This window comes from Scatophagus argus, chromosome 16 (genome assembly GCF_020382885.2).
Source record: "Scatophagus argus isolate fScaArg1 chromosome 16, fScaArg1.pri, whole genome shotgun sequence".
Classification (NCBI taxonomy): Eukaryota; Metazoa; Chordata; class Actinopteri; family Scatophagidae; genus Scatophagus; species Scatophagus argus.
In genome coordinates, this window is record NC_058508.1 from 11,826,338 (window position 1) to 12,245,149 (window position 418,812).

Below are 418,812 nucleotides of genomic sequence, written 5' to 3' on the forward strand. Positions count from 1 at the left end.
AATGTTGAGAGGATCCAGGGGTTATAGGTCAGAAATACTGAGACGTGGGCACTCTTACTGATTGGTGAATTTAGTGGCTGAACAGTCAGTAACATCTAAGTATTTGTGGATGAAAATGGTGTCATGTGATGACCTTTCATGACCTCATCATGGAAAATATTGACAGATAATTGACGATCCTCTAATCAAATGGTAATTATTATCATGAATGTTTGTAACTGAAGGCAATCAACTGGAGAGAATTTCATGCTGTTTTAGCCTCAGCCCTTTATCTTTGTCCTCTTGTTTATGTTCATTAATGTGAAGAGCCACCATTGTTCCATGGATAATTCATTGTCATGCAATGCAGCAGAGCCCGTGTGTTTGTTTGTGTGTGTGTGCGTGTGTGTGTGTGTGTGTGTGTGTGTGTGTGTGTGTGTGTGTGTGTGTTTATACGTTCGCCATGGCAGGCGAACAGATGCAAAAGGCATGACAAGAAAATAACCTTCTCTCCCTCCCTCCTTCCATCGTCTGTGGTGATGACGAGACGCCTCTCTTGCACTCTCCCTTTCTCTCCCCCCTCTATTTTTATCATCTTTACACCCCTCCACTGTCTCTCTCTCTCTCTCTCTCTCTCTCGCTCTCTCTCTCTCTCTCTCTCTCTCTGTTTGTCTCTCACTCTTTCGGTCTCTCTGTCCTTGGGTGTCTGCAGCCAGCTGCGTCTTCGGGCCATTAGTCCCCCTCCACCCCCTCCCCTCCATCCATTTTCCCCATCACTGATTCCTCCAGCAGACTTTACCCCCTCCCCCATCTCGCTCTTGCGCCTCCTCTTTCCTCCTCCCCTCGTGTTCCCCTGTCCCTGTGACCACTGGGGCTTCATTGTCACAGCAATTGCTGATAATGGTCTCGTCCTCAGTCCGGCATACCGTTACGCCACTGCACCAAAATCAAATGGCTGTACGCACATACATCTGTAAACATCCACACGCAAAGGAGAAATCTACACAGTCAGCATCCTCCCCTTTCTGTTTATGTAAACATCTTGTTCTGCTGCTAGCCTCTTGTGGCTGCCTCCCGTTATGAAAAGTTATTGTGCTGCATAATGTAGTGCCATTTACTTCTCTACTCACCTACCCTAACTCACTCATCATAATAAAACCATGATAGATCCACTCATGGTGTGCCAATGCACAGACAGTCATTGGCCTTGGAGGAGAAAGAGTAGGTTTTGCCTTTGAGAAAGTGGGCCAGGGATATCGTGTCCCCACTGAATCTGTGCGGTCAGCAGAAGAGAGCTGGGTCGGGCACATGTGATGCAGATGGTGCTGTTTCCATCTTCTTTTTCAGAGGACTTGAGATCACCACAGTATTATGGGAGCTTTGATTTTTCCATCAGCAAAGTGAGACTGTAGTCAGTGCAAAAACCAAGGAGTTGGTGCACAGGTAATATTTCTGTGAATGATCATGCATGGTAAGTTCAGGGAGAGCAATTAATTGGACAGTGGGCTAGAACAGACCTGACTGGATTATATTTGTTTACATGACATTAATGTATGTGTAATGGACCTGTGGCCTCTCATCACAGGTTGCAAATGTCACTGGGTGTCTTGACCTTTTCAGACTGCTTTATTTCAAATGTTCTTAGTGCCTTGTGATGTAATTGTATCAGGTCATTCAAAAAAATCTGAAAAGCACTGACAGAATAAATAAAAATGAAATTTGTGTTACAAAATATCTTTTTTTCGGTTTTCCAGTTCTGTTTATTTGCAACCCCTCTGTTCCAGTTCTGTTTATTTTGCAAAGCGCCAATTTGGAAATGCTGCTGTAAACTGTGACCAGCTCAACCGACAAATTAAACTGAAAATTTTTGTTTTATGTTTATTTAAAAAATTAAAAATTAAAAAAAAAAAGGTACCCTGTGGAATTTTGACCAATCAGAATTATGGAGCAGGTTTTTTGTTTGTTTTGGACACACACATGATTACACCTGCGTAATGCAATGCACAGTCCACTGGTTTCACACCCTTCAGATTTGTCTTACAACCCCAGGAGGGCTGTTGATACGCCACTCAAATGTTGCCCACAGAAATATTAAAACATACCTGTATTAAAATTAATGCAAAATCATTAACTATATGTGGTTAACTCAACTGACAACTCAAATGAGTACAACAGAGCAGTTGGAAATTCTTTCTTGGAAATGTGGAAAGGTTAATGTGTCTCTGTCTTCTGGTCTGTCCATTCCCCCTCATGTCACTGTTCTTCTCTTTTATAGGGATGTTTTGCATGTCTGCCATCTCTGTATGCTTGCGTGTGTGTTAGTGTGTGTTTGCAGGGGACATGTACGTATGTGTAGGGTGGCGATGGATGTGTTGGAGGGGCACTGATTCTGAAGCTTCAACAGCAAAATGATGGCTGGTTTTTGCCAGTGGCACACATACACAGACACACACACACACACACACACACCATCTAGGGTCCCTTTTAATCACTGGAGGACAATAAAAATGGGTAATCCAAGAAAAGGGGGCACTCAAACACACACACAAAATGATGTCCCATTGCATCATCTGCTTCTCCTTTTCCCGTCAGCGAACAACCACCTCGCCCCTCCTGACACCCTTTTTTCTCCTCCTTCTCCAACTACTGTCCTTCCTTCTATCCATCCATCACCTACCTCTCCCCTCCTGCCCTGCAAACCACTCTATTGATTGAGCCATTCAATTTCCGGCTGTAATTCAACTACACTGTTGCACTTGAATATGTAAATGAGTCCACTGGGGTTGCCGGTTCTGTTGTTGTCATAGAAACCTCTCGTCAAACACAGAGACACACACACACACACACACACACACAGGATGCTCCCGCGCATGTACAATGGCCTCCTTTGGGGTTAGGAAGGAGAGACAAGGTGAAATGTGTGTGTGTGTGAGAAACTGAAACTTAGACAATGGCATGAGATTTGGCCAGGGCTGAAATGACCTCACTGTACCCTTGGGTGTCCATGTGTCTGTGTGTGTGTGTGTGTCTGTGTGTGTGTGAGAGAGAGAGAGAGAGAGATAGAGTGAGTGTGGGAGAGTGAGATCGTATGTGACCACTGCCTGGCCTCGTGGTCTTTGAAGACTCCCTCCCTCACCTCCCTAACTTCCCTCAAAGCCCCCTGCCGCCCAACACCACCACCTCTCTCCCATCTCTCTCTTTCTCTCTCTATCTCTCTCTCTCTCTCTCTCTCTCCCATCCCTCCCTCTCTCTCTCTCTCTCTCTCTCTCTCTCTCTCTCTCTCTCTCTCTCTCTCTCTCTCTCTCTCTCTGTCTTCCCTCGCACCATGTTTGTGCAGCCCTCTAATCACACTGACAGGAGAACAGCTCTCTGTGTGGCTTCTGCCACCATGCATGCACAGAGACACACAGAGAACACAAAACACATGCAGAATTAATGCATTTCCCATCTTTCCTCTTTCGCACACATGCACACCGATGAACTCACAGACACGGCAAAGCACGCACACATCCCCCTGCTTCAATCGTGGCAAACAGTGCATGTGTGTCGTTGATGCGCTCCTCTCCCTCTGTGCCACTGTCTGTCCCTGTATGTTGCTTTGGGGACATTTTTAGGTCACGAGGATGTCACACCAATCTGTGTGTTTTTGCAGTTGTGTGCGTACAGTGAGACTGTCTGTGTTCTCTGCAACATGCGAATGTGTTTATAGCGTTTGCAGTTTTTGATCTGTTTTTCTGTGTATACAGGCAGTGTGCAGCAAGGAGCACATACTCGGTTCAGCAGTAATCAAAGTTAAAGGTCCGGTAAAAACATGTTTTGTTGTCATTTATTACTAATTTAACTCTAAAAAAAACCCCAAAACTAAACTGCTTATTTCAGTGTGTGTGAGTGTGGTTTCAGCAACCCTAAAACTGTCGTCACATTTTGATTCAGACGTTGCAAAGCCGTGACTGAGCGACTAAAATGTTTGACATCACCTTTTTTCTTGCTGAGCTGTGCGTCCTTCAAACCAGTGGGAGAAAACAGTTACACAAATACATCATTGTCTCAAGTGAAATAACCACACATTTTCAGGGCCTTGAAGTATTAGGACCTTTAATAATAACAGAATTAAGGTAATTGTTTGAAGTCAGTGCAAAGCTTCCTCTCTGCCCCCCTCAACAGATAAATTATTAATATAACTCATACAAGCAGGGACATTTACCTGACCAATAATAGCTTATTTGATGATGTGCATGGGGTTAAAGCTCTAAGCTGGCAGTTGTGCCCCAGTCCCTCTCATAAACACTGACACTTCAATTTAGACATGAATCCAAAAGGAAACATTTTCTCTCCCCTGAAAAAAATAAATGTCTCCCATCGTGGTTCTGTTTGAGCTCAGTTTTGGGAGAAAGTGGGAGACCTTGTGGGTATATGTGAGTGAGTGCTTGTGTGTGTGCGCACAGGCGTGTGCACACTTGTATGTATGTGTATGTGTGTGCGCTAGGCAAATGAGCTTGTCAGTATGCGGCGCAGGCCTCTCTCTGGTGGCAGGCAGATGACAGTGCAGTGATTGGGCTGATTTCACCGAGGACGTGAGGAGAAATCTGAAGGCTGCCTCAGGGCTCAGGTGCTTATCACCTTCCCACACACACACTTACACACTCACGCACGGATTTGGCTGCGTGCACATGCACACAAACACACAGGTATGTAACCTAGCACTAATTTTTGTAGTCCACCTTAAACAAACACAAGTGCAGACACACACATGAAACCAGAGACGTGCGCACATACATATATGCACTCCATCTTCTGTTCTTTATTACAAAATTAATTATCAAAATCTCCCGTGAGTCTGCTCACCATGCTGTCTGTCTGGCCCGTCGATACTAGTCACACACACACACAGATCTGTAGATTGGAGTGTGTGTGTTTGAGTGTGAGACCAATTATTATAGCTCAGGGCAGGTGGGAAAGGGGAAATTAGAGTTTGTATGAAGGTCTGCATGCACTTCCTAAGACATTCATTGACAATTAATTATAGCTTAAGTGGCGGTTGGTATATCACACAAACACAAACACACCCACACACACATACACTCCAGCAAACAAAATTGATTTTGGCTAAGGCCATATTTCAATGCCAATCACATGAAACTTCTTTGCATGTAATTGGGGTTTTCCTCACAGGCACTCAAATGTTGATTTTGCTTGCATGTGTTGAACATTTGTCACAAAAATCGCTTTTCTTTCCTATACGATTTCTTAAGACATTTTTCTTCTGTGACGCCTATAGCAGCATGGTGTTGCTCATGTATGCCTATTTCAAAGGCATACATGAAAAATCCCTTAAACTGAAACTTGAACTCAAAGATTAATGACTCGGCATAGGATTATATCTGCATATTCATCAACATCCGTGAGGTTTAAAGGTTATTCAGTAAGGAAGACAAATTCACTTTAAGGAGTTAACATCAGCAGACTTTTCATCAAGTCCAACCGCTTGGGATAATATGTTAGGCTTAATTTAGTCATCGACCCTTTACGTGTGACAAAGAGCATTTCCAAACCTGTGCTGTTTGAGTCATTCAGCTGAATTGAATGTGGTTGGTGAGATTTGTTTGGACAGATCTGAGCACAGCAATTGTACTTGGGTCTTGGTGCAGTCAATTCCTAAAGGGGTTTGTTTGTGGTGGGAAGGTGATGGGACGTCAATCTGACCTAACTGCAAGGTGTCATCTGAAAGTTTGAGCTACATGGCTCCTGGAGTTAGATTCACTGTGCACAGTGGGATGCAAAGGATCAAAATCTGTTTCCAGCTGCTGGCTGAACAATGATTTGATGTCTGACCTGGAATAGCATCAAAGTATGTTGCCTTTTTGATATTTGGGGAGAGAGGACCTTATTCCTGTTTTTATTTTCTCACTGCCTTCCAAGAAACATCTAACCAATGAGCAGAGTGAGCATTCGTTCATGGCTTTTAGTGATGCATTTTGGTTCGTTTGAATCTTTTTCTGTGTGAAAAGAAACCAAACCAAGGGTAAAATGCAAGTTTACCAACAGATTGGAATCAGAACAAAAAAATGTCTGAATATGATTTTAAGGCTTTTTGGTGCAGTGTTTCCATTTCCAACTATCAGCTAGAGCTATTATCTCTAAACATCTTATCATCACCAGACATACGCCTGTTTGTCTGTGTTTGCTGGAGAATGTTTGATATTTGTGCTTTGGCCGTTACATCAATCGTCATGCTGTACGTGTGTTTGTTTGTGTGTGTGTGTGTGATTTGTGCTTTAATTCATCGCAAAGCATTCCTTCCAATTAACACAATCATTACCAAATGTGGAATTTACTTGCTTTGGACATGAGTCATCTACCAATGCACGTACTATATAATCCAGCTACAGAGATGAATCACTGTATTGTTACTGATAACTTAGCAGGTTGAATATGTTGCCATGAGAGCAAAGCCAGTGATGTTGAACATCATACTGTTTCCTCCTTTGTTATCTGCTGAGTAACTTTAGCTATTTATGCAACTGCATTTGATGACTGCGGTTGATTTTCATCCAGCACCAGAAGCCTTACAGAGCTTGTAACTGGACCAAACATTTCTTGCTTTTTTACTTCAGTTTGTGACACTGCAGCAATTTAAAATAAATTACCTTTGATGGTTCACAATAGATTGAAATGGGCACTTTGAAAGGGGAGCTAGTGGGGCAAAAGGATTGACAAATGACAAAAGATAAATTGAGGGTAAAGGGACTGTGAGGGGTCTTTGGTGTCGCTCCACTTGGTAAAAAGTGGCCCGATAGCTGCTGTCAGATAGAGAGAAATGTTGGATGGCTTGCCTATTTTCTGTCTATCCTCTCTCTGTCTGTGTGACTGTCTACCTGCATGTCTGTCCAAGTATATGGCTGTCTCATTGTCCATCTTGCTCTCTGTTTATCTCTGTCTAGTTAGCTGTCTTTCACCAATCTCACACATCTGTCTGCAGCAGGCTTGTAAATTAAACATCTAAGATTCTCTCTCTCTCTCTCTTCCTGTCTCTCTCTCTCTCTCTCTCTCTCTCTCTCTCTCTCTCTCTCTCTCTCTCTCTCTCTCTCTCTGTCCTTGGCTCTTATCCCTTTGCTCTGTTCCTCTCACCCTCCTCCCCTGTCTTATGCGCTCACTCAGCCCTCCCTGGCTTGCCCCCGACTGTATTTCTTCTTCCTTCTTTCATCTCTGTCCTTCCCCTCTTTTCTCTCTGGGCGAGATACAGAGAGGGGAGGCGGAGGGTGGAGGGGGTGAGGGATAGCGAGAGGAGGCGGAGGACTGGGGTGGGTGGAGATCATAGAGGAGATGAGGCCGTGTGGTGCGGATGGATAGACAGATGCATTGATAAGGGCTGCCGACTCCACAGCACGCTCGCTGCATATCCGATCTCTCTCCCTCTCTCTCTCTCATCTCTCTTTTTCATTTCAGGACTAATGCTCCCATAGCCTTCAAATGTCAGTTCAGTATGGCAACCTATTAGATGGTTAGCCAGAGAGGCTGACAGCTCTCTCTCTCTCTCTCTCTCTCTCTCTTTCCTCCTCACACACATTCAGGACAGAATGATTGTCTGAGGCATTTGCCATCATTCAGAACGGGTGAGAAAAACATGAGAGGCAGGGAGACACAGAAGGGGCATTGCAGCAACGGACTGTCTCACGTGTCTTTTTGGAAGCCCCACTAGACCTCACCAATAGTGTCAAGTAACTAACTGCATTTACTCTAGTAGGTTGCTGTATTTAAGCTGCTTTGATCAATAGTCATTGTTTTGGATTGACACATGCAATTTTACTGTTTTGGTTCACTCTCACCACTTTCAGCAGTGTCATATCCAGCAGCAGAAGGCAGCTGTTTTCAGGAAAAAAAAAAAAAAAAAATGCTGTAACAACCCCACTGTTTGCTACCTGCTCAACAGCAGACAGACAGAAGCAGTTAGAGAATAGCTGGTGAGCATACCAGAGCGTTTAGCAGATACAGAGCCAGATATTTCCCTCAGGAGTTGGTGGACACCAAACAGAGCTAAAAGAGAGTAGAGACTGGACATGTGGCCAGAAACTCTGCAAACGGATCCTAATGTTGCTGTTGATTTTTGCCGCTATTTCTTTCTGCTATTTTACAATATATATATTTATAGGCTATAAAAGTGCATGTGACTGTGTGTGTGCGTGTGTGTGTGTCTGTGTGTGTGTGTGGACACATGTTCAAATAGTAGTGGGGACAGCTGTTCACACAGTCAAATTGTGAGGACTCACCTTACTTGTGAGGGCAAAATGCAAGTCTCCATGACATAATCATTAAATATTAGGGTGAGGACTTGCTTTAATGTTAGTTTGAGGTTAGGGTCGGGATTAGGCAAGTAATGTTTATTGTTTTGTTATGGTTAGATGGTGGTTAAGCCTTCAGGAAATGAATGTGAGTCCATGTAATGTCCCCGTAAGTGATGAAAACATGACCGTGTGTGTGTGTGTGTGTGTGTGTGTGTGTGTGCGTGCGTGCATAAAGCAAAGAGAGACAGAGAGAACGGCATGAAACAGAGGATTAGGAGCTTAGTTAGCCTGCATGAAATTCCCTTTTCCTCTTGCGACCTACAAAGGGAAGAAGACAATTGTCCACATTATACAAAAAGAGGGAGAGAAAGTGAGGCATGAGGGGGAAAGGGGCTAAGATGGAGGAGAATGGTAAAAATCCACGGTTTTTTATGTTTCCCCCTCGTTGCACCGCATGGCAGCTGCCCCACCTGTGACATCACATTTATCAGTACAGGAAGCTGTTATATTTTGTTTTTGTTTTTTTCTGTCCTGGTTTGGCAAAAAGGGAAAGAAGGGGAAAAGTGACATTGGCCTTGAAACCTGCTATTGTCTTCCCTCCAGGACAGCCAGCCAACCAGGCAGCTCAGTCTGACAGAGAGAGAGAGAGAGAGAGAGAGAGAGAGAGAGAGAGAGAAAGGGGGAGAGAGGGAGGAAGAGAGAGAGAGGAAACAAGGGAGGGGGAGAGAGACAGAGAGAGAGAGGGAGAGACGGTTGTCATGGTTACCTCCCGGGAGATGCGAGCACAGTTGTTTATCTGTTGGCCGAGGGAACGTGCACGACAGGGCCCTCTCGCTGAGCAGATGTGTATGTGTGCATGTTTGTGCGTACATGGGTGTTTATCAACTGGCGTGTGTGTTTGGTGTGTGTGCGTGGATGCGACTGAATGCACACACGCAGAAACACCAGGATTCATAAACTGAGCTTTCCATGGCTTTCTTTGTAAACAAACCTGCACACACACTCACACACGCTCTCACACACTCTCTCTCTCTCACACACACACACACACAAACACCTGCTTAATAGAACTCCAGCTTACCTGCTCAGTATTATTGAGCCAACAGGAGTGGACTGATGCAAGCTAATTGGCCTGGTGTGAGCTGAGCACCAGCTGAAGAAAACAAGAGAGAGAGAGAGAGAGAGAAATAGAAAAAGGGGGAATGGGATGATAAAACGAGACAAAAGCAAGAGGGAGAGAGATGCTGAGTGAAAGACATCAAAAAGCGAAAGGAAATGAGAGCAGAATGAGAAGAAGTTGGACAAAAAGAAAAGGAGAGGATGCAAGGGGAAAGAAGAAAGATGGGGAATAGGAGGAAAAAGAGTGAGTCAAAGAAAGAACGAGGTGGGGGGGGGTTCAGAGAGAAATTACCTGACCACACAAGAACAGAGATGGAAACAATAAAACAAGCGACAAAAAGGGGAAATCAGAATAAGAGAAAGGAAACCTGGCGTGATGAGATGACTTATGATGTGACGAGATGCGATGCGACGAGTGCAAGCCGAGGCTCGCTGCCATGTTAGCAGAGAGCAGCCCCAGTCCTATAGAGCAGACACTGCAGGCACTGTAGTATGTCAAATGTCACAGACTCTAAGTCACAAAGCTGCACAGGCGCTACACACACACACACACACACACACACACATACAAAGCACATAGGCTGCTTACATGTTTCTGAAATTGCACGCATATGATTGTTTTTGCATTTTTTTCTGAGCTTACCAGATGAGGTCACAAATATACAGACACACACAAACAGGCCCATTATGTACAGAGAGGGACACATACACTCACATACAGTATGAGGTTCCTGTGGGCTCTGCACACCAGCGGCAGCGTATGCAGGTTGATAAGAAGAGATGAACACACATGTGGCGGCGTTGAGCTCGCCCATTATCTGAGACAGATAGGCCTCTGCGCTGGCTGATGCACCATGTGCTGTCAGCTTCATTTGCACAGAGACAACCTGTGTAGGTGTGTGCCTCTGCATGTGTGTGTGTGTGCATGTCCTTATTTTTCTATGAGAGGTGGACACCAGAGTCATCCTCCCTAAAATAACAAGCTGGCCCTTTCCCTTAGGACAGCAAACAGCCATCCTGCAAGCTGCCTGATCCTGGGCCGCCCTAGTTCACTGCTCAATCTATCTCTTTCTTTCTAATTTTGTCTCTCGCTCTCACACACTCACACACGCACTTTTGTTTCATGTCTTTGTCTCTCTCTCTCTCTCCATGAATCACACACATAGTCAGTGGTGGCCTAATAAGCAGGGTTTCTCCTCCCGACTTCTCTTCTTTCTCTTGCTGTGCGCCTTGTGTAACATTGTTCAGCTCTGTAGGCATACAACATACACATAAAGATAAGCCCACAAACACACACACACACACGACTGTGGCTGAAATTATCAAACATACACACACACAAACATGCTAACAAGACACACCACCTCCACCTCCAGCTAAGCTTAATGAGCTCTCCCCCTGGCTAACTGGCCTAGAAAAAGGCAGCGGTCAGCAGCCCAAAGCCCATCTATCCAGAGTTCTAATTTTTATCAGCCTCTGCACTTCGGCAGCAGATCCCTCAGCTCTGTCTCACTAGCTGTGCAGGGGTGACTGGGAGAGAATAGGCTTCGTTCACTCAATTAATAGCTCTCTGTGTGCAAGAAACGAAGCTGAAATACACACAGTGCCAAAACTGGAAAGAGTGGGTAAATTAAAGCGGCAAATGGTTTTAAGGACTTAGCAGAGTCTAATTTGCAGCTAAAATGGTTTTTATTGCATATATAAATAATGATTGTAAGCAAATTTGTGGAGATATTGCTCAGAAGATGGATAGAAGAATACAGTATAGGAACAAAATCTCATTATACCCTGGATGGTGTGTTTGTATCAGTGCGTGAGAAAGGGCAACCACATAAATTCTTCATGTGCTCATCTTCCTTGACCTGTATGTTTCTGGATCCAGGAATGTGCTCTATGCATGTGGATGCATTCAAATCTGCGCCATGTGCGTGCAGGTTTGAAAGTTATGAGCCAGTGAGACCTGCAGGCTGCTGGGCCGTATGGAAATTAGGAGAAACACCGCTGAGAAGCAGGTGATGGAGGAGACGGGGGTAGGAGAAGGAAAAGGAAAGGAAGAAAGGTAGAAGAAGAGAGCGGTGAAAGGGAGTCGGATAATGAGGACTCTGATGAGAGGGATGGAGAGCCCTAAATAAAGACATCTCAGAGAGAGGTAAAAAAAAAAAAAAGAAGAAGAAAAAGGAGAGCGAGGGAGAGGGAGAGGGAGAAATGGCGAAGACAGAGTGGTGGAGAGGGGTTATGAATGGACTGGAAAATGGGAAACAGCTGCCACTAGTGGCGGCCATTGGAAATAAAAAATCGACTCAGAGGAGGAGGAGAAGGAGAGCAGATGAAAGGAGGACAGGAAAGTGAAAGAACAAAGAGGAACAGGTTTATTCCGAGGTAAAAGAGAAAAATGGGCGTGCGGGTAAAAACAAACTGAAAAAGACTGCGATTGTGATGAAATGTGGTTTCGGTAAGAAGAATGCACCAGGGGCAAGACACAAGGATGTGAGAAATTAGAGGAGGAGGAGAGCAGGTGGAGCTTCAACTATTAAAAAGATGTGAAGAAGATGACAGGGCTGAGCGGAGTGGTCACAGGCATTAAATGACAGGGGAGAACAGAAAAAAAAACTATATGCTGGGGAGACAGAGCTAAAGATGGAGCAATTTAGTCAAAACGGAAAAAAGAGAGATGGGAAAAGAACATGAGCATAGATATTTAAAAAAAGGAAAAAAGGATGAGAGAAGAGGAGAAGGAGGAGGGTGGCGCTGGCAGCGGCAGGACACGGGTGCAGGCGTGGAGACTGTGGCATGCAGCTCAAGCTGGCATGGACTCTATCACTCACTCTCAGGCCTGGGCACGGGGCCCTCGGTGGCAGAAACACACACACACACACACACAGATGTACACGCACAAGCAGATCAAACACAAGGACATTCAGTCTTTCTCTAAGTCTCTCTATTACACATGCACACACACACACACACACAGCAGACAGAGAACAACACTGAGCTCAGACACAGCCTGACGCTCACACACATTCAATTAGTCTCAGCCCCACACACACACACACACACACACACACACACAAGAAGGAAAACGACGGATAGACGAGCGTGTGCATGAAGTTGTGCGCATGTGTGTGTATCTAATTGTGCCAGCGCTGCCAGAGCAGAATGAGGGATGGTGTCTCAGAGCTGCCGCTGCCGCTAATAGCCACTGACTGGAGGTGACAGGCGCTCTCTCTCTCTCTCTCTCTCTCTCTCTCTCTCTCTCTCTCTCTCTCTCTCTCTCTCTCTCTCTCTCTCTTCTTGTTTTCCATCCAATCAGCAGTCAGCACATCTGTCCTCCCGTCTTTTCCTCAACCTAATTCAGCTCATCCTCTCCCCTTTGTTTCTCCCTTCCTCTTCTGTCTTTCATATCTCTCCTTTGCCCTTTTACCCTAACCCCCCCCCCACACACACATACACACACACACACACCTCTTCCCACCTCCCTTTCCTTTCTCCTCATGCTTTCATCTCCACTCCTTACCCCCTGCCACCTTTCATCACTTTCTCTTTCTTTTCACCCCCCTCTGTCCCCTCCACCCGGTCCTGATGATACACAGGAGATGGCTCACGCATGAGTGATCGCATACTTCTTCATGTGTGTATGTGTGCATACGCAGACAAGAGTAAAGACTGTTGTCAGCAACGTGTATGTGTGTGTGTTTGTGTTGATGGGTGCTTTATTTATTATGTGCACATGCATCCAATCTGAATGTGTGCATGCATGCATGTGTGCGTGTGCACAGGTAGGGAAGTTATTATTCCTGGTGCGCTGCAGCGTTTCAGGCCTGGACAGAAAGATCAAACAAAGACTAGAGGACAAACTAGCACATACATGGACACACACACACACACACACACATGTACACTAACTGATACACATCTATGTCTGCTCTCCACCAAGCTCTTGCTGCCCTTTCATATCCCTGGCTTCTGCAGTTGGCTCACGTCTGGAGACTGTCCACAGAGAGACGAGAGAAAGCATTGCTCTGTTTTCTATCTGCAGCAGGTTATTAGACACATGCAATTAGCGAGTTCAAGCAGGATAAATATGCCTGTTTGTGTCTGTTTGCGTGTCTGTTTGTGTGTGTGTGTGTGTTAGTGTTTAGAGGTTTGGGAGTATTTGTGTGCAATCAGGGGCAGATTGTATAGGATGAATCTGGATCGGAGGGAGGATGGAGGCTGTTAATATCACAGAGGCTGCCGACTTTCTGTGTGTGTGCATCTGAAACGGTCTATATGCAGCAGTGTGTGTGAATCATATCAAACCCTTGTTTATCCTGTATTTGTTTGTGTGTGTGTGTGTGTGTTTGGTCATCCCTGTATATTTCTTCTACCAGTGTAGAAGACTTGAGGATGCATGAGGACGTGTTTTTTTTTTACTTTCAGTGTCGTAGTACATATTTAATGTGTGTGTATGTGTCTGTCTGTCTGTCTGAGTGTGTGTGTGTGTGCGTGTGTGTCTGTCAGTCTGAGTGTGTGTGTGTGTGAGTGTGTTTGTTCAAGTGAGGGGGAGGAGCCTGCTGTGTGGCGTCCTTCCTAGAGGGAAAGAGAAAGGGGGGCCTTACTTCACAGCCAATCAGTTTTTCACAGCCGAGGCAACCGTCCATCGCCACCACTGTGGTAACACAGAGACAGGCTGCTGCAGGGGATAGATGTGTACAAGCTCCTTTGCTCTGTTTATTTCTGTTTTCTCTCTGGGCTTTCTTTCTGCGTCCTCCTCTTGCGCAGCCCATCTCGCATCCCATCTTTTATCAGCTATCTGTTGTCTTTTACCTACTTTACCTTCTATGTCTCTCTGTCAGATATTTCACGTTAATGGGGCCTTTGCGGGAGCTCTCTAAGGTGTGACCTAAAGGGGTAAGAAAAGAATTGAAAGAGAGAGGGTGGAAAAGAGTGCAGAGAGAGAGAGAGAAAGAGAGAGAGAGAGGTTGTGCTCACGTTTTCCTCTTGAAAGGGCTCTTTTTCATTTCTTTTCATCAGCCGCCGCCTGCCTGCATATCTCGCCTCTCCTCCTCTTTTTCTCCTGCACACAAATCCCCTTTCTCTTTAGCTCATATGTATGCAAATAAGGCATCCTATGCAAATGAGACAGGTAGGGACTGGCAGTGGAGAGGGAGAAAAAATGGGTGAGGAAGGGTAGGGGCGTGAGGACGAGATGAAAGCAAGGGGCAATGGGGGATAGAGAACGGGTGAAAGAGGAAGTGATGCAGGTGGTTTGTCAACTCCCAAGTTCCAATCTGTCAGTGAGATTTCCTGGCTGCCACTGAACATGTAAGCCAAACATTTCTACTGACGCACCTAAAAGAGTTTAATGTAGCATCTTGAGTCTTGCAACATGCATTCATGATTCCATGCAACATACTGCCGAACCCTCATTCTAAAGTGTTGTTGGATGTTCTGTTTTAAAAAATGATATCCGTGTTTTCCACAAACCCCATTGCTTCCTGTCACAATGAAGCAGCTCAGCCCTCCTCCCCCTCCCTCCATATGCATTTGTTTTCTCTTTCGTTTTACTGAAAAGGATAAACATCTTGGAAGGGATTTTATCATCGGCCTTCCTCTCCTTCTGCCATCTGCCACAGTGAGAGACTCTGATAGCTTAAGCTCTGCTTTTGCTGGAAGAGGAGCAGCTCTCAGTTTTGTTGCACAAAAGTGGTCCGGCACATTTTCTGTGAAAACCAACCATGTTGCACACATTGCAGACTGCAGCCAATCTCGTCGGTGGTTCTATTTATCATCGTTTTCCTCAGTTTCAAGATTAAAGTAATGATTAAGTGATGTTAAAATGCAGCCTGACTGTCAAACTTGCTGGTGCTGGATGGCACAAGCGGTTTTGCCTTTGGCGCTTAGGTCCCTAAATGGATATACATTAGGAGACCGGTAGTGTGTTTCCAAGGAAACAAAGATGGCTTGGCGCTAATTGGCCGCAGGTTGGTTGCTAGGTGCTGGGTGGAGCAAATAAGCTAGCTAACTTAAAATGATAGATGGATGGAAGGATAGTATAATTGGCTCCTTGGTAAACATATTCGCCATTTCTCAATGTCAAACCACCAACTATCCTATTACCTGCCCACAGTCCTCAGAGGTGAGATGAGCCTCAACCACCACCCTTCCCTGTGTCTGTGTCAGTGTCTGCTGTGCCTTAGTGTGCGTGTGTGCATGCATGTGTGTATGTGTGTTCCTCTTTGCAGTTGTTTGTTGTGGCCTTATGCTGAGGGACTTGGGAGGACACAATGGCATTATTTGCTTTTCACGCTTAACTGGATGTGTGTGTGTGTGTGTGTGTGTGTGTGTGTGTGTGTGTGTGTGTGTGTGTGTGTGTGTGTGTGTGTGTGTGTGTGTGTGTGTGTGTGTATGTGTGAGAAAGACAGAGAGAGAGAGACAGAGAGAGAGAGAGAGAAAGGGCAGACTTGAATGCGTGTCTGTATATAGATGTATATGGTCACGTCTGCAACTAGCACACATCACAATCAAGAAATCACAAATTTAGAAATGTGCGTGCTTGAGTGACGGAGAATATGTCTCTTGTAGTGTCTATCTGCCGATCAAAAATGCGTGTCTGTGTGTGTTCAGATGGGACCAATGCAGCAGCACACAGAGCTGTCGCAGCATCCACTGAACAAGCTGCGTCTTTGCACAGTGTTAACCCTGCAGTCTCCCCCAACACACACATCCACACACACACACACACACACACACTCAAACTAGCTTCTTATAAGCTTAACACGAAAGATTTAGGCTTAACCAAACTCAAGCATTTGATGATTTCTGGGAAAGGATATGGTGCAGAGCTGACAGCCTAAATTAGTGCTGGCTGTGGATGTGTCCATGTAGGCCACAGGAAGTCATAAAATTATGAATAGCCCTGATTCAAAAGATATGGAAGAAATGGAGAAAGTGTGCAAAAGAACAAAGAAAATATGACAGTTTATTACATTTCATAATGTTATGTTTGTTCCCTTTTCCCTCATTTTATTCTCCCTTCTTTCCATCCAGTTGCATCCTTTCACATCCTATAAGTCAGCCAGCCTCTCTGTAGTCCCAGTGCCCCTTCTGCCTGCAGGAGGGATGAAGTCATGCACCACAGGCATAGTGCAGAACCCTCGCACTCGCTGTGCCCTCCCTGTGCCCGCCATTCAGTCACAAGCATATGGGATCATTGTTGTGCCAACGCCCCTCCCAGAACACCTGACTCTGTCTGGTCACGCATGGAAGGCAGTGCGCGCACACACACACACACACACACACTAACAGACAGGACAGACACACCTATGCACATACTAAAACACACACTGCCAACCTTGCATGACGGGCATATCCTTGATTGTCCCCTGATGTTCCCCATAGCGAACCTCACCACCAACTGTGGCTAATACGCACTGTGAAGACACCCTTCACTGTGTTACGATCAGTCTTAACAGTGTATGCGCTGGATGGAGTTACTCCGTTTGTGACTTAACTGCGTAGATGACAGAGTGTGGCACTAACATGCTCAGGGTTTAGAGGTTTTAAATCCCAGGGGTGCCAGCCAGGCTAAAAATACGTACGCTCACTGGAATCATAAGGTAGTTAAGATAAAAGTGTTCACCACACGGCGTATGCTCGGGTCCCTGGTCCTGCATTAGCTCTGCAGTATTTATTCAATAATTTCATCCTGGGATACTGGAGCAGCAGTAGCAGCAGTTAATCTACAAAATGGGACCTCCATGATGGCTAATTCAGTTGATGTCCTTCACCACTCACCACCTGTTTGTGCATTAAAGGAAAAGTTCAGCCTTAAAACACTGACAAGCAGTGATGCTCCTCATATCTCTGGGACTATTTTTATTTGTTTGTTTGTTTGGTAATGCACTTGTCATGACAGTCTGCAATACAAACATAGACACCGTAGTGTAACACTACACTATTTCATGCACAGCTACAATTAAAACACACATTTTAAAAGATTAGGCTGTCTTTCTAGCTCATCATCCTATAAGACTTTAGATGTAAGTTCAGCATAACAATATAACACAAGGAGAAATGTTATTTCCAGCAAGGTTTTGCACTTGACAGAATGATGGTATATGATGTTGTACCTGAGAAACTTTTTCAGCAGAAGTAGTACCTAAATCTTCTGGTTTTCAGCAAAACAAAGAGACACAAAATGCTTTTGTGAGTTCAAGCAAAAGTATCCGAACTGCATATTGGACAGAGTTTTAGACAGTTAAGCGACAGGCTTGAGACTCATACGTGTGTTTTGTGTAGAACTTTAATATACTGAACTTTAGTGGTTGGTCATTGTGATATGTTGGGGGTGTTTCAAGATTTCGTGTTTTGTAACACAAAATGTTGCCAACTTGCCAGTAGCTCAGTTGTGCCATACACACACAAACACACTCGCGTACGCACACACACACACACACACGCTGACCAAAATGCATGTATACACAAAATCTCAGGTTTGGAAATGGGCAGGTAGGAAAATGGTGGTAATCATCATTAGTTCTTTGTGATTAGCCAAGTGACACACACACATGCGCTGCTGTGATGCCCTCTTCTGTGTGGCACAAAATGGCGGAGTGTGTGTGTGTGTGTGTGTGTGTGTGTGTGTGTCCTAGCAGAGGCTGCGTCTGTAAAAGAGAGATGGGAACCAGGCCAGGCAGAGGAGGATGCGAGGACTTGGCTAACATCAACTTGGTGTGTGTGAGCGCACGCGCGTGTGTGTATTTGATAACATTCAGGTGGGAACATCGACTGGCTCGGAGAGATGGGCCCCAGCCGACTGCTCCATTTACAGCTGTAGAGCCTTGTATGCATACACATATAAACAGCACAGATGTAGGTGTAAATACAGAGGACTCAGAGAAGATAGAAGCGACACAAGCAGAGGGAGAGTTTTTTTTTCCTCCTGCAGGTGGAGTGTGACCTTCACTCCAACTCTCCTTTCCCTCATCTGTCCATCCCTCCCTGCCTCTCTCTCTCTCTCTCTCTCGCTCTCGCTGTATCCTTGTAGTTCAGCACTCACTTGCGTGGCAGGTAATTTGCGCGCTAGTGGAGATTAAAGTTTAATTAGTGAGCGAGGAGTCATTTGGGTCTTAGTTGAGCGGAATAAGGCAGCAGTGTGCATTCACGTGCGTGTGCGCCTGTGTGTGTGTGTGTGTGTGTGTGTGTGTCCCTCCTGCTCGCTCGCTCACCCCAACACATCAAGGCTCATCACCAAGAGAGAAAGTGAGAGAGTGGGAGTAGAGGATCCAATTCCTGCTTTCATCAACGAAGAACAAAGGATGGAGTTTTCCCCCTCTCCTCTTCATCTCCTCCTCCTCCTCCTCCTCATTTTTCTTTCTCTTTTCTCCCCCCCCCCCCCCCCAGCTCCCAAGCTCAGTTGGCAGACTTCCACGGCCATATTCACACTTCCCCAGTCCCTGGCGAGACACACACACACACACACACCTCCAGCGCCACCATCACACTGCGGAAAAACCGAGAGTTAACTTTGTCTCCCTTCATCCTGAGAGAAGTAACCAATAGTTCTGTCACCTGAAGTGAGAGGTATCAACCTGAGACATCACAGCACGATCACTTCTTTTTTTATATGCGCCGTCTCTCTCTCCATCACTGACTCCGTCCACAGTCTGCTGGTCTTTCCCTCAATCTGTTCCTCCATACCTCCTCCTTCCTTCTTTCTATCTCATCAGCTGTTCTAACTTTGTCACAACTGTTTCTCTACTTTGTTTTTTTTTTCATGTTTTTCCTACTCTTGGTCTTAATCATGTGGACATCAAACATGCCATATGGTCACACGCCAACATGGATGCACGCACACGCAGGCATCTCGAGAGCTGTGTTTGCTAATGACAAGGGAGTGTGCATCCCAGCACCGCTGTTATTTCACCAGCTCGAGACACTTACGCAAATCAATAGGCAGCACGGCCCCGCGATAACGATCTCCGTTTCTCCTCTCCACCCTGCATCTCTCCATTCTCGCCTCACCGCTCCTCCCTCCCACATTTGCCTTGATCTTACAGCTTCAGTGTATCTCTCACTCTTCCTCTCCATGTCTTTGGGCCCTCAGTCTCACATCCTCCCCTCTTCTTTCTCTACATCCTCCCTTCTGACTCCATCTTGTTCTCCCCCCAGCTCCGTTGAACTGTTCCTCATTGTTCTTCTCTTGTACTCCCTCCGTCACATCTTACCTCCTTCTCCTCTCTTCCACTGTCCTTTCTACTTTATCTCACCTATCCCTCAAGCTCCCCTGATCTGTTCTTTCCATCTCTTCCATATTCCCCCCCTACACCATTTATTCCCCTCTTCCTTCCTTCTCCTGAACTCTTTTTCGGCCCCATCAGATCAAATATCTTCTTGTCCTCAAATTTCAGTTATCTGCCATCGGTGTATCATGCCTGGCTAGTCTCCTTTTGGTGTTGGACTGTCTGCATCTGCAGTTGGAGTAAAGTATTCCCTAGTCTGGCTCTCAGGTAACAGAGAGGAGAGGAGAGGAGAGGAGAGGAGAGGAGAGGAGAGGAGAGGAGAGGAGGATTCATATGATAGAAGGAAGAGTAAAGGTTAGTGTGAAGTGAAAAGGACAGGTGTGTTTTAAAGACAACAGGAAGTTACATCTAGTTTGCCGAGTTGGCCCACTCACTGACACACACATAACTCATGGAGTATATTAAGATACTTTGAAACCTTTAGCACTCATTTGCTTTTATTTGTGTCAATAATCATTCTCTATCTTCTCAGAGTTATAACTCAGTCAAACCTGAACGCACAGATATGAAACACATATTTGTAGAATAAGTGAGACTTCCACTTTCTCAGAATGTCATCATATCCAGCATTCGTAAATTCTTTTCGATTGCATAGAAAAAAAGATGCCTCTTATATCATATTTTTAGGTTTCTTCCCTACCAAAGTAATGGTAGATGTCAGTACATCACATGGCAAACAGCAACTGATAATCCGCAGACTGCTAATTTGGTATACTTTTAATGGTGCTAATTTGCCAAAATGTAAACAAAAGCAGACTAAAAGGGGGCTCGGCTGTAGCCCTCAGCTACATGATACGTTCAGGTTTATATCAACCAGTGCATTATGGAAGCTGTAGTTCCAAAAATTAAAACAGGATTTTCCTACAAATAGGCTATCACGCTGTTTATGCCTGTCGTTGTCTTTACTTAATCCCTTTAATGACACTGTTGCGAGCCCTTTCTTTCTCTTAGATCACCGGACATTTTCTCAAGAGACTGTAAGTGAATACTGGTGCAAGCTGCCGGCACATAAAACCAGACCTTAGAGAGCTGTTAAAACTAAATAAGTACATTTTTGTGTGTCTCCAAGTATGTGCCAGTGTGAGCTAACCACACATGCATATACACACATATATAAACCAAACATGTCTGGCTTCCGCAGTGTGGACATGAAATGATTAAGTACCATATGAACAAGTCAGAGACACGAGTCACCCTCCCATACAGTCAAAAATAAGAAATGTGCATAAAATAGACTCAACTGAGCACAAAAAGGCACTCACTCTTATTTATAGAGGCACAAGCTGCAGAGGACAACATCTGAGGCTGCTCATCGCCACTACAAATCTGTCCTTCAGGCTATGGGTTCAGTGTGCAACACCAAAGAGCTGCCTGCCCTAGTCTAACCTAAAACAAGGTCACACTCACACACACACACACACACACACACGTGCAGACAGATGCACACAGCACTGCCAGCAGATGCAACAGGACAAGAAAAGGATATGAAGGACAGTGGAGGGCAGGGTACAACTTACAGGACACAGAGAAGAAGACAAGGAGAACAGAGTGGAAGAGGTAGGGTGTGTGTGTGTGTGTGTGTGTGTGTGTGTGTGTGTGTGTGTGTGTGTGTGAATCTGTGTGTATGTGAGAGAGACAGCAGGAGTGACACGGCATCATCAATTAGATGAACTGGAGTGGCACAAAGAGGGAGCAGGTGCAAATCAGCGTGTGTGTGAGTGAATCTGTGTACATTTGCACATGTGCGAGCACTTGTGTGTACATGTAAATGAGCAGAGGGATTGAATACAAGGGAGTGGAACACACCATGAGCCCCATCAGAGACATTACACCGAACCTGCTCCAACACCGTTCCCTCTGCTTCAGTGAAGCGCTCCACCCCATTCCCTGGGAAGGTCCAATGGGTGTGTTGTCGCAGGAAGATGTGCTTTGTTGGACCAAACCAAAATGGGTCACTGCAAGATATCACCCATTTTGCATCTTTTTCCCAACTTCAAAACACTGAGGAGAGTTGGATAGTGTACCTCTCTGTGCCTGCTTTTGAAATAAGTTTAAAACAAGCAGTCAGGTTGGACACACTTACTTCCGATTACTGCGCCTTTGTCTTCTTCTCGCGTACCATCTTCCCCCTGCATCGTTTGTTTCTTGTGCTCCACAGTCTCCCTCGCTGGAGAAATCTGACAGAATACCAAGTAGCTCTGCGGCCCACTTTACAGGACCCCAACTCCCCTGTGTGTGTGTGTGAGTGTGTGTGAGAAGGAGAGAGAGAGAGAGAGAGAGAGAGAGAGAGAGAGAGAGAGACCAGAAGAAGTGTGTGGGCATGGCTGGGGTTATCAATACTGTGGGAACATGAACCCACAGAGCATCACTCTCCCTCTCTCTTTGTTCTTCTTCTACTTCTGTGTCTGTATGTCTCACTCCCTCTGCGCTCTGGAAGGTTAGCTGGAGTCCACCAATGCCCTCACACTTGCAAACACACACATACTCTGCGAGGGCGTTGCAGGCAGTCAAGCTTGATCATGAAAGCTCTCATCAAGCTCACACAAACACGTTCGTGCTGCTAAATGCTTGCACGTATGAGCACATATTAGCAAACGCTTGCACAAGCTGAAAATGATTCATGTTTGTAGTCACCTACCTACGCACAGACAGCAGCTCACTTGCACTGAAGCACACAGACACACACAGTGGGTAATGAGCAATCAGTTTTCCTTTTTCTGATTCCTGTCACTTGCCCAGGTATCCACAAACAGAACCTATGTGATGTGTGTTTGTGAGTGTCGCTCGATTGCGTGTGTGCCTGTCATTTTCTCTCACTCATCCCTCTCTCCTCCTCCGTCCCCACCCGCTCCGTTACCATGTAAACAAAGCCAGGTTTAGTCCTTCAAAGGGCAACGCTCGACAGCTGCCCGCTGGAGGTGACCGCACTAAAGGACTGAAAGGGAAGATAGATAGAAAGAGAGATAAAGGAGAGTTGTGCAGAGGAGCAGAACAAGTGAGGGCCGAGTGATTTTTGGGTCGAGGCTAGAAGGCTGGCAAATAGAGAAAAAGATATTCAAAGAATAGGTCTACAGGATTTGTCCTTTCATAGCCCACATGTTCATCTTTCACCCATTGTTCAGTGAGAGAGCGAAGTGATTCAGTGTTATGCCTTAAAATGTTTATAAAGTGATATACGGAGATGAAGCAGGCGGAATTCAAGCTTGTCTGTCAAAAGAGCACTCAATGCAGGCTTCATGCTCCTGGTTTGAGTGTGTGTACATGAACCAGTACCCTTCTTTCTCTTTTCTATGTGTGGAACAAAACAATCAATATGTGTTTTCAAAGATGCAGTGAGGAAAAACAAATTCTCCACAAGGGCCTTGTCAAAACAATACATATAGGCTGAGAGGATTTTCCAGCTGGTTGTATTCACACAAACAATGAGTTGCCCTCTTCCCAGAACGCAACTAAAAAATGACGGTGGATAAACACATACAATAAAATAAGTGTGTCGATCAGTCGAGATTGAATTGAATTCATTTAATTTCGGGTCAATAATTTCAACTAAACTCAGTCTTTTATTTTGAAAATTTGTCTGACGTCAATCACAAATTGACCTTTGATTTGTTTGGGTGTGTGTGTGTTAGTGTGTGTGTGTTTGTCCGTGCTTGCATGCACATAAATCTGTATGTATGTGTGTGTGTGTGTGTGACATTCCAGCAGGCTTTCGTACATCCTTACATAAATGAGCACATATTTGTGTTGTGTGCTACCTTTGCCTAAAATGTACATTCAGACTCCCCAGGTGTATCCCCAATTTTGCTTGTGATTCCTTCATGCTATGTGCGTGCTCAAGGTTTTCCACATGACCGAGTGGCTCAGCCGTTGCCATAGCGACTGCAGACCCTGTTTCTTTGTCGTTGTTGTTGTTGCTTTCATGGCGTCACAGCGTGAAGATGTCCCTCTCGGAAAGGTCATCGCTGACCTGTCAGTCAAAGAAGGGCGATAGCAAGATACGTGTCCACGCGTCATCCAGTGCGGTGCTTCTAATGAACTGAATTTCTCCTTTTTCTCATCACAGAGAGAGAGGAGAGGATGTCTTTTCGATGGTATAGAGGGATAACATCACCCAATGCACCCTGCTTTCAGAGCCAAATAGGAATTCAAAACCTAAACCACAAAGTAGATAACTGTAGCGGCTGATGCATCCCTCTCTCTCTCTCTCACAGTCAGACACATCTGCCTCGCTTTCCCTCTCTCTCTCTCTGACCTTTATTTATTCTTTCATGCTGAAGCTGCAGCAGTGTGTACGTCTGTCTGTCTGTCTGTCTGTCTGTTCGTCTGTGTTTGTGCAATCAAGAGTTAGCTCTTCTCCTCTTCCAGGTTTATGCATCTGAGTAATGTCTGTATAGAGTGTCTATGTTGTGTGTTTGTGATTTGCTGTGTGCGCGCAGACATTCGTGTCTAGAGCGTCGTGTTCATCAGTGATGGAATAGACAGCCATGTCTGTGAATGTCGATGAGTCATCCTAAACCCCAGAGATGAGACGGTTGCACCTCATTCATGCATGCACGCGCACACGCACGCACACACACACTCACACACACGCATTAACTGGCCTCACTCTCAGTGGTCTCAGATCGACCAGGGTAAGGCTCAGTTTCCTCAGTTTTAAGATGCTATTGAGCCATTTCAGCCTCAAAGCTCAGTCAGATTTGTTTCAACAAAAACCTAGAGCTGGATTTAATCAAGGGAAACAGGAGTTGGTAGGAAAACGCAGAGACTGGTTAATTTCCATTCAAATGCTTTTGGCCGTGTTGTTTGTTTCTTAAACTGTGATGCCAGTGTAACACATTGGATTGGACTGAGGGAGAAAAACAAGCAAACAGATGGAGACGATGGATGGCAGATAGCTACAAGAGTCCAGATGAGGTCTCCATTTATTACAAATGAATGTTTATTTGAATAATTTTAGGTCATTTTCCAATATTATTTGATTGAAGTCATTACATTCATATCAGTCATTTGTAACCTAATGTATGAACATTCTCAATATGACCAGACTGCTGACATCAAAAACTTGCGTACTCACTACTCCCTCACCATCAGACTTCCAATCAAATTTATTTGCTGCCTGTCCAGTAGCCTCAAAGAGCCATCTGTCCATCTTCTGTCTGTCTGTCTGTCTGTCTGTGAGTGTCAATCGTAGGTTTCCGCCCCCTCAGTGTCTCTTCCTGTAATCTATGTGACTGGCTGCCAGTGACCCCCCGTGAACTCCAGCTGTGTGTCATGACAACAGGACACTGACAAATGTCAGAGCAGATATTGGCTTCCTCTGTCTCCTAAGCCTCTCCCTTGGGTGGGAACGTACTCACACAACCCGGCCAGACTGCAGAGGACAGGAGGAGAGAGAGAGCGAGACAGAGGGAAGATATGTGTCTGTCTGTCTGTCCATCTGTCTGTCTTCCTTTCCAGTATGTTAAACCTGCAGTTATCAGATGAAAGTGCACGGCGTCCACCAAAAGGGGAAGGTTCAGAGAGACAATCAGGAGGCGAGTGATAGCTGGAGGCTTCTGAATGCTCTCTGTGCATCGTTGGAGTGTGTGTAATTAGAAAGGAGGTAGCAGCGTGCTGATTGGGAGCAGCAGCAGGGCGGATTGCTGTGTTATTTTGGTGCACGCTGTGTTAACCAGGGTGTTAAAGGCAGATGTGTTAGACACGAGTGTGTGTGTTGGGACGGGTTGGGGGGTGCAGGGAGTGGCTGTTTGGGTTATTTTCGAGTGCGTCGTCGGGTTGTCGAGGAGCATGTGAGCTGTGGCGAGTGTGTTGCTGAGGCGCACTGTGATGATTCTGGTGGTGGTGGTGAAGAGTGAGTGGTTGTGAATATGTGTGATGGAGTGAGGGTGCGTGTGTGTGTGTGTGTGTGTGTGTGTGTGTGTGTGTGCTTCCTCCCAGGCCGCTCCACCTCCCCAGCAAACTGCCTCTGCATGCATAATTAACCAGAATGACTGGGGAGGTAAACACGCAGGGAGACGCTCCATCCTTCCACTCTGCCTCCGTTTGTGTGTGTGTGTGTGTGTGTGTGTTTGTGCATTTGCATGTGTGTGTTTGTGTCAGATAGACAGAGAACAGGAAAAAGACTTGAAGCAAAATGCTTCAGAGCCACAGTTGATGGAATGAGAGAGCTGTCTGTTTCTCCCTCTGTTTGTGTTTGTGTGTGTGTGTGTGTAGTGTGTGTGTGTGTGTGTGTGTGGATAGAGAGAGATAGTGAGAGAGAGAAAGAGAGAAGATAAATCCCATCTCAAGCTGCCTCTGAAGATGATGCGATGAAAGAGAAGGAGAGAGGATAAAAAAAGAATGAAGGGAGACTGTAACCAGTCACAGCTCTGCGCATTATGAAGCATCCAGCGGAACAATCAGATTCACCCTCCTGTCTTCCTTCACCCTTCCCTCCCTCTCTCACATTCCTTTCCTTCTCCTGTCTTTCCTTCCTGACAATATTTTATTCACAGTCAGTCGTCATCTAATTGACATCCGAAAACGGTCCTCCAGGCTGGGGTAGCTCAAAGCACACACAATCGCCCAAACATTCAAATCCTGATCACTTTATGGTTTTCGAATCTATGATAACAATGAATCTGGTTGTGAGGGCAGCTGACTTGATAAGATTTGAAGTGGGCAGAGAGCAACATAATCAATCACTGGTCTAGCAGCTCATGTTTGTCTGTTGGGGTGAAGCACTTGGCTAATTATGGACCCCTGCGCATTGTAAGCTGGCACACAATCTACCTTTTTGCATGCATCTGTGTGTGTGTGTGTGTGCGCCGATTGCTGCAGCTCATATTTCCCAGGAGCCCAGGTTGTAAAGCCCACTCAGTAAATCATCTATCCCCCTCTGTCCTCTGCACCCGCTTTCCTCATCTTCCTCCTCTTCAAACTTATCATTCTATCACTCTTTCCCCCCGCTTGCATCCCCCACCTGCCATACCACCCACCTCCCAGCCTTAACTGACTCTTCCTCTGTCTCTCGCTCCTCCAATTAGATCGCCAACACCTTGCTGTATTTCCCCACCCGGTGTTATTATCCAGTCATGACACAGGGACATACAGAAACAGAGACATAGATTTTGGAGCGAAACAGAAAAAGACAGATTTTTTTTAAAGTAGAGATAAAAGAGTAAGGAAGAGAAAGATTGTGTCAAAACACCTTGCTGAGAGACAGAACCAGGCTTTCAGTGTAGTGGGGACAAAGATAGAATAAAAGAAAGTAAGAAAGAGTAGAAAGCATTTAAAACAAATATACACAATAAAACAATGATAACCCATGTGGGTGTTTTGCTGGATGTGTATACGTGTGAAAACAAAAGACTGAAAGTGAGCAATACGTGTGTTTGCTTCCTCTTCATCCCTATTTTTCTGTGCTTAAGCAGCAGCAAAATCATTGCAAGTGTTACCTAATGAACAGATCAACAGAAAGGATTTGGTGATCTCAGCGTGTATCTTTCATCCTCTGTCCTCTCTGACCCCTACTGAGACAAGCAGCAGTGCGACCTGACGTGGTGCATCCACAAATATAGCAGTCGGCCTGCTCCGCCATGCCAGGGTTCTCTGTGGAAGATAGAAGTGTAGAAGTGGAAGGAGGAGGTGCAGCACGGAGGTGGGGAGGAGACGTGATTGGAATGTAGATGCCATTCACGTGTTTGAGTACGAGAGAGAAGAGAGAAGAAGGGGAGAAGTAAATTGACTGGGGAGACGGTTTCTTTGGTTTGTTTGCTTAGTTTTTAGCGAGAGACACACAAAGTGTGAAAAATCCAATTAATTATTCTTCATAATAGGCTATTGTGGAGAAGAGCAGATGTGACGGTAACACAGATAGACACACACAGATAGACACATGGCATCACAACACTGGATCCTAAAATGTGTGTCTCAGTTCATCCACTCTGCTGTGCTCGGCAAGATCAGTCTGGTAGAATCCCACTCCTTGTCCCCTATAAGCGTCTTATTTAGGTCATTGTGTAAACAAGTATTCTCACACACACACACACGCACACCACTGCGGGTGAAGCTCCAGTAGGCTGCAGGCGGTGGATAGGAAGGTAGGAGTGAGGACAGAGAATCTCCAGGGGAATCTATAGGTTTGTGTGTGTGTGTGTGTGTGTGTGTCTGTTTATGTGTGTATTTAAGGGACTGCCAAAAGCTGCAGACCTGCATACATAAACAGAAACAGATCTACACATATTCACAAACTCACACTCAGACGTGCACACACAAGAGTGAAGGCACGCAGTAGTCACATGCTGCTATGGCTCTTCACACACACACACACACACACACATAAACTGTGTTTCAAAGATGAATAATGCTACTGTGCGTCTGGTGGGATGCACCACTGTCCCTGGGGCGGGTTGAATGCCGCGATATTGTGCTGGAACTGGCTGAAACACACACACACACACACACACACAGCCAGGTGACTCTTTTCCTTTTATAGAGCAGCTCTCCACCCCTCCTCTCCTCCTTTCTCTTTTGTATGAATGCACACACTCACATTCACAAACACACACACATGCATAGGCAGGCAGAAGATGGCAGACAAACATTTCCACATGCACTCACATACTGGAAAAAACACACCAGATACAAAGCACACAAACACACTCTATGACACCCCCATTGGTGTACTAAAAGCATGCATGCAAGCACACACCGTAACACTTCTCACTTCCCCTTGGAGGAAACTGGAGTTTGCATCTGTGCAGGAAAAGACAGGGAGAAGAGGAGAAGAAAGGGAGGACTCAGCTGAACCTTTTAAGAAACACTGCATCAAAGACAAACGAGAAAATATCACTTTACTTTGTTTGTTTAGGTAATAAATTGAATATCTTGGAGTGGTTAGAAAAAAAGAGGGAAAATCTGGGGATCATATTTGAACTATAAAAAAAAAACATGAATAATGCATCATACAAAAACAGCTGGAAAGCTAAATAGCCACAGTGGTTCTGTAAGTGAGTTCAATTCAGACTCAGAGTCAGCGTTACCCGCCCGACATGGAAGCTTTTCAGATGTCTTACAGTATTTAACTGACCTCAGGCATGCACCCCTACATATTCACACACATATACACAGGCGCGCAATTGTTATGATTACTTATTTATATAAAGATAGGTAATTAAGTTCCCACACACCAATTGTTCTCCTTTCTCATACAGACATGCCAATCAATGTGCTAGATCACATGTCTGGCTCTCCATCTTGGGAGACTGAAACAAATCCTGGAGCCAGCACCATTAAGGGGCCATTTCATACACACATACACACAATACTGTATGCGTGTACAAGTCTTTAGATCTGCACAAGAGAAAATAAGTATTAGTTAATAAGTATTATAAGTATTGTTATGAAATCACATTATGATTATTAAAGATCTACACCCTGGTGCCCAAAGAGGAGGATGTTTTTGCTATGTTAATCAATAGTCAATGTTGATATAGAAATGGATGTTGAATATGAAAGGAGAAAATGCAGAATGGATGAACCTGAGACTTGACTGCACTAACCCTTATAATTTCTCTCTCTTCTCACTCCCCCCCCCCACTCGCTTTCAGAACCCCTAACCCCCTTCCCCCTTTCCCATCTCACCTCACCTCCCCCTCCCTACTCTTCAGACGCAGAGAGACGCAGAGAGTTATGCAGTCCTTCCGTGAGCGCAGCGGTGGTTACCACAGCAACCAACCCTGCTATCAGCAGGAGCCTCATGAATTATCCCGCCTTGAGACCTACCGGCAACACCCGCATCATCCCCACCCCCAGCACCCTCACCCAGGGCCAGGTCCACATCCAGGCCCGGGCCCAGGGCACCCCAGGTCAGGCTATGAGGCTCATTCATTGGCAAACCCTGGAGGACCAGGAACAGGAGGAGGGCCCAAGGACTGTTACAGCCAGCAAGCCTACTCTGGATATCCAGGCAACGGGGGAGGGAATGGGAGTGGAAATGGAGGCTCAGCACCATCACAGGCGAAGAAATCATTTAGAGCAAGTAAAGTTCCCCCACCAAACCCTAGTCAGCATCTGCAGGGTCCCGGGGGCTACAGCAACCACATGGGACCTGGGAATTACTCAACCCAGTATATGAGTGAGGGTCACCTCCAGCAGAAATGGGAGGACCCAGCCCAGTTAGCACAGTATGACCAGGAGATGGTGGGGAGTATGGAGGCTGGTAGTACTCCTGCACCTGGCTCTTCTCAGTACATCGACCAGAACATGCTAGGCCACTCTCAGACCCAGTGTCATCAGCCCTCTACCCCTGCATATACCAGCCCCCACCACCAACCTCACCCTCCTAACCCTGCACCTTCCCCTCTCATGTACCCCCAGAGTCACCTGCACTACCCCCAGCATTCACCCTCTCCTTCGCCATACATGGAAAAGTGCAGCCCTATGCCCCACTGTTATAAAGGTTACAACATGCCCCCCAGTTCCCAGTATGGCAGACAAATGAGCAGCCACAGCAATCTGAAGCAGGGAGGTTACAGGTCAACCCAGAACAGTTACAGCTACCAGCAGCCTCCATCCAGAGGTTATGAGCAGCAGCCACCTTTACAGGCCATGACCAACCCCCAGGAGCCCCACCCCAAATACCAACACTATAGCCAACCCCAACAAAACTACTGTCTGTCAGAGCTGTCTGTCAGATCACCAGAACAGTATTATCAGACTTGTAGCCCCTCCTCGAGCCACTCCCCTGCACGCTCTGTAGGGCGCTCCCCCTCATACAGCTCCACCCCTTCACCACTTATGCCCAATCCAGAGTCGTTCCAGTACGGTCAACCTCCCATGACCCCTGGGGCCGCCTCCTCTTCTTCATCCTCTTCAGCTGGTATGCAGGAGCAAGCAAGCACCAACACCATGTTGATGCCCCCACGCTCACACCCCTCACCCAATGTGCCGCATGCAGCACCTCACAGTTATACTACCACACCACAGGTCCCCACCATGAAAGAACGCTTCTCAGAGAAGCTGTTGTCAAACCCCAGTTTATGGAGCCTAAATGCCCTCACCTCTCAGGTAGAGAACATCTCTAATAATGTCCAGCAGTTGCTGCTTTCAGAGGCCCTGGTGGCCAATAAGAAAAGCAGTAAGCGCAACAGTGGGGGGAGCAACAGCAGTGCAGGAAGTGGAGGATCAAAAAAGGGTGAGGAATACAAAAGTCCTCCATATCCAGATGGTGTTAGTGGTAGCGTTGGTGGAGGCTCCATGCAGGACCCTTACTCTACCCCACAGCACCAGCCAATGTCCATGGAACTCCAGGAGGGAGGCTACTCCAGCAGTAGTGAGGAGCAACTGGAGAGAGGCTACTACTACTGTGGTCAGGGCAGAAGTCCAGCACAGGCCCCCAATAACATGCAACTCAGCCTGGATACAGCCTCTTCGTGTTCCATGACATCTCCAGATGATATGTCCACCAGATCTGGGGACTCAGGTCTCCACAACCTTACTCCTGATCCTACTAGATGTCAGTCAGGGCAGGGAGGGGATGGCATGAGTACTCCAGTGAAGAGCATTGGTGATGAGAGGTCCCCTACAAGCATTACAATCCCTAGTCCTCTGAAACAAGAAAGGGACACCCCATCAGATATACACCATATCAATGAGCCTGTCAAAGAAAACTTTGAAGAATCAGCCTGGACAGAGAAATCAGCTGACAAAGAGGAAGTGACAACAGAAAAAAACCCAGACCATGAGATAAGTTCAGACACAACTAAATCTACAGAGAACCTGGAGAAATGGTCAGATGAAGAGAAAAGCCCAGCTCTCTACAGCAAAGTAAACAAAGTTGTGACAGATAAAAGCTACTGCTATAAGGAGACAGTGTATCAAGAAGTCCAGAGCAAATATGACCCTGATGGAAGAGACTCTGTTGAACAGTCCCCAGCAGCTCTCTCTGACTCTAGCCACAAAGAACACTTTGGCACAGAGATGAAATCCGAGGCATTCAAATCTGAGTCTCCAACTGCTTCTGAGAGCTCAGTGAAAACACTGCCTTTCATTTCTAGAGGTGACCTTGAACAGGATCAATATTCCACTGAGAAGGAGGATAGCTCAGAGAACACCTCTCCAACCCCCCAAGTTGAGGCACTGGATGAGAGCAACTCAGACAAGAGAGAGAGGATGAAGGAGGATGAAGAGGAGGGGGACGGAGAGGAGGAAGCTGATGAAGAGGAAGAAGATGAAATAGAGAAAAAGCAACATTCTCTTTCACCTCCTCTGTCTGCAGAGGTTAGGGATGAACTGGGGGATGGGGAGCAAATGAGTCAGTCATCGACTGAAGAGCACATGAATAATAGAGATGGGCCAGCGAAGCCTCCTGGAGATCTCTGCAGTAGGACACAGAATCAGAGCACTGAGCTCCATACTGACAATGAGTCTGCAGAGAGACCTGCCCGTCCAAATGCAGCAGCGACAGATGTTTCTGCAAGGGAATCAGCCATTGGTGACACTGCTCCTCAGCCTCAGTCTGCAATGCCTGTCTTCTCAGCACTCAATGATAAGGCAGCGCCTCCCACTCCAGCCAGGGATCATATTGATCACAGTGATGCTAAAGTGTTGGAGCCAGACTCTCCTCAGCTGCCAGGGAAGTCAATACTTCCCTCAGCCCCCTCCTGGGCAGACACTCCACCCTCTCCAAAAAAAGGTGATGAGGACATGGAGCCAGGCATCAGCTGTGCCAGTGCTGTGACCCCCTTAGCCAAGCCAGAGCCTGTAGTCCCATCTGCTCAGCCAAGGGCATTTGGACGTAAGCACGCTAGGGGCAGGAGAAGAATCATGCATTCAGGAGTGGGAATCAGGCGACAGCTAAGTTTAGAGCAGGAGGGGGAAAAGGAAGAGGAAGGAGCTCCCTCACCTACAGAGAAACCCTGCATGCCCCCTAGCAAAACTGTGCTATTCTCAGATCAAATGGACCTAGCTCATCAGGAATCTATTGTGAGTCAGACTCCCAAAATGTTAACTGATGGTTTTCGTTCAAGAATGTGCACACGCTCATTCAATGCCCCAGACTTGCCACCCAAAGTTGAGCCCCATGTGAAGAGAAAACCAGGCCCAAAACCAGGTTCAAAACCTGGGCTCAAACCTGGGCCAAAGCCTGGACCAAAACCTGGGCCAAAACCCGGAGCAAAGCCAGGTCCAAAACCAGGGCCTAAACCTGGTCTTAAGCCAGGACCAAAGCCTGGGTCAAAGCCTGGACCTAAACCAGGACAAAAACCAGGACCAAAACCTGTGCCAAGTGAACCAGAGCTGCCACCGAAAATCGAGACTCCTGTAAAGCGTAAACCAGGTCCCAAACCAGGTTCAAAATCTGGGCCAAAACCAGGGCAAAAACCGGGAGCAAAACCTGGACCAAAACCTAGTCCAAAATCAGCTCTAAAACCAGGTCCAAAACCAGGACCTAGGCCTGGGCCCAAACCTGCAGATGTTTTGCCTCCTGTCGACACTACTCCCATCAAGGCCCCAGTGGGTCGTCCCAGAGGCTCATTTTCTAAAGCAAAGCTGATACACCAAGAAGAAACCATTCAACCTTTGACAGGACTGCAAAGCAGGGGCAGGAAAAGCCTAAAAACTACAACATCACAAGAAAACCAGGATGTAAAACCAGTCATCCAGGAAGAAACACAAGCAAACCATGAGGCAAAGAAGGAGGGTAAGAACATGGTACTGAGATCCAGAAAGCCTTCACAAGAAAAATTGGCAAAAGAAAAAGAAAAAATCATAGAGGAAGATAATCTTCCCCAGGTATTAACAGAAATTAAAAGCAAAGATGTTTCTCCAAATGTAGATGAGTCAGTTACTGTGGAACAAACTCTAACTGCCATTCCTAATGCAGTCAAAAACACAGATGTTCTAACAGACCCACCTGCATCACTTGCCTCACCAGTCCCGGCTGAGCAATGTGAACAAAAGACTTCACCACCACTAAAAAGGAAACCTAGCTTAGAGCTTTCTACAACATCAGTAAAGAAAAAGAGGGGACCAAAGCCCAAACCAAAACCTTTGCCACCCCAACCTCCCCTGCTGGAACAGGCTGTCTCTGCACCTAAAGACAAGGGCGTCAGGGTGCCCAGAAGAAAACGAGGACCACCCAAGAAAGCCTCTGTGGTCACTTCTCCACCCAAAGACACTCCTCCCAACATCAGTGAAACTGACATCACCAGTGATGTGCCTGTGCTGCCTCCTCAATGCCCCACTAAAACAAAAGTTCTCCCACCCCGGAAAGGCAGAGGACAGAAATATGAGGCCATGGTGCAGAAAATTACATCTCCTAGCTCAAAGAAACACCTTCCAATTCCTCAAATAGACAGCAATCTAACTGATGATGTGACAACCAAGGCTTTGTCTCCACATGTTTTAAAGGAAGGTGAGACATCATCTACGCTCATTAATAGTACTGAGATGATAGAGGGAGAAGTGAAAAGCATAGAGTCTAGACATGAAGGAATGAAACAAAGGAGGAAAGAGGAGATGGCACAAGAAAGGGAAAAACATGAGGTGAGTCAAGATCTATCAGTGTCAGAGGAGATGAGACAAGGGGTAGAGGAAAACGTTATAAATAAGGAGGAAATAAGACAAGAAAATATTAAACAAGAGACACAGCAGGATGTCGGCGCTGACAAGTTTTGGAGCTCTGTGGAGGCCCCAGTAGAAATCAGGGCTCCAGGAAAGTGGACACAACAGGGTTCTGAAGGTATATCTTCTGCTGCCACTAAGTCCACTAGAACTAAAAGGAAGAGATGGGCAATGGTGGAGAGTACAGATGCGTCAGTAGTAGAATTGGAAGCAGGTAGTCTAATAATTACAACACCGAGGCTAGCCAAGCAGAGAGCCATTAAAAACAACCATGAGATGCACCTAAAGCAGAGGCGGAAGAAGAGAAAAAGCCAAGGCCCTCATGAAGACACAGACACAGTTGAGGAGACAAATGCTGAAATTACAGAACAACAGGATAAGTTAGAAGAGAAGGCAACCACCACAGAGTCCACGGTATCTCCACCACTTAGCCCAGATGAGATCACAGAATCCCCAAAGATTACAAGCACAGAACTGATACAGAAACCTCGGAGAGGCAGAAAACCATCAGCAAATCCAACCAAGAGAAAACAAGGCAAAGTCTTATTACAACAGATCCCTGGCAAGCCATTGAAGGTGTACAAAAAGCCTGGGCCAAAACCTGGAATGAAAGATGCCATTGAGGTTATTGAGGCAGTAGTAAGGGCTGCAGGATGTGAACGGGATGAAAAAGAGGAGAGAGAAAAAGAAGAAAGGGAAAGAAGCGAAGAAGAAAAGAAGGAAAAACAGAATACATGTATTGTGGGTCCTGTAGTGACAGTATCAGAAAAACAGACTGAGACCATTTCTGTGAAAAGAATCAGGCGCAGACCAATTCATCAAAATTCAAAACTGTCTTTCTGTCCTTATGTACGGATTAACAACTCTAGAGACTTTTCCTCTTGGTGTGCCGTAGTCAACAAGCCTGAGGATGCAGTAATATTTCAGAGACGTAGAAAAAAGGGCATACTCAGAATGAGGAATCCTTTCACAGTTGCGAAGGGAATGCCACACACTGCCGCCATGCTACAAGGACCCTTGGTGAATAAAAATCTAATTGACAGGCGTCTTACATGCAGCCTGTGTGGAAAGCCAGCAAATCACAGAGACCTGGGTGATTTGTGCGGACCCTACTACACAGAGGATGGTATTCCGCGAAAACTTCTGACTATCAGGCATACAGAATCCCTCAGGGAAGAGTCAGACAAGACCAGAGTCAACAAAAGTAGCAGCAGTGAAGAACCAGGCAGTTCTTCAAAAATGGAGAGTGAGGTAAGCACAGAAAAGGAGGGCAATACAGAAGCATCCACTCAAGTGGGCAGTAGCAGTAGACACCATCACTGGCGCTACCGACGGGCAGAAAGAACAGAAAGAATAGGTCAGGAGGGTGGTCCACGAAGGTTAACTCTCCGAGAGAGGTTCAGGAGGATGAAGCAGCTCCAAGCCATCAGCACAGGGGCCTCAAGTGACCAAGAGGGCAGTGACAGCATGTTCCAAAGGCTACAAGTGGAGGCAGAGGCTAAGGAGCACTGGGCACATGAAAACTGTGCCATCTGGACCAAGGGGATAATTATGGTAGCTGGGAGGTTATATGGACTGAAGGAGGCTGCCAACAAGTCGGCCCAAACGGTAAGATAGCAGTTATCAACACTGACGCTTATACTATTCTGAAATGAGATACAAAAGAATCTGTGTAATTTCCCTGAGAAATTGCGACTTACTTTCGACTATTTTTCCTCTTTTTCTTCTCTCTATCCCTATGTACCTCTACTGGTCAATTTGTTTCTTTATTGGTCTCGGTCCATATGTCCGTCTGTCTGACTAACCCCAGAGCTGCTACAAGTGCCAGATTGTGGGGGCGTCCCTCAGCTGCTGTTGGAGAGGCTGCTCTCATAAATACCACTATGTCTGCGCCAAAGAGATAGGTAAGAGACCACAGCAAGAGAGGAAGAGAGCAACAAGGGATGAAAAGAGAAGAAAAGTAAAGGAAAGGGAGGAGAAATAAGGAGGGAAGCTGGGAATGAGAAATTGAACGTGCATTTAGAGGGCAGTAGGGAGGGGAACAAATAAGGCAGGTAGAAAAAGAGAAAATGAAAGGAGATGGAAAAAAGAGAGGGAAGGGAAAGTGGATGTGGATAAAATGAGAGAAGGAAAATGCATCGAGAAGTAACGTTACTGAGTGTGAGGAGAGATGTCTGAGAGTGTTGGGGGAGAGCAAAAGAGGAAAGGAGGGAGGGAGCTTTGAATAAAGGGGATGATGAGAGGAAAGTGGGACCCTGGAGTGTGCAAGAGGGAAAGGGAGAAGAGATAGAGGGAGGAGGGTGTGTATGTGTGCATTATTGACCACAACCCCTGTGGCTCCGTCCATCCATTCTGCTGTCTGAGGACTGAATGTGAACGTGTGTGTGTGTGTGTGTGTGTGTGTGTGTGTGTGTGCGTGTGTGTGTACCTTCCCGCTTCAATGCTTGCTTAAATTCTTGTCTGTGTGCGTCTTACAACCACATTGCCTACATATTCTCTCTTCATTGCTAGTGTCTGTGTATGTCCCTGGTCATTGTTGTCAAGTGTGTTTCAGCACATGTGTGGGATGGCTTCCCCTTACATTACCTCATGCCAAGAAAGTACAGTGTGAGGATTAGAAGGCCTGCCACGTCTGCCTAGCCAGCACAGGGTGCGGAGCGAGGCCCTTTTTAATCCTGCTGAGTGCACCAGCCATATCTGTCTGCCTGCATCGCAACTCATCCACTCAGTCTCTCTTTTTCCTCTGTTGTGCCCTCTCTGTCTCTCTGAGTCTTTCTTGCCCATTTTTCATTTTAACCCTACCTCTTTGGCATTTGTCTGGCTTTTGTGTGAGTATTCGCTTCATGGTATTTGTTTCATTTACCATTAAGGTGAAACTGTTACTTATTCTGCCCTTTGCTTTGCTTTCTTCTCTAGGCTGCACATTCCACGAGGATGACTTCTCCATCAAATGTCCTAAACATGAGGTAAGTTAATGAATCCTATTAGTGAATAAATGCATATCAATCCCCAAGTTTAAAATCTTTTCATCTAACGTCCTCTGACTGACACCAAATTAATATTGCACCCATCCTTAACAGTGAGTTATCCACAGAGGAAAGGAGGGAGGGTTAGATGGAGAAGATTTTCAAGGCCAGTATTGCCTCTTAGCGTATCTCAGTGTGACAAATTCTCAGACATTTGTATTTTCATATGTTTATGTAAGTGTGCGCCCACTGGAACTCTTAGACCCTTTCTACTCTAAGACTTATTGTGTATTTTGATCTTTTCTTCCCCCCCCTTCTATCCCATTTTTTTTCTTTCCCCCTCTCATTGCTCTGCTCCACCCTTCATCCCTCTCCTCAGCAGAGAAGAGATTGAGTTCACACATTGCTGTCACAAGCAGCAGCACCATGGCTGGATAGATGATACAGTGCAAAACAGAAAACACAATTGTCAGCTCTTGTAAAACACAGAAAGAATCAAAGGAGAAAACACAAGGGCTCAGGATTGTGTTCAGTGTGCAATGGTATCAAGTACCATAGTTACCCCTATGCCAGTGTGTAATTCATGAAAGCCAGGATCTCATCTTGGACTTACTGATATTTTGTTACCAAATCAATATGTACCCAATGACCTTGGCAAACTAAACTCATATCAAGCAAACACTAGCCGTGTAAACACTTAGATATGTGCCTGCTGTGTATTACTGTCACTCAACACCCACTGTTATGACTGCAGACCACTGCAATTACAACAGGTCACCCTTTTTGTGTTAATATGGAGAGTCTGCTCCAAAGTCAACTTTCCTGCAAGACAGACGCCATCTGGTGGTGGTGTCTTTACACTGCAGCACAGAGAGGAAGGTCAAATGCAGAGGGAGGTGGGGGAGGGAAGTAGAGAGGCAGAGATGCTGACTTTCAGCAGGGAGCAGCGGTGCATTGAGGCAGCAGCGGCTGTAGCCTCCCTTCCTCCGTCCTCTCTCCGCATCCCTCTTTCACTCCCTCCCTCCCTCACTCCCTCTCTCTCCCTCTTCCGTTCCTGTTCTCCTCTGTGCCGACTGACAGGGATGAAAAGCTGGCTGTTGATCAAAACACCCCACCCAGCATCACTGCCTGCTATCCTCCCCACATGCTCTCTCCGCTCTTTTTCTCTTTTGCTTTCTCCCTCTTTCTCTCGTTATTTCTCTTCCCTCCGTTTCTTCTGCTGCTCCCCTTATTTTGCCTCTGTGCTTCCCTGCTGTTCCAGCTCCCTTCGTCTCTCACTCTGTTCACCTCTCATCTCCTGTGAGCTCCCTTTTCCATTTTCAGTCTTCCTCCCTTCATCCCTCCTTATCCCGTCCTCCGTCTTCCTCTCTCATCTCCTCTCTACTCCTCTCCCCACCTCTCTTCACCTCAACTCCCACGTCTTCGCGGCAGAAATAGAGTATGAGAAACAGAGAGAAAAGGAGAGCATGACAGAGAGATTGTTGTTAGCGGGCTGAGGCAGGGCTGTCATCAGCTGAGGGATCTGAAGGTCTGTGTGTGTGGGTCTGTGCCGTACCAATTTACGCCGAGCGGCCTAATCAAAGGAAGGAGTAGACGCACACGTTCGCACACATACACAAACACACACAACAACCCACCCATGGGTGCCCCTCTGAAACTCTCCCTCTGACTGTGTTCACTTGGTTTCAGGCTAATGCAACACTCATAGAGATGAAATTGCACACATATGCTGCCTTCAGTGGTGGACTCTTGAGCTACGGGACTCACACTGTGTGTGTCCACACAGGTTTATTAGCAGGTTACCTGTGATCTCACACAGTGAACGGGAGAGAGACAGGGGGAAAGGAAGGCCAGAGAAAAACTGTTTTGTGCTGCGGCTGAGTGGGAACAAAAGACGAATGGGGGCGGTTACATCAGAGAGCGACAGAATGGAAGAGAGAAATGGATATAGAAAAGAAGGGCAGCAAAGGCAGAGACACTTTGTGATGGAGGGATAGAGAAAAAAAACAAGTGAAATCAAAAGTGTAAAAGAATGATGTTACAAAGAAGTAAGGGAAAAGAAAGGTGTGAGGGGGGGAAGTATAACTTCGAAAAGAAAGAAAGAAAGATAAAAGACGAGAGCAAAGCTGCTGGTCTGAGTCCAGGCCATAAGGATGGACAACTGGCAGTTCAGAGAGAAAGACGAAGGATGAACGAGAGATACTGAAGGCTGCAGAGGAGGATAAGAAAGCGCTCCACCACCACCACACCAGCGCAATTAGTGGGCGTTCCTGCTGTGTCTTTCACACTGGAGCTGGTTCACTGGCCAGCTGCATCTATCTCCCTACTCCTGCACACTGCAGCCAGCTCCCTTTCATGTCTGCAGAAACACTATTGCACACTCACAAAGATGCATGTACTGCACATGTGCAGCATGGGAGGCGCCTCCACCTGCAGTATACACCTGCACAGCTTTCATAACAATCTAGATACATATTAAGAGAAAATAAAGGGTGGTAAATTACAGGAGATGCTATGTGTTATGTCGTGCTGTGTATGCAAGACTAATCTGGCAGTGACAGGAGGACTCACAGACCTCAAAACATCTGACCCAGCTCATATGTTTCTTCCTCTCTGTGTCTTTGTATTTATGTTAGTCTCTTTTCTCTTGCCTACAGGACCTGTAAAATATTCCAGTAAACCACCTCCACTACCAACACCACCTCAAGTCAAGCATCACCTATCCGGCAAGGCAAACAAAAATGCTGTATTAACAGCCACCTATACCTAAAAAACACGGTGATGACCAGTGGAGCTGTGAGCGGGGTGGGGGTGTTACAGGCTGTCCTGAGGTGAAGCTAGGAGCAATACATACCCTGGAGGGTGGCTCTGGAAGGAGTAGCTGCTCCCTGAACCAGACCTGGAAATGTGTTTTCTCCACTGAGCCCCTTACTGGAAGGCATCAGCACTGTTTAACAGGAGGAGAGACTGCGCTTTAGAGACTGTGTGCCCAGGGCCCAGCGCACGGAGGAGGGGGGGGGCTGTTTGAAATGCAGAGCGAGGAGGGCGTGTGTGTGAGTGTGTGTGTTCTGCCTTCGGATGGGTTGCTATCATATTCAGACACCTGGCGGACACTGATTGGACGAGTGTCCCTCTAGCCACCTTGTCTGTGGGCCATGAGGTGTGTGTGCGTGTGTGTGTGTGTGTGTGTGATAATCATACAGTTGTCATTCCATAGCCACATCATCGGTGTGTTTGTGCATATGTGTCTGTGCGAGTGAAGAAGTTCATCTCCAATTCAAGATGTCACGCATCAAAAAACAGCAGCCAACCACTGGATGTACTATCTCAACGTGTGCGTTTGTGTTTAAAACAAGATGAAACAAAAAAGGAAACTGTACATGATGATGTGCTTTACAGGTTCTACATATACCGATATTGAAGAGTTAAGAAAAAATGGACGCAGTATTTTAATATCATGCTCTTATCTTCGGAGATGTATTTTGATGTGCATTATGACTATACAACATCATTGCATCACCCTTGGTATATGTCAGGCTTTGTGTTATTCTGAAATTAAAAAACAAAAAGGGGGGAAAAAAAGAAAAAAGATAACTCTGTTTAAGAGTGTTACTCCATTTCAGCTGTGTGCACATTTAGTATGTACAGCAAGACGCCACCATCATCACTTGACAGGTTGCAGATCAGGGCCCCAAGGGCCCAGCCGGGAGTCAGGTCATCTCATGTCATATCTATGTACAGTTCAGAAGTATTACTGTTTAACATTGCCATGATGTATGATTATTTCACCTACCACAGCAGTGCAGAAAGATATACATTCAACCCAGAGTTCATAACACAACTGTTCGTTTGTGTATCTCAAATGTAGCCTCTTTCACTCTTCCATGCTATGTAAAAATGCCCTGTACAGGGTGTCAAAGTACTGGTCATATCAAAAGGAGACATATTTAAGTATTAGAGCATAAAAGAAAGTGCAAAAAACGCCTCACCAAACTTTCTCTTTTATGAAGTTCATTATTTAATGGTGTATATAAGTATTTGATGCTGTTTAAATGTAAGATGTGATGTACTAATATAATTGTGTATAGTATTTCCTAGAGATGTTTATTTTCTATAAAATGGAATATGTTATTGCTTATAAAATGTTATTAAAAGAATCCATTGATGAAAAAAATGACCTTTTTGGGGAATGTCACTTGTCTTAAGTTGGAGCATGCCGTTTTATTGATTTTCATGTCTCTTTGTTTGGAACTCGATGACACAGCATCACTTTGTTTGAAATGTTTTTTGTAACGCCAATGTTAAATATACCAGCACCTTTCAATGCTGCTACAACCACTGCCTGCTCCTTTTGTCTTTACTGAACATGCACTGACATGAACACAATAGAGACACAATGTGGGTCAGCATTATTTTCTCCCCCTCACACAAAGTGCAGTTAAGTTGTGCTGCTGTGCAAGTTTAAAGTCCAATTTTCAGTCATATTATATTCTATCTTTACAGCCATGTTTTAAAGCTTCCAATCCCATTCCTAAATCTGTTTAAATTTCTAATAAAAAAAAAAATTAAAGTTCTGTGCCATGTACACACACGGCCTACTCTACATAATTCAACTGAAGGGAGATTTTAACTACTTTTATCATTGCTGTCATGTGGTGTCAAACTCCAATACTCCATTAAAATGAAAAGCATCACAGGAAACCTTATAGTAGTCTTCTTTACAAAATTCTTTAATATTTACATCACAATAAGATGAAAGTCGAGATCGAGCAAGAGATGAAAAGATGTTGGTTGAGGAACACATGAATAATACCTTTACATGTGATTGCGTCTCATTCATCTTTCTGTTTTTCACATTAGTGCCACATTTTAAAAACATACTGTTCCTGGGACAAAAAAATACACATGCCAAAGTTTTTTTTTTTCTTTTACATTTTACAGTCGTCTAAAAATCAATAACCTGTGGTTCTCTAGGAGCAAGAAACTATAATGACTGAAAGAGCAAGTCTTGCTCTTTACGTTTGAGCTACAAAGGACAACCAGAGGATGACTCACTACAGGCCCTCTTTGGGAAAAAAAAATAATGGTCAGTTATTTTGAAATTGTCTCCATGACTTGTTTAACTTGTTGCAAAAGTGCCAAAGGTTCGCCGTTTAAGTTTGAGCTATCAGTTTATGGTGCCACACTTGGACCCTGCCAATCTCCTTTGATACCATAGATGTGTACGTGTGTAACAGTGCAAAAGGCCAACTGAGTCAGACGATGTGACGCCAATAACTGGACACTGTCCAAACTTTGACACTCATAGCCATGGCAATACAGTACAGTAACTACAATATTTGGGCCTGTGAAAAGCTACCAAATAAAACAAGTTTAAGGGAAGAAAATAAGCATTTATCACTCTGCTTATGCAAAATACTGCTTAATCAAAGTTGATACAGATTATAAATACATTTCAAAATATGTACACAGCAAAACAAAACAACAACCTCTATGAAAATAACCTCATAAAGCCATATTACTCTTCTCAGCCTTGCAGGGCTAGTGCAGATAGAGACACAGAGCTTGCAGAGCGGCTCACCTCACCTCCGATTATCACCACTGAAACATGATACAAATCAGCTTTAAAACCATTTGCACAGCCTGCATAGTGGCTTCCCACTGAACAAGCCTGCGGTCGAACCAATCCCAGTCTGGTTGTTCTCCAGAGACACTTCACTCTGCCGCCATTCAGAGCAGCTCGCCACCCAAACCCACTGAGCAATCCTGTCAGTAGAAGGTGCATCGATGTTGAAAAGACTGAGAGGTGGGACTTTACTGAATAAACGCAGGGCAAAAAATCTGTCATGCTTCTCACACTCAAATCATTCACTCTGAACCGTGATGGCTCCTCTCTGTGGACAAACCGTGGCACTGCAACGCATTCTCGCAAGGGGGATTCAGTTTGGTAAGAGAAAAATGCTTCTCATATTCTGCTAATTATCCACAGTGACCATATCAGTTCTTTAAGTGCCTCCTGATGTGGGGTTGGGGTGGGGGGAGGGACAATCCATGAAGAAAATCCTGACAGTTTGATATAAATCTGTGAAGTTTACCAGATCTGTTCAATAGCTGCACGCCAAAATGCTGAGAGTACATTGTTGTGTGTCTGCACGGGGTGCCTTTTCTATCTGTGTGTGTCATTTTTATGTCAGAGATGTTTCTATATACAGTGTCCATGCATGTCTCTTAGCCCCTCCTCTCCCCCTCAATGTCCCTTCTCTCTAGCTGTTGGTGACGGTGGTGCCGCTGCCCAGCTTGATGATCATTTGCTGGCAGTCGTGGAGGGTCCTCTTGTCTCCCAGCTTCTCCAGGGTGCGAGCAGCGTCTGCCAGCATGCCCACCCTTTGACCAGGAGCGGACAGGAAGGAGGGGGGAAGGTAGCGGCATGCCAGCATCACGGCCTCTGCCTGTTCCCGCTGGCCTGGCCGCGTCTCGCACTCCTCTGCGCACACACACACACACACACACACACACACACAAAAAAAACCCCACAGGAATCGTTACTGTGGTGCTTCAGGGTGAGCTTTCCCATGACATCAGTCACCGACAGCCAATCAGACTTCGACAGCTTCTTGTTTAATTACTGATGGGGTTTAGTGCAGTGAACAATTGGGCAAAATGGATGAGAAGCTGATTAGAGGCACTGATTACAGCAATTCAGTGTCTCTCAGCTCTCTACAGCTTTTATTTGAAAAAAAAAAAAAAAAAAAAAAGGCAAGAAAACATCTAGAAATCTGTGGCTGGAGAGCGGCAGCATCCAGTGTTGAGTTTTAATAGAAATTTTAAAACTTCCTTTTTGGTATCTAATCAGAGATTCATGCAGCATTAACTCATAAAAACAATAATCATGTTATCAGAACCTCATATTGCCTACAATACCTTGAAAAAAGCCCTACAGGTACTGAAAGCTTGAACTTGTAGCATTTTCTGTAGTAAGTGCGTAACCGAGACTCCCGAACAAACATTAAGGTTTGCTCTTCGTTGACAAAAAATAAAACTAATAAATTCAAAATATCACAAGCAGCAGAATGCTGATAAAACAATTCTGCCTGCAGACAGAGTGACTTGTGCAGAGTGGATGTTATAACACAAAAACAAACAAAAAAAAATGAACTAAAAACACCCGCACGCGCGCACACACGCACCTGTCTTCGCTCCAGGCGTTGCTCTACGTCGCAGTGAACGATCCAGGAGCTGATGCGTGCGGGTGGGACTGGCCCCCGCCATCAGTCTGGCTGTAGCTTCATGAAGGAACAACTGGAGAGACATGCCGGGACAGGAGATGAGGAGGAGGAGGAGGGATGAGAGCAAGTGATGATGACTCATACAGATTGTTCAGCTCTACCTCAGAGAGGCTTTGAATCCTTGTGAACAACGCTGCTAAACATTTGCCTCAGGGGTGTGGGTGTCTGTGTGTGTGTGTGTTGCAACACCTCCCAGCTAATCTCCACAGAGATTTGTACCATGGACTGCCTGCAAATATGTGCACAGCAAGTATGTACGTGTATATCTAGGTGCTTCTCTTCAAAGTGATGCAATTCTGTATTTGAATTCTAATTCAATTAATCTTTGTTTCAGGTATGTGTGTGTGTCTTGATGCCTGTCAGTCTCTGCATGTGTGTTTGGAGGAGGCCTTTAATAGTTCCCTGAGTGTCTGTCAGTCAGCCAGTATTCGTGTTGTGTCTGGATGTCTGCTTGTGTGGAAATAAGGTCAGGAAACAGTCTTTTTAAAGCAAAAATTTCATTGGATGTCAGCAAGGCAATGAATCCTCCAAAGTGCTAAATGCTACGTGTACAGGTAAAATGTAATGACTAATACATACTCTTCGCATCGCAGGCCTAAAGCTGTGTGCTAGCTTGCGCAGGGAGCTGAGATCTTGCTGGAAGCCTTGGAGCTCCGGTGGAGAGGCTTGGTGGACGCCCGAAGAGCCGCTGGTACTCGCCGGTCCTGATCCCAGAGGACCAGCCCCTTGCTGCTGCAGACGCCACACATTGGTCCTCATCACCAACAGGAGATCACACAACAGCAACTGGACAACCTACAGAAAAAAAGGACAAGATTAGAACTGAAACAGGAGACAGTTTAATGCCAGAACTAGTTACTGATGCCACAAGCTGCAATGCAGTAACAACACTAACGACCTGGATACTGAAATGTCTACTTTCATAAGTGTGGTGGTGGGAAAAACACCATGTGCCTCTGTTTTAGACCTTGAATGAAGAAATATGCTTATGAAGAAAATGTGTGTTTCCACTACAAATGTTACTGCACTAGAAAACAGAAATAAAGAGGACATAAATAAGACAAGAGCAAAAAGAGTGCTGTTAAGATTTGTTACAATACTGAACAATATGATAATCCTCAGTCAAACTGCATTCAGCTGCCATTTTCAAATATTTCTGGGAGAAATCTGATCTAATAATTACTTTATGGTCAATTTCAAGCATGAAACTATGTGTAATGTTTTTGGATTTTTTAACAGTATTTGCACTTAATTGTATTTAAGAAAACATTGTCTGCTTAGAATGACAGCAGATGAATGATGCACTGCAACAGAGAAGTTGAAGGGCATTTTCCACACTCACAGTGTGTGTGTTCTGCTGTTGGTGGCCCAGCTCTGTGTTGCACTGCAGGTACATTGCACTCCGCTGAGACACACATGCAATGCAACTACAATGCACCACAGCTCTGTCCGTAGACATACACATGCTGTGAGCTACCTATCCACCAGCATCACCATCTGCTGAACGCCAGAGGACAAGACACCGGCGTATCACATAGAGGAAACACTACAGGGGATTCACCGTCTGTGGTAAAGTGTGTGGAATTGTAATGCCGAAAGTGTGTATGCACATCCTCAAGTGATTATGTGTGTGCAATTTTCTGCATTTATAATTTTACACATGCACGTGTGGGCACATCTGTCACTGTGTATCTTCTAAAAAAATTCTTTTGATGCAAATGCTGTCGCCATAATAAAAATCAGTCTGACTTTAATGTGCACTTTGTGTGTGTGTGTGTGTGTATACCTTGTCTAAACTAGAGCTGTGGCAGTGTGGTCCTAGGTTGAGGCTGTCTCGGAGCAGGGCGCTGGCCTTGTCACTGTAGCTCAGACTCAGCTGGCAGTTTTCTGGCTTGGACAGCAGAGCCCGCACAGCCCTGAATATGTTCAGACACGCCTTGGGCAGGAGACTCCTGACAGAGTGAGGGGGGCAAAAGAGACAGGGGACACAGGTTAAAAAGTGGAAATGTGCGTCTGCTTGGCATCAGCAGACAAAAGTTATGCAACACGCTCTTAGACGGGCTTCAGACATTGGGACATGTGCATGTGTGACTCACTCTGCATTCTGCAGACTGCGGGGCAAGTGCTCAACAGTCGGATAGAGTCTCTCTGCTGCAGCATCATCTCCTTGGAGCCAGTTAATGATCACCACGGCAACCGAGGACCACCACTTGGAGTGGGGGTCACAGCCTGGAAGTTGAAACAAAACAGTCAAAAGTGAGACAGCCCCAGACAAACAAAGATGCAAATATCTGAATCCCCCACTGCCCACTTTCACATTTAACATGCGTGACAGTGTGTGCTTGCGCACTCACGCGCACTCACACACACAGACAGCTGCTGTCTGTGTTTTTTGACCTCTGAATCAATCTGTTTCTCCCCTCTGGCATAGTCACAACATGCTGAGAGAAAGCAGCCATTTTGACGACTCCCGCATGAGGCAAAACTACTCCATTTAACACTAGCCAACACACACACACACACGCACACACACACGCACACACTTCTAACTCGTTGTGAGCAACCTGAAACTCTGCCAAGAAAAGTCTCTCCATTAAAATCCCTGCACAGCCTCCTTCCCCTCCCACACCCTGCCTCTTCTCAAGGTGATCACCGATTTGACAGCGCTGAAGATAGATGAAGCAATCTAGCGGATGCCTCCCTTTCACCTAGCCCCCTTTCACTCAGATCAGTGATCAGTGAAGACAAAGGAAAGTGGCAGGATAGGGGAGGGACTCAACGCAGTGAAAATCTGGCTAGTCGATCTCAACAATAAAGTATAAAAAATGAACTTTATCGCAATACTTTTCATTTTGCAAGCTTATAAAGGAAATCGAACTACTGGAGCAGGCAGGGAAAAAATGAAGGGAAAAAATGTTATTCTCCCAGAAGAATACTTTACTGAATTTTCAGAGAACATAAGTAGTAATGAATACTTGAACACTTGAATTTGTTGATGTAGACAAGTGGACTAAGTCAGCGAGTGATCAGTTGCCAAGGTTTTAGAAGCTGATTTTGGGCTGGGGTTCAAAACACGTCAGCCATTAGCTGGCACTAATGTTTTTTGAACAAGTGCGTTGTTGACACAAATGACAGTTGCCGTCAGTGACTTACCAGTGACTGTAGCCATGTTGGAACCAATAGCAAAGGACTGGGAGGTGGCACCTGCCGCATCTGATGCACTAATCAGCAGCTGGAGGTACTCCAGGGCATCAGCATACTCCCTGAAGATAGACATGTGCAGAAGGGTTATTTTACAGCCACATGAACATATTATGACCAGTTCAAATCTGTTATTAATTATTTTAGTTTACTTATATCAGTCACTTAAGTTCTCCTTAATGTTGTTCTTCCCTTTGTAACTATTCACATCGTAACTGCATCAGAGTAAACTAATCATGACATTCTTATAAAAAGATATAAATGACACCCAAATTAGACAGTTATTTGGAAGTAGGAGCATCACAATATACTGGTACTGGTATGACGTTCTAACCCTATTATTAAAAAATAAAATACTTATACTGCAATAATAGAATAATATCATGTACGGTGATCTTGTAGTGAAAATGCAACAGTCCTATTTGGAAGTATGTTTTGTTTTCTCACCCCTCGCCCTGGCTGGGGTTTTTTTCTCCACAAGGCTGGGCCACACAGTACAAAGCCTTCTCCAGGAGGTGCTCCCTGAACGCCTGAGTCACCTGAGCAAGAGGATCCACTGAAAGAGAAACCAACAAACCATTAACATGAGAAACACAACTTCTTGAGTGCCCATGCCCAAAACAGGAGGTTTGGATACTAAGTGACACATTTTCAGAGGAGCCATTGCAGAACACAGTTACACTAACCAGTATTTCCAGCCTGGCTGTAGATGCTTTCTTTAGGAGTGTTGCGAATAGCCCAGTCCCCATCCACAAAGAAGCGATGACCCAGAGGGTGACAGAGCCACTGCATAGCTGGAGGCACACTGCCACTGGAGGACAGGCACGCCTGGCGGGCACTGCTCAGGAACACACGCTGTTGGGGAAAAAAAAGACCACAGCATACTAATGATTTTGTGGTTCAGGAGAGTTCACTTTATTTCAAGTGGGTAAGTCCCAGGGTCATTAAAAACTAAACGACTGTTTCAAAGATGGAAGACGTGTAAGTGCATACCGCATGAATTCAGAACAACCAACAGGATTGTGGACAATTTAATGACAGTATATGAACCAAAAACAATGCAATAAAACATTACATCTGCACAACATAAACAAGTGAGTTAGACGACGAGTGTGTGTGCAAACTAAGGGGAACTTACAGAGGTAAAATGCAGAATCCTTGGCAGGCTGGCTTTGACCCGCAGAGCTGCAGACACGTACACCTCAGCCAGAGAGGCTACAGGCAGGCAGGAGCCAGCACACTCTGCCAGATTCACCGCGCTTAGAGCCATGTGCACTGCTGACAGGTGGCTACCATTCAGTTTACCTGCATGCACAGACAGAGATTAAGATTAAAATATGCTGCTTTACAGAGAAGAACATAATGCAAGAAATCACAATAGTGTAATAGCCAAAGTGGTCTGGAATTAGGCCAAATGATTCTGAAACTTTATTCTAAGCCTTATACTGGCATCGAATCAACTTAAACTCAGAGGCCAAGATGCTCTTTGATCACCTGAGATTCTGTCACTTCATTATGCCACCAGAGTTCAGTCTACTGTACCGATTTAATTTAAAAACGAGGTCTTCTTCCCCACCGACTAACCTGTCATGTGAAGCTGGTGCAGGCGGTGGTAAACCAGGGCTGCGTCGCGGCTGCTCTTGCAGGCGTCCTCCTGTAGGGGGCGGTCAGTTCGCAGCCCTCCAGCACGGGCGGCAAGCCAACGGCCCACCCAGAGGCGCTGGAGGCAGAATCGTAGCAGGGACCAGAGTGCAGCACAGGTCAGGTCCAACTGGGAGGTGGGTAAGGGCCGACCAAGAGCCTTTAGACAAGTCCACAGGTTCTGACTAGCCTGGGCAAAATCTCCCTGGGATGGGTGAAAAAGATCAGTGATGATGAGGGAGAACACATAAAAGGTGATCCTGTGGCTAAAGAAGGCAGATAACAAAGGTAACAGTTAAGAAAGGATATTAAAATTACAGATATAAAAATCACCCAATGACTCAATTATGTTCTTAAAATTTCATCTGTTTACATCAAGTTACATAAAGAAAAAAAACAAAAGTTAAACGTACTCTCGCTAAGTCCAGGTCAGCCTGCTTGCGGTGCCTCCAGAACAAGACAGAGGATCCAGAGTGCGGTCTGGTCACAGGCTCTCCGTATACCAACAGCCGGATCAGAACACCTGAGACTAGAATACCATTCAGGAGCCACACCAGTATCGTTGGCAACATCCAGTCCATCCAGCCCCACGAGTCTGCTACAGAAAACACATGTTTTTCGTCATTTGTAATGCAAACATTTAGAATACGTCATACAAATTCCAAACTATTTGTCTTTTCAAAACTTGTACCTGCAACATCAACACCCAGGACACTCCTTCCTGCGTGATGGGAGGTACGGGCTGCAGCACCTTCCACGGAACTGCTGCCAGATGAGCACAGCAGGGAGGCCAGAGGATTCAGTGACAGGAAGAGGAAGGTGAAGGCACACAAGGCCATGCGGGAACGGTCCAACATGCCGGCAGCGCCACTTCCTGCCGCTGTTCTGTTCAACATTCCCATATTCGGCTGCCGAGCAGAGTAGAGACACTTGTTTTCACTCAATGTGACAAATATGTGGAGATTAATTGCATTTTCTAATCTGGTGATGAAGTGCAGCTTTATAGTTTATCAGTTTAAATGTGGGCTGCATACTTTGGTGTCCTCCACCACTGGACTGTCAGGCTCTGAGTCACTGCCACACTGTGAGAAAGAGGTGGGGGAGCCCACATCAGAGGCTGGCGGGGTGGGTAGCTCGTTCTTCACATCAGCTGGTCCATCTACCTCCATGGCAACCAGGTCCTTGAGAGACTCTGGTGAACGGAACAGACGAGTAGTTAGAGAGCCGGAAAGTAAAGACATCTTCAACCGTCAATTTCGCCCACTTGGAGGACTGTTTTCACTTTTGTCATTTCAAGATAACAGTAGCTATCCATAGAGCTCATCACAGAAGGTCAAGTGAACTTTCAAGGAACTGAAATAAACTGCTGAGAGGCATTTATGTAATAAAGAAGAGGAAGGTTTAAAGCATGTACTGTTTTTCTGGGCAGCCATTTTAAGAGCCATGTTCTCCTGTTTGAGTTTCTGGTTGGTCTGCTGCAGGTAACGAATGTAGTCGATGGCTTTCCTCAGCACTGCAGACTTGTTGAGCTACACAAATGTAGAAACATACAATAATACAATTAGCTCCTTCTTCCTCATCTCAATGTTGCCAATTTGCAGATCTCACAGAAGCATCTCATTCTGTTCTCCCACTTCTCCTCCCTCCCACCTTGGCCTCAGTCCCAGCCACCAGATCTTTGAGCTCGATGATTTTGTCGTTAATGGAGGAGCGGTAGCGCTTCTCGATGGCATTGTGGGCTGTGCGCTTCTCTCCCTTGTGCGGTTGGCCAGCTGGCTTGCCGCTAATGGCAATGCGATTGATAGGCAACTTGTCAGTGTCCACCATGACGGGTACTGTGGTCAGGATGGTGCCACCGCCCATAAAGGCCTGAGGAGTTAAATAAGGCAGCACAGAAGAGGGGAAAGATGAAAAATACTGAACTAATTAGCTAAATAAAGCACAGTAGAACCATATTTGAACACTAATTGACATTTTTGCATTGTGTGTTTAAGGTCACCGGGATATCTGCTCACCGTCTTAGCAGTGATGATTAAATATCTAAAGTGTAAACTCAGCTACAACACAGGACACTGAACGATCTCAGTATTGAGCTACATGTGATGTGCTTACCTGCAGCGAAGTGCTCTGTACTGGGGTGCTGGTGGTGGCCAGAGATGTGGGAGAGGCCACAGTAGTCACCATGCAAGGATCATGTTTCAGGGTGGTCAGCAGCAGAGACTCAGCCTTGATGAACTGGGGCTGCAGCAACACCTGAGAAGACACACAGAGACATTCAGTTCTGCTTTTGGTTCCGAGGAGCACGACGCATTCATTTTAGCATGTACAAGTGAGGCTCCCTCAGGCTGCCAGCTGAACACACTTACAGGTACTTGCTGTACGTGGGATGTGATGGTTTGGGCTGGGGTGCTTGCTGTCGTGGCCAGCAGAGGAGACGTGGTGGTCAGCCCTTGGATCGGAGTCTGAATGGTCACCGGCTGGACACTTGGAGGTGAGGATGACAAGCTGGTGGAAGGTTGGCTCACGCTCCCGGGACTGCCAGCTGGAAAAGGTTATGCAAAAGATTCTTTCAACCTTATTTCAAGCTTGTATAAAATGTACGATCCATGACAACAATCCATCCCATTACCTAGAAATCTTACCGAGCATGACGTAATTGCTAAATAGCGTTCACCTAATTAGTAGATTTTTGGTTACTTATTTTGTACAGAAAAAAAATCCCCCAGTATACTTTGCACATACACAACCCAAGCAACAAGCCTCTACTGCCATTTTATAGTTGAATATTACACAATAACAAACTATACACTAATCAAATACACTACATCAGCATATGATATCAGTAAATTGCAGCATCAAGTCAAATTCATAAACTTTACTGGTCAATGGTGCGACTCCAAAGGAAAGAGCCTCTTTTGCTACACTCGACAGTGCACAAGTCAAGGTCTATGTGTTTGTAGGTCAACAGGTGAACTGTTATCTCAGACACAGATGTTAGCAACATTCAGTGTGTCACCTCATGTTTCTTATCAGTTCCAACTGGGCTAGCCATTGCAATCAATTATCAGCATCAGGGTAAGGGAAATTTCTCTAATGAAATTTGAACAGTATCTGAAACAAACTAGAAGCTGTTTTATTTGCTCCTTATCTCCCTGTAAGAAGAAAAAAAAGTGTGTCAAAGTTTTAAGTGGATGTTGTAGATACTTACATACATTACAATATGTACTGTGTGCATGGAGGTTACGTGTTTTCACTTAGCTCACATTTTCAAGCTGCCGAGCAAAGTCTATTAGATTAGGACTCGCATATGATATCAGATCAGGTTGAATAACCTAGTGTCCTTACTTGGCCAGTACAGTACATGTAAAAAGCCAACTTTTGGGATTTTGGAGTTTCACGTGTGAGATTTCCAAACTAGACCAGCTTGGGATACATTTATTTTTTAACTGCACTGATTTGAATGTTTTAATGCATTTAAAACAAATGAACTACATTTTGAAAAGCCCAAGAGTCACCGCCTTGTATGTTAAGAATCAATCAAACAGTAATGCATGCAGGAAAACACATATTGTTGAGAAGGATAGTTAGAGCGTAATCACTGAAGAATCAACGTCAACAATCATATCAGTTCTAAACCCAAATCTTATAGCTATAAAAATGCAACATTATATAGAAAAGCCATTTTCACTACTTTTTCACACTGGGGATATCTTCTATGAATCACCTGTAGTTTTCCGGGAACCAAATAAGACTTGAAGACTATCTTACTGACATCTAGAATTTTAAAACTTTTAAAAACAAAAAGAAACAAAACTACTAGTCTATTTCAGGTTAAAATCTTGCTCATCAAAGTTGTTAAAACAAATACAAAAAAGAAAGAAGAATAAGACAGAATAAGATAAAGGACAACAGGAGCCTGACTACTGAAGGAGAGAAGAAAATAAGATGACGCAAAATAGCTTTTCAAAGCTTTTAACTTGGATTATTTACCTTAATTTCTTAAGCACCTGCAGAAATCATATACTGTCAAACTAGCCCAATAGGAACTGGAATAAACCCCAATAAACACCAGCATCAAACAGGTCTTACCCGTGTAGCTGTTCTGGCTGCTGAAGTTGGTCCGTGCCTGTTGAGGCTGAGTTTGGGCCTGAAGCTGTGTCTGCGGCTGTGGCTGTGATGGAGTTGAAGTCTGGGGTGATGGTGATGTGAAGAGGGCCTGGGGCGCGGTGCTGAAAGCTGGGTTTGGTCCTGGTGAACCCTGAGGTGAAGCGGCCTGGGTTGGAACAGATGGGCTGAGAATAGGTTGGGGCTGCTCCACCTTGAGCTGTCTGAGGTTCTGAGTCGGCTGCGTGGAGGCAGGCTGCTGTCTCTGGGTGGAGTTGGGCACCTGGGCCAGGGGGGATTGCTGGAAGGTGGGAGGCTGGAAGGACTTGGAGGAACTACGGGTGATGGGAGGGCCCAGAAGTGCATCCAGGTGGGGGCTACTGCTCAGGATGGAAGAGGAAGATGTAGATGGAGGTGTTGTAGTAGTGGTCGGAGGGGCAGCTGAGGTGATGGACTGGGTCAAACCAGGAAGCTCTTGGGTGGGAGGTGGCACAGTGTAAGGAGGGTTATCAAACAATCCTCCAAACTCCATCTCCTGGTTGCTGATGAGCTGCAGCATGTCTGTAAAGGAAGAAAAACCAGAATCAAAATCAATGCTATTGACCGAGTATGACCGATACAAGTAATTAATAAGCCCAACCAAAACCAACTTCTCAGTAGCAAAGTGGCTTTCCTGCATTTTCACCTGTACTGCTGTCTGAATCGTCCCACATGGGGTTGACGGACTGACAATTTTGGATAGCAATCGATCAATCAGTTTTTCAGAAGAATCATACAGATCGTGGATTTAATGTTCTCTTACACCAGTTTCAAAACTTCACATAAAAGAAAAAAATTAAATAATAACCAAAATGGGATCTAAATGGATAAAATAACAAATCCATATTCACCAAGCAACCATAAACACTGAGCACAAATATACTGTACTTTCTAGATCTTTGTCCACCCATGTGCAGTGAGACAGTTTATACTATTCCTGCTGCTGTGGGCCAAACAACTACCGTACACAGAACGAAAAGAGAACTGGTCCCATGCACTGCAGCTGACATTTATGAAACTAACTTAATTACTGTCTCTCAGCTATTGACATAGTGGCTCCAAATAGCATATGGATACAAGGTCTAAAATGTTCCAAAATGTATTTTTTCCCATACAAACAGTTATGGTTCAATGGTCGATGATTAGATTAGATTAATATAAGAAATGTAATGCTCAAAATAAATGTGACAACAATATACTCTGAGTTTATTCAAGTCCCTGTTATATTCTGCTCTACAAAGATACCGAATTGTTGTAAGGTCTCTAATTTTGACCTGATGTAATATCCTGAAAAAAGGACACTTTGAGTGTATGTTGTGTCTGCAGTAAAACGCACAACCCTGGGTTTGTAATCCACTGTTTTGTATGAGGTGATCGCTCTTGACCAATCAGAGCGCGCCTCAGACACTTGCAGTGCCGATCAGCCCAAGACACGAAAGAGAGAGAGCGCTGTCTGTGGCATAGCGCGAGGTTACCATCGAGCAGCATCATCGAGGGTTACTATCGGTCAAATTTAGGAAGTGGGAGAATACGGCTGCAGGATATGTATTAATGTTACAGAATACGGAATGCGCAGTGTCGCCTCTCACGTACACGCATGAGCTATTAACACGAACATCTTAAAGGAAACGAAATATACTACTGAGATTTATTGGCTTAAACCGTTTTCTTTGATGGAAAGATTAAGTAGAATGTGACCATAACGCACAGCGTGACTGCACTGCTACGCTAGTATTTTTTAGCGCAAGGATTTCATTTAAAAAGCATATAACGTTAAGGCCAGTGTTAAAAAAAAACGTGAATTCAACAATAAAGAAAGGAAAACCACGAAAGCCGTCAAAGTAGCACACCACACCGATAATTTCTTATTTTTTTATAGAAAATATAGGTGTGCATAAGATTTGTCAACTCGGTCGCCTGAGGCACCATGAACCCATCAGGAGGAGGAATGAACGACAGTAACCCCTGTCTGTGGAGCAAACTGGAGGCGGGACGTACTCACGACCATTTACCAGCACGTTAGCCTCACATACCTAGCCTCAGCTTAACTCTAATAATCGGTTGGTTGTAAGGAATAATGCAAATATGACAGAGTTCTGATAATTTAACCAATACCACCACAATCATACAGCGAAACCACTTATTATCACCTCATCTAACCTCCAAAGAATACTAGCGTAATGGTTAACGTTAGCTAGTCTTGCTCATGATGGCTGATAAAAGCTACGCTGAAAGCTACAACCTTTACGTTGGTCACTTGCGGTACTTTTACGATGGTGCTACTTATATTTATAAAATAAACATTGTATGTAGAACACAGGAAGCAAGTTATAATGACAACTGAAACACATGGCGTGGGGAGGTAACGTTGGCCGTAAGTTACAGTGTTATTGGTTTAGCTTTTAGCAAACGCGACTGTGTTAGCTACTAGTGTGTTAGTTTCTTACCATCAATGTCGCTTAAGAGGGCCGTATCAATATCGCTGGGGTCATTAAGCGACAGTGTTGGATCCAGGTTATCCAACGAAGGATCGTCAAAAGATAGGCTGTTCATCTTTACTCTTCTGTCTGGCTTTCCAATGTAGACTTGACTGACTGTAAAATCGCTCAGAGGGGAAAAATCGGTAATTTCTCACGTCCCTACATTTGCCAATGCGTCAGATCCTAAGTGTATCTGAACGCACAAAGTGAGCTTCAACTTTTTATTGATGTATCAACTAACTACTCACTCCTACCCCCATGATCATCCAGTGAAACTTGTCAAACCAAGCCAAACACTGAAGCTTATTCAACACGAACATGCTCACGGCAAGAGCCGAACGAACCCGCCTAACAGATAGTGATTGACAGACGCGTAAGCCAATCATTGCCTTTGAACCAGATTCCCACGTCTCTGCTTGTCATGATTGTTTTGATTATTTGACCGAAGAGTTGAAAGCATGTGGAGAATAGGCCACAAAACGAAAGAAAACGAAGATATGGTTATTAAGGCATTCGACAAATTGATATAATGGCTCCAGAAAACATATGCGGAACCATTTGAAAAGTTTCATAAAATAATTATATACTGTTTATAAATGCGATATGCTGTACATATAACAAATTATCTCTTGCTATTCATTCCAGTCATATACAGCCAATTAATGCAAGACATATATTTCACCAAAGTGGGTATTTTGAAGGAACCAGCGTGGATGTGTTTGTTGTGGGCTTGCCCCCAACAGCCAATAAGAGCCGACTGGGCGTGAGCTACTGAAAAACAAGTTTGTTTGACTTGAAGCAGAGGCTCCTCCTGTAGAACCAGTGATATCGTCCAATGGGAAGCTCAAAAACCGAGTGGGGTGATCTAACGTCACATCTCTGAGTCTAGTGATTACATCATGTATATCTATGTGAGAATAGTGATGGCAGCAGTTTGGGATATCATGCAGGAGTAGCGGTAGCCAAAAGTAAAAAGAAAAAAAATAAATAAATAAATAAAAGGAAGAAAAAGAAATTTGTCATTTTTTTGGCCAAAGAAATTTATGAAGAAACTAAATCTTTGCCCCATTGCCGTTACACAATAAATAAAAAGGTAATCTAGTAAAGTGAGGATTCTTCCAGTGATCACTGAAAATATAAACAACGTAAACAATAAGAAAGGCACATGTCCAGATCAGCATTAGCTGAAGCAAAACTAAAGGTACAGTCTGATCACAGTGAGTGTAACATATATACAATGGAGGAGCCACACAAAAGCATATGGGGAAATAGGTCAATGACCGAGAGTAGCACTGCAAAGTTGGGCTGGAGTTATGTTAAAAAGGCTCTCAGCAAGCCTGGTATTGTTGGTGATGGAGTGTGTTTGTGTGAAAGTGCATGCCTTATTCACTTGATGTTTGAAACCCTTTCAGTGAAGCTCCACATGCAACCAAAAGTGAAAAAAAAAACTTTCATAAAATCCATGTGTGACCAAGATTTGTTTACATTTTATGTGTGCTGAGCCACTGGAGCGGAGCAGAGTGGGTGAAGTGTCCATGGCCCAACCTATACAAGGAAGTGGGGGGCTCATGTGTCAGTGAATGGCCAGTACAAAGCAAGATTGAAGGTGAGTTGCATCAGCATGAGCATTAAGGAGAGGCAGGAGACTGTCACACAGCCCTGAATTTTAAAATAACCACAAACAGTTGTGAGGTAGAGGTCACACATTGCTAGTGTTTTATTGGGCAGTTACAGACGTGCATTAGGTCAAACAAAAATCTGACCATTAGTAATGGCAGCAGACGGCACAGCCAAACAGACATTAGGCATCTGCCAACAGAAAACAAGCCTCTCTTCCATGTTCACAAAACATCAGTTCAATGTTCTGCTTCATCAGTATTAAAAAAAAACATTCAGCAACCATTTTGAGAGCCAGAATTTCAAGGAATACGTGTTGCATTCAGGACTGATGCCCCATAAATGCAAGAAACACAACGCACTGTTACAGATCCAGAGATGTGTAACACACAGACAGAATATTGATAAATCTCCCTTTTAAAGGATCTCTTACATTTTTAGTAATCTTCTTTGTTCAGCCTGCAAGGTTAAAGATTTTCAAAGAGAATAATGTCTGATTGTAAATGTAATGCTATTATCTCAGTTACCTCGTAACCATACTAAACCTATATAACCATTAAAAAAAAAAAGTTAAAGCTCATTAATTTTTCTCAACTAAAATATATTTAAATATTTAATTGTAATGATTATGTAGACACAAATAATTTTTAAATGCCACAGTTGCATTTATGTTAATAATAACACAAATATTTCCCTCTAGCGAAAGGCCTATACTGACAATGGATAATTCAAAATTTGATGCATGATTAGGGTTTTTCAACTGGGGAGGAGATTCAAAGAAAATGTCTCAATCGACAAAGCTTTTACTGAAAATACACAAAAAAAAAAATCCCTTTTTTTAAGTGCAGAGCAACGTTCAAATAAAGAGGAGCCTCAGCAAAAGAACTGGAATGAAGACAGGATTGCTTTTTGCCTCAAAGTGTGATTTTAACTACACCAAAGGCAAACTCTATCCAGAGCTAATTTGCTGAAATTACAGAAATTCTTGGCAGAAGCTCCAATGACAGCAGATGAATTAAAATAACAAATAAAAATAAGCATTAAAGTAACTGTTTGACTGCACAAATCAAAAGAAATTATTTTTTTTTTCTTTTCTTTTTTTTTGCGTGCTTCAGCCTCAAAAAGATCAATGGTGAAGGGTATGGACAATTTTTCTTTTTTACATCAACTATAAAAAATATAATCAGGGGATCAAATAATACATAAACCTCTCTGTCCTCTGGATATAACTATGAGCCATACACTTTTAACCAGATACAGAAAGTAAAATCCCTGTATTTTGAGGTATATCGATTACATAGTATAGAGTAAGTGATGAGCTACCTATGTGCATACATCCTTTAAAACAGTTACTGTAATTACTGTAAGCTATACGTTTGTCTTCTAGTTGATAATGGTGCTAAGCTGAGTCGTGCTGATCATTTAAATGTTTTGTTTTGTCTAGAATCTTTATGTAAATTTTAATATAAGTTTTTGCACTCCTATACGTTTGACAGTCCATTAATCCACTTCTAGGTGAACACGCGCTGAAATTACACGTTTAGAAAACTTATGTGCAAATTGTCAATCTAAAGACCATTTCCCATCCCCTAGAAAAATAGTAACCATCTTGTAAACACAAAGCACAAAATACAGTTTTGTTTTTGCTTCAGAGTCCACAAACATTAACATAGCATGGGAAGGGATTTTTTTTCACATGAATGTGATGACTGTTCTGACAGGTAAATTCAATTCTAGTTGGTCATTAAAGCCTTAAAATTCTTTGGAATGACTAAAAGTCAAGAGCATACTTTTTCTCCACTAATTTGATGAAGTTTTCCAGAGGACTGAAAAGACAGATGTGAAATATTCCTTGGGCATGTTCCTTTCCCTTTGTCTTTTCAAATGCATAATAGAGAATCCTAACATATGGTTTTTAGATTTTTTTGTTTTTTTCCCTTTGGTTAAAGGAACGCCGGCATACACTGATCAAGATGAGCTAAGAATTAGCTATTATATTATTATTTAGCAACATTAGCCTGCAGACACCAGTCTTTTCTCCACGCATATCTCAGTATTAGAAGCATGACTACAACGCTAATTGGAGTACTTGAGCGAAAAATTTTTTCATTGATCGACCATAACCACAGCGCTAGTACATAGTACAGAACAAAACTATAAATGCATAAATTAGCAATTAGCAGAATGTAGATAAACAACATAATATAATCCTAATTGTATGCTTCCATACGGACTTAATGCAGCGTACGTTCTCCATTAATCTCGCAGTAATATACCACAATTTTAAACCACATCAGACAAGTTAAGTTGTCTTCCTTTGGCGGCGCACAACAAATAAGATGCAGGGTTGCAAGTAGTACATCCCACACTAACAGATTAATACATCCATATATAGTAAAACGCAACACAGTTGTGCGCAGTAAACATGTTGGACCTCTATAAGTTAGAGCAACAAGGTGGCAAGAGAACAACAAGGAGGTCACTTGCTACACCACTGCCAGTCAGCGATGAAATGGGACTGGAATGACTGTTAGGATAGAATCATTTAGGGCGAGGACCTTTAGACACCCTAGAGAAGGGACCGAGGTCCCCTGAGAACAGTCTACAAGGCAAACAAGGCGTCCTCCGTCCGTTCAGCCTTCTTGTGGGAGCTACCAGGGGCACGGGCAGGGTGAGCAGGGTTGGCTCCTGGGGGAGATGGCAGGGAGTCTGCTGCCTTGGCTCGCTCCTCCAGGAACTTATCAAACTCTGCAGAAAACAAATTGAATTGTCAGAGACATGGAAAGTTGAAGGTTTTTCAGTGTTATATTTTGAACTCCTACAAGGGTCAAAATATACAAAACTTCATACATGCTGGAGTTATTGGAACAAAAACAAAACTATGATCACTTCATACCTTCACTGGTCACTCCTTCCTCTGTGGTATCCCCTTTCTATTAAGAAGAAAAAAAGTTACAAAATAATATGCACATTTCAGCAGAAACTATCACATTTATGGAGTTGTCTTTATTTCAAAAGACAAAGATAAACCTTAGTGAACAGTGTAAAAAGCGTCATACAAGTCAAAATGCATGTAAAGTTCACCGAAATATCCATACAACGTCGCTCATGAAGGATCCATCAGTCATGCATCCTTTCACACTTTTCGCAAGTGTAGACAACAAATAACCTTCATTAGCCCAACTGCACATCCTCCACATGCATATGTTAAGGAAGCTCATATCACCTGTTATAACTTGGCTATCATTAGCACTATGTTAGCATTTGCAAGCCAAACCTCACAGGAAACTGTTAGATGTCAATCTAACAATCTTGGTGGAAACAGATTAAAGTGAATGAAAGGACACGAAGTGCAAGTAAACTTAAGTCAAAGGTATGTGGTTATATGAGACGGATGGAGGAAGTGTGCTACCAAAGAAAAAGCAAAAACAAAACAGAGGTAAGAAGAGAGAGAGAAAAAGAAGAAAAAAAGATATAAATCAAGGTAAAGAAGTCTCACCACGTCAGCACAGAGCCACTCCTCTATGTCATCCATGACAGAGGACTGCGATACGGGGATCTATGGAGCAAAGCCATGGACAAACCAAAGGGTAGCACCAAAGCCACACAACAGAGCAGACACCCAAAGCAGACAACAAAAACAAAAATCATAACACACACACACACACACAAACGTAACAAGAATAGGAATCACCAAAGGCTCAGAAAGGAAAATGATCAAAATAAAATTAATCAAAATGAGAACAAAATTAAAAATGTGCTCAAAAGACACATTCAACCCCTCTCAAGTCTGTGCTCTTATTATTTTGTCATGTGCAACTCAGCTGTCTTATCTGAGAACAGGAGTTCCCAGGTTGTGTATTGTTCTCATTAGTTCTGTAGCGCTGACATGGCTTAACAGCTGCCGACTAATGTCACGCAGCAGCGTTAATTATTCCACATCATTAGTTAATTAGCAAATCGCTTGAACGTTATTAAGAGATTGATTGGATGGGAAAAGCTGATAGCACAGGGACCATTGAGAGGAAGGGCAATCCCACGGCATACACACACAATCACACTGCACACACAAACACTACATGGTGTGCAGTGACTGTGAAGATGAAAGCCGTGTCAAGATGGACAGCGCGTGCTTGTGTTCCTATTTATGTGGGCATCAAATGATGAAAAGTGTGTTGCATTGTATGTCACTGAAAAAGGAAACTTTCCACTATGGTTCAAGACTTTCCACTATGGTTCAAGATACTGTAAGTCCCCTTGTAAGGAATAAACAATGAAGGAAAACTGGAAAAGTCACTTGAACGCTTTTTGTTTACACAAGCAGAAAAGGCATAGTTCACATAGAGTTCACATACGATATCTAAAGGTCTCATCTTCCACATCTTTTTATTGCCTATGCCATTAAGTCAAAGTCCACATTTGACGTCTACCTGAGATCAAAGTTAAATAAGAGAAAACGAAACCTTTTCCTGTAACGCTGTTATGTGCTAAACACGGGTGGGGTTTCCTCGTGAGTTCACAGTGAAGGAGCATTTCAAAATAAAGGCCAAGGCAGTGGAAGTCCTGCGCAGGAGAAATACACATGCAGCTGTGTGAATAGGGGGACGAGTGATAGAAAAGTGAGCAATGAGACGTCTTATCCTATCATGACTCACAGTTGATGCAAGTGTAATCCACTATAGTAAAATATTCAGTCATAACATCAACTTCATTGTTCCACTGTTACACATATAACAGCTACTGGTTGATCTGTTAGTTGATCTATTTCAGATTAGTGTGAGACATGTGAGGTTGTTACATCTAATGTATAAGATCCAAAGACAGTTAGAGGACAGCTGACAAATACTCCCACTATACAGCAAACCATCATCCATTTCCTTGTTATTTTATGCTTGGATAATATGTTATCAGCACTTTAACAATGTTCATTAGTGTTGATATTGCTGTGTGGCAGAAGTATCTGCAGTTTTAGTGCGTGACTGTTAAGAGATGTTTCAAGTTGACGACCTAATGGACATATTCCATCCATAAAGAGGTGGCATCAAAGGAATGCATCAGTAATGCTTGCCCATGTCAACAGGGTACAAAAGAGGTGGGCAATACAGGTAAATTCTTACATCACTATATAATTTACTTTATATCACTGCAGTGAAACATTATTTTCTGAAAATTAATAAGGGGGAGTTGTATCAATAAAATAACTAAAAGAGATGTGTTTTCTGTTGATCCAGTCAATTAAAAACTTAACAATTCCAGATAATTGATTATGCAAATAAAATCCTGTAAATTTGCAACATTGCCTAATAAATGAATAAAACGATTTCAGATTACACGTGGCTATCAGAAGCAGTAAAGTAAAATTACCTTCAATTGGCAAATATCTAACTCAAGGTATCATCATATTGCCCAACACTAGAGTACTACATCTGCACATGACATGGAGGTGGATGTTCATAAGGGGGTAAACTTCACTGGCACTGAGCTCATTCGAGCATTCCAGGACAAAGCGGTGAGATGAGGCTGAAAAATGAGGAGCAGCTAATGAGGATTATGGATGATGCCGCAGAAGGTTGAGAGCAGGAGTGATGCCGGACATGAGGGAGGGGTAGGAGGACACACTGAGGATGGAGTCCTCACCATTCCTTGGGTAATAAGCCAGCTGTCTATGGGCAGCTCCTGATCTGCTGGGTTATCATCCCCTTTTACCCTCAGCTGAATCAACAACAGAACAACACCTTACACAAGAGAAGAAAGGTAGCAGGCCCCACCACAGCATAGCACACAGTGCAGAGAGAGAGACAGAGGAGAAGTCAAATATGCAAGAGACGACTGCCATTTAAAGGAGGAGGGAAAACAGGGGAGAACAAAGAAAATGGTGAAAAGGTTCATTCCATAAAGATGAAAATGAGGAAAATAAAAGGGGAAAATAGTCTGTACGAGTCATAGGGTACGTGAGGAAACTTAAAAAGGCATGGTATGCGTTTCAGAATCATCTGTGTACATAATGACAACTGTGCAAATATATTGCAAAGTGTGCTGCGATCATGAAACTAGTGTGTGATTTTTGTGTTTGACTTTCTAGACAAACCAATTATGTGGAGTTCTATTTAAATAAACTGAACGAAGTAAGAACTGATATCTGGTTTACATAATGAAAAATCTGACTCCATGTTTCACCTTGAACAAATGAAAAAAAATTTCACATGTTAACTGCTCACTTTCATTTATTTATAGGCACAGTTACTGAACTGCAAGACATTTATTTTGGCAACAGTCAATACACAAATCTACGCCTTTTCGTTAGATCAACGTTGTACACCGGACAAATGTCACTGTTGAATATACAGCATCACAGACCATCACATGCAGGGAGAGACCAACGCCTCAGGACAGACTCGTACGGGAAGGCCTGTCAACTATGTGAATAACACAGCCCACACTCCATATATGACAGCCACATTAAACTGCATGCATCAGTGTACTCACCCCTCCTGTGTTCTGTTGTCTCACATCCAAAGCTGAGGCCAGTCCACCCAGAGCCTGAGGGTCCTCATACTTTACACTGTGCACAAGAAAAAATAAAGAATGCAGCTAAAATACACCAATGAGGAAGCAGAACAAAAATTTAACAAGAAAAAAAATAACAGATGTGACAAACAAAGCAAAAGTCACCAGTCACAATAAAAAAATACAGTAAAACACACAACAACTGAGAAACATGTCTCTCTTGTCCTTACTTCATCACTTCTATTATTTCTACCTAGGTGTTCAACCTACAGCTGAGGGCAACAAGGTCTTGCTGCAGAAAATACCAGATTAACATTCACACCCTGGAGGCATTCAAAAGCCATTCCAGAAACATGCAAGGGGAAATAATTGGCATAAGAAGATGACATAAAGGCAAGTTAAGGGAAAGTGACGAAACCAAACTTTATCACGGAATAGAAAACCTGCATGCAGTGGACATCACAGAACAAAACTGAGTAAAAGCGCCCAGGGGTGGATTTTATTTTAAATATTAAAGGTGGTTATGAATAGCTATTTAATTAAAATAGATTACACCCTGAAGAATAACATGACAGGATCTGGGCTGCCCCAGAAGCAAAAACTAGAAATCTAGACCTACTTTTTGCGCTGCTCAGCCAGAGAGCTGCTCCTGGTCTGGGCAAACATGTCAAAGTCATCCTGGTTGTGAGCTGATAGGGAGGACAGGGTACCGCTCACGCTGTCTGAAGCCACATCTGGAGAGAGAGAGAGAGAGAGAGAGAGAGAGAGAGACAGAGCAAGTGAGAGAGAGAGAAGAAAAGTGACAGGATAAATGGAATGAATGACAAAATGTAACAGATGTTCAGCACTCAGCACTCTACATCAAGCTCGACAAGAACGAGGATATATCCGCGCTTTGACCACAATACTAGTGTGCAGAGACATTGTAGAGATCAACAGGAAGCTAGCAGTGGTATGAAAGCGCAATGAGTTATGCTGCTGGGCTTCTCTCCTTTTATTAGCCAAATCATCATCTGCTACTTTTCCAATACAAGGTCAGCAGAGACTAGTGGAGAGGAGGAATGTTACAACTCTGGGGAGATTGACATATGAGCATGACAGTTGGGATTTGGAAGCAAATATTTTTTTTTTGTCTCCACCCTGGAAAACAAGACATTTTGTTCTTACCAAGACCAGCTAATGCAGAGGACAGCGAGGCTGTGGTGGGGTTGGCAGTGGCTCCAGTGGTGGAGCTGGGTGGGGGGCTGGAGGAGATCCTGGGCGTGACCACGGCAGGGGAGCCTGGGCCAAGGTCTATCAGGTTGTCCTCTGTGGCCTCATTCAGCGTCTGTAAGAAAATTAATGGAAATAAGTATGAAACAATGTCAATAGTGATGTTTTGCTAAAATTGATGAATGTAACAGAGTTCAGCCAGCAAATGGAAATGGAGGAAGCTTGCTGAAGTTTGTTAAAGAAATCAGATTGCAGAGTGTTTTGTATGCAGAGAGAATACTTTGTAGCAACTGAAAGTCTACAAGACTGACTATTTACACAATTTGAGACAACATTGTGGGTGAGTGGTTGTGGATTGGAGGGTATGCGCGAGAACAATACTAAGGGCTGAATAAACAGACTTCAGATGTGTGAGGCAGAAGGCAAGAAGGAGGGGAGGGAAGGACACATAGTATCTAGTTTCACACTGTGGCACTGATGCTGACACATCTTATGGGTCTAAGCATTAGCTCCACACAGCAGAAATGTTAACATTTCATCGCGCTGTTCAACCCAGCACACTGGCCAGGACTGAACATGGCACTAGTTTCATACTTGCCTCCATCAGCTAGCCACCACACAAACAGACAGAACACACAGAAAGATCAACAGAATGCAAAAACAAACAGCTACATGGGATGCAGTGAGAGATGCTCCAATCCTCTGGCCAGTCACTCACATTGGCAAATGTACTCTCCAAATAGCAGATTGGAACTAGTCCTGCTTTGCTCTTCCAGTTTCGATAAAGCTGAAAGCAATCTGCTTGCATTACATATAAATGCTATGTTGTGTATTCTAGTATAACAGTGAGTAAATAATAGGTATTAATTCAGACACTAAACTGGTTAAATAAGCACAAAAAAGGACTATTTGAATGGATTTATGTTTGAAACATCACACAGCCTTCATGTTAGACAAGCAAAGCAAAGTTACATGTACTGAAATGTTAAAAAAAAAAAATATATATATTTACAAATTTTTCTGAAAACATGCTAAAAACAACAAAAACTAAGTGACCCAAAGAGAGAATTTGGGGTTGGTTCCGCTGACAGTACTTACCCCGTTGTTCTGTGTGGCTCTGCCCGACCTGTACCTCTCGTACCTGCCAGCCAAAATCTCTGTGAGCTTCAATTACTTACATCTTTCAACTTCAGAAACCACATGAAAGAGACATTTTTATCAGGGTGAAACTGCAGCATGTTTAAAAAGGAATGGGTTATGCACAGTCCTTCATACAAGCTCAAACTGTGCTCAATAAAAATGTGATTTTTCATTGAAAAATTCTGGCATGATCACAACTGGAGGCTCATCTTTAAAATCAAGGACTGAGATCGAGTCTGATTGATGCCATACCTCTCATATCGAAGGAAAATGTTGTTGAGGTCGTCATTGACATGTAGCAGCTCTTCAGTCACTTCTTCATTAGAGACGCGTGAAATCAGTTCAACCACTCTCTGCTGCATTGCCCTGCATGTTCTGTTCAGCTCCTTGATAGGTTGGCAAATCAACAGATTGATCAATGGATGAACTGATACATCCATAGACAGAGACAAAGGAAGATGTGTGGAGAAGAGTGAGCTATAGCAAGACACACAAACAAATAGGCAAACTAATGACATGGCATTATATGGCTCCATCTTGACAGAATGGGAGGAGAACACTGTCTAAGTCTGGGAGTATTAACTGTACAATAAGTATGCTGCACATATATTTTTGACAAGGCATTCCGCAGGTTAGAAATATTTGCTCAGCTGTGTAAAGATTCTGTGAATGTGTTTTCTGTAGCAAATGGAAAAAAGAACAAGTCAGAAAAGGTTGCACATAACCATTATAATTGGCAAGAGGCCCCTTAGCTCAGGCCAGATCCATGCAGCTGACAAAAACACCTGAGTGGATTTGGCATGAGGAGATTAAAGTCTACATGAGTTTCTATACCACTGGTTAAATGCCAATTCCAGGAATTTTACCACAGCCAACTAGTTCATGATAAGTTGTGGGAGAGTTGAGCATATCCTCTGAAATCTAAAGAAAGTGCTCCCCCTGGTGGCTGCACATAATTTCAACCCTTTAAAGCTGATGTGCCATATTTGAAGGCTTTTTGCTTTCTGAAATAACTTACTGTACACTGTGTGGGAATTCATGTAGTAAAATATTTGCATGTGTATGAGTGAGGGTGCTAGTATAATGTCTTGACAGACCATTTCATCAAAAAAAGAAAAAAAAAAAAACAACTCCAAATTATTATCAATTTGCATGCCACAAATCATCTGATGCCTGGTTAGACACAACTTAAAATACACATCAAAATCCAGATTTATTTCTGTTGTTGTTGATTCAAAAAATCATGTCATGTGAGGCACAACATAAACAATAATGTATGAAGATGCGTGTATGCGTGTTAAGATAGACCTCATACTGTATTCATATGCCTCTCACCTGAAGCAATTCCAGGTCAGAGGCATCCTCCTGGCCAGGAACCATCTCTGTTAGCATCTCTGACATGACTTTGGTGTTTCCTCTCACAACGTCCAGCTCACTGCGCAGCCGGGCGATCTGAAAGCACAGAAGGTTAAAGATCATTTCAAAACATCCAGGGCTGCAGATGGTCTCGCAGGAGGGAGATGGGTCATGATATCTAATGAAAATCTTGTACTCAGCTTTGATTAAAAAATGTACTTAATTGCTAAACTCTGGATAAATCTGCTTTATTTAGTCATTTATTTATCCAAATAAATGACTGCACTTTAATAGCTACATTTCACATGTTGTCACCTGTTCAGGGGTCGCGGTGATGGGACTGGGCATCTGGGGGCCCTGTGTGGCAGAAACAGGGCTCGAGGAAGGTTTTGGAGTCCCGGCAGGAGGTGAGGAAGGAGCTAGGTACTTGATCATGGCTGGGTCCACCTCTGGTGTGCCCTGCAAAAAAAAAAAATGCATTTATGGATATTGCTGTGTAAATATAATTATGTGCTTGTTCAATTTGTGCTTTTCTTCCTTCTCACCCTCTGTGGCGTGTGGATGGGAGACAATGCATCCAGGTCTGCCATTGGGAATTCAATGCCTTTCCTCTTCAGTTCCTCATAAACGTGGACCACACCAGTTAGGTCAGGGCTACTTCTGAAGGCATCAGCCCAGGCCTGCCACAACATTCACACATTGTGACATACAGTAAACATACATCACAATATCAGCACAAAGAGATTTTTTTCCTGCCCTGTGCGCAAAAACGACGAAAATAAATGGTCAAATAACTCCTCTCAGACACACACACTCTCTGTAGGCATAAACAGACCGAGGGCAAAAGGACAGAGTGTAAAAGAGGAGTGTCCATGGGGTCTCCTTCAACAAATCCCTATAAATAATTAAGGGAGATGGAGAACACCACCTGTTGGCCAGCACAGGTGAACCTTAGGTAAATTGATAACACCAGAGTCTGCCATCCGTGGTGCAACACTTGGGAAGTGGAACACATGGTGTCCACCTGGCCTCCCAGCAACCACCACTGATATGTTTGATGCCATTTATAAAACTGTCTGTTACCATCACAAGTCTCATTCATTATGCCACATTTCATGCAATTTTGGATCAAAAGTGTGGCTTAGTCAGTAAAAACGGAAACATATACCTGTATGAGTGACAGCACTTTGTCTTGAACGATGGTTGGGGGGTTTGATTTGGGGGAGATGATTTTGACCAACACACCGTCAATGAAATCTCTGTTGGCCACCTGGACATGAAACCTGTGACCGCAGTTCTTCACACATGTTTCCAAAACCTGCATGTGTGTGTGAGAGAGAGAGGGTGAGAGTGAGAGTGAGATAGATTAAACAGAGGTAGAAGCCAAGCAAATCAAACAAGTTTGTGTGTGAGAGGCAACTGATAAACAGAAGGCTCGCTAGTGTTCACAAAATATCTCAGTTAGGATGTTTTCATCTCGTAGAGGTGCTTTTAACTGGGAGAGTTGTCAAAGACATGGGTGGGTATGAACACAGCTCAAAGACACGACCACAGACAACCCTGAGAGTGGCCGGGAGAAAAGACAACAAGATTAACAAAAAAAGGAGACAAGATCTGTAGAGATCCACTTTGCTGGGTGGAATCCAGAACCCACAACTTGGACACGTTTTCCTGAGAATAAAACCGTCATCAATGCAATCATTGCACAACTGAAACATAATTTAATGCCAGCTTTAAAGTAAAAAAAGTAAGACTTTCTCACGGTTAGCGCCAGCATCACTTCTCTGTAGTTCTTGTTGCCACAGAGTCTCTTCTTCAGGGCCCGCATGGCATCTTTTGGCCTGGAGGGAAACGGCAGAGAAGATACAGCTGGATAAAGCCCCCCAGCTGAGAGTAGGCATAACATCTTTGACTTTGTGGGAATAAATGATTTTTCTGCGGCACAATAACAGATGCCAGTCAGTCTGTCGGTGTAACTGTCCGACTAAGACAGAGAAGGATCGTCACACCATCTGTCTCTCTCTTTTCTTTCTGAGTGACTATCTGTTTCTCCCAAGGCAACATCAAAGTTACCCTTGCATGATGAGTTCAGGCTGGCTTTGTGCCTCATACTGCACATCTCCTCACCGAAGATGAAGAGCAATACATTTTTATGAACTCCTTCATGACATACGGTACATTTATTATGTGAGGGAGCTGAAATAGATGGAGATATGAACATAAAGTATGACAGATACCTTCCTCAGACAGCACCCTCTGTGTGTGTGTGTGTATTCAGTGTGTTTCTGATTCAGTGTTACAGTTGCCTTTTTGGTTTTGATTGGTGCGGAAAACATACGTTCAGAGAAAAAAAAAATATTTTCCAAATTTCCTGAGTCTAAGTCTGGAGCTAACCAGATGTCGTCTACATTTCTGAAGACAAGAAGTTCTGTGTTCTGTGAAGCTGAACTCCTTTTCTGCGTGTGGTTGTGTGTATGTGTGTGTGCTTTGGGTGTGACAGAGACAGCCCCGTGTCGCATGCCAAGACAATGAGTGTGTGTAGGCATGAAGAATGTGAGAAAGCAGGAGGAAAGAGACGAGGGAAAGTGCTGAGGGAAAAAGGGAAAAAGACAGACTCCAATATTCATTCCGGCTGGGTTCTCTTGACTATTACATTTATTTAGGCTGCAAAACTGTCTGATTTATATGCCTAACTGTGGGTGCACTAAAAACTTTTTACTCTGGGATACATAACCACAAGTGAATTCAGTGGCGTGGAAGAAAATGTTTTATTGTATATTAAAGTCTTAGATCACAGTCGTACACTGAGATGCAAAATGTGATGTACAGCTTTTGTGGTCTGGCAGAAAGTAACATTTCCAAATCCTGAGGAACGCAGCTTTTTGTTAATGAACACTGATATACAGATATGAGCAAATAAAAAGGCAAATTATTTCATTTTTGCTTGTGTTGTATCTTACATTCTCACATAAGATGTAAGATTTAAATCATGTCTTATGAAAGAAGTAGGCTGGGCACCTTTCAAAGTAGGACACGGACATAAGAATTGCATTCATTAATACATTCATTCATTCATTCAGTCATTCATTCATTCATTCAGTCAGTGACACCTAAAGAAAACAAAAGGCTTTCTGTAGTGTTGGTGAAGCACAGTAGTCAGTGTATTATTTTCTGGAGTCACTCAGTCAGCCAGTGTGTGACAAAACAATGGAGGTTGTGGGATTGACCAGTTGAGGAACCAGAAGTCTTTTCAGGCCAAATGGCCTCACTAAATCTACTAAATGTTGACATGGCAAATTATGACCCAACAATGACTGACACAAACAATGTGTAGCAGCTCACCCCTCATCCGTCTCGTTTATGATATCACAGATCTCCATGTTGAGGGTCCAGTCCTCAGTCTGCAGGCCTCCATCTGTGGCCCTCTCTGGAGGAAAACACAAAAATGTCAACAGAATATTTAGATTTATACAGCATTATCTCAACTTCAGACCACACAAGAATGACAAATTAAGAGAAAATAAGTTTTTATTTACATTATAATATGTAATATGTGCTGTGAGACAGGAAGTTGCTGGCTTTTTTTTTGTCACACATACAACATGGTTCACAACCCAACATATTAAAATGCAGATATACAGACAATGGAGAAAAACATACGGTTTCTTAAAAATAGAATCACAGTTTTGATTCAGAAGTCTTGGTTACTTGACAACACAAACCTGAGGATGCACACTAATTAAAGCAACCCGTTGTTTAGATAACAGTGGAAGCAAAGCTGTTGTGTAAGCAATCCAACATGTGGTGTTTGGTTTGATCAGATCTGATTGACAGTGACCGAAAAACCCACAACCTGTCATCAGTTTCTGTTGCAAATGCTGCTGGATTCTTCAAAAATATGAGACAAGCACAGAGAAAAACCGAAATACAGACATTTCTGTTGTGTAATGAACGTCCCAACTTTAGCAGACAACACTGAGTTCATGTAAGATCTTGTCATGTCACTCACTGAAGAGAGCTGATTGAGAAAACATGACATCAGGACCTTTACTGTCTTGCTTGGATGTACAATATTTTGTTAGGGAGCAACTTGACAAAATGAAAGTAGAAATTAGTCAAAATAGAACAAAGACAGCAAAAAGTTACAACGTGATAGGATGTCCTACAAAATCCTTTGATAGCTTAACTAGAAGTTATTCTCTTTTAAAAGGGTTGGGAGGAAGTCTTGGTTCAGATCACCACAGTTGTTCACTCCATTAAGTTTTTACAAAACCGTCACCTCCCAATTTCACAAGAAACCCTCATGTGCTATAAAACGTGGCTCACCACCAGTTGCTCCTATGCCTCCAACCCTAGTATATTCACTAAAAGAAGCAAACAGTCAGCTGGAAAGAGGGAAGCTAAGATCATCTCAGAGGACAGCAAAGCTGGTTGTGTGTGTGAAGCAGCTGTGTACTCAGCCACAGAGACCTGCTTTCGCCTTCACACTCCACCCCACCATTTAATAGCATTTTGGCTAAAGCCAGGAAATAATTCAATGCAGACTGTGAGAAGGTACAGTGATGAACTGGCATTGCGGTCCTCACTGCGTTCCTCGCTCTGTCTCTTCCCTCCTACCTCTGTCCCCCAAAATCCATCCATCATGTCTGTGACTGCTGATATCTTTCAGGATCTCAGTCATGTGAGGAGAGATTCAAAGTGAAACAGAAAAAAAAGGTTTCCTACCAAAGAGAGCTGTGACCGAGTTCCTGTGACTGACACTCAATAGATTCTCATTAGACGATTCCTGAGTTTGGACAGGAGAAGCTTCCCTCCCTGAAGCACAGAGGCTCTGAGCAGGCTGTCATGCCCAGGCCAAGAGCCTCTCACTGGGCCATGTTGCCTTCCTTTTGGGAACCTCAGCGTTGGACAAGCCTGACAGCCATGATTTATTCATGATCTAACCCACCCCACCACGCACACGCACACACACAGACAATCAACTTGTCACAGACTGGGCAAGCAAAGAGAGACAGGCTTCTTTTACTTAAGACGCCATCAAACAAACACACTTATCTAAAAAAACAGAAAGACAAAGTGAGTTTCAACATGAGCAGCATTTAAAACACTGTGCTGTGCCTAGGTATTTGGCTGTACAGTATATAAAGCATAAGTTTGGAAGATTTAACCAGCTACTGCCGCTGAGACATCCCACATAATCTCCTCAAGTGGATTGTCAGGTCAAGGCCGGACAGAACTCAAATGGCAGAGACGGAAAGAAAAGAGAAAAATAAAAAATCTGATGTCCCCATGTGAAATGAGCTGAAACGACACTGAACAATCAGAGCCTTGCTAATGAAGATATATTCTGAGTGCATTCATTCATGGTGTTGTGTCAATCCTCCCAGTCCTGGGAATCGACACCACACCAGTGAAGCCAGTCGATCACATGGCTGTAACAGTGTCAGGCTGTGCCACGCACTGCCAACAAAGCCACAAATCCTCTGTCCCTCTCTGGCCGCATCCCTCCACATTTTGTCCTCTTAAGACTCTTCCCTTCTCGACACATTTTCCACCAGTCTTTTGTCTTCACTGAATCTGCTCACTTTTGTCCTCTTCTACTACCTCAGTAGAAGTTTGTAGTCAGCTGCTAGCCAAAAGTTGCAAACTCTGGATAGTTACAGGGCTCTTTAGAATGGAATCAAGCAGTGAAAGAAACTTAAAAATTTCCTTTTAACCAAAATCTGTGAATTAATCACTCACTGAATGGCTGACCATATTGCTTTGGCTGTCTGTACTAATAGCCTCTCTCACAAATATGTTCTTCTTTTTCTCTTCTGGAAAAAGAGGCACAGCAGTTAATAAAGCAAGTAAAGTGCCTTTATTTTGAAAGTTTAGAATGAAGAAGACAAAAAAACAAAAGAGCATGAACTTCCCCTCATGCAAATGACAACAAAAAGATAAAGGCACGCACATGCACACACATCGACACAAATCATTCACCACCACTAACCTGTCCACCACCTTCTCGGTCACTTTAGGAATTGAAAAAGCTGAGCTATATAAAGTTCTACACAATGCATCCCTAATCAAGTGTTATCCGTCTCCCCTGTCTATCGTCTCATTCTCATTGTTTCAGATAAGCTCTAAGCTCCTTTGCCCTACTGTTGTGGTGTACAGCACCACTGCAACAGCCAAACAGACAGCTGCCTGTTCAAAACTGCACAGTGCAGCAACTCAACCACAGAGATCAGGCTGAAGATGCAGCCATCTTCGTGAAATGGGGAAATCCAAGATGTGCTGCATCCAGCCCGCTGTGTGCACGACTCCGTAGGATCTTTGTAGAGTAAAATGTTTGAGACGATGCTCACAGATGGTGCCTGAGGGCCATCTTAGATGACATGGCACACAGCAGCTAGCTAGTGGGTGGTGGGCAATACTTCCCCAGGCCAGAGGACAATAAAGGCCCTCTAATTCCTATAGATGTCCTTCCTCCAAACGGATTTCACCCAGTGCGCTAAGGAGCGAGATAAAAGCATTGCGGGGTTATCTACTTCCTATCTCTAGTTAGTGAAACAAATCCAGGGTAAAACCATGAGAATGAAACACATTGGCCCTTATTTATAAAAGAAAAGTTAGCATGACTTTTACTTGCAGAATAAAATATGTAATCACCAAATGCTCCTTCTCTTACAGCTGCTGCACTTGCTCATTTAAAAAAAAAAGAAGTAGAACTAAATGTTTTAGATCATTTATACAACTTCGTAAATACTGGTATTCTAAATCAATTAAAAACAGTTTACAAATAATGACGGTTAAGGTTTTTCCATTCAAGTCAGTTGAGGAAAGTGACCTGACTCCATAAAAAGAAATAACACAAGTACTGGGTAGGTTGTATTCGGGAAATCGGGAGTAGACACTTCCTCATTATTGGACCTTACTAGAGTTCAATAACCTGGTAAGGATATGAAGCCAAAGAAAAATATATTATTGCACCCAGAATTACATTGCATTGTGAGAAAAATCTTTTCCGTAGTTCACACGGAAAAGCTAGTCTTATCATTTGTCCTATTCTCTCATCTTAAAAGACACGAAAAAGACACCGTGGCAACTGGATCTGAAGTTGTTAATCTCCGAGCAGTCTGCAAAGAACCGGCAACATGCAAAGATAGATGCAACCACACCAAAGGGATGTGGTAGGCCACGTTTGTGTCTTTGTTCTCCTCTGCAGGACACATAAGCTCCACAGAACAGTGCTTTAAGATTTAAAACTACAATAAGCAAGGGTGACCAAACAGTGTGGTCAACTACTGTTCAGAAACTCGGGGAATACTAAACTTCAACTTGACTAAAGCTCTGCAAGCCACTTTGAGCCGCGTCACTACCCTGCCCATGTATCTCCCTCTATTTTAATTTCCTTGAAAGCTGCATTACACTGCCATCACAATTACTGACTGATGTGGCGAAACAAAAATGCACATGTAATTATAACGGAATAAGTTAGGCAGTTTATCTGGCTAATATAAGCTGGAAGCTCATTCCAAGTAAATGACGTTTGCTGCGATGATGCTCGCTAGCTGGCTACGGTATTTCCACTGGCGCAACCTTTCGTAGCGTAAATCCCAACAGCAAATCCCAAATGTTTACCTACGTTCAAATTACTTAAGGTGCGAGAAGTATCACGTACTCTACTCAAAAATTTCAAGGCTAACGTACCTATACATTGGCCCACAGGAGTGCTGTACGGATTGCCAAGTAAGAACTCCATTTTGACAACAAACAATCCGCTCGGGATTGACAGAGGCTGAGGCCCAGAGGCGGTACTATTAAGTCCCGCCCACAAAGTAATGCTATTGGACAAAGAAACAGAGCCTTTCAGATGTATGGCTAGAATCCATGTTGGTTTTATGAAGCTATATTCAACACACGTTTTTTCCACACAGATGATAGTGTTTTACTTGATAGCCCACCGTAGTTGTAAATAAGTGCACAAGCAACGATAAAATGAACTCGAGCATAAATCCTCTGAACTATAAAATATAAATATGCATAACAATTGACTGGAGATATCCTACACTGTACTTTAGAAAAATAACGTCCAATCAAAGAAATAACTTAAAAGAAAAAAATCTAGGTGTCCTTGCTTACCAGTTTATTAGAATCGTGTTGTTAATGTACATATTAATAGTTCGGGCAAGTACATTCATAAGTGAAACGTCTTATTGAACAGAATCATTTGAGTGTACTTGAACGCAGCTTAACGTCAGATAGTTGCTATGTAACGGCGTAAACAACAAAAGTCAGAGGTTCGTTACTGATGGTAAGCTTGTTTGTTCGTTTTTTAAGAAGCTGTTTTGCATTGAAAAAACAACACCAGCTAAATTTTGTGGCCTTGGTAGTTAGCTATGCTTGAAATTTGTTTGGCGTTCTGTCTTTGCTTGGCATCATCTTTAACTGAACAAACCAAGCTCCAAATTAACAAAATATGATCTACTTTCTTGTTAGAGCAGAGGGTAAAGGCAAGTAAAAGCTGCCACCAACCCCTCCAACAGCAGGATGAATGTGCATTGGAATAAATCTGAGCCCATTTTGATCGATGATGAGATTCTGCAGGAGGCCGTAATGGAGAAACTTCCCCTAGGGCAGGCTAGTCATGCTGCAAAGGTGGAGCAGATCCACTTTAGTGAAATCCTTAACCTACATCTGGAATACAGAAGTAAGACCAATTAAAAAAACTTGCTAATCAGAGTCAGAAGATGTATTGGGGCCGGATATGAGAGAGGCTGTTTGTTCGCAGACATCCTGAGGATTGACCACCTATGGGAGTTCACGTCTTTGTCCAGGCTTAATTTGAACAACAACCTCATAGAGAAGATTGAGGGTCTGGACCGTCTGGTGAATCTGACATGGCTTAGTAAGACAAAGCTTTGTTTTATACTCTTTATACTCATACTTTCTTGTCTTAATTGTGCAGGTAAGATGTAACCCAGTAACCATCACTGTCCTTTAGATTTGTCATTCAACAGCATAAAGAAAATTGAGGGTCTGGAGTATCTGCAGAAGCTTGAATTGCTGAATTTGACCAACAACAGAATCTCTGTCATTGAAAACATGGACGCACTTGAGAAACTCACTCATTTCAGCATTGCAAACAACCACGTTGGACAGTTGGACAATGTAACAATATTTTCTCGCATAAATCTGTCAATATTATATGTAACATTTCTGCTTTTTAGTTTCAGAATATATTACAGGTAGTTTCCATAACCTAATGCAACTGAATGCGTTTCAAAGGTGCTCTATCTCAGGAAGTTTAAGAACCTGTCCGGCCTCAGCCTACTTGGAAATCCTGCCTCCAAGGACAGTGATTACAAATTTTTCATTGCAGCCTACTTTCCAAGGTTGATGTTCCTAGATTACAGATTACTTGATGAGAAGACGGTAAGTACAGACAGCAGCATGTTTTGACTCAAATCCAGCTTGCAATCTACTGTATTCACATATGGTTTATTTTAATACCATTAAACCATTTTTCTATTTTGTACTGTATATAAAACTAACATTAACTTACACTTGTCCATGTGCAGAAAAATGAAGCATCTATCAAATACCACTATGTCTTTGAGGAAGTTCGCCACGAGGAGTTGCAGATGCAGCAGGCTCATGAGGCTGAACAAAACCAGAAAGCTGAAATTAACCTGCATACGGTAATATAAAGATCTCATTTGGCAATGCAGTTATTGTCCACTGAGCTCTAAACATTTGTATTCCTAAGATGTGTAAGTTCAGTTTGTCTTTCCTGCAGGATGCCTTTGTGGAGTCCCTGAATGGGTCTTCTCTATTTAAGAGCATGATCAAAGATGATCCTGAGGCACAGACAATACAATGTGTGCCTGGAGTGGCTCCTCTGCTTCAAACATATCCTTTGTTGCATCTGCTTTGTAACAGATGCAAGTGCATTAAGAATGGCATATAATCTGGGGCAATCATTGTTTGAATTCTTTAACATTGTACTTACATTTGAGCACCAAATGGTGGAGCTGTGTATGCAGTTATTTGACACAGGCCTAGCTGAACATAAGCGAAGAGAGACGGAGCTGAGCTCCTTCTTCAGTGCTCAGGCTAAGGTCATGACAGACTACCAGGAAAAAGCATCGCAAATATTGGCAAAGTTTGAGCCGCAACACAAAGAGGTGAGCTGTGGAGGGACATAATGTTTTAAAAAGACCTGTTATGCCTTGTGATGCTAAGTAAATTTACTAAATGTGCCACAAGTATGAGATTATCTCTTGCGTGCACACCATTGTAGAGGATCATGGAGTTGCAGCAGTTATCAGACCCAGACATGCTGAGGGTCAAGATCAGCCACTGCAATGATGAGCTCAGCCAACTGTGTAAAAGCCTGATGGCAGTGGAGTTTCAGCTGGTCAGCCAGCTGGAGGTAAGTTTGTCCAGCTCTGGTTTATTGTGAAAGAAATGTTAAAGGATTGAAGCCACTCTTCATACCCATTGATTGAAGTCATGTTATATAGGGGATTCTGTCACTACAGATGAACTCCTCATAATTTGTGCCCTCTTGTGACAAAAGAAAGTGCTTCTCTACTTTTTCTCATAATGAAGCATTCTGTTCATTTCAGGATGTCATCAAAAAGTTTGACAGCAACATGTCAGACATGATTAACAACTTCAGTGAAACTGCTCAAGGGATATATCCTTTCTCACTGTGTATCAGATTATGAACTTTGAGTCATATCCAGTAATGCTGGTTCATTACTGTTGTCAGGGTCTTGTCCTTACTATTGAGCTATTGTGCTCATAATATACCATTTGGGGAAGCATCTTGCTCCCAGTTCAGTTTTAATTTAATCAAAGCTTGGTCTCGGGGTCCCACTTTGTGTGGTCTACAATCCAGTTTAAACATCAGTGTTTGCATCATAAAGATTGGCAGACAAAAAGTATGGGGTGCAAAATTAATTTGAATTAATAATTAAGACTTTCCATGACTCAGCCATACATTTGCACAATGCCGAGATCTGGAGGATGATTATCATCAAAAGGTAAAGGAGATTGTTGTAGGAACTCTGGAAAATGTGGCCAAGGACGAGCTTGAGGAGGACATCCCAGAGGATGTTAAAATGGTGAGTGTGTGTGTATATATATATATATATATATATATATACTATATATACTATATATATCTACTTCTCAAGGCTTGAGAATTTGCTCATTTTAGCATATGTACATCTAAAGAGATATGCATATTACAACATTAGCGGAAGAACTGCAGTGTATTGTGAATGCTGACAACAGATGAACTTGATTGGGTCAGATGAGGTGATGATGTGGTTTATTAGCAGTGTCAGTGTCCTCAGTGGTGTTTTCTCTGTATAGCTGTTTACAGACAGAGACACAGTGATGGATGCACTAGCCACCAGCCACGATAACCACCTGCTGAAGATCAATGACAGAGAGACTCAGCTGGTAACACGTGTCAATGCGTGGAAAGTGGCCCTCATTAAAGGGGTAGAGAGTTGAAACTACCTGAAAAATCCCGATTGATATTTTTATATGGATGATAAACCTCTCCTTCTGTATTTCACATTCATGATATTTATTTATTTATGATCTTTATGGGTTATTACAGATTGAAGACAAAGAACTGAAGCAGAACCGTATGCGCATCTCAGACATCCACAGATATGTGGACTATTTGAAGGAACAGCTGGAAGACTTTCAGTAGCATCATCAGTAAACCATCTTTGCCCAAATTCTCTGTTATGTATTAATTTTTTTCTTTTTTAAAAAATGTAACAGGACATTTTCACAGCCTTTCACTGTGTACAAGCAAATACATTTCTATGTATGTTCTATCCACAATAAAGTATTCAAGAAATTACTCCACCTGTTAAACTATTTCTACTTATATCAAGATTAAAAGGGATATATTATTGAGAATCAGATATAATAGTAACCTAACATATTATATGTGCCATAATAAATATAATCGTATGTTTTGTCTTACGTGATATGTGTAATAAAAAAAATTAAATATGTCTTTATGAAGTTTATCGAATTATCGCGTTTAGTGTTTCGGGCTTGCTTTTAAATCATTGTTAAGTTTGCTTCACAAATACTCATAGATGAACGGTAGTAGAAAATTTACATACAACTCCCACAATACATTTGGTTTCATTAGCCAATAAGACTCTTGCTCGAGTCAAGCACCATTTTCCAGCCAATGAAATTCAGGGAAGCAGGATTCTCAAATGAGACGTTGCAGTATCCCTGCTCAGAAGCAAATCCACAAACTAGCTTGCAAAATTGAGCCAAGTGCTTTTACCTCGGGGATATCCTGCAGCTGGCACACTCTGCTTTGTCAGCACCAGTTCTCTCGGCAGCTGTGTTGTGCTCAGTCAGAAAGTTCATGACGGTTGCTGACGGGGACTCTTTAGCGCTCATCATGCCTGTCCGAGCAGAGTGCTGCAGCACCACCAGCTCGGCCTGCCCATCCTCGGCCTCTCTTGTTCCTCCAGCCCCGATCAACACCCACCAACCGGGGGTGGCCACCTCGCTGCTGTACAGCGGCTCACAGTTTCGGGGTTATCAGAAAAGCAAAGGCAACTCCTACGACGTTGAGGTCGTTCTGCAGGTAATGTGTTGTTGGCATGCGTTAGCATTGTTCAGCATATTTGTAGCCCTGTGTTAGTTGCTAACACATGCTAACATAACTGACATTAATTCGTTAATCTCTTTCTTGTGCCGACTGTCATGCGATACTGACACGTTGACCTAATTTTGAGCCAGACTGTTTCTACTGTGACATTTTGAATTTGGACCAATTGTCAGTAATTTACGATTTGGTCACGCATTATGCTGTACACATTCTGCCCACACCCCTTACACGTTAGCTTTTTTTGGGAACCAGCTTCTTAAATGAGTTGCTTTAATGCACTTTGACAGCAGTGTGAGCAAACACACTGACAGAAACTGAGATGTGCCCAGCCCACCTTGTAAGCGTCTTCTCTGTTCACTTTCTCTGTTTAAATGGAGAACCATTTGCACCTGTAATTTCAGGCATAATTAAGTGTTCCTTCAATCTGTTTGTCTTGGGCAGCATGTGACTGTAGAGGACTCATATTTGTGTGGATACCTGAAGATCAAAGGCCTGACTGAGGTAAGCTTGAAACTAAGTGAAATGTGGTACAAGTGACCTCTATTCTGTCAAAGATTAAGCACAAACTGGTTTCTACTTGACTGATGTAGGTCAAATTGTGTCAAAGATGAGTGGTAGGAATGCAAGGCCAGGTCTAGACTCTAGTCCTCAGGTTAAGTGTGTCAACCATATACCCATTACATTACGCAACATACGGAAGGAAAAAGGTCAGTAAGATCCTGAAGTGAACTTCAGCTGTGATATATGAGTAGCCACAGTTTATGTTTTTATCCACAAGAGACCTATAGAAGTAACAAGTCACGTTTAACCGTTTTTTTGAGGAAATGAAGGTAAGACATAACAAGGTTATTTATGTGTGTCTGAGTGCATCTGCTTATCGCAAAAGACATTGCGGGGCAGCAAGTGAGCAGGCAGTGGTTGCATTACACTTACTGTAGTATCTATCTTCTGCTGACGCATAGTTCATAGGCTGCTGCACAACGTACTAGTCACATGACACACTGAAAATCACCCTCATGTTGCACAGTGATTGATTAGCATTTTTAAATCAAATAGTACGAATCATGTGCTTTGAATGGAATATTGAGCTGCTATTCATATATCAATATTTTCTTTCTTGTTTCTTCTGTGTGACAGGAGTATCCCACTCTCACAACGTTCTTTGCTGGTGAAATTATCAGTCGAAAAAGGCCCTTTTTAACCAGGAAGTGGGACGCAGATGAAGATGTGGACAGAAAGCACTGGGTATGTCCTGTTTGGTTGTTGTTTTTCCTTGTTACAGTATATGATAAGCACAGTAAAAGTTTTTTCTTAGTTTGATGAGACACATTGGAGGTTTAAGTTGCCTGTAGCTCTTTGTGTAACCAGTTTATTGACACTGTAGGCTTATGTCTTCCAGAAATTGTGCAAAATTATGGTTAGTCTTCGACTTTGGTACTTGTTGATTAACAATAGTCTCACTGTGCCGTGAGAAAACCCCACGGCAACCACTAAAATGTAGTTTATATGAAGGAACCACAACTTAAAAGCATGTAATGATGAATAATATTTGATGTGGCAGACTTTCAGTTAAGGATATTAGACTTACTAGTATTTAATAAACTCTTTACAGGGCAAGTTTAAGCCTTTTCACAGATATGCCAAAAGCTTCAATTCCGATGACTTTGACTATGAAGCCCTGGACAACAGTGATTATATCTTCATGAGGTGGAAGGTTAGTACATAAGTTTACGGTCATCTCTCTCTGTCCTCGTGTTAGGTTTAAGCTCTGACCTCCTCTCCTTTCCCTCCCCTGCCCTCTCAGGAGCAGTTTTTAGTTCCAGACCACACCATCAAAGACATTAGCGGTGCCTCCTTTGCTGGCTTCTATTACATCTGCTTCCAGAAGTCCACAGCCACTATTGAGGGGTACTATTATCACAGGAGCTCAGAATGGTAACTACAAACATTACAGATCAGATTTAATGGCTTGAAGAAAGTTCTTTCATTCTCTTTTGCCATTTTAGTACTTGCTTCTTATGTTTACATTTCTGTTTACATCCGCAGGTACCAATCTCTAAACCTAAACCACGTTCGAGAGCACAGTATGCCTATTTATGAATTTCGGTGACAAACGCACACTCACACACGTGTTGAATCGAGGAGGAGACAGTATATACCGCCCTTGGTTAAATGGAACGGGAACAACAGAGAGCCCTCTGGTGCCAAGATTGAAGCTGACCTGTTTTCCTCGCTGAGGGGAAAGAAACGTGGTCAGTCACTCTTCTGGTGGACTGACCAAAGGAAAGCAAGCAAGAGAGAGAGAGAAGAGTTTAAAAGCAAAACATGTGGCAGATGAACAGTTGTTACAGTTGCTGCAGAACTGATGTTGGCCACAGATTGCATTTCTTAATATTGTTTTGTCCTTTTTTTTTTTTTTTGGTCTGTTTTTTTGTGTTCGCTGATTTCTTTGCACTCTGATAGGATCTGTCTCCCTGTAGGTGGATATCAAAATAAGTTCACCCTCAGTGGAAACACTATACACTCTTGCCTTTCAGTTAAGATTTGCAGAAGAAAAGAGCATAAAAATGCAAGAAGAGTTTTGTTCAGTAAAGCTTAATTTATTTCACTTATTTTAAATGTAAAACATCTTTGCACTATCACTCTGGCTCCCCTTAGTGCAGAGTATTGTGATGAGGTTATTGCCAAAAGATTGCAGGAGAAGCAATGTTGAGTAGTGATCTACTTTTTATGCAAGGTCTGTAAGACTCAAAATTATGGCCTGTTGCTCAGGGATGGCATGTTAGGGCAGTATTGAATAATTGAAAACTATCAGCTGAATGTGGGTGTTGCCTGACTTTGGAGTACAGCAATGTTGACCTCTGAACAGGTCATTAATGACCAGTAACTAATTTTTTTTCCAAGCTGCTGCTTTTTGAAAAGATCCTCGAAACACACTTGTCCCAACAAAAAGTCTACACAAAGTTTCAGATCAGATTTTCTCTATGCAAGCCAAAGCTCACTAGTAGGTCGGAACTTATTTTATTTCGGATTATTTCTCTTCCAGAGTTTATTTTTTTAAACCTTGAGTGAATATATTAGAGTGTAGAAATAAGTACATCTATTTAATTACAGTGACCAGCGTTTGAAGCTCAGATATGTGAACGCACATTCCAATTCTGTTCCAAAAATGTTAAGATTTTCAGAATTTTAGCCACTTAAACAGTCGCCAACACACAGTAGACCAGCAGAGTAGAAATTTCATGATGTGAGTTTGACTGACTGGAAAAGCTGAGATGTAACATGTTAAAAGCAATTCAATCTGTTGATAAAAACTTAGTTATATTCAATCTTTCTGTATTTTTTCCTTCTATAGAAACGGCTGAAAACATTCAATTCACTGGCTTGTTCTCGTAGCCTTAAGTCAAAGGCACAACAGTTGGCCAAACACAAAAAAAGGCGTAATGTATGTTGCTTATCGACACTGTTCTGTCCTCATTGGAAAATGTGATGTGAAAAAGCACCTTTTGTGGCTCATGGAGACAAGTCTGAAGTAGGTACAGGTGATTGAGGAAAAAATAAAATCTCCTTTGATGCTTTAGGAAAAGAAAAAACTGCTGCCTTACCATTTCAAATGTCTGTAAAGCTTTTTTAAAAAGAACAAAGGATTAGGTTATTAATGGTTTGTTTGAAAGAAATCATGAAAATATGTTTTTGTGTTTGCGAGAAACTGTGCAAAAAAAAAAAAAAAAAAAGACAGGACTCTTGATCAGCCGCCTGAAGGTTTTTGAAGTTCCTCTGGAAAGTGTTGGCACAGAAGTTCAGTGCTGGAGAGCGCATGTGCTCCACCTGCATCTTTGTTGCTCAGACTTTCAGCGGATTTGATGACTTGTGGGAATACTGTATAATGTACAGCTTTTTTTTAACCCAATTAAGTGGAATTCAAAATAGTTTTTTTTTCTTTTTTAATGAATCATATAATGGAGAAAAAAATCAAAATGTGCAATGCAAAAAACAAATGTTTATGTGGGAGTGTGTCTTTAAATGTCTTGAGTGAATACACCTGATTTAAAGAGGCCAGTTTAAAGAAGATGATGTATGATAAGTCTGCTATGAGTGCATTGTATGAGGAGAAATAAAGAGTGAATTATTTCATACACAGCTACAAATGCTTTTGTTTGTTTATTCCTCTTTTTTAAAGGAGACAGGCAAGAGGAGGGGTAAGACATGGAACAAATGGTGGATGTGACATAAAGCATATTGCAGCACTAACACGACCTGTGCTGAAAGTCAGACCTCAGAGATCATAGCAGTGACCACTAGATGTCAGTAGTGGGCTGCTAACTTTAAAGTCCTTATAAACACACGTCAGCGAGTCTCAACCAGGCTGATTAAGTGTTCATAATATCTAGTAATGAGTAGTGTCCGGTCTACTTTGTATTGTCTCTGACATTGTGTAGGTGCTAATAAGAAAATATACTGTAAGTGCAGTCCAAAAAAAAATGCTGTTGAAAAAGTTTATAGGTCGGTCAACCTCTAGCAAATCCTTCTATGTAGCGAAAACCACATCAAGGGGCATTGATCCAAATCTTTCTGGAGGAAGTATATTGTCAATAAATGCTCCATTCCTTCAAGGCAAGGCCAGATTCACACGACGACAATGTGCAGGGTTGTTTAAATGCATAAATGTTAGGAGAGCCTGCAAAACAGGGTTTGGCTTTCTTTAGGTACTTGAAACTCTTGCATGGCCTTTTTTTTTCAACACTCTGTCAGTGTTAACATGTGCAGAATGTTCCTTTGCAGCAGCCTAATGATTAACCCGTTAAAAGCTTTCCCGCAAACATGACAAAATGAGTCAAGAAAATCATGTTTGCCGTTCGTACTTGCATTTGACAAAACCTGACTGAAGAGAAGAGGAAATGCAGTCCTATAAATTACAAGAAGGAAAGAATGTGAAAAACAATACCTTCCTTATCTGGATTTAGAAATGTTGGCTGCTTTCTGAGCTGTTTGATACCTTGCGGAGATTAACGCTCAACATCTGGTGCGTTTCACTGTAAGTGTTGAAATAATCCAACAAACACTCAGATTCTGATCCATGGGAGCATTAATATTAAAACATTAACGTAAAAATGCATTTAATCCCTTCAGATACTTGACTGCAGCATCAAAGAAAAACTATAGTGAGTCACACACTTTGCAGGAATGTAAATGTGGCACATGGTGCTCCGCAAAGACACATGAAGAACAACTTTACTAAAATAATCAATCAGCATATAAATGAAAGTCCATCCAAACAAGAGGACATTCAGAGGACAACAGAGCAAAAAAGCCCTCATTCATAAAGTTATGCAAAATTCTTTACGTTGTCACTTACTTCTTTGTGTTTTGTCTGTTTCATTTGATTCTATGCTTCCTCATCAGGACATTGTGAGGACTGTCTGTATCATCCTCTCCTATTGGGAAGATCACCTGCATCTGTTCTGCTCCAAACATTCAGCATTCAACTCGTATCTCAGCATCAGCAATCGGTTTCAACATGACAGAAGAGGAAGCAGAATGGAAACACTGGCTATTTCCTTTAGCACACTAACTTTAAACGTGCTTAGCATTTTTGTGTCAGTAAACTCATACGTGCTGTGCCGCGTTTACTTGAAGCAACTCCGGACTTTCCTGTGGAGGTGAATATTTTCCACCTGTGATTGCCAACGTGACGCACGCGGCCACACCTGCGCCGGAGGAGTACATATGCACCTGCAGAGCATCGCTGCTTCAGTTTCAAACCGGCACACAACCGGACTAATTCAGCACGCAACCGGACTATTTCAACATGGAGGCGCAGCGATACCCCATCAGTGTCCGTGTGATTGGGGTGATGCACAAGGAGAAGAGCAAAGTAAGCGCACATGACGTTTTCTGAAGCTCCTTAATGTGTGAGTCTATGTGCATTGTGATAAAGTCTTAATATTCCTTTTCCAGATGTACATGACCTCCGTGCTCTGGTCGGACCAGAATGATATTGTAGTTTACAGATCTTTTCGGGATTTCAAGAAAATGCACGTAAGTAGGCTGCAAAATACTGTAGCGTGTACATGTACGTGGCTCCTAGCTTTTTAATAACAAGTCTGTTGCCGCTTTGTTGCAGAGACAAATGAAGAAGGCGTTCCCACCTGCAAGCAAACTGAAAAAATCCGACAGAATCATCCCCAGATTTCGAGGTACGTGCGCGCAGTTGTGAATCACGATGCGCAGCTGCAGGCTGACGGGGTTCTGACTTCACGCATTCTGTGTGCTTTTAGACAAGAAGATGAAGCGCCGCTCCCAGAAGAAGGGCCCCACCAAGTCACTTGTGCGTCTCAAGTTCCTGCAGAAATATTGCAACGACCTTCTGAGCTGCGACCCGCGCGTCTGTCAATCTGCAGACCTCATCCAGTTCTTCCACCCCAAAGACCAGGACCTGCAGCCGGAGTTCTCCAGGAACAGGTGGGCCAAGCATACTTAAAGCTATCAAAATACCATTGTTTAGTGAATACTTCCCCTTAGGGCTTGGACCAGATTTTGCTATCTTTGAAGTTTTAAGTAATTAGCATTGAGATGGCTGCATAAAGCTCACAATGAAGTGAGCAGTGATATTTTAGATTTTTATGTGAAAATGAGGCCCAGGAAGAAAATACCCTGCATTATTCTTTAAAGCAGATTTTATTCATAGAAAACAATGAAATAATGAATTAGAAACTTTGAGAGGAACACACAAATAAAGACTGTAGTACACTGCAACCTTCAACATATTTTAAATTCAGAAGTGTTGCTATTAACTGCAGTTGGCTTTTCTGCAAGTTTTTAAACTTCACAAAATGTCCCTTAGGGAAATTAACATTCCTCTCTAATAAAGAATTATCTTTAAGCCTAAAGGTCTGTGTACACGATTACTGTAGTTATTAGCATAAAAAAGGTAGAGGTAAGTGAAGGAAATGGAAAACTAGACAATATGTGTCTCTCAGAAAGCATGTGGACCTGGATCATGTTAAATGCTAAACCAGTATTTGCAACAGGAGCCATCAGAACATAGCTGAGCGGACCACCAAAGAGGAAAACAAGGATCTGTGTATGGGGCGCTTGTGCATAAGATTTTTCTGAAGTGTGTTACATCCAAATTTACCGGCCGCTCTCTTCTGCAGCATCATGATCATACCATCAGAGGAGGAGATGAGAGCCGAGGGAGGACAGGCCACTGGTGGTAACATCACTCAGCCGTTTGTCTCGGAGACGTACAGATGCGTGGCACCATACGAGGCCAAAGACACCAAGAACAAACCTTTCAAGGTGGCCGTGGATGAAAAAGTAGACGTACTGATCAAAGACAAAGCAGGTGAGCGAGCTGAAGTGTTCAGCGTCCTGTTAATGGTTGAAATAGACCTCATGAGACCTGTTAAATGTGTGGTTGCGTGGGTTCAGGGTGGTGGCTTGTGGAGAACGAAGAAAAGCGGATGGCTTGGTTCCCTGCACCCTACCTGGAGAAGTTCGATGATGACTCCGATGAGGATGACAGAGACGGGACTCCTGAAAGAGGTACATGCACAGACACAAGTCCTATCGGAGACAAGACCAACTACCTTAGTGGCAGTTGGTCAAGACATTGTGAGATTGTGTGTTAAAGTCATTTCTTTCACTCTCAGGAATGCTGTACACTGCAGTCAAGAGCTACAAGGCCACCAAAGATGATGAGATAACCGTAGCCATCGGTGCTGTGGTGGAAGTCCTGCAGATGTCTGAGAACGGCTGGTGGCTCATCAGGTATTTAACCCATTGTACTTTGGCTGAACTCGTAGCAGCGTCATTTGTGATTGTTTTACCACAATAAGCTTGTTGAGACTCACTCGTATGTGGAAACCTGTGAATCCTGAATGTCACTCTGAGACCTCAGTGACTGTTGAAAAGCCAGAGAATGACTGATGATAAACAGGACAGAATGATGAATGGATGTTATGAAAGACGAGAAGAAAGGAAATGACCTGAAAAAGGCATGCAAGCATCAAGAATGAATATGAGACAGCGTCTGTACTCATGTTGATGGTTGGTCCAAACAAAAAGTGGAAACATGGATTAGTCAGGAAGCCTCCAGCTTTATTTCTCAAAGCTTTCAACCACTCCAGATTTTTGACCCTACATTCTCATTTATTTATTTCAACAGGTACAATGGCAAAACAGGTTACATCCCTACCATGTACCTGCAGCCCTACAACTACCCTCATATCCGTATGACAGCCAACCATCAAGATCATCGTGCTTCTTTCCCGAACCTGGAACAGCAGTCGCACCATCTCAGCCGCTCACAAGGAAACCTGCTGCAGCTCCCACCTGTCAGGTCTTCTTCACCCAACCTGCTCCACCCAGAAAACAGGCAGAGATCACATTCTCTTAACGTCCTGTCCGAACAACCTCCTTCTCAGCCCGCAGTCAGAAACACTCCCTCTCCTGCCAACGTTCCCACCACACCTACCTCTTCAACGCATGCACCTCCACCCACAATCACCGTGCAGATGGACGGAGACGAGGCACACGGCAGGAGCCTGAGTATGGATAGTGAGGGAAGCTTTACGAGCGACAGCAGCTTCAGCTTCAGCGACGACCTCAGTTCCTCCTCAGCTAGCTTGGCCCTCAACCTGAGCCACAGCCTCAATGAACAGCAGCTGCGTCTCAGCCGTACGCCTCCACCCACGGTGTGCAACCGCCTGAGCCCAACAAGCGGCCTCGAGGGGAAAATGACCCCCAGCGTCTCTGATCCCAACCTCTACAAGGGCCCAACAACGCCTAAGGTGCCACCCAGACCACGCACCCAGGAGATCCTCACCCGGTGTACCACTGTGACCCGTAAGAATGCAACCAGAGCTGCTCTGTCGCCCACACAAGCTGAGATACTGAGTCGCTGAAGTTCCCATTGACGGCAAGGTTACCTTTTATTTGTATTACTCAAGAACCTCATGTTTGCTGTCGCTAACTACAACTGCTTGATGTTTGACTTGAAAAATCCAAAATATGGAGATTGTGTACAGAAATCTAAATGTGTATAAAGAGGAAAAATTAAAAGGTCTTGCATCAGATGCATTGAGTTGAGAAAATTTCATAGCTGTGATTTTATACCAAATTCTTTGTTCCCCCAAGTGAAGTTGTATTAATAGAAATGTGACTTGTCAGAGAAGGGATTTGTCCAACGCAGATGTTGTTTGCATAATCTTTGAAGAGAGATTTCCCACAAATATGCTGAAAGCGTAGAATGTACAGAATGCCAGATCGGCAAAAACAGTTTACTCATATCGATTACTAATCATGATGCACTAAACATTCATACTGCATCTTCACCATCTGTTTTCAACAATCAGTTATTTTCCATACTGGAAACCTTGTGTTGTGCCTTATATGCATTTTGACTGCGCTCGTTGCACAGACTGATTTCTTCTTGTGACTCCAGCAAAAGCTAATGTCTGTCTGAAGCGCTAGTGTGTGCAGGCTGGTGTGTTTCCTGCTAAAGCATGTTTACAGCCAAGTCAACTTGAAGAACGAGATGTGTGTAAATTAACTCTGAACATACACTCCAGCATATGCCCGTGTAAAATCTATCTGTATTCATGTGTTGCAGAAGAGCTTGAGAAAAATAAAAGCATTTTTAGGAACTCAGTGGTCACATCTTAATGTGTTCAACACTTAAGTATTACTTAACCTACCTTACATTGACAGAATAACACAGGAGAAAGATAATTTTATCCCTGGTATGGGTTGAGTAGATCCTACATGTCTTATGATGAAACCAGTAGCATCTTTTAGACAACCCTGTCCACATCTTTCCAACTCCATGTCTCCAGTTTGTAAAGCAGGCTGTAAAGCAGGCTTTCTCTTCTAAACTTGAAGTCTGAGATAACTTTGATGACACTGCTCACTGATCAAGAAGCATTGCCTATGACAAGTAAACTGACCACAACAGCCACATAATCCCCTTAAGCAAATCTAACACAGAATGCATCACATACTCTCCGAAAAGCTCAAATGCATCTAAATTGTTTTCATTAGCAATCAATCTACAGACTGCTTCCTCAATTAGCTGCTTGCTTGCCTGCTCTGTAAGGTGTCAGGAGATGCTGGAAAATGTTTGTCACACATTCCCAAACATGTCCTGCTCAAATATCTTGATTAATTTTGTTTGACATCATGTTAAACTAACCAAGGAGACAGGTGAGTGGTTCAAACAATGCCATACATGCAGGCTCTGTCAGTGCCTGCATGTATGGCAGGGTGAGTTAGATCCTGTGAAGATTTAATCATGTGCTATTAAGACTGTAATCAACTCATTTTGTGCAGCCATTTATTCCTAAATAATTATTTAATCTTTGACTGATTAACTGAGAAAATGAAGTTACACAGCATGAAGTGTCACACCTGAGCTTAACTGTGCTATGCTCCAAAAAGCCAAAACCTTAACACACCCCGCGGGGATTTCCACCATGTTTCCGTGAAGCAATTAAGTTTAAGGGCAATTATGTTCGCATGAGACTTTTCTAAGACTGCTACTTAGGGCAATTTCTAAACAACAACAGGCGTATCATTTTACAAAAATACAAATCAATTTAAATCACAAAGAACATTTTTTTTATTATAAAATCTTTTGTAGTCCTGAAAAAAAAAATTCTGTGGTTGTATAAGGAATCTTTTGTGTTGTTGTGGTCGAACCAGTTGATCAGGACTACACAGCATTGCAGAGTCAGACAATGGGTGCTGCTATCTGCAGTGGGGGAAGATGTTTATGCAGCTCTCTTTCATTCTTCAGTCTTTCATTCCCTCCAACTTTACCTCCACAATGTCCATTTTTATCTGAGGAATCCAGATTGATTATGTTTCTTCAAATTCTGCTCAAAGTTTGAACGGAGGAAGTGATGCACAATTTAGTTATTGGCACAAGACAGAAAGTCTTTGCTTCTCAGCTGCTGAGACTGGGTATGCACAGAGAGGCTTATTATCTGTTTTATCTTCATTTCAAACCTGTCTCTGCGACTCCCCCTGCACTGTCACACTCTCTGTTTGTCACTTCAGCTAATGATCCGAGGCAAGACAAGCTCCTGGAGTGGGTCATCTGTTATCAGCCTGGAGATCCCTGTCAGCTGGCGAACGTCTGGCATTGTGGAGTGGAAGAAACTGGGAGACACTTCTTCTCTTTCACTGTCACCTGACCCGTCTCCTCTTCCTCTTCTGAGCTCTCCTCACTTTCAGAATGCTGGTTGCCATTTGTTTTGCTCCTGTCTCCGTTTTCTAGTCGCCTGCCGTTTGCAGAGGCTTTCTTGGTAACACTGACCTCGTCGTCCTCCTCTTCTTCTTCTTCAGCTGGACAATTTGGATCTTCCTCTGGTCCGCCATCGCTGTCTTCCCCAGCTTGTTTGCCCTCATCATCGCTGCTCTTTCCTCTCTCCTTGTCAATCATAAAGAAGGGCTGTGCAAGAGGAGTCGTATCCATTTCTTCATCCTGGCCCATGCTAGACAAGACATACCAGAAGGAGTTTGATAAAAGTTAACAATAAATTCAATAATCAGACACATATATTAAGTTTACATTTTAGAAATTAAACTAATTAATGCTATGCTATAATTCATGTATCATCCATGTGGAAAATCTCATTTAGTGAAAGCGTCTTTCAGAAAAGACCAAATGTGGAAGAATGCCACGTTCAGTTGTAGCTTGGCTGAGAGTTCTGCTCAGTAGCAAAAAAAAAAACCACATTTCCTTCCTTTAGGATTCCTGTGAGACTGAAACACAACCACAGTTTCTGGGTAGTGCTGGCAACCTCAGCTGGATCAATGGAATACTTTTATGTTACATTTAACCCACATAGATTGGTAGCCTGCGAGGTAATGTCTACATTCTTTGCAGATCATTTTGTGACATAAACGCCATATTTCTACTCTTTACCTCATGATGAACGATAACACAGTTGGCGACACGTTGGCTTTTAAGTGATATAAGCTTTATAAACAACCGCACAGTGCTTCAGCATCTGATACGCCTTCAAATGTCACTCCAGTTCAATTTCCCAGATCATGTTTCAGGAACACAACTGCACTAAAACAACCTCCTGCGTGGTTTTCGGCACTGAATGCCTACAGTCACTCCCTCACCTGGATGGTACTCCAGTGACTCTCATCTTCTGCCACATGTAGTTCAAGAACATGGATGCCTGCAGCAGACGTCCAATCCTCTGCATGTGTCTCTCTGTGGGGGAGATAGAGAAGAGCAATTTAATGACGAACCTGAGCTGGACTGACCAAGCATTTAATCACATGGGTAATAGGAATCCAAGTCTTATTTCTCATTATTTTCCTTGTCCCGTTTTAGTCCCATTTGTTGCATGTCATATTTTCATGGAATCTCTAAGATGTTGTTTGATGCTGTTTTCATGTACAGTTCCATAATGGGTGTGTTTTCCAGTAATCTGGGCGAACCTGTGTACGGGATGAGACCCTCCAGGTGGGGTCGGGCGCCTTGGTACTGCAGCAGCTCCTCAGGTGGCAAATGTGTGAGGAGCACATGCAGGACGGCTTGAGCATCCTGACAGTTCCTGGCGTTGGTGTTCCACACCACACAGTAACGCAGGAGCGACTCTGGGTGGGGTTAGCAGAGCAGCAGCCAGTGGTGTAGGTGGAGAGGAAAGAAGAACATGATTTAAAAAAAAAAAACAAAACACAGATTATTACTTCCTCAACCGTGGAGAGGCATTCTTTCCATTGTCTATTGAGATGTCAATCATCTGGGATGGTTGTCCTTCCCTCTTTGAAAAGCAAGTAGGCTTGTAGATTTCAAAGAATTTGTTTATCTATTTCTCAAAATCTTTTGATGATGAAGACAGAGTCCTCTGCTCCATTGTTAAAATACTGAGATACTTCTGTATAGTTTGCATCCAGAGGTCCTTTTAAAGATATTTCTTAAATCCTTAGAAGTTGGAGTTTTAATCAAATTTATTTTTCAGAGAATAATCTGACTTTTTAACCTTAAATCACTTCACTAGCTACACGTTACCTTTCTGGTCCAGTCGAAGTTTCAGCAACGTCTTCTCCAACAGCTCGCGACTGTCCTCCACCTGACGGATCGCTACAAACAACGTGAGAGGACAACATGTGAAAGACAGTGGACAGTGGACAGACAGGGGCACAGGGTCTTCTGATGCTGCTGAAACACTTCTTTTTAATGTCAACATCTCAATTAGTTCAATAAGTTAGAAGAGCATATTAAGAGAACAACATCACTACACCAGACAAGGTCTGCGTAAGCGTGACCACGATCAAAACCTCTTGGTATTATGATGTAAAGAATGCACTCTTTTGTTCGACACACTTGTACTGGATAACGCACATGGTGATTCACCGTTGCCAGTACGAATGACTTCCTTGCACTTGTAACTTAAGACAAATTGTTTCTTTTGTTCTAACAGATCAACAGAGATGCAAACACCGGAAAAGAGAAACAGAAATAAGGCCATAATGTCGCAACAACACTGTGACATGTCCCTGAAACATCTTTGTTTCAGGGACATGTCTTACGCCACTGTCTTTTTTTGTTTGGAGTTTGTTGTGCTTTTTTTTACTTCTGTGCCATGGGACATGACAAAAGGGCCACGCGTCGTGTACGGATCAACGCTCAGGTGACTCAACTGTTACAGTAAGCTGCTGTAGGCATTGACAGGCCACAAGACGACAGCTCGTCAAGGTAAGCACAGGTGAAACGGTGAAGGACGGAGATAAAGCGGTAGCCTCCTGGGCTTTAACATTTGAACCCGGCTTGGAACTCGAGGCGGACGATATGGCCAAAAAATGTCACAACCTGTTTAACACAATCACAATCCACAATCTGAATCACAATCTTTTTTTTTTCTTGTTTCTGAAATGTCCTGTAAACTAAAGCCACATGGCCACAAGAATACAATAAGTTATTTCTTTTTATTTCACCATTTTATTTCTACTTGATTTTCCACTTTATTTTAATGTTTGCTCTCAATCTGTTCACCTTCCCCTTCAGCTCTCTTCTTGCCACACCTACAGCTCCACTTTCCAAACACACACACACACACGGCGACTCTTTGTCACTCTCGCTGACTTTCTTCGTCATGCTGCACGTCATTTCCCATGTGTCTTTTCAGCTCTCTAGTGTCCAATAGTTAAGGCACACCCTCCCCCAAACAGAGCACAAACTACCTTTGATCACAGTGAGCACAGTGTGAGGTTGGTCCAGTGAGATGGCGAGACCCAGGGCCTTCAGGTACTTCTTCTCATGGAGCAGGTTGGATAACTCCTGCTGCCTTTATATACACACACACACACACAAGAAAGACACACAGACAGGCAGATATTGAAGTTTCAACAACAACAGCTCACCCAAAGTCCATCAAAATTTATTTCACCACAACAACAAGCAATCCAGCTGTGTTCATCTTTTATTCTAAGAAATCCGAGACGGGAATCCATTTCTTTCATATCAGTCACAATTAGTCTTGTCTGTCTGTGGTGCTTCCTGATAATAGCTTACGTCTTACCCAGTCTGGCGTCTAAAAGAGCCCATGTGTCTGACTGCAATGTATGCACACATCGGTGCGCAAACACACACATATACATTTAAGTGACATAATCAATTGTCTGAGGGCTGATATCCACTCATGCTTATCAGACACACACATGTAGCCCTGACCCTTTCCAGCTCCCACCTGTGACCCAGTGAGGTCCGCCTTAGCCTAACACAGTCTATTTATATCTAGTTTATTTATCAGGCGGCAGACAAGGGGAAGGGGGACCACAGTCAGGTCTACTGCAGATTCCTCCAGCAGAAAGACTTTGTTTCTGCAGTACTTTTGAGTGTGAGTGACAGAAAATTGGAAGATTGCAAGGCTGAGGCAGGACATCAGTCTGCTCTCTGATCATCTTTTCTTTCCATATCTAAAACACAATGTTGCGTGTAACTCACTTGAGTATCTGATCCTCCTGCTTGGCCTGCTCCTCTGCCAGCTCCACCTCAGTCACATCCTAACAGTGGACAAAAGACAACATTTTCTTGTCATTGTCTGTTGATTCCTTGCAGGCAAAACCTCTGTGAAGAGAGAGGCCAGTCAGAGCAAAAGGTCAGTTAAAAATAAACAGCTCGATAAGATGAGGACTGCATATTTTTCTAAAGGGCACTTGAGCAGGTCAGATTTTTGCAAATACTGACCAAACAGTCACTGACTGCACCAGCAAGCAACTGCTGAACTACAAATTTAAGGCTCTAGTTCTCTCAAAGGAGCCATATAATTCTTTCCTCAGCCTGTGATGTCTTGTTAAGTCTTTATTTCATTTGATTACATTTATCTTGTGATTCATTTTCCAGAATGAAAAGGGGAAAAGGCAGTGCTAATGGCAAGACATGAGAACCTCTTCACTTTTCGACTGGTGATCGTTGCGCTCATTTCTCTCTTCTCTGTGCAACAGGCACTTACCACCCACACGGTGATGTTGGAGTCTGCCGAGCCCGTCACCACCTTGTCATCTTTGCGGCTGCCGTGGAGACCCCAGACTTTGTCCTGGTGGGCGTCCAGTGTCTTCACACACTCGTTGGTCTTTATGGTCCACAGCTTTACTAAACCATCTGAGCCACTGAGGACAGAGTGCAGACAGCAGAAATGAGTTACAACTTTGTGTCAACGGTTGGACTGTGCTTTCAATAGCCTATATGACCGACAAGCAGAGAGACAGAATGTGGATCCACATCAGAGGAGACATCTTATTATTTAGTCAATAAGCTGAAAATCAGTCCACAACAATTTTGTTTGAAAAAGCAAAAACGGTAAATATTTTATGCTTTGTATTATTTCAAACGGAATATCTCTGACCCTCTGATGGACAAAACAAGGCATCTTTTCACCATTTTCTGGTATTTTACAGACCATGCGATTAATCAATAATCCAAAAAACATTGACATTTTAATAGACAGTGCTTATGTCAACTACGCTAAAGGTTTTGTGTGTATAGCTGATATAAGCACAAATGAAACGGAGGAGAAAATAATGAAAACAAATGTAGATGACGGTAAAATAGCTTCAAGAACAAAATAATAACTAATGACTACATTTAAACAGTTTATAGGGTCCTCATTAAGCTTCATTAAAAGTGTATGCTGCTTTCTCATAGAACAACTTCAAAATCAGTTTACCGTACTACAAAGATTGGGGGATAAAATTCATTTGGGACACAGCTACTGTTCATGTGTCACATGTTTTCCTGGCACACTGATGAGTTCAGATACTTTCCTCAGCATTTGCTGTCAAACACCAAAACAACAGAAAACTGCTCTATTGTCTTCGATCATGAATAGACCACTTGAGTGTAGCTCTGGTTTTTGTTTTGTTTTTTTGTTTCACATCCTTCAGTCATTAGCAAGCACGCGGGACAGATGGCGGTTCATTGAGATAAAATGATAAGCGCACATGAGGGTTTGTGAGCTCAGATTTCCTCATGCAGAGCACAATAAGAGGCTGTTTTAAAGAAAGACTAATTAACACTGCATAGTGTCTTCAGTATAAACCTGTTGATGCAATCACAAATGATATCAATCTCTACATTTTTTTTGTTAAATATGAGATTACAGGCTGCACACTGTGGGCATGAATGCATTATTGTTTTGCATAACTGAGAGATCTTTGTTCCATTAATGCAATGTTTCTTATCACGTGGACCCGATTCTGTTCTCTTTCATGGAGAAAAGTTTCACATGAAATGCAGGTGGGGTTACCTGGTAAGCAGCTGAGTTCCTCGACTCACGAAGACGACCTTCAAAACGGACGCATCATGACCCTCGAATGTCTTAAAAAAAAAAAAAAAAAAAAAAACATATATCATGTTATTTCTGCTTTATAGCCACATAACTAAGTTACAGCTGTAACAAAGAACTTTTATCATGTAAGGGCTGTCTTGACATGATTACTCCTGTTCAACATGATAGAAAATCACCTGGCGAGTTAAAAAGTGGGAGAAATCACAGGTCAAATATATGTCATAGTCTAATATAACGCCTTTCAACTAATGCATGCAGTCACTAAATGCCACTCTCGAGGCCCACCTTGAGGCAGCTGAAGTCTTGCAGGCTCCACAGTTTGGTGGTCCCGTCTGCGGAGGATGTGGCCAGCACCTGGTCGACAGGAGAGAAGCAGACGGCCCAGACGCCTCGACGGTGGCCCCGAAACACGCCTAGAAGGCCCACGTTCCCCTCCCCCACCAGAGACCACAGTTTGGCCGTGCGGTCCTGGGAGCCTGAGGCCAGCAGCTTGTCATTGGGGGACACCGCCACACTGTTCACATCCTGGAGGAAGGGCAAAGGAGTGAGACGAGGGAATGATGAATAGCTTTTCACATATCTGATAAGATTTTAGTGAAGTCGGAAGGTGGGCATTCATTTGAGAAAGGAGATGTGCTGAAAAAAAGAGACGGAAATTGTCAAAATGTCTCAATAGACATTTCGGTCTCACCTCACTCGTGTTACACTGTGTTTAAACCTGATATTTCATGGAAATATGAAAACAAAAGAAAAATAAGTAACTTGGTAGTACTGACAGACAGACTGTCGACTGTTGCATCTCAAGTGTGCAGGTGTGGCCGAAACTTGTGGTGTGCAGGAATTTTACTTCCCAACAACTTGTTAACAATAATCAGTTCCACTACTGAGGGCTCTGCAGGTTTTCTGCATTTCCTTATGAGAAGAATTTTGTATAACACACACACACACAGATACAGACAGAGAACTATTTGTGTCTTTGTGTTATGCAATCTGTCAGATACAAATGTTTTTTTTGTTCCTGAAATGTGTGCAGAGTGTTGTGCTTGTACCTTATCGTGTGCCTTCTCTGTGCTGCGGGGGTTCAGCCGATATAAATCTGCCCCAGCTGTAGTCAAGTCTGCTGGCAGATCCCACACCTTCACGGTGCAGTCCTGACTGCCAGACACTATGAAAGACGCTTTCATCCTGGACAAACACACACAAAGATGGAGGATCATTCCCCAGTTCCTCTACGTTCATGTCTGTATCTGTGACCGTGAGAGGAAACGCGTGTGTGACTGCAGGAATGTTACCTGGAGCAGGTGATTGAGCCCACAGCATTAGTGTGGCTGGAGCCCTGGGCCACACACTGCACCCGACCACTGTCACTGTCCATCTGCCACACACGCACTGACCTGTCCTAAAGACACAACACGCACATATTGCTGTTGGCTTACATGTGGTTAAATATTGTCTTTATTCACAGAATAGCAGATGTGTTGACATTTGTGGGTTTATGTTGACACTGGGTTACATGCTCATGCCAAATGCCTTAACAAAGTTCAGTGTACATAATCAATGGTTCCTCAGGTTCTACTCTTTGTCTGCAGTGCTGACTGGTGGTGCAAACATGTGTGCTTACCTTTGCACAGCTTGCAAAGAGAAAACCCTTTCTGAACACATCCAGTGAGAGGACAGTATCTGTTGAAGATAAACCGATAAAAATAGCCGTGAGAGCAGATAAACATCAATCCGGCCTGCTCTGCAGGTCACTTTTCAGCAGCACAAAGCTGACACGACCTGATTGTGTCAGATTTAAATTCTTTGGAATCTGTTTCTATGACAGCTTTTATTTTCACTAATTCTCCCATGGTTCATGCAGTCTTTTTAATTTCTGCGTTTGGTAGTTCAGCGTTTTAAGATTTAATTTCTACAATAAAATCAATGTTTGATTTAATATATTCTAATTTTTATGTCTTTTGTGTTTGATTCTTAATTCAGTATAAAGCAGATTTTGTATGTTTGTTAAGGTTGCATTCTCCAAAAATTAAAGGAAATGATAATTTATCATTTAATTTGATAATAAATAAATAAATTTGAAACGTATACAAGACAAATGAAAGATTGATTATTACAAATCTTAATCTTCTTTTTCATGTTTCCTACTGTGGGAAAACACACTCACTTTAGTACTGTGGAAACTTTCTGGCATCTGGTGAGCAACCGTACGGCACACTGCTGTGCGTTTCACATGCTGGTACACACAGTACATACACGTGCTGCCCCCTGCTGGTGACTCACCTGTGTGTCCGGACAGAATCTGGCAGCTGTTGGTGAGCAGCTCGAACACCTTCAGCTGGCAGCTGTTGGTGGCCACCACGATGTGGCTGTCGTCTTTACCCAGAAACTTGACGTCCAGCACTTCGTCACTGTAACCCACAAACTGAGAGAGGGTGGACAGGGGGAGAGGGTGGACAGGGGGAGAGTGTGTCCATTAATTCTGCTTAAATGATAATAACGCCAGACCTGGATGTCTCGGCTGTCTGGTTTGACGTTACACAAGCTCTACGCAATATCTTTAAACTAGGGCTAAACGATCTGAATGAGTCTTTTTACAGATATTGCAATTTGAGTCACAATTTGACCTCAGTAGGAATTGTAATTTTGAAATATAATTTTCTCTGAAAAAAAAGAGCTGGAGTCTCCAGCAATCAACAAGTATACTCCCTTACACAGAGCATGATTTGTAGGCCGGGGCATCTCTGTAGCACTACAATGCTTTAGTGCCACTCTGAATTACTGTCAATATATCAAATAAAGAAACTATGTAATAACCTAGCAGATGTTTTGGCTATTACTGGATCTAAATATCCCCCCAAGTGTGTATCCTCAGTGCCAACCTGCTGCTGTGTGGTGAGACCAGGCAGCTGGTAGAGCAGTATGTTGTGTTCTGCTGTGACTGTGGCCAGTCTGGAGGAGACGGGCAGGTGAAAGAGATATGTTAGGCTGCGGGGGTCGTCATCCTTCTCTTCCTCCTCCTCCCCCTCAGAGACAGGGGTGAGGCTCTGGGTGTAGACACAACGGGCCGTGCTGGCCTCCCACACTCTCAGTATACCTGCAAGTGAAGGAAGGAAGAGTTGAGTGACAGCAAACATAAAAACACAGATTAGGTGTTTGGGACAATTAAAGAGTTTCCAACCTTTGCTGCCAGCTGTGATGAAATGTAAGTCCTTGCTTTTCACTCCAATCTGAGAGAAGTCTTTCTCCTCAGGCAGAAGTACAACACCCTCCACAGCCTGGAGACAAAGACAACACACACAGAAATGAAGTTGCTGTATTTTTCACACAAGAGGAGAACAAAAATATTTTATTTTATAATTCTTTCTTACTTGCATTATTCATTAACATTTATTAGCAAAGAATGAACATCTTTGCATTTTCAGCACATCATTTCACAGTCTTACCTCATATATTGGTACGGTTCTGCTGGCTTTCCGACTCTTCAGGTCCCACACTGTACAGATCTTGTCTCTGCCAGAACTACGAATAAAGCACACAATGAGTACATCGTTCTAAAAGCATTTCAAACCCCAAGATGATTTAAGATCTCATCCTCCCAGTGGCTGAGTGTACAGTACCTGACCATAGTGTCCCCATCTGAGCTGAAGCTGAGGCAGGTGACAGAGCTGTAGTGGCTCTGCAGCACACACACACACTGACTGGAGCGAAGGTCCCACAGCCGAATGCCACAGTCCAGGGAGGAGGAGAAGAGCTGCAGTCTGCTGATGTCCGGGTGGAAGTGGACCAGGCTGCAAAGAAGGTTTATGTTGTCATTGAATATAGCTCCAAAGTCTGCTTTTTTACTTAAACCTAAAATCTATCACCTCCCAAGGATTGTCTGTTTAATGATACTCCACCACAAAAAAAAAGAAAAACTATTCATGGATCTCAAAGTGAGACATTACAAAAAGGGAGGAATGGCACTAATCTTGTCCTCTGGCCGAGGCACACGGACATGATTCAAAGAAATTCTTGTCCATAGGTATCTGAACTTACTGCACAACACCAGATGAGCCTTTCAGGTTGTGAGTACAGTACTGCTTCACCACATCCCAAAGCTTTATGGTGCCATCACATCCACCTGCAAGACAACAAGAAGACAATTCTGCAATGTCTGTATACCACAGATGAAGCAGAAACACAAAAGGTACAAATAACCATGTCATTTCTGACCTGTGGCCAGGAGGGTAGAAGTGGAGTCAAAGGTCATACTGGCTACAGGAATAGTGTGAATAGCCCTCCAGGAACGAGTACATTGAGCTTGCCTCCAGTCCCACTGCTTTAGCAGCAGAGCTCTACTAGCTGTTACCAGCAGCTGTGGTGGGAACAGAGCAGAGACAAACACATGAACACATACACAAACACACACACACGATCTAAATACTCTTTTACAGGCCAATATGATGAATTTACACCACTCTGCACCAAGTCTGACTGAGGTAATGACAGATGGCTGAGGTGTTTGCACTACCTCATCATCACAGCTGAGTGCGAAAGATGTGATGTCCTCTTGATCGTCCTGAAATGACAATATGGACAAACAAGACAGAAAGGATCTCAGCATAATGAATGGTGCAAAACACCCTCAAAAGTAAAGACGCTTTCTAATTTAGTCCAGTTTGCTTCATTTGGCATTTGGATGTAAAGAGAGAAAAACATTCAGCAATTCAGCTGACTGGGTGGTATTTAGGGCTGTCTGTAGTAATTATTTTCATTATTATCCGTCTGTTTTGTTTTTTTTTTCATTTATTGGTCAACTGTTTAGCTTGGAAAATGTCAGAAATTGTGAAAAATTGCCATTATAAGTTCCCAGAGCCTAACTTGAGATTTTAAATATGTCCTTTTTTCCGATTAGACATAAAATATCTGATTTAGGGTGAAACAAAGCATAAAAAAGCAGCAAATCATTACATTTGAAAAGGGAAAACCAGGAAAAAGTCTGATGTGCTTTATTTAATAAATGATTATCTAACTCTTAGCCAACTGAATAATCAATGAACCTTTAAAGCTCTAATTATATTGCAAACAAACCAATGCTATATACCGTATTTATCATTAATAAAATCACTCACTCAAGTCATACAGCAAAAAAAGTCCATTGTTGTAAATACTATAGTTGTCATTCTGGACTCACGTGCTCAACACTGTGGACGATCTTCCCTGTGCTGATCTCCAAAACATTGACTCGAGATCCACAAGTGCAAAAGATGTACTTTTCATCTTTGCTGATCTGAAAAAATAAACAGACAAATGTGTTCAAGGGGCAGTTGTTTGATTTTACATGTCATAGTTTGCTTGTCTTGGTTGGCGCAACTCAGCTTGGAAAAACAATTTATGGAACTTACATACAACGCAGTAAATGTCAAAATATTTTGGTCGCTTCGCACCGGTTTTAACCATTCTGACTTTATTCTGCTACTCGTTAAGTTCCCCATTCTTATGTCAAAACATTATTAAATGTAACACTGATGACTGCTTTCTAGATTAAGATGATCCACGCTGATTTTAGCAACACGGAGGCAATTGACGCATAACACAAAGCTGAAAACTCACCTGCACTTTACCTCCTTTGTAAAATGGTTCAATCTTGCTGGAAACAGCATAACTGTAAAAGAATAACAGAAATGTGTCTGTAAGTTGTAGCAGCTTTAAATGACACTTTAGCTTAGCTTGTGTTAGCCAGCTAGCAATGTTTGCAGCCTGCACGTGCCTTGCGCCAACACTTACTTTGTTTTGAACTGGAGACTGGTATTTGCCATCTTGTTCATGAGAATTGACAGAATCTAAATATTCTGGCAGCTATGGTAATATAAAATACTTATTTCTCAATTCACACGTTGTCTTAAATCAACACATCGCTCCCGCACGTTGAGAGCCGAGTCGCGTCCATTATACGTCATCGGAGCGGACTGAGCTGTGATTGGCCAGGCTGTTTTTGCTCATAACACTAAGGAATCCCATTTCATTTGTCAGTGAGTGAATAGAAAGGCTTTAATGAAAAAGTCACGTAAACTGGTAGTTTTTTTAAGTTTAATAAAATGTCATGTGAGACTCGAGAGTTAGAGACTCATTATAAACTTTTACTTTTCAGTTTTCCCACCGAGGCTCACAACAATAGCCTCAGCTGGAGCTATTCACGTTTAAAGGTTCCTGTTTGACGTGTGGAGGCTGAGCATTGATGCTAGAACAGCAGGGAAAGGACGCGCTCCATATTGAGAGCCATTCTCTCTCTTCGTTTTTTATAATTTACTGTTTTCATTTGTCCGCACAGGAACACACACACACACACACACACACACACCGTCCCTCCTTCGTGTTTTGTCAGGAATGTTCATGTGTGTTGTATTGATAACGCGGGTGTGTGTTCCGTTTGTGACATGTGAGAGAACCGATATGAGTAAACCAGCGCCGGGAATGGAAACACGGTGAGGACAGGAGATTATCATGGTGAGTACACAACAGCTTCTGTTTACTTTCTTTCATCTTTCTTTTATTTCTCTTTCATTAACAGATGCTTCCGGTCATTTTTAAGGCTATTAGACTAAATATATATCCTTAGATATGTGAAGCTGCTTTGCTAATATCTTTGGGAAACTCTTTTGCTGCCCATCATATAGTCGTCTCTGAGTATCATGGTGTTTTCTAACATATAAATTAATTTAAAATTAAGGAAATAATGCCATGATGAGCATTTTGGAATTATCTCGTATTTTGTCATGGAACAAACTGTTCACAGGCATAGGCATGAAGGAATAAACTTGGTTTTTGTTATCATGTAATCAGTCATATGACTTTCCAGAACAATTCTGTTTTGTCTTCTCCTGCCTTTATTGTTGTAGACCTGCTGTAGAGAGCTGTAGAGTTAGCTGTATGCTGTATGATACTCACCTGTTGGTAGACTACATGGGCTCACAGTCTGTCTCCATCTCCTCAGCTGGCACAACTTTAATGTCTTCCTGAAATAATTAATAGTGATAATACTTGATGTTAAGACACAATAAAGTTGTATTTGTATCGGCCACATCCAGGCGGACCCAGAAGTGTCAACACAGAGTGGGGGCTATGATGTGGAGCTGTTTGTGGACACTCCAGACTACGATTTGATCTGCACCATATGCCAAGGGGTCCTCAGGTGTCCAGTAAGAGCTGCGTGCCACCACATCTTCTGCAAGAAATGCATCTTACAGTGGCTAAAGAGGTACAGAACATAACATGGATCAAATACCACTGAGCAAGAACACAGTAATTGTATTGCATTGTTATTACTGCATCATCCATATGGATGAACAAAACTAAGTGTTATTTATCTTCTGAAGGCAGGAGACCTGCCCCTGCTGCAGAAAGCCTGTTAACCCAAGTTTGATCTTTGTCATGTTCAAGCTGAGCAAATCTATTGGACGCATGAAGATCAAGGTAAATTGTGGATCATGGATGGAAGTTATGGTAACTTTTAAAAACTGAAACTGACTGGCTCTTTGTCAGAAAAGGGAGGACCAAACAAAAATAAAAACACGAGTGGCTATGCTCTAATTCTGAATTTTCACTCTACTGTAGGAATACTTTGTGAATCATGTGTTTATTTTGTTTTTGTTTTTACTGATTTCTCTGTATATGTCTGTATATGACTTCTGACAGTGTAAGAATGAAATCCGTGGTTGTGCAGAGACCTTCCCCCTCTCAGAGCAGTACTGCCACAGCATGAGCTGTTTGTACGAGCTCATCCCCTGTCCGTACCAGGGCTGCCGGGCACAGCTTCTCCGCAGGGACCTGGACACCCATGCACGCCACTGTGAACACTGGCGTCAGCCCTGCCACATGGGCTGCGGGACAATACTCTCTCACCGCACACAGGCGCAACACAACTGCTACAAGCAACTGCGGCAGGAGTATGAAGCCAGGCAGAGGAACCACAGGGCCATTGCCACTGCCCTGCAGAGGAAGATGAGGAGGATGCAGAGCACCATGGCCCACATGAAGCGGCAGATAGGGCTGATCTGCGAGAGCCTTGAAGTGATGGACGATCTACACGAGGTAGAAGAAGAGGACCTAGGAGAGAGCAGTGGCAGCTCCAGTGGGACTAGCAACACCAGCAACTGCTGAGAAAAGAGTTGTTTACTGCTGCTGGTTGGCTACTGCTGTGTATAATTTCTGAACATGTTTATTTTTTTATTTTTTCTTTGAAGGTGTGTGTGTGTGTGTGTTTGAATATGTAGGTAGTGATTCAAATGAGTGAATTTGTAACAATTTTGTGCTGTAGTTTTTTTTATATTTTGTAAATAAAGTATTTGACATTACACTGTAATCCTGGTCTTCATTCAAGATAAGAGCGTAAACTGAAATTTGCATGTGAATTGAATATGAATACATGAATTGAATGCTATTTGTATTTATTATTTTATGTTGTTTGTTTTCGAATGCTAAATTATAATCATATTCATCAGTAACATAATCAATAAAATCTATAGTAACATTTTAAGTGTTTCAGGAACAGGTCAGCTCTGGAAAAAGATGCCCACAGAGGCAGTAGTTCGAAATCTTCGCATTTTCTCGCGATAACATCCATATATAAAAACCCAGCGAGACTTCCCACAGGCCTTCTTCCTGTTACACAGATCACGTAAGTTACATGCGGAAAGACGTACTCTGATCCAAATCCCTATTTATCTTACACATCGTTCTGCCAAATATACTTGTGATGAGCACAAAATTAACCCTGAATACGTTATCTGAAAATCGTGGGTATATTTACGAGGAAAACGAAGCAGAGTTGGAGATATTTATAATTAATATAGGAATGTCCTGAACGTTAAATATGGCGGAGATGCTCGTTTTCTGTGAGACAAATGAAAAGGCTAAACGTGTTCTTGGTAATATAAGCGCTAGCTTGCCTTAGCGATTAAAGAAAATACTAACTATGCTCTTGTTTTTGTTTTGCAGCAAATGGCGGACGACGCCGGTGGTAGAGGAGGTTTTCGCGGAGGTTTCGGCGCAGGTGGCCGCGGCAGAGGCCGTGGACGCGGCAGGGGCCGCGGACGGGGCCGCGGTGCCCGTGGCGGCAAGTCCGAGGACAAGGAAGTAAGTTTGTTTGATCGATTGATTAATTGGTGAAATCCGATTCAAAAAACAAAAAATCAGGAGCCGTTTTTCACCAGGATGTTTTCTTCTGTTAGTGGGTGCCAGTCACCAAGCTGGGCCGCCTGGTCAAGGATATGAAGATCAAGTCCCTGGAGGAGATCTACCTGTACTCTCTGCCCATCAAGGTAAGCAGTATAGTGAGTGTGTGTGGGCAACAGGCTGACAACTACTAATTAAAAATGTTCTTAATACTGATGGAGTGGCAAGGAACTGTTGCTGAAAAGAAAAATGGTGTTCTCCCAATGGTGGTTTTACTAGTCCTGTACCATGTTGTGTACAGTTGTTAGGAGTTTGTGCCTTTTGTATTATCACTTCTCTTTAAGCATCATTTTCTCTTTAATATTGATTGTCATCATTTATATGAGCCATATCATTTTAATGCGTAAAGCTGTTTCAAACCTTTTATTCAGAACCATTTCACTCTTTAAATTATCTCAAATTAGAAAACTTTCAGAGTAGTTTACGGAGTTGCAGTATACAAAATGGTTGCTGAGAATTGCGTATGTTTTGATTCATTTTGTACAATATGAGAGGTATGAATGTGTTGTGTTTGAAGATACCAAAGGAATAATTAAATGGACACATAGGACTGAAACTGTAGGTTTTCAAAGATCTCTTTATACAGGCAGGGCACAGATGAGGGCTTGTATAGCTATGTATACATAGATTTGCACAGATATGCATGCAGCACCATATTTGGATGTCATATTCCAGTGAATTGTACTAATGTCCCCCAAAATAAGGCCTTGGTGCTTGAAAGCTTTGATAGTCTGTCAAAATGAGTCTAAATGCTTGCATTTGTGCCAACTGCAAGCATACAAAACAGTGTAGGGGTGGTTGTCTCATGTCATAGCACCACTGGTCTGTGTCTAATCCTAAAATCCATCAATGTTTTTCCTGCAGGAGTCTGAGATCATTGACTTCTTCCTGGGTTCTGGTCTGAAGGATGAGGTGCTCAAGATCATGCCCGTCCAGAAGCAGACCAGGGCTGGTCAGCGCACCAGGTTCAAGGTAAGTTATCACTAACTGTGTAATACTGATTTAATTTTATCAGCACTTTCTTCTCGTCGCTACTCAACCAGATGTGACACCGTTGCCCTCTGGTTGTGTTTACAGGCCTTTGTTGCCATTGGTGACTACAATGGCCACGTGGGTCTGGGAGTGAAGTGCTCCAAGGAGGTAGCCACTGCCATCCGTGGAGCCATCATCCTGGCCAAGCTGTCCATTGTCCCTGTCAGGAGGGGTTACTGGGGTAACAAGATCGGAAAGCCCCACACCGTGCCCTGCAAAGTGACTGGCCGCTGTGGCTCTGTCCTGGTGCGTCTCATCCCTGCTCCCCGCGGTACTGGCATTGTGTCTGCCCCTGTGCCGAAGAAGCTGCTCATGATGGCCGGTATTGATGACTGCTACACCTCTGCCAGAGGCTGCACAGCCACCCTGGGCAACTTTGGTAAGATTCTTCTGCTTCTGTTGTGTGCTCACCTGTATACGGTTTTCTCCTTGCTCTGCTCAGCTTCACCTCTGCAGTGGTGTAGTTGTCGTTATCAGGAGAGAAATAAACGAGCATTGTAATGCACGGCAGAAAGACAGTCTCGGTGGTCTCTTCTGTTCCCCTTGTCAGTACTCAACATTTTTTTCCCCCCAAAGATGATGGCAAGTTATGTGTTCTCACAGTTCATCGTACACATCCTAATCATGTCTTTTTGACTTCATCAGCCAAAGCCACCTTTGACGCCATCTCCAAGACTTACAGCTACCTGACCCCTGATCTGTGGAAGGAGACTGTCTTTACCAAGTCTCCCTACCAGGTACAGTACACAGCTCAGACTTGATTTGTCAAGATTTCTTAACATGTGAGGTTTGTGTATTAACTGACTTTCTGCTTTTCATTCCAGGAGTTCACTGACCATCTGGCCAAGACTCACACCAGGGTGTCTGTTCAGAGGGGACAGGCTGTCCAGGCAGCTTCCTCCTAAATGTTTTATACAGAGAATTGTTGAATAAACATTCTGAAACACCACATAATGTTTGTCTACTTGCTTTAGCTGAACTGACTGACAATAGGAGTGTTGTTTAATATGAAAGCACTGCTAAGGTCCAGTAATTGTGTTATTAAGGGCAAGTGCAGTGAATAGCAGTGACAAGAGAAGAGACAGTACAGTTTTGTATTTTAATCATGAGTTGTACCAGGTAGGGATGGATGATGTGTATAAGAATTCACCTCAGTGATGCAAAATATTTAATAGGAACTCATTCAAAATTGTTCAGACAACATATGTTTTTACCTAGTTCATTCAGCAAATGAAATGTAAAATTCAACATAGAAAAATCAAATCTCCCTCAGTGACTTGTCCAATTAAATACATCTGGAGATGGGGAAAGGGAGATGCCAACATCTCATGCCATACTACTTCTGGTGTACTGAATGAATCAGCTGATGAACTGGTAGTAAGAGGAAAACGGATCACCCTCCATAGTATGTAGTTGTTTGGAAGATCTGATAAGCTCATTGTGCAGGAAGGCCACTTCAGTAAAAATTAATCTGCATCTAAATGCCTGTGTCACACAGAGGTTAGAAAGACAGACATAAGTGATCACAAACTTTATTTTACAGTTTTACAGTACACAAAACAGATTAGACAACTGTTACTTAGAATTATGCCTCAGCTGCCATCATCCGTTCTTTTTGCTTCATTAGACATTTCCTCGCATTGCCAAACGCTCCCAGGTCTCCATCTTGAATGAAATAGAGTTAAGCAAAAGTTAAAAGTGGCAATGATATCAGTACACATGCAACAAGTTACTATTTTCATTATCAAAATCTATCATCTATCAAATGACCGAAAATGCCAATTATGATTCCCCAAGGTGATGCCTTCAAAATTCTTTTTGTCCCAATTCTACACTGAGTAAAACAGCAACCTTTCATATTTCAAATGCTGGAACATTATTAATGTTTTGAATTTTCCTTTCTTAATTTCCTGACTTAATTCTTTCAGCAGTGTAACATAATACCGACTGCATGATTTACTGCACTTGTACTATAATGTACATTTAGTAACTTATGTACAATTGTAGAGTAATTTGTCTCTTAGCATTTGCCACACAAAAGACACGTGTTGGATTCCTAAATGCCTATTCAGTTTCTTTCTATCACACCACATGAATTCAGGCTCCAAACAGCATTACTTACAGCGTGACTGGAAGTTCTTGGATACCTCCTTGAACTGCTCCATTTCTTTAGCACAGTTCTGGATATGGCTGTGTCCTTCCCTCTGTTGACAGGCCCTCAGACGCTCCTGAACCACCTTCACAATCTGCTGGTCCACTTTGCTAAGGGGTTATGACAACAACACAAGGCGAAACTCTGTTCATTGGTGAAGGAGAAATTTGCTTTCTGCAGGGAGGTGGCAAGAAAAGTAAAGATTTGCAACCATTTGTCATGCAAGTGCATTACGGAGGTCCAACACTGATACTGGGTGATGAGGCCTGGAATTGGATAGAATTTAGGTGAGAGCTCTGTGCAGGTCAGTCAAGAGTTTCCATATAAAAAAAAGGAAATAATTTATTTGTTAATCTGTGCATGGCTGTATTGTTGTGTTGTCACAAATCTGGAACCACACATTTGTCTGATATACGAATACAATAAGGCTACAGGTCCAGACTGACCCTCCTCAGTTCCACCTTCTCACTTTGCCTTGTGTATGTCTATCAGTTACAGCGCTCAGTGCAGACAACACAGGGCAGCTATTAGTCTTATTCTCAAATACTGTCCTTTCCGAGGTTTGCCGTGTAATAACATAATTAGATACACCGTCAATTCACAAAACAGGGTTTCAAGATTAGGTAAAAATGTATATTCTGGTCAATATACACTGTGCTGTACTGGAGGATGATGCCAACCCCACATCCACCACCAAAACTATGTTTACTCCAATGACCGTATGTGTCTATTCACATTACTAATGTCCACCAACCGAGCAGTTTATGTGAACCAGTTACTTACTAGTCTCTCCTCCACTGCATCTCGGCCTCATAGTGGCAGACATAATCTCCATCCTCGCACTCAGTCAGGTCAGGAACACGACGGAACTTCCGGTGGTAGTAGACGATCTGGTTTTTAGCCTGAAGGCTTTCAACAAAATCTGTACGAGAAAGGAAAACAGTTCAGCACATTGTTAAAACTACGCAAAGGCGTATGTGAATGACGCTGGTTAGCATGGCACTTCGTTACCAGTACATAAATCTTAGCTAATCGGGGCCATTACTACCACAAACCAGAGACCCGTAGTTAATTTGGTGTAACGTTAATATTTAGGATGTAACAGTAACGGCACAGTTACAACATTTAAATATATCAACAACATATCATCGCAGCTCCTAACAGACACGGCTATGTTGTTGTGCTACCATGTTAGCACCGTTAGCTTCAGTTACCTCTAAATGTGGTGACAGGCAGGTCCACGGAGTAATAGAAGAGTTTAGACAAAATCAGGGCTGGGTTCGGCACTGGTGTCTGTTTTTCCACAACCGGAGTCTGCCGAGGAGGCTCCGGATATGCCTCTTTATCATAGTCTACAGGCATTTTGCAGTCTTTCGTCCAAGACTTAATTCGACCTCGACAGCTCTCCTTTCGAGCAGCGCATGCGCAGAAGACACAACACAATGGCGAATTAGAGGTCATTAAAGTAAAACCATAATGATATCTTAATAGTTTTTATTCTTCTTATTCTGAAACAACATCTATTACAAGTATTATGCCCAACGAAAAATTTAGCACAAGCTCAATTTCAGTATTTTAAAATAACACGAAGGTCTAAGGGTAAAGGTCACAGGTGGAGCTGTCGTATTATGGAAATGCAGCAGGTGGCGGTGCAGAGCCGACAACCTTCAACCACGAGTGCGCAGTCTATGCCAGTGAGAATCTATGGCCCTTATAGTTAATGCCAGGAATGCACTTATTTTGACTGTCGATAAAAACAAAAACATTTTTTTGCTTATAAACTGGGGACAGAATGCAGCCCAGTCCCCAGAAAAAAAGGTTGACACTGTATGTTTAGGAGACTTACCTAAATTTCAACAACGAAACACTGACAAAGATGTGAGATAACAAGTAAAACCGTAGGGACATCTGTTATGCTTGCCTCCTGAGATACTTAAACATAGAAATCTCTCCAAATCCAAAGAAAACCTGCTGTCAGTGTAATCTGCACTGATGTGCATGTCATAAATATTATCACAAATTGAAATGATTTGTCATCCCAATTGTCCTTTAGAAGGTTTCTTTGTTTCCATCTCCATAAGACAAAACAGTTGAGGGTCTCAGCAAATGGTTTTTGTATTACTGCTTTTTAAACATGGAGAAGAAATGGTATCTGCCCTAAAGCTGAGCAGGTTGGATTAATGACTTCTTCTTTTCTCTCTCTCCTTTCTTGGTTATGTGGTTCCTGTCCACTGAGCCTCCCCACCACCTCAGACCTCTGGGTTTACCCTCTTCCCTCCTCCTATCTAACTTCTTCTGTCAGAACTTGGCAGAGATTGCCTTGTTTGAAAATGAATACGACTCCTCAACTGGGCCAAACACCAAATTAGTGCCCTTACTCTGTGTATCATCTTATGTATGACCCTTGCATCAGCCCTGGTCCCTCTCTCTTTCTACCCCTCAACTGGACAGTGCGCAGACATGGTCAGTGCTCCTCATTTCTTGGCCTCTTTTCTACTACAAAGGATACAATGATTTGCTGTTTTGTCTGTCCTTTGACTTCCACATGTGTGCATGTGTCTGTGCTTTGTCACTTTGTTTGGCCATCTGTGTTTATAAGGGAAGATAGAGCATGTTAAAAAGTTATCTCCTAATGGCTACCCTTGAAGAGACCATGTGGAATAGTGTAATGGTAATTTCTTTTTATGTGGCATCTCATCGTCTGAGCTTTGTCATTTGACCTGTCTGGACAGGAAGGCAACATCCATGAAGACTAAGGGACTTGACTCTGTTGCAGTATATACTTTTGATGTCCTTTCATTTTATTACTGTTTTCTGAGGATTTTAATATCAGAGGAATTTATTATCTTAAGTGTTTTTGGAATGTATGCCAAAAAACAGGATCAAATTCTACATTTTATGTTGCGTACAGGACAAGAATAATATGTTTCTTCTTGAACTATTACTGCAGCTCTTGTCTCACTATTGTAAAAATAATAATACATCAGTAATACATCTGGGTTACATTTCCACAAGATTCATGTTAGTAAGCATGTGGCTTATGTCCTTTTCCAGTCTCATCGCAAATTTCATGCACCCCGCCATGGACACATGGGGTTCCTGCCCCACAAGCGTAGCAAGAAGCACAGGGGCAGGGTGCGTACCTGGCCCAAAGACGACCCCAGACAACCCGTCCACCTCACCGCCTTCCTGGGATACAAGGCTGGCATGACCCACACACTGAGGGAGGTGCACCGTGCTGGCCTCAGTATGCACAACTGGTCTTACTACAACATGCAAGCATGGGGGCATTGAAGAAAAAAGATTCACTTTGATTTTTGCTTTGTTTGTTTGAGAGGATTATGGCCGTGGGCCTTACAGGGTCAGGTGTCTTTGTTCCCTCCTGTGTTCTGTTCAGATTTAATGCAGCCTAGCTTCTGTCAGCCATAGTATGAAAAATTATCACAGGATGTTAAGAACTGAATGTTTTTGGGAGCTCAATCAAGTCTCACATGCTATTCGGTACCTATGAGATGCTACACATATACACTGCTAAAATGCTATGCTTGGTGGAGCTTTGCTGAACACTGACAGTGAAAACATCATAGCAGCTGAATATTTTTCATGTTTCATCCACAGAGCAATCGAAGCGAGAGGAGGTAGAAGCAGTCACCATCATTGACACTCCTCCAGTCATTGTGATGGGGATTGTGGGATACATTAAAACTGTCCGTGGCTTGCGTTCCCTCAAAACCATCTTCGCAGAGCATCTCAGTGACGAGTGCAAGCGCAGATTTTATAAAAACTGGTGTGTGATTGTACATTGTTCTTCTTCTTCTTCTTCTGTGTCTGCAGTCAGTCGGTGTCTCACTGTCACTGTTTCTCATTTCTTGAGTTTTTATGTGTTTCAGGTACAAAAGCAAGAAGAAAGCCTTCACCAAGTACTGCAAGAAGTGGCAGGATGAGACAGGAAAGAAACAGCTGGAAAAGGATTTTGAAAGGATGAAGAAATACTGTTCAGTAATCAGGGTTATTGTTCACTCTCAGGTAGAGTGGCCAGTTGAATTCCATCAAATTTTAGAAATGCATCAATTGCTGTCTCATCCCACATCAGATAGACTGCGTTGGTCTAAAGACTGGGAGCTATTCACATCCCGTCTGTGTCGAGTCTACCCTGGAAAAGGGCAGAGGTGACAGAGCTGTCCACCTGATCACATGCAATGGAAAGAAAAGCAGCCACATCCCCCAAATCTCTCTGCTGCCAAGAGCCAAACAACTCCATGATCATGACGTTCTGTTTGCAGAGGGCACTGGAGGGTGCCGTTTCAAATAGCAGTTTAAAAATAATTTTCAGGGCAGGACCTGGCTGCTCACCCTGGATTTACTCAGGGAAACCTTTTGATGGCAGCCAATAATATGAGGATCAGCAAAGATCCCAACTAGCAACAATGTTGCTCAGATCAGTCGTTTTCTGTGAAGGTTTCAACTTCAAAATATGCTTTTCAGTAACGGTTCTGTGGTAATTTTCGGATGTTATCAGGCTAATAAGAGTTCAAACGCAAACTTGTGCTGAATCATAGATCAAATTATGTGTTGGATCTTATAAGCATTGTACGTTTACATTTAGTTTAAGTCTAAGCAAGATACTTTCTGGCATTTTAGTAATCTAGAACAGCATTTCTAGATTTTTGGACTATTTTCAGTTGCAGTTTACAGGCTTCTCCATTTCCAGATGCGATTGTTGCCCATACGTCAGAAAAAGGCTCACATCATGGAGGTGCAACTAAATGGGGGAAGCATCTCAGACAAGGTGGATTGGGCAAAGGAGCATCTGGAGCAAGCTGTGCCTGTCTCTGCTGTCTTCTACCAGGATGAAATGATTGACGTCATTGGAGTCACCAAGGGTCATGGCTTTAAAGGTTGGAAAATATTCTGTGACTAACCAATCCAGTCCAAAGTCCTGTAAAATAAGTTCACTTGGATATATATTTATTGCTGATAGGTGTGACAAGCCGCTGGCACACAAAGAAGCTTCCCAGGAAAACTCACAAGGGTCTGAGGAAGGTGGCCTGCATTGGAGCCTGGCATCCAGCCCGTGTGGGCTTTACCATAGCTCGCGCTGGACAGAAGGGCTACAACCACCGTACTGAGATCAACAAGAAGGTTAACCGATAGTTAGAAGCCCAATTTCACTCACAAGCCTTTAGTTTCAACTGTCAAGCACTATTCTTGTAAGTATACATAGCCAGGTTTACCAAAACACTTTGTGTCCTCAGATCTACCGTATTGGTAAGGGTGTGCACATCCAGGATGGAAAGGTGATTCGGAACAATGCCTCAACTAACTATGACACCAGCCAGAAGACCATTACGCCCATGGTATTCCTCTAATTCTTCTGTGACAGGATTATAACATGCACAAATGGATTGTGATAGAAAATATATTCTTGAACACTTTTTATTCCTTTTTTCATCCATCCTCCCCTGTTGTCTTGCCCCCTTAGGGAGGCTTCCCCCGCTATGGTGAAGTGAATAATGACTTTGTCATGGTGAAAGGCTGTGTGGTCGGGGCTAAGAAACGTGTCCTCACCCTCAGAAAGGTGCAGTGTGATTGTGAAAGTTTCATTTTAGATCTTACAGGCCCGTTGCAGTATCTGGATTTTACATTGAACATATCAGTCATACACTTGACTTTCGAAGTACATGTACAGTATGCATATATCTTTGTGTTGCTCTCCACAGTCTTTGCTGGTGCACACATCTCGCAAGTCCAAGGAGGCCGTCGAGCTCAAATTCATTGATACCACCTCCAAATTTGGTCATGGCCGCTTCCAAACTGCCCAGGAGAAGAGGGCATTTATGGTGAGTGTGAGTGTGTCAGCGTGATCAGTGATCATGACTCCTGAATCGTTCTGCAGTGTTTCACCACTGTCTGATGTACCTGCAGGGGCCGTTGAAGAAGGATGCCCTGAAAACACGGCGGGATCCTCTGACTGAGGAAGCCTGAGAAACATGCTCATATTTCCACATGCTCATACAGTAATAAAACTGAGATTCAAATACACTATGTATTGTTGTTATGTGAAAATTTGCTTTGTTTGACCCCAATTAAACACAGCTTATTTTATCTTCTAAGTATCTATCTATCTAAGTCTTGAAAGGTCAACAATTAATGAAGATTTAAAGTTTTGAACAGGGTTTTATTCACTGACAATTCCATGAGCAACACTGCCGAAAAATGACTTGAACCACGACTGAACATAATCAGATCAGATTAGTATTTCCACATTTTTCATCTTCTGGTTTGTTCAAACTCACAACAACAAAAGGATCAGTGGATTAGAAAAATGGGTGGATGAGCCGTTCAGTGGGCATTGTTTTGAAACAGTGGTCGTCAGCATCATCTTGTTTTGCCGTACAGAAAAGACATTCAGTTTTTCAGTCTTGTATTCCTTTTGGGAAACTTGTAATTTATTGTGCTGTCACTGGTCTCAAGGTGTTGCAGTTTAATTATCTTCACAGTAGGGGGTGCGGTAGCACCATTCTCACGGTCCCGAGATCTCTGCCACGCTGCACTATCCTGCACTGGTTCCAGTGAACACACTCGGGATGACCATCGAGCTGGTAACCAGCTGCTGCAGCCTCAGAATCCGTTAGAGATTCATGGCAATAGTTGTCATGCATGCTTATTTTGCATCCACATAAAACCAATTTGTGCCCTTCAAGGGGCACTACTCTGACAGATAATCCTGGGACTCCACAGAAGACTGGTGGGAAGAGGAGTGGACTGAGGATTGGTGGGATACATGTGGGTTATCCAGTCCAGATGTCATCAGGGGCAGATATAGATCGTCCATATTGGGCATTACAAACACTTTCTGTTGAGAGACAAAAGATGAGAAATTAGCAAGATAGTATGATGAATGTGCTTCATAATAAGGAGCATTTAAAGTTCAACCACTGTGGGTCACAGGATGAATTGTGAAACAAAGAAAGGACTCTGGAAAGTATACAGGATGACCACCAGGGGGGTTTTAGTTGATTGATGTAAATAACAGGAAAACATGGAAAGTTTAGATAAGAACTTTAACGGTTGTTGACAAAGGGGTATAAATATCGAGAGTGTTCCAGTGCATTCAGTTTCTTTGCAAATAAGCTCGTTTGAATTCATGAGTCCAGTGTCTTCTGTTAAATACTCACTGGGGACGTGATAAAAATTAGTGTAATGATTAAAAGTGTTTTTAATGCTATTTTAGATGATTAACAGATGGACTTACCTGGAACTCACACTGTAATTTTTTCTCAATCCACTCGGTGACATGAGTGAAGGTGACCTCCCTCTCCCCGAGCGTGGGACGCACATGAAGGTCTAACCTGGGGGGCACTCGGAAACTGTACCTGAGAGGACAGAAGGAGAGACAAAGGCTCAATGAGTAAGGGAGGAAGAAAGAAAGAACTGTCTTTGAATTTGCAGTATGAAATGTGAAAAAGAAAGAGACGCAGTACCATATCCTGTCAGTAGGGGGAGGTGGGATATTGATGGCCAGAGTACCAGAGAGCTCCAGGACCTCAACGCTGAGCATCAGAGGCATGTTGGACACCTCAGCTATCTTCTTCCTGATGTACTCGTTCTCTGTCGCTTTCTGGAAGTACTTGGACTTTGCTATCTTGTCCACAAGTCTCAAGATCTTCCTACTTGTGCTGCCACCAGTGTGCCTGGGGGAGGATAAGGTCGACAGCACAGATTCAGATTTGTAGGACTGTGAATCTGAAAATTACCGGGATTGGGACATGCAAGTTACAGCAGAAGAAGCTTACATATTTCACGTGTCCATGTTTTCAAGCTTAAGACCACCCCAAGAATGTTTCTACAAAGATTATTCAATTAAATATTGTTGATTAATGTATATTCACTGTGACAGTAAACTTAACAGCAAGAGTGACTTTGGATAATTTGGATTTGTCTGTTTTCTTCATGAGCATTACCAGTTTTCCTCCTCATTTGTGAAAATGTTTGCAATTAAGATGAACTTTATTAGTTGCAAGTCTAACTATATGCTGTTGAAGTTGCATTTTTTCACCTTACACCTGCTGTTTCATCAGTGAATAAGATGTGACCTCAAGAATAGGATGCTTCAGAAATTGCAGTATTTTGCAATTTTGTGACCCATAGTTACATCCATGTTTCCATATTTAATCTCCGTAGCGGAAATTGTCAATAAAGCTGTTAATTTACCCTTCAGCTGCTGCCGCTGTGCTCTTATCTCCCACAGACCCCTGTGGCTCAGAGGAGAGGGCTTCTTCTTCATCAGATGAGCCTGCACTGGACGACTCTTCATCACTATCAGCCAGTATGCACAGCCTGGGTTTAGAGCTAAAAAACACACCAATGGTACCTCTTAATGCAGACTGCTGAGTTTGAAAGACTCATTTTTGCGCAAGCATGTTCACATTCACCTTCACACTGTCTTTAATCACTGAGGAATATGAAACTAAGATGGGCCTCACCCCATTTGCTGGGTCTTTGGAACACTATGAGCCTCATCTTCTCCATCTTTACCCAGCTTGTACAGGTTCATCTTAGTCTCCAGGGTCATCTGAATACAGCCTGTGTACACCAACTCCAGCTCCAGCCACAGGCCTTGGTGATAAAAGGAGCACAGGAAAAGTAGCAGGTAATGTTTAACGAACTTTGATCTAAAGCCTGAGTTTGGTTTAAAGGCTGAGCCAATCTTTTCTAGATGTGGCCCAGCACTGTGTTGTGGCAGCAGGGACATTAGACCAATACAGGATAGCTCATGCATGATATTATCAGTTTAGCTTAGCCAAAGCCAAGAGGATTGCTAATCCAGTCCTCTTATGCTTAGGCAGGAGACAATGGAAGGCTTTAAGGCCGTGCACCACAAAGTCCGTAACGAAACAAATGAGATCAGGGCCTGAGCTTGTGTCTGAGAGAAGAAATCTGTTGGGTAAACCTTATTTGGTGACTCTTCCACATACAAAGTGGTACAGAAAAGAAAAAACTAAGAGTCTACAGCCAAGCTAGTGCCTCTGTGGGGTGTTAAATTAAATGTTATCATCAGGATACAGAAGTCTTTAGGTCATTAGAATACATCATCTGGAAAACATTAGCGTCTAAATATTGAGCCAATTCATCTTGTAGATAAGTTAAAACACTAACCTGCTGGTGGCACTAAAGTCAGGGAATCACCAGTGTAATTAAGCTTCATCCAGTCCTCACAATGTATATCTGTACAATACTTAATCACAACCCATCCAATAGATGTTACGATTTTTCAGTCTGGACCAAAGTGGTGTACCAACCAAGACAGACATTGCCATCTCTAGACCCATAATGCAAGCATGATTAATAATCCAAAGAACAAGAGAATGTACTGATGACAATTTATCCTGTGTACCATACCTCTACGGTCCAGTGTAGGTTTGGAGGTGCTGAGGACTTGAGGCAGACATGTGCCCATGTCCAAATCAGCCAGAGTCAGCTCATTCATGAAGTATGGCAGCTTTAATGAAAGAAAGGACACCTTTAATTAGCACACATGCTGTGTTTATGTCAAACATCCCACAGAACCCTGGAACATGTATGAGCGTCGTTGTGAGTGTCTGTGTGTATAAAGGACAAAGCGGTGTGCGACAAGAAGCTAGAGAAGGAAATGAAAAATCAGATATTTTGATACCTGCAGTATTACTCTACTCACTTTCCACCTCCTGCCTTTGGAAGCAGAGGGAGTGCACTATCAGCAAACTCCCAGACACTCACACACACACACACACACACACTCAGGAGAGGGAGTTGCAGCATTGATTTGCCTTAATGTCATATCTTTTGACCTTTTTGCACACACCACTTTGTAGAGGATGCTCTGACCTGCAGTATACTCACTGTTGCCTCGCCATGTCATTAGTCAATATGACACTGATGATACTGGTGATAATGGTGTGAGCATGAAGATGAATGTGAAAATGTTCAAATGACTAATCATGTTGTCATCCAAGGACTCCACTTTGCTTGACAAATGAATGACTGTCCTCAGAACACCCTCACCTTGATCTTGCTGAGTTTCTTCTGAATCTTGTGTGCCACCTGATCGGACCAGTACTTCTCCCCGAGAAAGTCCCAGAAGATCCTCCCCACCAGAGAGTTCACCCACATGGGCTGGCCCTCAGCAGAGTATCCTCCTGCCCTTGAACCTGCACTGGGCTCAGCTCCAGCTTGAGATCCATGCTCTTCGTTGTGAATCTGTAGGGAATAACAGAAACGAGAAGTTATATTACCTGATGGGGCCAAGGTGCAAGATACACATTTGCTAATCTATCCTCAAGCCCATTTATGCTGACTCCTATATGCTGACTCTGTATCTACCGCCTCTGAAATTGACGACAGACTGTGCTTACTTGGGGTTCCACTCCTAAACGACCCAAGCCAGGATTAGCAGCTCGTTGAGGCATGCTGCAGATGTACCACAGTCAGTTCCTCCCAGCTAGGTGACACCTGATATTTCTCTACACTGACATTTTGTCTAGTCAGCAAGGAAGTGTTTGGCTGAGCCAGCATCCCAGGCTGGTGTAAGCATATTGCAGAACAGTGAAATGGTAGCTGATACTGACCAGGTGTGAGTTATGTAAAGCATTAGCATGACATACAGAGAGCAAGCAGAACAGAGGTCTAAAATCTGCTCATGTGATGGTAGGCCCGAGAGTAGATCTAAAAGCTAAATTAAAGTGCTGTTCATTGACCTTCTTGTGGGTTGTGGGGCTTCCTTTGTCACTATGGCAGGGGCTAGAGATAGGATTGCAACTCTGTGAGACAATCAGTTGAGTCATGTAGGTGCTGTAGTCCGATAGTGTTCTTGTTCTCATAGCGGCGTGAAAGTCGTGCAGCCCCTCTGTGCTTTCTTTAACAGCATCTCCAACGCACAGCGTTTCTGAGTGACAGAGAAAAGACAGACATGAAGTGATGGAGCTGGTAAATTTAACTCAAGAAAGAAAGAAAAAACCTAAAGCAAGGAGGTAATGTGTCCAGTCTACATATAGTATTTCACACTGCTGCAGTGCACCCAAACACCATGAACCAAAATATCTTACCTGCGTTCTCCTCACGGCTCACACTGCTCTTGGCTCCAACTCGGGAGGCAGACAGGAAGTGCTGGAACCACTCCTCCTTCTCTCGTCCTGTTCGGCCAAACAGGTACAGGGTGACAGGAAGCTGGTGGTCTATGACCGTCTGTTTCTCTGCCCTTTCGTCCTCTTCCTGTCCTTCAACTACACTCTCTTCCCCTACCTCCCCCTCAGCCAGAGTGATACATATGGGGTATTTTTTGTTCCACACCCTCTTACGAGCCAAACCAGGCGGCAACAGAGACACCTGGGATAAAAATGAACCGAAGAATGATAAAGGTCATTATCTTTTGATCCGTATTTTCTTGCAACGAGAGATGCTGGGAGGCAGAAATTGCATTGACAATTTGTCATTACCAAAATACTCCCCACATTGATTAGACTGTGTGTTAGTGTCCTCCTATTACCCAAAGAGAAGTTACTGTAACCTGCCTCACTATGGAAATGGGACAGTAGCAGGGTCAAGTTTATTCAGAGTATCATCACTTCATTTGTAATCCTCCTGGTATTTCACCTCTGTGTTAGATGACAATCCAGGTGCAGAGAGATGGGAGTGAAGAGTTCAGGTGGGAGGTCACCTTGTCTCTCCCTTTTAACTCCCATCTGAGAGACATGTCTGCTCCCCTGGGACCCAGAAATGAGGAAAAAAAAGCACTGACCTTACAGTGAGCCAGCTGGTAAGTGCGTGAGTGCAAAAACGAGGCCTCATGGGGTGTCTCATCGAACCTTGCCCACCGGGGGATGTTGGCACGTGGATACGCCAGGCTCAGCTGGCTGCCCTCCAGGGTGACATAGACAGATTGCGTGATGGAGGGGTGGAAAGTCTCGGGGTCATAGCTGTGTGTCTCATTCATCCAGCCCTGGAAGAAAATTAGCCCAAGGCCTTTAACCCAAAAGGATAAAAGTACTCTAACTGGCAACACAGTCAGTCACAAGTCATTTCATAATTTACTTTTAGAATGGAACTAACACCTGAAATCTGTGTTGGGGATTTATTTAGGTGCATTTAATTGACTGAGTGACAATATATCACACCATACGTAAACCTAGCAAAGACTACTCAGGCAAATGAAAGTCACAGTGACTGGTGCTAATGGTGACAATACAGCTCACCAGGAGGGGAAACATGAGACATGGCAGAATGTATCTGCCTCATTTAGCTCTGTGGACAAGCCTTTGAAACAGACTACAGCCTGCTGTCATCTCCTCTATTCTTATTAATTTTACTGTATTTGAACATGCTAACTCTGCATTTATCGTGGCAGCCAGCCTTGTCCTCTGAGCGCGGCTGTGTGCTCTTAAGATGCTGAAACTGCTGTGCTTGGGGATAGTTTTATATACAGTAATTACCCAAAAACTAATCTATTAAGCAGCAATGATTGTACTATCTTTAGTTCCAGTGAGCAGCGAGTTCACTGGGATCTTGAACTGACAGAGAAAATGCTTTTAAGGGAAAATAGGCAACACATATTCACACAAACCCTATATCACAAAAAAACAAAACTGATTTTAGACCAGTGGTCCTTCCACATCGGCCACCTGGCTCCTTGCTCTCTGCTACACTTACCTGTGTGCCACATTGCTAAGGAACAGAGGAGTAAAATTTAGATAAAAGTCGAGAGTGAGAAATACCATTCATATGCACAGAACAGACAGAAGCAGATAAAATGCCACCATGTCACTTTCTGTCTGCAATTTTCTTTGTTTATACACTGTGTTTCACACTATGTTTCACTCATTTATTACCTCTAGGATTTCTGTGTCTGTGAGCTCTTCATCCAGTGAATCCATGATCAGCGGTCTGGATTTGCTCAGACAAGAGCCCTTGCTGCTTCTTGCAGACGAGTGTCGTGGGGCAAACATGAAAACCACCACCAGGCCCAACATAAAGCCACACGCAACTCCCACAGACAGACCGGTGACATAGGAGGGCAGGGGCAACACAAAGAAACTGTAAGCTAGAAGACCCACAGGGACAAGCCAGTAAAGGGGCAGTGATGAGCCTTGCACCGTGACCCGAGATTGGGTGTAAGTTCTATGATGAGTCCCTCTGGATCCATTCTGGAGCTCAACCACCTGAATCATATCTCCGTAAGTGTGGATTTCGAGGTGGCTGTCTTTGTTGTGAGAGTGGCATTCTGGGGACATGGAGGACTTCATTAAAGAGCCCTGTTGGAATCTTCTCAGTGGTGTGTCACATACACTTCTCTGTTCAACATCGGCTCTCCTCCGGCACTTAAGTTCTATATCTTCACCAACCCCGTCCCTTCCACAGCTGCCTTGGGAAGCTGGTGAGTCTCCAGCACCAGAGGCCCTCCCCTGCTTAGGGCTCCCGGAGCTTTCATCACCAATGATCTTACTCAGCATGCTCAGCGGATCCTGCATGGCCTCAGAGAACTTCCTCCTTGTGTCCTCCAGCTCTGCGATCAACGAGCTACCCCGAGGTTCAGCAGACGGCATGCTGCCTGTGGAAGGTGATATCCAGTTGTCATTCTCACTCAGTTGCCCTGCTTCAGGCCTGGCCTCAGGGATCTTTGGATAGGTAAGCTGCTTCCAGGGATGCAAATGCAACTTGGAGTCTGACTTGGAGAGGTTGACCTCTGGCTCGACCCGGCGTGAAATCTCAGTGCTCAGGGACTTGACCAAGCTGAGCAGAGGTTTTCCTCGTAAAGAGCTGCTCTCACTCACCTCCAAGTCTGTGGAGGAAGATTTGACTAGGTTGGTGGTGACAAGCAGGGCTGCTGATGATGCTGATAGATCAGCCAAAGAGCCAGGGGACGAGGGGGAGTGAGGCAGGAAGGGGGGCTGGGAGCGGTGGCCTTGACTCAGGTCCAAATCCATTGCAAGGCTGAGGCCAGACAGGCTCTGCCTGCTTTGTGGTTTGTCTTTGGAAAAGGCCACCATGGGACCTTCATCGCGACGGTCGAGGCTGAAGATGAGCTTGCTCTTCTCCATGGTGACCATCAACCAGGAGCTACTGTGAGAATGTGGTCAACCCAATGGAGCAGTAATCGCTGAAGACATGGAGCATGGTGCTAGCACTGGTAGACTTGTAACATCTTCCATCATGTTGCTTTCTGGAAATGTGAATAGAAAAAATATAGGAACAGCTTAGCAATACCCTTGTGTTTAATGACAGCATAACATTTAACATTAAGCTTCCATGCAACTTCTTTATCTGCTGCCGTGACCTTCTTCCTTTTCTTGTCCTTCCTGTTCACTGCTCTCTATTGCTTTTCCTCTCCTATTTCATCTCTCAACCTTTCTTCATAATCTGCTTTGCACTTTCTCCTTTGTCCTTTTACTCTGCAGGGATGCATGGAACTTTGTCTGTTTCACTGTGTGTGTGTGCTGTCAGTTCACATAATGTCTGCGATAAGGTGGGGGCGGATAACTGCTTTTTTTTCCTAAAGTCATCACAAGGAGTTGTTAGCTCAGAAACTTTAATCCCACAGTCACAGCTGATCCCAAATTAGATGCAGTGATCTGACCCATTAGGTTTGTCTGTGCCTATTGCCAATATGATACTAGTCTTCTTCTTCACAGATTCAAAACAGCAGCTCTTCAATCACAAGCGTGAGATTCAATTTCAGTAAAGCAGGGAGAGAGTGGTCTGATATGTGATTGCCTCTGTTTGTATGGATGATGAGAGAGGACCCATGCTGGAAAACACTGAATACAGAGACAAACAAATTCAAGATAAACACATCAGTTTCAACTCCATTTGTGTAAACAAGAGTACACACCAACTTTTAATCATTACTTTCTCCCATGATAACGTCCATTACAACTGAGAGTAAGACCTCAGTTGCAGTACAGTGAAAGCCTCTCCATGGTATAAATAAAAAACGTGAAAACATGCTTCTTTCCAACCGCATCCTAACCGCTGTCCATTATGCCTTTGAAAGCACAACAATTAGACACTCCCTCTGGGATAGTTTGGGCTCCACGAGCACAAAGATCTATAACAAGCCCTTTGCAGCTTGTTTACATGTGACAATCACTGACATGAATCATGGCCAGCCGGGCAGGGCAACTCGCTCAGAGTCAACAGCTTATATGGCCGAATGACAGACAGAGTGGATTAACTGTAATCATCCATATTAAAGGAAGACAGGAAATTAAGACACTTGGCACATAAGTTAAATTAACTTATTATTATTACTTATTATATACTAAACAAAATTAACTGGACAATAAATCATGTGCAATAGTGGGACAAATGGTCACACCAGACCTGCAATAATACATGTGTAGTAATAATTGTGCAATAATCCTTACTCATGTAGCACTACTACTAGGACCAGTACATACATACTTAGTTTTTTCCTAAAACAAATAATCAATCCATCCACTAATCATAACTTGAGGGACTTTAGTGTGAATAGTATTTTTCTTTTCTGTACTGTGTGCAGCTGCAGGTATTTGTTTCCTATGTATTTATTCTTTTAATGCTCATCCTTCCCTTATTCTTGCATGCTTTGAACCCTCTATATCCTGTTTGCTGCTGTAACACTGCAATTCCCCAGTAATGGGACTAATAAAGGATTATCTTATCTTATCTTAATATATAATGCAGCAAAAGACAATTGAAAAATGTCAGTCAGAGTTAAAGCTATTAGATGTAATCAACCAGCTAAAGCAAAAAAAAAAACAAAAAACTCATTGTGTCCATGTTTTAGTGAGCTGGCATTCGTTTCATCTTCTTGTTCACAGAGCAACAGTCACATTCCTCACACAACAGAAAATCAAAGTGAAAAACTGTTCCTGTCATTTTGAGACTATGTTGTTTTTTGGGGGTTTTTTTTACAGACAAGCAGCAAAGACCCAAGCAATAATTGGTTATTGTCCTGTATATTATAAATTCCAACCCTGACTGGATAAAACCAATTTACCAGGTTACAGATAATCATTTATAACCATGTTATTTGCATAATTTCCCATTCCAGTTGGCTCCAGCCTTATCTCGACACTTGCCTGCACACTTTTCATAACAAGAGAAATTAATTTTAGCACCAACCTGCTGGGCTGTTTGTCAAATCTAATTAACTAAAAGTGCTGCTCTGCTAGTGCTTACGCCGCCCCAGACAGCCCTGCATTACCCTAATCAATTTCTACTTTGGAGTCTATTTGGATCAGTTCATGCTGACAGGGAGAGGAAAACCTTTGCTGCTCTGTGGAATATGGAGTCAGCAGGGGTTTGGCAACTTTCCAGTCAGGACTCAGGAGCAAAAAGGAGCAGTTTTTGGCCGTAGTCCTGTGAGGGTGTAAAGTGGAGCAGATTTTGCAATTTTATAAATGAAGAATTTAGTTAAATGTAATTAGACGTAAAATTCATTGACGCCTCCAACTGGTTCTGTAATGAATTGTTTTTCTGACAACAGAACTGCTGAAAATACACTGAATATTGATGTTTTCCACAGAAGAATTTGAAGGAATATTTGGCATTCGGCAAACTGACTGAAACAATTAATGGCTCAACAAAATAGTTCAATAATCTATCTGCTCTAGGTCACATCTTTTCTGATACAACAGGTGACTATTATAAAATAATAAAACTTACAAACTAGTTGTTGCTTGCATTATGACTCCAGACCATCCAGAACAAAGCTGGCATTTTTTGAACAAGTGTGGAGAGAGGTCACTTGCTACCAGACATTTTTAATGTCTGAAGGCAGAGTCAAACATCTGGGTGCTTAAATAAAACAGCATGTGAGAAAGTGATATCAAACCCTGTTTATTTGCTCATGATGAAACAGGTGCATTCAGTCTAGTCCATTAGAGAGTAGACAGTAGTAGGTCAGGTAAAATGAACTGAAAGTGAGAGGAAGAAAGGATACTGAAAGTAGAAAATGCCACTTTTATCTCTGATGTTGGTATAGGATTGAAATCCTTCCAAAAAAAACCTAAAACAAAACAAAAAAAAAAACATGTTTTTCCAACTCTGTCCTCCTCGTGGCCTTTCTATCCTGTTACAAAGACAGTGGGATAAAAACACAGAGACTATTTGGAGTGCTCTAAAGGACTGCCTGTGCAGCCTGGCATCCACACAGCCAGGCAGGACGCTTATTTCAATGGTGCTCCTGTGCCTAATCCTGTCCTCAAACTACCGTCTGACCCTGATGACTGACACATTTGGCACAGGACGGTTGTGTGTTTGTCTGGCTGTCGCCTGGTCAGTGTTGCTGGAGCTTTGCCTCACCTCATCAATCCAAGCTTAAAAGACTGTTTGTGGACAATGTAAGCCAAAAAAACATCACTCAGGCATTGGAATGAGTCCATTCTGCGCCTTTAAACTTTTTCTCCGAAGAAGGTATTGCATTTTAAATGCAGCACCGCACTGTCAGTCTGAGCTCTTTTCTGCCATCACCTGTAGACAATTTCTCAAGTGTTACATGTGAAAATAAGAAGCCTGGTTGATGCACTACGCTGTTATGGACAAAAACCAGAACACTTACCTGAATCTGACATGTTTGACCAGCTGCTCCTGTTGTATCAGTGTCAGCTCTGTGTAGTTATGTGTGTTAAATGCAGGCTGCAGTGATCTGTCTGGATGCTGCAGCGTGCAGCTCGCGGGGATGCGCACCATCCATCGACCGCAGGCAACAAATATCCATTGGATTTCACTCAGATCATCGCAAACCTTCACTGCAAAATTATCCAAACTCCTTTAGAAGATTTTCATCCAAATAAACAGTTCAGCTTTAAGATAAACGCGTCAGCAGCGTTGCCACCCTTGGACATCGCGTATTTCTTCCGCTTCAGGAGGCTTCAGCTCATTACAGAATAATGTGATTACTGTGCTCCGAGCCACAGACTGGACTGGAAACTCTAATCCAGATTAGACTCGCGAGGCACACAGTTGACATAGCGACTCCTCCTCTCTGCGCTCGGCGTCCAAACAGTCAGAGCTCACCCCCCCCCCCCCCCCAATGGCACCGCAGCCCTCAGTACGCAGACTTATGTAATTGCACGACCTGGAAAATTCATGGCAGAGTTATCGCTCAGAGGACTCTCAGGCTTTTTTAAAAAAAGCCACTGTACTTTGTTGCGTTGATTATCAGGACACAGCGCTCATTTGCAATTTGTTTAATTATCCCATAATTGCGATCCTGGTCTTTAACTTCGCATGTGGGAACAATGCAGAGTGAGAGAGAGGGGAAGACATCGGCTTGATTTTTGTTCATGTGCATGAGTTATTGTTGCTTCCTGCGCAGTATGTCATCCATCAGAACAGCGTGCAGACACTGACAGGCAGGTAATAGCCTCATCCTGTGTGACCTGACATTTAACTGCTGGCTGCACCAGTGTTTTTTTTTTTTTTTTACGGACGGGTTTGGTACACTTGGATTCCCAGGGGCATAAATACACCGATGCTGCTATACTCTGAGCAAGACTCTCATGTGCAGGGATGGTGCCGACTGAAGGAATTGTGCATTACAGTTGCATATATTTACGCTTGCATATATAAAGTCTGAAAGCGGGTGCACTGTGTTACTGATTCTTTTGACACAAATGATAAGTCTAACGTTGGAGCAGTCCTGCTCCAGAGTTATGGACAATTTACCATTCAAATCTTGATGCTGCGAGTCCTCAAGCTTCACGTTACAGATACAGATTCGCCACTGCAGCAGCAGTTTCCTCAGTAGAACAGACGAGCCCTGAGCTGTGCTGCTGCAGACTGTGAAGGTGTCTAACTGTGTGTTAACACATGCATAACTGTAATGAGGTGCAGTCGGTGACTTTAGTCAGTGTTGGCTAATGCTGCTGACAGCCGTAGGCGTCGTGTGCCCTCAACTCCAACTCATTAAGACTAACTTTGGTGTGCCTGCTGCCACCTGTTGGCCGAACTGCAGAAATGTTTGTTCCAGAGCAGCCGGGTGATGCAGTCACCCGTCATTCATGTGGAAGGTGCACGAGCTCACGCCTAATGAATCAGTGGGCTAATTCTTGTTGATGACATGTACATGTATGTAAATTACAACACCTTAAGTGCTTTGTCATTAAATGAGGGTGAGGGCACATACAAGCATGAGCATTTATCATATCTCAGACACAAACAATAATTGAAGAAAACAAACTGAATCTATGTGCTCATAGGTGTTAACGTTGTGATGATGTCAGAGATTTTAAAATCACTGTCTTCAGCTTCAGGAAGGTTTAACAAAGATACGTATAACCTCAAAAAATTCAGAATAGGAGTAATAACTGAAGTTGTTTGCAGTTCATGGTGTCCTTCAATAGTTTTACTGACCGCAAATTCTAAAATTTTACCAATCCAGAAGTCAGTTTTCAGTTTTCAGTCATCATTCAGACACATATGAGTAGCCAAGTGATGATGTGGGCGAAGAAAATCCACAATATTTACAGACATCTAGCAACAGCCGCTGCAACCTTGTAATAATAGACACATCGAGTTTAATACCGCGGGGGAAGATTTATGCTGAGTATAAGATGCCTGGACAGAATGAGAATACTGCTTTAAATACGTTTACCTGGCGGCCACAGCCAGGAAAAGATAAACAGGCAACAGTCATGTGATATGACAGGATATTAAACTGAATCTTGGTTTCACCATTAAGAAGACATTACACACAGAGCAACATACAAAAATAGATACATAAAGTGTATTCCACTCTGATGGTTTTAAGTGCCAACAGATTTCAGCAATCTAAATCGCTTACACAGAAACTTAAAGGGATTTCTGAATATATTTAAATTGTGGGGGGTGGGGCTTTGGTTAATAGAAAACACCACAGCAGGACATTGACATAGTCACAGATGTATTTGTGTATCAGTTGGGAGAAAAAAAAATATTTCCTTGGTATACACAGTGCATGGCCTTGACAAAACCTTGAGTTTACATGCAAACACTTCCTTTCTTAATTTGGTTTTGGATCAGCATATGCCAAAATGTGCCTGATTCTGTTAAAAATGATCACTGTAACAAAGGTCAAAGGTTAACGTTTTTGGCTTTGCCTGTCTGTGTAAATCAGTTGCAGTGAGTACAGCTGCTGGGTCATCATTCGTGTCACATTCAGTGGGGGGGATTTATTTCCTCTTGCTACAGTGTGTACCAAACTAACATATTCGTTAATATGTACATATAAAAATAAACTATTCTGAACAAAAGCCTCTGCTAAATTAACGTAATGTAGAAATGGTCACACATGTACTGCTCTACAAAGCATTTTTTTTTTACACAACTGAACTCAAAGTGTTTGTTAACATTCCACATGACAAAGGCCCTGCACACCAATGGTACACTCACACAGGTGTTTTCACTTGTCTTGCCTGACTACACTGTGTGGGCATCCATCCATCTCACTTTCCTGTCATGGAGCAGTCAGACTGGATTTCCTCAAAATAAACTGTCAGCGCTAGCATGGATAGCAGGCTTACGGACATCCATGTAGCTATTACTTACACAGGTTTTAATTAAACATTTTACAATTTACTCCTCTGCCACCATCTCTGCACTCATAACAACCAAGCAGCATCCTTCCATCTCTACTGCTTGTATTATTTCACCATGAAGTTGTTAGTATCTGCTGAAAGACCCTCTCTGTTCCTCCTTGGAAACAAATGGGGAAATCTGTTTTGTTGAACCTCTTCCAAAGAGACAGTTTACAAGTTTATCATTCTCAACAGTACACAGCGATTGGAGACATTGTGTATTGTAATCTCCAGTACACGTCTAATCAGCCACAGTAACTGAAAACACCTGTGTGAGTAAGCAGCACATTCAAGATGGGACAACTTAAAACTCTGATACCAACTGACTGATGAAATTTAATTCCATGACAACTCTGGTCAACGTCAATCTGCATAGAGAAAAAGTTCACGGTGAGACAACCTCAATGCGTAGGGATGCCAGCAGCTACGTGACGTAACTCAGATAAAACTCGCAACTCACGGTGTGCTTTCTGAAATGATCGACAGTAACAAAAGTACAATGGTTACGCAAAAGAAGTACAAGAAGAAGAAGTAGAATCATTGCAGTCATTAACGGCCACGCGGAGTTATGCCACGCATGTAAAATTCCCTTTCTAACTCATGCACAGGCTCTGACACGGTCCATCTGGTTTTCACTCAGCAGCTGCCTTTTCATGAGTTTGCAGGTGCACCTTCAGGTTAGGCGCAAACCTGTATCTCATGCCACAAATATGGCACGCGTACGGCCTCTCCCCCGTGTGTGTGGTCCTATGTCTCGTCATCTGTCCACTTTGGCGAAAACGTTTACCGCAGATATCACACGGGTACGGTTTTTCTCCTGAATGGTATCTCATGTGTGTTTTGAGGTGACTGCTGGTGTTAAAAAGTTTGCCACACAGGCTACAGTGATATGGTCTCTCCCCTGAATGACTTCTTTTATGAATTGTGAGGTTCTGGCTCTGACTGAATGCTTTTCCGCAGATATCACAGTGATACGGTTTCTCCCCAGAGTGGGTCCTCACGTGCACGATCAGATGCTCTCTTCGGTAAAATGTTTTGCCACATTCTTGACACATGAACTCTTTTATGCCCGTGTGTATTCTTTCATGCAGCCGGAGACAACGGTTATTGGCAAAGACCTTGCCACAGATGTCACAGAAATCAGTTTGGTTGTGACAACCTTTCAAATGGCTCATCAGCTCTTCTGTAGACTGGTATGTTACCCCACAAAGGGTGCAATCAGTCTTGTTCTCGTGTGTTTTTATGTGCTTCATCAAAGAGCCGATGTACTGGAATCCTTTACCACACAAATGGCAAAAACTGCGGCTCTTTTCATTTTTAGCAGAGCATTTGTCATATGGCAATGCAGCTAGGCCCTTCTTATTAATGCTGACATGTTTGCCTTGCAATATCTTCCCTTTCTGTTTCATTGTTTCGGTTTGTTCTACTTTGCTGTTCTCCAGCACCTCATCATCGCCCTCACTGTCCTCGGACTGGCCTGCAGAGCAGTCTGAGGAAACTTGCTGCAGTTCATACAACGCTTGTGTATCTGGGTGATCTTGCTCGCTTTTCACAATTTCAGTGGAAGGGAAAACAACCTCCTGTGCCTGACTATCACCCCCAAGATCCTCCTGCTCTTCTTTTATATTGGACATTTTTAAGTCCGTCTCAACCAAGCAGTAGTTCCAGTTATTCTTGTCCATGTCTGTCCCAGTCTGAGAGGGTCCTGGGACCTCAGCGCTCAGACTGAAGTTAGACCCTTCTGGTGTTGAGGGTTCTGGGTTCTCCTGCAGCAGTGGGACATCACATTTGTCTCTGTGGTCCAGTGAGCTGCTGGTAGGTGAAGGCTCTTCAGCTATAAAAGCACAAAACAGATAGGAACCAAAGTTACCCAACAGCCTGTAATGTTTCTTTTTCATGTGACTCTAATAGATACAATATGGAAAACTCTGCATGGGCACTCTCTCCTAACTCTCCTTCTGAGAGTTTCTGGAAAAGTACTTCTCACACTGCACTGAAGATGTACGTTATTAAAATATTTCAACTACTGCTGCAAAAAAGCTGGTACTTTCCACAGTGGAGTATGTGCATGCGCGCATGCGCGGATAAGCATCCATCCATACCTTTACAGCTACGTCTAAAGCTACCACTACACTACTAAGCCAAATACAGTAGCGTAACACCCTATTAAACAACGCATTTGATAGCAGTCCCGAACCTGCTTTCTTCCGCAGAAGGTCTAGCTGGTGTCGCAGACTTTCAACCTCCCCTTTAGATCGACTAACTTCGGCTTCGTACAAAGCTAACGTTATGGTTTTCTCCACCTCCCCGAGAATCTCCTCTGCTGCTCTGTACAACCGCTGATGGACAAACGACCTCAGCTGAAACATCGTGGCGTCCATGTTTCAGAAGACAATTACGACACATCCGCGATAATCGCAGGATAGCATAAAAGATTAACTCAGCTGACCTAGAAGAAACCTGTCAACCCAGGTAACTTCTCATTATCTAGCAGCCACTATAAAACTTCCGGTTTGTATCGCTCAGAATAAAAGCCTCAATTCCAAAATAAAGACGATAAACCTCTTCTAATTTACAGCAACCAGACGACAATAACACAAAGGTGAAAATGAGAAATAAAATGTCAAAAACTTGACTACATTAGACAAAAAATAGAAACTGGAACATGAAACATAAACTCTTATGCACTATGTTTGAAAAAAAGTTAATTATTGTGCTTGTATTATTTGATCAGTAGTGATTTATTTTTATATTTAGCGACTTGACTGAGATGATCAGTTTTACTTGCAGTGGAATGGACTTGTTAATGGGCGGGTTCGGTGGACTTAAACTAATCTATGTATGTATGAGTGATAAGTATGTATGTATGTATGAGTGATGAGCTGATCTTACTCAACAGAACCATTCTTGTTGTGTCCACAGAGAAATGTGGGGCATGAACATAAAGAGTCAGCTAAATAGCCATGAAGAGCATGGCATGAAGAAACTGATTTATAAATTGGAAAATTCAATGATCATTATTTTTGAATTCATATTTTAAAGAAAAATGTAACCATTCAACTTTAAATAGCGGTTTACAATGTATACATTCAATTATTTATGACCAAACATTACAAAAGTCGATGATTATGGGTCTTTCACGCTTTAAAGTTCTCGTGTTTTATTTTGAAAGCCAAGCGGCCAAACCGGAAGTGTTGCCAGTTTCTACTCAGACTTCAGAGAATAAGGCTTCGCCAAGCACACGGGCTGTGAACACACCGTCCTGAAAGCAAAGGGATGTCGTTTTGTAGTTTCTTCGGTGGGGAGGTCTTCAAAGACCACTTCATATCAGGTTCGTTCATGATTTTAACTTCTCGTACATTATTTAAAATGTTTGCCTAACCCTCCCTGTTTAGAGGCTGTTTAGCAAAAGTTAACGCTAACTAGCTAGCAGCTGTTAACTAACTATTGACTGTAGCCCAAATAACTTTACTTGCAGCTGTGAAGATCGGACTAAATTATCCAATTCAAGTCTTTTAGACTGTAGCTACCAATGAAAAAACTTTTAGAAGGGGTTTACACTGAACATATGGCCATAGAAAATTAAGTCGATGGGCAATACTAACAAAAACAAACTTCGTTAAGTTTTGTAACACGTATTTAGGTTGTACAACAACTTGGTTAGATAACTGGATGTTGTTTAACAAACCCTAAGTTAGGTCAATCTCTCTCTCTCTCTCCCTCCCCCTCTCCCTCGCTCTCTTCCTCCTTCTCTGTATATATATATATATATAATGCACCCTTAAACTAAAACAAATGTTATGTATAATGTATGATGTGAAGGGAACTGACAGAAAGGAGAAAAATATGATCACAATTGGAAATGATTACAGGATACCAATATAGTAGCATGAGACGTGCTAGGATTATTTTAAACAAGACTTCTTTTGCTTCTTTTGTCACGTTGCACACCAGCCATCGTCTCCCATCCTTTACTCCTCAGGGATTTATGTGTGCTCCAAGTGTGATCACAAGCTGTTCTCCAGCCGCTCCAAGTACGAACACTCCTCTCCATGGCCAGCCTTCACAGAGACCGTCAGTGAGGACAGTGTGGTCAAACATGAAGAGAGACCTGGGGCATTTAAGGTACAATCCCTAGAAAAGAGAATATTTTGTTTATGGAATTACTTGTATGTTGTGAGTAATCAATTGTATGACACCTACCTTAAGTTATCAGCAAATTGTAAGTCTTAAAAGAGGAGTAAAGCATTTGTTTAATGTATTTAATGCTGACTCTATGGAAATGCACCCAATCCAGATTCTTATGTTAAATGTGTTGTTCCAGGTGCGGTGTGGGAAATGTGGAAATGGACTCGGCCATGAGTTTGTGAATGATGGGCCAGCCAAAGGGCTGTCCCGCTTCTGAATATTCAGCAGCTCACTGAAGTTCATCCCAAAAGGTACGAAGGACAGATTGTGGCACAACACTGGGTTGCAGCTACTGATCCTGCTCCTTTACTGAGGTTTTGTGTAGGTTTGACCCTGGTAATGCACATATACCAATTTTACTGCCGTCATAATATACAGACCCAGGCTTATTATAATCTAGAATATCAATTCTTACCTCCATTGAGCTTACATAGTAAGCGGATTGGTTGTAACGTAGGACCAGTGAAATAGCTCATTCCTAACCGTCTCTCTCCCCTTTCCACAGATAAGGTTGATGGACAGTAAGATGAGCTGCTAAAGGCCAGTGCTGCTGTATGTACAGATGTTTCTCTGTACTGCTGAAGGTGTGGACAGTGGATGAAGAGTTCAGGGAAAAAGCCCAAACTGGGAGCACCAGGGCTCTGATGAATGATGGCCTCACTGTACAGCAGGAACAGAGGACTGTTCTCAACACCTTTTATTTTACACTCATCACCATCTGCAGGATAACACAATCACCATCTCATCAGTTTGATTTGTGGAGATTTATTTATAAATTGCCTAATGGGGAGAATAGGCTTCTGATCATTCTCTACACTGTTTATTTTTAACTGTTCATAGGCAGTGGCCCTGATCTGCAGTGTTTGCTGTGCCTGATGCAGACAATGAGTAGCAATGCATTCTATTTTCACACTCTCGAGAGGTTTTATGTAAATGGATCAAAGTGAGGGATATGCAAAAAGCTGAATTAAATCTATTTTAAATTAAAATGCTTTGATTAAACAGTTGATGTCAGTACTCTTGTTTTCAAATATTAATGTCCCCTTTTTTCCTGAATAGTCAGTCTTTCATGCATGAGCAAGCATAATACACCGAGTCTGCAAGGAGACCAACAGGACACTTGCTCTGGACTAAATCGCATTTCAGGTTTAGCCAGATGGCTCTGAAAACTATGCCTCTCCTGTTCAGATAAGATTGTAATCTTAACCTCTTTGAGGAAGAGGTGAAGCCACTTTCTCACTAGTCTTCTTTACATTTGTTATATTAATTAATTGGTTTTATTATATATTACAGTTCTGATTCCGAAAAAGGTGAGACACTGTGTAAATCGTGAATAAGTTTTACAAAGACTGCGCCTTTTGAAGATGACCCTCACTGCGCGGTGATGTTAGTACTGCCATCAAGTGGAAGTAATGAGAAGAACTTGCATAACGAAGACAACTGCTGACACTTGAGCTGGACTTACAGGGTTTTTCCAGCTTAAGCCGGATGACCCTTTATAAACATATGCTTCAAACCAAGAAGATCTTACTTAAAGACAGGCACATTTGAAATGGATGAAATGACATACTGCTCTTTCTCTGGTGGAGAAGAATATAAAAACCACTTCCAACCTGGTGGGTGTTAAAGAAGCATGAAGCGAAGCATGAAAGTAATGTTTATTTTTAGATGTGCCCTTACTGATAACTGTTGTTCTCCCAGGTGTATATGTGTGTTCTGAATGTGGACACGAGTTATTTTCTAGCACGTCCAAGTTCGAACACTCTACGCCTTGGCCAGCCTTCTCAGAGACAATCCACAAGGACAGTGTCTCCAGACAACCTGAAGCATGGGGACCCATAAAGGTAGATTACCTAGTAGATTAAAATAGAACAAGATTTGAGGAAATATCTACCAGCATTTCCTCTAGCACTGTACCTGCTATCGATTGAATGATTTATATATGATCTTATGGATTTAAATGTCCCAGGTTTGTTGTGGGAAGTGTGGTAACGGATTGGGCCATGAGTTTTTGTTTGATGGGCCAAGAGAAGGGCTGTCACGCTTCTGAATATTCAGCAGCTCGCTGATGTTCATCCCTAAAGGTGAGCCTGTGAATGGTTGCTATGTTTCACACATGCGGTACATCACACAGCTGTGCTTACAGGCTGCACTCTCATCACTCACCTTTAAGCCACTGTTGGTTTTGGTTTTCTCCACAGAAAAGGTTGATGGACAGAAAGGTGAGCTCTGAAAGAGAAGAGAGTTTTCTGCGGCTGAAGGTGCAGGCAGTGGATGAAGTGCTCTGGAACAAAGCCTATGGACCTCTGGAGTTCTGATGGACAGTGGCCTCACTGAGCAGCAACAACAGACCTGTTTCAACCTTTTATTTAAACTCTGAGCATAGAGGCGACCACAAAAACAGCAACACATGCACCTACAGTTAGTTATACTGACTACACAGAAAAACTGTAATATTTAACAGCCCTCCTTGGTTAAGGGTATTTGATGTTTTACAGCTTTGAGTTGAAGTCTCACTAGGACAGTAAGTCAGTTTTGCACATTGTTTCCATGCCTCAGTACAAATTAACCTCCCGTTCTGGATCTACGAAAACACACTGTAAAGACTGCATGTCTTTCCTCTGAAGTGTAATTGCACACTTCCATCAGTTGATGGTGCTGTGTGCCTGCCTTCATTCCTTATACTACTACAAAGAAATACCTACAGTACTTTTTTGTAGTGATGTTGTGATTTACTTGCAGTCCTTGACAGTTAAATGCATTTGTGTGATTGCAAATTGGCTGTAAAAATAAATGTGTTTCATATGAATAAGAAGTCTTTTATTATACAAAAGTGTGTAATATGTAACACTCCTGCATTAAAATGTCTAAAAACAACTAGATATGTGTTATATATCTTGTTAAATATAATATAAATATAGTGTTAAATATCTTGTTTTGTACTTACATTATCAGAATTGTTTCCAACAATATTTTAACCCAGTGAAATGCGATTTTGTCATGAACTGCCCATTACTTTAACTTCCAGCAGGGAGAGAGAGAGTCTGCAAACACAATGTGAATGCAGCATTACCTTGCCTGTGAACATTGCCATCTGAGTTGGACAGAGTGAGTTTTATCAGCAACGATGGGTGTTTAACAATGAAGATAATTCCCATGATCCCACGCTACTTACATCTTTTGTTTTGTACTGTCTGAGGGACCCCTAGCGGCAGAAATTGCAGACTGCGTTTACAATTCTTCTGTGTTTTTCTATAGTCTTGCAGATAACACCGGTCGAACCTGCCTCTTGGCTTGCTGAGTGGTGGAAGTATAAACAAAGTGGGAACGTGGGGGCACGATCAACAGCTCTTGTGCTCTGTGAACGTCTGGGGACGAGCAGGTGTGGAGCCGCTCGTTTCAAAGGCTTGCAGATCAGAGAGGGAGATGAAAGCTGCAGTGTCAGGCAGAGGATTAAGAAAGGAAGTGCAAACATTCGTAGATTGTAATGATCTCTAGTGGTGAAGCAAAGACTGTTTTGTGCATTTGATGAGATGATGGTTATGTCTGGAAGGCATGATCAGAACTTTAGAGTTAACTTCAGAGGGAGCAGTGCTTTTGTCCCTTGTATTTAAAGAGCACTGCTATTTATAATTTCAGTATTTTGCCTAAATGAATAAAAGCTGTAGATCATAAGTCCCACAAACTTCAAACTGAAAGGCCAAACTAGTCCTCCTCTGCTTAAATCCAAATATTGCCTCTGATCTCACCCCAAGCTCTTCATTAATTGAGTAATACCTTCCTGGTGACTGGTTAGATGTCTTTGTAGTGGAGTAGCACACACAGCTGGCACACAGACTAAACTGTCCTGTGGGGTGACGTCTGGAAGAAGATGGGAGAGCCGAGAGGGTAAGAGCCACAGGCTCAACAACAGACAGGCAAGAGACCAAAATCCAAAGATAAACCACATGTGAGAATGAGAGACGGAGAGGAAAAAGGAAATTGCCCAAAACGCGGGACTGTAATTAGCGTTTGCTATCTGCGAGAACACTCTTTCTGTCTGGCATCTGAGCACAGCTGTATGGCCAAGAGGAAGCAAACAGGAAGGAGGAAGTGGTAATCCTCTGATAGAATCGCAGGACTGACTCAAATCCACTGACCTCTGGGGCTCATCTTGCTCGTACAAGCAAACTGGATTCTTAATTACATTAAACCACTACTACTCCAAGGCCTTCCCCAGTCAAAAAGGCTGAGCCTTGAGCTACAGCTAAACATATGTGTGTGTGTCTCTGTGTGTGCCACTGACTCATTCGCAGGACATCTTGTTTTAATTGTAACATATATGAGCCAGTCGCTTAGATGTGGATGTTTACGGGCACTGCACCTGCTTCTGTTTTGAGCCACAGAGAGAAGAATCTCATTCTGCGTCCAGACACCGCAACATTACATTCAGTTCGTCAAGGTATTACTCCCTAAAAACACACGTCATGTAGTGGCTCTGCTCAGCACACACACTGCAAAAGCTGTTACCACTCTGTGCCAGTGAGAACAAAAAAGACTTGCGGCAAAGAGAAACAGAGAAAACTTCCAACAGCGAATAATATCTGCACTATGTGATGTCTTCATCTGTACATGGTGAGGCTGCCCTCCACATGTTATAGACCCACATATGCTGGCCAAACATCCCCCTTCTGTGTGATGAACGAAAGGATAAACAAAGCTTTTATACATGACACTGGAATGTGATTTCTGCTCTGGATGAAAGGAAAGTTCTGGAAACTTCAGGTTGGGCATGGTTGTAATCCTGTCAGGACAACATGTGTTTGAAAGAGACCAGGCTTGCAAAAACCAAAATAAGAATATATGATGTAAAATGACGTGTAGTTTACTGAGCATATAAACAGATTTTATATGTATATGAAATGCATATCTTGACAGGTTGTGTTGGTCATAAACACTGTAAATGTGGAATGGGGAGCAATAAAAATACAATTATATAAAGGAAGAAACAATGAAAAACCTCAATTTTCTGTTCGCTCCAATAAAACACTGACAGTTTAAACGTGTGAGGGAACATTTTGCAGCATGCAAAAACCCACAAAGCGACACGTAAAATCCCAAGTATGAGGGCTCCCAGTGAAAAAATAAACAACGTGAGAGATCTTAAATGGCTTCTGCCGCTTTATTGTCACCTTTATCACAAGATCACATTCCTGTTTCTGAACTCCCCAGCTTCAGTAACACAGAGGGGTTTTGAACACGTATGTATGTGCAAACATGGTTCACTATCTGCACTCTGATCTGTTTCAGGGAGATAGGACCCCAAGACAGAAGCACAGGTTGGTCTGAAAGCTTCAAAGGGAGTACTTGAGGTGTGGGGCACAGGTATTGTTCATGCAGATCAGGGAGAAGGGGTCCTTATTTTCGTAGTCTGCCAGATTGGCTGTTGGATAAGAGGAAAGGTTTAAAACAGGAGACTGGCTGAATGTGCACCCACATGTCAACTTTTATCCACCCTGTATCAGAGACTACAGGTTTGACAGGCCTGAGCACTTGCCACAGTAATTCAGAGAGACATGGTGGACAAACTTTGCATTATGTCAAATGATGTGGGTTAGCCGCATGAGTTTCAGCGTTGGAGGCTTTTAAAAATGATCAAATGGAGCCTCAGATAAAAGTGTGCCAGAGGCAAAGGAAACATTTATCAAACCTGCTGCCTTTAGAGTATGGAAATATCAGGGTGGTTTTGGATTTCAGTTAAATGATTTAAAAGGAGACTCGGCTCTGAAGATGGTCAGAGCAGTGATGGACTGTGGAAAATGCTGTATTTGTGTCAGTGAGTGTCAAGAAATGTCAAGGCCTTTGGCTGTCTGAGTTTTGTTGCACACTAAATCATCTTTATGCAGACAGAGCTTGAACACTACCAAGGAGAAGTAAGTAATTACATCAGTCTTTGCCTGTGTACAGTGCCACATACTGTCTTCCCCTTCTGCACCCACCCACCCTGCTAACCCCAGCTCCCTGCAATTAGTGGCTGCTCATCTTCTGTCATCTTGGTTACTAATCCCAGTAGGCTCCATGTGATCCAGACTGTACCGTTTGTGTGTTAAAATGAAAGCATGCTCGTGCATAATCTTTTCATCTCATGATCCCACACTGTTCTTGATGAACTTGCGTGTTTGCTACTTGTGAACACATAAATGTATACTACATCTAAACATTTTTCGGACTCCCCCAGTGCCCAAATGTGGAGTCGTGATAATCAAAATTGTTCCTTTGATCATACTAATTGTTAACTTATGTGTGGAAAATGTTAAGAAGTGGCTGAGCTCTTAATACCACATGGTTATTATAACCCAATCAGAAGTCCATCCATTCATTTTCTATACTGCTTACCTGTCAGGGCCGTGGGGGGGCTGGAGTCTATCCGGGCTGACTACGGTTGAGAGACATTTAAAGCAGGTATAAATTTTTTCATCTCACTCACCACCCGAATAAGTGTGTTTAACGCACATCTAGCTGTTACAATATAGTATTTTACACTCAAGAGTCATAAATATCAGATTTTAATAAAGCATTTAATGCATATGATCATTTGTGTGATCACACGCTTGTTGCACAAATGAGTTGAATTGCCTCTGCAGCCGCTCACCCACTGTTCTTTAACACAGACATACACAGCTTTTGCCTTAACAGAAACTCCTTAGAGCATTCAACATTAGAACCTACTATTTTTCTAGACTTATGATTCATCACCCACATTTATATATTGAAAATAATCCTTGAATCCATGATTAATATATCTGCAGCATCTGCAGCAAGACAAAAAAGAGAGAAAACTTTAATTCTTCACATTTGCACTTTATACTTTGACTTTTGTGCCAGAAAAGCAAATACCCTCTAATATTACCTGTCAGTCTCCCAGCAGTAATTGTTTCTCTCAATCCCTCAGCCGTTCCCTATTGGCTTGTCAGTGTCCGGGATTTGTGCGGAGAACATCGTGTTATGCCAATTCGAAAGACAGTGAAGACAGAGAGTGTACTTTGTGTTTTCCTCCATGCGTATCTGAAACAATTCCTTCTGGGAGTGAATGATTGCTTGGTCAAAACTGAATCCAAATTAATTTTAAATGTATTCTGGGGAAGTCCGCAGAAAAGCCACCCTGCTGTCATTTGGATCAGCAGCTCTGTCGTGTCCCCAGAAACACAGGCCTCAAAACCCAAAGCGAGACCAGATGAGAGCTACAGGAAGGAGAGGAAGATTTGTGTGCGAGCGTGCGTGACTGTGTGTGTGTGCTGGTAAAGGCGTTTAAAAGAGAAGAGGTCAAAGACAGAATACATTCCCACAGAAATGAGTCTCAAGGACAACCCAGTGTGATTATCAGCTTTACGACAACGTGAGGGTGTGGTGGTGTTTTTAAGAAAGAGGACAAATTTCCAGCTTTACCACAACCAGCACAAAAGTTTGAACTTGCGTTGATTAGTAATAGGAAGTCCTGATCCAAATATTCACTTTGCATCATAAGTTAAAGATCAGTAGGTAAAAAGTTTAATATTTTGGGAAGTTTGCTTTTTTTCAGAGGTACTAAATGAAAGGATTAACATCTCTCTCATATCTCTATTGTAAAAACAATTAGCTCAGTATAGCTTAGCAGAGTGGAAACAGGGAGAAGCTGCAAGCCTCAGTCTGTATTCTGCATGAAGAAATTTATGTACCAGCACATCTAAAACTCTCTAATTAAGACATTAACTCTCTCACATTTCAACAAGAAATAGCACATAACTGCGCACATAACTCCACGTAATACCTCATGTGTGTTGTGTGTTAATTAGTGAGCTTTAGAGGTGCTGGCAGGCAGCTTTAGTTCCCTCTGGAGAGAGTCAGGCTAGCAGTTTCCCCTTGTTTTAGCTGAGTATTTTGAGTAATGTTTTGTTCAGGCTGTGGGCTGTAGCTACATATTTACCATACAGACGTATGAGTGGTATCAGTCTACTGATCTGCCTCTCGACAAGAAAACAGAGCTTATTGTTTTATTAAGTTAAATACTACTAAGTTCATTCATCTTCCACTGAGCCCGTTTTTTTTTATTTTTAATTTTGTGGTGGGTCACATACTTGGTACACTCCTGTCCCCTTCGGCCAAAACAACCGTCAGTGACTTCGCTGATGGTTTGCTTGTTTGAGCCGCACATGATTTCGCATTCCTGTGAAATGCAGACTGGCCCCACAGGGTAGGAGCCCATCTCCTGTTTCTGAAGCATGAAACAGTTCCACACACATGCATACATACACACACACACACACACACACACACCTACACACCCTCTGGCCTTCAGGATTTCACAGGACAGGTGATACCATTTTAGCAGACCTGACTCAACAGTGAAGCAATGGACAGCAGTTTTTTCCTTTCTTAGATGACAGCTCCCTTTTCTCACAGTCAGTGTGACAGGTTGGAATTTGAAAAACATGGGAAACTCCAGAGAGTGGAGAGACAAACTGCTGTGGTTTTACACCAGCAATTACAGTCAGTTAACACCCATCTGATGACTGTTTTTGTTTATATTTACAGAGATCGCCCAGGTTTGACTTGTTTACCCCCATGAGCACATAGCCACAGGTTAGATAATGAGAAATTCAGTCAGCTGCTTGTTCACATGCATCTTTTGCCTTCTTCTTATTGTTTTAGATAAGCTGAGTGAGCGTGAAAATTAACAAGCACATCAATTTGGGTGGTGGTTCTGGCCCAGTAACAGTAGCACAGTGTTCAGTCCAACTGTCTGTGTCAGTGAATTGCAAAGATGGAAATAAAGTTGTTTTTCACACACAGGGCGGAAATAGATGGTGACAGTGACACATTAAAGGCAGGGCTGCGGTCTGAAGCTGACGTCATGGCAATCAACGTTTAAGTAGACCAGGCCTTTCAATGAAGGAAAGCCACACAGAGCAGCCCACAAGCATTTCAGTAAGTAACAGTCTGGGATTGGGCACCACAAGTGGTTCATGTGCACTCAGAGTGGAACAATAGGCATCCACAGACACAGGGATGCATGCATAAGACCCTAAAGGCATAAAAGTCTCTGCACGCAAATGCATACACTTCATATAAACACTCAGTCGCAGGCCACAGTTCAAAATGGAGCACCTTTGTGGCTCTGTCAGATTTGCAGCCACACGCCTTAGTGAATCCCCCTAAGTAAGCTGGGAGGCATGAAACTGTACACCGAGCTAATCACAGTTGTCTTTCCCTTAACCTCTCTCTCCATCCATTTCTCCTTCACTCACACTTGTCTTCTGTCATGAAGCGCATACAGGAACGCACAATCTCCCCTCACTCCCTCTCTTTCTTTTCTTCCGGCACCTCCATTCTTCCCAACACACCCAATATCAGTCATGAGCCAACCACCAGATCCCACTTTTCACCACAGAGCTGTGGATTAGAAAAGAAGCCATTTCCCAAATGGTCTGCGGCTTGTGTGATGACATGATTGTCATTCAGTTTAATTCCCTCAGTAGATTCCTGCTCGCCTGATTCTACTTCTACAATAAGGCACCCAGAGAAAGTAAATAACATTTTACAAAAAGAATGAGATTCCTGTACGGACTTGTTCCCTGGAAAGGCATCTTAGTTTTTATTGCCAGGATGAAAGACACATTGAAAATAGTTCTGTGCAGCTGGTTTCCAGCGGTCGAGGAAGCCTTGCATGCATTTTTGTTTATTTGAAAAATATCTGTGGGCTCATATTGCTGTACATGCACCGGTATATCAGTTACGTAATTGAACCTCCTGGCTTTGGGTGCTGCCCAAATCGAACCCTCATGATGCTGGAATGAATCGCAACAAAGTCCTTCTCCAATATAAATTACTCCCATATTGAACTCGAGGAATTATGCGGGCATGACACTGTTTAATGCTTTCAAGGCCGTTGAGGCTTTGCAAAAGCTCCAAACAGCTCTCTCTTCTCAAACCTTTAGCGCGTTCATCGTTCCAGTGATGTCTCTATAAAGCTGCAGGGCAAGTCTGGGAGTCTGCAAGTTCTCCCAGAGGTGAAAAAAAGATCGATGCACCTGTGTGAAGGTGGTGGAACATGAGGGATGGAGGGTGGGAGGAGAAGAGGAAGGCGTGGAGGTGGGGAGCACCATATGTGGATTGAGAGATCAGAGTGATTTTGTTCGTCCATTCATCATTCTTAGCGACTTTGCGTACTTCTGCAGATGAAAGTTAGGAAGCCTCCAGGAGACGGGTGGGGCATCACGGTTGCTTTGTTGTTGGCTTTTGTATTCTGTGATTATCTCTACCCGAGGGTTCAGCCATTGAACATCTAACGTATAGCAGACAGTGTGTGTGACATCTTTTGCTTCTTCAAAGGAGCTGAGCTTCAGACACCACAATATGAGCATTAAACATAAATGTTTAGGGAAAAGAACCAGAGAACCAGGTAACAAGAGAATTATTTTTATTGGTTATTCAAGCTACAATTAAACCAAAACAGAAGGAAAATATACATCTTTAATTCATTCATCACATGATAAAAAGCTCCAGGTTCCCTTTGTGGGAAAATACATCCACAACCACATGAGTATCTCCTGGGCGGTGGTTTCAGCGATCTGTCATGACGGCTTTAAGGATTCTGGCGGGCGTCTTGCGGCTATCGCAAATGGCCGACAGCTTCTTCCTGATGCTGGAAATTGCAAAATGAGAGTGGAACATTCTGCTTTTGCTGAGGATGATTCGTAATTTGCTGTAATGGCTGACACATGTACATGCCATCAGCAGGCCTCTGGCTATGAAAATCTCTATCAGTGGTGCACACAGGGATGCAGTAGCAGCACACACCTGCAGGCGCGATAATTGGAAATGTAGTCCGGACTGCACACATGCATGCACTGAAGCCTATACGTGAATGTAAATGTCTACAAACAAATCAGCAGAGAGATGCATTATCCAACCTCAGTCCTATACACACAGACGCAGTTCACAACTTGTATGTCGTATTTGTTTCCACGACACTACTGTTGCCTGTTTGTTTCTTTAATCTCACTGTTTATATTTCTGGGTCCAAACCTGTCAGTATAACTCCAACTAGAGCAATTACCATGAGGGAAAAGCAAATAAAATTTCTGATGAAAGCAAAGCCTGGATCCTGACCTCATTCTGACAGAATCTGCCGCTAGCCAACAGACAGCCATTTCCAAAGCTGTGAATTCCTCAGTGCCAGACTGGCCTCTCTTTGGATGGATTTACAATGGCTGTTTGTGCTTCAAAACATGTCATTATTCTATATTTGCTTGGGTCATGTCAGTATCCGCAGACCTTTGTTTGAACACTCTTTTTTTTATTTATTTTTTTTCATACTGGTTTTACGTCGCCTAAGACGAAAATTGCAATGACAGGCTTTGTAGTGTTTAACTTGAAAAGTTTGTATGCGGGAGAACAGGATAAGCTGAGCCAGTGGGTAAAATGAGACACCCCCTGTAGCTAAGTAATCATGAAGCTTGAGATTGATAAGAAAACCAGAGGGAACCCCTGCAAACACCCCCCACCCAAAAAAAAAAAAAAAAACAACAACAACAATAACAAAAACAGATTTTGTCAAGCCAATTGAATTCATCCTAATTCCAGTAGATACATCTTGGACATTACTAAACATCACTTTAAATCAAAGTAAGCTACACAAGAAGGTAATAAACTTAGCGTATCTGTGAATCTGAGCCAAAATGTGTCAGTAGTATTAGGTCAATGGGTCAGCTTACCCCCCCCCCCTAAAATTTTAAAAAGGCTACAGAATAACCGGTGTATTTAAGTACTGTTTAATGATATTCTACAAAAAAAATCAAGACGGCAAGGCAAACAAGTAGAGCCTCAGCTTCACAAGATGATTGAAAGAGAGCAGCAAGGAGAGGGTAAGAGGGTCCATTCAGTCTGCGGCAATGCTTTTTTTGATGATGACATGGAGCTTGAACTTGCCAGTCACATCAAGAAAGCGACAGACCAGGTTCATGGACTAACTCCCTGCATTTGAGTTAGCAAGGAAGGAAAGCATTTCTATTCCTTAAAACCAGAGCAAGCAAAAGAGAGCATGTCAGTTCATTTTATATTTCACAATTAATTTCTTTTTCCTGCAAAATTACTATTTTAATGGATTTTCACCAAGTGGAAACCTCCGGGACTGAACAGTGAAGTGCCAAAAACTGCAGTTCCTCCGATGGCCACTTGAAGCTGGCTCCAAAAGTGAGTCGATCCCCATAGACCCCCTTATTAAAATGCACAACTTTATGGTGGAACATGTTTATTGCCCAGTTCAGAAACGGCTTTCGTTTCAGGCAGTTTGTATTTTCTCTGAGGGTACAGAGAAAGATCCTAAAATATAAAATCCTCAATTAATCAAAGCAGTGAGTTTGCCAAATTCATTTATTATCTCTTTCTGAAACTGTACCCTTGGGCTGAGTGTGGGAGTGTGTGTGTGTGTGTGTGTGCACACCTCAGATTATCTACCTCAGTTCCCCTTCTCCTCCCCTCACTCTCTTTCCATCCTCTCATCCATTCAAACAGCCGCTTGGTGTATTAGTCAGGTTCAAAGTCTGAATTCCATCTCTTTGCCAGAAGAAACTTTATACCTGCCCCAGCTTTACAGAGTCAGGGGAATATCCCAACGCCGATCCTTCCTCTACTGCCCCAGCGGTGACACAGCCTTTAGATACTGTATTTATGGGACAGGGATGTTGTGGGGCCCCCTCCTCCCATCAGGTCTGTATTGTTTTGGAGGTTTGTGTCTGGGGACTTGTCACCATGTCGGCTACGTTTTGCTTCAGTGTTGAGTCTCAGGGTGCAGGGAGAGTACAAGAGGTTTTGTATAGACATCCTCAGGGCTTCTCTTATTCACGGGGCTGACGGAGACGTATATCATATGGGTTCAAAGGGGCAAGGAGGATTTTCCTCTGCGGGGTCAGCTTACATTTGTAAAACACTGATGTTCCTGTACCTCATAATAAAGTGCTTAAGATCCTTCTTTTTTTTCAGTGTTACAAAGTTCCACAAACACATATCATATAAATAACTTCAGGCATTCCTCGTTTTCCCAGTGGGGTTTTAGTACGCATCAAGCGGTTTCTTATGGATGATGTATGTTAATAAATCATAAAGTGATTTTAAATAATAACAATATGTTTGAATATGTTTGCCATATAGAAATAAACACAGGCTACAAACCGAGCCTCTATATGTAAGCATGTTTATCTATAGCTTGAGGAGGCAGGGGTGGAGACTTGTAAAAAAGGGCGTAGGAAAAGCAGAGGAGAAACCTTGAATGAGGGATTAGAAGACTTCAGAGAGCACCGAAACAGCAGGCTTCAAGTCTCAACTGACTGCAAACAGCCCAGTCATGTTAAATGACATTAAAAAATTTTTAGACTGACATGGAACAATTTTAGCGTTTTATGAAAAGATGAGACAAAGATTATGAGGATCATTTCTGACAAGTCCACTGTTCCAGTCCGCCGCTGGTAGAAGCTCTCCATGTGATGCTTCACTTTTGCGCAACAGGTTCTGCGAGATAAATTAACCAGCATCATCTCCAATCAATGTAGGAAGAAGAAGCATGCTGTCCCGGTTCTGGCCCTTTAGCATCGAGCAGGAGATCAACTCATGGGATGTAGTGGATGCAGAGTCAGGTTCAACTTTGGCAAGGTGCTGTCCAAAGTCTCGGTGTTTTTTACCATGGTCCTGATTTTCATCTACTTCTTCTACTGCCTCACCGGACTGTGCGATTCGGCTCCGAGAGCTTTATACAACCAACAATCGTTAGACTATGACATTTTGGACGATCATCGCCGCATTTTGGACGACCTGCGACCATCGCCGCGTCTCCTCGCTGACACGACAGCACGCAAAGCCTCCCCGGACGCAGAACAGGTTGACGCGCCGGGACGGCTGCTTCAACACGTGTTGGACAGCGCCAAGGAGAGCGCCCAGGACAACGGCATCCCCGTGTCCAACACTTTCGGGACCAAAAGGTTTCCGCAGGCGATTATAATCGGCGTGAAGAAAGGAGGAACCCGCGCCCTGCTGGAGTTTCTTCGCATCCATCCGGACGTGAGAGCGGTCGGCGCGGAGCCTCACTTTTTCGACAGGTTTTATGACAAAGGACTGGAGTGGTACAGGTAAGGAAGACGCCAACGAACACACATTCAAGTTTAGGCTGCCTTTTAGTTCAGCCTTGACAGCAACTGACTATGATTACATCAACTTATATATGCCCAAATAAAGGCAGGTTTTAGAGTTTTAATCTGTCATGAACACGCACCACACTGACCACAAATTCACTATTTGATGCCACAGTTGTGTTGGCCTCGGGTGCCGTGAAGTGCAGGATACTGCGGACTGAAGGGTGAGGTGAGCAGCAGGCAGTCACCTGTGCAGACGTGCTGATGTCTCCTTGTCAATAGACCGGACAGCCGTGTACTGTTCACATCACCATAAGCCAATAGTCTCCCTGCATGCTGCAGTGTGGATCAGAAAGGGCTCGTGGGGTCTCTCACGAGCACTTCATCATCTTGACAGTCATCTAAACACCATTTATACACTTCAACATGACGTTAACGTCCCCACCTTATTCATGCAGACATCACAGTGAACGCTTTATAAACCTGACTGATGCACTTCATTCATATCAGGTTTTGGCTGCACGCCACAGTGTGTTTTGTGGTGCTATATGCGGAGGCACAAAATGTTCATTGGCTACTGTCGCAGTGACAGCAGCTGATTTGGGGGTGACCAGGCTGACCAGAACTATCATTTGAGTGCCCTAAAGAAGGATGATTTAGGATTGGATGAAGCTGAATCCTGATCATCTCCAGATGTTATACAAGCTCCTAGAGAGGATCCCAGCTCAAACTTCTCATCTGAGCCAAAATACTATTTAGGACCTGTAAGCTTTAAAGGTGCCATAAGGAGAGAGGGGAGTTTGACGGGATGAGGAACACTGATAAACAAATGCTTTGGTGTAATTTAATCTTCTTTTGACTTTCTTTTTTTTTAACTGCTTTAGCTGCATTTTAACTGAGAACAGAAAGACATATGGAAGCACTTGCATCACTGATAATTTTAGCATGCTGCTAAGCTTCCTCTCTTTTTTCCCATGAACACACACATGCACTACATACCCATACAGGTTTACGCCCTTATCTACTACTCATCTCTTGCACTTTTCTCCTCTTTTGTCTCTCTATGCCACATTTATCCTATTTTGCATCAGTCTCTATCACTTTTATTCAACCTCCACACTGCTTTCTCTCACTCTTTCTTCTCTGCTTCACATTTCCATCCTCTTCCTTTAGTGTGAAGGATGTCTTTATGAGGAAATACCTGTGGCAGACCTGCTGTTTCCAGGCAATGTTTTATGTGTGTTTCTGTGTGTTTTAATTAGCCTGACTGGTGCTGTAAAGTCGTCATGCTTTAAGTTGTAGTTGTGTTTGGTGTTATAACACAGCAGCAACACTAACACGGTCTGTGAAAGTTCATAATTCCAGAAAAAAACTGTGATGTATTTAAATTGCTTTGTTCAATTAACAGCATGAAAACCAAAAATAATCAGTTGTCTAACTTGCGTATAACAAAGAAGAGCAACTGGAAAAGCAAAAGTAACGAATCCTTAGATCTGAGAAACTTGAAACAGCAAATGTTTTTTTTATAAATGACGTAATAGTTTATTTGCCATATTGTCTGTAGATACAGTCACAAAAAACTCACAATGAAAAAAATGTCTCAGCATTTTGTGTGTGTTGCTCTTTCAGAGACATTTATATGAATTTATCAAATTACTGCAGGGAAATGTTGTCTGATTAAACCAGTTCTCTGAGCTACTAATAATACTGTAGTTTTGTTGAGTTTTAATTTCGGCTAGCTCCTACTTTGGATGTAAGTAAACAGAGCTGAAGCTGGAGGTGGAGATGTGTTGGAAGGCTCAACAACAACAAGAGAGACAGCAGCAATGTGATCCTGGGTGAAATCACTGAAACGTGATCCCCCTGTTGTCACTGAATCTCAGAAATTGGGAAAAATCTGTTTGCTGTCATCTGCAGTGACCCACAGAGAAGCCGCTTGATGTGGTGGTGGTGGGGTGTGTGTGTGTGTGTGTGTGTGTGTGTGACAGTAAGAAGTCATCCATGTGGAACAAGCAAGTAGATCTCACCTGACTGTCAGTGAACAGAGGTTCAACTCAGAGCTCACACACACACACACACACACACACACATTTCCTTCCTCATCTAACTCGGTATCAGACTGCTGCATATGCTCTGATAAGCCACCCTGATGTTTTATCTTGTAGAACTTCCTCGCTTCATCTGCACCTCAACGGGCTCAAATTTCTCTGATGCATATGGATGTAAATATTTCACAGGATCCTTAATTTAATCTTAATACAGCGCAAGTTAATCTACATTGTCTTATTACTTTATCGACTCTCCGTTTCAGACATTTATGACCTTTGTGTACTTGTATGTTAACCATATTTTATAGAAAAAACTTCATTCACATACATGCAAATCAGAAAATTATTAATCGTTTTGTAGATTTTGTCATTTTGTCAGAATCTCATAGTGAGTAGTCTTTACCAAAGTCACATTTCAGATAAGCGTCTCTAACCGCAGTTAGTGTATTGCGATACTCTGCCTGCTTCCACATGTCTTGGATGGAGAAATAAGCACAAACTGTCAGCGATTTTAACAGATGCATGAGAGTCGTGTGTCAGATATTGCGGATCTCCACACTGGAGACACTTCAGAGACGCAGCGTTACCCTCCCGAGCATGTCGTTCCAACAGTATTGTCTTCTGTGACACAAACTCAGACCTCATTCATGTGTGCTGTCCATTGCTTTTATCTTGACTGATCCAATCAGCCTACTCTCTCTCTCGCTTTTTCTCTCTTTCCTCTCCACCCAGTCTGTCTCTCCATCCAAACGCTTCCCCTCGTTTGCATGTGTGCATACAAGCCCATTATGGGAATGGAAAAGCCACAGAGTGCATTCAAAATGAAGCAAAGATTTAATGAATTTCTGTGTTGTTTTATGGCCTTAAGGGGACTTTATGAAGGGATGGGATTCATATGGAACTTGAGAGCCACCACAGAAAACTGAAAAACCTCAGCTTTCCATGGCACAATGGCTCTGATTGTCATGGCTTTGTCACCATGACGTGGGTTGAAATGAGTAACTTCTAAGTCTGCTTTTTTTTCTTCCTTCATGACATTAAAGATGAGAAAAATATAATAGAAATCCTTCTAAATTTCTATTTGAGGAAAATAGCAGTCCACAAGTTCCATCAATATTTTGAAAGCTTGTCAATTGGCTGACCTACAGTCTTGACACCAAAGGCCATGTCTGATCGGATTGCTGTAAAAATATAGTATAAATCCTTTAAGGTCAGCAGCACAAGGGCAAAGAGCAACTACACTGATCCTTAAAAAGACCAATTTTTATAAGTAAGGATATGAAGTGATGATATCAGGTAAATAATAATAATAATGTAAACAAATATAAATAATGAGATGCAGCTTTTCAGTCTAACATCAAGTTACTTGGATCAGTTTCATTAGATCAGAATGAGCTTTTGAAATAAAGTCACAAAATCTTCTTCATCCTTTTACTTCTATAAATCCAGACTTTGTTACAAGAGATGGAGCACTGACATCTTAATAAGTCATCAGAACTCACAAACATCAAAAAGGATGTGTATTTTAGATTAGTGTAATATATTTCATGAAACATATCTATTGTCTCATATAGTTAGATTAGTGCAGTCATTTATGCAGTCGTTTCCATCTTTGTTGCATTCACTTAAAAATACATTAAAGATGTATCGAAAGACTGGACGTGACAGAATACCACGATATTTAACGTCCTTGTACACTGATGGGAAACTGGAGCTTTATTGGTTGTGACTTCACTTGTACTTGAGCCCTTTGACTTGAAAACACTTGATGTCTTCCCTGAAGCCCAAATATTTAAAAATGTCCGATCAATTATTTCCCTCCATTTCGTGAATCAACTAATGTTAACACCATGGGTGCAAAAGGAACGCCAGCCAAGTGCCAATATGGAGGCTGAAAATCACAGACATTTCATGAAGACTGCCTAACAGCTTGTTTAGAACTCAAAACTTGAGACCTGAGACTTGACTTGAGACTTGTCAATCTGGACTTTTACAGGGGCAGGACTGAAATTCTTAGCATGTTTTTTTGACAGCTGAGATGACGAAAATGGACTCTAATGTGCATGGGACGGTCTTTTCCAGAGTGAGGGTGATTTTCCCGACACCTCATTCCGTGTCCAGCCCCAAGGCCATTAGTGATAGAGGCTGAACACGACTGATTGGTGTAACAGACCAGGAAGTGGTCTCCGTAGTTTTGAGTTGTATTATGTTTTAATGGTGGTGAGGTTTGGCTGAAGTTGGGTCTTGGTGATCTTAAAAGGTTTGAAAAGACCGACTCTCACGCCCCATATGGTGCAAATTATAATAATTTGAGGTGCATTGTGGTGTATTTGGGGGCGCCTGTAAAATCTTGAGGAGGTTTCAGTGGTGTCAGACTGCACTTAGCTGGTGAGGAAAATGCTGTGTGAAGAAACAACGGTTTTGTGTCAGTTGGCCAAAGTAAAATGCTCCAGATACTTGGTAGTTGTGCTCTGTAGCCCTGCTGATTCCAGAAAAGAATAACAGAAGAGTGAAAACAGGAGAATCCGGCAGGTACAAAAACCGCTGGGAAATTAGAAACAATGATTTTATCACACGCTGTCAACGATTACATGATTGGAATGGATCCGCGTCTCTAAGTGTGATTTTCCTAACTGTAATAAAAGAGAGCTGCAATTATAAAGTTTTGTTTGGCCAAAACTTAATATCATGGTCTATTTAAACGCTATGAAGATCCACAATCTAAATCACAATCTTTTTTCTCAGTTTTGAAACGCCCTGCAGACTATAGTCAGGCTTGAAATAACCTACAACTTTATCCATTCGCACCGTTAAAGCACAATATTGCATGAAAGATTTTGCATTTTTGGCACAAACTCCTCATCCACCACACTGCTAGTCTGCAATACGTCACCCAGGGAAGAGCAGTGTGCAAGCACAGTCATCTACTGTAGCTGACTCTATTTGTATGTTCACACAAGTCTGCTATTCAATGAGGTTTTGTTGGAAACAGCAAGAGGACATTTGTGGACAGCCTCAAGATTGATCACAGTCTAATGTATGTCAAATTAACCAGGACTGGGTAACAAACTTCAAAACCTTCAACACCATTTGGGAATACGAGAAATGTGAAAACGATAATCTAAGTCAAGACATAAATAATGCAGGAGTTAAAATATCAAAATATATATTCATGTGCAAAATGCTGACATCCTGTTAAGACTTCCACTTATGGCTGGACACTCATATGTCATTCAGTCAGTAATTAACCACTGACCAACAAAAAGTATTTTTTCCCACAGATGTGCATCACTTTACCCCCCATCCACCCACTCTCTTACACACACACACATACACACAGAGATGGAGAGACAGAGAGATTCATTGTACTGATATCCTGCTGTAAACAAGCAAAAATAAAAATATAAAATGTGGTAGTCTCTGTGGAAGTATAGCTCTTCAGCTAACCTCCTGTTGAGAAAAACCTTGTCTCCTTCCATTACTACATCATTATTCATAGGAAAAACATAATCTAATAACACTGTATTTAAAATCTGTGGGTGGCAATGGCCTTTCTACCAGTCATGTGGCTTTCCAGAGAGATCTAACCATCCATTTCCTTCCCATGGAGAGGAGTGATGGGTGGTTTCAGTAGGCACATCCAGGCTGACACTTGGTTCAAGTGTTTAGTGTGCTTGAGTGTGTGTGTCGAATATTACTTTAGTTCTGATAGACACTATGTTATTAGCTGTTGTGAAGTATAAGTTTATAATGTTACTGCTCGGCCTCATGTCCGTCCTCAGGCTACATTGTGTTTCTCTCCAACTTTGCCATCCATGACACTTTTAGGCCTTGTTGCTTGCTCAGGTTTCTGTCCAGATAAAGGACATGTAGACAGCATCAGTGGCCTGCTGACATGCTCTCATGGTGAAGTCTTTATGCCAAGCTAAGCTAACTAGCTGTAGCTGAATGTTTAATGGAAAGGTATGACAGAGGTCGGATCTTTTCATTTGGCTCTTCACCAGACAGCAAGTGGCAACAGCTTCCAAAATGGTGAACCATTTCCTTAATTTACGCTCATGAATATTCTTGTGTAGCTAGACAGAGTGGGATCAGTCTTCTTATCTAACTCCTGGCAGCAAAGCAAATAGGCATGTTTCCCAAAATGCCAAAGTATTTCTTCAACTGCAGTTTGTTGCTTGTTGAACTTAATTTTATTTTGTTGTTTTTTTTGTTGTTGTCTGGTTAGAGGAAAATAGCAACATGTGTTTTATCCAGGCATGGAGGCGTAAATCAAGGTTCCCACACTCATCTTGTCAGCCTGACGGGCCGTCCGTGGCCCTGAGGCTCCTTCTGTCCTCTGAGCGTGGCAGCACTGCTGGGAAATGTTTTCCCTCAGTTTGTTGTTTGCTCTCCTGCTCATTTTTACAGCCTCGATTTTCCACTGCTTCATTAATTGGATCTCAGCTATGAAAGCGTTTTGACGTAGAGACGCATGCCAGAGCAGAAGCGTCCTTTGGTTTTTAGCGTAGATGGTCCAGTAAATGAATATAATAACCCGTGGAATTTTAAGGTCTGTTTTTGTTTAGGAAATTTCACGATAATTGGATTTTTAGGATCTTTTTCTCTACAATCAGATCTACTATCTGTGCAGAAAGCCTTTTGTCAGGGCGCTACAGGGGATGTAGTTGCAGCACTTCAGCAGGAGAACCCATAATCTTGGGGGCAGGAAGTCTCTTGGCCACATCCTTGTTGCCAGGGTTAGTATTTAATCTTCTGTTCCAGACTGCCTACAAGATATCAGTAGTGTAATCAGCGCTGCAGCACTTCAGGGAAGAAAAGTGCTATATCCTTTAAGCAGCAGGGAGTTCCAGACTAATGTGGCCAGTCAGCAAGACTTTCCAATACTTGGTTAAATAGAAAACATCTTTGTGCCTTGAGTTACTCTCTTTGCACATTTAGATGCAGTAGGCTCAAAGGCGTTGTTCCTGTAGTTAAACCAGAGAGCTGTGTTTGTAAAACACACATATAGCATGAGAAGGGATTTACATGCACAAGAAAATTGACAGGAAATTAATCATCCCTGATCTGTTTACAGTTTCTCCTGACACCACATACAGGCACAGATTTATGATAGAAAATGGCTGTTATTGATTCTCTGATAATGAGACAGATTGTGATGAGGGAGATAGGGACCTGAGGAGAGAGGGGGGGGCACTATTCATTAACTATGCATGAGTATGGAAAGACAACTTATGGTCAATTACTGAAGTGACACTTATGTCAAGGAGTGAAGGACGAATCTAAGAATATGGATGGGAGAGGAAAGGACAGAGATGGAGACGAGCATTCGGTTTCTCATCAGTAAACACTGACACCTCTGTGCTCAGATGTGTGTCACGCTCACATACACACAAGTCCACACACACACACTAAGCAATCTGTCATATAGAGACAGACGTATTGATTAGACACAGATAAACAGAGGACAGACAGGCAGCGAAAGGCCATTTGCAGCTCTTGTTGTTGGACAATAATCAATTAATGGTCTTTTATTATGGGGATCATTTAATGGAGGTGGATTGAAATGGCTTAACTTTAAGTAAAAAGGGAAACTTGAAACTTACACAAGAACAACTCCAGAGACTCCAGAGAACAACTTTTTTCTTCTCTTGGTCATGGAATTGTCATATGAGAGCAAATACTTTCTTAGCATAACTAAATAAAGCAGAACTACAGAAGGGTTCTTCATAACTGCAGCACACTCTAAATATAAACCCTTTAACATACAATTTTAAGCCTACACTTTGATTCCCCTTAAGTTGATTTACTTACTTACATCCTATGCATCAACTGCATATTATTTCCCGCAAATTCAGCTTGTTATATTTGGCAACTTGGCAAACTTCATAGGATTAGTTTCCAAAATCCAGCACCTCCAATGCTCAGCATGTCTTTTTTGCTTAGTCATTAGAAGGACCAAAGTTAAAAACAACATTTTGTGTACAAGGGGCCAAGAAATAGTTTGGCACATAACCACCCTTAAACCACAACAGGTTACTTTTTTGTACAGACTAAACAAACCAGATATAACGTGAACTAGTGAGCTTTAGAGGGAGTGGAGGTGGATTTTGTTGTCCTATGGACAGCACGAGACTAGCTGTTTCCCCTTCCTATAAGCTAAACTAACTGGCTGTTAGCTAGATTCATGTTTACTGTAGCTAAAGACACAAGGCTTTCTTGTCAAAAATATGAAACTATTCCTTTAAGATCTCCTCTGCAATTTGAAAACATGTTCATTTTGACACTTGGTCTAACTCTGGTTGTTTCAGTTAACATTTATGATGTTGACATCAGACTCAAATTAAGTCAGTCTGTCTACATGGCAAACAAGACTGTATTTGTTTCTTGATATTTTTTTTTGTTTGTTTGATCAGCTCAAACTGATTAACATTTTTGCTTTTCTTGTTGTTTTTCCAACAACCATTTCTTCATGGATAATGAGGTTTATTTTTAAAAAATAATCACAGCAACAGTGTTTGACCACTGACAATCTCACTAGAATAACTGGCAAAATTAAAATGAATTACCCCAGGACATCCATCTGCATTTCTGACTGGCCTGAGTCATTGACGTCTGGACTCGATGCAGACTTACAATCTGAAACAAATAAAGCAGACAGACTCCAATACTTGTTCATTTTATATGAAGCCACATGAAAGCTCCCTGTTTCCAGTAATACAGTATAAGATGTGCTGAGACAATGAACTACAGACAATTCATTGGCTGTTTTAAACGTTGTTCATCATCCATGTCATGCAAAACAGTTTGTCTCTGAAATCCAAATCCACCACAATTTTGCCTCACACAGTCTGTCAGTGTGAAATGTAGACCCATGAACAAATACCAGATATTTCAAATACCGACAATGCCAGTTTACCAGATAGCGTTGAATGAAAGCAGTCTGTGTAACAGACGTGACAGCTAGTTTGAGCTGCGATGAGATGTTGTTGAATCAAATCAATGAGAAAGGACCGTCAGAATTTAAAGCATGTGCAGTTTGTAGAGAACTTAGAAACTTTAAATATACAATATAGGCTATTTAAACAAAACTATTAGCTTAGAATAATATACAGCTTATTACTATGCAAAATCAGTAGTTCAGCACATGCCTTTGTACTGGCATATTCTCCTCGCTGCAGCCATATGTTTAACACACAATCTGAGCTTAGCAGTTTGCCCTCCTTGTTGCACTTCCGGCACACATTTGGGTCCTTGTATGAAGCCATACGGGAGGTAAAGGTGGTGGTGGGCTGTATTGCTCTTGCAGGAAGATGTGGTGGGGTGGGGGAGGTGGGGGATGGGGGGTCTGTAGGAAATTGCTGTTAAGTGGTTCTTGAGGCTTATGTGGTTTTGACTCATCAGGCCCATCAAGAGTAGACGGTCCTTTTGTGCAGGCCTTACATTGAGTCTCACATGGGCTGCCTGGGCCTCTGGAGCATAAACACACTACAGTGTATGAAGCTTTAATCACACAGATCTTGGGGTGCTTTTATACTCAGTATATATAATGTGTTTATGTTATCTTTTGATGTTCTTTCACTGAAATCAGTAAATTAGAATTTTTAAACCGCTAATTTTGTAAAGCTGCACTAATTTACATTAAGAATTGCCCAAATGTCTATGTGTAACGTGAAAGAGGTTTCTCACAGTGTTTCACAGAGAAGCATCCCCAACTCTGCAGTTTTCTCCAGAGTGTTTTGGTATCTTTTTTTAGTTTTAATTTTCAGGCCCACAATGTCACTGCTTCAGTTCACCCTCACTGCTCTCATTGCTGTTGTTTCCAAAAGTAGCCGACAGCTGTTTTCAGTGAAAAAGCATTGGTAAACCAACTCGTTTAGCACCCAACAGCAGACAGACCGTTATCAACTCTGTATGGATATGCAATATGCCAGTGTTGCGTTGTTAGTCTGACCAGTTTCTTTCTCTTTTTCTATTTAGGAACTTGATGCCTCGGACACTGGATGGTCAGATCACCATGGAGAAGACCCCCAGCTACTTTGTCACAAAGGAGGCTCCTGGTCGTGTCTGCACTATGAACTGCCAAACCAAACTCATTGTGGTGGTCAGGGATCCTGTCACGAGGGCTGTATCTGACTACACCCAGACACTATCTAAGAACCCAGGTCTTCCATCCTTCCAGAGCCTGGCTTTGAAGAACTCCACCACAGGTCTGATTGACACCACATGGAGCGCAGTGCGCATCGGCCTCTACGCCAAACATCTGGAGAACTGGCTTCAGTACTTCCCCTTGTCTCATTTTCTGTTTGTCAGCGGTGAGCGGCTGGTGTCTGATCCAGCTGGGGAGATGGGCAGGGTTCAGGACTTTCTGGGTCTGAAAAGGGTAATTTCAGACAAACACTTTTACTTCAACCAGACCAAAGGTTTTCCCTGCTTGAAAAAGCCAGAGGGGAGCAGCAGACCTCGCTGCCTTGGAAAGTCTAAGGGCAGACCCCATCCCCAGATCCCCACTGAGGTCCTGCAGAGACTCCGAGACTTCTACAGGCCCTTTAACCACCATTTTTACCAAATGAGTGGACAAGACTTTGGCTGGGACTAAGAGAAGAGATTCCTGTCATAATCCAGATTAAAGTCAGTCCCGTACTTTGTTGAGAAATTTGACTGTTTAATACTCCACAGGATTAACATTCTCAGGGATGGGGTAGATGAACACAAAGTCCACAGACTGAATTCTGTTTCATTGTAATCCACATGACATGCAGCACATGGACTGTCATTGTTTGTGGTAGAGTATAACCCGACATGGACGCAGTGCTGCCAAAATGTAAGTTACTCTCTTAGTTAATGGCTTAGTTATTAAACCATTTTCATGCTTGTGTGTTAATGTTATTGCCTATCACAAACTACACACCAAAGGGAAAGCAAACATTGGATTTAAATATCATTTTTGGATTTTTGTTAAGTTTTGTTTATAAGATAAGCTATTTATAGTTTCTGTTGATTTGAAATACAACAGTTACAGACTTCCTTTATGAAAGAAATGTATTTATTAATGGTAAGACATAAAAGTGACTGGACATTGGGAAAAATGTCATACTCCATGATAAACCACTATTTCTTTACAGTCATTAGCAGTGTTACTTTTACTGTGTTTACTGTATTTTCATTTCATTTACTGTGTCAAATGCCACATACTTCAGTTTAATTTTACAGGATATTTCTTAGTACGGTGCAGTTGATATACCAATAATACCTCATCTGTAAATATGAAAGGTGTAACAACAGAAATCACACAAACACACATTCCATTTGTAGGTATTTGTAGATATTTTTTCCTTCAGAGCTACTTCACTATTTTAACTGCCTTGGACAGCACCAACTGTATCCACCGTCACTCAACAAGTAAATTACTGTTTTGATCTGTGATTTTTTTTTTTAACCATTTTAAGCTCCATGTATAAATTACACAAAGCACAGTGGTGTGTATAAAACCTTAATTCTGACTCAGATTCTTTGTTTTGTGAAGTAAAGTTTTATCTTACATGGTGTGCAGTGTACTATATTTTATCCTTTTTTAAAACAAGATATTAAGTAAATTGAGGATGCACATATAAAAAACTGGTAAGAATTACATGTTTGGCCCTCATAAGTGAATCGTAAACCAACGAATGTTATAAGTAAAGCTGAAACCTTGGTGGGATCAGCCATGTTTTATTAAGCCTATCCCTTGAGCCATTGCCCATTCATAGTTTAGCATTCGAAACTAGCATGGCAGGCCTGTCAAGCTTAGGATTTTTCCACATGCTGAAACAGTGTGCAGGGGATATAGTAAGAGAAGCACTCCACAGCTAAAGAATGTGGCTGGTGTGGACTCCAAGTCTTTCTAAAACCAAAAACACAAGAGCAAGAGTGTAGGGAATTGATGAAACTGCTCTTAGCAGGTCTGCTAACTTGATGCGTACTACACACTAAATGACCTTAGTTAGGTGACCTTAGTTTTTGGGGTTAGGGGTTGCAGTAAAAAAGTTTTCTTCTTATAGCTATTGGGTAGACTGGCTGATTCCTGTGGAGAGCAGGAGCAAAAAGTGGAAACTGCTGTTGAAGATGAGAGACATGACAACCTTCCATCAGGAGATGGATTTTATTCTTTTGCTGTGTTCAGAATGTTTCTAATGGGGCCCATCCAGATGAAAATTGCCTGGGCCATGTTTTGCTCCCAGTCCGTTCCTGGCTGTTCCTCACTTTTTTTTTTTTGCTCCCCCGCTAACTTCATTTTTTAGCTAGAAAGAACACTAACTTAGACTCTTCCCTCTCTTCCTCAGTCTCTTTCTCTCACACACTGCTATTCAATCTCACCACTTCCACACAGTGAGACCACATGTACAGTCTGAGGCCTGCGTGCACTGTGGCCTTTAATTATAAAAGATGTCAGCTAGCTCAGAAAGCCCCTCCTCTTCCTCTCCGGGCTCAGAATTGGCAGCAGAGCTCTTCTCTTTCATGGTACAGTATCCTGTATGGGAGAAAACATCTGCTCTGGCTGGTGGAACAACCAAAAAAGGAACCCACTTAAGATCTGAAATACACACTGCAGATGTTTTTTTCTTTTTTTTCTTCTTGACAATGCATGGAAATATGCCTGACTGAGTATTTGCATCCAATGATTAAAACAAAAATATTCAATCAAACTGATTAACAGTGAGCTTTGTTTGTGGAAACATCAGTGGTTTGTGAACGGAGAAAATTAGTGACTTATTGCATTAGTATGCTGGGGTTTGTATTCATGCAGGCTTGCACACACACACAATCACTCACTCACTCACACACGTACACAAACACACACATTGATTTGGCTCCCTATTTCCTGTCAGTATTTCTGTCACATTCCCCCTCTGTTTTATAAGTCTGGCATTAGTCTTTAGTGGGCCTTGCTAAAATTTAAATGCACTTGGCTCACTTCATCTGTGCCAGCTTTTATTACTCTGTCTTACCAGACATAGTGATAGCTGTCTTTTCGCAGTGCCAGCCCAGCAGCAGGCATTAAAGATAACTGATTTCCCATTCTGCCATCTGGGGAAGACGTTAGTAGCAGTGTTCGCAGGGCTAGCCCAGCCGTTAAGTTTCATTAGATCAGCAGGACTTTCGGCATAATCTACAGTTGTCACTAAACACTGGTAATGATGTGAGAAATCCAATTGAGGCTAAGAAAGAACGAGTGAGGAAAAAGTAGAAGGATGACTGCCAATACATTTCCTAAAAGTGAGATGTATGTTGGTGTTTGTGAAAATGATCTGTTCCATATATAATAAGCCATAAACTCTTCCAACTCTATGACCTAAGCAAACAAGTCCTACGTTATTGCCTCTGGTCTGTGTTTGCACATACTGCTCTGTATGAGCTCATGGACAGCCAACCTCCACTGGTGGCTGCCACAAGAATCTGTACACACCACCAGCACTTCATCATGTTTTATGACTCTGTCATCAATATTTTAGGTGTACGGCAATGATTGCCAAAGTACAATGCCGTACAATTGATTTGATTTGATTTGATTGAGACTTCAGAATAAAACAATTGTCCTTTTTAATGGTTTATCAGTAGCTAATATGATAACATGCAACAACAAACAGGAGATGCTGTATCATCTTTGCTGTATCATCATCTATCAACTATAGCACTGCATTGTTCATCATATCATGAACAAAACATACTGACCAAAAACGGAATGAACTATTCATAAACTCAGAAACACTGCAATAAAAGGATAAAGCTGGTGTTATTGTCAACAAATTCCCTGAAGACACCAAAACCAACAATAAGTTAGTCCGTCTCTTAATGCTTTCCAGCTTCCTTACCCTGCATGTGGCTCAGTTGGTTTCCACTAAAGACATGGGATGGACTCCAACAAAATACAGCGTTCATGTCGTTGGATTAAAGTAATATGTCAGTGTGGTCAGGAATAAGATATGTTATGCTTTGACGACTCCGCCATTACTTCATTTATTCATTTTACGTTTTAGTCTTTCATAAAAGTGGAGGAAAACATGCGCACACACACACACATGCACTCAGCACTTACACCAAATGCAGATGATAGAAAGGAAACAAATTTGTCCCTACATTTGTTTGAAATCCAAGATATTCTGGATTACAATTGCTCTAACCAACTAAAAGGCAAACATAACAAATTACATGTCCAGAAAACTGCAAATCTTCCTGTCTCATGGAGACAGTAATTTGTTCTGATTTAGCTGACATGCAGCTTCCAAGGATTTGAGGCCACTATTTAATGCGTGCCATCAATTCCTTGCATTATGGATTTGTTTGCATGAGTGGAAATCACCCTTTATGTATATGGCGTTTCAGCCCACTGAGACTATTTGAGATTACGTGTGATGAGAGATGCATATTTTTCGCAGTGCTTATTTGGAAATAATTGGCACAATAATCGGCACATGGCAGACTAATCAGAAACACTCGGAGGGAGGGATGAAGCACTTTGAAAGCTGAAGGAAAGGGAGCCGATTCCTACGCAGCAGATAAAAAGTGGGATTAGAGTGTAAAAGTGGTTTCCCTCTGAGGAGCCACAAATGAAGACGGTTCATGCTGAGGACTCCACACTTTTTCCACCGCAGTCTGCTTCGATTCAGGGAAGAAATTCACAGGGATTTTCTCTCCTCTCTGTGGTTTAGGCCTCACAGCGTATTGTTAAATTGTGACTCCAGCTTTAATTGATGAGAAAATTTGGTTAGAGAGATTGGTCTTGTTAGTTCAGTGCAAATTGGGGAACTTTTTAGGGAAGGAGGATTACTACAGGATTTTCTAATGTTTTTGTGAACATGTTTCAGCGTATGCTTGTGGTGCCATTTTAAATGACAAAATACGACCTCTGGCCTGTTTCATAGGTCTTGATTGGAAGGCTTGAACAATCAAAGTTTATAGATGAGGTACCAACTGAGACAGCTCTGCCAAATGGATGAAAACCTGAGAAATAAAACTGTATTCTTAAAATAAAAAAAAGAAAACGAAAATATTCGGCAAACATTCTCAACCACTTGGAAATTTCGACACATCCTTATGAATGCTTAAATCAAACGCTGCCTTCCACCTGCATCTTCAAACGAAATGTTAACACACTACTTCCAGTCAGTCACTCTGAATGAGAGAAGCTCGCACCTGGCCTTCACACATGCTTTCCACTCATTATTCTACAAGAATGAAGTACAGCCCTTAAGTCTGGCCTATAAAGAAAATCACAAATTGGTTCTTGATTTGCTCCGTGGTGTTATTAATCCCCAGCTTCCCACTCATTCAGTACGAGGCTGGTCGACTGAACGGGCTATAATTTATTTACATGGAGAATCTGTCAAAACGTATTATTTTGGAAATGTGGAAAAGGGACGATTTACATTCACTGTAAGCCCTGGTTTGACATCCAGGTAAGAATGTTAAACAACCATTAAGTTGTTTGTGTATGTGTGAAGGCTGTGTATGTGTGTGTGTGTCTTTTTGTTGCAGTATGTCACATTCATCTCGTCTGACTCTGTCGGTTGTGTGTGTTGATCTTTTTTTCTTTCATAATTCTAAGAATGGGCACATCACAGCGCTGTCTGCTGACACACAGCGCAGTATGCAAATCGAAGTAGCACGAAAGGTCATTTTCTGTACACACACACACACACACATACACATTGCCAAGTTGTAAAACATTTTCACATGTTGGACCTTGCAGTAAATTTAAAATGAAAGTCTGGCACTTTAAAAAAAAAAATCTTTTCAAATTCTCAGATGCCTTTCGGTCAACAGAGGAAGTATTGGTTAGGATTATAGCATTTACACAGTTTATCTTCAAAACAATGCTACCTAGTGTTTGTTTTTGTCACCTGAATCTTTATGCTTTTTCATCAAAAACACTTCACTGGAGTTTATGTTATTGATCTTTCCTTCAGGATCCATACAAACCATTGATACAAGTTTAAGCTTGTATTCATGTTCAAGTTGTTTTCTTCACCTAAACCTCACAAATTTGACCCAGCAACCTCCAGCAAGAAAGATACCTCTGCACTGAAGCTACTAACGAACTGATGGCTACTAACAAATATTCTAACATGTCTGTGGTATTACATATGAAGCAGTAGATGTGAAAAGTGTGAAAAGATTCACAGGAGTTATCATCTGAAAATTAATATCTGTACCGATTCGCTCTAATCTGTCTAACACCTGTTGGTATTCTGGTCTGGACCAAAGCTGCGGAGCAATCAACAAAGACACTAAAAATGTTTAGCTTTATGTCACTTTTTGCTCAGTATTAGACAGCATTTGTTTACAAGAAAAAAACCCTAAAATCTCTCCTGTTTGGCTCAGTTACCACCTGGCTTGATTTCATGTCACAGGTGACATCACTGTGGGTGTTTGTTAGATCGGTAGACTGCGGTCCCCACGTAATCCCCTCTCCCTTGAAAGCGTCAAATGTACCCTCTCAGACTCCTGCTCGATGACAACACTCCGCTTCATGTGGTGAGCGCTAAACCAGAGCTGAGCTCGAGCTTTGAAGCCATTGTTAAAACCTGTGACGGTGTAATACCTTCAGTCACACGGGGACAATGAATAGTATGATTCATATCTCATAAAAGACGACACCTGTGCGCACATGCAGGACTGCACGCTGCTGTTCTAAAGTGGTTAAAGAAAAAAAACAAAAAAAAAAACAAGCCATGGCTACATTTCCCAGATCCCAAATCTAATTGAATCTGTCATAACTCTATTGATGGACATGTATAACCCCATAGTCCCCTGAGGGTCAGGGCTCGGGTCCTGTGAGTCTTGGAGATAACATACCCCACAGGTGTGTGGAGATGATGTACACAGACTCAGGTTACAGCAGACTGGTCTGGGACAGGTTGATGGAGGCTCTGATTGATCCTGAAAACAGAGAAGCCTGTGGGAGAATTGTAATTGAAGCTGGAACAGATGTTAAACAGTTCAGGAAGAATGCGATTATGATGAAGGTACACAGCTTGAAAGTTGAAATTACACTAGATGAACTGAAATACCACATCCATCCATCCATTTTCTATACCGCTTATCCGTGAGGGTCGCGGGGGAGCTGGAGCCTATCCCAGCTGACTACGGGCGAGAGGCGGGGTACACCCTGGACTGGTCGCCAGTCAATCGCAGGGCCAACATACAAAGACAGACAACCACACACTCTCACACTCACACCTAGGGGCAATTTAGAGTAGCCAATTAACCTAATGTGCATGTTTTTGGTATTGTGGGAGGAAGCCAGAGTACCTGGAGAAAACCCACGCAGGCACAGGGAGAACATGCAAACTCCACATAGAAGGGCCCAGACCGGGATTCGAACCTGGAACCCTCTTGCTATGAGGCGACAGTGCTAACCACTGCACCACCGTGCCGCCTGAAATACCACAGTTTTATTAAACTGCGTTGGTATGAGGAGTCTTTCTGATGTGTTTGACTGTCAACTAACCAGACGACAAACACCAAAGGGGCAACATGGGTTCACTGTGCAGTCGACAAAATGTGTCCATACTGTAGTTTGCAGCAAAAACGTCATCCATCAAACTTTCTCGAAGAAAACACGTCTCTGCTAATCCAACAAGCAGCAAAATGTGTTCCAAATTTAAGAGTAACCACAAGTAGCCAGTGCCAAACCCTCAGTTCTCTAAACTCCCTCACTAACATGAATATTTTCTCAACTTGAACTCATTTGGGATAAACTCTATTTTGCATTTTAGCTTCTGAAGGGCATACCGCCTTAATTCAGACTGTGCTTATTGATGTGACTGTAGGAAATATCCTCTGATGTGAGTCGTCTTTTATCACAAGCACACTAGCTAGAAAAAGTACACTGATGCATATGAAAAGTTTATAACGCTATACACATTGGTCTTATTATTATGCTGTCATATTTTTTACTTGTATAGCAGTATTATCCTGACTTTTTGGCTAAGACTGGTGGTGTGATACCAATGTGCTGTCTTTACGAGGCATTTGCTGTTCATTTTACTCCATCTTCAAGTATGAATCTATTGCTTTTGGCAGTAAATATGTGCTGCAGCAGTGGATGGCAACCAAGTATGTTTAATGAAGTACGTTACTTACTACCTTTTGTGCATTAAACCAGTATATTGTATTTTTAGCGCACAATTATTTGGCGACAATAGTTACTGTTTACTTTGTAGTTTCAGATTATTCATACAATATATACTCAAACGGGCAAATTTTGTATTTGTTCTTATAGACTGAGAAACGTCGCAGTTTATATTGTAGTTAGAATTACCCCCACCTTTACCAGCAGCAACGTTAAAGTGATGTACACATGAATGTATCAATAATTAGAATAGTTAAATAATAATCATTCTGCATTAGCACTTCTACTTTTGATTCTAAAAGTACATTTTGCTATTAATACTTTTGACTCCTGCTCAAGTAAAAGATGTTAAGAATTATAGTATACTCAGTATATAAAATATACAATACTACCAACACTTTAATGTACTACTAATAAGAATCTAATAATGTCAGGCTATATATAAAAATATAATAGCAGCCATTCTGTCCCTTGTAATAACTACTTTTACCTTTTTGCTGATAATACGTTCATGCATTTTAAATACCGGACTGTTGCTTGTAATAAACTATTTTCACATCATATGATTGCATATTTTATTTGGAAACAAGTTCAGAATACTTTTTGCAACATCAATGACCTGAAACGACAGCGTGATTTTCACATCACTGGTATGAGTAGATAATACAGTAAAATGTAACCGAAAAGTAAAACGCAGGATAAAATACATCAGATGTATGTGATCTTGATGGCACAACACTGCCACCTGCTGGTCCACGCTGACATTGAAAATGTATTTGAAGTAATTAATCTTAAAATTCCGGCAAAAACACTCTCTCTTCACGAGTCAGAATATTTATTTCGCCTCATTAGTGTGTTTTATAGTCATCACTGGTCTTGTCGGTCAACTCTGAAGCTCATGGTGACAACGTCCTCAATCCCAGCCTGCAGCTCGTCATGCTCCTGCACGGCGGAGACTCCTTTGGGTGTCCCGGTTAGGATGAGATCGCCCTCCTCCAGGGTGATGAACTCGCTGATGTAGCTGATGAGATAGGAGACGGAGAAAATCATCTGGGAGGTGCAGCCGCTCTGCCGCAACTGGTCGTTCACCTTCAGCCACAGCTTGACATTCCCCGGGTCAGGTATGCGCTCTTTGGGGATGAACTCACTGACGGGGCAGGAGGTGTTGAAAGCTTTAGCCAGCGTCCAGGGTAGACCTTTGGACTTGCATTCGTCCTGGACGTCCCGTGCTGTCATGTCCAAGCACAGAGCGTAGCCTGCAACGTGATCCATAGCGGCGGACTGAGGGATGGCCGTGCCGCCTTTCCCGATGACCACTCCTAACTCCACCTCATGGTGCAGGTTGCTGGAGTACAGGGGCACCAGGATAGGTGAACCCTCTCTTAAATACGCAGAGGGGGGCTTCAGGAACAGTACTGGCTCACTAGGAATTGCATTTTTCAGCTCTTTGGCGTGGTCGGCATAGTTTCTGCCAACACAAATTATTTTCCTCCCCCATTCCCAAAATCGAGCTATATTCCGTGATGTCATTGTAGAGAAATGTGAAGGTTTCAGCCGCTCTGAAGCAGTCAGGACCAGGTTGACTAAACTTTGACCGATTGTCCGTTTTCTGAGGCAAGTTCATTAGTCTACGGCAAGCGTGAAGGGACATACGAAGAAGTCAAAACAATTCAGTCAAAGCTATTAAATCAATATATTTCATTAGATTTACGAGGGCAAAGAGTAAAATAAAATCCCTCACTTATACTCGATTGTATTTTTATATAGTGGGCGTTAAAATGCGTAAATTACTTCTTTCCCCCCACGTGCTTGACTGTCTATTAGACGATCTACTCCCCCTGACTTGATTGGTGGAGCCTGGGAGGTCAAAGTTAAAGCGGAACTGAAGCAAGAGCCAAACTTTTCTGGTTTATACGAATGTGATAAGGCACTAGCTGCTGTTGTTATGTTATTCAAGTCACTAGTTGGGAGTGCCTGCACTCTGCTTGGAGCTGCCACAGCCTTCAAATTCGGTACGTCCACGACAGTATACAATTGCACAAACATCTAGCTAGCACGTTAGCTTGTGTACATGAATTTTAACCAGTGACTGATGGCTGACAATTTTTTTTTTATTTTGTCGTATCTTGAGAGGAGTCAGTTGAGTACAGCTGGCCCATTAGAGCAAACATCTGCACCCTCTTATATAATCTCCTCCGTCACAATCAGGTTAGGTTAATGCTAAGAATGCTAGCTAGGTGAAAGAAATGTAATGCATTTGTTAACGTTAGCATCGAAGCTATCGTTGTTTACTTTATGGTGGTGTATTAAATTACGTGTTAACTAACAGCCAAATGCTACTGTAAAATGCCGGTAGCTCCTTGGTGTCTGTGGCTGCTTAAAATGAATGTTTGTTAGGAAATATAGGAATAAAAGGAATTATTTAAGCGTAACAGAGTGCCCTTGTGTCAGTGTGACATCGCTGTCTGTCAGATATTGACTGGTATTCTCACTTGAAGCACCTGTGGAAGTCAAGGCCCAAGCAGCTGCTCTCCTTCACAGCGCGGTGAGGAAATCTTCTGTGGTGGAACAAGCAAGCATGAAGATTGAACTTCTCCCAGCACTCAGTGATAACTACATGTACCTCCTGATTGATGAGGACTCCAGAGAAGCAGCTATAGTTGACCCTGTAGAGCCTATAAAGGTCTGTGCATTGAATTTATTACAACATGTTATAATTTATTCAGTACTGCAAAGTAATCAAGCACTTAATCGTCTGTGAGTTACTGAGGACTTCCATTCTCTGATAATTACTGGTTACTACTGCTTACTTTACAGAGGATTATTTTACATACATAACATCTTAAGAAATATATAGGATATAATACACTGGGGATGTGCATTATGCATAAAATGCTCTACAATGAGGTGTGTTATGTTTTGTCATTGTTACAATATCTATAGTGGATAAAAAGACTGTATAAAAATGTCCAGTACGTAAATGCCTGAGCAGACAGTGTATTTCATCTCAAAGCCATGCAAATATAATATTGTTTTAAATTGATAATGTGGAAAAATCCCTGAATGTTGACAAATTTTTCTCATAGTATATATTATTCCCTTCTTTGATGTATTATAATAGATAATCTAAACAATATTTATGAAATAAGCTTAAGAACTCAATACTATAACAGCAAATGTTCATATATGAAAAACTGGAGCCAACAAAATATTATAGATTTCTCCGCAATGAATGTTTTAAACAATTACCAAAAAATGCTGGTGATTCATTTTCTTTTGACTATCAGAACCAGCCTGCTACTTCTGCTGCTGCTCCACTTCAGCTTGTCTTTGTTGTGCTTTCGACAGGTTGTGGAAGCTGTCAGAAAGCATGGCGTAAAACTCACAACAGTTCTGACTACTCATCACCACTGGTAAGCCACATTCTGAGTTAACTCCCATTTGCATGCCATGTTCATGAGAACATTATCAAAACACTAAAACTAACTATCCAAAAATGCTAATATGCTCAGAAAACTTTGTACCCATATGACCCTTCTGCTAAATTGTAGGAACAATGCACTGATCATTCACTCTCCTTAGGGATCATGCCAGTGGAAATGAGAAGATGGTAAGGCTAATGCCAGGACTGAAGGTCTATGGAGGGGATGACAGAGTTGATGCTCTTACAAAGAAAGTCTCTCATTCCTCAACCTTCAAAGTAAGACATGTCATAGTCTCTGTCGTACAATCCAAATATAAGCCCCAAATGTCTGATGTTTGCTCACTGGTGTCATTCTTCCTCAGCTTGGATCGCTTAATGTCAAATGCCTGTTTACACCATGTCACACAACTGGTCACATCTGCTACTTTGTGACAAAAGAAAACAGCACTGAGCCACCTGCTGTTTTCACAGGTACTGCATGTGTAATCACATTAACCCCTAACATCTGGTGAACTGCACAAGTGAATACCGTGTGATAGTTTAGACAATGAAGACTGACAAAACCCTTAAATTTGTTACGCAATAAGTCAGCACTCTGTCATGTCTGATCTTAGGGCTAAGGGCACTTTTCTGTTCCATGCAGGGGACACGCTGTTTGTGGCAGGTTGTGGTAAATTCTTCGAGGGAACAGCAGAGCAAATGTACAAAGCCCTGATAGAAATTCTGGGCCGCCTGCCGCCTGAAACAGTAAATACATGCACTCCATCTGTAATGTTAGTGTAAAAGGTATAACTGAAAGTCTAAATGTAACACTGAAGATGAGAATCATTGTTACAGCACTTAACTGAATATTTGAAATGGAAGCTAGTTTTTAAGATGGAAATTTAACTGCACATCCTCATCAAAGATCTGTGATTTCCCATTTTAGGTGTTGGATTTTTTTTTGTAAAGTACACTTAAGCTGTACGACAGATTGACTAACCATGATGTGTTTGTGTCTAAGCGTGTTTACTGTGGTCATGAGTACACCGTCAGTAATCTGAAATTTGCACGTCATGTGGAGCCAGACAATGAAGTTGTTCAGAAGAAGCTAGCATGGGCAAAGGTATTTGACTGACTCGTCACAGTCTATCAGATGATCCACCGCAGAAACGACTGAAAATCAGAGTAACTTTTTATCTGTGTATTTGTATTTCTGTAGGAGAAATGCAGCAATGGAGAACCCACCATCCCTTCCACTTTGGCCGATGAATTTACATTTAACCCCTTCATGAGAGTAAAGTATGTCAAGCCGGATTTATTACTAATGCTTGGCTCCAAAAAATGTCTTGTTGCAAAGTTGCATTACATATTATAGCTAATGTTACTACTGTTACTGTAACTACGAGCTACTGTTCTCAGCTGTTAATGTTAACTGTTAACTGTTTTAATGTTTAACTTAGAGAGAAGTCCGTGCAAGACCACGTAAATCAGTCCAGTCCGATTGAAACCATGAGAAGTCTTCGGAAAGAAAAAGATGGTTTCCGGGTGCCGAAGGAGTGACGTCCAATCCACTCATGCTGAATGTTTCTGAACAGTTGCTTACGACAATGCAAGCTGTCAGTCGCATACTACAGAAAATATTTGCAATTCATCTTCAAAGCTACTTTAAATGTCAAGTGATCTACTACCTTCATACTGCATTCAGACTCAATTGAAGCACACATTGAGATATTCAGTTCTAATATCGCTATAAACTCATCCGTCATTATTTAGTGTATTTGGTTTGTTTGGATGATGTGGTTGTTTCAGTTTTAAGGAATATAAGGCCATTAATCAAATGCTTTAAATGAGAAATGCGTTTGTTAATCTATAAGTGAGAGTTTTAGAATCTGTTGGGTTTTATGTTGTAATATATTGATGTACAAATTGGTATTTCATGAAGTGTTCAAATTAAAAAAACTTTAACAAGGCAGGGATGCGTAAATAACAAATGTGGGAATATGTGTAAAATTTCTGTAAATTGATGAAGCACTATCTGTAAAGACATATCGATGATTTATTCTGACCTTGAATGTTTCATTTCATGAAATTTTTCTTCATGTTGGCTAGTATGGTTGTTCATTATGTAAAATTCAGCACAAGTGTTTTTTATTTCTTTATTTAAAAGCATTGTGTGAACTAAGCATTGTCTACTTATCAGTGCATCAGCATTAAATGTTAGACATCCAGAATGATATTTTGCATATTAATTACAATCTCACAAAAATGTTGCTTGGTCATCTTTGGAAATAGCAATAAAACATGTACTTTAAGTCAGCAGAATTAAAAGTCTTCAAAATTCAGCATTTTAGTGTAATTGGTCAAAGTGGAGCTAATTTGAATGGCCTTCAGATGTTGTATACACTGCTGGGTAGTTAAATCTGTATAAAAGCATCACGTTTTGTATTACTTAAAAAAAAAAAACAATTTCATGTAGTACAGCAGAAAATGAATACATACAGGTAAAATATCACAATTGTACTCAATTGTAGTACTTGAGTGAATCACTGCGAACTAACGTGTGATTTTTTTTTGTTATACATCCAGAGTTAAATATTTACGATTTTTTTATTCGATTTCTATTTATCGGGCAGAATCTGACGAACAGGCTGTGAAAACAGTCGAGTTTAACGTGACTTTTTCCGTAAAGAATATTTATTTATTTATTTAACGCCACAGATTGAACGACGCCGTTGAATGTTTCTGGGTTCGATTATAATGGCTTGGATTTGACATGTTGGCTCGATGTTGTCGCGATAACTTCCCAGTCTGGTCTGAATGCAGAAATGTAGACTAATAATTTTCAGAGCATCACAGCCGCACAGGGAGAAAACCACCTGATCGGATTCATTTAATGTGAGGTAACCGTGTTTTTCTTGGCGTGTGTGAGGATCGATTGATGTGCCTTTAATGTTCGGGCTGTAAAGAAAAAGTGTCGTGACACATCAGCAGAGCCAGCGGAGATTTTAACGTACTGCTAACACAAGTGTACACAGCTGCATGCTTTTATCAGCTTAGTTAATACTAAACTGACAGTATCAGTGATTAACAACTGGTGTAAGAGCCGACATAAATAATGACTAATAATGTACCCAAATAATGACCTCAAGTGTCGCCCACCGTGCTGCGCATGCGTCTGAAGGTGCCATGAAGGTAAAGGTGATCTCCATCCTGGAGGACAACTACATGTACCTGGTGATCGAGGAGCAGAGTAAACAGGCGGTGGCCGTGGACCCTGCTGTACCACACCGGGTGAGCGGCAGATAACTTTAAATGTATTGTGTTCATTGTAACATGGGATTTGGCCTTATTTTCTTTTCTTTCTTTTTTTTTCTTATTTTTTTTTGTCTTAGAACATGTAACAAAATAATAATACATTTGAAAACGAATATCTAAAAAAAAAAAAAATAGAATTAGTAATATAGAGCACACAGAGATATAAACAGATGGCGCAGGCAAATAAAAACACAACTTAACATGATACATATGTGACACAAAACTAGTTACAAAAAGATGGATGAACAGTCATGATAATAACAATATGCGGTTATGGTGATTTAAATTGATGTAATGACCAAATGTTTCTGGGGAATACGACACAGATTTATTTCTTATTCTTATTTTTAAATTCATTTGATATGCTAATTATTATTGTTATTATTATTACTCTTAGATTATTATTATCACTAACCAACAGTCAATAACATGAATAAATAGATTCTTGATATAAGATAATGATTACACACGTGGTGTAATGTATAAGAAAATTGTGAAAGTACCTGGCAGCTTAAAGTTATTCCTTGTTTTGTCCAACCTACAGTCCAAAACCTAAAGATATTCATTTAATTTGACATCAACAAAGGAAAGCAGCAGATCCTCAAAATGCAGAGGCAAAATAACTCAAATGATCAGTCAAAACGATTGCTGATTACTGCTTTGTTGTGTTTGAATTGCTGCTAACAGGTGGACGTTTGTTTTTTGTTTTGACAGCTGCTAGAAATAGTAAAGAGAGAAGGCTTGTCTCTGACGGCTGTTCTCACGACACACCATCACTGGTGAGACCATCTGACAGCCATGAGTTAAAGTAAACCAGTAATATCTGAACACCAACACACAATCCCTGCTAAAGTCGTAAGGATCTCACCTGTTTTGACTGATCAGGGACCATGCTCGAGGGAACGAGGCTCTGCTGAAGGAGGTTCCTGGGTTGAAGGTGTACGGGGGAGATGATCGAATCGGGGGTCTGACGGATAAAGTCACCAACGACCAGGAGCTCAAGGTAAAATGTCTTTACTTGGACTGTACTCCGATTAGGATCTCAATACAAAAATCCAACTTTTTTTTTTTTTCTCGTCGTGTCTCTGCCATGTCGTCTTTTGATTCTGTGTTTTCTCCATTTTGCAGTTTAGCTCCATCAATGTGAGGTGCCTGTTTACTCCGTGCCATACCTCTGGTCACATGTGCTACTTTGTTTGGGAGGATGAGTGCACTGATGCCCCTGCTGTGTTCACAGGTCTTTGTCTGTAAACATAAAGAGCTGGTGAACCAGTTGAAAAAGTGCATACAGCTTATACCTGCACTGTACACTCACTGTATATATAATAACTAGATTCTAAGTGGCTAGAGATATGAATCCTTGTTGTCCAGCACATTGTCCATTTTTCTTGTCGTATGGGATGACGCAGACTGACTACTGCCTCCATTTGTCCCTTCTTTTGGTCTTCAGGGGATACGTTGTTCATCGGTGGGTGCGGGCGGTTTCTGGAGGGTACGGCAGAACAGATGTACCACAATCTCACCCAGGTGCTGGGCACCCTACCTCAAGACACGGTTAGTGGAAATAAGAGAGAGATTTGTTGTGGTCGTGTGCTGCCCTCAAAGGGTTAACAGCTGCTAACGTGACCTCAGATACGAGCTGGTGTAAGACTGAGTCACCGTGATGAATAAACACACACACACACACAAAGAAAGGACTGAGCACAGCCTGGCACAAAGCCAAGAAACACAGAGATACTCAAACGCTGCTATGTTATGTGTACGTGTTATTTAGTTAAATCAGGAATGCTGACTAAATCATTCGCTGTTCATCTGCAGAAGGTGTTCTGTGGACATGAGTACACCATTAAGAACCTGAAGTTTGCCATGCTGGTGGAGCCGGAGAATGAAAAGGTTAAAGAGATGCTGAGCTGGGCCAGGGTGAGCAATACAACAAAAACTGCTTAAACAATAAAGTTTGCAATATTCCCTGTTATTGTCAAACCAAGACCAAAACCTTTACATTTGTTTCATTCGTGTTTCAGCCTTAAGTCCACTCCTTGAAAATTTTTATTTTGCTGAGTTGTCTGATGGTCTTTGTCTCTGTAGGCCAGAGATGATGATGACAAACCCACAGTCCCATCGACTCTAGTGGAGGAGTTTGAATACAACCCTTTTCTACGCCTCTCGTGAGTTTGGATATTTATACACAGTATGTTTGAATGTATATACTTTTTACTTAGTTTTGGGGTACTTTTTTTTACTTTTACTTTGTCTTGGGTCGCTAATCTTTCTTTCTTACCGAAGAGAGAAGGGAGTACAAAAGTTCACGGGGAAGACAGACCCTATAGAGGTGCTGAGGGCCCTGCGGAAGGAGAAGGACAAATTTAAGAAGCCCAAGGAGAGACTTCCTCCCCACGCTATGTTGGCTTTGGAGTGGGGGCTTCTCAGACCCTGAAATCCAGTTTCAGAGCTCTGAACACGTAACAAACTCGACCATCACAGAGGAGTAATATGAATGACTGAATGCAGCGAGACACGTGACTGTAGAGTGTTTGTCGCTTTAATCCTACATTTAACCGATTTATGCCACTACTGAGCCACACAGGCACGTGTGTCGTTTCCTTAATTATAAAATGATGTCCTCACACAAAGGTCAGTGTAAAGCTGCTTTCATTAAATATTCCTAAAATTAATTCAAGGGCTGGTTTCCCAGTCTCTTATGCACAAATAAACTGCACCAGGTAGAGTCAGTTTTTGTGTATTTACTGCTTTAAAGATCCGCTTTTCAGTCCTTATGAGTTACTTGTATTAGATTGATTAGTTCCTTTGATATACATTTTAGCCTTCTTTCCTGATGATTGTTTTCTGCTGGATAACTCTAATTGATTTTTACTGTAGTTGTTCATCTTAACTTTATCATTTAACCTTTTTTCTTTGAAATACTGTATATATATTTACAGCTGCCCTCTCATTTACTTTTGCAATTGAATGCTACACAATTGATTTATCCTAACATACAATTTAAGTTAACTTTTATATAATTTAGACTGTTCTGTTATACACAGAATTTTGGAGTCTGATTGTTGCACTCATTAACTGTACAACAAAGGTGGACAAAACATGCAGAGTACATAACTGTGATGGTAAACTGCTGCTTTTCATCTCGAGGTCTACATTCACAAGATTATTCAATAAAGCACATCAGTCTGAATCAATAATCTGTTGGAAATATTCTTTGAATCTTTTAAACAGAACTTACAAAACAAATGGATACAATTAAATAATGTCTTTATTTTTATATATATTTATATATAATCATAAGGTTAAATGAACAAGGAATGATTATATTTTGCTTTGTGTTGTTTCAGCTTACATTTTCAAAGTGTAACATGCTCCTCATGAATGAATTATTTATTATACACGAGAAAGGACAATCAGCTGAGTAAGGGCAAATTAACACACCATGTTTATGATTTGTCTTGAACATTGTATGAAAACTGGGTTTAAAGGGTGTTGGCACACATGAAACGTGCTTATCTTCAAATATTCTTCCACAACTGATCTCTTTGAAGAGAGACAAAAGTCACATGTACCTGGACGGTTCTGCTGTCAGTGTCTGCTGAAAAGTGGAAAAAAATACAATTCTGCAAGAACATCCTGCCTACTGATCACGAATTGTAGCAGAGGCATTGTTCACCACTTCATAGTGAGCCCGTTAGTCATCTTCTCCACAGTGTGGTACTGTGTGTGCAGCAGCTCTTTGGCTCGTTCCTCCCCTACACTGTGAAGCCAGGACTGGTACAGCTCAGCCACACGAGTGTCATCTTCTGGCGACAGGGGGCGCTCTGCCTTGTAGAGCTCCTCAACCTTCTGGAGGAGCTCCTTTGGGTTCTGATCAGGTAAGGGCTTCAACTGACCGCCACCATTTAGACAGCCTGAATATTAACAAAGACATGAAGACGAACTGGTGACTGAACACTGCAGGCTATAGCTTCCATATTTACATACTGCATATGTAACAAGCATTTAACTGTTACTTAAAACCTTCTTAAAACTAGTTTACATGAAAACAAATGTAGTAGTAAACTGCCTCATTACAGTTATCAGTCTGTGCTGTACCAATAAAACAAAAGTGCAATGGCACACATGGAGCATATTTTAAAATAAAAATTTTACATTCACACGTTTCAATTTACCTGATGGACAGGCCATGACTTCTACAAAGTGATAAGGCGACTTCCCTCTCTTGAGCTTCTGCACCAGGTTCTGAATGTTGCGGAAGCCATATGTGGATGCAAAGCACAAAAGGACTACTCCGTCTTTCTCTAGGGTTACTTCCTGGAAGTCTTTATTCCTGCGACAGAAGGGTTGAAGTGGGAAAACTGGGTTAGGCAGAAAGCCTTACACATTTGAGGTATAAGACGAGTAAGCAGCTGCAACCCAATCCCATTCTTCAAGTTTGACTGTTCTGCGAAGCCTTATCAGCCTGAACCACAAATAACCACAAAGCAGCTGAGCACCTTAAAGCTGCTGAGACAGACTCACCTGAGGGTCTTGTAGGTGAGCTCCTTCACCTCCTCTCCAAACAGATGCTTTGCAGCATAGGTGAAGACATGATGGAGGTAACCTCCTGACCCGCTCCCAGCATGGCTCAGGAACTCATCCCCACTGACACTGCTGAACCTTAACAATATGTAGTGTGTGAGTGCATTTATTCTTCTGCAAATTCATGCTACAGCTTATCTTCTTAGCTATGGCTTAAAAAAGGATGTTTCAGAACTTACATTGCATCAAGGGGTGCAGGTTCCACATCACTAAGAGACACATTTTTCTCCTCCAACATTTTCTGAACCTCTCCTGTATGAGATAATGAAAGGTAGAAAAAAGAAGATGCTCCACATTTATACACACAAAGAACATCACGAGAGTAATTACTGTACCAGAGGTGATGACGCAGTCCACTTCACGAGTCTCAGCTTTGTTCATGTAGAAGTCTGACCTCGAGGCCTCCAGTTTCTTGTCAAAGCAGGGCATCACTGCCACATGGTAGATCTGCTGCGGAATGAGTCCCTAACAACACACACAGTACGCATACACATTGGATACTTCAGGAGTCAATACTCCTCATGTGCTTTGAAACTGACTATTTCTAATTCCTAAACAAATAATGGATCCTCTCGTCGAAAAGGAACTTATCATATCTTTGCAATTTTAGTGTCAGTTGAAGAAAAGCCACAAAGCTGCTATTAAGAGGTGAAATTCCAGGAAAAAAACAATAAAAAGTGAAATCACTTTAACCTCCATGACTGGGAGCACACTGTTAGACTGCAGTATCTGATGTGCAGGTGTTTCCATACCTGTTTCTCAGCAAAGTAACCTTTAACCAGAGAACCCATCATCTGCTGAGGGGAGCGAGTGGTACTGATGTATGGAAGAATAAACTCCCCGTGGGTCTTCTCTGCATAGCAAATCCAACCTGAACAAAACACAAACACGTACAGACACAAGTAAGCATGTTATTATATGTGACTGATGCCTCCTTTTGACTTTTATGAAGCATATCATCACATTAAATGCTCCACCATAAATATGAAGCAGGTGTCTCCGTCAAGACAACACATACAAATTATATGTTAGACACGGTCAATAAATACACATCATTTTGTGATTCTTCAGTAGTTACATTACGCATTTGGGCATTTTAGACAGTGGACAGTAGAGAGCTGACAGTAAGGGTTTTAGTGGAATACCTGGACAGGCCGACGTTAGCATGGGCAGAGCTTTGCTGTCCTGCTCCTTCCTCTGGAAGCGCTCCACAAACTCTCTCTGGCTCTCGAGCAGGCTGAAGGTCCGACTGAAGCTGGTGTCAAACACATGATGAACCCCTACAACCATGACAATAATCTTCAAGTGACCACCAAAACCAACCTATCATTTTCATTTTCAGTTTGTGTAAGATGACCAAAAATGTCACAATTGCTCTCACCAAGGCCTTTGAAGAAAGACGTAAGCCTCCTGCCTGCCTCACTGCTACTGAGGCCATAGTGCGCTGCAAGGGAAGCTCTGGACTGCGGTGACACGGACACCACGACAAACTTCTGCTCTGTCCCACTGACCTGTAAAGAAGTCAAAACGATGCATAGGTGAATACAGCGACACACATACAGTAAGTATTACTATCATATTATCATATAAATGCCTGCAAAAGCAAAAGCAAGACACATACTACACAAGCATTCAAACACGCATATCCATCTCGACCTTGTTGTTGTGCAGCACTTTAAAGAGCTCCTCGTGGCTCTGCTGTGTGATGAGGACGCTCTCAGCAGAGGTGATACAACCACTGCAGGCCAAACAGTCATTCAGTGTGATCCTTGCTTTCTCCAGCTTCTTCTTCCCACCATCCTACGAACACATGGTAGATTCATTTAACATAAATAGTAGCGCAATACTTCACTTCATTCGCTTCACAAACTGGCTTTGATTAAGCCTTGATACCCACCTGGTTGACTTGGACATAACTGCCATCATCTTCTATTTGAATTTTGGCCACAGATCTACCTTGTTTCTTCTCTACTTTGACAGGTTTGACACATTCCTGTGAAGCAGACATGAAAAACAAACTACAAAACATTAGTGTTGAAAAGGCAGACGCAGCAGTTTAAAACACCGCCCAAAGGCACCTGACAGAACTGAGTAAGAACAGCAGAGGAAAGAGAATAAGTCAAGTAAATAAGTAAATAAACACACATGAAACAAAAAACGAAATGACTTAATTGCACACAAGTTTAAGACGCAAGTGAAGATCAGTACATAGCAGGTTATAAACAATATAAACTGGAAAAAATTGACACATTATGCACTTACTCAAAGTGCAGCACCGTAATGTCTATGGAGATAACTTGTGACTTCAGTATATCCACTGAAACCAACTTATCATTTAACATAACTTTACCGGCATGATTTCATCACAGTTATACCATTGCTAATATTAGCAGCAAGCTAACTGCTTAGCACTCATTGAGCACAGCAATAACAAGAACAGCTAACAGTTAGTAAGCGTGCCAGCTGATTCAGTTTTCGTTTTTGGTTGTTATTATGTGTGAATCGTCGCCGATAATTACGTTCTTGTGGAATAAATCTGACGTTGTAACATGTTGTAATAGCTACATTACCTGAGAAGGGGTGATAAAATCATCGAGATCTGTCAGTTGCAGCACACCGCTGAAGTGAGAAGCCATATTCACTGCCGTAAAACGTGCGTTGTTTACTTTTGTGTCGTGAAAAGTCTCTGCGTCAATATTAAATGATAATACTATTGTGCCAAAGGAAAAAAAAAACACTGTAAAACATTTCTCACGGAGCAACACGTGGGAAGCAGGTGCACGGTGTGGTTAATTCCCCCTTAACAGTTACTGCCATCCAACAGGAAAGCCCAGTCATATTATAAGGAAGACCTCATTTTCTTCATTTACGTAAGTTACAATTTCATGAAAAAGAAATAAAAAATAGAGACGGCTACTGTTCCCTAAACCAAAATCTTGTCTGAGTAGAAGAAGCTATGATAACTTGAAGGATCTACACATAAATAGCCAGGGCTACTGCTTATTCTGAGCCTGGTACTGTTGTATCATTTACCTGCATGTTCTGATTTGGATTAGTGTAGCAAATCCTTCATATGCATTTTGGTTTAAGAATGCCTAATAAGATGGGGCCCAAAATCTATCCCACTTCCTTTTTGGCTAAACAGGTATGTTTAAATTAGTATTTCCCAAATTTTTTCATATTCAGGACCAAACTGAACAATTTAGCCATCAGATGGATCCCCACCCGAAAATGATTTTTTTTAAGAAGTCTGATTACACAAAGCATATGAAACCTGTGACAAAATACTCACACATTGTGTCATTGTGTTACTTATGCACGGAATTAAACTAAAAATAAATTATTCCCTGTTGTGACTCGGACACATGGGATCTCTTGAAGAACTCCTGAGCGTCCCCGACGCCACTTTGAAAACTACTGCTTTAAATATCCGGCATATATGTTAATTATTATACATCTTACTTTATTATAATTGCGCCATACAGCTGCACATGCTTATAATGAGAGCAATATTGACAGCACTTATTAAAAAAAATAGTTAATTCTTAATTTGGCCCACATATAAAGCCAACGGGACGATTGGTGTAATCTAAATAATACTTATTTTTTTAATATTTTGGGGGGTAAAAGTCACGACCATGCTGATTAAAGTATATCTTCTTATTTTCTTCTCTCTATCGATGATAAGCCACACGCACGCGCCCTTTTGTTGTTATGACTACGGGGTCGTAAATCCGCCATGTTTTCCCTCCTTGTAGCAGCAGCGTTGCGACAGAGACGGAGAATTCGAACGACATGAATGTAGAAAATAATCATACGGCAGAAACAGAGAGGGAGCAAACGAAGAACGGCACCGAGACGATTACGATTCAGAGCACACTGGGAGATGAAGGTTAGTTCTCTTTCTAGCTGAAACAAGACAGAAATATTTATCTATTATTGTGTTTGGGCCTAGCCAACTTCCTCCATCATGAAATGTTGCTAGCAGCTAGCTGTCCTTAGCAACAACATTGGCTAGTTTGCTTTCCCGCTGCAGCCTCAATCCGGCCAGCCAGCACTATTTAGAAAAGTTATCAAGCTAAGCTAGGTGGTAGCTGGCAGCACGAATACTCCATGAAGCTGCCTAATACTGAAATGTATTGTTTCTGTGCTCTTAGACGAAGATGTGCATAAGTGCGGACGCTGTCAGACAGAGTTTTCCACGCTGGAGGCTTTTATCCAGCACAAGCTGCAACACAGCTGCAAACGTGTGGAGGCACAGGAGGCGAGCAGCCAGGATGCCATTCAAGAGGTATGAACTGTGATGCGTGGGTTTATATCCAGTATCCACTCAGTTATGTACAGCAGAGGTAAAACTAAATTGGTATTTGCATTTTGACAGGTTACTGCAGCCAATGGAAGCTCTTCTTCAGAGGTGAAAACAGCTGAACGTACATTCTCAGATGAACCAGTCAAGAGCTCTGATGGTGGGATTTACTAACAATTGTTTTGTTGATCCATAAAAAAAAAGGCACAAAAGCTGCTCAGTATAATTCCCAACAGATGAAAATTCCACATTTGTACCAGTTGCTCGTTTTATAGGCCCGGTCAGTTCTAAACCTAAAGAATATGTCAAAGAAAGGAATAAAAATCCACACATTTGAGAAGCTGAGATCAACAAATGGTCACTGTTTTCGCTTGAAAGATGACTGAATATATCTTCTTATGCTCTCGTCAGGGTAGTTTCAACCTGCAAATGTTTTAAATGTTCTGGGGGACTGAAGAGTGATTTTGTCTGTTTTTCACACAGATAAAAGCAGTAGTCCATTGGGTCGAGGTCGCAGGAAGAAAATTGTTTCACTTAAAGTCAATAATCAGTCAGATGGAGCCGAAGGATTCATATCTGATGATGCTGTCAATGACAAACATTTGTACAAAATCAACCAAGATGGACGCTACATCTGCCAACTTTGTGAAAAGACCTTTAAAACAGTGAGTTACACCTTTCATTTGCATTTGCCTCTTTTACTGAAATATGTTGGACATATTTCCTCTACGAGTAACGTGAGATTTCCTAATAGTTAGAATTACTTTTCATACTATGCAGGGTAATTATGTGTCTGGTTCTATTTTCATCCATCAGACCAACATCTTGAGAACTCACATGAAAACTCATAGTGACCAGAAGAACTTCTCATGTGACCTTTGTGGAACCTCTTTTCGCACAAAAGGCTCTCTGATTCGTCACAATCGTCGTCACACTGGTACAGACAGTAAACCGGGACTGTTTTGTCTTGAATAGATGTCCTCTAATAAATTTACCTCAAGATAACACTGTTTCTTCTTATTCTCTACAGATGAACGGCCGTATCGCTGTAACCTATGTGGCCAGTCCTTTAGAGAGTCAGGTGCACTCACCAGACATCTTAAGGCACTCACACCCTGCACAGAAAAGATCCGCTTTGTTCAGTACAAGGAGATCTTGGTCAGCAAAGATGGAGTACAAAAAGGTTATTGCAGGAGCTGTTGTTTTGTCTGTTTTAGAATGCCCAAAGAAGTGAATCCATCACTGACAGGTCTGTGTGAATTGTCCAGGAGTTGAAGATGATCATGCTGCAGCAGCTGGCCAGCAAGAGGTGGTGGTTGTGGAGCAACAGCCAGAGGAGCAGGAGATGGTAGAGGATCAGACTGCTGTCGTCAGTGTGGTACAAGCTGGTTCCCAAGAGGTCCTCCACCAGGTTCACTTTACAATGGAGGTGGATGGAACAACGCAGGAGCAACAGGTGGGCAGAGGAAGGGTGCACATTTTGTTTAAAGTCTGTATGGGCTGTTACTAGTTAGAATACACACAGAAAACACACGCGCCTTTCTTTCAAATGCTAAAGATTATATGAAATGAGATGGTTTTAACTGTAACTTTTATTCAGCCTCTTCCTTTAACCTGTTATTCTGCCTTTGACCAGGTTGTGGTAGAGCAGTCCCAAGCGGAGGCCCTGGCTGCTGCTGCAGCAGCAGGCGATAGCCTCATCTGCCAGGCTATCATCAACTCTGGCATTGCACTGGAAACGGAAGAAGCTGTGGTTGAAGAGACCTCACAGGCAACCGAGGAGATAAATAAAGTGCATTCTGACTGTCCTCAGGCCGATGAGGGTAGCACCGAGATCCAGGTTAAAGACGGGTGTGTGGAGGTAGAGTTGGAGGCAGAGGTAAGAATGAGACAGTTACTGCATTGCATTGTGTTTGAAGACAGGTTTATTTTTCATATTCCATAATAATAATTTGCTTTGTCACAGCAGCACAGGGACAGCAAATAAAGATGTAGATCAATAAAAAAATACACAAATTAAAAATAAGGAGAATATACAAACACAGTATTTACAATATCGGGGATATTTACATGTTTTTGTGAGAGTGGGATACAGATACAGTGTACAGATTACAGTGTGCCACTTTCACATTTTTCACTGTGCTCCTACTTTTCTACGTGCACATCTAATTTCTCCCTGGGAGAAAAGTGAAAAGTGTCAAGTCCTCTGGTCATTACCATTCTGTGTGTAAGCTAGACCTGAGCTGCAGAGAATAAAAACCACTGTGCTTGTGCCAAGATTTCTACGCTTGCTGCCAGCTGCCATTCAGCTTCAGAAATAGAGTATTCATTCATTTTTTGATGTTTTTTTTCCCCTTTATTTTTCTTTCATTTAAAGGTAAGAAACTGAAAAGCTGTCAGACACTCCGAGTGACTGATAAGGGGGATACTGACCTGATCACAAACATTTGAATTGTTTCTCAGCAGAACTGTGTCTGGGTCTGGTGTTTATTGTTGCCTTTGTTTCTTTTGCAGGAAGCAGGTGATGGAGATTACAAAACATCTTCAAAATTGCACACGTGCCCTCACTGTAATCGCTCCTTCAAGGGACTGAATTACTTCCGCTTTCATGTAAAGGGCCATTTGGGTAAGTCTATAACTGGTAATGATGACTTACGGCATCACTGTACGCTTGCCCTCTTTGACCACTGGCCAAAATGTGAAAAGATGAAATCAAAAGATGTTACATTTTAATTTTCTCTGTATGTCCTTTCTCTTGATGCAGGTTACAAGCCCTTTAAGTGCACACTGTGCCACAAAGAGTTTCTGACTGGTTACCTGCTGAAGAAACACATGGAAATCCATGTCAGTGAGAGGAGGTACAAGTGTGGTGAGTGTGGCAAGCTGTATAAAACCATTGGGCATGTACGTGAGCACATGAGAGCCCACTCGGATGAAAGACCCTACCACTGTAGCAGATGCAACAAGGGGTACAAGACCAAGGTAATTTTGTAGATATTAGTCTTTGTGCTGTGTTGAATTGAGACATAAAAGACAGTCCAGTGCAGTCTCTAACATATTTCTTTGTCTTCATCAGAATGCCTTGCAGGTGCATCAGAGGACCCATGGTGATGAGAAACCTTACGTGTGTCAATACTGCACAAGAGGCTTCAGGGAGAAAGGTTCTCTGGTGCGACATATCCGCCATCACACCGGAGAGAAGCCTTTCAAGTGTCCAAAGTGCAATCGAGGCTTTGCTGAACATGGGACTCTCAATCGGCATATGCGTGCTAAAGGTCAGCATAATCAAGGCTAAAAAAAAAACAAGGTTTAAAGAAAACAAGTATTCACAGCAGTGATATGGACAGAGCTAAAACACAGTTTGTGTTTTCCAACAGGTGGCTGCCATAAGGAAGATTCCAGTGAGCAGCAGGTCGCGGTCACAGAGGAACAGGCATCGGCCGACAGCCTTGCTACAGCAGCAATCATCTCAGAGGATCCTCACGCTGTCCTGGTGGAGTTCTCCTCCGTGGTGGCGGACACACAGGAATACATCATCAAGGTGAGCTACAGGAAAGTGGCATTGAGAAGTGCATTTAAGGGTAAATCCTAAGAAGAAATCTTTGAGATCAAACTTGTTCAAGCACTTCTGCCCTTATCAGTGATGTCACTGCAGGTGTTTTCTATTAGCAGTGAATAGCAGACCATGCTGTAACATCACTGATTGAAGTGTAACCTGAAGAGCGAAACAATTTTGCTCGAGCGATCTGATCTGCAGCGAATTGATTGGGTTGCTGATTGGAACCAATCATTCAGCACTTATATGTGCCAAGACCTCTGGCTTTGAACTCCACATTTGAGGGCCGTTAGAAAGAGGAAAACTATGTTTAAACTTGCAACTGACATTTCATTTGTTTTCAGAGACCGATTTGAGAGGAATTTAAGGCTTCAAATTTTCTTACTCAGTTTTGGGAAGAGATAGTCATCATGTGTGATTATTTTGTAGAAATATTTAAATCTAATGTTTTCCAGATTCTGGTCTTCTGGTCTTTGTTCTTTCAGGAAACACAATTCAAAGACACATAAATGCTTATTTAGCATCTCTGGGCCTACAAAAGAATGTACTAGTTCTAAATCCATGCATTAGTGCTTGAATTAAATCTCTGGAAGCTAACATAGCAAGGTTAATTTTTAGGCCATTAAAAACACTGAACAGGAGCCGTGTCCATGAAAGGGTACGCAGAAAGAAAACAACTGCCTGGGAAGATAAATGGTCCAGAACACATCTGATCAGTGTGTAGGTCTAATTCATGACTGTAGGAAACAATGGGGTTGAAGTTATTGATCGTGAAAGTGGCTCAACCAATTACCAACTCCAAAACTTCAGATACTGTGCTCTGTCATAGAGCAACTGAAGACAAGACTATAACTGATGCATTTAGCACCCGATGGTCATCAGTTTCGGTCACCTGCACACAAGTCTTAAGCAGAGAAAGTTAAACTTTTACATAAACACCATAAATAATGTCTCCACCGCATATTATGGGCACATAATTATTTTCTGCCTTATTCATGCCTATACTTTATTTCAGGTTATTGTTATGAAGAGAAATGCTATAACAAAGCTTGGTGGAACACACTGCAAGCTTTTGACATTAATTTCATTTGCTCTTCTTCTCTCATATTCTCTAGATGCAAACGGAGGAGGATGTGCAGGAACAAGAGGTTACACTCATTCAAGACAGCCAAAATGAGGTCATTATAAACAAATACACACACAAGAACTCTTTAAGAGAGATCTTTAAGATATATATATAATGTGTGTGTGCGTGCATGTGCATGCACTGCCTAAGCATCGGGTCAAAGCTGTTGAATGTATTTGTGTTTGTACTAACTTGTATTAAATTTTTATATCATAGATGGGAAATCAGATCATGAAAGTGGTGCAGCGAATCGTCAGTCAGTCACATGGCGTCGGTGGCGCAGGCAGCCGCCAGATCATTGTGCGCAATGTGGCAGTGAACGAGGAGGGCGCGTCCATCTCTGACTGCGGGGACACCATCACTATTGCTACACCCGAGAGCCTGACTGAGCAGGTGGCCATGACGCTGGCCTCCGCCATCAGCGACGGCACACTACTGACAACGACCAGCTCCATGGAGACGACAGACGGCACAGTTACTATGGTTACCACAGAGGAGGCAGTGCAGGAGGAAATACAGATGGTGCAGCAGCAAGAGGAGTATGTCACCACCTCTCAAGAGGAGGTGGAGATTCAGACTGTCATTGTATGATGGAGGAGGTTACTAAGAATTACAGACAGTGATGGATTTGGCTCAACTGTACCTGTGCAGCAGATTACTGTAGAGTTTGTATGAGCGTCATGACATTTGATAACAAAACAAAGGCCAAAGTGTTTATAGAGAAACCAAGAAGTGTGTGTGAGGACTAGCTACTAGTTACTAAACTGAAGCACTGCTAGCTAATTTCTTAACTTTTACCTTTTAATTAGATTCATTTTGTCAGGTTTTCGTTTTGGAGGGCCTGAACAGATACATACATGTATTTCTGTTCCGATGGCACAGACACAGTATGCCTTTTTATCTGTTGTAGCCTGGTTTCTTCTTCTGTGCCACAGTCAAAAAGTGAAATTCCTTGTTTTGTTTCACTACCTAAATTGGCATCACTTGATCATGGTTTTCACTTATGTTCTTTGATGTCAGATAAATTTTGAAACTTTTCATCTCCAACTTGAATTGTGATGCCCTTTAAAGGCTGACCGTGTGTGTTTGTGTGTCTCAATTTTCAAGGCCATTCAGGGAGACTATAAACCTCCCTTGGTACAGTGTTGCTCTCCTGAGCTGGTCTGTCATAATGCATCTTAAATCCTCATGGATATGCCAGACATTAAAAATGTGTTCAGTTTACTCAAGCAGAATTTGCATCAAATAAATGCTATTTTCTTATACAATTGGCTTCTACTTATCTGTGTTGATATCCTGTTCTGATTGTGAAGTTTGTCTCTCAGTGTGTGATGATGTAGAGTTCTGTGATCGTATTTATAGCCACATTGACCTTAACATTTTTTTTGTGGTTGACTGTAGCTGATTGTATGATTCAGTCTAGCAGATTATCAGCTGAACCTTTCTTGTTGAGACATGATAGGTTTTTCAGTATATTCTATAATCTATTGTAGCTCCCTCACTTTAACAAAAAAGAAAGTGACCTGTTGCTGCCTGCGTGTGAGGAAATTCCTCACTCATGGTTGTTGTTTCCCCACACTTCCCCAAAAGATTTTCAGCCCATTTCTCCCCCCTGTTGCCATTTTAAGATCATGTTATTATCACAGTGTAGCATTCTTCTTTCATTTCTTTTCAGTTTTTTGAAGTGTGTAGCGTGAATGTCATTGACCAACTCATCTTGGGATTGCCAGCTGTTTGGAAACCACACGCACACACCTGCCAGGTAAAACCCAGCATCCGTTTTTTCATGTGTACATGCTGTTCACCTTGTTTGACCTATGTTTTTGAAATCTGTTGCTAAATTTTCTGAGTGATTGACTTAGCTGGAGTATCACTGTATTTGGTGTAACCTTGAGCATATCTGCAGGCTACATCTCTGTAACTGGTGCTCCAGTACTGAGGTTAGCGCAGCCGCTATAATCAGCGAAGTGTCCCTGGCTGGTACACCACACAGTTTCTGGGTCAGTCCTCAGCCCTCTGAGAGGGCCCCATCCACATGAGCAAAACGAGAAAGACAGAGTGAGGGTGGGAGTGAGAGAGAGAGAGTGGGAAAGGTATTTATAGAAAAATGGGGCTTCGCAGTACCTTTTCTTGCAAAGAACCATTTCAGGACCAAGTGAATGTGTCCCAGTTTTCTGATTGCCGCTCAGCTATAGGGTTTGGACGGAGGCTGTGGCTGGACTGCCTCACCCAGTATGGAGAGCCTGACTTTAAGATGCTCTGGCCTTCCTCTTCTCAGCTGCACATTGCTGGATGTCTAGTTGAAAACAGAGGAAGGCTTCGGCCCAAATAACCAGATGTGACCTTTTAGGTGCGTTTGATTTGCATAGCTGCGTGGAGGCTTCTTGAGGCACTTTGCTCAGGTGAGGAGCAGCACGAGGGTGTCCAAGGACACTCTTCGGCTGCGTCAGCCTCCAGGCCGGGGGTGAAGGGAGGCTGGCTGGAACGTGCCCTGCCGCAAGCCGGGCAAGGATGAGGCGTTTCCTGAGCAGAAAGGGCCGCTTCTCCCTGCGCCAAAGCAAGTCTGGGACCCGGAGTGCCTCCAAAGATTTCTGTAAGTCTCTTTCTCTTTTTACAAGATGTTCGTGAAATGCTTCATGTGCTTGAGGTGAGATAAAGAGTGCGAAAAGAAACTATGATTGTGTATCTGGGGCGTAGGGTGGTGAGAAAAGGACAACAAAAAGTCTTGACGGTCCTCTGAGCCGCTTGTGTTCTGCTGGGGAGAAAAGATTGTGATCCACAGCTCCAAGTCAGTGATTTCCCAAACTATTTTAGATCAATAATCACCTGCAGTTTGATGTTTCCGTACAGCAAGCTGACACCAAGTTCTGTGGCTCATTGAGTCTTTGGCTTCGATATGTATTATTCACTCAGCCACATCTCACACTGAATATGCAGCCCTGTGCTCCAGTAAGATCTGATTTGTCTTTTTTTGCTCTGAAAGAGATCTGACATTCCCACATTTCTTTGCAGAAGTCTTGCACAGACTTATTTTCTGACTTCTCATGCACTTTTCATGTTACTTTTCTTACTTTCCGTTTCCAATTTAGTCTTGCTCTGCCTGTCTGAGTCTTTCACTGTCTCCATTTCTCTGTGCCCCTGATCAATTACCAAAAGAAAAACAGCAGTTTGTCGCTGCTGGTTTGATGGATGACTGCATGCATGTTTATGTGTCTGCAATTTTATAAAATATCTTTATGTAAGTGTGCTCTGTTATATGTTACAATTTGAAGGTTTGCAGTTATATTGTCATGATAAGCTTAAAATTGTTGGTGGGAGTGGCAGCAGCGCATTGACTCGAGGCAAACACGTTTCAACATACTCCTTAGTTTCAGGTATTTTCTGTTTTTACGCAGAAATCTGACATGAATGCAAACAGTACAAGTTGGTTGGGTTAAAGATTGGATATGAGAGTTAAACTAATAGTATACAAAATCAAACAAGCACTAGTGTTGATTTCATCTTGTGAGTAAGAACATGAAGCATAGCTCGTGCTGTTTGGTAAGACATGGACGGAAAAAAACAATCTGAATGTGGACTGACCACTCCCTATAATGTCCTACATATGTCTCTGATGTATATCCAGATGGCTGTAGATGACAGGAGATGATGTCAAGTGAATCTGATGGGACACTTTCTACTGCAGTAGAATGAGGCCAGTGACCAGGGGAAGGCCAGCAGTTCAACAAGTGGGCTAGAAACCAACAGTCAGAAATAACCTCCACTTTTTTTTCTTCCTTAATTTGCTCTTTTTTCATTGAACTTAAAGGAAAACAAATCTCCTAAATCTGAAAATGCTTTCTGACATAACCTCCGTGTCTTTATATATTTGTGGCTTCATTAAGTAGACTAGTGTACCTGCTGCTGTACAACAAGGCAGCCGCATCCCTGAGGTGCCCTATTTAAACCAACGGACCGTTTGACCTCCATTTTACAGCTTACAACCTGCTCATCTGTAAGAGCAGCTTGCACCTGATTAATAACCTTCCTGCACACCAATATGACATACATACTATACAAGCAGCAAAACATTTCAACTAATTGACCTAATTAAAAACAGTATCAAATTCTAAGCAGACACACAAGTTTCATTTTCTGTCCGTCCTGCAGACCTTGGCCTCCCTGCCACAAATCAGAACTGGCCGGAAGCGTTTGGCTTCCGACTGGGTGGCACTGGGCCCAGTTATATCCTGTCCGTGGTGGAGGGCAGTAGCGCCTACCTAGCTGGCCTGCAGCCCGGGGACCAGGTGGTGGACATCGAGGGCCAGGACGTGACCAACCTCAGCACGCCAGCATTGATCGCTCTGGCTCAGACACTCAAGACAGTGCCACCGAGCATTGGAGTGGTGTCACGAATCGAACAGGTCAGCTGACACCCAATAATTTAAGAATACACACGACATTAAGCTCTGCAATGGTGAAAGCAGCACTTTTTCCCCCCATTCTTAGATTGACATCACTCCTGGTCCAGATGGACGCTTTGGCTTCACCATCGTTGGAGACAGCCCCCTGATGGTAGAGGACTGCATGCCCAATGGTCCGGCGGGTCGCAGTGGCCTCAAGGCTGGGGACTACGTCATGGAGGTCAACGGCATCCCGGTGAAGCACCACGAAACAGCAGCAGCCATGATCAAAGCAGCTCAGGGTCGCCCTCTACGTCTTGGCGTGCTCAGTATGGCCCGGCGGCCCAAGCGACTGAGCAGCAGCATGAGGGTGTTGTCCCAGAGTGGAGACAGCGTCAGGGAGAGCCGCGCCCACAAGGCCATGGAGTTCAATAAGAAAGTGGGTGTGAAGCAAATGCTTGTTTCGAAATGTATTTATGTGTTTGATGAACTCATGTCTGTGCGTTTATTTGTCCATCAGGTGGAAGAAGTACTAGGGGAGGAGCCAGATGTGAAGGAACAGCTGTTTGAGGTGCTCAAGCAGTATGCCGCTGAGAGGGACGTGGAGAGCCTGGCTGAGGCCCTGCCCGACATCTTAATCACAGAGGAGCATCAACAGCTGATCGACAGCGTCAGGTAACCAATCGGTTGCTCAGTGACAAACCTGTTCATCCAACATGTCTGCGGTCATGTTGCGTGTGAAGGTCTGCATCACTAACAAGTTTGTAACTTCTTCTCATGTAGTGATTAAAGAAGCCTCGTTAGATATAATGGAGTCTCTTAAAACCTCAAACCCCCCTCTCTCTCTGCACTAAAACAGATTGCTTTGCATCAGGCTTTACATCTGATCAGTGTCTGTCACTGCCAGTGATGCAACCAGGACAATTCATTAATGTTTTAGCCAGCAGTGCAGTTACTAGTCTAAACTGTCACAGGGTATTCAGCATGTACCTGTGAAGAGTTTTCATGTTAGTGTCTTGATGTATTGGGAGGTAGCTGAGATATTCATTTGTACTCCTCTCTCTAATGGCCAAACGATCAAAATTCAGTGTAGTTTTCTTTGGGTTGATCATTTTTGAATCGGTTGTGCTAAAAACGTTGGTAAATTATTTGATTTGAGCACCGCTTTGACTATAAAACATTAACGAAACATGGAAGAGCAGTTTGTTAACAGCATTCCAACTAATCCAAATTGCATTTTTCAATAAATGATTAACCTTTTTTGAAAGACAGAAAAACTAACTTGTCGAAATAAATTCACGGTCCAAATTCTGCTTAGCTGAGTGGGGAAATTAATATTCAGCAAGGCTAACTGTAGTGAGGATAAAGTCCTGGCTGTGTTGCACTTTTCAGATATTTTTCTCATTATCATTACTTTTGCTTGTAAAAGGGCAAGAGGAAGAATTATTGTCCATTGTGTCTCATAAACAGCTCAGCCTTACACAACATTATGGGCACAGTGACAGGAGTAAAAAGTCCTTAACTGCCCCCTGAAATCGATATTTTTGAAATTCCTCTTTAGAATTTTACTGTGAATTGCATGAAGGGTTTACAACAAGGCCACATACGAATGACTTTGGCTTGATGTGGAGCACTGACTGCTACCTGGTTCTTCAAAGTCACTTTGTTCATGTTTCTGCCCTCTCATGTAAAGTACACAAAGTATTTTTAGGACTTTACAGCTGAATATTGGGTTTCTTCCTCCTCAGCACTGATCAGAAAATCAAAACCCAAAACACAGTACCTCTACATGCACGCTTACAATTCGTTTTGTCAGCACCCCCCAGCACCCCCCTCCGCCTTCTATCTTTTCCTCTCACTTTGGCTTTCTCTCTGTTGGTCTCTTTCTTTCCCATTTCTCCCTGTCAGCTGTGATGCACTCTTTGATACACACACCAGTTTCGCTGGATGCTCTTCATTCCCTCCTCTGCTTACAGCTCTTAGTTGCTACAGCCAGTTTGCTGCTGGTGGTTGAGAAATGCATCCATACGGTACGAAAACAGAACAACATGCAGATGCTTTGACTGTATGCACACAGCACTGCCTCTCACATGCACAAGGTCCTTGCTTTGAATTTCACTGCTCGGAGGGATTATGAATTGCTGCCTCAGGTGAGTACTGACAAACTATTTGGGAATTATGCATTTTGTACCAGTTATAGCATGTGACTGGCTGTCAATTTGGCATCAAAGCATTCTCTAGTTCCCATCTTATGTGGCCATTTATGATTGATCATGAAATAAGTAGTGGTGTAGTAGTAAATCATTCTACAGAAGCAGTCTCGTAATAATCAATCGGTGATCAGGTTTTCCAGTGGCTCTTTTTGGGTGGAATCTGTTCTTCTTCCAGCTTGAAAACAAAGCTGATGTCCAGCCATCTCAGTTTCCTCCAGCACAGCTGTCTGTATCACAGCTTTGATAGCAGATTTCCTTCCTGTAGAAATGCTTTGTAATGTGTATTTTTTGCACAGGGTCCCATTAATTATGCATTAGCGGAATCCACAGAGGAGCGAGAACTGTTTTCCTCACCTTTAGGCTGTGAGAAAAGTACAGTAACTCTCCCAAGCAGAGTCTCTTTATGTAAATCCACTTCAGACAGCTGTAGTTACCCTTAATTCCACCAGGGTGTGTTCAGTTCAGGTGTGCTGTGACCTCGCAGGGTTTTTTATATGCAAAGTTTTTCCTCCTTTTTTTGTGTCTCTGCCTGCTGTGTCATCATGTTGGCATCATTATCAGCACCATTTGTGCTATTATTTTATTCTTTTATCCCAATAATTAGGCTGCACAGATCTTACAGAGTACTGTCAGGTTTACATTCTCCCAAAAGAGCTACAAAATCTTGTTTATATCCAAGGTTTGCAATAGCTCCTGATGTTTACAGCAGAATCTGGTGATCGTTTGTCAGTGGTAGGAGCCTCAGGGAGTTCTGCCTCAAGGTTGTCCATGTGTTTTGCCTTAGTGTGGTCTTGGTGTGAATGGCTGCTCCTGAATATGCGATGTTTCTGGAGTCTGAGGAAAAAAATGTAACATGGAAGTTCTCTGTTCTTGGAAAAATGTGTTTTGCTTCTGGTATTTTTAATAGCCATGTTTCCAGGCTGCTTTTTTTAGATTTTACCATGCTAACGGCCCAGCTGTAGGGAAGTCAGTTGGTTCACCTCTTTGGTCCAGACTGAAATATCTCAACACTTTATGGATGGACTGCTATGAAATAGATGTTCAGATATTCCTCGTGTTGAATCCTAATGACTTTGGTGATTCCCTTCACTCCTCTGGCTTCACCCAGTAGATTGACATCTGTGCCTTTGTAGAAAACTAATCTAATGTAGAAAACATTAAACCCAAAACATGTTTCATGAGTGAGATAATCTGAGTATGTGTATGTTGATTCTTTGTTTATCCTCTTTTCTCTATCCCAGTTTACTGTTACTGCCACATAATGCCTAATCCCAGTAATCTGAACAGTTAGGAAGCAGGAAAACCACCCACTGGCAACGGGCCTAAAAGAAAGCAGGACAGGAACACATCATTTTAGGGACTGTTAGCGCTGAGCTTGGTGCCGGTGTTGTCATTTGAGGTGTGGAGAATCAATGTGTTTGCAACTGAAGCTGAATCTCTCTTTTATTCACTCGCTGTCTCCGCCCCCTTTCTCTGTCTCTCTCTGGCTCTCTCCCTCCTCTTTAATCACTGTCACTTCCTGTGACTGTCACACACACAAGAAAAGTCTCCACCTGCCCCATCTCGGTCAGATAATTTAGAGGTAGCGTATCAATGGATGTGAGATGTGCTTAACAGTCTTGTGAAGTTATTTCTTCTACATACCTTGTGAAAACCTGACCAGCTGGGCCACTCTCGGCTCAGTCTGTCTCCGTCCCCTCTCCGATTTGCCTCGCCCTCCCACAGGATGTGTTCTATTTTTAAGCAGCCTATTTCTTTTAATAAATTCTCTCTTAGGTTTCTGACGCACTTGCCGGTGTCGATTCTTAAACGACTCTAAAACCACAGGGGTTAGGGAGTGCTTGAACACTTGAAAGTTATGCATAAGATTGTGTGTCTGGAGTGTCATTAGAGACAGTCTTGCAACGCCTGTTAGCTCTTTTGTTTATGCGGTTCTCTCGCGTTATGGTAATTGAATGTAATTATAGTGAATTGTAGGCCTTTGTCTGATACAGTATCTGTATATAGAGGGATGCCTTCTCAACCCAGGATTAAGGGTGCAGCGTAGTTTTTTCTTTTACTTTTTCAGATTATTTGAATACCAGAGTGCTTTTATCTTTTACAAATGTTTTATAAATCTGTCGAAGTTGTTTTTTACCCATCTGGATAGTCACACTTGTAGAAAAAGTTATGAATACGGCAAGTGAGCACATGCCACTCAGACTGTTAAGGCTTATGTACGTTCACTTACGCAGATTGTTGGTTCTTGCACACTCACACAGTCATTGTGCTGACCTGCCTATGAAATTCCATTGGGGCTCTCCTCTCTTCTCCAATTCTCTCCTCTCTCCCTCCTCACTTACTCCTCTGTTCATCTCATTCTTTCCTTCCTCCTCCACTGAGGGAAGAGAAGATTTGTCACTCACTTGACTCTTACTGCCGAATGACGGGCGATTCAGTGACGGGGATTATCCTTTTACTGTGACTGAGAAGGCCATCCCATGGTGACCTTGACCCTGGTGTCTTTGGGACAAAAGATGGGAACAAGGGAAGAGTGTTGCTCTATGCATGAAGTTGGAGAACAGCTGATGAAGCTGCCTGAGGATGTTTTGGAGGTGTGGAAGGATGTGAACCATAGCCACTCTTACAGTTTGCTCCATCCCTCTCTCTCATTTTTTTTCTTTCTTCACCTGACTGCTTTCCGAGCCTACAGCAAGCGCTTTTGAGAACCAGGACACCTTGCCTTTTCTCATCTTCTTCCCTGTTTGTTCGTGAGAGTTTGTTTGTTCAAACTAGATGGGGACTCGCCGAGGTAGAGAAGAGGCATTTGCATTGCTTAACTGAGCTCAGGCACTTCCTCAAAGCCCCAAAGAGCCATGGAAAGGGATAGGAGCCTTTCCAGACACTTTCGGTATGGCACTTTTCCTTTGATCTAAGCAGCGTTCGCTCTGCTTTGTGTTGTTTGTGCTGACTTGTATCTGAAGTTGCTGGAGTATTGTCATGCAAGTGCTCTCTGCATGTTTGTTATCGAGGTTTATATTGATGATTTTTTTTTGTCAGCATGTAAAAATATGACAATATGTGTGGTCCCTAACTTTGACTCCAGCATAGAAAGCCTGATGAGCAATGCTAGATTTTAGCAAAGCCCAACTGTGTGACTGATAATTCTTTCTTGTTAGTCTGTGTTTCTGTCTCTGCAAATTCATAAGTGGCCCAGCTGTAAAATTGGCTAATCAGAAGTGGGTCTGATAATAATGGTTCTCGCAATGAGTTTCTCAGCTGATTGCAGTTGTCATTCATCCCTCTGTGAGCTGTGTCCTTGATCCACCCCTCCTTGAGACCTAATTATAGACTCCTCTCGCCCTCCTTATAATTGAGGGCATCCCAAAGCCTACATCCTACTTCAATGGAGGAAAGCGGTGAAGTTTCTACTCACGTGTTTTGGCTGGGTTAGAAGATTTAGCAAGTGAATTATTTTATACTTTGACTAAGACCTTGATGCATGATGGAGAGGTGCTGGAGGCGATGGAGTTAATGGAAATCAATAGCCAGGCCCTGTGACTACCATAAATACATAATAAATGGCCCCATTCTGTTTGGTTTTCTCTATGTACTGTTTATCTGAGCAACCACAGTGATGTATGAGTGTTTGGGAGTTTGGGAAAGTTCTGTGGCCTACATAGCCTGTAAGCGTAGCCTAGCCTGCTTCATTCCCAACAGGACCGTGACCCTGGCCTAGAAAAAGCTGTAGTTCTCCTCTTACTCTCTTTTCTCATCTCTGGTTCAGTCATATTTTACTGCTTGTGTTTTCATATCTATCCCTGGGACTTTCCTGCCCTTCTTCATATCAACTCATTGCCTCTGACAGCTTGTCTGCGTGTCAGTCAGTCTTTCACCATCCTCTGTTTGTCACCCAGTTTGCTTTTCTAAATTTTCTGAGTGTAGTGTATTTTTTTTGCGTGTGTGTTATGTTACTATCTAGCGTTAGTCACAGTTCTCTCCTTGCCAGATAACGGTGCAAAGCAGTCTGGTGTTGCAGATGAGCACAATGCAGCCCTTGGGAGAAGTTTTAACTTTTTGCTGTATGAACAAACCTTAAACGCACTTAATCACTGTCACCGACGTACACTACTTCCCTTGGCTTTTATGTAAATGGATGTATCCACGGGAAGTAGATGAAATAGTATCTGTGGGAGTTATTATCCTTTCAGTGATGCCCACACTCAGTTGTGCTGATGCAGTATCTACACACAGACACACACTGGTCTTTTCCAGCTTGAGCAAAGGTGGGACTCCTAAACTTCTACTATAGTTTTAAGATATAATGAATAAAGATAAGGCTTTATTTATTTATTTATTCGGTTACTGCCCTGGCATCAAATACATACTTTCTGTTGTTTTGTTCAATAGTAAAAACATTGACACATTTACAGAGTGTACCGAGAAGACTAAGATCATCCAAAGCCATGATTTATTGTATATGAAATTAAATGATACCCTAACCCTATATCATCCTTATCATAGTTAAAGTAATAATGAAGTTTAATATAGTCTCATAATGAATTTACTGTAGAGGTAAAATAAAAGGGGACCAACAGCTGATCCCTGTGGAACACCATGTAAGGACTTAATTATTCGAGACACATGTAGAACATTGTTGAAACAAAGTGATGCAAGAGAGTCTCAGTGTTTTTAGGAGAGAGGGAATGAAAGTTTGACTGCGGTGCTGAGAACAAGTTACATAAGGATGCACCGATCTTTTCTGAGTCTAATTAGGGATGTTCTTCCTGTGGCAAGTTGCAAGTAGGTCTTGAGTCAGGGCTGCAGTTAGCTGATCAGAAGCATCCAGATTGTGCCTCTTTAAAAGTGGCTGAATAACAACATTTTTAAAGGGATAGTTCCACCCCAGAATCAAAAATACATATTACTAGATGGTATTTCATTTGCTGTTGAGTTTTTCTGATGAATTTTTGAACTGTCCCTTTAATGCTGTAACTGATTGCACAGTTGACTTTTTCATGACATAAGACTGTTGTTGTTTGCTGATGACAAAGCAGCGTTTCTGCAGATATGTTAACACAGAAGAAACATTGCATGCTAATCAGGTGACACACACACACACACACACAATGAATTGGCAATCAACTCAGGATTCCCATTGCGTGATTGTGATGTTTGTGTATGATGCTGCAGGGTGGCAAGAGAAAGTGTGGAAGGGACAAACTGTCTCTTGCTGCAGTGCTATTGACTTTATACTGTTTAGGGACAGTCCTTACAATACGCTGCCATACTGAGATACAAGTGTGTCACACTTTATTCAAAAAGATTGTAAAGCAGAAAACCTACCTTGTGATAATGACCTGGCGTGATCAATTGCAGCCGACAGCTAGATTTAGAAATCCATCCAGTGCTGTAGTGAAAGGTCATTGTTCCCTACTGATGTGACAAACTAGTGCTACGTATTTCTTAACAGTCTGATTTGTTTAATGGTAACTATCATTTAAATGTTTACTTATGTTACACCTACACACAGACTGGCCTTGGATGTGGTCTCAGGTTTTATTCTGTGTGAGGGCTTTAGTTATGGGCATTTTTGGTGTGTGTGTAAAAGCCTGTGATCTTTAGACAGTCAGAGTTATGACTGGGTAAGAAATCCCCATAGTGGAAAATCTGTTAGCTTCCTTTGGCTTTGGATTCCAAGATATTGGAATGGAGGCAGCTGATACATCACTCTTAATTGAAACCCAATGCGTGTTTTACATTTTTATGAAACCACCAAAAGGAGAGTGATCTAATCTGTGCTTCCTAACAATGTTCCCAAATGCACCAGCAAAGGGACTGTGACAGCATTGAAAACCAAAATGCACCGCAGAGCCTTCCTCAGCGGTAGCATTTGAGTACTGAGATGTGCTGTGTACTTGGATGCACATTGGAACTGGTGCGCTGAAAAAATAAAGCACTCTTTTCTCCTCTACACAGTGGAAGTACTCCGGAGATTCACGTTGAAGACAGAGACACAGAGAGAGGCTTGAAGGATAGAGGCAGCATCGTTTTGTAGGTGTGAAGGGGAAGAAGATATGCAAAAGAGAAAAGGGACAAATGAGGTGTGTGTATGTATGTGTGAGATGGAGGTTTGCTTGTGTATGTTTGCGCAGAACCACAGATAAAAGAGAAAGAGAAATGAGAGACGGCGTCCTATATTAAAAGGAATAACACACCCTAAAACACTTTTCAAAACACAGTTACTGGCAATGATTCTTCCATTTCTGGGTCATTTCTGTTGTTTTGTTATGACATATTTCTTGCAGATAATTGCCCACATACGCAGGCAGCAGACAACATAGATACAAAAGAGTTTGATGGGAGTAGCTGTTTCAAGCAGTCTAAAACATCAGCTGTAATTGTCAGGCTTGAGTGTTAGGCCCTTTGGGAAACAGAGAGAAACGCTACAGGGAAAAATGTGTCACAGAAATACAGACGATCCTATCAGTTTTTACAAACAGCTTGTGCCTCTGAGGTAGAAGCCTTCTTTGGTGAGTTTGATGATTGAACGAGAGATTATGGCCAGCACAACTTCCTCTCACTCCAATCTTCTTTTTATTGATTCTGGTTCCACTGATTATTGGTTCTTTTTTATCTACGTGTATGCATTACACAGAATCGACTGGGCGCACTGGGCGAGGAAAGTGGGTGCACCACAGTAATAATTACCACCACTGGAGCAAGCTAAATATCAAAAAGTGATATCTGAGAGTATCCATGGGTGGGTTTTTCCTTTAAGAAGAAAAGAGGCATTGGGAGTTGATTATGGGAGGAGAAAATAACACTAGCAGGGGGAGTGGAGTGCTTTCTCCCAGAGGTGACTCTGGCTCTGAGCCTTCCTCCTGTTCGCATATTAGCTGTGAGCAGTCACTGTTACTGAACACTCTTACCTGCAGCTTCTAATGTGACAGGAGCACACAATCAAAGCTCATTCCTTATCTCTTTCATTCTCTCATGCACGTCCCTGCTACCTGCCTCCAACCCTCCCATGAGACAACATGGACTGAACTATTTTCGAACCTCTTAAATCGATCCTGCAGCTGGAACAATACGTAATCAGAACAAGAAACCCTCTGTTTGAGTGATCAAGATAAAGAATTTTTGATTTTTTGGGGATTTTGGCTGAAATGCCTTTTTTTTCCCAGTTAACTCTTTCAGTGTTTGTGATATTGTTCTTATGTAGAAAAATTAAAATCGTCTTTTGGTTGCAGCACTCAAGAAAAGCTGAACTGGATGCCTTATTTTCTTCTCCGTCTCTGCTATCGTTGAGTTTTTCTTGTCAGTCTGAGGTTTGTGTCTGATTCCACAATGTTTGCCAGGATCTTCATTCCCAAGAAGCACCGGGAGCGTTTTGACGAGGTGGTTTCCCAGAGTCTGATGAGCCGGCTCAAAGGGCGGAGTTTCAGTGACCCTAGCCGTAACCACCTTCGCCGCAGCCGGAGCGAAGATCACCCCGAACGCCTCCTGGTCTCCACCCGTGCCAGTTCAGTGCCACGCACCCACGCAGAGGAAGGCGGGGTCCTCCCAGCCCGTGGCATGCGCAAGACCACTTCGCTCATAGCTGGGCACTCCAGCGGGACCACCACCAACTGCAGGTCTGTGTCATGTGATCACATCATGTGTATCACACACTTTTCTTTGACAGGATTTTCTGTCCTCATCATGTTTTTTTTTAACTTCCTGAGTGTGTTGGTCTTTTATCAGCAGAAGTCACAGCTTTTATTTCCCATCCGCTGCACTGTGCATTTCAGTTTTAGCTTTCAAACATAACCCTTTTCCTAAAATAACGTCTTCTCTCTCCCTACATCTGATCAAATTTATAACCACTCCACATGAGAGCTGCTGTGACAGTTCTTTCATGTGTAAGCGTGGAATTTACATGAATTATGCTGAGTAGGAGTTCAGTGAAAAATAGACCCTTCGGCAAGTAAGCCAATAGGAACATAAACCTATTTGCTCTCTAGCTCTCTTCATGTGCCACGATGTTGTCTTGTTTTTATGAATTGAAGACAGTTTATTCTTTGCTTGGTTAACAAAATCAAAACAGAATAAAAATGCGTAAACAACATGATTACACACATCCTATCACCATAGCTTGAAACTGCAGGAAAAAAAGTGCTCTCAAGAAGCTGCTAATCTCTTCTATGGTTGTGGCTTATGGGGGTTTTATAAGGCTCCCTTGGGATGTACTGTCCATATTTAAGTAGGGTAGTTAATGCAGGATGTGAATTTAAAGTAGTCTCCTGAATATGGAAATCTGCAGGAAGTCAGAGTTGGACATTTTTCAGGATGGGTAAAAAAAACTTACAGTTGTATTATTTACTCTTTGCAGACAACATTTTGGATAGAAACTGAAAATTGTGTGCAATGAGCTTTAGTAATTAATGGATGCTACCAGCCTTACTGAAGTATAGTTCTGTCCTCTTTGTCACATTTATTAAGTTTAACAGTTTCTATAAACATTACCCTCAGCAACTTGAGCCAGACATTGTGGAATACCTGCTTTTCTATTACTTCATAGGACTTCTGGTTATTTGTCAGTCCTTTAATTAATCAAATCTCAAATTTATCTCTTTAGAACAGTGAGGGTGTGTAAGGGCAACATGAGTTTTGGCTTCACTCTAAGAGGCCATGCTCCAGTGTGGATTGACTCTGTCATCCCTGGTAGGTTAAACATGTCTGTATCCTTGTGCTAATTTGTGTGTGGGTGTAAATGATCAAACTGTGGTTTTAGTGATTATGTTGTAATAATACTATTATTACATTTAAGAGTGTAATAAAACTTTATAATATTTTTACAAAGCATCCAAACTCTACCACTGTGCCGCTCTTTCTGCAGGAAGCCCAGCAGACAAGGCAGGTCTAAAGCCAGGAGACCGCATCCTGTTTCTCAATGGACTGGACATGAGGTTGAGTTGTCACATGCATTAACATATACAAATTGTAGCAATAGCAATTTAAATTGTGGCAATAATTGGTAGATACAGTTAAAATTTTATCATATTGTGTACGTGCACTTGTCTCTATTTGTGTCATGTGTCTGGCTGTAGGACCTCCTCCCATGAGAAGGTGGTGTCCATGCTCCAGGGCAGTGGTGCCATGCCTACCTTAGTCGTGGAGGACGGTCCGCCTACTTTCACCCTGGCGGAGCAGGATCTATCAGGGGGCAGCGTTCCCACAGAACGTGCTCGCTCCCCTGTGCTCAGCTCCCTGCAGTGGGTGGCAGAAATTCTGCCCCCCAGTATCCGGGTTCATGGCCGCACCTTCGGACAGCAGCTGGAGCACCTACTGACCATCCAGGAGAGGTACACAATCTGCAAGGCTCTGGAGAACTTCTTCCAGCACAGGTGAGCAAATGTTAGGGAAAAGCAACAACCATGGTAAACCTGCCCTCATGTGTAAATCTGGTGGAGTACCCCTTTTAATATTGTGTGTAGTTTCCAACATTTCATGGAGAAACACAACCATAAAATTAAAATTTCACCTGTGATTGGACAGCCAAGCGATCTCTGTCACCTTGCCTGTGTTTCTACGGCAACAGGACTGTTGACACTCTGATCGTGGATGTGTTCCCGGTGCTGGATACTCCAGCCAAACAGGTGATCTGGCAGTTTATTTACCAGCTGCTGACATATGAGGAGCAAGAACACTGCCAGAGCAAGATCTCACGCTTTCTCGGATACAAAGCACCAGGTGTGTGCCCACATTTGTCCATTTAATTTATCTGGCACGTGCGTCACTCAATGAATGAAAAGGGGTTTGTGTATGAGATATGCGCTAAATTCACTGGTTCAGGTCAACTCAGGTGCTGCAGCCTGTCATACACCTTTGCCTCTTCCTCTGCACTGCCAATATGTGTGTGTGTTCCAGTTCCACCACCACCACCTCCTCCTCCCCCTCCTCCAGAGCCTGAGGTTGCCCCCGAGCCCCACCGCCGTAGCAGCTCCATGAGGGTGACAGGGACCACGTACAGGAGCAGTGTGAGGGGACGTAGCTCTGATGACCTGGTCATTGGCACACACTTGGGCATGGGTACAAAACTTCATTATCTTCATCATCATCATCAGTAGCAGCAGCAGTAACACCAAGGCCACCATGACTCTAATCGCCACCACCATCACTACTGTGATTTTCAGCATTCACATTATCCTCACTGTGATCACAAACAGCAACAGTCCATAGATTTCTTTGTAATATCGTTTGTTTTTATTTTTAGCTTTCAGGTTCTTTTATGTGACCAGTGTGGTCCATACTAATTCAGTTCATCCTGTATATTTTTATACAAGATTATATAAATTATGTATTGTTATGTACAATGTAGCCAGAGTCACTTAACTTTCTCTTTCATTACATACAAAGGTAGCTAGAACAAACTTTCAGTCCAAATTAGCTCAAACCCACATCCTATAAACCAGGCCAGATCTGGCTCCTTTTTAGTTGTCTGGAGTCATAGCACAGCCGAATGCGCCCAGCTTCAGTTATCCCGGCTAACTGAGTTTTATTTAACTCATACTAATGGGAGTATTGTCGTAGGCCTCCGTGCAGAGCCAATGCTGGAAACAGTGATGAGGTTGGCTCCGGGAGAGAGACAGTCAGGAGATGGTACCTCCCTTCCTGAGACACCCAACAACCTCACCAATGTACGTACCAAGGCCCACCCTCATGGGAAATTCTATGATAAACATCAGCTTCTGACTCATCATCATTGGGGCAAGACATCTCACTCTGGTTTCTTTGTACATTTCCACCATACAAGCTGTCAGCAGTGTATGCTGAACTGGAGAACATGTATTCAGCCAAGAGGTCCAAGTCTCTGAAGAGTCGTCCTCCTCCTGCCCCTGAGAGTTTGCTGGATCTGGAGCCTCCCTCACGCACAGCCTCCCCTACTATACATGCTAACACAGGTAGCTGAAAGTATAAAATTGCACTAAACTGCAATTATTTGGCTAATGTATTGTATAAAATTACTTGCTTTCTGATCTGCTATGTGCATGAATGAGTGTGCATGTGTAAGGGAGGATAACAAAATGTTAAAAAAAAAAAGTACTGCAGTGCAAGAATAATAAATCCCACGGTAGCCAACCCACTTCTGACTAAACTGCGTATCCTTGAATTTTACATTGACACAATTCTTTTGATTTCATGGTGGACATAAATACACAGCACAGAGTCTCTAAATACCCCACTGCTCTCCGTCCGTTTTCAACCTCGCTGTTATGGGGGAATCCACTTATCCACTGACATCTTGATGTAGAACAATTTAATATGTTTTTATCTTTAAATTGCTCATGGCTTATCCCCCAGCAAGACTGACTTGTTCTCCCACAAAGGGATGCACTCTTGAGAGTAAGGTAGGAACATTCTCACGTTTAACCTACATCAGGCAGGGCAAGGTTGCAGTTAGTTAAGAGGTAGTCAGATATAGTCCAGAATTACTAAACCTCATAAGGAGCATGTGGTGATGGTGGAAGTGGAACTAGAAAACACACAGTTAAAGAACCCCTGCGATCAAAAATGTGTTTTCTGCAATGGTTCCGCTGGAAAACATGCTCAGTTTATCTTTTGTACAGAATCAAATTCTCCAAATGCAGATGATTTCTCATTTACTTTTTAAAATCTTCAGATTCTCTAGAAGAAAAAGAAAAATAATATTGACCAGTTCACGAAGCACAATGTACCTTTGTATTTCTAACTGTGTGTACAAATGCAGGTAAGAAGACCTGATCACACTGAATTAATCAACTTGTCAGTGACCATCTTTAAAAGCCTTCATTTTCTGTTTAAACCTGTGAAAGTCAATAGAGATATACTGGATATCTGTCAGGTTTTGCACCTAACATGATGCTTCAGAGAATTATCCATGATTATGTAAGCAGATACTATTTGTCTCTTCCTTATTTCAGGTAGCCGTAAAGGCCCCCCACCACCTACATCCTGGCCAGAGCCTCTCCCCAGTCCCCCTGCAGCCCAGTTATATCCATCAGGGCTGACAAGCCAGACCAGTGGTGAGTCCAACCCTTACATCAGCCTGGACAGCCCCCCTCCATCACCACCAGAGCCCCCTGATTACCCATCTAGCCCCCCCGCCCACCGCAGCAGCAAGAGGCGCTATACCTTCTCCAAACCACCACGCTCAGAAGACACAGACCGTTTTCTGGATGCACTGAGTGAGCAACTGGGACAGAGGGTGGCCATCATTGATGACTTCCTGACCCCAGAGAATGACTATGAGGAGGTAGACGCTTGTCTCATTTATATGAAATAGCTCTGAAGCCTCATTTAAAATAAATTGTTGATCATTTGAATACTTCTGATATATATTCAGTTATCACATGCATGTAGTCAGATGTTATCAGTTATCACACGCTGTGAGTGTAATAATCTGAATCATTAACTCTAAACCTGTGCATGCTGTACTTGATGATTATTTTATGACTACTCAGCAACAAAAGTAAACATAAAACAGTAGAGGAATTAAGCTTCAGAGGGTCTGTTCAATTGGATGAAAAGAATGATTCCACAAACATCCTGAGGGCCCACAGGGTTGTGTATCTCCGATAATATTTCAAGTAATTTCTAGTTATCAGCATGTTAGCTTCAGCTTTTGCAACACACACACACACACACAATAGATTCAAAAGAAAAGTATAATTTCTGATTCCATAATTTCTGGTTTTAGCAGGTTAATCCCCCATGGTACAGCACACTGACTCCTAGTGGTACTCTAATGTAAGCCCAGCATTCAAATGTTAAGTAGGTCAGACCCTTAAACTGATGCTCACAGACAATGTGTACAGAACATACCTTCCTGTATAATAAAAGACAAAGCAAAACTAAGTTTAGATAGATAAAATTCCCAGTATGTTGTCCTGTATAGTTTAATTCCTTCGGTTTTATCCTTCGGTTCATCAATTTGACCTCAAACAACCTCACTACTCACTACTTTTGATGTGAAGAGGCCTTTATAGAGTAAATCGGATTGCGGACAGGACATTCAAACTGTGTTTATACAGCTTTTTCAAAGAAATATATCAAAGTATTTTAAGGCCTGACAGTTGGGTTAAAATAAAAACACTTCTTGTGCATTCAGTGAAAGTAATGAAGTTTTTGATCTACTCATCTAGTCTGTGTACCAAAGAAAAATTGCACAAGTTGCACTTTGACATTTAAGGGCTAATGAAGTGTAACTGGTGTTAATGCCAGGATATTGTGCAGATGGGTTTCCCAGATGAGGAGGATGAGGATAATGAAGAGGAGCTGGGGGTGGATGAAGATGAAAATGGAGGATTTGTAGCCCCAGAGCTCAGCAGTCCAAGTGATGTTCAAAGCAGCAGTGGAGAAGAGAATGCCTCCTCCCTCACCTACTCTTCCTCCTCCGACCACATCCCTCCACCTCCAATGACCCCTCCACCGCCCCCACCTGTTCAGTTCAATGACCCACCTCCTGCCCCTCCAGCACCTGCACAGACTCAGTCTCAGCACCAACAACAGCAACAGCAGCCTCTGCTTAGCTACACCCCTGAACACTCCCCAAGAGCATACGTGCCCATCCGTCGGAAATCTGGCCCCCCTCCCCCACCTCCACCGCGCAGTAATCCACCACCTAAACGCCACTCCTTACATAAAGTGCTGCCCACAAGAGAGGACCTGCAGGTCCATGCTACCATACAAGAGCTAAAAGCCTACCAAGAACAACAAGTTTACCAGGAAAGGCAAGCCTATGAGGAGCAACAAGCATATAAGGAGAGGCAAGCATTTGAGGAGCAGAAAGCCTATGAAGAACAACAACTGTTCCAGGAGCAGCAGGCTTACCAGGAACAACAGGCCTATCAGGAGAAACGTTTCAAAGAGAGACAGGCTTATGAAGAGCAGAAAGCATATGAGGAGCAGAAAGCTTTTGAAGAGCAACAGATGTACCAGGAGCAACAAGCCTACCAAGAAAGACAAGCATATGAACAGCGTCAAGCCTACCAAGAACAAAAAGTGTATGAACAGCGTCAAGCCTACAAGGAACAAAAAGCATTTGAAGAGCTTCAAGCATTCCAGGAGCAAAAGGCTTATGAAGAGCGTAAAGCTTATGAGGAGCAAAAAGCTTATGAAGAGCGTAAAGCTTATGAGGAACAAAAAGCCTATGAGGAGCAACAAGCATATCAAGAGCAACAGATTCAACAGATTTACCAGAGCCACCACTCGATGCCTAACCAGCCAACACAACAGAAAGCCCATTCACCACTGCCTCTTCAGCAACTCCACCAGTCCTTACCCCCCCTCCCCTCTACTGACACCGCCCATCACCACACAAACCATCCTCTATATATGCTGCGCCAAGCACAGCAGCAACAGACCCACCAGACTCATCACCACCGCCGTCAGTCCCGTTCCGCCCCATCTCCACACCAGCCATCACCCCAACCAACAGTCCATCCCAGCCAGCAAGGTCAGTATTCTGAAGGCATCTACCAAAGCCATCAGGGCATAAGAGCTCAGCCTCATCATTCTTCTGCAGAGATGCTTCACCAGATGCACCAAGCTTCAGCCCATCACTCCTCCACAGAGATGCTTCATCAGTTGCAACAATCCCAGGCTCATCACTCATCTGCAGAGATGCTCCAGCAGATGCAGCAAGCTCATGCACACTACTCATCATCAGAAATGCTCCATCAAGTGCATAAAACCAAGGCCCATCATTCTTCAACAGAGGTTTTGCAACAAGCTCACCAAATACAACAAATGCAGCCCCACCACTCCTCAACTGAACTTCTCCATCAAGCTCACCAAATGCATCGGGGACAGGCGCATCATTCATCTACTGAACTACTCCATCAAGCCCACCAGATGCAACAAACCAAGCCCCACCACTCCTCCACAGAGCTGCTGCATCAAGCCCATCAGATGCACCAAACTAAGCCCCATCACTCCTCCACAGAGCTTCTGCATGAAGCCCAGCAAGAGCCAGCCTCCCTCCCAGTTCAGTTAAACCGAGACAACCTCTCCCATCAGAGCCGGAGAAGTCTTAAAGGTCATCATCAGACCCAAGTGCCGCCGCAAGGGAGACACCAAGAGCAGCAAATCCACCAATCCCATCACTCACAACCCACCAAACCATCTCCACAAAGACCCCACTCTATCCAGCAGACCCACCACCACTCCAGCACACCTCAGATCCACCACATCCACCACATGACCCCACAGCCACCTCCACAGGACTACCAACACCAGATTCATGTTATCCACCCTCCCCAGCAGCCCCACAGGCCTCAACCCCTTCTCTCCACCTTCCAACCTCTCCAGCCACACCAACCCACCCTCTCTACTTTCCAGCCTGTGCCCCAACAGCACCAATCCCAACACCAAGTCCAGTCCTCCACCCAAACCGCCCGTCCGCAGTCCCAGCCCTCACATCACCTGCTGCAGTCACCACACCCGCCTCAAACTCAGTCCCATCCTAAGCAGTCCCATGGTCAGCCCCAGTCCCTCCCCCACTCTCTATCTGACCCATCAGAGCATCTGGAGCCTCCACCTCCTCCACCCCTGCCCCCACCCTGCTCCCCTCCACCTTTGCCCAGACCTTCGCTCTCCAGGATGGACTCTAACCACATGAGCGTCAAGAGGTTGCGCTGGGAGCAGGTGGAGAACTCAGAGGGGACTATCTGGGGACAGGTGAGCTTTGTGTAGTTTGGGCATAACTAAGACCTCTTAAAGTGTAACACAATTTAGATTTAAAATTCCAAATTGAAAGTAATGTAACCGTCATGAAATTGTAAACCATGTTGCACCATTTTTGCATGCCTTTGGTAGCTGGGAGCAAACTCTGACTATGAGAAACTGCATGACATGGTGAAGTATCTGGATCTTGAGCTGCACTTTGGGACGCAGAAGAACCCCAGTGAGTACAAGTGGCTGCATGCATATCTGCAGTGCTTTAAATGGACACACAGCTTAAGATCATTAGATAATTTGTAAGAATTTCTGGTTTAGTGAACTTGTGCGCAGTACATGGCAAATATTTTAATCAAAGATTAGCTGGGCAGAATGGCACACACATTATTTCTTAGTACATCATTATTCAGCTTGTTAGAGCTCTGCATCCTTGAATGGACAGTATTTCACCTAAATGTACCATTTTTTTCCCTGCTGTGACAAGTAAAAATGTCTACAGTTTATTCCAGTCCATGCTATGTCTACTAAATGAAAACAAATGTGATTCACAGTTTTTTTATTTTGTTTCATTAAAATTGTTTTTCCTAGAATTTTTCTCATTGTGGACTGTAATTGTGGGCATCACTTACTTACTCGTACTTACATCTGATCCCATTTTTTAGTGCCTGCTCCAGATCCAACCCCCCAGCTAGAATCCTTCAAGAAGAAAGATGTGATCGAAATTCTGTCCCACAAGAAGGCCTACAATGCATGTAAGTATGAAATGCCATATTTTTACCTCTGCAAAAGAAGTTATGATTTTCATGACACTTGGTGGAGAGTTGTAGCGTGGACTGAGGAAGAATTAAATTTTGGACAGTATCCAAATCATCAGGCAGGTACACATTTTTTACACTTACATTGCGAGATTGCGCATTTGGCATTTGTACATTTGGCCTTGAATGTCATGCAGCCACTAGATGGTAATAATGTAATGTAGAAATGTGATTACTGATATGGCAGCCAACATATGTTGTTGCTCAGATTTTGTACAGAAAGCATTGCACATTCAAGGACAGCGGTTTCTGTCTGTTCTGCTATTTTTATTTATTTATTTTTTTTTAATATATGTTATTAGCCCTGATTTAAGGCCTTATTTACAGTTCAAAAGGTGAAATTTATAAACCCTCTTTATCTTTTTTTTTTAAACCTCTAGCCATCCTGATAGCCCACCTGAAATTGTCTCCTGGGGAGCTGCGTCAGGTGCTGATGAACATGGCTACTGACAGACTGGAGCCAGCCCACATCAAGCAACTGCTGCTGTATGCTCCTGATACAGAGGAGGTGAAAAAGTATGAAGAGTACAGACAGGACCCTAGCAAACTCAGTGAGCCAGACCAGTTTGTGTTGCAGGTACACTCACTTGGTTTGCATTTTTATGTAAGTGGTTGTGTGGATTGCCCGAGTCTGTGTCATTGTCCTTGTGCCATATTTGTGTTTATCACCACTCACTTATTTGCTTGTTGTGTGTGTTTTCCCATCAGATGTTATCAGTACCTGAATACAAGACCCGCCTGCAGAGCCTCCTCTTCAAGTGTACACTGCAGGAGAAGACAGAGGAGTTGAGAGGAGCGTACGAATGCCTCTGCAAGGCTTCGCTGGAGCTGAGGGCAAGCAAGAAGCTGGCTAAGATACTAGAGGTAGCCTCCCCTGCTATTGCGATGCTGATGTGAAAATGCTGCTTTCACAACTCTGTGCGTGCTTCTCGTAAGACACACCACAGCATTTGCTATGAAGGATTCGTGACTCTGCAGTGGAACAAGATATCATCAGCAAAAATGTTTATGCATGAGTACATACATCATATAGACAAAAATATTGGGATGGGGCTGTTTTTAGGGGTTGGGCTCAGGCCCCTTATTTCCTGTGACGGGAAATCTTAATGCTTCAGTATACCAAGACATTTAAGACAATGCTGTCATTCCAACTTTGTGGCAACAGTTTAGGGAAGGTCCTCTTCTTTTCCAGCATGACTTTGCATCAATACACAAAGCAAAGTCCATAAAGACATGGCTAGATGAGTTTGGTGGGAGACAACTTGACTGGCCCACACAGAGCCCTGACCTCAACTCCAGGGGATGAACTAAGATTGCTAGACAGGCCTTTTTGTCCAACATCAGTGCCTGATCTCGCTTGCTTAAATCCCCACAGAAACATGAAGAAGAGAAGAGTGGAAGCTACTAAGCTGTCTGTGTATTTAGAATGCAATGTCATCAAAGTCCTTGTTGGTCACCTGTCCCAAAACTTTTGTCCATTTAGTCTGTGAGAAATGAAAGAATGTGCTGCATTTGAAAATGTAAGAAACTGTAGGAAAGAAATCAATCAATACATTTTTTGTTGACAGAGTAATAATTCTGCTTGTGCATTTTGTCTTCAGTTTGTGTTGGCAATGGGGAACTACTTGAATAACAGCCAGCCTAAAACCAGTAAGACGACAGGCTTCAAGATTAACTTCCTTACAGAGGTATATTATACACAAAGAGATATTTAAAACATGTGACCAAATGTTTGTGTTTTTCAAAGAAGGCTTTGCTTACCTTCTCATTATATTATACTTGTACAGCTAATGACTTCACCTTTGTCCTCTGTAGTTGAGCACAACCAAAACAGTGGATGGGAAGTCAACATTTCTACATATTCTGGTCAAGTCGTTGTGTCAACACTTTCCTGATGTGTTGGATTTCTCCAAAGATTTAACCATGGTTCCTCTTGCAGCCAAAGGTAGATACATTACATTTTCCTTTGCCTTTAAGATATATTTGTTATTGCCATTTAATTTCGTGCTTGTCACTGATTTTAAGTGTGCTTTCCTTCTCCATCTACTCTCATGTCTATAGTAAATCAGAGGACTATCACATCAGATCTGAATGACCTTCATACAACCATCCAAGACATTCGCACTGCTTGTCAGAAGATGCCTGCAACCGCTGAGGACCGCTTTGCTGTTGTCATGAGCGTATCCTTCACAAAACTGCCAGAGAACTGACCACTGTAGGCTGATAAAAGAAAAAAAATGCAGTAAAACCGATGATGAAACTTTTGTGTCCCTTGACTTCAATGTGTGCAGAACTTCCTAGAAAACAGTCATCCAGCAATCCAGTCTCTGGAGTCCCTGCAACAGAGAGCTATGGAAGAATTCAGCAAAACCACCTCTTTCTTTGGAGAAGACAGCAAAGCCACCAACACTGAGGCCTTTTTTGGTATTTTTTCTGAGTTCATGGCCAAATTTGAGGTGAGTAAGAAAAATCCATTTATTTAAACAATTCTTGTTGTCACCTCTACAGCATATGCATGTCATCCTTTGTTGTTCCTCCTCAGCCTTACCACCAAACCAGTGAAAGAGACTCTTCAAACAGCTTGTGGTGCACAACCTTAATGCTTTCATCAACACTTGCATCGTATCTGATGATTACTTCGTTACTTCCTACATTTTCTACCTTGCCAATGTTTTGATTTATAGGAAGACACATGCAGTGTGTTTAATAATGTACAGTAACATCCTGCATGTCACCAGAGATCTTGAGAGAAAGTCCACTAGGCTATTCTGCTAATAATGAGCTACTTACAACAGCAGGATCAGTTAACACTGATGAGTATTCAGCAGTCTGTTGCAATCATCTAACATTTTTCTCAGGAAGCCAAAAACCCGAAAAAAGAATTTTCACATAGAAATTTTAACCAAGTTATTAAAAATGTTTTTCTAAATTCAGCAGCTCAATATGAGCACAACATTCAAGTTTATGCAGTTCACATTAAATTTTTATGAACACTATTTGTTTTCCATGCAGCCTTAATGGACTCAAAGGGAACCAATGTTCCCTTGATATATATTGTAACTGTTTTGCGTTTGTGTGAATACTTGACTGCCACTTTCTTCAGTTTTAATTTTTCAAGATCACATTTATTCATTCATAAAATCAAGGATATTTCAGGTGCCCAATACTTACTATCCAACACTTATCAAAAGACATAAAATATAACTAGCATAACTTTTATGTCAGCTTACAAACCTTGTTGTTTTCTTACCACAGAGAGCTCTAAGTGAGTGGCAAGCTGCAGAAAATCTGAAGAGCCCCAGGAGTCCACGAATGGCCTCCCCGCTGGCCTGGTAACACACACGCACACACACGCACACAGATGACTAGTCATACAGTATATATACATGTACACTTACACATCCACAGACATACTGTACGCATATACTGTACATATATGCACACACATGCACAAGCACACACACACACACCACTGGACAATTCTGAGCAAAAAACAAGATTTTATGTGTTAATGTGTTTTTGGTGAAATAAAGGAGAAACTTTTGGATCAAAGATGGACAATTTAGCTTTATACCAGTGGCGTAGTATATATTGTTATGTCTTTTCAAAAGAGTTTTTCTTGAAGTCTAAGACTTAAATGGCTAAGGCTGCTACATAGAAACTAACTCTGTTTGGACAGCAAGGTATCTCTAATATTTGAAACGTAGTTACTCTGTAACATCCAATAGTTTAGGTTTTCTTTGCCTTAGTTCTGATCACCTGTATAAGTGTGTTATGACAGTTCTACAGTCGAATCCTTGTTATATATCAGTGAATAAGATATAGATTTACAAAATTAAATTATTATTCTGAAATAGATATGTAACTGAAATGCATTCGCCTTCTCTTGTTGGATTGGAAGAAATCATTAAAGCGGTTTTCCCGTTAGTTTACATGGTCAGCAATTTTGTATGCCACCCACCACACTGAATGTTACATAAGTTCTTTACTGACTAAGCGTAGCTTATTTTCTCAAGTAAATGCTCACTGAAATCAGCTGCATTGTAGCTATGCCTCACTGTCAGCGTTTTCTTTTGCCTTCTTTATCACTTGCAGCCATATCATTTCTTTTCTTAACAGTTTTGTTCCTGTATAATACTTAAATCCTAATGTTACTAACTTGCATATATGAGATAATGTCAGCTGGAGGTGGACACTTACTAAGTTAAGTTTTCTGAGGCTAATTTTTAACTGGCCTAAAGTCATTAACACGCTGCAGGAAGTAGAAGTGGGATTATGTGGAGCCTACAGCGGGCAGTGTGCAATATGTGATTGTTTATCTGCGTTCCACTGTTAGATATTGTACTCTTTAAATTATAACAGAGATTTATTGTGTTTCTACTGTACAGAATGATAGTGGATGCAAAGGACAGCAGCTACAATATACTGTATGAAGCACTTTGTTGCTTTCATGTATTACCCAAATATTTCTCTTATTGACCGTGTCATATGAATCGACCATGATGTTTTACCACTGAGACGGCAGCAGTGCCATTTAGTGTAGCAGACGTATCATTTTCGAGCAGTTAATAGTACAGCATACCAACTTCTCAGACGTGCCAGCGCTCTGTAAAACATAAAGCTTACTCTTCAAGTGATGTTTTTAATAAGTAAAGCAAATTGTTACGATAAGAATAATATGTCCAGCCAGTAAAAGCTCTGTTTTCTAAAGGTCTAAGTTGCTTTTTTTCTGCTTAAATTATTGAATGTAAACCTCTAAAGCACCGCTGTCCATTTAAGGCCTATAAAGTGTTAAGTCTGTATTTTGTATGGTATCCTAACAATGCTGATAAAGAGTGGTATGAAATCTACTTTTGCCTGAATGTTTTTTTTTTAAATGTAAAATAAAATGCAGTGATTACTGATTTCTTGCAGAAAAGTATCAGCAGACTGTATCCACTGATTTATTATTGACAGTAAGAAAATCACATCAGAGGGCTCAGACACAATTGTTTCTACATTTCCTGCAACTCCTGGTTACAACTGCTGCTGACACGCCTGCTATTGCTGCAACCACTTTGTCTTAACTTTATCTATCTCTGCTGCTGCAGAAAGGTCTCAGATTAGTATTTGTTTTTGTGAGATAAGTATGTATGTGTCTGTTCTGGACATACAATCTCAAACACATAGATGTTCCCCTCCTCTTTCTTTAATGGAATGATATCACTGCCCCCATCTTATCTCTAATTTGAATGCTTTTAAAGCTCATTCAACAACCTTTTAGGTGCGTGCGGTGCAAACACCTATCTGTTGAGAGTAATAAATTCCTTACAAGTTAACTCAGCCTGTGTAGTACCCGAGGTGAAAGTGGAGTTTGATCTTTAGGTGAGAGGAGGAAGCTTCAAGACAAACACGAGATTCCTGGTACTGTCCTCATGTAATTTGTCACATGCAGTATTGTTTGGGTCGGCTGGAATGATACACAGCATGCCAGTTTACTGAGAGGTGAGTTTATTTACCACATAATACTGTCTGATACATAGTCTGAAGACAAAGAATTGTAACTTTTATTAATATCTGAACTCCTGTAGAAATATCAGTAGATTTGTCGTTTGGAGCAGAATGGGTTCTTACAGGCTCTTGTTTTTAGATCATTCAAATCATTTAAAAAAACATTCAGTTAGCTTATAAAAATACAGTGTAATGTATTTAAGAGTAAACCAGTTTTGCCCAACTGCTTTCTTCAGGAAAGAAAAACCAATTTGTCATGTTTCAGATATCATTAAATTGTTCTTTGAGCTAAACATCCACATGAGGTTCAAAGTGGTAGAATCATTCGTTATTTCACAGCCCAAGCAAAGATTAGAAAAGTTTACAAAATTAAGAAAATGAAATCATCTCATGATTAATTATTAATGCTTGATTTTGTGGCCCTTAGGGACTATTAACTAACTATTAAGTACATAAATCTAGCTCCACCTCAGCATGCTACAAGAGTAAAATGCAGTTTAGACATTAATGCATCAGTATTAATGGTATAATACTGTAATTTGAAATGATTTTTGATCAGCCACAGGGTGCATTGTGCTGCAGAACAAGTACTTGCACTTTAATACTTTAAGAAGATTTAGCTGCTTCTGTGTTTTAAGTGTAGCTTTGTGTAGTTTTACAGCAGGGGACAGAATGGACCTTACAGAAGCCCCCCAAGGGACCAGCGTGCCCCCTTCTCCTACTCCCCCTCCAGGGGGTAGAGCTGTCCTGGTTACTGTGGATATAGTGGTTCTCGTGGTCTACTTCCTACTGGTTTTGGCTGTTGGTTTCTGGGTAAGTACAGAGGAAAACAAGTCTCTCCTGCAGTACCTTCGCCAGGATTTAAACTAAAATTGTTGATTGTTGCAATTGTATCATTTTTCTACCAGTCCATGTGGAGGACGAAGCGCAGCACGGTGGACGGATACTTCCTCGCTGGGAAGAGCATGACCTGGTGGCCAGTGAGTCAAACACTGGGGTCATTGTGAACAAAAATATGTGTTGATAATCATAGCTGAAGTCGCAGTTTCTTAAATGTATTTTTTTTTGTGGCACAATGAGTCTAATCATTCCATCAGAGGGAGGCAAAATCTTTTGCAGTGCAACATGAAATGCTGAGTCGATCCTGATTCTGACTCTTTCATCTATATTTAGGTGGGTGCCTCGCTGTTTGCCAGTAATATCGGCAGCGGACATTTCATCGGCCTGGCAGGGTCAGGAGCTGCTGCAGGAATTGGGGCTATTGCATATGAGTGGAATGTAAGACACTGCATACATATAATCTTATTGCTAAAACAAGTGTGACGTGATAAATACAGTTGATGATTTTCCAGTCTCAAACATTCATAGTTGATACTTGGTAATTGACAGGGCATGCTGATGGTGCTGCTGCTGGGATGGCTCTTCCTGCCCATTTACATTGCTTCTGGGGTGAGGCTTCCATACATGAACTATCACACCAAGAGCACACGCATGATTTTGTTCATTTATTCCTTTACAATCATCTTTCAATACTTTCTTCTCCAGGTGACGACCATGCCAGAATACTTGCAGAGGCGTTTTGGTGGTAGAAGGACACAGTTATTTATAGCCGTCCTGTCCTTATTTATTTACATTTTCACAAAGATATCGGTATGATATGATATAAAAAACAAGTATGTTTGTGCAGGTGTTTGAAAGCTGTTAATTTTTTGTGCTTCTTGTCTTTACTGTTTTTTTACATAACAAATCCAATCTGTGTGTGTAAATAACATTTGTATTTGTGTTTCCTATCTTATGTTTATACCACGCATCTCATTGTATGCGTGTCTGTCCCAGGTGGACATGTATGCAGGTGCACTGTTCATTCAGCTCGCTTTACGCTGGAACATCTACCTGGCTGTGGTGCTGCTGCTGTCAGTCACCGCTCTCTACACGGTAGCAGGTGACCTTTTCCCTTTCCTTCTCCATTTTCAAAACCTCTTGCTTAGAAATTGTAAGAACTTAGACATGAGAGAGCTGCGTATTACTTGCACTGTATGTCGCTGGCTGTTGTGTCCCAGGTGGTTTGGCTACAGTCATATACACAGATGCTGCTCAAACTGCTATCATGCTGATAGGATCGCTCATCCTCATGGGCTTCAGTAAGTCAAATCTGACTGCACATGACATCCCCGCATCACCAGCGCTTTACATTCCTGTGTGTTTGACCCTGTTGTCCCCCCTTTTGAGGCTTTACAGAGATCGGAGGCTGGAATGCACTCATGGAGGGATATTTCAACGCCATCCCCTCGACCCGTGTGCCAAACTCAACCTGTGGCATCCCTCGAGCCGACTCCTTCCACATATTCAGAGACCCTGTGAACTCTGACCTGCCTTGGCCTGGCGTCATCATTGGGATGTCCATCCCCTCCATGTGGTACTGGTGTTCAGATCAGGTACGGTAATAAAAAATGTGTAGCACTTTACTGTATCCAGAAGAGTCAAACCAAACGTCACAAATCGAATTATATCAAAAACATCACTGATTTATTGTGCTTTAAAGGGCGAGTTTAAACTTGTACATGTACTGACATACCTGATCTCTACAGGGAGGTTAGGAGCATATAAGGGCCCTGAGTTGCTATGATGGATGTAGAATTTTTATTTCCATTTATTTTGCTTGTAAAATGTCATGGGGTTTTTCATCTACAAAAGATGAAAGTGCAATATAGTATTCTTCCATCTTGTTTATGCTGTTCTAACAAATTCCTCTGAAGTTAAGTATGAAAGAGTCATCTGAAAATCCCCCTCTTTAGAATTTGGCATGTTTTGCACTGTTTGAAACTATTTTCGTGGACTATCAGAGTGGTAATTTTCCATTCAGCCAAACAGAATGGATGAGTGGTTTTAATAAGCATTTCCTGCCAACTCAGGTCAGTCCTTGTATATATATAGTGCACATAAAACCTTTACCCTTGATACCATCTGTCATAACAGCAAGCTAAGTGCTTTCCTTATCCACCCTCATCCACATTGACTAGATCCTATTAAAAAGTACTTACATACTCCTGCATATCTTAATTACTCATTAACCAGCAGTCCCTGGAAATTAACTGAGGGTCCGTGACTCTCTTCAGGTGATTGTGCAGCGATCCTTGGCTGCTAAGAATCTGACCCATGCTAAAGGTGGATCACTGCTGGCAGCTTATATGAAGATTCTGCCTTTCTTTGCCATCATGCTGCCAGGCATGATCAGCAGGATACTTTACACAGGTACCGCATGAAATTTATGTTTCAGTGAAGGAAGCCAGCAGCTATACATGACTTCTGTTGAACAGTAGTTAATATCATGGAAGTACTTTGTTTAATAATAGGTTTTAAACACTGGGCAGAGTGGTTACAATCAGTTCATGTTGGTGTGTTGAAAGCTTGAATACTTAAAAAACAAAAGCTGATTGGATTAAACTGGATTGCACATTTATGTGTTTTAATGATATTGTGTAGATGATGTGGCGTGTGCAGACCCTGAGTTGTGTAAAGAGATTTGTGGAAACCCAGTGGGCTGTACAGACACCGCCTACGCCAGGCTGGTCATGGAGCTGCTGCCTGCAGGTCAGATACTCTTCCCTGTCCTGCCTTCTGCTTTATGTACACATGCATCTCTTTAATGCCAATCTCTGTGTGCTTCCTGTCCCAGGTCTACGAGGTTTGATGATGGCAGCAATGATTGCTGCCCTCATGTCTTCGCTGACTTCAATCTTCAACAGTGCCAGCACTATTTTCACCATGGATTTGTGGAAGAGTTTCAGATCCCGTGCAACCGAGTGGGAGCTTATGATAGTGGGCAGGTATGAGCAAAGCAGACACATCCAAAAAATATGGATGTGGTTGCAGCATATATGCTGTATACTGCAGCAGTGGTTTGAGCCTGCAACAATGACAAGCTCAACATTTTCTGAGGAACACTTTTAAAGGGATCAGTCTCTCTGCAGAAGGTCACTGCTGTCGGCTTTTTCCACTGAGGTTTTAAAAGTTAAAAGGCCATTTGCTTTTAAAAGTAACCACATATGACATTATAATGCACTTTGAAATTATCTACTGAATTGCATATTAAATTATTAGAATTTTCTGTCATGCTTGCCCAGACCATGACCTCTGTTGCCACATATTCTTAATGTTTTACCAGATTTTCTTTTCTAGCCTTCACACACAAACACACACATGACCAAAAGCACAGTGATTTTCAGATATGCACTTTTCCATTGCCTCAAATCACGAACTGAAGTGAATTAACTGGCATTAAAAACATGGCTCTTGTGTTTGCAGGGTGTTTGTGCTTGTGCTTGTTGTGGTGTCCGTGCTTTGGATTCCTGTCGTCCAGGCCAGTCAGGGTGGACAGCTTTTTATCTACATTCAGTCCATCAGCACATACCTCCAGCCCCCAGTCTCCATCATCTTCATCCTGGGCTGCTTTTGGAAGAGGACTAATGAGAAGGTAAGGTGGTGTGCAGCTCCAAGTTGTGTCTTTTCTTCCATCTCACTGATCAGACTGATCAATGAGGGATGGAAGAAAGTTTGAGCATGTAAGTTCATATTTGTGTCTGTGTGGCTACATTGTCATTTTGATATGAGTTTATTTAGATCTGAAAGACTTTGACTTGATGACAGACATATCAACATTCTGCCTGCACCTTACGTAGTTGTATTTGTGATGCAGTTTTTGTGCTGTAGCAATGGGACTGCAAGGAATTCAGATCTCAGTCTCATAGTAATGCCAGGGTAAACATGTGAGAAATGTTTGTTTGTTTGTGTCACTCTTTGTGCTCTGCTGTGATTGGAAGATGAAATGCGTAGCTGTACTCATTGGCAGCTCTCCTCTCCTCTCCTCTCCTGTCCCTCAGGGTGCATTCTGGGGCCTTGTTATTGGCCTGGTGGTGGGCTGCATCCGCATGTTGTTGGACTTCATTTACCCTGCGCCCCTGTGCTATGAGGAGGATGACAGGCCTGGGGTGTTGAAATATGTCCATTATCTGTACTTCTCCATCTTGCTGTCCATCATCACCATGATTGTGGTGGTTGCAGTCAGCCTTGCTACAGAGGAGCCCAAACCAGAACAGGTTAGACCACATACTCAGATGTACTTTTTTCTAAATATTTGACCATATTTTCTGTAATGATTCTTTGATTGAATTTGCACTCATATCGACTGTGTATGGGTCACACAAAGACCTCTTTTTGGGTCATATTAAATCTTTACATGTTTGGACTGCAAGCACACCAATTTGTTAAACGCAGCGTTTCTCACCAAAATAAGAACTTAATATATAAAATGTACTTGCTACAACAGATAAAAATGTCCTATCATTTTTGCAATCTGCTTCTTCTCTGGGGCATTGCCATTATCCATCGATATCACTGCACAAGATTCAAGGAAGAAAGGATCTGATCGTTATCATCACTCTACAGCCCCGCTAGGTGTCAATAATAACTCAGGGTACCTTTGTTTGCAGTACAATGATTTCATACTGTGACCAAATTCATCATCATTTGGGTCCTTCAGAGAACTACATTTTCCTATTTTCTCTGTAAATCACAACTGACATACAGTATACACAATTTTGAGTTCAAGCCAAACATCGACTGATACCTTTTCAAATGTCTACAGGAGAATAAATCTGATTTACTTTCAATCTATGGAAGTTGATTTGTTGCATTTTATGTCATGTCCTTTTAAACAGGTTAGTGGCCTCACCTGGTTCACAAGGTTTGACTCAATGGGGCCCAAAGAGCAGGTCTTCTCAGTGGAGCGGAGCACTGTAGCCTTAGATAAGATTACTAGCCACACGAATGGGACGGGAATCACAGGAGAGCAGGAAGGGGGGAATGGAAAGGCGAGTCGTCACAGGAAAGGTTGGTCTCTGTCTTACTTGACATTTCACTTTTCCACTTGACCATTTATCAGTCAAGCTCCTCAACATGCCCTCTCCCTCTCTCTGCAGACTCTTCATCCTCCGTGTCCAGTGTCCAGAGCCAGTCCAGGCTGCTGTCTGCCCTCTACTGGCTGTGTGGGATGGAAACAAGGAGGGAGGGAGATGACAATCCTGCGACGCCTCCGCAGCCTGAGCAGGCTACCTGTTCCCTGGAAGAAAAAACACACCTGCGACTCCTTGTCAATGTCAACCTCATCATTTGCCTCTCTGTAACTGCCTTCATCGTTGGCTACTGGGGCTGACAGACAGGTTGGAACACTGGACACGTGGTGTATGGACTGGGTGACAACTGTGTACAGACTTTGAAAATCTTTTCTTCTTCCACTTTCTTCTTGTATCACTCCTAACACTGACAGTAAAGTGACACGTCCATACAGTGTTGCTGTTTTCTTCAGAACACATGAAGAAAATAATGATTTACTTATAAATCAATCACGTGCCGGTACGATTTAACAACATTTGTAGGTTTGGTGACATACGTGGAAATAGTCCATCCATCCATCCATTTTCTATACCGCTTATCTGTCAGGATCGAAGGGGGGCCTGGAGTCTATCCCACCTGACTACGGCTAAGAGGCAGGTGGCACACCGGACTGGTCGCTAGGCAATGTTTATGTAAAATATTTAGATTTACACTGCCTTTAAAAAAAAAAAAAAAAAAAAATTATAGAGCTGAAATTGACTGATGCAAGCAAAGTCTTTTTCTCACTTCAAACTCACATTTGTTTAAAGCTTTATTATAGACAATTACAACTTTGACAAAAGGACAGATGAGAAGAAGCTGACAACACTTTAAAAATATTCAACAATCTTTAATTATTATGATGCATGGTATGATGAATTATGTGCGGAAAAGCCAACATAAAAATGAAAAAATGAATAAAAAAAAAGACATAATTAAAGAGCTGATATACACCCCAACAAGAAAAAGATTGTCAGCTGCAATAAAAATAATATGCAAAGATAATTATTTGGCTGCATTTGGACAAAAACTCTGAGCTTGAGTGGGAGTGATCAGTTACAAGATATGTATTAAAAACAGTTATCACAGTTAATTTATTTTTTAAAAAATCCCTTTAATGATAAAAGCTAGTCTTTGAGCATCTAAAGCCATTTTGAGCTTTGTAAATCAGGTCAATGGAAATCAAATAAAATTCAGATGGAATTCAAAATAAATTTCTACCCCTGCTTTACTCGAAGGAAAACTACCAGAAATACCACAAATTACAGCACATGTGCTGTGGAGGACACCACAGGACTGAATTTTATATTGCACTCTTTCCAAAATATTTTTGTCATTAGCAACCATAATAGCTGAACAGCTCTAATTTTTCTAATGAATTTTCTTTGGCCCATGTCCACTTCTTTGGTCCTTGACAGTAGTATGTATAGTGTGGTGCTGAAGCATGCAGCAATTATTGAGAAGTTCTTCTAAGCTGAACGTCCCATTTAGCCAGTTCAAACTGACAAACTGTAAAATGATTATAGAAATTGCTGCTGAATGAAAAAATACTAGTTATTGAGTCTGACCCGGTGCTAAAACCCGACTCACATATTTGTCTCCAAACACATTGAACCTGTACTATTGAACATTACAAGAAAAAAAAAGTGGAAGCAGGAGACAAGTGAATCTAGGAGTTCAACTGCTGTTTTCGGGCTATATATTTAAGTCCCGGGAGCCTCGAGTCTAGCTCGAGTCTAGCTCGAGTCTAGCTCGGCTCTGCAGTCCCATCTTACAATACAGAACAAAGGGAGTTTGATATGAAGTCAAATAGCTGAAGATGAGTTTTGTGGTTTACACAACCAATAGAAGATGAGGTTTCTGGTTTGAGTCTCAGCAAAAGATAAAAAAGGCATCATGTGAACAAAGAATGAAGAGCTGATGAGAACCGAAGGGTCTGAGTTTAGATTCTAAACATTCAAATCTGTTACGTGGAACCAGCTGTGAGTGACGGTGATCCCGATGATCCCTCTCTTTTTTCACAGAAGGGTGCTCTCTGTTTGGATCTCAGGGTGTAGGGGCAGGGCTGTGGTGGCGGCAGGCTCTTGACCAGCAGAGCTCTCCCCTTGTTGGTCCTCAATCACCTCAGGGATGAGGGCTCGTCCATTCCTCTTTAGGAGCAGGCCTTCATCTGTGCAGGACAGTTCGGGAGTCAACAAATAAGTCAGCATCTTGGGATCAAGCACTGAACAACACTGTTTCACACTGAGTTAGCACACACGCACCACCTTTACGCACTCAGTAAGACGCCAAGGATTGATCCTTCTATTAAATCTGGTCATATTACATACATATAGATATATATATATATATATATATATATATATATATATATGTATGTATATAAAATATATATATATAAAACAAGTTAAGTAGCAATTTCAGAGGTGGAGGCAGTTGTTGGAGTATCCTTGGTGTGTTAATCTTTAAATGCGACACATTTTCTACACAGACCTGCACGTACAGAATAACAGCAAACTGTCATTTGAAAACGAGGGGAGGAGACACAAGCATGTTAGTTTTGTTGTACAGCAGCATTAAAGCATTAGCATTACAAATGCATACTATTGTGCATTAATGTATGCAGACAGTACGTGCATAGCCAACAGACGCTAAAAAGAAGCAAATGCCTGCAGTCTTTGTTTCCCCACACAGAATCACACATGCAGTGGACATAGAAGCAAGGCCAAAGCATCAGCCAATCAGATCCTTACCATTACCTGCCTTACAAAGCTCATCTTACAGGCAGGCCAGCAGCTCAGACATCTGCAATATTTACACATTTCCTGTCATGCGTGAGATCACCACAATTACATTCAGTGTGTGAGCCACTACAACACAGTGAGACCAAAAGCAGGAAGACTATATACAGTCATGCTCTGAGAAGAAGCTGAAATCACTCGATACTGAATACAGTATCAGCAGAAGGGCAGCAAGTGATTTCAGTTACAGCTACACATCACAATCATGTTTAAACAGAATTAAACTTTACCGAAAATGTGTTCTTGTCGATGTTTTGGTAGTTCATTTTATCTGAACAGTAAACATCTTTATTCTTTGACTATCTTCAATGAAAGCAGGTACTTTTACTCAAGTATTGTACTCAGTGTACTCTTTTACTCAATGTTTTGTACTAATACAAAACATTTTCAACAAATAGTGATAATATTTTATTACAGATCAAGATGTTCTTCATCCCTGGGGGAAAATTCACGTTACCACAGTATGTAAAGTAATTAAAATTAGCTTCATCTTCACTGGCTGCAAAATTAAAATGATGTGCACAATAATCCTTGCATATTTATGATCCAATAACTCAATGTACTCTATGTACATGATTCTGACCTGGTTCAGTCTGGACAATGGGTACTTTTACCAACTGCTATAGTTTAAACAATTCAGCAGTATATAATTAAGTATTAGCTGTACCTTCACCAGCTACAACATTAGAATGGCACTTAAACATGAATGCACCTGAAATAATAATAACACCATTTTTTTTTTTTTTTTTTTTTTTTTTTAAATTCTTCAGTAAACGCTCTGACTATTTCTTGCACCTCTGACTCTCTTAGTACTACACCACAGCACTGCAGACAGAGGCCAGATCAAAGATCCTGCTCTGTCTGGGGCTAGAGGAGTGTTTCCACCAGAAACACTTGGGTCACACAGTTCACAAGTTGTGCACAAACTCGCATCTAAGTTACAGCACAAGTACACTGAAATGTCACTACACTTTCTCGATTTTCTACTGCCTGCCTTTATTTGATCAGTATTATGATCAGTGACTACAGTTTGCATTTTATGCATTGCTGGTTCTATTTATATGTCATGATACCGCACACAATTTCTTATATAATGTATTACTGCAAAAATATTAAAAAATAGGATTTTAAGAGACACAGGGAGCCATTTACCTGTTATGATCTTGGAGGCGGAGCTGCAGATGCCATTACCATTGTCATTAGCTACAGGCTGTGGGGGCGGCGGCATGCTGGGTCTGGGCCGTGGTCTGGGGGCCGGCCTTGAGGGTCGAGGAAGAGACCCGGATTGGTAGGATGACAGCGGGTTGGAGAGCGATCCATCATGAGGAGGAGTGTCAGGAGGTGTGGGAGTGCTAGGAGGGGAGGGCTCTGACTCCCCATGGGCCTGGTGGACTTGAGGAGGCTGTGGCGGCGGGTGGCTCGGGGCGTGGATGAGGCTGTCTTTGCTGGTGTTGCGTCGGGGAGTGATGGGTGGGTGATGAGGGGAGCCGGGTGTCTGGGTGTTAATGGGCTGGGAGGTAAAGAGGCTGGCCTGTTTGGGTGGGGCTGGGGCCTGCTTCTTGGTACCTGCAGAGGTAAGCATAATTATTACACGACATTAACAATATTAGTGATGCTAAATAATGCGAATAGGAAAGTACATTCTCTCACCTCTGCGAACCATGTGTGGACTAGGCCCCCTGGATCCACCCTGAGAGTGGGGGGTCCCTACTGTAAGATGGAGCGCACCATTCCTCTGGGGAGGAGGGGTGGACATGACCTCACGGGCTGGGCTGTGGAAATACAGTGAATTTAAATGTTAATCCACCATCATGTCACCTGTGCTTTACAAATTAACAAGGGATAGCTGCACTGGTGCAAGAACTCATGCATAATATATAAACAAACAAATATTTCCATTCAAAGGCTGCTTACATTAGATGAATGTTATCACATAAGCAACAACTCAAAAAAACAATTTACAAGTGTTGAGAAGAGATGCAAAAATCAGAAGTTTGTTCAGTCATGTGTTACATGCAAAATCAAACATTGCCAGAAAGAAGTCGCACAGACACACTGACAGTCAGGCAGGAAGGAAGGGGAGTATCTATTTAAAAACAGAGTGAGTTAGGTCAATATTCACAAGCAGGGAGGAGGATAAAAGTTGCCTGTAAACAAAGCATCACATGATTTTTCTTGCATTACATTTTCTAATTTGTTAAAAATTAAGCCAAATTAAAAGCTGTGGACACAATAAACATTGTTATTCTTATGATTTTCTTTTTTTATGACTTCAGAAAGTGAACACTCAAAGACGAATCAAACACATGACAAACACAAAAGGGTGTGTGAGCTCCGGTTTGGCTGATTGGCTGCGAGCAGGCGGTGGAGTATTGTTGCTACCTCAGCTCACTCCTCCTTACCTGCTCTCCTCTGCGCTGAGCTGGGTTACAATCTGAGGTTTCAATGAGGATACCTGGACCCCACCACCCAGACCACCTCCAACACCACCACCACCACCACTCAGGCCAGGCTGCTCAGCCTCTGGAGCCGGGGATGGGACCTGGGGCTGGGGCTGGGGCTGGGGCTCCGGCTGGCCAGTAACCCCAGCTTCCAGAGGGGGCAGTGGGGGTTGGAAGGTGGGTGAGGTTAGATGTTGCTGCTTTCTATTTACAATGGTGGCTCTACGTGGAGCGGGCTCCGGCTGTTTGTTAACAGTGCTAGGGAGGGGGGAGAGGGGAGAGATGTTCAGGAGAGCAAACCACACGCCATCAGACACACTGAAAGAGCAGGAGACCGAGAAAGAGCAGAGAGAGATGATGCGAGACACAGAGAGAGACGCCACTTCCCGAGTTCAATGAAACCAGTTCAGAAAGAAGAACCCAAAAAAAAGACATAAAACCACATGATAGTGACCTTTTAAATAGAAGAACTTTGAACTGGAGACTGGAGAGACAGATGCCACACCATACAAACATAATGCAACAGAGGAAGCCCACACAAAACATAAAACCAGCAACCTACAGTGTGACCTAAGCTTTAATTGGAAACAAAAGAAATAACACAAGAGTACACAAGAGCAACATATGAGAATTATAGCTAGACAAAATGGTATCCCAGTGATACCAAAAACATGCTGAATAAACCAAAATGTCTGAAAGCGAACTGCTGTTTCATCATGTTCAGTACGAATCACTGATTAGCTTGCTCTGAAATCACCTAAACATAACAAAAATGTAGTGCTAAAATCACACAGAACATCATTCCCTTATTTAACTTATCGATAACTGAAATCTTGGGAGCTACATTGGACTACGGCACAGCTTTGAAGTCTGGACTGGGCAGATCTTCAGTGGGTGTTTCAGTGACTGTGATGGACTCGCTGGCCACTACATAGAGGGCCGACACGGCTGGGCCTCGCGACTCCTGCCTGCTCAGTGTCTTGGGACGGGACGGGAGGGTGAGGGGCAGGCTGAGGCTGAGGTTGGGGCGAGACAGGTACCTGTCTTTACGGGGGGTGTGACTGTCCCCGTCCTGCCCCACCAGGCTGCCGGGTCGTTTCCTGTCCAGGCCAGGTTCAGGCTCTGGGGTAGCTGGGTGGGTGGGCATGGCGAACATGCCTGACACATTGAAGTCCACCTCTGGAGAGAAGGACATGGGAAGCAAAGCGAAGAGATGACAAAAAAAAAAAAAATTATGCTGGTTAAAATGATCTTCTGATTCTAATAATGAATCTCGGATGATAAATAATTCTGTTAGCTGTTATTTTGAACCATGCCAGCAATGAAACTGATTACTTCAGTGTTTGTGTTGCTTATTTGCAAATGTTAGCATCCTAACACAGTAAACTTTGGTGATGGATATGGCAACCGTTACATCAGCTGAACAACAACATGTTAATGTAATGTAATTATTTGGGCGGGTTTTTCTCAACTTGTCTCAACTTGCTACTTTTACTTAAGTTGTCCCCTGACAAGTGCTAATGATCTCTGCTGTAGCTCCATTCTGTGTATTCACATAAAACCCTGCATCGTCTTAGCTTATGCAGCCATCATCAGAAATCAGCAGTGATGGAGGAAGTACTCATATATTTTACTACTTAGTGTGTGTAGGAAAAACTGTTAAAAGTAAAAAGTAAAAGCCTTACACTCAAAACAGATAACAGTTCAAAAGTAATTGGCATGAACATATGCTTAAGTAACAAAAGTGGAAGTACTCATTTAAAAAAAAAAAAACAAAAAAAAACATATAGGGCCGACTGATATCATTTTTGCACCACAAATTTCATTTTAACTGAAAAATAAATTACTAAAATTATGATGATGTGACATTTGTTGGGGTCTGTACCTGACATCTGGAGAACATGAATTGCAACACTACAGTAGTTCATTATGATGGATTTCTATCACACATTTTACTAGTGTGAAAAAACAGCAGCTTCTGTGATTTGGATATTGCACCCTAACATACTGAAATTTCCAATTACAATTAACTTTTCAATTAATTGTTCATCCCTAATGAATATGATGCATCATGTATAAGAATCGCTTCACTGTTGGAGCTGGTAAAAGTGGAACTGATTTCAACTGATCACTGGATAGCGCACAGTGATCTAAAATATTACATCATAATTTATTAGTTTTTTATTAATGATCCGAACCATAACTACCAAGTAAACATGGCTCAGCAAAAAATACAATATTGCCCTATGATATTTGTGAAATAAAAGTATCAAGTAGCATACAGTGCTAAAAGTCTCCTCTATTTTACCTCTTCTAGGTAAGACAGAGAGAAGGAGCATTTTTGCACATACAAAAGATGGAGACGTTTACCTTCTGGGAAGAACCAATCAGCGTGCTGAATAATGGGCTCAATGATGGCAACCACATGGACAGATGTAGCTGCTGCCATCTCTGCCAACGTCCTGAATACAATGACAGACAGAAAGGAAGCTTTATTTACCTCAACTTCACTTTAACTAAGAACTTACTCATGAATGTGATGACACAGATCACAGAGTGATTACCCCTCAGTCTTTGCCCAGAGCAGGTTGGGCCCCAGGACTATGGCAATGTTGCTGGGAGTCATCTTATTAACGTCACTCTCCTGGGCCAGTCTAGCCAGAAACTTCACCAGATACCTGTAACAGAAACTCCTGCTTTAAACATCTCTATGCTACTGCAAATGTATTTTATCGCCAGGTAATCAGCCAACAGATAATCTAAGTTATATCAGTTTAAAGCTTTTGAGATCGCACAATGAAGCGATGGTCTTGGTGTTGACATGAGTTGTAACTTTCTTTTTGTTTTTTTCCTACGTCCTTCTGTCTGAAGGATGTTTTTAAATGTGTAAAATGTGTCACAATAAAAAAAAAAAAAAACAAAACACAGAAAGTAGAGCAAACTGAAGAAAATTGTATGTAACACATTTTTTCCCTTTTCTTTTATGAGGCATGGCACCCAAGGTGGGCACCCTTGTTCTAAGCAGAAGTGAGTACTCTAGTGAGTGAGAAATTCAAATGACTTATACCAAACTTGCCAGGCGGCTTTCTATTATTCGACTTGTTAACATCCGCTGTATCAGTTATGAAAGTGAAAAACAGAACTGAACTCAATACATTCAATGCCGTGCTTGTGTACTTTTAGAAACAAAGTTTACACAACAACACAATAGAGCTGAAGATGCTCTTACCTGAAGTTCACCTTGTGAGTCTTTGGCAAACGATCACATGTCACCCACAAAGCCTGAAGCCTCTTGTCAGGGTCAGACACACTGAAACCACACACACACACACACACACACACATAGAATATATTAGCTTATTACTTAAATACCAAAATATCTAAAGCAACCTGAGAGCACATACTGCTCCTGGTGTCTAGTGCTTATTACCGCAGAGTGAGTGTGTTTTACAGGATATTAAAAGAGTCAGGTCTCTCTCTGTGTGTGTCTTCTTACTTGGAGGCCTGTAGCCACTCATCGTACAGGCCAAATGTCATTAGAGGTTCAGGAAGTTCCCTGAGGTAGGACTTCAGGGCTCCTGTGTATGAAGAGAAAACCTATTAGAAAATGATCTGTACCAGATGGTTTCACTTGCTGTGAATTTGTAGAAGAGGTTGTACCAGCGACAGCGTGGGGATCAGAGTAGAACTCATCGAGTTGTGAGGTGGAGCAGTCCAAAGCTGCTTTTAGCTTCTTCAGTTTTGAAGCTCCAGCTGCTATTCTGAAGAGACCCTGCAAGAAAAACACAGAGGAAAATGACTGGATGACTGGATGGTGTTTTTTTTTTTTTAACAAGTATAGACAACTGATTTCGATCCTGAAATTGAAGAACTGAGTCTGAACTGGAATCAGGAAAGGAGAAGTAACGTACATAAAGTGTGTATCACCAACTAATGGCTGAGAAAGTCAAGGGAGATGTGGCTCTTTCAGGATGAGTAGCAGACAGACAGACAGACAGACAGAGTTTTGTTTCCATTAATAAAAAAGTCTTAAATTGTCCTCCTAGGGGTGTCTTGTGAAGTGGTTAAATTTAAAGAGTGTAGTAGTGAACACATTAATGGATAACAGATGCCGCCCACGTGCACGCACACACGCACACACACACACACTGCAGCCTCAAGCCTAAGTGACCACAAGTTGGCCACAGATGTTTCCAGACTGTATGTGCCATCATTTCTACACAGCAGTCCACATGACCCACATCGCCTTACAGCTCTGAAGCTCTGACAGAGAGAAGTTTTATGGGTGCAAATTTAAATAAAAAAAAAAAGAAAAGAACAAAGGTTAATGAGCCCTTCAACTTTGCCCTACTTTACAAAGGTCCCTCCTTCTCCTCCCTGCCCTGACTGCATCCTTACCTCTTCTTTCATGCCGGTCTCCAACAACATCATGACGCAGGCCTCGATGGGCAGAGCGATATCGCGGTTACTCCTCTTCAGGTGCTCCTCCAGAGCTGTGCCAAATGCCGGCTTCTCCATCCAGGAGTCTAGGTGAGAGGAGTGTCATCAGTGTATTTACACTAATCTGAATATTTCTGTTCTGTGTCTATCTAGAGTTTTTCTATGGTTGCTAATTAATGCTGACTTTTAAACCAACTTTTTTAGAGTTACAGAGACTACACTGTGAGAGTTTTAGTTCAACTTGGATGGACTAATGATTTTGAACAAAAATGTTTTACTTGATGTAAGGATCACTCCTTCCATCCTTCTGCTTTGCCATCACAGTGATACTTCCCCTGTCTGAAGTCTTTATCACACACTTGCACGCGTAAAAAGCCAATCAGAAACATAATTATACATGATGTACATGTGGCCAATAATTCAGTTTTTCACCAGGAGAAATCTAGTTGTCGGAATAAAGTTTCTTTAATCCCCAAAACCAATTACGAAATTTGCCATTATCATAAGGTTAAATAACATCAGGTTACTGCAGAAATCTTTATGTGCATGACACTGATGCAATGTGATATTGCGACCAGAGATGACGCATCATATGTGGCATTAGATAAGTATGAGACAGTGCAGCTTCCATGCTAATTTATGCCGCTGGCTTTCATGAAGGAAATAAAAGCTTCTCATCACAGACCCATGTAAGAGTTTAAGCCTGAAATATGCAATATCCATTTGCACTGCAGTGGTGAGAAGGATACAAAACAGTCAAATACAGAGCAGCAACTACTATGGCTGCCATCTGTAAAGCTATAAAGAACAGATGCAAAGGATGTGTTTTCTATATTGTTTATGGTGTTAAGTCTTGCTGGTCACCTTGCTGTATTTGGATAGTTGGTATAGCTGCCTCCAGAGCTGCCAAAGACCTCCTGTGGTAGTCAGCCTGGGCCTCTAATAACTGAAACACAAGCATAAACACAGGTCATGTATACAGGTCACTGGCATATACTGAAGCTGGTATTCATACTGCATCACCATACAGTATTACGTACAGTTATATTTTATTTTAGTTGTAGGTCATTTACACTAAGCTGAGGTGCACTCACCATGACATAATAGCGTGCATAATCTCCCTCTTTGGAAGCAAAGTTGTACATGTCTGCAGAGAGTTGATCCTGCAGAGTGAAAAAAAGTATTTCCATACATGGCAAAACAAAATGGCAACCTCCTGCTTAAGAAACTTTTCATTAAGAAGCAGATGAACTCCAGATGACAAAGCTATGACCTTTAATTATGTGTTGCTGATAATGTGCTTACTGCACAGCATGTTTGTACCAGATCCACTCCCGTCACAAGGCCTCCTTTGTTGAGGCAGTTCATAAGATATGATCCTAACCTGAAGAACAGGCTCAGGCTGGAATGTACAAATTTCAAACAAAAATCTACCTTGCATATTTCTACTTTGTTGAGAGCCTCGTCCATTTCATCTTTGAGCGAATCGGCCTTAGCTGCCATAGCCTGGTTGTTGGATTTGGTTGCCTGGTACCACCTGCAGTTCAAGAAATTATTTAAACACTTGTTGCATGTCTGCAGTAAGCATGAGCGGATTTTAATTCATTTTTAAAATCCTAAACATGCAAAAAAAAGACAAGCATGCGCTACAGTCAAAAATTGAATATAAACTGGCATACCTTGTCTTGGCCGAGTCAAAGTCCAGAACCAGTTTGGCAAGTTGTTTTCTCTGTTTTAGTATATTAGGAATATCTGCCTGTGAGACATACATAACTTTTTAGTGAACCATGAGGAAACCTTTCCCGTGAGAACATTTTGTCATTCACGCAAAGTGGAGATATAACACAAAAAGATGCCAAAGGCTGTTTTGAATTTGGCAAAATCATGAGAAAACACACGACAGTTTTGAATCCTGTGCAGGCTTGCTGAATGTTTCGATCAGATCCACTCACCATAACCATGCAAATTTACAACTCAAATATAGGCACATGCAAGTCACAAGTGATCACTACAGTATGAAGAGAGCTGTAGTGTTTTCACCTCTGCCAGCTGGTTGAGAGGTTCCAGGATGTCTCTCTCAATCTGGACTTCATACTGCATCAGTTCCATCGCTAAGCTGCTCTCTGCATCCCCACACACATCCATCATCTTTCTGCTCACACACAAAACAATGTACACAAATATGATTGTCACCATTGCCCTTTTCACAAAAATGTGAATATAACAAACGAGCACAGACACTTGAGGCCCCTTGTTAAATGGATGCTCTATCATAGTGCTGAAACTTGTCCTCCATGTGAAAAAAATCTTATAGTTGACTCTTGCATCTCACCCAATCAGACTCTCTTCTCCCAGCTGACTGCCGCCCTCCTGCATGGCCTGCGACAGCGCCGTCAGGGGCAGCTTTTTCTGCAAGCCAACCAATGAATAGCATTTAAAAATGTGGTGGTTAACAAATGGCCAACATATAACCCAATGATTAGCTGAAGGCATGTCAAAAAAACATAAAGAAGATTGCCTCTGAGATTTCCCAGTTTTATTGCATGTGTCTACAGCTGAGGTGGGTCTGTTATGCTGTGATAGTTAAACTGGCAGGAGGCCACAGCTGAATATTTTTCTCCTGAGTCGCTCTCATATCGGCGTGTTACATAAGAGGTGTTGCTATGAGTTCAAAGCACAAGGCAGGTCGTTGCTAATGCGACAGCGGCATCACAGCGAGTCACCCGTGTGAGCTACAAGCCACACCAGCATCTCTCCAAGTGACTAAGTGAAAATAGAAAAGCTTTCCGCAGAGATCCTGGTGGCATGTTCATGACATAGTGAGATGTTCTGTCTCTCTCTCTTCAGAGATGTCGTCTGCCTCTTACATGTCTCTTCTCGGTGTCTGTGCCCAGTTGCCCCTGCAGACAGGACACCAGCCTCTTGTGTGTGTTGTGCGACACCAAACGCACCAGCTCCATCCTCCTCTCGATCTGTGTGTGCACACGAGACGCAAAATGTTAGAAACTCAGAACAAAGAAAAACAAGCTCACGTGCTTTCCAGCTACACAGGTGAGAGCTACAAATCAAAACACAGAAGCTGCACTAGTGCACATCCACCTCTAAAACATCCATCCTGCTCTTGTTATTGAAAGATGATGGAGGAGGTTGGCGCTGTTTGTCTAGCTCTGTACTGCCATGTGTGGTGCTACAACAGGCACCGCTGACAGCCAGATGGAAGGACTCATTGCAGATAAATAGCACAGGATTGTGGTTTTTACTGAGAACAGTGAAAGCTTCTTTGTTTTGACATATGCAGACGCATTAAGAAGGAGAACAGGTGAATCATTCTGACAGCAGGCCTGAGGTGGTCTGATCTACTGGTTACACTTTATGAGCAGGTATTTAAAATATCACATTGTTTGACTGCAATATCAATAATGATGTCATATATTTCTTGCAATGACTGGCTTGAAAAGCAAATAAAAGAACTGATTTATTTACACACAAAAAAAAAAAAAAAAAAAAGATGAGATGAGATGACAGCAGTAAAGTCAGTGGTGTAAGTGAGTGGATGTTTAGGAAAGGATGGAGAGAGAATGGAGAGAGAGTCTCCATGAGAGGACTAAGGTGCTCCAGTTGCTCCCCAGCCTGCCTTCCAGTTACATGAACCTACAACAGCAGAGCAAACAAGGCACAAGCAAACAGGCCAGAGGGCCCTCACTTTAACTCTGTGATCTCAGATTGTCCTTGAATGCACCACTTTAAGTCTCTGCTCACAGCTTCCTGACCATGTGACTAAAACTTCAGCTGGACAAGCCCCAAGTCCCTGCTGGCTGATTTCCGTATGTTACTGAACTGAACTGGAGCCAGGCGCTGAATGCAAGGTTTAAAAACTCTAATAACTCTTGTGGTATTTAAAACCAAACTGTTAGAAGTTCATTATAAAATTGCAGTATAAAAAAAAAAACACAACAAAAAACAGTGAGATTTTGTATGAAGTGGAAGATTTATGAGAAACCAGATTAGCTGCTTGTTATTTAAGTATTCACTTCCTCTTCCTGTCTCAGTGTAAACATCACTATTTGCCCCTCATTTGCTGTCTGATCCCCATCTCGCTCTCACTCTTCTTCCTTGACTTTTATCCTCACTAATTTGCTCTCTCTCTCTCTCTCTCTCTCTCACACACACACACACACACACTCCTCCCTCTCTCTCTACACTGTCTCCTCCTCTCTTTCCTGCAGCTGTATGATCCATGCCAGACCACAGCTGGATTTGGCTTCCTCGCCTGGATCCAATTGATTTGCTCACCATTCAGCTGATCTGCTGCTCTGATTAATGCATGGAAGTCTAGCTCTATCTGGTGCCGCCTCAATATTGGATGCAGACCTCCAACAGTCTTTGCCAAGAATGAAAGAAAGGGGCTGCAGTGGATATGCTGGGTGATGGCACTGTCTGTGCCAATGGAAAAGTGTTTTTCATCAGTGTATACCAAAAGAAACAAACTGGAAGGGCAAAATATAAAATATAAAAAAATCTCTCATACGGAACTGCACAATTTACATTTAAAACGTTTGAAAGTTTACCAGTTCTTCTCCAAGCAGCTTGTTTGTTTCTTCTACATTAAAGATGGCATAGATTCAGTGATGCAGCAGACACCTATATCCTCCTTTTAACTCGTTAAAAAAGATGATTCAATTAGCCACTCTCATGAATCATGCAGCAGGCTTTGCTGTGCTCACTAGAAGAGATCTGTCCTCAGGGGAAGAAACTCAGTTATGGAAACTTGCACAGACGCAGAAACATCCTAACAAACTGAAGTCAGAGTTGAAGAGAGAAAAAAAGCCGGAAAACTCCCTGATCATAGGCACAGACAAGCACACACTCCATGATCCTTTCCTCCAGCCTTACGGAGCTGTCCAAAGATTTACAAGCCAGTTATTGCTATGTTTTTTGCCCCCCCGGACAGAAAATTGTGAACAGAGCGAGCTGACGACCTCTGACCTTCCACAGCAGAACATGCGGAACGTTAAGTGAGTCACAGAGGAACCGGGCGGGTGGATACAGTTTTGTTTTCTGGCTTGGGGCTACTTTGGCCGACTGGTTGACCTTGTTGGCAGGATGGCTGACTGTCTGGCCAGCTGATGACATAGCAGAAATAAAGATTCAAATTCAAAAAGTGTTATGTTTGCCTAAAGGAACAGTGTGACGTTTTGGGAAAAGACATATTCTCTTGTAGCCCAAAGTGAGATGAGAAGAACGATACAATCTCATGCACGTTTGTGAAATGTGAAACTAGCACCAGCAGCTGGTTAGCTTAGCTTAGCAAAAAGACTGAAAACAGTGGGAAACGGCTTTCCTTGCTCTGTCTGAAGGTGACAAATTCTACCTTCCAACATCTCTGAAGCTCTCTAGTTAGCACACTGTATCCCACTTCATCAGGGCTGGACTATTTCTTGACGCCCTGCAGTCTCTTCTGGCAACTTCACGGTGATGAAGACTCGGGGAAGTTACTGCGACCGATCAAGAAATAATCCTGCACTTACTTCAGTTTTTATGATTTACTGATTAAATAAATGTGACATTAGCTTCAGTGGCTAGCTATTTCTTCCTGTTTCCTGTCTTTGTACTAAGCTAAGCTAACCAGGTGCCTCTAGCTACATGTTTACTGTACAAACATTGTGAGAGTGGTGTCAATCATCTCATTTTAATTTCACAAGATAGATTTCCAGAAATAACTGCTTAAACAGACCGAATCCATGTTTTCAACAACAATGAAAAATAATGCTGGAGTTCTGTCTGTTTCCTTCACGGATAGCTGACAGATACCTGCTTACCATGCAGGGTCAGATATGCTCCAGTAAGTTCGAGCCTGCACAACAATAACAGTCTATTGTGTACGGTTAAGTTGCATTCAGCTACTGAGAAACGGGACCAGTTCAAGCCTGACTGTATGAGATGAGGCTCCTCAACTTTCCCACTGAGGCAGGACGTGTCCAAACAAGACAAATGCCTCCGCCAATGCAGAGGACTATGGAAAAATGGAAAAGAAAAGACCACTAGGACATCATGAAAATCACAGTGTCAAATTTCAAGTTGGACAGTTCAGAGAAGGAGGTGTGGGGTGGGGGGAGGAAAAACTATTCTTTTACTGTTCATGTTTGGAAAGAGGGGCGAAAACTTTCCCAGCTCATGTTATTAAATTAAAATGCCAGACCTCATTCACTAGTCTTTGAATCAGTGCGAGCTGCACATTTTACAGAGATGGCTGTAATCAGGTTGCATATCTGAAAACTGACTGCGTCCTGACAGACGATACTCGATTATGACGGCCGACTCTGAGCTTAAGTTGTTGTTAAGCAAAAAGATATGCAACCACTTCCACTATGCTGACCGCCTGACAATCACATTCCTGACTGAGGGCTGCAGCTAAAGGAATGTCTAACACAGCACAAAAGCTCCTGTCGTTCAGGACGAGGACCAAAGACGAGAGAACGCGTTCTCTGGAAGGGTTGGGTCAGTTTCTGCAACTAACTTTGACTATTAATGTTAAAGCAAAAAGAAAAATCTAAACAAAAAAAAAAAACACACACACACAACCCAACACCAATAGTTACAGCAAAACAACTGTCTGCATGTACTTTATCAAACAAGAAATAATCATTTTCCCCACCAAATGTTACTGCTGTGTCTTACTGTGTGTGTGTGAACCACATGGGGTTCATGGTTCATTGCTGCATGCCATAAAACTCTGACTTCCTCCTGTAAAGACACTCTGCCTTTTTAAGACTTTCTTCAACACTCTTTTCCTAGCAGTGATCTCACAATTTCACGACCCACAGTGCTCCCATCCCCCAACACACACACACACACACAATGTTCATCCAGATAACAGAACATTGCCAGGATTTGCCTCAAATGGAAAACCATAAGGCACTTTTCCTGCCATACCCCTGAGCTGGCGACGTATTACTGAATGAATGACTCTTGCAGTTTTGTTTTAATTCCAGCAGTTGTAACTCCAAGACTGCAGGGAGACTTGGCATCAACGTGCTGCTAAAAGGCATGATGATGACTTTAACAGAGCTTTTGAGCACAGTCCATATCTGACTCTTTCAGACACTGACTTCCAAGATAGCAGTTTTTACTCCTAGTTTAGGATCAAGTGTGTTACACAGTGAACAAGTCATAACACCCTTCATAGGCCACAAATACTTCAACACAGGTAAAATAACCTGTGAATATTTTTTGCCGGTTCTTATGGGCACAAGTGTAGCTGCTGAGGGTGCACAATTACAATCAGTGCATGGTTTAATGAGATGCATGATAATGCTTTAATTACCATTATTTTTATAAAGTTTTAAACAGGTTACAGTGTGGTGGCATAAAAAAGTCCTTACTTGATCCTCTTTCAGACAAAAAGGTTACATTCGTCTTTGAATTTGAAAAATATTTTTGATCACATTTAAAATAAAATCATTTACCTCAATTTACAAGTCCAAAGCTCAAATCCATCCAGTTTACAATCATGCGTGTAAAAGGAAATCATCAAACATATTTTAGAGGCTGGAATGACTGAACGTTTGGCATTTTGTTTGAAAAATGACAAAAAGGGTTAATCATTTATCAAAACCTTTATTACATTAATATTCTGTTGGTGGATTTATCAATGAAATGTTTAAATGAAGACGTTCTCAATAAGATGAACGTGCACATACAAAATGCAAAGACTTATTGCTGACTTTAGAAAAAGAAAAAAGTCTGCAAACCTCATTACACTTTAACTCAGCTCTGCTCACACCTGGATCAGGAGGCAGTTTATGAGACCCATTACTCACTCAGCAGAATATCATGATTTTATAGCGTGAAATATTGTGCATCTTTACACTCCGGGTAGTGGATGACCATTTAACACTATGAACACGATGACACAAGACACAGTTTAAAAGCTGATGCAACAGTGAAAGAGAAGAGAAACGTCATTCTCACCTGAAGGAGGTCATCACTTAGCACCTCAGTTTTCTCAGCCCTGTTGAGAGAAACACAAACATGAGGCCAAATACTGACAACAAATGGACAAATGCCACATAAAGCAAGCTGAGGATACGAGTTAGGGGACACACCTCAAGCACCGAATCTGAACTAAAAGCCTAAATAAATTTGAAATACTGGGACAAGTCCCACTCTTCTGTTCTGTTAAGAACCGCAGCACGGTGACATACTGTGATGCCCTCTGTTGTTTTTCAATCAAACAAGACCAAAGTTGCTGTAAAAACTCAGATGAACTGATGCGCACTCAGCACACAGGAGCATCAAACTGAAGCAGAAGAGTCAATCCAGCCCGACCTGCCTGGTGTCTGCGCCTGCAGCAAAGTCATACATGCAAAATATGCTTAAATCCACAAATGCATAATAAAATGCTGTCATGTGACAGGCCTGTTAACTATGTGAAACTTGTCAGGAAGGATACGTGAATTACTGAGTACCAGTCGTACAAACATACCCGACATGTATGCACAAATGCACCCCGCGTGCCTGTGGCTGTTTTCCATCGACAGGCAGACCTGTCGGATTCCTCATCTCTGTCCGAAACCCCCCCACACACACTTCCTGTCGTGTCATCTGCACCTTGTTTGTTATGACAACTTGGGTAAAGTGTGTGTATTTGTGCGGAGGTGGATTGTTAATGTCTGAAAGCGACTGAACACACGGCATGTCGTAGCAGAGTGCGTGGAAAATACGACAGGGACATCACTCCAGAACTTCTAGGAACTGTTGACAGCAGTCCAAAAGCAGCTCTCTCACATGTGAAATAAGATACGCTCTTTTATATGTGACCTCGAAGTGTCATTGCAGAATCCCGAGTCTTTGTTCAGAGACTCATCGTTGTTCTCTCCCTCCTGGTTTCAATATTGCTGAGCTCGTGAGACCCTGCAAGTGAGCTCATCATTCACCATGTCGATATCTGACGAATACACCAACGCCGACACGTATTATGTCTGCACACACAAATCCTGGAAGAGCTTCCCTCTACCGGAGCACGCCTACATTATGGGTTCAAATCTCACAGGGATCAATTAACCCACTCCCACACAAGAGTTATTACCTAATGCTGTTGTAAGTTACACCCTGCAGATACAGCTTTACTTCACTAATGCCTGAAATATCCCCAGTGTTCATCGAAAGCACCTTTGGCTGCCTCCAGCTCACGCCGAGAGCAGAAACAGCAAAGATGGCAAAGCTGCAAATTAGTGACAAGCCACGATATTCTTTTCTTTTTATGATTTTCTGGTTAGTGTGTTATATGTGATGAATGATTTGCAACAGTTTTGATTTCTATAATCATTTAAGACTCTTTGCTCAAATGGCATAAACATTCTGGTTTAAGTTTCTCAAATGCGAACACTGTCTGGTTTTCTTAATCTTTCGTGGCGGTAAAGAGGAAAGCTTTGGATTCTGACCTGGTTGGGTCTGTCTGGTTGGACAGGAAAAAATAATAAGACATTGCTAATAAATCACTTCATCCAGAGATCTTTTGACTGGATTTTTTTTTTTTTTTTGCTCTTTGCCAATGTACATACGAAATGAGAAAACAGTCAATAGATTCATCCAAAATAAATGTTATGTGCAACCATGGTGGGCATCAAATGTCTGGTGAGATCAACGATCGTCATCTTCAGTACTCCTCCTCCTACGCAGCATCGCGTCCAGATTTTTCCAAAACTCCTAACTGATCCATAAAAACATACAGATGTCAAACACGCGACGTATTTAATTTACAAATCACGGCTTGCTACGTTAACAGCTCAACAGAGGCTCAGATTTAGTACATATAACTGACGGCGAGAGATGTGACTTGAAGCTTGAATACCTGCACACTGATCCACATGATCGTATTACACATTAAGCCTTTGGCCTCTGAAGGGGGAAGCTACATGAGCAATCTTTAGATTCTTATCAATATTAAATTAGCATTGATTTGACTGGCGCACAGCTTGGCTCTGGCCAGCAGCTATTGCTCTAAAAATAAACTCTCACAATGCTGGAGCCCAGACCCTGAAAGAAAACTTGGAGCAAAACAACGCAGAAAGACATAAACAGCAGACCAGTAAGTGTGTGTTATGTAAGAGGACCTCAGATTACTAAGCCAGGAAGAAAATGACTTTTAAGCGCCTACTTTTTCATCCCAAACCAAAGTTTTGTTGCGTTTGTCTCTCCAGATGTATGCAAGAACTCGCTAAACACTAAACGCTATCCTGCAAGCTTATACCACACTGCAACTCCATCATCTCCATGTAAACCAGACTGCTTCCTCCTTATTAAATCACACGAAAATCAAACTGGCTTCCTCTTTCTTTAAAAAAAAAACAAACCAAAAAAACCATAGCCCTCTGTGGCTGCCTGACGTCCCCAGCCCTCCGCTTTGTCCAACTGTGGAAATGCTTACTCCACAAAAACCCTCCGTGTGTGTCCCTTCCTGTGCCTGATAGAAAACAACAGCATCACACACTGATTTGTGAAACAGATTAAAAAAATAAAAAAGTCATTCTAGAGCTAACGTTTAATTTGGCCTGCATGTGTGGAAGGATCAAAAGATGGACCTACGCCTTAATGATGTCTGTGTCATCAAACTGATATGAGACAATTAGTTGACGGACAGAAAAATAATCAGCAAATTTTGATAGTTTGTCAGACAAAACAAAACATCTGAAGACGTCACCCGGGCCTTTGTGAAGTTGCGGTTACCAGTTTTTTTGACAATATTTTGACACTTCATAGACAACAGGATCATCTTAATCGGAAGACTAATCGTTGATTAAATAATTGCTATCTGCAGTGCTAAACTGACGCTTGGAACAACAGTTCTCAAATGTTTTCACATCAAGTCTCGAGCTGTCCTGTTGCTCAGCGCTCAGTTTTACGGCTCTTACACAACATATGATGGAACGTATGCGAGGAATCCGGTGGCTACAGGCTATTGGCTGGAAAGTCACGGTGAGGAAACATTATGAGGGGCATCAAGTGCTGACAACATTAACGCAGTAATAACTGGAGACATCGTCTCAGTCGTGGCTGCTGTAGAAACAGAGCTGGTAACCCCTGAGGAAGGAAAAGAGATGATATAGATATGTGTGTGTGTGTTTGTGTGTGTGTGTGATCTAACCGCTGGTATCATCACACAACAGTGTCTGTGTGCACATTCTAGCCTACAACATGATGCAGTACATGATCTTATGCAGAAAAGACTGAGGCAGATGTTCATTAATGTAACACAGGTCAAACAGGGAGTCAGTTAATGATTTGGCAACTATTCTGATCATCAATTAATCATTTTGGCTACTGCATCAAGCAAAACTGCCAAATATTTGCTGGTTTCAGCATCTAAATTTGAGAATGTGTTGTTTTTCTCTATTTTATATGATTTTAAAATGAATATATTTGGGTTTTTGGACTGTGGGTCAGACAAAACAAGACATCTGGAAATATCATCTTGGGCTGACAAAACTTATGACGAGCATTTTTCAGCTTGAGATTATGATTAGAAAACCATTTAACTTTAAACTTAAAAGCCATTAAAAAACCAAGCTGCATGTGACGTGTTGGCACGTTTACTTTCTTTTTGACTTCATTCAACTGCACCTTCCTAAAACTTCACAAACTACCCAGGCAGGGTCTATTTTATCACGCAAAAACGTAGCCCAGCACTGCTGACAGATCACAACAATGAATACTGTCAAATCATGAAAAGCAACAGCAGAGTTGGCCTGCCACAACATAAACACATGACATCAACCTGAAACAATGGATGTTGTTAAAATAAACACTCACCTCCCAACAGTCTGGTTGGCGAGTTGCTTCATGCGATTAAACTGTTTCTTCATGTTTGTTTCCTCCTGTGTGTCTCCTGCGAGTCAGTAAAAGTTAGCTGCACCCCTGGGCGCAGTCGTTCATCCACCGTGGATCCAAAAGTTGCGCTACGTCGCAGCCATTGTGGCACAACTGAGAGCACTTTTAACGCACTACACACCTCTGCGGTTTCCCTGATTTACACCCGCCGACACTGCCCGTCGCTGTTAATCGCCAGAAAAGAAAAACAAAAGTCAGTTGAAGTGGCCTCCGACGAGCTACTGGATCCCCATCGCCACGAACATAAGACTTCCTTTAACACAAACTGGTTTGTAGAGCTACCAGTGTGGTAGGAAGAAGGAAGTGCCTTTACTTCCCCACTGTATGCTGCACGGCCCAATCGTGACATGTGATACCTTAGCAAGAAAAAAAAAAAAAAAGCATTGAGTCATCTATTGGTCTGTCATGGTCACGGCAAAGGCACAGTCTCGTATGTTTTAACGGACTGTTGAAAAGTTGTTGTTTATGGTAGATGATAGAATATTATAGTGGTAAATTATCTGAATCAGAAACAGGAAGTAGGTTTTCACATACAGGGAATTTGCTTTGCTATTTTGGTGTATAACAATAAACGCAGCAGGAGAAAGGAGAAAACAAGTTTAGTTGTCTTTTAAAATAGGTTGTAATGCCATTCAGAGCGAATAAACTTCTGGAAAAACTGAAGTTTGATTTAATTTCCCACACCGATCTAGGGTCAGTCTTAATCGCTTCTGCTAAATGCCCCCAGGTAATGTGTTCTGCGGGACTGACTGTAGATCAGTCCGTCATTAAACGTTGGCGCAGTGATCTGCTGCCACCTAGTGGCTGCTCCCTATCATGACATGGACACCTTCTGAAATCAATGCTTCTATATACTGCATGTATATTAAAAAAACCCTTCCATTTTAAATTTTATTGTCAAAACAAAAGACAACAAAGAAAAACATTTTCTATAGTTTTGGTTTCATCTGCTGAGCTTTTGTCATATACACTTCTGAGTTTGTGTGCCACTACACAAGTACAAAACAGTAGATGAACTGAAATTCTCACAGAGCTCAAATCAGACTTCCTGCGTTACAACAATCATGAATTCCCTCACAGGATCTTGTTTTAGAGTTTATGATATTCAGGCTCATAATAGCTAAAATAACCCAGAGAGAGAAAACTACGGCTTTGTCTTATTTAACCTGTAGCCTGTAAGATGATGGTCCATAAAGTATAGATAGCAAAGGCATGCCTATCTGAGTGGCAGCATCGTCGTAAGAACTATTAATTGTGTTTGCCATCGGAATGATGACCCCAATAAATGGAGAGAAACATGCCTTGTGTGTTAATTCCTCTGTACACAAAGTGGAGAACTCCTGAAACTTTGTTCAAGGTTCTTTAACCCTGATGGTTTGTTGATGTTAAAGAACAACCAGGGGCATAGTTTCACATGTGTGATCTGCAAGCTGCAAATCAAGTCAAGTGAGACACTCTGAGAGAGCAAATATTCTCCTCTGCAGTGATTAATTTGTCATTTTTTAAATTTGTCTCTCGTGTCTGTCGCGTCGAACTCTTACAAACTAATTCGTTACTAAACAGAGCTTTGTTTTCTTGAATCCAGTCTTTAAAACAAACAAACAAAACAAAAACAAAAACAGTGTCAGCAGTCCGGTTTCATATTAAAATTCTTCTCACACTAATGAAAGTCGAAGAGATTCTTAAAATGTGAAGATAATTAATCACTTTATTCCCTGTGTGAAGGTGATGCTGATGCACTGACAAAGATACATTCACCAAAATGTTCACTTTTTGTCATGTTTGCGTATCGAATAAATTGATTCTCTTTTGCCTCTTTTACTTTTCCTGTCGGTGTGCAGACAAGTTTGTTAAACTATATTCAAGCTCTGATAATTCATCGTGATTGTTTAATTTGTCGTGCGTGTCTGTAACGTTTGGATGTTGTCTAGCTGGTGTCCTCAAATCACATTCTCACTCCAAACTGGAAAATATCGCGCTGCTGTTCTGCTGTAACACTGAATAATTTAATTCATGGTATGGAATATCTCAAACAGTTCTGAAGTCCAATGGCAGCTCCATCACATTATGGGAGATCTGATTGACTCACTGCTAATACATTTTACTCAATTTACTGCATAATTAGGAAGATGTTTTTGCTTTGTCATGCATTAACCCTGCCATGGAAAAGTAACATCTGAAAACAATCATTAACAAAAACCAGGCCCAGCTCACCAATTTGTCAGTAAATGAAGGAAATGTTTACCTTTGCAAGTGCACCACAGTGACATCTTGGATCTTGGATTATTAAGAAAAAGGGTCAGTGGGTCCGTGACGGGTCAGTGGGACAGCTCTGACAGGCTCTATCTTTACACGCCAAAGTCCATGTGATTAGCAGGCATAAACATATTTATGTGAGCACCTCGGGGTAGCGCACTCAGTGTCACATCTTCAGCTCGCACAGCCAGACCTCACTGAAGACCCATGGCAGACGAGAAGATGGAAATGGGTGAAGCCGGGACGTCTCTTATGTCTTCGGAGGCTAAGATGCCCCCAGCCAGACCGCCTAACAAATTTGAGAGGTTGTACCAGCCCTGTCTGGGGGAACTGGTGGGAACTACATTCTTTGTGTTCATCGGGTGTGTGTCAGTCATCGAGAATGAGGGGTCTGCAGGGAGGCTTCAGCCAGCTCTGGTGCACGGCCTGGCTGTGGCCGTCCTGGTGGCTTGTATGGCTGAGATCAGGTGAGGCTCATCTTCAGTTTTCTTTCTAAAACAAATAGTCAGCTATGCATAGTTAATAGTGTCGCGAATGGTGATGATCTGTGCTACAAGAAGCTCAGTATTCTCTCACATGCTTCTGTTTAACAGATATAACATTTTCTACTGGTTAGAGAGTTCTATTTTTCTGTCTATTTTTGCCTCACCAGTGGTTCCCATTTCAACCCTCCATTCACCCTCGCCATCTACCTATGTGGAGGTATGGAGACAAATATGTTAGCCCCGTACCTTGCATGTCAGCTGCTTGGAGGGGTGCTCGGAGCCGCTATGGCCAAGGTGAACCTGCCCTCATTTAAACCATCCATCTTAGACTCTCTTTTGTGCATGCATAGAGCTGAATCTTGGCTGAATTGATGTCAACAGGGGATGACCTCAAGAGAGAATTACACCAAAGCCCACGGGGCTGCATTTGCTGTACTGCAGTCAAACGGTGAAATAGGACGTGCGCTATTTGGAGAGGTCGCCATGACCTGCTTGGTCACCATGGTGTTGCTGCTGGGAGCTGTTAATGTCAAGACCAGAAACCCCCTGGTGCCTTTCATGGTGGGCTGCACTGTTATGGTCATCATCTTGGCTGGGTGAGCAAAGTAAAAGAAAATCTAATTAGCATTTTTAATGCCACATCTCACAGGACTGTATGAGTTTGTGTTTATGCTGCGACAGTTATGCAAATAGGACTGAAATACACAATAAACATCCTTTTGTAAAATAATAATGGGAAACTCGTGTTAATATCTCATTCCTGTCTGTTCTATCAGTGGGGATATATCAGGCGCCTGTTTGAACCCAGCCAGAGCCTTCGGTCCAGCCATAGTAAGCAACTACTGGGCCTATCATTGGGTGTACTGGGTGGGACCCATCGCAGGAGGCCTAATAGCAACTGCGCTGATTCGGTAGGTAGCACACTGCATTCACGTTTTACTTTAAAGGATATTAATGTAAGCTGTGTTTTGATCTACTCCATTGATTATGAAGATTCATTCCTGAGTGAACAAACTGGAGAGTAGCTATTTTTCCTGTTTTTGCAGACTCCTGCTTGGAGACAGGAAGATTCGACTCATTCTGAAGTGATGTCCTGTGTATAAAAGGGGGTAAATTGAGATTGCTTAGTCATCTGCAGTCACTATAGTTTCTGTGCTATTTTTTACATGTTTATTGTTTTGCCACTTTATTATATTACTTGACTCTTGATTCTTTAATCACAAGTGTTGTAGTTTTATGATAACAAAACTAAGCCTGTACAGGATGTAATATTAAGTTGAGCTGCAGGATATGTTAATATGATACTGGTCTGGTCACAGTACTACAGGCAAAGTTAAATTTAAACAGTGCTGTGGGCAATGAGCAAACTGAGTAAAGTTGTCTCACCAGTTTAAGGGAAATAAATTCTGGTTTTGTTATTCTAATGCATTGACTCTGTGTTTTATTCGAGACAATCAGGACATCAAGAAAATCTAGTTTTCAGCCAGGTGCATGAGTGATGACAATTATATGGAGAACTCAAAAGACTCTCTAACTCATTACCTTTTGAACTGAGAAGAACAAAAGAAAAAAAAAGTCTTGAGCCAAAATTGAATTACTTCAGATTTTCAAATGCTGTCCACTGTTAAAAGCAAACCAAATGGCCACCTTTTCAAAGCCGAGAGACATCTCTGCTTCAGCTTTGTGTTTCTGGTACCCTATGCCTGCTCTCTATAGCCAGAGTAGTGAATGCCTGTTCGGCACTGGAGGGTATCACGCTGTTTCCATATTGTACCCATGGGCCTCCCCGCAGCAGTGGCCCACATGGGAAAGCAGGCCAGGCGGTGGGATAAACCAATTATTCCCCAGTCTGGGTGGACTCCTGCCGGTGCACCAGGCTGCAGCTCCGGGCTGAGCCCTCCTGGGCTCTTTCCCCTTGAGAGCCTGCTGGAATTCCCAGAGATGAGAATTGTGTGGTCTCAAAAGCCTGTAGAGAGGCTATATTTTGCTTGGAAATTTGACATGGTGGTCCCCCTGGGACAATACTGAGGGAGGAGACTTCAAGCTGGGCTTCTGTACGATGAAAAAAAGTTTGTGGAAAGCTTGATTTCTGGCCAACATTTATCAAAATAAGCTCTTTTTGCAACATTTAACTTATATACAAAGATGTCTTTGGGTAAACACAGATGTTTTTGTTTTGTTTTTTTGGGGGGGTTAGCTGATCTAAAGCTTTTGGTTTCAGACATATCATTTGTCTCATATTCAACAACATAAGGCATAAAATGCACAAAAATAACATTAAAAAACATCCAGAAGTATGTTTTCATTAGATGAGATATCTTGTCTTGTGCCTGTCTAAAATTAATTGAAGATGAAAGTTGCTCTTAGAAAAGAAAGAAAGGTGAAAAATAACCAAACTCTGTATTCTTAAAAATAGGAATATAACACATAAATACAGATAAATAAGAGGACAAGCTCTGGACTGAGTCGAAGTAAACTCAAGGATCACCCCTCCTCTGGCTTCTCCAATTCATGAGTCCTGATGGTTTCTAGATGAGAGCAGCCGTGACAATGGTCATTATGTCTGCCAGAGGCCTTGTCACTGCAGGGCTATTGTGCAGGCCCCATTCACCACACAGTCATTTACACTTTCATTGGCAGCTATTTAGTCCTCATAAAAAGTTCAACACACCAATTTGTGAGCTGTGCTCAGCCAGGGAGAAGTGTGGAATAGGCTAAGAAAGCAGTTGCTTTAAAAGTCAATTAATTGTTCCTCTCTTCTGGGAGGAGGCGAGGGGGAGGATCTCCAGGCCTTGGGGCCTCACATCTGTCCATTTGTCTTCGGGAGATGTGATGCAGGGGCCACACAACTCAAAAGAAACGTCCAAAGCTCAGAGCTTTGGCCATCTAAGGAGATTTTGTATTTCATTTTATGGTAGGGCTGTCCTATTATCATAAGAATCTGATTACAGGGGAAGAGATGGGATGCAGAAGGAAAAGGGACAGAATAAGCTTGTAGGACACTTCAGCTCTAAATCCCATTCTCCTGAAAAACCAGAGATTATGCAGCATATGATGGGAAATGGGGGTGTACATTCATTTAAGCCCAGTTTACAAAATGAGTATTAGGGGGGCAGTACATCCTCAACTTGAGGACCTCATGAAATTTAGATTTTTATGCACTGTTGATGAGCTTCATTCATTTCCAAACACATCATCAGACACACAGATATATGAACTGGTCAAAAACAACAACAAAAAAAAAAAAAACAACAACAGCACAACAAGTACAAATTATGGTGATGGAAACTGTTATTTTGCATCTATTGTGTTGCTAAAACAAACACAATGAATTGCATCTGATAATAAAAATCAGATATTAAAGATCAAGTTTTCATGACTATATTAAACAGTCTGGTCAAGATAAATGGGCAAATCAGAATGGGGAAGTTTTTCATTTTATGCACACTTTTTCCTACAACCCGGGTAGGGTTAAAATATTATAATACTGAATCCTTCTGACAAAAAAACAAAAAAACAGAGACTTCCTAATGGTTCTGATTTATTATGTCCTGTCAACGGAAAGACAAGCTAAGCTTTTTACCAAAGGTGTCCATTGTTAAAAGATTTCATGAAGACTCTGATTTAAACTAAAACTTTCCTTATTTAATATATATATACATATATATATATATATAATTCTTACCCAAAAATGCCAAATAGCAATAAATGAATTTTAAAAAATACTACAGCGGAGCCTTGAAAGGATTTATTTTGCATTCTAAGTACAAATACATTTAATTCAAAGGTCATGTGAGGAGTACAACACATTAGAAGTTATAAATAGACAAAGCATGGAGGGTATTAAACTTTAACACAGGTGAGTCAGAATAAAAATAACTTCACAATCTCATGCGTACAAGCCTTTTCACCAAGACAAGCTGCCGATCACAAATGGCTGTGCTTCGGTCTTCCCTCCTAACTCAGTTCAGAGGGTAATTGTCACACAGAGCCAGCAAAGTGAACGATGGTTGATGCTGGGAGCAGCACAAAGAAAGAGCAGCAACCCAACCCCTTCTTAGTCTCCCAGGACTGAGGGCAGCGATGGGAGAGGGACAAAGGCCGGCCCTCTCTGAGCCTCAGTGCGGGAGGCCCTGCTGTTTGCTCCTGTTCTGTGCCTCCAAATGTGTCTTTTTACCAGCAATTCAACAGCTTCATCCCTGCTGGATGCCACCTTGCTGGCACATGGCAACATTACAGGGATCCCACAGTGCCAGTACAGGGGTTAGGAGGCCTGTGGACAGAGGCTGGCAGGGCTCAGCGGTGATAAAACAACGCACTTCCTCAGTCTAAAGGGAAGTCACAGGAATTCCGACGTGCCGCCCAAGCAGTCTGGTAGACAGACAGGAAGTCTTTGTATCGCGGGGCACACCCTAGCCAAGCTTCCCCAAAGTGTTCTGACCCCGTGAAGAGAAACTCCCCATCCCCAGGCTTCACGTGACACTGCAGAAGTGTGTGGATGTGCCCACGCCAAGATGGGACGAGTCCAGAGGACCCAGAAGTTGCTGGTTGCTCAAACACTCTGCTGCGCTGCCAGTACACCCTCGCTGCTGATACCTCCACCAACGATGTCTGACGTGCAGAGTCGTGGGAGATGTTCTTGATGGAGCCTCTGACCACTGAGGGAACAAAGAGCAGAAGCCTGTCAGTACACGCATTAGGAAAGTCAAATGAAAAATCAGTGAAAGACATCATTCTGGATTAAATTCCCTCTGAATCTTTGTAGTTTCTGTTTAATTCTTCTGCCTTTGTTTATCTCTTTTAGCAGTTAGCTGCTCAACATTTTCTCCTTGTCTTTAAATGAATATGGAAGACCTATGAGATCGGGGAACAGAAATGGTATCTGGGCATATAACATATCATAAGACATAGTACAAAAGTATTATGAAACCAAAGAATTAAATGTAAAAGTACTCAGAATGGCCTCAATCAGATTGTTAGGTAGCATCGGTATAATATGTTGTTGGATTACTGAATTCTGCAGAATTAACACATAAAGAACATTTTTGAGTTGTGGTGGCTTGTCCAAGTGGCGCTGATTATATCTACTTTTTACTGTTGAGTGTTAGTATAATTTATGACGCTGAAACATATTTTATCAAGTGATCTGAAGTTTTGCAAAAGCACAATTTTTTAAGCTTCTTGAATAAATGTAGAGGAGCACAGAACTGAAAAACTTAAGCAACATACAAGTACATGAATTCGTACACCATTTTCAATACTTTGAAGAATGTAGTAGAAGAATGTAGCAGATAATTATTAATTACTGTCCATTTATGCCTATGGGGTGCAGTCATTACTTTACCCCTCATTCTCAGTTGGCTGCAATTATCAGTCAGGACCTTTAAAGCCCTTTCACAGATTGATTGGTGACTCACACCAACTCTCAGTCATTCATTCAGCTTTTAACCATTTGGTTACTACTATACTTTACATTAATGGTAGCGCCAATAAACAAGTGGCCTCGAGAGCTCCATGCACCATATTTTTAGTTTAAATAGAGCAGTAGGTAACAGAGCTTGCTGTTTGTAGACATAAATTATCATGTACCCACCGAAGTCGCTGTTGCAGACGGCCATCAGGAGTTCTGTATCATTACAGGGTCGGCATGAAGCTGTGGGAAGAGAAAACCAGTACAAAAATAAGAAAGGAGGTTTGTGACAATTAAGATAATGAAAACCTGCATCAAATCATTTTGTCAGGTGTAATCTTTTCATTTTTCCACTCTTTTCTGTCAAACATAATGACCCCCTCACAAACCACATATGACCCAAAGCTCTATGACTGACACTGATTGATAGATGGTGTCACATCTCCTCCCTAACACTTCACTGATCTAAAATCTGACACACATACCGACTCCATTCGTGAAAGAGTGAAGAAACCAGGGGATAGGTGAAGGAATGCTGCTCCTTTGAGGGTCTGCGTCCAGATCAAAAAGCCCCTCACTGGTCTTGACCCTGTGTTTGACTCCTTTTGTATCTACCTAATTGAATGACCCTGTGCCAACGCAGGAGACTGCAGGAGTCAAACACTTTCTGCTGGAGTGGCAATGCATAAAAGATAAACCAGCAGCTCTCTATTATGGACACAGAATGACATCACCACATTGGGACAGGCCCGCACACATGGATAAATGCTAATAAACGGACATGCACAATGAAAAGGCATTTGCGGAATCCGTAAAGTATTTGCCGTCTCAATTCAGGCCCCTTGGCCCGGTGCCCTCCAGCCGCCCTGTGGTCTGCTCTGTCGCTGCTGCTTTGTCCCCTGATACAAACCAGACAGCAAGACAAAACGCAAGACTGACCAGCAGCTGCATGTTCCAGTCAGCATGACTGGGGTCTGTAATTAAACAACCACTATTTTTTTTTCTAGGAATTAGGACTGGTCTGTCCCTCAAACCGCAATAAAAAAAAAATTGTAAATTGTAGAAATTTGGAGTCTCTTTCTAATAAAGCACCCTTTGTAAAGGCTTTATAAGTTGTGGCGAATGGCTTATTAAAGGCATTCGAAATCATGTATAAGCCATCTGTAACAAAAAAATGTTTTTGTTGCAGCTCAATTACAAGTAAGAACTGTAGGTTTCTGCAGACTGTGTTAGTTTTGTACGTTTTGTCTGCATTGTAGCAGCATTTTCACTATAAATGTTATCATATGAAGTTATGATTACATGTGTATGAAGTCACTTTCTCGTGACGTTGAGAGAGTTGATGGCAGTGTGACTCCTTCAAGTGACTGCTGCCAAGCAAAAGAGACCACTGTTCACGACCACAAGACCACCAGCCATTAATCTGACTCATTTTAGTGCCCTACGGGACATTTTATGGCCTTCTTTGTGGCAGCAGTGTGGGGTATTTTCAGAAAGAAAATTCAGACATCCAGCTGTTTCTGAGGCGACAAAACCAGATATTTTAAGGCAAAAAAATTATCTTTTTCTTACTCTAACCAAGTATCAACCAGACTTTAAGCACAGGACACACGGGTCACAACATAAATTTCATAATTAAAATGAAGAGAGACTTGATGTTTGGACATATCAAATATACAGTTTCAACTTGTTCCATGGTTTGCAGAAACGTTCAGTGCCAACATTTCTTCTGGCAGCTGGGTTGTTCACTCATGGTCATCCTTTCTATTTGATGATAAGGCAGGTATATGTGCTGGTAATGCATTAATAAATGCTTGATGTGTTGTTAATAAACGGATTTTGGTCATGATCCTCTGGCCATTCTTCCCATAAAGTGATCATACCCCTCAGTAGGGTTTTTTTTACACACTTGCAACTTAAAAATCGCTCTTATCCAGGGCTTATAACCGCCCATAAAGCTTTATTTAATGACTTATTAACCATTAATAACGCCATTTGTTACAGCTCATACTAAGTCGCCTTATTAGAGTGGTACTACATGTGTGAATGCATCTGTTCAGGACTACTGAATAAAAAGTAAAGAGGTTCTGCTCACTCTGAAGCCCACTGTGGCCCAGGTTGGGTGCGGCGCTCCTGTTGGCCAGCAGCTCATATCTGAAGCCCATCATGCGTTTGCTCCAGACGCCATCACTCTGCGGGCCGGACTGGAGGTAGATGGCGGGCCTGTGCGGACCGTCTGCCCGGAAGCAGAACACCTGCTGCTCGGGCCGCTCGCCGTCCGTCACCAGCAGCTCCAGCTCCCCCGCCCGCTCAATGAACACGCTGGCTCCGCGGAAGGAGGGAGACGGTTTGATGCAGATGGTGGTGCGTCGGGCGGAGGACAAGTTGGGTTCCAGGACCACCCGGAGAGCCTGGCCTGGGTATAACCACCTCACCGAGCCCTCTGTGCAGCGCAGCCGCACCTGCAGTACGATCCTGGAGTCCACACCAGCTGCAAAACCGCTGGAGCCATGCAGATAAACCCGGGGAAGTACAAATTACTGCATGGTCCTGTTGCTAATGGTCAGTAAATCATTTACTAAAGCTTGATACAGCAGTGATAAACACTAGGAATTTTAGGTTATAAAATATCCCATTGACTGGCTATTTTATAACAATGAAGCTCACAAATCATTAATAAAATTCTTGCACGTTTCTGACTAATAATAATAATTAATAATTAAACCAGCATTATACACAGGCGATCAGTAGGTCATTAAAATGAAAGGTTTTTATCATCAAGTCTGCAGCTGTAAATGTTAGCAAATGGATTTTTGTACAAGATCATCTGCAGATCGCCACCACACAAACTAACTGCTAACATTAGTAAAGTCATTAGAAGCCGCTGTCCTTTGTAAGTTTGGCATAGTCGTGTTTGAAATTCCCTCATTCTTTAAAATACAGTAATCTTGCAGAAATTGAAGACGCTTCCTCACCTTCCAGTCCAGTTGCACAGGTCAGCCGCGCAGTGCCGCAGCTGCAGACCCAGCATGCACATCAAAACCAGTACATTTGGCAACATCTCAAGCGCGCAAAGTTAAAGATCCAGACAGAAGTGGACGGCGATGCATGGCTAGAAAGTCTGTGAGCTGTAGAGAGCGCTGCGATGGTTCAGCTTCACTGGAGTCTCTCTCTCTCTCTCTCTCTCTCTCTCACACACACACACACACACACACACTCACACTAATTAGGACCGATCCAGTTGTTGGGGACTGCTGCAGGTCTTTGTCTTTGCTCTCTGAAGAGACAATCCGTTTGAAAGCCTTCAGCCGCCTGTTAACATCTGTGCACCATAATTCACTCACTCCTGAGAAGCTTCCTGATTTTACTTTCCTCACCATCCCGGTTAAACAAGGCTACATCGCGCATTTTATTACCCGAAGGCTACATTTTTTAAAATCTCCATCAAGAGGAAAACTGCAAAACTGAAACAGAGTACAGATAATTCAGTCCAATTTCACTAACTCTAATCCCAAAATAAATAAATAGTGAGTCAAACTTTGGAGCAGTTAACTTAAGGCCACTTCAAAACTAGGGCAGCTGGAACTAAAGAAAAAAAAAATAGAGAGAGAGAGAGAATACAGAAATGCAGTCTCGTTTCTGTGCTTCAGCTTCATCTAGCGGCGGGATGATGCACCGCACAAACCCCTCACATCTGGAGGACAAAATGTGGTCTGCTGCAGGCACACACACACACACACACACACACACACACACACACACACGCGCGGCCCGAAGACAGCAGCAGCAGGAGGAGGAGGGGGAGGGGGAGGAGGAGACAGGAGCTCAACAGACGCTGATACTGCAGAAGAAAACAAAGCGGAACCAGCTTTCAGCAGTGATTATTCCACTGAGGATGAGTGCCTCCCCTTCATTTTAACCTGCAGGGGAGTCTTTTGTGCAAAACATAATTTGGCACCGTTTCAAGGTCTTGCCGGTGGCGACATCTTGTGGAGGTGAAACTCTGTGGCTCGTAATCACACAGGCCGAGCCGCAGATACTCCCAAGGTTAAAGCTCCTACAGGCCCCTCAAAGGCTTTTTGATGGGTATGTCGTGGAGCAAATTACACTCGTGTGGAGAATTTGGCCAGATGTTGTCTCAGCTGCAAGAAAGGCCTTTTTGTTGCTCGGTTCGTTAAATCTTGAAGTTTGGAATAATCAGGTCTGTCACAAAGAAAATTCGCGCAAACTTCACGAACTAAAATTCACAAACTATCTGCGGGTGAGTGAGGTGATAAATTACAAGCAGACACATTTTAGACATGACAAAGAGACAAAACGCTGCGGTGTGTTTTTAAAAGAATGATTTTGCTTCAGAATTCATTTCAAGAAAACTCTGTTTCTCTTTCATTTTCAGTTAAACAACTCCACAGTGCTCTGAGCCGTCTCACATTTAAAATGATGAACCAGAAACCAGTTTCCTCGCAGGAGTACCGGATGCTCACATTGGGTCATGTGTCCCAGAGACACAAAGCAAAGTCAAAATGAATGGGGGCATTGTGCCTGAAAGAAGTGGCCTCTTATTGGCGCAGTCCAGCCTGGATCCTCCATATACTGTAGGCCCATAATGGACCGAGGTGTGTGCTGTTGATGGAGGGGGGGGGGGTAATCCTAAAGGAAATCTGCGCTTTTAAAAGAGGAGGTTGAACTCAAAAGTCAGCTCGACACGGGGGGGTCACACGCTGCGTTTCACCCTGCAGTCTCACGTCAGCGCAGCAAGTCAAACTCAGTCAGCTTTAAGGCCCAACTCCCCGCCTCTAACGTGACCAGCGTCCCGATGATGATGATGGTGATGATGGTGATGAAACAAGAGGCTCACAGGTTTTGACAGGTAAATCGGTGGAAGACGTGTTTTTATTTCTCACGAAATGTTGTAAATTTTCAGTTTCTACTTACAAAACAACAAAAAAAATCTAATAAAAGATTCAAATAAAAGCAAATTTATTGCAGGATTTGTTCACACCGGGAAGTCATTGTCCGATGGGGTCACAGAAAACATCGTAGAGATATGCAGATGTGTAGTTCAGTCTCTTATGACAAGAAAGAAAAGCCTCTTCATACAAAATGACAGCACAAAATAGTCTATTTTTAAAATGAATCCCAATGAGCACATTTTTTTTTAATCTTTTGCGTATGTTCAATTCTGCTGTTTGAATAATTCAACCAAAACTCAGCAGGAATTTTTTATTTAAATCAAGATCAGACCGTGGCCCCCGCACAAACAGCAGTGAGAAGACCCCGTTGGTCTTTGTGAAACGCTGGGATAATTTATTTAGACGAATTTTAATCTTATCAAATATCACAAAGTGGGACTGGTTATTTCGATCATCTGACATGATGGTACAAACTCTTTATAATTTGTTTGCAGGGGGGAAAAAAACTTGAATTAGACTCACGGGTTAACTAACTGATTAAAACAGTGAATTTCTGAATTCATAATCTATCTGGTTTTATTGGGGAATACCGTCACAGCAAGTTAATATTGTGGGATTATTCCACAAAGGCTACAATAAGTTTGTTTCTGATGACATGGCTGAACAGTTTTTTCTTTAAAAAAAAGAACAAATGATTTAAAATAAGAGCCTTTATGGATGTGGATAATTTTAACATGATGACCGCAGTGATACTAAGTGAAAAAACAACAAAACAAAACCGCAACAAGACACCACTAAAACTCACAATGTCACGTTCATTTTTAATTTTTCTCTGCTGCGTATTAAATATTTGTATGTACAAGTTTGAAAGTTACATAGAAAAAATAGAGTATTACAGTAGGCATGTTAGTTAGTAGCTTGTTAGCCAGTTCTTTAAAAGCATACATGAGCCTCCTCTGAGCTCCATCCAAAGCACACACTCATCTTTTGTCTCTGAAAAAGCCTTTGTCCGTGCTGCTCTCTCTGACTGTGACTGTCAAGAAGTTCATGGTGACGTCTGTCACGGTCACAGTGTCCACGTTGGCGAAACAGGGGGTCCAGGACGAGGCCGACCGCGGGGACGAGTCGTGGATGGTCTCGGCCTGTGTGGGGATGACAGCGGGGCCAGGACAGCAGTCCTTTAACTGCTGTCTCCGGTATTCGGCGTGGTGCTTTGGTTTCCTGGACTGAGGAAGAGACATCACACAACTACTCCTGTGCCCCCCCTGGTCGCATCTGTGCACATCTGGACTGAATGCGCGGCTGTACGACAAGCCTGCGCCCCCCACGTATCTCTGCTCGCTGCAGGATTTGGGCGTTATCGTGGTCTCTTCCTGAAACCTCTTGGTCAGCTGTATGAGACTGTGGTCCGACGTCTCTCCGTGATGGTGCAAGCGTCGGGACACTTTGGACAAGCCGTGTGACCCCGGCTCCTCCAGCAGCCTGCTCCGTTTGGTGTACGGCTCTGCTGAGCTGCTGTCGTCATCTTTATCATAATGTAAATGCAGCTTCGGTTTGCGCCCTCTCTTTTTGGGGAGGCGCACGGATTCTTGGAGTGTCAGAGCAGCCGGGGGAGTCGGTCTGGGCCTCCTCTCTGGTTCAAGTGATCGGATGTGGACACTTTCCCCTCTGTTAACCGCGCTCGGTGGGAAGATTGTGGGTACCACGGCGCGCAAACCCTCCCGGGCCCTCGGTGTTACGACAGGCTCCGGGATGGGATAGGAAACCTGGATCCCCCTGGGAACCTCTCCTCTAAATTCATACGTCTTTTCTTTGGCTTTCGCTTTGGCCTGAGGACAGAGCAAATAACATTTATGAGAGGAAATTTCCAAGAGATGGAAATTTTAAGTCTCCAGAGGAAATTTAAAGGTTTAAGAGAAGCAGCTGGGGATCTGTTTGGTTACTGTGAAGGCCTCGTCCTGAAGCTGCTTTTTTTATTATTATTGGTAAATAAATGTATGTCAGATGCATAACACGTGGTGCTTAGAATGTATTCACCCTGTATACCCAACACGGATTTCAATTAAGGTTTTTCTTTATGGTTGCGCTGATCATTTTACTATTAATGCTACTTATTTTAACTGAAGTCTGAATCACAGCCCAGCAGTTTCGAAATTAATAAGACCGTAGCTGTCAGTGGAAGTGATTCATCGCTTGTATGTCACCGCATGAAAAACCAGAGAAAAACGCTTTCAGAGATTCACCCACCTTCAAGAGAAACGTCTCGGGCTTGGGTCCCCTCTTTTTCGGTCCGAACAGCTCCCTTTCGCGTTCCCTGATGAATGAAAAACCATTAAAAGATTCACCACAACACATATTAGCAAAAAGTTATAGAGAATATTCTGATGTTTTTATTTAGCCTATAATTCAATCGGAAAATCGTTTTTTATTTCCCCAAGCAAGGGCTAAACTCTGCCAAATGGACTGAGATTTCCTCATTTTTTACGAAAGTCAGTGTTAGAAATAAGTCAAATTAAAATGAAAAAGTGTGTCAGAATAAAGCTGATAAGCTGACTGTGATAAGGGAAAATAGCACCAACACTTTGCAGCTATTTGCACTGGAAACGAAATCATCTCCGCTGACACTTGTTACCACTTCCTTTAACCCCCCTCCCCCCCAAAAAAACACACTAAAAGATTCAAGCCCCAACTGAATTTCTTATTTTTATGGACTGCTTTTTTCCCCCTTTTTTTGTAGCACAGAACGAGCGGTGCCACCTCGGTTCTGCAGAGCGGCCTACTGCTGTGCTGTCAAACCCTCACCTCTCCTCGAAGGCAGCGAAGAGACGTGCATCCAGAATGTTTTCCTCCGGCTCCCAAGTGCTGTACCTTTGTCACAACAACGAGGGGGAGAGGTGCTTGTCACCATACAGCGAGCGGACCACATGTCAAAGCGCACACACGCGCTGTATAACACTTTTATCAAAGCAATCTTTCTGCGTGCGCTGCAATTACAGACTACGTAGCGGACAGTGACGCATGGTGAACCCAGCCATTGCTAAAGCTACTGTGGACTTTAATACATCCCAGCGGGCTGCTCAGACAGACATTTACAACAATGACCGCTGCACACGAGCCACCAGGCATGCGATAAGCTGCACTACAGCACACAGAGCAGATACGAGCAGAAAAAGAAAACATCCACAAGCTGAATAACGACAGTCTGAGGTGGTGCAGTTGTGCGAGCGGCCAGGATGGAGCGCTGTCCTTCACTGCCTCGGCTATTATACTCACTTCTGAGACCAGCCCTTCCATTTCACGAGATATTCCCAGCGACCCTGCAAAACAGATCCGTAACAGATTCGGGTTATCAGAGGATCGCCTGTCGGCGTTGTACAGACAAATGGTTGCGTAATAGGTGTGGAGACACAGCCTGTGGGTGAAAAAACGCAGCGAATACCCGTCTGATTCGCCGTTTTATGATGGACTCGGCTGCGAAGACGCTCTCACCAACAGCCGAGAGCTCCATGATTCACCATGCACCTCGTTTATTTCTGTCTCTTTTATTATTTTTGGCTTCCCCGTGTCCTCTTCTGGTTGTTTAATTCCGCACATCCCATAATACGCAATCTGGGGAGGACGTCATCACGTCTTTTTCTGTTGCCAGGCACCGCAGTCGGTAGGACGGATCGCAGTGGAGCACATTGGCTCAGTTGTTGCTACGTGCTCCGGGTTTCTGAGTGGAGGGGAGGAGTCCTGCTGCTCTGGCTGTTGCACAGGAATGTCTGGCACAGTGGGACAAGCAAAGTCAGAGGCTCCCGGAGCGGATCCAAGGATCCCCCGAGGTCACTGAGGGGGGTCCGTAGAGTCCAGACCAAATAAATAAATAAATAATAATTTCACAAGATTAAAAATAAATAAATAAATAGAAATAGAAATGAATCCAATGGACAAGGAGCATGTCCATACTCGCGCACAATCAATTTACGCCAGACATCTGTAAGTGTTGTCTCTGTGTGTACAGTCACGAATAATTCAGCAATTAAATTCCAAGTGTAATATGCTCACTAACAGAAACCGCTGCAGTAGAAGCTGTGTTAAACGGCAACATGCCCATAAAAAAGAAAAAGAAAGAAAGACAGCTGTCCTGCTTGAGGCAAAAACGTTGCCCTCACACGCTCTTAGATTTGGATTAGTTTATATGTTCATGACTGATCATTTAAAATAATGTGTTTAATAAAAGCTGCGACAACACAGCTCTGTGTAGAGTTGCAGCCGTTTCAGGGTTACGGTTCTGGATATCAAAAGAAAGGGGTTCGTGTAGAGCCGCGCTGTGCGTAACTGGACATTTGCGCACACAGTCGGCCAGCTGTCTGCGCAAATATTTCAGTGAGAAGCGCACAAAGATTGCGGTGATAACAGTATAGAATGCGATAAAAATGTTCGAAGTCGGTCAGTTTCTAATGATTATTCCAGGGGTTATGTGGTCTATTTTTGTTGCAGCACAAGCTCAATCCATTGCACCTTAACCGTAGAGGAAAATCGGTTTATTTACAGCCTGATGATTCGAAATGACAGCTGTTGTGTTGAAATATTTTTTTGCAGGATGAACAACGTGACTTGGAAAGCAAATGTGGTCTAAAACGACCGCTTTAATGTCGACTTCTTCACTCAGAAAAACACGGGGAATTCTCACAGCCCTTTTTTATTCCAAAGAGGCTACATGATATTATTCAAGCCATCACTTCATTTGGTTTACTGGACTTCACCCAGCAGGGCAAAGTCTGATTTACATACAAAAGCTGAAGTTTGGCGATATTTAAATGATGTTTAAACCTGTTCAAGTGTCTCTGGTTTTACTTAAAATAATCTGCAAAATACTGAGAGACAATTCTATTTGTAATCAGTGGGAGAATGGAATGGAGAATGTAATAATAATAATAATAATCATAATAATAATAATAAATTAAATTTTGACTTAATTCAATCGTCATTCCTTCTTGAATAAATATGGCCATGAGGGCTGGACGTATTTATATTATTTATATTATTAACAGAATATTATCATTTTTATTATAATTATTATTGCTGTTGTTGTTGTTGTTTGTTGACAGCAGATCATCACAAATAAAACGAAGGAATAAATAAAATTTAAATAAATTTAAATTAAATGTTTGAAAGTGTGTATTTGTACAGCCTGCAGCAAATTATTATTATTGTTATTATTATTATTATTATTATTACTCTTTTCCTTTTATTTATTGAACAGCTACAGTGGGGAAGGTAACGTTACACTCAGGCTCTTAATCCCACAAATTGAACAGTGATAACTGCGGAGCTGTAACTTAATTTTCTGAGGGCCTCAGTTGCAATTTTCTACGTTCATCAGCTCTTCATTTTAAAAGATAAATGGAAATAAAATGAAGCAATCAGAACTTTGGCCAAGACAAACATGAGTGCATCTTAACCTCGCAGCCTTCAGATGTGCCAAATGAAGTCCGCATCATCCTTTCACCTGAGCTGAACGGAAGGTCAAATAGATGTTTGAAAAAATAATTAAGCCATCGTTTTAAAAATGCTCTAAACGAAATACTCTTCCACTTTTACAATTTGTCTCTTTAAATGAGCACAAACAAAGATGCAACCTGCTCAGCCTGCACAGACTCGTAAGAGCTTATTGACATGATGAAAAAGCAGGTACGAAGTCCCGCCATCGTCTCAGTGTTGGGTGATGCTGCGTCTGAGCTGCCTGCGGGCCACAGATTTCCTTTGACCGACAGCAAATTACGCGATGGTGATTTTAAAACAAGCTGCAACTTCCACAGCTAAAGGGTGAGGATGTAACAGAAATCCTCACGCACATTTGACACGAATTCACCCCAAAATCTCCGTATTATTGCCTACAAGTCTATTTTCTTCCTCCTCATTATTTTTTCTCACCTGCGATTCGTTATATCGCATAAAACATGAAATCCTCGCTTTAAATGGAACCAATGAAAGCGGTCGCGATTTTTTTGTTTCTCTTAACTGATGTGAAATATTTATCAGGTTAATAATCAGTGGGTTCATTTAGTCCGCTGCAGATGTTTAAGATGAAGTCGCAGCAGCAGCAGCAGCAGCAGGGAGGCTGTCAGAGGTCTAAACTCCCGTGCGCGTTAAAAGACGGCACACTGAATAATATATTTGCTGCTGTCTGTCGGTCTGTCTGTTTCAATTTACCCCGCCGTGGAGCAGACAAAGACGGGCGCGCCGCCGACAAAAGATGCGTTGAGGCTGCCGTCGGAATATGAACCACCATTTTGATAGTCATAGCCTGTAGACCGACATTTCCTGTCGGTACTATAATGGCTATAGCCTGCTTGGTTTGTGCTCAGACAGAAAGACGGCTGAGACGAGGCAGCCAGCCGCGGCTATCTCCATATTTGGCTGCGACTCGATGCAAAGCGAGTGTGCAGAAGCCGCAATGGCGACAGCAGAACATGAATAAACAGCGCTGGCTCTGTGGGAACGCTGTTGGCTCTCTGCTTGCACACAGCTCGTTCTTCACTGTCCTACTTTTACAGGGCGACATTTTCTGCTGAAGGTGGCTCAGACAGGAAAAAAGCAAACAACAACCAAAAAAAAAAAAAAGCCTCAAGTGAGAAAGCGTGCGGTTCTGACCTGAACGCTTTTCCTTAGTCTATTTCAGCGCATGCTTTGAATTAGAAAGCATCATTTACAGCAGCTGGATGCGCCCCCCTCACCGCAGCACCAGCTCTTATTTCTCACATTGAAACTATTTGGGGTTTTAAGGTGAGATCTGTTTGTGTTCTTTCTACCTTGGCGACAAATAAACGACAGCTCGAGTTTTTCTCTGCTGCTTTGGGCATTTGGAAGTGAAAACAGCAACGTTTTACAATCAAGAGAAACCCCTTTCTTTTTCTTTTTTTTCTTTTTTCAGCTTTTAAAATATCTATTTATTGAGAACCGTTTAATTTTCTGTGCAGCAACAGGCCTCCGCCGGGTCACACGCACACACACACACACACACACACACACACACACACACACACACACACACTTTAAATGAACCAGACGATCCCGCTGCTGACACGGTCCTGTGATGGAGCTGCACTGTGTGCGGAGATGAAACCGACACTGTGCAGGCTGCTGGGTACGATGATAAAGGGGGAATGTGAAACATCACACTTGGTCTATAAATATGTCCCTCAGCCTGCTCAACGATGTTTTCAGTTTCCTACTGACTCGCATAGTTGGTGCAAAGCCATGAAAGGCCTATAGAGATACAGCCTTCATATACACTGAAACTGATAGAGAGAGAGAGAGCAATGCGAGCAATGCGCGCTCACTGGTTCTGCAATCCCGCTTTTATTGAGTGATAACAACTGAGTTTTGCGGTTTAGAAAATGTGCCATGTCTTCCGTGTCTTTGGTCGCCAGTTTCAGACAGTCTCCCGTGAGTCTGTTTGGATTAATCAGTTGTTATGTCTCTAAGTAGCTCATACATCGAGAACGAGGACAATACTAACATTTTGTGTTTGTTGAGTAATAGACTGTAAAGGTGCCACCGCGGCTTATTCTCAGTCGACCATTTCCACCACCAGATCCTGGAGAAGGAAAGAACATATCCGCTTTTAGGGATGAAAGTGAGTTTAGAGGGCCAGCATGAGTCAGATGTATAAGGTGAGGTAGATCCAAGATCTACAGCTTTGTAAAGGCCTATTGGGTGGTGTTGCTTTCAGGTTGTGATGGTGCTCCACCCGTTGTTGGCCTTTAAGATCTGAATTTTCTTTCTTCTTAATTTTATGCACATCTAAGCCAGAAATCCCACAGAGGCAAACTGAGAAATAACTCTTTGCTGATAAAAATATATATCCAGATCACCAGGGAGGAGACTTTAAAGAGAAGCTGATTTATTTAGGAAAAAAAAAACAAATTATGGAAATGTTGGAAAACTATGGCATCTTCATATCACTTCAGTCCATCAGATTTCGTTAGCAGGGACTTCAAAACAGTCTGTGCGTCAGCATTTAAGCTTCTTTCATTTTTCCTTTCTGTTTCTGGGTCAATATTTTTCAATAGGCAACTCCCATAACTAAAAAAGACATCTCACTCACTCACACACATACACACACACACTCGTGAGCCTTTATTTTTTATCATCATTCACGAGACTGAAGAATCTTTCTACCAGCTTGACAAACCAGTAAAAGAGAACAACTTCTGTATTTTCAGATCAGAGCCAAGCGCTTTAATGAGCCTTCTTCAGACTTAAAGGAGGCCACACAACATTCTGCTTCAACTTCATTCACGAATGCACAAATGTGTGTAGGAGGATTTGTGTTCCTATATGTGTCTTTGCAAGTCTGAACTTGCCTCTATCTATATTTTACGGTATGATCATAATGTAGGGAGAATTGCTGTGTCATGGTGACACACGCCCTTTATGAGAAATTAAAGCTTTACAACTCAACCAATGTTCTGGAAATGCCACAGAACCTGTTGCAGGTACATTATATTTAAGTGGCCTATGACTGACGCCCTTCCCTGCCACATTGTGCTGGATTGCACAGACTCATGGCAGCCAAATGAATTACCCTCCATGAAGCCATTATTCTTGATGGAATCTGTGAACTACATAATAGGCTTCCCTGCCCTCCTCCAGTTATGTTGTGTGTTTACATTCTTGCTCGGGGTCGAGCTACATTAGAAAAATAATGCACGGGTGAAGTTTTAACAATACGAGTGGCCGGTGCAGTTATGCAATACAGTGGGCCCTTTGTGCAGGACTGTCTGTGATTATGCAATATGATCTGTTTTTCTATTCATGGTTCACGACCGAGTTAGTCTTTCTAGTGTTTAATGTTCCATCCTTTCTCTGTATGAGCCAAAACAACTGCAGGACATGAACAATGTTAGAAATCTTTGACTGCCCATGAGCACACTCTGTTTAATGTATTAACACACAACATATACAGCACATATCAACGTAACAACAAATCAGAGGTCATTTCTCTTTCTTTATTGTGAAACATACCATCCAATAAGCTGTACCAACAGCAATAAGTCATCCAACTGGTGGTAGAAGATACTTTAAAACAAACATTTTGAGTTTGAACCAAGTGCAAGCCAAAAAAAAAAACCCCAAACAAACAAACAAAAGAAAGCAAAAGATAAAGCAAAAGATCTTCCAAAAGGGCAAACCACTTGCAGCCTCTGATGCAGAAAACATCTGGTAATGTTTTCAAACAAATTAAATGTCAATAAATATGCACTCTTCATTTTTATTGTCATAGCACTGTAGCATTCTAACTGGTTTTGCATTAAATGTGCATGGAAGGCAATTTAGACTCAAATGTAGGTTTACATCCAACAGTTTGACATATGAATTTTCAGCAGCATAATCAAAAAGAGCCACAGTATACACAACAGTACACAAAGCCAGCCTCACAACTCACATTTAGTCTGCGCAACATCCTCATTAACAACCCTGGTAGCTTTTTCTAAAGCAAACAGCCGTAAAGTGTTTGTCAGGTCACGTAATGAGCTTTGATTGCAAAATGAGATGAATATTGCTACTCTGTGCGACATTATAGGAGACTCCTAACAAGTATTTTTAAAGTAACTCCTGCAATATGTGAGGTCAACAATAAGGTAATAAATCACAACCTAATTATGGTACAAATCAATATGTTGTCTTAACGGGAAGTCACACGTTGGATAAATGACACCATTTTCTTCATGGTCATTTCTAATTGACCTCTGAGAAAGTACAGGTAACATGTTACTCCATAAATGTTTGCTAAATGTTAAATGTGCAATGTAAAGTAGGTCGGTATGCAAAGGCATATTCACTGATAGCAAGACAAAAACCTTTCAAAAGAAAAGACGTTTTCTTGAAGGTTATTGATGCAGCCGAGTGAGTCTCACAGTTGAAAATTAGCCAATTCCTTCTGAGAGCACCTGTGTGGAGCAACAATACAACAATAAAACAGGTGTTTTTCTGCTCCCAATGACAAAGCAATTGATGAAAATGTGATTAAGTGCTTTCAGTGTGATCTTTGATCATCTTACACTCAACAGCTTCCTTTCTACCTGCTATCAGGACCAAAATAAGTGATATTATTATCATTTATACAAAATATGTATAAACCTTCATACATCTCAGGTTATAAGTTTGGTACAATTATGAAACAACAGCAAAAGTATCCTATTAAGCTCCATATTACAAATAAACAGATTCTTTTTTTTTGTTTGTTTGTTTGTTTTTTGATGGAGTACATCCACCTAAATGCATTCGCTCAAATCCTCGAGGGCACTTTCTTGGCTACAACATCATAGAGGAGTTAAAGTATAAAACATAAGAAACATATTGAATTTGAATGATAAATTATAAATTTCCACATATACAAAATTCTGCAGTTTTTACATATGCACATATAAACAAATCGGTCACTTTTAGTCCAATTTTACAAATAGTCTCTCAGAAAGAAACATATTCCTTGAAGGTGACGGTGAGACTGTTTGTTGTGATATCTGTGATTATGATATTTCCCATAAACGGGGAGATTTTTTTAGCAGGTGCTTTTTTAGGTTTCTCTGTGGACTTCTGTGCGTCTTCTAATACAGGAGACATGTTTTTGACAGCAGGCTCAGGCTCTGGCTGTACATCCGGCTCCACCTGCTTCTTAGTCTTTGGGCAGCTGAGATCCATGGGCTCCTCTTGGCTGCCAGAGGCCATAACCTCGTATGTGCATGTACTGCTGTGGCATGGGCCGCTACAGTGCAGGTCCATAGGTTTGTCCTGTGGCGGCGTGACCACAGTGCCGGGGACACTGAAGCTTCGGGAAGTCAGGTAGGCCTTAGAAGCACTTCTGTCCTCCACGGGATCCGATAGCTTTCGTTTGCGGTCATTGGGAAAAGAAGGGATCCTGATCTGGTCGACGGCTGTAGGGGTCGGGATGTTGGTGTCAACAGCCCATGATGTCATGGATGAGTTTGCAGTCAGCTGAAGGGGTAGATCGTCCGGTAAATCAGCCTGACCACGAGCCACTTCGGTGTTGTATTCCTCTGCTGTGCTAGGCGAAGGTTTGGAGAAATGTCTGTCCTTTTGGGAACACTTTATAGGGTGCTCTGCAGCAGGGAGGGAGCTGCCATTGCAGATCTCTTTGGGGATACCATTCTCTGGGTACTCCAACATTTTGGCTGTGTGTGCTGGATTGTCCTCTGATGGTTTGGTGTTTTGGGGTTTGTCTTCGCCCGACGATTCCCCATGTTTACCCTTTCCTCCGTGAACCTTGTTGCTGTCCATATATTTGCTCATGACAATAACAATACGTCCATTCTTGTTTTTGTTTTTGATTATCTTCATTTTGCTGCTAATAGCACTAGGTAGGGTTGCATCTTTAGGATTGGGTTTAAGGGCATGTTCACTCTCAGCTTCTTTAACAGCTGGTTTCCTCACCTCCAGCTCTTTGACTTTGCTCAGGCACCCTGTGTCTTTGTCACGAACCCATTTCTGCTGCAGGGCCAGCGGTAAGTTCCAGCCAGGATTTGCTGGTTTACTGGCATGTTCCTGAACTTTGACCACCTCTTTTAGCCTCGAGGCCTGTGCGTCGTACATGTTCAGGTCAGGCTCATAATGGTGGTGCTTCTTGCTGTTGAGCTGGTAGATGAACTTCTTCTTGCCATTGGTTTGCTGGTCAGCAGGCATCTCCTGGCTGCTGGGCTGGTACTGATGGTGCTTCTTGCTGTTCAGCTGGTACTGTTGAGGCTGGGTACGCTGGACCTGGACAGGATCGGACTTGAGGCTACCCTCTGCATCCTGAGATAATTCCTCAAAACCTGCAGGAATACTGGATCTTCTAGCAAATGAGGGTACCTTGAAGAAAGAGACAAGACACTAAGTTTAACGTGTTTTTCTCAAAAACATTATAGCGCAAAAAAAGAGACTTGAGTGCCTTAAAGGGGTACTACAACAATTTAGTGTTGCACTTCCATAAGGTTGTGTGACATCTCAGCTAACACCTTGTGAGCCCACAAAAAGGTGTCAAATGTCAAAAAAGCGGCAGAGGCTGCGATATCCTCATTTTTATTTCTGAGCGAAGCTCGATAAAGACCATACCACTTTAACATTTTCCATAACGAAGGTCATGTAGGATTTTAAGGACTTAGTCTGTAGTCTGTAGACATCACTAGTCACTTAATCCGTCATACAACTGTTTTCACAGGCTGAGCATAATGATTAAACCAACTTTTAGTCAGTTAGTTAGTTTTGTTTTTGAGTTGCAAACAAATATGCTGCAGCTAAAATATGCAAACCTGCACACACATGTTTACAGAATGCTGTATCATCAATTTACATAAACTGTCCAGTCAGTGCAGAGCTTACGACCTCCCTCCCACCATCTTGTCCCCCCACCCCCCCCTCCTGTACACGCTGACCCCCTCAGGCCGTCAGAGGCGCAGTGCAGCGGAACGCTCAAGACGCTTTGACTGTGACCTCAGGTCAGCAAAGTGCCACCAGACATGTCACGCTTTATCCCTGATTGCTGGCCACGTGTGACTCTGGCGGAGTGGTATGCCTCTTAAGGAGTGACACTGCATAGCAATCAGCTCAGAGTTTCTCAAGATATATAATCACATTTGGCTCAGAATATAGTCCTGTAAAGACAGTCAGTCAAGACAGTCAAAGGAGAGCGCGGCTTTCAGGCATCTATTTTTGTCTTGGGAAATGTTTAAAAACAGGGAAAAATGGAAAAAATAAAAACATTCTCTTAATACAGATTCAGTTGGTGCAAAAACACAATAGCCTATAATAATAAGCTACAAAAAAGCAAGACACTGTGTTTTGCTTGTGAAGCTGTTTAGCATAAAGAAATAATGAACATGCAGATAAAATGAGTGCACTCAAGCAACACTTACGTAACCTCAGGCAACAAACCCAGTTTCATGATGAGTGTGGAGGAGAAACCGGCTGTAGAACCTCATTCTCTCTTTGCCTTTTACCTAATCTCTGTCAGAGAAATCTATAAATAACCACCATCATAATGATGGCAGCTCACAAACACCTGACAGGTCGATTCCTCTGTATGCCTCTCACTGAGTGTAACTTAGCTGAAGGCTACAGAAACTACTCCGTATGTGATGATTCGTTGATGACGAAGATGATAATTACCTGCAGTAAAAGATGTTTTGGTTTTGGCCCCCGTTTGCGATATCCCATCAGTTGCTCTTGCCTCTCTCTGTGAAAACAAAGGATGATTAGATTTTCTCGCACTGTATTTACCTTTTACATACAGCTTCTCATTAGACAGGCAGTGTGTCACCTTTCTACACTAAAAATCTAATTATGTCACATGGAAAATTACAGGCGCGATGTTAAGGTTTTTTTTTTCTTTTTCATTTTCGTTTACCTATTCAAGGTCAAAAAGTGGAATTTTGATTTGAAGGACTAATGAATGCCCGCGTGTGACCTGCTGCAAAGCATTATGGTCCTTATTTGCATAGCTCTCCATGGTAATCGTCCCATTTCATATTCTCATTATCCCGGAGAAATTCAATTAAGGCTACAGCAGGGAGAATCTCTGCCTGTCTTTCAAACATCCTCCCTCCTTCAGCACACCCTTCCTCTTCTTGCCTTCAATCTCTAATTAGGGTCAGGAGGTAGGGATGATATAGGATTGTAAAAACAACATTGTGGAGTACTTCTGGGATGCACACTACAGTTGAAAACATGCAAACCGCCATGCCTTGCACAACACAACGCCCACACAGAGAAAACGCAGGGTGATAAATATCAGGCTAATAACAAACATCTCTTGGAACGGTTATTATTGAGGGGAGAGAGAGGGGAACATGTTATTGTAGTTGTGCTGATTAGACTAAGCTTTGGTCGAGCTGTGAAGTATTGCCCCCTGATATAAACCTTGACTCATCATTGCCTCATAAATAACCAGGGGTGGGCGAAGGCCGGCTGCAGCGGGCATGCGTGAAACCCAGCCTATTGTTGGCCTCTTGCTACAGATGTTCAAACTATCAGAGCTGCCAGAAAATTGCCACAATAAACAGTCAACATTTTAAAGCTATAATGTGTGCCATTCCAAACATCGTCCAACGGGGTGACCCCTATTCACAGAAGATTTGGCAATTACAGCCTCCCTTGTCGGATCCCCTCCCCCATCCTCTGGGAGCAGAGAGGAATCTACACACACAGTGCAGAGGCAGCACTCCATGACCATCAGCACAGAGCCAGGCGAACACACACACACACACACACACACACACAGAGCCAGGCAGGGAGGCAGGCAGGCTGTGGAGGAATATGAGAGCAGTACACTGGAAACGCTGGAGAGCACTGCGTGTCAATTAGCCTTTTCAGAAATGCGAATTCCTTTCCCCAGCCATCATGTCTTTACCCCGTCCCATGAACGGCCTGATGGCCTACAGAGAGAGTATATCTCACAGGCCTCGGGGGTGCAGGCTGTACACACACCACGGGGCTAAACTGACAGCAGCATTTGTACTCATTAACATCCCAACCTGAGACTGATATTTATGCATGCCTGATTATTTTACAAGCCAAGTCTTGACTCAAGATTGAAAGCAGGATCAGCATTTTGTACATACAAGGTGAGACATTCTGTTTGCAGAACACTAAATAGTAAAATAAAGGTAGTAGTTGTTTGTGATGTGTCAAAACTAGTATTGCTAAACTGTTTTTTCTTCTGGGTGGAAAACACCGTGTGAAACTGTGTGAAGTAAAGCTCAGCCTGATACTGATAGTGATGAGACTCCCATCAGGCAGCAGCTTGGCTTCATCACATGAAACCACAACGAACTTCTGTCTAATTCAGCACCTGTGTTGCCAAGGCTTCAGCGTTGCAAAACACATCAGCTGCTAAAATGTGATCATAAATAAATATATGTGGTTTGATCCACACCCCTTTTCCATTTTCACTGGTCCTGACAAAATGGGCAGCTACTTCAGCTCTCTTTGTGAAACTGGGTCACGGCATGTTGAGCCCCCTGATTTCTGACGCAAAATCACGTAATAAGGTTATCATTTGTTACAATTTTACGTCCTATATAAAATACATCCATGCATGTTTCCGCGTGATTTAGAGATTCTCACTACCACATCCCCACCAGCATTTCCCCAGGAGACAGTCCCGTGGACAGGGGGAGGGGGTTGGATCAGTGATAGAGTTACTGGGGCGCCCCTCCCCCTATGCCCATATATGGTCATGGCTGAGCTGGAGGCTGCCGCGGCCTCGTTCAAAGTCCATCTCTCTCACCTGTGTTGAAACGCGACGAGGAGACGCGGGTCAAGGATGTTTTCCTCTGGTTCCCATGTGTTGTATCTGCAGGGAGGAGCAAACAACTGTCACAGAGCTATCACGTGCAGACTTCCTTTTTCTAACTGACACACGGCCCCCAGTATCTGTCACACACACATACACACACATTCCTATATCTTCACCAGAGCTGAATCAGAGTAGAGTGAACAGGTAAGGCAGGCTTCCAATTTAACGTCCAACAATGTGATTTTAGATTTTTGCTTTAAGATACAGACCATAAAACACGACTACATGTCACATTCACGCTACAACAAATCAAGGGGATATGCAACCACAGAGCAAACAAAATATATAGGCTAAATGTCAGACAAATATTGTCCGTATGCTCTCCAAAGGGTCCCCCAGCACCAACATACAGTCGGCCATTTTAGCACCACTGTCTCGTAAATTCGCTGGCAGAGCAGAAATAATTAAAACGGGATTACATGGCTGTGCCTACCCCCTTCGCTCGCATAAATTAGTGAAGGCATCCGTGGATACACTGAAACACATACCGACCGCGCTCTCCCAGTTGACACACACATACACACACGCACACACGCACAAACTGTTCGTGCATGAGCTTGATGAATAACATTTCTAAGTAACAACACTTGATTTTGTTGTTAAATGGCGCATTTCTCACTGCAGTGGGTATAAGAAATGTTGCATTGAGACTTACTTGGGAGACCAGCCTCTCCACTTGACCAGGTACTCTATCTTGCCCTGTGATGGTGGAGAAGGGGAGAAAAAAATGGTGAGGCTCATGTCAAACGCCAATATATTTTAACGTCCGGAGCGCGCTTGCCATCATGCCCCCCCTCTCTGTTACCTTGCGGATGCGCTTCTTCTCGATGCCCTCTACCGCAAAGACGTGCTCTCCGGCGGCAGGGAGCTCCATTCTCGCCTGAATCCGATCGCGGGGGACGGGGGGAGAAGGTGAAATGTTGGCTACGCACCGTCGATGTGCCTTCCGCTCAGTGCGTGCTGTGCGCGCTTGGTAGTTTTCCAGTTGTATCCAAATCCAACTGTATTCCCTCCACCTCTCCTCCTCTCTCTCTCTCTCTCTCGCGCGCGCTCTCTCGCTCTCCCTCCTTTGCACACTCCACAGTTCTATAAGCATACAGATATTCTCAGTGGTGCGCCGCGAGCAGCTCTTTTCGTGCAATAGCTTCAGCTCGGTGCATGACGTCAAGGGGGAGGGGAGGAGGAGACCTTGCACAGAGGTTGGGGTTTATCCCGTGCGTACTGGACTGCAGGAGGGATGTCTGGAAATTCAAATCAAGCACTACGTTACTGTCACAGCACACAGGCTATGCATAAAATCAATTTGTGCAGTTATCTGGTTTCTTTCGATAGCGAAGCTGGTGGGAACTCCTCCTCCAGCAGCTGATGTCCTCTTCGTGAGAAAATAAGTGGTTTGAGTGGTGGATTCAAGTACATATCATGACTGGATGCGAATCAAACAATGGTAGATTCATTTAAAATAGATGCATATACTTTGCTATTAAATAAGACATCTGTTTTAACTGTATCAGTCTTTTAAATGTTGCAAAATGTCACCTGAGGTAGCCGAAAAATGACTTGTTTTCTCAGCTCTCGGCTGTGTTCAAACATCCCCATCAGTCGAAAACAGTTTCATCAGGAAACTTACATAACAAAGCACTAACAGTTTTCTATGCTGCGAAGTGACAGTATTGTCAGCACAGCACGTCCATTACTTAAAACTGAGGCTGCCGCGCGGATGAAAGACAAGTTCCCCTTTTATTTCTTAAAGCAGCGAGGTTGGAGATGCACGGACGAAGGCTTCCATCTGCTAACTACACAGCACTCAAATATAGGTCACACACACACACTCTGATCGTCAAACCAGTGCCTTGTCCTCTGGGCTCAACTGCCATTAATTTGACACACAGCAGAGTGTTACTGTGCAACCTTCAGTCTACCTGTGGCAACTTGGTGAACTCCTTCACTGCCAGAGCGCCTGCTCCCCCTAAAATCAACATCACAGCTGCTACTGGTTGTAACATTGATTGTCTATTTGCATGTTGACAAGTTAAATCCAAAAACACAAACCACATCACTAGTGACTATGTACCCTGTGCTGTAAATGTCATCCGTTTTAAGTCACTTGGATTTATGGCGGACTTAATTAGAAACATGAGAGAAGTAGTGACTCCGTGCATCGAACGCACGTTTCTGTGCGTAAATTGCGATTTTTACGGATGATGGCCCTCAAAAATGAGCAATTCGTTTTAGTGCGTCAAGCTAATTGCGTCAAAAGAGAGTAAAACAAGCTAAAAACCGATGGCTTTCTTGCTGTCAAAAATAATTCAGCACCGTAAGGGTTAAAATGAAGCCTCTAAGCAGAGCGGCAGCGGCCAGCCTATTAAATACAGGCACGATATATCTCTGCCCTGCCATATAAGGCAATGGACAAAAAGCGCCGAAATACCGCATTTTACACTCATTAATTCTCGAATTTTGGTCTTGAATCGGGTGCAAGAGGGGGTCAGCACCCTCTTCGTTGTGAACATGCTCGATTAAAACTCCTCATTTTCGCCCTATCCCTGTTTTTTTCCTGTGCCCTTCAGCCGCGGCCAGGGAGCGCATACGCCCTGCTTCCCTAGCAACAGCATGAAAGGAGAGAGAAAGAGAGAGAGAGGGGGAGAAAGAGAAAGAAAGAGAGAATTTAAGTTTGTGACAAACAAACGAGCTGTTGGTAAAATGGCACCGAGGGGTTGTCGTTTCCTCAAACATTATTTTGCGTTTTCAATGGATCCGATCGAATCAAGCATATTCAAAGGAGCAAACAGGTCTGAGAGCTTTAGAAAGCAAAAAGAAATTGGGGTTGGAGGTGTTCACCGTCAGCTCTGTTTACTCAACAGATACCCAAAATACAAATTATGTATCATTTTGTGTTTGTACTGACGGGAATGACGCCTGGAGTCTGCGTCAAGACAGAGATCATCATTTAGAAAATCCTCTGACTCAGACTGTCGGCGGGATCTGATCACAGCTCGATATAAAGATAACCAACCTAAATGTATTTGGAAATACTTCAAAAGATCAATAGACTTTATCAGAAGGGGCTTCAGTCAAGTGATAAGTGAAACAGTGTCGCCAAATACGCAAAATGACGTCTTTTTTTTTCTTAATTTGCAGACATCAAGTGTAAAGGTTTGAGGAATTAGAAACCACTCGCTCGCTCCTTAATAAATATTTTTTTTCGTCTGTATGTGGGAGATCCATACTGCCCGAGGCTTACCTCACGAGGAGTTAACATATCCACACCATTAAGACGTGATTTCACCACAATCTCACCTCCTTCTTTATAATATTTACGGCGTGGTTGATCCCAGGTGTGTGCACCCTCTCAGGAATGCGCTCAGGTGACTTCATGTCCCGCTTTTGCACCCGGTCACCTGTGACTTTTTACATTCAAGATTCTGATAAAAGCCTTCACTGGCAGTCAACCATTTTCTGCCCGGAGAATTGCCGACGGTTAAAGCAAACTTTTGATTTTTATGTATTAAAAAGACACATAATAGTGAGCGTATTTAACAAGGCGTCGATCGAAATCAACTCGCGCCGATCAGGTCATTTAATTGAGATTTATTTTCGTGAAAACTGCTCTGTCACACATTTAACAGCAGTGAGGCTCTTTTCCTGTATTTCTTCCATTTTTTTTAGTTATTTGCGGTTTGGAATATCCCTCACAATGAACAACAAACACTTTGTAAATGTTGCTCATATATCTTTCACAACTCTCCTCATCTTCTACTTTGTGGAGCTGAAATTGACTTGTTTTTTGAAATGCTCCGTGAGTGCTTTTGCAGAAACCTTTCAATGTTTATTTTGTCCTTGCTGCAGCCTGTCAAGGTCAAATGAGCTGTTATCTAAAACATGAGGATAAACTCAGGGTCAGTCAGTCTGTTTTTTATCTCCTGCTCCAAGGGGCTCTTTTTAAACAACCTATGGTGTCATTTTATTTCAATAACAACAAGACTCTTCTCCTGTGTGTCAATTCCTTGTCCAATCACTCACATGAAAAGGGAAAATATTTTTTCTTTGAGACATAAAAGCAGGAAATGTTTTTAAGTTTGCAGCTTTTCTCTGAGTTTCAAGGAGGTTTTCCAGTAGACTTGAGTGTGATTTCTACTCATTTAAGGAGTGCAGTCGGAGTGATTGTGAGTGCATGAAAGAATGTTTGTGGAGTGTATTCATGTGGGTGTTGTGTGTATGCCTGATGTAAGAGGGCCAGGGTCAGGTTAAGTCCTGATCTTGGGTCTGGTCTCAGCAGGAAAGTACAGAGACCTCAGACTTGTGACTTTTTTTGGATTGTTTTTTTATTATTGCAACACCAGTTTCTTTCTTCATTCTCCCTCTTTCACCAACACACTCTGCATGCACACAGCTGACTCCTACTCCAGAAGCCATCCACAAAATGGTGGCTCGAGGAGGAGGAGGAGGGGGTTGAAGCCAGGAGAGGCCTCCCCTCCTTGGCATCCACCACCCATAGGGCCAGGAGTGCCAACTGAGGGAATGGAGAGATGAGGGGAAAGGAGAAGGGACACTTGGGAAAGTGTGGTTAATGCAGAGGGCGAGGGAAAAGAAAAAAAGGTGTGGTGGAAAGAGGAGCCAGGGGAGGATGAGAGGAACAAAAAGGAGAGAGGAGAAAGACGTCTGCGTCGGCCATGCCCAAGCATCCGATTCATTCCTCTATAGCGACGAGGAAGAAAAGAGTTGATTGGTTTAAGGGACAGAATGCAGGGACATTGTGGAGAGGGGCGTGTGTGTGTGTGTGTGTGTGGGTTGGGGTGGTGTGGGAAGGGGGGGTATTACAAAAATGTTAAGAGGGCCCTACAGCCATTCTCACGGCACTCAGCAGGCGGTCATTAAACTCCACTATCAAACAGACTGATGTAGCGAGGACATATAGATGCACACAAACAGCAAAGAAGACAACAAGAATGAGGGTTCACGCTGCAGCTGAAAACAGAAGAAGAAAATTCACTGAATTACTGAAACAGAAGCTCTTTAATTAGCTACTGTAAATATGCTGTAGGATTACAACATACAAGTCTATTCAGGCCAATTATGCTGTAACAATAGGGATCCCTTTCCAGTGCCTACAGAAGGGGGTTCTGCTTCAGGTGCTAACACAGAAATCTCCCGTTTCCTTTGTCTGCCCCTGACATATGTTTAATTATGATAATTGTAACAAATGAAAGCTATTAGGAAGCCATTCATCTTGGCACTGCAGATTTTAATGCACTATGAAGATGGGATGGGGAGGTGTGTGTGTGTGTGTGTGTATTGGTGTTGGTGGGGGTTAGCGGAAATTCCTCCTCCAGTGTCATTGTCACGGCCATTGTTGCATCGAGGCGACAGGTCTGCAGAGAGGGGTGCTCCTCTGCCAGGGTGGGCTCTCCTGCCCTCCCTCCTCTTCCCCACTGCTCCCCACCGCCTGCCTGCCTACAAGGCTGCCGTCGTGTGGGGTTCACTCCCACCACCACCATACGCTTCCCCCATTGATCCCCCTTCTACCCAGGAGCTTGAGCAGGCGGTGTGGGGGTGCAGGGAGCCTGTGAGGGGGGGGGGCTTTACGCGGAACACCAGGCTTACAGGGGGGTGGGGGGTCGGGGTGGTAGTGTGGGTGAGGGACGGGGCCAGGGGGAGGAGGAAGGAGGTGGTGCAGTGGAATTCTGGCACAATGCGGCTGAATTCACGATTTGTCGATACTGTATTGAGCTGCAGCAAGGAGGCGAGGAGGTAAGGATGTTTGCAACCACACCTTCCTGTTCTTGCATGCAGCACAGTGCTACTGTATGTTCAAATTATTTATTCACTGCCATCAATGATAGATACTCCACAGCTTTGTGCAGGAAATCACAATAGTGAGCTTGTACATGACGCACAATAGTTGGCACACAATGGTGCGCCCCAGAGAACAATGGTTGAATAATCCACTGAATAATTGTGTGGCTTTTTCTCTTTTATAAGGGAGAAACGATTCCCTCCCTGCGCGGGATGTTGTGGTTATTTTCACGGGCATGGAGAGCCCGCAGTTGCAGACATCTCCTGCTAAATGTGTGTATGACCCAGTGTTCAGATTTAGCTCCCTTCAGTCTAATGCCATGCTAATGATGAGTGACGCAGGCCCTTATCCTGAGAGCCCTTTCCCCGCTTGCCTCCTCTCCCCTCCCTCTTCCCATTCCCCATCTCCAGGGAACAGCTTATTTGCCTGTTTTTAATTGCGTTTTAATTTACATGTAAGCCCGGAAGTGCCGAGATGAGGAGCTGTCTTTTCTTCACCCCCCCCTCTTCTTCCCCTTTTTCCTCACGAATAACAAGAAATCTTGAACTGTGGTTTAGCCTGCACGAAGAAGAACAGGCCAGTTTGAGCAATAAGCTTGAGATTACAAATGAAAAAAGCAAACCATTCCAGGAAAGGGGGGGAGGAATAAACCAGGTGCAGGTTCCTCTTTATGGGGTCAACACCAGTTCAGAACCAATCAAGTGTCTAGGGCAGATAGAAACACGACAGAAAGAGAGAGAGGGAGAGACGGGATGGGTGAAGCGGGTGTTGCGAGTTGATGATGTAGATGAAGCGGCCATCTCTCCATCAAAATGTAATGAGAGGAAGAATGGACAGTGAGCTCGCAGATAGACAAGTTTAATGTGCCCGTCTATCTATATGGAAATTCAGCCACGCAGTCGTTCACCCCACTGCTGCTTCTTCTTCTATTTTTTTTTTTTTTTTATCGTAATTCACTTTGGGGTTTTGATTGGCTGTGTGGAGAGTAAAGAGAAGGAGCTTTAGAGGAGGAGCTGAGAGATAAAGCCAGCTTTCTTTACTTGGGAAAAGAGCACAACAGGGATTTAAGATTTGTATTAACTTTACAGAGATAACCAAAGCGCCAGTTTCTGCAAAAAGGTGACAATCACTCAGAAACTGCCATACACAGCACAATGTAAACAAAGACTTTGCAGCTCAATATATTATCTATTGTTTTCCTGCTCATGCTCTTATTCCCTCTTTGTCATTTTCTTTCTCTCCCCGGATCAGCGTTCAAAAATAAATTTTACAGACTCAGTCTGACCGTACACCCATCCTCTGTGCATCCATATTTGAATAAAACCATTCTGCATTATAGAGAACTTTTTATAAGAGTCACATGGCTGTCTAATCACCTCACTCCCACACTGATGGCCTAAGGCGAGCCTGTCAGGACTCACAGAGCTGGCAGCGTGTGTCACTCATCACCCTGCCACGTGCACCAGACATCATACACTCAACACAGGAACTCAGTGTGTGTCGCAGGTACTGCAGCTCACCACATCAGAGCGAAACGGGCCTCTTCCTGAACAGTGCAGCACAGACAGCCCTTTGTCTGCTGCATGTCCTGTGCTATCCCCTTCTGCTGTTGTCACTGTGTCGCATGTGTCAGTCGTGCATCAAATGAAGTGCTTACACCAGCACAAACACAGCAACGTGAAGAATCAGCCTGGAAAGACAAGATTCCTGCTCTAAATCTCGACGATGTCAACACGTGAATCACCAGCTGACTACATGTGAATGCAGTAACTTGCAGTATGTTGTGGAAAACAGTTCAGGAAAGTTTTCAGTTCTAGTTGAAGGATTTAAAGCCCCCTGTTGTCTCAGTCTGCCTCTAATGAGAGACGGGTTCACATTTTTTCAACCGCAATTTTGTGCCAAGTTTTCAGGGGGCTTTCATGCTCCTCTGTAGGCTGATAGGCTGTTTGAGTTTGTTTGAGTCAAAATATACTTTAAAGGCCAATTACAAAAACTCAAAAATGCACACTCGTCTGACAAAACAAAGGTTCTTCTTTGTTTGGTTATGAAAATTTGACTAAAATGATTAATACTCATCAACACCCGGTGGGCATTGAGTAGATGATTTGCAGGTCAAAAACTCATCTTTACTTCTAGTTTAAAACTGGGATAAAACTGACTGAAAATATAAATGGTTTTGGATTTCTATGTCACATTTAATGGCTGTTTTAACAAGACAGGTTCACATTTTTCACATCTGTCCTAAAACAATACTCCTTTAAAGATCCCTTCTAACAAAATCCACAACCCTTGTTGTGATCATAAATGCATTCTTGAGTTAAGCCAAAGCCAATATGGAGCTTCAGTAGCTGAATCAAGTGCTTAAAGTCTTTTTAAAAAATCCACCTTTTGTTTCCAGCTGAGGTATTGTAACACACACAAAATAACTGCTCTAAAAACACAATAATTTTGGAAAATTCCTATTTAATTAGATTAAGCCTTACATTAGGTCTGGTTTGCAGGAGACAGTAAAAGCACCCCGAGTTTAGATTCTTTTTCTCAAACTATTTTTTCCAAGGTCAAGAACAAACTATCTGGCTAGAATTTAGCTAAAGTTTAAAAGTCATCTGCATCACCAAAAACCACGTGCCCTCAGCGATATGAATACATGCAGATTTATCGGTGGAGCCTCTATGAGAAGAAAAATCCCACACAACAACAACAACACACAGATCAGGGTCTCTGGAAAAGCCTGATTCAGCAAAGCTTAAGATAATTCACCAGTTCTATCTTTGTCAGACATAAGACACACGGAGAACACTGCCTCACTTACACCAGGCGTCCCATGTGTTCCAATTCGATATGGTTTCTCCATGATGTATCTCTCTTGTCCTCATGTGATGGTTATTTAAAGGGAGAGCCATGGATTTTCTCCCCCATGCGACATAATGGCAAATCAATACCTCAGACCATACGAGGCGAGTGGGCATTTCATAAAGCGGCCTAAAGGATGGGAGGCCAAATTGGACTGGAGATCTCACAAAAAAAATGAATAGATGGATTTTTAAACTGCATTATAAAAATAAATGTTTAATCATTTATGGAGCTGAATACAAAATTTCTGGTAACCATCATGAGACACATTGAGCTCTGCCTTCTGAAATCAAGGAACACTACAGCACGTTTAAATTAGTTGTTTTTTTTTTTTTTTCTTAATAAGCTTCCTCTGGTGTGAGTTCAATTACAGCTGTATGTTTATTTAGTCCATGCTTACACACAAGCGGAGCATGAGGACAAGGACACCAATGTGCCTGCAAGGCCCCTGTGCACACACACTTTAACACACTTAAGCGTGTTTTTCCTGTGGCAAGACCTGTCAGCCAGCAGACGTCTGACATCATGCTCTGAGCAAGAAGGAGGTTTTCCACTGCCTGTGCTAGTGTGTGTGTGTGTGTGTGTGTGTGTGTGTGTGTGTGTGTGTGTGTGTGTGTGTGTGTGTGTGTGGGAGGAGGATGGTTGTTATCATGACTTATGGATTGGACAACAGTTTCCTACTGAGCAGAGAAGACAGGAATGGTTACACAGAGGAATTCAGTTGTGTTTGTTTTTCTTCAGAGTGGTGGTCTTTGCAGAGAGGAATGAGAGGATGACAGGAGGACAAAATTCAAGGAAAGCGAGGAAATGAATCTTCACCAACCACCAGTAAAGGCAAAAAGACACAGGGAGAAAAGAGACAGATGTCAAAAGACAAGACACCCGCAGGTCATCTGTGTTTACACTTTCCATTGTGTCAGTCGTCGTCTTTATCTCCGACACAGCCGGCAATCCCTAAATGACTCATCGCTCTCTGATGTGCTGCGAAACTGGCTTTGCTGGAGAAGGAAGAAGAAGAAGAGGAGGAGGAGGAGGGGGGGTTGAGGATCAACAGCGAATGCTTAATCATTCTCGTTACCAACCACAGCCGATAGCCTTTGGGTGTGAAAGGATGAGGATGCTGTGGGTGGGAAATGAGAGAGTAACACTTCACATCCAGACGTGGTGACAGCTGAAGTAACAGTTTGTGACTGTTCAGCTTTACCAAAGCTCCCACACTGACAAAGGGAAGGTTGTCTTCCCTTGTGTTCCAAGTTGGAGAGCCCTCGTCAGGGTTAAGCTCTCGCCAAACTCCTTGGGTCATGGCTGGGGCTCGTTTTCAAAGAGCCACTTTTGTGTTCTTGCAGCCTGAGAGGACCGGATGACTAACAAGCTGTCAGTGTGATCCAGAGTTTTCTCAGTGCGAACACAGTCTGACCAAACCTGATGAGCCTCTTATTCATGTTTTCATTGATCTGTGTGACTGGAAATGGCTCTGAAAATAATCTGCTCCCTCCTCCCAGCATATAGAGACAAACAAAAGCTCACACGTACGAATGTACTACGCACTCAAACACAACGCAGTGGCTGGTGAGGAGCTGAAATGTTATTTTGTAGACAGCACTGTGCCACTCTTCACACCTTTGCAAAAACTGTACACGAAAGCTGTGAACGCGTGTGAAATCATACACACCACATGCATGCACACAAAGCCACACATACAGACACACACACACACACACACACACAGATACTTACTTGTGCTACGGCTAAAAGTGAATTATGGAAGAGATCACAGTTTCGTGGGCTTTTCCCTAGCGTGCACACACACACACACACTTCTCTGTAGATGCTGTATTGCTGGGGTTGAGTCTTTCAGAGCTGTGGATGAGAGAGGGCTGGGGTGTGTGATGTTAATCTAACACTTCTGAGTTCAAGAGTGAGCACAGTAGCTGATCTCACACTCACATCTTTCCATCTTCCAACTGAATCTGATTTATCCCAAATACAGGCACATGCGCAGGCAGGCAGACGTGCACGCAGACAGACAGTCATAGAGTTTTCTGCTGCTCTGGGTGTCCTTACTCGCTGTCAGTAGGGCAAACCAACCAAACAACAGGTTAAAACAAAAATATATAGTCAAATTTACACAAGCAGGTAGACACCCTTCTAAGACTGGTGGACGCCAACACATGCCTTCAACAGGTCGTCCCTGCACGCACACACACACACACACACACACACACACAAAATCCTCTTTATCATACTGACTGTCATCTGCTCTCTCATATTTCTGCAAAACTGACAGATCGTGTTGTTTATACCAGCTCAGCTGAACACACGCACACGAGCGATGAGCACATGTTTGAAAGCCGAACAGAAGAACTAGACTGTTTTACCAACACACACACACACACACACACACACACACAAGTCTGCTCATTTTCCGGAAAACCAGTGCAGGCCACATAGTTATGAGGAAACAGAATGATTTGGCATGACATCTCAGTCAAACTGCATCTTCAAGACGATATCAGCTCTGTACTGCTTTTCCTTGGAGAGGAGCTGCTTTGGAAAAATATGATCTGACGGTTCACCTCTGGGAATGAGATTAGAAAAAGTAACAAGTTAAAAGAAGAAAGTAGCGACTGACTCTAATGTTGGGATGCAAAAACATAGCAGGAGGTGCTTGGAAAATAAACTGAAACGCAATATTTTTGCATAAATTGTTTCAGAACAAATTTTATTACTTGACTCAACCAGTCAGTCAGTAAACTTAAGCCAAACGAGAATCAAAGATAACTGTCATTTTTAAAAATTGTTATTCAAATTTATCTCTAAATTAAATAAAAGAAAGCATAATGTCTGCTCATGAACTAAAGTCTGTTTCTATTCATTATACTTATTACAAGAACACTTAATGTTTCTCTTTCTCTCATCTCTTTAACTAAGCCAAACATAACACTGAATTCATTAAAGAACCCCTCCAGCCAAAACGTCTTTTTGCTCTTGTCCCTTGTATGCCTTAGCTTACACATGAGTGATGTGTGTGCACAGGCTGATACTGTAAGGTCGCTTTCACATTCATTGCTGAAAGCACAAATTTTCTCTGTCCACACTTAATTTGATTTAAAAAGTCTACTGAATCCTATGAGGATGATTCGTATCAAGTAATTTTGAACAACAAATAACAATCTTGGATTGTTCAGCATGCACAAGTGTGAAGGAAGAGTTGTAAAAAAGAAGATTTTAATGTGTATTCCTTAATACATGTGTTGAGGGGGATCTTTTAAAACCCGAGAGACTTCACATGTGCTGAAAGCAGCTAATGTTTGTGACCTCGCTCTCCAACAGAAGGAGTAGTTGCCACATGAAGTCTAACAAATGGCTCCATTTAACTAACTGAGTGATAGTAAATGGCTCTAGATAGTAAAATGACCGGAGTAAAGATGCCATAAAAGCAACGTTAGGCCTCGATCACATGGCCCCAGAGTTTGACTGTAAGTATTGACTGAAATGGCCACATGAATGATTGCATCAGTTGGATTATTGACGGACACATGGAGAAAGAGTGTGTAATTAAACAGTCCCTCGTGTGTGCTCCGGTCACCCTGATGGCTATCAGCAATAAACACAAGACGGACAGAGAGGGGACGGAGATCAATGCCTGGGTCTTAGATTTCAAAACAGGAAGTCACAGCGCAAGGCACGAGTTCATGGACATTAAAGGTCCATTCTGCATTTTGTTTTTGTCTCTTCTTTTGAATACAATTTGTAAATGCTTGTACTTTAACATAAAAAACATATAACTACTACATCATTTGTCACCAGTTCCTCTTTATATAAACTAATTTTGAGTCTTGTTTTTAATGTGACATATACATAGGAATCTTTTTCCCCATGGGTCTGTGTGTGTGGTGACCTCTTCCATCATCTGCCGCCAAGAATGACTTGGATTCCCATTTCATTGCCTCATCTCATCCATCTCTTGCGAGCTCTCCATTGTCTGAGGCATGCATTTAAATGACAGTAATGCATAGGACACATTACAGACAGAAAATGTTGACAAGGGTTCAGTTTTTGCTCGCATTAAAAAAAAAAAAAGTGACAATACTTTAGGCCACGACTTGCCCTTGTGGCGCTGCATAAAAAATTCAAGGGGGCTGAGAATTTATCGGCCCCCGTTTTAATGGCAGCATCCAGAGACTTAGCCAGCTGAGGTGTGTGCGAGGATCCCATTAAAATGCACTACAGAAAATGAGATTTGGGAGAGCCCTGTGAAAAACCATGCATGTAATCATCTCTCTTCCCCTCTCAGTTTATCTGCGAAGGATTTGGAGGAGGCTTTGGTTCCCCACCCTCCCTGCCCCTCAACCTCCCCCCTGTACCGCACATTAATATTCATAGAGAAGATTCTCTCCTTCCTGTCTGTTGCTGCCTGTAGCCCACAGACTTGGCTTATTAGGAATCTAAAATATGGCCAACAGACTCTCTGTTCTGAGAGGCTATTGTGATTTTCATGAGCTGCCTGCGTGGACTGATAATGTGAAGGCGATACATTCTGAGAATCGTGTTATGAATCCACAAGACCACCTGTGTTGATTTCATTTGTTGTGAATCTGCAATCTTAAAACACTAGAAAATTATATTTGGCAAACTGCAACGTTTGTGAATTTGTTGCCTTGGGCTGAGCAATTGCGAACTGAAGGTTCAATGCAGCAGCGCGAGTTGACAGACAGAGTTAGCTGAACTTGTGGCTTGTTTTGGTCAAAGCCACCACGGTGGAGTGAGTCAGAGTGAAACAGAGCGCTCCGCTTTGCCTTTCCTGCTTTGGTTCATGGAGGATAGGAGGTGACTCATGCCGACCGTGAACAGCGTCAGTGATTACATGCAAAAAGTCATTAAGTCCACCTTGCAGATCTCTGAACAACAAGCTCCACAGTGACCACGTATTACAGCATTTCCTTTCCCCTAGTGTTCGTCTTTCTGTTGCATTATTTCTTTTTCTCTGTGCTAATTGTGAAATAGGACGCACTTCCGAACTCATCTCTCCCTTCATTTCTCTTTATTTCCTAGAGGATCGAGTGTGACAAGGTGCCAGATGTTGGCCATCATGCAATATGCAAAACTTCCACCTGTCTCACACTTGCAAGTGCAGCACAAACACAATTCATTCTATTATTAGGTAGAGCTCAGATTTTAGGAGTAAAGAAATAGAATTTTGTCATTGTATATTTCCATTAATGCAATTAGTATAAATGATTTTAAAGGTTTTATTGAAAGAGGATTTTTTTTTTTTACCTTTTTTTGACACTACAGATAGACAGGAAACATGGCAACAGAGTGAGACAGTTCTTCACATGCAACAAAGACTTCAACCACAAGCCACAAGGATGCACAATCCTACAATGCTTTTCTGCGCACTTATGACTCAAAGTTGGTCAAATAGGTTTCACTGCATTAAAACTGCGTGACATCCTACAAGCTAGAACCAAAGTCCATAACACACACATGGATGTACGTAAATGGTCAAAATGTTGGCCAAAGCTTCTGCAAACATTTGCCTGTACCCAGTCTGACCCTCTTCTCCCGAATACACTGAAGTGCACAGAGTGCAGGCTCTCTCTCTCTCTCTCTTCCCTCTTTCACATGTAAATTAGTCTTTAATCTCCACTGCTCTAATAGACAACCATGGCAACAGAGGCAGGCCTAATGAGGCAGAGGCTCAGGTTAAAATCGGCCCGCATGCTACCGCCGTTCACACAATCAACAGTTTAAGTACATGCATAGTCAGTCACACACATGCACATATTCCAACATGCACCCACACACACACACACACATGCACATATCAAATCCTGCATTATAGAATCACTGTTTAAATTAACAGGTGACTTACATGAATCGTAAACCTCTGTTGCTTGTTGCATTGATGTATGAACAAAAACCAGATTAGAAAGCACTGGAAGCTTTCTCAACTGTTAATGTTGTACTTGATGAATTGATAGAAAAAAGCTAGTTGGAATAATTAGACAGCTCATTCAAACGGAGCATGACAAGAAATCAGTGAAATCTGTAGCAAACAGAGTACTGAAATGTTTGGAAAGAAATCGTAAGAGGAGGTCATCTTAAAAATAGGAATGGCAAACACACTCAACTTCCTCTGAAGACACATGAAAATTAAGACGCTACACACACACACACAAACACACACACACACACACACACACACTGATAAAGCTTTAAAACAGCGTTAAAAGGCACTCAAGTATTGCTCATTTCCATGTGAGTGGTACTGATGCTCCAGCACTCCGTTGACTGTAATTTACAGCCATATTAAATCCATTAGACCAACATGTGTTTTCAGAATAGTTCAACCCACAGACAAGCTTTTCAGCATGCTGCAGGCCCAAACCTCAAACTCACAGACACATCCTTTACGTAGGCAGCGAGTTAAGAAGAATGTGGGGGGATGTGAGGCTTCATGTGTGAGTGTATGTTGCATGAGATGTCATTTCATTTCATGAGAAGATCTTTGTTGAGCTTAATCTAGAATTCCTGTTTTACTCGTTACTTAATTTGCTTTTACCCTCAGAACATTCCTGACTGTCACACACACATGTATTTACATTAAGGTGACATTCTCTTGGGAACGAGAAGCATTTTGTACTGTATAAGGCTCTTGTGCTGCAGGAACATGCAGTATATTGGCACCAAAAGAAAATATTTTTAACGCAAAATGCATTGCTGATGCACTGCTGACCTACTTAGTGACCTACCCAAATACTGCATTAATTCATGGAATCTTCCTGCAAAAAGTTTATTTAGATTTGATTCTTTCACCTTTGCCTTTAAAAAGCTGGAAGTTTAAAAGGAGCAGAAAGATGCAGCTTACATAAATCAATACAGGTATGCATTGTATAAACTCGGAAGGAAAATTGTTCATATATTTATGTATGAAAACTTTCACAACAGTCTCTCAGTTCTGGCTCTAAAATCTCTGAATCCACTGTACCACTGAGCAGAGCCTGACACATCTGTGAGAGCTCCTCTCACAAAGCTTCTCCTGTCTCACAGCCACTCAGGGAGCAGATGTTGACATGATCCTACACACCTTTCATTGTAATTATTCTGTGTACACCGACACAGTGCTATCACCTCACGCAGGGGTCTGTTGCTACACCAGCCTAATTAGCAATTAACAGTCATACAGTCATGAAAACACTGCCCATTGGGATACACTGGGGGATGTGGGCCGTAAATAAGAGAAGAAAGAAAATCTAAACAAAAGAACAGCATGCATACATTTTCCATAATGTGTATAATATAGAATGAGTAATAATTATAGCATCACAAAAGGAGATGCAGTGTTTTATGACTCCTCACAGAAAGGAGCAGGCTGCTGAAAGACAGAACAAACTGTCTGTGTCTGTCTGTCTGTCTGTCTGTCTTTGGTGCAATGTTACTTTTGCCCTGAGGCCCAACACAATTAACACCCACAGCCAACTGGTAGGTTACGTCTGCATGTGTGAATGTGTGTGCATGCATGTGTGCGCACATGCGTTAATGTCTCTGCTCTAGATACATAAACCGGTTTAATTTGTTTATTCATGCAGGCAAAGATGACTGTTTTCCGACAAAATGTGCATTTTGCCATAATTTCGAATGCATGAGGGAAATTTCACTTTGATTGATTTAGATTTTCATAATTTCTGGCTCCTAATTAATTGCTCTTCAGAAGTTAATTCCCCAGTAAATGTAAAATAAACATGCAATAAAGCTGTGTTTAATCTGGCACACAGAGAGGAAAATTACAGCAACACACATGCAAACTTGCTCTGCTTGTTATAGAGCATCTGTTTTAAAAAAAGCTAAACAAATAAATAAATAAAATACACATACACAACTCTTTCTAGACTGATCACTCAAAAGCAAATCAATGGCATTTGGACATTTTGGAATGTATCAGTAAATCAATTCAACCCCCTGCAACAAGAAACAATAAACCTTTCTTCAGAGGTAATAAAAGAGTACAGCCCATTCCATTAATTTATTGCCCCCTACTGTGTGTGTGTGTGTGTGTGTGTGTGTGTGTGTGTGTGTGTGTGTGTGTGTGTGTGAAAGAAATATGAGTGGATAATCACAGGCCAGGAATTCTTCCGGCGGTCCGGCAGGCAGGTCGGTATGCAGGAATGCGGAACCTGAAAAGTCAAAACAATACTGGGTAATGGAACGAGCAGAAAAATGACGAAGGACATGACGCTGGTCCTTGAGGACAGGAGCGAGGGAGAGGAAAAAAGGAGTGTCCAGTGGAGGAGGGGGAGGGAAAGGAAGAATGACGTGGAGAGCTTTTCAATCACACTGGAATGAAAATATTCCCACCCTCTTTGTGGCATCCAAATCTGTCACAGGAAAGAGAGAGCTGCAACATCTGAGGCACAGCTTGAATTCAGATAGTCGTTAAGACAAAAAAAAAAAAAATCCACCTTGCCTTGAGTGAATGTGCTTTTCAGGAGCCAAAATATGCATGAGCACTCTGTTTAGGTGTTCTGTTTATTATGAAGATCTAAAATCCCTCCATAAAGGGGTGTTACCACAATAATCACTCTTATTCTCCACCTTCTTCCTGGCGCAAACCTCTTCCATATTGTAGCCTCCTATGGCCCTTCCAGAATCGCTCTAAATCTGTGTAAATAAGGAGATGCTCCCATTTCGATGCACGTCGCACAAGAAAAGATGCGTGAAAAGATGCATGAGCCCCGTAACACAATACAATTCAGAGGTGTGGAAATCTCCCCTCCTTAATCCAGAAATCAGTGCTGTGGAAAGAGGGATTTGGGGCTGTCACTGCTAAGCTCCTTGTCCCTGGTGTATTATTGGAGCTGTGGTGTAGAGGAGAAACACGGGGAGGATGAGGCTGCTGCTCACTGCATTGTAAACAGAATTCAGTGTTTGGGAAATAAGCATCTTGCCATAACTGAATTTCCAGGAACAACATAGGAAGAATGATGGCATTGATGCCAGCAGACGCTTATCACTGTCCTGCATCTGCATACATATACAGGTCTGACTGCTAACTGCTGCGAACATACAGCACATGCTGAAGTATTGTGCAGGAAAAGTGGAAACTGTGAGCCGAATGCAAATGAGAGTAATTATTTATCAGCAGTTTCACACATCATCTTTTCCAGCTCGCTAACAGCAGAAAGATGATGTATGTCACCTGAGACACCCAAATTCAGCCGCTGAGATAAACTGCATGCTGTTAATTAACTCTGTTCACATAATTTGAGAACAGTGAAATAGAGCCTTAAATCTGAACATTCAAAGCATCGTTAAATACATTATATGGTATGTAATTCTCCAAAACATCATGGCGTTGTGCACATTTTGTGGAAACTATTGGCAGAACCACAGCTGAGTTAACAGTAGAAATAGCACTTTAGAGATTCTATATGAAGGAACAAAGCATGAGACATGAGCTATGTCAGGGAGGTGAGTGGGTCGCAGCTCCAACCCTGTGCTATTCATAGACCCTGCTGATAACAGGTTGACTTCTCTGGGAAAGCAGCAGAGAGGGAGAGGTGAAAAGAGGAGGGGGGGGGCAAAGGAGGAGGGGGTGCAGGAGAATTCACCTGTGGAAGAAACAGAACAGAGCTGAGGAAGAGAAGAGGATGTTTTAGTCGCGAAGAACAGAAGACAACGCGGAGGAAGAAGCATCCTTCCTTCCACGCGCACACGCCGGCGCTCGACAGTTTCACATCTGATTGTCGACAGAGAAAAGGGGGATTGCCACAGAGAAGGTTGAATAAGATGAAGAGAGAGTCAGAGAAAAGAATGAATAAGGAGGGGAGTTTCCACCCAGCCAAACATCCACATGTTGGTTTAAAGTGTAAAGGACTGCAGGAAAAACATGGAGATGTGTTTTACCTATTCCATCTCTCTTTAATGTGAATGTGAAATAATGGGAAAATAAACTTATGAAATGAGATAACAGCGAGGCAGACTCATCCAGCCTCATTCAACCATGGCAGCAGTCATGTTGGCCTAATGTGATCGGCTACAGTCATATCATCTGTAAGCCTTATGACTACGCCTTTCCTGCAGGAGCCATTTCACACAAATCCTCATGCTCAGACCTGAAGAAAGGACGGAAAAGAGAAGCAAGAAATAACAGATTCAAGTCTTTCTGTCCACACTAGTTAACTAAATCATCTGAGATCTTCTTCCCCCACCGGCCTTCACCATTTATACCGTCTCATCTCTTGTCAAGAAGTATGAAAACCCATGTTTGAGAGTGGGACTTTACTCTGGTGAGTTTACAGTTGAGTATCTTCTTCAGCCAATGGCAACACTCCAAATATTTTTATGGTTCCCAACTGGCACCCTTAACTGTTTTACTCCATATCACAGTGTCCATGGTCTCCCCACGGAGAAGAGCTCTGCCAACGTAGCCAAGCCCTCATGCCAACGGAAATGGCTGCCTCCAATTTAGCTGAACCGGCTGCATTCCTCGCCTAAAACAAAGCCGTTGCTGTTCACCATATTAAAGCGATCTTGCAACAGATACCAGCTCCATGTAGAAACGGACTCTAATCCCTCTTTTCATGCTGGCCTCTTGGTCTTCATCCAGTTGTGCTACAATTGACAACTGAACTCCCTCGGGCATCCGTACTCTCTTTTTGTTTTGGGAGGGGGTTAATAATAATAGCGATAATGCATTTTATAAATAACACATGTTTCATTAAATGCAGATCTCACAGGGGAAATAAGAGGGTAGAGCCACGTGGTAATTAAAAGCGGCTAAAACAACTGGGAAAAGGCAAAACCTAAAGCTGTGGGATGAGAATTAGTGGTCAGATTTTAAGTAACTTAGACTGTGATAATTTACAAGGAAATATTTTGGGATTTCTTTAAAAGAGTGCCTTGTGTGCCTTCAAGTAGCAGGGAAGCGTGGTCAGGTGGTACAAAGCAGATCATCCGGAAGTCAAAACTCCCCTGTGGCTCATGTTAGACATGGATGCCTGAAGCTGATGGTAAATGGAGCTTTTACAAGTTAAATTTCTTCCGTTCTTCGTACTTACATCTGTCCAGCTAAGTTTCACTCCTAGTTTCTCTTATTCATGTTTCTCATTTCCCTCGTCTTCTCTCTTCTCCTGAGTCTCTCATATTCGCTCTCTGCCTGAGCCTGCCCTGACCCAGACGTCTGTTCCCTGTCTGAGCTCCTGCCAGATTCCTGCAAGGGGAGGAATGCGCGAGAGGGCCTCGCCGAGCCACAATTAACATTTCGTCGGTGCTGCGCCCACACCTATGTAGGGTGCTTAATGATGGCATATTCATGAAACACAAATATTTGTACAGAAAAGCTGTCTCCCAGCGACCGCCGAGAGGTAGGGGAGGATAATTGAAAGGAGCTCGCATCACTTCTACAAAAGCGAGAATGGGAGTAAAAAAAAAAAGGAAAAGAAAAAGGAGAGCTGAGATAAATGGAGGGCTGGACTTTAAAGAGACTATTGGTAGCAGGAGGATACCCTGTGAGGAGTGTGTAGTGACAGGAGAAAACCCTCTCTGTGGGGGACTGCAGCACATGCTGAGAGGGCACCAGCAACAGAGAAAAAAACCCTGGCACATCAATGTAGAAAGAGACGGAGAGAACAGGAGAGGGAGGACAGAGAGAGAGATAGATGGGGGGGCAGGTAGGGTGAAATATATGCATGTGTGTATATATACATGTATATGTTTGCAACAGAGAAATCAGATACAATAAAACAGAGATTTGTTCAAAAAAAAAGACAAAAGGTAGAGAGAGAGGAGAGAGGATACACCGACGGTTTTCCAAGAGGAGCAGACTGCATACCGTCTTCCATTTCCCCAAAGAACATCCCTCCCTACTGCTGCCCCCAGCTGGGAGTGCGCACACACACACGCACACATGTACACACACACATACATCCAGCCCGCCTGTCTGGTTGGGGGAGGGGAACACCGAGACACAGGGAGATGGTGAGGGATAGTGATGGAGAAGGAAAAGACAAGAGCAACAGAGAAGGATGCAACAAGAAGGGGAGGAAGGGAGAGATGGAACGCCAGCAGGAAAAACAGAAAAGGAAGAGAAAAATTATGTTACACATGGCCTGTGTGTGTGTGTGTGTGCTCACCTCCACCTGCACTGCAATGCTTACACTGTAAATCACCCACCTGACTCAGCATCCCACTCTGTCCACGCACACAAACACACCACTATTCATCATCCATGTTCTCCTGCACACCACCGCCACACACACACAAATTCCAACAAAATCCCCCTGCAGAGAAGTAATTCAGGAGTCAATAACACAGTACACATACACTCACACATCAACCCCCCCCCCCACACACACACACACTTACCATCCCCCTCCAAGCACACACACACAAACACACACATACATGCATGTGCACACACGCAGTCCTAAACGAGACAGCTGGAGCTATCAAACCAAAGCCTGTGAGAGCCAGCTTTCTTCAGATGGATTTGAGATGTGGGCTTTACCGTATCATCTGCCAGCACGCTGCTGGGAATGAGACGTCACATTCATAACAGCCTACTGCCTTATAAGGCAATTATCTCTCTCTCTCTCTTTCTCTCTCTCTCCAGTGGGGGGAAGGATGAGTGGTTTCAATTATGTGTGACAAAGACCAAATTAGGCACCTGGCAATTTCAATATGGCCCCTTTCTTTGCATTAAGTTGATAGGATGTGGTTTTGATGGGGAGGTAATGCTGTTGCATACAACTCAGGCTTATGGTTGTTTGCACAGTGTTAGACAAATTGCATTTGAATTCATGAACATTAAGAAAAATGAAAATAAAAAAAGCCATACGCTTCCAAACAATGAAACATCTTGCACAAAAAAAAATGACCAACAATGGACAAAAATGCTCAGAAAAAAATAAGATGTTCTTTTGTTCTTATCTAAGCTGCACACATTCCATGATGCCGGTCACACAAAGGCTCAGCAGCAGTCCTTGATCGATCCGCCCGCAGCAGTTTTGAGGGCACATTGAGACTCTACCCTCATTGACTACTTCAGAATCAATAGCTGCTGATTACTGGCTGGAGAAAGTAGCTGGTGTATCTGTAGCTTCTGTGCTGCTGCTTGTGCACTCAGTTTCACATGCAGACCACACAATATACAAACGCAACCAGTTGCTGCTCTCAAGCGCCTTTTCTCTCTCTCTCTCTCTCACACACACACACACAAAAAACATGCTGTATAATGTACAAATGCACAACCACACATATAGATAATATCTCTAATTAGGGATGGCAGGTTGCAGAACGTTTGGAAGTTGTGATCTGTCAGGCTGCGCAGCCTGCACACAGGGCCAGGAGATATAGTGACTATAAATGTATGAATGCAGTTTTTTATTTAAATATCTTTTTCCTCAATTTAGCTTTAGTACTGTCCACCCATAAAGCCTTCCATTATCTCCTGACACCATATTTGAATGCCGCAAGTCAAGAATGGAAAAATCAACTCTTCATCGTGTATGAGTGTGCACTCAACCATCCCCTTTTTTCCATTTCCATGTATGGTGCTGCTGTGTGGCTGCAAGGGGACCGACGAGGCTCGCTGTTCCTCTGCACCTCACAGTCAGCTCGGCTCTAATCCACTGAGCTGCTACGGAAAGAGTGCTGACGGTGCCCTTTTCCACTGACTATCTCCTAATCCAGCTGGCTGCGGGTCTGGGGGAATAATCCTGGATTAGGGACTCCTCCCCATGGAGCGACCATAGGGTCCCTCATGGGGGCCCCCCCCTCCCTCGACAGTCAGCTGTGCCTGAGGCGCTGCGTCTTTCACGTTGTGAGAGAAGAGAGCAGTCAATCCAAAAAAAAAAAAAAAAAAAAAGCAAACAGTGTCTGATTAGGGTTTGATTGCATCAAACCTCGCCTTGTCGCCCTGAGGGTTACTGGAGATGAATAATAGTAAAGAGGGATAATGGTGGATAGGCCTTGTGATGTTACAAGTGCTTTTCATTTGAGGTGACAAACATTTGGACTCAAGCATGGCAGGAATTGAGCCTCCAGCAAGCATTTTGTTAGCACAGGATGCACTCTAATTGGTTTATTGTTGGAAGCAGTAGCTATTGTCTGACGTGTGTGTTCTCACCTTAACCTTGAATGAGAAACAAAGGCTCTAAGTGGATCAAAAAGACCTTAAATGACTCACAGCACAGTAATGGTTATGACACATTGCTTTTCGCATGTTTCAGACGTCAACATATGTCAGCTCTGAGTCAAATCAAATACCAACATAGCTGTTTCACAAATAAAATGAGGTATAAAAACACATAAAGCTGAGTTGTTCACAGTTTCGGTCGTCTACAAAAAGACCAAAATGTTTTCTGAGAAGCCACAAAGATTCTCCACACAGTAACAAGGAGTGACAAATGATTCGTGTTACTCTGAGGTTGATCCAACAAGAGGGGTATTGTGATCTCCTGACCAGGATGCGATGTGTCAGAACCACAGACTCGCTGGACGGCCGTGTGCTGCGGTAAGTCTTCCACAGCACAGGAAAGTTTCAATTTCTTTCAGTTGATCAGTGATAAAGGCGAAAGACCATTCTCATCACCTCTTACATTAAAATCTATTACTGGCTGCCAGCAACACACAATTAAACACAAATGAACATCCCAGGTTGGAGGAGAATTTCCCTGCGTTTCAGTCACCGTATTAAAGATTGATCCAGGGATGAGCACTGAATCAATCTTTGGCTTGAGGCTGAGAATTGGGACACAGAGTGCTATTTGCATGGCTGGCCGATCGGTAATCAACAGGCTTTTTGTCAGCGCATGTGATGTCCTCCCTCAGCACACAATCACCAGTTTATTTACCTGCCTGGCTGCCCAAGAGAGAGTGGAGCTTGCGTCAGTGCACATATCCCACGGCTCCAGTGAAACACATCAGGGGACATCGGGGAGGTCTAATGCATCCAGAGTGTGTGTATGGACACATCATGGAAACATCACTACTGGTTGTTAAGATGACTTTCAACTCCGAGCTTTGTTGTAATTACAGAGACAAGTTCATTTTTGTTGTAATGGTACAGTTTTATCATTTAAAATGGGTCTCTCTCTCTCTCTATTAAAAAAAAGACTGATGTTCTGAAACAGCTGACCCCTGTAGCTTTCATTTTACTTCAGTTATTTTTGTTCCAGGTGGGGACTAAGTTAAGCAGCAGCAAAATAAAAAAAAAAGGAAAGAAAAGAAAAAAGAAAAACAGAATTAATGCACATAATATTAAACAGTTCTGCTTCTCTTGCTCTTGGAGAATAACAATTCTGATTATTCCCCTTACAATGACACTAATAATAATAATAATTCAATATTCTATCTCTCAGTGCTTTGTGGCTTTCCCACCTGGTCTGTAACATTCAGATGAATGATTCCTTCTGGAGCAGTCAGCCTTTAATAATAGTTCATAAACAGAAAATGACTGCTGGGCTCTGTGTTTTTTATCAAACATAGCTCAAAAAGGAGCCTACAATGCATTTGTTGGGGACTATTTTCAGCTGTGGAATTAACACACATTTGGTAAATACGCGACTGAATTAAAATAAATGCACTCATGTTGGTCATGATCGCCAGAGCTCATTGGCACAGAGGAATAAAACATTACTGCTGCATGGGATCAAAGCACTGCGCTGCCGGCCTCCGAATTCATTCTGCTAAAATATGCTGACAGATGACAAGTTGTTTTCGTGGTTTGGCTGCAACATAGTAGGTCATGTACATAAAAATACAACCTAAGTGGACGTTATATGCAAAAGCACTTTCACTTTCTTCTATGAACTGAGAGATTAGATCGTGAGAATAAATGCAAAGCTGTGTCTGAGTCATTCGTTTCCTCCCTTGTTCTCCTTCCACCAAATATGTAAACACACACACACACACACACACAAGAAAGAAGACTGATGGGGCGAGGGAGGGGATCTGAAACTCACAATAATGTATGTATGCATCCACACACACACACACACACGCACCTGCACTCTCCCTTCTCTCTCTCTCTCTCTGACTTTCTCACACTCGCACGATGTCAACCAATTTCAAAGTTAATGCAGCACATACCGCGCTCTCCAATCCATCACGACACCTGTGACATATCTGAGAGGCATTCAGCACGGCAAAGACTCAAAACAACCCGTGAGCTCTAAGATACACAGAAAGTCAGAACATATATCTTCACCCCTGTCACCCTCAACCCTCCGAACACCACCCACCCCCAACCCATCCGTGTGCCTGCAGCTATTTTGAGAAATGCCTCATTTTCATTTCAATCTGCTGTGCGATATAGAGCACGGCTCCCGCAAGCTGACTCCTTCACCTAAACGCCGCTAACAGTTGAATAGAGCACAGACGAGACGGGCAACCATTGTGATGATAAGGAGCCAAGTCAATCTATTTGCATTCAAGGGTGAAAAGACATCTTTTTCTGTGTCTACTTAGGGAGCAGAGAGGGAGAGAGTGGAAGCAACATGAAGGCAGTGATCTATGCATGTCTTCTGTCACACTTCATCACTCAGTGTGTACAGGTATCAGTACAAGCGAACAACATGCCAGAGGAGGCAATAATTCAGAGAGCAGGATTCTTTCTTAATGTCGTTATCAGGCCTGGCTGTGGAGGCACGTGGTTCTCATACTTGTTTAATAGGTCTCTCTGTAAATCTGCTAAAGAGTAGGCCTACGCTAACGATACAGTAAGCAGACAGATGTATTTCAAAGTATCAGTCAGTCTTTTTATTTACTTCTGTATTTCTTTCTAATTTTCTCCTCTCCAAAAAATGTAGCAAAAAGCAAAACACACTGGCTTTCCTACTGTTAACACTTTTCACTGAGCAGCTCATTAGTATCATTTCTTGGACCTTCTCCCTCCCTGCCTGATAAACATCCACATCATTCAAACTCCACGTCTCAATGCTTTCTGGAACAATTTGTGGTCTGTAAGCCATGAGCAGAGATACTCAAGTGATCGTTTGTCATTATGATAGGACTCAGAGCGCCAAAGAAAACACTGTGCACCAATTTTCACATGATGCGCAGCGCTTCTTACGGTTATTACATTGACTTTAATGTGTAAAATTGGTGGAGTCATCTTTAATGGGTTTCTAATGGATTTACAGAAAATGTTATATATCAGAGCCCTTTCCCTGCAGTCTGTTTCACTAACTTTAAAAAATCTCTTTCGAATCTTTTCCTGCATTTCATATCAGAGCTCCAAGGTTGAAAGGAACAAAAAATAATCTCTATATACAAATGATGACATGTCCATACTAGAAATAAGCATTAAAATCTGAATAGCAGTGCAGCATGAAGCTCATTCTGTTATCAGACACTCTGATGGATCAGCCTGCTGACTGTACCCCTGGAAAGGCCCATTAACACCTCCAGAGGGCAGAGCCCAGCCCCCTCCATAAACAGCCCAGCCGGAGGTCCATCCTAATGGGCTAAGCTCATTCCCAGCCTGGCCTGCTCCAGGTGTGGAAGTCGAGCCCTGTAATTGATAATTAGGGGGCAATAACCCAGTGTTCAATGCAGGCCTCACGACCAGAGAGTAACCAGGCCCCACACTGTCACTCAGTCAGAGGTGGGGAGGGGGGGAGGGATGAGAGGATTGAGGAGGAGGAGATGGAGGAGGAGGGCTGTAATTCAGAGGATAGATGGTAGAGGGTTGAAGGGAAAAAAGAGAAAATAACACATGTGCACACAGGCGGGCTTTAGATGCACATGTTGAGACTGAAAGAGCGGAGTATTTTCATACAACTCCAACGCAGAGAGCCTCCAAAGAGCTCGAGTGCTTTGCGTAGGAGGTTGCAACAGGCATATCATCCACATGCAGGTTTTTATTTCTGTTAAACCACAGACCTTATCAATCATAATGACAGACTAAACGTTCTGTAATCTAAAGCTGTGTAGAAATAAGCAAATTGCCTCCAACGAGCACAGCAGCTTCCAGGCAGTTTACATAAAGGCGATTCAATAGTTTTTATGGTGTTCAGTGGATCCATGTGTTGCTCTATCATCCACGCATACAGTCATTTAGTTTCTTTCTGTGGATAAAAACTGCATTAGTCTCTCAAATGACGCAAAGAGGCCAAAGATTTGAGTAATGAGAAGCGGCGTTTTATTCATTTATGTATTTATTGTCATTTTCCCTTTATCTCGTTTTCTGCTATAGAGATGCATTAGCCCTCAGAGAAGCTATCAATCAGGGGCTAATGGGTTGTAATTGCAGGCAGGCAGGCCCCCACATCAGAGGCAGCAGGGTCTCTGGATGGCAGAATAATCACACGTACAGTAGAGAATCCCTGGGTGATCTTGGTGGTGGTGGGGTGGGGGTGGAGGGCAGGCATAGGTTAAGGTAATTTCCAACTCATTTTCCTTTTGAAATCCATTATACTCATCCCAATGATGCCTTGCATTAATCAACAGGGTTAATATAGTGAGGGGGTTAAAACAGAGAGACAAGAAAGTAATGAAAGGCAGTTTCAGACGTCGCCTGGGAAGAGAAACACCGCTGGCTGTTTAGTCAGTGGATGCTGGCAAAGACATGTATTTTGTTTTCCTGGAACCACTCTGAATAACCACAATACCTACATTGCCAGAGCCAATCTCACAGACGACCGTCAGCCCAGAGCACTCATTTTGCTTTAGAGGAACCAGCCACCTGACAATGACGTCTGATACGATCTCCACAGCTGTCCGTGACAGTCAGACATCACACATACACACACACACACACACGCACTGTCAAAAGGCCACAAACAGCAGAGGTTGATAAGACCGTGCTAGATCGGTTAGGGTTAAACTCTGAGAAATCTATGTCTACTTTGCTGCCTCTTCTCATGTGAGGACTTCAAATGTTTGTCAAAAAACTGGAATGGAAATCCCCCGTGAGGCAGAATTCACAACTTACCCTTTTTCATCTTTGCAGGGTTAAAGGAGGACACGCTATAAAAGATCTTATCTTATACAAGCCTTTCAGGGCAGTGTCGACACTTTGGATTAGAGGTACTAAAGATGGTTAGGTGAAAGTAAAGAATTACATACAAAAAGAGCTGTATTACTGTAATCTTAGAATGCCCAGAGTCTAGAAAATGCTAGCAAAAGGACCGCTTTGCAAGTGACACCAGCATTTTCCATTTCCACCAGCTAAGGTAACTGCAGCTGCAGACAGAAAACTGACGACAGCGACGCAAAAGTACCTGGGCCTTCAGTGGGGACATACCTGACTTAGTCCACCTCTTAATACAACCACTGTCACGTCGCAATTATAAAAAAACATCGATACTACGCAATATGACAAAGCGTGGCATTACCATTATTAACACAACAAGGAACACAGTTAAGACAACACCATACGTCTACACTACAACCGCAACTGTGCCACGTACATCATCCGGAGCAGTTCAGAACTGCTAGTCACACTTGGCTGTGACTTTTTGCTCTGACCAACCAATCAGAGGACGGAAGAGTGCTGCAAGGATTATGAAATCTGATTGGTTAATGAAACAGTTAATGGCTGATATAGTCTAAATTGCATGGGCCAGCACTACTGATTCTGAAGGCCCTGGACAGATTAGACTGACATGGCAACACATAGAGGAGGAAATCTGATTGGACAGAAATCGAACATCCACATATACGTACTGGAGAGCCGAGAGACATGCTATGAAATGAAGAGAACAAACTTTTGGGAATAACTTAATACAATTTCATGGCACAAATACTAGAATTTAGGTTGTAAATGTAGGTTTGTGCTTTTGATAATGTTTAGGCCAGCAGAGAAGGCCTTGCTGGCCCTGACAGCCCACCACTGCCTTTTAGCAGCAGGTTAGCAGCAGTTTTTGAGATTAATCACAATGCCCTGCAGGAGGGAATCTATAAAAGAGCTGTTCAGGAAAAGAAATATTATGCATTATTTGAGCTATAGGTATCCTTGTATTTGTTGGGCCTGTGCATGGTAACAGACCTTTTATTCTACTTGTACTAAACAAAGGACCAGTTCGTTTTAAAGTTTTGTTTTTTCTCTCTTTCTGGGCAACCTAGTTATGTCTTCTCACCACAGCCGTGGTTTTCTGTATCTGGACTTCAGTTGGTTATTATTGACGCAAAGGCTGCCAGAAAAGCAAATGCACAGTTTTAGGAAGTTTCAGAGGCTTGTTGTTGTTGTTATTGTTGCCTACATTTAAAGGGAAATTTCACCCCATGGAAGTTACATCTTCAAAGTCTCACATGATACCAGCATGAGACAAATCCTACAGGTGCACCATATTGTGTGAATTATAGAGAAATCGCCCGCCCCAATATTTGAGCTATCTAATGGATGCTTGCAGTGTCTTCAAAAACCTTTGCTAACTGAAGAAAAACAATGCTGACAGTATAGATTTTATAACTGCAAAGCAGGGAAGAGCCAAGTAAGATTATTTTATTATTGGCAACCAAAAAAGTTTTGATGTCATAAATAAATCCATTTAGCTTTGCTTCGGCATATTTTGGTCATCATTCTCTTTAAAATCTATCAAAGTATACTGAGTAACAGCGATATTTTTTCTTTTAATATTAATGCATTTCATTTTAATTTCATATTTTTTTATGATAAAACCTATTTCTATATTAATCCTGATATTTGTGCTCACTAATAATTTATAAAACAATACACAGACTTTCTGCTATTTCTTGAGTAGCGTTTAATGATGAGAAGGTGGTGGTTTTGTAAATTCCAGCATTGTGCTTTTACCTGGTATCAGATCACAAGTCAGTTATTGTCAAAAATACATTTGTAAATTGTCTGCTTGGTACATTTTGTGCTCAGCAAAACATTTTCTCGAGATGGTTCTTGAAAGTATGACTGTGTTTTTATTAATACCAAGAATAGGCTCTTTTTTTCTGGGATGTGTACAGTAATACATCAGCATATCATGGAGCATTACATTCAGTGACGACTGATCAAAACCCCTTTGAATAGGAGTAGTCATTAAGTAGGCTTGTGAGTTACAGTGTATGTGCAGACAAGGTGATTTCAATGAGGATTTTAATAAAATTCATGAGTTCATAGATGTGCACGCACGCACACACACACACACGCAGAGTTTGATTTCTTCCCCATCATGCACCTCTAGACTTTGCTCATTTCGGTGCAGCCTCCCAATCTTCAAAACTCTGCGGGCATTTCCACCAAGCAGCTGCACATGATAACTAAGAGGGAGAAGGAGCAGTTATGAATGTCATTTGCAGAGACTGCTTGCTGAGTGAGAGAGCGAGAGACCACATGAGGGGGAGGAGGGGCTGATTGAAGGTCTTAATGTTACTTTTTAGCAGCAATTTGAAGATGTTTTCATCCCCCAGGAGTGTCACTCAAACGCTCTCGGGGAAAAGCCTCTGAGTGGAGCGACCATCTTTACATCTGGGACTTGTAAATCACAAAGGCGAGATCTCTCTTTATCCCTGTATGAAGCCTAAATCGTCCCCTTTCTCTTCATATTTCACATTTTTTGTGTGTTCCAACAACAAGCTTTTCTTTCTTCTTCTCTCTCCCAGGTTCTCCCCCATGATGACTGCTATAATTAGAGAGACCTTCTACGGCTGTTCTCCGACTCATTACCAGATGCTTAGAGGTCACTCCAGTTTATACACACGGCCACGCATACACAGAAAAGAACTGCACTGTCGTTGCTGAGTGAGAAGAAAGAAAAAAACAACCCCTCAAAAAAGAGATACATTCATGTGGACTGATTCTTAGTGTTGATAGTGTGTTTGTCATTCACTTTAAAGTGTAAGTAGATAGAAAAAAACAAAACAAAACAGTAACACTGTGCTGATGATTTTTCACGACCGTGTCTAAACATGATTCAACACAAAAGACAAAAAAGTAAAACACAAAGCCAGCACTTTTTCTGGCAGGATTAAACATGATCTGTGCTTTCTTTGGAAGACAGCGCTGTCATATTCATCCGTTATCCTCGGACAGGAAACTAAACTTATGACGGTCATGTGTAAATGATTCAGCTGCAGATAAAACGTCTGTGTCTGACTTCAGCAGAAGGAAGCGGCTAGCTTCCTTGTGAATGTCGAGAAACACAAACTATGAGAATATTCCTTTAACACATTCTGATGAGGAAATATGAGGAGCCCTGTCATGATGTGTTTGTCATGTAAACACATTCTCACTTCTGTTTTGGGCTCAAGTGTTTTCCAACAAACATGTCGTGCCCTCTATAATGTCAAGAATCGCACATGCAAGGATATAATATTGCTAAATATTTGCAACTTTGCTAATATAAACGCCAACATTCACTTGTTTGAAAATGAAATTGAACAAAAATTGGTAAGTACCAGCAATTCGCTATAATCCTATCTGTAGGTTAACCCTTCTTTGTTAAAGCAGAGGGATTGGATTTCATTTTTTTAAAAATGTCAGACTTGAGATATGCACATGTTATTTGATACTCACACAAATATTCCATTGTGAGAACACAGGAACATTTTTTTTCAAGTTCAAGTTCAAGTTCAAGTTCAAGTCCTGTGAATGAAACTCCAGTTTCATTTGACCCTTGGTCAGAGTCTGCATGAACTCAGAGTGGTTGCCTCAGACCCTGAGGTGACCCCTGCCCACAAAGCCCATGGAAGTATGCCAAGCCAGCGGTCGACTTGAACCTGAAGTAGCTCCAGAGTGCCTGGTAATTGTCCGTTCTGCTCCAAGACTAAAGCAGCCTATTGTCTTCAGGCCCGTCCGGCAATGAAACCGTCCTCATGGCAGATTCATGTGATGCCGAATGTTGTAAATAACATTCTGGTAAGGCAGTGTTCCACATCGCAATACATGAAAGGATCAAGTGAAAAAAACAGTGAAACTAGAAGCAGGGGCTGTGGAGAGAGGGTGCAGCAAATAGCTCAGGAATCCAGCAGATGGATCCAAACATTTGCTGTACTAACATGAGCCAAGACCAGCAAAGCTCCCCATCGCCTCCACCTCAGGACTGTTTCCGGAAGGTGAAAATATCCCGGGTTTTGGAGCCTTTCTTGCCCACCGGTGGAGGCGTGGTGGTGGAGTTTGGTGAAGGCGAGGGCGTGGATGACGGGGAGGGAGAGGAGGGCTGGGGGGTGGAGGTGCCTCCATAGGGGCAGCTCTGCGAGTCTGGATGTTCACCAGAACACTCCACAGTGGGGATGTAGCGGCTGTCCCACATCCCGGGGCCACACAGTTTACAGAGGTCATGCAGACTGCATGGGATTCTGGGTAGGAGACGGAACTGGTAGAGGAGGCTGCGGGCCTGGAAGAGCAGGACGAAAAGTTGGCAAGGTGAACTAAAATATGTTGCACGTATCAGACACAGCGGATTAAATCATTAAAATCAATCAATACCCCGAACTCCCAGCTAAAATATAACAAAACAAGGTCAGCGTTGTGGGGTGTTACTTAAAGCGAAAAACCCAGCGTGCCTGCTTTGGATGCAAAATCTCAGGCAAACAACAAAAGGAGTTACGCCAGCCGCATGCTAACATGAACTCAGCGCCCGTGGTTGCAGCAGTACTAACACAGCATCCATAAACATGAGGATGCAGGCACAGACTCAGTAGCAGGGATGCAGATCATAAATCCTCTGCGTGGCACGACAGCATCTCATTTAGCACCTCAAGGCCTCTGTGGGCAGGTTACAGTATATCAGAGCTGCTTTGCTGCAGCACTGGGCAGAACCGCTTGATGCAAACACAGCACTACTCTGGATTCAGAGCAACGCAAAAGCTTTTGCTCATAAACCACTGATTATCATGTACTTTGGGTGTACATAGATATGGAGTAACCAAATGGAGCCACGTAATCGCAATCATTAAAGGCCAGAAAACGTAGATACCTTGCGCAGCACCAGCTCTCCATTCATATGCATGGAGAGATTGCTGAAGTGGAGCAACATCTGGTCAGTGGCGAGCTGCTGTTCTGTCACATCCTCCCCATAGAGAACAATGATGGCCACGCACAGGAAGAGGTGAAAGTAGTCCGTCTGTGAAGAGAAGAGAGGGAAAGAGCATTAGTGTGGAGGCCAATACTGTAAGACGAATGCAGGAATATCTGCAAATTATCGGGTTTTTTGATTCAAAAATGTAACAACACCAGGATTTCTGTATTTAGCCGCGACTTTGCTGAAGGCAACAATTTGGAGGTCTCCACAGACCAAGGAGAGACAAAGAACAGATAAGTACAAAATGCAAATATTACACTGAAGTGCAGTTCAAGGAAAGCGCAAATTCTAAAAGTATTTGAGAATTTCATGTTAAAGATAGACAGTGAATTATGGGCTTATTTCGATACAGAATGGGAAAAGGAAAATCTTAACCTTGGATGAGTAAAACTGGACTCTGTGCACAGAGAAGAAACTCTAATGCTCTAATATATATTAGTCAATATTCAGATAAATGAATGCGATATATTTACTGAGTCAATTAAAGAATCCACACTGTTTAGTTCTGAACATTTTGAATTGGAATGCGGATACCCCATTGCTAAACTTGAAATCTCAGAAACTATTAGCTCAATAAGAAAAGGGAAATCCCCAGGCTCAGATGGACTTACAGTCGAGTTCTATTTACATTTCTGGGATATTATTGAAACACTATTTGAACTATATAAAGAATGCACTAACAAGAAACAAATGTACACAAGTATGAAGCAAGGCTCAATATGTCTTATCCCCAAGCCTGAAAACAAGATCATTATCTAATAGAAAATTGGAGATCTATTATACTTCTAAATATTGATAATAAAATCCTGCCTGAAACTGTTGCTAAAAAAGGAGGTCTCCACAAGATCACAAATGAAAAACAAACAGGCTTTATGACTAACTGACATTAGCTATAATATAAGATTTGTTCTGGTAGACCGGGTAGACTATTCTGACCACATTAATACTGATGCTCTGCTATTATGTCTTGATTTTTATAAAGCATTTGATACTGTGGAGCACTATTTTCTATTCAAAGCACTCTTTTTGGCTCTCTTGACAAACCTTTGGCTTTTTTACACAACTTCATATCCGCAACTGAAATGTTTTATAAAAATACGGACAGCTGTATCATATTATATCCATATACCACAAAAAGATTTCTCGTACCGAGATCAGTTCGCCAGGGCTGTCCCATTTCACCCTTTTTGTTTTTACTGGTAGCTGAATTACTTTCATGGCATGTTTTACACAACCCTGTTATTAAAGGCTTGTCTATTTTTAGTAAGGGAATTAGACTGATCCATCTAGCTGACGATAAAGCTCTCCTCCTCACGGACAAACATCAGATTGAACATGCAATATCCTTAATTGACCAATTTTCAGCTGCATCTGGTCTAAAACTTTACAAGTTTAGATGTGAATTTTATATTTGTATCAGACCGAGGATCAAACTCTATTCAAAATATCTGTTAAGAAAAAATACTTTGGTCTCTGTATCTGTAACTTGGACTGGACTTCATGGAATGTCAACAACTCAATTTCTCTCCTAAAATAAAGATGACTGAAACATTATTGAATACAATCTTTGGAAGGACTTTTCTAACTAAAGCAGAAGGGATTTGTCTGCTTGTAAAAACATAAATAAGCTGGTTACTAACTTTGTATGGAAGAAAGCAGAGCACGCTGGAACTGAAAATGAAGGTGGTCTTGAACAGATGGACTTCATGGACTTGAGTTACACCTTTAAGGTGAAATGTTAAAAAAATGTTGCTGACATATAATTATAACACTGAAAAACTACCATTAAAACTGCCCTAGTTTTATCAACAAGCTCTGTTGGCATGGAGACTGTTATTCTCATGACTTTTTGCCACATAAATCTATCAATTACATTTAAAGAACACAATTTGGTTTTCAAATCTACACCTAATGGTATGTTAGAATTAATTAAAAGGTTAAAAAAAAACAACAACATGAGGTATCTACATTTCTATGCACTCTTTATATAAATGATACACATAAGGAAATGCTTTCTAAATTAAAAGTAAATGAAAATAACCCGTCAGGTAAGTTTCTTTGGAACTCTCATTTTGCTGATATTAAGTGCAACAGAGTGTGACTTGCTCCTTTGAAATTTTGCATTTCAAACAAAATTAGAGAAATACGCTGGAAAACATGTTGATGAAAATACGTTGATGACACATGCACTTCTTGTTCACAGGACAAGAAAGTTTAATGCCTTTTTGACCTTTTTAATGATCATTATGTGCAACATTCTGGAAGAATTTTGATAATTTTATGGTCGCTAAAACTTCACAAGTAATCACTGTTGACAAGGAAAATGTCTTTACCTAATTTGAATGTAATGATAAAAACTTGCATTTTATTGTTAATCTTTTTATAGAATTAGAAATATTCCACATCCATAAAGCTGATTATCTGCAGTGGGATCCATCATTTAACTGTTGTCTAATTGAAATTGATCTGTGTCTTAAATCTCACACTCGTCACAAAGAAAGGAATCTCAACACTTATATTGGGAACTATTTAAGTGAAAAACAACTCTTATTGTCTCTTAATGTACTTAAAGACGTGCTACTTTTTCTTCATTTTGTTTTTTTTAATTTTTTGTTTGTTTGTTTGTTTTGTCTTATTTCCTGTTTTTTTTTTTTTTTTTACTGTACATGAGTTTTGTATTTCCAGTTGCCCAATGACTGAACGTTTCGTTTTGTTTTTCAAATAAAACTTATGGAGAGAAATGCCTTCTTCTTCACAGAAAAATCAGATACCAATCAGAAATTCTGACTTCTTTGGTCCATCTGGCATGTGACATTCAACTGTCTAAACCGAGGTTTCACTCTGCTATCTCCTCCATCAGCACCTGTAGCTGACGATCAGAACATCCAGCAGGGAGTCTGAACAGATGGCACGGAGCAGAAACGCTGATATTTGACACTGCCTCAGTGCGAGGAGGTGTTAAGCTCTGTGTCGTGGCAGCGAGCACGACACAGATACAAGTTTACCCTGATACAAGGCAGAGAGAGAATTGATACAAAAACTGCCTGCAGTTCACCTGCTTCAGCTTCCATCCTTCAGATACTACTACAGTTTACTGCACTGCATATATCGTCTGTACAGTACTGCAGTTTTCAATATACACTTATAAAGGAAGTCTTAAAATGTATTAATTAAAATGAACTAAATCAAAATGTGGAACTTAATGAGATGCAGAATTAAACCAGGAAACCCAGGAAGTAATATGACACGTTTAAGTGAATTTAGAAGGATTACTTTAGTCTGCGGTGACAGGATTTAAAGGAATAACACGGACTCCCTTCATAGCAGACGATGTTAACCGTGCATTTCTGAAGTGAAATCAAATCCAGTCGAGGGTCCTTGTGCGCTCGTTTTATGCAAAGTTAGCCTCACAAACTTGTGCACGCAAAGGAGCAGTTCGAACTTTGCCCTGACCTGGTAGTGAGCCCAGCAGGCCTCCCACATGCGCAGAGCCTCTGTGTCGGGGAACTCTCGTTTGAAGCAGAGCAGGATCCAGCGGTGGCAGAACAGCAGCTGGAGGCCATCCTCCCCGAGCCTGGTCAGGTGCTGGTGGAAGCGGGGCAGCATGAGACGCAGCAGCTCCCGCAAGTACATCTGGATGTTTCAGAGAGGATAAACACCGTCTGACAAACGCAACATTTTCCAGTGGTATTTTGGTATTGTGGATGGAATTATGCTTCACTAGGCTGCACATAAGCGAATGAACATGGGTGTCATCTGACCCTGGATCTGGTGTTTCTTTTACACTTGTTTAGGAAACCACAATGCAGAGAAAACGCAGAGGACTTCATGAATCTGAAATAAATCTTCCTCTCAGTGACAGTGTAACAGCTCTTAAACACGAGTGAAAGAATTTGGATGTATTAATTCAAATGGACAGGAAAACGACAAGCTATTAAGTGCCTTGTAGACTCATTTATTTTCTTATGCGCTGCCAGACAACCACTTGTAGTGGTACGTCTGCGCCAAACGTACACCGAGAGAAAAAACAGAGAAAACTTCTCGACAGGATGTTGGATCCGCCTATCACCTTGCTTTTCATGCTATTCAATGTTGAGACTGGGGAAGTGTATGTGACCATGCGCAGCTTCGCAATGACAATTAAGGATTTGGTTTTTGTTTGAAAAGGATTAACTTGTCTGACGTGCTGTCCAACCATGCAGGAGGACAAATGCGTTTATAGTTGTTCAACCGACACAGAGAGGGAGGAGACGTGTTATTATTTATTATGTGGGCAAAAGTAGACATTTTCTCTCCGGGAAGGCATTCATAGCCTTGCACTTGGTTGTACACGTGAAAAGTTACAGAAACAGCTGTGTAAAGATTAAAAACACAGCTCAGTTTAATCTGTCAAAAGTAAGGTGCGGAGGCACAGGGTTTTCCAAGGCTATTTGACCATCCCACAAGCACTTCTGATGGAGTATACCGGAACCTTTATGTTATTCTCTCCAGAAGCGTAATTCCACCAAAACCAGCCTAAACTGCCTTATTCAAAGACGCACACAAAAACATCCTACCAGCTGCCTCTCCATGTCCTCATCACGCGGTGAGCTGATGAAAATGGTGTTCTCCATGAGGCCGACGAAGCACCAGAAGGTGTCGCTTTCATCCTGGATCTCAGTGAGCAAGGGGGCGACCAGGTCAGACATGCCCTGGCAGTAGCCCATGTCTGGATTAAACACTGCATAGTTGAGGAGAATCCGCCTGGGGCGAGAACAGCCACGAATATCTTACTGCTGTTATGACATCTCAGCAGAGAACAGAAACATGTCTTCAACAAATTCATAATAAAGTTTCATAAACATTTCAATTTTAGCTTTTTCTATGTTTGGATTTTCTAACAGAAACCTTCACTACCCTGTAGCCTGGCCAAACCACTGAAGTGCACAGTCCCACCCAAACACTCTGAATGATCCAACATGTGTTTCAACACTGCTGGTAATGCCCAGAAAAACATGACAACCCCTTTGGTAACCAAGGAGCTAATTAATGATTTTTCTAGCCCCCCCACAACCCCCTTTTTTGTATATGGATACAAGCATGAAGTAAACTTCACTGGCAGCCTCATGCATAAATAAGGATTGTATAAACAAGGGGAAAACCAAAACGTCTTTGTTATTACATTTGTAACATTTTAACCTGCAAAAAATGGGTGTAATTTGGAAAAAGCTGAGAGGGGGAGGCAGATAGTTGTCCTGTGTAGAAAAAAATAAATGTAACGATGAGAAAAAGATGGCAGAGAAAGTTATCTGTGACATGTCAGTACAACACAGGTGAGATATCCAAGGAAGGATGAGATAAGAGCTCTGCATGTGGACATGTGCAGCGGTGCTATCATCCTGCCCCAGACGCAGCAAGAGACTTAATACCTACACAAATACCAGGAGCCTCGATGAGAGTCACTAAACTAATATGCTATTTAAATCCTCTTGCTCCTCGTTTAGAAAGCCATTAGCTCTGAGTATGCATCAAAAGTACTCAGACGGCTTAGTCAGAGTCAATAAAGCATGAAACTCATTTGCGGCTCCCTCAGGGTTCAGAATATGAAATGAATAGGTGCGTCTGAGCGTCAGGCTGAGGAATGGAAATGATGAGGACGGCCTGGAGAGAAGGTGACAGAAGGAGACAGCGATAGAGATCGAAGATGTGAAATAAAAAGAGGAAAAGGGGGGGGGAATGAAGAAGAGGTCTGACCTCATGATCTCCACATTGGGGTTATTCTCTCCTCTGAAGAAGTGGTTGCTGCGGTCTGTTCTCACCACGTCTTTATCCACAGTGAACTGGACCTTCCTCCAGAACTCACTGTGCTCCTCCGGACTCATGGACAGTCTGAAAACATGCACAAACACCAGGCACAAACAGAAGGGTTAGATATGTGTAAAATAAAGAAACAAAATCCTGCTTTGTTGTGTTAGAAAAGTTTTTTACTGCACAATCTCTATGGAAATAAAGGTAATTAGGATTAAAAAAAAATAAAGCTAAGTATCAAATAATCTTTACTTCAAATGTTACTCTGGTGTAAAACACTAATGGTTAGCTGCAAATGAGCTAAAAAATGTGGGGGAGGGCAAGCAGTGGACTGAAGGGGTATTTCACCAGTAAGCACTCCACTGAGGATAATACCACAACCATAAAACCCCCATGTATCCCTTTAAATGTTAGGGACTATATTAGCAATGTACTCTGTGTATGGCACTAATGTACTCAAGTCCTAACAAGCAGAGGGGATTTAATTAACACTGTTTGTTTTCCATGCGGCCCCACCAGGAATAATGAGTGCACACCTGATGCAACGCCATGCAACTGTTTAGTTTCAGCGGCGAGTGTTTGTGTCGTTGGACCCTGCAGAGCTACCTTTCTCTCTCTCTCTCTCTCTTGAGGATCCTACTCAGGAGTTCAGCACATGTTTTCATCACTTTCTGGTTATGAGGCTGGTGTGGTTAAGTCACAATATAGCTGAGGAATATCGTACCACAGCTCTGGACTAATAGTATGTTTTTATTCATTTTATCTTAGGTTTGTTCTTAAAGTGGCACTTACATAGCATGGACCAATGCAACACATCACAGCATTTACAGACTGAGATAGTTTGCAATGTCTGACCATGGATGGGCCTTTAAATTACGTAGATCTTGACAGGAAAATACACACAAAGCAGCACGAGGGACAAACAGTGATACAATATGCAAAACTAAGTGACAAACACCAGATCGTTCACATGAAACACTAAGCATGTGTCAGATGTATTGCTTTCTAGCTCGACAGTACAAAGCAGAAATGAGATATAGTCAAGTAGATAAGTCAATCAACAGAAAATTAATCAGCAATTATTTTCATAATCGATGAATCATTTTGAAGCTTTTTTCCCCCAAAATCTCCAAAAGTGCTCCAGTTTCAGCTTCTCAAATGTGAGAATTTGCTGCTTTTCATCTGTTTTATATCACTGTGGATTGAATACATCTGGATCTTGAACTGTTAGTTCTAGCAACACAAGACAACTGCATTAATTATTTCAATATTTGAAAATAATCATTAGCTGGTGGGCTGGTCTAAAAAAAATAGTGAAGATGCATTTATGAACAAAGAGAATGTTACTGACAGGCAGAAGTGAACTTCCTCTTTACTTCCACAAATCTTTGAGTTACTGGTAAACCAAAATGAAATATAAGCACTTCCTCTTCAAGCCTGCCAGAGATGACCTTTTCTTTTATTACGTATGTGAGGTACCACGCATTACCGAGAAACTAACTTACACAACCAGATATTTTTGTGTTCTTATTCATTAGTGAAAAACATGACAATCAATAAAAACATTCAACCAAAGAAAAAAAAAACAAACAAAGCTGATCTCATCTAAAGGCTGCCATTCAGTGATTTTGAAGCATTTTTATTCTATGGAGATATCTTAAACGTTCGCCCTTTTCCTGTTGACGTATGTCTAAAGTAATCCAGACTTTGGTTAGTCAAACGTCTGTTTACTCGTTACAGCTGCACTGCTTCCGCTCACAGCTGCTTAGCTATCCGAGCTAAGGGAAGGACACATGGTTAGGAAACGAGGAACAAAACCACAGACATGTATCCTCGCTCCTAATGATTAACTAGTGGCCCTGGAGGCTCCTCTAGTCAAATGGTCTTTAAAGGAATCCGCATCAGAGTCAGAACAAGGGCTCTAATTACCTGACTTCGATAAGACCTTCTGATGTAGCCTACTCAAAATGTTACATACGGATGAAACCTGTCCAATTATCGTATTCATTATAGACAGAGCTGCACAACGTGTGAAAATATGTGCACACTCAACCTTTTAGTTGGGGGCTGAAGACAAGTAGGCTCAGGGATGTGTGTGTGTGTGTGTGTGTGTGTGTGTGTGCGCATCTTTTTTTTCCCTTCTGACGAGAGAGTATTATCTGATAAGCACTGACATGTTTTTTCTCCAGAGACTTTTTATTTCACACCCAGCGCCTCCCCTTCACACTTACCCGATTGTGCCTATTGATTGCTCAGCGCCTGTGATGAGAAGCCACACTCACATATGGTTTAATCTTTGACTGACTGAGCGTTTGGCAGCCGATACTGAAGACATGTGGCAGTTTATCTGTCGTTTCCCGGTGTCAAGAATACTGCTGCGTCTATGCGACTTGTTTTTATTAATTATCTGATTTGCTCTCATGTGTACGGTAATCCTCATATTTCTATATGACAAACACATTTCTTTGTTCCTCTTCCCCACCTCCTCTGCTGGATGTCATGATAGTGGGTGCGTTTTTGCAGCCTCCAGGCCTCCCTCTCCTGAGAGGTCGAGTCATAGCTGTAGTAGTGCAGCAGGAAGGGCCACACCTCACCACGGATGGATGGGTCAATACCACCAAAGAAGATGGCCTGGTGGAGGGTGAACAAACACAGTGAGCACAAAGGGTAAACGGGGGCACCACAGTGAAGGATCACAGCAAACTGTATGTAAATAAGACACGCACTGACAGTGGTGCAGATGACAAAGCCTACAGTCAACTATCCCCTTAGTGAGCTACAGCAGATGTGTTATTTCCTGAGCGTTGCAAAATGCTGCAAAACCAAAACCCTTAAAAAAAACAAACACTGTATACCGTGCATGTCCAGCAAAAACAGTGCTCCTCTGTTCCCATACTTGTGTGTTTGTTGAGGAAATGTCTTGGTCACAGCTTAACTGCCACTGAGTCATTTCAGTAAAATGGCAATCCTTGAACTGAGTCAAACCCGGACAACTCAAATGACTCACAGGGAGACACTGGCCAAGACCAACTCACTCATTTAAAGATTGAGGGCGCTGATTAAAACTGAAAGTTATACACGGTGGGGATGACTTTTGAAATGACTTTCAGCGTGTGTGATTCAGAATGAAAATGCAAGAGCCTGTACCTGCATGGACAGCAGCAGGAGAGACTGATGTACAGACTTAGTGGTTTTGCAAAAAGTGATTCTGTAAAACCATGCATGCGACATACCTTACGTAGCTTGTACTCCTCCTCCACCTGCCCATTCTGGTTGAGGTGACGCAGCCAGGTGGTGACATCCAGCCGCCGATAAAGCTTCTCCTCTGGGTGGGTCTCAGCTGACGGCAGGGTGGGCCTTTGGATGGAAAACTGCATGCAGGATTTCTCAACTGACACCTGATAGAAAGAGTGAAAATCTGATTAGAAAACTCAGATCAAAAAGGCTGAAAAATTCCTCTGTGTCTCAATAAAACCAGATGCCATTTTTGGGCTGTTTCCCAACCTGGTCTTTAAGCTGAGTTTCCCTGCAGCACTTCCACTGTTGGAAGACCTCAGCCAACTTGTCCAGGCCAGCATGATGGAAGTGGAGGATCTTATACTGGCTCTCTCTGCTGGCTATCACGAGTTGGCCACTGGTGCACGCCTCATCACTGCAACAGCATGATGAGGCACGTGAAGAATGAGCATGAAGAATGAGAAAGACAGGAAATCGAGATTCACAACACCTGTCTCTGATAAGAAATTTAAAGGAATGTCTCAACCCAAGATTTGTCATATCCACTGCTCATTTTCAACACACCCCTCACGACCCCTGGCTGACCTGAAGAAGAGTCTAAGCGACCTCATGTGACCGAGGTCCACCCTGAAAACACCGCACAGCTGCTCCAGAGCCAACACCTTCTGCTGCTCCTCCCACCGCGCGCCCTGCGACTGGCCGCCGCACTCGGACGGGGCGTGGCTGTCCAGGCTGGAGGCCGAGCTTGCAGAGTGGGTCATAGACTCTTCACAAAGTTCCCTGAGGAAAAAAAAAAAAAATTCTTATGAATTAGAAATTAATTTGGAGCTTGATTGTGTTAAAGTGAACAGAGTCATGTTTTCCAAGAAATTAAAAGGAATGAGACTTCATGGATTTTCTGCAGAAAAATTTCCTTCCTTTCTTGTGCCTCAAATTTAGATACGGATCCATTCTTCTATGTGGACCATTAATAATAAAAACATCATGTGCACAGTGGCCAGCGGTGTTTAGCCCAGTGATAACTGTGCAGACATGTGGGCTTATCTTGTGCTCAGTTCTGCCCTGTTGTTCAGGGTCTCAATACGCTTCAGCAAAAAGGATGAGAATGGGAAGAATGCATGGAGGCTTCTGAGGACACACACACACACACACACACACACATCAGGAAATCTGTACACACACAAATCACACTGTCTGCCATCCAATTTCCCCTGTCATTCCCCCCATGGCCAGCATGTTGTTCCCGGCACTGAAACCTGAGTCGAGAGTTGCTCTGCTGTAGGAGGAGACACACTACACATATATGTATAGAGAGAGAAACACACACACGCACACACACACTGAATCAGTGAATGGGCCGTAGCTAATGACCATAATGCACTCTTAAACACGTCTCAAGACATGCTAATGCTGAGAAACAGACAACACAGAAATGCGTTAAACCCGCTGACATTTGAGAAGCAGACATCTAAATCTAAAGCTATTTGCTCTCTGCTTATTACCAAATGGAGAAAGAAAGGAATTTTAAAACAGAAGTCATTCAATCAGAAAATTTTATTTATTATATCTCTGATATATAAAAAAGAATGCTACAATCGATTCTTCCACCGTTTTGAGTGAATGTGAAATTAAAAGCATCTCACGTTTTCAACCAGAGAAAAAAAAATTTACAGGTGAGGACAAGTGGCATGCTGGCACTTTGAAAAGATGAGGGAGGCAGGCCAACTCTAATCTATTACACACTGGATCAATCATGTCTGGCTAATCATTTCCCCTGTTAGCAGATGGGAAAATAACAAGGCTGATCAATCCAAGCTGCACAGTTTCCTCTGCTATCTAGTGATTTACTGCTCTCTGTCTCATGTATCATGCCACAAACCAGACCGTGGAATAGAAGGAGAGTGGAGGAGAGAGGCACAGAGGGCTCTGGTAAGGAAGTTAAGCAATCAGAAAAAAACGACTACTGTACTAGCTTTTTTTCATAATTCCTGTGACTGTCAAGCTTCGGGTGTTAACGAGGCCTACGAGCCCATTTACAGCAGACATTTCCTTCACTCTTCCTGCGTGCTTAAAGTAGTATGTGCAAAAAAACAAAAAGCTTTTGCATATTTTTTCCACATGGAAATAAAAGTGCAAAAACCATGGAAAATGTGACACGAAAGCACATGATTCTTGGCATTATAGCATCCAAGCGGAAAAATCAACAACTGATTAACGGTGTCCGTCAGAGTCGACGGCCTGATTCTGCTCATGTACTGTAGGCTGCAGCCAGGCCATAAACTGTACAGACAGTACATTATGTAAACAAGCTGTTTTGATGGAGTCGGGCTGCTGCAACTGCCACGTCCCACCAGGCCAGGGTGAGATCAAACTGCCCCAAGGCCTTTCATAACATCTCTCTCTCTCCACATACATGAGTCTTTGCCCTGGGGGAAGGTGCTGCCAGCTCACCCTGAGAACCAGGACCAAGTGCTACAGGCCTCCAGGGACTCCCAGGCCCTTCAGCTAATCCCCAGGAGGAGGAGGAGGAGGGGGGGTGGGGGTCAGAGAGATGAGGGAGGGGCTTCGGTGAAGCGGGTGGTGTGGGCTCTGTGGGCAAAAGTGGTCAGAACAGCTTCGAGAAAGAACAATTGTTAGATAATTTTGTTTTATCTATTAATCACGTGGTATTTTAATAATCTCAGATTATTTCAAAGTCAGGTTTATTTTTTCTGGAAAGAGTTGGAATCACAGGAAAAATGTGAGGGATCTGAGATTATTAGTGAATATTCACTGCTCTCTTTACTTTACACTTTACTCATCTAACATTAATTAGAGATGGTAATCCGTAAAACTCACACAGGTGAACTGGCCGCACCTGTGATGACTTCTGTGTGTACTATTCAAGGTTCATTTAGATCACTTTGGAGACACCTACATTCCCATTGACATTAAATGTCTTTTTCTCTTGATCTGTGTCAAAAAAGTATTGTAAAACAATGAAATATGAAAAGTTCCAATGGGGGAGGGGGGTGTCCAATAAATACTTGGCACTACAACAGGATAGAAAATCAGAAAGAAAAAACATATTTCTGCTACATAAAGTTGTTTTTAATGATTTTGTTTGTCGTCTTCAGGCCTCTAAAATTACTTTAATACAGCAAAGAAAAGTTACCAGTGATAACTGCAAGAGGAAACTGTTTTGGTTTAAAGTTTAAACGTTGGAAACCACTTATCAGAGATGTAATCACATGTTAAAATTCTCAAAGCAAAGCCTCAAGAAGGCACAGTGACAGTGAACCGTGGTTTCATAAACTACTGTTAAACTTGAAAGAAACTTGTTAAGAAGCCTGACATAGATTGCTGCGGATTTCTCTCCCACCACTCTCCTCTTTCTCCCTCCCTTTTCATCCGCTCTCGCTCTCCCATACGCGGTTCTTTCTCTTTGAATGATTCCAAGTGACATGTTTCCAGTTCCTGGCCCCTTAACAGTGTCAATTAAAGCAAGAGAGAGAGAAAGAGAGATTGAGTGGGTTCCAGGGTTTTGGCTGCTGCTCTGCTCTCTTCAGTGCTCTAATCCGGAGAGCTGACATTCAGCCCAGCACAACAACCCCGGGAGCACTGGGAATCAAAGGGCTTCACACAGACTTTAGTAAGGGAAGGGGAAGGGGAAAGGGGGTGCAAGATATTTGAGAGGTGGGCAACACTGAGAGAAACAATATGGAGAAAAACAGAGAGAATGAGCAAGAAGAAAAGATGCAAAATACAGTGGAAGGAATGGACGGATAGGGAGGTAGAGGAGCCCCTGAGAGAAGGGGGGAAAAACAGGCAAAAGAAGTGATAAGTATGAGTGCGCTAACAGCGAGTGGAGCACAGAGGAGTGGAGGACGAGAAGGACGGAGTAAAGGTTAGAAGCTGTGAAGGAGAGAGCGCTGCCAAGTCACATACTGACTGCACTTACAGCAAGCCGGGGTCTGAGAGTGGTTAAACACACACTGACTCCCTCTCTCTCTCTCCTTCACACACACACACACACACTCTGACACAGGCTCACACATTCTGGGCAACATGTCAGGCCAAATAGCTGCGTGAGGAAACGACCATGGAGGGAATCATAAAGTCAAACGGCCGTGAGGTCCTAACAGCAACACAATCGCTGTCCAGATGGCTCGCTTGATTAGAGAACAGTCTCTGGAAGCACTGAGATTTTGGGGTTTTTGGGATTTGGGGACTTATTTTGGGCCATCTGTGATATTAAAAAATATTTAGATTAAGAGCTGCTTTCTGTAAAAGAACCCATCTTGAACTTGATAACGTTTCCTGCCACAAGCTGAAGTCATCTACCTGCTGTCACTCCCAGGGGACATTCAGTGGTAGTGCAATAAGCCACCATGCGGCCTCAGAGTGCAAACCATCCGTCACGCAATCAATTCTTTTCTTTTTGGCTCCACCTTGTGGTAGGTTATAGTAACTGAAACTGTAACAAAGAACCATCTGGGTCACCATGCTGCAAAAGGCAATTACAGCTTGTCAGTCAAAGTTTCTCAGATAAAAACTGCAGACATTTTTTGTGTCGCTCTAAAACAAACACACACAATCTTATTTTACAACACACTCAGATGATTTATATATTTCTTCCATAATCCCTAAATGTGTTTGTGAAAAACAACCAAAAATATCTCTCTCTCTCTCTCTCTCTCTCTCTGTCTTTGATTTGCTTTGTAACATCAGATAGCTTCACTGGAGTCCGTACAACAAACAATGTATATGTTTGCACAGAGTTCACATGCCCTCTGGATATTTGGCGACGAGTTTACATATCAACTTACACGCACTGAGCATTTTGCAGACTGATTCCATTGTTTTTCACCGAACGTATTTATTTATCAACTGTAGAGCTGCTAAATAAATTTAAAATTACACATTTGAATGTCTGATCATTAGTAGTTTTTTTCATTATCACATCCTTTTTCTCTTATACATAAAATACAAAAAAATCCCAATAATACATAAAGCCCAGTTACAGATTCTGCAGCACACAAAGCAGTTTGACCCAAAAGTGATATACTGACAGCAGGATATTAAATACACATTATGCACAAGGCAAGAAGGTGCAGCCGTCAAGATGTCCAGGACTGGAACAGCTGACAGCATGTTTAATGAGCTCCACCAGAGCTAATGTGGTACATCACTGAATTTCCAAGACAACATGAAGCAACTTAACGAGGAACAGCAACACCAGATGGCTGGATTGTTGTTGCATCACTCACAGATAAAATTATGAAATAATGATTATAATATGAAAAAAAAAAACCACGGAAAAGCAAGACTCTCACAAACAAACAACTGCCGACAGGATGTTTGCTAAGCAACAGTAACAAATTTACTGCCTTGTTTAATTAACCAGTGAAAAGACAACCTCATTAAGATACCCCCCACAATAGAAACATTTTTTAAAAGAATAAAAAAAAAAAAAAATCCAAATTCTATTTAAAGGGAATTTTTTTGGATTGCCATTATTCAAAAGATGACAGAATAGAAGCAGGTATGAAATGAATGGGAAAAGGGAGGGGTACGACATGCAGTGGCATGGCAGTTATGTCAAATTTCCCCTCTGGGGACCAATAAAGGATTATCTTATTCTTCATACCTCAGCTATTTGGCAACCACGGTGCCCGAGACATCACTTTTTCTTAATATGTGGGGCAGTGGAGGAGTTATAAATAAGGTGGGTACCTTTCCCCATGGCTGAATGACAAAACAAAGAATAAACTTAACTCCGCTGTGTAAAAACAATAATTTCGACCACAAATAAAACTCATTTAACCCGCTCACTGACCTGCTTTCACTGTCCAAGAAGACAGAACCGCTGCTTTCACAGAGGGCCTCACTGACAGGTGACAAGCAGAAGGGAGAGGAGAACGTGTCCGAGTCCGAACCCATGGTGCTGTCCCGACTCACTTCATCCGACAGCTCACAGGAGCCCTCGTCCCCCTCCTCCCCTGCTGAGGGCTGCTGCTGCTGCTGCTGCTGCTGCGAGGAGGGATCTGCTCCTGCCTCTAACACCAAGCTGTGGCTCTCTGTGGAGGTGCTGCTGGTAATGTTCCTCTCCTCATCCTCATCGTCCTCCTGGGCTGCTGGATGACGCGGATGGGGTCTGGAGAGGACGTTTGGTTTAAACCACCATCAGTGTCATGTATAGTAATGATAGAGAGCTGCATATTTGTCAGAAATGTCACCATGTTTGTGATGCCATGACTTTTCCAATATGGTATAAGGACTGTTATTTAAGAGATGTATTATTGATAACAATTGTAAAAACTTTTTGAAAATAGTTTCCAAACTGATTCTGTGCATCCACGACATTTTAAAGACTCTGAGGATACACATGTTAAGAAATGGCTTTCCTACTTTCGGGGTCGGCGGCGTGCGTTCCTTCGTACGGGCGAGCTCTCCGGTGTAATGTACCGCAGCGCTTCCTCATCCTGCCTCTGGATGCGGGAGTTGGGCACCCAGGTCAGAATCAGAGTTGTGCCCAGGCTCTCATCCTTCTCCGTGTGCACGCACAGGTAGCCTGCAGGGGGCAAAATCAAGCTTGGAACAGTTAAGAAGAGTTCTGCTGAGAAAAGCCATGTAACAGAAGAGGAAACGACAATGACTTAGTAGTAGCAGGAAGCTGCAACCCTACGATAAACAAGAAACCTGAGACAAGATAAAGACACAAAGAGATGATGACGCAGAGGGAAACCTGAAAGGTGAGCAACAACTTTACAACAGGCTCACACACAGACAAAAATGGATGATCACAGGAGATAAGAGATGGAGAAATTAAGGAAATAACGAGAGTATTCATACCAGGGTGAGATAACATAAAGGGGCCACTATTGCTGTAATTTTTAAAACCACATGGTCAAAATCAGACATTTTCCCCAAAAAATCAAGCTTGGTAAAATAAGTTCACTGTGTTACAGCAGTCTTAGTAGAAAGAGGAATGCTCACAGTTAGTCAGTAGCAAATGTGAGAATGCTGTAAAAGCCTGAATGACTCTGACAGCAAAACATGTGGCCCACACATGTCGTATGTTTTTGACTCATTTTTTTAGGATTCTGTACGGATGTGTTCTGTGTAACCGTTATTCTGTATTAAAATCATAAAAGCCAGTGGATGGGAAGTTAGTGAGGGATCATGTTCTTGACGGGAAAAGATATTCAGCAGGAAACACACTTTCAGTCCCGCCTAACCTGGGTGGTGCTCCGCCAGGCCGGGCAGGGGCTCTGCAGGGTGCACACAAACATTATTTTTGGAGAAGATGATCTCGCCATCCAGGCCCGAGCGCAACGATGTGCCCCCCGCCCCGGGGTTAAAGGTCAGGAGGTCGGAGGCCTTGGAGGAGGCACGCCGCAGGAGCCGACCCAGAGACATCTCCTCAGCCACCGGGACACTGGGCCCATCCTCTGGATATTTGGGAGGAGAAAAGGGAGTTTTAGGCAGAGGAAGGGAATGCGGTCTATCACAGGAATGGCACGGGAGTGTTAAAGGAAAAAAGAGAAATATGGCAGGCAAATATAGTGTGACATAGCACAGACCCTCACCTACACTGCACCTCGTCTGTCACGTGTGTGACTGTATTTACTGCAGTGTCCTTTATGCAGAACCTCCTCTCCCCTCTGTACTTGTTCAGCATTTCCCTGTGGCACATTTTCTGTGTTGTCACCTGCACCCACTAACACAAACACATTCACAGGACCTGTGGAAACTGCACTAGTGTGTATCTAAACGAGTCGCGCCTTCAGCAAACAACACACACAAAGACATGTGCAAACACACTTTACTCCATCCGTGTGAAATTCCAGGCAGTTATCAGTACATAACAGATGTCGTGAACATCAGCACTGAACTGGGGTCAGCACATCACACCGCCGGTGTTTAACTTGTCTGCTTCACGCAGAAGGACTCGCGTGATGAGACAAACTTCAAATCAGGCAAAAAGCAAAGCAACTCGTTTGATGTTGCTGAGGTTTTCTTCTTTGAAAAGGGAACACAAAGACAAAGATAAACTTTATTTTTTACTGCTGTTCAAACACCTCACATAAATCTCAATTACTGAATTTCCTTTAACACTTTTGTATGTAGGGTGGTTGCATTTATGGGCCCATTTCATGCGTGTAGCCATGTTTTCTTGTTGGTTGAACACCGACACACACTCCTCACTCCATCTGAGGAATGTTCCCTCCTTTTTCCTCAGAGGGCATGTTTACCTCTGTGTGATTAAGCAGGCACCCCACTTCCTGATGCCAGGCCCCAGACAGGAAGCCTGCTGGCAGGACATACAGGCATGACCTCGGAGAAGAGACTAACTGTAGGCCATAATTTTGCTTACATTTGAAAATGTGGATCCTTTCATGACCAGAGTTTTACCATTTGCACAGTATATCTTGCAAAAAAGGGGCCACTGTTTCTTGCAGATTATCAGTAATCTTGAGCTGCAACTAAGTTATTTTATCCTTTAGTCTATCAAATGTCAGAAAAACCATGAAAAATGTCCTTTGTGATGTCTTAGAACCCAAGAAAGCATTTTCAAGTTTTGTTTTGTCCAACCATCATTCCAAAATCCAAAAGATATTACACTTAAAATGATCATGAAACTTAAATCAGTAAATGTTTGACCTTTAAATTAAAAAAAAAAAAAGACTGACCCTATTAATTCAAATCAAAATTCTACTGAAATAACTATTGGTAAAATTTCTGTCAGTCAAGTAATTATTTAATCTCCACAATAATCATAAGTGAGTCAGGGGGTTGAAGCAACTTATTTTATTTTTTTTCTGAAAAGGATAAAACATGTGATAAGTATTTGTTTGCCAAGTAACTGGTCCTCTGTCCACAGGCCACAACATTAGACTACAACGGAAAGTTAGCTGCCACTGGGCTATTTGCTAACATGCTAACTGCTTCAAATTACATTGGACTTGTAAATAAGACTAATGCAGTAACATACTCTGAATGTAAAGTTCTGCAAGACAGTTGCTCTGTATAGCATAAACGTGACACACAGCTGTTTGCAGTAGCCTCACAGCAGCAAGGACCTATTCGGTGCAGAGCTACTATCCAGGGGTTATTTTGGTCTGTATGTGATTATAGGGCCACTCGGGTCAGTTTGATAGGGCTTGTTCAGGCTGGCTGTTGAAGGACATTCGTCTTTCATGCTGTCAACACCTCAGTGTACTCACACTCTGCCTCCCCTCTCTGACCTTTCACCATTTCATCAAATGACTCACATCCCTAAACCCAGTCTCGTATCACTGTGACCTGCAGAACAGTTCCCATTTTTTTAAACAAACTTTTTAACAGATTGCCTGCCAAAGACAGAACTTTTAATAAGAGCTTGGAACCTACAACAATGAAATTTACCTGCAAGAATAGAAGCCGCAAACTTTCAGGGTTTCCACTTCCCACCTCTAGGCAACATTAATTAAGTTGTCAAACTGACATCTCAATCGAGGAGCCAACACTCCTTTTTTTACATCTGCGCTGTACACTGATGTGTCTGCCTGGGGCAGCTGAATAGAAACCAACCACAAAGAACCCTGAAAAACAAGGTTCCTGTGGCTGGCTAAGTTACAAGGAAACTTAATGCGTGACTCGATGGAAGTGTGTGCACACATTTAATGCTTTGCTCCATGTGAAGGCATATACTGAAGCATATAAAACACATTTCTCATTCAGGACAAGTGTACTTGCACTTACAATTGCAATTGCACTTCATGTCATAAAGTAATACGCTGCGTGCCATAAAATTCAAATACAACTATGTGAACAGGATGATCAAAATATGCTATTAAATACGCGTAACCCGTGCAACCACTGGCTGGTGCTGCGTTTTAGAAAAAGTATTAAATTGTGCTTAAATTTGTGACTAAACTTTAATCACAACTCACACTTCTAATCACACTTCTTTTCAGATATATTATTAGTTCATTTCAGATTTCTTGATATGAGCATGTCAGCTGATAGGCAACAAGAAATGCTTCAGGTAGTTTAGAAACATTAACAAAATGACATAAAAAAAATCTACCGGAGAGCACTGACAAGCTCATCTTCTAAGCTATGAAAGACACTCAGTACATATCATAGACCAAATTATAACAAAAATCTAAGGGAGCCTTCTTCAAACTGTTCCCTTATGGTATGTGCCAATGTGAAAAGAAAAAAAAAAATATCAGCCAATTTTTTTGAAACTCTAAAATATTTTTATGAGCCTTAAGTATCCTGCTTAGGCAAGGCAAATCCAACTCCTCCACCTTTTTTTTACCTTCGTAGCAGATAGAAGTCATAAAGCACCTTACACAGCAATGCAGCCCAACACAAAAACACCAAACACCATGGACTTAGAGCACCTCCTCTCTAACATGTGTCACAGATGCCATCATGAATGGAAAATTTAGGTAGCACTTACAGCAAAAACTTGTATTGAGCTGCACTGTAAGGCACAGGTGTGGAGTAGTGGAGGAGTATACTGTGAATTTAGGTGAAAAGTTGTTGGTATGAGCCTCATACAGTTTGTCAACTCTAACAAAGTTAAAAAGAAAAAAAATAAACAGCTGGTTGAAGGTGTCTTGGAAATGTCTCAGTACAGTAGCAGTGCAGCCTGTGTAACAGAGGCGTGCCATCATGTCGGGGGCTCCATCAGTCCATCATTACACTCTCACAGGGCAGCATCCGCCTGACAGGAGCAGCGGGTGGATGGGACAAGGCTTTTGCCACCACAGCACTATTTACACACAGGCCCGTAGTAAGATATTACGCCTGTTTGTGACCCGTGTCGGGACTCCATCTGTACCATCTTACATACAACATAAATATTTTAGTTTGGCTGCCGAGACCATGGCCGAAATCCTTAGCTAGTTACATCTCACGGTGTCAACGTTGTACGGGCAACTTTAAAGTTTGTTTTACTCCAAAAGACAACAATGCGACAGTATTGGCTCGTACCGGAGAAATGTGTCCTTCTTGTCTGTTGGCACACACCTGTTCCAGGAGGAGAAATGAATGAATAGCAAAGCAGCATGCAGAGAGAAACGGGGCCAAACGGCTCACCTTCAGTCCCGCCGCAGAAGTCTACAGCCCATGTCGGACATCCATCTCAGCGGGCAGCCGGAGACCGAGCAGCGTGTGTCGGTGTCGTTTCGCCGCCTTTCTCTCGGATTTAGCTCAGTTGTTACGAGCTGTAGTCTTGTTTGTATCCCTGTGTTTTCCCGACAGTGACACCACACGTTTGACTGCTGCTCTTTCGACTGCAAAAATAACACTTCCGGGTTTGCCTTTCAAAATAAACCCTCGCTGCTGATCAATGGCATGTTGGCGCTTTAATTTTTAAGCCGAACTTGTCTTACTTCCTATAACTACTTGGTCGTATATATCTAACTTGACTTAGCAGCTTTTAGACCAATCCCCCAAATTCCACTGCTTCCGGAATGTCAAATGCTTTTTCTAGTACACAAACCGGGTATTTTGGATTTTATATTGAGAACACGGAGGAACACCAGGGCGTGGCTGAACTTAAAAATACAAACAAATATATTTTACACCAACCAAAGCTATTATCCGACCCGGCCCACCTTAAAGATCTGACCCTTATTCATCATGAGTGACGTTTTAAAGGTCACAGGCAAACGCTTGAATGCAGTTGGTCCATCATCAGGACCAGAGCTGGAGTCAGAGCATCCCGTCACACACGCTGCTGGCGGTTTTACCTGTCCGTTTATAACCTGTTCTAAAAGTTAGTTTGAGCATTAAACAATTTCCTCACTACATTAATGTTATGCAATTTATTACCTTAATAAATGTTTCTTTAATCCCGTCTTTTGACTCAGAATTATATATTGGTTGTGAATGTGGTCACACGATAAACCTTTTATATACTTATTAAAATATTTTATTCATCCACTAAAAACCGTATGTTGAAAAATGCTGAAAAATCACTTAGAAATCATGCACTTCAAAGCTGTCATAATGAAACATCAGAATGCTGTTGAACTAGCTAGTTACATCACAATATCACCACAGTATTGCCCATAAACTACTGTAGAAGAACCATCTAGAAAACACACGTTTTAACAACAATCCAGAGGAGTCACATCATGGGCGTTCAATCTCCTGACAAATAATACACAGCAGGGGAAGTTTTAGAGTGGGGGAGAAGTCAGTTTCCTTGTTAAGACCTGAGAAGGAAGTAGCCTTGCAGGATGTGAATCCAAAAAAAGTCCCTTGCTGGAGAAGACGTTCGGGTCTGATAGTGCTGTGTCAACGGATAATTGGGGTTACAGGTCCTGATGGCATATTTCTGTTCAGCCAGTCCTTCCTGCAACCTGCATTTCATAAGGCATTCAAGATTGTAAACAACATATTATTGCTGCAGTTTTGCTGAAAACATCCATGAATGTATTGTCCTTGTTAATGTTGTAATGATTGCAGGAGCCACATCTAAAAATGTCAGTGGTGTTTGGGAGGCCAAGAAACGGGTTTAGGGCCAGTGAGTTGACTTCTCACAGAAATGTCTTTAAGTATATGTGACCATCTGAAAAATAAGACTTGAGGCTTAGGAAGCACCAAACTAAGGATAGGGTTACTGAGCACGAAGATGGCACATGCTGTAATGAGTGATGAAAAAAAAAATCAGTTTTTTTCTAATATTCTTCACAAGGTCTCTTGTTTTAGAAGATACTTCACGTTTAAGGATTTAGCTTGAGTTGAAGCTTGATTAAGAACCTTACTGTTGTAAACCCTCAGTTCAAATCTTGTCATAGTGAACAACAAGCCTTGTTATGAGTGTTCAAATGCAGCACTGCTAAGACAAAGGTTTCACCATTTTTATTTACAGTGCATTTCCAGTAAAAAAAGATGTACAAACATGATTTATTTATTATAGATTGTCTTGATTCAGAGCAGCAGTTAGCAGCAGCAAAACTGATCTAGCAAGTAAAAACAGATACATCAGGACGATTGCTCCATCTGTTTGATATCATCGACATTTTAAAACCCTGCTGCACTACTTTTCTATTTGAACAAAGCAGCAGAGAAAAGTGTTAAGTGCATCTTGAGCTCTGGGATGGTTGGAATGGCTCAGGGAAATCAGCTGGCATTTTCAACAGCAGTGAAGAATTCAAAGGCTCCCAAATCCTCTTGGCTAACAAAGTTCAGTGCTTCAGAGAACCCATTGGACTGTAAAAACCTCTGACATGGGCAAAGCCAGACTGCCCACAGTCAACACCTGTGGGGAAAGAAGGACACAGAGTTCAACTGGCAGAACATTCTGTTTTTTTGGTGCAAAGACCTATATAAACCTAGATATGGTAGAAGTAGAGGCAGTGCGCATCATGAGTTAAGATGAAGGACAAACACAACTGACACTTGCATGCAGAATGGCATCATTACCAGCCAAGGAAGAAGTGCCGAGTCACGCTGAACTCACCTGTGTGTCACTGCGGTACGTGAAATCCCTGACTTTGTCCCCATTGGCTAATACATAGACGGGTGGTGAGGGCAACCCGAACACCTGCAGCCCTCCCAGCACCAGACCATCAAGGGCGCCATTCAATCTGACAGGATCACTCACCACCTGAGACTGAAGAACACATTTAAGCTTTAAAGCTTTAGGGACCATTTAACTGTACCACATAACTGCATTATTCAGTCAAGAGATTTTTCTGGATCAAGTAGTGGTGCAGCAACATGCAAAACAATGCCTCAGTTTTCCCAATGCAAATATCACTTGACTCTTCCCTACCTGTCCTGCAATGAAGATAACATAACAATAATTTTCCATCTCGAAGGTGTTGAGACTGTCCCCATCATCCCAGAACAAGTCACCCCAGGCCCAGCCGTCTGCTGACAGTGCCACAGTCAGGAAGAAAGGATTTCTGCGTGAGGCTGTGGTTGTCAACGCAGGCTCCTTCACAAGAAATTCAGATGCAAGAAACCATGATGAAATGATGGAAAACGCTCTCCTCTCTCTCTCTCCCAGTGTTTGAGCTAGTTGTCACCTTTAAGAAGTCAGCCAGGTTGTCCACGAGAATGTAACTCTACCAATTAGGAGATGTGCTGCACTGTTGACAGTAAATATTTGCAATATTTGTTTGAAACGTTAGACAGTCGCTAGTACGCACTGCTTGTTTACTTTACACACTGGCTTCACACAATTCAGCAAAATAGAAGCAGAAATGGTGAGAAGGATTAAAACATACTTGTTTCACTTGCGTCATTGATGTGTTGTGGGTTTTTTGCCACCCTCAAATATTCTGTTAATAATTCACTTACCACATTCTGACTTCTACTGAACTAAATATGATACAGAAAGTGCCAGTCTCAGCAAAATGAGAAACAATTGGCAGCTTGTCCACAGCGGACACACACCTGCTGAGGGATAATGTGTCCTTCCCTCACATGGACGTTGATGGTGTCCAGCGGGGCTGGCAGGAGCAGGTACTGACCCTTACTGTAGAACGGCTGACCCTAGAGAGTAAAACACATATGACCAGTGTGTTGCCACAGAAAGCCTCAAACATGGCGGCCTTAAATACCAAACAAACAAAATACCGACTGTAATACTGTGATGAATGTTGGCTTGTAGCTCACATGTGTCAGTGCTACTGTGAGACTGTGGTATAAGGTTGAGGGACTCACATTGTGCAGACTGTACCAAGTGCCAGAGGGCAGGTAAGCAGCCAGTTCTACCGTCCCTTGCTCTAAGACTGGACTAATGAGAAGTGAACTCCCCCACAGGAACTGTCGGTCTATGGTCTGACTGTTAGGGTCAGTGGGAAACCTAAGAGGGACAGAATAAAGACGTTAATGTCATAAAGATGCCATTTAATTGGAACAATAGAGGTCAGAAAGGACACATACTCCATGAAGAGAGGCCGGGCCACAGTGGCAGCAGAGGTGTGTGCGTGATGGAAGAGTGTGTAGAGGAACGGGAGAAGGGAGTAACGAAGGTTCAACACACTCCTCATGGCTGCCTGGGCTTTCTGCCCAAATACATAAGGCTCCTGAGGCTGCGGGACACACAAACAATTAAAAAAATATAGAATTGCCTCTGTTCATAACAAATGTAAAAGACAGGCTGCGTCTTGAGCAAAAACATACAGGACAGACAATTAGAGTTAGTCTTAAAGAAAAAGATAAAGAAAAAAACACAAATAGTGTCTCCATCTCACAGCGTTCGGCTTGTCATTATGATTTCTCATAAATGGGTAGAAGGCCCCAAGCTGCATCCATCGTACACACAGCTCCTCTGTGGTGTTGCCTCCAAAGCCACAAATGTCCGCCCCCACAAGTGGCACCCCAAACAGGCTGAACTGCAGCACCGCTGGGAGGGAGGAAACATGTGCAAAAGGTCAGTCTAAATCTATCAAATGATCTGTGGTCACTTCAGAAAAATGGTCTGTTTGAACCGTTTATTCTATCACATTCAGGTCATCTAACAACCTAGATATCCCTAAACTAAGTAAACTAAGGAATCACACACATTCAGTTATCTCACAAGGTCTGAACATATACAATAACAACACATTACTATGACCTTTGAGAAACTAACTCTCCTCACCAGGGATGGAATATCGAAGCTGCTCCCAGTCACTCCTGATGTCACCTGTCCACACTGCAGAGAAGCGTCCGATGCCAGGATAGGAGGAGCGAGACAGGACGAAGGGTCTCTTCCCCCGCACCTTCATAAGAGCGCTGAGGATGGCAGCCAGCCCCGGGGTGAACATAGATTACAATACAAATATCAAAAGCCAAAGAACAACTTGGTCCCTGTATTCTGTGGTGTCACATTGGGCTCCAACAGACTCAGTTCAAAACTGGACTGAACTGAATTGCTCAACCATGTAAGAGCAATATAAATGTCTGTGAGTTTTTGTCCATACCACACACTGAGCTATGTATCTATAGGTGGCAAAACACGTTTAACTTCCCTATCTTTTGATATCAAAAGATTTGAAGATGGCCATTCTCACTAATTTCTGATATTAACTTAATCGCATATTAATTTTACTCTGCTGCTCAGAATGAGAAGAACTTTATTGTTGCCGTAAAGTGATGGAAAGTTGCGTCTGATGACCATCCAGCTCTGCAAACTACGTCTGATCGTTGCATGGTCTAACCTGTGCGTGGCATAAGCTTCTGTCAGTCCGTACATGTTGTGCAGATTGTAGTGAGTGGACAGCTTCTGCTGAGCCGACATACAAATAGTTCCTGAGTTCAACTGGCCTCCGACCACCCCTGTTCGTATGACAGCCAGAGACACACACACAGGCTACAACTTAATGCAACATATTTAGCAATGACGTAAGTTATGTAACATATTTTAATATATCAACTGACTGTAAACATACATTGCATGCTTTAAAATACTACTAAGGTGACACAGCGATCCAGTGCACTTACTGGGTGTGTAAGGTGGGTTCTCAAGATCACTATCTGGACATCCCTCCACTGAGCCCTGCACAAAACTGGACGGTTCATTCATATCCTGGATGGAGCATGGTAGGAAAAACAACAGAGGATAAGGATGAGTTACCTACTCTAACCCTCTTCTTGTGATTCTAAGGTGCAAGAAAATAAATATACAACCACAAAACCATGTGCATGTTTCAAAACTGAAAACCTGACATACCTGATGTCTTAATTATAGAGCTGGTGGCTAAATAACCTGTGCCCTGAGCATGTGTAAATACTCACAATCCACAAACCATCCACATGAATTTTAGAATGAAAATCTCTGATGCAGTCCTCCCACCAGTGTCTCGTCTCAGCGTTGGTAAAGTCGGGAAAGGCTGTTGGGCCTGGCCAAACCTGGATATACAGTATGGGAACATGCATGATATAAACAGATCACAATGAAACAAGAAAATCCATAAAAGACATCAGAAAAAAATCTAACCTTTCCTATCAGGATGTGTCCTGTACTATTTTTAATGAAGACGTCTCGTTTCAGTCCGTCATCAAAGGGAGGGTAAGTTCCAGGGGGGCTGGTGCTGCTGATCCCTGGGTCCTAATGCAGAAACAAGGAGAGCATAACTAACACATGAAAGAGAGTTTTACTGTCATCTACTGGAAGAACTTTGCTGCTGATTACTTATGCTCTACTACCAACACTCCAATATTTACTGAGAAAAATCAGCATTAACAGTTTGTGAGGTCTTTTAAAGATATCACACCAGGATGAGGATGTACTTCATGCCTCTCTTGTGGAACTCCTCCACCATCTCTGGAAGGTCCCCAAATCGCCAGGGGTCAAAGGTGAATACCCTGCGCTTATCTGCATAGTCCAGATCATTCCATTGCACATCCTGGTGATGGGAAAAACCAAAGTAACCTCAAAAAACAAAGTTATTTAATAAGGAGTTGAAGTGGATGTCTTCACTGTCCAGGGCTGATAATAACTCTTGTTGTGTTGATTGGACCCGCACATGTTGGTAATGCGTTCAAATTAATAAGGTCAATTTTCACGCATTTACAAAAATCTCTCTGATTAAGATCAAATTTGTATATTATAACTACACATATATTGGGAAAAACATCCTGTGATCTTCAATTATTGTTTCTATTTCATAGAGCTTTGTGAGCACTTCACTTACCATGGGAAATTTAGCATTGTGCATGCGTTGTGCCACATGTCGGGTTGTATTAGTGGTGGTGTAACCCCAGCGACACAGATGAAAGCCCAGTGACCAATAGGGAGGCATCATAGGATACCCTGGGAATAGATAAGACCTTGTTTATAAATAGATAAATGAAAACACAGAACACAGAAACATTCCCACATTTCCTCAGGAGGTTCTTCTTATATACAGTACGTGTTTCACTTGTTGGTATGCACATAGTTGCTCTCAGTACCTGGACAACTGTTACTGAATAAGTTGAAAAGACATACCAATCACCTGGAAGTACTGTCGTACAACGCTTTGAGGGTCGGGACCCAAGAAAATGTACAGATCCAGGATTCCTCCAACTGCCACCCACGTGAGAGCAGGGGTCGGCTGCAACATAACCTCTACAGAGACAACAGGACAGCTATTTAGCAATAACAAGTATTCTCATGTACTAAAAAAAAAAGCTGGCTCAGAACTGATCAGTACCGATTGCATTGCTGTTGAGGAGGAAAACGCCATGCGCCAAGCCGTCCTCCTCCTGTACTATGTAAAATGGGTGGGAGCCATAGAGGTTGGCATCAGCCTGTAGAAAAAGACAAGTCTTAACCCTTACAAGTTGAGCGCACAACTGGAAAGAGGTAGGAAATGACAAACCCTCAATATGGACTGTTCTGCATGTACAGATTGATTTAAAAGTCCAAATATTTCAGGATGTTTTATTCTTGAATAAAACTATATATAACTTCTATAATCCCTTTTGGCTTCTTTCCCTTTAAAGGTCCAGTGTCAAAAATTAAACGGCAGTGAGGCTGCAGAACCTTCACACAAAAATCCTACACACTGCACCTTTGAAGCATTGCAGTGGTTACTACTTTATATTGTATTTAAGATTCTTATAAGTTTTATTTTATTTAGGTTTTGTAGACTGAAGAGATAGAGAAAAATTTCAATTTGTGCAGAAGAATTTTTTCCTGTTTTGTATCTTGTAAATTAACTCTTTCAGATACTTTTTTGTGACCTTGTGGGTTAGAACCTCAGGGTTCTAACCAACCCTGAGGTTAGAAGGCACCGTAATAGACTCACATGAGGCGCCATATCTCTGTTCCAGAGAGTCAAAGAAGTCCAGTTGAGGTCCAGGAGGAGCGAAGTGTAATGCTCCCCAAGACCAGACACAAGGGGAGAGGCCAGTGCAGTGGACAGCTGCAAGTACTGGTCAGCAAACAGCAGAGGAGCGACTGTGGTATTCACACTGGACAGGCGGGACACACAGAACAAATAAACATGTACTACATGATGATCATGATAAAGGACAAGAAAATCATTTGTGTCTTTGTGTTACAAAGGTTAAAAATTACAAACACTAAAATGCTGATGAATGTGAAATTAAAGGAAATTAATTGAAATTAACTGAACTGTATAAAGGATTGATCACACTGCAAGATTTGGGGCTGATTGTTGGGTCTCTCTGTGCCAACAATCAAATGAAAGAGTTTGGTCTAAAGCTGCTCTAATTGAGAAGTGTTATGAGACAATTTTTGTTGTGACTTGGAGCGATATAAATGAATTGAACTGAACTGAACTGAAATGAACAGAAGTGGGAATTCTTAACACTACACTGTGACAGTGGGAACAGGCACCACCTGACAGAGCAGCGTTCATAATGATGGAGACTGTCGAGGTTATTGTGGTGATGTGAACTACTCACATCACTCTTCCATTAGAGTTTCTCCGCACTATGAAGCCAAATGGGTCAGACTGATATTCAGTGGCATAGAGGGCATCTTGGGTATCGGCTTTGCTCTGAGAAACGACAGCTGGGAGCTTAACTTCGTATCGCTGAGACGATGGGTCCTTTAACTTGGAAAAATAAAAAAATAAATAAATGTCAGTTCATTGGTGTTTATTTGTTTTCAGCACATCCCATACATATGAAGGAGTAAACTGCGTGCACATGCAACACACACACACACACACACACACACATTGTGTATATAAACCAGATTCAGAGTGCTGCATGTATATTCTCAAACAATACAAATATGACAATCATAACTCATAAACTTCTGCTGTCTACCACAAAATTATATTACATTTACAACATGACACTGGAGAAATCAAGTAATCATTAATTAATTCTTGCTTTCTTTCCCAACTTTTTAAACAATATTAGATGTGACATGATGATGATCTGTGCACCATAGTGTGTGATTTTACATTTGTCAACCTTAAAGGCAACATCACAGTCATCTTCATTAAACATCCAAACCAATAAGGAACTCAGCTGGACCCTGTTACATTTCCTGCATGTCTGTCTTAATGCTGCTGAAAAACAGAGCATCGGGTACTCACTGTGATGTGCAAACAGCTCTCAGTCTCTTCTATGACCTCCAGGTGTAGAGTGGAAATGTCTCTGGGGAGATAGGAAGGGGTGTCTCGGGTCAGCGTGGCGGTCTGGCCTCGCGTGGTGGGAGTGAGCGGTCCCATTTTGTAGCCGGGGTACAGTCTGGGATAGAAGCACCAAGGGGGTCCTGTAGAGTGAGGCAGGGGGGCGTAGCAGCAGCCCCTCTCCTCACACTCTTCCTTACTGAGAAGCCTGTCCCTGGCACAGTCAAACCGACTCTCTGGAGCCATGGTGCACTTGTCATCTCTGGAAACATCAGCCTCTTCCTGGGAGCTTTCTGGGTGCGCTCCCATCGTCTCCGCTGAAATGTTCTGTGGCTTTTCTGAATTATTGTAAACAAGCCTTTCAGGTGTTTCAGTCTGAGTTGGCTCGGCATAGACTTCTCTAACCAGTGTGGTGTCACGGTCAGGCAGTTGGCAGACGTACAAACATGCTGACAAAGCAAAGGCGACGAGGAGCACAGCTGTAGTAAAGTTACGTAGTCTAGCCATACCCTTACGCTGAGCTCTGCAGTACACCTCGTACGATGTAAATATTCAATATTCAGTTCACCTCTGACTGGAAGCCATCATGAACATAAATGCAATGGAGCAGCTTATACGCACACAATTTTATTCATAGTGGGAGCGTTGAAGGCTTTTATCGTTAGCTCAGTGGCAGCTGGATTAGCTGTTAGCTAGCACTTAAAGAGAAGTTCAGAGTCGGAGCGATTTCCCTCCCACAAATTACGTACAAGCAGTGGCAGAAAACAATGTGTGTTGCAAAGCAGCGGATCAACCTGAACTTGTGTGAAATAATATCACCTCAATGAAATATGATATAAAAGACGACAATAGTCTGTAAGAAACGACACAAAGTGCAAGCAAACGTCAAACTACGGCAAGCGTACTAGGGCAAAAGTGTTAAAAACTACCGGTGCTGCTGCTTCTTCTCCTGTTTTCTCCTGTTAAATTTGTGATTTGAAACAAACAAATACACAATCAGCTCAGTCCTAAAACGTAAAAGATTCATTGAAGGAAAGAAAATATACTGGCTAGAACAACAAATGCTCTCATTTAAATTAATATCCTTGATATGGTTGTTTCCCCATAGAGTACTGACTACACCACTGTAGTTAACATTGAATGCCATAATTTCAGACTTAAATGTTTTCTTTTTGTACCAAAATTGTTTAATACTTTAAACCCGAATTATCTCCACTGATGATCAAGTTCTAATTAAAAAAAAAACATTCACATATATTGCTTTTATGACGTGCCAATGACTCCTTGAAACTAATTGAAGTTTATTGTATTAGGTAACATGTTTTACATATAACAATACTTAACGTGTACATGGTAAAAACTTTCATGACAAATCACATCAAGCTCAAGATAAACTTTATTGTTCCACACTTTGGAAATTTGTCTCGGGCTCTTCACCCACGCCACAGATAAACACATGGCCATACAAATGCATAGCATACAAATCATGATAGAAAGACAGCAAACTACCTACAATGACCCTGATACTTTAGTTCACAACATGGTAGCCATCAGTTTAATAATGAATGAACAAGTAATAATGAATACAATCATCAGCAAGTCATTAAACATGTTAAAATCTAAATAAATGAATAAAACATCAAGTGCTAATTAAATACATAGCTATAACTCAGTATAAGTATACAAAACAATAAAAATGTAAAGAATTATATTAATAAAAGTACATGGATGCACAGTAGCCTGACTGGCTTTGTGGTTTTATCCTAAGGATTTGTAAATTTTCAGTCTGTGTAAAGTATGATCAAAATCTAAACATTACAAACATTAAATGCTGTACTAGAAACAATTTTCTGTTGCATATCAATATTTATGCACATTAACATCTCCAACTGTAAAAAATGAAAAAAATATTGCTGTTTAGTTCTTAATACATTTATTGTTAAAAAAAAAATCTCCATGAACCTAAAGAAGAAAATATATTAAAAATATGTATAAATCTATAATATACAGGTCACTAGATATGAATTTAACTCAGGATTTTCTTTTAGAAAAGCACTGAGACGTAGAGTAGCAAATTCAGTTTACACTGTCATCACTCTGGGTCCCCAGAGTCAGTAATTTCAGTACGTGTTCATATACACACAAAAATTAGCTATTTTTTTCTGACAAGCTGTATATTTAGTAGTAGTATTTGTATTTTTGCCTATATACAAGTATAACGGGAAAGTGCAGAATGTATATGCCAAACTATGTTACATGTTACAAAATACAATACTCATACCATACCATGTGTTTCCATACTTTTAGTTTCATCTTTTCATAAGTTTCATAATTTATTCTTGATCTTGGTAATGGCACTAGTCCATTGTTTCATCAAGTTGACGTACGTATGTGCTCAGATCATTGTTCAAAGACTATTTTTTCACCACAATGTTGTAGGCAACAGGACCTCTAAATGTAAACCCCAGGTAGAATGTGATGTTTTCATTACCATGAGGCATAGAACGCATATGAAGAGGCACAATACTGAACTTTCTTTTCTGAGGGCCCTCAAGGTACACCACTCCATCTTCAGTCCATCCAGAAACACATTTCAGCATCTCTGCAATCTCAGGCCTCTTCCATGCTTCACCCCTGAACCACTTCATGCGTTTCTCAGATATTGGTATGCCCTTTGTGACACTTTCAAACTTTTTCTTGTGAACATATTTATCCAGTCCATTCCCATTGCCCAGAAAAAAATGGGTGTAAATCCTTATCTTCCTCTGAGGAATGTCCCTCTTCTTGGTCCAGTAACATTTTTCTAAGTGTTCAACAGCCGATTGTACAATTTCATATTTTGTCTCCTTCTCCTGATCTGTGTCACGATCTTCTGGCCAAAATAGCAAGGTAAGCAAGAACAAGGCACTTGGTAAACATTTTCTTTTATCAGATGGAAACTGACTACAAAGTGTCTGTAGTTCTTTCAGAGAAGCTGCTTTTTGAGTGTGTGGTGACAAGCAGTTCAGAGAAATGTGGGCCACTGTGTAATTGACAATATCCCTTTGAGTAAATTTGGCCTTTAATGGATTGCTGGGGTACAGAGAAAGGATGTGCTGTAGACGTTGTACTGCATTCCTCTGGCCAGTTAGCTTGGAGAGGATGGATGTTATGTTGCCTCCACCAAGATGATAAATGATCATGCGTTTTTGGAGAGTTAGATTGGCTGCGATTTTTTGCCCGTGTTCAGGAGGTGCAGTAGCTAAAGCTTCACTGAAGTACTTCCCATACTCTGATGATTTTTTTGCCAGCCATTTCAGTGGATTGCTTATCTTCTCTTCAGAACTTCCAGGAGTCTCTTCTTCATCTGCGCCAATGTCTGTCTGGAAGTAACCAAGGTCTTCTGAAATCCTTTCCAAGGCATCTTGCATTGTCTTATTCAGCTTTTTTAAACGGTCATGAAATGGTTCCCAGGCATCTTTAATTTCCTCTGGAATATAATCTGTTAACAGATACTTCATACACTCTGAATGTCCATGGGTTCTGCTTGCAAACACATCCAGTGAGGAGATCAGTTTCAGCATGCTGCATCCAACCTCAACTTCAGAAAAAAACCCTGAATTGTTGACATTTTCCATATCTGCATCAGCTGCTTTCTCACATTCTTGAAAACACTCCAGTGCTTTCAGCGCAGTCTCCACAGCATCTGCTGTATTTTGAGCTGTCTTGGGGACGTTGTCATTGTCAATAGTCTTGCATTTTGCTTGGAACCATTTTCTATACACCTGACCTTTTGTGTCAAGTATGTATGAGTTGTTGGGCAGCTGTTTAGCTGCTGTCTCTGCCCAGTCTTTTGCCTCCTCAAACTTTTCACAAGTATAATGAAGACGAGCAAGTTGTTGTGCAAAGAACGGATCTCTATGGAAACGCTGGAATGCTTCTGTGAGCAACTCAATTGCTTTTTCTGGGTTTTGCTCGATTTTCCTCACATGCTCGATCAAAGGAGAGAAAAAACTATCATGTTTATCCCCTTTGCTTATTTTGGATCGTCTTATGAAAAGTGCTCTCAAAAATGAAAGATATTCATCCCTTCCAAATCTGTGCTTGAAGAGCACATTCTCACAGAGCAAATCCATTGCCAAACTGCTTTGGGTTTGTTGGTTTCCCAAAAGTTGTTTTAGGATTTCTTTTGCAACAAGTGGGTGGATAATTCTGATTGAATCAATGTGTGTTTTGTCATCTCTAAGATGCAAGAAGACTAATTTAGCTTGAGGACTGAGTGATTTCTCAAACTCATGCTGGTGAAACCTTTCCATGTAAATAGTTAAAGCAAGCAGAGCTTCACAATGGGACCGAGAGATGAAAGAGTTTTGAACATAAGTGTTCAGCAGTGCTACATAAAGAATGAGGCGAGTGACAACAGACTGGTGGTCAATGCCTTGGAGCAAGTGTGTTACAAATTTCTTAACGTATTTCACAGTGAAGCCTTCACTCATCAAAACAAATGTCAGGATGAATTCAGGTTCATATCGTTTCTCAAGTGCCTCTCTTTTTCCAGCAAACTTTCTCTTCTCTTGAGCAGAAAGTTTGTGAGTGACAGACACATTCTGTAATGGAGACTCCTTGCATTTCCCTTCTGGATCATAGGATCGTCTGCAACTCAACAAAATGAAACACAGAGTTCCATTCTGGATTCTTTTGGTGTTAACAGCAACCTCCAGTTCATTCCTGAGATCATCTAGATATTCTTTGTCTGAGTCTTCAATGAGGAGCAGCACAGGGAGACACCTCTGAAGATCTTTCTCTTCATATTCTCTTAGTTCAACTGCATGTTGCGCAACAACAGCAGCTGAGTACGATGGCTTCACAACTGCACACCTTAAATCTTTCCTATTGTTCCACAGCACTTGCCTTGCCACAGTGCTTCCACCACTTCCTGGATGATGGTAGATGTTTATAATATTCACTGGAGTTTCATCTGCATTCCATTTCAGTGCCTCCTGGAGAAGTTTGGAAACCTCCTGATACGCATCTCTTTCAATTACCTCTCCAACATACTTACGCTCAGCAAGCCAGAAATTCAACCAGTTCACTCTCCCACCACGGTAGAACTGGTGTTCAATGTTTGTTTTCTCATCATTGATGAAGTCTTCACTTGTTTCATCACAATGATCAACTGTCAGAATTTCCAGAGAATACATCTGTTCCTCTACTTGTGTTTTAAGAAAACATGTCCCTTTCACAAAGACAGGCAAGTGTTTGCTAGCACATGTCTTTGTGGGTTGTATTTGCTGCAGAGTTGCATTGATGTGACTCATCTTCATCCCAACAACACTGGAATTGTTTACAGTTTCTGTTCCACATGAACCCTCTGCAAAGCTTTGCCACTTCTGGTAGGCTTCCTGGGATTCACAGATGCAGATGATGTCTTCATGGCCTTCCATGTCTGTGAAAAACTCATTAAAGGTGTGCAGGAGTGGTTTCTCAACTGGCGATGTAAGAAGAAAAATGACTTGGAAAATCCCTTTTGGCAAGATTTGTTTACAGATCAAAGACACACATTCCCGCAGCAGAGTCATTTTTGTTTTGATCCATGTCATTTCATCACATGAACTTCCTTCATTTCCTTTGAAGTCAGTCCGGCCATTACAAAATATCCAGCTAGTTTGGTCAAAGAGATGCAATTGAGTGATGAATTCTTTGATGGTCACATCACCAGATATCCTATAGCTCTGCAGTGAATGCATATTTGCAGTGTGATGCTGAAGAAATCTACTGCAAAGACCTGATATCCTTGAGTCTGGGTCAAAGTCAAACACACAGAACATGTTCATGTTAAGCAGCCAGTCAGTGTTGCAAAGGTCATCAGGTTTCAATTTGTTTGTGACGAGTATGAACCATTTTTCCTTTTCAATTAATTTCTTCCCGCTAGTCATAAGCATTGTAAGTTTCCTAGCAAGGTTTTGGCACAAGTCCGGAGCACTGACGCAAAGACTTTTCTCTGCTTCTTCTCTTTGAGCATCCCGATCTTTGACTCGCTGGTAAAAATCACTTAGGTTGCACACAGGCTCAGTTTTTGCACCCACCCTCCGCAGAATGGTTTCTTGCCCAAATTCTACTTTGTTCTTTGACTCATTGAAGTTTGGCAGACGTACTGTGTACACCTTGCTCTTTACAATACTTATTAAAGGCACAATGTCAACCTCTACAACATACCTCTTTTCTGTACTTTTTCGATCCATAACCTCAATGAACCTTGGGGGCCGCACACATTGGCGAACGTGCTCCTTGTCAGTGGAGATACTTCTTTCAATATAGTCCAAAGCATCTACATAAATGTCTTTCTCTTTGATGGGGATACCAATTATCTCGCCATGCACATATCCTGCATCCTCCTTGCTGTCCATCACACCAAAGTGTATTGTGCCATTTGTTCTGATATTCATACAGCCAATTGCAAATTTAAGAACCTCCTTGGCAAACTTAGCTTGAAGCCTTGTGTGATCCAGTGTAGCAGCTACAGAAAAAGACTTAAATTCATGGCATGGCGATGTCAGGTTAAAAACACCTGATTCTGGTTGCATTACTCTGTGTTTTACATAGATGAAATCAATCCCTTCTTGATCAAATGGTCGTGGTCTGCAGTCTTCCTTTGAAGTCAACACACCATGTTCCAGAGCCCTTTGACTCTCCTGTAAAGTATCTTGATTTCTCTCAGAAATCTGTACAGGAAGACCTTCACTTGTTGTGGGAAGAGATTTAACTGATTTCTGTTCAGTGTTTTTCTGCTCCGACTCAGTTTTTTTGCCATTGTTAGGCTTTTTCTTCTCTTGAGACTTTTGCTTGGACTTGATGAGCTCATCTCTCTTTTGAATAATCAAATGAATAGGCCCTGGTTTCATGCATATATTTGTCTTCAAAAAGTCTTCATTCAGTGCAAGAAGGACTTGTCCATCGACTTCAAACTCATAGAGTTTCTCTATATAAAGCTCCTTCACTCCAATAGATCTTAGCCAGGAGCTTACTTGAGATTCAGTCCAGTTCTTGGGTGACTGGTCAAGTTCGTCAGCTGGATTGTTAAGGAAAAAAGCAATAGGTTTGATTATAAACAGAATCAAAGCACTAAAGCTGTTTTTCACATTTCAGGCATATCTGTGGTTTGTGTAATTAGAGATGTTTCATAGCAACACATGCGTTAAATGTGGAAAATACTGTAAATTTTCCATTTTGCAAGCAAATTCCATGAAAACACCAAACCTAACAATGTTTTAGACTGCATTTCAATACTTGCTGATTTTACTATGCTGCCTGTGGAACTTTTCTCCATGTTTATTAATTCCTTTTGAAGACTTAAATCTTTTAATCTTAAACTATTAAAAGTGATTAAAAGTTTCTATGGTCTTTTAGGGATGACAATAGAAACTTTAAACACAATAATGATATATCAGTTCATAAAATTTGTATGGTGAGTGTTTTAGCAAGCCATTTTATTACACATGGCAGGGCAATGCTAGCTTTTATTCTGAGTCGTCTGGCAACTTTGGTCTCGTCACAACCAACTCCTGAAGATAATGTCTTGCAAATAAGCCACATTTTTCACCAGCTGGTTGCTAACCTTTTCTGTTCTTTGATGCCAGTCAGGTAACGTACAGTGGGTTTATCAGAGCAACATTATCCTATAAAAAGGTTTTTTAAGAAAGATGCCTGCTGTAGCAGAAAATATAGTTAATGAATATGAGCAGTGAAAGTATACCAAACCAGTAAATTTGCGGTCAAAACAATGTGCTGAAAGATCCAAAATGCATCATATAGTTGAGGGGAACTGTAGAGTTGGGTGATAAATGTGGACTTGTTTTATTACTGTAAGTTACATATCAACAGGAGATGGTGAGATGATTGTTTGTTATGCTCTCCCTACTGTTTCTGCATAATATAATGTGTATCTCATTGTATATCTACAAATATATAAGACAAAATCATAATTCATAATACATTGTTGGTAAAGCCATACCTGTGATACAGAAGGGAATATTTACTTTAAAAATAGAAAAAAAGAAAATATATAAGTGCAGACAATTCAAACTAATAAACTGCCTTTTAAGTGCCTTTAAGTGAAAAACAGACCTCTCACAAAAATCTTATCACTCCACTCACCCATGATTTCCTTTCTCTTTTCTACTTTGGTGTTCACTTATCACCTTCCATCTGCAAAAGAAAATTTCATACAGTTACATTTAGTCCAACTACTTTGATAGTGAGTCAAACACAGGACTTTGACTTTGGCTTTTACTGCAGTAATCTAAGCTGCTGCTGTCGATTCAAATAAAGTTACCTTCACTTGTGCTCCGTTCCATTTATCCGTACAATAATATGAGGCAAGCTGGCTAGGCTAATTTTCAAATGTGCTAATTATTGAAAGTCTTAACTGACATTACAGCAACACAAATATACGCTTAACAACAATGCAATGCAATGCAACACCATGAAGTACAGAGAGAGAGAGACCAAGGAGAAGAAGAAACAAAAGTTCAACCCCATAACTTCCAAATAAAATTTCAAAATAAAGGAATAAATAGATATTTATTCTTGGCAGGGATCACAAATTCCAAGTTTCCCACCATGCACATCACACTGTCATGATTTACTAAAACAAATTTGTTTTAGTTTTAAGGTTAGTATTAGGCTTTGGATAGGTTGACGTAAGCATGTGACATTAAAACAGTTTTGGCCATTTGGAGGCAACTCTGTAGACTGAAATCTTAAGGTGATGTGCAAAACAAGCAACTTATTTACACATCAAGCAAATAAACGGCAACCATATCACTAATTTGTATGTCTGGCCACCTAATAAAGGCTTACGTCCAACATTAACTCTCCTGTTAGCTCTTTTTTGTCCATCAACTCCCAAAATGGTGCTAATTTTGTTTGTCTGCCAGTGGTGATGGGTGTAAAGTCAATTTTTAGAGCTATTTGTTAAAAAAAAATACATGCTACAACCAAATACATACACAATGGCCTAAAATAAATATTTGAACCATAAGGAGAGCGTGAAGAGTGAACAAAAAATATGGAGGCTGGGAGACAATTCAGTTTCCGTTTATTATCGTTAGCAACCTCTCTCACATAAAAGTAAAAATCTTACATTTTAGAAAAACTCACTTTATGAATTGAAATAGATGCGCGTCCAAATATGATTCAGTATTTTATCAGACCAACCTGCACTGTTTGTTTGTTTCTTTTGTTAACTTTTTTCCTGTGGCACGCCCGTTAGAAAGCTCCAAAATACCACACCTATACAAACTTATGTTGTAAGAGCGCTGTAATTATGGGCATGTAAAGCAAATAACCTATGAAAATTGCGATTCATACCTTAGAAGAGATCATTTCTTTTGTATATCGGCATTATACACAGTTTAGGGCAAAGCCTTTACACTAATAAATTAATTAAAGAGATCACCACTGTTCTTACCTTGAATAGGTATTGAGAAAAATCGGCTTTGTCGTTTTTTGTGTGGACTGAAAACAAGAAAAATCAGCAGTAACGTTTGTCAATGATGAAAAATCTCGTTAAAACGCGGAACTGGCGTTTATTTCAGTTTCTCCACTGTATCGTCTGGTGCTTCCTGTTGGGATGCCTCCACTGCGCATGTTCAGATTCCTAAGTTTCGTTTTAACGTAAACGGAACAAAAAAACAAGAAAAAACACTCTGTGACATGCATCAGGCACTGAAACCGCTACCATCACCTCAGTGAGTGAGTGATAATTTCTCACAAGTAAACAAAACAGTTTCATAATGAACATTATAGAGTCTGATAGCTTTTAATGCTGCAGGAAATATTTATGCAAAACGGCACAGCGCGCTTGTTTTCATTTTTGATTATGTGGGGTCAAATAAAACAGTGGCTCTTACTGTGCTGGTCTTTTTTGGCAGAGGCCTGCTTCATTTGCCTGTGTTAAAATTCTTGCTTTTCTTTGGCAATGCTCTAAACCTCAGGCAGTCTGGTCCCACTGCACTGCACATGTTCAGCTGCAGTAATCAATCCACACGCAAAATCTTGGTATTTAAAAAAAAAAAAAAAAAATAGAATTTAATGTGCAAGCCATTAACTTCACTTTGACACCCTTGAAAAGTTAGCATACATGAAAGGTCTGCATCCTGCATCTTTGACTACATAATCACATGAGAATAAAACAATCTACTGTATTTAGATGTCACGCTGAACAACCTTTGGAACAGTCCGCTCTTACCGGGTCAGCACAATAGTCTTGATTGACAAAAGAGAAGCAGTTTAGCAGCATTAACTGGAATCAAGCACATTTAGCATAGTCAATTTTAAAGATCTGTACCCATACAGCACAGTTATATATTTTTTTAAAAGGCACATTGGCCACATTAAATGATTAATCCTCCATGATCCAAATTCAGAATCAGTCTGTACAAAAATATACATACAGTATCGGTGCAGGCTCACTGAGAAATACAACATTGCACAATAAAACTACCCAAGTGTTCGACGACATCCAGACATGTTTCCCTCTACAGAGGCCAAATATTTTTGGGGCAAACACTTTTTTGGACATGCTTTTATAAAATAAAACCAAACTTTGTGTTTTTGCTACAGTCCAGCTACAAGATAATATCCAACAACATCCTGTTGGTTATCTGACTTCCTTGAGGCAGAGACACTCTTGTGGACGGATCTGCTGGAAAGCATTTTAACCCAGGTGGGCAGAAGGCACTTAATTAAGGGTGCAGCTGCTGCGTCTGTTGGTGGATCCCAGGCACTGCAGGCCTGGTCTTCACCAGCTCAAAGCACAGCAACTGTCCCACTTGATGTCCACTCTCAAAGGCAATGCTCCCATCTGTGCTGGGTCCACCTGACTCTGGTCCAGTTCACACTGGCTCATCGTCTGGTGCAGAAGGATCTGGCAGTGTGTGCATCTCAGACAGATCGGATTCTCTTTGCCTGAGAGGATCTGTAGATGATTCTGAGGCAAGTTTGGGGTTCATGTTTTGACTGTGTAAGTCAGTCTGTGTGGCCAGTGCTGGCTGCATTGTCTGAACGGCCAACCGTGACGATACAGGCTCATCTGGTGATGTAGAGGGCACTGATTCAGCAGGTGTTGTGTGAGAGACCTGCATAGGCTGTGGAGAATGTGTAAGTTCCTGGGATTGTGAGTTGGATGATGATGTGTGTGTTGGCATCTGTTGAGAGTGTGTTTCATTTTGTCTTTGTGGCCCGAGATATGTAGACTGACTCTGTGTTTTTGCAAGCTGCTCTGCAGTGGAGTAATAAGGCAGGAATGGTCTCTCAGATGCGCAGGTCCGCATGGCCAGGTAGGTGTGGAGCAGCAGGTGGGGGAAGCGGGAGGTGAAGTACGAGACAAAGTCATCAGGGATGGAGCCCAGAGTCTCCTGTACCTCAGCAGGCAACTCTCGGTAATGGTGTTTCTGTTGGAGGAAGGTCCAGTGTTAAGCTTAACACAGCCACTTTCTTGTAAATACAAAAAATGAAAATACATTCTTACCTTATTTCTCATTGCACGCAGCAGGTCTCTGACTGACCCACCCTTATAGGAGCGAAATTTCCGCAAATCTACCAAAAAAGAGAGAAAGATAAAGTCACGCTTCAAGCATAGAGTGAATCTCATCATTATTACTGAAGAAATTTTAGCCAGTCTCACACCTGTCTGCAGTGGCACTGTGATATGCTCTCTCCAGTCACCCTTGACAACAGCCCTCCCTCCTCTCTCCAGCTGTCTCACGATTGGTCCGTCCAGCGGTTCCTTTTCTATTCTATCGCTCACATCCTGTAAGCAAGCACAAAACATCAACGGCTCAAACTTTGTAAATTGAGGAGGATTAGTTTCATACATTCTGTAAGAATGTTGAGCAGATATTCTGACGAATCAGCTCTATGCGCTGTCCAATACAGACAACCTGTCACTACTGGCCAAATCACAGGAAGACTGCCGGCGGTTTGCCTTTTTCAGCCTGCATTTATGAAAAGTTTATTTTTTTTAAATAAAAAATAGAACAATTTCAATTCCCTCTCTCTGAGATATTGTATTCACCAAGAGCCAGTAAACACGATGCCCCCGGCCACGGCTATTGCCAGCCAGAAGGTATAAAAAAAAAAAAAAAACTGACCTGAAAGAACTGGAGCTCCTTCTCCAAGCTCCAGAAGAAAGGGTGCTTGAGAACACTCTCAGCTGAAGGCCTCTTACACGGCTCCATGCTCAACATTTGCTCTATTAGATCTCTGGCTACAATGTCCCCTGGTAAATGACACAATGAGATATGCTGGTTTTGACATCATTTCTAAAAATACATATTATTTTTGCAATCAAATAGCAATCCCCACACCTGTACAAAATACACACCACCCTCTGCTTGTCCTTATTTATGTACAGTAACCAACAACTATGTTACTACTGTGGTAGACCTTAAGAATTTATCTGAGAAAACAGAAGCACAAGTTTGGTCCTCACCATGTTTATCAGTTTGCAGATGGTCAAGGCTGTATGTGCCCAGCAGGATGTTTGCTTGCCTCTGCAGAGACTTGCCAAAAGGGTGACTTCCTTGCGACACCACATAGTAGAACACACAACCACCAGAGAAGATATCAACAGCACAGGTCTGCAAGGGACAAGAGAAAGAAAGAACTGGGTCACAGTGTGGCATAAGATGAAACTTTGTATACCGTACGGGTGTTTGCAGTGCGTGTATTCCTCCTGAATACTTTGATACAGGACGTAACGTCCGGTATGCAACTTGTCTTGTTTTGTAAGGAATACTATAACACTTTTTTACATTTATCTTGTTTTTTTGTAGTTTTATCAGATTAATAAATTAAATTATTGCACAACTTTTCAAAAAGTATGACATTTTGTGTTTCTATTCTGTTGTCTACCAACCAACAACACTTAAGACCTCCATGAGAGAGCTGCTGCTGCTCGACCACTCACTCACCGGGTTGTCTTTGCAGTCCTCACTGAGAACCTCAGGGGCGATCCAGCCCTCAGTGCCCGGCACCCCAGACCTTCGACTGAAACTGTGGCGGCCAACTGCTAGCTTCTTGCACAAGCCAAAGTCTGAGATCATGGCCCGGACCCGACCGTGAGCATTGGGCATAGAGACCAGGATATTGTGGGGTTTCAGGTCTCTGTGAACTGAAGCAAAAATGTGAAAGTGAGGGGTGAAACAAGCTGTCAGTTACTATAGTGATTTAGATATTATTATCGACCCTTTTTTTATTACCAAACAATTAGGATGAGAAAGTGATCTTGCATTCGGCGATAGGTACCTATGTTGAGAGAGTGCAGATGAACCAGTCCCAACATGGTCTGGTGAAGAAGCATAACTGGTTCCAGTCCATGACGGTCAAAATCCTTCCTCTCCACATACTAGAAAGATGAAAGACTGCAGTCAGTAAAGTTTGAGAATTATAGCAGGATGTCTAAAGCACCAAATTAGTTTTAACATAGAGTCCTTTTTGTGTTTTTTTTTTTTTTGGCTCTATGAATAATGAAAGAATTTTCTCCACTTATTGCTGGACCTGGACCTTGAACTCAACCTTTCCCAGACTCTAAAAGTCATTCTTTACCTCCTGAAGTGAGGCAGCACAGAGCTCAATGGCAATGTACTGGAACTGACGGTCCCTCTCGGTGCAGAAGTAGCGGATAACATTTGGGTGCTCGTCTGACTCCCTCAGCAGCTGGACTTCCCGGTCTGCAAAGCTGAAGCACTCTGGGAGAATTCTCTTCACTGCCACTGGACGGTTGTCAAACTGCCCCCTTGTGGTGAAACAATGGAAACACAGGATTGTGTTATTTCTTCAATATTTTATAAATAAACGCATTTATATTACAGTAATTGATTTTTCAGACTTACTTGTACACAATGGTGCCCTCAGCGCCATGACCCAAGACCTCTTTGGGACGGAAAGTTATGTTGCCCACTCTGACCATATTAGGATCCTCCTCTGATGAGACAAATGGACAAATTAAGGGTTAAAATTGTTACTCGGATGATCAATAAGCACCAGCAAGGGGTGCGTGTTGGTAATTTCAACTTCTCAATCTTTACCTCCATCATCGTGCTCATTGGCAGAGCTTCCCAGCTCAGTCACGGACAGGTTTGAGTGGTTGGAGGCACGGGGGGTGACGTTGGGGCTGCTGTGGTCTGAGCTTTCTGAACGAATGCGGGCCACTTCTAGATAGTCGCTGTCTGGGACCAAGCCTAGGCCCACATCTGCATTAGGGAAAGGCTGCTGTCTCTGGAGCAGCTCTAACCTCTCCTCCATCTGCCTCTGGAACTCCTGGTGCTGCAGCTGCTGCTGCTTGTGGACACTCTGCGATAAGAAGTAACTATGTGTAACGCTTTCAGGATAACAAAAATGTCATTAATTATGTAATTATGAAGTATGTTGTTTTCCACATTCCACATGTTGATATTATAGAGTGTATTTAGCACTTATGTCTAATAGCAGATGTGACACATGTAGTCTTGTGTCTACATATCATTGGGTAGTTGCAGCCACTCAACAGTCCACTAGGTGGTGATGTTCAACTTACTTTGGGGTAGGTGATCACAAAGGCCACCCAGCCAGCCAGGAGGAAAGTGGAAAAGATGATGGTGGCCATATCTTTGAGCATTGTGTCCACAGGAGCCTCTGGACGCATAGTGCGACCACTGGTGCCAGGTTCTTCAATAGATGTCTCAGACAGAGAAGAAGGGGGGCCATCGTCCATACCACTATCGTTCACCATCTACAGTATGGTGGCGGGAAGGATGAGAAAATCTGCACAGATGTTTTGACATACAAAAAAATCTTCTAAACAAAATATCACGAGTCACACACCTCTTCAACTTTTTTCTCAGTGGTAGGTGGGATGACGTTGCCTTGATTGCGAGGGAAGTTGTCAGGGAACTTCTCCAGAATCTTGGTGTGAGCTTCAGGGGGCGTCTCGTGATGACCTGAAATCCGATAATGAGTGAACTTTTTAAACATCATTGTCACCAGAATTACAGATACACACTCAAACCAAGCATTGAGTCCAGCTGTGATACACAGTATTTATAGGTTTTAGATTAAACAGTAAGGAAACGCTGTATAATGTTTTTAAACTTATATTCACATGATTCATTTTATCATCCCACAGAGGGTAGTCTTAGTACTACATTCAGTGGACTTAGTGGACCATTTTAAGTCTTGGGGGTCTCATTTATAAAAATCTTCTTAGATTCATACTTGAATTTCACTTGACTTAAACGAGTACGAATGGCCAAAAGAGAAAATCAGGCAGAGGAGATTAAGGAGCCTGGCAGCACAAATTATTCAGTGGATTAAATAGTGAGTTGAGAAACAAAGTCAAACATGCACCTTGGAGGTGTTTTGCCACTGCAGTGAAGGGGGAGGAGGAGGAGCTGTGTGTGTGTGTGTGTGTGTGTGTGTGTGTGTGTGTATGCTTTAATTAATAATTTCTATCACATACCCCTACAAAACCAGCAGGAAAGTCACTAAAGTCAAGTCTACACCTTGCTAGAGTTAAGATTCATTTCCATATCAAAGTGAGGTTTTATAAGTAATTACTTATTTGTGGCTTTCTACTTAACTGGTGAACGGTACTGAGAGTGTCCTAGCGCATGAACTGTTAGCGAAACTATGACTCCTTCCTCTTCAGGTTGTGACCCTGAAACCTTCTCCTTTGCTGCAGCAGGAGCTTAAGTACTTTTAGATATAACTGAGGACATAAAGAGAGAGGACAGAAATAATTTGTGGTACTGTATTTACCTATGAGGAGCAGGTAGTTCCTCATGAAGTTGATACGGTTTCGTTCCCGAAGCGCAGCATTGAACTTGACGCTGGTGCTGGGTGTGATGACACACTCCTTGTCTTCCTCAGCCTCCTGACTGTCAGGGCCCTCCAGCATGGGGAAGGTGCTGCCACGAGGCTGTGTGTAGACACACACAAACACACATAATGAATTTAGTAGAATTTCCTGCCACACAGGATTGCATAAGAAAAAAACTTGGAAACCACTAACCAAAAAATGAAGACTGATTGAGAAACTATGAGAAAAGTAGGTAAACTGCAGGGATAGGTTGACTGAAAAAAACTAGATATTTTCACTGTAAACCCATGTCTTATGTTCATGTCTTACAGATAAGGATTGTGTTTTGCTTAAATGAAGACACACATGTAACTCTCACTCACCACCACAGTGACTCCATCATGCACCAGGGAGGGAGAAGCATACAGGCTGGTGGAATATTTACCCACATACAAAGTGGCCCTAACAAAGGAAAGAAAAGCACAGTAAAACAAGTGCCTGCTAACTTTTACAAGTACACAACTCGTGCTAATAGAAGTGCACTGAATACAATCTTGAGAACACATCCGGGGTGTATGTACCATTGCAGTTTCAAAATGGAGAACTTTCAGAGTACTTCAACATCTCTGTTAAAAGGCGAAACTTTGACAGAAGATGAACCACTGAAAGTCCTATTTGTCCTTTTCTGCAGAAGCAGGTGTGAACACAATATATAAAAATAAAAAACAGTACTGCAGTGTGAAACCAGAGCTGTAACGAGACCTATGGGCACCTACTTGTTGGTTATTACACGTCTAGACTGAATCCCAGCATTGGGCAATCTCACATCTTACAAAACCATACCCTGATTTCACGTTTTAAATGATTCAGGCCACTGCGATTAATAGGCGGAAGGTGCAAACATGTTTAAAAGAGTGTTAGGCCATAATTTGTTTCATGAATGGTAATCTAGAGTATGGCAGAGTTCATAAACTAAATGAATCCTTTTTTAAAAGCCAAATGACAAAATGTTAAAGTAATAAAAATCTGAAAAATGAAAGCCTCTAAAAGTGGCCCATTCCACTCAGTCTGCTTACATGAACTTGTTTTTAGGCTTCTTCTCTTTAGGAAATGGGTATTTCCACTGTGTGATGCGGCCAACTTCTCCAGACATGAAAGTGAGGTAACGCAGGGTTTCCACAGCCACATTAGTGTGGGGAACTTTGCGGAGGCCCTCTCGCTGCCAGATATACATGGCCACCACTGGAGAGTTATAGTTCTGCACCCACTGAACATCTCCTGATTCGCTGTCCACCGTCACCACTAGGCCGTCACCATTTGACACAAAATGAGCCATCTCTGTGGGGCAACAAAGCAGACACGTGATTGGCACCATTTTTCAAGGAACTGAACTCAAAAAAAGAGCCAGCGTGTCCAGGAGTCTTACTGTATTTGGTGTCATCATCAGGAAGGGTGGAGGCGTAGTCAGAATAGGTGGCATTCCAGCGCAGTTCTCTGCTCTTGGTGTCGTACATGGTGATGGTATATTCTTAACAGGGAGGTGAACAAGAGTTGCAAATTCACACAGGGGAAAAAACATGAGTATTGCTTTACTTTCATTATGTAACATATACAAAAGCCAGGCATGAGTATCCGTTTCTGGGAGTAAATGTAAAGTGGTGTTGAATTTCCATTGTTTAAATAAAAATGGGAAACAAAAATCCAGCACATAAGCTGTTGGGTGACAATGTGAGTGTTGACTTGACACCAAGTCAAGGATTTACAGCATTCAATTTGCAGGATTCTCGTGCTCTACCACTGTTGCAGTCACTGTCTACAATTACCACCCCAGGTTCCCCAGTCTTGCACGTTGCAGCAACAGAATGGGGGTGGGGGGATTAGCAGGAGATGAGCAATAGGTAAATTAGGGTTTGCCAACACTTTGGGGTTAGAGCATGCAAGACAAATTTGCCTGTTAATTAGTCAGATTAAATCAGCACTTCAGTGGGATGGGCTGTAATGATTGTCGGACTAAGAAAAGGCTGGCCAAATTAGGGCTCAGTTTTGTGTTTTGTTTATTCTTGGTTTTACCTGTGCGACCCAAATAGAGAAGAGACGAAGAGGGACACAGCATCTCGGCAAAAGAGGAGGTCAGGGTCTGCTGTTTCTCACCAGTCAACAGGTCCACGACATACCACAAGTCCTGCTTCTTACCTGTACATGAGAACATACACAAACACAGACAAAATGATTCACTACTGCCGTGATTACAGTATTTATACTCCTTCTGGCAAAAGCACAATATAATTTTTAGTTTTATAGCCCTACTGATTCATAAATTCAATGTATGTTCTGTATTTATTTAATAACGTGATTCTACTATTCTTACTTTTGCCTACTCTATAAATATGTTTGTAAAAGGGCCTTCTGTAGCATTGTCACTTACCTGAATCAATGGTCTAATGATTAACAAGACAAATTTGTCATTGTGTCACAAGAAATTGTAAAACTGACCAAAAGGTGCACTGGGAAAAGCCAAGAAAAGCAAAATGACATGCGGACATTCAGTCTTGACAATGCTGGGTGTTGCTATTCTGTAATTAAACGACCAACCCACCATGGCCTCTTTGTACTGGCATCTCACCAGTTTTTGTCTTTGCGGGGAGTGGCAGTAACGACTTTATTATATATTACTATAGATGAATGCAAAAACCGTCAATCATCCAGATGATGAAATTGAATGGTTTGGCCTGATAATTCTTGCACACTCTAGAGAGAGAGAGAGAGAGAACTGGAGTCTGTCACACTTTCAGACACCTTTGCAAAATGCTTTGTCCAAGCAGCAGCTTCAGTTGAATGAAAACAAAACCTTTGCTGATAATGACTGTGGGGAGGCAAATGTCACTTGCTTCTCTTTAAACAAAGACATGCAGTCACTATGGTAGATTACCTTTCCTCTGTTGTAAATTCAAAAGAGCACAGTCTGCCACCACAGGTTAAATGGAATTGAAAGGTACCGGAAGACATTCAGTTAAAGCCAGATAACACCAGCTCATTAACGTGAGCAGGCACACTGAGACACAGGCTGCACATGTTCATAGAGAAAGAAACTAAGTCTGTCACAGTGTGTTTATCTGAAATAGCTCATTCGTGTTTGAGTTTTCCTTACCCATGTAAAGGACCCCATCAGAGCTGCGACAGGGAGAGGCTTGAACCAACTCAGGGATAGTGAAGGGTAATTTCTGTTTGAACAAAAAAAAATGAATGAACATTAGCAAACATGGCATGATGTGCACTATAAACATATATAGTCAACATGTTGCATGCACCACCTCAGCTGCAACTTCATTGTGACAAAGCATTATGTCAGCATGAATTATAAAGACAGATGTGGTGAAAGGATATATTTTTCTATAGAACAAGGAACTGAGCTGTGTTTCTTAAAAAAGAGGGGAGATTATGGTCTGTGATAATATGATTTCCTCTTACTGTGAGGCCTTCATTGTTCTTTCCTCCCAGAGAGTACAGACTGCCATCGTTGGGGTCAGGTAGAAAGGCTGGCCTAGAGTAAAGATTTAAGAAGACGCATTACATCTCTAGGCCAGTAAAGGGAGTGACAGTTAAAACAAGCTCGACAGGTTACCCTATCAATTAGCATTCACCACCTTTTGTTACAGACAGGTAGAGTACGCAAGAATAAATGCATGTACACCTGTGCAGAAAACAACTGAAAAGGTACATACTCTGCCACATGTGTAGGGACTTGAAGAACTGGATCTGTGAGGAGGGAAAAGACAACTAGATGTAATTCAGGACTGACAACAAAATTAACTGACAACAGAAAGCATGTCCAGTAGCTATTGAGTAATGTATGAGCATTGATTACACTTAATAGCACAGAACACAAAGTATGAATTAAATTAAATTCTCCTGGGGCACACACACAAGGCAAACAGTAATGTTTGCAAACAGCTTTCCATTGTACTTAACAATTGGAAATAAATATGTAAAATAGTATGGTAAAAAGGATCTGGCTATGTTATAAATTCCCCACCCTCAAAATGCCTCCCAGGAATGGGGTATGTTTAAGGCTAATTTCAAAAAATATCATACATTTTACAAAGCTGCCTGCCATTTTCAAAGCATACAATCACTTGTCATGCCCTCCGGGCAGCTATTAGCTTCTATTCAATAGAGAATGAAAATCATCTTGGAAATGAATTTAAATTACTGGAAACTTGTTTGAAATACAGGATGAAATCCATCACACTTAAAGTCATGTCTATACAAAACTTATACTACTGTTGTGTTTAGGCTAAGGAAGTAACAAAGAAGGCAGTAAGTAAGCAACTAATAGCTGCCTGGAATGAGAAAAAACTAACTATATGAAACACATTTAACAATATCAGAAAGTTAAAAAAAAACAAACAAACTACAATTTGGACAAGACCCGAAGCATGAAGTCCGAACTTGCTTTCCTCCTCGACAAACACACACCTCCCTACAGTGTGAACTAACAGGGCGTGGATGGTGCTGAGCTCTGTGGAGGTGCCCGAAGGGGTCAACAATGGGAAAGAGGAGGAGTAGGATTACCTGGAGGTGGTCAACGACTATTGTGCTCAAGAACCACCAGCATTAATTATGTGAAATTGCATAGGATGGTGAGAGAAAACAATGTTTCTCTCTGTCACGCAGGAAAACAGTAACTCTGGTTGGCTGACATACAAATACATGTTTGCACAGTCAACAGAGAGTGACAAGCAAACTGTGAGTGGATATACACGTGGGCTGTGTTCTCCTGTCTTGGTCCAGGCAAAAAGATTTATGCTTCCCCTCATTATGTGGGTGTGCATTTGCCTGACTGGAGGACAACAACAGGTGTGTGTGTAGCCTGGTACAGAACTACAAATATATATTCAACAGCTCTTCCAAAATAACAGATGAAGCGGAGGAAGCAGCCTCAGCCTGTGGTTATTAATGACTTGGGCATTAGGTGGACCTAACCAGGACTCGTATGTTCAAACCACAGTAGTTTCACTCTCGCATAAATTCTTGCAAGCCTTAAAAGTTAGAAAAAATAAGTTTAGAACATGTCTATATCTGTTATTCTAAGACAAAACAGACAAAATTCCCAAAATAAAGTGTATAGGTCAGGACAAGTGTTGCAGTAACCCTTCAGTATATTTTATGTAATTCCCAAGTGAGCAGTGCCTACTTTAACACAGCCATAGTTAAGGCAATGTGTGAAGATGATACTACACAAAGTTACTCACCCTTGTCACTGGCCTTGATTACAGACTATATTTACTCCTCTCTCGGTTAATAATTACCCAATTTCCATGCCTAACTGCACATTTCACAGCATTTTCCTCAGCTTAATCCCAGAAAAAATTTCCGATAAGCCAATAGTAGCACAGTGTTTTTTTTAAACCAAATCAACTACAGGTATCTGCTTTTAAAGAATCAGAGTTGAAGCCCATGTTTGCAACCATTACAGGGTCTACAAACCTTAAACAGCATTAGAAATAATTTATGACTTAGATTTAATTCTTGTTCGGAGTGGTAATGCATTGAAATCCTTTGGTATAAATTTTGGTGGCGCAGACAGCCTAAGTGACAGGGGGTCACAGAGTACATTCTGAAATAGAATCACCAGTGCAGATAACAATGAAACAGTGTGGCACAGCTGATATGGCATCAACAGTTCAGATGTGAGCCTCACTTTGTTACATTCCTAAGTTAATTAAAGTCTTACTGTTGTGTTCTACTACACCATTCATGACATGAAAATACCAACAGTCAAAAAACATTTCATTGTCATTTAAAAACAGCAGTGGAATATTATTGTTCTCCTTATGCCCACAAACAAAAGCACCTTGTTTTTTGCAAATGTAGCCAGAATCAGGAACTGTGCCTTGAGAAAAAGGTAACAAAAACTTAAGTTACCAGACCTCTCCTCTTACCTTCTTTCAAAGTCCATTTGATAGAACCTGACTTCTTGCTAACAGCGTGCAAGTTTCCATCCAGGGTGGACACAAAGAGCAGGCTTTCAGGAAGTGAAACTGTGCTGGCACTGCAAAACCCCTGTAGAAACACAACGCAAAAAAAATCTAGGTGATGCACTGTAAATGAAAAAAAAAATTTCTACTGAGCACCAAAACAGCAGACAAACTTAATTATAATGCATATGTGTCAAAGGGATAGCGTAGTGAACTTGGACGAAACAGGCACGTGTGAGCATGCATCCACCCACTTAAATCTCTTAATATCAAGATTATGAATAATGACTTCTACATCTGATCACTCAGACAGTATTCTTCACACACACCTAGACCAACCATTAGTAACATGCATTTAATGAAGCATGATAATGAAGTTATACACACAGAAAATCTGGCAGATAATTATTTATTAGCTAGTAAGCGGGTGGGGGTGGTGGGTTTCCCCAGGGAGTGTGCCTACATTACAAATCAATGAATTTCAAATCAATGCAAGGACAGTTTAAGAACAAACTAGCGGGGGGCTGATTGGGCAGGTAACAAAGGGCAAGTTGCTTGATGAGATCTCTGAGTTTAAAGTCACAGCAGGAGCCCAGGGTTGCAACGTGGTGGAAGGTAAACAAACAGGACATGATGGCTGAGCATGTGCGCATGTTTTGAAGTTCAACTTAACACTCGTGCTAGCACCAAGCATATCTTATGAGGCTGGTTAGGCTGTTTTTTTGTAATTCACAGTGAGCTAAGTGAAGAGAGTGCTTCAACTCATCTCTGCACAGATGAATAGTGGGCTGACAGGCCATATGGGAACCCTTCTTTCCAGAACCTTTTACTCCCACTCAGAAATAGGAGGAACATGAACAACTATGGGAACACTTGAATTGGTTCATTAAATGACAGACAGTGTGTGAGACAAAGGCACAGTACAATGACAGTAATCAGAGACAAGGAGAAATTTCATAGGAAAGGAAAGCAAACAACGATGCAGCAATACAGTGAGAACAACTGAACCCACAACCACAGAACCCACAACAACAGCTTGAAAAAACGACCCAGCCTCATGACTTGGCTTATGCCAGAATTATCAGCACTGCGGGTGATGTGTGCTCCACTCACCCACCATGGAATTCTAAAAACGTCGCTCTTGATAACCAGACTGTGGGCTTCTTATGGTTTTTGGCACCAGTGTGCAGGAAGAGGTCCAGTGGGGGTGTCTGAAAGCTCTGACTGTGTGCCAAACCCAGGAAGACCGTATGAACTCAGCTTGACCAATCTGTGTACTTTGACATAAAGTGTTCTTCAAGATTATATGCCACTGGCACACTCATTAACTCTTCAACCCGTTCTAGTTGAGGAAGACCTGGCATCTTTAGCACTTAGGAAAAACATCATAGTCTTAGAAAAGCTGAGACAGACCTCGTTCCCCAGCTGAACCACTGAGATATTGATCAACATCTCTGACTAATCCAACCAAATGGCTCTCTGGGGGGAGTGCAAATAGCCCTTACATATAATGCAGATTACCAGTGTGTACTACAACTACTACCAAAGCCCTTTGGGCATTCAGCTGCTTTGAGGAGATAAAGTAGATGTGGGATGAAGTGCTCTTAAGTCAGACACAGTAAGACAAAACCATCAAAGTTAGTCAGTTAGGTCTGGACGTGGGCTATGGAGAGCAAATGCAACCACCACCACAGATTCACTCAGGGTGTTCCTCTTGGTCACACAGCTTGCATTTCCTTACAAAACCAATGTCATAAAGAGCTGTTATTCTTCAACATTTTCTCCCTGTGTGTTTTTTACTTTAGATGGGAAAATACCAGCAAGTTATAACTGACCAAACAAAAAGCGAGGCCAGGACAGCCCCATAAACTGAAAGTTTCATATTTGCGTACTGATCTCCTGCTGTAAGCTCACATCCTATACAAGCATTTGTGTCAATATTGTGCACCTGTGACTGTTCCCGCTGGGCTTCAAACTCACGAGCGCAACTGCACTTGTTTTTGGGCCCCGCGTAACCTCTATCAGGGTTCTTGGTTTCACAAGCAAATAACTGTCTTAACATCTGTTGGCCTCCTAGTTTTGGATGGATGCCATTATTCAACAAGATTATTTGGCCTCGTCAGCAACAACTGGTTCACAATATCTGACTGTGATAAAGTTTTTTTGTAAGATTTAAATGTAGGGACATTCCCTTTCATTTCCTCATTCTGTGTGTAACAGAGAAAGGTTGAGTTGTTGCGTAAGCAAGTTACGTAATAGCACCGAACTGGGAGAAACCAGAGTTCTGAGGTCTTCACTTTCCTGTCTGCAATGAGGCCATTCATGGCTTAAAGGGACACTGACTACAATGCTCATGATATCACTGATAAGTCTGGAGTCTTGTTTGACAGAATCTGACCAATCTGAGGACAGGCAATAGTTGGCAGCTGTCCTGCTGAAGGAACACAAGCACTTCAGTGAAGCACCTGTATTCCAACCCATGTCAGACACTTTGATAAGCTGTCAACAGGAAGGTAAGTATAAGATAAGTATTTAAAATAGAGCACTGGGCAAAAGCTGTACAAATGCAATCACTCGGCTTAGAAGAAAAAAAATTGCTAAGGTAAAGACTAGGTGCCAGCCAGCCAGAGGACTTCTTCATATGACAAAGACTGGACACATATAGGAAACACAGAGACAGGGGACAACTCAGAGATGAGAGGAAGGTGAAGATGTAGCCATCTAATCATGTGCCTATCTGTATTAGCTGAAGTACATGAGGCAAACAAATGCACACCACCCAGCGTCGCTACCTACTTGAGTGTTAACTTCTAGGATGCATCAACATCATATGACAGTGAACTGATATGCCATGAACAGACTTTGGGCAGCTGTACAGTGCTGCACAGCCTCAACAGACAACATGGGATTCTATACAGTTGGGTGGCTGAATTAAATATCTCCAAATGTAGTGTTATCAGATTTCATCTTCTGTTTGGCTGTCTAACCGCATGTGTGAAACAGACACACATACATTCTCATTTATTGACTGACCTTTTAAGACTCTTATGTGATCATTTAGACATGGATGCAGGGAAGAAAAGCAAATAAGGAGTCTTTAAAATATGTACAAAGTATAAGAGAAACTAACAAATCTTTTTTTTGGTAGAAGCAGGCAAAGTCTGAAATGTTGAGTCATAATATGGGCTCTAAAAAGCCTCACTACAGTGCGTCTTTCATAGACAAAAACTGTTTTTTCTAGGTGACATAACTGGACCTCAAGTAAATGTTACCTGTTACTTGCTTCTCTCCGTGCAGCAATAAGCACTCAGCTTGCAGCTTGCTTTGGTGCAGACAAAAACCAACACAGGAACCAATAAATGCTTATCTTGCAGCTGGTAATTTTTCACGGGAGGTGTAGTGCAGCAACAACCTCAAGTCATCCAAAATATGTTTTGAAAGTCAATTAAGAAATCCCTAATAAACCCAGTATTAAGAACAGCCTATCCTTCAGTCTTAAGATCCTACATGAAAGGAGTCATTAGAGGTTTCCCTTCAGGGCTGTATAAAGACACAGGCTTTTGTTTGATTTTCTTCACAGTTTCCTACACCGACGGGAAGTATATTAGAACAAGACAGGTGAGGACTTATGCCTTGGGGAGATGACTGTTGAAAAGGCAATGTATTTCACATTTTCAAAATTAATGGAGATCGCTGGAAACACATCAGTGAGCAACCTTTGTTGTCAACTGTGTATCAGCTGTACTCTGCGTGTTAATGCTTCAGTGGGGAGGATGACACGTGTTGGCTCTCATTCACGCACAGTCAAAGCAAAGTCATTCTACTGTTGTGATAAGCTAGCAAAAGCTCACAAGCACAAATGTTAAAGAAATAAATTATGGTCATTGCAACCAGGCAAGTTGAGGGACATATTACATATCACAATTCTCAAGACTTTAAAGGAATATTAGTGTTGTTAAAAAGGGTCAGCAGATGTGTGAAGTGAGGCATGAGCATATGAGCACAATGTGTGAAAAAGCATGAACAGTTATAGTGGCTGAAACCACCAGCCGGCTTTTAGTCACTGACACATCCTCCTTACTATGGAAAATCATCTGTCCTTAAAAATAGCCAAAAAAAACAAACCAAACAAAAAAAAAGCACTGAAAAGAGAGACACAAGCTACAAGTCTTTTCTCTGTCGCTGTTTTATTTACCGTATATTTCTTTTTCTTCTTTCTCTCTGTGTCACATACACTTACATAGAAATCTATAGATAGTCTATCATCATTTGTCACCCCCCAACTACACCACCAGACTGTCTAACAGGCTGAGAGAAGAAGTTGAGACATGATAGGGGATTAAACTGCTACTTTAATCTGCTGCTTAGCTTTAGTGGGTAACTAACTCAGTCACTAATGTCTCTGCCTGCAGATTTTCTGGAAATCTGGCTCAGTTTCAGCAGGTTAGCCGGCTCACTTTTGTACTAGCCAAAATGATATGGAAACCATTCTCTGTTTACAGTTTCCTCTGGTAAACAACACAATGTAATACAACCAGATTTACATTTTCTTCTTGCCTTTTCTTGCAGAGTAATTGGTACTTTACGGTCATAATGGCTGTGTATTACATCATATAAACATAGATTTTTGTGTGGTTATTTTGTGCTGGAACTTTTCAAATTAGAAACTAACGATGAAGCACACATACTGCATCTGTCCTGTTGACTTAAGATGGCTGTAGAGATCTAATCAACTGAAGGGGAGGCTTTCATTTCACTGATGAGTCCAATGTAAAAGACTCAAATTTCACCAAACATCAACCCATCACCTGGCATTGTCTCCGCACCATTCGCTGTGAACGGCAAAAAAATATAAAATAGTTACGTCTAAGGATGCTGCTGATGTACAGGCAGAGGACTTTTATTCGCTCTTGTGAAAAGAAAAGAAGTGTTGAGTTACCAAGAAGGTAATGGTAATATCAGCATATCACCAAGCCTTAACAACACCAGACACTGACACTTCCAACAACAGTATTAGTAACATGTTTTTTCTTCAAATAGCCACACTTGTTAATATGACTCATAGATACCAGAGGGGAAACTGAATAAATGAAAATTAAAGTAAGGTAAGGGAGAGCCTAGCTTTTGTGTATTAAACAGACAGTTCGCACGCATGCACACAGACAACTTTCATACTGTGATCTTTTTTAAAATTGACGCACTACATGTTTCCCAGAAAGAAGATGCAAACCTTATTATCGTGATCTGAAGGAAAATATGTCCTTGATTTCTACGGCTGGACTGATGGATTGTACACATTCTACCCCATAATGAAATGTTGGTAAAGTTTATTGTGAGGTTTTCAAAACACAGCACTTTTAAACGGGTGCTTTTAGCTAGCAGTGCTTTAATGCTAGCTTACTTCTGTCAGAGCAAAGCAAAACGCAGCGTACACACACAACTAAAGGTTCACTGAATGACAAATATTTTTAGTTTGGTCTTGTATTGTTTGTAGGACTGAACGGACAAAATCACAAACGCTAAGTGAAACCCGTGTGCTTCAGTGGGCAACTCCGTGTTAATGTAATCTAACTTAAGCTAGCTTATCCAGTTAGCCCCTCTTACCTTTTGTGGGAGACCAGCGCAGCAAAGCAACGCCAAAATGCACCACAACCTGGTCACTGTCCAGTCCATATTTTCTGGTCTCAAACCGGGATCGACAGCTGGTCCATACGGCCGCTGACTACATAGAAAACGCGATTTGGCTAACAACCAGATGTTATAATGTTCTGTATTAACGCTGTAACGTTAAAAGCAATGAGCGAGCCAGCAGCTGTAGCACAACGTTAGATCCACTTCTTCCTGAAATGATGAAAACTGTGGGGGTTGGACTTTGGGATAGATATCCACGACGAGTGGAGGAGGGGAGATGTAGAGTCAGTGTGAGCCAATGAGAAGAGGCCCACAGACACAGGATGTGGTGTAAAATACATCCGGGGGACATTTTCTGAGGAAGTCTGCTTTTTGAAAGCATGCTTGCATTTGGCGTAAAGCCACATAGAAAGATCCGTTCTCGAGTAAGGCTCGAAATGTTTGCTTTTAACGTGACGGCGGAAACTCCGCTAGCTGCCTATGTTGGAGTCAGTATTATGACATATGGATTGAATTTGCAGAAGAAATTACTGCCAATTTGAGAAATCATTAATGCATAATGGAGCAATGTGACTAGGCCGCAACAGCGTGGACATGTGAAGGTAAATTTTCTGTTTTATATATCATAAATCGAAACATGCATTAAGTTATTGTCCTCTTATTAACAGCATGGTGTCCCGTCAACAGTGTCGGTGATAAACTCAGATCGATGCAGGGTTTTTTGAGGTGGTTGCACATCCACACGTGGGAATAAGGGTGGTGTGCTTTCAGAGGAAGGTCGACCAGTGGCCCTTTTGTGACAGTAAGTAATAGAAAAATCTCTTTCCATGTTTTTTTGGTTCATGAATGATGTTTTTTTGTGCGTTAGACTTCTGATGTAAAAAATGAAGTCGACATTATTCAATCTGACTTGAGCCATAAACACCTTTCTGATATTTGTGTTTAAATAATCAGATTCACTTAAGCATTTTTTTATTTGTAGGAATGCATGGAAGAGGTTTCGGTATGGATGGATCTCAGGGACAGCAGTATAGTAAGTATTTGAGTGAGTAGGAGGTGGCTTTTAAGGGTTATGGATGATGATCATGATGCGTTAGACTTCTGATTTGATAATGAAGACATCTTAGAACTGACATAACCCAACATCTGAAATCCAAGACTGGATGCAGGTTATGTGGGTGGTTTTCCAATAAATGAGCTTGCTCAAAGTTGTTTTTTCTTCTGCAGAAATCAGACTACGATGACCAAGAAATCGACATCCAGAGGTGAATTCAGGATTCTTTTGGATTTGCTGTACATGTAACAGATATTTAGCACGACATGTAACAAATGTACTTTATTAATAAAGATTTGTCAATGAACTACTGTTGTTCATTTCATTTACGTGTAATTTTATTTTTGCATGTTTTGGTAAATAGATTTTTCAGCACTATACTTTCAACCTGAATGGCCTTTTCTTTGGCCATTCACACAAGACTAGTGCAAGATCATATTATGTCTTGTCATAACTGGAGTTTCTTGGCAGTTTCACCAAGTCTCTCTTTTAAAGCAAGACACAGAATCTAAATGCAGTTCACAGAAATAACTTTGTTTTGTGTGTTTAGAAAGCGCAGACTTGGAAATTTGAAGGATTTAAAATAAGTATGCTGAGCAATTTATTACATGTAAATATATTAATCCAGAGATTAAAATTGACAAATAATGGAGGTTTTTATAAATAACACTGTTTAGCGACGGTATTGATAATCAGTTCTTTTTTTTTTTCTTACAAAAAAATTGAAAGCGCCTCTTGTAACTTGAGCACCTGAGTGTTGGATGGATAAAATGAGACATTGGAGACATCTGGAGAAAATGTAATGAAATTTTCCCAAGTTTTCTCACCTTCTTAAAGACAAAATTATCAGTTGATAAAAATAATCATCAGATTATTGTTAACAATATTTTTATACAACTTAGAAACGTCTTAAAATCCGAAATCTGAATGCCTAATGACCATCTGATGTTCTGTAATTTTTCCTCCTGTTACAACCATACCACCAAGTTGCAGAAATTCTTTCCAAGCAAAAGGTTTTATTGATCCCACAACGATCAGAACCATAACATTCTGTGACATCACTGAACACAACAGCAATGTTTCATATTTTCATCACTGTGCAAATGAACAACACCAAAACCAAATGAAGACGGGGCATGTCTTAACAGACACGGTAATGGCACAAAGACATTTTTTCTTTCAGTCTCCAACTGATGCAACAAATGTGGTGACTCACTGTGGAGGAATGTTTGATTATTTTAAAGGCACTTTCTGCCTCATACGCTTTGCCAACACACATATGAACATAAAACATGTCAAATAACAGTTGCCTGTGAAGCAGCTGGTTGACTTGACAAAATTGCTGTTTGAGTTTATTGTGATTTTTCCTCTTAAATGTGTACAGTACAGAAACAACAGCAAATCAATAAAGAATTCAACAAATAAGAGCATTCATTAGCTGGATGTCAGCTGGCAACATGAAATAATATGGCTAATATCCAGTTATTTATTCAAATAAACCAGGAAGAGAGGGTATGTTCCCACCGTTCACCAAAAAATTCTGCGCGTTACCATGTTCACAAAGGAGTTGCTCTAATGTTAGCAACACCCCCTCCCCAAAAAAAATCACTCCCTGCAGATTACATCCATATCTCACATATTTCCAGCTACAAATATGCAAACTTCACCTATACATCACTTCAGTGGCCTCAATGGGAACACAAGAAAACCAATAGCTTATTTGTCACCATTTATTCATTACATGAGCCTTCAAGGAGGAGTGAAAGATTGCTTTGGCAATAGAAACAAAATTATTACTTTTGCTCAACTCTGTATATAACATGAAAAGAAGTCTTGAAGCGTGTCCTGAAGAAGCATGTCGTCACTGAATGAGCTATTCCTTGCACAGCCATGGAGCTGCATACATTCATCAGACCTAGGCAATGTTCAGCTGCTGTGTTTGCAGATATGTTTTAATTCACCTACCACACAATTAAAAGCATACACACTGTACAGTATGACAGAGCCCATGTTGGATTTAAACTGACCCAGTATCTTCGATGGACACAGTGCAATAGATGTGTTTGCATTTAAGTGCCAGGCAGCTGGCACAGGCAGCAGTGTGGATGGGCGGTAAATGGGTCTTGATATCCCTGTGAAATGCGTATTAACTGACGCAGGGATTTTCAGCAAAATCGTCTCCGTTCCCTCAAATATTTGCTCACTGAGACATACACGCTCTTCATCAGTGGCCTCAAATTCCTTCTGAAGTTATAGCAAACAATAAACCGCCAGTTTGGAGATGTCGCACAACAACACTACAATCAGCGTGTTTGGTGCAGCTGTACATCACAGGTTTAATGGTTCTCCTGGTTGAATCTGATGGCTATTAGTCGATCCACTCACACTTGTTAAACAGCCTTGAAATGCTCCATGTGTTGTATTTCATCAGTGAATTAATCACACAAATAAAATGGTGTGATTGTATGACAATCTATGAGTCGCAGTTCTCTTCCTTTTCTTTACCACTTGTAGTTACCACAGATGATCACAAGCTTGTCCAACACTTCCAGTTTTGTGAGTGCACGTCATGACTGGTGCAACAATGGGACTGAAACATGGGTAAAAATACTGGAAGAGTTGGCCTGGCCCAATTCTGTACCTGTGGGTGTCAGAGGGGGGGCGGGCGCTTGTCCTATCGCCATGGTGATAAAATGTCCGTCTGTTTGAACAGCAGTTTTCACATGTCCGAGACCTCAGACTCCTCTGGTTCTGGGTCCTTCAAGGCATCATTTGTCACAGTAACCAAGTTGGCATTTGAACGCGTGTCCATGGCAGAGTGCATTATGGGCAGCCAAACATCATCCATATTTGGCATCACAAATATTTTCTGCAGGAGGACAAGCAGTAAAATACAAAGTCATCATAATTTCAACAATAAAAAGAGGAAGACACTGAATTACAAATATTTAAAACAAGTGTGAAGGTAATGGGACAGAAACCACAGATTAATATGCTTTTCTGACCTAAAATATATAGCAAATAAAGACAGAGGCATGAGACTATATCTGTTCAGAAGAACTGGAGGAAAAAAATGAAATGCATCACCCCATCTGCATCCAGCATTTGGAAAACACTGAGGCCTCAGTGCACACTGCAGCACTGTGTTTTACTGAAGGCATGGTTGGGGGGGGGGGTATAATAATAACCCCCTGAGGAGTCAGGCAGAGATAAACGTGTGTAGATAGATGTGTGGAAGACCTGACAAGGACACGGTAGTTTGCAGGTGTGCCTCAGGGCAATTATCCAGCAGCAGGCGTATCATTACTTTGGATATATATATATGAGGGGTGTGGAAAAGCCACAGGCACATTGCTTTGAAGTGCATGCAAGGGGGCAGCCATAAATTAATCCTCTTTTATCACCTAGCCCCTCACCTTAAAATGTCTGGGGGGGAACGTTCCCTTTGTCCTTCAGAAAACATTTAGCCTTTCAATATGGCCAACTGAGATTAAACTCCATGGGATATTACATCATCTAATAACTATACTGACAATGTAGATAAATTGCATTTATGACTCAACGTTTGCATGCACAGTTTTCAGTTTTTCTCAGTGTATACCTGGAACTCCTGATTCAGTTTCTTCTCAATCCAGTCTGTCACATGAACTAGAGTGACCTCCCTCTCACCCAGTTTAGGCCGCGCTTTCAGCTCTAGGTGAGGTGGACTCCGGAAACCGTACCTGACAGCCGAGAGGAAACACCCTTGTTTAAACTTACTGGCAGCTTGAAAACAGGCATCTTTTGTTTATTCTGCTACATTCAACACATTTCTCTAATTTTACAACACCAAACACTTTGTTGAGGAAATGTTTTACACAAAGATGATGCTGTATATCTGTGGAATCTGTGAAAATTCTGAAAATATACACAAATATACAATTTGATTAAGTCAATCAGGTTAATTAGGATGATTAGATGAGTTAGACATGAATTATAATTGCAAAGCAAACATGTACATAAGTTTGTAACACTGAAAATCTACAGTGAAACTACTCAAATATGTCCCTTCATTCTCGTAAATGTTGTGTATATTTAGTTGACTCCTGACACATTCATTCTTTCACTGTATGCATGTCTGTATTTGCCCAGCAGAGGGTGCTGAGTTACATTCACAAGCCAGGATTCACTGACTGTATTCCACAGTCTTGATTGCAATCCTTCCTGGAAGTCAACATACCATATCCTGTCCGTGGGGGGAGGTGGGATGTTGACAGCCAGCGTCCCGCGGCAATCTTGCACCTCCACAGTGAGCAACAAGGGTGTGTTGGACACCTCCTCCATCTTTTTCTTAATGAACTCCGTCTCCGTTGCTTTCTGGAAGTACTTCGACTTGGCTATCTTGTCCACAAAGCGCATGATCTTGCTGGGCCTGTGGCCTCCCACATATCTATGTGAGTAGATTATAGAAACAAAGGCGGAGGAGGAGGAGGAGGAGAAGAGGGAAGGAGTGAGTCAGGTTCATTATTTATTCATAACAGCATCTCTTGCTACTCAGCACCCAGAATGGAGGGGAGTGACTAGGTGCTACATTAAATCAGCAGCAAGCTTTCAAATGTGTGGGAGTGAGTGGGTAGGTGGGTGGACTAAAAGGGCAGAACATTCTGCTTCAACACATCAGCGTGAATCTCTTTCTGCCCATTTTCAGTTCAGATACGTGATGATGTTGTTGTAAAGAAACGTTTGCTCACCCTTCGCCTCCAGGAAGAATGGCTTTGTCACTGAGGATTTCTGGAGGATCCTCTTCATCTGATGAGCCAGCACTAGACGACTCCTCATCGCTGTCTGCCAGGCAGTATGTCCGCGGCCTAGGCCTGTCATGCACAGACACACAGACACACACTCACTGCTGCAAAGTCAGACATTAATGGATTTACACAGAACCATTAACAAATAAAACTAAATCCCATTAAATGCATCTCTGCTGACAGAAATCAGGAGAGATTAATCTCCAGGGATTCACTTAAGAAAAGGAACTATAATCCAGAACAAAATGTTTCAGCGACAGGCATCAATTCCCAAACTCACCAGTCATTGAACAAATCCATAGTGGCAAGCGTCCAGAGAGAGGATTAATATATTAAAAGAAAGGAGGAAGAGTAAACAGAAAAAGGGTTGGAATTGTGAAAAAAAAAAAAATTCAAAATGCAAATCTACCAAATTAACATCCAATTCAGAGCAGTAAGTTTAGCAAAAAAAGTTAATCCTTCAAACAGTCTATTTTGGCTTACTCACTGACAATGTATTATAAAACAATAGCAAGAACAAACATGGAGGAGTACAGACAAGCTGTGAAGAATCACTCTCAAAATCTGGTTAAACATCAAACAAAAATCACACTCAAGCTTCATTACAAGCTGTTAAGGAGTAAATTACTGAGCGTAATCAAAAGCCTCACCACTCTTTTCCATGTTCCCCGAGTCCCTCGCCCTCCTTCCCCAGACGGGCCAGGTTCATCTTGGTCTCTAGCGTCATGAGGAAGGAACCCGTGTAAGAGATCTCCAGATCAAACCACAGACCTAAACAGACAATGTTTTAATATTTAATATTTCAACATTAAAATGATGCTTCTTTACATCCTTATTCTGTGAATAAACAGGAACCTCCTGCCTGGTGTCTAATTGCTGTGAAGTCCCTTGCAGAGCTGCCAGGAAGACTGATCTTCTAACAAACACAGAAAAGGTCAGCTCTAGAGCAGCGATGCCTCGTTTATTGGCTGACTTCATCAGGCTACTTCCTGTTTACTCATCACACTTCTGAGGAGTCGAGGCATTTTGATCCCTGTGTTGTTTGTTCACTGAATTCAAGCCCCTGCAACTGATAAGTGTTGTTTATTAATCCTCTGCCTCGCTCATTTTCCACTCCCCACAAACGTTCATTGATTCGTATGTGTGTGGCAGCAGTGTCAAAGAGAAGCTTAACGACAGCATTAAGTCAGGACACATTAGAGAGTGTCTTAACTAGGACAAGACACAAAGGAGGGACAGTCGCTATTATCTGCACCACTGACATATGCATGTGTTTGTTTCTACGGAGAACTGGGAAATATATCATAATAACAGCAATATTTTATGAGGTGACATATTGCCTTGAGTCTAGGTTATTGCAATATATTGGTTGTATATTGTTTTATTGTTGAAGTATAGTGAAGAGAGTTTATGGGGCTTGCTTGGCCATCAAATGCACATTAATGACTTGTAGCCATACTGATAGTGTTTTATGGACAGCACTGCTGGTGTGTTGCTCCTGGCTGATATCTCAACAACTGTTGGATGCACTGTTATACAAGTTTTTACAGACAGTCATGGTTGCAAGAGGAAGACGCCTACTGAACACTTGAATCACCCAGTCCCTTTTTATGTCCAATCTTATCAGCAGCCCAGTAGAATTGATAGTCATGCTAAACATGGCAACATCAATGTTTTGGTATTGAATAAAAGAATGATATTTAATTAAATCACCAATGCCAAGCTCCACTCTGCACAAGCTTGTGTGCATTTAGTGGTTCTTGGAGCACAGTATTAATATTATAAATCAGATCATGCCTTCCCAGCATTAAGGAGTCAGGAGGCACTCGCACTCTCCTTCTTATCATCACCACAGGAGAAAAGAAATATCCACAAGACATGAAATTGGGTGTGTTACTATCGAAGCAAATCCTGTTCATTCAGGTTTACAGCAGAGCACTTTGAGAGATGTCATTCCCCAAAGACTAATTATGAGCTGGGATCAACTGATGATATGAGTATAATTCTGTGGGTGTATAGGTTCAGACAGAACACAATAATGAGCGTTGCAGACTTTGCCATGGAAATGTGGCAGACAGGAGAGTGACTCATGACTGCCTCGTTCAACTAAATAAAAAAAAAGGTATTACATTGTCATGCTTATATCTTTAGACGCAAGATCAGATTAGATTGTCAGACTAGACTGTCCTTGGGCAAACCTGAAATATTTTTAAATATTAGGACAGAAACCACTCATCCTTTTCTCTAGTCTCTGCTTAAAAGCACCAGTAATGATTGAAACACATCTCCCACAATCTGTTCCCCTTTCCCCCCTTCCTGATCCTTTCTCATTTTCTTCCCAAACCAGCCACCTCAGTATGAATTAATACAACCCACATCTCTGAATTGCTTCTGAGAGTCGCACCAGTCCCTTTGCTGAGGCTCAAGGCAGACGGCAAGGAGGGTGAGTCAATATCTCAGTAATGTATGAGAAGGACCCAAGACGTTAAGTTTAATTGGCTTAATAGAGCGAGGTGCGCAGAGGGGCTGGACTCCAGGGGAGGGAGGGTCGGAAAGAAATGTCTTAATCTAGAGAGAGGAAGAGCTTAGGATAGATGGAGGAATGGTAGGAAAGGGAGAATAAAGAAACAAATAGATCGAGGGAAAAGAAAAGTGAGGGTACATCTCACTATTACGTCAGATAGGCAAACAGGGACACCGATAAACAGCCTTGGTTATAATGAGGGATAGCAGAAAAATGGAAAGAAGTCTGATGGCAGGAAAGAAATAAATCTCTCTTGTAGAGGACCATCCGGAACACTTTGTAAAAGATGTAACAAATCTAGCGTAGCGACTCTTCCTACCTTGGTGGTCTACAGAGGGTGCGGAGGCATGGAGGATCTTAGGAATGGAAAAGCCCATGTCTAGCTCTGTCAAAGTCAGCTCATTCATGACATATGGTAGCTGAAGACAAAAATACAAGAAACACAGACATCAGAGACAAAAAAAACCAATCTATCTTTTGAGCTAATCACACTGGAATGCAGATACATTTTGCTGATTCATTCATATCATAGGCGGATATCTGTGCAAACTAGTACCAGTACCCACCCTGATCTTACTGAGCTTCATTTGGATCTTTTTGGAGACGACATTAGCCCAGTACTTTTCTCCCAAGAAGTCCCAGAATATCCTTCCCAGAAAAGCATTGACCCAGGCCTCAGGCTCCACAGTCTCCTCTGAACTCCTGCGTATCTGAAGGTCACACATACACATTTGTACTGTAGCTTTAATCTTCTTGACACAAAATTAAGAGCTGATAAGGAATCATCTAGAAAAGCCAAGACCAAATGACTGGATTAACCTGGCCATGAGGCACAAGCTTGCTGGTGAGCTGCCTATGGCCTTTCCAGTTTCATTTATAAATAGATAAAAAATAAATAGAATTTGTCATAGGGTCCCCCATACATGACATGACCACATGATTAAAAAGTAAACTGTTTTCTTGTAAACAAACAAAAGTTCAGAATATTTAGTCAATATGAGAAAATGCTTGATAATGCAAGGTGCACATGCAAACCATACAGCATAAACACATTCTTAAGATGTGAAACCACCAAGCAAGTTAACATGTCACCCAGCTCTGCCTCTTTCTACTTCCTATTGTTTGTAAATCTGGAAAAAGCTACAAGTAGTATTAGCAGCTGTATGTCTTCCCTTGCAAGAAGTGAATGATGTCCGCGAATGGCATTGATTTCCTTGACCTGGAACGTGCTATGTTTGTTGACAACCTGATCTGATCACATGCAGGCAAAATGGAGAAGAATTCTTATTAACAGCATATGTGAAAGTAAAGTCCAATGGATCCGATATCATTTTATAGATAACGTATCCAGATACAGCTCACGTGTTGAAAGAAAGGCATAAATTTCTTTTGCTTTGTTACCTTTGTTGTGGAATAGCCGAGGTTATTTGGTGTGTTACCACCAACAACTATCAAATCAAATCAGACATCAATACAACCACAAGGGAGGCCCACTCAGTAAAACATTGCTCCACAGCACTTCTAGTGGTCAAAAACTTTAAGTCAAAATGCAGTGGCTTGTTTAATTATTATTGTGTTTTATATGTGACATGTCCAGGCGTCTGAAAATAAGTGGACTTATTCCTGTGTTTCCTACCTTTTTGGTAGTTTTAGGGCTGCTCTCGGGGCTGTGCCCAGGGCTGTCACTGGCAGCTGGGCTTCTTGGTGGTGCCTGGGTGTTGACATATTTGGCCATGTAGACGTTATAGTCCAATAACATCTTTTGCTTCATCCCTCCAGTAGAGCCACAGGAGAGGGCAGAGGAGGTCTCTCTCTGGCGAGATTGAGACAGCTCCTCCAGGCTTCCCCTGCTGCTGCTCCTGCTGTCAGCCTCCAGGCCTCCACCAGACTGGGTGCTGCTACTGCGGCTATGGGAGGGCAAAAAGGCTAAAAACGGAGCAAAGAGAGGCGGGGTAGTAAGGGGAGTTAAACGTGACACAATTATGCATCATACAATCAATGCACCGTATTTCACAAACACATTGCACGCTCATGACTTCGGATAGTTAGCATCTATTTTTGATTAGTTCCTCACAACACACTGCAACACACCAGATGACATGCTACTTCATCTCTCTGACTCATATTAGCACCGAAATAGTAATTTTCAACATAATTGCTATGTATAATCCACATAACAGCTTGATATATAAGTCATCTTTCCAGTAATCCTGTTCACCCTGCACAGCCTTTATCACTGGACCCACAGAGTGTTAGTGTTTCCCTTTGAATTGGGCCTTATCCTTGCAGGCTTATATTCCACAGTGGAGAGCAAGGCTATAATATGCTGTTTCTCTGTGCATGTAATCCTGCTGACCCATTCACACTCATCTGTTCACTCAGTTGAGGGGATTGTCAGTCCCTAAGCTGGGACTTATGCACAGATCTGATGGCTGTGCACTTAGATACTCAAGAGAATGGCTATTCTGACTGAGGGAAGTGATGTGCGTCTGCGCAAATCCAGTATGTGTGTGGAAAGAGTGAGAGAGAAGCACAAACCTATATACTGCACATGGCTGCTTGTATCTTGGTGTGCGTTAGTGTACACGACTCAATCTTAAACTCACCACTCTTGCAGATGCCAGACAGACTGCCACCTCTCCCCTCTGACTTCACTCGGGAAGCCAAAAGAAATCTCCGGAACCACTCTTCCTTTTCTCGACCCGTCCTCCCAAACAGGTAGATTGTCAGGTCCCCCCCTCCAGAACTCGGTCTTTTGGGTTCCTCTGATGATCCTGATACCTCACCTTTTTCGCATTTGTCCGTTCTTTCTAGCTTCTCCCCCAGCCCTGTTAATTTGTCCTCCCCACCTTCGGGCTTCTCTCCCTGGGCCTTTGACATGAAGTCCTCCTGCTTGGCCAGCTCAATACAAATGGGGTACTTCTTGTTCCAGACTCTCTTCCTAGCCAAGCTTTGGGGCACCAGCTGGATCTATGGGGACATATAGACCAAGGTCATATAATCAAAAGATAAGAAGATACTGATGTTGCTTTTGCAGTAGAACGCCCACACAAAAAGAAGACAAACAAAATAATGTGAGTCCAACAGCAGAGCATAATGAAACTACAAATAGCATGTAGCACACTTGCCCCAGGGTTTAAGTGGCAGCAACCAGGGGCTTGAAACATTCTGGAAAAAAATGCAGGCAGGAATACAAATGCAAATGATTCATCTATTATGTATTTATATTTACCTAACCCAAAGCTCATTTTGTCTGTGACCAGCTATGCAACAGCATGTCCTTTATTTTGTTAATGATGAAAGTAGCTATGATTCCATTATTGCAATTATTCAGTGAGGTATGTTTTCCTGGTACATACAATTTTGTTGACACACATGAAACAGATTTTATTGTTGCTAAAAAATATGGTGATTGTGTTCTCTGGAGTTATGTAAAACCTTCAGACAGTGAATGCATGTTTAAGGAAAATGTTATGTGCCATCCAACATCCAGCAATGCAGGTAACATTCAAGACAGATGAAACATCCACAATAATGACAATGATGCGAAGGAGCCACAAAGTTCAAGAAGAACGAACGTAGGGCAGTTACATGATGAGGACAACCATAATGACCCCTCTGCATGATATACTGACGTGAGGAATCTTCTACTACTGGCCTGCCTTCAGGTATACAAAACCATCGAGTCAGCACACAAATAGACAGGACACACAGTTGTGTGTACAGGGTCAGTGACCTGTGATATTCACTCCATGTTTACACACAGTATGTGACTCTAAGTGGCTTTGTCACTGAACACTGACCTATTAGCAAGCATGCACTCAGGCAAAGGCAAATATGAAGGGACGTGTGCTTGATGTCACTATCTGTTAAGCACAAAGCTGCAGTGGAGAATCAGCGGAGACACTCACACTTAGCACAATAATGCCCCTCTCTCATTTTGTCCTTCTCTGACACACTCATATTTCACTTGCAGAAACACAAGACAAAGCATTTCAGCATCTCTCTTCCATTTTGCATCATCCAATTACACACACAGCCACCACACCTTGCTATCGGTGAGGTCATAGATCTTCTGGCTGATGAAGGTGACGTCAGGTTTAGGCTCGTTGTGTGTGGCACGGCGGGAGATGTTGCGGTTGGGTTTGGACAGACGCAGGACGGAGCCTTCCAGACGAACGTAAACAGAGTGGGTCAGGGTGGCGTGGTACATCTCCGGGTCGTAGCTGTGGATCTCATTCATCCAGCCCTGAAAGATTGAGGAGATGGAGAAGAGAGTGAGTGTTAAATGACGACGACTCAAAATTTATTCTCACAGCACATGTACACATATCAGACTTACAAACAGAGAGGTTAGGTTCAGTGTAAATGAAAGAAAACTGAGATTTCTGCTTCATAAGTACCAAGATATTGATCAATAGGTAGTCATACAGAAATCAGCCGAACTCGTTCTTTCTAGATTTCTAATCAAATCACATAGCACTATATTTAAAAGCAAAATTCTGTGCAATGTCATTAAGTGCATACAACACAACAAAAGATAAAGTGGAGCATCTGAAACACTGACTCTATGTTGATCCTCAGAGCAAAGCAAAAAATAAAGTTTGTCCCCACTGCTGCACTTGTGTGCTCTGGGGTCTATCATTCATCTGTGTGTATCATGTTCTGCACAACCACAGAGCTCCTTTTTTGGAACAGCTGAGCCCTCAAGTCATAAGGCTCTCCTGTGCAACAGCTTCGTACTCACTAAGACACACACACATACAAGTACACTTGCATAACTCCATCAAACTGTGAGAGTTTCTATATATCACTGAGTCATGTTAACTGAGAACAGGGGGCAAATGTGATAATATTTTAATTTGACTGTTTGGTTCAAATCTAAACTCTAAATCTCCATCACTGGAGAAAATGTGTAACATAACCCCAGTGTGTCCCCATGAGGCTGTACAGAGTTTAATTCTCATCCAAACTCCCACCATGTCAGTCCCAAAGGAGGCTATCTGAGCCAAGCCAATTCAGTTGAAACAGCAAGGAACATTTCAGTGCCTGGCTATTGTGAAAGGATTGTCTGGATCCTAACGTTTGAATCAGCCCACTCCACCAATTTCAGTGATTCAGTCTGGCAAGGAAAATGATGTCAACATGAGAAAGGGAAGACCTTGCAACAAAAGCGTTGTGGGGACAACAATCCTACCTACTACAATTTAGCTCATGTTTGATAGTAAACAAAATAATTTGGCATTCTGTGAACTGTATGGCATTTTCACAAAGAAAAGTTTCCCCAAGGCACTGTGAACTCGCCATATATCATACTGATACGGTAAGGCTAAATATAATATAGGTTAGGACTCTTATAGCTAGATAGAACAAGAGTAAATTTGTGCAAAACATGCACCTTATGTGCAACTGATAATGTGGCAGCATAGCAAGACCTTACGGGAGTCCTGGAGCCAGTGAAGTAAGGACACCTTCTAAAAAAGCCGACAAGGAGTTGGGGAAAACAAATTTACATTTTAAAGTCATATCAACAAGCCCAAATCTGGCCATCCAAGTCATGCTTTGTCTCACCTTGAAGATTCCTGGCTCTTTGATATCCAGCTGGGCCACATTCCAGGGCTCTATTCTTCGCCTCCCTCTGCTTGTCCCTAATGTGGAACGTTGGGGAGAGGACAGCCAAAGTACCAGCAAGGCCAGCATGAACCCAGCTACAATCCCGTGCACCACAGAACACACATACGGTGGCACTGGAAGGACTAAATACCAATACACCAACTGACTTAGGAAGATTAGGCCAGTCACAGGCACAGTCTGCAACTCCTCCTCTTCTTTCTCCTCCTCCTCTGTGTCAAGTTCACTACACAACCCAGTACTACCAGTATGGGGCTGACGGGACCCGGGATGATCCCCATCAGGTGTCTCTGTATCTGTACACAACTCAAAGTCTTCACTGTACAGTTCACAAAAGTCCTCGTCTTCCTGTCGAGCGACCAGGGCTGACATGGAGCAGCGGCCCAGAGTGAGAGAAGGAGACTTGGGGAAAGTGGAAGAGGAGGCCTGGGTGACAGCTGTGGCTGGGGCCAGTGATGGGAAAGAGAAAAAAACAGAGTCAGGGCCCTTGCCTGTGGGGGTTTCTTCCTCTTCCTCCCCTTCTGGCCCTTCCTCTTCCTTGATACTATAGTTATTGTTACTTTCTGCATGTCCATTTACTGCTGTTACACCACTGAGCTCTGATGCACTGGAGGACAGCGATTTGGCACGATGAGTGGCACTTCCAGTGGCTCCCACGCCAGACTCATCCCCCATGATCTTACTAAAAAGCTGCAGGGGGTCTGACATCACCTCTGAAAGCCGCCGCTTAGTGTCTTCTATCCTAGCCTCCACCTCTTGAACCTTGAAGAAAGACCTACCATCTGGGGACATGATGGGGGAAGAGGGGGCTGTTTTGGAGTCTCCACCTGCATGAGTGACAGTGACGGGGCAGGAGGACAAACGAGGCTGGGAGAACTGTTTGAAGAGCTGCATGTTGCGAGGTGGAGGCCGCTGGGATGGCTGCACTTGCTGCTGATGTGGAGGGTGATGAAGATAGTGATGCAGAGGGCCTTCCTGATGTTCAGTCTTTGAAGTGTCCGTGGAAAGAGACTTAACAAAAGATTTCATTAAGTGACGGTGGCGTGTGTGTGATGGTGCAACAGTGGTAGGCGCAGGAGTGGTTTCTCGAGATTCAACGTCATTGGACAAGGACCTGACCAGGCTGAGGAAAGGTTTAGAAGAGGGCAGCGCTGCAGACTTGCAAGGGGAGGAGGAACTGAAGCTCGTGGATGGGGGACCGGCTGAGGGTCGTTCAGAGGGCCAGGAAGAGCTGACAGGGGGGCTGGAACTCAGGTGGGAGAGGTTGGAGGTGGGGATAATAGTCATGGCTGGAGAGGGTGTATGTGGTTGAGGGTCTGAGGGCTTCACAGACAGGGTAGCGGAAGAAACGGGGAGCACAGCAGCTCCTGAAGCGGTCTCCACACCAGCAGATTCAAACAGGAGCTCCTCTTTTGCCTCCAAGCCAGTAGCCACAGACAAGTCATCATCCGCTGAAGCTTCTAGACTTTTAAGCCCCCCTGCAGACCCAACAGGCACCCCGTAGAGCTCCTCTTCCTCGTCATCTTCCTCCTTCCCCAGAGCAGAGAAGTGGATGGTGATGGTATCACGAGAGAGGGAGCGCTGCACCTGCAGTTTGGGTCCGGAGGTATGGCGAGGGGTACGAGAGTCAGCATGCTGCCCACTTCCCCTGCTGCTGCCCTGACTGCTCATCACCACCCTGCACGGGGCTCACGGCCTGGAAGAGACAGACAGACAGAGGCAGAAGACATACACTGTTAAAAACAACAGAAACACTGAACCATTGGCACATGACATCCATGCTAGGAAGGAGGTTGAGAAATAGCTCTGGAAATCAGCAGTATGATGAAATAAGTTCACAGGTCTCCACATGCTCTACACACTCAAAAGAGAACAGCCGCAGTTCTTTATTTACCCTAAAGTGAGTAGACTGAACAGGTATGTCCATGCTCCCCAATCCATTATCCTTCATTATGCAAGGCTGCAGCTGACAGACCCAATCGCTCTAAGGTCTGACCTGTCTCTGTCTTACCAACATTCTACTCACTTACTCACTTAGCCCCCACTATGGTAACATGATCAGTAGGTTACTTCAGAGCACATGCACCTTGAGGAGCAAGGCTGTGTTTAACACCACCCTCCACAAGGGGCAGACTGCAGCTGACCAAATGCTATGAGGTGAGGAAGATGAGAAATAAACAGACAAAGTGAAGGCCACTACTCTGATTAATGAATGGAAAAATCATCAATACTGGGTGAAAATTATTATTTGAAATTATTTTGAATAATATAACTTGCATTAGCTGATTATTTGGGCCACTCAGGGGAAGCACAAAGCTGAGAACACAACATCATCACCATCTAAAGTTGACATGAAAGATGTGTCAGTAAACAGTTCCTGCTTTAGTGAGGTCCTTTTTATTTTTTATTTTTTTTTATCAGCAACAACATTAAAACCACTGACAGGTGCAATGAATAAGATTAATCAAGTGTTTACAATGCAGTGTTCTGCAGGGATTCTGGAAATCATATTGATGTTCTTTGAAACACACCACCCACCTAAACATTGCAGACCAAATATTATGTTCACCAGCTAGTCACTGACTTTGTCTGTCTGCCATTTGCTGCTGTGAATGTTAGCATATTGTCAGTTTTTCAGAGCTTTTTCAGAGTGCTGCTGCTGCTGGAAAAGGTGATAATGAGAGCGGTGAGAATGAACCAAAGTAGTTAAGTTGTTAAACTAAAACACTGAGCTGAAAGATGCTAAAATGCTGGGTCAGATGATAATTATTGGTGGGTCCATCGTTACAAGCAACATCCTTCACCTCACACATCTGAACGGATGATTAAAATGATGTGGTTAAAAAACAAAAGCGACAACTCAGATAATTCTGACCCTGCTCATTTCATTTGTTGTGTTTGTTATTTAGTCATTAATGATGTAACTGTCATGTATTCTGTGCTTTACAGGATCCTAATATATATGCTCACACACACACACATTTATACCCAAAATGACACATGCAAAACCCATTTGTGTGTGTGTGTGTGAGTATATATATATTAGGATATACATAAATATAACAAACCCTCCTTCCTCCTACCCAATCATAACAATATGCAGAACATAATCACACAAAAAAAGAAGCTGTTAGGTTCCACTGATCACAGGAACAAAGCATCTATTGTATAATCTCAACACAGTGGAACCAAAGTCATTCATCATGCGGTGACTTCACTGAATGAGGCCTCAACTTGTTATTGAGTTATTCTGCTTGTTTATTCTTCCACATTGCACTGAGTCCATCATCTCTGGTTAGCTTCATCAAACAGGCAGAGCAAATGAAGCACACAAACACAAACACACAGACACGCCGCACAGAGTCATTCTGGCTTTTGGCTGGTTCACATAAATGGCCTGTAATAGAAAAAGAAGGGACAGAGGGAAACAACAATGCAGTTAGTGTATATGATTGTATGCATTTCTGAGAAAGCCCTGATGTCCCTGGGGCCCCTCCGGTTGGGACTGCATCTCCAGAGATTGTATTTGCGGTGATGAAATAACAGAGCATTTGACTTTCCCAGTCAGCCATTTACTTGGCTGTGCTACAATGGGTTTTGTGTGTGTCATTTTGTGTGTGTTGCTTCTACCATGGCTGTGCTACGGGCACGGTTGGTAGATCGAATAAAAACAAGGAAAGAGAGACATGAAAAGAGCAACAAAAAGAAGAAAGATGAAGAGCCTCAGGGGGGTCTGCAGAAGCTGCAGACGACCTTTCAGAGACAGGCTTTTGAAGTGGAATTCACTTAAAGACAGCAGAGATGGCGAGTGAAAATGGGGAAGATGACACAGGCAGTAGAAAGTGTTAAGAGGAGAGAGAAGGGAGGAGACAATTAAGTGGCGAGACAGAAGTGGCTGTTGTCATCAAAGCCTGAAGGACGAACTAAAACATTGTGGAGGTCAACAGGGTGAACAGAGGATGGTTCCAAGTTTTTCTGGAATCAGGTTTTAGGAGGACACAGCATAGAGACAAAAGAGACACAGCATCTAAACCTCATCCTCTAAAACTGCTGTGTCAAATGTGTCCTGTCTGTGTACTTTGAGTGTTAAAACACAACTGGAAAGGAAGTCTAGACTGAAAGTGTGAAACAAGCATACAGGGTTCACAGCAACTGAAATATCGTTGGGTGTTGGACTCATCATCAGCGTGAGCAATTTGTAGAAGTCATTTTGAGTTTTCTGAGGTAATGACACAAGTTTTTCACGACCTTTAGACAATCGAGAAAATGGTCGGCAGATTAAGCTGGGGTTTGCTCCAAGGTTCCTGCCTTCTAAAAGGAAGTTTTTCCTGGCCAAGTACTTGCTCATGGGGGTTTTGTTAGGTCTCTCTGTACCAAAAATCAAATTAAAGAGTTTGGTCTAGACCTGCACTAATCGAAAAGTGTCATGAGACAATTTTTGTTGTTATTTGGCGCTATATAAATAAATTGAACTGAAAGTTGAATTAATTGATAATGAAATATAATTGTTAGTTGCAGTCTTAATTATATTTTCTGTTTAAAAAATGCTTACATGTAAGCTCGAGGCTAACATTAAGTTGCTACATTTCTTGCATAGTTCAAAGATACCTAAATTATTTTGTAGTGCTATAAATTTGGCTCTTGCAACCCAAAAAATCTTAGGCTTCATGAGAGCTATAACACAGATGACCAAACGTGTAGTCCTGTAGCCCCACAATGTTTGCTGACACACCCGCAGATTTAGTTATTTCCTTTCATCAAAGCGCCACTGCCATTAAAAGCCTAAAAGGAAGAGAGGAGAGTCTGGCTTGGAGACAAGACTCATCCAATTAATCAAAGCAAGCAGTGCCACTCTAATCAGCTAAAGCCAGACCCCCCGGGGACGAGGGAGGAGAGGAGGGAGGTTAAAAGCAGGAGGGTAACAGACTGATACAAGAAGGTGAACACACTGGGAAAGGGGGTGCAAGGCAAGGAAAAGCTGTTTGCTACTTCTACATTAAGAAATGTTGCAGTAATATTAGACATCCACAAGTGGATACATTTCCTTACCCCCCCTTTATAATCCTTTCCCTCCCCCAAATCCTGCTTCAACTCGAAATACACTGACACCATTAACATGAACATGTGCCAAATTCAGCATATCACGCGTCTTCTCACAAAGCAGAAAGGGCCACTAAGAACAACAAATTCACTCAAATTTCTAAGAGGCCAGAAGCGCTAACCTTTCATTGTGCTTCAAAAGTTTCCTTTATTTTCTGCTTGTTTCACTGCAGCTGATATACAAGGTCTGACAGATGCTGCAGCAGATTCCATATGTCCCTACTTTTCCAACTCACATGGTCTCCCTCTCATCTCTCCGCATTTGATGGATGGGTAGATACTTCTGGACTGTCACACACCCTGACAAATATCAGGCCCTGAGGAGGTGTGTGTCGAGTGGGAGGGGTGAGTTTAATTAGGCTCCTTGTTGTCCTGTGGGGACCCACTGTCCTTATACAAGAGTCACATGACACCAGGGAGGATAGACTGGGGCACGTTTTCACATTTAGATGGCTGTTGTTAAAGTTAGAGTTAGGGATAACAGAAAGTCAGGTGACATGTCTGCACAAGTGTAGTGAACATAGAGCATAAGCTTTGAAGACATGTTGGGGAAAACAGTTGTTTACTTTCTGGTGGAGAGAACAGCCAGCACCCTGTTAGCATAAAGCATACAGCATAAAGACAACAAAGGTAAAATTTGCACCTGTTGGCGCTAAGCTAAGTTAACCAGTTGCTCATTTAAGCTTCCTCATTGAATTGACACGCATGGAGGTTGCCTTTAAATAACGGGAACCAAAGATTAAACCTACCAATATGCTCACAGTGGAATAATGCATAACAGCATGTACAGCATGAGAGACGAAGGTAAAACTTAAGACGGACACAGAAGAAATAGAAGTATAAATGAACAGCAACAAAATAAAAACATCAAAGTAAGTTAAAGGTACATTAAAGGAGTACACCACTGATTTAGCACTACAATCCTGTAACAGTGCCTGACTCCAGACAGAGAGATAAAAAAAGATCACAATCAATGCAGTAGAACCAGCTATAATGTCTTTTTTATTCTACACATCCTTCTCCCCTGCCAAAACAAGGTGCCTACATTACCCACAATGCAACTGGACACAAGCAGGTCATCACAGATCCTGGGTGCAGCTAATTAAGCCTCAACCCTCTTGCTTCAAAACAGATGAGGAGAGAGCTAAAGACTTAAACGCCTAAAACTTGCTTTCCCCTTTAAGACTTTTACAGTCGTTAAGCAAAAAATATCCACAATAAAACTTTATTTGTGGGCGTTATTCTAAGTCATGGATCAATATCTGACTCAACCGTTACTTCAGCAGCCGCTGAGATTTTTGGCTTTTATAAACTGATAAATAAATAACGTCTTGCAATGACGGGCTGAGCAAATCTCAAAGCGCAATTATTTGCATCATGTTATATTTTGTTGGTATTCTGTTACATATTCATGTTACATTTTTCTGATATTTCTGTTGGATTTTGCTTGCTGTATGTATTCAGTTGAGAATTCACCATCACCTTCACCATTCTGTCCATTTCAGGCAACCCTAATCTGTGCCAGAATCTTTGTTCCTGGGTTGCGCTAAAAAATCCCAAACTACAGAAAACGTCTCTTTAGGTAACAGCGTTCTGATGTGATTGGACATGTCAGCAGGTGTCGGGGACAGACTGACATGATATCTGCTGAAGGATGTTAAGTTAGCATGCCAAATTCCCACAGAAATAAGATCGAACAGAATAGCAAGAAGAGGAAAAAGAAACGAAGGCTGGCATACAGCGAGGATGACAGTGTGAAAAATGGGGCAGGAGGAAAATGGAGAGCGAGTCAAGTAAGAAGCAAGTCAGCAAGGCTTTAAGAAGGGGAGGGTGACAGCAGGAAGATAGATCGGGTGAGACAGAGAGATAGGAGACGAACACAGGATGTACAGACGGAGAGAGAGAGAGCGAGGCTGACAGAGCAGTCAATTAACACTAACAGCCTGGAGACACACACACACACACACGAGGAATGCGCTCTTTGGTCTCATGGAGTAGTTGCCTGTAATGAGCAGAGAGCACCTGAAGCAGGTAGAGAGGGGCAAACATTCAAGAAAGAAGCAAGGGCTGAGAAGAGTCGTTTGTCCCCCAGCGCATAGCAGGCCACTGACACAAAGTCACATGACAGTAGAGAGCAGGTAAACACACCACAGGCCTTTTCTTCATGCTTCACTGCCCTCCCCAGGGAACACTGGTCCCAGTCATCATTAGCACCCTCGTCACTCCAAATGCACTTACAGGACTCTTACATATGCAGATATACTGTATAGTTATGTAAAGAAACACAGCAAGGAAGGAAGGAGAGAAATTACAATAATAGAATGTGGCAATTGGAGCAAGAGGTCAACATGGACGAGGAGAAGAAGTTTCATTCTCACGTCATCTTTACAAGATGAAACCTTGGCAGAGCTACACCCTCTTTTACTTATCAAAGAAGGAAAGTCTGACCTGACGCTGACAGTGAGGAAGCAACACAAGCAGCAGTTCTGAAAATGGCTCTGACGGGGGCCGTTGAGGTGTTAGTCCATAATCCCTAAAGCACTACTGGAGGACAGAGAGATGGATGAATAAAGGGGTGTGCATGGAGGAAAAAAAAGAAACCTCAAGGGAGATCACTGACTTGCCAGAAAAAGATGAAAAAGTGGCACAATAACAAAATTTTGGGCACAACTCCTCTTTCCACAGCGGCCACACACACGGTGGTCTCTGCTTGTTATGGCTTGATTGAGTTTTTTATTTTTTTAAATTAAGCTGCTGATGACATAATTTTTAGGTTAAACGTCATAAACATAAAATAAAAGTGTGCAGTTTGTAAAAGTTTGTAAAACTTCCTAACTTAGTAGCACGCCTATTCAATGACAAAGATCATTTAAGATCAGGCTTTACACACTGTTTTGATGTCGCTGCTCCAAACCGCTTTTCTTCTGTCCATCATACTCACATTGGCTGCCTGTTACTCAATATTAATGTGCTGTGTGTCAATGAGCCTGTTACATTTGCATAGCAGCAACACGCGTGCACATGTGAACATGCTAACGGTGCACGGAGCCGCTCCAGGGTGTGAGCACATCGACTGGCAGCACGATGAGCTCCAGTGGCATCAGGGGAAACACTGAGCAGAGGTTTGACGATGAGCGTCAGTGCTGTGAATCATGCCATCCTCTCTTAATGAAAGCAGGAGAGAGAGAGAGAGAATCAAACAACAAGAACAAAAACAACAATAAAGCACTCATACGGCTGTGCTGGATCAAACCGGTTTTCTTTAAATCTCTCCCTAACCCGGAATCCACCATCAACACGTCAAACATCAAACCTCGCCATCCAGATCATTGGATTGTTGCCATGCCAACAGTGAAGCTTTCATCTTGTTCCGCACTTATCTCAGCATCCTTTTGTTTGGCTGGGCAGCTCCTCCTCACTGTATAACCTTGGTCTTCTAGGTGTGTGTGGAGTGTTTGTTAACACAACATCTTCAGTGTGTGTGTGTGTGTGTGCAAGATGCGTAGGCGCTAAACCAAAGCACAAAAAAGAACAGAAAAGGCTCAGATCTTCCTCTTTTAAAGGGTTGAAAGATGGAGAGAAAGTGTGCTTGTACATCATCTAGCTGTATCGGGGAGCACCTTCTCAAAGATGAAAGCGTGCCTGATCAATTAATAACTTCTAATTACAGCTATCAACATCAACGCACTTTCTCCTGACAACTTCAGCTGTTGACTCTGATCTTCTCTGTGAGTGTCAAGACATAAATGTACTCATTTTCTTCATCACAATTTGCTGATTTGCTCAAGTAGTGCCATATGGCTTTAACGCTCCACTTCGATAAATATCGATGTCTGGCGCCGCTTAATCCAATTTGACAGTTTAGACATCAAAAGGTAGATGAAGGCACAGTCCTGACTAAACACATTCACACACAAAAAAACAAGCATCCAAATATATTAGGCAATTTATAATCTGTGTAAAAGCTGCTTGACAGCTCGCACACTGCTGGAGGGTTTAGTATTAGTCATGATCCACCCAATTACATGATGAATGGCGTGATGGAGGGAGAAGACGTGATTGCATGTATGAGTGTTTTTACAGATCATGATTATTGTTAAAAATGTTGTTATGCTTTTACCCTGTATGACCACCAACAATAAGTGATCCATCTTACTTTAAATTGTCAAGGTTTTGCCATGAAACAGTAGGAGTTGATGCTCTGGCTTTTCAATACAGAAGCATCCTCCATCTACCATCACTCTCTCCAAACAATCACGCTGTCAAGCTGAGGAGCAGACCATTTATTTCAGTGTGTCCTCAGACTGTTATTCTGGGTTGTCCTCCATACTGCTCTGCAAGTAGCAGCATGAAATCTAATCAGATGCTCTGATGTTCTTCCATCACCGTATTGGACGACGTCCTTGTGTGTTGCATTGCGAGTGACACTTGCAGATCGGATTTGAGCACCCAGCGCATCCGGACTGAGACGCATCTGCAATCTGAAATACGATTTCATTTGCATTTCAAATCACATCTAAATGTGACTTGGAGTTCCAAAATTTTCCTTTCATGTGCTTTTTTTACTGTCCAGAATCTCTAAAAATCAATCTGGATATGCCAAACAAAAGGGAAAAAAAGAGGATTTGGACTGGGAGTCTGAACAAGGCCTTGCCAGCCAGACCAACATCATAATTAGAAAATTCCAGTCCACTGAAAGCAGCGCAAAATATCTAATCGGCTTATTTTATTTCCCCGTTTTTGACAGTGACGTGCCACACAATAGAGGCATCAGCACAGACACTGAGCAGAATTAGCATATTAGTTACATGATCACACAAAGTCAGCAGCACAGGCGATAAATGAGAGCCGGTTCACACTATTCTGGCACACTTATCAGACAGCAAATCCCATGAAAACAACAAAACTAACGCAACAAACCGCCCATTGGAGCCACAAGAAGGTGTGAGGAACAAATAGCTATTAAAATAAAAAGTTAAAGGAAACAGTAGGACACTGTAGCTTTTAACAAATTTAGCTAAAAAAAATAACTGAGAAAATAGCACATTTGTCTGGGACTATTTTCAGCAACGGATTATTACACCTTTCGTGCCCTGGTGAGTTTTCGCAGCAGCAGGACATTGAATGTGGTATTCAGTGAAAATAAACTAAAGTTCCCTCATCAAACATGTCATCCAGTAAAATTTAATGCCTAACTAACGTGTGCCAAAAACAATGAAGCTCTTCAGCACAGCGGAATAAAACACACCAGCCTTTATCTACACAGACAATACTTATTACCAAAATTGTTGGTTTTGGTTTGGCAAGGGTGAGGTGCAGGCGTGTATGTTAACCTGCACTTAAACTGCACTACATCCATCCAGCTCATTTATATAATTTGCCTGCATACTGAGTGAAGTGTGTGCCTACCAAGTGTGTACATTCAGTGCGCATGTCCAATCTCTGAATCTGATCTGGTAAACACAAGACTTCCTCTTCTCTCACTAACGTTAACTTCCTGTTTGGTAGGACAGCTGCAATAAGAGGAAAGCACCACCCAAAAGTCTCTCTTTCTCTTTAGTGGAAGCACAAAGCCTCCCAGGACAGACAAACCAAACAGTGGCTCCAGAGAGGACCTTTTGTGTTTTTAGCAGCAAGCTTAGTTCTCTTATAGGCTTGGAAAACAAAGGTGTGTTGAGGAGTGTTCAACTGGTTACAATCTGCAACCACGACGACTTGGGTCCATTAAATCCTAAACATTGGACCTTTAAATCAATATCCTGATGAATGGTACATGAGCGCATACACACACACACACATAGAATCATGGCAGCGTCAGAAGCTATTAGCTGTGACACTTGTGGCTGTTCGCAGTGACAGGCGCCGATGGCTGCTCCGCTGGCTTTTCCATTTAAGCATTAAGTGTTGTGTAGGATAATGTGCACATATAGTGCGCATGTGGATGCAGTCATCCATATGTGTGAGGGAGTCCTTTTCTGCCAGAACTGTGCTACATGTCTGTTATCTCGAAGACAAAATGTATAAGCAAAGATACACTTTCTGCAGCTTCTTTGCAAGAACTCGGACCACAGATACACACACTCTGATGATGGGCAATAAGAAATGGCTGGCATTTGGTGAAACTGATCCTAAAGGTGTCGGATGGGGTTGGGCAGTGACCATTACTTCAAACTTTTGCTTTGGGCACGGGGATTCATGTTGTCGTGTTGGAACAGAAAAGGGCCTTTTCAACATTTACCACAAAGCTGGAAGCACACTAATGTCTAAAATAGCAGTGAACGCAGCATGAAGTTAAGAAACTAAATTAAGACCAAAAGAGCCCAGAACTACCTCGCCTGTAGAAAAGTATATCTCTATCTACTTTTGGCAAAATGTAGCTCCATCCCAGTCAGAGCAGCTTAAAGACAGCAATCCAGAGCCAGAGTTAAATCAAAGAAACCTTTGATTTAATGGCACCTTTGAGGATAAACTACCTCTCTGGAAAAGGAAATTAGAAAGTGAAAGTGCTACAAGGCACACTGCGATGCACAAACTTTTTTGTCAAACCTCTAACAGGAACAATACCCATATGCAATTCCCTAGTCTAATTCCCCACCTGCTGCTCAATCTTCCTACCTCCAGGAGTCTGCACACATATATTGTTTTATCATGCTCAGTTGACATCCTACCTGTGCAGGAGCAATACCCCTGTTGGTTACTACTGTAGAAATCTAATGCATAGTGAGCTACAGAAGCTACCTCTGGCACTTTATTCTTGTGTGGATTAGAACAAGCATTGGATATAACACAATTTTTTCTCATTTCCGTCTATCTGAATTTGGGATGTCATATTCAGAATAATTAAATCATAACTGTGCAACCTGATGATTGTTTTTTACCAAACTAACTTCTTAAAACTTTAGATTTAAAACTGGTTCCTATTTTGAAATAACACATAGCACACATACAAACAGACACATGGTTTCAACACAGACACATCCAATCACATCCTCAGCTTTCACACCTTCACAAACACACACGTTTTCTTAGTTCATACTGTACTTTCTGTTCATTTCCAGTGTGCCCTCCCCCAATCCAGAAACAACAGCTTATTCAGATGGTTCAGCTACCACTGTTTGCTTTTACCCTCACAGCAATTAGTCTAATTAAGAGAAAAAGTATTCCCTTTAGTCTTGCTGACACAAGCCCCGCCTTTCATCTACAAACACACCTCAGTGTGGGGCACAGATGTTGGCACAAAGAAACCAGAACAGCAGCATGTGAAAATGTTAACATGTATACAAACATAAGTCTTTACATTCAGATGGATGATGCCAATGAGATTTATGGCCGGTCAAGGCCATGGATCAAATCGAGCAGTGCCAGCTCGCTCTCTCTCTCTCTCTCTCTCTCACACACACACACACACACACAAGGTCAATAGAGGAGGAGTCTTACCTTGAGATTTTAGAGGCATTCAATCTCCTCTTGCAACACAATCTGCACTGTCACACTGAACACACCACAGCCATGGATCATGGTGCTAACATCCCTAGAAACACAGGAGCAGGGAGACACATTTATTCAATGGGCAACTTACAACAACTGCTATCCATCAAACGTGACATCTCGTGCTGATGTTGTGAACTCGTGTCTAGCACGAAGCTTTCTGAACAGCCACAACATGAGTGGAAACATAAGGGTCGGTGAGTGGGTGTGAGGTGGTAGATACAACATCATGCTTCTAAAGAACGTTTATGGGAGCAATTTTTAAACATATCTGCACACACACCCGTATTATAAGCCACCTTACAGCTCTTTGAGAAACCAGTTCACATGAGGACACCAGGCAGAAGCTCCCCCTAAATGGTCTGAGTGTTGCCAAGGTCTGCAGCGGTCTCTCCCCGGAATAACAGGTTGGTGTAATCAGGTGACACACAGGTGAAAGTCAGGAGTGATCACCGTCGTGCCGGCTGTGATGCTACAGGCCTGCTCCCCGAGAAGAAAAACCAAGAGATAAGCAGAGGAGAGAGGACTGAGCAGCTCATCTAAACCCGTACAGCTCACAGCAGTCTCCATGGACAGTTCCACTTCCTGGAATAAATACAGTTCACATGGCAGCAGCTGTAAAAGGCAACACGATCCAAACACAGTGAGGCTTGTAAATCTAAAGCAGCCACAGAAATGTGCTTTAACAGTGAAGCACAGAACACAGCGCTGTGCCGTGTACATTCTGACAGCTTTATTAAATGTGGCTGCCGTAAAAGGAAAGGAACATTTCTGTTCTATTAGCACTAATAACCTAATCCAAAATACTCAAAGCTGCAGCTGCTTTAGCTCCCTCCTTTGTCATCCTCACACCTTTAGCTCTGCGCTGGTTTGTGTCCTAATGAAGCTTGGATCTTTTGCATCCATGGACCTTACAGCTGATTCTCACAGCAATATCCGACAAATCAAAAGAAAACAAAAAAAGCAAGCTCACCTTTAATCTTACCTTAGCTCGTTTTGCATCCAAGCTTTGAATCTGCGTGATGCGATCCCTGCTCGGGGCGTGTTTAATTCGCAGCCCGGAGCCTGCAGAGGGTCGGAGGTACGTCCGGCTGCCGCCGAGGGGCTGGCTGGCTGGCTGGCTGACTGCTTGGCTGCTTGGCGGGGTGTCTGGTCTGTGCACCCAGCGAGAGTCCGAGAGCAGACACAGTGACCAGATCCCCGGCACGGCTTTTTTTACGCCCCGACTGCACGAGCTCTCTGGGCGTGTATTGTTTTGGTGAATGGGAGACGGTCCGCGCCACACCCCCTCCTCACCATTTAAAATGATATTTACGCCCAAAGATCCCACCGTCGGCGCTCTGGTGATTCATATTTCACCGTGTTGCAGCAGGAGAGTATGAATTGCGTCACGGCGTTGCAGTATGCCTGTTAAGACGCGGGTCCCCCTCCACAAACTGCTCTAACGACGCCCTTTAATTGAGGCTGAAACTACCCAAGTGATCATCCGGTGACAACACAGTAATTCAGAAATAAACCGGATATTTATCCTTTTGTAGATTCAGTCACGACTTAAAATAAAAACTACAAAGTAACACAACGTACCCGCCTGATCACATCCACCAGGTGTACAGTGTTTCTGGTGGCCGGCAGAACCATCCGAATTTCGGATCGTTTCATTTGATTATATTCACTTGGACAGGCTGCCACCTACCGGGATGACGTGATTACGTCGAGGGAAACGGTTCACGCGAGTCTTGCATCTCCACGGAGGGCACATGGGGGTCAGTCTGTGCAGTCGCGCCCCTCCTCACTCATCTGTAAAATATTATTTACAGATCACCCGCTTTGACTGATCTACAAATGTCGATCGATGTTTCTGAGATGATTCTCAGCAGCAACGAGGAAGTGCAGCTCCTATCTGAGTGTCGAAGGGCTCCACCTAGCGGACACTGATGCTCCAGCCACAGCGAGGCCTAAATCTCAAGTCTTTGACAGGAAATCTGATTTTTTTTTTATTTTTATTTTTCTTTGTAGAGGTTGGAGAATCGGTTTGTGACCGGAGCAAGATCCATTTCTTGTTCCAGTGAATGTATTGAGGCAAAATTAATTATTTAAAAACCCCTCATGGATTAGGTGGAAAGTGAACCTTCACCATTTTTGCACATAGTGAATATTTTTACATTAATGTTAAGGTGGGACAAGAACAAGCACTGACTGTATTGTGTAGTTAGCATGTAAAATGGATCCCAAGTTCCTTTAAATGATTGATTGACTTCATGTGCAAATTGCCAATCTGGCCATCATACTCATATTCTGAAAAATAATTTGGGATTCTCCATATTTAAAGAAGACTGTTTTTTTACCTCACAAAAATTTAAAAAGAATAAATAGGAATTTATACTATATTTTTACTTACTTATTTTTACTAACATTTTGTGGGCCAAATTGAATCTAATGTTTGGCCTGCAGATCCCACTTTGGGCAGCCCTGGTTTAAAGTAAAGCAAATAAAAATCATTCAGTTCATACGTTATGTGTCCTGGTAGTCAAATGATTTATTCAGATTTAAAGCAGTGATCTGATTACAAAGTGTATATGAAAACAATGACACTTTCCACTGAAAAGCACCCAATTAGCTCCTCTAATGTGATTCAACTGTTAGATTAAGTCTGCGGTATCTGCCCGTACTGGGGAGGACATTGGTAACCAGTATGTGGATCAGCAGCACCACCCGCTGGCCACAATTAGTTATGCTTTAGACAGTGAGTATGAAGGAGGCCTGTTTTCTTAAATTAAAAGATACAAAGGGATTCCAGTGGAGGGTCAAAAGGAAAGAAACTCTTGTTGCTCGTGTCTGACCAGAGATGTTTCAGGATGCAAGCAGGAAGTTTTTCTGATGCTGTCCCTGCTGTGAACAAAGACTTCCTGTCAGCACCTCATGAACCTGTCAAAATTAAACAAATCACACACATCAAACATGACTGAAAGATAAACTCGGGAGAAGAGTTGTGCTCCATTTTCCGGTCTGTGCTTACATATGTGTGTGTGTGTTCTAATTTTGTTAAGTAATTTCTGGGCGTTTTTTATCTTTTATTACAGACAGTATAAGAGAGATGACAGGGATTGAGGGAGAAAGATGTAAGTGTCATGTCTTACCCTCCAAGCTACAAAGTTTTGAAATGGGCTGTAATCAAAACCAACATTTCCTCTTTCATTCCCTACCAGGAGAGCGACGCTACCCAAAACACCTTGTCTCACTGGATCCTCACCACCACCAGTAACAGATGGAGGAAATCAGTAACCAAAGATCACATTTGGCCAAACCATCCATAACTGAGGTATCATATAGAATTTCAAAGGTAATTCTTGACCTTGGAAACTGCAGTTCATATTTTCTTTCAGTTTCCTGACAACTGGACAAACTCCATCTCTTGATGAAGATCATGTCATATGATCAAACGCTCCAAAACAGCTACTAAATGGACCTTATGTTGTGGAAACTGTTTTAGTGTTTTTGCAACTGCTGCTTCCAAGGTCAGGGGTGAACTTTGAACTTCTCCTTTCAGCTCTACAAGTCTTTAGAGGGCTCCAAAAGAAAAAAAAGAATAAACGAAAATGTGACCATTTAAAATCGCAATTGCAAAAATCGCTTGCAGAAGAAGCTTGTGCGATATGATTGAAAACCTCAGGACAACTGCTAAATGGCCCTTGTGATGTGTTTCTTAAATCTATAAGAGAGGGAGTGAAGTTTTGATAAAACTTTTAAAATATTAGCAACACGTTGCTTCTTGCGGAGTACAGTTTCATGGTGTACCTGAGGACCTGATGGGTTCATCTTTATTCATTTTCTGTCGCAGACATGTACTCAAGATGTAAAAAGAAGAAAGAAAGAAATAAAAGAGGAAATAATGAAAAAAGAACTGGGTCAGTTATCACTTACATAACAGGGGTTTGGCCTTTTGTAAGGTTTCAGTAGCCCCCTCTGCCTCTCAAAAGTTATTTAACAGTATGATTCACATCAAAGCACTCAGGATCCCTGCTGTTAAACTCAAAGGCCAGACAGCCCATCTCCACTCTGATGCTCTAATAACCATCCCTTTATGAAGTTCATAAAACCCACTCCTCACTAGATCAGTGCCGATGGTGGGCCAGGCTAATGGCTGGAAAAGCAGCACCGACCACCACCTCACTTGGACTCCTTTGAACTGAACTGTAAGCAGATTGAACAGGGGGGTCACCATATGCATGTTTCTGTGTGTGTTTGAAAGGACTCAGTCTCTCAGTGTATGTGTGTGTGTGTGCGCGCGCTTGCGCGCATGTGTGTATGTGTCCTCATCCTTATCCTGTCACAGCGGGGGACAGACTTGAAAGCCTTTCTACAGTGTTTGGTAATTGCAAAGACCTGCTTTCTGCCTAAACAGCATAAGAGATGACAACCTCATCAGGACAGGCTCGAACCCACAAACACACACACACACATGTATTATACAGATGTGTGCACATCTTTGGGGCAGCTGACCAATCAATAGTCTTGACTGTGGAAAAGTACACAGAAGTGTGCACAGGGCGCTTTTTCTTTTCCACACAGGCCTTTCTTTGTTGTGTGTAACCTTTTGATCTAAATGAGAAAAAAAGAGGGGGGGGGGGGCTTAGGTAGGCCAAAGTGTTTGAGAGGGGAGGTTATGCTAAAAGGGGGGGGTTGGTTAGTTGCCACCTTTTCATCTTACTTCTCCCCTGTTCGGCTTTATAACGAATGTCAACGCTGATAACAAAGCCTCATTTGCATATCATAATCCCCATCTCTCGACCTTCTGATCAGGTGTACTTGGAAGCACGACTGTGTTCTTTTAAAAAAGAGAAAAAGATAGAGAGCAAGAGAGGAAAAAACTCGGTTCACTTTGAAAGCTGTTTGAAGTTCTCTGCCAGACTTCAAATAACGCTAAAACATGTGCATGGCATTGAGTGGCTGATTTGTATTAAAAAGAAGAAAGGTGAAGGGATGGAGGGATGAAAGGAGGTCAGGGAGGGGAGACTGAGGGAACTTTCTGGAGTTCGTAAGGCCAAAATCCTCTGGATCTCCTGTCACTACACATACAGAGGAGCACAGGCTTTTGCATTCAGTCTTTGAACTTAAACACGATGTGTTAAACACTGTGACCTCGATAAAAACGTGTCTTTTTTTTCCCTCAAATTTTGTTTTAATGTTGCATTAAAAATCTGTTATTGAATGGCAGGGAACTGGCAGCTGAAATGTTGCCTTGATTGTCCCAGCAGCTTCTTCCCTTCTTTTGACCTATTCAGGCTTCACACTAACAAACAGCCTAGCAAAGCTCATCCACCAACGTTCAAAGGAGCTGCTGCTGGGTGATGGCAGGGCTGTAGAAAGAGGCATGGACTTGTGGCACGGCTTACCGCTGAGGTCAAGGTGTGTGTCAGTGTGTGTGTATGAGTGTTATTAGCAACTCTGCATGTCATAGCAACAGATCCAAAGGTCACGGACCACCCCAACTGTGTGTTCACACACTTCATCATCTACAACCACCCATCAATAGTGGCTGGACTGTTCATACAAGGCAAAGGCTTTGGATGAGTACCAATACGCTGTGTTTCTGCCTCCTCTGTCAGATACTCCTTCTTGGCTTGAGCACACTGTTCTCTGCAGCCTATGGTTTCTCAATCCCAGTTGTGAAGACCAGACGTCCTTTCCCATGAGTGAAGAGGGCCTCCAGCAGAGCTGCTTCAGCTCCTCCACATTCTCATAGTCCTTCATTTGGCCACGATTGTAAAGCTGGGCCCTGGGAGTCGCCCGCCTCCACTCTGATCCACTCAGCCCAGCTCTGCCGCAGTGGCTGTCCTGCCAGCTCCTTTATCCCAGCTACTGCACACCCAGTGCGGGCAAAGCCAGACTGACAGTCCCCCGCTGCCTCCAGAGCCTCCGTCTCATTTCCCCCGGTAGCCGCCCACCACCCCTCTCAGCTTTTCAGTCTTCGAAGCAATTAGAAGGAGATCCCTTTCTTTTGTCATCTATCCGTGGATAGAAGAAAAGCGAGAGAATGAGAAAAAAAGAAGAAGGAGGGCCAAGATGTTGGTGGTGGTGGAGCTCAGGCCTAGCCAGGAGCCACTTGCGAAGCCCTGGGTATTAGGACTCACATGGTTTGTTTGGAAAGGCTTCTCCAGGGGCCAAAGTGGGATTACGTTGCAGATTGCAAGTTCCCATGGAAGGGGCCTATACCAGCGAGGGCTTTGGTGGGTGGGTTTCAGGTTGGGGGCCATAGAAGAGGTCTTTATGAGTTTGGGGTCTGTCTGAATGGAAAGGGCCAACTCCCAGCATGCTAACCCTCCATATTAGATGGACACAGAGAGGCTATTGAAGTTACCCAGACATCCCCCCTTTATTTCTGTCCTTTTCTCTCCCTCTCTCCCCACTCTTGAAGGCTTAGCTGTTTGCCAGTCAACAAGAGAGTAAAAGACTGTTCGGGGAGCTGAAATGATTCTTGTGTTAATTTTTAGGATGAAAATACTATCTGTGATTCTGAGCAAACATAATGTGATGTGACTGTTAGAAACCACAGTTCAGTTTAAACCACAGTGTCTGACGTTAAAGCCGTCACTCTTACAACACGAGGGGATCACCTTGAATCATTTCAGCTGAATTTAGCAGGGATTTATTGCCTTAAATCATCCTAAAATAAAATTATTTGAGCGAAGGCTACCTTTGAAAAGTGAATCATTCCACACTGGGGAAAAGCTGACCACTCAACAGTTTAAAAATGCTGGTAAGGGGACAACAATGTCAAAAATACAAACCAGTTCCAACAGATTTATCAGTCAATGCCTCAAGGTATTTCCCAGCAATACATAATATCATGGGACGAGGAAAACAGACATCATATGAAGAGAGGAAGAGCATGAGAAGAACCCAAGGAACTCTGGTAAGGACAAGGATCTCTCTTTCAACTCTGGCCTTTAAAGCTGCATCATTCTGTTGTTTTTTTTCCTAATGTGAGATCAGATGCTGGATAAAGAGCCTTTAAAGAGATCATTGGTGTGAAACGATTCTGAGTGCTAAAGCTCTGCGTTTAGAAATAAGACGACAGCATTTGCAGTGGTGTGTTGAAATCTGGTAGTCTAGGACTGAAATGTCATCAAGTTTTCATTAAAGGACACATCCAACTTGGTGGCTTATTTTTGTTGACATTTCAAGATATTGCAAAGTGAATGTCAAAATACCAATGTCACCACCAACAGAGTCTTTAAATAACGAATATGCAATTCAGTCTGAGTCAGTGTGGCAGCTCTCAGTGTTTCTCCACCAGACAGACTCTTTCTTCTCTTACTGCTCTTACTTCTCAACAAGAGAACTAAGAAAGTAAAGGAAAAAGTTAAAAAATCATCATGTCTGGCACATCATTTCTTCATAATCAAGATAACAGATTATATGAACTCACTATGATGCATATTCTTTCAAAAACCTCTAAGTTTATCCACCAATTAATGTTTGTTTTGATATCACCTGCAAAGTCAGACCTTGAGTCTGACTTAGTCAGAAAAAAATCAAACGTATTACTCAAGTTACAACAACAACAATTTTAACAGTACATTATTAGATGTTACTGGTACATTGGGTTTTCTGTGGAGATACACTTCTCTGCCCTCTAGTGTTAGACCTCTGATACTACACAAAGCATATTGTTTAAACTGATGTTTTTTTTGTTTTGTTTTTATAAAGTAGTTAAAATCAGTTCATCCTTAAACATCTGCAGACGCAAGTTGCAACATACTCAATATACTGCAACAGTAATATAAATCCAAAAACACCAGAGATAATGGCCAAACAATGACAGGGAATGTTTTGCTGCACTATGAACTTTATTCCGGTCATATTTTGCTGATAGTACTTACGTACTTTTTCTTAGTAACACATATATCATTTTGTATTTAAAACATGTGATGAACAACTGAAAAAGCATAAAAATTAAATAAGCAAAGGCTGAATGACAGTTTTGGTTGCTCAGCTCCACTCATTAAGCATATGAGCCTCTCAGTGTAATTATGATCACAGATGAAGAAAGATACATAGATCTCAAACTCATGATTCAGCATCCTCGCTGTCCAGATGTCTCCCATCCCTCACCCTCCTCTCCCTCTTGCCCTTCAATCTCTTCTGTCACCTATAGACCGCCCCCCCCACCCCACCCCCAGCACCCCATCAGTCTCTGTCTGCAGACCAAACAACCTCAATCACCTTCTACTCTCCCTCCAACCCCCTCCAGCCATTTCCCTTTGAGCTGTGCCGCCACAATGCATAAATGCATAAATCTGGTGTCAGCGTGTGCATGTGTGTGTCTGTTAATATGTGTGTGTGCCTGTGTGGTGGGGGATGTCGACATATAGAAGACGGGCCGGCAACCCCACTGGCAGGCCCCCTTTCATGTGTCACCAGATCACAGGCGCTCAGTGTTTATACACCAGACCCATCCAGACACACAACCAGACCCCTCCCAGCTCTACCCGAGCACTGTCCCCCCCAGAACCTGTCACCCTGGCTGGAGAAGCTCGGGGACAAAGACTGGGAGTCAGCCTGGAGGTGGTGGTGCCAGACTGGCTCTCTGATCTTACTGACTACCTCAGACCTGATGGGAGATATGACCAGAGGTCAGAGGTCAAAGAGGCCATAAAAAAGTCAGCCGAGCTTCTCTAGTTTGGCTCCATCTTTCTACACCCTCCCCCAACATATTTAATGTGGTGCGATTACACCGATTTGAATGTCAAGTAACAGAATCTCAATATGAGAGAACTACAAATACATCACTATCCCAGCGCCAGTGTGTGATTTCGTGGGTGAGAGATTCATCTTTTGCAGAACAATTTCATATCATCACCATCACTATTACAAATTTCACCCAAGAAACTAGGGCCAGTGCAAGACAACATTCGCACATAAAAGGTGTTTCTCTCTGCCAATGAGGAAACCAGAGGAAAGGGTAAAATCAAAACAGCATAAAGACAAGATCTCCACAGATTCATTTTTGCTTTCCATAAAACGGACGAATCCATCTTAAAGTTTGACTGTAACAGCCATGAATCCTTTTCTACCTTCCTGAAACAAAATAAAAGGTAAAAGGACATGATGTGAAAGGAAAGTAGCAGGAAACAACAAAGCTAAAGGAAGCATTTTATCCTGCTGTGTTAAATTGGGTTTGACTACAATTCTGAAAGGGATGAGAACACACACATACATACACATGAGTACTCACACACACTCAGACACACAACAAAAACAAATTAACATCTAAAATGCTCCGGCGTGTTTCAACCGTTCACTTCAAACCGTCATCAGGCCTCTAATGGGGGCCAAGTTCAAAGCTCCACTAGACTCCTGCTGCTTTGCTGAGGAACAACACTTCTGTCTCTTTCTCCCTCGCCATGTTTGTTTATCCTTTGCTCTCGTTCCACCCTCTTGTTGCCTGCTTCAGTCTCTATTTCATTCCTTCCCTCCTTCATTTTTCATTCCCTCTTTTTTCTGTCAGAAGATCCCCTTTATTTAGCATCAACTCCTCTTCTTTTACTTTGCCTTTTTCTTCTGCTCTCACGCTGTCTCCTTCTTTTACTTTACTTTCAATATTTGATTCAGCAGTACATTTGGTTCTCTGCAGACCTTCTTGTTCTTGCGTTCTCCCTCTCTGTATCTCAATCCAGCTTTCATCATGTATACCAGTCTTTCAAATCTGACAGACATTGATCAGCATGCAGCAGCAGGGATGCTGTCCTGGAGTAAGTTTGTTGAGAGAGCGCACATCTAACCCTGGATATCCAAACAGAGCCTTGAAAAGCGAGCTCTCAAAAGACAATCACTGGTCTGAGACAGACAGTTGCTCAGCACTGCCCTGCAGATATCTGCCAGGATCAAAAACCCTTTCCTTCTCCTCCTCTTTCTCGCCTCTCGCTTCTTTCTCTCCCACTCCCCTCTTTTCTCTTTCGAAGATGGCACTTCCACAAATTTTTTAACTCCAGCTATCTGCTCATTAAGAGGTCTTCAAAGCCTTCCATTGATGTAAAAGCATCCATTTGAATTTGTAATCACCCTCTGCTGTAAGGCTGCTGCGCTCAGCGTAATTTCCTGCGGATTTTCTGATAGCCGGCTGAAAGAGCGAACAACCCGCTTTCTACTCTCTGACTAGCAAGAGAAAGAAAGGAAAGGACTTTTATCGAACTTTTTGGAAGCAGGGAGGTGCGTATTTATGAAGGCCTTGGGTTTGTTTATATATGCTGACAAAGAAAGTAAGAATATATAGAAATCCACTCTGCCGACAACGCTTAAAAAGAAGATAAGAGTGGTGAGAAAAACCCACTAGAGCTGGATAAGGTTTGTTTGAAGATTAAAGTTCTGTCGTCGTCATAGAACAGGCTATTTTCTTGAAAGGCACTTAAATGGCCCAGAAATTGGTTTGTCTATAGGGAGCGGCTTTAACTGATATTGCCTTCAATGGTAGGTATTTTTTAATATTCCTTCGCACAAACTTTAAGGTGTCTGAGGCTGTGAGAAAACACACTTTCCCTACATGATACATTTGAGAGTGCCACGCAACACATTCGGTAGCGACCTGCATGCATATTTAGCTCAAACATCCTCTGTCTGTTGAGATGATGCAGAGCCAAACTCTGTCACTGCATCATGACACCAAGAAGAAGGAAATATTGGGAAAAAAAAGGCAGCAAAAGAGGAAGAAATCCGTCAGATCCTCGAGGCAGAAGAACATACCTTTACATCTGGATTTCCTCACAGGAAGGAAGTGTTTGAAATCTAATACATAAACATTATTCCCCCTTCTCACCGGTTTCCCTTCACCCACGGAAAAAACAGGCTCTTCTTCTGAGCCACTTTGGGGAAGTTTTCCACAACGCAGTCCTCCTTCAGTAAGTTCAATAAGAGGGCTGACTGGGATTTGGCTCCTGCCATGTTTCATCAAACACGCTTGTCTTCAGCCATCGCAGGCCTGTCTGTCAGTCAAACAGCTGCTCATAAATAGCACTTTCCTCAGGTTTCCACTGCTGTCTTCTGAAATGTGGATATTAAGTTGAAGTTGAAAAGAATTTACAGTTCAATTCTCAGGACTCAGAGCTAAAGACAGCTGGGAAATACGGCTTCGGCTTCAGCATGCTAACGTTAACACAAAACCACTGGTATTAATGCTATGCAATGCTAACACAAAGCTAACCTTAAAGGAAAACTGTGGTTTATTACATTTGTTTTCTTTTTGTGGGTTGGTTCAGGTAACATTCTACTCGTCAAAGTAATTGAGGTCTCAGGGCAACACAGAGCGGTCAGAAGATCATTAAGGTTTTAAACAAACCTCCAAGCTAGTAAAATGTATTTAGAAGAGAAAACAAAGGTGAGTGGTCAGATTACAACCCAAACTGTCCACAGTAAACATCCATCGCAATTTATGAGAGACTCCTGACAGACAAGTCGAGGGTCAAGTGACTGACAAGGGTAGCCAAGCTGGCCTTAGCGCTACCTAGCTAGCTTCCCTGCATGTACTGCCAGCAGACACACACTGACTGTGACTTTTATTTACAATTAATATGTTTCATTTTTAATTGAATAGCTTTATTACAGTGAGTCTAACACAAAGAAATTTTAGCATATATGCTACTCTGAATACTAAAACAACGCTACTGTTTCAACGCAGTGAAACCAATGGAAATACTGATGTTCTTTTGGCTGTATGTGATCTGTGTATATGTGTGTGTGTGTGTGTGTGTGTGTGTGTGTGTGTGTGTGTGAAGTGAACATGGTGGCAGACATGTCACCAGGACCATTGACTCCAGCCTAATCCCTTCCTGATGGCCTTTTCTTTAGACGCAGATGGAGACTAGGGGCTCTTGACCTTTGACCCACACCACTAAATCACATCAGTCCCTGACTACAAGGGCCACAGGGGCCCCAGGACTCCATCAGGCAGATGTACAGCTGGCCACACACACACATACGACTACACACATTTGTGCAGTACTCTGACACATACACAGCAAAGTGCAGAAACAGAGATGCTTTCATGCATGTATCTGTACACAGCCATGTTTTCACATATATGCAACACTCTAAAAGACACACAGATCAATACGCATTCATGCACTTTCAGGGACACACAGATCGATGTGTATACACTCAGACACACACCCACACACACACACACACACACGCACATACCACTAAATAATGTCCTTTTTTCTTTTCTTTTTTTAAGTATTCTCTGTCATCTGTGTCCTTTTACTCGGCCACATCACACACACTCTCTCAAGCCCTCTCCTACACTTTGTTTTAAACTTTTCTTCTCTTCCGCCCTCCTTTTCAAAATCTTCTGGTCTCCCTGTGATGTGGCTTCTCTGTTTCTGCTGAATAAAACACAGACATGGAGAAAGAGAGAGAGACATAAGGAGGAGGATGAAGAAAAACGTAGACAGCAAAGAGACAGAAAAACTAAGAAAAAGAGAGAGTCAGAGAGTGATAGAAACAGACAAAACAAGCAAAGGAAAACCAAAACTTCTTCAGTTTCTCTTTTTTATGTGGTAAAATCAACAACACAGCCCACCCTGCTATTCTCTGTGACAAAAATAAGCCTGTATGGCAGATGAGGCGATGCCATTTACAGTAAGTTTCGTTTATAAGCAGTTCATTTTCTGCAGTAAATATGTTTATCGTGCTGCATGAATTTCCATGCTAAATAAATATTTCAGGCGGATTCTTACAAAGCTGGATAATTAGCACATATTTCATTTTCTTCTCATCTTCACCTTGCATTTCCGCCCCGCTGTCACATAGTATCTTGAGGGGCCTCACACAGTGACAAACATACCTTTGAAACTCAACTTTGAACAACTTTGCATGAGAAGCAGGCGAGCAGAGTTGAAATGTGGGCTCGGTTCCCCTCACACCGACGTGCTGCTTGCCCACGCTGCGCTCCTACGGAGGTCCTCCTCACTTTGTTGTCCTCACAGCAGGCACCTGCATTCCTGACATAGCTGTCTCCAAAGTTTCAAGAGCAGCTCACTATCTCTCTGTCTGCCGGTCTCTGCGCCTCTCCCTCTCCGCTCAGACCTCCGCTGCAGTGTTGCCTAGAAACGAAAAGGAGCGAGAATGGGGACAACGGAGAGACAGGAAGAGGGGGCCTTAGCAGAGGTGGATGAAAGAGGCGAGAGATCACAGGGGAGGACAGGCCAGCAGGAGAGTGATGAAGTTTGTTTGGGATACTTTGGATTTTTATGGCCATTGTGTGGTGCCAATATCCCCTCTTTACTTGCTGGTTCCCTCCTTAAAGGAGGTACATTTTTTAAAACAAAAAAGGAAACACACGGCTTAGATGACTGATAATGTTCAGTTTTCAGTAAGTCTAGTTTGTAATGTTGACAGGTATCATTCTGATCAGTAAGATGTTGATGTTATTTGTGCAATTAGCTGATATATCAGAAAGAAAACACAAAATCGGGCCTTAATTATTTCAGCTTATCTTGTGTGATTGCATTGGGCATTTTATTAGACAACTTTCTGATTAAAGCAAATCTGTGCAGCTTTCTGAACCCCTTGGCCCTGAGCCACCAACCCAAAGCATCAGTATTTGACAACCTGGGAATGAGACTCAACAATCAACTATCTTTGTCCAGAATCACTTTAAACGTTGCATAGTGTTGTTTTAATCAAGTTATCACACAGTATTTACTAACTGATAAATAATACATTGAGTTCCAATTCATTGAAGATGGCTTTGAGATATGTAAAAAAAAGCTACTAAATAAACTCCAAGCTTAGAATATTTTATCATGTTGTATCACATCACGAAGACATCAAATTAGGATGCTCTTTAACAAAGCTACATTGGAAAAACTGTTGAAAAAAATGTCTGCTTAAAAATGTTGACAAAAAATGGCACAAAGATCACAAAATATTACCTTTAAAGGTAACTACATGTAGGCTTTAGGACAATGTCAGATTATGTGAACTGGTAATAAGTTGGTAATAATTTACTGTAAGAGAAAGGTCACTAAGAGATGGAGCATGAGAGACATGACGAGATCTTTTGCCGTTTGCACGCTTTTCACTCCGAGGCAGCAGAGTCGTGATGTAAAACATACGCTCTCGACTGGCACGCAGCAGTGGAAGAGAGTTGTTGTGAAAGCCTGTCATTTTGAAAACAAATCCATAACAAACTTCTAAAACTCATGTTCCATGGTTACAGAACACACACACACACATTCATACACACACTCAGTCTCCTGTTTACCACTTTGCTCCATCTGAACCTGTGTGTGTGTGTGTGTTTGTGTTTGTGTGTGTGTGAGAGAGAGAGAGAGACACGGATTTTCCTTCTGGGATCTCAACATTCCCGTTTGCTCCTTGCCTCTCTTTGTGCAGCCGTCCTGGCTTATTTATCTTTGCCTCCCATCCCAAACACAGGAACGCTCCCCGTAGCTCTGATCTCCCCTGCCACCCTGATGTGTGCACACACCAACCTCTGTGAACCCTCCTGCTGTCTGTTTTTCCCCCTCTCTTCCTCATTAAACCTCAGCCCTCTTCTGCATCTTTGTTTTTCCCTCTCCTTTTGTGCAGTGAGACCCGTTTTGAGCCAATGAGGAGGTTTGGTTAAATGTCCTGTGCCCTCCGTGACGCCATCAGCTGTTGTTCTCTCACAGCGCCTGAGGTTTGCCTTTGAAGCCAAAGGCTGCTGGTGAAGACGCATCTGATGGCTTTTGCCCTCTCTTTCATTCACTCGCTTTCATCCCTCTGTGCAGCAACAGACATCAAGGGAGATTCCTAACAAGCATGTTATTTAGACAGTGATGTCATGGCCACGGGGACATTGTGTTATGTCTGAGGCTGAGCAGCACCGGAAGGGAGAAAACACAGGATTTAGACGTGGTTAGATCTGGCTTTAGCATCCAAAATATAATGACAGTAGAAGGTTATGTCATAAACTGCTCAGTTCAGCTTTTTTTTTTTTTTTTTTTTGCTCCACACAATCTCCTGCGTCTGGAGATATCTCTGCAGTTGACATGACGAAGCTCTGACACTCACTTTGGATAATACACTTGTTTTGCATGAGATCATTGTTAAAGCCACAGATAAAAACAAAACATCACTCTGACTGCAGTACTTTTAAGTAACTCTCAGCAGTGCAGTGGTCTTTGCATGGCAGCCGCCCATGTCCAGATCACAGTCCCTGATAGAGGACCGGCAGGATCAGCAGTGTGCCCACCATGAATAAAGCCTCTATTGTTGGCTGCAGGTGTGTGTTTGTGCATATCAGTGGTACTTGGCAGAGGACAAGGGAGCAAAGCAACGAGGGTAAGTGAACACCTTGAGTCAGTATGTGCAGGTGAGGGGGTCAGGAGGCCAGCGATGGAGAAAACCCCCAGAGAACAACTGGAGGTGGGAGCGTGGAAGGAGAAAGCTGAAGAGTAAAGCTAGGAAAGGTTTAACAAGCATGGAGTATTAGAAGGTTATCAGAAGCCAGTGGAGCATTAGTGGAGTGTTAAGCAAGAACTGGAGGGGAGTAGCATAGGTTGTGCAAATGTGGACAAGAAAAAAAGGAGGCAAAGACACAAATCCTTGTCTATATCAATAAAGGTGGAGAGCTGTGGGTTCATGGGAATGGACAAGACAAGTCTCCACCCTGATGAAGAAAGCCAAGAAATGACTGTACTTCTTAAGTAAACCTAAGAGCACCAAATCCCTGTGCCACTGCTAACTTTTACTGAGCAGCAATAGAAAACATCCTGACTGGAAACATCACAAACTGGTCTGGTTTGTGCCCCGCCCAGCTGGTGATTAAAACTTCCAAGAAGATCACCCAATTACGAAGCATCTGTGATACCGGTGACGTGAGATGTCTGTGCAGAGCTCAAAAGATACTTAAAGACAACAGCCACCTCAGCCTGTTCACCCTGCTGCCGTTTGGTAAAAGATACAGAAGCATCTGAGGCCGTGCCGCCAGACTACAGAGTGAAGAATGACTGAAACCAGCCAGCAGTGTGTTTACCGAGACATTATGTAAAAACAGAAAGAGTACAAATACTGAAGGTGGATGACCCTTTCCTTTGAACCAAGACAAGCCTTTAAAAATGGCACATACTGCTGTAACCATGCTCAGTGAGATACCCAGCATGAAAACAGGTCTCAGGAACAGATAGAGAAGATAAAGAGGATATGTTTACAATCCTGCAGAGAAAAATCAGGGCCAAATATCTCAGTGTAAGCTACACCGAAATGTGTTGAAAAGTGTGCTGCTGTAACTTGGTATGAGCTGGCCTAAAGGAGGAGGAGAGGGGGGACTAATTTGAGAAGATGAGAGGTGACAGTCATCCTATCTGGCCCAACAGGTCTGGCACTGCTGCAGACACACCAACCCAGGCACAAAAATACACAGACATAAAGTGCAGCCGCACACACACACACACACAGGTAATTAAAGTGTTGGGTGACACAGTGTCGCTTCCTTTGGCATCTCAAAGTTGGAGCTGCCAGCGGACACTCTCTACGGTTTTGCTTGTCATTTCAATTCAGTGTTTTCCAGTCTGTGTGTCTGGTTTGCTGGCTTGGCTGATTGGCTGTTTGACTGACAGCCTGACTAAATGTTTGTCTGGCTGCCTGACGGATCAGCCGACTGACAAAGCAGCCAGCTCTTCTTTCTGCCTGTCTGGCCATTTTTCTGCATCCGCTGCTGCTGTCATCATTGTTATTGACGTACTTCCATCTGACCTCCATCAACAGTTAAAAAAAGCTGAGAGCAGAACGTTTGCTTCTTTAAAGGCTTAAAAATTTTAAGGTAGAGGTTATGCCAAGCCCCAGCCTGAGCCAAGCCCTCGAGCTGGTGTACTCTCACATTTCAGCCACCAGGAACAGGCAAAGGTGAGACAAGAGGTAGATTCATGACAAAGAGTTGTGTGTGCGCGCGTGCACTTGTGTGTGTTAAGTTTGTAATCCAATCCTGCCAGATAGCTCCAGGGAGAAGGACATTCTCTGTTGTTGTTTCCCCTTTTCTACATTCCTGCCTCCTCTTGACGTGTGGCACCAGAAAAAGTGAAGGAGGAGAAGCTAGTGGAGGAGGAGGAGGAGGAGGAGGAGGAGGAGGGAGGAAGAGATGTAACAGGTTGTTTCATGCCAAACCGATCGCCTCCGTGCTCCCTCCCAGCACCGAATCACATTCACTCCAGCAGGCACCTGCTCTCATCAAGGCTGGAAATCGCACACAGATGCGTGCACGTACAGTTGGTCTGCACTGCCTCCTTTGAGCCACCTCCTAACCACACTGCTCTGCTGTCAGGACTCAGAGCAAACAAGAGTCTGCCCCGCTCTGAAGTGAGAGCGACACTCTATTTTTTGAGTACAGTAGCTGTTGATGAGGCCACACAGAAGCTTTGTGCCAAGCGCTCAAGGCTGGGTAAGCCAAGAATATACAAAATAAAAACAGAGCGTGACAGCAGGAAAAGAAGGTATGCTCAAGTATTGTTTGGAGTGGAGCCTATTGTGTGCAACGATGCAGAAGTTTGTTACAAAGAGCAAAGTAACTCTGCTCCTGAGGGAAGCTCCACATCAGCCTGTCTGTACTGAATTCTAATATCAGCCGCTTTAAGTATGTAAATACAGTACAGAAAACTACAAATGGTATTCAATCTGTGTGCTGTGCCAAATGATGCACATACTATGCACATATTATGTGTGTGCAGATTTGTGAAGACAGTGTTTTATAACCAGAGCCAGGATTTCAGAGATATTAGTATGCACAAGTCCGATTTCCTTCCTATGGAAAAAAATATACATTTAGATAATTTCATTGGTATTTTTGGTAATTTTTTTTTTTTTTTGTATTTTCGTACATTTCACTCTTGAATGCAAAACAACTATATTTGTGCTGGAAGATTCTGCAGCACAGGATTTAAGACGTTACTGCATCAGTATTTTTTACGTTAGAAGGGGGAAAAAAGCAGATTAGAGGGAAGGGCTGAGAAAACAAAAACACAATTTTGTGTAATAGAAATGTCCTTTTCTATCCCGTTAATCACCTTGTGACCCACTATGAGGGGCTCCAACCCCAGGGTGAAAACCCCTGCTTTAAGTAGCAACCAGCATAGTAGGGTGTGACAGCATTGCACCGGACTTTTAAACGGTAGACTGAAATTTGGATCCTGTCACAATCCAACCATACTGTAGGTGCCAGTTTTTGCATAATGAAATAGCTTTCTAAATTATGGATGATAAAAATCATTGTCATTAACTGTAATCGAGGGTTTTGCAGGCTCCAGTCCAATATCAACCTTGTCTGCCAGCAGGGTGAGTAAGTTTGTAGGACTTAATGAAGAATACTCAACAGTGGCAGGAAAATACTGTAGTTCTGCAGCACAAAAGTTGAATCCCTTTTAAACTAAACTACTTTTTTTTTTTTGCCTTTAACAGTCATATTTACACTTAGAGAAAACATAAATGAATATCATAATCATAATCATCATAATCATGTAATCAGGCATTGATCTGCTCATTTGATCTGTTTCATTATAATAGTAATAGTTATAATAATAATAAAAATAATAATAATAAAATAAATAAATAAATAATAGGGTTTTGTTTGTTTGTTTTTACAGAGAGGTTTAGAGTCAGAGCAGACATTAGCAACCCCCCACACACACTCAGTCGGTCCCCAGCACACATACATAGACACAATATCATTGCAGTACTTGCACAGCCTTCCATCGAGGACTTAGACGAGCTTTGTTAACATGGTGTCAAGCAAACTTCAAAACAACCCCCAGTATCTCAATCCTCTGCCCCACCCCCCTCCAAACACACACACACACACACATACACACTCTCTCTTTTTCTCTCCCTCTTTCCATCCTCCTCCCTCCCTCCCTCTCTCTCTCTCTCTTTTAAGTGTCACTTCATTGCTATCTGGAGAAAAAATGTGATCAGAAGCTTGAAAGAAGAGATGATGGCAGAGACTTCTGCTCTGTCTCTCTCACACACACATTTGTGTCCATTTGTTCATACACACTATAAAAATCTCACGCAAACACTCACGCACTGAGCGTGTATGTCACAATAATTGTCCCACACATTAGACAGCTTGAGCGATCCACAACTTGATGCCTATCTGAAGTTACTCGAGACGTTGGAGGAGGTAATGTGTGTGTGTGTGTGTGTGTGTGTGTAGTATACACTCTCCTAGGTTAGCTAATTAAAGCAGAGTGTGCTGCAGGGGGTCAGCAGACCTGTGTGTTGCATCTCTGACATGATTGATTGTGACTGTCAGAGTTCTCAGCTGGGTGTCTCCCTGCGTCGGGCCCCGAATACGGGATTACACAGGCCCTTGGTAACCTTGGCTGGCTTTATGCGCCTGGGTCGCACATCAAAGACCCGGCGGGAGACATTAGCATTTTTAATGAGCGGGCCGGGCCCCGTGCTGGTGCAGGATGCCTGATCACTTTCATCAGAACAACACAGAGCCGAGACCAGAGGGTGGCACGAATGGAAGCCAGTGCAAGAAACTGCATACATGAAGCAGAAAGACACAGATATGTACTTAGACTACATGTCACAACTCACACAATACTCTTCTTTAAAACCACCAGCAGCATCTTTCTGGTTCATCTTCAGTGTGCTTCTCTTTTCCCTTTCCAAAAGAGATGAATGAAGATGTAAAGCGTCACATCTCTCTGTGATTCAGCCCTCTTCCCCTCCTCTCCTCCTAGGACCCATGCTATTAAAGCCTCTTCTAGCAGATGTAAAGGCAGAATGAGGCCCATTTTGTTTAAGAAAGTACTTCATGTTCAATTAAACTAAGACCTCTGAGTGGCCTTCAGAAATGTTCCAATAAAACGATGGAGGGTGAGACTGAGTGATCTGCGTGCACTTAACTCTCAAAGCCATTTTTATTTATTTTTTTGCGGTGCTAATTTCATGCTTCACCATTCTTCAGGCACAATAGGCATGAAACAGACTGGACATTAAGGAAAGCCTGCCAGGAAAGAAAAAAAAAACTGAGAAAACTCCATGGGGGACAAAACACTAAGAAAGTGCCATATCGCCTTGAGTGGAGGATATATGTTCAAAAACAGAGCGGCACACACAAAAACAACTCTAAAACATTTCCAACATGGCTCATAGCTGCATTTTGATCAATTGTTTGAGACACCAGCGCCAGAACCTCTAGGAAATGATAAATATATATGATAAATGATAAATAATGATAAACAGCAGCGGGGGCAAACATATGTCATTTGTGCCATGTGATAAGCGTATTAAATCTTCATCAAAGGATAAAGCCTCTTTACTGGTAGCTGTAAATTTCAACATCATGCCAAGAAGAGCCAGAGGACAAAACAATAGAGAAAAATAAGAGAACTATCATCACCAAAAGCCACAAAAGTGAACCTTGGCAGCTTCAAAGAAAACAGGAAGTAGAATATGAATAAGAGAAGTAGTAGATCAAATTCAAATCCAGTTCGGTAACATCAGTATTATTATCAGTATTTCTTTTTTTTTTTCTTTGCTCTGTGGTGTGCTATCTTCACAGACAGCTTGGAATAAATCCTAAACTGTAGAAACAGTTGCTCCAAAGCCTGAGATGTAAATTTGTCACAATAGTGAGGATGGCAGCTAAATCTCTGTCCATGAATAGCCCGGCGAGAGACTTCCAAGACTTAATATCCCTTTAGAAGTCTATTATCTCTGCCTGGCAACTTGCATCTTGACAAAACACACAGTCCAGCACGCACAAAACTTTAAAGTAAACTGGCAATCCCTGCATCTGGCACTTTTTAATAAATAAACCTTATCAACAGCTCGCCCCAATAAAACAAAGAAGGCTGTTTATATGTTTTTATGAGCTGTTTCTCTTTTCCTGAGTCTTTTTAATGTATCTTACACTCACACACACATAACCACACACACACACCTCCCCCGGTTTTTCCTTTGAGGACGACATTTCGATATGGACATCGTTTGATGTGACTCATCAAAGCGGAGATCGGGGTGTGACAGAAGCGTCTCCCGATGTTTGCCTCGCTCTCCCGCTGTCAGCTGAGCGGACACAGTCAGAAGCCGGGAGGTGACCACTGGAAACTTTTTATTTGATCAACTGATAGGCACACACAGGGCCTCTCTTCAGCTCCGTTCAAAACAGAAATCAAGGATATGGACGTGGCAGGATGCATATGCAGAGAAAGGTTCCCCGATGAGCTCCACTCTGTAAGCGGAACATAAAGGTGCAAAGGACATGAAGGTGTGTCAAGGCTGTGTGTATGTTGTGGTCTTTTCACAACATCTGTGCTGGTCTGCACTCTCTCCAGAGAGAAGATAGAGAGAGAGATGAAATGAGAACAAACAAGTGCAGGAGAAGAGAGGCAGCTCTCAGCAGTATCCTGCCTGCTGGACTTTAAAGAGCAGGAAGGAGACTGCTCGGCCTTTTCTCGTGCACAAGGTCCACCAGATAAGGACAGACGCACACCAAGAGGAACATCGGGGACAGAAAGAGAGCGAAAGATAAACCGACAAGCCTGTTCAACATGATAACAGTTGAATATACATATTTTTAAAAAAATCCAGACCCATTAATCTGTCCAGAATTCATGATGGTAATTACCAGCAATATTTGTATTCAATCTGTGTGAAGAATCAAAGATGCTGTTTAGAGATTTACATCTTTTAGTTTAGCGTATTATTGTGTTAGCATTTGCTACATGGTACTGAACCCTAAATACAACTGAGTGCGACAGTGAGGATTGTTGGTAGCTTTGCATGTATTTCATTTCTTTTCATTTTGTAACATTAGTAGTTGAAACAGAATGTGTCTACAGCAGTGTTGAATGTTTTATTGGAAGTGTGGTGTGAATTAACAGATTTATGTTGTGGATGTGGGAGGTGTCTCTCAGCTGGGGTAAAATGGAGGCTCAGCCTGCAAAGGTAGACAAACTTGGTGTGGCTACCTGAACATGTGGTCATGTTGATATAAGTTGTTCCAAAATCCTGCCTTAAATGTGTTACTTTTTCGTGCATTAAGTGTGTACAGGTCACCTACCTTCTGTCTCTCCTCTCCAGGGTGTTCGGGCAAAAGAACCCACAGGTAAACTGAGCACCATTTTAAAGTTCTGGGGGATACCATGTGATTATTAGTGTAGGGGTGACAGGGTATTGTATGCTGTGTTTCTGGGTCCATCTTACTTTATTGCAATGTGTAATATAAATTGAGAGCACACATGGCCTTTGTTACAAGTATAGGAGAAATGTATTTTAATCTACTTATGGTGTAATGTTTGATGTTAGGGGAGGGGCAGATTTCCCTATAGTTGGTAGTTGCCAAGGTCCTGACCAGTGGCAGGCTACATAAGGCTCATCGTATTCATCAAGAGCTGCTGTGGTCAGTTCCCCACTCTGTGTGTGGTCCATAGTATTTGTCTGTAGTTTGTTGTTGTCTTGTTTGTGGGTGAAGTAAACACCTGGTTGTCTGCATCTAACTTTGTCTAAAGCCTCCTGTTTTCTAAGGCTGCTACACAGCCATCCTAAAACGCTACATAAAAGCTCAGGGGTTGACCAAATGAAGTTGTTATAACTAAGATTCTAAGCCATCCCATGAATTCAATCGCCTGTAACTCACCGATTCAGTCACCTACATAGACAACGGTTAGTCTGATCCCTTTCTCTCCTGCTACTCTCAAGCTTTCGAAACTCTCCAACCCAAAATCTGTTCTTCTTTTCTCTTCCCACAAGCCAGGAGGCACAGTGGCTCAGCGGTTAGCGGTGCTGCCTCACAGCAAGAAGATCTCACATCTAAACCCCGACTGTCCCAGGCCCTCTCCACATGGAGTTCACATGTTCCCCCTGTGCTCGAGTGGGTTCCACCTGGTCCTCCGGGTTCTTCCCACCATCAAAGACATCTGTGGGAGGGTTAATATTTCCATCTACGTAACTCTTCTTTACTGTAGGAACTGCCCTGAATGCTCCAGCCCTACAGTGGACCCCCTTTCATCTCTCTCCTCAACCCCCAATTGTCCAAATGAGCACGGGAGATGGGCATAAATGTGTACATGGCAATCCATCCAATCTTATAGCCGTTGAGATATTTTACGAAAAACTATGAATGTCAACCTCGTGCTAAAGGTGGCTGAATTCCTGCTCTGAGGAACATGTCAGGTGCAAAACTGCCAAAGCAGTTCATCCAGTAGTCGTTTGAATATTTCAGTCCAAATCAAAGCGGTGGACCGAATGATATTGCCATGAGGAAAGCTAACAGGGTTTAAACAAATGTATCTTTCTTCAGTTCGTTTTGGAAGTTGTTCACTAAATGCCAAACATCAGCTCAACTGTCTTCCTCCAGTGGGAAAAAGTTGAGCTGAGGGACATCATGTTCAGACCAGTAGTCTGTTTTGCCACATCAAAGGCAAATCCCTGCTTTAATAAACGGTGCCGCACGCATTTGCCCACTGCTATGCAGTTAATGTGGCTGGTGTGATGGTTTGTGATGGCAGCAGCGATGGGGTGACAGGCGGCGCAAGGGCAACTTTAGCTAGTTGAGCTAAAGTGGTGAGATGGCTGCAGAGTCTACAGCTGCAGTTCAAAGCCTATCAGCTTTTGAATCTTAACAAGAAGGAAAAAAGGCCCCCGTGCATAGGGAGAGAGGGCAGAGCCTGGCTTAGATCTTCAGCCTCTGTGCACACAAGCACACACACACTCACACACAAAGTCACAGCTCAGGCAAAAACATACACTGACATCAAAACACAAACATTAAAGGGCACGCAGACAATCACATCAAGACACACAGCAAGAGCCACAAGAGTGCTGACACACAAATATACAAAAAGCAAACAAGCTCATATGCACACATCAAGAAATCACCAAACACACACACACACACACACACACACACACCCGGCATGAGCCCTATGTTCCTGGCTGGCCAGCTGTGGGAGGTCACACAGACATGACAGTTCTGCTATCAGGCCAGCATTAAGGCCTGCCGCTTTAAACACAGCCTTTTGAAGTCACACCAAAGTCAGACACTAGGATCTCTCATCTCCCATCTCCCTTTTAACACTGCAGTGCCGACATTTCATTCTGCCACCCCTTTCATGCTCCCAGCTTTGAATTCTGCCTTTTAAAAGACTAATTTTAACTTCTTCAAGGCTGGAAAAACAGGCAAAGGCGTGTCGTTAAGATTCTTCCGTCTGACGTGCTTCTTTTTCAGCCAAGTAACTAGTCTTCAAAGGTAGCCAAGGTCCACCAAAGTAACGCCATGCCTCTGATGTTCAGTGTCAGCGGGCTGATAAATGGAGCATTAAGCTTTTCACTGGCTTTGCACATTAGTTTTCATCTTGAGGGTATTGCGTTAAAATTATCATGAAAATAATTGTGATCCCAAAACATCAAGGGAAAGTCTAATGAATGAATCTAACAGATGAAGATGATGAATGTGTTATTTGACATGAGGTGACGGTCATCCGAATTTTGTCGATTTGTCGTTCAACTTCAGTGTTTTACAGTTGTAAACTAAAAAGGTCTGCTAAACTCAATGACAAAACGTTTGTTTGTCTGTGTTGGTGCCAAAATGAACCCACTGGACATGTTGGTGATCTGGTGTCCCACATCAGTAGGATGATACTGCAGTCATTTTTAATTCAGACAACTAAAGATGCAATCACGCTAGCTTTTAAGACAATGACATTTCAGAGCTAAGCAGAGACTAAGTAAGTCTATGCGTAGAGCTCAACTTTGCTTGGACTTAAACCCACTAATATGTGAATTTACACTACTGACCTTTTGAGGGAATGAAGAGTCCGAAACAAAGGAGCTATCAAATTAGCTGTGTTGCTTCATCTAATTATGCATGGCCCTGCTGGGAGCTGCTGGGTAACTGCTCCGCTGTAGAGATGCAGTGGAAAAAAAGTTGCAAAAGGTCTGAAATTCAAAAGGTGTGAGGGCGTCAGGGATTTCAGACAGACTATCTGACAGGCATTTTGGCTTAGTCTACCAACCTCACCTGGGGATGGATGATGTCATCATCCACCTGCTGCAGCGCCTGCATCTGAATGGAACCTGTTGCACTGCGACGATCACATTCTTTTATTTAACACCATTCAGCCATTGTGCCGCTTTCAGAGGTTTTTTTTAATGACTCTGTCTTCGTTGGACATATAAGTGATGGGGGGTAAACAGAGTAAAGGTAGATGACTTTGCTGGATGGGCCACAAGGAATCATCTGCTTCTGAACGCTGCCAAGGCCAGGAAGATGATGAGCGATTTCAGGAGGGAAGAGGACGGCTGCACATCCCCTGTGCATTCTGGGAAAGTGATGTGGTAGAGGACTACAAGTATGTGGGTGTTCACATTTATAACGGACTACAGTGGATTACCAGCACCGCGTTGGTACACACATCCATTCACCCTGATCACCTCATTGCATTACAATCATTTATTGCAGTGGTAAAAGGATGACCTGTCGCTTCCTGTTTCACTGCTGAACCAGAAAGATCATTCAAAGATGTCTGAAAAGATGACCAGCACTGATATTTTTCTGGTGCAGACAGTCCCCGTAAACAGATCATGGAAGAAACATATATAAAGCATTTACAGGAATAAGTTCATTCCCCTGGTAGAATAACTTCCTTGTGTAGCTCAGAAGCCCACCTTGCTGGAAGGAGACAAATTTCATAGACACTCAAAATAAGTGATGACAGGCAACGTCTGAGTTGCTGAAAAGTGGTCATCAGACCAGCTCGAGAGCCCTCGTCCGTTTGCTTTTGGGTTGGAACAGCTAACTTGTTTTGGTGGTCCGCACGCCAAACACACCCTCACGTACCCCTCCGCTGCTCTCCTCTGTAGCTGACCCAGTCTAATTTTTCTGTTTACTCCACTCAGTGTTTCGCAGCTGAACAGATCAAACGCGCTGCTAAGCTGTGGGTTTGTTTACTCCGGCTTTGACCCACACCCAGCCAGGGACGCACAAGCACTGCAGCTCTTTTTCCACATTTGGCTTTTTTTTTTTTTTTTTCCTTTTCATCTGGATCATAGCCTTCTCCTCCCTCCCCTCCCCTCTGATGACTCCCCCTGCCCTCTTTGCCCCTGAAAAGTTTTGTCCAGCAGATACTCAAGGTTTCTGTATGTGTCTAAGTTGTCTTTAAGCTTTTCTAAATGTAATCAATTACCCCTTTTTTGCCTCTTCTCTCCTGTACCTGCGGAGCCGCTTCCATCCATAGTCCTCATGACTTCTGTCATCACATTTATGAAGTGTTTATTTTACTCACACACACACACACACACACACACCCTCTGCTTGATTTTTTTTCCCCCTGCCTTCTCACGCGTTCTCTGTTATCCGTTCAAAGTCTCTGCTTTGAAACAATTCTCCCCTTCTCGCGCGCTCTCCCAGTCACGCACAAGTACGCGCACTCCCTCGCAAGCAAATGCGCTCACATGCATGCTCACACGTATGCTGATGCAGGCTGTGTGTGATGTGAAGCCAGGTCCGTTCCTTTCCCAGGCAGACCGGCAGGAGCGAGGACCCTCAGCGCACAGCTCACCTACCTCGCTGGCTCTTTGTTTCTCCTAACTCCCTTTCTACTTCATTTTTTTTTTTCCCAACAAGGTGGCCGAGGTGATGGAGGGATTGCATCATTGAAGGGGAGTCCAAGAGGATGTAGACGTGCAACGTAATGAGAGCCAAATAGCCAGCAGTGATGATTGTGTAAGGCCATGTGGTAATCAAGTAATGACTGTGACCACGCCCTTCACTGTTCATCTTTAAAGCTTAACAGCATGGATCTTTTTGCAGCTTGTCTAGTTCTTGTAGAAGATTATGGTGGGTTTGTTTTTATGGTGTTAGAAGAAATGGGGTCATTTTCAGGAAATTAGGAGTAATGTAACTTCCTGAACACCTCTCTTGTCCTACTCAGTGCTTCAAAGCCAGACCAACCAACAGATTCCAAAATGTTTCAGCTAGATGTTTGGTGATTATCAGACTAATTGAGCTGTTTAATTTTTACTTCTTTATTTCTCCTTTATTCTCACACTACTTCAGAATCGCTGAACATGAAAGGTCACTCTTGAACTTTAAAACATTTATTTGATGATAGAAATCTTATCTAATAGTCTCACTTATTAGTTTTCCAACACTAAGCATGCTATTATGCTCAGACTGTGAGGAAATGATTAAGAATCTGCAGACCTATAAAATAAAGGATTACAGACATGATCTGTACCATTGAAATACTTAAATATGCTTTTTGTTAAGGGTAATTTTGAAAAAGATTATCGCATTATTGTTGCCCTTGTATCATGGACTTTCAGGGTTTTTGGGGGGTGTGTGAACATGTAAAACAGCTCATTACCCAGAGGGCTTTGGAGTTATGTGGGTGTTGCATCTAACAGACTGAAGGGGGGCTGTGGTTTGCTGCTCACATGGTTCACAGTCTGACTTTACTACATACTGTAGTGAATTCACAGAGCCCAGAGGCATCATGCTAATACGCTCTCACACCGTTCCAACCAGCAAGAAACCTGCTCTAGGACGCTACAGATACAGAATATAGATTTGTAATATGAGAGTGTGCTTTTATACTTTGGTGAAGGGAAAGCTCGTCATTTGACTTTATGATTCGAACATAAAGTGACTGATTCACTGTGATCTCGCTGTGTTTATCGGGGAGCAGGGGGTGTCATGAGAGCATCCTTGTTGTTTAATAATCAGAGGGATGTTTACATTGTAGATGCAGGTTGGAGCAAAGAGAAGCCAGACCCATCATCTCTGCATGCAGCGCCCCAAACCAGAACCACATGTCCCAGTCCTGATTCTTTAATTCCCCCTCTCTCTCTCTCTCTCTCTCTCATACCCCAACTTCCCTCTCTCCGCCCCATCCTCATGCTACAGGCTCTCACCAGTCCCTAACCCTGGGAAAAAAAAAAAAAAAAAAAAAAACGTGGAAGCTTAGAGATTCAAAAACACATGTGGTTAGCCATAAAACTTCACATGCACTCTGTGTACCCTAACTCGCCCCACCCTCCAACCCCCAACCCCCACGCTCCCAATCCCCTCCAACCACTCAGCCAGCCGACACACACACATAGACCTACAAGGAGGAGAAAAGTCGTACATAAGAGGAGACGTGGAAACAATGGGACGAGGAGGAAGCAACATCAGGCAACAATCTGAGCTGTCTGTGGCAGGGAGCAAAAACAAAGAAGTTTGGGGGGGTTGGTGGTGGGACAATGGCGACAGTCAAAAAGAAGGTGACTGCAGGCTACCATTCCTGCACGGGCCCAGAACAATGCCTATCCTGTGGCTTGGTGGGGCTGCGCCGTGCACTAGGTGAAATTCAAGACAAACGTAAACACCAAGGGAGGACAATGGCGCTCACTCTCTTTACAAAAGCTGCTTTTCCTTCAGCGGCAGGGAGGATGCACACAGAATCCCCCGGTGCGGCATGACCAGCTATCATACCTCATGTCCTCGGTGCCCTTTTAGCAGCACAGCATCCGATACCGCCGCTCTACACTGGTGGCAGATTGGGTTTCCGGCCCTCAACATCAGACTCCTGTCTTCTTCATTTCCCAAAGCAGTTGTGAGATATATAATCTCTTCAGATCCTTGCCATCTGATTAGGGAGAGAAATATAATGCCTTTTTTCTGTCAGTGCTGATAGGGAAAAAAGATTTGTTTCAAACTTCAAATGTTTTGGTCACATATGTTGGTCATTAAGTTACCAGGCGCTTGTCTTCTAAAAACAGGAGCAATCCAATGTATTGTTCCAAGCTTATAGACATATGATATCTTCTCTAATGGTCTTCTGTATTACCTCACTCTTCTGAAATGCACATCTAAACGATGCCTATGTTCCTCTCTTTTGATAACACTACGTTTTAAAGGTCTATAAGCCACCCCGTTAATTTCTTTATGATGAATAAATTCTGCTTTCTCTTGGACAAACAGCTGTCATCTAAACATGTCAGCAGATTTGACAATGGTTGATACTGAAGGCGCGGGAGTCTGTCATTGGTTAGGTCATAAAAAGTCACGTGACTGGTCATGTGGTAGGGGGGATCAGCTACCGCAGTGGCGCCTGGCCAGGTTCCAGACGAGGCCCCCTGGTTGACCACAGTCCCATGGCTGTCTGGGTCGATGCCTGTGTGGAACAACTTGCATGGCTGATCCAGGTTCCAAATGAAGGGCTTCAGGACCCAAAATTGGGGGTCTCACTCTCTCATATCCGTCTATGGTGGAATGATTGGAGTGTATTTAAATTAGGTTGAGGTTAGCGGCGACAGACAGTCAGCAGAGTCTTTTCCCATGTCTTCTACGCTCAACTGTACTCTGGTTTGATGTTTCAGGCTCTACATGAACCTACATTGTGTTTAAATCCATATTTGCTGTGTCTTTTTTGTGATATCAGCCCATTTGTGCTGGCTGAAAAAGTTAGCTCCATTGCTTTGTAATGGATTTTCTTTGAGGGATGTCAAGGTCAGGCTTTTTTTTTGTACTACAAAAACCCACTTGGAAAGTGACTAGCACAGTAATGACTGCATATGGACGTCAAAGGCTTGCATCCACCAATCAAAGCACATCTGTGTGATCCTGGTTCCACTTCCTGTTTTCCTGTTCCTGTGTGCCGTTGTTCACAGTCAGAGCCTTTGATCTTGCCGCATGTGGGCGGGACAGGTAACAGACGTTAGATATCACCGGGGGAAACAATAGGAGGCAGAGATGTGGACATGAGAGGGCTGTGGTGCCAGGCTGGCACAAAGTCGTGCCAATTCATTACTGACTACAGCTGATTTTTTAAAGTGGTGAACAGTTAGCGGCCCAGAGAGCTGCCAGTGCTCATTGTGTGGGATGAGTGCCTCCTGAGGGCAAGAACATGTGAATGTATGGATGTAACATAAAGCTGCAGGATTATGGTTGTGTCAGGTGCTGCCTGGGCCTGAAAATCAGATTCAGATTCAGACTGAATCATTTAAAACAGAAAAGCAAATGTCTCTGGAATAACCTCAAAGTCAATTTACTGGCTTTTTCCCGCCAGAGCTTTCAATGGCATGACAGCAATTTTTTTTGTCCAGAACCATGTATCATGTGACAGAACTATTTAACTTCAGTTATGTGATAACAGATGGCCTTAAAAACTGTGCAAACTCTTTCTGTTGATTATAACTACGAGATGCGCTTTAAAGCCCTAGAGAAAGCCAGTAAGTGAATCTTAAACTAACTTTGAGGAAAAACAGGAGACACTAGAACAGAAGATGGTTTCCTTTACATACACTGCTTCTGCTTGGTGTAAGGAAAGTGTTCTTCAACACAAAAGTGAGCACAGGACCACCTAAATAATGTTCTGTAACTCTGTCAAAACGCTGTAGTCATACAAATATTTGCAAATAAACTTCTCTTTGTCAAAGCACCCTCAAAAGCACCCAAATCTTAATACGCCACCCGAAAAGCACCTGCGTGTTTGAATAGCAGTCTGGAGTCTACCTAACGCAGAGCACTCTTCAAAAAGGTGACCCCATCTAAAATAGCCGTCTATACAAAGATCGGTTCACAAGGTCTTCTGACAGTGGAGCGCCGCTGAGCGAGAGCCTCTTACTTCTAAAGTGTCCAAAGGATGGCCTTCAAGTGTATGCACTGACCTTTGCTGATGAAAGGGCTGAAAATGGTATTTTAACAATATCATGATGCCCTTTCAATATGAAAGGCAGCATAAGCAACACACTTAGCCAATGAAACTTAAAAGGAAAGAGGGTGGCAGAGGAGTGCGGTGTGGCAAACCGTGTGTGAAGATATCAGTAAGGGTGTGTGTGAACCTTACTTACATATTTAAATTAAATAAGGTGTCATGTAAAGTGGCCTGATGTACACTATGATCCTATAGCTTTATTTACATCCTACACAAGTGGGGGTCGAAACACAGAAGAAAAGCTTGACCAAAGCCGTGTCGAACTGATTTCACGATGCGTGTTTGATATTAAGGTATGACACGGGCAGTGTTTGTTTTCTTCTGTGGTCAGCAAATCGAATGAAAAGAGCAAAACTAAAGAGCAACTGATCCATTTAAGTACTGTCAATGTGGCCAAAGGCTCGTTCTTCTGTTCCATTAACAAACACATCAACCCTGTTGACACTCCCTGTAAATCAGAAATGTGCAAATGAAATAAGTCCCCAACAAACGCTGCTTGAAGAAATCACTGAGCCTCGAAGCAAAAAAAGTGCACTTTTGTGGTCTGTTTTTTAAAATTTAGGATTGAAAGCCTCCAGAAGGAACCAGTGAGCTTTGGGCTGAGTGTCACAGACAGGCTAAGGAAGTATTGAGACATGGACTAACATATTGCTAATGTCAGTCTTTTCATGGGATTTGTTGACAGATTATTGATTCTCCTGAGCCAGGCTTTAACTAATCAATACCTCACATGAGCTTTGTAGCTCAGCTTTATACTGTAATCATTCCTATATCCGATTGAATGATGTCTTCCCAATGTGTTTTCAATGAAGTGATAGGAGACGAAATCCAAGGTCCAAATCTTTTCATTCCTTCTTTGTGTTTCCCATTTGAGTTGATTTTTAGTAACAAAAAGAGGGAAATACCCACTT

At 42.5% G+C, this 418,812-nt stretch overlaps 32 protein-coding genes and 2 long non-coding RNA genes across 61 annotated transcripts; 16 read left to right on the top strand and 18 right to left on the bottom strand.

Annotated features, from left to right (window-relative positions):
• The first annotated feature begins 29,252 nt into the window (after positions 1–29,252).
• Positions 29,253–41,647, top strand: LOC124073059 (retinoic acid-induced protein 1). Its single transcript, XM_046414962.1, has 4 exons — positions 29,253–35,875; positions 36,078–36,171; positions 37,184–37,233; positions 39,891–41,647. The coding sequence occupies exons 1-4, from the start codon at positions 29,336–29,338 to the stop codon at positions 39,897–39,899; spliced, it is 6,693 nt and encodes a 2,230-aa protein (XP_046270918.1). The 5' UTR covers positions 29,253–29,335; the 3' UTR covers positions 39,900–41,647.
• A 292-nt stretch (positions 41,648–41,939) lies between these two features.
• On the bottom strand, positions 41,940–56,314 carry srebf1 (sterol regulatory element binding transcription factor 1). 2 transcript variants are annotated; one of them, XM_046414964.1, is made up of 19 exons: positions 55,952–56,314; positions 53,451–54,026; positions 51,728–51,903; positions 51,474–51,614; positions 51,012–51,230; positions 50,776–50,890; positions 50,396–50,553; positions 50,053–50,269; positions 49,775–49,956; positions 49,305–49,566; positions 48,859–49,025; positions 48,407–48,575; positions 48,168–48,276; positions 47,673–47,782; positions 46,616–46,748; positions 46,306–46,471; positions 45,099–45,314; positions 44,421–44,532; positions 41,940–43,717 (listed from the first exon to the last, which is right to left on the bottom strand). In XM_046414964.1, exons 1-19 carry the CDS (start codon positions 56,055–56,057, stop codon positions 43,497–43,499), a joined length of 3,555 nt encoding a protein of 1,184 aa, XP_046270920.1. In that variant the 5' UTR covers positions 56,058–56,314; the 3' UTR covers positions 41,940–43,496. The 2 variants fall into 2 exon arrangements, with proteins under 2 accessions (XP_046270920.1, XP_046270919.1); XM_046414963.1 differs by having other exon boundaries at positions 49,775–49,959.
• A 1,363-nt stretch (positions 56,315–57,677) lies between these two features.
• On the bottom strand, positions 57,678–75,630 carry LOC124073062 (TOM1-like protein 2). Of its 4 annotated transcripts, XM_046414966.1 has the most exons (16): positions 75,512–75,630; positions 71,159–71,243; positions 69,579–69,657; positions 68,985–69,134; positions 68,362–68,496; positions 68,132–68,275; positions 67,796–67,912; positions 66,713–66,846; positions 66,419–66,461; positions 65,276–65,435; positions 64,728–64,842; positions 64,088–64,163; positions 63,239–63,313; positions 61,101–61,160; positions 60,498–60,534; positions 57,678–60,349 (listed from the first exon to the last, which is right to left on the bottom strand). In XM_046414966.1, the coding sequence occupies exons 1-16, from the start codon at positions 75,561–75,563 to the stop codon at positions 60,204–60,206; spliced, it is 1,608 nt and encodes a 535-aa protein (XP_046270922.1). In that variant the 5' UTR covers positions 75,564–75,630; the 3' UTR covers positions 57,678–60,203. The 4 variants fall into 4 exon arrangements, with proteins under 4 accessions (XP_046270922.1, XP_046270923.1, XP_046270924.1 ...); XM_046414967.1 differs by lacking the exon at positions 63,239–63,313; XM_046414968.1 differs by lacking the exons at positions 61,101–61,160; positions 63,239–63,313.
• A 450-nt stretch (positions 75,631–76,080) lies between these two features.
• On the top strand, positions 76,081–79,691 carry drc3 (dynein regulatory complex subunit 3). 3 transcript variants are annotated; one of them, XM_046414972.1, is made up of 13 exons: positions 76,081–76,101; positions 76,306–76,511; positions 76,593–76,709; positions 76,806–76,972; positions 77,090–77,236; positions 77,383–77,502; positions 77,601–77,713; positions 77,814–77,988; positions 78,105–78,236; positions 78,433–78,503; positions 78,810–78,933; positions 79,187–79,318; positions 79,440–79,691. In XM_046414972.1, the coding sequence occupies exons 2-13, from the start codon at positions 76,352–76,354 to the stop codon at positions 79,533–79,535; spliced, it is 1,554 nt and encodes a 517-aa protein (XP_046270928.1). In that variant the 5' UTR covers positions 76,081–76,101; positions 76,306–76,351; the 3' UTR covers positions 79,536–79,691. The 3 variants fall into 3 exon arrangements, with proteins under 3 accessions (XP_046270928.1, XP_046270929.1, XP_046270927.1); XM_046414971.1 differs by lacking the exon at positions 76,081–76,101 and having other exon boundaries at positions 76,107–76,511; XM_046414973.1 differs by lacking the exons at positions 76,081–76,101; positions 76,806–76,972 and having other exon boundaries at positions 76,105–76,511; positions 77,184–77,236.
• A 313-nt stretch (positions 79,692–80,004) lies between these two features.
• Positions 80,005–84,612, top strand: gid4 (GID complex subunit 4 homolog). The gene is made up of 6 exons (XM_046414976.1): positions 80,005–80,444; positions 80,910–80,969; positions 81,606–81,713; positions 82,081–82,182; positions 82,273–82,403; positions 82,515–84,612. The coding sequence occupies exons 1-6, from the start codon at positions 80,220–80,222 to the stop codon at positions 82,576–82,578; spliced, it is 690 nt and encodes a 229-aa protein (XP_046270932.1). The 5' UTR covers positions 80,005–80,219; the 3' UTR covers positions 82,579–84,612.
• Positions 84,613–86,174: 1,562 nt separating this feature from the next.
• On the top strand, positions 86,175–90,120 carry noxo1a (NADPH oxidase organizer 1a). Its single transcript, XM_046414970.1, has 8 exons — positions 86,175–86,343; positions 86,427–86,507; positions 86,593–86,665; positions 86,747–86,930; positions 87,626–87,816; positions 87,903–88,016; positions 88,124–88,241; positions 88,639–90,120. The coding sequence occupies exons 1-8, from the start codon at positions 86,278–86,280 to the stop codon at positions 89,375–89,377; spliced, it is 1,566 nt and encodes a 521-aa protein (XP_046270926.1). The 5' UTR covers positions 86,175–86,277; the 3' UTR covers positions 89,378–90,120.
• Positions 90,121–90,790: 670 nt separating this feature from the next.
• Positions 90,791–103,207, bottom strand: tbl3 (transducin beta like 3). Its single transcript, XM_046414965.1, has 23 exons — positions 103,049–103,207; positions 102,875–102,926; positions 102,456–102,551; positions 101,793–101,840; positions 101,495–101,636; positions 101,318–101,402; positions 100,900–101,070; positions 100,726–100,801; positions 100,461–100,557; positions 100,162–100,376; positions 99,563–99,704; positions 98,904–98,962; positions 98,575–98,681; positions 98,332–98,467; positions 97,568–97,807; positions 97,241–97,311; positions 95,948–96,104; positions 95,440–95,498; positions 94,677–94,780; positions 93,505–93,576; positions 92,931–93,089; positions 92,607–92,700; positions 90,791–91,966 (listed from the first exon to the last, which is right to left on the bottom strand). The coding sequence occupies exons 1-23, from the start codon at positions 103,087–103,089 to the stop codon at positions 91,594–91,596; spliced, it is 2,796 nt and encodes a 931-aa protein (XP_046270921.1). The 5' UTR covers positions 103,090–103,207; the 3' UTR covers positions 90,791–91,593.
• Positions 103,208–103,323: 116 nt separating this feature from the next.
• rnf151 (ring finger protein 151) lies at positions 103,324–105,591 on the top strand. Its single transcript, XM_046414975.1, has 4 exons — positions 103,324–103,768; positions 104,350–104,519; positions 104,638–104,734; positions 104,957–105,591. Exons 1-4 carry the CDS (start codon positions 103,766–103,768, stop codon positions 105,419–105,421), a joined length of 735 nt encoding a protein of 244 aa, XP_046270931.1. The 5' UTR covers positions 103,324–103,765; the 3' UTR covers positions 105,422–105,591.
• A 195-nt stretch (positions 105,592–105,786) lies between these two features.
• Positions 105,787–108,476, top strand: rps2 (ribosomal protein S2). The gene is made up of 7 exons (XM_046414974.1): positions 105,787–105,938; positions 106,259–106,396; positions 106,492–106,581; positions 107,360–107,467; positions 107,573–107,906; positions 108,173–108,264; positions 108,352–108,476. Exons 2-7 carry the CDS (start codon positions 106,262–106,264, stop codon positions 108,430–108,432), a joined length of 840 nt encoding a protein of 279 aa, XP_046270930.1. The 5' UTR covers positions 105,787–105,938; positions 106,259–106,261; the 3' UTR covers positions 108,433–108,476.
• A 567-nt stretch (positions 108,477–109,043) lies between these two features.
• On the bottom strand, positions 109,044–111,118 carry ndufb10 (NADH:ubiquinone oxidoreductase subunit B10). Its single transcript, XM_046414977.1, has 4 exons — positions 110,894–111,118; positions 110,463–110,601; positions 109,650–109,789; positions 109,044–109,192 (listed from the first exon to the last, which is right to left on the bottom strand). The coding sequence occupies exons 1-4, from the start codon at positions 111,039–111,041 to the stop codon at positions 109,113–109,115; spliced, it is 507 nt and encodes a 168-aa protein (XP_046270933.1). The 5' UTR covers positions 111,042–111,118; the 3' UTR covers positions 109,044–109,112.
• Positions 111,119–112,041: 923 nt separating this feature from the next.
• On the top strand, positions 112,042–115,724 carry LOC124073774 (60S ribosomal protein L3-like). Its single transcript, XM_046416241.1, has 10 exons — positions 112,042–112,142; positions 112,734–112,926; positions 113,298–113,466; positions 113,570–113,705; positions 114,391–114,577; positions 114,661–114,821; positions 114,935–115,036; positions 115,162–115,257; positions 115,400–115,519; positions 115,605–115,724. Exons 1-10 carry the CDS (start codon positions 112,077–112,079, stop codon positions 115,662–115,664), a joined length of 1,290 nt encoding a protein of 429 aa, XP_046272197.1. The 5' UTR covers positions 112,042–112,076; the 3' UTR covers positions 115,665–115,724.
• Positions 115,725–115,831: 107 nt separating this feature from the next.
• On the bottom strand, positions 115,832–123,866 carry LOC124073773 (testis-expressed protein 2-like). Its single transcript, XM_046416240.1, has 11 exons — positions 122,543–123,866; positions 121,456–121,656; positions 120,764–121,043; positions 120,416–120,603; positions 119,724–119,918; positions 119,082–119,181; positions 118,166–118,298; positions 117,894–118,031; positions 117,164–117,373; positions 116,935–117,055; positions 115,832–116,535 (listed from the first exon to the last, which is right to left on the bottom strand). The coding sequence occupies exons 1-11, from the start codon at positions 123,758–123,760 to the stop codon at positions 116,389–116,391; spliced, it is 2,931 nt and encodes a 976-aa protein (XP_046272196.1). The 5' UTR covers positions 123,761–123,866; the 3' UTR covers positions 115,832–116,388.
• Positions 123,867–128,893: 5,027 nt separating this feature from the next.
• Positions 128,894–132,759, bottom strand: LOC124073885 (zinc finger protein 37 homolog). The gene is made up of 2 exons (XM_046416430.1): positions 132,450–132,759; positions 128,894–132,086 (listed from the first exon to the last, which is right to left on the bottom strand). The coding sequence occupies exons 1-2, from the start codon at positions 132,631–132,633 to the stop codon at positions 130,885–130,887; spliced, it is 1,386 nt and encodes a 461-aa protein (XP_046272386.1). The 5' UTR covers positions 132,634–132,759; the 3' UTR covers positions 128,894–130,884.
• A 680-nt stretch (positions 132,760–133,439) lies between these two features.
• On the top strand, positions 133,440–135,447 carry LOC124073893 (methionine-R-sulfoxide reductase B1-A-like). The gene is made up of 4 exons (XM_046416445.1): positions 133,440–133,583; positions 134,235–134,377; positions 134,577–134,691; positions 134,946–135,447. Exons 1-4 carry the CDS (start codon positions 133,529–133,531, stop codon positions 134,963–134,965), a joined length of 333 nt encoding a protein of 110 aa, XP_046272401.1. The 5' UTR covers positions 133,440–133,528; the 3' UTR covers positions 134,966–135,447.
• A 12,217-nt stretch (positions 135,448–147,664) lies between these two features.
• LOC124073963 (heparan sulfate glucosamine 3-O-sulfotransferase 6-like) lies at positions 147,665–160,169 on the top strand. Its single transcript, XM_046416546.1, has 2 exons — positions 147,665–148,578; positions 158,610–160,169. Exons 1-2 carry the CDS (start codon positions 148,064–148,066, stop codon positions 159,226–159,228), a joined length of 1,134 nt encoding a protein of 377 aa, XP_046272502.1. The 5' UTR covers positions 147,665–148,063; the 3' UTR covers positions 159,229–160,169.
• Positions 160,170–167,304: 7,135 nt separating this feature from the next.
• On the bottom strand, positions 167,305–168,465 carry fahd1 (fumarylacetoacetate hydrolase domain containing 1). Its single transcript, XM_046415962.1, has one exon. It carries the CDS (start codon positions 168,271–168,273, stop codon positions 167,611–167,613), a length of 663 nt encoding a protein of 220 aa, XP_046271918.1. The 5' UTR covers positions 168,274–168,465; the 3' UTR covers positions 167,305–167,610.
• An 82-nt stretch (positions 168,466–168,547) lies between these two features.
• On the top strand, positions 168,548–172,491 carry LOC124073612 (hydroxyacylglutathione hydrolase, mitochondrial). Of its 4 annotated transcripts, none has more exons than XM_046415957.1 (9): positions 168,548–168,755; positions 169,242–169,426; positions 170,092–170,156; positions 170,326–170,443; positions 170,530–170,638; positions 170,811–170,914; positions 171,171–171,272; positions 171,369–171,448; positions 171,610–172,491. In XM_046415957.1, the coding sequence occupies exons 1-9, from the start codon at positions 168,689–168,691 to the stop codon at positions 171,707–171,709; spliced, it is 930 nt and encodes a 309-aa protein (XP_046271913.1). In that variant the 5' UTR covers positions 168,548–168,688; the 3' UTR covers positions 171,710–172,491. The 4 variants fall into 4 exon arrangements, with proteins under 4 accessions (XP_046271913.1, XP_046271914.1, XP_046271917.1 ...); XM_046415958.1 differs by having other exon boundaries at positions 168,617–168,755; positions 169,195–169,426; XM_046415961.1 differs by having other exon boundaries at positions 168,618–168,755; positions 169,285–169,426.
• A 400-nt stretch (positions 172,492–172,891) lies between these two features.
• LOC124073799 (hydroxyacylglutathione hydrolase-like protein) lies at positions 172,892–176,664 on the top strand. Of its 3 annotated transcripts, none has more exons than XM_046416308.1 (9): positions 172,892–173,049; positions 173,299–173,440; positions 174,179–174,243; positions 174,350–174,467; positions 174,593–174,701; positions 174,915–175,018; positions 175,283–175,384; positions 175,553–175,632; positions 175,751–176,664. In XM_046416308.1, the coding sequence occupies exons 2-9, from the start codon at positions 173,336–173,338 to the stop codon at positions 175,899–175,901; spliced, it is 834 nt and encodes a 277-aa protein (XP_046272264.1). In that variant the 5' UTR covers positions 172,892–173,049; positions 173,299–173,335; the 3' UTR covers positions 175,902–176,664. The 3 variants fall into 3 exon arrangements, with proteins under 3 accessions (XP_046272264.1, XP_046272266.1, XP_046272265.1); XM_046416310.1 differs by having other exon boundaries at positions 175,758–175,931; XM_046416309.1 differs by having other exon boundaries at positions 172,908–173,049; positions 173,331–173,440.
• Positions 176,665–176,717: 53 nt separating this feature from the next.
• Positions 176,718–180,776, bottom strand: narfl (nuclear prelamin A recognition factor-like). Its single transcript, XM_046416307.1, has 11 exons — positions 180,622–180,776; positions 179,949–180,044; positions 179,708–179,851; positions 179,433–179,562; positions 179,197–179,331; positions 178,804–178,922; positions 178,387–178,516; positions 178,231–178,303; positions 177,992–178,129; positions 177,643–177,800; positions 176,718–177,381 (listed from the first exon to the last, which is right to left on the bottom strand). Exons 1-11 carry the CDS (start codon positions 180,685–180,687, stop codon positions 177,140–177,142), a joined length of 1,431 nt encoding a protein of 476 aa, XP_046272263.1. The 5' UTR covers positions 180,688–180,776; the 3' UTR covers positions 176,718–177,139.
• Positions 180,777–180,902: 126 nt separating this feature from the next.
• Positions 180,903–188,299, top strand: e4f1 (E4F transcription factor 1). The gene is made up of 15 exons (XM_046416306.1): positions 180,903–180,921; positions 181,810–181,943; positions 182,209–182,342; positions 182,433–182,517; positions 182,841–183,022; positions 183,174–183,294; positions 183,388–183,540; positions 183,626–183,813; positions 183,994–184,236; positions 184,872–184,983; positions 185,122–185,339; positions 185,434–185,632; positions 185,735–185,898; positions 187,029–187,091; positions 187,256–188,299. Exons 2-15 carry the CDS (start codon positions 181,847–181,849, stop codon positions 187,628–187,630), a joined length of 2,334 nt encoding a protein of 777 aa, XP_046272262.1. The 5' UTR covers positions 180,903–180,921; positions 181,810–181,846; the 3' UTR covers positions 187,631–188,299.
• Positions 188,300–188,417: 118 nt separating this feature from the next.
• grid2ipa (glutamate receptor, ionotropic, delta 2 (Grid2) interacting protein, a) lies at positions 188,418–214,980 on the top strand. 2 transcript variants are annotated; one of them, XM_046416297.1, is made up of 23 exons: positions 188,418–189,632; positions 191,156–191,442; positions 191,528–191,860; positions 191,942–192,096; positions 200,975–201,250; positions 202,234–202,319; positions 202,495–202,564; positions 202,706–203,002; positions 203,197–203,348; positions 203,526–203,687; positions 204,189–204,295; positions 204,412–204,559; positions 205,559–205,890; positions 206,859–209,315; positions 209,454–209,541; positions 209,978–210,067; positions 210,511–210,707; positions 210,839–210,994; positions 211,732–211,818; positions 211,946–212,075; positions 212,192–212,310; positions 212,422–212,586; positions 213,386–214,980. In XM_046416297.1, exons 1-23 carry the CDS (start codon positions 189,551–189,553, stop codon positions 213,464–213,466), a joined length of 6,057 nt encoding a protein of 2,018 aa, XP_046272253.1. In that variant the 5' UTR covers positions 188,418–189,550; the 3' UTR covers positions 213,467–214,980. The 2 variants fall into 2 exon arrangements, with proteins under 2 accessions (XP_046272253.1, XP_046272252.1); XM_046416296.1 differs by lacking the exons at positions 209,978–210,067; positions 210,511–210,707; positions 210,839–210,994; ... (3 more) ...; positions 212,422–212,586; positions 213,386–214,980 and having other exon boundaries at positions 191,189–191,442; positions 209,454–209,958.
• A 391-nt stretch (positions 214,981–215,371) lies between these two features.
• On the top strand, positions 215,372–223,234 carry slc5a11 (solute carrier family 5 member 11). Its single transcript, XM_046416311.1, has 16 exons — positions 215,372–215,614; positions 216,274–216,433; positions 216,529–216,600; positions 216,794–216,898; positions 217,010–217,069; positions 217,166–217,270; positions 217,457–217,562; positions 217,681–217,761; positions 217,850–218,055; positions 218,737–218,872; positions 219,104–219,211; positions 219,297–219,447; positions 219,926–220,094; positions 220,501–220,716; positions 221,338–221,509; positions 221,599–223,234. The coding sequence occupies exons 2-16, from the start codon at positions 216,293–216,295 to the stop codon at positions 221,829–221,831; spliced, it is 2,061 nt and encodes a 686-aa protein (XP_046272267.1). The 5' UTR covers positions 215,372–215,614; positions 216,274–216,292; the 3' UTR covers positions 221,832–223,234.
• Positions 223,235–223,548: 314 nt separating this feature from the next.
• Positions 223,549–243,467, bottom strand: arhgap17b (Rho GTPase activating protein 17b). 7 transcript variants are annotated; one of them, XM_046416304.1, is made up of 21 exons: positions 243,045–243,467; positions 239,205–239,244; positions 234,101–234,205; positions 233,566–233,642; positions 233,274–233,385; positions 232,913–232,989; positions 232,668–232,770; positions 232,328–232,396; positions 232,098–232,179; positions 231,192–231,319; positions 230,454–230,565; positions 230,290–230,371; positions 230,023–230,103; positions 229,358–229,471; positions 229,164–229,255; positions 227,834–227,972; positions 226,755–227,051; positions 226,003–226,124; positions 225,505–225,918; positions 224,315–224,356; positions 223,549–223,721 (listed from the first exon to the last, which is right to left on the bottom strand). In XM_046416304.1, the coding sequence occupies exons 1-20, from the start codon at positions 243,095–243,097 to the stop codon at positions 224,349–224,351; spliced, it is 2,307 nt and encodes a 768-aa protein (XP_046272260.1). In that variant the 5' UTR covers positions 243,098–243,467; the 3' UTR covers positions 223,549–223,721; positions 224,315–224,348. The 7 variants fall into 7 exon arrangements, with proteins under 7 accessions (XP_046272260.1, XP_046272259.1, XP_046272258.1 ...); XM_046416303.1 differs by having other exon boundaries at positions 224,311–224,356; positions 243,045–243,466; XM_046416302.1 differs by having other exon boundaries at positions 224,305–224,356; positions 243,045–243,466.
• Positions 243,468–245,412: 1,945 nt separating this feature from the next.
• aqp8b (aquaporin 8b) lies at positions 245,413–246,971 on the top strand. The gene is made up of 5 exons (XM_046416593.1): positions 245,413–245,845; positions 246,031–246,157; positions 246,245–246,459; positions 246,640–246,774; positions 246,910–246,971. The coding sequence occupies exons 1-5, from the start codon at positions 245,586–245,588 to the stop codon at positions 246,950–246,952; spliced, it is 780 nt and encodes a 259-aa protein (XP_046272549.1). The 5' UTR covers positions 245,413–245,585; the 3' UTR covers positions 246,953–246,971.
• A 2,623-nt stretch (positions 246,972–249,594) lies between these two features.
• Positions 249,595–255,023, bottom strand: LOC124073166 (meteorin-like protein). The gene is made up of 4 exons (XM_046415190.1): positions 254,249–255,023; positions 253,369–253,775; positions 251,457–251,516; positions 249,595–250,521 (listed from the first exon to the last, which is right to left on the bottom strand). Exons 1-4 carry the CDS (start codon positions 254,332–254,334, stop codon positions 250,187–250,189), a joined length of 888 nt encoding a protein of 295 aa, XP_046271146.1. The 5' UTR covers positions 254,335–255,023; the 3' UTR covers positions 249,595–250,186.
• Positions 255,024–256,987: 1,964 nt separating this feature from the next.
• On the bottom strand, positions 256,988–259,884 carry cbx8a (chromobox homolog 8a (Pc class homolog, Drosophila)). Of its 2 annotated transcripts, XM_046415188.1 has the most exons (5): positions 259,626–259,882; positions 259,460–259,503; positions 258,989–259,054; positions 258,434–258,500; positions 256,988–258,015 (listed from the first exon to the last, which is right to left on the bottom strand). In XM_046415188.1, exons 1-5 carry the CDS (start codon positions 259,692–259,694, stop codon positions 257,167–257,169), a joined length of 1,095 nt encoding a protein of 364 aa, XP_046271144.1. In that variant the 5' UTR covers positions 259,695–259,882; the 3' UTR covers positions 256,988–257,166. The 2 variants fall into 2 exon arrangements, with proteins under 2 accessions (XP_046271144.1, XP_046271145.1); XM_046415189.1 differs by lacking the exon at positions 258,989–259,054 and having other exon boundaries at positions 259,626–259,884.
• Positions 259,885–265,164: 5,280 nt separating this feature from the next.
• cbx4 (chromobox homolog 4 (Pc class homolog, Drosophila)) lies at positions 265,165–274,875 on the bottom strand. The gene is made up of 6 exons (XM_046415187.1): positions 274,771–274,875; positions 272,335–272,770; positions 272,185–272,228; positions 271,461–271,526; positions 269,342–269,408; positions 265,165–268,045 (listed from the first exon to the last, which is right to left on the bottom strand). The coding sequence occupies exons 2-6, from the start codon at positions 272,623–272,625 to the stop codon at positions 266,648–266,650; spliced, it is 1,866 nt and encodes a 621-aa protein (XP_046271143.1). The 5' UTR covers positions 272,626–272,770; positions 274,771–274,875; the 3' UTR covers positions 265,165–266,647.
• Positions 274,876–301,039: 26,164 nt separating this feature from the next.
• tbc1d16 (TBC1 domain family, member 16) lies at positions 301,040–324,473 on the bottom strand. Of its 4 annotated transcripts, none has more exons than XM_046415903.1 (14): positions 324,261–324,473; positions 320,756–320,886; positions 320,405–320,617; positions 319,575–319,737; positions 319,003–319,320; positions 313,770–313,964; positions 313,452–313,599; positions 313,181–313,345; positions 312,430–312,578; positions 309,894–310,028; positions 308,717–308,903; positions 307,614–307,793; positions 304,056–304,202; positions 301,040–303,473 (listed from the first exon to the last, which is right to left on the bottom strand). In XM_046415903.1, the coding sequence occupies exons 3-14, from the start codon at positions 320,583–320,585 to the stop codon at positions 303,174–303,176; spliced, it is 2,268 nt and encodes a 755-aa protein (XP_046271859.1). In that variant the 5' UTR covers positions 320,586–320,617; positions 320,756–320,886; positions 324,261–324,473; the 3' UTR covers positions 301,040–303,173. The 4 variants fall into 4 exon arrangements, with proteins under 4 accessions (XP_046271859.1, XP_046271860.1, XP_046271861.1 ...); XM_046415904.1 differs by lacking the exon at positions 320,756–320,886 and adding an exon at positions 324,156–324,191; XM_046415905.1 differs by lacking the exon at positions 320,756–320,886 and having other exon boundaries at positions 301,040–301,398.
• Positions 324,474–326,018: 1,545 nt separating this feature from the next.
• Positions 326,019–334,359, bottom strand: gaa (alpha glucosidase). The gene is made up of 19 exons (XM_046415946.1): positions 333,167–334,359; positions 332,523–332,674; positions 331,901–332,066; positions 331,304–331,400; positions 331,099–331,218; positions 330,803–330,921; positions 330,383–330,514; positions 330,106–330,216; positions 329,904–330,017; positions 329,610–329,694; positions 329,327–329,444; positions 328,768–328,901; positions 328,379–328,530; positions 328,068–328,216; positions 327,846–327,987; positions 327,576–327,674; positions 326,950–327,114; positions 326,635–326,787; positions 326,019–326,433 (listed from the first exon to the last, which is right to left on the bottom strand). Exons 1-19 carry the CDS (start codon positions 333,707–333,709, stop codon positions 326,368–326,370), a joined length of 2,817 nt encoding a protein of 938 aa, XP_046271902.1. The 5' UTR covers positions 333,710–334,359; the 3' UTR covers positions 326,019–326,367.
• Positions 334,360–334,580: 221 nt separating this feature from the next.
• On the bottom strand, positions 334,581–343,178 carry samd9l (sterile alpha motif domain containing 9 like). The gene is made up of 3 exons (XM_046415936.1): positions 342,651–343,178; positions 341,336–341,386; positions 334,581–340,250 (listed from the first exon to the last, which is right to left on the bottom strand). The coding sequence occupies exons 2-3, from the start codon at positions 341,337–341,339 to the stop codon at positions 335,617–335,619; spliced, it is 4,638 nt and encodes a 1,545-aa protein (XP_046271892.1). The 5' UTR covers positions 341,340–341,386; positions 342,651–343,178; the 3' UTR covers positions 334,581–335,616.
• A 59-nt stretch (positions 343,179–343,237) lies between these two features.
• LOC124073605 (serine/threonine-protein kinase/endoribonuclease IRE1-like) lies at positions 343,238–360,847 on the bottom strand. Its single transcript, XM_046415945.1, has 22 exons — positions 360,602–360,847; positions 354,962–355,082; positions 352,742–352,775; positions 352,488–352,560; positions 352,168–352,240; positions 351,090–351,212; positions 350,446–350,547; positions 350,096–350,357; positions 349,403–349,481; positions 348,980–349,139; positions 348,047–348,162; positions 347,760–347,954; positions 347,272–347,536; positions 347,077–347,167; positions 346,790–346,979; positions 346,490–346,589; positions 346,156–346,355; positions 345,675–345,822; positions 345,334–345,461; positions 344,870–344,993; positions 344,712–344,779; positions 343,238–344,634 (listed from the first exon to the last, which is right to left on the bottom strand). The coding sequence occupies exons 1-22, from the start codon at positions 360,668–360,670 to the stop codon at positions 344,077–344,079; spliced, it is 3,279 nt and encodes a 1,092-aa protein (XP_046271901.1). The 5' UTR covers positions 360,671–360,847; the 3' UTR covers positions 343,238–344,076.
• A 134-nt stretch (positions 360,848–360,981) lies between these two features.
• Positions 360,982–361,989, top strand: LOC124073607. Its single transcript, XR_006845694.1, has 4 exons — positions 360,982–361,230; positions 361,316–361,430; positions 361,611–361,661; positions 361,856–361,989. It is a non-coding gene; the product is annotated as an uncharacterized LOC124073607 (long non-coding RNA).
• A 389-nt stretch (positions 361,990–362,378) lies between these two features.
• tex2 (testis expressed 2) lies at positions 362,379–389,101 on the bottom strand. 6 transcript variants are annotated; one of them, XM_046415944.1, is made up of 14 exons: positions 388,198–389,101; positions 387,496–387,692; positions 387,162–387,255; positions 374,565–376,320; positions 373,042–373,242; positions 371,600–371,963; positions 370,630–370,919; positions 369,560–369,703; positions 369,313–369,412; positions 367,120–367,240; positions 366,413–366,529; positions 365,902–366,111; positions 365,284–365,404; positions 362,379–364,551 (listed from the first exon to the last, which is right to left on the bottom strand). In XM_046415944.1, the coding sequence occupies exons 4-14, from the start codon at positions 376,293–376,295 to the stop codon at positions 364,402–364,404; spliced, it is 3,549 nt and encodes a 1,182-aa protein (XP_046271900.1). In that variant the 5' UTR covers positions 376,296–376,320; positions 387,162–387,255; positions 387,496–387,692; positions 388,198–389,101; the 3' UTR covers positions 362,379–364,401. The 6 variants fall into 6 exon arrangements, with proteins under 6 accessions (XP_046271900.1, XP_046271895.1, XP_046271896.1 ...); XM_046415939.1 differs by having other exon boundaries at positions 366,413–366,535; positions 387,517–387,692; positions 388,198–389,100; XM_046415940.1 differs by having other exon boundaries at positions 366,413–366,535; positions 387,512–387,692; positions 388,198–389,100.
• A 9,681-nt stretch (positions 389,102–398,782) lies between these two features.
• LOC124073992 lies at positions 398,783–400,344 on the bottom strand. Its single transcript, XR_006845755.1, has 2 exons — positions 400,054–400,344; positions 398,783–399,592 (listed from the first exon to the last, which is right to left on the bottom strand). It is a non-coding gene; the product is annotated as an uncharacterized LOC124073992 (long non-coding RNA).
• Between the last annotated feature and the right edge of the window lie 18,468 nt (positions 400,345–418,812).

Coding starts and splice junctions, on each gene's coding strand:
- grid2ipa (XM_046416297.1), top strand. CDS start 189,551: ATGAGGCGTTTCCTGAGCAGAAAGGGCCGCTTCTCCCTGCGCCAAAGC. Junction 191,861..191,941: donor CCATGGAGTTCAATAAGAAA/GTGGGTGTGAAG, acceptor TTTGTCCATCAG/GTGGAAGAAGTACTAGGGGA. Junction 192,097..200,974: donor CAGCTGATCGACAGCGTCAG/GTAACCAATCGG, acceptor AATGTTTGCCAG/GATCTTCATTCCCAAGAAGC.
- arhgap17b (XM_046416298.1), bottom strand. CDS start 243,097: ATGAAGAAACAGTTTAATCGCATGAAGCAACTCGCCAACCAGACTGTT. Junction 232,180..232,327: donor ATGCACGCTATTATGTCATG/GTGAGTGCACCT, acceptor CTTGTGTTTCAG/TTATTAGAGGCCCAGGCTGA. Junction 231,320..232,097: donor AACTATCCAAATACAGCAAG/GTGACCAGCAAG, acceptor CCTCTCACCTAG/ACTCCTGGATGGAGAAGCCG.
- slc5a11 (XM_046416311.1), top strand. CDS start 216,293: ATGGACCTTACAGAAGCCCCCCAAGGGACCAGCGTGCCCCCTTCTCCT. Junction 216,601..216,793: donor AGAGCATGACCTGGTGGCCA/GTGAGTCAAACA, acceptor ATCTATATTTAG/GTGGGTGCCTCGCTGTTTGC. Junction 221,510..221,598: donor GGCGAGTCGTCACAGGAAAG/GTTGGTCTCTGT, acceptor CTCTCTCTGCAG/ACTCTTCATCCTCCGTGTCC.
- noxo1a (XM_046414970.1), top strand. CDS start 86,278: ATGGAGGCGCAGCGATACCCCATCAGTGTCCGTGTGATTGGGGTGATG. Junction 86,508..86,592: donor GGGATTTCAAGAAAATGCAC/GTAAGTAGGCTG, acceptor GCTTTGTTGCAG/AGACAAATGAAGAAGGCGTT. Junction 87,817..87,902: donor ACTGATCAAAGACAAAGCAG/GTGAGCGAGCTG, acceptor GCGTGGGTTCAG/GGTGGTGGCTTGTGGAGAAC.
- LOC124073612 (XM_046415957.1), top strand. CDS start 168,689: ATGTTATTCAAGTCACTAGTTGGGAGTGCCTGCACTCTGCTTGGAGCT. Junction 169,427..170,091: donor ACCCTGTAGAGCCTATAAAG/GTCTGTGCATTG, acceptor TGCTTTCGACAG/GTTGTGGAAGCTGTCAGAAA. Junction 170,444..170,529: donor CTCATTCCTCAACCTTCAAA/GTAAGACATGTC, acceptor ATTCTTCCTCAG/CTTGGATCGCTTAATGTCAA.
- cbx4 (XM_046415187.1), bottom strand. CDS start 272,625: ATGCTTATAGAACTGTGGAGTGTGCAAAGGAGGGAGAGCGAGAGAGCG. Junction 271,527..272,184: donor TGGAGAGGCTGGTCTCCCAA/GTAAGTCTCAAT, acceptor TCCTCCCTGCAG/ATACAACACATGGGAACCAG. Junction 269,409..271,460: donor CTCGTCGCGTTTCAACACAG/GTGAGAGAGATG, acceptor TTGTTTTCACAG/AGAGAGGCAAGAGCAACTGA.
- rnf151 (XM_046414975.1), top strand. Junction 104,520..104,637: donor ATCTTACAGTGGCTAAAGAG/GTACAGAACATA, acceptor TATCTTCTGAAG/GCAGGAGACCTGCCCCTGCT. Junction 104,735..104,956: donor TTGGACGCATGAAGATCAAG/GTAAATTGTGGA, acceptor GACTTCTGACAG/TGTAAGAATGAAATCCGTGG.
- LOC124073166 (XM_046415190.1), bottom strand. CDS start 254,334: ATGTTGCCAAATGTACTGGTTTTGATGTGCATGCTGGGTCTGCAGCTG. Junction 253,776..254,248: donor CTGTGCAACTGGACTGGAAG/GTGAGGAAGCGT, acceptor GCATGGCTCCAG/CGGTTTTGCAGCTGGTGTGG. Junction 250,522..251,456: donor CGTCTGCAACAGCGACTTCG/GTGGGTACATGA, acceptor TTGTTCCCTCAG/TGGTCAGAGGCTCCATCAAG.
- narfl (XM_046416307.1), bottom strand. CDS start 180,687: ATGGCTTCTCACTTCAGCGGTGTGCTGCAACTGACAGATCTCGATGAT. Junction 178,517..178,803: donor GTTACTTTGCTGAGAAACAG/GTATGGAAACAC, acceptor GTGTGTTGTTAG/GGACTCATTCCGCAGCAGAT. Junction 178,130..178,230: donor CCTGCACCCCTTGATGCAAT/GTAAGTTCTGAA, acceptor CATATTGTTAAG/GTTCAGCAGTGTCAGTGGGG.
- fahd1 (XM_046415962.1), bottom strand. CDS start 168,273: ATGACATCACGGAATATAGCTCGATTTTGGGAATGGGGGAGGAAAATA.
- LOC124073963 (XM_046416546.1), top strand. CDS start 148,064: ATGGGATGTAGTGGATGCAGAGTCAGGTTCAACTTTGGCAAGGTGCTG. Junction 148,579..158,609: donor AAAGGACTGGAGTGGTACAG/GTAAGGAAGACG, acceptor TTTTCTATTTAG/GAACTTGATGCCTCGGACAC.
- tex2 (XM_046415943.1), bottom strand. CDS start 376,295: ATGAGCAGTCAGGGCAGCAGCAGGGGAAGTGGGCAGCATGCTGACTCT. Junction 369,704..370,629: donor GCCCTAAAACTACCAAAAAG/GTAGGAAACACA, acceptor TGTGACCTTCAG/ATACGCAGGAGTTCAGAGGA. Junction 369,413..369,559: donor TGAAGCTCAGTAAGATCAGG/GTGGGTACTGGT, acceptor TTTTGTCTTCAG/CTACCATATGTCATGAATGA.
- rps2 (XM_046414974.1), top strand. CDS start 106,262: ATGGCGGACGACGCCGGTGGTAGAGGAGGTTTTCGCGGAGGTTTCGGC. Junction 107,468..107,572: donor GTCAGCGCACCAGGTTCAAG/GTAAGTTATCAC, acceptor TTGTGTTTACAG/GCCTTTGTTGCCATTGGTGA. Junction 107,907..108,172: donor AGCCACCCTGGGCAACTTTG/GTAAGATTCTTC, acceptor TGACTTCATCAG/CCAAAGCCACCTTTGACGCC.
- LOC124073774 (XM_046416241.1), top strand. CDS start 112,077: ATGACCCTTGCATCAGCCCTGGTCCCTCTCTCTTTCTACCCCTCAACT. Junction 113,467..113,569: donor CGCAGATTTTATAAAAACTG/GTGTGTGATTGT, acceptor TATGTGTTTCAG/GTACAAAAGCAAGAAGAAAG. Junction 113,706..114,390: donor GGGTTATTGTTCACTCTCAG/GTAGAGTGGCCA, acceptor CTCCATTTCCAG/ATGCGATTGTTGCCCATACG.
- tbc1d16 (XM_046415902.1), bottom strand. CDS start 320,585: ATGTCTCTGGGTCGGCTCCTGCGGCGTGCCTCCTCCAAGGCCTCCGAC. Junction 312,579..313,180: donor AGGAGTACAAGCTACGTAAG/GTATGTCGCATG, acceptor ACCCTCCACCAG/GCCATCTTCTTTGGTGGTAT. Junction 307,794..308,716: donor AGGACATGGAGAGGCAGCTG/GTAGGATGTTTT, acceptor TGAAACATCCAG/ATGTACTTGCGGGAGCTGCT.
- LOC124073062 (XM_046414966.1), bottom strand. CDS start 75,563: ATGGAGTTCTTACTTGGCAATCCGTACAGCACTCCTGTGGGCCAATGT. Junction 71,244..75,511: donor TCCTGTGGGCCAATGTATAG/GTACGTTAGCCT, acceptor GTTTTCCTCCAG/AGAGGGCCACAGATGGAGGC. Junction 66,462..66,712: donor ATTTTCCTTCGATATGAGAG/GTATGGCATCAA, acceptor TTTGGCTGGCAG/GTACGAGAGGTACAGGTCGG.
- aqp8b (XM_046416593.1), top strand. CDS start 245,586: ATGGCAGACGAGAAGATGGAAATGGGTGAAGCCGGGACGTCTCTTATG. Junction 245,846..246,030: donor GCTTGTATGGCTGAGATCAG/GTGAGGCTCATC, acceptor TTGCCTCACCAG/TGGTTCCCATTTCAACCCTC. Junction 246,460..246,639: donor ATGGTCATCATCTTGGCTGG/GTGAGCAAAGTA, acceptor CTGTTCTATCAG/TGGGGATATATCAGGCGCCT.
- LOC124073799 (XM_046416308.1), top strand. CDS start 173,336: ATGAAGGTAAAGGTGATCTCCATCCTGGAGGACAACTACATGTACCTG. Junction 175,019..175,282: donor GCACCCTACCTCAAGACACG/GTTAGTGGAAAT, acceptor GTTCATCTGCAG/AAGGTGTTCTGTGGACATGA. Junction 175,633..175,750: donor AACCCTTTTCTACGCCTCTC/GTGAGTTTGGAT, acceptor TTCTTACCGAAG/AGAGAAGGGAGTACAAAAGT.
- LOC124073059 (XM_046414962.1), top strand. CDS start 29,336: ATGCAGTCCTTCCGTGAGCGCAGCGGTGGTTACCACAGCAACCAACCC. Junction 35,876..36,077: donor CCAACAAGTCGGCCCAAACG/GTAAGATAGCAG, acceptor GACTAACCCCAG/AGCTGCTACAAGTGCCAGAT. Junction 36,172..37,183: donor TGTCTGCGCCAAAGAGATAG/GTAAGAGACCAC, acceptor TTTCTTCTCTAG/GCTGCACATTCCACGAGGAT.
- LOC124073773 (XM_046416240.1), bottom strand. CDS start 123,760: ATGGTCACCATGGAGAAGAGCAAGCTCATCTTCAGCCTCGACCGTCGC. Junction 121,044..121,455: donor ACCAGCTGGCTCACTGTAAG/GTCAGTGCTTTT, acceptor TTTTTATCCCAG/GTGTCTCTGTTGCCGCCTGG. Junction 119,182..119,723: donor AGAAACTCAGCAAGATCAAG/GTGAGGGTGTTC, acceptor CTTTCATTAAAG/CTGCCATACTTCATGAATGA.
- gaa (XM_046415946.1), bottom strand. CDS start 333,709: ATGGCTAGACTACGTAACTTTACTACAGCTGTGCTCCTCGTCGCCTTT. Junction 329,445..329,609: donor GAACCCACCTTACACACCCA/GTAAGTGCACTG, acceptor TCATACGAACAG/GGGTGGTCGGAGGCCAGTTG. Junction 327,988..328,067: donor GCCCGGCCTCTCTTCATGGA/GTATGTGTCCTT, acceptor TGTCCCTCTTAG/GTTTCCCACTGACCCTAACA.
- cbx8a (XM_046415188.1), bottom strand. CDS start 259,694: ATGGAGCTCTCGGCTGTTGGTGAGAGCGTCTTCGCAGCCGAGTCCATC. Junction 258,501..258,988: donor TTCGCTGCCTTCGAGGAGAG/GTGAGGGTTTGA, acceptor TTCATTCATCAG/GGAACGCGAAAGGGAGCTGT. Junction 258,016..258,433: donor CCGAGACGTTTCTCTTGAAG/GTGGGTGAATCT, acceptor CTCTGTCCTCAG/GCCAAAGCGAAAGCCAAAGA.
- drc3 (XM_046414972.1), top strand. CDS start 76,352: ATGAATGTGCATTGGAATAAATCTGAGCCCATTTTGATCGATGATGAG. Junction 76,973..77,089: donor ACGTTGGACAGTTGGACAAT/GTAACAATATTT, acceptor TGCGTTTCAAAG/GTGCTCTATCTCAGGAAGTT. Junction 78,504..78,809: donor AGTGAAACTGCTCAAGGGAT/ATATCCTTTCTC, acceptor ACTCAGCCATAC/ATTTGCACAATGCCGAGATC.
- ndufb10 (XM_046414977.1), bottom strand. CDS start 111,041: ATGCCTGTAGACTATGATAAAGAGGCATATCCGGAGCCTCCTCGGCAG. Junction 110,602..110,893: donor GCCTGTCACCACATTTAGAG/GTAACTGAAGCT, acceptor TTTCTCGTACAG/ATTTTGTTGAAAGCCTTCAG. Junction 109,193..109,649: donor CAAGAACTTCCAGTCACGCT/GTAAGTAATGCT, acceptor ATTTCATTCAAG/ATGGAGACCTGGGAGCGTTT.
- e4f1 (XM_046416306.1), top strand. CDS start 181,847: ATGAATGTAGAAAATAATCATACGGCAGAAACAGAGAGGGAGCAAACG. Junction 182,518..182,840: donor ACCAGTCAAGAGCTCTGATG/GTGGGATTTACT, acceptor TTTTTCACACAG/ATAAAAGCAGTAGTCCATTG. Junction 183,814..183,993: donor GAACAACGCAGGAGCAACAG/GTGGGCAGAGGA, acceptor GCCTTTGACCAG/GTTGTGGTAGAGCAGTCCCA.
- tbl3 (XM_046414965.1), bottom strand. CDS start 103,089: ATGAACAAGATGGCAAATACCAGTCTCCAGTTCAAAACAAA. Junction 96,105..97,240: donor GGAACTCAGCTGCTTACCAG/GTAACCCCACCT, acceptor CTCTGTCCTCAG/TGGCTCAGATGGTTTAGTAA. Junction 95,499..95,947: donor CCAACATCACCGTGTGGGTG/GTAAGTGCCTGT, acceptor GTCCACTGTTAG/GATGTGACTGAGGTGGAGCT.
- gid4 (XM_046414976.1), top strand. CDS start 80,220: ATGACGGTTGCTGACGGGGACTCTTTAGCGCTCATCATGCCTGTCCGA. Junction 80,445..80,909: donor ACGTTGAGGTCGTTCTGCAG/GTAATGTGTTGT, acceptor TGTCTTGGGCAG/CATGTGACTGTAGAGGACTC. Junction 80,970..81,605: donor AGATCAAAGGCCTGACTGAG/GTAAGCTTGAAA, acceptor TCTGTGTGACAG/GAGTATCCCACTCTCACAAC.
- LOC124073885 (XM_046416430.1), bottom strand. CDS start 132,633: ATGGACGCCACGATGTTTCAGCTGAGGTCGTTTGTCCATCAGCGGTTG. Junction 132,087..132,449: donor CCTTCTGCGGAAGAAAGCAG/GTTCGGGACTGC, acceptor GTGCTTTTATAG/CTGAAGAGCCTTCACCTACC.
- LOC124073605 (XM_046415945.1), bottom strand. CDS start 360,670: ATGGACTGGACAGTGACCAGGTTGTGGTGCATTTTGGCGTTGCTTTGC. Junction 355,083..360,601: donor GCGCTGGTCTCCCACAAAAG/GTAAGAGGGGCT, acceptor GTGTTTCTACAG/GGGTTTTGCAGTGCCAGCAC. Junction 344,780..344,869: donor CACAGTGCCACTGCAGACAG/GTGTGAGACTGG, acceptor CTTTTTTGGTAG/ATTTGCGGAAATTTCGCTCC.
- srebf1 (XM_046414963.1), bottom strand. CDS start 56,057: ATGAACAGCCTATCTTTTGACGATCCTTCGTTGGATAACCTGGATCCA. Junction 49,567..49,774: donor CTGACCTGGACTTAGCGAGA/GTACGTTTAACT, acceptor CACCCATCCCAG/GGAGATTTTGCCCAGGCTAG. Junction 46,472..46,615: donor CGCAGTCTGCAGAATGCAGA/GTGAGTCACACA, acceptor TCACTCTGTCAG/GAGTCTCCTGCCCAAGGCGT.